Below are 506,760 nucleotides of genomic sequence, written 5' to 3' on the forward strand. Positions count from 1 at the left end.
TTGAAGAATTATTTTAAAATACCAAATAAATGTCAAGATTAATATCTGCTTAAAGAAAGATAATGGCTAGCGGGGATAGGGATGAAACAAATTTGAAAGCTTCTTTTTTCCTTCTACTTCTTTTCAGAGTCTGACAAGCCATAGCTGACTCCTGGAATAATAAAGGTATCAGCTAGAAACATTAACCAAGTTAATTTCACTTTTTTGTTTGAATTCAAAATTTAAAATAAATTTGTCAAATTCCCTAACTTCTTTTGTTTTCATCTTTCATCTTCAGATAGTAAATTTGCTCACAAGTGAATTCCATGACACCCACTTATTTCTGAGAAAGTATACACAGCTGAAGCTGCAGTTTACAATTTCCTAATTAGGAACGGCAACCTGGACTTTTGAGTCCAAATAGAAAGGTAAGCTGCAGAAAGAATAGGTAGCCATTATTCAGTGGGCAAAAGCTAAGCAAGAAAACTCTTTCAGATATATCCCTAAGCGAGTCCCAGAGAAACAATCCCTTCCTAAATTGCTTTGCAAATTGATTCTTCCTCTCTTTAAGTTAATATTTGGTGGGGGGAAAGAATTACAGAACAGATTACTGTAGAAGAGGGATCTCCAAACTTGGCAACTTTTAAGACTTGTGGACTTCAACTCCCAGAATTCTCCAGCCAGCATAGTTGTAGAACACCTCTGCTGTAGAACATTCAGAAGAACCAAAGCAACTGATGTTATCTGATAATCTAACTCATATAGAATTCCAAGTCTCAAAAATTACTTTGTAGTAGAAGAATATACAACTATTCCACTTTGGCTATTAGGGGACTGCTTCTCAGAGAGAAATGCAAAATGAGCTGGTATTCCTATTAAGGTTACAGCTGAAATGGATGTTCAGGGCAATACACTTCTAAACTTTGGGGAAGTGAAGACATGCTTGAAAGCTGTGGATAATGGAATGGATGATCCTTTGAGGTGACAGAAGATTGGTTCAGCAGAGTTCTCCAAGGGCTAAAAAAGAGGCCCAACTTTCCAATACATAACCCTCCCCCTTGGGATTCTACTTGAGAATAAATTAGGTAAAATAAATAAATATGTTCAGCACCATTTATACCGTGCAAAATCCAGGTTAAATTGCAAAAGAATTTAGAGTGGGTTTTCATGACTGCAAATATTGACCAGACTTGCCCCAACTCAAAGCATCCCATTAATCACAGGATGATAGAGGCATTTAATTCCTACAGTACAGTTCTAATTATTTTGAAAGTGAACTAGACTAAAAACTCCTGAATTTTGTCATGCAAATGATAAAAGTATTTGTTCACAGTAGTGAAAACAAACAATTAAAAACATGAAATTCAAAATATAATTAAAGTAATGTACTGAAAATCATTCAAAATTTGCACAACTTCTAGAAGAAGAGCATTAGAAAGTGTTTGCAAGGATTTTGAAAGGCAACTTAATTTTAGATTTCCCAAAGCTGTATCTCTACTAGTAATGTGAAAAGTCATAAAAAAATGCCCCCCTCCTTTTCTGTAGGCTAACCAATCATGGTTTGACTACATCTTTATTCAAGAGCAGTTTTGTAGGAAATTGGCCAATGTGTCCTTTTTCATGTGAGAGCAATTAGGGATTGCAGCATGTTTAGAAAACTGTTTCAAATCAGAAATTCCATTATTTGCAATAGCTGTCAAGTCAAGAGAGAGTTTTATTCTAAATTTGTCATTGACCTATAGCTTTCTATATGCAGGATATGTGGAATACTAGAGAGAAATTACACAATAATCAGGATTCTGCCTACCCTACCGTAGGCTAACTCTCTGAATGTAGAACATAGTAAGACCAATTTTGGGTGGGTAGCCAGAAGGGTTTGAAAATGAGCTGGTTGCACTGGTTGATGAAATTCCCCCAATGTGTCCTGATGGGAGAGGCACTTAGGGAACATCTTAAGTTGTTTACTTATCTAAAATGTATTTATTTAAAAGAATTGTGTGGTTTCCCACCTTCAGCCACAACAGATCGTGTTGCCAACCTCTCCATTCTAATGCCCTGACTTCCTGCAGTCAAACTATTTGGAGCAGAACTATTAATAAAGGGGCTAGAAAGAATCCATAAGGGATGCTGTGCAGTCTTTATCCTGCCCAGATTTCTGACACTGCAAGTTTTATCCATTCACATGTTCATGATTTTCAGCCTTCCTTTCCTGCTTCCCACAAGCAAAGTCAATGGGGAAGGCAACAGGAAGTTGGAGATCTTTGGTTAACAATGATAACTGGGGCTGCCAGAACTGCTGTTGCTAAGCAGCACTGTCACGCGATGTTGTGCTTTATAGCACACTGCTTCACAACAGAGATTCCAATTCCAATTACAGTTGTTAATCAAGAACTACCTGTACTGAGGTCACAGAGTGATTTCCTTTTGTTTTAGGGACCCTAACAGAGACTTGCAAGAGCTGCATTAACAGGACTGTGCTACAAATTCAGTTGGAGTACTATTTCTCCTTCTGTCTCAACCCTCTGCAGAAAAGGAATGTAAGGATGTACTAGGCAGTAGGTTGTTTAGTGAACAGAGTGTTAGGTGGGACGACTGTAAGATGTCCTGTCCTAAGATGAACAGCTGCACACAATCTTCCCAAGAATCTGGAATGTTTTTTATCAGGCCTGTGCTTCTTCAGCTCTGCATTTTGCCATTTCATACCCACACCTTAAAACACAGAAGTCTGTGGATCACAAAGATACTGGCATTTTTTATAAGAAAAAGATTGAAATAATTTCTCTTAAGAACTATAGCACCATCCTCTGCATTAGGGAAATAAGGCAGTGTGGAGACACGAAGGTTTCAGCATTTCATGGTTTTAAATTCCCTACCTTTACCCATCGCTCTGGCGATTCAAGCACAGAAACAGTGGCCAATACTTGTTCTACACTAGAAAGAAGATACCAACTACCTAAAGATGAAAACCCAGCTCTGTTTTCAGTTGTCACAGGAAGTCTGATGTTTAGGGCCAGGAAAATAAGATGTGTCATGTTTTCCCTGGTGCTGGTGCTTACTGCAGATTGCTAAAAGTGGACAATAAAATGTACTGACCCTCTCCCCCCTACACACAACCTTCTTTTTTACTGAGACCTGGTGTGATTGCTGATGCCACTACAATAGATTAAAATTGGCCAGTATCTAGCAGGATGGATGTGAGGCTCAATAGTATCGTAGGCTGATCATGCCTGAGGAAAGCTATCCATCCTGATATAATGACAAAACAGAATTGATCTGTGTTCAGCTTGCTTATTCAACCTTGTATTATAGCAGAATTCCTAAGCAAAGCCTCTCCTCAGTCCACTCTCTTTCTCTCTCTGTGTGTGTAAGCATCCGATTCTTGAAAGCAACACCTCTTAATGTCTGGTGCCTTCTTTCCTATCGACTAAGCAGGCAGGCCAGTCAGCACAATACACCAGGTCACAATATTCCCCAATGCCTTTTCCCATAATGCTGTTCCCAAATGAAAAAAGGCATCTCCTTGGATTGGGAAATAGAATTCACTCGCAGGTACGCAAACATCCAACCTCATGTGAACCCCAGCACAGCATTCCACTCTCACTGCTCAAACTCTCGTGGTGAGCGAGCAGAAAGGTTTCCAGGGACAAAGAGCCCATAAGCCAGAGAAGCTTTCATACTGTTCCTGGCTATGCCATGTAGGTTCTGTATTGCCGATCTTCTCAATGAGCTACAAGAAGATAGAAGATACTGCTCCATCCCTGAAAGAGCAATATTCTTTAGCTGTGTGTGGCTCAGGAACAGCCAGTCTCTAGAACTGCCGAAGAGATTGGTAGCTTCAGGGCAGAGTTGCTCTTCCATCATCAGTTGTGGTCCTCTCACTCACTTGAGGGCCCTATTTTCTCCTCCACCCGGCTGCTACCATCAGAGGGATGCAATTTGCACTTAGAAGGAGAATGTCGGACTGTTGAACGTGATGACCGAGAAAAACAGGAAGTCAACGACTGCGAACTGCAATCACAAGCAACGTCCTATAAAGGAGAGAAGGGAAACAATGAGTGAAAAAGAACAGCTTCACATCGAGACTTGAGACGAGACCGGTTAAGAGCAGGAATCTTCAAATTACCAGTAGCAGTAAATTCCTTTATGCAGGACCAAAGGCCTGTTGTACTCCACTACTGTATTTTTCAAACTATAAGGTGCTCCTAAATGTACAGAAGAAAAACAATAAAACAATAATTTTTGGCCTCCGCATGTTGCATCTTCACCCTCTCTGAGCACCAGAAGCAGTCTTCCACATGTCCCATTTCACCAAAACCAGGCCCGATTTTGGGCTCCCAAGCCCTGGAGACTGGTTAGATCTATTTCAAGCTATTTAGTTCTCATCTGCTAGCCATACCCTTCTGAAAAGCCCTACAGAGATAGAAAAATTGATAAAGCAAGGAACCCAAGAGGAGAAACAGGTAAAAACTGGAAAGAATAAAACTTACTACAATATTATTATCTCCAATATGAAATTAGATCTATTTGTCAAAGATTTGTATGTGTCAATTATTCTGATCAAATAAAATGGAATATCTAAAAGATAATTTGTATGCCGCCCCGAGTCTACGGAAAGGGGCGGCATACAAATCTAATTAATAATAATAATAATAATAATAATAATGATGATGATGATGATGATGATGATGATGATGCATGAAATGTATGCCCAACTTCTATTTTACATATGTCCTGGTATCTTGCTTGGTTTATTTCAGGTTATTAATAATCACTTGCCTGTAACTTCATTCCTAAAGCAGACATTGTATGAAAGAAGAAGAGTAGCTATTGAAATCAATATGTAGACCACAGGTCACCAACCAGTGGTCCATGGACCACTGGTGGTCCATAAGAAAATTTTGGTGGTCCATGGAGAAATCTTGACCCCTGGGTTGGATATGGCTGAGAGCAATTAATCCAGCCTGCATTTGGGAACACAAGGCTGAACTCCCCAACATCACACACCCCCTTAAGGCCGAGTGCAAACTTCACCTCAAGGAAAGGAAAAGAAAGGTAAAAGAGGAAAGGAAAGGAGTGGAGAGGAAAGAAAGAAAGAGGAAAGGAAAGGAAGAGGAAGAGGAAAAGAAAGTAAAGAGGAGAAGGGAGGGGAGGAAAGGGGAGAGAAAGTACTACAGCTACAGCTCTGGAATATGGGTCTGACTTTCCCAACAACATCAGCAAGCCACTATCAGATAAGCTTCAATTATTTTGTAATAATTACACTAACTTTAATAACTTTGTTACAATTAAACAATCTTTAAAGATTTTGTAATGATTAAATAAGCATTTAGGATTTTGTTATACTTAAATAGGCATTTATAATTATATTAATCCCCTTTTATATTAATGCATTTCATATTAATAAAACGGAAGTTCTCTGATCATTATTTTACAAATGCATTTATCTTTTAAAAAAAATTCATGTGGGACTTAAAATTATGAATTAGGGTCCGTGGGATTTAAAATTATGATTTTGGTGGTCTGCGGGATTTGAAATGATGATCTTGGTGGTCCCTGAGTGCCAAAAGTTTGGGGACCCCTGTTCTAGACTATAAATGACCTGGGAAAAAGTGAAATGTCAAAGACAGGTATTCATACATTCCTTGGTTTCATGCAGTTAGAATAAGTATCTTCCATGAGCCTCCTAGGCAAATATGATTACTAGATTCATCCCAATTTCTTTAACTACTGTGCAAACTATACTGAAAGTCATTGACATTTTTATGTTTTGGCCTTCACATTTGTAGTAGATGGAAAATATCCTGTGCCACTGGTGGTGAACCATTTCTGGTTTGCAAGGCAAAAGTGGGTGTGTGGGTGTGCTAGCATGCATACACATGCCTACACCCCTTCTGGGGCTTCAGGAAGCTTCCCTGAACCCTGCGGAGTGCAAAAACCCAGCACAACGGGCAAACGGGAAGTGTATTTTCTGGTTTGTCTGTTGGGCAGGATTTTTGCCCTCCGGGGCTTCAGGGAAGTTTCCCTGAAGCATCCAGAGGGCAAAACAGCTGTTCCCAAGGCCAAAAATCAGCTGGCCAGCATACACATGCACACTAGAGTTGACATAGGGCAACATCTTGCGTACCCTACATATGGCTCGTGTGCCATCTTTGGCATGCATGCCATAGGTTCGCCATCATGGTCCTATGCTATACTTTAATTCGTTGGGGAATGTTGTGGTTAGCTCTGGCCCAGCTCCTGCCCCAAGGACTGTGGATGTGGGGGAGACATCCATATGCTGCAAGCCTGTTTTGCCCCTGGTGGAATCTGATGATGAAGGCTCCTCTGACCAAGAAGACATGAGTGACAGGGAGGAGGAGAGTGTGGCAGACAGCTCAGAAGGAGATCAATTATCTAGCTCCTCCTTGGATTCAGAACAAGAGTTAATGATACAGCCACGCATGCGGAGAGCGATGCATAGGCAACAACAATTGAGAGATTATTATCAAAGAAAATGAGGCCACCTGTGGTTGGGAGGGGCTGTGGTAATTAGTGAGGCTGCTATAAAGAGCAGCCTGTGGGTTTGGCCATTGTGGAGGATTATCTGATCGTTGTGTTTCATGACTGCATTACTAACTTTGACTTTTTGTGTGCTGATTTTCCCCCGCTTTGAAACTAAACCAGAGCAAAAGTGTGTTTCACTTTGTGAAAGAAGGACTTTGAATTGCCTTACAGCTGCAAGCTAAGTATCACAGGACTGATAAGGGACTTGTATAAATTACCAGTTTGTTTGGAGACTAGTGCTCTTTGCTATACCAAAAGAGGGCTTAATTTAAGTGAATTTTCATTATAAAGAACATTGTTTTGAATTTTCAAACATGTGTGTGTCTGAAATTTGTACCTGTGAATTTTTGGGAGGAGTCTACCAGAGAGCCCGACAGAACAGGGAAGAGGCTAGAATCTCATTTGCTTCTGCTATTAAGGAATATATCTCATATCTTGTAATAAATATTACCTCATTGGCAATAGTAGCAGAAACAGCGTCAGTCTCCTTTAAGGCTCTGTCCTTGCCACCTTGGCTTAGAGTTGATAGCTTTGGTTCCTCATTGCAGCTCTGCTTTGCAGGTTTTTTGGTGGTGTTTTCCAAAAGCTGCAGCATTGCTGAGGAAGGTTCTGGCTTCTTGTTACTGTTGTCCCCTCCAACTGGGTCTTTCTTGTCAGGAACCAAAGTGGGACTTTGAGTTCTACCACACACATTCCGGAAAAACTCTTGCACGATACCATATTTAGGTGCTTCTGGCTTGGCTTTACTTTCCTGGCATCCTGGCTTCCATATCGACTCTGTGCTCCCAGAATGCTCCACTACGTTGAATAAGCTAGACAAACCATCATTAATGTTGTTTAGAACTGGACTGTCTCTAGTAGTGGTGGACCGAGCCCAGGCTGAGCCATTTTGCTTGCTCTGATGGAGGTTCCACAAGCTTCGATCCTTGGAATTATCCAGCTTAGATGACGACCTTCTTTGGAGTTTGGGAGAACCGTATTTGGGAGAGCAACAGGGCCGTTCAATCCTGGAATGGACTTTGTCCAGAGATGTTGAAATCTGCTTGGTGCGCACGGACACAAGGGAAGAGCTTCGTGGAGACCAGCTCTTGCTACTGTGGATGCTTCCTCTGGGTAGGTCTGTCTGCAAACCAATACTGACCGTCTGGGTAGTCTGGGTACCAACATTGGCCAATCCCAGTGTCTGACTAGAGGTGCTCTTAACCTTTCTTTCTAGGGAACTGGAACGAATAGCCTGACGAACACAATTGGTGATTTCCTTCATGTCATCACTCATGTTGCCAGAAATTTCAAGGCCATGCAGAGATGGTGGGAATTTGGACACTGGAGTTACAGCTTTCTCACTAACGGGGCTACCATCAAGTAATTCCCGATGCTGCTTGGAGAAGTTACACAACCACCGACTATACATGTTTTCTGAGCTGTTTGACTCCTCCTTGGGCTTAGCCATTGTGAATAGGAAACCAGGCTCAACCATGATCTTTTCCTCTCTGTTATGCACTAGAGGAGCTTCCAGCCTGCGAACGACAGGTGGGCTATAGTATATGCGGATCCCAGTCTTGTCTGGAGCTGTGTAGCTCCTCTGGATTTGTTTCTGGCTCTGTTCCAATGTAGGTAAGTCATTTGTCTGAATGAATTCACAAGGGGAAGCATCTAACTTCTCTGTGGCCAGGTTCTCGGGTGTAGGTTGCTTACTGTTCACACAAGCAAAGTTCTCAGGAGTGATCCCAGCAGAGTCTGGACACTTCTGTGTAGTTGGAGATCCCTTTCTGTTATGGGTATGGTCTATGGTCGCAGAACTGCTTTTGCCAGGAAGATAAGGAGAGCAGTCAAGCAAACTTTCAAATTCAGACATGGAGGAAACAGACTTTGTCCTAAATAGACAAGAGAAAGCAATGAGTAACAACCCAACTGAGAATTTTATGGGTCCTACAAAAGTGATATCTACTCCCCCCACCCCAAATCTATTCTGTCAGTTTCCAATTAATCTTTTAACATGTCTAAGAGTGCTGCAAAAATAAGTGTTATTTTGAGACTGGATAGAAAGTAGATAAAATTCGCAGACCTGATTCAATTTCTCATGCTTTATGCTACATTGCCAATGAGAAAACTCAGTGCTTATATGAATAAAGCTATATTTAAAAACAGTGCCATCAGCAAAAGACATTTTCAGCATGGGAGTAGAATAAAAGTAGTAGTATGCTCTAGGTTATTGGTCTAAAAAAACTGGTAACATGCCATTTGTTTTTGATCACAAAAATGATATTCTCAATTTTAGGCTAATATACAAATCACCGATGGTGTTATAATAAGACAAAGATTCTTATGTGCATAGAAAATAATGAAAATGCTACATATTCTGTCTAAAATGTGCTTCTGAATATGAAATGTAAATGTCCACTGAAAATAGACTGGCCATCTATCAACAGTTATCCTACCTTTTTAAATTACTTCCTTTGATATCAATTTCAGAAGCTGTCTCTTTGTCAGTGATTTTCTCATTGAGGGTCTGAAAAAACACAAAAGAAGCTTTTATCAACTGTGCTTTTATGATCTTGTGTCAGGTGTAGAGAAACTCAGAGAAAGTAAAAGTTATATCAGTTCTCTGTGTGAATTTAAAATTTACTTGTTTGCCTTTAAAGAGTCAAAAAAGGGTTCTAAGACACAGGATGCTTACATGAGTAATGAAAGTATAAACCAAAAATCCAGAATTGCCAAAATATTATCACTTTCTTTGAAAGAACCTTAAACTTGACATGCTTGTTGGATCACACTAAGATCTATCTAGTGCTGGAAATCTAGTCAAAAGACATTTGAAAGTTCACATCTCTAGATGTGATTATTATCTACCCTTTATTTCCAGCCTATGATTACAGCTTATATCCAACAGACTCAAACTCAACCCGGATAAGACGGAGTGGCTGTGGGTTCTGCCTCCCAGGGACAATTCCATCCGTCCGTCCATAACCCTGGGGGGGGGAATTATTGACCCCCCTCAGAGAGGGTCCGCAACTTGGGCGTCCTCCTCGATCCACAGCTCACATTAGATAAATATCTTTCAGCTGTGGCGAGGGGGACATTTGCCCAGGTTCACCTGGTGCACCAGTTGCGGCCCTACCTGGACCGGGACTCACTGCTCACAGTCACTCATGCCCTCATCACCTCCAGATTCGACTACTGTAATGCTCTCTACATGGGGCTACCTTTGAAAAGTGTTCGGAAATTTCAGATTGTGCAGAATGCAGCTGCGAGAGCAATCATGGGCTGCCCTAGGTATGCCCATGTTACACCAACACTCCGCAGTCTGCATTGGTTGCCGATCAATTTCCGGTCACAATTCAAAGTGTTGGTTATGACCTATAAAGCCCTTCATGGCATCGGACCAGAATATCTCCGGGACCGCCTTCTGCCGCACAAATCCCAGCGACCAATTAGGTCCCACAGTGTTGGCCTTCTCCAGGTCCCGTTGACTAAACAATGTTGTTTGGCGGGCCCCAGGGGAACAGCCTTCTCTGTGGCGGCCCCGACCCTCTGGAACCAGCTCCCCCCGGAGATTAGAACTGCCCCCACCCTCCCTGCCTTTCGTAAACTCCTTAAAACTCACCTCTGCCGTCAGGCATGGGGGAATTGAATCATCTCCCCCGGGCCTATACAATTTAAGTATGGTATGTCTGTGTGTATGTATGTTTTAATAACGGGGATTTTAATGTTTTCTTTTTTAATCGTTAAAATTATTAGATTTGTTATGAACTGTTTTCTATTGTTGTTGTGAGCCGCCCCAAGTCTACGGAGAGGGGCGGCATACAAATCAAATAAATAAATAAATAAATAAGTAATAAGTAAGTAAGTAAGTAAGTAAGTTAAGTAAGTAAGTAAGTAAGTAAGTAAGTAAGTAAGTAAGTAAGTAAGTAAGTAAGTAAGTAAATAAATAAATAAACAAACACTATAAGGCTCCCACTTAAAAGGTTCAGAAAGTGATTGAAAATTGGTTGATCTCCAGGTAGAGGTTGGTTATATGATTTCTGTTTATTACTCATGTATGCTCTTTTCTTTTGGATGCCTATGACCTGTAGTCCTATTTTAATCTTTCCTGCTTTTAAAAGGTACACCATCCAGAATTGGGCAGCCATTAAATCACAATAAGCCCAATATTGGTCCTTCTTATTGATCTTGTAATTGGAATAAAGTGTTTGTTCGGCTTACCTCTTTCCAGCTACCACCATGCTTCTCCATTTCGGAGGCTTTTAAGGCCCATCGGTTGGCCCCTTTCTGAAGCTGAATAGTTTACAAAACAAAGTGATCAAATGCTTAGCCGGCTCATAAGCACTCATCATTCATATTCTTATCTGCTTCAACAGTATCTGCATAAACTTACTGAGTTGGCAAAATCACGATTGCTTTAGGATATACATATACATTTTGCCATCACCCTGCTAAACAAATAATTCCCTCAACACTGTCAAACTGTTCACTAAGTCTGCATTGCTATTACTATTAATGTTGTCATCGCTCCTATCACCCATCTCCTCCCACTTATGACTGCACGACTGTAACTTTGTTGTATACCTTGTATTCTTACAATTTATATTGATTGTTTCCAAGTCTGATTTGATTGCTTATTTGAACCCTATGACTATCATTAAGTGTTGTAACTTATGATTCTTGACAAATGTATCTTTTCTTTTTTATGTACGCTGAGAGTATATACACCAAAGACAAATTCCTGGGTGTCCAATCACACTTGGCCAATAAAGAATTTTAATCTAATCTGTGCACACACACACACACACACACACACACACACACACTTCTTAAAACAGTCTCTCTCCCTCTCTCACAAGCAGAAGAATGACATGGTATATCAAACAGATTCAGAAAAGGAATGTAAGCCTCTCCCAACTTTGCCCATGGGGCTGCCAACTCCAATCAAGTTGGGTTTTTACTTTACTCATTTGGTAATGTTAAAAAAAATAGGAAGTGACATTCACTCATCTATCTTTGAGGTAGATGGAAGACCACTGCATCTATCATATTTACTACTGCCATCTGCTGTAAAAAGGGGATTGATGAACTAGGTTAACCATATTGTATGTGAAAAAAACAGCCACAATAACTGAAAGTGCTCCTGGCAATCTATATAGCCAACGCATGCACAATTTTGGCATTCTTTTGTGTGATCTCTCAGGAATTGGATAATGTGATCTACTTTATTTTTAGCAAAGAGATCCCGGCCCCAGCTCCTTGCTATTTGTTTATTATTTTTATTTATACAATATTCCCATCTTGCCTTTTTTTCTAATAGGGATCATGTGGTTTGTCTCCTCACAACAATCTGTTGACCTCTCCTGTTGACTTCTCCCAATTCCCAAGAGGTCAGTAAGGGGCATGCATAAGTGCACCAGTGTGCCTTCCGTCTGCTGTCCTAATATTTCTCTTTTACTAGTATCATGTATATAGATATTGTTATATCTTTGTATACCAACCATAGGTACTTGACAAAACAAAACAAACAAACAAACAGAAGCTTAATAGGAAGACAAAAAGTGGGGATCCAAAAATTATGAATTATTACTCCAATGCTAAACAGTTGTTTGAATTAAGAAACGATTTTGAACTATGCATACTATTCTTAAAGACATATGACTCTCATTCAGTATGCAGTATTAAAATAACTAGGAGGATAAGATAGATTTCATACACATTCTTGGTTCCTACCTGGTTAATTTTATTCTGCAGTTCTTTCACCTGTTGCTCTGCCTGCTGTTGCTCATCCTTAAAATGATCCAAGAGTTCCAGCTTTTCCTGGTCCCAGTTCTTCTCATTGATTTGAAGTTGCTTGGTCAGGTCCATAACAGCACTATATGATTCAGCTAGGAGATGTTGATGCTCTTCCCGTTCCCTCTTCAGAGCAGTTTTCCACTCAGAAAGAGCACGTTCTACTGGACCTTTTCCAGTCTTAGTTTCTAACTGCAAGGGCAAAAAAAATAAATGAATTAAAACTAAGGCATCCAGAAGGCGCTGAAGACCTGGTTCTGCCAGGGGTCTGAGGAACACAGAGTGGGATGGCTTGTGGCAGCGGTGGGTTGCTCCTGGTTTGGACTGGTTCTTTGAACCAGTAGCGCCAACAGTGGGAGGCTCCGCCCACCCACCTGGGACACTTCTGTGCATGTGCAGAAGCGTCGCACACACATGAACCAGTAGTAAAATCATTTACAAACCACCACTGGCTCGCATGATGTGTCATTGCTGGGGTGGGAGGTTACTTTATTGTACTATTTTATTAACAATAGCAATTAGACATACAGTGTTCCCTCGATTTTTGCGGGTTTGAACTTCGCGAAAAATCTACACCACAGTTTTTCAAAAATATTAATTAAAAAATTTAATTAATTTAATTTAATTAGTTTTTTTCCCCTATACCACGATTTTTCCTGCCCGATGACATCGTATGTCATTGCCAAACATTCGTCCACCTTTAATAAATATTTTTTTTAATAAACTTTAATAAATAAACATGGTGAGTAATAATCTAAATGGTTGCTAAGAGAATGGGAAATCGCAATTTAGGGGTTTAAAGTGGTAAGGGAAGGCTTGTGATACCGTCCATAGCCAAAAATAGTGTATTTACTTCCGCATCTCTACTTCGCGGAAATTCGACTCGGAACGCACCCCCCGGGAAAAGTGAGGGAGCACTGTATATTGCTTCACAGTGCTTTAAAGTCCTCTCTAGGCAATTTACAGAGTCAGCATATTGCCCCCAACAATCTGGGTCCTCATTTTACCCACCTCAGAAGAATGGAAGGCTGAGTCAATCTTGAGGTTGGTGGGATCCGAACTGTTAAATTGCAGGCAGCAGAAATAACCTGCAATACTGCACTCTAACCACAGAGGCCATTAAGTGCCAGAGAGGCTCTTAATTTATTATATGATTCTCTCTTTTATTAGTGTTATATGTTTCTCTCTTTAGTTTTATGGTTTTTATATGAGTTTTTAAATTCTTGTAAGCCACCTTCAGTTGCCATGTATGAATAGGTAGCAATACAAATTTCCTAAAATAAAATAAAATAAAATAAACACACACATACATACACACACCAGAAATTCCTTCCTTGCCCTGGCCTGATAGGAATCATGTGACAAGCTTGAGTTTCTTGGAAATTAAGGAGAAAAAAAATAAATTATTCTATCTCAGAATAGTGAGATAACAGACAAGATTCTGATATCACACAAAAACATTATTCCTGTAACAGATGGAAATAAAGCTTTTATTAGGGGGTTAGTTTCCAACTCTTAATAAACTGTGAGCAAAATCGACAAATAACAGGACTGCAGCCAAATCGGGAAGAAAAGTGATGAGTAACAAATAATTAGAATAGATTCATTCAAGTCCTAAATCCATATTTCTATCAAAGTGTAAATCTCTGCAGCTATTAAGAAAGGCTATTAAAAAGGAAGACATTACTAACGCAAATACAGTACAGTACTAATCCTAAACTGAGCATGTGATGAAGTCTTGGGAATGATGAGCTCATTAAAGCAATCAGTTCTCTTGGTGCAGGCAAATCCCCAAACTCATGACATTCACCACAAGCCATCCGCCTAATGGAATGGAGATATGGTCACCCAGAAGTCAAAGAGAAATCCATTGATGAAAATGAGATTTGCAGTCTTTGATGAAACAGCTAGGAATGTAGCTAATTAAAATCTCCCCCCAAAAAGTGCAATAATTTGTTGCTTAGGAAGATTAGCTTGAACATAGGGAGAATCTATGTGTGTGGTGGGGGAAGAGTTAACACAGCAGGGGTGAAATTCAAAATTTTTCCCTACTGGTCCGGCGGATGTGGCTTGGAGGGGATGGCAGGGGAAGGATACAGCAAAATCTCCATTCCCACCACACTCCTGGGGGAAGGATACTGCAAAATCTCCATTCCCAACACACTCCTGGGGGAAGGATACTGCAAAATCTCCATTCCCAACACACTCCTGGGGGAAGGATACTGCAAAATCTCCATTCCCAACACACTCCTGGGGGAAGGATACTGCAAAATCTCCATTCCCAACACACTCCTGGGGGAAGGATACTGCAAAACCTCCATTCCCAACACACTCCTGGGGGAAGGATACTGCAAAACCTCCATTCCCAACACACTCCTGGGGGAAGGATACTGCAAAATCTCCATTCCCAACACACTCCTGGGGGAAGGATACTGCAAAATCTCCATTCCCAACACACTCCTGGGGGAAGGATACAGCAAAATCTCCATTCCCACCACACTCCTGGGGGAAGGATACTGCAAAACCTCCATTCCCAACACACTCCTGGGGGAAGGATACTGCAAAATCTCCATTCCCAACACACTCCTGGGGGAAGGATACTGCAAAACCTCCATTCCCAACACACTCCTGGGGGAAGGATACTGCAAAATCTCCATTCCCACCACACTCCTGGGGGAAGGATACTGCAAAATCTCCATTCCCAACACACTCCTGGGGGAAGGATACTGCAAAATCTCCATTCCCAACACACTCCTGGGGGAAGGATACAGCAAAATCTCCATTCCCACCACACTCCTGGGGGAAGGATACTGCAAAATCTCCATTCCCAACACACTCCTGGGGGAAGGATACTGCAAAACCTCCATTCCCAACACACTCCTGGGGGAAGGATACTGCAAAATCTCCATTCCCAACACACTCCTGGGGGAAGGATACTGCAAAACCTCCATTCCCAACACACTTCGGGGAAAAGGATACTGCAAAATCTCCATTCCCAACACACTCTGGGTCCAGCCAGAGGTGGTATTTGCCAGTTCTCCGAACTACTCAAAATTTCCACTACCAATTCTCTGAACTACTCAAAATTTCCACTACTGATTCTCTGAGCTACTCCAGAACCTGTCAGAACCTGCTGGATTTCACCCCTGGTTAACAGTCTGGCTCTTGCCTGACCATTGTCTCTCATTGTCCTCGGAGAGGGGCGGCATACAAATCTAATAAATTATTATTATTATGCGGCCTTCTGCCGCACGAATCCCAGCGACCGGTTAGGTCCCACAGAGTTGGCCTTCTCCGGGTCCTGTCGACTAAACAATGTCGTTTGGCAGGACCTAGGAGAAGAGTCTTCTCTGTGGTGGCCCCGACCCTCTGGAACCAGCTCCCCCCAGATATCAGAGTTGCCCCCACCCTCCTTGCCTTTCGCAAGCTCCTTAAAACCCACCTCTGTCGTCAGGCATGGGGGAATTGAAATTTTCCCTTCCCCCTAGGCTTATAGAATTTATACATGGTATGCTTGTATGTATGATTGGTTCTTTAAATTGGGGTTTTTTAAATTATTTTTAATATTAGATTTGTTCACATTGTCTTTTTTATTGTTGTTAGCCGCCCTGAGTCTTTGGAGAGGGGCGGCATACAAATCTAATAAATACAATACAAATACAATACAATTATTGTTGTTGTTGTTGTTGTTGTTGTTGTGAGAGATTAAGCAAGCTAAGAGATGTTGTAATGAGGAATTTCCAAACTACTATTCTTTTCCATAGTATACTTGTGCAAACAGAGATTTAAGATGTTAAGGACACTGGGGTGAAATACTAGCTGTAAAGGCCACAGCTCTGCACTTATACAGCAGCTCCAGAGAAGAGTGAATTAATTCTAAAAGACTTGTCCCTAGGCTCCCTTGCAAACTGACAGTTCAGACAGATGAAGAGGAAATTATTATTCTACTCGGATAATAATTGGACAAGATAGTTACATTTATGAATAATAGCAGTTTAATGCAGATGCCATTCTGGGTAAGTAACTGGAAGCAGGCATCTTGGGGAATTCATAAAAAAATCTAATAATGGCATCTCCAGAGTAAATTACTAACAAGTGGGCCATTTCTTGGAGCTTCATCATTATAACCTTCAGGCAGCTGTTGAAAGGGACAGAAATAATACCAGTTTACAAGAGTCTCACTATCACATCTTTCTTTGTGTGTAATCAGAAATGCAGTAAGTTGCAAGCAGTTTGCAATAGTGCCTACACTTATAAAATACCATCATAAAGGAAAAGCCTATAAATAAATAAATAAATAAATAAATAAATAAATAAATAAATAAATAAATAAATAAATAAATAAATAAATAAATAAATAAATAAATAAATAAATAAATAAATAAATAAATAAATAAAAAATAAGAGCCAACCTTCAGCATAATTACAAAAAACAGCATTTTGAAGTACCTACTGCCATTTTAGTACGGCTGCTCTCACTATTGTCTCACTACATTTAGAAATTACTTGTAACTTATTTCTTTTGCAGCTTTGTCTACCATTTTACAATATAATTCATTAGCAACCTTTAGTCAATTCCTATCTGAATTGCAATGCAGGTTGGGCAGCACAAGCTAAATAGTTTTAGTTTAGACAAAAGGTCCTCAGCAGACATTGCAACCTCCAAAACATCCCCCTGTATCAGTAAGGGCGAACCTTTTTGGCACCGAGTGTCCAAACCGGAACACCTGTGTATTTGTGCGCACTGGAGCATCGGAAACCCAAAGACCAACTGGCTGTCATATACTACCTGTTTTGAGGGCATTTTTGGTCATTTTCTGGCTGTTTTCCAGCCCTTCATGGCATCGGACCAGAATATCTCCGGGACCACCTTCTGCCGCACGAATCCCAGCAACCAGTAAGGTCCCACAGAGTTGGCCTTCTCCGGGACCCGTCGACTAAACAATGTTGTTTGGCGGGACCCAGGGGAAGAGCCTTCTCTCTGGCGGCCCCGACCCTTTGGAACCAGCTCCCCTCAGAGCTTAGAGTTGCCCCCACCCTCCTTATCTTTCGTAAGCTCCTTAAAACCCACCTCTGTCGTCAAGCATGGGGGAATTGAGATATCCCCCTTCCCCCAGGCGTATACAATTTACGCATGGTATGTTTGTGTGTATGTTTTGCTTTTTTAATAAGGGGTTTTTAGTTACTTAAATATTAGGTTTGTCATACATTGTTTTACTATTGTTGTGAGCCACCCAGAGTCTATGGAGAGGGGCGGCATACAAATCAAATCAATCAATCAATCAATCAATCAATCAATCAATCAATCAATCAATAAATAAATAAATAAATAAATAAATAAATAAAATAGACAATGCCTGAAAAATGACCTATTTTTTGGCAGTTTTCCAGTGTTCTGGGGTCCAGAAAGACCAGCTGGATGGTGCGCATGTGCCTGACAGAAACTATAAGAGCAGCTGGCAACAGCTTATGTGCCCACAGAGAGGGCTCTGCGTGTGACCTGTGGCACATGTGCCATAGGTTCACCATCACAGCCCTATACAGTAGGGGCCACACATGCCATCACTGAAAAGGAGGAACCTTCCAAAAGCCCAGGGTGAAGTTCCTTAAGAGTTCTTCCTCAGGCTCTTCTTATGTTCTTGCATCTGTCTTCTTGTGACAGCAGGCTGATATTCATTCTTTTAGTCTGGGCACCTCAGAGAGGACTTATGGGTAACTTCTCAACTGAGGTGAGTAACCTAACCTAAAGCTCATTAGGGAAATAATTATTTCATCTTATTGTATTTATTTATTTATTAGATTTGTATGCCGCCCCTCTCCGAGGACTCGGAGCGGCTCACAACAAAAACAATACAAATCCAATACTAAAACGATTTAAAACCCTTAATATAAACACAATCATACAGACCATGCGTAAAGTGGAAGCAACCCAGGGGAATCAATTTCCCCATGCCTGACGACAAAGATGAGTTTTGAGGAGTTTGTGAAAGACAAGGAGGGTGGGGGCAGTCCTAATCTCCGTGGGGAGTTGATTCCAGAGGGTGTGGGCCACCACAGAGAAGGCTCTTCCCCTGGGTCCCGCCAGACGACATTGTTTCGTCGACGGGACCTGGAGAAGGCCAACTCTGTGGGACCTAACCGGTCACTGGGGTTCATGCGGCAGAAGACGGTCCCGGAGATATTCTGGTCCGATGCCATGAACAGGGTGAGGAAATCTCTTCTTGTGAAAGTTGCTTCTTTGGTTTTGTGTTTAAAACATAAGAGAGAAAACCCGCTCTTTCCATTTGCCTATCTGTTGACAGCCCATTAGCGACTTTGATGAACTCCTTTATAAGCTACAAAGCAATTTTATCCATCGGGAAGCATCATGCTAGGGTGGGAGAGTGAAAGGAAATAGACAAGGAATGTCTGCTTTTGTTATCACATAAACAATTGTGATTCTAAATTTTATTATCTGCAACTTTACTAATATTTTGAACCGTGATTTATAGTGTTTATATGGTTCCTTAGAGCTTTCTTATGCAATTATTCTGTTCATTTTACCTCTGCTGCTATATTTTTAATTTTAGAAAATATTCCAGTTGATGCAATGGAATAGCTTTTTAATGTCTACAAATCAAGCAAGCAGACAGCAGGCAAGTTGGTTAGCTACCTTCACAAGTAATTGTCAAGGCTTCTAGACTCAATGGCTAGAAGCTAAGCATTTGCAGAGGCATTGTGCATAATGACTGCTTTTGTAATAGCAACCAAAGTTTTTTTTTTTTAATCTTCAAAATAACCAAAGAACCCAGCTTTATATATTTGCAGGCCTTGAAATATATTGTATAATTCATATGTAGCATATATTTCAATATACAAGATGTACATTGACAGCGATGACATGCTGTTTCTTGTCCCAATGCCTGGAAAAGTCAGCCACCTGCTGAGATAACCATATAACAGCCTTTCTCAGTTTACTGCACTTTCTGTCTAATAGATTACATCTTCTGGCTTGACAGTATACCTCAAGGCAGTAGGCTTGGCTGGGCGAACAGTTAATGCCGCATCCACTATTCAAGACAACTGTGGAAAAGGGGATTTCTCTTCAATCTCCTATTATGCTAATCTACACAACTCTCTCAGTCTACTCTGTGCACATATACTAAATGCTCTCTTTTCAAGTTACTCTTTTCAGTCTCTGGCTTCACTTGCTTTTTTTGCTAACAATTTTGCTCACCAGTTTTCTCAACAGAAAAAGATTACAGTGATCCCTCGAGTTTCGCGAGGGTTCCGTTCCAAGACCCCTCGCGAAACTCGATTTTTCGCGATATAGCGGTGCGGAAGTAAAAACACCATCTGCGCATGTGCGGCCATTTTTTCATGGCCGCACATGCGCAGATGGTGAAGTTTGCGTGTGGGCGGTGGGGAAGACCAAGGGAAGGTTACTTCAGCCGCCCAACAGCTGATCTGCTCGGTAGCGCGGCAGCAGCGAGGAGCCGAAGATGGGGTTTCCCCTTTGCCTGGGCAACGGGGAAACCTCATCTTCGGCTCCTCGCTGCTGCCGCGCTACCGAGCAGATCAGCTGTTGGGCGGCCGAAGGAACGTTCCCTGGGTCTTCCCCGCCGCCTCGGATCCTCGCTGATGCCCGCCCGCCGTTTGCCGCTCGCCCCGTTCGGCGGCCGCACATCCCGTTCGCCCGCCGCTCGCCCCGTTCGCCCGCCGCTCGCCCCGTTCGCCCGCCGCTCCCCTCGTTCTCCCCCCATTCCCCTCGTTCGCCCGCCGCTCCCCTCGTTCGCCCCCCACTCCCCTCGTTCGCCCGCCGCTCGCCTCGTTCGCCCGCCGCTATCGAACTTGCTATCGAGCCTGCTAATGAAATCCAACCCGCAGCGGCCCTTTCCCTCTCCAGGCTGCGGGAGGGGTCCGGAGAACAATGCCTGGCGCCGCGCTCCCGGCTGGGCTTTTTTCCCCCATTTCCCCTCGGGTGGAATTTCAGACCCTCCGCCGGTTGGATTTCATTAGCAGGCTCGATAGCAAGTTCTTCCTCCCTTTAGAAAGCCCCGCAGCCTCCTCCGCCCGGCGAGGCCGCCAGCGAGGACCCGCAAAGCCGCCGCCGCCGCAGCGAGGCCAAGCCGCCCGCTCCCACGGCACGGGCTCCCAACACAGCGCCGCTCAGCCCGCCCTCGGCGATGCCTCCGCGGATCTGCAAACCCAGCCGAGCGATGCCTCTGGTCTGGGCGAAGGCAGTGGGCAGTCCCCGCCGCAGCAGTCCCCGCGGGCACCGCGCGCCAAGGGCCGGCCAGGCCGCCGGCCAACAAAGGGGCTCCCTCGCCTCCCTCGGGCAGGTTTACAAAGGCAGCGCGGCAACTTGGAGCCCGGCACGCCCCGCAGCCCTCGCCTCGCCCGCCCCCGCCTGGCCGGCGCTCCGGCTACCCCCGGCTGAGGAAGAACCGAGTAGCCCCCGCCCTCCCCCGCCTGGCTCCCTTCAGCCCCCCGGGGCCAAGCGGGCGGGGGGCGGGCGGGACTTCGCCTGTCTCCGCCGCCAGCATCGCCCCTCCGGCGGGCCGGCCTCCCCCGCCCGCCTCTGCTGCAGCCGCCGCCGCCTCCCCGACTGGCACAAAAGGGCCCCGCCCGCCCCGCCCCGAACCTTACCTTGCGAGTTTTTGGCTGCGGGGGGAGAAGTAGGATTTTCCTAACTCCCTCCCCCTGCAGCCAAAAACTCAAAGCCTGTATCCTGCCGCCCGGTTTACCCAGGACACGAGCGGCGAAGTGACTTGGAGGAATGGAAAGTCCAAACCGCCCGGTTTCAGTGGGGTTTCCCCGTTGCCCAGGGATTCCTTCGCCCGAACGGAGGTGGCTGTGGTGTGTTCAGGAATCCCTGGGCAACGGGGAAACCCCACTGAAACCGGGCGGGTTAAGCCTCCTTCGGCGACTGCGGAACTGCTTGCTGTCAACTTTGCACTGGGCAAAGAACTCTTCACCTCCCGCCAGGCACGGACGAAAGGCGTGGAAGTCTATTGTAGCAGCTGCTACAGCGGAGACATTTGGGGGGGGGGGGGGAGGCAGGAGGCAGGAGATCCGGCCCTTCACTTGCCCTCCCAGCAAAAGGCAAAGCCGCGCAGCTCCCCAGCCGCCAAAGGAGGCTTAACCCCACCCCTCTGTCCCACTCATCGCCCGTGGTCGGCATAACCTCCTCCTGCCTATCCCCGCTTTTCTGCCGGCCACGGGCGATGGGTGGGACAGAGGGGTGGGGTTAAGCCTCCTTTGGCGGCTGGGGAGCTGCGCGGCTTTGCCTTTTGCTGGGAGGGCAAGTGAAGGGCCAGATCTCCTGCCTCCTGCCTCCCCCCCAAAATGTCTCCGCTGTAGCAGCTGCTACAATAGACTTCCACGCCTTTCGTCCGTGCCTGGCGGGAGGTGAAGAGTTCTTTGCCCAGTGCAAAGTTGACAGCAAGCAGTTCCGCAGTCGCCGAAGGAGGCTTAACCCGCCCGGTTTCAGTGGGGTTTCCCCGTTGCCCAGGGATTCTTTCGCCCGAACGGAGGTGGCTGTGGTGTGTTCAGGAATCCCTGGGCAACGGGGAAACCCCACTGAAACCGGGCGGGTTAAGCCTCCTTCGGCGACTGCGGAACTGCTTGCTGTCAACTTTGCACTGGGCAAAGAACTCTTCACCTCCCGCCAGGCACGGACGAAAGGCGTGGAAGTCTATTGTAGCAGCTGCTACAGCGGAGACATTGGGGGGGGGAGGCAGGAGGCAGGAGATCTGGCCCTTCACTTGCCCTCCCAGCAAAAGGCAAAGCCGCGCAGCTCCCCAGCCGCCAAAGGAGGCTTTACCCCACCCCTCTGTCCCACTCATCGCCCGTGGTCGGCATAACCTCCTCCTGCCTATCCCCGCTTTTCTGCCGGCCACGGGCGATGGGTGGGACAGAGGGGTGGGGTTAAGCCTCCTTTGGCGGCTGGGGAGCTGCGCGGCTTTGCCTTTTGCTGGGAGGGCAAGTGAAGGGCCAGATCTCCTGCCTCCTGCCTCCCCCCCAAAATGTCTCCGCTGTAGCAGCTGCTACAATAGACTTCCACGCCTTTCGTCCGTGCCTGGCGGGAGGTGAAGAGTTCTTTGCCCAGTGCAAAGTTGACAGCAAGCAGTTCCGCAGTCGCCGAAGGAGGCTTAACCCGCCCGGTTTCAGTGGGGTTTCCCCGTTGCCCAGGGATTCCTTCGCCCGAACGGAGGTGGCTGTGGTGTGTTCAGGAATCCCTGGGCAACGGGGAAACCCCACTGAAACCGGGCGGGTTAAGCCTCCTTCGGCGACTGCGGAACTGCTTGCTGTCAACTTTGCACTGGGCAAAGAACTCTTCACCTCCCGCCAGGCACGGACGAAAGGCGTGGAAGTCTATTGTAGCAGCTGCTACAGCGGAGACATTGGGGGGGGGGAGGCAGGAGGCAGGAGATCTGGCCCTTCACTTGCCCTCCCAGCAAAAGGCAAAGCCGCGCAGCTCCCCAGCCGCCAAAGGAGGCTTTACCCCACCCCTCTGTCCCACTCATCGCCCGTGGTCGGCATAACCTCCTCCTGCCTATCCCCGCTTTTCTGCCGGCCACGGGCGATGGGTGGGACAGAGGGGTGGGGTTAAGCCTCCTTTGGCGGCTGGGGAGCTGCGCGGCTTTGCCTTTTGCTGGGAGGGCAAGTGAAGGGCCAGATCTCCTGCCTCCTGCCTCCCCCCCAAAATGTCTCCGCTGTAGCAGCTGCTACAATAGACTTCCACGCCTTTCGTCCGTGCCTGGCGGGAGGTGAAGAGTTCTTTGCCCAGTGCAAAGTTGACAGCAAGCAGTTCCGCAGTCGCCGAAGGAGGCTTAACCCGCCCGGTTTCAGTGGGGTTTCCCCGTTGCCCAGGGATTCCTTCGCCCGAACGGAGGTGGCTGTGGTGTGTTCAGGAATCCCTGGGCAACGGGGAAACCCCACTGAAACTGCAGAGCCGAAGGGTGGCCTTTTTGTCTGGGAGGGAAGATGACGCGCGGGCGGCACAGGGGGGGGGGAGGCAAAGCTCTGCGGCTCCAGCCACTTTCAGCCAAGCCTCCCCGGCCACGCAGCCAGGGAAGCCGAGCCGGGCGTGGCGGCGGCGGCGCTGCTGCTCCGGTCGCCCGATCGTCTCCTGCCTCCCGCGCCGATGTTCCACGCCCGGCTCGGCTTCCCTGGCTGCTTGGCGGGGGGGGGGAGGCTTGGCCGAAAGGGGCTGTACCCGCAGAGCTTTGCCTCCCACCCCTCGCCCCTGTGCTGCCGGCGCGTCATCTTCCCTCCCAGATTCCCCCGGCAAAGTGACGTGGAGGAATGGAAAGCTGAAACCGGGCGGTTTGAGTTTCCCATTCCTTCAAGTCACTTCGCCGCTGCTCTCCTGGCTAAACTGTGTGGCAGGAGACAGGCTTTGAGTTTTTGGCTGGGGGGGAGAAGTAGAACCTTCCTAACTCCCCCCCCCCACCAGCCAGAAGGAGCGGCGAAGTGACGTGGAGGAATGGAAAGCTGAAACTGGGCGGTTTGAGTTTCCCATTCCTCCAAGTCACTTTGCCGCTCCTCTCCTGGCTAAACCGGCGGCAGGAGACAGGGTTGGGGGGGGGTACTGGGAAGCCCCCCAGGCCGACTGCCACCTTTTCAAACAGCCGCGCCCTTCCCAGCTGAGTCCTGAAGCCAAGCGCCAAAGGCGAACTTCTGCGCTTGGCTTCAGGACTCAGCTGGGAAGCGGCACGGGTGTTTTAAAAGGTCTCCCCCGGCATGGGGGGCTTCCTAGCACCCCCCCAAACCCGGGTTGGGGGTTCGGGGGGTGCTAGGAAGCCCCCCATGCCGGCGGGAAGACCCAGGGAAGGTTCCTTTGGCCGCCTAGCAGCTGATCTGCCCGGCGGTAATGCAAACTCCACCATCTACGCATGCGTGCAGATGGTGGTGTTACTTCCGGGTAGAAAACTCGCGATATAGCGTTTCGCGAAACTCGAGATCGCGAAACTCGAGGGATCACTGTATTTTAAAATGAGGATCATTTAAACTCCTTCTGAATCCTGATTGCATTCCTTTTTATGGCAGAAGATTCATATTTGTTTCTCCTAAATAAGAGCAATATGAGCCCGGTGGCGCAGCAGGTAGAGTGCTGTACTGCAGGCCACTGAAGCTGACTGTAGATCTGAAGGTCAGCGGTTCAAATCTCATCACCGGCTCAAGGTTGACTCAGCCTTCCATCCTTCCGAGGTGGGTAAAATGAGGACCCGGATTGTGGGGGCAATAGGCTGACTCTGTTAAAAAGTGCTATTTCTAACATGTTGTAAGCCGCCCTGAGTCTAAGGAGAAGGGCGGCATAAAAATTGAATAAATAAATAAATAAAATAAATACAATCAGCCAGAAATTTGACAGCAGAGAACCATGGCTTATTAGAACTCTTATACCAAGGACCCTCAAAATTATCCACACTGTCTTAAGGCTCCATTCATAAGTTCCAATTTTAAGATGTTTATTAAAAGAAGATTCTACAAAGTTTTTAGAAACTGCAAAAACATAGAAGAATAGGAAAAGATTATAAAAGAGTAAATAAAAAATAAACATTAAGAAAAAAGCAAGAAAAGTATATAAAGAAGCGTCTTTCAATCTTCTTTGCAGCAATTACAAACATAGCAACTGCCGTCTATCTCTTCTTACATTACAATGGAGAAACTTTTTTTTTATTCGATCAATTGGCATCTGACTCTAAACATGTTTCTCGGATTCTAACCTGAGTGATAAGACTCTTGAGTTCAGTTCTTTCCATCTCCCAGGTGGCTTTGGCTTTGGCAAACTGTTGCTGCAGTTCGTTCATGCCTCTCCTCTCTTCCCGTAGTTCTGTGCATAGCTCTTTCAAGATCACCTTCATATCTGACAAGGTCTTGGTATATTCACTGGGCTAAAAAAATATATAAAAAGAAAAAAATATGTTCATGTCACATTGTGCAATATAGTGGACTAAAGAAGGAGTTACCAAACTATATCAGAAAGTTTCAGAAAGAAAAGAATTTTGAAAGGGCAGCAAGCCAAAACCAATGTTGAAAAGCAGTGTAGTATGATGTTGGACTAGGATAAAAGTTCAAATGATGTTGGGCTAGGATAAAAATTCAAATGTGCTTTATCTAAAATCATTCCCTCTCAAGTAACCTACCTCAAATGTTTGCTATTCAAGGAAAGAGACACTCTTTACCATTATAAATTATTTGATGACAGAGTAGGCTATAAATATAAAAACAGTTTTTAAACATGGGAAAGCCTGCATAGCATGTCTTATGCAATTTATTCATTTTTGGCTTCTGATTTTCTTTACAGTATTTATAAGTATCAATAAAAATTACCTCTTACTCTATGATTATAAGAAAAAAAATCTTTTTCTTGTTATCTCTTTCTTCTAATCATTAAAACCATAATTTGAAGTTCATTTTTGTGTGTTTTGCACAAGAAAATCTATAAGAGGTTTCTAATCATTAATAAACATAAGATTTTCCCTCTCTTTAATTAAAGACATCACTTTAGCCATCTCTGCATATTTCATCATCATTCCTCCATTGTGACTAATGTTGAATTTTCCATTTTCAAAAAATATAATGATATTGATGGAGTTATATATATATAACTCCATCAATATCATCTTCAGGCTGGTGCTTCTGTCCTTGTTCTAGGGCGAAGACAGCCGTAGAACAAGGACAGAAGCACCAGCCTGAAGATGACGAGTGGGACCTCGTTGAAACATCGCCAGAAATTTCTAAATCCTACACGGGAAGAAACCCGAATATACCAAGACCGTCATACCTGTACCCGTGAAAATCTACAAAAACATACACACACACACACACACACACACAAATATATGTAGATTGTTCTGAGTTCGGGTTTTGCCCCGTGTAATATTTTGAGTGTCTATGCGACGTTTCAGTGAAATCACATTCACCATCATCAGGCAAGTTGTAAGCTTCGTGCTGCTGTAAATATAGTTTGTTTATATATATATAAAGTTCCATGGTTTTGTTCCATCTCTTTGTTCATCAATCGCAGAAGAAATGTCTCTGGTTTCAATTGTATATTAATCTTTCAGATCCTGTAAATTAGTGCACGTATTTGTATTCAACTCAGAAGTGTTCAAAATCATACATTATTTTGTCTACTTTAAATAGGCAAATAGACTTTATAATAATTGTATGTAAGAAATCCATTAACTAGTATATCCATTTGCTACCAAAGCTCCCTTTGATTTTATTTTACAGTTTCCTTGAAAGAATTAGAATATCTTATAATAAGTTATATCTTATAATATAATAATTGTTTGTGGTGCCACATACAAAACTATTACATCACTTCAGACAGCATATTTTTCAGTCAGCTCAGCTCATTCATTCAAATTCAACTAATTCAGAGAAGTACCAAACAATAAGTACTTAAGAGGGACTATAAACGATCACAAGTTCTGTATAGAATGGGTTCCTCATTCCTTTGGTCTCCTATTCCATCTTACCATGTTCTGAGACCAAAGATCTCCAGTGTATGTCATATTATCTGCTTGCTGCTGTGGGTTTAGTTCTTCTTCTTCAATCAGTAAATATAATTCTTTCATGCTATTTACCTAAAAAAAAAAAGCAATTAGTGAGTGTTCTGTCTGGGTCCCCCCAGACGCCAACACCAACTAAAAAGAGTATCCAGACACACTGGTAAAAAGCAAAGGCAGTTTATATATTTGAAAGCAAACACAGGTAACAAAAACTGTTCTTACAGACAGGAACGTTATGAAGCTTCACAGAGGTTTCACGACGGCCAGGCAATAAAACAGGATTCTTGCTGGCAAAAACAACACTGGAGGTAATAAAACCCACGCCTCCCCCAAGTCTTCAGCCTTCGAAGCCACAAGCCAGGATCAGAGACGCCAAGAATCGAAGCAAGGTCACAGGACTCCCAATTGATAACTCTCCACAATACAGTAAGGGCGGGCCTGCCTTTTCAACCCTGCTGAGGAGAACCATACCCAAACCCAGCTGTTACCAATTCAGGGATGGAAATACCTTGCTAATTGGCCCCTTCTTTGGGCTGCCCATCTCTGCCTCATATCTATGATAGCCTGGGCGTCTTCATCTAATGAATCCAGGCTACTCGCTGGGGAGAGCCCCCTCCCGGGGGTCTCAGGCTGCTCTCCCTCCTCCTCTTCCTCTTCTGCCTGGTCCTCCCCCTCCTGTTCATCGTCCTCCCCCTCTGAGCATGGATCCGGCAGAGTTCCAGCCGTTCCCTGAGGAGCCTCAGGCTGAATCACAACAGTGAGTAGGACCCTGTCATAACTAAATCGGCAGCTTTGTTGTCTGAAAACAACCTGCTCAATAAGGAGCCTACTGGACCCTTCAAACAGAGGTGACAGGTTGAGAACTGTCAACAGGTCAAACCTATCACTCAAAGTGTGATGCTACAATAAGCACCAGCCACACAGAGATTTTTCCATGCCATGTCATAACAACTATGTTCCGTAAACCCCTCTCTCTCATGTTTCTGTACCAGGCACCTTTCTAGACATTTGTGCCTGGAAAGAATCATCCTCTCGGATAGTACATTGGCATATAAAGAAGCTGTTGTTGCCAAGCCCTGAAATTTTTCAGCTGCACACAAACTATGCATTCTATTTCAATTAGCATGAATATGTTGCTCTGATAATGATGAGAGACTGTTTTGTTCATCTACGTCCAGAGCCAAGACAATTCAATAAAACCTTATCAGGCAGGTAAAATAATTCCTTCTCCATCCAGTGTTGAAAATAAGAGGCAAGAATGTGGCTAACAGGATGTAAAGAAGCATAAAGATGCTACTACAGAGTTATTTTTACAGCAGCATTCTTGAAAAAGCCTCGCTGCAGATTAATTCCCGTATCATACTTTAATAAAGTAAAAATGCATAAGTCTATACATGCTTTCTATATCATTTGTGATTGTTCTTCCTGCAGTAGAGCAGGTATAAAGACCCTTCGAAATGTTGAAGTGTACCATCTCTTGTTACTGGCTTTCTTGATGGTGGATGAGCTGTAGCTTTACAGTGTGTCAAAGAGTATAAATTCCCCATTTTTAGAGTAGAGAGGAGGATAAATAGAACGTATGTTCTAGCCAAAGTTGACATGACGTATGCATGAAGAATTTAAACAATGCTGATTTAAGCCTTGCATCTCAATTGCTGACCTTCCCCAAGAGGTGCCACAGAGAAAATAATCTAATGCCAAAAGCTAGATAATAACTCTTGCCTTCAAAGAGTGAAGGACTTGAAAAAAGATAAGAAGGAATGGCTATACATGTTTGACAGGGCCTATATTATGATAACAGCCAACCTTGTCTTAAAATGAAAAAAGATATTAACAAAAAAGGCGACTGTCCAAGTTATCTTTGTAAAAGTCAATGGAAGATTTTGATTACACAGATGCAGAAGTTCATGGTCAAACATTACTCTACCTCCAAGAAATCGCTGCATTCATTTTGCAAGGTTTTCCCCTGCCTCCAATGCTTCAGAAACCACTTAAGCTTCATAAAGAGAAGGAGGAAATTCTGCTTGAACTGTTGGGATTCTTGTACCAGAAGGTTCTTCTCCTGGCTCCAGAACTTCTGCTCCAACCGCCTCTGAAGGTTCAGGCTCTGCAGCTCAAATTCTCTTCTGAGGAGGGCCTTCTGGTGATCATCCTTTAGCTGATGAAACACGGGAAGAAACTGAGAACATTACACAACAGGGTGAGGTGGGGGCGGGAGGGTACCAGCAAAGCCAGTTCACATTTAATCAAAGGAAGCAAGAGTGCAGACCCCCCCAAAAATCTAATGTACAGTGTTCCCTCGATTTTCGCAGGGGATGCGTTCCGAGACCGCCCGCAAAAGTCGAATTTCCGCAAAGTAGAGATGCGGAAGTAAATACACTATTTTTGGCTATGAACAGTATCACAAGCCTTCCCTTAACACTTTAAACCCCTAAACTGCAATTTCTCATTCCCTTAGCAACCATTTAGATTATTACTCAACATGTTTATTTATTAAAGTTTATTAAAAAAAATATTTATTAAAGGCGGACAAAAGTTTGGCGATGACGTATGACGTCATCGGGCGGGAAAACCCATGGTATAGGGAAAAAAACAGCAAAGTATTTTTTAATTAATGTTTTTGAAAAACCGTGGTATAGCCATTTCGCAAAGTTTGAACCCGCGAAAATCGAGGGACCACTGTATATAGGAGGCATGGATATTTTCTTCTCTTTCACTAATGTTTTCTTTTTTAAAATATTTGAAATGTTTGGTATGGAAAAGCAAAAAAAATGTTTAAAGCATATGGAAACAAAATATAGTGAATTTAGAATTTTAACTATTAAAACTATTCTGGGAAATGTTGTTCAGAATAATGCTGGTTAGGGAGAAAGAAATAACCAACAGACATCAGCCCACCTGTTTAGAAGCATCCAGAGTTCACTCCACAAATTCTGGTTAACACCTGAGAATCATCTAATACTTACCAAGTAGGTAAGCTTTACTGTACACTTCCTATATACTAACTCATGGCAATACATTTCCAACATACAAAGACACCAAGTAAAGGCATTTGCTTCTTTGTTGGCAACTGGAGAGTGCAGAACAGAAATATTCTGGGCTTGCATCCAACTGCAAAATGGTTGAAGCAGCCCAAGGAATAAGCTTGTACCACTGCTCTCTTATATGTTTGCTGCAAGCTTTTCTTGCATTCCAGAAGATGACTCCAAACAAACCCCACTAACCTGGCAGATTTTCTGTGTGAAGTTTTCTGCTTCCTCTTTCCTCAGCTGCCTTTCTTGGGAAAGTTGTTCCTGAAGGCCCCTCAAGCTCTCATTAGCTTCAGAAAGAACTAGTTGCAGTTCCTTGATCTGCAAGAAAGGTAGAACAGCCAATAGTCAGAGGAGATATCATAGCAGACCCCAAAATTGAACCATTTTGTTATTATCTATCTATTCAACTTAACCCCAATAATTCTATGCTATTTGGGAGAAGATACCGAAAAAACCCACCCCTGTATATGATATAATGGGAGCAATATTTGCATTTCATGTATCTTTGTGCACATATCTAAGACTTGTCCTTTGCAGTGAGGTGTCTGTGCACATGCTTTAATGTAACAATTGCTACATACCGTATGTGAAAATCTAGAAAGTAACATAAAAGGAAGAATCCTGGAAAAACCATCAGCAATGGTCCCATGGGCTCAGTTTATTGCATATTGTAAACTTCCAAACTGCAATTTTGCACAAGAAGCCAGCAAACCTCCCTTCAAATCCTTTCTATTTTCTACTTCAGTTTTCCTCAACATGGTGCTCTCCCAATGTGTTATGCTGGCTCAAACACCATGATCTGTAGCCAACAAAGTGACGCAACCCATCAAATAGAATGGACAACAGATTGAATCATTTTGTTATTAATCAACTTAACTTATTGCTGATTACTGAGATCTCTGACATGTTAGTATCTACATATTCCAATTTGGCTTTTCCCAAAGGTTTAGCAGAAATCAAAATGCAAAGGTGGATGAATGAGAACATTGCTTTTATTCCCCTGCCTCCTTAATATATAATTAACGGATACTTTCCCAGCTAAGCAACTCTAAGTTACTTAGAGGCCTTCTGCCTCATGTATCCCAGCGACCAGACAGGTCCCACAGGTTCGGCCCTCTCCAGGTCCCCTCGACCACTGCGGTGGCTCCGACCCTATAAAACTCCCTCCAGAGATTCATTCCTCCCCCACTCTCCTGGCCTTCCAGAAGGCTTTAAAAACTCATCTGTGCTGGCAGGCCTGAGGCCATTGAGCTTAACATTTTGCTCCAGCCGTTAATTTGAATCTGACTGTGGTATAAATGAGTGTGAATGTGAGTGTATGGGTTTTTTAATGGGTTTTGTAGTTTGTAAATGGGGCTTTTAGATTATTTAATGTTGGACTTTTTGAATTTTGTGTTTTTATATGTTGTAAGCCACCCTGAGTCCTTGGAGAAGGGTGGCATATAAGTCCGATGGATGGGTGGGTGGGTGGGTGGGTGGGTAGCTAGACAGACAGACAGACAGACAGACAGACAGATAAGGTAGGTAGGTAGGTAGGTAGGTAGGTAGGTAGGTAGGATGGATGGATGGATGGATGGATGGATGGATAGATAGATAGATAGATAGATAGATAGATAGATAGATAGATAGATAGATAGATAGATAGATAGATAAATAGATAGATAGATAGATAGATAGATAGATAGATAGATAGATAAAGTAGGTAGGTAGGTAGGTAGGTAGGTAGGTAGATAGATAGATAGATAGATAGATAGATAGATAGATAGATAGATAGATAGATAGATAGATAGATAGATAGATGGGTAGTTAGGTAAGTAAGTAAGTAAGTAAGTAAGTAAGTAAGTAAGTAAGTAAGTAAGTAAGTAAGTAAGTAAGTAAGTAAGTAAGTAAGTAAGTAAGTAACCCAAGTCCCCAGCCAGCCACCCTCTCTTCCTTTAGGAACATTGGCACATACCTCAGACACATAAGAATCCTTCTCTTCTCGTTGGTATGTCTTGTAGCTCCGGTCAAGTCCCACGTTGGCTTCTGAATTGAGGGTGGCAGTGTTGCTGCTGCTACTGCGATACAGATCAGAGGGCCTGCTCTCCCCGACATCCCAGTCTGGAGCCTCCCTAAAGTCAGACTGCTGCATGCATGGGCAAGTTAATGAGAACGAACCAAAAGAATAGAAAAGAAAAGAAAGAACAAAAACAAAACAAATGGGTCTCAGGAACAATAAAGAGAGCTACAAGACAACAAAAAGGATGAAGAGGAAGAGGAGCTTCACTACCGTGGCAGAAGATAAAGTGGAAAATAAAAGGAGACACAAAATGAGCAGACACGTGGGCTGGATTGTTTGGGGAGGGGAAAAAGAGAGAGAGGGAAAAAATGTGCAAACACCAGTTATGGTGCCATGCAGTGCTAGGGGTGAGGGTGTGGCTAGCTGGAATAACGGAGGGGGCCAGCGCATGCACAAAAATAGAACTCTGAAAATTTAGAGTGTGCTTCAGGAGGTTGCAAGCCAGCCATTCTCCCAAACCATTTCCCACAAGAGCCAAGGCATTTCATATCCAGCTTGGGTCACTACATTTTTCCCTTGCTACACCAGGGGTCCGGTCTGCCAGACTGAATATTCTTAAGTAGGTAATTAGCGTAGTCAAGACAAACACACAGTCTGTCTGCAGACGTGAAGTTTCAAGCATACTTCCATCCCTCCATTCTAAACAGGGGGGAAATGCGTGCATCTGACAAATATTCAATTTATATTCATTATTATGGCAAAGTTATCTGAGTAAACCTCTCCAAAATTACTGGGTCAGGCAAAAACCTTGGAAGCTAATGTTTTCTCTTACTGAATTGACTTTGGAGAATTACTTTAAACGGGCACTATTCCAGAGCAAATTTATCAATATGCAGAAATGATTTGGAAAGGTCATGGCACATGATCTTGATTATCTTGTAATGCAATCCCCTTCTGGCAGGGTTATGATTTCATTTTTCCGCCCTACATATGAAGTAGATTTGGATTGGGGTTACAATATAATATGCATTTGTCTAGGCAACCTCCTGTCCTGTGCACACTCTGCTAAACCAGAGTCCTATTTTGTTAGTGGCCTCAGTTCCATGCAGTGAACTAGTTGTTAGTTTGTCATTTCACTCTGAGAAAGTAGAAAAAGGAAGTTACATTAACAGGGTCAGGTTCTGGTTGGTTAAGGCAAGAAAAAAACAGTACTGTGCAGCAAATAAAGCAATCAAAACTGCAAGGGAGTTCACTGTCAACAACTCAGAGAAACCCTCACCTGGAATTCAGCACCGTGACTTTTTCGTAGAGCTTCTTTGGTGGAGTCCTGGGTGCTGGAACCCGGTAGGGAATCCTGCTGATCTTTCAAGCAGCCACCAATATGGTCCACTTTTTTCATAAAGGTGTTTAGCTCCTGTTGCAGGACTCCAAGCCGCATAAAAATAGCATTGATCAGCTTAGAATCTGTAGTATTCTCATTGTCCATTGCCTCACTCAGAACTAACTGTGCACAGTCATTGTCCATGCAAAGTTTGAGGTTAGAGGTGAAGCCATTGGCATCAGAAATCAGGACATCGATAGCTTTGCTGACAAGAGCAGCCTGATCTCGGATGTCAAGGAGGGACTCAAAGTCTTTGCATTTGAAAAGCGGGTTGGGGCTGCTTTCGTGAGTTTTGCTGAAGCCATTGCTAGATATTTTCTCCTTTGCATCGTTTTCTCCCCCATTAGGAATTTCTTTCCAAAGTGAGGTTGGGATGCACAAGGCAGAATCACCAGCTTCCGCATCCGTCTCCAGCATGGGCCGGGTGGTATGGCAAGAGGCGAGATCACAACGCTGCAAGTTGGAGAGTAGCACACGGTTCTCATACTGTAGCTTCTTAACTTTGCCACTAAGCTCACTGATTTGGACCTTGGCAGTGGCCAGTTCTTCTTGAGAAGTCTCGCTGATCACTGAACAGCTGTCCTCAGATAAAGTGATATCCAGATCGTGATCTGACTTGTACTTATTGAGCTCGTTCATGAGGAGCTTATTCTGTTCCTCCAGCTCCATCAATGAACGTCTCAACAGGTCTGCCTCTTCTTCCACAAACTGCAGGTGCCGCCTGAGTTCTGCCACACTCTCCCCAGAGTCTCCATTGTTTGTCATGGAGAAAGCCAACTGGATATCTTGTCCCAAAAGGTCTTTATCCCCCTGCCCCTTCATATCATCCATCTCTGCCCTCAGTCCTCGATTTTCAACTTCAAGCTCCACTATTCTACGGCTCAGAATATTGGCTTCTTCTTCAACAAGTTTCAAGTGGACCTTTAGTTCGGCTTCTCTAGAGTGAGGTGAGTCAGCCAATTCTTCCATGGAGAGCGAGCTTTCTAGGTCCCCATACAAGGACTGGTATTTTGTCAGCTCATCCTTCATACTGTCATTCTCTTTGGCTAACTTGGATAGCTTTTTGCACATCAGAGCAGATTCCTCCTTAGCAAAATGCAACTGACATTTGAGATCCGCACTGTCTTCCTAGGATCAAAAAAAGAAATGGTGCAAGCATTAAAATAGTTCTTTTAACAAATCACTGTATATTGGAAAGACTATTGCTCTTTTGTGGTAGTAAGATTAACACTGACACATTATCAATAATTTATTATCTCGATATTGATATTATACTGAGAAGTATAATATTCAAAATTGGGGTTGCTGTTGGAGAACTGGAAGTTTTCATAAAGCCTAAACAAATCAGTTCCTCTTGGATAACATTTTCATTTTCCCTTGAGGAACATTATCTCATTAAAAGTGACCGTTAGACCGTTATAAAATTAGTTCATTTCCTGCCTATATAACTCATGGAATGAAAGCTCTAAGAAAACCCTCAGAAGAAAAGAATGTCTCCAGTAAGCATTGAAACCTTCTTTCCAGATGTCCAGTACACTATGAGCATTCAGTTACAACTAACGGCTGAATGTTGCATCAGCCAGAACTGGGGAAAAAAGCAACTATTCTTCAATTCTTAAAATGTACTGCATTGTTGCATTATCGTTACAAAAATTCTATTGCACCAGATTCAAACATAGCATAAATTAAAGATTTGCGAAGCTAGACATTCACTAAAGATTAAAAAAACCTTTCCTTTTATCCTTTGAGGCAAGCCAGTAGTTATGTTTCCTTGGAATTATGAGCATATCCTACAAACTATGTTCAATAAATGCCTCCGTGTCAGAGCAGAACTTTGTTTCTGGGTCTGATAGTTCAACTGCTGGATATTTCTTTAAAGAGTTTTAATATTTGAACTCTTTAAAGAAATATGCAGCGGTTGAACTATCAGACCCAGAAGCAAAGGTCTGCTCTGACACAGAGATCTTAACAGAGATTTCAGCAAAAATACAATATGCTACTCTCCTCGGTTTGTTGCTCTTCACTTATTTATTTGAATTTCTTAGTTCCCAATTCCAATGGGGTCTTTAATACTGAAATGAAACACTGAGCTATCTTTAGGAATCAGGCTAACGTAATGCAGTTAATCAGGGGGATTAACTTTTTTTTTCACTGGGGAAATACATTTTGATATGTTTAATGTCTAACCTCTGGGGAACATAGTTGATACTATGATGATGTAACATCATCTGGGAAGGGTCTAAAGGTTTTTTCCCATCAATTTTGGGGTTGGGGATCGTTAAAAAATAAAATAGATGTTAACATACTCCTTGCTAAGAAAACTACCGTATTGTTCAGAGTATGATGCGCTGGAGCATAAGATGCACCTTGGGGGTGGGGGGTGGAATAGTCTGGTCAGCTTCAGCGCATTATTTTATGCTCTGGTTAGGGCTTTAAAAAAAACCTTCTTTGGAGCGAGTAGCAATCAAAAAGCCTCCAAAGACTTAGGATTGGAAAAAAACCTTCTTCGGCGCAAGTAGCAATGAAAAAAGCCTGCAAGCTTCGAAGAAGCTACATTTGAAGTATTAGACGCAAATGTTCAGCCTCTGGGGAGAGAATGTGCATCTTATATTCCCAAAAATACGGCACATGAATGCGTCAAATTTAAATGGAGCAATCTTTGGGGGCTGCATCACATGAAACTTCCAAATGCTTGGAAGCCCCATGTAGAGCACATGGCAGTAATCAGTCTAGAGGTGATTAAAGCATGAGTGACTATAAGCAGGGCCTAATCCAGGAACAGGCAACACAGATACACAAGACCAAAGCTATGCAAAGAGCCTCCTAGCCACAACTGCCCCCTCTGCTCATAGGACAAGTCATAAGCCTAGGAGGATCCCAAGATTGTGCATTGGGTCTGCCAGAGGTTGTGCTATCCCATCCAGCACCAAACACTGTATAGCCCTATAAGTCCCCAAACTCAAAGCTAGTCAATCTTGCCAGAGTTCAACTGAAACTGTTTCTACCCCATCCAGATATTTACAGCCTTCAGGCATAAAGATAAGCTATTCATGGCATTGTTTAATTCACCAGGGTTAGAAATATATAATTGGGCATTATCAACATGCTGATGATACTTTTATCCTATGTCAGTGATGGCTAACCTTTTCTTCCTTGGGTGCCAAAAGAGCGTGGGCGCACGCTATAGTGCATGCCCGAATGCGCGCACCCATAATTCAATACCCTTGTCCCCCTAGAGGCCCTGTGGAGGCTGGAAACGTCCCATTTCCCAACTTCTGGTGGGGCCAGTAGGCTCGTGTTTCACTTCCCCAGGCTCCAAAGGCTTCCTTGGAACTGGGGGAGGGTAAAAATGCCGTCTCCCATCCTACCGGAAGCTCTCTGGAAGCCAAAAATGCCCTCCAGAGCCTCTGTGCAAGCCAAAAATCAGCTGGCCATCACAAACATGCACATTTTATCTGAGCTAGGGCAACAGCTTGCGTGCCAGCAGATATGACTCCGCATGCCACCTGTGACACCCATGCCATAGGTTCGCCATCACTGCTCTATGTGGTGTCATCATGCAGATGTTGATAAGGAGAAGAGAAAGCACTGATCACTGGCAGCACACATCGGCTACAAGTGAAACCTCTCTTCTCCTTCTCAATTATTACTAGCCAGAATTGAGAATTGAGCCTTGGGAAAGAAATAAACCAGTACAATATTATGCCACCTACCCCCAATCCTATCTGAGCCAATCCAGAAAGGTACCATGGTCCATGGCATCAAAACCCACTGAGGGTTTTGAAGGGCGAGGTTGCATACACTACCCCATCCCACCCATGCAGAGTTCATCTAAAGGAACAAACAACCAGTGCTATTTCTGTCCCATATCTCAGTCTGAATTCTAACTGAAGAGTCCAGATAATGTGCCACAATAATTTATGGATACTTTTGTGTAGTTTGTTTGGTAGCAATATGGAAATGGCTCAATACTTCCCTCTTCCAGGACATTTTTTTTTCCTACTGACACACCATAACTTTCCAGGATCTCAGAGCTACCCTATTTGACTTTATAGATTAGCAGGGATGGCTGTGTGTACCAAATCATGCTGAAAATCATGCAACCAGCACTTCAATCTACAGTAAATTTAGAGGATAACGGATTTAGCTTGGGGAATAAATCACTAGTTGACATCAGCTGTGCTCAATAGGCATACTCAGTTCCCCTATAAAAGTAGCACATATATTTCTGAATATGGATCTTAATTTGAAATATGCTGCAATAGGACATTTGGAAACTCTTTACCAAGGTTATTAAAAATCAAAGACCCAACAGTATGCAGAATCAGGCTTCAACCTTGCTTGAGCTTGAAGGAAAATTTGTTTGGGGAATATATTCCACTTCTTCCTTTTGAGAGCATTGTTTATTTATTCAAAGATTGTATTATTCTAGACCAGAGGTTTCAAACTCAAGGCCCGGAAGCCACATCGGGCCAAGGATACTTAGATCAGGCCAGTGGGGCCACCCTAGAAGCAGCCCCTAACTCCATTTTTGGCAACCATGGCCTCCTGCAACCCTCTGCCCATGAAAAAAGGAATTCGGGAGGGCTGCAAGTGGGCCTCCCGAGCTCTGTCTTCACTGGTGGAGGGTTACAGCCTGTGGCAGCCAAAAACGGAGTCCCTTTTTGCTGGCAGAGCACTGGCCACCACTGGCGCCCCTGACACGTCTAATCCTGGCCACGCCTAACCCTGGCCACACCCACACACCTCCCCCAAGGTCAAACACAATCCTGATGTGGTCCTCAATGAAATCCAAGTTTGATACCCCTGTTCTAGATATAAGGCATGGTAATTTACATTTTGAAAAATCCAAAACAACAATAAAACTATACCATAGGCAAAATAAATCAGTTAAGGCCACTATTTCTATAAAGTATAACTTTACATTTGTTTCAATGGGTCCTAATCTCTCTGTTCCTATATTCATATATCTACTTAATCACTCTATAGATACTCAAATGTTCAATCCCTCGATCCCTGATTATGACTTTAATAATACAGTAAACATCACTTTAGAAGTTAAGGAAATTGCACAGAGCATTTTAACTGAGTTCAGTTCTACAGGTTATCCAAATTTTCATTCTATATTCAGGGACCAGAATCTATCCTTCTGGCCATAAGAGAGGACTGTTCTAATGTAACTGTATTATCCATGGATGATAACTTTTAAACCATCATGCAGATGAAAATAAAGGACTTTTTCATCAAAGGTATTTTCCTGAAAGGGTCATTTTAATTTGATTTAACATTCAAGAGACCAATAATGTAAGCTGACAGAGCGAGAACATTGGGAATGCAAAACAGAATGATTCCAGTCTCATTAACATAATCTTAGTAACTGAAGTGCAATATAGGTTATTCTAAAGCTAATGCTATCCCATCTATTCCAGCCTGCAAAGGACACATCTGTTTTTTTCTCTGGTCAACACATGGGCATAATGCAAAATTACATAACTGCCCTAAATCATGAAGATATCTCAGTTTCAACAGAAACGTCTGTGTTTCTCCAGCTATTGATCAAACAAAGGATTGCAACCAGAATAAAACATCAATTTTGACCTTAGGGATAGAGTATAAACTCAATTTAAAAATTAGTCCAGCTCAATGCAATGAACTGGAATCCTATTTCCTTTGTACACTGCATCTTTCGGGTAATACAATTGTTCATAGAGGATTTGAACAATATATTCCTGATATTACAGAGCTATTCAGGATCAATCAATGCCATGCAGAGCATGTAAACATTAACATTAAGAGCATGTAAACATTCTACATTCTATTAAAATATGTGGTTGAGCTGCTTTTTAAACACCCATGAAACAAAAGGAAAAAGTATTATTGCCCCATAATTTCAACATAAGATTTATTCCTTTGCAACCTACCCTGTTTCTCCCAAAATAAGACATCCCCTGATAATAAGCCCAATGGGGATTTTAAGTGCATTGGCAATAAGGCCAAGCACTTATTTCAGGGTTCAAAAAAATATAAGACAGGGTCTTATTTTCAGGGAAACACTGTAGTATCAGCTATATCAACAACATATAGCTGATAGTCTTTGTTAGCAAGTGAAAATTATTTACTGAGCATGTTGCAATTGATAAATAGTGCGTGTTGAAGCAGATGGTCATGTTAGGGCATTAGTAAGTGTACATCGGTGCCTATATTATACGAGGGCTCTACAACATACACTTTTTGGTTTGGCAACAACAGCTAAGTTGGCATTTAATGGAATTTCCATTCCAAATATCTGTTGCTTTAAGTCAACAAAATTCCTTGACTCAGGGGTCAGGTTTACTTCAAATGCCCATGATTAAAAATGGGATCTTTCTGCATGCAAAATATGTTACTCTGTCATTGAAATGCAAGATGAAGATGAAAAAAGTATATCAGAATGCCATCCTAAAATATAAACAAACAAAACAAGCAAGTTTGCAAAGATAAAGAATACAACTTTGATATTAAGTATGCACTGGATATTCTATTGCAGTAGCATAACAGTTATTGGAATTGTTGTACCTGGACAGATGATTTCTTGTCTGCCTTCCCTAGAGAACGTGATCCTCTTTTCTTTAAAGAATTCTGAAATAGAAGAGAGATTTTTTAAAAAATTAAAAATGGCAGCGGTACACTGCTAACATCCGCCAGTCATCTAACCAGTTTTTTCTGTGACAATATATATTAGCTCTGATCACTAAAGTCCACACTTTCCAGTGAGCTTCACAGAGTTGAGTTTCATTTCTTCCAAGTTTTCAAAAAATATGTTTTCCTATGGGAATCAATGCATTAGCAATACATACCAGTGACACTGACAAAATTCCTTAGATTTGGAGGGAACTGAAGTAAAAAAGGCAAAGGTGAAACTGAAGGGTTTTTTGGGGAATTCTGGGAGTTGAAGTTCTTAAAGTTGCCAAGGTTGAGAAACACTGGTTTGCCTGCTTATCAACCAGGCTTATATCTCACCCTTCCTCAAGAGTGCAAAGCAGCTTACATCAGGATCACAGCAATAGCATTTAGACTTATATACTGTCTCATTCAGAGGCGGGTTCCTACCAGTTTGGACTGGTTGTTTATTTTATTTATTTATTTATTAGTTGGACTTGTATGCCGCCCCTCTCCGAAGACTCGGGGCGGCTCACAACAAGTAAAACAGTCACAACAATGCAATTAATTAAAATATTTAACGATTTAAGAAAAACCCCATGTAATAGCAAACACACTCACAAGCATACCATGTATAAATTAACGTGCCCAGGGGAGATGTTTAGTTTCCCCATGCCTGACGGCAAAGGTGGGTCTTAAGGAGTTTTCGGAAGGCAGGAAGAGTAGGGGCAGTTCTAATCTCCGGGGGGAGTTGATTCCAGAGAGCCGGTGCCGCCACAGAGAAGGCTCTTCCCCTGGGACCCGCCAACCGGCATTGTTTAGTTGACGGGACCCGGAGAAGGCCCACTCTGTGCGACCTAATCGGTCGCTGGGATTCGTGCGGCAGAAGGCGGTCTCGGAGATATTCTGGTCCGATGCCATGAAGGGCTTTAAAGGTCATAACCAACACTTTGAATTGTGACCGGAAATTGATCGGCAGCCAATGCAGACTGCGGAGTGATGGTGAGACATGGGCATACCTAGGTAAGCCCATGACTGCTCTCGCAGCTGCATTCTGCACGATCTGAAGTTTCGGAACACTTTTCAAAGGTAGCCCCATGTAGAGAGCATTACAGTAGTCGAACCTCGAGGTGATGAGGGCATGAGTGACTGTGAGCAATGAGTCCCGGTCCAGATAGGGCCGCAACTGGTGCACCAGGCGAACCTGGGCAAACGCCCCCCTCGCCACAGCTGAGAGATGGTTTTCTAATGTAAGCTGTGGGTCGAGGAGGACGCCCAAGTTGCGGACCCTCTCTGAGGGGGTCAATAATTCCCCCCCCAGGGTGATGGACGGACAGATGGGATTGTCCTTGGGAGGCAGAACCCACAGCCACTCCGTCTTATCCGGGTTGAGTTTGAGTCTGTTGACACCCATCCAGGCCCCAACAGCCTCCAGGCACCGGCACATCACTTCCACCGCTTCGTTGACTGGACATGGGGTGGAGATGTAAAGCTGGGTATCATCGGCATATTGATGATACCTCACCCCATGTCCTTGGATGATCTCACCCAGCGGTTTCATGTAGATGTTAAATAGCAAGGGGGAGAGGACCGACCCCTGAGGCACCCCACAAGGGAGAGACCTCGGAGCCGACCTCTGACCCCCCACTAACACCGACTGCGATTGGTCAGAGAGGTAGCAGGAGAACCACTGGAGGACAGTGCCTCCCACTCCCACTCCCAACCCCAGGAATTTCTCCCCGCTCAACAAACTGGCAGTGATGACCGGCTGGCCACGCCCCTGAACTGGCTCTCTGGGAGGCGGTGTAGGCGCCACCATCTTGTTTTTTGCTTCTGCGCATGCACAGAAGCTGGGTTTTCAACACTGTGCATCTGCAGAAGCTGGGGTTTTGACACTGTGCACATGCATTCACTTGCATGGCATGCAACATATGTGCGCCCACGTGGTGCAAGAGGAAGTAAATCAGCAGCGAGTATGTTAGAACCCACCCCTAGCCCCATTGTCCTTTACAGCATTCTCTTGGCAGCTTACAATGTCAGCATTATTTGCATATTGCCCCCAACAAACTGGCCCCTCATTTTACTGATCTTCAAAGAATGGAAGGCTATGTCAACTTTGAGCCAGGTCAGGATCAAATTCCTGGCTGTGGGCAGAGTTTGTCTGCAATATTGCATTTAGCTACTGTGTCACCAGTGCTTCTACGTATCCCTATATATTATCCCCACAACTACAACTTCATGAGATAGGATGGCTGAGACAGAATAACTGGCCCAAACTAATCCAGGGAATTTACACTGTTATTATCAGCGATATTGTTGTGGTTAGCTCAGGCCCAGCTCCTGCCCCAAGGACTGTGGATGTGGGGGAGACATCCACATGCTGCAGGCCTGTTTTGCTCCCGGTGGAATCTGATGATGAAGGCTCCTCTGACCAAGAAGACATGAGTGACAGGGAGGAGGAGAGTGGGGCAGACAGCTCAGAAGGAGATCAATTATCTAGCTTCTCCTTGGATTCAGAACAAGAGTTAATGATACAGCCACGCATGCGGAGAGCGATGCATAGGCAACAACAACTGAGAGATTATTAGCAAAGAAAATGAGGCCACCTGTGGTTGGGTGGGGCTGTGGTAATTAGTGAGGCTGCTATAAATAGCAGCCTGTGGGTTTGCCATTGTGGAGGATTATCTGATCGTTGTGTTTCATGACTGCTTTACTGATTTTGACCTTTTGTGTGCTGATTTCCCCCCGCTTTGAAACTAAACCAGGGCAAAGTGTGTTTCACTTTGTGAAAGAAGAAGGACTGTGAATTGCCTCACAGCTGCAAGATAAGTATCACAGAACTTATAAGGGACTTGTACAAATTACCAGTTTGTTTGGAGACGAGTGCTCTTTGCTATACAAAAAGAGGGCTTAGGTTAAGTGAATTTTCCTTATAAAGAACATTGTTTTGAATTTTCAAACGTGTGTGTGTCTGACATTTGTACCTGTGAATTTTTGGGAGGAGTCTACCAGAGAGCCCGACAGAACAGATATCAGATACGATTTGATACAAAACTTATTTTAGGAAATGTCGTTCAGCATGCGAAGTAGGAAACAAGCTTTGTGTGAGTGACATAATGCAGGAAAGAGAAAATTATGGTCACAAGCACTGCATATTAACTCAGGGAGAGGAAATTTACCAACAGTAATTAAAATTCTCAAGGAAATCTCTGTTCTAGATTGGCTCAGTTCCTGCAAAGTGGCAAAACATAGCAGCAATGTTTTTCATTTCCTTGACAAAGGAGAAAAATAGCAACCACCTACTTTAAGATTTTTCAAACCTTTATAGTTAAGGAGCATAACTGACACTTAGTGGCAGTAACGGAAATGCAACCTACATATATATTAATAGTAAACATAAACTTGGTGGAACTAGTGTGAAATCACTAATATTAAAAACTAGCATTTTGTTATAAACAATTGGAGTTCTTTGTAGCTTCTTCATTGAGGGATGTCCATTCAGATTATAAGTTAAAAACAACAACACCCTGAGCAATACCTAAAATACAGTATACTATTGTTTTAATGGTTTTAATGCTTTAATGGTTTAACTTACTAAAGACATCTCTGTTAAGTTTAATAAAGAGATTTCAAACAAGCAAATTGTCACATCTCTATTTTCCAAACCACTTGTGCATTGAAGTGAAGTTTTCAGTTTTAATTTAGGACATAAACCTAATAGTGCCCTTTTTCTTTCAGCTCCTTATTAAAAACTTTTCTTTCACATAGAAATATATTTTAAAAGGACCTATCCCAGCTGACAATTGGAGCTTCTGTTTTTTCTCTTTTCATATATGCAAAAAAGGAAAATGATGCTTAAAGTACAGGAATAGTTATCAAGATAATTCAGTCTAGTTCACAACATCCATAAATAGTTCACAATTATTAACTGTTTAATTATGAATAAATATGAGTAATTATTTCCATTCTGCCTGGGGTAGGTTCTACTTACCTTCCCTATGCGATGGAAGAATGCAATTTGCACACACACGCTCACTTCGCTTGTGAACATGCCTATGTTACATTGGGGAAAGGGCCATCTGCACATGCACAGAAGCCTTTACGCATGCACAGAGGGTCCTTTGCCAGAAACGTTGACCGGAGAACCGGAGGGATGTGGACAGATGACCATCGCTGCCAGTTCAGCGACAAGGGTACATTTCTGTCACCGGTTTGGGCAAGCCAATTCAAACAAGCAGCAACCCACCATTAATTCCACCAGATATTGTTGCAAAACTACTTCTAAAAATTCCAGCAGAGTGTAAGACTAATCCTAGAAGAATTAAGCATTGAAGCCTGTTAAGAGTTTGCACCAATACAACTAGCACACGCAAATAATTCAGCAGGATTAATTTATATAAGAAACTTCTTTATATACAATACCCATGCAGCCAGAACCAAAACTCAGAATCCAGAAGTACAGCATCAATAATCACAGAAGCTATAGAATCACGTATGTATATATATATACCTATCAGTGAACCTAAGCCACATCCATTCTCCAAGCCGTCTGGATCACCAAAGAGTCCCCATTGGCTGACCAATTGAAGTTCATGAATACATCTTATAAATTCACAGCGCCATCAGATTAAAACAGTTACATTTATATAATAATACACAGTAATGAAAGCTAATATTATCCAAAAGCAACTAAGTAACAAAGGAGTCTTTTGAAATACATACACAAACACATAGTCACTAGCCCAAAGTCACTAAAGAACTCCATGATTAAATGGCTCTTCTTTTTTTAATAAAATTTTTAAATTGATTTTTATAATAACAGTATAACAGTAAAACATCCACACAACACATAACAGTGTCCTCAATGCTCTAAGTGCCCACCACCATACAACATTCATTTCTATATACCATTTTAACTTAAGAGCAGTATATCTATTTACATATTATAAAGTAATTCTAATTTATTCTTTATACTTTGGTGTCAAATTCTACTAATTGCATATCCTTTTATCTTGTCCCATCGTCCCATCAGTTCCCGCAGATTAGTTTCATTGTCCAAATTCATCCTTTTATTCATAATCTCAAACTGAATATAATCCACCATGTACCAATACCAATTTTGTATAGTCCATTTTGTTGCATCCTTCCAGCCTAGGACTATTACCGCATATGGTCAAATGGCTCTTGAATATGAGTATCCAGTTATAGTTCATTAATTTATAAATAATACTAACTAAAAAACCAATATAAAACCTTTTAAAAAATAAATTGCCAACACATACAGCTATAATTGCCAATTACCACTAACTTCCTGTGGTGAATGCAGTGTTTAATATAGTGGTTTTCACCTAATGAGACCGTTATGCAGCATGATCACATGTGCATATAATGACTAATAACAAGATGAATGATAGCTAAGGGAGTATATTAATGACTGTAATCCATGACAGTTAGGAATGTCACCTCCAGAGGAAGATGATAACCAAGTAAATATATTATCCTGTTGAATTTTTACCGATTGATCCCCAAGATTTCAACAAGTCAGTAAGAATACATACTGTAATTTAAAATTAATTTACAAATCTCCTTTTCTTCATACACAACTTCCTTCTCAACAGCTTCCTGTATTATCTTGCTGCCAACAGATGCCCCACTGAACTGACAAACAATTCAGTCTACAAGAGATGACATTTGTCTTGGCATATATAGACCAGGTTTAAAGCCCAAGTCAATCAGGAATTAATCAGTCCTGGCAATGAGTTTTGCCCCATTTTACAACCTATCTTGCCACAGTTGTTAAGTGAATCACTGCAGTTGTTAAGTCATCATTGATTTTGCTTCTCAGAAGGTCACAAAAGGTTATCACAAGACTCTGGGACACTGCAACTGTCATAAATACAGTATGAGCCAGTTGCCAAGCGTCTGAATTTTGATCATATGACATTGGGGATGCTGCAAGGGTCGTAGGTTTGGAAAATGTCATAAGTTACTTTTTGCAGTATCATTATAACTTCAAAGAGTCATTGAACAAATGTTTGTAAGTTGAGGTCTACCTATACTCTTTATTTATTCAGTCACTATGTAAGAAGATTATTACTGAAACATTTTTTGGAGTTCCAAAGCTTGTGAATGCTGACTAGTACTGTATTTTTGGACTATAAGAAGACTTGTGTATAAAGTTGTTCTCGTTAAAAGAAAACCAAATTAAAATGTTCTATAGGTGGCACCTCCCACCGAGTAGGATAGCAAAAATGTTCCCCAGTGTGTCCCCATTATGTTGGAAATGTAAGAAAGAAATAGGTACCTACTATCATCAATGGTGGATGTGTAGTAAATTTAAGCTCTATTGGAAAATGATAGAAAGAATTTTAAAAGAAATAGTAATGCAGGATGTAGAAAAAACCCCGGAATTCTACTTACTGTGTATAACTAGTCAGGAATACAAGAAAGAAATTTTACATTTAGTTATACATATCTTGACAACGGCCAGGATTGTGTACGCGCAAAACTGGAAAGGGGAAAATATCCCCAAAGAAGAAGAGGTTATCAAGAAAAGCAAGACGGTTAAAAGACCAAGTAGAATCAGAATTTTATGTAGAATGGAATAAAGTGTATATATGGATAAATAAGAAAAAGAAGAATGTATGACTTATATTTTGTGTTTTACCTAGGTTATAAATGAAAGTTTTTGTATACAAGATTAAATATAGCTTCTTCTTTTCATTTAAAGTATTAAGTTGATTTAAAGTATTAAAAAGGTATTCTTTTTTTGTATGGAAATTTAACTTCTAAAATAAATAGGGGTATCGCAACCCCAAATTTATGTTAAATGTATGTTTGTTGGTTTTGTCTTTTTATGAAAATTTCAATAAAGTTTATTTTTAAAAAAAAGAAGACTTGTGTATAAGATGCACCAAGATTTAGAAGAGGTAGGTAAGAAAAAAGAGTTCTTGTTCTTCCCAGCTTCCAGGATCACTCCGCAGGCCGCCCACAAACCTCTGTATGCCTCATATTTCTGCAAAAATGGCTCCATTTTTTATTTACTTTTGTAAAAAAACTGAGTGCGCAGAGTGTGTGGGAGGACTGCAGAGTGCTCCTGGGGGCTGGGGGAAGGCCAAAGTACCCCCATTTTTTTTCAAAAAAGGACCGCTTTTCACAAAAACAGGCACATTTTTGCCTTCCCCCCAGCCCCCAGAAGCACTCTGCAGGCCTCCCAAACTCTCTGTGCACCCCATTTTTGCAAAAAAACCAGGCCAATTTTTGCAAAAATGGGATGTGGGCATGGGGGCTTCGGGAGGCCACAGACGGCTGTATTTGGTGAATAAGACGCACCAACATTTCCACACTCTTTTAGGGGGGGGGAGGTGTGTATTATATTACTATAGAAACAGTAATTTCTTCTTTTCTAATGTATCTGTTTTTATTCTTCCTATGCCCTGCCTTCTCTGATTTGAAATACTGTATAGCCAATATTATAAAAAGGCCTCTATAAGAAAATAGGGGGGGGGGCTGGTTTGCCTCTTCCACGTTCCAACACTTTCAACACATCCAAAAAGAGTTCAGTAAACTGAGCAGATTACTGTACATATATGTATATATATACATATACTCTGTTTCCTCTAAAATAAGAGATCCCCTGATAATAAGCCCAATCGGGCTTTTGAGTGCATAGCAATAAGGCCAAGCGCTTATTTCAGGGTTGAAAAAAATATAAGACAGTGTTTTATTTTCAGGGAAATATGGTATGTGCGTGTGTGTGTGTACACACACATACATACATACACATACATATATATATATCAATAACTCTCAGCACAAGTCACAATGATATCCCTTGGACTCTGTTCAACCTATAGGTACTGTGCCAAAGATATTCACAAGCTGGTGTTAAAGCTTCGCAGCCAAAAATGCAACTGTGAAATGTGAGCTGATGCTTGGGCCAAGGCATAAAGATCCAAGCCACTCCTGTTAAGGACAAATCTGTTGTTCAAAAGTCCACACATTCTTAAAAATGGTTTGGAACACTCAAGCTAGCAGCTGGAGGATACTGCCCAAGTCCTTTGTGAAACAGTGAAGACATCCTTTGGGTAGTTCAGCATTTCAAGCTCTCACAATAATTTAGCTCATACTAGCATTTACCATAATCTTGATGTGATCATAATTGCTGGACACAGCTTCCAACACAATTCCAGTTTTCTTGTGCTTGTGGTTTATGGTGTGTATGGTGACAATTAAAAAGTGAAAGATTAAAAAGCAAAATAAGGGGGGGGAAAGTATTTTCCTAGGAGTTGTTTTCTTGAAAGTTCATATTTGTTTCTCTATGGGGTTGTCAGAAGCTTTATTTATTTAATGTAGAATTATGCAGATTAAAATTAATCTACTGAATGCAAAATACGCCGCAAAATAAACTTTGTCTTAGAGCGATATACAGTGGGGTGGGGGGGATAAATTATTTCCAAATCGGACAAGGTGATTTTCTGGATTTGTTTTCTCGTTTTGTCTCTCACAGTTGAGGTCTATCTATGATGTCAATTATAGGCCTCTCTCATCTTTTTAAATGGGAGAATTTGCATAATTGGTGGCTGAGTAAATACTTTTCCCCCCACTGTATGGATCAGAACTACATAGATCCCCCATTAGTTTTATCCCAGAATTTAATAAGTTCCAGAGGCAGTAATTTAAGAAATTGTAAAATTTGTAATTTGATAAGACCAAGCTAAGGCTGTGCAAAACAAAAATTGGATCTTCCCCATACTTAGAGGTTGACAAAAGGGAAATGTCTACTTATGTGTCCAGGATTACACTACATGGTCAAAATCCATCCAGTTCTCATAGATTTGGTTTGGATTTTTTATAGTATAGGTCAGGGGTAGGCAAAGTTGGCTCTTCTATGACTTATGGACTTCAACTTCCAGAATTCCTGAGCCAATCATGCTAGCTCAGGAGTTGAAGTCCACGTGTCATAGAAGAGCCAACTTTGCCTACCCCTGGTGTAGGTAGTCCTCAACTTACAACTGCAACTGAGAACCAAACTTTCCATTCCTAAGCAAGGCAGTTGTTAAACAATTCATGATTCATTTCATAACCTCCTTGCCATGGTTATTAAGCGAATCACTGTAGTTGTTGGAGTGAACGATGCAGTTGTTAAGCGAATATGGCTTCCTCCATTGTCTCTACTTGGAATGGGAATGCCTCAAATGGCAATCACATGACCATGCAACCATCGTTAATGATATACCAGGTTATTTTTTTTTAACTTCTGAATTGTTTCATACATTCCAGATTTTTTTTAAAAAATTTTTTTTTACAAAGATATTAAACCAAACAACAAATACAACAGAAAAGAAAAAAGAAAAAAATGACATATCAGTAAATTATAAACAAAACATATACATACAACATTTGGGAAACGAAAGCTTCCCCACTTCTTTTTTGAGTGTTTGATCAGATAATTTTCCTTTGTCATTTAATATTAATTCTTTTATTTGACCTGTTGCTTTGCTTGAATTTTAATTATTTCTCCGTTGTTCTTTCCTTTAGCCAATCGTAAAATTTTCCCCATATTTTATAATAATCTGAGTCTTCTTTTCCCTCTAATTTTTTGGACATCCTGTCCATCTCTGCACAGTCTAATATTTTTTTTAATTACTATATTTTCTTCTGGTGTTTTGTCTATTTTCCATTGCTGGGCGTATGCTATCCTAGCAGCTGTTGGTATGTGTATAACTAAATATCTTACCTCTTTTTTCATTTTTTTTATTGAAAATACCCAATAGATATGATTCTGGGTTTTTTTCCAAATTCTTCCTTTGTTATTTCTTTTAGCCAATCTGTTATCTTGTTCCAATAATTTTTTGCCTGTAAACATGTACATCATTGATGATAGAATGACCATGCAACCATCGTTAATGATATGCCAGTTACCAAGCACCCTAATTTTCATCACCTGATTCTGAGAACGCAGTGACAGTTGTAAGTGTGAGGCCCGGTTGTAAGTCACTTTTTTCAGTGCTATTGTAACTTGGAACTGTTTCTAAGGGAATGATTGTATGTTGAGTACTATCTGTATTACTTTGTCTGTCTAGTTCTTTTCAAAATATTTATGCTGCAATTTATTCTTATCTGATAGGAAAAGCTAACAAATGTGATTTTGACTACTATCATATTGTTATTACCAGACATTCATATAAGATCTCTTCTGCATTAAGCCTACGCAAATCCTTCCGAATATTTTGCTGCAAAACAAATGAAGCCACAGGTGCAAAAGGCCACGTGTGAGAAAATTAATTGGCCTTTTTACCATTTGACCAATTATAAGAGATGCAAATTCTAAGAGATGCTTACTCCATCTGGAGAATAATCAACACATAATCCCTTAGCCCTTCCCCAACTGCTTCCTTCACAACCTTCAAATAACATTTTGTGTGAGTGTGTATATTTTGTATAATCCCCTGAGGGATTACCACCTTAACATAACAGAAAACTCATAACTCCAAAACCTTGGCAAGCAACATAATAGGAGCTTCTGTATTGTACCCTTACTGGGTAGGTCAAAAGAGAAGGGGTAAAGTTAATGGGTGATGATGGCAGGTTAAACTCTGCAAATTATACAGGAACTAACGTATCTGGGCAATGACACAACACTTTTCTCTCGTTCTCCAGAAAATTGTCCAGACGCAATTGTAATTTGTAGACAAGTCTGTGTTTGTTTGTTTGTTTGTTTGTTTATTCATTCATTCATTTTTTATGCTGCCCTTCTCCTTAGACTCAGGGCGACTTACAACAAGTTAGCAATAGCACTTTTTTAACAGAGCCAGCCTATTGCCCCCACAATCCGGGTCCTCATTTTACCCACCTTGGAAGGAAGGAAGGCTGAGTCAACCTAGAGCCGGTGATGAGATTTGAACCGCTGACTTGCAGATCTACAGTAAGCTTCAGTGGCCTGCAGTACAGCACTCTACCTGCTGCGCCACCCCGGCTCCTGTATGCTAGGTGATAAGACGCTTTCCCACTAAATGAAAAAGTACTGTTCTAATTATGAAAAGAGTATAAAGCTTTGAGTAGGTCTAGAGGTAATGACATTGTCAGCCCAAAGATGCACTAATTCGGGTAACTGGTGGAGCTAGGCTGGTCACATGAGTAGTGGAAATGTTTCCCTCAGTCTGCAATTTCCCCCCCAGGAAATCCGTTCTCTTTCTTTCTTTCTTTCTTTCTTTCTTTCTCTTTCTTTTTCTTTCTTTCTCTCTTTCTTTCTCTTTCTTTCTTTCTTTCCTTCCTTCCTTTCTTTCTGATTGATTGGATTTATATGCTGCCCTGAGGATTCTGGGTGCTTCAAAAACAATATATCGAAAACAATATACAATATACGTATCTAAAAATCCAATTAATTGAGCTAAATTTTATTTTAAAACACTAATAATATTTAAAAATCACTCATTCCCATTCGAACAGTAAAACATACCTACGCTCGTCGGCCAGGGGACTAGAACCTAATGGCCCCAAGCCTGGCGGCACAGATGAGTCTTTAAACTCTTACAGAAGGCGAGGAAGGTGGGGGCAGTACGAATCTCTGGGGGGAGCTGATTCCAGATGGTTGGGGCCCCCAAAGAGAAGGCTCTTTCCCTAATCCCTGCATATTCCCAATTATTTGAAGGGTATTCATCCCAAAGTACATAGCTAAATATGAAGATTATCAGTCACCCAGGTCATGTTTGTCATGACTGAGAATCTCCATAGATTATTCTGGTCTCATTTCTACTTCTGAATTGGGAGCAGTAATCAGGTAAACCTGGATCTCCGGTTCCTACCCCATTATTTAGTACTAGAAAAAAATATAAATATCTTAAGAAGCCTACAATTGTTTTTATTCCAACAGGAAAATTAATCCATCTATGATACCTGTACAATACAAAATTTTGCTGAAATTAGTGCACCAGATTTCAGGTTATACACTCTTCTGATCATAGAAACCACTGTACTACTGTCAGTAATTGCATAATTGAACTTTGCTATTACTCTCCACATCCTTGTTCTTCCTGGTGATACTATAATATTAACACAGTGAATAATTGAGTACAAATTTACACTAAAGATAATCAAATCCAACCCCTGCTTGGTATTGGATCCAATAAAGTATCTCTTGACAAATAACTGTTAAGCCTCAGTCTGAAGATCTCAGTAACAAAGAATTCATTCTTTCATGTGACAACATGTTCTCCTGGTTGCTCATACGGTAGCACTCACGAAATCCTCTGTGATGTCTAGTCTGAAACTTCTTTCTTGTAGTTTTAACCCATTGATTCTGGTTGTGTGAGTCCGCTCTGTCTTCCGTGTGACAATTCTCCAGATATTAGTGATTGTTATCATTTCTCCTTTCAGCTGTCTTTTCTGCTGAAAGATAAGTGCTAATCACATTTATATCCATTATTTATTCCAAATAAGGCTTGGTTTCTAGACTCTTTACCATCTGGGGAGCCCTGTTCTAGACTTCCTTAATCGTTAAACCCTTTTTGAACTGTGATACCCACAACAGGACAAAACACAGGTAGTCCTTTAGTTACAACCATTCATTTAATTCAGGGGTGTCAAACTGACGGCCCGTGGGCCAGATACGACACACACAGGCCACATCCATCCCAGCTCCGCAAAGGGGAAAACATGAAATGTCATGTAATGACAACATGACGCCGCAAGTTTAAACCCATGATTTAACAACAGTTCAAAGTTATGATGGCCTCCTAAATATAATTTGCAACCTGTCCTCGAAGTTTCAAGCATCATTCAACTTCACAGTCAGGTGATCACAATGATCACAAGGCTTCCTTCCAAGGCTGAAGTGAAGCCATTAACAATCTCTTTTTGGTGGCAAAAGATTAAATCAGAGGCACCCGGGTTGACAGGAACAGAGACAAGACGTTCTGAAAAGGAACGCTTTATTTAACTGTCAGGCTAAAACCTCTGACATCACACAATACTTTGGGCCTACACACCACAGGCAATAACAAGAGAACAGAAGAGCAACTCAGAGTTTGACAGCTCCTTTTATAGTTGAGCTGCCAAACTGGCAACCAATCAGGACACTCCAATTTCCTGCTTGCGTCTTAGCCAATCAAGCTTCGACCTGCAGCCATCTTAGGTATTTTGGTGTTGTTGTAAGTCCAAGGACTTAACAAATTATTTGTAGGAAGAATACATACATTAAGGAGGAAGATAAAGTAAAAATTAATAAAATGTTTTTAAACGTATATAAAATCGATATACTGTATTTTATAAAGAAAAGGGGAAGCAGAAGGATGACAGAAGAGAAGAATTCAGAAAACACAAGCAAGAATTAGAGAATAATAATAATAATAATAATTATTATTATTATTATTATTATTAAGATTTGTATGCCAGGTGAATTGAAAATTAAATAAATTATTCATTTGCAAAAGACAGTACTAACATACTCAGAACTGCTCAGAAACAGAACTGATGACACTGAAATATAATAGTTGTAACTCAACAAATATATGCACCTATCCTTCTAGTAGGCCTATCCAGAAGCCTGGAATTAGAACCATCACAGTATCAGTCAGAGCTAAGGAAATACCTACTGATTTCTACATTTAATTGTTGGCCTTTTCCGTCACCTCCTCTTCCTTTTGATGTTTTTTCCAGGGAAAACCTTTAAGTGTTGTTCTCAATTACTCCTTTTTGGCAAATTATATCATCCAGCATTGTTAATATTAAATAAACTGATAATCATCATAAAAAGGACCAGTTGTGTAATATCTCCAGAAAAGAATGCAAAATTTGCAGGCTAAATCTTTGCTCAAAGAATTAAAAATAAAAATAAACAGCAATATGTGGCAAAGGAGTTCTGCTCAGAAAATGACAGTAGTTTTCCTAAATTACCAGTTTCCAACAAAGGTAGCTGGCAAAAAATTCTTAATGCACAAGCACACTCGCGTAAACACACGTACCTCAAATCAAATCAAACCTGGCCCATTTCCAACTAGGGTAGTAATCCCATGTTGCAAATACTAAATGTCTGCTGAAACTGCAGCTGTACAAAACTTTGGCCTTCTGTCCCAATGTTGCACATAGTTCCATTCTAGAAGCTCACTTTCTGGCAATGCTTGCATGCTCGGAGGCATTTCTCTTCCTTAAGATAGTATTCCAAGCACAGGGATTTGCTAAATATACAACTGACTTTTTGTCACTACTTCAGCAAGTCCAAACTAATTTTGATTTCTCTGTTGCTTTGGGACATTACAGTATCTAACTACAGTGTCAACAGATCTGGATAGCATCATGATAACAGGAGAGTGTTTTGCTGACATCTCAGAAACACTGCATGGTGCTAAGTTATTATTAGTTCGACATCCATCTGCTCTCTTCCCCCCTTATACAGGGATTCAGATGTCCTAGCAAGCTGTACTGTTTTATTTTAGTGTGTATAATATTTTTAAAAAATATTAATATTTTACTTAGACCTTAACTAAACTCTCGGCTCAAAGTTTCCATTTTGTCCTAGAAAGGCAATGCTAGCACATTATAATTATTTTTTTGTATGTGCGCTTCTGTTCTGATTATTTGAGAGAAAGAGTTGCTCCCTTCGTTAATTAGAATGAAGGGAATTTCCCAGAATGATGCCAGTCTCTGACAATGACTCTCTGTTTGCATCCCTTCATCTTCCCAGCAAATGTTTCAACCTGTTAATCCTAAAAGGAGTCCAAAATGTCATCTGGCATCTGCAGAAACTAAAAAAAGAAGAAGGCAGCAGCAGAGCACCAGACTAGCCAAAGAGAGAACATTAAAGCCCATGAAGCAGCCATTCATCACAGCTCTTCTCTCTAAGCAGGGGTGTCAAACTGGCATCCTGTGGGCCAGATGCATTACGCAAAGGCCATGCCACGTGCTCTACAACGGCATAAAAATGTCACGATACATCATAATACACCATGTGAAGTGACCGAGTTTGCCATCCATGCTCTAGAGCAGTGTTTCCCAACCGTGGCAACTTGAAGATATTTGGACTTCAACTCCCAGAATTCCCCAGCCAGCAAATGCTGGCTGGTGAATTCTGGGAGTTGAAGTCCAGATATCTTCAAGTTGCCAAGGTTGGGAAACACTGCTCTAGAGCCATGATGGCAAATTATGGAACATGTGCCACAGGTAGCACGCGGAACCATATAGGAGGTCACATAAGGCATTGTCCTATGACAACTACAGCATACATGCATGTGCTAGCCGGCTGATTTGAAGCCTTAGGGAAGGCCGTTTTGTCCTCCATAGGCTTCAGGGAAGCCTCCCTGAAGCCCTGCAGTGCAAAAACCGCCCAACAGGCAAACCAGAAGTTCAAAAAACCGGACTTCTAGTTTGCCGTTGTGCTGTTTTTTGTACTACAGATGCTTCAGGGAAGCTTCCAGAAGCCCTGGATTGCAAAAAAATTAAAAAAGCCCAACAGGCAAAGCAGAGGTTCACAAAACAGACTTCCAGTTTCCCCGTTGTGCTGTTTTTCACACTCTGGGGGTTTAGGAAGCTTCCCAGAAGCCTCCAGAGTGCAAAAAACAGCACAACGGGCAAACAGGAAGTTCGTTTTCCCGAACTTCTGGTTTGTCTGATTTTTCACCATCCAAGGCTTCAGTGAGGCCTGCACACATGTGCAGGGATGGGGAGATTGAGAGCATGCATAGGCCAGTGCAGGGAATGTGCATGCTTAGGGAGAGGGAATGGGTGTGGGCACATGCATACACACCCTTTGGGCAGGCAAATCAAAAAAGGTTTGCCATCACTGCTCTAGACGGAAACAGATTTAGGTTAAAGCCATGTATAGCTTTGGAAATAGAGTCTGGGAGAACTGACATCTTGACCAAAGGGAGTATCCTGCATTATGTTCCCCAGTTGTTTTCTTGAAATACACATTAAAGGAAAAGTTAAAAGGAAGCCATAAATTAGCCAGGCCATTAAACCAAGCCACAAGATAGAAAATAATCTAATGGAATAACTACTGATAGCTGTCAACCTTGAATTAAATTCTGTATTCTCATTGAAGATGTCAAAATTATACATCTTTTGCCAGTTTGAGCAACATCTCTACATATTTTATTACTTTTGTATAAGAGATGATACAAACATATGGTTTGCTATTAATATTATGTATGTTGAGAGAAAAATAAAAACTTTTTTTAAAAAAAGAAAGAAATTTGCAGAAATAGGTAATTCCTCTCCTAGAAATGTAGTTACTAGCACACATATTTTGTGAGAGAGGTCTATTATTATGCATGAAAACAATGATCTGACATTTTACTCATATAGGGAGCCATTTAGAAATCCATTGTGGTTTCCCAAGGTATTCCTATCTGTGGTTATTGCCTGCATGGATTGGGGTTTGAATCTGAAGGCAATCACAACACTGAAGCTTTGTCAGAACAAACAGCAGCTGGATATTTGGTGGTTCACTATCAAGTCAAATCTTCCCCAACTTAATGGCATCCATAAATGTTGGGCTTGAAAATATGAAGCCCAGGCTGGCATTATCTTTCAAATATCAAACTCACTGGACAGCCTTGAACAACTCCATCCTTCTCAGCCTAACTGCTGCATGGTCTTTTCTATGATGTTGAATCTTAGGCCTTTGGGAGAAAAAATGTAAATAAAAATGCTTAAGTACAGTGTTCCCTCGATTTTCGCGGGGGATGCGTTCCAAGACCGCCCGCAAAGGTCAAATTTCCACGAAGTAGAGATGCGGAAGTAAATACTGTACACTATTTTTGGCTATGAATAGTATCCCAAGCCCTTAACACTTTAAACTCCTAAATTTACAATTTCCCATTCCCTTAGCAACCATTTAGATATTATTACTCACCATGTTTATTTAGAAACATAGAAGACTGACGGCAGAAAAAGACCTCTTGGTCCATCTAGTCTGCCCTTTTACTATTTCCTGTATTTTATCTTAGGATGGATATATGTTTATCCCAGGCATGTTTAAATTCAGTTACTGTGGATTTCCCAACCACGTCTGCTGGAAGTTTGTTCCAAGGATCTACTACTCTTTCAGTAAAATGATATTTTCTCATGTTGCCTTTGATCTTTCCCCCAACTTATTAAAGTTTATTAAAAAAAATGTTTTTTAAAGGCAGATGAAAGTTTGGCAACGACATATGACATCATCGGGCGGGAAAAACTGTCGTATAGGGGGGGGAAAACGTAAAGTATTTTTTAATTAATATTTTTGAAACCCCGTGGTATAGACGTTCCGCGAACCCGCGAAAATCGAGAGAACACTGTAATGGTCTTTCCAAAGAATGAACTTACCTCTCTAAGCTTGTCCATCTCATTCTGTAACACTTGCTTAGCCAAATCGCTCTCAATGAGCCGTTGGCGCAAGTCTTCATTTTCCTCCTCCAGTTTAATCCGTTTTTTCTCCACTGTTTCAAGTTCATTATGGAGACGCGCAGAGACATCTTTGGCTACCTACAGACAACAGTCAAGAACAGCGCATATGTCAGTCCTCGGTTCTGATACACAACATGCAAGGAACAAGTTAATCAACAATGTGTGCACCAATACAGTCTTGGAGGTTTTAGATATTTTATATTTATTAACAAAAAGCAAGCACTAAAACAGGAAGCACACAAGTGAGTCATGTCTGTGAATAATGTGCCAAGGCTTTGTGTGTCTTACCAAGAGGAATATTTGAGCTATTCTTACACTAATTTTACATATCATGTCTGCAATTAGAGGAAATATGGAGGGGGGAAATTGAGTTATTTGCGCATCCTCTTGGTGTCTCCTTCTTCACAATACGAAAACAGACTATCAATCCTAAATCTAGAAAGCTTAGAACTACGACGCCTAAAACACGATCTAAGTATTGCCCACAAAATCATATGCTGCAACATCCTGCCTGTCAATGACTACTTCAGCTTCAACCGCAACAACACAAGAGCACGCAACAAATTCAAATGTTAATCACTCCAAGCTTGACTGTAAAAAATATGACTTTAGCAATCGAGTTGTTGAAGCGTGGAACTCATTACCCGACTCAGTAGTGTCAACCCCTAACCCCCAACATTTCTCCCTTAGACTATCCACGATTGACCTCTCCAGGTTCCTAAGAGGTCAGTAAGGGGCATACATAAGTGCACTAGCCTGCCTTTCGTCCCCTGTCCAATTGTCTCTCCTTATCTCATACTTCATATATCTTTTCTTCCTTTCATATATCTTCTCCTCTACTTTTATATCTTTTCTTTATATATAATACTTCATGTCTATCCTCTTCAATATGTATTGTGTATTGGACAAAATAAATAAATAAATAAATAAATAATAAGCAACATTCAATGGAAGGCTTTTGTTACGTTCTTTTGAACTGCCCTGCTTAAGAAAATTGTAGCTTTTGTAGAGTAGACCTACCACCTACAGTGGTGCATAAACAGTCGCTCTTTCTGGGTACAGGAAAGGAAGTAAGTATAACAAAGAATAACACCTTTATAAGCAGCATTAGAAAGTTTCAGATACACACATCAGTAGATTTTATGAGTAGCTCTGAATATGAATGTTAGGGAATCTAGCAGCAACTCCCTATTTCCAGTACATTTAGACTTTCCCAAGTTTATCTTTTCCTAAGTCTTACAATCCACGGATAGAATGAGAATCAAGTTGATAGTGCTATTATTTTCTGAAATTTGTTTGACTCATACCTCCTAAGTCTTTAAATGAAAAAAAAAAGGCATGAAGAACTTGAACTAAAGGTTCATATGTCATGATTGATTCATATTCTTGATTGACACGAACAGATGGCCAGAATACAGATTTTAGTAGTTTATGCACTGAATATTCCAACCCATAACTACAGGTACATTTCTGATATGAACGCAGAATCCAATGACTGCGTGTAGTAGAATAACTAGAGTCTTAATTGTGAACGGTCTGTCAAATTATTGGCTGGTGGGAGAATTTTTCTCAACTCAGTCACTGTCTTCTCTAATGAGAGACAGTTTCGGGAGAAAAGAAGTTAGGACTTCCTTTGCTCTCACATGTTCTGACTAGGGGCCCATGGAAGGAAGCAAAGAACTTAAGAAGAGATTTCATGTTAGAGCTGGACCTAAAATTTAGAAAGCCCTGTAAGAAAGAAACCAATAAGGAAAATCTAGTAAGAAACATTTAGTCAGGTATGAGTTGGTATGTCTGTGTAGTGCTGCATGCTGGATCTTGAATTTCTGGACCTTTCTGTCTGTTCCTGTCCTCTAGATCCTTATATGCTTAGTCCACTTACTGGTGACCAAGTACCAGCTTTAAAATACAGATCTCAGCTTTGTACAATTTGTGGCAGCTAAACTATGCTCAAATCTCTACCATGCTGGGGCATTCTAACCTTGCCTACAAAAACAGCTACTTAAATGCCCTAGGTCTAGGATGAAGGAAGAGGGATCTCACCAAGGGCAGATTGAGAAACCAGGGGAACTAGACAAAGTCTAATGTGTATGTTAATGATAATTTCCTATTTTTGTTACATTACACTAATTTGAAGCTGCTGATCAACCTGAACAGAACCTCTGGCTATCCAACCTTCTGGCCATAAAATGTGAGAAACATAATATGGTAGAGTTAATTCCTTGATCTAAGATATTATAGGATGTCTCACCAGAGGTCATTAATTCTCTAGATTTGTTATCTAGAGAATAACAAATGGCTGCCGATCGGTTTCCGGTCACAATTCAAAGTGTTGGTAATAACCTTTAAAGCCCTACATGGCATTGGGCCAGAATACATCCGGAACCACCTTCTACCGCACGAATCCCAGTGGCCGATAAGGTCCCACAGAGTTGGCCTTCTCCGGGTCCCGTCGACCAAAAAATGTCGTTTGGCGGGCCCCAGGGGAAGAGCCTTCTCTGTGGCGGCCCTGGCCCTCTGGAACCAACTCCCCCCAGAGATTAGAGCGGCCCCCACCCTCCTTGTCTTTCACAAATTACTTTAGACCCACCTTTGTCGCCAGGCATGGGGGAGTTAAGTTATCCTTTCCCCCTAGGCTATTACAAGTTATGCATGGTATGTTTGTATGTTTGGTTTTTTATAATAAGGTTTTTTTAGTTGTTTTTATTAATTGGATTGTTCATGTTGTTTTACCACTGTTGTTAGCCGCCCTGAGTCTACGGAGAGGGGCGGCATACAAATCCAATTAATAATAATAATAATAATAATAATAATAATAATAATAATAATAATAATAATATTGTCAAGAAGCTGAATTAGTACTGAAGAGCTCCAAGTTGAAATCCACCCTTAGCCATATTCACTGGATAACTTTAGGCCAGTCTCTTATTTTCAGCCCTTGTTCCTTAGGTTTCTCTCATTGTAGGAGTAAAATGAAAGGACATTCCCCTGCCCTGAGCTCTTGCAGAAAACATGGGATATAAATATAATAAATACAAATAATAGAGTCCTACACCCACCAAGAAGCAGCAGAGTATGTCATCTCTGCTGAATCATATGTTCACAAAGATTTTTGGCACATCTCACATATTGTGTTTTGGCCACTGCGGATAGCTGGTGTTTGAATTCTTCAGCAATAACATAATCACAATGCAGACTCTCTGATAATTAATGGGATACATGCCATTTTTTTCATTTGGCAGGGAAAGAAAGGACACTCCTCACTGATAAAGAAGAAATTAACTTTATCCTCTTCACACAAAGAAAAATTCACTGAAACCAAGAGGCAGAAGGAACAGATGGTAAAATTTCAGAGTTTACTCTGAAGATCCTTAAATTCTGGTCTCAGTGAAGAACACTGCCAATAAATCAGGAAGCCACTACAGGGAGCCTAGGAAACACCACTGAGCCCATAAGTCACATTGGTTGTATCAGTCAAGATGCCAAATGAAGTTGGGATAGTTCTCCCACACACACATACACCGTCCTAGATGGTTGCCTTCTGCTCCTCTTGGTTCTCACTCCATCTATCTGTACGACTTCCAAAATTATTTCTGAGTTTGGATTGTCTCTGCTTTATTTTTATCCCTTTCTATGTATCCTTTAGGTGAAGTGTCCATGTTTATCTTTTTTGAGAACCAAATTGTACATTTCTGGTCACCTCACCTCAAGAAGGATATAATGGGAAGGTGCAAAAAAAGGGCAACAAGAATGATAAAGGAAATGGAGCACCTCCCTTATGATACCAAGTTGCAACGCCTTGGTCTCTTCAGCCTTGAAAGACGGTGTTTAAGGGGTGACTTGATCGAAGTGTATAAAATCATGCATAGGATAGAAAAGGTGGATAGAGAAAAATTATTTTCTCTATGACATAATACCAGGACAAGGGGGCACTCCCTAAAGCTCATAGGTAAGAAAGGGAATCAAATCAAGGGAAATATTTCTTCACCCAGAGTGTCGTTGGTTTATGGAATTCACTTCCAGAAGAGGTCGTGACAACTGTCAACCTTGATAGCTTCAAGGCAGGATTAAACAGATTCATGGACGACAAGGGTATCAGTGGTTATTGAAACGGATGTCCATGTGCCGCCTCTATGTTGGTTGAGGCAGGCAGGATTCCCTCGAGTACCATTTGATGGGGGTCAAGGGAAAGGGAGGGTCTTGCCTTCTCTTTCAGCTCAAGATCCCCAAATACAATTGGTGGGCCACTGTGTGACACCGAATGCTGGACTCGATGGGCTTTGGCCTGATTCAGCATGGCTCTTCTTATGTTCTTATGTTCAAATTATATCAGATTAAGCATTTACTTCATTTTAATGCTAATGTACAGAAACATTGAGTAGTATTCTTCAATACTGGAATAATAAGGTTCACTTTTTGTTAGGGGTGACAGTAATACATTCTTACTGGTAGGATTACAACTGACAAATATTATAGCAATCTTGCCAATTTACCTGATTAACACTAATGAGGGATGTTGCATCCACTGCATGGATAATGTATACTGACTGTCAGTTTTGTTCCATAATTAGTTGTACTTTTTATTGTTATTTTATTTTTGGGATTCCCAACTCTGGGTGGCTTATAAGTACCGGTAGCTTATTAAAAAGGGGAAAAATACAACAAATCAAAGAGCAAAGTACAAAATGCAAAGAAAGGGAGGGGCTCCATGATCAACCTGTTTCCAAGGCATGAAGAAAAAGGTACACCTTCACCAATGACTTGAACAATATACAGATGGATGCCATATAAACCTTGGGGGAGGGCGTTCCAGAGGGCAAAAATTGCAATACGGAAGAGACAATTAATTGGCCCCAAGAGATGACATTATTTAATTGGTGAGATCCAGAGCACATCCACTCCGCTGGACCAAACCAGATGGGCAGAAACAACTACAGACAAGCAGTTCCTCAATTAACCAGTTAATTTACCTTTAAGGGTGATAACCAACACCTTGAATTGCAACCAGAAGCCTACTGGCCACTAACGAAGCTTGCAAAACAGTAGGATTATATATACGTAATGGAGGGCTATGGTTCCCAACCCCCAGACCACTACTTGGTCATGGCCTATTCTCAACTAGACCATGCGAGCAGCAGGCTGGCAGGCACCCATACAGCTTGCCTCATATGAGCAGTGGCCAGTGGATATGTTCATGCATGCAGCTCAACTAGCCTGGTTCCATCCCCCCCAGCAGTGGAATGCTCCTGGTTTGGACCAGTTCTTAGAATCAGTAGTGGGGGTGGCGGGAGGCTCCGCCCATCCACCAGGGACATTGCCTACCCACCCAAGGTGCAGAAGCGTTGCAGGCACGCAAACGATTTGCAGTGGCAAACAAATTCAGAACCGGGACTCACTGCTCACCGAACACTCTTCAGAGGTGGCCCCATGTAGAGAGCCTTGCAGTAGTCGAACCTTGAGATGATAAGGGCATGAGTGACTATGAGCAGGGACTCCCTGTCCAAATAGGGCCAAATAACAATTTAAAGTGCAATGTCTTCAACGAGGCCCTCAGATTAAAAGCAAATATCTTCCAGTGAAGACATTAGTGAAGGATTACTGCACCATAACAGGTGGGAAGAAGAAAGGATCCTGCCATGAAAAAAAGAGTTCGCCATGGCTTTGCAGTTGATGGGGAAGAGATTGGCCTGCACTTTACCCTCTGCAATTATTTGTACAAATTCCATAGTTGCATCCTGACCCGAAAATTGAGCTAGTAGAGGGGTAAATCAAGCCCTAACTATTTCCATAGAATCATCTTAATATGAAATTCTAGCAATACCAAAGGACGGGGGCTGTTCCACTTATTTCCTGTTTTTTCAAGCAGAACATTTGATCACCATGAAAGCTGAGACAACTAGAAGGCAGCTGTTATAAGCTGTAGGAACAGAGGCGGGGGGAAATGCAGCCTGACAAACATAGGACATTATCCACCCATGTCCTACTCCGAAAAGAAAGATTCCATGGATTGGCCAATATGGACAAAACAAAAGGTCTTATGGGAAAGTAGCACATTTTAAATTCCAGATGTTATTTCCAAATGCAACAGACTCTGACGGTCTTACATAAATACTAAAATCTGTAATCGCTAGTTGTGGCCAATAAAAAATTTGGCATTTTTTATATTAACATTTCTAGCATTTTCAAAAAAACCTCAGATATAATACAAATGTGTTTATAATTTGCTTTTATATCACTATAGAAACATAGAAGACTGACGGCAGAAAAAGATCTCATGATCCATCTAGTCTGCCCTTATACTATTTTCTGTATTTTATCTTAGGATGGATATATGTTTATCCCAGGCATGTTTAAATTCAGTTACTGTGGATTTACCAACCACGTCTGCTGGAAGTTTGTTCCAAGGATCTACTACTCTTTCAGTAAAATAATATTTTCTCACATTGCTTTTGATCTTTCTCCCAACTAACTTCAGATTGTGTCCCCTTGTTCTTGTGTTCACTTTCCTATTAAAAACACTTCCCTCCTGGACCTTATTTAACCCTTTGACTCTGACACTCTTAAATCTCTCACATTAAAATTGCATTAAACATTAAATATCCATGGATATCCATTATATAGCATTAAACATGCAAACATTTTAAAATAATGCATTATTAAAATTATTATAAATTAAATGTCATTTTTTAAATATTACCACTATGCACTTAAAGATCACATCAAATCTAATACTGGTAGTTTAAAATGCATGGCAGGCTATCTGGATATAGCAAATATAGAACTAAATTCTGAATTATATTAAACTTTAATTCTGATGTGGTGATACCATAAACACACAGTTTACAAAGAACTAGAACTGCAGAAAAGCACATACACACAGGATGAAATAGCACACTGCACTGATCTATGAATGAATAAAGAACAATGCTGCTCTAGGAAATAATAGGCATTATAATCTTACCTGAACACATCTTCTCATCCAGTGGAACCAGCCTTCAGGATGGGTTTGTCCTCGACCAATCATCTTGAGGAACGAGTCAGTCTCATTTGAATAATTGCTAGGATCCACCTTCAGACCCTCCAGATCCGACAAATCCTGAAGAGTAGACTCGAGCATGGTGGCTTAGTGGTATCCTCTAAGCTGTGTGGATCCCCTTACCAGTGGCTGTTGCCAAGATATGATCAAGAAATAGCGTGTGATAGAGAAAAACAGAGGTAGAAAACAAAGGTGGGACTGAAGGCTGGTTCCACCAGATGAGAAGAGGCGTTCAGGTAAGATTACAATGCCTATTCTCCATCCTGGGACGGAACCAGCCTTCAGAATGGGACATACCAAACCAGAGGTCCCAGGGAGCGGTGAGTGTCCTATGCACTCAATGAGCGTCCAACACTTTCTCTAGTACTCTCCTGCCAAAGGCAGCATCCGCATTAGGAATCAATTTTGGAGTGGCTGATGAACTAGGAAGAGTCATTACGCATGATGTAGAGATGCCTGTGTGGACCAAGCCGCTGAAGTGGCTGTGTTTCTGGTGGAGTGTGCCATGATGCCTTCTGGAGTTGGAAGGCCAGCTATCTTGTAGGCCTTGGCGATGGCGCTTCTGATCCATGGCCCTTTGGTAGCCGAGGCTACTTGATTCCCCAGGGATCGAGGATGGAATCCCACAAAGAGAGCCTTAGATTTCCTGAGGTCCTTGGTACGGTCTAGGTATGTCTTAAGAGCTCTTCATACATCCAGTATATGCCAACATTGTTCGGAAGGGTCGGTTGGACGGGCACAGAAGGAAGGAAGGATGAGCTCCTGTGATCAATGGAAGACTGGGAATGAAGGAAGGATCAAGTCTGAGAGTTACCTTATCTGGTTGGAAGACTCACAGGTCGCCCCTGACTGAGAGGGCTGAAAGTTCTGACATACGGTTGGCGGATGTGATAGTGACCAGAAAGGTCACTTTTATGGATAGATGCCTGAGTGAAGCTTCTCAGAGTGGTTCGTATGGTGGTTCCATGAGGGCATTCAGAATGTGTGGAACGTTCCAGGTGAGATAATAGTGAATCGTGGGTGGACATAGCTTGGTCACACCCTTAAGGAAATAATGGATGGCGGGGAACTGAAACAAAGATCCGCCCTGTTCCCACACCAAGACTGAGGAGAGTGCCGCCACCTGTCTGTGAAGGGTATGTGGCGCCAAACCCCAGTTGAGGCTCTGTTTCAGGAAGGGAATCCGTACTGGGCAAAGGCCTTCCCCCGGTGCACCAATCACAGAAGATTTTCTACATGGCAGAGTAGATGCAGTTGGTAGAGGAGTGATAGGACACCTGCATGATAAGGATGGCATCCTGATCATAATCCTGACTTCTTAGGTCGCGCCTCTCAATTTCCAAGTAGTTAGGTTAAGACAGATGGGATCCAGGTGATCTACCTCTGTATGGCTGAGCCAATCTGCCTGGGAGATGTGAATTCTGGATATGTGGTCTGATGTCAAGGAAATAAGGTGTTTCTCTGCCCATAACTCCAGCTTCATGGCTTCTGCTCAAAGGGATCTGGAATGTGTTCCCCGCTGTCGGTTGATGTATGCCTTGGTGGATATGTTGTCTATTAGCATTAAGACATCGCTTTCCGATATGAGGTTTTGGAATTGCTTCAGGGCAAGGTAGACTGCTCTCATTTCCAACCAGTTGATGGAGTGAGAGTCTCCTGGGAGAACCACCGACCTTGGGCCATAGCTCCTTGGGAATGAGCTCCCCACCTCGTCAGGCTGGCATCCATTGTCACTACAGTGGAACCCTGACATAAGAGCTGCTCTACTTAAGAGCAACTCGAGATAAGAGCTGGGAGGGGAGAGATATTTTTGTTCTACTTACAAGCCCAAATTCGAGATACAAGCGCCAAGGAGCTGTCTCCTGAAGCCAAACGCTAACTTCCGCGTTCGGCTTCAGGAGACAGCTGCGAAGTGGTGCGCGTGTTTTAAAAGGTTGCAGCCGGCCTGGGGGACTCGGGGGGGTGCTTGCAGCTTTCTTTCTTGCTCTTTTTCTTTCTCTCTTTTACCTTCCCTTCCTCTATTTCTTCTTTTCTTTCTCCTTCCCACCTTCTTCCCTCCCTCCCTCCCTTCACTCATTCCTCTCTTACTCTCCCCTTTCATAAGTTTCCTTGCTTCCTTCCTCTGTTCCTGTCCCTTCCCCCTTTCTTTCTTTCTTTCTTTCTTTCTTTCTTTCTTTCTTTCTTTCTTGCTCTTTTTCTTTCTCTCTTTTACCTTCCCTTCCTCTATTTCTTCTTTTCTTTCTCCTTCCCACCTTCTTCCCTCCCTCCCTCCCTTCACTCATTCCTCTCTTACTCTCCCCTTTCATAAGTTTCCTTGCTTCCTTCCTCTGTTCCTGTCCCTTCCCTCTTTCCTTCCTTCCTTCCCACCCTCCGTCCATTCATTCACCCATTCCTCTCTTGATCGCTTAAAGCCGGTCCCTGGTGCAAAAAGGGTTGGGGACCTCTGTCCTACAGGATTGGGTGGCAGAGAAGTTGAACATATGTAAATTTAAAAGTTTAAGAAAGTTTACAAGTTAAGTGAAAGAAACTTCATTATTCATTTATATGTACGTGTACATTTCTTCATTAAAAACATGTCTTTCTGCATAATTTAGACTAACTTTGTGAGTTTTTTGAGGGCTGGAACCAATTAAAATTATTTACATTAATTCCTATGGGGAAAAGTCGTTCGAGATAAGAGCTGCTCGACTTAAGAGCCCAGGTCCGGAACGAATTAAACTCGTATCTCGAGGTACCACTGTACTGCCCTGTAAGATAACTGGAATGAGCTGCCTCTGGAAAGGGCTAAGGAATTCCACCAGGAAAGAGATCTTCGAACCTCCGGAGGAAGTTAGACTTTTATGTATGCTGCCCTTTAAATTTTCCCACCGGAGTTGCTTTATCTTGGCCAACAAGTGCCGCAAGCTGACTCAACGGCACCATTAGTTCCTACAAATCCCGTAGCAGACAGATGAAAGGAGGAGAGGCGGCGGGGGGAACAGATGAACCCCCGTCAGCCAAATGGCTACTATCTTGCCTGTGTCTCTTGATCAGCACAGAAGTCTGTTTGTTTGTTTGTTTGTTTATTTGTTTGTTTATTTGTTAGATTTGTAGGCCGCCCCTCTCCGTAGACTCGGGGCGGCTGACAACAATAATAGAAACAGCATATAACAAATCTAATATTTAAAATAACTAAAAAAACCTTATTAAAAACCAAACAAGCACACACACAAACATACCATGTATAAATTGTATAGGCCTAGGGGGAAAGGATATCTCAGTTCCCCCATGCCTGACGACAGAGGTGGGTTTTAAGGAGCTTACGAAAGGTGAGGAGGGTGGGGGCAATTCTGATCTCTGAGGGGAGCTGGCTCCAGAGGGCCGGGGCCGCCACAGAGAAGGCTTTTCCCCTGGGTCCCGCCAATCGACATTGTTTTGCCGACGGGACCTGGAGAAGGCCAACTCTGTGGGACCTAACTGGTCGCTGGGATTCGTGCGGCAGAAGGCGATCCCAGAGATATTCTGGTCCGATACCATGAAGGGTTTTATAGGTCATAACCAACACTTTGAATTGTGACCAGAAACTGATCGGTAACCAATGTAGACTGCGGAGCATCCTTGGAGTTTACAGGAAGCTGGAATCAGGAGCCCTAAAAGAGCTGTTTGGTAGTAAGGAGTTGAAGGACATAAGATTGATTTAAAGGAGAAGGTTAAATTAGAGCCAGAAGCAAGTAAATCACATTATGAAATGACAAATTTTAGAGAGACTTTCACAAACATCCTTTCAGTACAAGATACTGCAAGACAGAAATACCATCTAACTTTATAAATAGGAGGTAAAGTTGGGAGATGATGACTTGTCTAAAACTATCTGCCAAGCTATCAATAAGCAAGATTAGTGGGCTGGAGTCTAAAACATATGAAGAATGGTTACAGGAATTGGAGTTGTCTAGTATAGTGAAAAGAAGGACTAGGGGTGACATAATATCACTGTTTTGCAATATCTGAGGAGCTGCACCAGAACTCAAAACAAAAAACAATGGATGGAAGGAGAGAGAAGCAACCTAGAAATAAGGATAAATTTTCTAATGGTGAGAACAGTTAACCAGTGGAATGGCTTGCCTACAGAAGTTGTCAGTGCTCACCGAAGGCTTTTAAGAGAAGATTGAATAACTATTTGTCTGAAATGGTAAAGGGTTTCCTGCTTGAGCTGGGGGTTGGAATAGAAGACACCCAAAGTCCCTTACAACTCTTATTCTGATTCCTAGATCTTAAACATGACTAGCATTCATATGTAAATTCATGGCAGCACATTTGAATACCTACGGTATAATATTTTTCTCTCTCCAGAGACTTAGTTTATATTCCAGATTATTGAAAGTTTCAGAAGCAATAGTCTGATTACTGGTTTGCACATTCAGTCTAGGCCTCCATACACCGTACAAACCAACACAAACTGATGTAAGTTTCATTTTTAGGATCCCTCATTTTGGGTGCCTGGAGTATTCGGCAGCTGACTTACTCCTTTGTGCAAAAGGCAACTGTGTTGTTTGGGAAGATGGTATGACTTAGAGGTTTCATACTGTAAAGGTCTGAAGCTCAACATTCTTGTGTTCGTAATCCTTGAACAAGGAGCTTTCAATGATGCAAGCTTTGCCATGCCACCAACCATGGGAATACTGAACTAATTTCTTCTCCACAGCAGTTTATATTTCCATCACCTGTTGAATATCGATATCATTGGGTAAATGAGTTGTAGCCAGGATGCCAGAAAAAGAGCAGGCATCCTCACCAAATAAAGATAAAGCATTCCTCCATTGGAATATGTTGCCTCCTCATGCCCTTCAATGAAAAGTGCCATACCAAACAACATATGTTCCATCCAGCTGGCTTGCACGATCATCCCGAATGAAGATCTTCCAGCAGCTCAAAGGAGGGACTCAGCGTTTTTAGTCAGCTGCTTAGTTTTCATGATTCTAATTGAAGTTGACAAGTATCAGACAGGATCATGTGCAATGCAAAATTAGCTTCAACCTAATTCATAGATTGTCCAATTGAATATCACAAAACAAAAAAGCTAAAAGTTAAAAGTATTCCATTCCACAAATGCATTTCAAACTTCCAATAATCTGGTTTTATTTTACTATGACTCCAGTCTCAGTTTTTATATCTATACATGCTTATTATCTTTCCTCTATGAGAATGAGGTGAACTATGTTTATTCAAAGGGAGTCAAGTCCCATGGTTTTTGTGAGAAATGGCTGAAACACTACAGCAGTGCAACTATTTTTCCAAGTAATCATCTTCAATGAGTTTTAAGGACAATATACCATCAGATTAATTTTGCAAAAAAATATTTCCACATAAAACTCTTTTTTTCTAAAATGTAACATTAAGTTTGCTTTAAGCACTTACTGAAGTTACTATAGATCAGAAACAAACAATACTGTTCCAATAACTTTAGAACAGAGTTTCAATTCCTTTTATATCAGACCAAAGGATGTCAGGCATTTGAAAGAAGAAAGCCTTTGCTCTAACATCTTGGATAGATGTCAAACAGATACTAGACTGGACAAGCAATGGTCTGAATAGTACAAATCCATTCCTTATATTGCAAAACCAACAAGAGAAGGCAACTTCTTATATCCCAGGTTCATTCAACTGACTTCTCCATTCCAAAAAAGAAAAAATTTGCAAATGCAGGCTTACCTTGACATCTTGTTCAAGGCTATGGATGAGTTCTCCATCCACCTGGCCGGTCTGCGCAACACGAAGGCTGCGTCGCTCTGCTTTTCGCAAACGATACTGTAAGATACGACAAGTCTTACTGGCTTGATCCAGTTGTTGCCGTAGCTCCTGTAGCTGATAGACATCTTCTTCCATGTAGACATCTCTCATCTCCAGCATCTCTGCACGCAGTTCCTCAATCTCATCCTGGGAAAGACAAACACTGCGATCAAAGGAAGAGCAAGACAAGCATGAGCGCACACTCCTGCCACGCTCCCCTCCCCCGTGCATGTGCACGCAACGCCCCTATGCTCCCCCACACTCTCCTGCCCCTGCACATGAGTGCAGGACCCTCCAGTGCCTTGGTTTGGGCCTAATAGGCCTCCTTGCAGCCCGGGACCAAAAACGGACTGTGGGGGCGCCACGCTGCACACCCCATTTTGAGCTACCAGGCCTCCCTGCAGCCTCCTGGGAGCAAAGATGGGTTGCAGGGGGCACCCCCATACATCTCCCACATGTAAATCAGCTAGCCAGCGGGAGGCACACACAAACATGCACAATGGACCTGACCTGGGCAACAGCTTGCGTGCCCATACAGAGGGCTCTGCATGCCAGCTGTGGCACCCGTGCCATATGTTCACCATCACAAGATTACGGGAATAGAACAAGTTTAGGTTGGTGCATTAACAAACATAATGATGTTCTGCTTTGAAGGTCTTTTTCAGTTGAGTAGAAGCAATCTCTGTTTTGATGGATGAAGAATCCAGAGAACAACCTATACAAATTTATTCTGATAGCACATGAAATATTAACAGAGATATGTAGCACTTCTTCACATAAGGTCTCCCTGCAATACTTTATAACAAGGAAAGAGGGGATGCACACAAATCTAATAAATTATTATTATTATTATTATTATTATTATTATTATTATTATTATTAAAGGCACACCAACTTAAGGTGTTAAATTTGCACTCCTGCATACTCTTAAACAGCACTGGAAATGAACTCTTAAGCACTGCACAATCCTACTATTTAAACTGTACAGCCTTTTCCTCTCAAATATCCAGAATTGCAGATAAAATAGGATGTGCAGACTGCATAGAGTTAAGAATATAAATGCCATTCCACTAGTGTAAAATAAAATCTTATGTTGCATTATTTAAAAATAAATAAATAGCAATATATATCCTTTACTACACTTTACTAGTAGTTTGTACACTTTTTTATTTAGGTGGATCCTTTGTAGTGAAGTTTGCAAAAATCAAATCAAAGCAGGTTTTCTCAATTCCATCTGATATGTTTCTGCCTGTGAATAATTATGTCAAAGATGAAGAAATTCAGAGAACCGTTTCTCTTCTCTGGAAGGGAATGGCCACATGCACACAGTGGTATTATTGATGTCCTTCTGGCACAGAGTGTCACAACTCCAACAATATAACCTCAGTCACTTGTACAGAGAGGCAAAGTGTAAATAAACAAGCACTAAGGAAAACTGCTCACACTCCAGATCTCCAACTATAACATTTGGTCAAAAGGCAAAATTAATGAAAGGGAAAAAAAGACAGGAGAGGAAAAATCCCAAATGGAAACCTCTGAAGCTCGAATGCAGAAGAGAACAGCTTATCTATGCCAATCCAATTAATTAGTTTTTGGAGAGTAGAAGGAAATAAAACTACAGTATGTAAAACTTGCAAAGGGTTAGGCAGATGGTACACCAAGGAAAAAATGACTCCACCAACTGGAGGGCCCAAGAGCTCTGGCTTAGCTTTTGGGATCACCAAGATCAGACAGATGCTGCCATCTGACAAGGGACATACCAGTATTATTACTTAAACTGAAATTAGATTCCAAAATGCCTTCCATGTACTAGTGTCACTGAAAACCATGTATTCACAAAACAGGTGATTCCACAACCCAAAGGAGAATATGAAAATCTTGTTTGTGCTCTCTCCAGTCCAGGTGCCTGTTGCTAGTAACACAAGCATCATTGCCAGCATCCCAATGTCTAATATTCCTGGCAGCAGTTCTCATACTAAAAGACAGAATTTTTCTAGCTATTTTCTCTATTGATTGACTACATTCCTTGCTCCTTCTGAGAGATATGCAAAAAGTTTTCTACATTTGCCCTTGGAAGGTGGGAGCAGTTAAATTACCCTCCCCACCCATTTCTTTGGATTAATAGCTTATCTGCTTATGATCTGCAAAAGGAAGCCAATCACTGCAATATCCATTAGATAGCCTGTGTGTTGAGCAAGGGAACAAAGGATCAAGGGCTTTCCAAACCAGCCTCAAAGTCAGTCTGTCACATTCAATCATGACAAGAGGCATTATCTCAAAGAATAAGATGTTTTCTGGGAGATCCCATCAAAATGCAATCACAGAAAGTATTGCTTGTTTTATATCCTTTTGTACTAACTTGCAAACTTATGTAAACAACAGAAAATCTTAAATCTATTTATGAGATAAATTCATGCCAATGCATGAACAAAGCATAGCACTGGTTTATGCTTACCAAACACTGGTTTTTGGCTTTTAAAAAATGAAGTAGTGACATGGGAACAATTGTTTGGTTTCTTTATGAGGCATTAACACAATTTTTGAAACAATTGTAACTCTGTGGTATTAAATGTTTGTATTTGCAATGTTTAATGTTTAGTAAATTCATATTGCATGTTTTTGGAAATGACTATGTATTTTATACTTCTCATCCCATAAAAATGTTTGCAGATTGTGACTCTCTATAACTAAAGTTCTTTTTATTTTTTTAATTCAATCCAATCTTTTATCCAAATTAAATTTGCTGTGTTGTAGTAAATTTCCCATTCCAGTAATGCCAATACTCCTCTATCTTTGGTATCCTGTAAGAGCTTTAATTTAATCCTGCCTTTTTTCCCTTGCCATATAAATTTGATAACTAAGTTGTTTAAATTTTCAAAAAGGTTTTTGCCTAATTTGGTTTGGACAACTTGAAACAAAGATAGTACTCTCAGGTGTATATTCATTTTGATCATAGCAATCCTTTTTAAAAGTGAGATTTGTAAATTTTTCCATTTTCTAAAGCATTTTGTATTTGTAATAACAATTTATCATAATTATCTTCCTTGATTGTAGAGCATTTTGCTATAAAATAGGTTCCTAAATATTTTATTTTCTTTGTAATTTGTATTTTTAGTTTAACTTCCAATTCCATTTCTTGTCTCTTTGTGAGATTTTTTAATTATTATTTTAGATTTGTTTCTATTTATCTTAAATCCTGCTACTTCACCAAATTCCTCTATTTTTTGTATCAATTTTTGTTCAAATTCTAATGGGTTTTCTATTATAAATACAATGTTGTAAGCAAAAACTTGGACCTTGTATTCTTCCTTTCTAATTTTAAACCCATTATTTCTTGGCCTTCTCCAATTTTTATTAATAATATTTGTAATGCAAGAATAAATAAAGGAGGAGAGAGTAGTCATCCCTGTCATATTCCCTTGGCTATGTCAATTTTTCTGTGATAACATCATTTATAATTACCCTAGCTGTTTGTTTGCTCAATTGTCCTTTCAAATTTTGTGCCAAATTCCAAATTTATAATTGTATTATAATAAATTTCCAATTCAAATTATCAAAAGCCTTTTGGGCATCAAGGAAAACGAATGAAGTTTGTCTCTCAGGGTAGACTCCATAAAATTCCTAAGTATTTATTATAATTCTCATGTGTTTTTTTATTTGTAAGGAATCCATTTTGATCTCTATGTATAAAGTTATTTAGTATCTTCTTAATTCTCTCTTCACTTCCTTCTTGGGTATACTCGATCACCAATCAAAACTGCTCTTGTCCATTTTTCGCCTCCTTCTTATGCAGTTGTCATCACTCCCAATCGGCCATAAAGACCGATCCTTTTCTCCACTGGTTTTAAGAGTGCCGCTCCTCACCGCCTGGGTAGCTTAAAACTATCCAGTGTCTCCAGAGATTCCTCTTTGCTTTATCAATCTCTATGGAATCAATAATGCCCTCAAAAAGTTCCTGGTGAAGATATTTTCAGGTTTTAGAAATAGAGCTTTGCTTCCTTACCTATCACTGCTGGAAATCCCCTTGATGAGCTTTTTCTTTAAACAATCTCACTTTTAACTTTAAAACGAAATATGCATCACACATATTAATATTGTGCATCGCTAAAGTGCTTCAAAATGGGAATGCATTGTTTTAGTTCCTTCCTATTACAGATTGACACTAAAAAAGACATTGGTTTTTAGGTGTGCCTTCAAAAGATAAAGTCTTAGATCGTTATCTCTTTAAAGGCACAGCACTGATTTCTCTTTCAGAAATATTCCCTGCACAATTCAAGAATTTTTTTTTTTTAATGTTTATGCATTCAGCCATAATATTGTTTGGGTTTTGGTTTGATGTGATGAGTGAATTTGGATATTATAATATTCTGTAGTATTATGTGGAAACCAAGCTATATATTAATTTGTTCAATGATCTAGAATTTAAAATCTGGGTTTGAGTTATATGAAAAAATAACCAGTGACTAAGAATGTAGCGAAGGTGGGTTTTGCACACTCACTTATGAAGGCAACAATATTTTGGGAGCTATTCCCAGGCAAGATTGAGAAAAATAGTTTGTTTTTAATAGTCTGTAGCTTTATTGCATGAAGTGGCAGCAATCCGTCAGCACTACAGAATACTTTTCCTCCCATCCTCAATCATGTGCTTTCCTCCCTTCTTCCTCCCCGCAGTAGCCCTGTGCCAAAATTCAAAAAATGAGACTGGCAAGTTGCTGCTCTCTTATCAGGGCAAGAACAGCAGTTTCTGCTGCTGCTTTCAGGAAATTAAAAGGAAGAAGCCCAGTTCTCTCCACTTGTATCATTTTATACTGGAAAACATTAGTTTCCTGTTGGATCATCTTGATCTGGCTTCAGTCCGCCTCAGAAATAAGTTGGCCCCGAGATAGAGGCACCACGGAAGCATATACAGTATACCTAATGACTAGCAAACAGTCTCTCTCAGAACCGGGGCAAGGGGGCTAAAAAGATGACCCTTTGTTCAGCACTAAGTCATTTAAATAGAAATTAATATTGTGCAAAAAATGTGCCTTAAGCGTACTAAGTAAATAAATAAAGTAAGTAAAAATAAATAAAGACCTTACTACCAGAAAATGCCCAAATTCCAGTACAATATCCTGTTTATTTTGGCATGACTTTTTTGGAATCTTTGTGGTACCTGCAGGATCCAACACTTAACATATTAAAGCGTGCAGCAGCCTTCATCATTAGGTTTGCCTGCCTACTTGATTCCTTTTCGTAACTTGAAAACGGACAAAATATGATGTAAATCAAAACATCCAAAAAGGTCCAATAGTTCTTAGGGATATCTATATACACAAAAGCAAAAACCACTCACACCACAATCATGAACTTGAAATACAGACCTGAAATTTGACACATATGTTCCCCTTGGCGTCTAGGTGCTCACTAAGAAAGGATTTTTCAAAATGACCATCAGATCATTCGAATTTCTTATATTATTATTAACATGCCCTGATGCTAATTAGTTAGACATTCTACTCCCCCTCCCAACCTGAAAATAACTCTGGAGAGAACATAGCTTCTGTAGGGCAAGCCTGAGAGAGAGAAGGGGCTATAAAGCCTGAGGGAGAGGAGAGGATAGGGGAGGATTCTGAGGGAGAGAAGGGGTTAGGATAGGATAAGGGAGGATAGAGTAGGATAGGGGAGGATTCTGTGGGGCAAAGCTGAGGGAGAGAAGGGGGAGAGACTGATCATAACTACTCATTAATTTTCAAGCTGTAAATGTCAAGCCTGACACATAGTTTCATAGCAGAGCACGGGTATTCAGCTAGTTTCTATATAAAGGCTTTCAAATTGTCCCCGTTCATGGCTAGAAGCTAAGTAGAACTGAAATAGGGTTTACTGCTTTATATCGATTGCCCTTGAAGAACGTTTGGAAGCTTCAACTCATCCAGGATGCCATGGTAGATATAACATCACTGCTTCATGAATTATATTAGCCCCTTATAGGTATCCAGATCCTATTCAAGAGGCAGTTGTCACCTTTAAATCTTTTGTATCTCAGGGACCAATAAATTCATAATTTTAAATCCCGGGAACCAGATAGTATGATCTGCCTAATGACTGGGTGGGTGGGCGTGGCTAGATGATCGTGTGACTGGGTGGGTGTGGCCAACCTGATGACACTGACATCGAGGGGTGCCTCGCCGGTCTCTCCTTGCCCCTCCCCTCCCAGCTACTCCTTGCCGGTCCGCTCAGGCTCCCTAGGGCTCCAACAGAAGCAGTTGTTTGAGCTAAGGAGCCATCACGAGAAAGTTGGCAAAACAACTGACTTAGTTCAAATTGGATCTGACCAAGAAGGAAGCTCAGCAGAAGCAACTCACTAAGGAATATGAGCAGAAGGAAGACCTGTGGGAGTACAAGGTCAGATACAGGTGCCTGGAGGCTCAGTGGGCGGAGATGGTCAGCCAGTTCCAGGCCCTGATTCAGTCCCACTGGAACAATACCCTCCGGCTCTTCACCACCAGTGGCACTTCCCTCCAGCGTTCACCCAAAGCTCCACACCAGGAGGCTGAAGCAGACCCCAAGTAAAAATTCCTGCCTTCTGGCAACTCGTACAAAAAGATCCCGAAGTGGAAGACTTTATGGAGCAACACAAGCATACATTGCATGTATTTGGCCCAGGGACTGTAGTTTGAAGACCCCCGATTTAGTGCAATATGAAAAATGGAAATAGGTTTTCTAGAGACCATCAAAAATTTTCTCCTGGACCGCCAGTGGTCCACAGAGCATCAATTGGTGATCGCTGGTCTAAAATATTTCAAATCCCTTCAGATTCGTTTAGTTGAAGATGCCAGTAATTGGGCGTAGGGCATTAGCCGATTAGGAAGTCCTTAATGCTTCCTGGGGTTGCTTGTTTTCTTGCAGACATTTCATTACCAAACTAGGTAACATAATCAGTGCTAGAAGAGAGTGGAGTTTGCTCTCATTTTATATGCTCGCTGCTTGTTCTGTGTTGGTGGGAGTGGTCTTGGTGGTTCCTTGATTAGGCTGTTGTTTATTGCTACCTTGTTTGTCTGAGCTGGTAGTTCCTTGTTGTATTGTTTATTCTGTATATAAAATGACATCAAACCTCACTCCCTTCTAGCACTGATGATTTTCCTTGTCAGTAATGAAACATCTGCAAGAAAACCACCAAACTTTGGAAACACTGAGGACCTCAGAGTTAATCTTGAGCTACCAATATTCTCTTCAATTAGAAGATGCCCCTTTGGGTGGCGCCCCAGGAAGCTTTTTTTTTAAAAAAGAAAAGAAATGGTGGCGAAGCCAGATTGGTGGACTTATGGTCAAATAATATCTTTCAATTTTGGTGACTCTATCTAAAGAAGAATTGGAATCAGAAGGATATGTTTCCCATTAGTTTGTGTATTTACAATTGAAAGAAAGATCTACATTAAATTAAAAGGCTATGGATTTGATTTTGTAAGAAATGAATTGGAAATCCTACTATATGGTAGTGATGAACATATTGTTCTTAAGGTTTATAAATTGCTATTGAAACTGAATTTGGAGAATGAGTATGAAAATCATTGTATGATTTGACGGGCAAAGAACTTTAGATATAACATTTGAACAATGGGAAAATGTATGGACGAAAAGTTTAAAATTTACATTAAATTAATTTTTTTTCTTTTTGGCTTTACCCTACACTTTTTTCTCTTCCTCTTTCCCCCCTCTATTTTCCCATTGTATTTATTTTTATTTGCATTTTTGTATTTTATATTTTTATAAACTAATAAAAGATTTAAATAGCAAATATTCTTTTCTATCAGTACTTAACAGATTAAAATTTTGTGTTGTTATATTTCAGAATCACATTTTTATCCTGTGTCAGATTTATTCAACATATATAATGATGATGATGATGATGATGATAACAATAATAATAATAATAATAATAATAATAATAATATTTATAGTGCCCGTTTAACAAAGGGCATAACAGCATGTTAGCAATAGCACTTTTTAACAGAGGCAGCATAATGTTTAACATACCAATACTTTTTATTCATGTAAGGTAAAGGAATTAGCTGTATTCCACCTATTGCTGAGTACCGGTAGTTATTAGCAGGTTTTAGATAGCCATTTTGTTCTTTAATAAATTCATAAATTGGCTTTGACAAAACCCATTTATGAGTCCATATGTATAGCTTATGTAATGCATTCTGCAACTAATAAGGCAGTATCCATTTGGTTCTTGTAATTCCAAGCAGCTGTTTATAACAGACCAACCCAGAAATCTCTGTGCTCCTTTCTATGCAAGGCTGCTTAGTACTGGCATGTTGCCAAGAGGTCAATAGGAGGCTAAATTCAAAATTGACTATGGTATCAGCTTGAATTGTAAATGTTAGCAATAAATCCATCAGCCTGTCTACCACATGTTCATACACCTATATTTCTGTATTATACATGAATGGTTCAATTTTTGTATAAATAAAATGACTTCGGAGAGGGGCGGCATACAAATCCAAATAATAATAAATAATAAATGGCATTTGCATTTAGATTTCTTAGGAGAAACTAACGGGTGATATGATTAGGACAAATTGTACAAACCATTATAAGATTAGAATAAGCACATCTATTCAAAGCTCTATTGAGCAGTGAAAAGCAAATAATAGAATAATAATTCAGGAATCTACCTGTTTCCAAAAGAGGAACTATCAATGGCTAATCATTAGCATCCCAACATTCAGTATATTAATAAATCAACTCTAATAGCACTTATTTACTGCATTTATTTCTCATTAAACTCATATTAAAATGACATAAATTGCCTTGCAAATGTGCTTGGCTCAAGTCATCCACTGAACACCTCACTGAGATGTGAATTTGAACCTAACTTCCCAGTCCAACAAGTTCATCTCAGTAGAGAATTGAATCTCTTCAAACTATTGAGAGAATGGAGAATAAACAGATTCAAGAAACTGACAGAACATACAATCATATCAAAGTGGACTTCAAAGGAAGGAATGGCAACCTGAAGACAGCTTTGCTACAGCACAGATGGCAAATATGGTGGAATGAAGAGCCAGAGAGTAGACCATTTCTTTGAAAGTCTTCTCTAGATCTTGAGATCACCAACAAGTGCTCCGATCAATATAGAAGAGTTGAAGGCCACTATTGAAGCATCCTGGTATTCCATAATATCTCAGCAGTACCACATCGCATTGAGGCAGTAATTGCTGCAAAAGAGGTCCAAATCAAGTACTGAGTACACATGCATACTTATACTTTTCAGAGGTTTAATATTATTCTATGTGCAATCCTTGTTTTATTGATTGCATAATATTCTAATTTTCTGAGATGGTGGATTTGGGGTTTTCATGAGCTGTACCCAATAATCATCACAATTATGACAAATCACATCTTGAACTATCTTGCCTTGCATCTAATGAGGTGAAACATAATGAGTAATATACAGTGATACCTTGTCTTACAAACTTAATTGGTTCCAGGACGAGGTTCTTAAGGTGAAAAGATTGTAAGACGAAACAATGTTTTCCATAGGAATCAATGGAAAAGCGATTAATGCGTGCAAGCCCAAAATTCAATCCTTTTGCCAGCTGAAGCACCCGTTTTTGCACTGCTGGGATTTCCCTGAGGCTCCCCTCCATGGGAAACCCCACCTCTGGACTTCTGTGTTTTTGCGATGCTGCAGGGGAATCCCAGCAGGGGAATCCCAGCATTGCAAAAACGAGTGCTTCGCTGGCAATGGAAGTCCAAATGTGGGGTTTCCCATGGAGGGGAGCCTCAGGGGAATCCCAGCAGCGCAAAAACAGGTGCTTCGCTGGCAACAGAAGTCCGGAAGTGGGGCATCCCAGTGGCGGCGGTGGGTTTGTAAGGTGAAAATAGTTTGTAAGAAGAGGCAAAAAAATCTTAAACCCCGGGTTTGTATCTTGAAAAGTTTGTATGATGAGGTGTTTGTAAGATGACGTATCAGTGTATTATGTTTCATCTTTTAATTTGTATAACTGAAATAAATGAATTTTTGCACGATATTCTAATTTTTTTGAGTTTCACCTGTAGATAGATACTGTTCTCTCTAAACTAAAAATACTTTCCTGATGCCAAATTGCGTACGCTTCATTTCTGTCACTGAATCTATTTCAAATAAACTAGAGAAAAGGAGAAAAATGCTGTGTTATGAGGCTTCAAACTGAAAAAAAGTTAAAATATAATATTACACGAATCTGACCTTATCAGCAATAGCTCAACTTGTATATTTATGATCTCTCACTGTAAAAAGGAAAACAACTTTAAGAAATGACAAGGGAACATTTCCTTAGAGATTAAAGAGAACGTAAGCAGCAGCTTTCAATTAACTTCAAACCACAGGCTAACAGAAGGAACATTGCTATAATTTACCAGGATAAAATAAGAAAAGATGTATAAAGAAACTACAGCAGGAATATCTTGATGAGTGCAGAGCTCTCAGAAAGTCTAGGTAGGTCAAGTAGATTATTGCTACTTCCCAAAGAGATCACATTATTTATTCTTTTTTTTTAACAGTCCAAGAGCCAAAGTTTCTGGGTGGTTTGCAATAAACAACAATTGATTTGTCTGGCAAGGGAAAGGACAACAATAATAAGTAACAATAAGAAAGTAGCTATATTTATTGGTGACTTAAATCCTCTTATGTTTTTATTTTTTAAATGAACTTGGTATTTAAGGGTTTGATGACTAGAAAAGGTAGATTATGGAAAGATGGAAAGTATGTTGTAACCTTTGGGAGAGAAGGTAAAATATAAATTTACTTGTAAATGCTGTTCAACTGGAAGCCATTTAACTTTCTTTGTTTCCTTTCTCCTCTTTCTTTTCTCCTTTTTCACTTATATTTTCTTTTTGAACTGTGCACAGACTTTATTCCCTTCATAATGTATCTCAATCCCAATAATGTGGGTACAGTAGGTTGACATATGGCATCGGAGCAGAATATCTCAGGGACCGTCTTCTGCCACACGAATCCCAGCGACCGGTTAGGTCCCACAGAGTTGGCCTTCTCCGGGTCCCGTAGACAAAACAATGTCGTTTGGCGGGACCCAGGGGAAGACCCTTCTCTGTGGCGGCCCCGGCCCTCTGGAACCAACTCCTCCCGGATATCAGGGTTGCTCCCACCCTCCTTGCCTTTCGTAAGCTCCTTAAAACCCACCTCTGTCGTCAGGCATGGGGGAATTGAGATATTCCCTTCCCCCTAGGCTTATAAAATTTATGCATGGTATATCTGTTTGTATGATTGGTCTCTTAAATTGGGGTTTTTAAAATTACTTTTTATATTAGATTTGTTATATTTGTCTTTTTTACTGCTGTTAGCCACCCCGAGTCTGCGGAGAGGGGTGGCATACAAATCTAATTAAGAAATAATAAATAAATAAATATTAATATTTTGTTCTATAACTAATGTGACTGGATAATAAGATAGGCCGACAACATTAATTCTCTAGAATGCAGCTTGCTTTGGCTATCCAGTAAAAGGAAGAGGTTTATTTAATAAGTTCACATAAATATTGAGATAGTTTGAGAAACATAATATTAATATAAAAATAGATAAGCAAAGAACTAAAAAGCTTTTCAACCAGCCTGAACTAACCATGGGATAAAGCCAGAGGTGGGTTCCTACCAGTTCTATGGAACTGACAGCGACCTAGGCCTGCCACGCCCCCGAGCCGGTTCTCTGGGCGGGTCTTAGGCACTGCCATATTGTTTAGTATTATCCATGCATGTGTGTGAAATGCGCACATGGTGCACAACACACGCCCACTTAAACACAGCACATCCCTGAGTGATCTGGCAGTAGCAGAATCCAGAACCCCTCCCCTGGATAAACACTTCACTTGCAAAGAAAGAACCCTCCGACTCTGCTCTCTGAAAGCGTTCAGCCACCACAGTCACTCAAAGGCTCAGTGTGACTGCTTGGATAAAATTGCTCTCAAGGAGGAAGTGATATATATAGCATAGATCAGTAAAACATCAGACTTTAGGAAATGTGTTACCAATCCCCTGTAGACCATGCTTAGGCTAATTATGAAATTAAACTTCAACTAATTATGAAATTAAACTTCAGCTAATTATGAAATTAAACTTCATGTCAGCCCTACAACATTTTCCCAATAGAAAATATATTGGTAATATCTACAGTATTCTTGTATCAAAAAATCACTTAAGTACCATCACCAACTAGCATTCATAACCAAAAACTTTCTTTGCATGCTATTTTTGTAATGAGCGCATTGAAGTTCACCAAGTTCAATCTGGATCTAAACATCTGAATCTCTCCCACTGGTGCTGCTATGCTCCGTTCTTTACTACAGTTTGTAAGAAGGTTAACAGTCCTTGTTACTTACAAATATCACAATCATTATTCTCCATTCACAATACAGTAATACCTCATGATACGAACTTAATTGGTGCAAGGAGGAGGTTCGTAAGACGAAAGGTTCGTAAGACGAAACATTGTTTCCCATAGGAAACAATGTAAAGTCAATTAATCCGTGCAACCAAAAAAACCCCCGCAAAAAAACGGTTTTCGGCGACTGCTGGGAAGCTGCGCGGCTGTTTTAAAAGGTGACAGCCGGCCTGGGGGGCTTCCCAGCACCCCCACGAACCCGGGTTCGGGGGTTCGGGGGGGGTGCTGGCAAGCCCCCCAGGCCGGCTGTGACCTTTTAAAACAGCCGCGCCGCTTCCCAGCTGTCTCCTGAAGCCGAACGGGGAAGTTCGGCTTTGGCGTTCGGCTTCAGGAGACAGCTGGGAAGCGGCACGGCTGTTTTAAAAGGTCGCAGCCGGCCTGGGGGGCTTCCCAGCACCCCCCCGAACCCCAAACCCAGGTTCGGGGGGTGCTGGCAAGCCCCCCAGGCCATCTGCGACCTTTTAAAACAGGCGCGCCGCTTCCCAGCTGTCTCCTGAAGCCGAACGCTAAAGCCGAACTTCCGCGTTCGGCTTCGGGAGACAGCTGGGAAGCGGCGCGGCTGTTTTAAAAGGTGACAGCCGGGCTGGGGGGCTTCCCAGCAACCTCCCGAACCGAACCCGGGGTTCAGAAAAATTTTGCCTCTTCTTACGAACTTTGTTCGAGTTACGAACCGGTGTTCGGGAGGCTTCTGGGAAGCCCCGCCGCCCGGCTGTCACCTTTTAAAACAGCCGGTTTGTAACTCGAAAAAAGTTCGTAAGAAGAGGCAAAATTTTTCTGAACCTCGGGTTCGTATCACGAGTTGTTCGTAAGACGAGGGGTTCGTATCTTGAGGTACCACTGTATTATGCTACTTTACTATTCAGGTACATGAATTTACACATTAATGTAAACTAGAAATAAAACACAGGGTCAGAAGCAATTTGAGGGCTGTTAATCAACTCTAAATCCCCTTAAACACGACCTAAGCATAGCCCATAAAATCATCTGCTACAACGTCCTTCCTGTCAATGACTACTTACTTCAGCTTCAACCACAACAACACACAAGCAGACAACAGATACAAACTTAAAGTAAATCGCTCTAAACTCGACTGCAGGAAATACTGTACGACTTTAGTAACCGAGTAGTTGATGCATGGAACTCACTACTAGACTCTGTAGCATCATCACCTAATCCCCAAAACTATACCCTTAGACTATCCACTATTGACCTCTCCTGATTCCTAAGAGGTCAGTAAAGAGCGTGCACCAAAGTGCCTTCCATCCCCTGTGCTAATGTTTCTCTTTTATTAGTATCATGTATATAAATATTATTATATCTTTATATACCGTACTATCAATATGTACTTGACAAACAAACAAATAAATAAATGAGAAATTATCTTTCCTAAAATTTGAGCATAGAACTGAGGCTTGAAGAACAAGAACATTAAAAGAAATGAAAAGCATTAAAAATGTTTGAGTGTGTGGGGGGAGGACAGTGATGAGTTGCTACCAGTATGATACGGTTCTAGAAACCGGTAGCGGCAGCAGCGGGAGGCTCCGCCCACCCACCATGGACGCTTCTGCACATGTGCAAATGCGCACACAAACCAGTAGCAATTGGATTAAAAACCCATCACTGGAGGGAGGGAAGGGGGGGAAAGAGAGAGAGGGAGAAAGGAAAGGGGGAGCAATCTTATGATCTTTCAGCCATCATGGTCGTAAATTAAGGATTACCTGTACTACATTAAGATACAGGCTGTGTTTGTACATTCTGTACATACCAGGGTGGCGCTGTACATACCAGGTAGAGTGCTGTGCTGCAGGCAACTGAAGCTGACTGCAGATCTATAGGTCAGCGGTTGAAATCTCATCACTGGCTCAAGGTTGACTCAGCCTTCCATCCTTCCGAGGTGGGTAAAATGAGGACCCGGATTGTGGGGGGAATATGCTGGCTCTGTTAAAAAGTGCTATTGCTAACATGTTGCAAGCCGCCCTGAGTCTAAGGAGAAGGGCAGCATAAAAATCGAATGAATGAATGAATGAACAAACAAACAAACAAACAAACATGTTGTAAAGCTGCCCTGAGTCTAAGGAGAAGGGCGGCATAAAAATCAAATCAAATCAATAATACACATGACCCCATGTGTTATACATAGCCTATTATGGTGTAACATGTGAAAACTCCAACAATGGAAATAATTAGATTTTTTTATTCAAAATATATATCACTTCTTAATTTAAAAAATTCTCAGAGGTTTACAATAAAATAAATAAATATGGCTTAGCATATGAAATGAATGCAACTGTAACTATAGATATGAACATCCCAAGCATGCCATAGGTATATTCAATAAAGTGATGATGGCTTTGTGTTCTATGATTGAAGGGGCAATATAGGACTTCTGCAATTGCACAGTATTTCCACCATGTCTTTGGAAATTTCATTATATTATTGTTTGATATCAACTATAATTAATGCGTGCCACTTGTGCATCATCTGTCTTTTAACAATATAATTCAAGACATCTGTTATCAATTTTCTAAAATGCAGTGCAACATAAAAGCAAAATACTTTAGTGCCCAACACTTTTCTGGCATGTTCCTTTTGCACACTCAACCACCAACAACTCATAAATAATTATGAACAGGAGAGGAGAAATGAACAGCATCCAGCAATTTATAACTTCCTCTATTAATTAACAGTCAAACAACGTGGAGTTTTGAAGCCATAAAAAAGCAAATATATTGATTCAAAATGGAAAGATATTACGAGCTATATTCTGTATTGCACAATACAAGGTAACATATATAAATCACATATTATTTTTTGCATAAATCAAATGATACATTGTTTACAATTATGCTGTATCAATCCTCACATTTCTGTTCAATGAGATGCATTGTTATCTGCTAACATACAATTCCTAGTTTGTACATAATTTATGTCTAAATTTATGGCCAGCTTTCCAGGCTAAATTAGTTACAGAAATCGTATTTCTGAGAAGGCTACGTTCAATTGCCATTATTGTATTCTTAAATAAAGAGGGAGAGAAAGCTACAAAAGAAAAATGAAAACTCAGGATACATGATATATATTCAGTGTCATAGATTTTATCTACCCAAGTGTAGAAAACAAGAGTATTTATATATATACAGATTTATTTTGCTGTGTTATCTGTTCCACACTTGTGGAAAAACAAAGCAGACTTATACCCAAGTGCTCTAGTTTCGTTTTGTTTTTCTGTGTAAAAGGCCCACGGTAGTCATTGTTCAAGCAGAAGGGGAGGATGGTAAGAAAGGACAGCCTGACTAAAGATGAGCAGGCTACTCCTGGGCTATTGCCAGACTGAGTCCCATCTATGCATATCTATCTGCTATTCTGAACGGCGATTGGCTTACAGCTGTCTCCGCCCCTTTTTTCAAATAGAATCGGAGTGCCCATTCTTTGTCTTCCCATCCCTCTGCAGCTGTTGCCATATCACATCTCACATTTTCCATTCTGCTGAGCAGGGCCTGGGAGCTCTTGTTCCCCACACCCTGTGATGACAAGGCAGCCATCGGCTGCTATTCTCTTAAAGGGGCAACAGCTCACCAGCACTGCTATTCTCCTGTCATCTCTGTTTAGTAGGTCTCCAAAGAGAGGCCAAAAAGGGAGAGTAAAGCACAGTGTGGGTACTTGCTCCCTTCTGCCCCCCTCCCTCCACCCTCCAGACTGGTAAAGTAAGACTGAGGAAAGGAATTTCAAGCACAAAGCCCGATCATGACTTCCACAAAGCATGCTGTGCTCCTCGGATCAATAATATAGAGCGAAACAAATCCACAGAGGCATCTTGACATTGGTGCGTTTTCCCAGAAGAAATATAATGATTTAACCCACAGCAACCTCAGATGCATAAAAGCTGCAAATTAAGACCAATACAACAGCTTATGCCCCTTTGCCCATATTCTGCAAATTGGGGGGGGGGACACTCAGAAAGAAAACATTTATTTTTTATTGTTTTCTCCTCATTGCAGTCCCAATTAAAAACTCCTGCAATGGGGGGGGCTGCCTCCCCAGGCTCCAGAAGCTTTCCTTGAGGCTACAGGAGGATGAAAACGGCCTTCCCAGGCTTTAGTGGCCCTCTGAAGGCCAGAAATGGGCCCGTTTCCAGCCTTCCAAAATTTCCAGTAGGCCCATTTTTCACCCTCCCAGAACCTCTGCAGATGCCCTGCATTTTTCCTGCATCCAAAATGGGCCGCATGAGGACTCGTGGTAGGGGTGGGTGGGGCGAGGCAGGAGTGGGACTTGGGGGTTCTCCAAATTGAACAGAATCTTAGCTAGAGGTTCTCCTGAACCCCTGAGAACTCCCAACAGACCACCCTAACCCTAACCCTATGCTGCATCCCAATGTAACTTCTATAATCTGATGCATATAATATGCCGCATAGATAAATCAATTCTATTTTGATAGAATTCAAAGAATCTACAACAGAATCAGTTTTTAGTACCAACATTGGTAGCTCAAGTATACTTGAACTCTTTCCTTTCCTGCCCTTTGCTGGAAGTAACCTGAATAATCTTCATTCTGACTTCTTGAACTACACTACTACAGAAACATTAGAATGTTTCATGCAAACTATTTTGTGAAAGTAACTGAAGTGATTTTTTTTCCTTTCATTTTTTATATCCTAGTACATTTGTACTGTTTATTTTAATAACGTTCTTTAATACTGAGCAGTGACAAATAAATGCTGTTCTGATGTAGTAAAGCATCTCTTGCAAAGTTTGTGTGTCATTTTCTGTTAACAACAGCACAAAAAAATCGCTATGGAGAAAAAAAAATATTAAAAGCAAGATGATAAACAGGAGGATTCTATCAGTAGGAGGATAAATCAGCTTCTACTATAATAAACAAATAGCACAAATGCAGAACTGGAAAATCTCAGATAAAAAGCAGTTCTTATTCAAAGGTGAATCACTAAGGAATAGCAAGGGAATTAAAAATGTTAATCAAGATTTGCATTTTAATCTTTCTCAAATCCATGCAAACTATTACTACTTACACAGGAATAAATTACCTTGAGGTCACCGGGACTTACTTTTACTTATATGTGAAGTGATGTGTACAATATACACATATATATGCTTATATATATAAGCTACAAATGTAAACACTGGAAAATAGCTCTTTCAAATTCCTGGGAATTTACTTCTACATAAACCTACAAATGACTATGCTGTTAAATACACGGTTTTAATGTTTAATTTCTCTTAGCACTGGCTGGATCATGACCAAACAAATGTAACGTAAGTGTCCTTGTATATTTCTAATTAGTATGAAATGTTGTTACTCTGCCATGACAACTCTGAATCTCTGCAGCCGTTTTCTATCAGAATATTGAGAAAGGCCAGCCTAAATGAAATCTTGATTCCTTGCCAATTTTCCTTTAGTTAGAAGGGAAGGGGAGGTATAATTCACTACTTTATTTGGCTTTATTTGGATTCCCATAACCAGTCTTCAGCCTTGAGCCAAAAACTTCACTATCCTGCAAAACCAGGACAAACTGTGCTGATCCAATATGTGCAATGGGCTTTGTACCACATCTTTGCAATCTGAGCATTCAAAATCCTAAACTTCAGATCTCAAAATAAATGATGGGCATCATAGATATTAAAACCATGCCCATAAGGGGTAAGCCAAGAGATTTGTGCTGTAGTCTAATGATCTATAGTGCTGCTTGATACCAATCACAGTTTTCTGTAGCATTGTAGTTCTCTGGTTAAGATATCCCTATTTTTCTTGCCAAAGAAATGCTTGCAGGAAGACAGTGCAGATATTTAATGGTGTTAGATGCTAAACCAGTTATATAATATTAAGACTATCAAACAGAATTTTCTACAGAGCAGCTATGTTTGACTTTAACACAGTCAATCTTTGTCTCAGAGTACGGATTACCTGCAGGCAAAGCAGGAACCAACATTTATCTGAACATAATATCTGGAAATGCTTGTACACCGCAAAACTAGAGTACAGATGTGGATATGCAGGAACACAGAAAGTTAGAAAAGGGACATCCTAGGTCTGTGATGGCAAACCTGTGGCACACAGAGCCATATTGGACCATATCATATTGGGAAATGGGCCACTTCTGGCTTCCAAAGGGCCTCTGGGGGGAGGGAAGGCCATTTTTGCCCTCCCTAGATTCCTCGAAAGGTTTTGGAGCTTGGGGAGAGCCAAAAAAACCCCAGGGCTTCCGGTTTAATCAGTGGGGAAGGCAGTTTTCACCCTCCCAAGGCTCCTGAAGTGTGGGGAGAGCAAAAAACAGGCATGTGCAAGGAGAGAGGGGGTGATACATGCATGCACAGAAGGCCTACATTGAATTATCAGTGGGGGCACACGACCCTCCCTGTGCTCCCCTCTTTTGGCACGTGAAACCAAAAATGGTTCGCCATCACTGCCCTAGGTTATAATAAAGATTTAATATGGGTGTGCCTAAGACAAGAAATACCAATAGGCAAATATATCAATAGGCTTCTCTCCTCGATTAGTTTCCATCCATTGCTTCCTGAAAGCAGGACAAGAAGCAATGGATGGAAACCAGAAAAGGAGAGAAGCAACCTAGAACTAAGGGGAAATTTCCTGACAGTTAGAACAATCCATCAGTGGAAAAACTTGCCTCCAGAAGCTCTGGATGTTTTTAAGAAGTTTTTAAGAGAGTGAACAACTATCTACCTGAAATGGTACAGGGGTTCTTGCTTGAACAGGGGGTTGGACTAGATTACAGTGTTTCCCAATCTTGGCAACTTGAAGATGTCTGAACTTCAACTCCCAGAATTTCCCAGCCAGCATTTGCTGCTGGCTGGGGAATTCTGGGAGTTGAAGTCCAGATGTCTTCCAGTTACCAAGATTGGGAAACACTGGACGAGAAGACCTGTAAGGTCCCTTCCAACTCTGTTATTCTATACTCTATATACCCTAAATCAGGGGTTGGCAACCTTAAAACACTCAAAGAGTCACTTGGATCCATTTCCCACAGAAAACAAAACACTATAAGCCACAAAACCTGGGTGGGCGTGGCCAATTCAATGTCACTCACTCCCACCCAGTCACATGACCCCCAGCCATGCCTATCCAGGTTTTGTGGCTCATGTTTTCTATGGGAAATAGGTAACTCCTATCTTTCTCCCTCCCTCCCTTCCTCTCATCTCTTTCTCTCTCTCTCTCTCTCTCTCTCTGTATCTTTCTCTCTCTCGTCTCTTTCTTTTTCTATCTTCCTCTCATCCCTCTCTCTCATTTCTCTCTGGTGTCTGTCTCTTTCTTTGTGTGTGTCTTTCTCTCTCTCTCTCTCTGTATCTTTCTCTCTCTCGTCTCTTTCTTTTTCTATCTTCCTCTCATCCCTCTCTCTCATTTCTCTCTGGTGTCTGTCTCTTTCTTTGTGTGTGTCTTTCTCTCTCTCTCTCTGTATCTTTCTCTCTCTCGTCTCTTTCTTTTTCTATCTTCCTCTCATCCCTCTCTCTCATTTCTCTCTGGTGTCTGTCTCTTTCTTTGTGTGTCTTTCTCTCTCTCTCTCTCTGTATCTTTCTCTCTCTCGTCTCTTTCTTTTTCTATCTTCCTCTCATCCCTCTCTCTCATTTCTCTCTGGTGTCTGTCTCTTTCTTTGCGTGTGTCTTTCTTTCTCTCTCTCTCTCTCTCTCTCTCTCTCTGTGTCTGTCCATCTCTGTGTCTCTTCCCACTTTCGGAAAGCCCTGCAGCCCTGCGTGCACTCTTTGGGGCTTTTCGCCAGATGTTTCTTCCTTTTGGAAAGCCAGGCTGGTAGAGCAATAAGGGCAACCTGAGGCAGATGCTTCCGGCCTCCTCCCCCTCCTCCTGTCACAACCCACTGGCCAGCTGTGGTGGGGCTGGGAGGGTGCGCACAAGAGGAGGAGGGAGGGAGGGGGAGGAGAGAAGCTTTCGCCATGCATTCCTCTACTAGTCCGGCTTTCCAAAAGAAAGAAAGAAAAACAGCTGGCAAAAAGCCCCAAAGAGCATGCAGGGCTGCAGGGCTTTCTGAGAGTGAGATAGAGAGGCAGGGAGCGAGACAGATGTGGTTTTCAGCCAGTTCGGATTGGTTCGTGCATACTGTTGGCGATGGCTGGCTAACCATCCCCAAGAACCGGCCGCGACTGGCAAAAGGACCCTCTGCGCATACCTGGAGGCTCCTGTGCATGCACAGTCTTTTTGCATGACATGATGGGGCAAAAGCAAAACACTTCCATTGTGATGCAAACCAATAGGGAAGGTAAGTGGGACCCACCTTTGGAGCGCGAGAGAGAGCGACACACTCATAGACAGAGGGAGACACACACCATGGCTTCTGCCGAGCCATCTCCCTCCCCCCTGGTAAGCTGTTGCCTCAGCAGGGCAAGGGAGCACTCCCCACCCTTTCTTTCTCTTGGCCTTGCCAACAAGCGAGGAGGAAGGCCAGGCTTGGGGGATGGCCCCCACTCAACAAGACCCGCCCATGCCATTCTCTCCCAACAGTTTTCGCTGGTGGCAACAGCAAATGTACCTGGCGGAGTGTTGTTGCCGTGCAAAGGCAAGTGCAGGAGAGCTTTGCTCCTGCACTAAGGCTCCAATCATGCCACTGCCCCGACAGGGTGACAGGGAGCTGTGGCAGAGGCTCCAAAGAGTCACATGTAGCTCCTGAGCTGTAGGTTGCCAACTGCTGCCCTAAATAAAGGTTAAAAATTCACTTGTGAGTCAAATTAGTCTTTGCAATCCTTATTAGTCTTCAGAGACGGGCAGCATACAAATCTAATAAATAATAATAATAATAACATTATTGTTGTTGTTGTTGTTGTTGTTATTATTATTATTAGTCTTCGGAGAGAGGCGGCATACAAATCTAATAAACTATAACTATAACTAAAATATGTCAATCTCCCAAGGAGTTACCTTTCATTTTTATTTAGCAACCGTTCCTACGTTCCTTAGTCAATTTTAATTGTCTGCAGCTTCTTTGATAAAAACGAAGTCTGTTTAGGTATCCACAAGATTATTAGAAAGGGGCATTGGGAGGGAGGGAGGGAGGGTTTAGAGACAGACAGAGGAACATCCATGACATCATTCATCTGACACAGATGCACACATCTTGGCATTAAAAGAATGGGGTCTTTGTGTGTGCAGTCATGAAGGTCTCCGGGACTTCTGGCTTGCTGAGGGTTGTATCTGACACAAACCTCAACCTTCTTGCACAAATAAATGATATTCATGGATACCTGGAGGAGCAACTGCATTAGAAGACATTGAAAACTGAGTTTTGCTGACTTCCCCAGCTTTTATGTTTGACTTAAGTACAGTATTAATGTGGATCATGGGTAAGAGACCTCGGGTATCCACCAATTAATTTGTATTTTAATTTTAATTCTAAGAACTACTACAGTAAGTGAGATCAAAATATTTTATTTAGTCTTCATTGTACTAATCTTATATCACATTCTGATCATATCTACTTCTGAGAATCCTACAGGCCTCCAAAATAGTAACAGCAGGACTAAAAATCAATAATATGATATAACGATGTAATAAAATAACTTTAGAATTAAAAAAAAGGTCAGATGCCAAGGAACATTCATGACCCCTTTCTTATCAAGAGAGACTAAAATGACTTCCTCAAGAACTTAATTGCCTCGCAAAAAGCTAACAGGCTCAGAACCTGGGTGATTTCAGGAGAATACTGCTCTAGAGAAGAGGACAATGAACAGTGGTAAGGATATCCCCCCCCCTTGAAATGGACAAGGTATATTTGAGAAAGAATTATATTCAGTATCCAGGAACTGTTTGCATTTTTTCACACAAAAATGCATTGAGTACATATTACAGGGGTAAAAACCTGCTGCAAGTATATACACATGTAATTATTTTAATTAGATTATTCTACACTTATAGAATTACGTATTTCTTTCTATCAGAAATCTATCAGAGGCAGTAAGACTCTCTGCCTTTTCTAGGGATCTAATAGACAGTCTAAGCTGAGAATTGCATGCAGCCATTCAGGAAATATATACTACTGTTGCCATGCCAACTGCATCCTGAAAAATAAAATCATCACTGCTCGGTAGTAATAGCTCAGAGAAGCAACTGAATCTGGCAACAACCCAATTACTCCACCATTCCCCCTCTTTCACAAACTGCAGGGTTTCCTAACAAGCAATATTCTTACATTATTCAAATAGTACTCCAGCAAAATCTGTAAACCACTCTAGGGGCACATCAGCAAAGTAGCTTTTCGTACAATTAATTTAACTCAGTCAGTAGAAAGGAGCACACAGTGAACAACCTTTGCAGGAACGTAGGTGTCTTTCTCTACTGTGAATATGAACACACAACTTGCTATGTGCAATGTAAGGTAAGGCAATGCACCATCCTGTGTTGCCTCCAGAAATGTTACAGAAATTGCAACTATGCAATCCCAGGAAAAGATGCAGCTGCTTTAAACAGCTGCCAGGTGACTGTCCACTCCAAACAGCCTTTGGAAATCAGTTCTGAAATCTTGGGACACAATTACTACTTATTACTCATATACTCTATGAGAGTACCCAGGCAAGAGCAATATTTCCCCCCATTAAATGAAAGAAACATATTTTAGAGCTCCAGGACTATTAGCCATTAAAGGTATCTTAGCTTATGTATCAGAATGCCAGCCTGGCCCAATGGTCAAGGCATTGGACTAGGATTGAGGAAACCTGAGTTTCAGCTGTAACTTAAGCACAGAAACAAACTGGCCAGTCACTTTCTATCAGCTTTAGCAGTAAGGCAAGGGGCAAACAACTTCTGAAAACGTTGCTTAGAAAATTGTGTGGACTAGTTGATTAAAGTGTCAGGCTAGAACAGTGATTTTCAATCTTTTTTGAGCCGCAGCACATTTTTTACATTTACAAAATCCTGGGGCACACCACCAACCAAAATGACACTCTAACACAGTACATATTATACAAATAGTTAATAATATAGTTTCAAAATGTATTTATACTCAGTGTGAAACCTGGGCCTGTTTCAATGAACACAAAAGGGATATCCTTGCAGGAATGGTAGAAAGACAAACACGAAGCTCTTTCTCAACAGTTCTCAGTCTCTCTCTGTTTTTAGTTTTTATCGCAGTCAGGCTTGAGAAACTCAGCTCACATAGATATGTGGTTGAAAAGGGGAGCAATGTCAAAATAGCTTTGTTGGCCAGAATGGCAACAGATGACCAAAAACTGTCCAAAGGAAGATCAACAAGGTGCAGGGGCCGTGGTTCTATCTGTTTTGATGGTGTATATAGAGATTTGAGCTTTTAAGAAGATGACCCTTCAGAAGGCCATATACAATGTAGATAACATTGTGATGCATTGTATATCACCCTCTGTGGGGGCCTCTTCTAAAAAGAAAAAGGTCAAATATCTATATACACCATCAGGATAGACATAACCAGCTGAGGCTAAGGCTGAGGCTTCATCTAGTGGTGGCAACATTTACCTCCAGTCCTGACCAGGATTAGAAAGCGGGACCATGGGGAGGAGTAGCAGCTTCAACTACTCACCGCGGGCACACAATAACAAGTGCACCGCAGCCCGAGCGGGAACCTTCCTGCATGTGGATGAGAGGCGGCCTACTATTGGTTCATCGCTAGTGGTCGGGATGTATCCCAGAAGGTGATTGGTCAGTGAGTGTTCCCTGTGCCTCCACTCTTCCTGTCGCTGATAGCTGGAGGGATTGTGAGGGGAATGTTTATGTTCAGATGGAGGCAGCTGGTGGTGGGCTGGATAAATGGCCTTCGCGGGCTGTATCCGGCATGCAGGCCATAATTTGGGGGCCCATGTTTAATTTCCCCACGGCACACTGCTTGAATAACACTGGGGTAGAAAACATGGCACTGTGAGGTTCAGGCATGAAAGCCATTTGGATGACTGTGATGCAGTTAGCTTCTCTCAGTCCAACCCAGCTTTGGAGGCTTACTGTTGTTGCAGGGAAAATAGGAGAAGTATTAAGTACGTTCGCTGCTTTGTGTAACTTATTAAAATATAATAAGGGCCGGACATATACACATACCATACATACGTACGTACGTACGTACATACATACATACATAGTTACTGGGAATCAAACTGGACTCCAAAGAAAAAACAAGTTTGCACTATGATATACACATACCTAACTATAATTCTGTACCACTTCTTGCCAAGAAGTTGTACAGAACTATATTTCTTGCCCTTCAGTACAGCTACAGCTGGTTGTTCTATATAAACTATCCTTTTGTTCTACATTAATGCCATTAATATAACAGTCTATCCTCCATACTAACTTACCCAGGATTATCCAGAGCATGATACCATGGTCTTTCGAGACTGAAGGATGTCAATGCAGTGCCATACTACTCTGAGAGCACCTAATCACCCTGTAAAAAGTCTCTGTCCGGTCAGAACCTGATGACACGATGTTAGAATTTTAATACATGATTGCCATAGGGAAGCGGCTTCCCATAGAGATAAAATAACCTTTAATGGGCTCTAATAAATCCTAAGAGATTTTTGCTTAATAGATCTGAACAATTTCCTATTCTTAAAACACTGAAATGAAATGTAAGAGGGTAATAATTCCAGTTTTAGATACATCTTTAAATTTAAATACATCTGTTTTAATAAGCAAAGGATTCCTTCCTTAAAGATATGGTGTGTCCGACTGATGGGATAAGGAATATGTAATGTAACTCTAAGATGCCACAGAGGGGATGCTCTTATGTCATTAAGAGGCAGCTGTTCATTGCATGAAGTGTCTGCAATGTTAGAGGTGTGATTCCTTCCATTAAATTTGACTAGGGACATTTTTCTTTTTGTTTCTAAGAAAGAACAAACATCTGTATCAGCATAAATCTACCTATTTCCCAGAGGACTGTGGTTATAAGGCAATTTATCAATAAAATAATGTATTTCTAATAACTCAACTCAATGCCTTCTGGAGGTTTCTTGGAAATAAGTTGTAAAAAGATTCAAATTCTGGACATTGTAGTTGTTGACACATCCAAAGACTGAAAGCAACTGTATTGCAGATCATCTGTTTCAGTAAGCCAAAGGAGAATTTGGAAGGGGGAAAAAATGTTTTGAAAGCATGTATATTTTTTGAACATGGAATCTGAATGCTCCTGAGGCAAAATAATGTAAACTAGGAGCTTTAGGATGCTGGTGGGTGACTTTAGGATTATAAGATAAATGTCCTATGAATAATCAACATTCTATAAAGGTGAACATTTGTTTTGTTATCAACGTCTGTTCTAGGAAAGCTAGACTCTTCATCAATGAAAGGGCTACAGAATTCAACATGGCATCAGATCTTGCTAAAAGACATGACAATCCTGGTCCATAAGGTTTTGATGAATACCTGCTTCTATTCCAACAATGACCCATTTTTTGCTCCAGGATTTGGAAGGAGAGGGGTTGCACACATCTAGCAGTAAATGCCTTAAACAAAACTAATATTTTATTAATATTGCTTCTTCATTGCTTATTTGACCCCTATGACAATCATTAAGTGTTGTACCACATGATTCTTGACAAATGTATCTTTTTTCTTTTATGTACGCTGAGAGCATATGCACCAAGACAAATTCCTTGTGTGTCCAATCACACTTGGCCAATAAAAATTCTATTCTATTCTAATGGGCCATGATCTCTATGAGTAGAAAAAACATCCACCACAGGTGAAGCATTTCTAGGTTTTCCTTCTAGAACAGCTTTCTGCAATGTCGTCCTCTCTCAACTGCACCACATTGTCTCAGATTGGGACAATTCCCCACAGCTGACTCACCTGGACCAACTTTGACACGGGACAACTCAAGACGGTCAACTTGTCCCTGAACATGAGATAACTATACAATTCTCTGCCACTATTTCTTGGACTATTTTCATTTTTTTTCTCATTCACATTTCATTTTGTCCTTCCTTTAGCATCCTTTCTTTAACGTTAGACCATCTCTTGGTATAACTCTTGTCATAACTTATTTCCGGTCATCCCATATGGAATTGTCCAGTGCTGAGTTAGCCAAGGCGACTTGGCTGGGCCCAGATGATGGTGGTGAGTTGTCCTAAACCTGCCTTTTCCAAGGCTTCAGACTTGTACAGCCGCTGGCTACAGAAGCATCAGCACCTTCTGAGAGCATCACATAGGGCAGTGGTTCTCAACCTGGGGATCAGAACCCCTTTGGAGGTTGAATGACCGTTTCACAGGGGTTGCCTAAGATGATGGGAAAAGACAAATTTCCCATGGTGTTAGGAACTAAAGCTTCTATTCTGGTGCCTTGGAACATATCGTTACAATCCGACCAATGAGGCGTTTATAATGGGGGCATCCCTCCAACCTTTCTGCCAATTAGCTTAAAGGCTCTGTTGGGAAAACTGGCACTAGACTTATGGTTGGGGTTCACCACAACACGAAGAACTGTATTAGAAATAGATTGACAGCAGAAAAAGACCTCATGGTACTTCTAGTCTGCCCTTATACTATTTCCTGTATTTTATCTTAGCATGGATATATGTTTATCCCAGGCATGTTTAAATTCAGTTACTGTGAATTTACCAACCACGTCTGCTGGAAGTTTGTTTTAAGCATCTACTACTCTTTCAGTAAAATAATATTTTCTCACGTTACTTCGAATCTTTCCCCCAACTAACCTCAGATTGTGTCCCTTTGTCCTTGTGTTCACTTTCCTATTAAAAACACTTCCCTCCTGAACCTTATTCAACCCTTTAACATATCTAAATGCTTCGATCATGTCCCACCTTTCCCTTCTGTCCTCCATATTGGAACATATTGTTACAATCCGACCAATCAGGCGTTTACAGTGTAACGTGCGCCCTTGGCTCTATAAATAAAAAGTTTATTTTTCCACGTAACAGCTTGCAGAGGTGGGCTGCTAAGGTGGCACGGTGACGTGGGCTCGCCCCCGTGGCTGAGTGCTAACGGAGTCCAGCACAATTATGCTACTGTACCTGGGCAGGTAGTGAAATTGTGCGCGGACATGCAGGTGCGCTCGTGGCTCTGAGTGCTAGCGGAGTCCAGAGCAATTATGCTACTGTACTTGGGCAGATAGCGAAACTGTGCCGAGGTACAGTAGCATAATTGGACTCCGCTAGCACTCAGAGCTACGGGGAGAGCCCACGTCGCTGTGCCACCTTAGCAGCCCAGCTCCAACAGCATATATTGGGGGGGGGGGGGGCAGATATTAGATTCAAGGGGGGGTGTTCTTTTGAGGGAAGGGGCGTGCCTCTTTTACAAAGACTTCCAGGGTCCGAGCGGCGGCGGTTGCTGTTGCTGGGGGGGGGGGCTGTAGGAGGCCTGGGCGTCGAATAGGCCTTGGGGGTGGGGTGGGAGGGTGGAAGACAATTCGCTTCAGAATCTGCAGAAGGTTTTGTTTTTCCGCTGAGGAAACAGCCTCGTGGCCGCTTTCTCCGCCCAGCCTGCCCTCAAAGAGGACCCCCCCTCCCCGCGCCTCACCTTGAGATAGTCGTTCTCAGAGCGCAGCTCCTCCAACTCCCTGGCGATGCCGGCGTCCAGTAGCTCCTCGGTGAGGTCGGAGAAAGCCAGCGAGGTGCTGAGAGGGAGGCGGCTACTGGCCAGCGAGGCCCCAGTCGAGAGGTCCTCGGGCAGCGGGGAGACGCCGTCGGCGGAGGCGCTGGCCGGCTGGGCAGGGGCGCTGCTGCTGGGTGGGGACTCGGTGTCGCTGCCGCCGCCGCTCAGCCCGCCCAACTCCAGCAGCGAGAGGACCTTGGCTTCCTCCGAGGCGCTGCAGTCCGACACCTCCGAGCTGCTGTCCGTCAGGCTGGAGGCGGGCGGCGGCAGCTGCTGGGAGCGCGCCGACGGCACTTTTCCGGCCCCGCCGGAGGCAGTTGCCCCTTCGCCGGTCCCGGGGAGGCGGCTCCGCCCCTTCACTCTCGCCCCGGTTCGGCCTCCCGAGCCCTTCCCGGAGCCCCGCGACCCCAGGGGCGGCGTGGCCTTGCCCTTCTTCTCGCCGCGGCCATCCTTGGCGCTCCCAGCCCGGCGCGAGTGTCCACCGCCCACCCCCGACTTGCTGGGGAAGAAAACGGGCGAGCCCGGGTGACTGCCGCGCCGGCTCTTGGCCAACGACCACCCGGGCACATCCTTAGGTCTGGCCGGGGACGGCGCCCGATGCAGCTTCTTCCTCTCGGGCTGCGCGGGAGGCAGCGGCGCTGGGGCGAGACGCTGGCTGGGTTCCGCCGCCTCGCACGGCGCCGCTGCCATCCCCGCACCGGACGGCTCCTCACTGGCCCCTTCGGAGCCGTCTGGGACTGGGACCGCTCATGACCCGTTGCCGGAAAGCCGCCTCCGTCGTTTCCGCGCCGGATCCCCCGAATGGCTCCAAGCTCTTCAAGAGACAAGAGAGGCTCGCTCGGCTGAGGGACGAAAACAGATCAGGCTGGCCGTTAATCCGCCCCGATGATGCTCGTCTCCGCCGCCCCACAAGCAGCAACAGTTCCTCGGTTGGTTGGCTCCCTCCCTCCTTGTCGTCCTCGTCCTCGGTATCCCCGCCCAGCTGCGAAGACGGTGACGCGCGCGGTCTGGGAACAAAAGGCGGAGTGAGGCGCCTGAAGGGGCGCTCGGATCCTCGAGGCAACAGCGACCTCCTTCCCCGGACGGCCGAGGGGGGCATGTCTCCATCTTGGGTCGAGATGGATGGAGAGATTAGACACCGTTTCAGGACGCAAAGTGCGCCCCGAATCCGTTTTTTTCTCTTCCTGGAAGCGAAGGCTGGTCCCACCACCACGTAACCCCGTGATCTTTCCAGGGTGTCCACCAAACCTAGGAAATCAGGGAATTATCAAGGAAATCAGCGGTTCGGGAAATATCAGGGAATTATCAGGGCATTCTTGTTGTGAGCCGCTCCGACTCCTCGGAGAGGGGCAGCATACAAATCTAATAAATTGTTGTTGTTGTTGTTGTTGTTATTATTATTATTATTGTTGTTGTTATTATTGTGTCAATACAACTCAGCAAACGAGATCACTATGCTGGATTCCATATTTCATCACCAGTCGGGCGCTTCCCAAGCGCCTAAGACTGAGTGATGTAGCGGAGAATTATGTTTGCCGATCCCAGTAAAGCAGCCTTTTGCAATTGACAGATGGAGATTTTGTCAATTCCAATGGTTTTCAAATGTCCGCTGAGATCCTTTGGCACTGCGCCCAGTGTGCCAAGTACCACTGGGACCACCAGGGCCACCATCAGGAATTTTGGGGCCCCATGCAGCCTAAGTGTCTGGGCCCCCCCGCCATTTTAAAACTATTTTAAGTCGCCAAGCCACTCCATCCCCCGGGGATTATTTCCCGCTTCACGCCAAGCGAGGCGGTCCCATAGGCCAGTGTTTCCCAACCTTGGCAACTTGAAGATATCTGGACTTTAACTCCCAGAATTCCCCAGCCAGCGAATGCTGGCTGGGGAATTCTGGGAGTTGAAGTCCAGATATCTTCAAGTTGTCAAGGTTGGGAAGCATTGCCATAGGCTATTTCAGGAACTGGGTTAAGTCCAGGAGAAAGAAAGAAGCGGGAGTGACAAGGGAAAGAAAGATCCCCCTGGCATCGGTCAGGCAGAGCGAGGCTTATTTACAGCTCCTTGGCACTTCTCCCTTCTTGTTGACAAAACCATGTGCTTTCTAGCGAGGGGAGGGGGATCCCACACCCGGCAGCCACCGGCGAGGAGCTGGAAAGGACGAGGGGAGAGAAAAAGCAGGGTACCAGCAGTAGGGCGGGTGTCTTGAGGGGGCACTCCCATCTGGAAGGAAGGGAAGAAAGGCGAGGGCGAGCTATGAAGGAAGGAGGGTGGAAGGAAGGAAGGAAGGAAGGAAGGAAGAAAGGAAGGAAGGAAGGAAGGAAGGAAGGAAGGAATGGTAAAAGGGGCGATCAAGAGAGGAATGGGTGAATGAATGGACGGAGGGTGGGAAGGAAGGAAGGAAAGAGGGAAGGGACAGGAACAGAGGAAGGGTGCAAAGAAAGCAAGGAAAGGTGTGAAAGGGGAGAGTAAGAGAGGAAGGAGTGAAAGAAGGGAGTGAGGGAGGAAAGAAGTGAGGAAGGAGAAGGAAAGCAAGAAATGGAGGGAGGGAAGGAAAGAAAGAAAGAAAGGGGGAAGGGACAGGAACAGAGGAAGGAAGGAAACTTATGAAAGGGGAGAGTAAGAGAGGAAGGACTGAAGGAAGAGAGGGAGGGAAGAAGGTAGGAAGGAAAAAGAAAAGAAGAAATAGAGGAAGGGAAGGTAAAAGAGAGAAAGAGAAAGAAAGAAAGAGAATGAAAGAGAAATAAAAAGAGAGGGGGAATGAAAGAAATGGAAGGAAGGAAGGAGAGAAAGAAAGAGGAAGAAAGAAAGAAAGAAAGAAAGAAAGATAAAGAAAAAAGAATGAAAGAGCAAGAGAGAAAGAAAAAGAAACAAAAGAAAGAAAGGAAAGAAAGAAAAATAAAAAGAGAGGGGGAATGAAAGAAATGGAAAAAGGGAAGGAAGGAGAGAAAGAAAGAGAAAGAAAGAAAGAAAGAAAGCAAGATAAAGAAAAAAGAATGAAAGAGCAAGAGAGAAATAGAGAAAGAAAGAAAAAGCAACGAAAGAAATTGTGATTTTTACTATGCCGGCTCCTTCCCTCCCCCGCTCGAGGCGCCGGGTTCTTCCCTTTCTCCCTCGCCCACATCCTTGCCACGGTGACTCACCAGGAGAAGGCTGGAGACCCACGCGGCTCCTCGGGGGGCGTTGCGGAAGGCGGTGGCGGCGGAAGCCCCCATGCCCGGCAGGGGATGATGGGCAAGGGACGCCTCAGGGAAGGAGAGCAGGGCGGGAAGGGAATGAGGGGGCTGGCGGGGGTTTAGGAAAGGGGAGCCCGCCGGGCATGAGGGAACGCTGGCCGCGTGGGGCTCCGGGGCCAGCCTTGCAGCTCCTCGGCGGGAGGAGCCGAAAGCCACCGGGCGAGGACTGGGCTCAGCAGAAGCGGCCGGCTTCCCATAGCGATGGGGAGCTTGGCTTCCGCAGACTGTACCCTCCCTCTTTTGCCGGCCGGGCCGCCTGCCTCACCTAATCAATTTGGCCCGGGCCTTTTACTTTGCTGAGGTGAGGCTCAGGCAGGCGGCCGGCAAAAGAAGGAGGGTACAGTCTGCGCATATGCAAGGAGCTGGTGACTGCGGGGCCCCCTAATTGCCGGGCCCGTTACACCACTCCCAGTAGTACCGGTCTATCGGCGGCCCTGGGGACCACTTTCATTGGCTTATGCCAGAGTAGTTGCAGCTCGATTTTTAGATCTTCATATTTCACTAATTTCTCTAGCTGCTTCTCCTCAATTCTGCTGTCCCCTGGGATTGCAGTGTCGATGATCCGTACTTTCTTTTTCTCCACAATCAGGATGTCTGATGTGTTATGCTTCAGAATTAGGTCAGTCTGAAGTCGGAAGTCCCACAGTAGTTTTGCTTGCTCATTTTCGACCACTTTTTCGGGCTTATGATCCCACCAGTTCTTTGCCACTGGTAAATGGTAGTTCCGGCACAAGTTCCAGTGGATCATCATCATCATCATTAGTGAAACAAACAGAAAATGGATGGTGCTACCTGGCAGAGTGAAGTAAAAAATGAGCATAACTGTTGCAACAACTTGCTTCTTCAACTACCAGTATTTCTCCATGGCTTAGCCATTTGGTATGATGTCATCAGGGGATGGGCCTGGAAGGGGGGGGGAATGCAGTGGGGTAGCAAAAATGGAGCTCCACCCAAGAGCACTCAATTTGCACCAAAAGATGTTGAAAGAAAACGCAGGGCATCCTGCATAAGCCACACCCACAGTAGTAGTAAAACTTTTGGTAGCCCTTCACTGGACGTCATCTACGACTGCGCCTTAACTAAATCGCAAGTTACAGGGAAATATCAGGGAATTTCAAAATGGTTTCCCCCTGGACACCCTGTCTTTCCTTGGAAGCCCCGAAAAGTCCCACTTGAGGAGGAGCTTCTGTCTGGCGGAGATTGTAACGCCAAAAATAAAAATTGTGGACTTTCCCCCCTTTCTCCCCCCATAATTTTTTTTGGGGGTAGGATTTTTGTTTTTGTTTTCTCTCTCCACATACACTAGCATGCCTCCCGTCCCCTGTCCTATTGTCTCTCCTATATCTCATATATCATATCTACTATTCTTCTATTTTAATCCTCTTATACTACTCTCATAATATTCTTCTATTCTATAATTGATATATTCTATTCCTAAATTTTTACTTCTATTCTTTCTCTAATATATTTTACTTGAGTATAAGCTCTATAACCTTCATTGTGTATTGTTGTGTATTGGACAAAATAAATAAATAAAATAAATAAACATTCATCAATGCAGTGCACCTTCTATTTTAGTACAATAAAATACAAATATTTTGTTGGTAAATAGTTCATTCTTTCTCCCCTGCATACTATTTAAGTTTCGTCATCCAGTTGAACCAATTGTCATGCAATTAAATTTCATCACTAATGTTGTTTCAGATATTTAGTAGAAGCCATATTTCTAACTCATTAAACACTCCGCCAAAGTGCCTTCATCCTCTCTTTATACATTTTATTAAAAGCTAAATACCCCTATATAACCTATTAATACTAAAAAATAAAATAAACAAACAAATCCAATTTCAAACGTGGCTTTTGGAGCATGCTTGTGGTCAGGCACATCGCTATGATGAGAAAAGGCTGCCAGACATCTGAGGCCAGAAGAACATTCATAGCTGAAGAGAAGCAAGCACTCCACAAAGCCAGAGCTGCAAATGCTGTGACAATGGTGCTCACATATGTCTGCCCAACATGAGACAGAACATTTTGTGCTTACCAGCCACCTGCGGACACATCGTGTACAGCCCACAAGATGTCAAGGTCCTCTTCGAACACGATGAACAAACATCATCATCATCATCATGAGAAATGTAGCTTAAGCAAACCCCAAAGTCATGATATTCTCTTTTTTTAATGCCAGGAGGAGGGGAAAAAACCTGTTCCCTGTCTTTGAAAGAAGACAATTTTCCCTACAGAAATCAAGACATCCAGCAGCTGGAAACCAAGGCAAGACAGTGCCCTACTTGTGAGCAGTGTAGCATAGAACAGTGTTTCCCAACCTTGGCAACTTGAAGATATTTGGACTTCAACTCCCAGAATTCCCCAGCCAACGAATGCTGGCTGGGGAATTCTGGGAGTTGAAGTCCAAATATCTTCAAGTTGCCAAGGTTGGGAAACACGGGCATAGAAGACCAAGGAGGGAACAACTAGTGCATGGTGTTGTTCAACTACTGCAGGGTGCAATGATGATCAACTATTTCTGCATGGGGTAAAGGGTCTGGATCAGAGGTCTTCAAACTTGGCAACTACAATCGACCTCTCCCCGTTACTCAGAGGTCTGTAAGGGGCGTGTGTAAGCGCACCACTGTTCCTACCATCCCTGTCGTACCGTCCTATTGTCCTCTTTTACCATTATTTTTTTACTTATGTTTATACAAACTACTACTATCCTATACATATGTGACAAATTAAATAAATAATGGATGGATGGATGGATGGATGGATGGATGGATGGATGGATGGATGGATGGATGGATGAATCAAGCAAGCAACCAACCAACCAACCAACCAACCAACCAACCAACCAACCAACCAACCAAGCAGACAAATAGTATAAGACTTGTGGACTTCAACTCCAGAATTCTCCAGCCAGCATAAAAGCCCACAAGTTTTAAAGTTGGCAAGTTTGGAGACCCCTGGTAGATGTTTGGGGTTTGTTTTTTTCCCTGTTCCTCCTAAAAGTTTGCTCAGCAAAAAAACCATACGCTTTACAATTCCATATATCTTCCCTATTTTTTTCCCTAAGGATTCGTGTTATTTCTATTATGCAAAATCTCCTTCAAGCCTTCTCCAAACCAAATGCCTCAAACTGGGCATCAGTGGGAAGCGGGGATGGGGGAAGACATTAGATTGAGTCCAGAAATGATTATACAAATAATTAGTTCAAAGACCCATGTGTAGCAACAAAATACTTCCAGATGAGCTCCTATGTTTCTTGCCTCACAACAGACCTTTTTGCAAAGAGACATGTTAAAACAGTCCTGCAATGCTTCAGATATATTCTACTTCAGCTCCCATAATGTGGTGGTGGAACTAATGTGAGGGAACTAATGTCCTCCGTGTGATATATAAATAATTCCCAAAGAAAACGCGAGAGAGCCAATATTCATGGTCTCTTGAATAGACTTGAGTCCTATATGATTTATTGTGCACTTAGCAAGGCAGTTACTCTTTTTGTTCCCCACTAGTGATACAAAACAAAAACATCAGTGCATGAAGAAATCACAGTGTAGTTTCACAGTTGCTTTGCCATACATTTTTCTGTCCAATTTCTGTTCTAAATAGAATGTTATCCAAGACTTATAATTGTAATATATGATTGCACTGAATGTTCAGAGACCAAGATAAACAATGGGCCAATGGAACAAAACTGAAATGACATATCAACATACTGTGTATAAGATGCAAATGCTGGAAGAGTAAAATTGTGCTATCTATAAAATATAAAGCCCATTTTTCTAGGAAAACATTGGAATAATTATCTCAGAAAGAAATAGTTGCTTGTATGTGTTCTCTGGCTCTCTTCTGCTATCTAACATTTGTAGCTGGGTATTTCAAAAATGTTATATTCTCAAAGTGTAAATCAAAGCTGGCATTCAGCATTTCTCAGGAAGTCATGTGATTTATACACAGCAGCTGTTGGCAAAGCTCACTAAAGCAATCAATGGATCTGTCTACAGTATCGTTGCATTGCAGAAGACCTGGCAGTAACACAATTGTCTTGGAATACAGCTGCAAATTGTTTTAAGATCACACTTTCCATTTTGGTTTTTTGTTTTTTTGTTTATTTATTTATTTACTTACTTACTTACTTACTTACTTACTTACTTACTTACTTACTTACTTATTTACTTACTTACTTACTTATTTGTCAAACATGTAAAGGATAGTAGTAGTTTGTATAAACATAACATAAGTAAAAAAGTAACAATAAAAGAGGACAATAGGACAGTAAGACAGGGATGGTAGGCACAGCGGTGTGCTTATGCATGCCCTTACTAGACCTCTTAGAAACAGGGAGAGGTCGACTATAGACAGTCTAAGGTTAAAGTTTTGAAGGCTTGGGGAAGAAACCACAGAGTCAGGTAGTGCATTCCAGGCATTGATCACTCTATTGCTGAAGTTGTATTTTCTGCAATCGAGTTCGGAGTAGTTTATATTTAATTTGAATCTATTACGTGCCTGTGTATTGCTGCAGTTGAAGGTGAAGTAGTCATTAACAGGAAGGACATTTTGGTATATGATTTTATGAACTACATTTAGATCAGATCGGAGGTAACATAGTTGTAAATTGTCTGGTCCCACTATTTCAAGTCTGCGGGAATAAGGTATTTTGTTGCAAGCTGAGGAGTTAAGAACTCTTCTTGTGAAATATTTCTGGACTCTCTCGATTGTATTAATGTCTGATATGCAGTGCAGGTTCCGAACAGGTGAGCTGTATTCCAGAATTGGTCTAACAAATCTTTTGTAAACTCTGGTTAGCAGTGTAATATTGCCAGAGAAAAAGCTATGTAAGATTAGATTAACAACTCTTAGTGCCTTTTTGGCAATGTTGTTACAATGGGTACTTAGGTCATTGGATATTAGTACCCCAAGGTCTTTGACAGAGTGAGGATCATCTACAAGTTCATTTCCTCCCATTTTGTATTCTGATTCTTTTCGCCAATGTGTAAGACAGAGCATTTTTTGATTGAGATTTGAATTTGCCAGTTGTTTGACCATTTTGCAAGGTTAACAATCAGGAAAGGGAATGCAGTTGCTTATAATATGATCACAAAGATTGTTTATGTAGAGTATGAAGAGTGTTGGTCCTGAGGAAGTAAACAACATAGCTGTCAGCTACAAGGGAGTGTTGTGGTTAGCTCTGGCCCAGCTCCTGCCCCAAGGAATGTGCAGGTTGATGTGGGGGAAACATCCACATGCCGCAGGCCTGTTTTGCTCCCGATGGAATCTGCCGATGAAGTCTCCTCTGACCAAGGAAGCGTGAGTGACAGGGAAGAGGGGAGTTTGGCAGACAGCCCAGGAGGAGACCAATCATCTGTATCATCCTTGGATTCTGAACAAGAATTAATGACACATCCACGCATGCGTAGTGTGATGCATAGGAGACAACAACTGAAAGATTATTACAAGAGAAAATGAGGCCACCTGTGGTTGGGTGGGACTGCTGTAGTGCTAAAGATAAAAAGAACAGCGTGCTGGTTTAGCCTTATGGCAGTTTATCTGATTCATTGTTTTGTCAAGATCGTGGTTTTTGTGCTGTTCAAGATTGTGTGTGGACTCTATGGACTTTAGAATTGGACTCAATTTCCCAGTTATTGGGTGAGCAATTGGATTGCATTTCACCTGTGCCTTGTGTGTAATTACGGGCGGTTGAAACATGCCGGCAGAACAGGGAGTAACAGTAGTAATGCCTCCCTTCCTCAAAGGACATTACTGGATGTGACCATTCTTAACAATTTACATTCATTTCTCTCCCTTTTTTGATAAATTATATAGACTCTTTTCAGTTAGGATTCAAGCCTGGGTATGAAACTGATATCAATGATCACATTCATGGATGACCTCTGGCAAGATCAGGATGGGACGGTCACCCTTTCTTGCTCATCTTGAGCTTTTGGTAGCCTTTGATATCATCGATCATGAAATCTTTCTGGGTTGGTTTTGGGAATTGGACGCAGGCAGAACATTATTGTTCTAATTCTTCTTTTTTGTCAGGAGTCAGTTCAAATCACTGTCAATGTTAAGGAATGGTCCAGCACCAAGGCTCCACTTTTAGGGTGCTCCAGATTTCCGTACTTTCTCCCCTCCTGTTTAATGTTGTAATGGAACGTCGGGGAATGAAGGGAAGAGATTATGCCTAAGAAACAATCAGGTGAGAGAAGCAGGAATCTCCAGTGGCTTAACAGGGAAAGAAACGTAGGAAGTTCTAATGGATCAAGCAGTTAAAAATGATGGTGAAAAATTTGTAGTTTCAGACTCATCTAGTCACGTTTTCTGTCTGGTTTACTTGGGAGGGCTGACATCAGTTTTGTGAGTGTGAAAGAAAAAAATTCCCAATGTACATCTACAATACATGAAGCCACTGGGTGAAGTGATCCAATGATCTTGGGAGAGACATCATTAATGGCGATACCCAGTTTTATATACCCATCTCAGAGTGTCTGCATGATGTTGTGAAAGCCTTACATCAGCCCCTTCTAACATGCTTGCCATGCCCCCATTCCCCCTTCTGTTGGCAAAGCTACCTCTTATCTGATCATTGTCTAGCCTGCAGCTCCTCACTCTTGCCTTCTCAAGGACATTCTCACAAACTATTACAGGAACATTTTTGGCTACGTTGAGGCCATCATATGACTCTGTGACTGGTGTGTATTTTATTTCTTGTTCTATTTCTGTACGTATTTTTGTTTTCATAGCTTTGAGCTACCAAGAGTCATGCACTTGAGGTTGCCTCTGCCTATCCTGTGTTCAGAGTTATCCATGATAATGTTCTGTCGGGCTCTCTGGTAGAATCCTCCTGAAAATTCACAGGTACAAATTTCAGACACACACACGTTTGAAAATTCAAAACAATATTCTTTATAATGAAAATTCACTTAAACTAAGCCCTTTTTTTGTATAGCAAAGAGCACTTGTCTCCAAACAAACTGGTAATTGGACAAATGAATAAATAAATAAATAAAATAAGTCCCTTATCAGTTCTGAGATACTTAGCTTGCAGCTGTGAGGCAATTCACAGTCCTTCTTCTTTCACAAAATGAAACACCCTTTGCTCTGCTTCAGTTTCAAAGCGGGGAAAAAGCAACACACCAAGGTCGAAGTCAGCAAGGCAGGCACGAAACACAACGATCAGATAATCTTCCACAATGGCCAAACCCACACGCTGCTCTTTATAGCAGCCTCACTCATTACCACAGCCCCACCCAACCACAAGTGGCCTCATTTTCTTTGATAATACTTTCTCAGTTGTTGCTGCCTATGCATCGCTCTCCGCATGCGTGGCTGTATCATTAACTCTTGTTCCGAATCCAAGGAGGAGAGAGATAATTGATCTTCTTCTGAGCTGTCTGCCACCCTCTCCTCCTCCCTGTCACTCATGTCTTCTTGGTCAGAGGAGCCTTCATCAGCAGATTCCACCAGGAGCAAAACAGGCCTGCGGCATGTGGATGTCTCCCCCACATCCACAGTCCTTGGGGCAGGAGCTGGGCCAGAGCTAACCACAACAGATAATATAAATGCTAAGGTGAGATCTTAGAACCATTAGTTCCACTAGTACCATCGATTAACACAAAACAAAGTTAAGTCAAAGTACACCTGGGATGTGTTAATAGTTCATAAAACCCAAGTTAACAAGCACAGTTGCTCTGCTCACCAATCTTATTATGCCCAGCAACGCATTCCCAATCTAATGCTTTGTGTGAACCCAACCATGAAGAAGAATGTACTATTTTAATTTTTCCAAAAGCTACCGTATTTTCGGCACCAGGGAAGGATCTTCCACAAATTAAAAAAGAAAAAGTTACAAATTACAAAGAAGATTTTCTTCCTGATTACATTTGAAGAAGAAATGGTTAAATTCATTTCTATGCTTGCTCAATTCCCATTTATCTCTTTCTTTCCTTTCCCTGCCCCCCCCCCCCCCAAATTCTAATGTTTAAAATTACAAATTATCTTGTGTACATCTTGGCTTTGATTGGTTTATTTTAAGTGAAAAACTGTGAATCCTATTCCCAAAATAATTTCAGATAAAGCTAGGGAATCTACTGTTTGCATATGAAAAGCACATCAAAGCTAGATAATGATTGCAGAGCAGACAAGGTTTAACTTTGAAGGCAATGAGATGGATATATCTCAGGAAAGCCTGTGTTTGTATATTAAACACAGATAACCATTGCCACATTTTAATCTAATGTATAGCATAAACCTTTCTTATATAGGCTAGTTGATGGTTCACTTAACTGCGTAACTCAAAAAATTGAGTTAACATGGCTACTTGTTTTAGGAAAGTACAAGCTACACCTTGCTAGATACTGTATGTCACTGACTTTGAAAACACTGTACTTTACTGCATAGAATTTCAGTGACTTTTTTCAAATATCTCAAGTGCGCATTACAAAAAAATAAAGGCAGTGGCCTCCCAACTTGTATCAGTCTGGAGGACAGAAGGAAAAGGAGGGACATGATCGAAACATTTAAATATGTTAAAGGGTTAAATAAGGTTCAGGCGGGAAGTGTTTTTAACAGGAAAGTGAACACAAGAACAAGGGGACACAATCTGACGTTAGTTGGGGGAAAGATCAAAAGCAACATGAGAAAATATTATTTTACTGAAAGAGTAGTAGATCCTTGGAACAAACTTCCAGCAGACGTGGTTGGTAAATCCACAATGACTGAATTTAAACATGCCTGGGATAAACATATATCCATTGTAAGATAAAAATACAGGAAATAGTATAAGGGCAGACTAGATGGACCAAGAGGTCTTGCCGTCAGTCTTCTATGTTTCTATGTTTCTATCAGTCCTTCAGCAAGTGTCTGTTCAGTGAATTTCAACAAACAATTAATATTTCCAATAATTTTATCTTTCTCACCCTTCCCCCCCAAAAGCAAACATAGAAGAAGCAGTACATGACTATTTGCAAGACTCTTAGTCTGTTTGTAAAACTGGCAGAAGATAGCTGGCTTTGGATAAGTACTGGGGAAATCATAGAAAAGAATTGTTTATTATCAGGTAATTTCAAGAATTGTCCAGTATCCCAACAACATCACCCAGTACAACACAACATATGGTTTTTGTTGAATTCTGATACTGAAGAGACAGGAGACTGGTGGAGTGACTTCAGCTCTTTATTAGATTACAGGGAGTAACTTCCAGCAGTAGTATACAAAAAGGCAGGGGGTTTAAGTAGGGAGCCAATCCGACAGGGAACCAATCAGAAACATAGAAATATAGAAGACTGACGGCAGAAAAAGACCTCATGGTCCATCTAGTCTGCCCTTATACTATTTCCTGTATTTTATTTTAGGATGGATATAGATTAGATTAGATTAGATTAGATTAGATTTATTGGATTTATATGCCGCCCCTCTCCGCAAACTCGGGGCGGCTCACAACAAAGTAAAAACAATACATAATAACAAATCCAATACCCACCAATCCAATTACAATTTTAAGCTAAAAAATTCATAAAAAACAACCCCAGAATATTAAAAAACAAGCACACAATCAATCTAACACCAAAACAACATGGGCAAGGGGGAGATGTTTCAGTTCCCCCATGCCTGACGGCAGAGGTGGGTTTTAAGGAGTTTGAGAAAGGCAAGGAGGGTGGGGGCAATCCTAATCTCAGGGGGGAGCTGGTTCCAGAGGGTCGGAGCCGCCACAGAGTGTTCTGTCTGGGTTCCCCCAGACCTCAACACCAACTGGAAAAAACAGCCAGACACACTGGTAAAAGCAAAAGTACTTTATAGCTTGAAAAATAAACACAGAGAAAAACCTGTTCTTCCCAACAGGCAGGCTAGGAGACTTTACAGCAGAGTCCTGATGTCCAGACAATACAGCAAACTTCTTGCTGGCACACCCACCACTGTAGAGCATAAGACCCCCACCTTTTCCCCCCAAGGTTTCAGTATTCAAAGTCACAAACCAGAATTCCAAGACGCCAAAGATCACAGCCAGGTCCCAGGACTCCCAAAGATAATACTCCACAAGCCAGGAAGGGTAGGTCTGCCTTTTAGCCTTTCCAGAGAGCACCACACCCAAACCCAGCTGTTGCCTCTTTAGTGCTGAAAGTACCTAGCCAATTGGTCCCTTCTTTGTGTTGCTCTTCTCTGTCGCAGATCGATTATTGCTTGTGCATTTTCCTCTAAGGAATCCAGGCTGCTTGCTGGGGAGAGCTCCCTCTCGGGGGCCTCTGGCTGTTCCCCCTCTTCCTCAGCCTGGGATTCCTCCTCCTCGTCTGCCTGCACCTCCTGTTCCTCATCCTCCCCCTCTGAGCAGGAAACCGACAGAAGATCAGCCGTTCCCTGAGGGGCCTCGGACGGAATCACAACACAAAGAAGGCTCTTCCCCTGGGTCCCGCCAGACGACATTGTTTAGTCGACGAGACCCGGAGAATGTCAACTCTGTGGGACCGAACCGGTCGCTGGGATTCGTGTGGCAGAAGGCAGTCCCGGAGATATTCTGGTCCAGTGCCATGAAGGGCTTTATATATGTTTATCCCAGGCATGTTTAAATTCAGTTAGTAAAGATTTACTAACCACATCTGCTGGAAGTTTGTAAAGTAGAATTTGTAATTCAAATTCTTGACAGGTAGGCCAGAGCGAGTAATAAAAGCCTCAGGAGGATGGCATAGAAATCTAATTAATAAAATAAATAAATAATAAAATAAAAATAAGAATCTAAAAGTGAGAGGTGCTGCATTTGAAAGAAAGTGTATTCACCTGCTTAACCTTCTAACCCAGGATTTCTCCACCTTAGCAAATTGAAGATATATGGACTTCAACTCCCAGAATTCCTTAGCCAGCATGGAGAATGCTGCAGATTTCGAGTATGGTAGCTGGTAAATTCTGGGAATTGAGGTCTACATATCTTAAAATCAGCAAGGTTAAACAAAGTGTTGCTCACACAGATGCCAGTGCTGTTAGGAAAGAAATGAGTAAAAGAGTAACATCAAGCACGATATCTATAGTCTCAAAGTGCTTCTTCAAGAGGCAACTGGACTTTCTTGTTTTTCTCTGAAGACATTTTGTTTCTCATCCAAGAAGCTTCTTCAGCTCTGACTGGGCGGTGGGGAGTGGTGGTCATTTACATTCTTTTAGCGAGTTGTTAAGGCCACTTGGAAGTTTATCTGAATGGTGCAAATGGATAAAGCCTTCTTGGAATTGTTTGAAAGGACTGTGTTCTAGACTGGAGATAAATGATGTCATTATCCTCCCTCTCTTTTGAAAGGGGGATGTTCAATTTTGACATAGATGATCTCTCTGAAGTTGAACCCTCTTTCAAATTAGCAGTCCTCTGTCCAAAATATAGACTACTTCTTGCATGAGAAGCGAAACATCTTCAAAGAAAAACCGGAAGGTTCAGTTGCCTCTTGAAAAAGCACCTTTGAGCAACCATGACCTGGATGACTGAGAATCTCCATAGACACTACATCTGTAGGTTATTTCAATGAATTATGCAACCTATTACTTTCTCCACACAAAATAATTTGAAAATTTTTGGCAGCCTCTAAAATTACAGCTGCCTGTGGACAAAGTAAAATGACAACCTCAGATAGAAGATGGAGAGAATGAGGAAAAGTACGAGGTGATGGGTATGTCAAGGTTCCAGATAGCATCCACACTTAAATCAAAATCCAAGTCAAAGTATTCCTCAAAGTTCCAATATATTGCCGGAGCCTTTTGGCACCTTTAATGAGAAACCCAAATCTGAGCTTCCAAGGTTTCCCATCTGTTCTGTCTGGGTTTTCCCAGACCTCAACACCAACTGAAAAAACAGCCAGACACTCTGGTAAAAGCCAAAAGTATTTTATAGCTGGAAAAAATAAGCACAAAGGAAAACCTGTCTTCACAACAGACAGGCTATCATACGTTACAGCAGGGTCCTGATGTCCAGTCAATACCACAAGCTTCTTGCTGGCACCCCCCCCCCCCAAGGTTTCAATAGTCCAAGGCACAAACCAGGATTGTAAGCCACCAAAGTTCACAGACAGGTCTCACGAATCTCCAAGATAAAACTCCACAAGCCAGGAAGGGTGGGTCCGCCTTTTATCCTTTCCCAAGAGCACCACACCCAAACCCAGCTGTGACCTCTAATGCTGGAAATATTTAGCCAATTGAGTCCGTCTCTGATTAGTTCTCCTTTGTCGCATATCTATGATGTCTTGAGCATTTTCCCCTAAGGAATCCAGGCTGCTTGCTGGGGAGAGCTCCCCCTGGTGGGACTCTGGCTGTCCTTCTTCTTCAGCCTGGGATTCCTCTTCCTCGTCAGTCTGCACCTCCTGTTCCTCAGCCTCTCCCTCTGAGCTGGAAACCGACAGAAGGACAGCCATTCCCGGAGGGGTCCCAGACTGAACCACAACACCATCCAGTTGAAAGTTCACATCCCTTGCCCCCACTACACACAACCTTGTCCTGTTGCCTACTCAGATTGTGCCAGAATAGCAACTCCTCCTTCTGCTTCTGCCCAGGTGGTGGACAAAAGATGGCCTTGAATCTCTCAAAAGAATGCTTTGTGGCTGCATCTGCTCCCTCATGAAAATCACCCCTCCCAAGTTCCCATAAACATCAGGCCTTCTACTAATAGTGTGACAAGCCATTAATTTTTCCCCAACTTTTGTACCGCCTTGACCGGGTAGCCAAATTGTGGATTTTACTATTCTGCTACAGCTTGTAAGTGATATGGAGAATATTATTCTGATTATTATTTAAATTGTTCTGCCGGCGTGTTTCAACCGCCCGTAATTACAGGATAATTAGTCCAGGAAGACACACACCACACAATAAAAGGAAAACCCAAAAGTTTTTATAAACAGAAAAACAGAAACAGCTCCCTTTTTAAATGTCAAAGGGATTTTCTGGTACACACAAGGCACAGGTGAAATGCAATCCAATTGCTCACCCAATAACTGGGAAATTGAGTCCAATTCTAAAGTCCAGAGAGTCCACACACAATCTTGAACAGCCCAAAAACCATGATCTTGACGAAACAATGAATCAGATAAACTGCCATGAGGCTAAAACACCAGGTTACACTTTTATCTGTAGCACTAATTACAGCAGCCCCACCCTACTACAGGTGACCTCATTTTCTCTTGTAATAATCCTTCAGTTGTTGTCTCCTATGCATCACTCTACGCATGCGTGGATGTGTCATTAATTCTTGTTCAGAATCCAAGGATGATACAGATGATTGATCTCCTCCTGGGCTGCCTGCCAAACTCCCCTCTTCCCTGTCACTCACGCTTCCTTGGTCAGAGGAGGCTTCATCAGCAGATTCCATCGGGAGCAAAACAGGCCTGCGGCATGTGGATGTTTCCCGCACATCCACCTGCACATTCCTTGGGGCAGGAACTGGGACAGAGCTAACCACAACATAAATAATATTCAACTGTCCAATCATTCAGCTTTTATACATGCGCAGAATGGAAGGGTGGAATAGAAAAGTACAATCTTCTCTTTATTCTCCTAAATATTTTGAACAAGATCCATAAAGGGGTTAGTTATCTCTTCAAACTACTTGATTATTTCAGAGAGAGAAATGGTCAGCAATTATGGGTGCATGTAGCTTTGGCCAGAAAAGGGAAGGAAGGGGGAGGAGTATGGTGTTTATAAATGGAACAAAGTGTTTGCTGTTGAAGCACAAAGTGCTTCAAACACTTTCATTTTCTTCTACATCAGCCATCTGCTTATCCTGAGAAAATTTTTCTTTATTTTAGGACCGCCCTGGCAAAATGCACTTTCACAGAATACTTGTTCAATTATCACTATTCCTGTCACAGAACAGGAGTGCATCAGTGGGAAAAGCAGGCAATATATTTTTAGAGCAACAAAAATTCATAAAGATTATCTTCACCATACGAAACATGTTGACGTTCAAATGATTGAAGCTCAACCTACCGGTATGTAGATGTGTGGCAGCTAACAGCTGTAAGGTCATTAAATCATGACCGTCGTTTGATTGCCTCAAATAACTTGGCAAAAAAGTGGACAAAATTAAGACTAAGTATCTACTTAAACAAATATTTGTACCTGTTTTAATAAAAAATGTATGTAATGTGTATAACTGATAACTGATCCAGTATTCAGTTTGCTGCAATGGCTTGCATGCCGGCAGCTATGGCTTTGCAACTGGATAACAATAGCGGATGCCAGATTGCGCAATTTGCATATAGCCACTCTGGTGTCAATCCTTTGGCCTCCACCATCTTTTTTCTTTAATTTCTGGTATTTTTTTGCTTCCTGCACATACACAGAAGCAAAATCTCACAAAAGGATGCTTGTGCATGTGAAATGTAGGCATATTTTTGCTTCCTGCGCATGCACAGAAACAAAATCACACTGGGGACGGGCACAAACGCATGTGAGACAACTCAAGCTGCATGCACAGCACACCGGTAGCAGCAAGTAAGACCAATCCGCCCCTGGCCTGTACTTTGCACAATATTTCCTGTCCGTGTAAGCAGAGGAATATTTGATACGTGAGGCAAAATGTCCTACCTTTTGTTCTTCAAAAATTGGATATACAGTGGTACTTCTACTTAAGAACTTAATTCGTTCCATGACCAGGTTCTTAAGTAGAAAAGTTCTTAAGTAGAAGCAATTTTTCCCATAGGAAGCAATGTAAAAGCAAATAATGTGTGCAAACCCATTAGGAAAGAAATAAAAGCTTGGAATTTAGGTGGGGGGAGGAGGAGGAAGAAGAGGAGGAGGACAGTCGCTGCCGAAGGAAGAAGGTGAGGTGAGGGGAATCAAAAAAATCTAAGGCTTTAAAAAATAGGGACTCTGAGGCGGCGCCCAGAGAAAGAAAAATGTTTTGTTCGCTCTGGACCGCCAAAGCCGCCTTAAGCGCCACCAAAAGGCTCATCTGGCAGCACAAAAGAGCCTGATTAAAGGGGGAATGGCCGGGCCTTCTTGCTGCTCTCAAATTTCCTGGGAAATTTTTACAAGTTCGGTTTCTTAAGTAGAAAATGGGCCTTAAGTAGAGGCAATTTTTTTTTGAAAACCCTGTTCTTATCTAGAAAAGTTCTTCAGTAGAGCCATTCTCAAGTAGAGGTACCACTGTAACTACATATTGCTTATTGTAATCCTCTGCCAATAGGCAGCATTAATCAGAGATTCCCCCCACCCAAAAACAGATGGACTAGTCCTGCAGTCTGACATTAATATTTTGGCGGAAAGATTGTTCAGTTTTTCAATTTTGTACTGTTGTTGTTGTGTTCGTTTAAATAATTGAAGAAATTCACTGATTGGTTAAGACGCGACTAAATGTAAGTTGCCACCAAAGTTAAACGGTTGTCAGTTAGAAAAGCCCGCGCTTAAGAAAAGGTATAAATAGGGCAACGGGTTAGCCATTGCCCTTGTTGGGAGTTGCTTTACAGGAGAACGCTTGCTCATTGTGTTTCATTGAATAAACGTGTTATGGTTCAACAGAAGTCTCCAGTGCAGTGATTTAACAGTGGCGACGAGGAGGTCGAACTCCCGCCAAGCAACCATGAGTTCAGTCATGGCTCCACAACACCTTTCTTCAATTCAGAGTCGGAATCCTGGACATCATACATGTCCAAATTTAGAATTTTTCTACAAGCAAGCAACCTACAAGATGCAGATGATGACAGGAAACGGGCTATTTTTCTAAGCCATTGCAGACCAGCAATTTACAGCTTAGCCTCCACTCTCGTTGACCCAGATACCTTAGAAACCATCGCCTGGTCAACACTTCAAGCCAAGCTTGCTGCTCACTTTCAGCCGGCAACTTCTGTTCGAGTCTACCGCCACCAATTTGCACAAATGCGCCAATCTGAGGGCGAGTCAACCAACGATTTCGTTACTCGCCTCTGATCCATCCTGGCTAAGTGTAGATTCAAGGATCCCAAGGAACAATTGGTTGACCAACTAATTTTCGGCTTAAACAACATCACTCTTCAAAAGAAATACCTCGTTGACAAAGATGCCTCTCTACAAGACGTCCTGAAAGCCGCTAAAGCTTCTGAAATCTCTGAAACATCTGTCGCTGAAATCAAGCGCTCCACCCCTGCCGTCAATCTTATACCAGACGACGCTGAATGGCCTGTCGACCAACCCGACAACAAACATCTGGATTCCGGCCCATCCAAGGATGCCTGCCTCCAAATCCGCAGAACCTCTGACCAAGATGCAAAAGACCCACGTCGCCAAGAGAAGTGTGCTGGTTGCAATGGCAACCATCCCCGCTTCCGATGCCACTTTAAAGACGCCTATTGCCGCCGTTGCCAAGGACGTGGACACATCCCCACAGGTTCAGCTGGGAATAGCTTTTGTATCAGCTGTTTCAGCAACAAACCCCTATTTTGCTTATTTCCATCTCAAACCATTTGGGTAGGGAGGAGAAAAAGGATGTACGTTTATTCCATACCCCTCAGAGGGGCAAGGGAGGGACATATTTTTCCTAGAGTTCTTGTTTTGCAATTTTCTTCAGGCCGAACTGCAGGGAGGAACCTGCCTCTTTTCATTGTTGCTTTAACGTGACACCATAAATGGAACATGTGTTATGCATGAGGTCACTTCACTACCATTTACCTACATCTGCCATGCAGATGTGAACAACAAGGATGAAAGTATATAGACATGCACTCTCTGAAAGAAAGCACCTTTGTCAACAGAGCCTTACATCTGTAGCAATTATTTAGGGGCATTGGCTATAGAAAACCATACATTACAGACATATGAACTGAATAATCAAATTATCACAGATAATCCCCACTGGGTTAAAGACCTTGGTATACTAATAGCAAAAGATTTAAGTGCCAAAGCCCACTGCAACAACATAGCCAAGAAGGCTTCAAGAGTTGTAAACCTAATCCTACGTAGCTTCTGCTCTGGCAATCTCACACTGCTTACCAGAGCTTACAAAACTTTTGCCAGACCCATCCTCGAATACAGCTCATCTGTTTGGAACCCATATTGCATCTCAGACATTAACACCTTTGAAAAAGTCCAAAGATACTTCAACAGAAGAGCCCTTCACTCCTCCACTCGAAATAGAATACCCTATGAGACTAGACTTTCAATCCTGGGCCTAGAAAGTTTAGAACTAAGACGCCTTAAACAAGATCTAAGTATTGCCCACAGGATCATATGCTGCAACGTCCTGCCTGTCGGCGACTACTTCAGCTTCAACCACAACAACACAAGAGCACACAACAGATTTAAACTTAATATTAACCGCTCAAAACTTGACTGTAAAAAAATATGACTTCAGTAACCGAGTTGTCGAAGCGTGGAACTAATTACCGGACTCCATAGTGTCATCCCCAAACCCCCAACACTTTACCCTTAGATTATCTACGGTTGACCTATCCAGATTCCTAAGAGGTCAGTAAGGGGCGAGTACAAGTGCACTAGGGTGCCTTCCGTCCCCTGTCCTATTGCTCTCCTATATCTCCTATACCTTTCTTCTATTCGTATATCTCTTCTTCTATTCTTTCATTGATATGTTCTTTATTTTATTTTTTTATTTTATTAATAGAGTTGAAAGGGACCATTAGGTCATCGAGTCCAACCCCCTGCCTGAGCAGGAAACCCTAGAGCACCCCAGCCAAATGGAAGTCCAATCTCCTCTTGAAGGTGTCCAGAGTTGGGGAGTTCACCACCTCCCCTGGCAGGCAGTTCCATTGGTTGATCGCTCTGACCGTCAGGAAGTTCTTCCTTATTTCCAGGTTGAATCTCTCCTTGGTCAGCTTCCAACCATTGTTCCTCGTCTGGCCCTCTGGTGCCCTGGGGAATAAAGAGACCCCCTCCTCACCGTGGCAACCCCTCAAGTATCTGTAAACTGCTATCATGTCCCCTCTAGACCTTCTTTTTTCTAGGCTGTCCATGCCCAGTTCTCTCAATCTCTCTTCGTAAGTCTTGGTTTCGAGTCCCCTAATCATTTTGGTTGCTCTTTTTTGCACCTTCTCCAGAGTTTCGATGTCTTTTTTGTAGTGAGGTGACCAAAATTGGATGCAGTACTCCAGGTGGGGTCTGACCAGGGCATAGTAGAGTGGTATTAGTACTTCCCTGGTCTTGGAGCGTATTCCTCTGTTGATGCAGCTTAGGATTGAGTTGGCTTTTTTGGCTGCTGCTGCACATTGCTGACTCATGTTTAGTTGATTGTCCACCAAGACTCCAAGATCTCTTTCGCAGTCACTACTGCTGAGTGGGGTATCTCCCAGGCTATATGTATGTCTAGGGTTCTTTTTGCCGAGGTGGAGGACTCTGCATTTGTCGGTGTTGAACCTCATTTTGTTGGTATGGGACCACTGTGATAGTCTGTCTAGGTCTTCTTGTACTCTGAGCCTGTCCTCAAGGGTGTTGGCTACCCCCGCCAGCTTGGTGTCATCTGCAAATTTTATTAGTTCCCCTTTTATTCCCTCGTCCAGGTCGTTGATGAAGATGTTAAAGAGTACAGGACCCAGGACAGAGCCCTGTGGTACTCCACTGTCTACTTTTTTCCATGTGGATTTGGTGCCGTTGAGGACAACTCGTTGGGTGCGGTTGATCAGCCAACTGTTTATCCATCTATATGTGTAGTAATCTACTCCATTTTTTTCTAGTTTGTGGATTAGGAGATTGTGGTCGACTTTATCGAAAGCCTTACTGAAATCCAAGTATATGAGGTCCACTGAGTTGCGTTGGTCAACTGACTTGGTTATGGTGTTGAAAAATGATATGAGATTGGTTTGGCATGATTTGTTTCTGATGAATCCGTGCTGGCTATTGGATATGATCTTGTTTGTTTCTAGGAAGTGGGTAAGTTGTTTTTTGATTATTTTCTCCAGTATTTTTCCAGGTATAGAGGTCAGACTGATTGGTCTGTAGTTACCTGGGTCGGTCTTTTTGCCTTTTTTGTGGATGGGGACTACGTCAGCTCGCTTCCAGTCTTCCGGTAGGTCTCCAGTGATCCAGGATATTTGGTAGATGAGGAGGAGTGGTTCCGCTATGGTGTCTGCCAATTCTTTTAGGACTTTGGGGTGAAGTCCGTCTGGCCCTGGTGATTTGTATTCGTTGAGTTCCCTCAGGTAGTCCCTCACTGTGCTTTTGTCTGTGTTGAGTTCGGTTCTGGGGCAGTTTGTTGCAGTTAAATTGCAGATTGGTTGGAGGGAGGTTCCCTTTTGTGTGAAGACTGATGCAAAGTAGGCGTTGAGTAGCTGTGCTTGGTCATTGCTGTCTGTGATTTCTCTACCCTCTTCGTTTTTTAGTGTGATGATTGTTTCTTTGATTTTCTTCTTATTGTTGATGTGTTGGAAGAATCTTTTTTTGTTGTCTTTGACTTCCGCTGCAAGGTGTTGTTCATATTGTGCCTTTGCTGTTTTTATTTTTTGTTTGCAGGAACTGGCTGTTTGCTGATATTCCGCTTTGGTTATGAGTCCTTCTTTCCATTGTTTGTACTTAGCTTTTTTTCCTTTTATGTCATCTGCAAGGGCTTTGTTTAGCCATGCAGGTTTAGTTTTGGTTTTCCTGTTTTTCCTTTTCATGGGGATTGCGTTGTTTTGGGCGTCTATGATGCTGTTTTTTAGGATCACCCAGGCTTCCTGAGTGGTTTTTCCTTCTAAGAGTTCGTTCCGGGGTCATTGTTCAAGGTTCGCTCTGAGCTTGTTAAAGTCCGCAGTTCTATTACTTTATCTTCTTTTCTATTATTTCTTAGATATATTTTACTATGAGTATCTCCTCTATAACCTTCATCATGTATTTTACTATGTGTATATATACCCACTAAAACCCTCATTATGTATTGGACAAAATAAATAAAAAAAATTAAAAAATAAAATATGCTCTTTTAGAGGGAATAATCATCCCTTTGTCAGGCAGGCGGGCAGATACTCCTTTAATTAACCACATTTCTCTCATTCAGAGCTCTCCCATTCAAAGTTTGACTTAAATTGCAGAGCTTCTTCACGGCTAGTCCTGCATAGTGTCAGAAACACATATACAGTATAGTTCAGGGCTGAATCGTGAAGTCCTTGGTGCTTTCTAAGCTTGGCTATTTACTTGCAAATGTTTCACTCACTGATTAGGTAACATCATTGGCAGTAGTGAGCATAGATTCCAGATTGTTTATATACCATAGTTTACCCTGCCAATGTTGGGGGGTGGGGGATGTGGTTACTTGTTCCTCGATTTGCATATTGTTTTCCGCTCGTTTGTTTGCATGATTGATTGTCTCCTTGGTATTTTCTTGATTGGGGTACTGTTTTCTATTTGATTGTTTGTCCGGTGGTAACTGCTGCTTACTTGGGTGTTGGCTACTGAGGAGAATAAGTTCTGATCTTTTTGTTTCCTTCTTAGCTTTAATAAGGCAGGCAAGAGAGAATGCTAGAAAGCAAATTGGAATATTTTTGGTCTCCCATTCTGCAAAGAATTAAGAATAACATAAATACGTGGCCATTACACCAGATGTCTTAGCACTGTGTGTAAACATAGGTCAGATTCCAAATTCTCATAACAAGGTATGCCTCTTAGTCTAAAATAAAATGAATGCAAACAGGCTATTGGGAAAAGGTAACCAAAAATAACTTTTTCTGCATTTACTGGTACACTGTAATTAAGGTTGATATAGTTTTCACGAAGGCGGGATACTCGTATTTCAGTCTTATTTATTTCCACCTAATTGGGAACCATCACCATCAAAGACAAAGAAGATTCATTTAAAGCATCCTTCTAACCAGGGGTGGGCTGCTAGCCGGAACGCTAAATTCCGCTCGCTGCCACAGTTCGTAAGTGCTTGCAGGACCAGGGCAATTTTCCTTCTGCACCTGTGGAGGTAGCAACTTCACGCATGGATCCGCAGGTACGCCCGTGTTTTAGCAAGGTTTTTTGCTTCCGCACATGCCGAAACACGGGCAGACATGCGGCTCCATGGGTGATTTTGTTACCTCCACAGGTGCAGAAGCAAAATGGTGCTGGCCCTGCAAGCACTTACAAGTCGCGGCAGTGAACGCAATTTAGCATTCCGGCTCGTAGCCCACCGCTGTATCTATCTATCAATCTATCCATTATCTATCTATTTATCCATCCATCCATCCATCCACCCATCCATCCATTCAGTCTCTTGTACCATTAGGCAGATACTAGAAGTGTCATAGATTCAAAGTGCCTGGTGATATATCCAATGAGAAGGAAGAATATTACCTTTCCCTTAGGCCTTCAATCAGCTCTGACCTTCTAGGTACATAAAAACAGTCTCAAGTCAAAATTGGCTCCTAGTGACTACCTAGAGAGATCCATGATGTTTTCTTGTCAAGAATTACAGAAGTGGTTGAACATTATACTATCTTTTAACTCTACCACAGCCTTGGGATTTCCTAATAAACCTGTACACAAACAATAACCAATTCTGAATCTGCTAAATCTTTCAGATCTTTAACAAGCTAAGCTTTAAAAGGCTACATTTTATTTTATATGAAAAACATAAGTGTTTTAATGATTTTCCATGCTTTGGGGGCCATTCCATATGCTTTCCATCATTAAAGGATAAAAATAGGAAATTAGGTCATATTTTGGCCAGCACTGAGCTTGCATTCACATGGCACCTAATTTTAAGAATACACAATATAATATATTCAGTATATGCTCCGATCTAAGGTCCACTAAATTAATATGGTTTAGTCCCGGGTAAGTGGAATAGAATTCTTCAGTTCCCTGAATTCCTAACCTAATTAAAGAAGTCAAGTGATTAGTGCTGGCAATATGCCAGGAACCAATATAACAGAAGAAACAGTAAGTGATGTGATTCTAAAAGCCCCTCATCACAGCCTGTGAAGAGTTTTTGCTTAAGGGTCAAGTGTTGTGTTATGCAACCATCATGCATCTCTGGTCTCATTTGGCATTTGTAAGAGGCTGAATTAATAACCTTGCAAATGTTTGCAGCAGAAAAAGAATTCTAAACTTTGGTCAAGTGAACAAGCACTGGAATTATGTGCAGTTGCCTACATGTACAAATGCATCGTTATTATATGTATTTATGTGTGTTGGAGCCACTACAGGTATATGGTTTAATCTCAGAAAATAGGCAAATATTCATAAGCATCTGCAAAACTGCTTTGTCTTATGCAAATATGTGCAATACAGTCAGATAAAATGCAGTATCCTTAAGGAATTTCATTCACTGGGTGGGGATGCTTTTTGGGCAGAAAATATGTGCACATTCCCTAAAAAATCCATAGGAATAAGCAGGTTCTTTCCCATAAAAATAATTTATATTGGACATTTGTCCGGGATGGTAGGGCCATGTATGTAAACATTGTCTTTGTTTACAAGTATTTTCTTTTGCTTACATTTCTTGAGAATGATCCTTCAGAATTAACTCAAACATTTTTAGATCGTTGAGTGAACTAAGATGAAGAAGCTCTGATTTTGTTGTTGTGGGTTTTGGTTCAGTTTAATTTGAATTCATCTGTCTCAAGACCGGAATTTGAGTAGTTTTATCACTAAGAAGAGGCTAATTAGTGATGTTGCCTTTATAATGTGTTGTGGTTGGCTCTGGCCCAGCTCCTGCCCCAGGGAATGGGGAGGTGGATGCAGGGGAAAATTCAACATGTCACAGGCCTGTGTTATTGCCAACAGAATCAGTTCAGAGTTTAGTTCCCTCAGATGAAGAAGAAGGTGGGAGTGACTCGGCAGAGGAGGGCTTAGCATACAGCCCAGGCAGTCAATCTCCCTTATCTTCCTTTGATTCAGATGATGACGTTTTGGACCCACGCAAGCGCAGAATTATGCATAGAAGAGACCAAGTAAGAACATATTACAGGAAATAAGGGAGGCCACCTGTGTTTGGGTGGGGCTCCAGTAATTAGGGCTGCTGCTATAAATAGCAGCATGTGGGTTTGCCCGTTGTGGAAGAATATCTGATCGGAGTTCGTCAGGAATCTTGTGTTGCTGGACTTTGTTCCTTTTTCACGCCTTTGAAACCAAAGCAGAGCAACGTGTGTGTGTGTGTCTCCCTTTGTTGGAAGAAGAAGGGGTGTGAAGTTTCTTCACGGCTGCTAGCTAAGTACTTAATGACTGCTTAAGGGAAATTGTACAGACTACCCAGTTGTTTTGGGAAGAGTGCTCTTTGCAATACAAAAAGAGTGATTTGTTTATTTTGAATTTTCTGATAAAGAACATTGTTTTGAATTTTCAAATGTGTGTGTGTCTGAAATTTGTACCCTTGAATTTTCGGGAGACTCCTATCAGAGAGCCTGGCAGAACATAATGGAACACCCATTTGAGACAAAAAGCTTATCCATTTTCCTGTTTACTTTAACAAAATGTCTGCAAAAGCTTTTCTTATTGATAAAGTGTGCATGGTTACTTGATTTGAACCTGTTATTAAATGCTGAGGATAGTAACTTTTGTCTTATCATTGCGGTGTAATTTTAGTTCTGTGTGTCTTAAACATATAATCATATTTATTGCATTTATAATCCATTCCAAAAAATCATTAGCAATGTCTTAAGTGCTAGAAATATAGATATGTTTTCTCTAATTTCTTTCTATCACGTTCCACTGTTGTTGTCTATCTTATGAAGGCAGAATCTTCCCATCTTCCCATCTTATTATTACTCTATAGTGACACAATGACTCCACCGTGGGTATACTAAATTCCTTCCTTTCTATCAGAATGCTTATTACCAGCCTAGCCTGCTTTTCCATGTAAGAGCTATTGCCATGGAAACTGTCAGAGGCTCTGGGCTGACTGATTCAGGCAATACATAATTTAACCATTGCACTACAATGATATATGATTCTGAGACACTATATATGATTCTGGGACAATAGCAAGGAAAGTTTCATTCTTTATAGGGAAATTACTGGAAAGGCTTGCGTTATACAGGGTCTAGGACAAGGGTGAGCTGCTAGCTGGAATGCCTAATTGGGCTCGCCTCTGTGGCTTTGGAGGTACCATGAGTTCGAGTGGAATTATGCTTCTGCATCTGTGCAGGTAGCAAAATCACACACGGAGATGCAGGTGCACCCATGTCCCGGTGAGGTTTTTTGCTTCCATGCATGCGGAATGACTGGAATGTGGTTACCTTGGTAGACAGTCAGCCTCAGCTCTTGGCACCAGAGTTGGATGGGAGAACACCAAGAAACACCAGCTTGCATTGCCTAGAACAGTGATGGCGAACCTTTTTCTTCTCGGGTACCGAAAGAGCATGGGCACATGCTATTGCGCATGCTCAAATGCCCATACTCATAATTCAATGCCAGGGGAGGGAGAAAACAGCTTCCCCCGCCCTCTGGAGGCCTCTAGAGGCTGGAAACAGCCTGTTTCCCAACTTCTGGTGGGACCAGTAGGCTTGTGTTTTGCCCTCCCCAGGCTCCAAAGGCTTCCCTGGAGCTAGAGGAGGGTAAAAACACCCTCTCCCATCCTCCTGGAAGCTCTCTGGAAGGCAAAAATGCCCTCCCAGAGCCACTATGTGAGCCAAAAATCAGCTGGCCAGCACATACATACATGTTGGAGCTGTGCTGGGGCAACAGCTCATGTGCCATAGGTTCGCCATCACTGGCCTAGAATATTGGGGAAAATTCACCTGGTATTTCATTGCAGCTTATTAAAACCGATGATTGGGTCAAATATAAGACCCCACGCCAACCACCATCTATCCTGGTAGTAATACAAGCAGAGACCCACTGTGGGGTGAAAAAAAATTTAAGACTCCAGAATACTTACGGGTCAATTTTAATATCTAATACATTGGAAGGGGTACCCTTTGTCCAAAGCTATTTGGGTGAAAAGTTGAAATGTAAAAGCTGACAAGCTAGTTAAATTCCATGATAAATACCCAGACAAACCAAAGGTTACCCCTGGGGGGGAGAGGTGGTTAAGAGTGTTGTATTTACCCCCTATGTTATTCTCTTTCTTTTCTTGTAGGACATGGTCTTTTCCTGAGGGGAGACTGCCTGTCAGGACAAAGTCAGTTTAATTGGCGTCTTTGGCCTGCCATACTTTATGCTATTTTAAAATGTATTCTTTGCTGTGGGAATATGGGACGGATAATTGCATGAGGGATGTTTGCATGTAGCTATAAGAAATTCCTTCTAAATTGTTAAGGTCATCCTTTGTCTTTACACTCCTGCACCTGCATGGAAGGAGATGGGAGTTTTTGCCAAGTTGGCAGATGAAGATTGATCAATGTGATGGAGCTGGGGGTGTGGGGACAAGGGCTTGAACTTTCAACTTGGTGGAGAAACCCCTGGGACTTCAAATTCGAGTTTCTCCCAGATGTGCCAACACGGCTCTGTTAATAAATTGGAACTTTGAGGAATATTTTGCCTCAGATTCTGATTTAGTTTTGGATGCTATTTGGAACCCTGGCCTATCAATTTCATCCTTCTTTGTTTTACCTATATTGCAAACGCCTAATCTAATAAAAGGTTAGGCAAGAGTTCCCTCCGATGCAGATGTGAAGCCATGGTTGCTGAAGATAAGACAAAATGATAAACTCAATTAAACAAACTTTCCCTGACCTCAAACCCAGCTTCCTTGTGGTTTCAGCTTCATTGCAGTTGAACCAGAAATATGTTGGCTGAATTCCATTACGATTGTTGTGAGAATATAGATATCCAAAGCCACTTTCAAAGTGATGAAAAGTCCTCATGTGGAACTTCTGTCATTCTGCACAGAATGAGAGGACAGTGATAGCTACCCATTTAAAGTCAATTTTATAAAATATGAGAGAAGGTCTACATTTGGTTGGATAAAAAAATGCTTAATAATTTTTTTCTTTCTAATATATATATGCGTTTTCGTAAATTTTCACGGGTATATGTATGTAGATTGTTCTAAGTTCGGGTTTTGCCCTGTGTAATATTTTGCATGTTTATGCGACGTTTCGGTGAAATCACATTCACCATCATCGTGCACGAAGCTTGGAAACTTCAGCCTGATGATGGTGAATGTGATTTCACCGAAACGTCGCATAAACATGCAAAATATTACACAGGGCAAAACCCGAACTCAGAACAATCTACATATATATATATATATATATATATGTATGTATGTATGTATGTATGTATGTATGTATGTGTATATATATATATATATATATATATATATATATATATATATATAAATCAAATTTTATTAGTTTGAAATGTTTAAAAATAGATAAATAGACAAATGTAATAGATATTCTTTATTCCTCTGAATTGATCTAATTAACAATAGTTTTTCCTTTTTTGTATTACGAAGACTTCTATCTCTGAGCGGAGTGATTGTAGCTCTTCTATATGTTATATGTTTGGTTTGGTTTTTCTGTGTTTGTCTGTAATGTTTGTCCTTTTTTATTTGAAATTTAATAAAAATATAAATTTAAAAAAAATAATGTCAGCTTGAAGACTCAATTATTTGTAGCTGGATTCATATTGTATTTCTTTTTCAGGAATTTTCTCCATCATAATACACCTCTGCAGGAAGTTTGGCTGAAATATTACGACTGACTGAAAATCTCCCAATAAGCTCTGAAGGCTATGGCGAAGAAGATATGCTGGGTGGTAGAATAGTATAGGATATAATGATATAATTGGTCATTTGGGACCACGGTGGTGGTGAAGATAGTGTGTGTGTTGTGGCAGGGGGCAGGCACACACACAGGCACAAGAATTATGGAAGCACATTACAAGCCTTATTATAAAATGCCATTCCTGGGGGAATATGGTCCATCACAAATAATTTACAAAAAGAACCTCTAAACTTCCTATCTTCAACTTGACATATTCCCATATAATGATTGTTACCCTTCCACTTTATATTCACCATTTTCATTTCATTTTATTTTTTTCTGGAAAGATTGACACACTCCTAAAACAAGCATCATTTGTAGCAATCCACCGTTTTTAAGGCCTGATACCCAAAGGATCCATTTTGCATCCAGATGAATAGAAATGATACTAAAGTCTGATGATTTACATGGCTGCCTTATTTATTTTAATTTAAAAACCATTGAGATTTAAAAAATAAAACATTCAGAATGGGCAGAAAACCTGGTGGACATCCACAGTCAATTCATGTATTGTATAACCCATGTAGATATATAAATCTTATAAAATCTAAGAGTCTGTGCTCTGTGGGAATGGAATCATGATTTTATGCAACACAGAGTCAAAATAGGGCAGCTTATTTATTAAAGCTAGAAGCAGCACGAAACCTCATATTTGGTAGAGGTTTGTTCAGTGTTTACTAATGCTTTTCCATTTGCATAACAAATAGGTCACACAATAGATGTGGACGGAAACATGCAGTCAATATATTCTGCAATGAAAATTAGCTTTTTATTCAACAAAAGCTTTTGTTCTATCTATTCTTTCTCTACAAATGTATATGTTATTACTAGCTGTCAACATTCTCTTGGATTCAAATCCCCATTTCTCCAAATGGGGATTGTCAGAGGTTATTTATTTCTACCCAGATCATGAAACAAGCAGTTTGTTTAACAATCAATTTATATCTCTTTAATAGGCAGAGGTATCACTTGGAAGTCACTAAGTGTGTGACAATTACAAATGGATAAAACTTTTGCTATAGTGAAATTCCAATGAGGAAGTAAACCATGTCTGCGGTTGGTGGTTAGAACACCAAGGGAATAGTGCTAGGGGGGGGAAATCAAATGTAAAGTTTTTATTAGTACTAATGAATAAAGAAAACACATCATTATAGACTCTGGACACAGTTTGTTCACCCCAACAACAAAGCTGATTTACTGAAAAGGTGTATAGTGATATAACCAATCATAAACTGCTAAATAAACAAGTAATCTATGTAATTGAAATTGGGCTAAATGAATTCCAGACATTGCAGAAGTCTTGCTCAATAGCCCAGAGACATTAAAGAGCCTTTTGAAGAGATATTTTCTCTAAAAGAATTATCAAATGCAGTCACTTTTTGCATTTGTTTCTTTCATTTGATCCATTCCTCTTTCTTGACAACAGTAATTAATTATCCTCATTCAAGAAAGGCCTCATGTATTGAGCTTAGACCATAAATACATTAAGCCGATACACCATATGTTCCGCTTCCTTATATTTCTGTTTACAGATTGATAATCTCAGCCCTTTATCCTCAACTCAGCCTCCATTTTTATGCCCCCTCCCTAAAAAATTAGAGTATTTGCATAAAATGTCTAAAGTATTATTTTTATATCTTGACAAAGCAGACACCTTTTTTTTGTATTTATTTTACTCATTGGCTGGTACAATATGAAACGAATGTCTTTGCAGATTCTCAGTCATTCAGGTCATGGTTTTCCCCAAAGTGCTTTTTTTTAAAAAAAAGACATTTCGATTCTCATCCAAGAAGAAGTCATCCAAATGTTGGACAGAGAGGATCACTGGTTTGAAAGAGGGATCAGAGAGACCATCTATGTCAAAATTGAACATCCCTCTTTCCACAAAGGGGGGGGGGATATGACATCATCTATCTCCAGCCTACAACACAATCCTTTCAACAGTTCCAAGAAGGCTGTAGACCAGTGGTTCCCAACATGGGGCCAACGCCCCACAAGAGGGCAATTTGATTTTTATTGGGGGCAATTGGAACTTTGTTTAAACCAGGTTAATGGCCTTTTAGCTTTCTTCCACATAAGCAGGAATTCACATTTTGAATAGTATATTTCCCACTTGAAGACCAGTAATGGCAACAAATTGGTTTCATCAGGAAATCAACTGCAACTTTGGGGAGGCACAAAGATGTCCCCTTCAGGAGTGCTTTGCCTGAATAGGGCAGTTGTCATTTGCACCAAACTTTTCCCACTTAGCCAAGTTCTTCCATAAATCAGACACCAGGAATGAAGAGTCAGTTCTGGTGTCAATTGTTGCAGCATCTGTTACAGCCTTTGAACTCTTTGTGGGATTGGGATTTTACTTACTTATTTACTTAGTTACTAACTAACTAACTTACTAACTAACTACTTTACTAATTTACTACCGTAACTTACTAATTTACTAATGTACTAACGTACTAACTTACTTGATGTCTATGTGGCTTCTCTTGCCAACGTGACTCTGGGCAGCTTACAGACATATGATGTCATTCAGCCATGGAGATTTCCACTCAGGCCATATAGGAAAAATTCCTCATCCTTTAAAGAGGGCCAGCCATGGCTCAGAGGAATAATATATAATATATAATATTATTGGATTTGTATGCCGCCCCTCTCCGCAGACTCGGGGCGGCTAACAACAATGATAAAAACAGCATGTGGAAATCCAATTAATAAAACAACTAAAAACCCTTATAATAAAACCGAACATACACACAAACATACCATGCATAACTTGTAATGGCCTAGGGGGAAGAATGCCAGCTGGGAAGTTAAAAACAAGCAAATAAACCTCTCTACAGGGGCTTCTTCAGCTGAGGTTGACATTTGACACTTGCCTCTTTGAAGACAGAAGACCAAAAGGATTGGACACTACAGCTGGCTTATCTTTTTTTTCTTGATGATATAATTTGATTTATACTTTGACACAGGGGAGGGTTCCATTCACCTTCACCACCAGTTCGCATCACAAACTGCTCAACTGTGCTTCGGGCAAAGAAATAAAGGTTGGTATTAACTCAGGAGCGGGAGGGAGGGCTTTTTTCGAAGTAGAGGATGAGAGGAAGCCATGAGATCACAGAAAAAATCACCAAAAATTGGGGGGGGGGGAAGAAAGCAGCACCCAGGAACCAGCACTGGCCAAAATGGAACTGTGACATCATTGTTGAATCACCAGTGGCTCACTAACTATTTGGGTGATCTGGTCTGAACTGGGAGGAACCCACCCCTGGTTTGACAGACAGAAGCTTCAAAGGGAGGCCAAATTTTTTAAAAAGCTGTAACCCTGAGAGCTTTAAGGCTGAACAATGTGTGTGCCGCTGGCATCTCTTGGATTTGTCTTCTTACTCTTGAACCTGCTTGACTGCTTCCATCTTCCCTACTAAGGAGGGGCCCCTGCCACATGCCTTTTCCTGTGTCATGTACACTTACTGTGGTTTTAAGCAAGCCACATTTAATCAAACTGTTACCGAGTCCACAGCAAGGGGCAGCATATAAATCCAATTAATAAATACTTAACATGGTGTGATTCTGCCTAAAATGATCTAGCTTCTTAAATATCTGCCAGTCAGTGTTTATCACTTGATGTATAAATCTATTGATCTATTCTTGATTGATGTACTTATCCTATTGGTGCTATGGTACCTTGCATAATCTATCAGCAACCTCACAACCAAGACTGGCATCTCTTTAGTAAATATGAATTTTTATTCCTATACATTAGATTTAACATTTTTTTCAGGACTTGGCATCTTTTATTACCAGTTGTTATTATAGTATGTCACAATTTTTTTTACTGACTGTGGATAGTTTCAAAGGTGATATCCTGTGATTTGAATAATGATACTGTTAAATGTGTATTCTGTATCTTGCTTACTATTTGCATGAAATGTATGAAACAGTTGAGTTGCATATACAGTATCCTAAATTTATTTCCATATACAGTAGTAGCTTTTGGACATAATGGATACACAAACTATTATTTTTATTTGTTATTATTTCACAGATAAATTGCTGGCAACTTTTCAGCAATTATGCTATCTGGAAACAAAACTAATTATGTCTGAATAGTTATTTGAATGATCTGCCATTGTTAAAATAAATTGTTAACAGAACTTAAGTGACTTAATACAAAGCAGCTCCTGAGGTTCTTCATTATGTAGCATTGAAAACCACAAAAACAATGAAAAGAATAAAAATGTTGTCAGGATTAGAAATAACAAAGAAGAATTAGACCTACATGTAATTACTCATTATTTTTATAGTTGTGGCTTTTTTTTCACTAGAATCTCTTCAAACTGCTTCCCAAGAAGAATTACATCAGGAATTGATTATCTTAAGAGTGTTCAATTGGTATTTCCAGAATCCTGGATCACTGCTACTAATCTATTCCAGAATTGCACAGATTAGTTATTCTAGTTAGAATAGAATTTGATTTTTTTAATTGGCCAAGTGTGATTGAACACACAAGGAATTTGTCTTGCTACATATGCTCTCAGTGTACATTGTACATACAGGTTACATAAAAGAAAAGATCAGTTTCAACCAAGTGAAAGGAATTAGCTTCACTTGTAAACCACCCCTCCCTCCTGTCTGAAAGATTCTTTTTTAGACAGAATGAAATTTACTTGTACAGTATTTACTTTAATATGTGAGAGCAATAGCAATAGCATTTAGACTTATATACTGCTTCACAGTGCTTTACAGCCCTCTCTAGGTGGTTTACAGAGAGTAAGCATTTTGCCCCCAACAATCTGGGTCCCCATTTTACTGACCTTGGTAGGATGGAAGGCTGAGTCAACCTTGAGCCTACTGAGATTCGATCTGCCAAACTGCTGGCAGCTGGTAATCAGCAGAAGTAGCTTGTAGTACAGCACTCTAACCACTGCACCAGTTAGATTCTTAAACCATTTTTAATGGTGATAAACCATTCCTTTCCATCCAGCTGAATGGGCACAGGAATTTGAGCTAAAACTATGCTTTGATGGTACCACTAAAGCCCATTAAACACCTAACCCAAATTAACTAAATGGCCTGAGGCAAATCATATGTCTCCTGAATTTGCTCCAATATTTCAGTCAAAAAAAATATCTGAATTTTAAACAAGCTTATTTTTTTCCTGTGATTCATACATATCACGTGACAATTTTGAAGAAATGCTATAATAGGACTGAATACTACTTTATTTTTCAACTGCGGTAGTAGCAACTGTAGTCCCAAAACTTGAAATATTTTTAAAAACCGTCATATCTGTTGTAATCTACTTACCTAAGCATTTTTTTTAGCCAATGAGGTATAGATTTCTGAAAGGGAAACTTATATTTAAAAACCATCTTTCAGTGCTGACAACAGCAGCACCCACAACAGGATCTTGATTTAGATGTCAAGATATTTATTCAACATGCCTTAACAGACAGCTGTAACACTCCTATAAAAAATGTTTCAGAACATTTAAGTCACTCAGCGAATGAATATGAATTTTAGACTACTCCAGTTACTATGCTTTTCCCATTTGTCTTGCCCTAGTAACATTTATGCCTAGCAACAAGACGGGATGTGTTACTACCACAGATTCTGCACACTCTCCATTCTTATCATAGCAACATCTGTGCCTAGCAACAAGGCTCCACATTTTTCAAGGGTCTCTTGAACGATGTGCTGGTTTTCAGCCAATCCAATGTTTCAGGAGTCTGAGCTTTAGAGGTAAAATTAGCCTATCACATTCTGTCATTTACCCTATGACCCTCCCCCCACTGCATAGTTTCTTTTGTGATATATAGTTTAAAAATCCAGCCCTAGCTTTAACTGTATATCAGCTGATTTTTTTTCTTAAAGCATTCCATGGAAAAGCAATAAGTTCTTCCTTAATAAGCACCTGTGGTTTGGATCAAGCTAAGACTGGATTTTTAAACAACGGTTTCTCAACACTAATTTTATATAATGTTACGATACAAAACAAAAGCTTTTAACCTTTTAATACCAGGTTAAAAGCAAGCATCCCACCTAATGTCTTTGTATTTTATAGAAATTCACATATTCATAATGGCCCTGTTTAACTGAGGTAATTTGTAATAGAAACAGGAAAAATGAAATTATGGATTAATTATCTATGAGGGAATTAGGTTAAAGTAGTTCCCTCCAGTCAGCAATGTAATCCCAGTTGTTGCTGATGTGTTAACTATCAATGCACTCTGTATCTACTACTAGTCTAGTTTTTATTCCATGTTATGTTGTCTGTGTGAAAAGAGGACATAAATTGATAGAGAATTTGCAAATTCCCATAATTCTTGTTTATATGATGCCAGTTCAAATTCTACTATCATGAATTCCCCCCTTCCCCCACTATCTCACAGGTTTGGAGACTCTTGGCATAGTTTCTCTACTCACTTGCTTTGACAAGGAGATTCTATCCAGAATGAGTTGTCCTAGCTATTAGGACTTTGTAAACCACCTTGATTGCACTGAAAATCAGACTGGTAGACAATGCAGCTCCCAGAATTCTGGTGAAGAAGTATATCATGTCTACTACTACAATATAGCCTGAATTTGGTTGTCCAGTCAGATTTATTCTTCAGATTTATTCTTTGGAACGGGTCCAAAGATGGGCTACAAGAATGGTGGAAGGTCTTAAGCATAAAACGTATCAGGAAAGACTTAATGAACTCAATCTGTATAGTCTGGAGGACAGAAGGAAAAGGGGGGACATGATCGAAACATTTAAATATGTTAAAGGGTTAAATAAGGTTTGGGAGGGAAGTGTTTTTAATAGGAAAGTGAACACAAGAACAAGGGGACACAATCTGAAGTTAGTTGGGGGAAAGATCAAAAGCAACGTGAGAAAATATTATTTTACCGAAAGAGTAGTAGATCCTTGGAACAAACTTCCAGCAGACGTGGTTGGTAAATCCACAGTAACTGAATTTAGACATGCCTGGGATAAACATATATCCATCCTAAGATAAAATACAGAAAATAGTATAAGGGCAGACTAGATGAGGTCTTTTTCTGCCGTCAGTCTTCTATGTTTTTATGTTTCTATGTTCATTTCAAGTAGTACATTAGTAAACTAAGGTGCTCTCTTAGATTAGGTATATGGAGAAGCCACTTGGAAGCAATCCTGGTAAGAGGCCCCATCAGTTCCTTCTCCTAGAGGTTGACTAAGCTCTCAACAGACTTGCCCTCTAAATTACCTCTGAAATTTATTTGGTCCCATCAAATACCTGAGTCCGAATGTTCCCATGAATCCAATTTTCATTAGGAAGTGATGGCACTGGTCATCGGAAAGGAAGCAGTCCCTATGTGGAACTAGATCTTATATCTCCATTATCATCAGCTGACCACCGGAGGATCAGCTTCAAGGTATAGAACATGCTAATTCTAGAATTCTAATAGGTGTTAAATTACTTTTGTCATGAATGGTCTGAATTGCTACTCACATAAATAACAAACAGCTGACCAGCTGTAATCACTTACCGCATGTTTTTGTCTTGATTTTGTCTTATTTAAGCTGGTGATACCTTGTTTTCTTTAATAAAAGCTCAAGATAGCATGAAATAATTGAGGTTGCATATAACAGTGTTTCCCAACCTTGGCCACTTGAAGATATCTGGACTTCAACTCCCAGAATTCCCCAGCCAGCATTCTGGGAGTTGAAGTCCAAATATCTTCAAGTGGCCAAGGTTGGGAAATACTGGCATATAGCATACATTAAGCCAGTGATGGCTAACCTTTTTGCTATTGTGTGCTAAAAGTGGAGGAAGCACAGAGGGGTTGTGAACGTGCATAGGCCCACACCCATAATTCAATGTGCCCTCCTCCCAGCATGCATGTGTGACCGCCCTGTGATCCCCACTTTTAGTATGTGATGGACCTGTTTTTTGCCCTTCCCAGGCTCCAGAGGCTTTCTAGGGGGAGGGCAAAAATGGCCTCCCTTCCTCCGGAGGCAGGAAATGGTCCAATTGCCAACTTCCAGTGGGACCAGAAGGCCCCTTTTTCACTCTCCCCAGGCTCCAGAGGCTTTGTAGGAGCCCGCAGAGGGCAAAAACGGCCTCCACCACCACCAGAGGCCCCTTGGAGTCCAGAAACACCCTCTCAGAACCTCCTCCTGAGTCCTTTACTTACCTCAAAATGGGCCGCTGAAAACTCATGGGAGGGGAGGGGACGTGGCCAGCCAAAAATCAGCTGGCCAGTACACGCATGTATGCTGGAACTGATCTATGTCAATGGTTCCTATGCTGGCAGATATTTTTGTTTTATTTTATTTTATTTATTTATTTTGTCCAACACACAATGCATATTGAAGAGAATAGACATGTAGTAATATATATAAAGAAAAGGATAGAAGAAAAGATATAAAAATAGAGGAGAAGATATATGAAAGGAAGAAAAGATATATGATATACGAGATAACCGCCTGCTACCACACGAATCCCAGCGACCGATAAGGTCCCACAGAGTTGACCTTCTCCGGGTCCCGTCGACTAAACAATGTCGTTTGGCGGGCCCCAGGGGAAGAGCCTTCTCTGTGGTGGCCCTGGCCCTCTGAAATCAACTCCCCCTGGAGATTAGAACTGCCCCCACCCTCCTTGTCTTTCATAATGGGTCCAGATGGCATCCACCCCAGAGTTCTTAAAGAACTCAGATCTGTCATTGCTACCCCCCTGACTGATTTGTTTAACCAATCCTTGTTAACAGGAGAAGTTCCTGAGGATTGGAGAATGGCCAGTGTTGTGCCTATTCACAAGAAGGGCAGTAGAGAAGAAGCTGGTAACTACAGGCCAGTTAGCTTGACATCAGTTGTAGTTAAAATGATGGAGACTCTACTCAAAAAGAGGATAAATCAGCACCTAAAAAACAATAACTTATTAGACCCAAATCAGCATGGCTTTACTGAAGGCAAATCATGTCAGACTAATCTCATTGATTTCTTTGACTATGTCACAAAGGTGTTGGATGAAGGTGGTGCCATGGATATTGCCTACCTGGACTTCAGCAAAGCCTTTGATACGGTTCCACATAAAGAGCTGATAGATAAATTAGTGAAGATTGGACTTAATCCCTGGATAGTTCAATGGATTTGCAGCTGGCTGAAGCGTAGACATCAGAGAGTTATTGTTAATGGCGAGTATTCTGAGCAGAGTCAGGTTACAAGCGGTGTGCCACAAGGATCTGTTCTGGGTCCTATTCTTTTTAATATATTTGTGAGTGACATAGGGGAAGGTTTGGTAGGGAAGGTTTGCCTATTTGCCGATGACTCTAACGTGTGCAATAGGGTTGATATTCCTGGAGGCGTCTGTAATATGGTAAATGATTTAGCTTTACTAGATAAATGGTCTAAGCAATGGAAACTGCAGTTTAATGTTTCCAAATGTAAAATAATGCACTTGGGGAAAAGGAATCCTCAATCTGAGTATTGTATTGGCAGTTCAGTGTTGGCAAATACTTCAAAAGAAAAGGATTTAGGGGTAGTGATTTCTGACAGTCTCAAAATGGGTGAACAGTGCAGTCAGGTGGTAGGGAAAGCAAGTAGGATGCTTGGCTGCATAGCTAGAGGTATAACAAGCAGGAAGAGGGAGATTATGATCCCACTATATAGAATGCTGGTGAGACCACATTTGGAATACTGTGTTCAGTTCTGGAGACCTCACCTACAAAAAGATATTGACAAAATTGAACGGATCCAAAGACGGGCTACAAGAATGGTGGAAGGTCTTAAGCATAAAACGTATCAGGAAAGACTTAATGAACTCAATCTGTATAGTCTGGAGGACAGAAGGAAAAGGGGGGACATGATCGAAACATTTAAATATATTAAAAGGTTAAATAAGGTCCAGGAGGGAAGTGTTTTTAATAGGAAAGTGAACACAAGAACAAGGGGACACAATCTGAAGTTAGTTGGGGGAAAGATCAAAAGCAACATGAGAAAATATTATTTTACTGAAAGAGTAGTAGATCCTTGGAACAAACTTCCAGCAGATGTGGTAGATAAATCCACAGTAACTGAATTTAAACATGCCTGGGATAAACATATATCCATCCTAAGATAAAATACAGAAAATAGTATAAGGGCAGACTAGATGGACCATGAGGTCTTTTTCTGCCGTCAGACTTCTATGTTTCTATGTTTCTATAAATTACTCAAGACCCACCTATATCGCCAGGCATGGGGGAACTGAGACATCTCCCCGAGGCTTTTATATTTTATGTTTGGTATGTATGTGTTGTTTGGTTTTAAATGATGGAGTTTTATGTTTTTTCTCTTTTAATATTAGATTTGTTCCATTGTAACATTGTTTTTATTATTATTGTGAGCCGCTCCGAGTCTTCGGAGAGGGGCGACATACAAATCTAATAAATTATTTATTATTATTATTATTATTATTATTATTATTATTATTATTATTCTAAAAGAGAGACAATTGGACAGGGGACAAAGGGCACTTATGTACACCCCTTACTGACCTCTTAGGAACCTGGCTCCATGTGCCACCTATGGTATGCGTGTCATAGGTTCACCATTATGGCACTAAGCGGCCGTGAGAGCTATCGTGGGGCTTCCTAGGTTTGCCCATGTTTCTACAACACTCCGTGGCCTGCACTGGCTGCCGATCAGTTTCCGGTCACAATTCAAAGTGTTGGTAATGACCTTTAAAGCCCTACATGGAATTGGACCAGAATACCTCCGAAACTGCCTTCTACCGCATGAATCCCAGCGGCCGATAAGGTCCCACAGAGTTGGCCTTCTCCGGGTCTTGTCGACCAAACAATGTCGTTTGGCGGGCCCCAGGGGAAGAGCCTTCTCTGTGGCGGCCCCAGCCCTCTGGAATCAACTTCCCCCGGAGATTAGAATGGCCCCTACCCTCCTTGTCCTTCGCAAGTTACTTAAGACCCAGCTATATTGCCAGGCATGGGGGAACTAAGACATCTCCCCCAGGCTTATTATATTTCATGTTTGATGTGTATGTGCTGTATGGTTTTTAATTGTTGAGGTTTTTATATATTTTATTACTAGATTTGTTACATTGTTATACTGTTTTTATTACTGTTGTGAGCCGCCCCAAGTCTTCAGAGAGGGGCGGCATACAAATCTAATAAATTGAATTGAATTCTCCACCTGAGAACCTTTAGGATATATTGGGGTATTCTATAAATTCCAAACAGCAAGCTTAATGGTTATGGTAGGAGGGGTATTATGGGAATTAGTCAATTTGATGTAAAATGTCTAGATCCTGAAGATTATTGTATCTGCTCTGTCTACTAAGATTCAAACCTCAGTGATATAGCTTTGGCTTCCTGTGATTCTCTAGTCTTATTAAGAGCAATCCCAAAAGTGCTAAGATTTGTTTTTCTGTGGTTAGAAGTGAATGAGTATTTGGATGCTTAAAACGGGTCTAATTTCCAGTAGGCTGGAAAGGAATTTTTATGCCTCCAGCAAACAATCTGGAAAAAAAAATACTGTATAAGCATGTAATTAAAGATGTTATCATCCCTATTCAGTACAATAGACAATCAAGACACTAATACATATTCAACTGAAACACAGTCACATATTCTATAATTTGATTTAAATTATCTTTGCCATAGAAGTTGTTAGTGATTATTTTACTCACACATGAAACACACATGCTGCACACACAGTAATCAACCGAGTAGTTACTACCAAATTATTTATTTATTTATTTATTTTATTTATTTAGTCCAATACATAATACACTGAAGAGAATAGATATGTAGTAATATAAATAAAGAAAAGAATAGAAGAAAAGATATAAAAGTATAGGTGAACATATTTGAAAGGAAGAAAAGATAAATGAGATAGAGACAATTGGACAGGGAACGGAAGGCACACTGGTGCACTTATGTACGCCCCTTACTGACCTCTAAGGAACCTGCAGAGGTCAGTCGTGGATAATCTAAGGGAAAAATGTTGGGGGTTAGGGGTTGACACTACTGAGTCAGGTAATGAGTTCCACACTTCGACAACTCGGTTGCTGAAGTCATATTTTTTACAGTCAAGTTTGGAGCAATTAATATTAAGTTTGAATTTGTTGCGTGCTCTTGTGTTGTTGCGATTGAAGCTGAAGTAGTCATTGACAGGTAGAACGTTGCAGCATATGATCTTGTGGGCAATACTTAGATCGTGTTTTAGGCATCATAGTTCTAAGCTTTCAAGACCTAGGATTGATAGTCTGCTTTCGTGGGGTATTCTGTTTCGAGTGGAGGAGTGAAGGGCTCTTCTGGTAAAGTATCTTTGGACATTTTCAAGGGTGTTGATGTCCGAGATGTGGTATGGGTTCCAGACAGATGAACTGTATTCAAGGATGGGTCTGGCAAAGGTTTTGTAGGCTCTGGTGGGTAGTGTGAGATTGCCAGAGCAGAAGCTGCGTAGGATCAGGTTAACTACATTACTATATGTATTACTCCAGGGTCTTTAAGATATATTTCCCCCTTAGACTCTTTATAGTAGTTCAGACCAGAAGAGAAACAGTGAACAGACAGCAAGTTTGAATTAGCCACCCTAACCCTAGACCCTTCCAGATTTTGTGGGACTGCAGCTCCCTGAAATTTTAGCCAGCATGGCGCAACACACGTGGAAGTGCATTGGGTTGCAGAAGGTTGATCTAAATAACCGTTTAAGGCTATGCTTGCCATAACTGAGGGAACAGGGTTATTTATATAAAACAGGGGAAAGTATAAGACGGTTCACTGCTAAACAATAAGCTAAATTACCTTAAATGCAGCTATGCAGCCTTATCCCATGTATATTAATTGGAAAAAAGATGCTGTTTGGATTAGAGGATCTTACAGAAGAATTGTTGGAAAATGCAATCGGAGAGCAAGGCATTTCAATTATTAGAAGATATGAATCTACAATGAACAGGATTTGGGATATGTCAGGAAATAAAGAGATTGCTTGAAACATGGAAAGCTGGGATAAAAGATGGGGATGCCCCTAGTGGATGTGATGAAGTACAGATATAATCCTTGACTTACCATTGTTCAATGACCTTTCAAAGTTACATAAAGTTAAATAAAATATTGAAATAAATGATTTTTGACCAGCCCTAGCACCTATAACCAACATACCATCCCCAGGGTGTTTAGAATTTAGAAACTAACAATAATGGGGCTCCTGAGATACTTCATGCTCCCTCTTTCCTTCCTTTCTGCACTTAATGGGTCATCCTTTCGTAGCATAGTCCTTCCTATGCATTAAATGAAGCTTCATTCCAAGGATGCATGCCTGCCATTGCAAGCTCAGGTGGTGTTGTGGTTGGCTCTGGCCCAGCTCCTGCCCCAAGGAATGTGGATGTGGGGGGAAACATTAACATGCCCCAGGCCTGTTTTGCTTCTGATAGAATCTCCCGATGAAGGCTCCCCTGATGAAGGAAGTGTGAGTAGCAGGGAAGGGGGAGGTTTGGCAGACAGCCCAGGAGGAGATCAATCATCCTTATCATCCCTGGATTCTGAACAAGAACTTATGACAGACCCACGCATACATAGAGTGATGCATAGGAGACAACAACTGAAGGATTATTACAGGAGATAAGTGAGGCCACCTGTGGTTGGGTGGGGCTGCTGTAATTAGTGCTACAGATAAAAAGAACACCGTGCTGGTTTAGCCTTTTGAGAGTTTATCTGATTCATAGTTCGTCAAGATCGTGGTTTTGCTGTTCAAGACTGTGTGTGTACTTTCTGGACTTTGGAATTTGGACTCAATTTCCCAGTTACTGGGTGAGAAATTGGATTGCATTTAACCTGTGCCTTGTGTGTACCAGAAAATCCTTTTGACATTTAAAAAGGGAGTTTTTTCTGTTTTTCTGTTGATAAAGACTTTTTGTTTTCCTTCTATTGTGTGGTGTGTGTCTCTCTGGACTAATTACCCTGTAATTACGGGCAGTTGGGACATGCCAGCAGAACAGGTGGTATGCAATACGACACAAGATATTGGAATGGAAGGGACTATGGACAATGCTGTAGGCAGTCATTTTAATTTTGCATTGCATTCTATGGTCCAACTTTTATCTCTGCAGGGTAAATTAACATTCATGTCAGGCAATATAAAAACCTTCCAAAATTCTCTGGAAGAGACTAGTCACTTGCATAGTTCCTTCTAAGCTGAGCAGTGAGCAATCGCTCACTTAAAAATCATCATCAACTCAGAGTTTTCCAAACCTGCCCAGAAGCCGAGAGGGAAAGAGTGAGAGGGAAGGAGAGAGAGAGGAAGAGAGGAAGAGAGAGAAACAGATAGAAAAAAGAGAGGAAGGAAAAGAGAAAGAAAAAGAATGGGAGTAAGGAAGAGAGAAAGAAAATCAAAATCTAGTTTGAAACTAGCTCAACTATTTAAGTGGCATTTTGATATTGATAGAGTTGCCCTATTATGAGCTCACTGTTATAGACACACAGTACAGTATTTTATTTTGAAATTCTCTGAGGCAAAACAGGGTGGGTTTTTTATTTGTTTGTTTGTTTGTTTTGTTTGTTTATTTATTTATTTATTATTTCTGTGCCACCCAGTCCCGAAGGGACTGCCGCTCAGACACTATATTTTTCCACCCACCCCCCCAAAAAATTAGAGGGAACACTGGTCACTTTAATGTCCTAAAAGGCATTATAAAGCTGAAGTTGCACAACAACAAGACATACATCCTTCCCTTGGCTTGGAATTTAGAGATCTTTGGTCATGTCAGGGCAGAGATGCTAATCAATATTTATTTTTTTCTAGGAAAATTTCCACTTTCTTCACCTTTTAGTGGCTTGCTTACTACCAGCCCAGAAGAGTTGTAACATCTTGTTTTTATTTCCTTTTTATATCTGCTCGGACTGACTGCCCGCATCCAAAATATACTTAAGGATCATGGATACCTGTTGCCAAGACATCTTTCCCATAATACTTCATAAAACCCACAACAACTATTTCAAAGCATACGGCATTTCTGAATAACTCTGGAATACATAATGAAACAAGGAAGCTAATAAGGAGGGAAAGATGCAGGAAGCAGGTTGAATCTACACTTTTGCCAGATGGCTACGTAGCCCTGAGGGAGCTTTTTTTAAACTAAAATAGTAAAATAACTAGCTCAGCAGTCTGCTTACGAACTGTTGGAGGCCCAGCCTCACAGTCTGACTGAGTGAGAGGGCTACCTCAAGGCTTCTGATTTGAGGCGTGCTGAATGACTAGCAATTTCTATTGCTATTGATTACTATTGATTAAAGAGTCCTTTCTATCCCAGCTGCCTGAATACTTGGGTAGCCTTAAATTTTATGGTGGTCCATTGACTGTCTCCAGGTGCTGTTTGTGAGGTTTGAAAAGATTATCTTCTCTGCCTCAGTTCTGCCTACTGAGCTCACAGCACCATATTAGCTGCACAAATCATCAGCCAGATCACCAGAAGGTTCACTCTCTCCTGCTGTTCCCATTGCATGTCACAGGGGCAACAATGAAGGGAACAGCAAACTTATAGCAAGCTTGCAATTAATCTTCATAGCAATCTGTCAACAAAAAGAGGGCACCTGAGAACAAAGAGAAAGGGAGGAAGTTTAGCAGACTCTTGTTATGCTCCATCCTGCCCTTTGCTGAGCCACCAACCTACCAAACAGATGGGGGAGGAGTTGGGCATATATCTAAACTAAAGCTATAGCGGTAGACACTGTACTTGTTTAGAACAAGGACAGTCCATGTGCAGAGCAATTCCACCTATTACATGAGTGATTTGAAAGATGGCAGAGGATATTTACCGTATTTTTCAGAGTATAAGATGCGCCTTAGTTTTTGAGGAGGAAAATTAGGGGGTGGGAATCTGCCAACCAAGTATTGATCTGACTAGCGTCATTAGCCTGGTCAGCTTCAGCACATTATTTTATCCCCTGGTTAGAGCTTTAAAAAAACCTTATTTGGAGAGAGTAACAATTAAAGAGCGTGCAAGCCGGTAAGAGTGGGAACATTGTTAGCACCTGGTTAGGGCTGGAAAGAAACTTATTCGTAGCAAATAGCCAGGAAGAAGGAAAGAGGAAAAAAGCAAGGAGCGCAGATGCAGCAGCAGTAGCAACAGGGGGAGGAAAGGAGAGCTGAGCCAAGCCCAGTAATCCAGGAAGTTACTGCCGCTGATCAGCTGGAGCTGCGCAGGCAGTTTCATTTCCACTGGTGGAACTGTGTTCCACCCCATCCTGCCTGCTGCCCACCCCTGCCTGTCATAGAGGAAGCAGATTATCTGGACCTTTTTCAGACAGGGTTCCTACTTGATAGCATTGGTATTGCGCTAGGCCAGGGAAATATCCCCGCCTGGTCGTATTAAACCTTTTAGTGGTCTTCAGCACCACTGACCATAGTGTCCTTCCGGGCTTCCTGTGAAAATTGTGCATTGAAGGCCCTGTTGTGCTGTGATCCTGTTTCTTTCTTAGTGGATAGTTCCAGTTTATGCTTTTAAGAAAGGAAGGGTCAGATCTGATCAATGTGTGTGCCTTTGTGAGATGCCCCAAGGTTCTGTCTTGTCCTTATTACTTTTTTAACATTTGCGTGAAACCACTTAAAAAGATAACCCATCAATAAGCCAATGATACCCAAGTTTATATTGTCAATTCTCTTAAAAATCTGGATCAGAATTGTACAACTGCCCCCTGGCTTTGAGAATGCAATTAGAAACATCTTGTTGCCTTTGCTGCCATCTAGTGAAAGTTTGAAAGATAGATCTGCTGCGCTGAGTTCATTCAGCTGAAGGATCTATTTACTGCTGTCAAGTGTTAAGATTAAAGGATTAAAAGTTCTTGGGATGGAAATGAAACATCACACTTGCAATGTTTTTTAAAAGCCAAGTACCTTGAATCAAACCTACAAGCCAACTGGCAATCAATGCATCACCCAAAGGTCTAGCATCCAAATACTCTTCAATGTCCACCCCATGAAAGGAGTCGTACAGTAGTCCAAATAGGAGGTGATTAGGGCAGAAGTGACTATGGGCAGGATTCACTGAATTCTCCAGATGTGAGTAATAGAGATCAATATTTATGGCCCCATCTGGTAAGATTTGTCTTCTGTTCACTTGCCTTTAACTTGTGCTCGCTAAACACTTTTTCGGTGCTTAGCATAAAGTTACTTATGGAGTTGAACTATGGGCATGTGTGTATATCAGGCAAGAGTTTGTTTCTATTTCAAACTATTTTGCTCTCATCAGCTAGCATATCTGAAAAATGTGAGTTCCAGGTCTAGTTAGAGAGGAAAATTGTGGTTTTACATTCTTATGATGTTAGCACAGAGATCATCATGATGTCTATCATTTCATACATGCACACACACACACACACACACACACAAAAACTATGGAGACACACATTCTATTTATAATTATTTACATTGTAAATATTTACATTTGTCACAAAGAACAAATGATGCACTAAAGCAGACACATGTAAATACTGTATGTTGTTTATATAGAGAAAAGGGATACTGCCTATTTGAAAAGATGACACTTTTTTTTAAAAAAAATTGTACATTATTAAAATGAACAAAATTCATTTTTAAAATGAACTTATCCACCAAAACCAAGATCAAAACCGGCTGCAATAAATATAAACGATTTCTTTAAACAGCCTTTGGAAAAGCAGAACAGGGACAATCTAGGAATGATTGACAGAGGAGGGAGTGTTTGCTCAGGTATTTGCTCTAACAAGAGGAATCCTCAATCTCCCCAGCTTGCAGGTCTTAATATTGAAGTTGAAGTCCAAATATCTTCAAGTTGCCAAGGTTGGGAAATACTGCTCTAAGACACTGTAAAAATATTAAAGATTGCAAGGTCCAGCACCTCTTTCTGCAGTTTGAGAAGGAACCATTAACATGTTCTCTTTAGGCATGGTTTTTGAATCAAGGTATCTGAAACCCACTATCTTAAAGAATGAGTAAAAAAAAAATCTGGGACTTATTACTCCTGTAGTATTGAAATGCCCACAATGTTCAGATAAGTTTTATTTGCAAAGTAACTGTAACTGTAACTTTCACTGTAACTGTTGCAGCGTCTCCTCAATCATGTGATTGTTATTGCTGATGCTCCCTGTCAGATTCTGACAAGTTAAATCAATGGGAAACCATCAGGAAGTAATAAGTCATTTTTGTTTCCATTGCTTTTTTGCCCACCTGTGGTATTTCAGTTCATCTATTCAAGAAGTACATATTGATTTCTTATTGAAATTCATCTGCCACTACAATTATATTTATATTTATGATATATACCCTTAATGATCATGAGACCATCCAGCATTGGGGTAATATGGTCAGCCTTAAATTTAATGTTCATTCTGTATTATCTTTCTCTCAAAGGATGACCCAATGGGTCACAGTTGTCTTATTAAATCATAAACTTATATGCTTCAAAAAAAAAAGCAAGGTGTAGGTATAGAACAGGAATTAGTAGATATGAAAATAATTTAGGAATAGTAAATAGATTGGAATGGAATATGAATTAACAGTGTGATGGGACTACCAAAAAAAGGCAGCTATCAGAATTATAATTTTCAAATCATAGGATATAATAGTTCTTTATTCTGATTTGGTAAGATCCACCCTGAGTATAGTGTCCAGTTCTTGACCCTACCCTTTAAGAAGGATTTGGAGAAATTAGACCAGTTTCAGAGAAGAGCAATGAAGATGATTAGAAAATAAGAAATAAAATCCTTTGAAGACATACATAGAGGGTATGTAATGTGATGCTCTAGCTATCTCAAAGAATATATTAACATTCTCCCTAATAGTAAGAGCTGTTTGTCAGTAGAATCAATTGCTAAGATAGGCGGTGGCTTCCCCATCACCAAATGTGTTCAAGCAAAGGCTAAGCAGCCGTCAGTTACTTTACATGGACACCTAAACTGTGTTTGAACCAGTGGTGGATTGCTCCCTGTTGACCCAGTTGTGCGAACCAGTAGTGGTGGCGGCAGGACACTCCGCCCACCCACCCAGGACGCTTCTGTGAATGTGCAGAAATGTTGTACACGCGCATTCACGCATGCACAAATCAATAGCAACAGGTTTTAGAACCCACTACATTTGGTGAAGGTGTTAGATAGGATGCTTTAATTTGGATTTTGACCCTAGGCAACAGTGAAGGGCTGCAAAAAATTTTACTACCACAGTGTGGTCGTGGTGGCTTATTTCGTGGGTGTGGCTTGCCAGCCATGTGACCAGGTGGGAGTGGCTTGATGATCATGTGACCGGGGTGGCCTAAAGATCATGTGACTGGCTCTTAAGGTGGCCAACTTGACATCACTCATATCAAGGGTTTGGGTTAGGATTAGAGTGCCGGGTATCTACCATATGAGCTGTACGAGTATGTATACATACAAACACACACAGCTCTTCTAAAATTATACACATTCAACCTCCTTTATGTGATAGGAAACCCAGAACCCAGAAGGGAAAAAAAGAAAAAAATCATTTTTTTCTACCTGTTCTGCGTACCTGATTGTACTCATAGGCAGTGTTCCCTCTAATTTTTTTTGGGGTGGGCGGAAAAGTATAGTGTCTGAGCGGCAGTCCCTTTGGGACTGGGCGGCACAGAAATAATAAATAAATAAATAAACAAACAAACAAACAAACAAACAAAAACCCCACCCTGTTTTGCCTCAGAGAATTTCAAAATAAAATACTGTATTGTGTGTCTATAACAGTGAGCTCATAATAGGGCAACTCTATCAATATCAAAATGCCACTTAAATAGTTGAGCTAGTTTCAAACTAGATTTTGATTTTCTTTCTCTCTTCCTTACTCCCATTCTTTTTCTTTTTCTTTTCCTTCCTCTCTTTTTTCTATCTGTTTCTCTCTCTTCCTCTCTTCCTCTCTCTCTCCTTCCCTCTCACTCTTTCCCTCTCGGCTTCTGGGCAGGTTTGGAAAACTCTGAGTTGATGATGATTTTTAAGTGAGCGATTACTCACTGCTCAGCTTAGAGGGAACTATGCTCATAGGAGCCCATTACTGCTAGGCAAGCAATTGAACTTGATGGGCTAAATAGCCCTTTCCAATTCTGTTCTTCTATCTATAAGGCCTTCATATGTTTATAGCCCAGTTTGCACCCACGAATACAATTAAAGAGAACGCCTTCTTTGTTTTGAACATGTCCATGAAATGATCCGCTGCAATGCAGTTTGTTATGCAGAAGCAAATGGTTGCTGTTGTCCCTCTGGATTATTTTCCACAGAGTTCTAGGCTCACCTGCAGCACCCTCAGAAACGGTGGCTACATACTTATGAGGGAATAATAGAAAGTTCCCAAAATCTTACATAAAACCACTACTGAGGCTTTGCAAGTTGCATGCTCTTTTCCTCCCTGAAAGTTAGTTCATTCCTGTCATCTTTTCCCTCATATAATCTTAGACTTTTAATGCTTCCACTGGTGTCAGTTACTCAGGTGTTGTCAGTTACTCATGTGTTCTGCCGGCGTGTCTCAACCGCCCGTAATTACAGGGTAATTAGTCCAGGAAGACACACACCACACGATCAAAGGAAAACCCAAAAGTTTTTATAAACAGGAAAACAGAAACAGCTCCCTTTTTAAATGTCAAAGGGATTTTCTGGTACACACAAGGCACAGGGGAAATGCAATCCAATTGCTCACCCAATAACTGGGAAATTGAGTCCAATTCTAAAGTCCAGAGAGTCCACATACAATCTTGAACAGCACAAAAACCACGATCTTGATGAAACAATGAATCAGATAAACTGCCATGAGGCTAAAACACCAGGCTGCTCTTTTATCTGTAGCACTAATTACAGCAGCCCCACCCAACCACAGGTGGCCTCATTTTCTCTTGTAATAATCCTTCAGTTGTTGTCTCCTATGCATCACTCTACGCATGCGTGGATATGTCATTAATTCTTGTTCAGAATCCAGGGATGATAGAGATGATTGATCTCCTCCTGGGCTGTCTGCCAAACTCCCCTCTTCCCTGTCACTCACGCTTCCTTGGTCAGAGGAGGCTTTGTCGGCAGATTCCATCGGGAGCAAAACAGGCCTGTGGCATGTGGATGTTTTCCCCACATCCACCTGCACCTTCCTTGGGGCAGGAGCTGGGCCAGAGCTAACCACAACACTCATGTATCCCAGTGTAGCTGCACTTCGCTTTTATTGAAGACACAAACTGCCTGTTTCTGTTCTGGATTTTTCCAACTGGGAGCATAGTTCCAACTAATCAACTACCCAGATATGTCAATATATGGTCCACAATCAGTGTTTCCACAATGCTTGTGAAAGAAATCAGGAAGGCTGCTCTATGCTTTCTAACCAAAGGGTGGAGTCAGAGGATATTAATGGAAACCTAAGATATTCTGACCCATTAGCTACTGTTATGACAGTACTTTGTCCTTGCTCTGTGATTATGAAGCTACAGAAGGTAGTGATGGCATGGACAATGAATTATTGTGGCCTCAGAGAATCCACCACAATCACAAAGCGCCGAGTTGAATACTTGGCATTTGAGATATGGACATCACTGAGCACCTGTGAGAAATGAAAATGTTTTGTCCACTGGACAAATTGTCTTGTCCACTGGACAAAGAATGTCCAGTGAAAACATTGGCTCCTCTAGCAAAATGTCTTCAAGATCTTAATCAGACACTTCTTCTACCTCTGCTCCCATGAACTACAACTTGCAAGGATATAGTAAACAAAAGACAGGGGAGGGTTAGCATATTTTGCCACTTCCTTATCTGAAATAAAATTGTAAATAACATGCTTTAAAGTAGTTAATTCCATAACCAAAACAAGTCGTATCAGTTATATTATGCATATGGACTCACTAATACTTTCCCAAAGACTCAAGGAAGGTCACAACATACTTAAAACCAAAACAGAATAATAAACTGTAAAAGTGCACAAGTACACACAAACATAAGAACAGTGAGGTAGTATCTCCATTATTCTTCATGTCTGGCCAACCAAATGTAGTGTGGAAAATCCTTTCCTGCATATTACTTATTCATTCCAATGAGTGGCAGTTCTTCCATGTGTTGTTCCTATCTCTAAAAATAGCTGCAAGCTATGACTAAAATTACAACATTGTGAATCCGGGTTGTTAGTTATGCTTTCATTATTTTGACTTCAAGAATGATTTAAATTACTCATGACCAACTTTTTCACTGATTTCAACAGTTACAATTCTTTCAGTGTCAACCAATTTCCCCCCTCTCAAAGCTCTTAAACTGTTTTCTAATGTAACTATATTTTTGTAAGAGTCATTTTCAGGGGTGGGTTCTAAAATTACAACATTGTGAATCTAGGTTGTTAGTTATGCTTTCATTATTTTGATCTCAAGAATGATTTAAATTACTGATGACCAACTTTTTCATTGATTTCAACAGGTAGGATTCTTTCAGTGTCAACCAATTCCCCTCCCCCCCCCTCAAAGCTCTTAAATTATTTTTTAATGTAACAATATATTTTTGTAAGAGTCATTTTCAGGGGTGGGTTCTAACTTACCTCGCTGCCGCTGCAGGAGAACAGATGGAGGTACAAAGCAGAAGTCACCCTTCTTGCTTTTCTTAGGGCCTCAAAGCCTTTAACTATATAGGTACTATTTTTATTCAAAGCCTGGCATCATTAATAATCAATGGAAGCGATTGTGTGGCTTTGATAACTTGTTTTTCTAAACTTTGAGTATCCAAAGCCTGAATCTGTTACCAAACTAATCAACGGGATTTCAAGTCTATTAATCCCATTGAATCAACATATTCTAATCGGCTTCTAGACTGAGGAATAGAATAGAATAGAATAGAACAGAACAGAATAGGTCAAGCATGATTTTTTTCCAGTACAGTATTTTTTATTTTATCACCACCATAAAATAAAAACAATGCATAACTTCTAATGCAACATCAGTGCTTATAATCAAACATATACAAAATTTTCCCCTTTTTCTTATTAATCATTCAGTGAAGGCCTTATAATTCTTTCTTCCTCTAAAAAACCCTATAGGCTTATACAGTGGTACCTCTAGATACGAGCTGCTTCACATGCGAGTATTCCAAGTTACGAGCCGCGACGGGAGCGAAATTTCTGTTTGACACCCGAGCTCAAATTCGGAATACGAGCCGAGCTTCAGGATGCTACCGCTAGTTGGCGCATCGCCTCTCTGACCCAGAATCCCCTTGCTTACGGTTATCTCGGCCATTTGTACGTGTTAGCGCGCAAAACAAAGTCTCGTCTCGGTCGTGTCAGTGTTTAGAGCGAGTGTATATTTTAATCTGAACTTTTTGTGTGCATCATGGGTCCCAAAAAAGTACACAGACGCACTCGTCTGTCGCCAAGGTAAGGTTACTGTACTGTGTTTTATACATTTTGTTATTTCTCTTTTCATTATTTACTTTATTGTTTATTTATATGTGTTGCATGTACATTTATTAATTAAAAACATGTCTTTTTTCATAATTTAGGCTAATTTTGGGACTTTTTTGAGGGCTGGAACCAATTAGAATTATTTACATTAATTCATATGGGGAAAATTCATTCGAGATACGAGTTGATCTACTTACGAGCTCGGGTCTGGAACGAATTAAACTCATATGTCGAGGTACCACTGTACATTATAAATTCTTAAACCTCTAAAAAAAATATTTTCTCCATCTTACAGTAATACCTTACAACAACCTAAACATTAACAAAATCTCAATAATCCAGATCTTAATTTAATTTAATCTTACATTGAAATAATTAATCCAATATCCAATTATCTTATAATGAATAACAATTATATATAAAAAAACAATTTGAACACACAAGGAACTTGTCTTGGTGCGTATGATCCCATTGTACATAAAGAAAAGATACATTCATCAAGAATCATAAGATACAAAATTTAATGATAGTCCAGGTACGTATAAGGAATCAAATCATATTAGGAACCAGTCAATATAAATTGTAAGGATGCAAGTCACAAAGTTACAGTCATACAGTCATTTGTGGGAGGAGATGGGTGATGAGAACAATGAGAAGATTAATCATAGTGCAGTCTTAGGAAATAGTTTGACAGTGGTGAGGAAATTATTTGTTTAGCAGAGTGATGGCGTTTGGAAAAAAACCTGTTCTTGTGTCCAGTTGTTCTGATGTGCAGGGTTCTATAACATCGTTTTGAGGGTAGGAGTTGAAGCAGTTTGTGTCCAGGATGTGACATGTCTGTAGATATTTTCACAGCTCTCTTTTTGACTTGTGCAGTATATAAGGTCATCAATGGAAGGCAGGTTGGTAGCAATTGTTTTTTCTGCAGTTCCAATTATCCTCTGTAGTCTGTGTCTGTCTTGTCGGGTTGCAGAACCAGACAGTTATAGAGATGCAGATGACAGACTCAATGATTCCTCTGTAGAATAACTGACTATGGTTCCATCAGGTTGGAGAGGAAGAGGAAAAAAATGTGTCAATTTTCAGCCTTATCATCACTGGAGGTTTACAGACAATACATGGCTTGCAACATCATTGTTACAAATAGCAACACCTGCATCAACCTTACTATTGATCCCAAAATAATGAGATCAGACCAGAATGACCTGGGGGGCAAGCAGTCAGCCTGTTGACCCAGATGATGAATTGGGCAGGATGGGCTGGGCAGGGCTAGATATAAATTCACGGTCCCTCTGAACTTTACAAGATTCAGAAACAACTATTTTCCATGGTTGGTAAGGCTAATTCTTTCTTTGATCATCCCTCAACTTTACTGCGTTAAATAAACAAAGGAGACAGGCCTTTGAATGAGCTCTCCAACATTTGCTTAGGAGATATCGCGCAAGGAAGCCCCTTTAACCTAATGTAAGTATACTGCTAGTAAATAACTAAATGCATGTGCCTATGGTTCTAATATTTTTTACATTATGTAACTAGTTCTTTAAGTGGGGAAATCAAAGGTGAAGGTGAGAACAAAATTAGATCTTTTGAAATTAAGTTACATAGGAGGAGGATGTATTTAAGATGCTGATTATCCTTTGAATAATGAGCTTGGGGAAAAAAAGTATATTGTTAATTTATTTATTCCCATACAGACATTTTCACATATTTATCATCTCATTCCTCATTTCACATTTGCTTCTGTACATGTCCACCACATATGATAATAAAAAACCTGGTATTTGTTATTTCCAACATTTTACTGATTTATCTTTTTTTTTTAATTGATCATTTTTCTCGTGACATATTCCACCTTTAAAACATTTTGTACATATTTCCTTTTTATGCTGTTGCTATGGTTAATTTGCAATTTCTTTCCCATATTTGTTGCAATTTATCCAATTCTATCATCTATCCAAAGTTCCTCATCCAAAATTATCGTTGCTTCTTTTATTGCTTCTTCCTCTAATTCAAATTGTAACAACTTATAACAATTAATTATATAATTTCTTAATCATTTTTCATTACTCCCTGTCAATATCTCATCTAATTCTGAAGTTCCCATCATAAATCCATCTTGGTTTTTGTCATTTTCATATCTCGATTGCATTTGTAAATGTGTGAACCAGTCAGTCTTAATTCCCTGTTTCTCTAGCTCTTCTTTTGTTTTCAATTCACCTTTTTCTTAGAATATCCTTATATCTTATAACATTTTTAAAGTTAATAATATTTGGATGTACAGCTGCTTCCATTTTTTAAATCCACATTAGTATTTCCGTATGTTTTACTTTTACTGTATTATATATTATATTTTGTTTCAAACAATTCAAAATAAATTAGAGAGACCTTTTTTTAAAAAAGTTAAATAAGATAATAAGGAAATTCATTTGGCAAGGGAGGAAAGCAAGAATTAAAATGAAACTTCTACAGGAAGCAAGATTGAAAGGTGGTTTTGGTGTACCTAATTGGGAAATATACAATCAAGCAGTAACATTAACAGAATGGATTCTGCTGATAAATGTAAAATTATTAACTCTGGAAGGTCACAATTTGCAAATAGATTGGCATGCTTTTTTATGGTATGGGAAGAACAAAATACATTCATATTTTCAGAAGCATTGTTTAAGGAATAGTTTGTTATCAGTGTGGGGGATTCCAATATTAGGAGCTTAACTACAAATCAATAAGATGAAAAGAAGCCCTCTAAATAAGATATAACAACACAAACAATTAGAAAGCTATTAATTGTGCTACCATTTTTCAAATTATATAGAAAACATGGCTCTATGGTGGCTCCTTTACTACATCAATCTTTTGTGCAAATGGAAACAGAATCACAGATGTTACAAGTTTAAGGTGAACTTTTGCAAGCCAGGAGACTGATGGTTCTTCAGAGATTATGCACCTTGTATTTGGCAATGTCAGAGATAATATGTCAAGTTACTTAGAACATAAAGTTTAAAAATCTATTTTATATTCTTTTAAAATTAAAATCTGTTAAAACATCACAGAAGTCAAGAAAATAGCTTTGGATTACAATGGATAAATACAAGTTTTCAGCCAATGAAGGTACAGACTGTCAAGTAAAAGAGCTAATAAGAGATTTAATTTGCTACTAAGAAGTTGTCACATGTTACATTGTTTTTGACATCCCTCTTCCATTTCCTGGTTGGGAATTCCCAGGTAATAGTTATCATATGAAGGCATTAGACTGTAAAAGATTGTCAGTCTAGCATGAGAGGTACCATGGCTTCATGCTTTGTTCTGTGCACATATGGACTTTTGTTTCTTGCAAAAGGACCCACTATGGCTGAAATGTTAATCCAAAAAGCTTGGAACGGAGACAATCACTCTGATAACCATGGTTCCTCTCTTGCTAAATTTAGGTAAGCTTGTCCTTAAATCAGTGATGGGCTCTACAGGTACAGTCAGGTATGCAGAACCAGTAGAAAAATTTTGGTCAGGTATACAGAACCGGTAGAAAAATTTTGATTCCCCACCCCTTTTTTTCTATTCTGTGCTCTGGGTATTTCCTATCGCAGTAAATGAGATTGAATGTGTATAATTTTAGAAGAGCTGTGCGTGTGTGTGTGTGTGTATGTGAACATAGACAAACAGTTTATATAGTAGATAATGTATATTTTTGTGTGCCTGTGTGTAAGATGTATGTACACATAGGGCATATATACATAGAATTAAACAGTATAGTTTGGATGTTCAGTAATAGTAAATAGATAGGGAAATTGTATCTCTTTGAGGCGAACCTCCTAACCCTAACCCAAACCCATGACGTGAGTGACATCAAGTTGGCTACCTTTAAGCCAGTCACATGACCTTTAAGCCACCCCCAGTCGCATGATCATCCAGCCACACCCACCTGGTCACATAGCCAGCAAGCCACACCTACAAAATAAACCACGGCCACAATGTGGTAGTAAAAATTTTTGCAGCCCTTCACTGCCTTAAATTGCTCATCTTTTATGCCACTTCTGTTGCTGCTACATATTTTACAATGCCGCAATGATGAAGAACATCTCAGATGTTATGTCTTAAGGACATAAATAAATAGGAATATGATGGGTAGCCCACAAAATAAAAGACCCCATTCACGTTAATCAGTTATTCTCCTGAATTCTTAATATGTAAAATGAATGACTTCTCAAGAACAAAATGGCGACCATGTTACCTGTGTTAATAGGACTCTGGACAAACTGTCATGAACCTGCCTATGTTGTGGCAATTAATGTAGCATGAAACCAATGGATCTAATTAGTGCTGGAATTGATTCAGAGATGGAAGGTCATTACACTCCACATAACTCTTGAGGCTATGTGCCACTGGCTCAGCAGATTTCCCAGGGTTGTTAGAGAATGCTAATATTGGATGCCTAGATATGTAATGAGATACAAATGTACAAAATAATTAACCATCCAGAGGCCTAGTTCCAACACGCTTATTCTAAAAGATACAGCTTACTAATTCTACTAGGCTTTGAATAGCAGCAATTAGAAGGCTAAATCATAGCGTAGTTTTGTGGCTACTATAATTTGCTCTTTAAAAGATCCTGGCTTGGCATTAATTGCACTCCAGCTAATATTATGCCCCACTTTTAAGAGGTAAAGAAGAACATCTGCAAGATATAGGCATAAGACAGGAATTCACAGCCTGAAGAGTTGCATTTCGTTCACCAGTCTCATTTCTATGGAAAATGCTTTTTGACAATGGATTTTACAGAATGCAAAGTCAGGTCTCAGCTTCTTTGCTGCTTCCCCAGCCTGAATTCACAATGACTTCTAGGCACAGAGTTCATTCTCCCCATCATTTCTGATAGATTGCAAAGGGAGCAAAAGAAAAATGTCCCTTTTAACCTATCATAAGTAAGTTTGCTTGATGCTCAGTCACAATTATTATCTGCCAATTGGACAAGACCTAAGAAATATTGTGGATCATCCACACCATTATCTCAATTTTCATTAATCTTAGATTCAAAAAGAACAGATGTAGATTTCTGATCGCATTTTGACCAATCTTCTAACAATTGTTGTGATTCAGCCTGAGGCTCCTCAGGGACCGGCTGGAGCTCTGCCGGATCCATGCCCAGAGGAGGAGGACAGTGACCAGGAGGGGGAGGACCAGGCAGACGGGGGAGAGGAACATCAGGAAGAGGAGGAGGGAGAGCAGCCTGAGACCCCCGGGGGGGGGGCTCTCCCCAGCTAGTAGCATGGATTCATTGGATGAAGACGCACAGGCTATAATAGACATGAGGCAGAGACGTGCAGCTCAAAGAAGGGGCCAATTAGAAAGGTATTTCCATCCCTGAATTGGCAACAGCTGGGTTTGGGTGTGGTTCTCCTCAGCAGGGTTGAAAAGGCAGGCCCGCCCTTACAGTCTTGTGGAGAGTTATCAACTGGGAGTCCTGTGACCTTGCTTTGATTCTTGGCGTCTCTGATCTTGGCTTGTGGCCTAGAAGGCTGAAAGACTTGGGGGAGGCGTGGGTTTTATTATCTCCAGTGTTGTTTTTGCCAGCAAGAATCCTGTTTTATTGCCTGGCCTTCGTGAAACCTCTGTGAAGCTTCATCGTGTTCCTGTCTGTAAGAACAGTTTTTGTTACCTGTGTTTGCTTTCTAGTATATAAACTGCCTTTGCTTTTTACCAGTGTGTCTGGATACTCTTTTTGGTTTGTGTTGGTGTCTGGGGGGACACAGACAGAACAACAATGAATTAAAAAGATCTGTGGCACCAAGTTCTTATTCTACATATATTACTGCCAGGAGTTCTGTAACAGGACTACCCCTAGCCTCAGCAAAAGCCGTTAGTATTGATGGGATTGGGGAGGGGGCTGAAAAAGGTTAGGAAGAAATCCAGTGGGAAGAATAAGAATTATTCTTAAATTGTAAAAATTTTTAATTGGTTAAACATTTTAGGTAGGGAGATAACCATTTTACTTTTCAAAAAGTTGGAAGAGGAACTTTTGATCATGTTAGACATTTTAGAAACACTCCACAACCAATTCCATCCACAGACACATTGACTTATAACCAGCCTACGAATCCGTCAGAATCCAAATCAACCACACAGTCAACTAGAGGCAGCACCAACCCTCAACCAACCCACATAACTTCCCTGCCAGCAGTTTATCCAATGCTCCTGACCCTGATGTAATCTCCCTATCATATGACCCATTACAAGATTCTCACTGATGACTCACACCTGATCTATCACTTGACACACCCACACCTGAAGCACTTATACATTGATACTAACATCCCCTAAACTCTGCCTGGTAATGAAATTTTGGAAACCAACCCACAAGCTCAGAAAATGAACCTTCACCCTCATTTTAGAAACTTTTAATCAGATATATTTTTCTCCTGATTTGTGATATTCCACTAGATCTACTAATCCAAACTACTGGCTTTCTACACTTCTGAATACATTTCTGCAAGATTCTCTGCTCATTTCTCCTTTGGAAAATCAGCTTGGGAACAATTTTGAACTTTTGTAGTTTATCCCACCTACAGTATATTGGTAATTCTGGCCAATCCACTTCCACACATTTGTAAAGCTACAGATTGGAAATAAAAGAACTGAAAAGAGTTTAAAGAGATTGGCTTTGTGTTATCTTAGATGACAGCATCTGTGAAACAGAAAGGTGAACTTCTTAAGAGAAGGGATAAAGTACACGGTGTTTAAAGGTAAATGTTCTCCACAGGTTATCGGCAGACAACTGCTCTCCATACACGCCCTGCCGGTAGAAAACACTTCTGTCCAGGACTCTGGTTTGGATGATCACAGAAAGAATGAAAACTCCACGCTACCGTTACATTCTTCTGGTACGTATTTTTGTGCATGCTTTAGGGCACAGATGGAAAAGGGAAGAGCAGAGTGTAGCACTAGCCATTCTCCCAGAGTCTTATACTCTGTTGCGTCTTATACTCCAAAAAATATGGTAATTCCCTAATGGAAAAAAAGAGAGGAAGCTTCTTCAAGGTGAAGCAGTGATTTTGTTTTAGAATTTTTTGGCTAAAAAAACTTTGTAGAATCAACTAAGGCTAGAACCTAGGGCTTAGTAGTCAATATATCAGTGTGAAGAATTAACTGTTGGACAAATGAATTCTGTGTTATGAAGTCAACTGTGATTTTGGGTGTAAGAAGCTGCAGGAAGGTCAGCTATATGTAAAGGTTTTCCCTCCAGGGGTCTTGGATTTTGACTTCAAAATATACTCTACAATTCTGATTGGAGAATTATGGCAATTTCTGAGGAAATCACATTGTGTTGAGGCTGGAAATGGATGCAGCTTTAGTATCTTAGTAGCTTCTCTTCTCCAAATTTGGAGAAAAATGCAAAATAAATAGGATCAATATCAGTTTTTCTTTGTGTGAAGTTCTGAATTTTGATTCCTCCTCTTCCCACTGTTTTAATTACAGAGAACCATGTCCTCTACTGATATTGAGATTATGTCATCGATAGTAACAATGACATGAAAAAAGAGAAATAATAAGCAGCTGGAGGAATGATCAAAACAGCTCAGTGAGGAATGCACATGCTTGTCACTTATTCAAAGCTGGTGTGTGTGTGTGCGTGCATGTGTTGTGTGTGTGTGTATCTGTGATGGAGTGTTGTTAGAGAGAACCAGAAAACTGGGGAGGGGGGGAAGTATATGGAATCACAAAATAGAGCTGTTTCCTTTATTTACCATAAGATATAAATAAACTATATTTTATATCAAGTATTAACTCAGTTTTGTTATATATCATAGAATTCTTAAATGATACAGTCATGAAATACAGATTGTTACTGTACTCAACATACATGGGAAAAGAGTAACTGGAATTTTTATTCCACAAAGAACAAATAATGTCCAAAGCTAATTCATGACTGATGATACCTTTGACATACATAAATATCAATCTAGTGTAGCATAGAGACAAATTGACCTATGGAACAGCAGAAAAAGGAGATAAGAATTTCAAAAGGAGAGCTAATAGAATTAGATACTAAGAATCCATAGAAGAAGTGTTACAATTCATTGTCTTTCAACCTCAAGTATCCAAGTTCAAACTTCCATCCTGCCAATGGAAGTTAAACACATGAGGGGGTGGGAATAAATCTGATGAGGCGGTCCAGGCTGTGTAAAATGTCATTGTAAGTGTTTGACTGGATTATGTCTTACAAAACAATGACTGGAACCCAATAGCTGTGGGTTTGAATAGCTCAACTTTTCAGCCAAGATATACACAAGAAACTTAATAATATTTGTAATGCCTTTCAGATAAATAATATGCTTCTAAGATTGGAAAAAAGTCTTAGTTATCCTTTGCAGAAATCTCATTGCAATATTGATAGATGAGGAGAAAATAAATACGCAGCAGCTATTACTGGAAATCTTTTCAATCCTGAAGAATTCCCAATGCAATGCAAATTTTAGGTTTGTTTTGAAAACATTCCAGCTACAGAAATAGGTCCATAGGAAAGATGCACTAATGTAATGTTACATGAATCATAATCAATTCCTCCTTGCCTCTTATGAGACTACTCAAAGGCTTAATGGGGGGAAAAGGACAGCTTGTTGAATTGAGATTCCAACATTTTTAAAAATGGCTTGTTATGGACAAATTATTCATTTCACTAACGTCAAGTATAAATATAAATATAAATCCAATAAATTAATAATAAAATAAAGTACTGTACATGCCATTGTCTTACTGGAATTATTTTTGTAATGATAGGCTGATTTATTCAATTATTTAATTGGACATGTTCGACAGGCCACGTAGGAAAAGAGAATTCTCACCTTATTTAACGATGTGTTTTTTGCCAGCCCAACCTGGGCGATGAAACTTTGTCTCTAGAACCTGAAGAGGAAGATGATGGGCTAGACTCAGTCAGGACAAATGAAGATGATCCATCCCAAGTTGCAGAAGAATTGAATGAGCCTATACTGAATGCTCAAAGTAGCATCTTACACACAGAAGACATCCAACAGGTAAATACATTTTCTCTGTAAATCTTGGAATTTTACACTTTTCGTGGGGATAGCTGGATATTACAACTTACCCTCTTTGCTGTTGTCCATGGAAATAGCATAGAAAATGCTTATTTCCTCCAGACAATGAATTTTAGCCCATGCAAGTTTTATTGACACTTTAGCTGGGTTCAAACAGCTCATACAGTAGTGTGACTCCAGCCATTGTTACTTTGTACATTGTCATTATTTCTGACTTAGGTGCTGATAGCTTAGGGTATAAATATTTGGTAAAATCCAGCAGGTTCTGACAGGTTCTGGAGAACTGTAGTGGAAATTTTGAGTAGTTCAGAGAAATGGCAAACACCACCTCTGGCTGGCCTCCGAAAGGGGAGTGAATGGGGATTTTGCAATGTCCTTCTCCTGGAGTGGGGTGGGAATGGAGATTTTGCAGTATCCTTCCCCTGCCATGCCCACCAAGCCAAGCCCATAAGAACAGTAGAGAAAAAGTTTGAGTTTCAACCCTGGTGTAAATTGAGATGTATTCAGTAAACTTTGGTTAAACAATCATTTAGCTTAAATCCAACCATTTTATTCTCTGATACCAAGTTTCTGGTAAGACTGAAGTAGCTTCTGGCAAAGATTGAATATTTACTTTATTTATTTATTAGATTTTTATGCTGCCCTTCTTCTTAGACTCAGGGTGGCTTGCAACATGTTAGCAACAGCACTTTTTAACAGAGCCAGCATATTGCCCCCACAATCCGGGTCCTCATTTTACCCACCTCAGAAGGATGGAAGGCTGAGTCAACCTTGAGCCAGTGATGAGATTTGAACTGCTGACCTACAGATCTACAGTCAGCTTCAGTGGCCTACAGTACAGCACTCTACCTGCTGCGCCACCCCGGCTCTACTTTGCTTAGGCAGAAACTGGAAGAGAGAATCTTGTTTTCAGTTATGTGTTTCATAATTTGCAGCCTGCACAAATCATGCTGATTCTAGCCCAATGTTTCCAAAGCTGAACAAACTGGGAAGGGAAAGATAACCAGAGGAAAAGACAGCTTGTTACAGGGTGAGATGAGAAAAATTGATCTTGTTTATATGGTCCCTCTCAGCTAACTCCACATCTCCCTCTGCGAGTGACTGCCTATCCTTGGAACCTTGTCTACTGTACAGCAAGGGATGGATTTAGTCTGAAGACCATGTATAGAAGCATGAACAACTTGGCCTCTCCCGTGTTATTGGTTATCAGGGATACTGATGGGCAGGTAACCCAGATAGGTCTAAATCATAACTTTATATATGTAAGAGTGACGATATGGAAAAGAAGAACGCTAATGAACTAGGTCTAATTCAACTTTAGATAAATCAGGCAATTATTCTTTTCCATTCACAACATTAAGAGGCAGTCAACAATGTTCACTAGATCCTCCCGAAATGAGAAATGGGAAGATTCAACAGAAACGGAAATATTCATTTTACTATGATACTTTGGACCAGATTACCTCCGGTTGGACCAGATTACCTCCGGTTGGACCAGATTACTTCCTGCTACCGCACGAATCCCAGCGACCAATAAGGTCCCACAGAGTTGGCCTTCTCCAGGTCCCGTCGACTAAACAATGTCGTTTGGCGGGCCCCAGGGGAAGAGCCTTCTCTGTGGCGGCCCTGGCCCTCTGGAACCAACTCCCCCTGTAGATTAGAACTGCCCCCACCCTCCCTGTCTTTCGTAAACTACTCAAGACTCACTTATACCGCCAGGCATGGGGGAGTTGAGATATTCCTTCCCCCTAGGCTATTACAAGTTATGCATGATATGTTTGTGTGTATGTTTGGTTTTATAATAAGGGTTTTTAGTTGTTTTAGTATTGGATTGTTACATGCTGTTTTTATCATTGTTATTAGCCGCCCCGAGTCTACGGGAAGGGCGGCATACAAATCCAATAAATAAATAAATAAATAAATAAATAAATAAATAAATAAAATATAATCACTGCATACCCAGTTGGTCTACTGCAGAGGTGTCAAACTCAAGGTTGTGCTTGATCTCGGGGGCCAGTTTTATTTATTTGTTTGTTTGTTTATCTATTTATTTATTTAATTGGATTTGTATGCTGCCCCTCTCCGAGGACTCAGGGCGGCTCACAGCATGTACAGAAAAACAAGAAACAATAATAGCAATCCAATTAATACATTAAAAAAAACATCTTTAAAATTCTAATCAAGAAATCATCAATATCATTCATTCAACAATCAAACTAAAGCATTCATTGGTCAGGAGGGAGTGCGAATGTCTGGAGGGAGCTGATTCCAGAGGGTCGGGCCCCCCACAGAGAAGGCTCTTCCCCTAGGTCCCGCCAGCCGACATTGTTTGGTTGACAGGGCCCTAAGGAGACCAACTCTGTGGACCTCACCGATCGCTGGGATTTGTGCGGCAGAAGGCGGTCTCGGAGATAGTCTGGTCCTACGCCAGGTAGGGCTTTATAGGTTATAACCAGCACTTTGAATTGTGTCTGGAAACAGATTGGTAGCCAATGCAGTCTGCGGAGTGATGGTGAGATATGGGCATTTCTTGGAAGGCCCAAGACTGCTCGCGTGGCTGCAATTTCGGCGAGTTGAAGTTTCCAAACACTCTTCAAAGGTAGCCCCATGTAGAGAGCATTGCAGTTGGGCATGCCTAGCTCGACATCACCTGGGAGGCCACCCCTCCCAGGTTCCATTTTTCAGCTGCGATGGCTTCCTGCAGCACTCTGCCAGGAAAAACAGAGCATGAGTGGGAGAGCTGGCAGAGTGTGACCTAAAAGACTAAAAAGGAGTTCGGACTTCCTAGGCTTCATTTTCACTGGCAGAGGCAATGTGGGCTGGTCCCTTGCTGTTTCTGGGCAGCCTCGCGAGCCAGATATAAGCACCCCCTGAGCTGGTTCTGGCCCACGGGCCTTGAGTTTAACCTTCCTGGTCTAGTGGTTAAGGCACCGGACTAGAAATCAGGAGACCGTGAATTCAAGTCCAGCCTTGGCATGAAAGCCAGCTGGCTGACCTTGGACCAGTCATTCTCTCTCAATCCAACTCACCTCACAGTTATTTGTAAAAAATAATAAAGCGGAAAACAAATAAACAAGCTCATTGGTTATGACCTTTAAAGCCCTTCATGGCATTGGACCAGAATATCTCCGAGACCGCCTTCTGCCGCACGAATCCCAGCGACCGATTAGGTCCCACAGAGTGGGCCTTCTCTGGGTCCCGTCAACTAAACAATGTCGGTTGGCGGGCCCCAGGGGAAGAGCCTTCTCTGTGGTGGCCCCAACTCTCTGGAACCAACTCCCCCCAGAGATTGGAACTGCTCCTACTCTCCTTGCCTTTCGTAAGCTCCTTAAAACCCACCTTTGTCGTCAGGCATGGGGGAACTGAGACATCTCCCCCGGGCCTATACAATTTATGCATGGTATGTTTGTATGTAAGTTTGCTTAGTAAATGGGGCTTCTAAAAATATTTTAAACTATAATTTAGATTTGTCATGAATTGTTTTATTTTGTGGTGAGCCGCCCCGAGTCTGCGGAGAGGGGCGGCATATAAATCTAAATAATTAATAAATAAATAAATAAATAATGTATAGATTGGAGGTAATGCAGGTCATCTGGATACAAAAAAACTACCTGGCTTCACCACCCAAGACATAAACTGCCCTCTGAGATACTATTTTAACAGATGGTTAGAAAGCTGAGTTCCACTTTAGAAATGTAAGAGTTCATGTTTATTTTAAAAAATCTATTCATGTTAAGGCCAAACAAACTGTTGATATCTTATTGTTTGATAACCACTATTTGAATCCTAGGCTGTTTTGTAAACAACATTGTAATAATAGAAAGAATACTGGATCTAAAAGGGAAAAATGGCTTAGAAATATAATTTAGTAATTATAGACTGAATTCATCTGCATTTTAGCACGTTTAATAAGTACAGTCAATGTTGGTTCATTCGATATAATAGGCTAAGCAGATCATGACATGATGATGAGTAATGTGCGGAAAGATAGACATGATTAAACTCCTGAAAGCTGAAACTTATTTTGTCCTCTGTATCTTTTTCAGATATTTGGAGCTTTTTCTTCTACGGCTATTCATGTGAGCAGTTGTTTTTATGGCAATGGAGAAACATTTCTGTTCTCTTTCACTCCACAACTCAAGGTTATTGAAATAACATGTTAATCTCTATGTTGAGTGAGTTGCTTTTGTATTTACAGCTCCAGGAGCCAATAGCTGGTCCACTATTTTTGTCATTTTGTCAAAGAGTGCAGTAAGATTATTCTGGCATGATCTGTTATTGACAAACCCATGTTGGCTTCTGGTTATTACTTTATTATTACATTACTTTGCTTACTTTGCTTATTCATCTCCTCCCACTTATAACTGTATGACTGTAACCTGTTGTTTGTATCCTTAAGATTTTAATTACTATTGTTTCCTCATTACTTATTTGACTCCTATGACAATAATTATTGTATCTCATGATTGACAAAAGTATATTTTCTTTTATGTACACTAAGAGCATATGCACAAAATACAAAGTCCTTGTGTGTCCAATCACATTTGGCCAATAAAGAATTCTATTCTATTCTATTAATGCTATGATTCTGATTCCTTTGCCAGGTATTTAAATGGACAGGCAAAAATACCTTCTTCATGAAAGGAGATGCAGACTCTTTAGCCATTGGTGGAGGAAGGTATGTAGCTTTGAAAGATAGCTCAGTTATAAGGAAATTAATTTGTCAGTTCAGCATGCCTACTGCAATGCAATCTTTGTGGAAAATTTCATTATCTCCTTTGCATGGCTAAGGAAGATCATGAATTGGAAAAATGTTTCCCCCATTGTTTTTCTTCACCAAATCTACTATTATTAAAACAACATGAGAAACTATTATTTTACTGAAAGAGTAGTAGATCCTTGGAACAAACTTCCAGCAGACGTGGTTGGTAAATCCACAGTAACTGAATTTAAACATGCCTGGGATAAACATATATCCATCCTAAGATAAAATGCAAAAAATAATATAAGGGCAGACTAGATGGATCATGAGGTCTTTTTCTGCCGTCAGTCTTTTATGTTTCTATTATTAGCAACAGTATATGTTCTTTTATCATCCTATTTTTGATGTTTGAGATTCATAAATGGCCTTGTCGTTGCTGCTACTAGATAAGTATTTTTTTTTAAATTGAACAATAAAATTGCCTAAAATGTGGATTGTGTATATTTTGTTTTTACTGATCATTATCATCCTCTCCTTAGTTCTTTGTTCTATTATCATGTTGAATATGTCATTCTATCCCCTATTTCCTCTGTTTGCAGACTTGTTATTCCAATAATGTATCACTGTTGAGTTTTCATGCATGTTATTTTATTGGACATTGGAATAAGTGCCAAGTTGTGAATATTATTACTTGCCAAAGTTCCTTGCTAGGGCATTTTCTCTTCCACACAGGTCTTTTTCATTTTCTTGCACCAACAAATGTTGGAGAAGTGCCAAGAGATGCAATTGAGACTATCTCCAAAATGTCCAAAGTTCCCAAGAATTCTGGGAACCTTAAATAAAAGAATTCTGCATTTTATTTTCTTAATAGCAGTGTTAATGATAGGTATGTCACAATTCTGACAGAGCAAAGTGAAATCTTGGAGTAAGAAACAAAAGGCTATATATTTAGTATAGATTCTATCATCCCATAGGGTCATCCAGTATCTCGAAGGACCATCCAGCACCCCAACTTAAAAAACAAATGCAAAGCTTATATTCTAAATGGACTCCATCAAATGAGTCAATATCATTATACCATTGAATTGTTTTTGTGCTATGGAAGTTATTCCATGTGCTTTCTCTTGCTTTATATGCAGTGGCAAATTTGGGCTCTGGCTAGATGGAGATCTGAACCACGGAGGAAGCCACCCCTGTGAAACCTTCAATAATGAGGCATTATCACCCAAAGAGGAATTCCTCATCCGAGACTTGGAAGTTTGGACACTGTCTTAACTGGAAGAAAAATCAAGACATATCTTCATGCACTTCCCAAGCACTTAAGAGGCTTTGGCCAGCAGTCCTGCATCGGTTTGTCAAATCCCCCAGAAAATGAGGACAAACCTCTTGTGGATTTCCAATGTCTTTGTAGATTGGGAAAAAAGAAAGCCATGCTGGAGAATCTTACCAATTTCCTAATATTTATATCTCTCAATTACCAGCAAAGGGGGGGGTACCATTCCCAGCCCTACCGGAACGGGCCAAGAGTGCGCCCCCACTTTCCCCTTGTGTGTGTGAGCACGTGTGAGCACAATTTCTGGTTTTTTCCGCTTTTGCGCATGCGCAGAAGTGAAAAAACCCAGAAATGAACAAACAAGTGCCCACTTGCCACTGCCCGCTGTTTGCCCCCCCCACCGCCCACTTGCCGTGCTCACGTCTCACTCTTGGGGCAAATGGCAACAGCACAGGCAGTGGGGGGAGCCGGTGCGAATGGCAGGGGAAGGCAACGCTCGTGGCGGAGCAGGGCAGGTGTAGGTCTGGGGAAGTGCCGGTGGCGCGTGCACATGCATGCACACCCGGCATCACCACCGATGCTAGCCTACGTGCTACATGGCCGCCACCGGAACGGTGTTCCCCACTGTTGAGGCTGGGGCCCACCACTGATTACCAGCCTCTTTGCAAGTTAGCTGCACCTAAAAGTTGTTTGCCCTTTGCATATATCCAGGTTAGTGGTAGACATATGTAGCCCAGATAGGAAGTCATGTCTGGGTAACAATTTTATTAGGAACTGGCAATCAATCAATATATTTGCCATTATTGCTTGCTGGGGAAATAACATATTTTGTTTTTTGCTTTGTTTGACCATTTATTGTATGGATCAAACTACTTTCATAATAGAAACAAATATATTGCTCTTAGGCGTCACCTAAGACATTTTTACTTGCTTGTAAAATATTAAGTAAATAAGGAGGAATTTCCTGACAATGAGTTATTTAATATTGGAACAAGCTGCTTCTTGGAGTTGTGGGTGTCCCATCACGGAAGCATTTCAAGAAAAAGGATAGAGTGCCATTTCTCTGGAAAGCCAGAAGATTCTGGTCATGAATAGCGGGTTGGCTGAAGACCTCCAAGATCCCTTCCAACCCAGATTCTATACTTCAGCTTTATGCTTTAAAATGTGAAATATCTGGAAAGATTTTCATAGGAATTCTTGACTTAACTGTGATACTTAGGAATAGTCAAGTATTTATATCACAACACATTTCTATTGTTTTGTTTTGCTCACATGTCCAAACACATTCTACAGGCATATTTATCTAAATATGTTAAGTGCCTACAGTGGCTCCATACTTTAAGAGTATATTTATAGCTCAGAGTTGAACTGTGGTATCTTTGGTGCTTGGTGCTTTGTAATGATGGTTCTTCTTTAATACAAAGCAAGCATCACTCAGGTTTTACACCAAATTTTCTATCATAGAAAGCTCACTTTATTAGCACTGCATTTGCAACATTCTGTCTGTAAGGTAATATGGACAATTTTCACTATTGCATTTCTGGCATTTTATAAGCATGTCAATAGTCTATAATATTTATGAGAAGTTGATCACTGTGGCTGTCCAGCATAGAATACTGGCCAAGCTTTTTACAATAAATTTTAAGAAAAGATTTTGAAAGAAATTCACTCTAGTCATGATTTGCAATTGGATGAATTTTCTAACTTTTGTGAAACTCTTCTTTTAACTAGCACTGTTCTTTGACCTGGCTGAGCACCCTTTGAGAGTTGCAGTGGCCCAAAGAAGGAAAAGAAGAGATAATTTCAGGAAAAAATATTTGCTCCCAATCCATTCAGTATTTCTCTTGATTTGTCTTCATTCATTCATAGACATCAGAGAGTTATTGTTAATGGCGAGTATTCTGAGCAGAGACAGGTTACAAGCGGTGTGCCACAAGGGTCTGTTCTGGGTCCTATTCTTTTTAATATGTTTGTGAGTGACATAGGGGAAGGTTTGGCAGGGAAGGTTTGCCTATTCGCTGATGACTCTAAAGTGTGCAATAGGGTTGATATTCCTGGAGGGTCTGTAATATGGCAAATGATTTCGCTTTACTAGAGAAATGGTCAAAGTAATGGAAACTGCAGTTTAATGTTTCCAAATGTAAAATAATGCACTTGGGGAAAAGGAATCCTCAATCTGAGTATTGTACAGTGATCCCCCGGGTATTGCGACCCCGATCATTGCGAAACGGCTGTATGGCGATGTTTAAACCCGGAAGTACAAACACCATCTGCGCATGCGCGCCCTTTTTTTCTATGGGCATGCATGCGTAGATGGCGCCGGGCAGATCAGCTGCTGGGCGGCTTCCCTGGGTCTCCTCTTGCTGGCGGGAGGGCGAGAAGCCCCCCCCCAGCACCCGCTCGCCCGCCGTTCGCCCGGCTCGCCTGCCGTTCGCCCGCCCTTCGCCCGGCCACCCGCCCTTCGCTCGCTGCTCGCCCGCCCTTCGCCCGGCCACCCGCCCTTCGCTCGCTGCTCGCCCGGCCACCCGGGTTCGTTTGGCTTCGGGACATGCCGGCGGCGACGTTTTAAAACAGCCGCGCGGCTTCCCAACTGAGTCCCGAAGCCAAACGCGGAAGTTCGCCTTTGACTTCGGGACTCAGTTGGGAAGCCGCGCGGCTGTTTTAAAACGTCGCCGCTGGCATGTCCCGAAGCCAAACGAACCCGGGTGGCCGGGTGAGCAGCGAGCGAAGGGCGGGTGGCCGGGCGAAGGGCGGGCGCGCGGGCAGGCGGTGGACAAGCGGCGGGCGCGGCAGCAGCGAGGAGTTTGCGTGGGCGGCGGGGAAACCCCAATCTTCGGCTCCTCGCTGCTGCGGCGGAAGTAAAAACACCATCTGCGCATGCGCAGATGGTGTTTTTACTTCCGCAGCGCTACTTCGCTAAAACCCGATCATTGCTAGGGGTCCTGGAACGGAACCCTCGCAATGATCGGGGGATCACTGTATTGGCAGTTCTGTGTTAGCAAAAACTTCAGAAGAAAAGGATTTAGGGGTAGTGATTTCTGACAGTCTCAAAATGGGCGAACAGTGCAGTCAAGCAGTAGGGAAAGCAAGTAGGATTCTTGGCTGCATAGCTAGAGTTATAACAAGCAGGAAGAGGGAGATTATGATCCCGCTATATAGAGTGCTGGTGAGACCACATTTGGAATACTGTGTTCAGTTCTGGAGAACTCACCTACAAAAAGATATTGACAAAATTGAACGGGTCCAAAGACGGGCTACAAGAATGGTGGAAGGTCTTAAACATAAAACGTATCAGGAAAGACTTAATGAACTCAATCTGTATAGTCTGGAGCACAGAAGGAAAAGAGGGGACATGATCTAAACATTTAAATATGTTAAAGGGTTAAATAAGGTCCAGGAGGGAAGTGTTTTTAATAGGAAAGTGAACACAAGAACAAGGGGACACAATCTGAAGTTAGTTGGGGGAAAGATCAAAAGCAACATGAGAAAATATTATTTTACTGAAAGAGTAGTAGATCCTTGGAACAAACTTCCAGCAGACGTGGTAGATAAATCCACAGTAACTGAATTTAAACATGCCTGGGATAAACACATATCCATTGTAAGATAAAATACAGAAAATAGTATAAGGGCAGACTAGATGGATCATGAGGTCTTTTTCTGCCGTCAGACTTCTATGTTTCTCTCAGCTCTATTGTTACCAAATTATCTAGTGCAATTCATAAAAATTACTTTAAAGTAGATTAAATTGTGCAGTGGAGCAATAGTATCCTTTTTCCTCACCTTCTAATTTGAACTATCAAAAAGCTAGGAATATATTTAGCTTGACAAAAAATAACATGGATTATAGGAAGGACCCGGTACACAATATAGATACTCAAGTCATTCTAATGGCAAACTAATGGTCTTTTCTGAATGAAATTGGGTGAAATCACTAATATTGTACTCTGATAGACAAACATAATTCAGAATGTCTTTGATTCAGGTAAGTTGAAAAAATAAATAAAATCTAACTGAAACATACCAATGTTTTTATTAAAAGGCAAAAAAATAAAATAAATATGCAGAGTTAGAGGCATACTTGGGTTACTGGAAAATTTTTTGTACATTATCGGTATAACTGGAAGAAAAGAAAATGCGTTTTTAGGCATATGTACTCTAGTCTTTTCGGCCAAGTAGGAAGCCAGGAAGAGAAGAAGAAAAAAACCTGCACTTTTTCTACATACATCATAGGTTACCAGATAGCTGAATAAAGGAGGACAAATCTTTAACATTTGCATTTACATTCATTGGAGGGGAAGGAATTAACAAGTAAGTAAACAGGCACACAATGGAGAATATACACTGAGATGAATGCATATAATGCCTAGCAAATAGTGCCAACTGTTTGTCTAACATGTTTGTGGTTTTGTGCCAGAAGCAGGTTAGAAGGCAAAAGCCTTCATGTAACATTCTCTCCTTTGGCTGGATATCTGGTAATTCCACCCGTGTTAAAAGGATGGATAGCTTTCCTATCACAAAAGCAGTAAGATAATGTCCAGGATTACCATCAACAATTCACTAACCATTCAGACGTGGAGCTAAACAAATAGCTTGCTTTACAAATAGAAGCAATGCTTGAAAATTCTTTCAACTGGACTAAATACTGTACAAATCCATATGGTAAACAGGTCTGTAGGAATTTCACAATTTTGTCATATAAACCCTGAGCTTGTAGCAGTTTGAATTCAAACAACTAATGTGATGATTGGCTGTAATGATTCAGTCTGCAGTCGATTCTTGAAAAAAAAAGAGTCTCAAAAACTTAACATAAAAATAATTAAATATGCAAAACCCCTCAAACCCCAATATATCCATATTCTAAATCCACCAAGGGGTAAGTATAATTTTCGGCAATTATATTATTTATTTATTATTTATTTATTTATTTTGTCCAATTTTAATTGCAAAGCTCTAGTTTTATTTAAGCTTGAATATTTTGAAGAAAATTGAAGAAAGGTAAGTTTCAAACATATTAAGGCATAAAGCAGCAGAATGTGGATATTCAAATTCAGGCTATAAAATCTAAAGTTATGTTGGGCTGAGTATTTTATTAACTAAATTCTATTCTCAATGTAACAAGGGGGAGGATGTCCACCAATCCCTTACAAGGGCCTTCACATCAGTGGTGTGAAAGATAACGCAGGAGCTGCAGAAGGAATGCATGAAAATCACTTTTGTTTTCTCCAGTGGGAATAAATATCTTTCTCCCATACCACAGAAACAATGATTTGTGGAAGGGCAAATCTGTAGCCAATCCATCATATCTTTAAATAAAAAATGTAGAATTCTTCTGAAACTTACTTGGATTTGTTGAATGGGCCTAAAACAAAAATTATACTTTAGAATTAAATATTAGTCCTCGCAATTAACAGAAACACCATGTTATTTAAAGTACACACTGTAAAACTTGGTAAAGAAACAACATACTGTTCTAAACAAATAATTCATAATACCACCTGGTTACTACAAGACAAAAAATGCATTCAAAGTGGCTTCAGAGAAACTGGAAAAACTTTTCTCTTACAATTCCTTTTTGTCTCTTTATGGTTCAAAATAATTTTTTTGTTTCATTGAAAGCATGAGACCTATATTGTTTTATATATATATATTTATTAAAATGATCAAAATATTCATAACTTTAAAATATTGCAATAGTTATTGCGCTAATGAATATTTAGCTCTAAATCAATATACATTCACCAGCTGTCATGATCTAAAGAAATTACAGAATAATCCCTTCATATAGAAAATACAGTACATGAATTTCAAAAAAGATCCCCCCCCCGCTTAAGTTTATATATTGTCTCATAATATATATGAAACTATGGCTTTATTCACTGGTTCATTTCACAGTTGATGATGGTTTGCACAAGTGGAAAGAATACATTTGTGAATATTAATGATCCAGTTAATAATAAAATTAGTGCGAGGAATAACATTTTCATGAGATAGACAAAGTATACATGGAAAGGTGCCCCCAGCCATCTAGACCACAGACTTCAGTTTTGGCCCTGAATATTTCTGTAGCAGGATATGCTGCTCTATGCAAAGCTAGCTGACATTACTGTCAATGAAGCAGTACACATAGTGACAGGATGCCCTAAACTCACACCAATTGAGAAAATGTATCCTCTTGCTGGTATTGCTCCACCTGTGATTAGGAGAGACGTAGCAGCAGATGCTGAGAGAACCAAATGATCTCCGACATCCTCTGAAAGCCCCAAATTCGTACGCTTAGATTTAGGAAAAGGTTTTATGGCAGGAGCAAAACTTTATTAGAAGATGGAGGACATAATTCATGGAACAAGAAATAATCTCAAAAGAGGACACGTCTGAAGGATTTGATCTCCCTACGTTACTTGGAAGATATTGAGAGTGGGAGTGCCTATAATTAAGGCCAATGTGGTCAGGTGGGGGTTGCTGATGGATAACAACATGCAGTATGAAATTGGGGAAGGGTCTGAGTCCAGCCCATTTGTTAATCTGTCAATTACTACGTCAGCCTCCAGTTTTCTTCTTCACCAGCTTGCCTCGTTTGGGGGGGGGGGGAGGTCAGTTAATTGGGAGGGGGAGAAGTATACTGGAGAGTTTGAAGTTTCAAAAACTGCCAGGGAGGAATTTTCTCATCACTGTCTGCCTGGTACAGCCAGGCGTCATGGACTTGTTTACAGCCTGCTCAAGGTCAACAGCTTCGGCAGCCCAGATGTGGAAGACCAAATGGCCAGCACACTCACCTGACAATCTTGGGACATGGGGATTGGAGGGATGGTCCGGGGGGACCACTTGGGAGGGTTTGGGGTTTCTTTTTGTATGCACCTTACATGCCTTTTGCCTCAGAACTTTCTTTGCTTTTGTTGCTATCCCTTCTTGTCTAGTAAAAGTACTCATCTCTATCAAATGGAGTTGAGGAGAGTGGAGGAAACAAGTAGATCAGATGCAAAAGGTGAAAGAGAAAAGCAAACACAACTTTTGTGGGCATCCAGCAAAGTGGCCACAGTTAGAGGAGGAAATGAGAGATTGGATCACAGGTCACTAGAACAGTGGCTTTGCAGGCACCAGAAAAATGGTTACATATGAAGCCAAACGCATTGCTACACAGAAAGGCATTCAGGATTTCACTGGATCACCATGGTGGTTCTTCAGATTTATGAGGCGATATGGCCTTGCTATGCGCACCAAAACTAGGATTGCAGAAAAAAATTCCAAAGGAGTACGAATCTAAGATTCTGTCTTTTCATACTTTTGTGATAGACTCCAGGAAGAAATATAATTTTGAAACTTGTCAGATTGGGAATATGGATGAAGTCCCTCTAACTTTTGATGTGCCATTAAATAAAACTGTTGATGTGAAAGGTGCCAAAAACGTAACAGAACATGAGAAAAGACATTACACACTTGTGTTATCCTGCTGTGTAGACGGCACCAAATTGCCACCAATGTTAATATTTAAAAGGAAAAACCTTCCCAAAAGAAGTGACTCCAAGAGGTGTTATTGTTCATGTCCATGAGAAAGGATGGATGGACGAACATGGCATGAAAGTATGGATTGAAAAATTGTGGTCCAATTGTAGTGGAGGGCTTCTGAAAAAAACCAGCTTTATTAGTGCTCAAACAGTTTAGAGCACATATTAGTGAAACCACAAAGAAAAGATTCAAAGAAGTGAAGACTCATCTAGCTGTAATTCCCGGGGGGTCTTTCCAACCAGTTACAACCTCTTGACGTTTCCATCAACAAGCCATTCAAAGTGTAAATGCGAGAAGAGTGGAAAAAATGGATGACCACTGGTAATCATGATCTGACACCCTCTGGTCTAATGGGGAATGGTCTAATTGTGAATGGGTGAAAACATCATGGAACTCAGTGAAGGACAAAATTGTTACATGGTCCTTCAAATAATGTAGCATTAGCAATGACTTAGATGGAAATGAAGATGATATCCTTTATGAAGATAACGAAGAAAGTGATTGTGAACAACTGAGCTGTCTAAACCCTGATACGAGTGACAATGAGGAGTTCTTGGGATTTCCAGAAAATTAGAGTGCTTGAATCTTAAAGTCTTTCCTCATTTGTTAATGACAGTGATGATGGTTCTTAATACCATTGTTGATTTTACAAGTTGTAAAAAGTATTCTGCTATATTGGTATTTTATTAAATAATATGTTACTAGACCATTTGGCTCAGAATACTTTTTTTTCTTGTTTTCCTCCTCCAAAATCTAGGTGTGTCTTATACTCCGGTATGTCTTATACACCAAAAAATATGGAAGGTTTCATCTTTCTGCGGACCTAAATTCTCAACTCATGGAAGCAATAAAAATGGATGAATGGTTCCTGGCTCACTCAAATGAGTGCATTGTCCATGACAGCCCAGCCTGGGTAGGATGTAGACTTTTATGTCACAGCCCTTATTAGGGAAGTGGTGCTAGAAAAGGCCCATGACTCCAAGGTTGCAGGGCACTTTGGATTTGTAAAAACATTACATTTAGTAAAGAGACAATTTTGGTGTCCGTCATTGAAAAAAGACATTGAGGCCTATGTTGCTAGTTGCCCTGTCTGCACAGCTGTGAAAATACCATTGGGGAAGCCACAGGGATTATTACAGAATGTTGCTAGATCTGGGGCCCCATGGAAAGAAATATCCATGGATTTCATTGCCGAATTACCTGAAACTGGGTCTAAGACAGTTATTTGGGTAATCACTGACCTTTTCTCCAAGCAGTTCCATTTTGTACCTTGCTCCAAGATTCCCTCAGCTAAACTGTTTATTTAGCATGTGTACAGGCTACATGGAGTCTCTGAATGAATTATCTCTGACAGGGAGGTACAATTCACTTCTGCTTTTTGGAAAGAGTTCCTGACCTTATTAGGCTCTGCACAGAGATTAAGCTCCATCCACCACCCCCAGAGAAATGGGGCTTATGAGAGGGCCAATTCAGTCTTAGAACAATACCTCAGGTGTTATGTAAACCACCAACAAGATAATTGGACTGACTTGCAGCCATTGCTGAGGTGGCCTATAACAATTTGATCCATAGTAGTATGGGGTTTACCCCTTTCAGGGTTGTCTATAGCCAAGATTTTACACACATCTCTGAATTGCCACAGGAGAAACCCCAGATCCCTTCATTGAAGGGGTGGATTGAACAGCTCCAGTTGATCTGGCCTCTGACTCGCAAAGCCCTAGATGACGCTCACCAGGCCAATAAGAAACAGGCTGGCAAGAAAAGGGTTAAACCCAAGGAATACCAGATTGAAAATAAAGTTTTCCTCTGTACTAAATACTTACAGGCTACACAGAAATCCAAGAAACTGGGTCCCAAATATGTAGGTTCTTTTTCCATTATGAAAGTTGTGAACCCGGAGGCAGTGCAATTGGACCTCCCGAAGTCCCTGAGAAGAATTCACCCAGTTTTTCATGTCAGCCTTTTAAAACCTGAACATACCTCTGCCCTTCAGCCCATCCCGGCAGCTCCACGGTCCCTTTGCTCATTGAAGAGGAACAACATTTTGAAACTAAGGAAATTTTGGATTCTAGAAAGCATAGGGGTAAACTGCATACCTAGTGGCCTGGAAACATTTCCCCTTCCTGCTTTCTGAATGGGTAAACAAATGAGATATTAGATCCCCTAGAGCAATTGCATTGTTCCGTTCTAAATACCCCGATAAACCATGAAGTTCTATCCTGATTTATTTCTTATACTGATTTTGCATGTTGCTCTGTCTTTTTGTTTTTCTTACATAGGACTAGTGTCCCTTTTGCAGGAGGTCCAAATGTCAGCCTCCACTTTTCTCTTCACCTGCTTGCCTCGGCTGTCATAGTAACGGAGGCAGGGGAGGTCAGTTAATTGGGAGGGGGCGAAGTGTACTGGAGAGTGTCCTGTTTGAAGTTTCAAAAACTCCCAGGGAGGAATTTTCTCATCACTGTCTGCTTGGTACAGCTGGCATCCTGGATTTGTTTATAGCCTGCTCAAGGTCAACGGGCTTTGGAGGCCCAGATGTGGAAGACCAAATGGCTGTCGCAACCATCTGACATCTTGGGATATGGGGATTGGATGGATGGTCCGGGGGGGTGTGGTCACTTGGGAGGGTTTGGGGTTTGTTTGTGTATGCATCTTGCTTGCCTTTTGCCTCAAAACTTGCTTGCCTTTTGTTTGCTATCACTTCTTGTCTAGTAAAAGTACTCATGTCTATCAAATGGGAATGGACAAATGGGAATGGAAGCACACTTGACACTATCAATAGAATGCACCAAAATGATTCGTTTCTGATCAAAAAGGCAGCCTCGTTTTGGAAGTCTAAGGTTTGATCTGCACATGAAATAAAAATCAATGAGGCCAACTTACTATAACTTCTCTCCTCATCCCTTGAGGAAGCATTTCTGAAATTGGCAGCCATTTCAAACAGTTCAGCCTAATGAAATTGGTAACCCCCTCCTTGTGCAAATTTAGAGAATTTACACTTATAAAGCCAATGCTGGATTCAGTGAAGTATTCAGATAATTTTAGAAAAAATTAATTGTGTTGCAAAACTGAAATCTATGTTAGTTTCTTCATTTTTAAACCCTGAGGTGTTTTTGTAAGTTTGCTATATAGAAGAATGATGTTTATCTTAAATTAACACTAAAATCGTGTTGGCAAATTATTTAGCTTTCTCAAAATCGCAGTAATATACAATTTTGTGAAAAAGTCTACAGGTATTTTCCACTGCAGTTTTTCAAAGGCACTATGCAGACTTACTCTGTAATTTTACAGAGTAACTTTTGAAGAAAGTTTGACTAGAATACATGCACACAGACAGAATTGTAGGAATATACTAACTCACTTAAAAAGTTTTACTTTACAATTTAAAGAAATATTGTTCCTGGTTGAATCCTTATTTTCATCATCGTTATTCCAATCTTTTTTCATTGGAGTAAGTTCTGGAGCAACCACATCACCATCCTATTAAATAATTTTAAAAAAGAAATTAAGTTTTTCATTTCAGATCAACTGTTAAGATATTTTGTCATCTTCTGACAATTGAAATAAATGTGTGTATATTTAAGTGATAAAACATTATCAGATCTGACATATCCCTGTGCATGGGATAAATCATGATTTTTTAAAAATTCACAATTATTCTTTTTATTATTGTTAGTGAAAATACCAATTTTATGTAAACAATATTTTAATTTCTAGTAAGTTCATTAATATAATTAATATTGCATATGAGAGCAGGATTTGTGTCTTAATGCTTATTGCAGTAGCCCATTAAAAGGTGTAACAGTAAAGAATTACACTTTCCAATATTTTCAGGAGGATGGTACATTATGTGTATACCCTCATTCACGTGTTAACATCTTACCCGTGGTTTAGCGAAATCCTTATCCATACACCACTGAACAAAATATATTTTAGCAGTCTCAATTATTTTTGTATCCTTTTTTTTACAATAAACTCTGATGAGCTGCTCTTCAAATTTTTCTGGGAGAAACTTTGAAACCTTGAAGACAGAAATAATTTCTTCAATTATTTTCCTGATCTTTCCCAAGCAGTAAAGCAGACCATTGAAAGCCATTATAAAAGAAGCATCCAGTAGAGCTGGTGTAGAGGATTAAAACCGAATATCATTACAGGTAATCTTTGACTTCGGATTAGTTGCTTAGCAACTGTCCAAAGTTACAAAGAAAACCCCAAAAGGTACTTTTGATCTGGATTTGAAGCTGCAGTGGCAGCTCTTCTCCCACTCACATATCATATTTTGCAATTGGTCAGCGATGGGCTTCTTCCCAGATTGGGGAGGGGGGGAATGCAGTGGGGTAGTGAAAATGGAGCTCCACCCCAGAGCACCCAATTTGCACTGAAAGATGTTGAAAGAAAATGCAGGGTGTCCTCCATAAGCCACGCCCACAGTGTAGTAGTAAAAGATTTTGTAGCCCTTCACTGCAATTGATCCACGTTCAAGGTTATTGGCACAATCCTACAATCACATAACCATGATTTCCATTTCCTCCCCCAACAACCAGCATTTGCTTCTGATTGCTGGCAAAAAACAATTAAAAAATCAACATTGAAGACAAAGGATTCACTTAATTATTGCAGGATTTGCATTACAACCACAAGATTTTTGTTACAGCCGCTACAAAAAACATTGTAAACTCAGATATGATCACATGATAACCTCATTATTTCTGAAGATAATCCTGGACTCAGTTATGCTCATAAATCAAGGACTACCTGCAATATAGTATAGCCGCCCCGAGTCTGCGGAGAGGGGCGGCATACAAATCTAAATAATAAATAAATAAAATAAATAAATAGCTATTTTAAAAACCCTGCTGTTCTGTTCGGGTCCTATGTGACCCGAAACCAAGTTTGAGTCCCCTGTAAAACATTTTCCCTGCATATCTGAAACTTGAAATTTCATGACTGTTCATCATTTCAGGGGTTCTCTCTATGAGAATTTTTTTTGGGGGGTGGGGGGCTTAGTTTTTGCTGGGCAAAAAAAGTTACAAATCTTCTGTTTGGGTCACATATGACCCGGACCGAAAACTCTTCATTTCAAGTGCTTATGTTTGGTCAATTTGAAAACTTTTTTCACTTGGAAAGTAGTCTGAACATTTCTGCACACAATGATATGAAAATTGAAATGAAAACATTAATCCTTATTGGTTTATTTTGCACATAAATGTGCCTCCCCCCCGTTTTTGTGAAAGTTTTTTCAATTTATGGATAGTTTTGCTTGCAAAATGCATTCTATTTTACTGAAGTTGGTGTGGGATTGGTAGCTTGAACATTTCTGAATATAAGAAAAATATAAAGGAACTGAAAAAAATGATTCTTACTGGTTTTTTAACATCAGAAATACCCCCCCCCCGGATGCTTGCAACCATTTTCACTTTTTATTTTTTTATGCTCCAAATCCGAAATATTCTTTAAAATCTTAGGCATTCATTTACTCAATTTAACAATGCTGATCATCAAAAAAATATTTGTGGGGGTGGGGGAAATTTTTTTTTTCTGGGCAAAAAAAAAGTCACGTTTAGTCTGTTCGGGTCATATAGACCCGGACCAAAATGATTTTTTTTTAGGTAGTTGAATTTGGTCTTTTTGAAAACTTTTTCAACTGGAAAACTAGTTTGAACATTTATGAACATAATGATATGAAAATTGAACTGGAAAAATTGAGACTTATATTTCTATTTTGATCAAAAAGCCCCTCCCCCCATCCTTTCTGAATTTTGTGTCAATTTATATTTTTTAAGACTACAAATCCCTAAGGAATTTCCCCCCAAAAGGTTTGATATACTAAATTGAACAATCCTGAACATAAGAAAAATATAAATGAACTGAAAAAAAAATGGTTCTTATTGGTTTATTTTTCCCACAAAAGGGCCACCCCTCCCCCCCCGGCCTTGCTGTGTGCCATTATTGTCACTTGTTATACATATTTGTCTAGAAATATTTGGAATATCCTTTTGAAAATCAACCACATTGTAGCCAGATAACTAATTTTATGAAAGAAATCCATTTTACTAAAAAAAAGTATGTAAGTTTGAAATTAACAGCATAATTTTTATATAAATTGAAATAACCTTATGTGCAAAATAAACCAATATGCATCAATTTTTCCAGTTCAATTTTCATATCATTATGTTCAGAAATGTTCAAGCTACAAATCCCACACCAACTTTAGCAAAATAGAATGCATTCTGCTAGCAAAACTATCCATAAAGTGAAGACTATTTCACAGAAACGGGGGGTACATGCATTATATCAGCAAAATAAACCAATAAGATTTACTTTTCTCATTTCAATTTTCATATCATTTTGTGCAGAACTGTTCAAGCTACCAATCCCACACCAACTTTAGTAAAATAGAATGGATTTTGCAAGCAAAACTATCCATAAATTGAAAAAACTTTCACAAAAATGGGGGGGGAGGCACATTTATGTGCAAAATAAACCAATAAGGATTAATTTCTTCAGTTCAATTTTCATTTCATTGTGTGCAGAAATGTTCAAACTTGTTTCCAGGTGAAAAAAGCTTTCAAAAAGACCAAATATAAGTACCTAAAATGATCAATTTGCAGTCCGGGTCAAATAGACCCGGGAACATAAGATTAGGGAGTTTTTTCGAACAGAACAGCAGGGTTAAGAACAACAAAATAAACTGGCAAAACCAACCACTCCCATTTTTACTTACTTGTTCTCTTGTAATTTTAACTGCCTGAGTGATGTCTTGTTTGCAGTAAAAATGAACACTATTGATAGGGTTCTTTTTTTTCATTCCATAATCCATATTAATAACCTTTATTGATACAAAATAAAAATAAAGCATACTTAACAATTTATATACATACACCCTAAGAAAGTAAAGTAAGATATTCTATAAAAAAACAAAATAAAACCTGAGGTTGGTTGTTTTCTTGCAGATGTTTCATTACTCAAACTAAATAACATCATCACTGCTAATGATCAGTGCTAGCATTGAGGATGCTACCTAGTTTGGGTAATGGAGCATCTGCAACAAAACAAGCAAGCTCAGAGAATACTAAGAACCACTCATTTCAACCCTGACCTACAAATATTCTCCTTTACTGGTAAAACAAAATAGCACCTTACTTACATCAACAATAAAATCTTCAGCCTTCAATTCCACATCTTCAGAGATTTTCAGAGGTTTGGAATTAACAAATTCAGTACTCAACCCATCATAATGTTCCTGGAAGGCACAACATTTTTAACTTTTCATTGAGTCAACAGACAGCCATAATTTCTGACTAATACCTGAAAAATATTTGAGTTATGTGTTATCATTTACAGCTATAGAATTGCTATAACAATATTTTTTTTGTCCAATATACAATACATATGGAAGAGAATAGACATTAAGTAATATATATAATGATAGAAAGTAAAAAGAAGAGAAGTAGATGGGAGAGAGAGAATATATATGATATAAGAGATAAGGAGAGAATATATATGATATATATATATATATATATATATATATAGATAGATAGATAGATAGATAGATAGATAGATAGATAAGGAGAGAATATATATGATATATGAGATAAGGAAAGACAATTGGACAGGGGACGATAGGCACATCAGTGCAGTTATATAGTCTACTGATATCATCTATCTGTGTGTGTGTGTATAGAAGTTTCCCTTCCTTTTCATTATCAGCAAAAATGTTAGTTACAATTACATACGTGTGTGTGTGTGCGCGCGTGCGTGCGTGCGTGCGTGTATATATATATACATTATATATGTATGACGGTCTTGGCATATTCGGGTTTCTTCCCGTGTAGGATTTAGAGATTCCTGGTGACGTTTCGACGAGGTCCCACTCATCACCTTCAGGCCTAAAGATGACGAGTGGGACCTCGTCGAAAGGTCGCCAGGAATCTCTGAAACCTACATGGGAAGAAACCCGAATATGCCACAAAAGGCTGCCACCTAACTTTTTCCTGTGCAACTGGGATGAAAGGGCTCATTTCCATGGTTTTCTATAACCCAAACACTGAAACATTAGTTCTGATTAGACAATCTGTGTCCTGTTGGTTATAGTTTCAGAAATATTTCCTTACTTAAACAAGGAATAAAGTGGTGGTGTAGCAGGGGGAAAGCAGTCGAAATAGAAGTTCCTGCTTCCAATTTCCCACTGCCTTCCCCAATGATCCAAATATTAAAATATTGCCAAACTTTATGAATCTTATGAGAGATTTATATTTAGAAAATATAAAAGAAGATATAGAAAATACATGTTCAATCATTATAGCTAAATGAATTTATACAATGAAAAGATTTAACCAGTGCAAATTGTCTCAACCTTTTTAATTTCCTTGCCCTCTGGTGCCCGCGTTTCCCCCACGCATTTAAAGAGATCGCGCTGCTGTATTTTACACAGAATTTTGCGTGCATCATTCAACTCTGGTTCATCAGAATGTAGAATCTTCAAAAATATTTCATCTGCCAAAAATTATATAAATATTCTATTTTATTTATATAAATAATTATTAATAATGTTATATAATTATTCTCACATATATTTTGTTAAATATTTCAATAATAAACAATAATGCAAACTAAAAGAAAGAAAAGAGAATAGGAAGAACAAAATGTGAAAACAAATTAAGAAAATGAAATGAAATAAATAAGTGACTTCTAACCTTCATTATAAGTATGGACAAATTTAGTAACTCTTCATATCTAATATGGCAACAAAAAGCTAGTTCTTCATCCCATGTCCCAAACCCATAAAACATCAATTTTTCAATCCCGTGTCAGCAACGGTTGCCAGAATTTTGTAACAAAATCTTGTTTAACCTTGATCAAGTAAACCAACCTGTAGTTTACTCACCAGTTCTTCTTTAATGCTTGAATTATTAAAGCTAACTATAAAAGTTCTTATCGCCATGAAAAAATATAATATAAAAATATAAAATATATATTTAGACTTTTTTCAAGTATAAAATGGCAACCAGTAACCTCCCAACAAACAGAAATGCTTGTTCTATTCACAACCTTTAATCCAACTGAAGAATCTCACTGATAAAGTGGGGGAACAACAAGGTAAGATATTTTTTCTCATTCTCTAATTCCACAATTCCTTCTGAACTGTGGATTACATAATTGGAGTACTCTGCAGAAATACCTGGTTTTTTAAAGATTTGCCGTTTCGGTAGAAACATTGTTACAATATAATAAAAACAACAACTTCAACAACAACAATAGTGTTGTCCAGAGAGCTAGGTCTTCCTATAATGTGCCTGAAGCATGAATTAAATTATGCTAATTTATGTCTCAAATGAGTACTCTGGATTGATTTCTTTGATAACCCATTTGTAGGATTATCATGTATAAAGTAGGAGGCTATGTTTTCCAAGCAAATATATCCAATTAATGAAATAACTACTTGTTATGCCAGATAATAATAATAATAATAATAATAATAATAACAACAACAACAACAACAACCACAACAGAGTTGGAAGAGACCTTGGAGGTCTTCTAGTCCAACCCCTACTTAGGCAGGAAACCCTACACTACTTCAGGCAGATGGTTATCCAACATCTACTTAAAAACCTCCAATGTTGGGGTATTCACAGTGTTGGAAGCAAGTTGTTCCACTTATCAACCATTCTTACTGTCAGGAAATTTCTCCTTAGTTCTAAGTTACTTTTCTCCTTGTTTAGTTTCCACCCATTGCTTCTTGTTCTACCCTCAGGTGCTTTGGATAATAAGTTGACTCCTTCTTCTTTCTGGCAACCCCTGAGATACTGGAACACTGCTATCATGTCTCCCCTGGTCCTTCTTTTCATTAAACTAGCCATGCCCAGTTCCTGCAACCGTTCTTCATATGTTTTAGCTTCCAGTCCCCTAATCATCTTTGTTGCTCTTCTTTGCACTTTTTCTAGAGTCTCAATATCCTTTTTGCATTGTTGCGACCAAAACTGAATGCAGTATTCCAAGTGTGGCCTTACCAAGGCCTTATAAAGTGGTATTAACACTTCACATGAACTTGATTCTATCCCTCGGTTAATGCAGCCTAGAACTATATTGGCTTTTTTGGCAGCTGGCTCATATTTAAATGGTTGTCCACTATGACTCCAAGATCCCTCTCAGTTACTACTGTTGAGCAATGTACCACATATACTGTACCTGTGAATTATGTTTTTCTTGCCTAAATGTAGAACCTTATTTTTTTCACAATTGAATTTCATTTTGTTAGATAGTGCCCATTGTTCAAGTTTGTCAAGATCCTTCTGTATTTTGCACCTATCTTCTGGAGTATTGGCTATTCCTCCCAGTGTGGTGTCATCTGCAAATTTGATAAGTTCCCCAACTATCCCCTCGTCCAAGTCATTGATGAAGATGTTGAAGAGTACTGGGCCTAAAACAGAGCCTTGGGGTACTCCACTGCATACATCCCTTCATGTAGATGTAGTTCCATTGAGCACTACATGTTGAGTGCGGTTAGTTAGCCGATTTTGAATCCATCTGGAGGTACAGTGTTCCCTCGATTTTCGCGGTTTCGAACTTCGCGAATGGCCTATACCACGGTTTTTCAAAAAATATTAATTAAAAAATACTCCACAGGTTTTTTTCTATACCACGGTTTTTCCTGCCCAGTGACATCATACGTCATCGCCAAACTAACAATTTTTGCAAATCAATAACAACAAAAAAATTATTGTTAATAAATAATTATGCTTATAAATATCAGGATCACTAAGTGTCTTATTCAATGGTAAGTACCAGTAATAATGGTGAGTAAATGGTTGTTAAGGGAATGGGAAATGGTAATTTAGGGGTTTAAAGTGTTAAGGGAAGGCTTGTGATACTGTTCATAGCCAAAAATTGTGTATTTACTTCCGCATCTCTACTTCGCGGAAATTCGACTTTCGCGGGCGGTCTCGGAACGCATCCCCCGCGAAAAGCGAGGGAACACTGTATTGCTGTCCATCCCATATTTTTCTAGTTTATTTAGTAGTAGATTATGGTCTACTTTGTCAAAAGCTTTACTGAAGTCAAGTAAACCACATCAACAGCATTTCCTTGGTCTACTAATTTTGTCACTTTGTCAAAGAATGCTATAAGATTAGTCTGGCATGATCTGTTTTTGACAAACCTATGTTGGCTTTTGGTTATTACTTTGTTTCTAGTTGTTTGTTGACTTGTTGCTTATCTTTTCCAAAATCTTCCTTGGTATTGAAGTCAGGCTGTTTGTTGTTGTTTTTTCTTTCTTGAAGATGGGAACTACATCAGCTCTTTTCCAGTCCTCTGGCAATTCCCCAGTGCTCCAGGATCTTTGAAAAATATAGTTCAGTGGTTCTGAGATCTCGTCTGCCAGTTCCTTCAGAACCTTGGGGTGTAATCCCTCTGGTCCTGGAATTATAACATCTTTCTCCAAAACTGAAACCTGAAAAAAAATATTTCTCATACTTAGTGTGATAAGAATTTATGGAGAATCTACACATTCACCTGTCAGCTTGGTGTAGGCTTGCATATCTTCCAGTGCTGTAGAGATCTGGAACACTTTTCCACCTGAGCCCTTTATTTTGATATGTGGATCAGCCTTTAGAAAGGCTTCAGTAATCCTAATATGAAAGACATGATACAAATGGGAAATTATTAAAAACTGTATTTCCAGAAACTATATCTTTAATCATAGTTAAATAATATAAACGTAATATCTTCTTCAATGAAATCTACTTTGACAATGATTAATTGAGAAAGGAAAGGGTATCATCAATTGAGCTATACCATGTTTTCCAGAAAATAAGACCCTGTCTTCTATTTTTTTGAACCCTGAAATAAGTGCTTGGCCTTATTGCCATGCACTCTAAAGCCCGATTGGGCTTATTATCAGGGATGTCTTATTTTGGGGGAAACAGAGTATTAGCAGAGAAAAAATTAATTGGCTAGATTAATTTATTAATTTTTTTTTTGGAAAACTCAAAAGGTGAAATACATCAGGTTCTGACAGGTTCTGGAGAACCGGTAGCAGAAATGTTGAGTAGTTTGGAGAACTGGCAAATAGCACCTCTGGCTGGCCCCAGAATTGGGTGGGAATGGAGATTTTGCAATATCCTCCCCCCTAGGGGAGGGAATGTGGATTTTATTTATTAGTTATACTTATTTATTATTTATTAGAATAGAATAGAATTTTATTGGCCAAGTGTGATTGGACACATAAGGAATTTGTCTTGGTGCACATGCTCTCAGCGTACATAAAATAAAAAGATACATTTCTTTATTTTATTTAATTGGATTTGTATGCCGCCCCTCTCTGAAGACTCTGACAGTGTTGAGGGAATTATTTGTTTAGTAGAGTGATGGCGTTCGGGAAAAAACTGTTCTTGTTTCTACTTGTCTTGGTGTGCAGTGCTCTGTAGCGACATTTTGAGGGTAGGAGTTGAAACAGTTTATGTCCAGGATGCGAGGGGTCAGTAAATATTTTCTCCACCCTCTTTTTGACTCATGCAGTATACAGGTCCTCAATGGAAGGCAAGTTGGCAGCAATTGTTTTTTCTGCAGTTCTGATTATCCTCTGAAGTCTATGTCGGTCCTGTTGGGTTGCAGCACCAAACCAGACAGTTATAGAGGTGCAGATGACAGACTCAATGATTCCTCTGTAGAACTGTATCAGCAGCTCCTTGGGCAGTTTGAGCTTCCTGAGCTGGCGCAGAAAGAACATTCTTTGTTGTGCTTTTTTGATGATGTTTTTGATGTTAGGTGACCATTTTAGGTCTTGAGATATGATAGAACCTAGAAATTTGAAGCTCTCTGCTGTTGATATTGTATTGTTTAGTATTGTGAGAGGTGGAAGGGTTTCTCCTAAAGTCTACCGACTCTGGGCGGCGTACAACATATAAAAAACAGCATAAAACCATCCAAAAACCATTAAAAGAAACATTCACATCCTTAGTGGCCAGATCAAGATGGTATATCAACGGCCACCCCAGGCCTGCCGGCAAAGCCAGGTCTTCAGGGCCTTCCGGCAGGCTGGTAAGGTGGGGACAACATGGAGCTCAGGCGACAGCTAGTTCCAGAGAGCCAGAGCTGTCACAGAGAAGGCCCTCCCGCACAGACCCCCAGCCGACACTTTCTAGCTGACAGGACATGGAGAAGGCCAACCCTGTGGGACCTTATTGGTTGCTAGGAGCTATGTGACGGGAGGCGGTCCCAAAGATAGTATGGCCAGAATAACTTTTGTAAAATACTGCTGATTTTGCAGTATCCTTCCCCTGGAGTGGGGTGGGAATGGAGATTTTTCAGTATCCTTTCCCTGCCATGTCCACCAAGCCACATCCACCAAGCCACACCATGCCCATAGAACTGGTGTTAAAAAAAATTGGATTCTACCGCTGCATCAAAACCTTATTGGGGCAGCATTCCCCTACCTAATCATGCAGAGATATAACTTCTTCAAATAATTACTTTGTTCATTGCAAATGAATGCAGATTTAAAGCTATTAAAATGCATATTTTTATAAGGATTGATTTAATCAACAATTCCCAAATTGTTTCAAACTTACATAGTTTCAATGTTTCAAACTTACATAGTTTCAATAATGTTGCTAACTTTGTGCTGATATGCTCTGCGGTGCAGACTGTTTCGTGTGTGGAACATGTCATACAAATTTCCAACCTCCTTTTAAATATAAAACAAATTAATTCTCTGTTATTAAAACCATAGTTGCAAAACAAAACAGTATTGAGGGTAGTATTAACCAACTACTTCACAAAACCGTCCAAAATCTGTGACTAATTTTAATAGTCAATTAATACTCTCTCAAAATACTTATTTCTTAGATACTGTGTCTAGAAATGAATTCTGATAACTGATAATTGAAGAAATAGGGACATTTTGGGAACATTTATTATGAATAAAATATTTACTATATAATTCTAAATATCAAGAGTTTATCCCTCACTAAGTTTATGCATCTCACTCACTAAGTCTAAAAAAGATTATTCACAGCTAAGACTGTTGCAAAAAATTTGTATAAGAGTTCCATAAAAATAAAATTATTTTAATCAGTAAAAAATACTTTTGTGAAATATACAAAATTCCAAGGGAATTTACCTTGTCACGGGTACAAATATGCATCATATCTTCCACTTGGCACACCCGAGCAAATTTAATGAAGCGCTCATAATCAAAATTATTTTGAATTCCAAGATGATGACAATCCCTGAGTATATTCCAAAAAGACAAATAAGACTATTCAATTATAATTTTTTAAAAACCTAGTTTGCCTGTGAATACATTTACAATAATTCTAATAAATATTATTGCACACAAATTAACATACAGTATTGATTTAAAATATTATTTATGGAAAGCAAAACAGTACCAAAATTATTAAACCAAAACAGACAATGAACATGAAACAATCAGTAATTTCAACATTCTACAGCGATCGACATTTTTAAAGTTCATTTATTTGATTTTTCTAAGCAGTTTCCCATGATACGAAGCAATTAATAAAAGTTGGAATTTCAATTATAAAACAATATTTATTTATTTATTTATTTATTTATTTATTTATTGGATTTCTATGCCGCCCCTCTCCGGAGACTCGGGGCGGCTAACAGCAACAATAAAGCAGTGTACAATAGTAGTCTGATGTTAGAAATAATTAAAAGCCCATTAATATAAAAAAACCAAACATACATACATACATACCATGCATAGAATTGTAAAGGCCTAGGGAGAAGAGGGTCTCAATTCCCCCATGCCTGACGACAGAGGTGGGTTTTAAGCAGCTTACGAAACGCAAGGAGGGTGGGGGCAATTCTAATCTTTGGGGGGAGTTGGTTCCAGAGGGCCGGGGCTGCCACAGAGAAGGCTCTTCCCCTGGGTCCCGCCAAGCGACATTCTTTAGTTGACGGGACCCGGAGAAGATCCACTCTGTGGGACCTAACTGGTCGCTGGGATTCGTGCAGCAGAAGGCGGTCCCTGAGATAATCTGGTCCGGTGCATTAAGGGCTTTATAGGTCATAACCAACACTTTGAATTGTGATCGGAAACTGATCGGCAACCAAGGCAGACTGCGGAGTGTTGGTGTAACATGGGCATATTTGGGAAAGCCCATGATTGCTCTTGCAGCTGCATTCTGCACGATTTGAAGTTTCCAAACATTTTTCAAAGGTAGCCCCATGTACTATCTAATCTCTCTCTCTTTCTCTCTCTATCCATCCATCCATCCATCCAGACATACACACAAACACACTTAATTTTAAAGTTACAGCCGTCAACATTCTTTCTCATTTTCCACCATATTTTTCTATACTATGAACTACAGATTCACAAGTATAATTTTGCTTAGAAAATATCAAATGTAGACTGGTCAGGATCAGGGGTGAAATCCAGCAGGTTCTGGAGAACTGGTAGTGGAAATTTTGAGTAGTTCAGAGAACCAGAAAATACCACTTCTGGCTGGCTTCAGAGTGGGAAGGGAATGGAGATTTTGAGGTATCCTTCACCTGGAGGGGGTTGGGAATGGAGATTTTGAGGTATCCTTCTCTGGGAGGTGGTTGGGAAAGGAGATTTTGAGGTATCCTTCTCCTGGAGGGGGTTGGGAATAGAGATTTTGAGGTATCCTTCTCCTGGAGGGGGTTGGGAATAGAGATTTTGAAGTATCCTTCTCCTGGAGGGGGTTGGGAATGAAGATTTTGAGGTATCCTTCTCTGGGAGGGGGTTGGGAATGGAGATTTTGAAGTATCCTTCTCCGGGAGGGCGTTGGGAATGCAGATTTTGAAGTATCCTTCTCCTGGAGGGGGTTGGGAATGGAGATTTTGAGGTATCCTTCTCTGGGAGGGGGTTGGGAATGGAGATTTTGAAGTATCCTTCTCCTGGAGGGGGTTGGGAATGGAGATTTTGAGGTATCCTTCTCTGGGAGGGGGTTGGGAATGGAGATTTTGAAGTATCCTTCTCCTGAAGGGGGTTGGGAATGGAGATTTTGAGGTATCCTTCTCCTGAAGGGGGTTGGGAATGGAGATTTTGAGGTATCCTTCTCTGGGAGGGGGTTGGGAATGGAGATTTTGAGGTATCCTTCTCTGGGAGGGGGTTGGGAATGGAGATTTTGAGGTATCCTTCCCCTGGAGGGGGTTGGGAATAGAGATTTTGAGGTATCCTTCTCCTGGAGGGGGTTGGGAATAGAGATTTTGAAGTACCCTTCTCCGGGAGGGGGTTGGGAATGGAGATTTTGAGGTATCCTTCTCCTGGAGGGGGTTGGGAATGGAGATTTTGAGGTATCCTTCTCTGGGAGGGGGTTGGGAATGGAGATTTTGAGGTATCCTTCTCCTGGAGGGGGTTGGGAATAGAGATTTTGAGGTATCCTTCTCCTGGAGGGGGTTGGGAATAGAGATTTTGAGGTATCCTTCTCCGGGAGGGGGTTGGGAATGGAGATTTTGCAGTATCTTTCTCCTAGAGGGGGTTGGGAATGGAGATTTTGAGGTATCCTTCTATTACCATGCCCTCCAAGCTGTGCCCACCAGGCCACATCACGCCCACCAAGCCACCCTAAAACAATTTGGATTTCCCCACTGGTCAGGATGCTTATTTTTATTAAGTTTCCTCTACAGCTTTTTTATATATTATTCTACAGAATCAATAGCGATAGTGCTACCAGTCAACATATTGTAGAGATGGAATGAAAATAACTGAAGATTGGTCTTTGTACTGATTATCAACCTACTTTACACAGAACTAAATTTGATGCCAACCTATTGGCTTATTAAAGATTTCTCAAATTGATCCAATTAATATTATCCAATTAATAGCTTAGTTTCTTCTTTGTTTATTTATTAAAATACATCATATAATATAGCTTAAGGTAAGACTGAGTTAAGATCTACCCATTTCTTGCTCAATTTTTATATATATAACTGAATAGTTTGATATCTTCTGAAGGGATACTACATTACATTATTTATTATTTCTGTGTGTGCTTGTCTTTCCATCAAGATGACTAAATAATCTAAAATAATAAATAATAATAAAAATAGCATAAAAACAATTAAAACCACATAACATTGAAGGAGTCTAACTGCAAAGAAAAATACATTCCAGTTCTTTTAGAAATGGGGAAAAATCATTTTGTTGAAGACATTGTAGGCAAAGCTCTTTCAATATTGATTATAAAAATGTGTTCAAGTCCATTAAATAGTAAAGTTTCCATACCTGGCAAAGTAATCCCATTTATCAACGTCAATGCCACTTGTTTTGTTAGCCACTATTTCGTAAAGAAAACTCTTGTTTTTAGAACGACCACGATAGGGCCACTGAATGAGAAAGACAAAAATGTAAGCAAATACTGTCTTCTAAATAATATTTGTACCTAATTTCAAGGTGAAAACAAGCTAAACAGTTGCACCAAGATTTTTAAGCAGTAACTTTCCAAAGTGTTGCAAATGCTGCAAGCAGATTAATTCTTATAATCTGTTTATTATTTTAATTTTAATCATAAAGAATTTTTAATCATAAAGAATTAAAAAGTGGACAGTCCCAGTCCAGCCCATGTAAGCGGGCTGTGGGGGCTGAGGAAGCAGCAGTGATGGGAGAAGGGTGGCAGCAGGGAGCAGGACAGTGGTGCAGTATTGGCATTGGGGGCAGGGCATTAGTGCCACATGGGGAGGGGGGATAGCAGGGAACAGGACAGTAGTGACCATCCATGTTGCATCCCTGCTGACTGCTGACTGGCTCGCGCAGGAGCGGGAAGGTTTCTGGGAGCTTATTGGCTATCGCCTCAGGTGTGTATTGGTATATAAGAGCTGTCAGTGAGAGCTCCGGTCTGTTAGTACAGTGGTACCTCGACATACGAGGTTAATTCGTTCCAGACCTGAGCTCGTAAGTCAATCAACTCGCATCTCGACGTATGCCTTTAGACTTTGTTTTTCGCGCCGAGATAACCAGAAGCAAGGATTCTTGCGCCATCTAGCGGAAGCTCGGGTCGTATCTCGAATTTGAGCTCAGGTGTCGAACAGCAATTTCGCTCGCGTCGTGGCTCGTAACTTGGAATACTCGCATGTGGAGCAGCTCGTATCTAGAGGTACTACTGTATTGTGATACCAGTTGTTGTTGAATAAAGCCTTTACTTACCAGCACGCATTCCTGGCCATTATTCTGATTTAATGCTGATGACGAGGCACGTGGACTCCCCGGCCCACCGGGTGTTTTGGCCTGCAACGAGAATTCGCCACTTGCTACATCAGAATGTCTACCCAGCTCACATTCGTGTCATTTAACACCCCCCCTCCCCATGAAACATGGGAATCCTACGTGAGGAGATTCAAGTGTTTCCTCATCTTCAATGAGTATACTGACCTCTCAGGGGACCACAAGCGTATTTCCTCAGTTTTTGCAGTACTGACATGTTTGAAACCGTGTGCCCCTACATCTATCCACGACATTCCTTGGGATGATTTCATGACTAGACTGAAAGACCACTACGCCCCTCCACTTTCTAGATACGCACGGTGCTACAAGTTCTTTCATCGCAATCAGAATGAGGACGAAACAATTAACGAATATGTAGCGGCACTGCATAGGCCCGCCCAATATTGCAAGTTTGAAGGACTTGGATCGCTTAGTTTTTGGAGTGAGGGAAAGCTGTTTTAAGTGGAGGCTATTAGCTATACAGGACCTTACTTTCAAAACCGTGTTGTCGGAAACACGAGTGGCTGAATTATCCCTGGAAGTCATGGACCAGTCTGTAAATGCAATTGCTGCTGTGCCCACCCGTGATTGACTGTTTGCCACAGGATTTGGAGAAGGCCCTTGTACTGGAGGATGAAATTTGCCACTTGTCCTCTTTGAAGCTGCGTGATCGTCCTCCAAAGCGCGTGTGCTGAACAGGCAGGCAGCTGCCATTTAATCAGTCAAGCTTCAGGGATCAATCCAATATGTTCAATCGGTGGTCTCCAGGGGTGCTGTTCACCGTAGATTCTACTGCAATGCTACTCATCATTCCTCGGGAGAAAACAAGATCATTGTCAGCTCAGCCTCTCCAGCCTGGTCCAAGAAGATCTCAGTTCCTGTGCAGTTGGGACAACCAACATGCCATGTGGAATTGGATATGGGATCGGCCTACTGGTTGGCATCTTGGGCTACAATCCAGAGTCATTTTCCTTGCTTGGTGTAGTCAAGTCTTCAATATTGTGCTTTGTCTTTGGTTGATTACCAGGGGTGTGCAATTCCGGTTGTGGGTCAAAGGGGTTTTCACGATTTGTTTTAAATCCTTTCAGGGAAAATTGCCTCCTATTGTTGTCAATGGCCTGTAGGGCCTTGACTGTTTTGCTTTCCTGGGCCTCAAGGTTGTGGGTATTAACAATGTGGGGAATAACAGTGTTGCGCCTGCTTTAGCAAAGGAGTTTTCCTCTGTGATGGGTCCCTTGGGTTATATAAGGGTTCCCCAATTTCCTTTAATATGGATACCAGCATTCCACCCATATGACTTAAGCCAAGACACATTCCCCTAGCTCTAAGACCAAAGGTTGATGGGAAAATAGATTGTTTGATTGCTCAAGGCATTCTAGAGCCGGTGGATCAGGCCAAGTAGGAGACGCCAATTGTAGCTGTTGTCAAACCAGATGGAAGGGTGAGAATCTGCAGGGACTATAAATGTACCATAAATAAAGCCCTGTTCCACCACGCCTATCGTGTCCCTGTGGTGCAGCACCTGCTGCACTCTTTGGGATATAGCCGTATTTTCGCAAAATTAGATCTGTCTGCAGTTGATGACCAGGCTGCTGAGATTCAAACTATAAGTACACATGGGGGGCGGGGGGGCGCTTTAAGTGTCACAATCTCCAATTTGGGGTTAGTACAGCTCCAGGTATTTTCCAAGGTCTCATGAAGAGATTACTGTAAAATATGCCTGGAATGGTACCGTACTTCGATGAGATATTGGTTACTGCTTCATCCCAGTCTGAATTACTTACCAGGGTTAGAAGTGTACTTGCTAAATTCGAGGAAATGGGATTGAATTTGAAGCCCCAAAAGTGTGTATTTGGAGTACCCAAACTAGAGTTCCTGGGGTTCATCATTGATGCCGCAGGTATACATCCCACTCCGTTTAAGACCAGGGCCATCATGGAAGTACCTCCACCCAAGTGTAAGTCAGAGCTCCAAGCTTTCTTGGAGCTACTGAACTTTTATTCCACGTTTATCCCTGACAAAGCATCAGCAGCAGATCCCCTTCATCTGTCCCTCGCTAACCATTGCACTTGGAAGTGGGGTAGAAGGGAAGAGAGTGCTTTTCAGGTGTTAAGGAGGTTTTAACTTCGAATGCAGTGTTAACCCAGTATTCTTCATACTTACCATTGGTGGTCACCTGCAACGCATCCTCATACAGAGTGGGCGCAGTTTTGAGTCGTCAATTGCCAAATAGAAGCAAATTTCCAATTTTGTTCTTTTCACGTACCTTAGCCAAACCTGAGAGGAACTACGGTCATATTGATCATGAGGCATTGGCATTAGTCACTGGTCTCCAGAGATTCCACCATTACATATATGGACAGAAGTTTGACCTAGTAACACATCACCAGTCCTTGTTGGACTTTTGGTGGGTGATCACCAGAGCCCACACGTGTTGTCTCCACGAATGTCCCGCTGGCTTTTGTTCGTAGCCAATTATAGTTACTGTTTGCTTTACAAGCAAGGACACCACATTGCCCATGCAGACGCCCTCAGCAGGTGTCCAGTACCAATCTCTCTGGAGGATCCTGCCTTGGCCTCTTCTGTTTTGGCCATAGATAATTCCCCTCTTACCGTATCTGCCTGAGACATTGCGCCAAATCCAAACACAACCCAATACTTAAGCTGGTTGAGTCGTGGTTGGCCTAACGATGCCCGTCTCTGGCGTTTTCACCATACTTTGCCCGCCGCACAGAAGTGACCTGTCTATGGGGGGTGCCTCCTTTGGGGTAACCGGGTGATCATTCATTTGAAATTTCATGACCATGTATTAAATGCTTTGCATAAAGCTCACCCGCGAATCGTGCACTTGAAGGCACTCTCCCGTGGCTACATTTGGTAGCCGGGGTTAGATGCAGACAAAAAGAAAAGAGTGGCTATCTGTCAGCCCTGCCAGCTATCCTGAGCGGCCCCTTCCAAGGAACAGCCACAGGAATGGGAAACTCCTGCTGGACCGTGGTCATGCCTTCACACGTGTCTTAATTCTGTAGGACATTTCAAAATTTTCTTAGAAACTCTCTTTCATTTTTAAGTTCAATTTTGAATTTTACAGCAATGTTTAAAGTCATCCATATTTTTTATTTGACCAGGATGCGGGGGAAAACATTTATACATCTATTCTAGTGATGGCTCTCAACATTTCAGCAAGCAGCATCTTCCACTCTCAGAAATGTCAGGACTAAACCTGGGCCTTCCTGCATGCAATGGTTTGCTCTGTTATTAAACCCCTGCTCTTTACATGTTAAAAACAATAAGTAACTAACAAAAATTAATGACCTTGCCTTTTGGCCCTTTCCCATTTCGATCCCAGTTCATTCTAGTGAATTGCACAACATTTAGATAAAATCCAGGGATATGAAAAAATGGGACTCACCTCTTTGTCCCCCATTTTCTCCTCAACAGGACTTGCTATCAGTTCTTTGATAAAATGTATGTCTTCATCAAGCTTGAGACCATACTCTATCATTTCTGGCTTTAAGTTATTGGAATCAATTAAGTATTCAAACATCTGAACGGAAGCCTGCTCATGCTGTAAAGATAGATAGGTAGGCAGGGAGGTAGGTAGGTAGGAAAATAGACAGACAGACAGACAGACAGACAGACAGACAAATGGATATTCAATCACTTACTTTTTCAGAATATGGCATACATAGCCAGGAAAGTCTATAATGCTTTTTCATTTTGGCAAGTTATGATTGCTATTTCATTTTATTCACGCATATGCACTATCCATGGGTACACCATAGGGGGCGAACTAGCTTTGCACCAGTTGGCCAGCAGAGTTCGGGGAATATCAGGTCACCTAGGCTTTCTTCCACTGACTTTGCCTTGCAACTGGGCAGGTCTGACGTTGGTTCTCACTTCCACAAGGAACGTTTTTCCCACTGGAGTGGTATCTATCTACTGGCATTCTTTTTCATGCTTTCAAACTGCTAGGTGGGCAGGAGCTAGAGGAAAAAATTGGCAGCTCACTCTGTCACATGGTGTCATAGTTTCAAACAGCCAGAGTGCCGGGCATCTGTGGCCAATATATTAAAGGTTATTAAGCTGCTGAGACACTGTGCTCCCTTATGTTAATAACCAAAGTACCAATCAATCCAGCATAATTGATATCTCTGGTTGCCCATCAAGAAGAGCTAAAAACCGTTTTAAATCTCCACAATGATTTAAATTTGGTTTAAATTTGGCTTATGAATCCCAGCTACTGAGATAATGTCATAGTTTTAATGTATTTTGTATGTATTTACAACATACAGTGGTTGTGCATACATAATTTTGTATATATTATTATTATTATTTTATTATTATTATTATTATTTATTAGATTTGTATGCCGCCCCTCTCCGAGGACTCGGAGCGGCTCACAACTAGAAAAACACCAGGTACAAATCCAATATTTAAAAAACAGTATTATAAATAGTATTTACAGTTACTGCAGTTATTGTTTCTTTTCTATCCATTCAGGGAATAAGCAAAATAAGACACTTGCTCATACAGATACTAGTCGACTTATGTCAGATTACTTTTGACCAGAATGTTTACTTTTGCTGTGTTCAAAAGAGTGACTTATGTCTTTCAGAAACAGTCGGAAAAACAAAGACATTCTTTTGAAGACAGCAAAATCCATATTCTGGACAGAGAGAACCACAGGTCTGAAAGAGGAGTCAGAGGCCATCTATGTTAAAAATGAAAAGCTGCCTCTCAACAGAGAGGGAGGGATGCAACACCACTTATCCCCTGTCTACAAAACTGTCCTTTCAGCAGTCCCAAGAAGGTTTCACACCCATTTGGACTCCCATTCAGATGACTCTTAGTTCACAGATAATAATAATAATTGTAATTAATAATTATAAATAATAATAATAACAACAACAACAATTTATTAGATTTATATGCTGCCCCTCTCTGTAGACTCCAAACCCCAAACTGTCCTCAATGATTCTCAGAGAGCTAATGATCTATTCCCAGGTGCTAACAGCCAGATAATTGCAAAGAATATAAACCCTTCCATTCCCCACCATTCAGTCAGAACTGAAGAAGCCTCTTATATAAGAAGTGGGGCAACCTCCCAAAGAAGTCCAGTTGCCTTTTGGAAAAAAACACTTTTGGGACAACCAAAAATTGGTTGCCGATTAGTTTCCAGTCACAATTCAAAGTGTTGGTAATGACTTATAAAGCCCTACATGGCATCGGACCAGAATACCTACAGGACCGCCTTCTGCCGCACGAATCCAAGTGGCCGATTAGGTCCCACAGAGTCGGCCTTCTTCTGGTCCCGTCGACTAAACAATGTCGTCTGGTGGGACCCAGAGAAAGAGCCTTCTCTGTGGCGGCCCCAGCCCTCTGGAATCAACTCCCCCTGGAGATTCGAACTGCCCCTTCCCTCGCCTTCCGCAAGACTCTGAAAACCCATCTATGTCACCAGGCATGGGGAAATTGATGTATCCTGTTAGCTAGTAAGATTTATGTATGGTTATGATTGAGTAGTACTGCCTGTTTTTAATGATAGGGGTTTTTAGCCATAGTTTTAATTATTGGATTTGTTGTACATTGTTTGTTGTTGCTGCGAGCCGTCCCGAGTCTTCAGAGAGGGGCGGCGTACAAATCTAATAAATTATTATTATTAATTATTATTATGACCTGGATGATTGAGAATCTCCATGAGCATGTCTCACTAATAATACATATAAATTTAGTAAATAAAATAATACCCACCTTCCAATTTAATGTTGGGCGAGCAAGTGGAATGAATCTTGCATCAAACATGTGTGAAAATGGTCCATGACCTAAAAGTAAAGATTATACAATTAAACCTTGGGAGAGTTAAGATGTATTTGTATGTTTTTAAACGTACATAGATATACTCAGATACACAGACAAATATTCCTCAGATGATGGTATTACTAAATCTATTACAGCTGAAATATATCCACTTATTGTTTATTGAACCTCAATTGTTCATTTTTAATCCAATCCCCCTCTCTCTCTTATTAACAATTACGTATACTAGAATTTAAGATTTAAGTTTCAAACTGTTTTCAGAATATTGGTGCTTTAATTGATGAAATAAGTAATTTAATTTATAGTGTAGAACTTTAAAATTTAAAAGCAATATTAATCCAGGGAAACAAACTAGATTTTTTTTGAAGTGGCATATTTTTCCTGTTATATTACTGAAAACATGGTTTCCAATCAGTTCCTCAAAATAGGAAAGCTTTATCATTTGGATTTACTATTTGTGATCACTGATAATACAAAAGATTTATCTTTCTAACAAATGCATGTTTAGTTTTCCTTTCATAGAATAATTATGCTAAACTATTGCCACAGTTCCAAGGCAAGATCCTGCTGCCTTACCTTTCTTTTAGATGTTTCTAAATATTAACATTAAATGAGTATTATTAAAAAGCTGGCATGCTGCAAAGCAAAACAGCGGCATTATATCTCAGATTTTGACACAAAAAATGGGGGCTGACTACCGCTTAAGTCTTTATTATAAATGAACAGAAAGTAATCTAGGACTTGAAAGTAGGTGGTGTGAGGAACTGGACAGCGTAGCTGGGAGGTTTTAATGAATAACAACATTGTAATACTCCTCCTGACAAATTCAGTTGCTGCTCAATGACTGTGATAAAAACTATCTATCCCGTAAGCTTCACAGTTTCCTGCACAAAATAATGACAGCAAACTGGAGCTAAAAATAAGATTTGCCATTGTAAACACACATTATATATATATTCGGGTTTCTTCCCGTGTAGGATTTGGAAATTTCTGGCGACGTTTCGACGAAGTCCCACTCGTCATCTTCAGGCTGGTGCTTCTGTCCTTGTCCGTGTTCGCCCTAGAACAAGGACAGAAACACCAGCCTGAAGATGACGAGTGGCACCTCGTCGAAACGTCACCAGAAATTTCCAAATCCTACACGGGAAGAAACCCAAATATGCCAAGACCGTCATATATATATATATATATATATATATATATATATATATATATATATATATATATATCTGTGTGTGTGTGTGTGTGTGTGTGTGACACATACAGATAGAATTGTCGGCTATCAATAAAAATTAACTGCCTTGGAAATGGCCCTGGGTTGGGCCGAGAGGCAAAAAAAAAAGCAGCTGTGATGTTCCTTCAATACACCAGGGTGATTCGACACAAAAATATGTAACCCTTCCCTGGTGCAGAGCTGAAGGGATTGGATACTGTAGCCTAGAGGTTAATTCTCTGCCTTACAAGGCAAAGGTTGCAGGTTCAAGTCCCAGTGAGGGTATGGCTAGCTGATGAGGCTAAAATAAGGCCGAAATAGATCTATCCTAGTCTCCCTTAATTTTCAAATTCGGAAAAAAAAATGTGACATATATATATATATATATATATATATATATATATATATATATATAAAAATAAATAAATAATATTTTGCATAGACATGCAAAATATTACACAGGGCAAAACTCGAACTCAGAGCAATCTACATATATCGAAATCAAGAGTGGCAGAAAGCTAACAACAACAAAATCAATTTTTTGCACCTGAAAAGTTTAGCTCTCCTTATTTCAGCACACTTGACGGGATGGGCATTGTGATCTTCTATCTCACTCATAGGATTTGGGGTGGACTTCACCCCACCAAGACTACTTTTAAGTGCCCCCAATCACATTTCAATGGTTGACAAACATGGAATTGCCATATCTCTACAGCAGATAAGGGTTAAAATAATGAGTTCTAGTTGAGGCATTTCATAATTGAATTGACTTTTGTAATCCCTTTGTACCACCTTAGCCACTTTAAGCTCAACAACTACATTTTAAATTCTGTCACTTTACATCAAATTAGTATTTACCTATACTTTTGCATAGAAATTGGCTCATCTGTCTCATGTTGAATGCAGTATTTTACAATTCTACCTTACTCCTTTTCCAGAAGAATGAAAACTGCATTTTTTTAAAAATCTCAGGGCTATGTTTGATCAAGTTAATGCAGAATACAGTTGTTAAAACTGTCACAAGAAATAGTTTGGAATGGTATAATATGTTTATATACATATTATTTATTAACAAAATAACTTGCTTACCCAGGTCATGACAAAGTCCAGCAATTTGAACACATAGAATATCCCTCTGATCAATATTCAGTTCAGGTTGTCGTTCTTGTAATGCCTGCACCAAAAGGCCTGCGAGATGACTAACGCTTTTCCAAAAAGGGAAGAAATTATTTGTTTAATTATTTGTTTATTTTATTTAATTGGATTTGTATGCTGCCCCTCTCCGAGGACTCGGGGCAGCTCACAACATATATAAAGAGACAATAATAAAATCAATCCAATTAATACATAAAAACAATCCTTAAAAATCTACTTTAAAGACTTCCATAACCATTCATTCAACAATCGTACTAAAAAAATTAACTTTTCTATGTCTTGATTTATAAATAAAATGGGAATTTAAGTTATTAATGCAATGCAATTATTAACTGGGCTACAAGGCTTATTTAAATTCTGCATTTCAATATTATATAGCAGATGATTACTGATCTTTGTTTTGAAAAAAGTGAAATGTGAAATTTAATGTGAAACAAGAAGTTTAAAAAATAAAAAATAAAGGAAGAAAACAATATGTGCATATTCTTGCTTGTATTTTATATACACTTTGTAGAGGCTAGTTTTCTTTAGCTCAAGCAGAAATTAAGAAAAGTTTTCCTCTCTCTCCTGTTTATTCTTTGCATGGAGCATGGAAACCCTACAATATAGAGATTCTATATGTTACACAAAGCCCAGTTTTACCAATGGTATTCAACATAATGAAATGCATTATATTCAAGATACTGGCTACATAAACCAAGAAGTCTTTTTTTTTCCATCTACAATTATTAGTTGTGATTCCCAAAGTTTAAGAAAAAATATTATGTACTAGTAACTGGATACCCGTGCTTCACTACGAAACTATGCGATTGGGCTTGATAAATTGAGTTAAAGCTTGAAAATTAATGAGTTGTAGGTAGTTCTCTCCTTCAGACTTGCCCCCCAGAACCTTCTTCTTTCCCCTTCTCTCCCTCAGGATTGCCCCAAATAAACCTCTCCTACCTTAACCCTTCTCCCCTTCATGCTTGCCCCACAGAAGCCTCTCCTATCTTATCCTCTTCTGTCCCTTTCAAGTTTAGACATTCTACTCCTTAGCATGGAGTAGAAGGTCTAAACTTCCAGCCTGCAGGCCGGATGAGTCACGTGCTGAACGTGCAAGCTAGTAGTTGGAATAGAGTTCTTTTCAGGTGGGGAGAGGGAGTAGAACGTCTAACTCCTTAGCATCAGAACGTGTTAATAATGATGCAAGAAATAAATAATGATCTGATAGTCATTTTGAAAAATCCTCTCTTAGTGAGCACCTAAGAGCCAAGAAGAATATATGTGCCAAGTTTCAAGTTTGTAATCTGGAGATGTCATGGTGATGCAGGAGTGGCATTTGGCTTTTATATATATAGATTGTAAATTTTAAGTGCATCTAAATATGCAGCATCATAAAGCAAAATTTAAATATAAAAATTTCCCTCAATGGAAAATATACAGCATGAATTGACTATTTTAAAAATGATTCCGTAGAATCATTTTACCTATACAAAAGCGATTTCTGTGTATAAACCAGTGTTTCCCAACCTTTTTTGAGCCGCGGCACATTATTCATATTTTCAAAATCCCGGGGAACACTGAAGGGGGGGGCGGGGCGGGGGGGAGGGCTAAAGAAAAGTTTGGACAAAAAACCCCTCTCTCTTCCTCCCTTTCGCTCTATTTCTCCCTCTTCCTCTTTTCCTTCCTTCCCTTCTTTCTCTCTCTCCATCCCTCTTTCTTTCTTTCTCTCTTTTTTGCTCTCTTTCTCTCTCCCTCCTTCCCTTCCTCTATGTCTTTCTCTCTCCTTTGCTCTCTCTCTCTCTCTGTCTCTCTTGCTATCTCTTTCTTGCTTTTCTCTCTCTCTTGCTCTCTCTCTCTCTTTCACTGTCTTGCTATATGTCTCTTTCTTTCTCTTTGCCTCTCTTGCTATCTCTCTTTCTTTCTCTTTCTCTCTTTCTCTCTCTCTGTCTCTCTTGCTATGTCTCTCTTTCTTTCTCTTTCTCTCTCTCTCTGTGCCTCTCTTGCTAAGTCTCTCTTTTTCTCTTGCTATGTCTCTCTTTCTTTTTCTCTCTCTCTGCCTCTCTTGCTATGTCTCTCTTTCTCTGCCTCTCTTTCTTGCTCTGTCTCTCTCTCTCTGCCTCTCTTGCTATGTCTCTCTTTCTCTCTCTCTCTTTCTCTGCCTCTTTCTTGCTCTGTCTCTTTCTCTGCCTCTCTTGCTATGTCTCTCTTTCTCTCTCTCTCTGCCTCTCTTATATGTCTCTCTTTCTTTCTCTCTCTCTCTCTCAGCTGACTGCAAGCGGGAGCCCTGATGGCGGCAGCTGGACGTGCTGCTGGACACCGTATATGCCAGGCCCGCAGCGCCAGCATGTACGACGTCTAGCAGCACATCCAACCGCCACCGTCAGGGCTCCCGCTTGCAGTCAGCTTAGAGAGAGAGAGAGCGAGAGCGCTCCCTCTCGCCGCCGCCATCTCCCCACGACTGCCTGCGGCCACTGCGGCCGCCCCCCGCTCCCATCGCCAGTGCCCTCCCGCCGGGCCACAAAGGAAACTTGCCGTCGACGCAGGAGAAGCTCCAGCTGGGCGGGGCGCTGTCGGTACTTCCGTCTTGGGGCTCCCGCTCGCAGCTGTCAACCGGCTCCTGCTCGATGCCGCGGTTTTCGGCGCTCTCCTGCTGGGTCCCAAAGAAGGAAGGCGGGGAAAAGGCGCGGAGAATAAAGCTCTCCTTCTTCCTGCCTTCCTTCTTTGGCGCCCAGCAGGAGAGCGCCGAAAACCGCGGCATCGAGCAGGAGGCGGGGGACAGCTGCGAGCGGGAGCCCCAGGACGGAAGTACCGGCAGCGCCCCGCCCAGCTGGAGCTTAGCGGCACACCTGGCCATGTCTCGCGGCACACCGGTGTGCCGCGGCACACCGGTTGGGAAACGCTGGTATAAACAAGTAAACAATACTCCCTACCCAAGAGAATGTTCAAAGCGGTTGTGTGATGCTCCTGGGAAAACATAGTAAGTGCCACCCAACTGTTTAATATATCGTAGACGCTGAAATTGAGGGGTGTCAATGATGCGAACAAGAAGAGGATGCATTTCAATATGACCATGGATTGGATCATTAAACACCTGGAAAAAACAAAACAAAAATGTTAAAATATCGGTTAATTTATGATGAATATTTCAATCAAGAATAAACATTGCCTTTTATCTAATTCTAAAAAAATTAAGATAACCACAGGGTAACTAAAGGCCTGATTCACAAATAACAAATAGCCCAAATGAAATTCATCTGGGAAAATTAACCACTCATATAAAACAAAAGTTGAAAACTCTAAGCTAATGATTTAAATACTCACTATTATCTTTTTTCTGCCATTCCCAGAACTACTACTCACTTACTATCTTCAGCAGATTTGGAGCAGAAAATAAAGCCTGCAGAGAATTTTTTTAAAAAAGATATCTGTTCCAAAAATATTATGAAAGTCCTTATAAAATGGATGGGACCTGGGTTTTTTTAAAGCGGAGAATTTTAACTTTCCAGTTTTATTATTGAGATAATCTAAACTTCCATTTATTTACAGAACTTAAGTAATTCTCAAAATAATATGGTTATATTCATAAAGTTAACTTTTGTCCCCATTCATACCCTGCCATACCATTTTTTTTAAAAAAAAAATTCTCTGCAGGCTTTATTTTCTGCTCCAAATCTGTTGAAGATAGTAAGAGAGTAGCCATCTATATGGCAGAAAAAAGATAATAGTGAGTATATAAATCCAACAAACAAACAAACAAACAAACAAATACGGGTAAATAAATAAACAAGGAAGTTTTTCTTCACCTTTGTTATTTCAGTGTAACTTTGACTTTGTGCCAGTTTGCGCAGACACATTAGCAGCTTCTTTTTCACTCCTACAGCACTGAAAAGGAAGCATATAATATGACTTAAACAATAATTCAATACTTTATTTAGTAATGAAGTTAATATGGAAGCTAAATTAACTACTACTAAGACATGAATTTTTACAGAGGTTTTTAGCAAAATATCTTCTGGCAGAAAGTGATGGTGATAAATCACTCATTTTTAAAGGATAATGTCATGAAGAAAAAATATATTCTAAAAGAAATTTTAAATTTACATTTCTAGGTTAATTTTATTAATAAGAACATATACATATTCATTTTCTCTTTTTACCCTGAGCAATGTTCTACATAGTGCAATTATAAAATGGTATGCATACTATATCCTCATTTACATTCTGCAAGCAAAGTTGGGATGCTTTATGGTAGTGTTGAAACAAAGATGTATGGCACTCCTAAACCACAATAGCAAAAGAAAGAGACCTTTGGCAGAAGTCAAGATAAAATATAATGTCTTATTTAAAAATAAAACATTACTAGCAATAAAAGATCACACAATGATGTATCATCAGGGATAAACTTTATTTAAATGAGATGTAAAATTAGAAAATATAGAGGGGAACATAGTAAGAATATAAATAGCACCAAAAGGACAGATCGAAATAACTTACTAAGATAAAATATAATGTCTTATTTAAAAATAAGACATCACTAGCAATAAAAGATCACACAATGCTGTATCATCAGGGATAAACTTTATTTTGTTATTCACCAACAACAGTTACTTATTGTATATCTTTGTTGTGGTAAAAACATTTTTGTTCAAAAGACAGACACGAATGTACTATCTAAATTTGTACTATCCATAAAATTATACAGCATATACCAGAGAAACTTGTCACAAATGTACACAGCAGTACTTCAGATTAGTCATTTTGGATACATGATTTGTGAATTAGCTCTCTAGCAACACAATGGGAAGACAAATTTATATTTTGTGGAGAGAGGGTATAAGCAAAGTTTAAAAATAGTGGTTGTTAAATGTTTGATATACAGTGTTCCCTCAATTTTTGTGGGTTCGAACTTCGTGAATAGCCTATACCACAGTTTTTCAAAAAATATTAATTAAAAATACTTTGCGGGGTTTTTTTCTATACCACGGTTTTTCCCACCCAATGACGTCATACGTCATCGCCAAACTTTCGTTTACCATTGCTGATTGGCCAAAATCTAGGCCAAGCAGCGTTTTTATCGCAAGAAAAAATAATTATTGTTAATAAATAATTATGTTTATAAATATCAGGGTCACTAAGTGTCTCATTCAATGGTGAGTACCAGTTATAATGGTGAACAAATGGTTTTTAAGGGAATGGGAAATGGTAATTTAGGGGTTTAAAGTGTTAAGGGATGGCTTGTAAAACTGTTCACAGCCAAAAATGGTGTATTTACTTCCGCATCTCTACTTTGCGGAAATTCGACTTTCATGGGCGGTCTCGGAATGCTTCCCCCGCGAAAATCGAGGGAACACTGTATATTCTGTTTATTTATTGTTTCCTGTATTTTTCCTGTTTTATCTTCCATTTTTGTGTGTGTACCAAAGCAATATTAAAAAATCTTCCTAAAAAAAGAGTATCTGAAAATGAAAATCACTTAAGTGTATTATAGTATTTAGGTGACCAATAACAATCAAAGAGCTATGCAGGTGCAGAAGACATAACATTTTAATAATTTCTTCAATCTGACTAGTTTAAAAAATTGCTTACCAAATTCCCATTGTTTCAAGATCAGATTCAGTGAGAGATGGGACAGTTGAACCAGTTACTTTATGTTCTAGGGAGTTAAATACATAAACTTTAATATTTCAGTCTGAAATTATTTGGCAGATTACAATTAATCTGATTACAGGACTACAATTAATGAACAATATATATATGTGTGTATATATTAATAAACCTGAAATACAGTATTGCTTTGATTCATGAAGTTACAAATACTTCAAATAATCCATGACAACATAGTGTATGAAGAGGCTACTAATCCATGTTAGTAGTTTATTGAGAGTGAGGCAATATAAACATTTAATAATTATAATTAAAGGCATATATCCTGTGAATTAATCTTTCATACTACTGCAATAGAGTGGTTCTTCTTTGTTCCCTAAATACTGTATAGAAAAACCTGAATATTACATTTATTCTGGAATAAATTAGCATAACCAGACGACCTCCAATATACATTCCAAAACATCCCTGTGGATACAGGACAGAAGTTAAATAATGATGAGTTACTAGTGCCCTGAAGATTTACTAATTACATGGTAGTTTGATCTTGCTTACTTTTGAGATAAGAACAACTTACTGAGCAGAGCAAGAAATTCTATGCCACACTGTCAAGTATCACAGCCTTCTAGATTCAACTTAATTCACAAAGCTTATTGAGCACACTCTCTAACGTTACTATAGGAGAAACAGCAATCCCAGGAGGCTGTATGATTTCAGTATCAGAGCAGATCTTGCTTGCTAAGAAACAGGGAATCCAAGTGAACATATACTGTAACAATACAGTGAACCCTCGAGTTTCGCGTCCTCGAGCATCGCGAAAGGGCTATTTCGCGAGTTTTTAACCCGGAAGTAAACTCCACCATCTGCGCATGCCTGCCTTTTTTCTATGGCCAGGCATGCGTAGATGGTGGAGTTCCCCAGCTGGGAAGCTGGGCGGCTTCCCTGGGTCTTCCCCCTCTTGCCCCGGTAGGACCCCAGCGGCGGCGCGAGCAACGGCGTGGGCGGGCGGGCGTCACGCGCGGGGACACCCCAGCTCCGCTCCCCAGCTGGGGAGCGGAGCTGGGGTTTCCCCAAGCGCGCGCGCGTTGCTAGGGCTGCTCCCCAGCTGGGGAGCGGAGCTGGGGTTTCCCCAAGCGCGCGCGCGTTGCTGGGGCCGCTCCCCAGCTGGGGAGCGGAGCTGGGGTTTCCCCAAGCGCGTGCGCGTTGCTGGGGCCGCTCCCCAGCTGGGGAGCGGAGCTGGGGTTTCCCCAAGCGCGTGCGCGTTGCTGGGGCCGCTCCCCAGCTGGGGAGCGGAGCTGGGGTTTCCCCAAGCGCGCGCGCGTTGCTGGGGCTGCTCCCCAGTTGGGGAGCGGAGCTGGGGTTTCCCCAAGCGCGCGCGCGTTGCTGGGGCTGCTCCCCAGCTGGGGAGCGGAGCTGGGGTTTCCCCCAGCAATGCGCGCGCGCTTGGGGAAACCCCAGCTCCGCTCCCCAGCTGGGAAGCGGCCCCAGCAACGCGCGCGCGCTTGGGGAAACCCCAGCTCCGCTCCCCAGCTGGGAAGCGGCCCCAGCAACGTGCGCGCGCTTGGGGACACCCCAGCTCCGCTCCCCAGCTGGGAAGCGGCCCCAGCAACGTGCGCGCGCTTGGGGACACCCCAGCTCCGCTCCCCAGCTGGGAAGCGGCCCCAGCAACAGCGTGGGCGGGCGGGCGGCACGCGCACGGGGAAACCCCAGGCGCGAGCAACGGGGTGGGCGGGCGAAGGGAGGGCTGCGGTGGAAGTAAAAACACCATCTGCGCATGTGCAGATGGTGTTTTTACTTCCGCACCGCTACTTCGCGAAAAATCGATCATCGCTTGGGGTCCTGGAACGGAACCCTCGCGATGATCGAGGGACCACTGTATACTCTTGTCCAGTGTTCCCTCTAATTTTTTTGGGGGGGCGGAAAAGTATAGTGTCTGAGCGGCAGTCCATTCGAGACTGGGCGGCACAGAAATAATAAATAAATAAATAAATAAATAAACAAACAAACAAACAAACAAATAAACAACCCACCCTGTTTTGCCTCAGAGAATTTCAAAATACAGTAATACCTCATGATATGAACTTAATTGGTGCAAGGAGGAGGTTCGTAAGGTGAAAAGTTCGTAAGACGAAACAAAGTTTCCCATAGGAATCAATGGAAAAGCGATTAATGCGTGCAAGCCCAAAATTCACCCCTTTTGCCTCATTTCCGCTGGCATTCAGATTTTGTTCGGGTGTGGGTGGAGGGGGGGAGACGGGGGAGACAGTGCAGGCTGCCCGGAGGGAGCCTCATGGGTGGATTAAGGGAAAAGTCAACAGTTACTGTCCTGCTTGCAATGACTGGAAGGGAAGGGAAGGGAAGGGAAGGGAGGGAAACGCACGGGCGGTTTGTACATGCGTCTTCTCTGATTTCCTCCCTCCCTCCTGGCCTCCCTCCTCCTCCTCCTCCTCCTGTATTCCGCCTCCCTCCCAGCCTCCGGGCCACATTCTCTGCGCCGCCGGCCGGCTGTCATCTTCTAAAGAAGCAAGAAGAGAAGGAGGAGCTGGGTGCCTTCCTCCACCACCACCGGCGCCCAGCTCCTCCTCCTCTTCTTGCTTCTTTAGAAGATGACAGCCAACCGGCGGCGAGGAGGCTGGGGATGGTGTGCGTGTGTGGAAAGGGTCAGCGGGAGAACTGGGGGGAAGCCGTGGCCACTGCCCTGTGGAAGGGACCCGGCTGGGAAGCTCCCGAAGGTGTGGGCTGGGGTCTTTCCGGGAGAGCCAGCAGCAGGCGTGGGCTGGGGTCCCCCCAGTTCTCCCACGGACCTCTTCCACACATGCGATCTTCCGGGACGGCGAGGCTCAGTGACGGAAGGCCCGGGAGGCGCGGCTTGATCCGGGAGGCGCGGCTTGATCCGCTGAGCCTGGCCGGCTCGAAAGATCGCAGCGAGCGTTGCCTGCGGCGGTGAGGGAAGCCAAGCCGGGAGCAGCATCACCGTGGCTCCTGGCTCGGTTTCCCTCGCCGCCGCAGGCAACACGGGCTGCCGGCGAGGCTCAGTGACGGAAGGCCCGGGAGGCGCGGCTTGATCCGGGAGGCGTGGCTTGATCCGCTGAGCCTGGCCGGCTCGAAAGATCGCAGCGAGCGTTGCCTGCGGCGGCGAGGGAAGCCAAGCCGGGAGCAGCATCACCGCGGCTCCTGGCTCGGTTTCCCTCGCCACCGCAGGCAACACGGGCTGCGATCTTCCGAGCCGGACAGGCTCAATGACGGAAGGCAGCCGCCTGGCCCGGGAGGCGCAGCTTGATCCGCTGAGCCTAGCCGGCCCGGAAGATCGCAACGCACGTTGCCTGCAGCGGCGAGGGAAGCCAAGCCGGGAGTAGCGGCGACGCTGCTCCGGTTGCCTGGTCTTCTCCTGCCTCCCACGCTGATGTTCCCCGCTGCGTCGGGCGCCGCCCGCCCCGAGTCGGACGCACCCTCACCGCCGCGCCCAGCCGCTGCCCGCCCCGTCCTAGTCGGAGCCTGAGCCGGGCCCGCTCGGTCACGCCTCACCTGCCGCACACCCGATCCTGCGCCTCCTGCTTCCCCCCCCAGCCAAAAATACAAAGGCGGTCTGCCGCTGCCCGCGGAGCAATGGGAAGCTGAATCCGCTGGCGGTTTCAGACTCCGTTTGCTCCATGCTGCTCCGCCCTGCCTGCCATGTGGCGGCAGACCGTCTTTGTGTTTTTCGCTGAGGGGGGAGCAGGAGGACCTTCCTGACTCTCTTCCCCAGTGCCGGACCTCCTGCCCTCCCTCCCAGCCAAAAACCCAAAGCGGCCTCCCGAACGTTTTCCGTCTTACCAACCTGCCGCCGCCGCCGCCAAGAAGCTCCGCCGCCCGGCTATCACCTTTTAAAACAGCCGGGTGGCTTCCCAGCAGCCTCCCGAAGCTGAACGCCAAACCCGAACTTCCGGGTTCAGCTTCGAGAGGCTGCTGGGAAGCCCCCGGGCTGTTTTAAAAGGTGACAGCCGGGCTGCGGGGCTTCCCAGCAGCCTCCGGAATGCCGAACCCGGAAGTTCGGGTTTGCCGTTCGTAAGACGAAAAACGTTCGTAAGAAGAGGCAAAAATTTTCTGAACCCCGGGTTCGTATCACGGGTTGTTCGTAAGACGAGGGGTTCGTATCTTGAGGTACCACTGTACTGTGTGTGTGTCTATAACAGTGAGCTCATAATAGGGCAACTCTATCAGTATCAAAATGCCACTTAAATAGTTGAGCTAGTTTCAAACTAGATTTTGATTTTCTTTCTCTTCTCTTATTCCCATTCTTTTTCTTTCTCTTTTCCTTCCTCTCTTTTTTCTATCTGTTTATCTCTCTTCCTCTCTTCTCTCTCTCCTTCCCTCTCACTCTTTCCCTCTCGGCTTCTGGGCAGGTACTGCTCAGCTTAGAGGGAACTATGCTCTTGTCTATCCCATGTAGTTTGATTATAACATATTAATCTCCTTTGAAATTGTCTTGTTTTTTGCTGATTTAATGGACAAGTCCATGCAGATTTTTACAGTAGAGAAATAAGTTTCCCATTTCCTTCTTCTGGAATGTTGACCTGCCAGTTATCAAGGGATGTTTTTTTAGTTTGTTCTCATTTGTTGAGAAAGGTATAGTGTTATTTGAAGTGCATTGCAGTAGTGCATAGCCAGAACTGAGAATCGAGGGCCAAACTCTCTAAGCCCAACTTTCCCCTCCCTTAACTACCTCCCGTTGCCCACCCCTATGCAACCAGTAAAGTTCAAGCAGGCCTGTCCAATCACGGATTGATATGCAGCTGGTACGCCAGAGATTCACTTTTGTTTCCCCTTTGTTTCACCACTCCCCATAGTTCATGGCAGCCTGCTACACTATAGTAGGTAAAGCACAAGCAAGCATTAAGGTGGCAGATGAAAATTACACTTTTATTAAGATTATGAAACCACATCTCACTTTGTTTTCTAACATATTGTTAGCTTACTTGCTTTTCACAAGCCTTGAGGATAGTTCGCCCAAGAAAATGAGATAAAGCATGCATTCCAAGGATATTTTAAAACAGTGTTTTTCAACCTTTTTTCTTCAGAGGAACCTTTTGGTGTGGTCAGATTTTTGGCGGAACCTGTACCATGTACCGGTACTGTTTATGTCCCTTCAAGGCGAGCCTTGAACATTAAGGAGGGAATTTAATTAAAAGAAAATGTATGTAACTGGATGACAAAATTAGAAAAAAAAACTTTTGCAACTTTTTTGATGATTGATATTAGTTACTAAGAAAATACCGCATTTTATTGATGGAACATTAGATGGCTGTATTGTTTGAAAGTATGTTGAGAGAAAAATAAAAAATCCTTCCCCCCAAAATGTCCTTCCTTCCCCCGTCCCTCCATTCATTTCATTCTTCCTCCTTCCTTCCTTGTTCCCTCCATTTCTCCTTCCTTCCTTCCTTCCTTCCTTCCTTCCTTCCTTGTTCCCTCCATTTCTCCTTCCTTCTCTCCCTCCCTCCTTCCTCTCCACTTCTCTTTCCCTCCCTCTCTTTCCTTTTTCTTTCTTTCTCTCCTCTCTCTCTCTTTCCCCCCTTTTCCCTCTCTCTCCCTCTCTCCCTCCAGGTCTCTCTCATTTCTGTGTACCTCTCCCTCTCCCCACCTTCTCTCATTTGTTTCTCCTCCCTTTATGCTCTCATTTCTCTAACTTTCATTTCTGTTTTTCTCTCTCTTTCCTCTTCCTCTCCCTCTCCCTTTTTCTCCCTTCTCTCTCTCATTTGTTTCCCTCTTCTCCCTCTCTCATTCTCTCTCTCACACACACACACAATCTTTCTCTAATTTCTCTCTCCATTCTCACTCATTTACCGGGATGGGCGTGGTCCAGAGAGCTGGAGCAGCCGGGTGGCGTGGGGCTCTGACCCACGGGGGTTTCTCCCTGCCCAACAGCTTGGTTGCCAGCTGCAGCTGTCGGGCAAGGAGAAACGGCGCCTGGCTCCACAACACAGCGTTTGAAAACGCTGCGTGGAGGTTCATTTCCTCAGAGGAAAAAGTGTCCCCAAATAAGCATTCTGGGAGGAGGCAGAGGCAAAAGCGGAGCAAGTTAGAGGGGGCTGGGAGGGCTGCTGCTGCTCTTGGTCAGGATTTTTTTTTTCTCTCATTAAATCGCGGAACCCCTGGCTGGCCCTTGTGGAACCCTTGGGTTCCATGGACCCCTGGTTGAAAAACACTGCTTTAAAATATTCTCAGAAAAGGTAGAGGCGGAAGGAAGGAAGGAAGGAAGGAAGGAAGGAAGGAAGGAAGGAAGGAAGGAAGGAAGTGTCCCTTACACAAAAAGATGCTGATACAAGAAAGGGGTGAAGGGGTGACTAAATAAAGGAGTGATATGCTATAGTAGGGCTGATTGTAAGGCATATAATGTGTGCTAAATGGGGGAGGAGGCGGCTCTGCATTCCCCCATTTAATGGACTACTCTCTTCATTCTTGGAAAATAAAGTACTTAATTTCATGCCTGTTGTTTCTTTGATCCCAATTTATGACAAATTTGTTAAGGAATAAAATTCCAACATAATTTAGCCTAGCTTTCTCCCATCCCACACCTGACCCTAGTTAGTTTCCAAACCCAGGCAAGCCACCATCTGCAAAATCTCTACTGTATCACCCAGTGTAATTATTTTTATAGCCAAACTCCTAAAAATTATACTAAAAACCTTACAGATTTTAAGTTAATATAATTATCAAAATACATTCCATGAAAACATCAATTTCAGTAAGTGATGAATTTGAGCACTGACAGGGTAAGCAACCAGACTAGAATATAAACTGACAGCAAACCACCCTTCTTACTAGCACTGATGTTATCTAGTTTGAGTAATGAAATGTCTGCAAAAAACAAGCAAGCTCAGAAAGCACAGAGGATCTTCACAGATAATTCTGAATTATATTTTCTAGTAATTCATTTCTACAGTCACATTTCTAGGACAGTAATAATAAGACTGCGTGAATATAAGCTAAGCTGGACATCAGTTTTAAAATATATCATCTGTGTCTTCTAGGACTAGGCTACAAAAAATCAATAGTCCAAACTCACCCGGCAAAAAACCTCATAGCAAACAGAGCTCAACCTGAGTTCTAACCTCCTAATCCATTTATCTAAAAGCTCTTTATACTGTAACCTAAGCAATACAATTCACAGGAAGATAGAGAAAGCAGGATCATTGCCAGGTGACTTCAATTCAAATATTATTCAGACATTAACAATAATCAATTAAGAATTAGCTGTAGCAACATTAGGAGGTAAATGAAAGGATTGCTTCTAGAGGTGGAGGTGAGTTCCACAGGCAAGGCTAGAAGCAGTCTACAGCCATTTCCTTCATCAATGATTTACAGCCTCAGCCAACAATTACTGCACTGATGTAACCATAATAAAAGCAGGCCTGATATTGCTGCTACTTGCCAAAGGATAAACCAAAAGTAAGGACATCATCCAATAGGAAACAAGGTGAGTAACTGAAACACTAATTTTATAAAATTCATTTTAAATAATCAGCATTATAGAATGTTTATAAATATATAAAGGTTCTCATTGAGAAAAAATGGCCTTTTTAGCATGATAGAACTTATGTTTTGGATAGAGATAATGGTGGGTTAAGATAAGGTATTGAGATGCAACCTGATTGCTACACATCTTGGATTAAATTCATTTTAAAATGTGTGCTGCTTAGGTCCCTAGATGACAATGTTTAAGAGAAGGAGCTAGTGTGTACCCACTCAATTTTACCTAGAAGTATGGGCAGAGAACCTCAAAAGATGGGATCCATAAGTAACCTAAGCCCATGCCATTTAGAGCTTTAAATATGACAACCACCATCTGGAAAGAAACTGGAGCCATTGACCCCATGCAATGATGATGAAATATGAGCAAAATGTGAGGCATCTAGAACTCCACCAAATTCTGGATCAGTTGTAGTTTCCAGATGATCTTCGAGGGAAGTCCCATGTATAGCCATTGCAGTAATTCATCTGGGAATTGACCAGGGCTTGAGTGACTGTGAGCAAAGTCTCCCAGTTCAGGCATGACAGCAATTGATGCATGAAATGGATCTGTCTAAAGGCCCCCATAGCCATGACTACCACCTGTCCCACATGCAGAATTTTCAAGTCCATGAGTATCGCCAAACTGTGAGTCAGCTGTGTCTGGTGGAATACCAGCCTGGCAAGAATCAAAATGACGTATGCCTAGACTCAGGAGTCCCAACAATCCAGAGTCATTTGCTAGTGCTGAGTTGAAACTGGCTCTTTCCCTAGCAGCTGGCCGGTACTGGGCTAAAAGCAGGATAGTACCATTTAGCCAGCAAGAAACAGAGATGTATAATTAGGTAACCTCAGCATATTGATACTATGCCTGTGAGATAAGATTGAAGGTGCAAACGGGTGCAAAAGCAGAGAAGACAAAAGCCAGAAAATAAAGAAAAGATGTCACCTGAACCAGTCAAAGGAAATTGGGCCATGAAAAAAGATACAATCCCAGTTAACAAAGCAAGAACTTTGGGGAATAAAAAGAGATCCTAGCCTATTCCTATAATCTTCTTTGGACTCAGACTTGGCAGCCTTGTTTAGAAGGAGGTGGAGGGGAGGGGGGTTGTGTGTGTGTGTGTGTGTATGTGTGTGTGTGTAGGAATGTTATACATTATAGCCATTATTATTATTATTATTATTATTATTATTATTATTATTATTATTATTATTATTATTATTTAGATTTGTATGCCGCCCCTCTCCGTAGAAAGTTTTGCTCTAACTTTAACCCTGTCTCTATATTCCAAAGAACATGTTGTGCCTCAGTGCTTGCTTGAAAGTGATTTCTGTGTGTCCCTAGCTATTTCCTGGTTGTTGAACAAGGATATGTGTCCTATATCTACTGCAGTTACATATACAGTATCTGAAAAACCCATTTAGGAAGCAAGAGGGACTTGCAAAATCTGCACGTAGAACACTGCAATTTCAGATGACCTCTTTTGTCTCTTGAGAATATCATATATGTTGTGGTTAGCTCTGGCCCAGCTCCTGCCCCAAGGACTGTGGGTGTGGGGGAGACATCCACATTCTGCAGGCCTGTTTTGCCCCCCCCCCCCGGTGGAATCTGCTGATGAAGGCTCCTCTGACCAAGAAGACATGGTTGACAGGGAGGAGGAGAGTGGGGCAGACAGCTCAGAAGGAGATCAATTATCTAGCTCCTCCTTGGATTCAGAACAAGAGTTAATGATACAGCCACGCATGCTGAGAGCGATGCATAGGCAGCAACAACTGAGAGATTATTATCAAAGAAAATGAGGCCACCTGTGGTTGGGTGGGGCTGTGGTAAATTAGTGAGGCTGCTATAAATAGCAGCCTGTGGGTTTGGCCATTGTGGAGGATTATCTGATCGTTGTGTTTCATGACTGCGTTACTGACTTTGACTTTTTGTGTGCTGATTTTTCCCTGCTTTGAAACTAAACCAGAGCAAAGTGTGTTTCACTTTGTGAAAGAAGGACTCTGAATTGCCTCACAGCTGCAAGCTAAGTATCACAGGACTGATAAGGGACTTGTATAAATTACCAGTTTGTTTGGAGACTAGTGCTCTTTGCTATACCAAAAGAGGGCTTAGTTTAAGTGAATTTTCATTATAAAGAACATTGTTTTGAATTTTCAAACGTGTGTGTGTCTGAAATTTGTACCTGTGAATTTTTGGGAGGATTCTACCAGAGAGCCCGACAGAACAATATATATCACTGTTTTCCTCAAGCTGTTTCATGATAAGGCATTAATTATCATGTGGACCCAGCTGTGAGCCATCTCTTTTTATTTTTTATTACCGTATATACTCGAGTATAAGCCGAGTTTTTCACCCCAAAAAATGGGCTGAAAAACACAACCTTGGCTTATACTCGGGTCATTGACAAAGTCACCACACGAGGGCGCCATTGCTTGACCCAGAGCGAGGAGGCACCAGCTTTTGTCCCCTCTCGCACGCCGTAGTTCCTCTCCCTGGCTCAAGCAAAAGAGGCAGCCATTTGCTCCAACCGAGAGGGGGGAAAAGCAATGGTGAGTAACTATTCCTTGCTCTCTCTGCATTGCCCTTAGTCGGATTAAAAAGGCCCCCTGCTGTCAGATTCTCCTCCCCCTCCTTTGAAAGGATTTAAACTGTTTAAAAAATGGTATTTTGTGGTAGTTGCTGTCCTTGCTTGGATAGGATCTAATAATGTGTTATGAGGCAGAGCTAGACAGGAATTCTTTTTCTATCTGTCTATCTTTCTATCTATCTATTTTTCTATCTACCTATTTTTCTATCTATCTATCTATCTATCTATCTGTATCTATTTCTATCTATCTATCTATCTATTTTTCTATCTGTCTGTCTATCTATCTTTCTATCTATATCTATCTATCTATCTATCATCTATCTATCTGTATCTATTTCTATCTATCTATTTTTCTATCTATTTTTCTTTCTATCTATCTATCTATCTGTATCTATTTCTTTCTATCTATCTATCTATCTATCATCTATCTATCTGTATCTATTTCTATCTATCTATTTTTCTATCTATCTATTTTTCTTTCTATCTACCTATCTATCTATCTGTATCTATTTCTATCTATCTATCTATCTATCTATCTATCTATTTTTCTATCTGTCTGTCTGTCTGTCTGTCTATCTATCTTTCTATCTATATCTATCTATCTATCTGTATCTATTTCTATCTATCTATCTATTTTCCATCTTTCTATCTATCTATTTTTCTTTCTATCTATCTATCTATCTATCTATCTATCTATCTATCTATTTTTCTGTCTGTCTGTCTGTGTATCTATCTTTATATCTATATCTATCTATCTATCTATCTATCTATCTATCTATCTATTTGGTTTTCTATGCTGATAACCTCACAGCAGCTAATGCTGAAGCTCTTCTTTGGATACACTTATTTATTTGTTTGTTTGTTTGTTTATTTAATTGGATTTGTATGCAATCCCTCTCCAAGGACTCAGGGTGGCTCACAGCATATATAAAAACAGAACAATAATGTAAATCCAATTAATGATGAGAAGGAATCCAGTTTTGAAGGATTTTAACTCTTAGGTTTTAGCTTTGTTCCTGATCGAGCTACTTTTTTTACTTTGTAATTTATTGTTAATATTGTTAATTTGTTTACCCTCTTTTAAATTTACAGAGCTAGTTTACTGGTTTTCTTTAAAATAAATATTCTAAAACATGTCTCAATTAATGTAATTTTATTGTTTTCCATTTTTATAAGTTACCAGTAGCCACTGCATTTTCTAACCTCGGCTTATACTCGGGTCAATACGTTTTCCCAGTTTTTGTGGCAAAAATTGGTGCCTCGGCTTATACTCGAGTATATACGGTACATATTTTTTGTCCCACCTTTATTTTAAAAGAGGCAAAAATACGTAATATTGATGGATTCGGTCTGGGTCAGTTCACCAGAGGTTTAGCCTTCTGAGATTTTGAATTTGTGCTGGAGCCCATCCTCAGGGAATTTCTCTCTCACCGGAATATATCACACCAGAATATCTCTTGTGAGAGAAAAATTCCTTGTGGGTGGGCTCTAGCATGAGTGCAAAGCTTGGAAGGCTACTCTTCCAGTCCCCAACGACCAACCCAGATTGGATCCTGCAACATTCTCCTGGGACACATACATTTGTCTTTATTTGTGAGAAGTATGTCCTCATCCTATTTTCCATATAACAACTCTGTAAGAGGAGTTGGACTGAGTGAGAGTGACTGGCCCAAAGTCATGGGTAAGGGTGGACTAGTTCCTGGTTCGTAGCCTGCTACCTTAACCACTAAACCAAACCAGGAAAGAACACAGGTAGAAAATATAGGCAGTAGAGCGTATAACAGAACTCCTTTGCATTAACTGCCTAAACTCTGTCCTAATTATTTCAAAAGAATCTGCCCAATTGGCATCTTAATTCCAATAAAAGTCAAGCAACCTTATCCAACAGATGCTGAAAATATTCTACACAGTGGCACTACAAAGGCTCCTTACAGTCATTCCTCCTTACCCAGAGAAAGATCTGTTTAAGAGGCCTGCCCTTTGCCACATAAACTAAAAACAATAACAGCCCATCATCTGGGTCATTTCCTACTGTGATTTAAAGTGCTATCCAAATATCCCTTCGAAAAGGCAGACAGATGGGGAGAAGGCGTGGTCATCCACCAAGGCAACAGGGCATTTTTCTGCTTCTGCAGGAAATTGCCGAACCCCCACTATCTGGGGGAGTGCTGATTCTTTTGAATCAGCCCAGAACCTCGCTGAAGGGGAGGGGAAGAAGGGGATCTGGTCTGGTGCCTGTTTGGGGGTTTTGCACACCCCATAGGTGTTGTCCTAGAGCATCCACTAGCAGTGGAGTGGAAGCAGTCCACTGCCTTTAGCCTTGGGAGGCTGGGGACAGAAAATGGGACTGATTAATTGATGTCATCCCTAATGAAAAGGAAAGTAAATTTTGTGCTGGAGGAAGAGAAACAGAATTATTGACTGTGACCTGCACTTTGGCTGGAGGAGAGATTTTGTTAAAGAACTGTGTTATGATAAAGGAACTTTCTGATTAGTTGGGGTAAGCGGCTAAACTGAAACCAGAACTTTCCAACTTGCAAATTAAGGAGAATAAGGAAGCGATTCTAAAATCCATTTGGATAAAAATTGGATGGTTGGAGGCTTTGAAATTGGATTTAAAAGGGAGGGGGGAAGAACTTTAATTTTAATTGTTAAATGGAATAGTTTTGGTTTAAATGATCTTTAATTGCTGTTTAATAACGAATTGGTGGATCCATCTGTTGGTCAAAGCTTATGAGAACTTTTATTTATTTAGAGAATTTGTCATTTAAGTACTGGCCTTGGGAAAGAGAAACTAACTGGATATTTTGTCTGCAAAGGAGGGCTTGCAAAACTTGTGGGAGCCTGAACTTTGTTTGAAATGTTCTGCAAAATATAACTAGGCTGCTGAGAAGAGCTTGGAACATCTGGAGATAGGAGACCTGAGAAAATGGAAATTCAAGAGATAAGAGAATTGTGTAAACATTTATTTGATGACTTCAAAGAATTGAGAGGAATGATGAATGGATTTTTTCAAACTGCTAAGGAACTTACAATTGAAGCTAATAGAAAATGTGGTAGAATTAAAGGAGACATTTGAAGATGGAAATATTATAATTATGGATTTGCAGATCGAGGAAACAAGTGAACTAAACAATTTGATAAATAAAATTGGAATATTAGAACAGAGGTTTTGAAAGATTCATAAAAATGGAATTAATGCACAATAGATGATTTATGGTGTACTGAAGAAAAAGTATGAAATTGGTTATATTCTTTTCTTTTTTTCTTTTTTAGTATTTTCAGTGTTTGTGATTTGATATAGGGGTATTTTAGATTTAAGTAAAATGTGTAAAGAGAAATAGGAGGCACTGTGGCCTATCAGTTAATTAGAACGTTAGCAATATTATTTGTCAGTATATATTTGAGGGAACATTAATGAAGAGAGGTAATACATAATGATTGTGATTGCTGGACGGCAATATTTTTTTTGCAATACAGTATATATAATTTTTTTTTTTGCAATAATGGACAAAAGATCTATAGAGAAATTAATAATTTTGTATCATTATTTTTTTTTCTGGGTTTTTACAAGAGTTACTAATAAAATACTGCATTTTATTTTACTGGAAATAGAAGATATATGACATTGTACCAAAGCGTATGAAGGAAAAAATAAAAAAAGGCAGACAGCTGTATTTTAATGGAATTTGTTCTTCCATTCTCAATCTCTTTCCTACCCCCACTGTGGGAGTAAGTGGGAGTCAAATCCTAGCAGAGTTTAAATACACTGAGGCTGCCTTTGAACTAACTAACTAACTTACTTATTTATTGGACTTATCTGCCGCCCTTCTGGGAGGACTCACAACATATAAAAATACAAAAACCAATTCAGAAGTCCAATATTTAAAACAATCTAAAACCCCCAAATTTAAAATCATACAGCGCTACTCACTCACACCAGTCATACTAAAGGCCAGGCTAGATGTTAAAGTTCAACGGCCCCAGGCCTGCCCACAAAGGTAAGTTTTCAAAGTCTTCCGGAGAAGGAAGTGGGATAGTGGAGAAAACATCACTTCAACAGCTGTACAACTAAGGATGGTGATTCAAGGTATCTTCAGGGCCAATGAAGCCAACCACAGCAGGAAAAGGATGCAGCCAGTGTGGGTAGGAGGTGGGGGGAGGAACCCTTTGATTCTGAGATTTTTTTTCTTTCTGCACTAGAAAAAAAGCGAGCAGGAGTCGCTTTTTAGAGCAGGCCTCTCCAGCCTTGGCCACTTTAAGCCTGGGGGAATTCAACCCCCAGAATTCCCCATCCAGCAAAGCTTGTTGTGGAATACTGGGAGTTGAAGTCCTCCAGGTTTAAAGTTAGAAACAGAAAACATAGAAGATTAACGGCAGAAAAAGACCTAGTCTGCCCTTATACTACTTCCTGCATTTTATCTTAGGATAGATATATGTTTATCCCAGGCATGTTTAAATTCAGTTACTGTGGATTTACCAACCACCTGTGCTGGAAGTTTGTTCCAGGCGTCTACTACTCTTTCAGTAAAATAATATTTTCTCACCTTGCTTCTGATCTTTCCCCCAAATAACCTCAGATTGTGCCCCCTTGTTTTTGTGTTCACTTTCCTATTAAAAACACTTCCCTCCTGAACCTTATTTAGCCCTTTAACATATTTAAATGTTTCGATCTAGTCCCCCCCTTTCCCTTCTGTCCTCCAGACTATACAGATGGAGTTCATGAAGTCTTTCCTGATAAGTTTTATGCTTAAGACCTTCCACCGTTTTTGAAACCCATCTTTGGACCCCTTCAATTTTATCAATATCTTTTTGTAGGTGAGGTCTCCAGAAGTGAAGGCAGTATAAATTGCCGAGGTTGGAGATCCCTCCTGTTCTAGAGCAATGTTTCCCAACCTTGACAACTTGAAGATATTTGGACTTCAACTCCCAGAATTCTGGGAGATGAAGTCCAGATATCTTCAAGTTGCCAAGGTTGGGAAACACTGCTCTAGAGCATCCAGCGTGAAAATAAACCTGCCCCTTGTTCCCTGGCAATGGCGGGCATCACTTTTGGAGCGCCCTGCCGCAAACGAAAGTCTTCGGGTGAGGGGGGAAAAACCCTTTCCGATTCTAATTCGGTAAATTTCCCGACAACCGCCCACAGCAACACTAGGTGGCGGCTCCTTTAATTAAACCTTTCCCACGCGGCCCGCCCCGCCGTTCCATTTGCCGGCTTTCCCGCGCACCTCGAAAGCGCCGCTGCACCGCTGCTTCCAAGCCCTCAGCCTGGAGGAAGGCGCACAGCTGCTCCGTGTCCCAGGACCGAGGATGGAGGCTAACGGAGCCCGCCGAGTCCGCCGCGGTGGCGCTGCCGCGCTTCGAAGGCGTCTGGAAGCCATCGGGAGAGCCGGTGGGCCAGGCCCGTTTAAGAGTGCCTTCCCGGCTATCGTTCGACATCGCTCCGCTGCAACTGATGAGGCGGGCGAGAAAGCTGCTATCTTTCGCTTGCGCGGGCTCCGGACCCGCCCCGTTGCCACCTCACGTTACCGCGGGCGAGTCGGCTGAGGGAAGGAGCCACGTGACTGGTGCTGGCTTCTCCGGGACGGGAGGGGCAACAGTAAAGGGGCCTCGCGCCTCGGCCTCGCTGGCGACAACTACCTCGTCACCTTAACAAGAGCTGAGAACGCTTGGGAATAAGAGCCGGCCTTGAAACCCCGACCCGGCAATGGACCCTTCCGTTCCCCTTCGATATTGCTGGCTTCCCCCCGCCCCCTTTGGGAGAAATGAGCAGTGGCTCAAGCTGATGGCTAAGGGACATCTCTTATTTATTTTGTTTATTTTGTCCAATACACAATGAGGGTTTTAGTGGGTATACAGTATATCTATATACACATAGTAAAATACATGATGGTTATAGAGGAGATACTCATAGTAAAATATATTTAAGAAATAATACAAAAGAAGATATAGCAATAGAACATATCAATGAAAGAATAGAAGAAGAGATATAGGAATAGAAGAAAGGAATAGGAGATATAGGAGAGCAATAGGACAGGAGACGGAAGGCACTCTACAGGAAATATAAGGGGAAATATAAGTAACGCAAAAGACAGGATGAAAAAAGAGAGATTGGTACTGTAGTTTTAGATCACATGGAATTTGCTGTGTTTTAAAGAGCAAACATTTTGTGGCCAAACTGCTCCACGATCACTTGCTTGAAATACTTGGTTTTTTAATTTCTATATGTGTATGTTTGTTAAAGTGATGGAAAGGATAAAATTTCCCTCCAATAACGTTATATTAGAAAGCTAAAATTTAGAAGCATGTAGGCCTTGATATTTAGGAACCGTCAGATCAAGGATGCTTGACTCATGTGAAACCCCAGACATATCATTGGGCAAAGCAATAGCTTGGGGGGGGGGACATAGGTCATACAGAACAGGAAGAGATTCAGACCACATGGGGCCAAGATAAGCGTTTATTATTATCTCAAGCTTTTTTATTATCTCTGCGGATTGTTCAGACGGAGAAGTTTATAGAACATAGCACTAGAAATTCTGATCTGAACAATTTCTGATACAAAAGCCAGTTATTTTATACTTTTTTTCATAGTTACAAAAGACACATAGAGATAAGGTGTTGGCTTGTGAGCCAGGGAGGACAAGTGGTTAGAATTCAGCACTGCAGGCTACTTCAGCTAACTGCTAAACTGTAGTTCAGCTGTTCAAATCTCACCACCTGCGCAAGATTGACTCATCCTTCCATCCTTCCAAGGTGGGTAAAATGAGGGTCCAGATTGTTGGGGGCAATATGCCGATTCTGCAAACCGCTTAGAGAGGGCTATAAAAGCACTATGAAGCGGTATATAAGTCTAAATGCTATTGCTATTATAGATCAGCCCTTTTAACATATTACGAAGTTAAGATAACATGTGCTTTGACACATATACTGAAATTGTCGTTTTCCCGGACGTAGGTTTATTTTGACATCTCTGACTTTCCTAAATTTCCTGGTAAATCTCAAAGCTTTCTGTGCCTGTTTGTGGTCAGCCAATCTTCTGGATCTTTGTTACTTCCCTTTTTGTAATCTTCCATCACAGAGGCTTTTCTTTTTAATATTAACACATATAGTCCTTGCTTTGTTTTACATTACTGTATACCTCACAGAGACAATTTACTAATTATAGTATAATGTACTAATTTTACTGGAAATTCGGGACAAATGTGTTGATTGCTGGTAGATGGTGCTGATGTTACTAAGCAATATTGGCTGAACTCAGGTAACGTGGACAAAGTGGGATTGATCTCCCTGTCCTTTTTCTGCGCAGAATAAAATATTTTGTAATCTCCACTTCAGAGCTTGTTTTCATTGGCATTGCAAATTGTGCAAACCAGTTTTTTGGGATTACAAAAGCCTCTGTCACCATTGTCATCTATTATTATGTGCGCTGCAATTTAGAATGGGAAATTGAGCAATTTGGAATGGAGAAAAACACTGTCTAATGTAAAACTGATGGAAATGGAAGATACTGCAAAAGAAAATTAAATTCAGAATGTATTAAGAATCCAATAATTCAAGTCTGAAATTTATTTGTTTGTTTGTAAGTTGGTGGAGTAGTGATGCAAATAGATCCAAGTGAATGTAGTTTGGATTCCCAACTGACAATCCAGACTACATTTTGTCCTGTCAGATGAAGCTGTATCATGCACATGGGACAAAAATATGGGCATATGGGTAAATATGATAGAAGACAGAAGCAGATGTTGTTTGTGGTAAGCCCACACTCATGTGTGATAGCCCCCGCGCACGCTCTTTTAGCACCTGAGGGAAAAAAGGTTTGGCATCACTGCTATAGGGGAACACTTTTGGTAACTCTTAAGTTTTTCAAAGGAAAAAAAGGAATTTATTCCTCTTAAAACACAGCTGTCAGATTTTTTGGAAACATTTAAATGGAATAGATTTTAGTGATTCCGTAAATTTTCTGTTTAAATACACAGAATGCTTGACTTTGCCCTCCTCAGTCAGCTTCAGAACTAGATTATAAACTTACCAAATGCATCTATAGTGTGAATAAACTAAAATTTCTGATGGGAAGATCCTGACTTAGGCATGGGTGATTACTAATTTCTATGTAGCTTGGATTTATGATAAAGGAGATCAGTATTATGGTTAGGGACTATCATAAATACTTGCCTTGTGCACTAATTTCCACATTTTTAGTAAATATTTACTGAGGCACCGTAATTCAAATGTATAATTTCCATATGGTTCAAGAGAACAAAACAGTTCCAAACAGGTCAGAATAAAGGGTTTTTTTTAATTAAGAAGTTCTATTTACAAGGATAGTTCCAAAGAGTTGAGTTCTAGAAAATAAAACAAATTTTTAATCTGGAACATCAGTCATATATCATAGTCAACTTGTAATTAATACAAACATTATAACTAGTATAAAACAATATAAATTATTAACGCATCATTAAGCCAAATTTCAGCATTAAACTTTTAATGTCAGACCTGGGAATATCTCTATTGGATAGATAAATAAAGAAAGCAAGGATATAACTAGAGTTCCAAGGGTAGTAAGGCAAATCTTTGGGAGGTTGGGGCCTCCACCCAAACATTAGTCCTCAACATGGCTATATTTGAAGTGGGTACACCTATTCTGATGTCTGGGGTTCTATATCAGTGGTAGACTGGAATACTCCTATTAGGAGTGGAGCTGTACTACTAGGACAGGACTATAAAAATCAGACAGCCACTAAATGGCACTCAAGTTAGGGATTTCTGTTATCTTTGTGCTGCCACTTAGGAGCCTCAAGATTTAGTGGAGGCAGCTATGACTGCTCAGAGACTGCTTCTGTCTGCTGACCTATATCCCTAGCTGCCTTTATTACATGCATCAGTTCTCAGCAGCAATGAAGTTTTTTTTAAAAAAAGGCTGAAGGCCTTTATTTGAAGATTCCAAGGTTCCTTTCCTGCCTTGAATGTATTTAAAGCACTGAGAGCAAAGTAAGACATTTGAAAACACTTTTCTCCCCAAAGGAAAAAGACCTTTTATAAATATATTTAAGTCTACAGTATTGTAAAATATTTTTCAGCATATTATTTGGTTTGTAGTGGTTTATTAAATGATAGCTCTCAATGCACTATAGTATGGAATACTAACTAAATATAAAAATCCTTTTTAGAACCGATTAAACTGTTATAAAAGCAATCTTAACAAAATATAAACCTTTCTATATATGAATTAGAAATATAAAATATTTTACGGTTCTTACTTGTAATAGTTAAAAATATCCTTTATGATGGAACTTCTATCTTTCTATATTATCATAAAATATTTCTAATGAATTTCTCACTTTATAAACAAATTCAGCCTTGTTTTTAAAAAGTAGCCAAATAGAATACTACAGTTAAAACCTTATATTTCATATTGATTTTATTCATACACTTAATTTGATAAGCCTTATATTTTGTGTAGATACTACACAAAGGGAAATAAGCTTTTCAGGTTGAAAAAATTATTTTAAAAGAATGTTACAATTTACAGCTGCTTAGCAGGTGGTTAGAGTTACCAAGTAGTTCATTAAAGAAGGCTGCTGTACTTTATAATATTGAGCCATAATTTTCCTTGACTTGGCAAACGTTTTGATAATGCATAGAAACAGTATTTTCTTAAGAAATCATTTTGCTAGGGTTTGCTAAGTTTTTTGGGGATGAAGGAAGAAAGAAATCTTTAGGTTTATAGGGTTTTTTCCCTACTTCTCAACAAATGCTGGAAAATATTTATTAAATCTAGCCAATAGTAAGATAAACACAGCAAAATGGTACTTTTTAGTCTTTTTTACAGCAGAAATATTTTCCATTTTAAGAGTAGAGGAAGATAACCTGTTTAGACAATGCTTTCCCTTGAAGGAGGAGAGGGATGCCATGAATTTTAGATAACCATTATATAAAATATAATGTATCATGAAGACAGGTTCTCTCTTTGAGAAACCATATTAATTATAAATGCATATTACTCATATCAAGAGGACTACTTCTGCACTATAGATGCCTATGCTATATACAAGGAGTGCATCCATTTATTCAACCGGGGCTCAGTATCACTTTAGGAAACTAATTTTTTTTTTTAAAAAAAACAATATACCTATAATGAAAGTATATTTTCACACATTTGTCCTAGTAACAAAACTAAAATGAATTACCTCAAAACCTATTCCACCTCATCATGAACAAAGATTGCCATTCTATTGGGAGCTAAGAATTCAGTGCTTTACAGTTGTGGTCCCCAACCTTTCTGGCTCTGCAGACCACTGATAGTGGGGGGGAGTGTGTATGTACTACTCCACTTCCACAAATGGCAGGCACGTGCACCTTTAGCTTGCTCAAATGGAGTTGCACTTGCTCACATGCTCCCTCACTGCTTGCAGGGCTCAGTTCCGAACAGGCCATGGCCCAGGGGTGGGGACCCATGCTTTACAGAATAGCTTATTCAAAGCATTTATCCAATCTTTCAAACAGGGGAAATAGCTCCATTCCAAATTACAATGCCTTATCTTACTGTACTGGTATTAATGATTAAGTATTTTATATCAAAATAGTGCATAGATCCTAATATTCTTTTAAACAAAAATACCAAAAATGTTTTTAAGTGAACCATAAACCCAAATTACTATGCCAGTAAATAATAGACATTGTAAATGTTGAGAAAGCCATCTTAAACCAAGATTTTCTCACAAACTCCTACTTTCACATAATTATTCCAATAACCTTAAAATGCATTATTTAATTTGGCTCTGATAGAACCCTTAAAATAACGACAAATTCAGAGTATAAAAATTAAAATTCATAACTGCCATACATTTTGTTTAGATAATGGAACACCTTAAAATTCTAATACATTGATTGATAACCGTCTACCTACAAAACATAAAAACTTTAGGAGAGAATTAAATCATAAAAAAGCTTTGGTGCTCACAGCATCTTTGCTGATTTAATGGTTTGCTCTTTCACTGACAACATCTTGAAGACGTTTAAGTAAAACATCATCATTCTCCTGACAAAGTCTCTTAGCTGGTGATTCTGTGTCACTATCAATTGATATTCCTCTCTTCTTAGGTCTCTGTTCTTGTTTAATCATATTGTTAATTTCCTTCAAACTCTGTCAAATTGAAAACATCATAATCAAAAACAATACTAAATTTCAGTTCAAAAAGCTTAATATGTTTTATTAGGTTTGGAATTTTCAAACTACATTTGTATATTTTAATTAATATTTTCATATACTGTAATAGCCTAATTTTTATCACTGTCAGACTTGCTGCAACTGAAATATCTAAATAGAAACAATCCTTGGTTTGTTGAGAAAGGTATTGTTTTACTTAAAAAGCCAGTGCATTACAATTGCATGCCAAAATTCTTAGGCTCAACTTTCCCCTCTCTTAGCTGCCTCCCCCACATCAACCATCCCGATAGTGCAAGTAATGTTTTGAGAATGATCACTTCAAACATAGGTTGGTATGCAGCTGCTTTCTTCTCCCGGCTGAGTGACCTTGAAACAGCCTTCTACTTTCACTCCCCCCCAAAGCTAGGTTCCCCTCCCATCCACCTTCCCCATTGTTCTTAGTAGACTGTCACCTCATGGTATCAAAGTACGAACTGAGAGTGAGGTGGCAGTTGAGTCACTTTCAAATTTTCAGTCTAATATTTAATTATATTGCTATCTGGATCCTCTAAAAGGATAGTAGTAGTAGAGTAGTAGATCCTTGGAACAAACTTCCAGCAGACGTGGTTGGTAAATCCACAGTAACCGAATTTAAACATGCCTGGGATAAACATATATCCATTGTAAGATAAAATACAGGAAATAGTAAAAGGGCAGACTAGATGGACCATGGGGTCTTTTTCTGCCGTCAGTCTTCTATGTTTCTATGTTTCTATAGAAAATACTATACTGAGGTCAACATTTAAGGATGATGTTTTTGAGTCCTAATTGTTAGAAAAATATATCTTACCTTAGAGGGGCTCCCATTAAATTTATATAATAGTGCACTCTTAGGTGTTAGGCAAGAACCATTTTTGTGCGGTGAAACATAAAGAGAATGTTGCTGAGAAATTCGCCGAGGAGATACTGGTAGCTGTTTAATGCTGGGGAAGGGGGAAAGCGGAGGGGCTTCCACCTGGGGAGAAAAAAAGATTACACCTAATTACTTGTGTATTATAACTTGAATTAATGTGTGCTAACTCATTGTATCTCTTTTAAAATCATTGTTTTTATTCCTTTTGGCATCCAGGGAAGACACTGATATTTCATGATTTCTTTTCCCATAGTACTAGTTGTGTATAATAAAGTTGTCTTTAACAAACTGGTTTAGATATGTAGATGGATATATGAAGGCTTATACAATGATGTTTTTTGTTGGTTTCTTTTTTTTAATTTTTTCACAAACTTTGCATTCATACGTATACCACATCAAAACATTACATATTTATACATTTATTCAAAATGCCATATACAAGTCCCTTAAATGTGCACCTTTTATACTTTTATCTTCCGTCGGTTTTGCTTCTATATTTCATATTACAGTGTTCCCTTGACTTTCGCGGGTCCGACATTCGCGAAAAGTCTATACCAGTTTTTCAAAAAAAATAAAAAATACTTCACAGGGTTTTTTTGTACACCACGGTTTTTCTCACTCATGACATCATACATCATCACCTAATTATGTTAATAAATATCAGGATCATTAAGCATCTTCTTCAAAGGTGAGTACCAGTAATAATGGTGAGTAATAATCTAAAGTCCAAATACTCGTTAAATACGTAAAAATATATCTTTCCTCTACTTCGCAGAAATTCGTTTTTTGCAGGTGGTCTTGGAGCGCATCCTCTGCGAAAAACGAGGGATCACTGTAATCTTGTATAGCTTTAAAGATAATAATTACCGTATTTTTCGGTGTATAAGACGCAAATAGATTTTAGAGGAGGAAAACAAGGAAAAAAGTATTCTGAACCAAATGGTGTAGTATTATATTGTTTAATAAAATACCAGTGTAGCAGAATACTTTTTACAACCATGTATACTTTTTACAAACTTCAAACTTAACAGCTTCAAGACTTGTGAACTTCAACTTCTCAGAATTCCTCTACCAGTCATGCTAGCTCAAAAATGGAAGTTGAAGTCCACAAGCCTTAAACTTGCCAGGTTTGAAGACCCTTACACCCCTAAACCCTAACCCAGGAGTCTTCAAACTTGACATCTTCAAGACTTGTGAACTCCAACTCCCAGAATTCCTCCACCAGTCATGCTAGCTTAGAAATGGGAGCTGAAGTCCACAAGCCTTAAACTTGCCAGATTTGAAGACCCTTACACCCCTAACCCCTAGTCTTCAAACTTGACAGCTTTAAGATTTCAACTCCCAGAGTTCCTACGCTGCCGGGATCCACCTCCAAGAGTGACTAGCTGCATTGCCAGCTCATAAAGGTCTGGCTCCGTGTCTCCAAAGGGCCAAGGCTGCTCCTCCTCATCCCCTTCTCCCAGCTCCAGCTGAAAACCTGACTGGGGTACTTCTTTGTCGCCCGCCACTCCGCGCAACTTTCACCCAAATGACCCTCAATTCTCCCCCCATCCACTACCTGTTGCCTTTTCTTCTTCCGAAGAGAGCAGCGTGGCGCTTGCAACTCTTTTCCCCGGCCTTGAAGCAACAGTGGCTGTAGCTGCTGCTGCCACTTCCTCTTCGGCCTTGACAGTGTTTCCTTCCAACATAGTGAGGACGGGAGGCTGCTGCTTTCGCCGCTGCTTCTACTGGAGACTGAGGCAAACGGGCAGCGCTACGTTCTCATGTGGATCTGCTTTGTCCTTCCTCCACAGCGATGAGCAGGGGCTGCCATAAGCCGCCCGGGTTTCGGTTCAGGGTGGGGATGGCAGCGAAGTGTGTGTGCAGCGGCTTATGGCAGCCTCTGGTCGTCAATCTGCAACCCTTCGTTCCCCCCCCCCTTTCTTGCCCCTCGGAGCTTCGTACCGCATAGCAGTAGTTTCGGAGAAGCGGGTGGCTGTCCCCAAGGCTGTCCAGCAGTCCTGTGGCTGGAGCGGGCAGCTTGGCCCCAAGGACAAGTGGGGCGCATGGCAGCTTCAGAGAAGCGTGCGTGCGTCCCCTCAACACATCCAGTTGGTGGAGGAGCCCGCAGGGTGGCTTTGATCATCCGGCGGGACGGGGCTCGGCTCTATCAGCCCCCACCCCAATCTCCCGCCTTTGGAGGTGCCTTTGGGAGGGCACAGCAGTCAGCGAAACCGCTCCAAGCAGAGGACGCCAACTGCGGAATTCCCTAGCTGAGGCAACTTTGCGGGAGATTGGGGTGGGGGCTGATAGAGCCGAGCCCCATCCCGCTGGCTGATCAAAGCCGTCCCGTGGGCTCCTCCGCCGGCTGGGTGTGTTGAGGGGACGCCTGCCCGCTTCTCCAAAGCTACTGCCACGTGCTTCAAAGCTGCTGCCATGCACCCCATTAGTCCCTGGAGCCAAGCCGCCGGCCTCCAACTGCTAGGCAGCTCGGGGACAGCCGCTGCTGCCCCAAAGCTGCTGCCATGTGCCCCACTCATCCTCGGGGTCAAGCCGCCAGCCGCCAGGCAACTCGGGAACAGCCGCCACCGCTGCTCCAAAGCTGCTGCCATGCGCCCCACTCATCCCTGGGCCCGAGCCTCCTGCTCCAGCCACCGGACTGCCAGGCGGCCTCGGGGACAGCCGCCCACGCTTCTGACCCCACCCAACATTTGATGTATAAGACGCAGCTTTCTGAGGTAAGGGTCTTCAGAGAGGGGCGGCATACAAATCTAAATAATAATAATAATAATAATAATAATAATAATAATAAATAAAAAGGTGTGTCTTATACACTGAAAAATGCGGTATATAAATCTGGTAACGTTCCAACAATATCAATAATTATCTGAATCCTTTTCAACATTAAATCAAATTATTTTCGATTCTCTTTTCATTTTTCACATCTAATTTCTTTTCTAAATATATACAAACTACGGGATAAAAAGTTTAAATAGGTCAATTAATGCAGTTAATGAATCCCAGAAAATTGTCATATTATTCAAATTCACAAGTGATATTTCTATGGAAAATAAGGATAATTGGTTCCAGCTTAATGGAAATAGGAAATTAGCATTTTAAAATATAAATGTAATATGTTTATCAATGATTACTGTACACCATTAAAAGATAAATCCACATCAACAGCCTATCTATCTCTTGTATCCTGGTGTAGTATGTTCAAAATGAACTTCTTTTTTAAGTTTCTCTTGAACAGAACTTTTCTTCTAGATATTAGTGTCTAAAACCTCAACAGTAACCATGCAGGAACTAGCTTTAACTTCACATGTACTAGCCTCAACTGTGCACTAGCCTGGCACTAACTGATTTCTGGCTCACATCACATGCAACCTGGTATTAATTTATAATTTCTATTAAATAAATTTTTCACAGGATTCAAACATGCAAAAATGAAAAGGATGGGGAGAATAATGTAAAGGTAAAAATTAACCTCTGTAGGAGAATACTCTCTAGCTGAAGATTACTATTGAGATGGCCAGCTTTTCTTAATCATATAAACTGGGAATCTGGTTTTCAGTTGTAACCTGAATGGGTGTATATTGTTAGAGTGGTAAGAGTGGTAATCCACCTTTCTTAGTTTCTAAGATAATTGTTAAAAAACCTGTAATCAAACTGTATGAACCCATCTGGAAATTTGAGATTCACATACCACATAATCATGGTTGGAAACATATTTCGATACAAAGTTTATCACTTTTTTTACATAAATAGTATTGTAAAATATAATAAGATCGCCCCTCTCTTCTTTTTCCAAATCACTATAATTGTTCATTTTCCCGCAGACACCTTTGAAAGGAAGACAGAAGAAAAGAGAAATACAATAAGCTTCTAAATTTAAAAAAGAGAAGTAGAAAATACATTGTCTTTACCACAAAGGCTATTTTTTCCTCTTTCCTCTTTCCAACACTTTCCCAATCAGCAGAATTAATAAAAGCAAACACTGGTAGATGCTTTATTTGGAAGCAAGTCACAAGGGGAATATAAATTAGTCCTATATACATATACATAGGATTGCAGTCTAAATTATTGCAATAAATATGGGTTGACCTAGTGTACATACATGATTGTCATGTGTTGAATGCTTTTGTTAGCAACAATACCAGCACAAAATATTTCTGTATATATGCCATATGAAAAAAAAAAGCTAGCAATAAACCCTGGCTAAATAACATATCAGGAATTAATTTCTACTGAGAGTAAACACTACTGAACATGGACATCCTTCTGGGTAAGTACTCTTATGTTGGGAAAAATATTGAAGAAATAGTAACATACTTTGAAACCACGTTTCTTAAAATACATTTAATTCTATTTCGGAGACTGTTTTCTATAAAATCCAAGTTGCTGCGTATATCATGAAATAAAATGCTTTACTTGATCAGAAAATGGAGGTCACAGTGCAAATGTTAAGCCCACATGTTAAATTTTCAACTACATCTTTTATTTGTATTGTAACATGGAATTCATCTGGTTGTTCCTATTCTCTCTTTTATGTAACAGACAGCCTTTAAAATATGTTAGAATGTTTTAATTTATGATTATATGGAAATAATTTAAATAAAACAGTATTTTCAAACATATACATACTTAAAAAGAATAAAATGGTTTCCATCTAATTTTGAATAATCAGGCAATATATTCTAAATGTTACATATTCAAGAGAATCCTATTGTCAAGTATACATTTTAGCTTAAAATAGTATAATTACTACCTTCATTTGACATGCTTTCATGTTTTACATCTATTTCATCAACTTTTACTTTTTTCAGTAAGACACTTCTATATACCTAGAGAACCAAAGACAAGATTTTATCATTTGAGGAAGCATGATTTGAACTATTCTTAAAACTGCAGATAGTATTTAGATAATAAAAGCAAAATATTTATAAATGTGCTGAAATATACTTACATAGCTGTTAGCTTGTGGCTGATTTCTGTAACTTTTCATTATGTCCTGCCAAGTTCTTTCTTCTTTAGACACCTGACCAAGAAGCAGTTGTAACTGATTAAAAAGAAAAGGCTCCTATACATAAACTGAAAATAGCTTTCTACAACATTTTTAAAGAAGAATCTTTGGATATGACCACAACTAGAAAATACCCATTCTCTATTATTTCTGAATCTTGTTAAAAATTTTGATCTCAAATATCAGATTCACACATCTTGAAGTATTTAAACTAATTCTATGTTTTGTTTGCTTAGCAATTGCTAGCCTAGTTTCTCACAAATTAGAGAAAATGCTTTTTCTTCCCATAATCTACTACCTGATTTTCATATTCATTTTTCACCAATCACATAATTTGGAATTTAAAAAGCTCAAATGAGATGGATATTATGGATTGCTTCAATCAATCACAAATACTTCAGATATGAACTGAAATGAGATTGATATAACAGCTGTATAACCAAAATCTGATCCCCCTGCTTTGGTCGCGTTGATGGATGATCTCTGGCAGGCCGGGCACAGAGGCTTGTCCTCTGTCCTGGTGCTTCTTGACCTCTCAGCGGCTTTCGATACCATCGACCATGGTATCCTTCTGCGCCGGCTGGAGGGGTTGGGAGTGGGAGGCACTGTTTTGCAGTGGTTCTCCTCCTACCTCTCCGGTCGGTCGCAGTCGGTGTTAGTGGGGGGTCAGAGGTCGACCTCTAGGTCTCTCCCTTGTGGGGTGCCTCAGGGGTCGGTCCTCTTCCCCCTACTATTTAATATCTACATGAAATCACTGGGTGAGATCATCCAAGGGCATGGGTTGAGGTATCATCAATATGCCGATGATAGCCAGTTATACATCTCCACCCCATGTCCAGTCAACGAAGCAGTGGAAAACCCACAGCCACTCCGTCTTGTCTGGGTTGAGTTTGAGTCTGTTGACACCCATCCAGGCCCCAACAGCCCCCAGGCACGGGCACATCACTTCCACTGTGGGTCTTGCTGTGGGTCTTGCCTCCCAAGGACATTTCCATCTGTCTGTCCATTACCCTGGGGGGAGAATCATTGACCCCCTCAGAGAGGGTTCGCAACTTGGGCGTCCTCCTTGATCCACAGCTCACATTAGAGAAACATCTTTCAGCTGTGGCGAGGGGGGCGTTCGCCCAGGTTCGCCTGGTGCACCAGTTGCGACCCTATTTGGACCGGGAGTCACTGCTCACAGTCACTCATGCCCTCATCACCTCGAGGCTCGACTACTGTAATGCTCTCTACATGGGGCTACCTTTGAAAAGTGTTCGGAAACTTCAGATCGTGCAGAATGTAGCTGCGAGAGCAATCATGGGCTTCCCTAAATATGCCCATGTCACACCAACACTCCGCAGTCTGCATTGGTTGCCGATCAGTTTCCGGTCACAATTCAAAGTGTTGGTTATGACCTATAAAGCCCTTCATGGCACCGGACCAGATTATCTCAGGGACCGCCTTCTGCTACACGAATCCCAGCGACCAGTTAGGTCCCACAGAGTGGGTCTTCTCCGGGTCCCGTCAATTAAACAATGCCGCTTGGCGGGACCCAGGGGGAGAGCCTTCTCTGTGGCAGCCCCGGCCCTCTGGAACCAACTCCCCCCAGAGATTAGAATTGCCCCCACCCTCCTTGCCTTTCGTAAGCTACTTAAAACCCACCTCTGCCGTCAGGCATGGGGGAACTGAGATACTCTTTCCCCCTAGGCCTTTACAATTTTATGCATGGTATGTGTGAATGTATGTTTGGTTTTTACTTTAATGGGTTTTTAATTGTTTTTACTATTGGATTATTGTGTATACTGTTCTATTATTGTTGTTAGCCATCCCGAGTCTCGGGAGAGGGGCGGCATACAAATCCAATAAATCAAATCAATCAAGCTACTAGTGGCAGTAGTAGCAATTTTATTTAACATGTACTTGTAGATAAAAGTATGTTCTGGAAAGGGACTAATTATGTATAAAATGCAATAGCATCTAATCAAACCTCTCCATAATGATGCTATGCAGTACTTCAGGAAAAAAAAAAGAAAAATATTTCAGAGCTTGTAAGAACCCACATATAACTCTAAAGCAGCGTCTTCTTTAGGGATCACACAACTACACACTGCAGTTGCTACATTATCTTCAGAAAATATATTATTGCTTTAAAGAGTTGTACACAGGAGCTACGTGGTCCTACTTTGAAGTACCTTTTCCAATTTATTTTCGAAGTATAACTCTCTTTTTTGCATGTGACCCATCTGTGCTGTTTTAATGAAAAATAGCCTATTACCTATTGCAGCTGTATCCTGCTTAGCTGGCTAAAGGAAAACATTTATTTAGAGTACCTGGAAACAAAGAACCTAGAATATAAAAAACATTTTAAGAATTTTTCCTTGCAATTCATTAAAATAAGGTATTACAAAGTTCATTCCAGAATATTAAAAAAATTATATTTTGAGGGATCGCTTACCTTTGCCATGATATAAATGCTACAGAGAAGAAGCTGATCCAAGTGTCTATCTTTCATTAGATCTGTACAGTGGACCAAAGTGAATTCAAAACAAGTCCATATCTTCCCTCGTAAATCATTAGAAACATCCAGTTTTGAGCATAAATCACGTAATCGAACACTTGCCAAATTGTATACCTAAGAGGAAAGGCCACACTAAGTTTTTGTTTGTTTGTTTTCAGGAATTTGAATCACTTCTGGAAAATGGGTAGTGGTATAATGATTGTAATTTACAATTTTTGCAAATTTATGGTTACAATGGTGAAAATTATTTTCAGGAATGCTTTGAATAATGACAGGATCCCAAGACTCTTTAAATGGGATTTTATATATACATAATAGTTGCTTGACATTGTTCAAATTGATAGCATAGAACAGGACTGTCAAACTTGTGGCTGGATGTGTCATGTGCAGCCATGTCCATCCCCAGTTTAGCGAAGGGGGGAAAAGTCAGGATACATCACTTGACGGTGAGATTTTGACACCTCTGATATATTTATTTTTTCTAGAAAAAATAAAATACTGAAACAAAACTAAAACAAAAAAATCATAAGGAAGAATTTTCAACAGCTCATTGCCCCCCTTCTTTAGCCACTGTCCCTAGCCACTAATCACTATGCAGATTTCTTGAAATGTTGGCCAGATACACGCAAATGGCTGGTTAACTATGTATAACATGGCAAAATATCTGGACAAGTGCCTCCTTTGCCCATGTCTTTATTTGAATAAATAAGATAAAGGCATGTTTTGCTATACAAGCCACACAAATTTGGAAATAGTAAATATTTTTAAATCTTGAAATCTAAAACTCAGGAGCCTTTAAATAGGAATTGTTGTCGAGCTTTTAGAAACTTTATATAAATAGCAACTATCTGATTACTCCTAAAGATACCAGAGAAATATGGCATGACTACTAGGTCTTATCATTACCAAATGATGTCAATTTTCATCAATTTTTTTTCATATTTCTTACCAATTAAGCCAAATCAGGTATTAGCCAAGCAGATCGCTGTGCATTCAGGTGTTTGCTTCTTGTTTCCTTACCATTTTCATTTTTTTCTACTCTTTGAGGATGCAAGCCTATATTTTTTCCCTCCTATTTTTCCAAGGTCATTTTAATAGTTTTCTTGCTTTTATTTGTTAATCATGTCATCATCAGTGATATTAAATATCACTGAACGTGATGTTAAATGAGAACAATCATGAGAAAGACTTGCCTCCAGAAGTTATGAGTATTCCAATACTGGAGATTTTTTAAGATTGGACAATCATTTATCTAAAATGGTATAGGGTTTTGCTTAAGAACTTTGAATTAGATCACTTCCAATGTCCCTTCCAACTCTGTTATTTTGTTATATGTTTCCTGACTTTCAATTTGTTTGTAGATGAAGGCCCATGATTATTGTTTTAAATAAGTCTCAAATAGTTTGAAGTTTCCTATTCTAAAGTTCAATGGACCTACTATGTTTCACTTCCTCAGCAATGTTCTGTTATGCATATGTTATATCTGAACACACTGTAGTCAATGTAATCTATTTCAGATCAAGTGATGAGTGCTACTTAGAATTAATCCTAAATTGATTCCACAAGCAACTCTATTAGAGCAGTTTTTAAAGAGTTTTTAGAAAATTAACTTCTTTATTATTTATATGAAAACTATATGAAAATTTTGGAATTATCTTGGATTCCAGTAGAATATTTCTCTTATTCAAATTTCAGCATCAGTTTGAAAATTTTAACCAGGGAAAGAATATTCGAAATACATAAATATTTTAGGTTTCTATCCATAAACATTCTGCAGAGAGGTGTTTCACATAGTTCTGACATTCAAATTGTTCTACTACATTGGTGCTGCATGTATTTTCCTTTTCTTAAAGAGTTTAAATTCAGACATGCACTTAAATTCAGTTTTGGTTTATAAGATTCTAACATCAACATGTAAGATCTGCACAAAAGTATTTTTCCAAATGTCTTTTTATTTTACAATCAATGTTCTTTTTGACAAGTTATATTCTACTGTGGATTTATATTTGAGTTCATCTCATTGTGATTATAAAAAAATATTGGATTATCGCATTTTTATTTTCTAGAGATTATCTATTATAGGCAGAATAGTCCTCATTTCACGTTAGATTTTGTTCTGTCCGGCCCAGTTAATTATCAGTAATTAATCCCCAATGAAACCTCAAAAACAAAGTCACTGTACATTTATAATGAGATGTGCTGAAAACACAGCAATGAAATCATAGAAATTCAGCCCGACTGCCAAAAGTCCAATCTTATCATCATAGTTAATAACAAGTGTCCAACACAAGGTAATAAATTCAAGTCATTAGTTTTTGGCATTGACAGTTGATGGCAGCAGATAGGTTGACTGGCTTTCTCCTCTGCAGACTTATCGAGCTTGCTGGTTACTGTCCCAAAGCCCCGCCCCGCCACCAGCAGAGAGCTCCTGGATGCTGGGGAATGGCAAAAATGCCTCCCTTTTTGCAAAAAACAGGCCGTTTTTCACTTGGTTTTTTTTGCAAACATGGGTGTGGGGCCTGGGGACCCTGCATACAGCTCTTGGGGACTGGGGAATGGCAAAAATGCCTCTGTTTTTGCAAAAAGCAGGCTGTTTTTCACCTGGGGTTTTTTTGCAAAATTTTCCACAAAAATGGGGCTGTTTTTGCCTTCTAATTACCCTATCTAACATGACTAGAGGAGGAATTCTGAGAGTTGAAGTCCACTAATCTTAAAGCTGTCAAGTTTGAAGACAACTGAGTTGGGGGTTGGGGTGCAAGGGTCTTCAAACCTGGCAAGTTTAAGGCTTGTGGACTTCAACTTCCACTCCTGAGCTAGCATGATTGGTGGAGGAATTCTGGGAGTTGAAGTCTGGGAGTTGAAGTCTTGAAACTGTCAAGTTTGAAGTTTGTAAAAAGTGTACATGGGTTTAAAAAGTATTCTGCTACACTGGTATTTTATTAAACAATATAAGACTACACCATTTGGTTCAGAATACTTTTTTCCTTGTTTTCCTCCTCTAAGATCTAGGTGCGTCTTATACACCGAAAAATACGGTATTTACAAATACATTTTACCTTTCTGAAAAAAAGTGGTAGAGATCCAGTTTTCTTTGGCTTATTTCCTCCTGAATGAAAGGGTTCACTTGGGGGAGGCTGACTTGGACAAACAGTCATTAAAGCATCAGCACTGAGTGGGACTTCTCCATAGCTGTCCACTTTAGAGTCTTCAGATCCGTTATCTGCAATAGGTATCAATGTGATCCTTCCTGTCTCATTTGTATCACCTAAGATACACACAAAAGTTATTAATCTGTTTATAATATCTTTTCTTAGACTAGAATAAACATTCTGAAAATGCATAGTAAGTCAATACAGAAGACTACATCTTTTATTTTATTTATTTATTTATTTTTTACTTTGTCAAAACATAGGTAGCAGGTATTGTGTAAACATAAACAAAAGCAAAGTATGTAAATATAACTTTGGACAATATAACAGTAAGACAGGGATGGTAGGCACAATGGTGCGCTTACGCACACCCCTTACAGACCTCTTAGGAATGGGGTGAAGTCGACTGTAGATAGTCTAAGGTTAAAGTTTTTGGGGTTTGGGGAAGAAACCACAGAGTCATTCCAGGCATTGATCACTCTGTTGCTGAAGTTATATTTTCTGCAATTGAGTTTCGAGCAGTTTACATTGAGTTTGAATCTAGTGTGTGCTTTTGTATTGTTATGGTTGAAGCTGAAATATTCACTGACGGGTAGGACATTGTGGCAGATGATTTTATGAACTGCATTTAGAACAGATCAAAGGCGACATTGCTCTAAGCTATTTAAGCCCAAAATTTCAAGTCTGGTGGAATAAGGTATTATGCTATGAGTAGAGGAGTGGAGGACTCTTGTGAAATATTTCTGGACACTCTCAATTGTATTAATGTCCAATATGCAAGTGCGGGTTCCATATAGGTGAGCTGTATTCAAGAATCTTAATACAACCTTAATTTTTTCAACAGACTAATATAATTTAGGAATAGGTGATTCGTGGGCCTACCAAATTTTTTCATTGTTGCCTCAATAAACACTGTATTTTGTATTTACATTAATGCATATTTGTCTCCAGCTATTGCTATGAAACAACATAATACCGAGTCAAAAAAGAATTGGCCAGCCCTTAACTATTTCCCCATAGATGTCTCCAAAGCAATGCATTCCTGCAAAGATTATACCTAGAAGTAACTAAAGTCTTTTTGCTACCCAAGTGAATTCATATTTTATTTCCAACATTTTCAGCAGGGACTGCCCAGTGATAAGAAGCTAAATTATTTCAAGTAGCTTTCCTCCCAACTTGTAAAAAAAGTAACACTAAATTGAACAATTTGCTCTTTTTCATATCTATATCACTTGTTTAAGAGAATTATTTCACTCCAAAAATGTTCACTACTATTACCATCCAACATTAAAAATTCTAACAAAAATTGCATTATTTCATACCTACCATGTAATGGGATTGTTACTTTCTGTCTTGTTACTACAAGACTTGTTACTTGTGCCATACTTTGAGCAGTTTCATCAGGTGAAACAGACATATGGTTGTCTGTTGTCAGCTTCATTTCTTCAGCATGTTTTTTTTCTACAGATTTTGTGGGAGGGCTTTCATCCCCAAAAAGCCTTCTTTTAGCACTTCCTGCCATAGGAGAATTGTAACGATCATGAATGGAGATTGGAGACAATAGCTGCAAATCTAAAATAAGACAAAAGCATTACTTCAAAATGCAGTAAATCAGAGGGACAAAAACATTTTGCATTTGGAACCATTAAAAATTAGACAATGTTCAAAAGTGGAACACCGAAGGCCAAATAATACTTCTATAATCTTATAATAATAAAATTAGTTTTCATTTTACAATAAATTATAATACTATATTCCACTGGAATATTTTTTGAGTTTATATAAGTAGTCACATTTATATTTAACTGAATTTTTCAGTTCTCCACAAATCAAGGAATTTACTAGAAAATACAGTAATACCTCGTCTTGCGAACCTAATTGGTTCCAGAAGGAGGTTCGTAAGGCGGGGGGAAAAAATCACCAAATGGCGCTTTGCCAGGTGCTGCCGCCCGGCTGTCACCTTTTAAAACAGCCGGGGGGCTTCTCGGCATTCTCCCGAACCCGAACTTTTCGACTGAAACGTGGCTTCCAGAAAGGACGTCTTCGTGACGTCAAAGCTCCACCCATGGAATTCCCTATTGGGATTCCCCACCTCCGTTTCAGCCTCCAGATTGGCCAAAAATGCTGCTGCCGATTGCAAAAACAGCCGGGTGCTTCTCGGCAGCCTCCGGAACCCAAACCTGAACTTTTGCCGAACTTCTGGGTTCAGCGTTCGGGAGAACGCCGAGAAGCCCCCCGGCTGTTTCAGAAGGTGACAGATGGGCGGCGGCGCTTCTTGGCGACCTCCCAAACCCGAACCTGAAAAATTCGGCAAATGTTCAGGTTCAGGAGAAAGCCGAGAAGCCCCCCAGCTGTTTCAAAAGGTGACAGCCGGGCAGCGACGCCCAGCAGAGCGCCATTTTGCGATATGCGGTGGGTTCGTAAGTCGAAAAAAAGAAGAGGCAAAAAATTTCCGAACCCCAGGTTCGTATCTCGAAATGTTCGTATCACGGAGGGTTCGTATCACAAGGTACCACTGTATAGTACACTCAGATTGTGTAAAATAAGGAATGAAGAGACAATATTATCTGAAGGATCTGTTCTTTGACAATTCACTCATTTAGAATTCCCCTCCCGACTATCACGACTATCACTCAGCCTCCTTTCATATTGCTTTAGAATCCATTTCCTGCTACCAGTTATTGTCATTTCAATTTGGTTGCACTTTCTCAAACACATTTTATTGAACAGGATAAGCTTTCATGAGATGCAGTTTATTTCATCAGATCATGGCGTAACTAGACTGATGTAGGATTTAATATGGGATGGAGAGGAGGGAGCTGCAGGGGATATACTGATGCAGGCTACATATGTATCTTATCAAGTATCTTATCAATTAATAGTTGTAACATGTTAAAATCCATTGTGTTTGTGGAGGCTTTCTGAGCTTGCTTAAACTTTTCTGATGTATATGAGTCCAGCAAACCTTTCAATTGTGCTTATTAAAGTCTCATTTTTTCCAAAACAGTATCTTTAAGGTCTGCCATAGAAGGTCTTGAAAAGTTGAAATGTTCAGGTATTACTTCATCATTATTATGAGTCCTGATATCGCATTGTGGCCATTAATTCTTTTAAAACAAGTTTGTCCCATCTAGAGGGGCACTACTAACAAACCAGGGCCTATAATCATATTAGAAGAACAGCATGTGAAGGCACCTTTAATCTTGAGCGTGTACTTGTTGGGATCTGTGAAAGTATAGATTTGATTGTTTTAAAAAATCTGAGTTTCTTGCAAGGACTGGGCAAGGGAGGCAATATATGTGCAAAAGCATACTATATTTGAGATGTCACTGATAGACAGTTTGATATAGTGGTTAAGATATCAATTAGAAACTAGGAATTGAGTTCTAGCCTTCTCTTGGGCACAAACCTTAGGTCAGGGACTTCTCTCAGCCTTAGGAAGAAGGAACTAGTAAGTCACTTTTGAAAAATGCTGCCAAATATTGCAAATTTGCAGGGGACAATTGCCAGGAATCAAAACTGACTTAAAGGTATAATGCTTTCCATGTCACAGTTGTACTGAAATAGAGGATTGAAGCATCAACAGCATCGGCCCACATCTATACTTGCAGCTAGCCTCCTCACTATCTTCAACAGTATTTGAAATATTTGCCTGCACACAGGTGGACAGCCTTGGTATGTCACAGTAGACAACTGGATAGAAATGTTCATTTGAATTTTAATTAGATTTAATTCTAACACTGTATCTAAGTAGATATTCTTTTAGATATAAAATAATTCAACTTACCTCGTTTATGACTGCCCTCATGATTTGTCCGAACTTCTTTTACTCTGGGATGCATGATAGGAGATGCTGGCATCATAGGAAGATATCCTAATCCTTTCCCTCCATTTCCTGTTTCAAAATTACTTGGAAATATTACCTGGAGAATACAAAGTAACAATTTCAAAAGATTAAAAAATCATATTGTTTAACAATTCTGTTATAACTCATGTTTTTAATAAGAAATTGAGCTTAACAAGTTTTAGTCAGACAGTATGTCCAGCGTTTCAAACAAAATGATATACGTATCAGAATAATTTTTCTGTGTTAAATATGAACTGTTTGCTGAACAGCATACTTCTTCACAGCGAGGAACCTCATCTTCCGAGGCTTGAAGGGCATCCCAAAGTACAGAGTCTTCTCTCCAGGCTAGATTTTCAAGTATCTGTTCCTCAATGCTGTTGAGGTGTTTTACCATATCTCTTGAGAGTCCTTCTTCTGAACGTATCAATACTTCAATCACCTTGAGTGCAAAAAGTAATTTGGTCACACACATACACAATACAAATCCAAATTTTATCTACCCCAATGTAGGAGCACAAAATACTTCATGCGTGTTTCATTTTACAAATTTAAGCATTTGTGATTTTTCACAACAAACAATTGTTTAAAATATTTATTTTTCTCAGAATAGTTTTTAAAACACCTTATATAAAACCACTTCCTTGCATACCTTAAGCTTTTCCTGTGCTTACCTTGTAGAAATAGAATGGCTTGACATTAAGAATATCAATGATCCAGGGAAAAGTTCTTGGTGAACGATATGCAAACAGCACTATTTCAAAACAACATGCAAGCAAAGAGCAATGGAAAATATCTTGTTCTAAAATGGTCTAGAAAGAAGAAAATATTTGAAACTTACAATCATACAAAAATTATCATTTATTTTTAAATTCTTAAAAATATTTGGAATACCAAATGGATTCTTTGGAATTATCTGAGGTCAGATTTTATGGGAATTACTAACATTATACAGTAACCATGATAATCAATTTTCTGAGCATGACGAGCCCCAACTGATGAAATGTTACAACCCATCACAATAATTATTTATACTGCAGTGAAGCAGCCCAGGCTAAGCAATAAGCAAAGAACAATAGGTACCAGTTAGGTATCAGTTATTAATGATATTCTATTAATCATTTGTTGAATGATTAATAGAATATCAAGACATCAATTTCTTAGAAACATGTTAAAAATACCAGAAGATGTGAGAAGTGCCAAAATGGAATTAAACATTTTTGATGGACCCTGGAGCCTTCATATAGAACGAGGTACAACGTAGGACAACTTAATCTAAAATTTCCATTGTTAAGCAAGTTGTTAAATGAGCTGTGCCCCTTTTTTTGCTATGGTTGTTAAGCAAATCACAGCCATTGTTAAGTAAATCATGCAGTTGTTGAGTGAATCTGGCTTTCCCTGTTGACTTTGTTAACCGTAAAACACCTGGGGAAGTTACAAATGGTGATCACATGACCCATGGATAGCGCAATTCTCATAAATACATGTCAAGTTGTCAAGCAATCGAATTTTGATCACATGATATATGGGCATACTGCAACAATCGTGTGAAAAATCATTTTTTTCAGTGCTGTAGTAACATCAAATGGTCACTAAATTTAATTTAATTTATTAGATTTGTATGCCGTCCCTCTCCAGAGACTTGGAGCGGGATGGTCATAAATGAATTGTCATAAGCCGAAGACTACCAGTATCATGCATTGAGGGAATCATGCATTGTACATATACAAAATGAAGCCTCCTTATTACAGATTAACTTTGTCCAGAGTACTTCCTTCCTAGAAATGTTGTACAAATGGAATATATTTAAATTAACTTTTCATCCTAAAACACACTATCTTCCAAAGCGGGGGTCCACAATCCCCCAGGCCACATCTCGCTACCGGTCGCCAGCCTGTTTGAAACTGCAGAAGTGATAGGCAAGCATACCCATATAAAGCTGCATGCCTGCATTTCTTTGAACGGTAGGCAAATGTGCATGCGTGAAGCTCCACTCACGTGAGCTTTGAACACAAGCACAAATGCCCTCCACTCATGCGAGTGGAACTTCTTGTGCCACACAAGGGCCCACCGCTCGTATGCAAAACTCCATTTGTGCAAGTAGAGGGCCCATGCCACTTGAAGCAATAGAGCTATGTGCACTTGCTCACCCACTCACACTACACCTCCTATCCCCCCCACTCATATGCCGTGCCTACAAGCTGGAAAGATTGGGGACCGCTATCTAACGGACAAAATGAACCGGAGGAAAAGTAATATAAGCAAAGACTGGTGTGCTCAAGCTACTTTATATTGATTATCTTTGATTCAATTACAGAATTGTTGCTTCTCAAAAAATTGACAAGGTTAATGTCTCCAGTTCTTCCCAAACATTTTAATCAGAAACGCTAAAACCTATTTATGAGCTCTTCTCAATATGTGCTCCGTCAAAGAACCATGTATAAATTTAAGCCTAATTCTATTTTCAGAATGAGAAAACAATTATAGCAGCGAATTATGAAAGTACTGTATTTAATTGTATTTTTTGCCATAGTTCTCAACTTACAGACATGTCTTTGCCAGGCAGCCTTCGTTTTTCTTGTATCATTATAGTTTCCAAACTTTTATAATACAAAATTTCTGCTAATTTTAATCGGTGAAGTGCAAAATCTGAAAATTAAGTCAAATACAGTACTGATGTTTAATTATTAATAATAAATACACACATAAATAAAAAGTCTAATACTTTAAAGCTTGTCCAGTTTATCTGCAATTTTTCTATAAAATAGTATGTTACTTTATATTGATCAAGAAAGCATTAAAGGCTTCATATCTTAAAGAGGCAGTTGTATGCAGAATTATCAAACAACAAATTCCACTACTTTAGCATTTATATTTGAGTATATGAATATAGACCTGTAAATACAGAAGATATTTAATATTTTAAACATCCAGTATCAAAGCCATGGATAAATATATGCTAAATTTGTTATTACTTACTATATAATACTCATACATTCATATTCATATTATATATAGATGGATGGATGGACAGACACACATTTATCACAATCCATATTATATATATGGTGGAGAGAAGACTTGAGAGTTAACAAGGTTGATATTATATGATACAAAGCAATTATAGAATCTATAATTTATGGTAGTATCTGTCCCTTTCATCAAAAAAGGGACCAACAACATATAATTTCCTAAGTTCTATGCAGTTAACTTTTAATTACCCCATACCCCATGTCCCATACCCCAGTCAACGAAGCAGTGGAAGTGATGTGCCGGTGTCTGGAGGCTGTTGGGGCCTGGATGGGTGTCAACAGACTCAAACTCAACCCAGACAAGACGGAGTGGCTGTGGGTTTTGCCTCCCAAGGACAATTCCATCTGTCCGTCCATCACCCTGGGGGGGGGGGATTATTGACCCCCTCGGAGAGGGTCCGCAACTTGGGCGTCCTCCTCGATCCACAGCTCACATTAGTGAAACATCTTTCAGCTGTGGCAAGGGGGGCGTTTGCCCATGTTCGCTTGGTGTACCACTTGCGGCCCTATTTGGACCGGGAGTCACTGCTCACAGTCACTCATCACCTCGAGGTTCGACTACTGTAACGCTCTCTACATGGGGCTACCTTTGAAAAGTGTTCGGAAACTTCAGATCGTGCAGAATGCAGCTGCAAGAGCAATCATGGGCTTTCCTAAATATGCCTGTTACTCCAACACTCCGCAGTCTGCACTGGTTGCCGATCAGTTTCCGGTCACAATTCAAAGTGTTGGTCATCACCTATAAAGCCCTTCATGGCACCAGACCAGGGTATCTACGAGACCGCCTTCTGCCGCATGAATCCCAGCGACCGGTTAGGTCCCACAGAGTTGGTCTCCTCCGGGTCCCGTCAACTAAACAATGTCGGTTGGCGGGACCCAGAGGAAGAGCCTTCTCTGTGGCAGCTCCGACCCTCTGGAATCAGCTCCCTCCAGAGATTAGAACTGCCCCCAGCCTCCTTGCCTTTTGTAAACTCCTTAAAACCCACCTCTGTCGTCAAGCGTGGGGGAACTGAAACACCTCCCCCTGCCTATGTAGTTTTCTGTGTATGATATGACTGTATGTATGTTTTTTATATATTGGGGTTCCTTGTTTTTAGACTTTTAAAAATGTACAGTGGAACCCCGACATAAGAGCTGCTCTACTTAAGAGCAACTCGAGATAAGAGCTGGGAGGGAAGAGATATTTTTGTTCTACTTACAAGCCCAAATTCGAGATACAAGGGGGCTCGGGGGGGTGCTTGCAGCTTTCTTTCTTGCTCTTTTTCTTTCTCTCTTTTACCTTCCCTTCTATTTCTTCTTTTCTTTCTCCTTCCCACCTTCTTCCCTCCCTCCCTCCCTCCCTTCACTCATTCCTCTCTTACTCTCCCCTTTCATAAGTTTCCTTGCTTCCTTCCTCTGTTCCTGTCCCTTCCCTCTTTCCTTCCTTCCTTCCCACCCTACGTCCATTCATTCACCCATTCCTCTCTTGATCGCTTAAAGCCGGTCCCTGGTGCAAAAAGGGTTGGGGACCTCTGTCCTACAGGATTGGGTGGCAGAGAAGTTGAACATATGTAAATTTAAAAGTTTAAGAAAGTTTACAAGTTAAGTGAAAGAAACTTCATTATTCATTTATATGTACATGTACATTTCTTCATTAAAAACATGTCTTTCTGCATAATTTAGACTAACTTTGTGAGTTTTTTGAGGGCTGGAACCAATTAAAATTATTTACATTAATTCCTATGGGGAAAAGTCGTTCGAGATAAGAGCTGCTCGACTTAAGAGCCCAGGTCCGGAACGAATTAAACTCGTATCTCGAGGTACCACTGTATTATTGTTATTTTAGAGTTTAACTATTAGATTTGTCATTATATATTGTTTTTATCGTTGCTGTAAGCCGGGGGCTACCTTTGAAGAGTGTTCAGAAACTTCAGATCGTGCAGAATACAGCCGCACAAGCTACCATGGGCCTCCCTAGGTACGCCCATGTTTCATCAACACTCCGCGGCTTGGATTGGCTGCCGATCAGTTTCCGGTCACAATTTAAAGTGTTGGTAATGACCTATAAAGCCCTACTTGGCATCGGACCAGAATACTTACGGGACCACCTTCTGCCACACGAATCCCAGCGGCCAATTAGGTCTCACAGAGTCGGCCTTCTCCAGGTCCCGTCGACTAAACAATGTCGTCTGGCGGGACCTAGGGAAAGAGCCTTCTCTGTGGCGGCCCCAGCCCTCTGGAATCAACTCCCCAATTGAATTGCCCCCGCCCTCCCCGTCTTCCGCAAGATGTTAAAGACTCACCTATGCCACCAGGCATGGGGGGATTAACTCCCCCCTCTCTTCTGACTATAGCACTTGAGAATGGTATGACTGTTTTGCATTGATTGTTTTTAATATTAAGGAGTTTTAATTCTACTTGTATTATTTGGATTTGTATTATTGTCTACTGTATTTATTGTTGTTGTTGTGAACCGCCCCGAGTCTTCAGAGAGGGGTGGTGTAAAAATCTAATAAATTAAATTAATTAAATTAAATTAACTGTTAATTAACTCAATGTATATCTCTGTGACCAGAGAGAAATATTTTTTAATAACTTTGGCTTTGCAATATACTCCCCCCCCCCATATTCTTACCTAAATGGCAAACCAGTTGATCATTGACGGACAGAGTATAATTCTGACGGAAAATATCACCTATCTTTTTCACTCTTTTCAGAATATTCTCCATAGGATTCAGTATACATGATCTATAGTGGAATATAAAAAGATATACTTTAGATATGATTAGCAAATAGTATTTTGTTTAAAACAAAACATTAACATGCATTTCAAACTATTTCAAACTATTTTTAAAAAAATAATAACTTTACAAACAAGTCTCTCATGATCATTTTAACAAGTAGATGCTTAATTTGCCTTGTAACATGAGGTTACAATTCAGGAAACATAGCGTGGTTGTTTATCAAATAAAATATAAAATGATATCAGAAAAATGAAAGACAGAAGTTAGAGATATGAGCAACATAAAGCAAATGCAATACAACTTACTCAAAAATAGCTATAAGTTGTTCACTTGGTTCATTTTTCAACCCTGCCACAATACTTTGTAACCGGCTCACACTCTGTGTTGCAGAAGCAACTGGTGTAATTACTGATTCCTTCTCTTTCAAGTAACTCCTGCCAGTTAAAGGGGTTGAGGGTGCAAAGGATCTTTTCTGAAAAGTCAAATTAAATTTGTTTAAATTGTTTTGGCCAACTGGGTAGACCAACACCGCTACATAAATTTCAACAATTACAAACAGAATTTCAGAAATCAGAACTGATTCATTCTAAGACTTTCCTATGGCAGGTCTTTTATGCCAAAAAACCATTGAGTTTCAGATATTCTGAAATGGCTAGAGAATAATATCACACAAACACTCCCACCTCCAAATCTCTCAATAATAAGCATAATGAATTATGTATGACATGTAAAATTATTTGTTTCAGCTAGTATGGTAAGCCTCAATCCATCATGATGAAAATAAACCTTAATCATTTTCAGTCTATACACCACCTACATATCCTCTTCCAATATACTTCCTGATTTCTGAAAATCAATTACGTTTAGTTTTGCAGTAAGTTCAACCTACATTCCACGTATTTGGCAATATTCATTTATCTGCACTAAAAACAGGTGAATATTTCCAGGGGTTGATCTGAGAGCACCACAGAAACAACTCCTTTTTTCAAGTTTTATAACCGCTTGCCATATCAGAGTTGATTAATGACTAGGCTAAAAATATTCCATCCCAGTTATTTTTTAATACTATATCAAATGCACAGAACTTAAATAACCTCAAAATGTTGTTGAAGATGACATTCAACATGAACTCTTATATTCCCACATGGTGTAGCTGCACAACATTTTTGAGGTGTTCCAATTTCTTCTTCTGCATCTGCTCCCAAGAAAATTCTTTCATCAAAATCACCCCTTGTGAGTACATATTCTTCATATTCTTTATTTAGGGCTTTGCTGAAAAAAACAAGCAATATAAAAGTTGACAGATTATTCCTCATTAGTATATACTCAATTATATTTTCCTTATCTTCCTGATAATTAAAAAAAGGAATACATATGATAGCAGGGAAAATGAAGGATCTACAATTGTATTATATAAAGACCTTTAAAATTCAATCTTCCAATCTATTTTCATGATGCCAAAAACACTAATTAAATGGGATTGTTTCAAAGTTTTTTATTTCTAGGATTAGAAAGCTAAGTCTAGCTTAATGAAAAGAAGGACCAGGAGAGACATGATAGCAGTGTTCCAGTATTTCAGGGGTTGCCACAAAGAAGAGGGAGTTAAATATTCTCCAAAGCACCTGAGGGTAGAACAAGAAGCAATGGGTAGAAACTAAACAAGGAGAGAAGTAACTTAGAACTAGGGAAAAATTTCCTGACAGTTAGAACAATTAATCAGTGAAACAGCTTGCCTCCAGAAGTTGTGAATACAGTGGTACCTCTACTAAAGAACTTTTCTAGATAAGAACCAGGTGTTCAAGATTGTTTTGCTTCTTCTCAAGAACCATTTTCTACTTAAGAACCCAAGCCCAGAAAAAATTCCCAGGAAATTTGAGAGTGGCACAAAGGCCCGGCCAGTTTCCTGCCATTCCCCCTTTAATCCCAGCCATCTTGGGCTTTTCTGGGCTGCCAGAGGAGCCTTTCGGTAGTTTTCCTTTCTCTGGGCGCTTGGAGAAGGAATAAACCACTTTGCTGTGGTGACTCTCTCATGCTGCCTCCCATACACTCGGCGTGAGGTTGCCTCCCAGAGTGTCTGGGCATGGAAAGGCAAAAGGAGGTGCTTTGCCCTGGACGGATCAACTCGGCTTCAGCCAAACCAAGGAGTCACCACAGTGAAGGAAAGGTGCGGAATACATAGCGAGCAAGCGAGAGGAGAAGGGAGCCCTTCAGTATGGGAAGGAAGAGGAAGCAAGTAGCAGCAGCAGCCGCCTTTCGGTCAAAGGAGCAGGTGGTTCCCCCTTCTTGCCTGCCTGGGTATCTCTCTCTGGTGCAGTGTATGGGAGGCAGTCTCGTGCCAGGTTTTCAGAGAGGGGTGGCATACAAATCTAATTAATAATAATGATGATGATGATGGGAGGCGTGTGCTACTCGCCGCCTTAGAATCCCTCTTTTTTAAAAAAATAGCCTTTAAAGTTTTGGATTTTTTTGATTCCCCTCACCTCACCTTCTTCCTTCATCAGCGACTGTCCTCCTCCTCCTCCCACCCAAATTCCGAGCTTTTATTTCTTTCCTAATGGGTTTGCACGCATTATTTGCTTTTAAATTGATTCCTATGGGAAAAATTGCTTCTTCTTACAAACTTTTCTACTTACAAACCTGGTCATGGAATGAATTAAGTTCTTAAGTAGAGGTACCACCGTACTCCAATATTAGAAGTTTTTAAGATAATAATTTAATAATAATAATTTATTAGATTTGTATGCCGCCCCTCTCTGCAGACTCGGAGCGGCTCACAACAATAAAATAAAACAATAAAATGATATTGGATAACTATTTGTCTGAAGTAGTGTTTGGTTTCCTGCCTAAGCATGAGATTGGACTAGAGGAGCCCCAGGGTCCTTTCCAACTCTGTTGTTATTATTATTGTTGTTGTTGATAATAATAATAATAATACCGTATATACTCGAGTATAAGCCGAGTTTTTCAGTCCAAAAAATGGGCTGAAAATAGGCGTTGATTGCTTACCTGAACGCCTCTTCTCGTACGGTGAGCGGGTACAGCAGTCACATGGGTTGCTCATGTCCAATCCGGTGGAACTGAGCCTAGTATTAAAAAAGCTTGCCGGATCCGCCCCTTCCCCAGAATTCGCGAATCCATAGACTAGGCTCAGTTGTGAAGCTCTGTAGTGTTCAACTCTCATTGTTAGAGGAAGAAAGAGATAGAAAGGTAAAGAAGACACATACAAGGGCGGGAAGTGACTGCTGTACCCGCTCACCGTACGAGAAGAGGCGTTCAGGTAAGCAATCAACGCCTATTCTCCGTACTGAAGGAGCGGGTCCAGCAGTCACATGGGACATACCCAATAGATGGTCCCTAGGGTGGGATTAGCTTGCTATCGTGTGAGATAACGGATTGGAGTACCCTTCTGCCGAAGGCAGCGTCCGCTGAAGCGTAAGAATCAATTTTGTAGTGCCTGATGAAGGAATTTGGCGAGGCCCAAGTGGCTGCTTTGCAGACCTCCTCCAACGGGGCTTGAGTCGCCCAAGCGGCCGAGGTGGCTGCGCTCCTGGTGGAATGCGCAGTGATGTTCCTTGGAACTGAGAGGGAGGCCGACTCATAGGCCTTAGATATAGTCCCTCTGATCCAACGGCCTATTACTGTTGAAGACACTTTGGCCCCCATGACTCTGGGATGATAGGCTACAAAAAGTGCTTCTGACCTCCGAAAGGGTCCTGTGCGTTGGATATATATTCTCAGCGCTCTGGTGAGATCCAGGGTGTGCCATCTAATTGCCAAGGGATGGTCTCGTTGGAGGCAGAAGGAAGGTAGGACAATATCCTGAGATCTGTGGAACATGGAACTGACCTTGGGTAAGAAGGTGGGGTCCAGTCGCAAGACTACCTTGTCCTGATGGAATTGGCAAAGGTCCTGCCTGATTGAGAGGGCAGCCAGCTCCGAAATGCGTCGGGCAGAGGTAATAGCCACCAGAAAGGCTACCTTAAAGGATAGGTACCTGAGGGACGCCGATTTTAGGGGTTCGTATGGTGCCTGCGTGAGGGAGTGGAGAACCCGTGGCAAATCCCAGGATGGATACCTGTGGACCTTGGAAGGTCTGAGGTTGGCTATGCCCTTGAGGAATTCCTGAACTTCAGGGAAGGATCGGAGAGGCTGTCTGCGGGGGCCCCCTAGGACAGATGAAATGGCTGCCAGATGACGCCGGAGGGTGCTGGTGGAGAGTCCTTTATGGAAACCTTGCATAAGGAAGGAAATAATTCTGTGTATGGGGATGCACAGAGGGGAGAGACCTTCCTGAAGACACCACTGGTGAAACTTGGACCACGTGTGGTCGTAGATTCGGTTGGTCGAGCCCCTTCTGGCCTTTAGAATGACCTCCACTGAATCAGGGTCATGCCCACGCAGCTCTAAATCTCTCCTGATAACAGCCAGGCGGTGAGGTGGAACCACTCCGGGTCTGGATGGAAAGAGGCCCCCTGCCGCAGCATATCCCCCGAAACGGGGAGTCGCCAAGGGTCCTGGACGGACAGCTGTTGGAGATCTGCGAACCAGGGCCGGCGGGGCCAATGAGGGGCGATTAAGATTACTCGGGCCCTCTCGGTGAGGACCTTGTGAATCACGTCCGGGAGGATTGGAATCGGAGGAAATGCATAGAGTAGGCCTGGAGGCCATGGACTCCGGAGGGCATTGATCGCTTCCGCTCCCGGGGATGGAAATCTGGAATAGAAGCGAGGGAGTTGGGCGTTCGCATTGGTCGCGAAGAGATCCAGGACTGGTAGGCCGAATCTGAGGGTGATTTGATGGAACAGGTCTTGATGGAGGTTCCACTCTCCTGGGTCTATCGTTGCTCGGGATAGCCAATCCGCCTGGATGTTGAGACTCCCCGAGATGTGATCGGCTAGGAGCGAGTGGAGATGTTTTTCCGCCCAAAGGCCCAGCTTGAGGGCCTCCCTCATGAGAGCCTTGGATCTCGTACCCCCTTGCCTGCAGATATGGCTTTTTGTGGCAATGTTGTCGGTGAGAATGAGAACGTGCCGGTTGGGGATGCGAGGAGAGAAATGCTTCAGAGCCAGGGAGACGGCTCTTAACTCTAGCCAATTTATTGGCCTGGAAGCTTCCTCCGGGGACCACGTGCCCTGGGCTATCATCCCCTGGGCGTGGGCGCCCCATCCCGATAGACTGGCATCTGTGGTGATGACAAATTGATCCGGGCACCTGAACGGGGATCCTCTGTCCATGGCCGGAGACTTCCACCACTTGAAGGATCTGCGAACACTCAGTGGGATGACAATGCGTCGATTTGAGTTGCTGTGCCCCGATCTCTGAAAAGGCAACAGAAGCCACTGGAGTTCCCTAGCATGAAGGCGAGCCCAGGGAATGATGCCTATGCATGACACCATCTTCCCCAAAAGAGAAGATAGAGTAACTATGGATACTGAAGGATTAGATAAAATGTTAGAAATTAACTCCACTATACTGAGTTTTCTCTCGGGAGAGAGAAAAACCTGGGAAGATTTTGAATCAATAATGGCTCCCAGGTGAGGAATGGAAGTGGAAGGTTGGAGGTGACTTTTTTCAAAGTTGATGGAAAACCCATGGTCCTGAAGGACTGACATGGTGACAGAAAGGTCTGATTTCACTCTCTCTAGGGAGTTCCCATGAATTAAAATATCATCAAGATAACATAAAATGTGGATGGGAGACGCCCGGATATAGGCCGCCAGGGACCCCAAGAGCTTTGTGAAGACCCGAGGGGCCGAGGAAAGGCCAAATGGCATCGCCCTATACTGGAAATGCCTGCCTTGAAAGGAAAAACGTAAAAATTTTCTGTGGCATTTGGCTATAGGAATGTGAAGGTAGGCCTCAGTGAGGTCTAAGGAGACCATGAAATCTCCCGAGTGAATGGCGGCCAAAATAGAAGACAAGGAGTGCATTTTAAACTTCCTATATTTGATGAATAGGTTTAGTTTCTTTAAATCCAAAATGGCTCTCCAACCTCCGGAGGACTTTGGAACCATAAATAGGATGGAGTAAAAACCTAGGCCCTTCTGACCGGAAGGGACCGGCTGAATGGCTCTAATGGACAATAGATGAGAAATGGCCTCCTCCATACGGTTACAATCTGAGGATGACCTGGGCGAAGGGCAGGAAATAAAACGTTTAGGGGGAGGAGAAATAAATTCTAAAAGAAGGCCTGATTGAACAGTGTCAATGACCCAAGGGTCCTTGGAGGTGAGACGCCAATTTGCAGCGAAATGAGCTAGGCGACCCCCTATGGGAATGGAGGAAAGGTTACCATCTAGGTTTTTTTGAAGCCCTGTTAGAGGCAGCTCCCCTTTGGAAACGAAAACCCCTACCCCTGGAGTTCCTACCTTGGGAACGAAAGCGGGGGGAATACTGACCTGGAGATCTCTGATAGGAAGCCGCTTGATCTTGCTGGCGCCCTGGGCGACGAAAGGACTGCGTTTTAGTAACCTTTTTTGTGGTTGGGCCCAAAACCTTCTTCTTGTCTGTGGTCTCCGTGAGGAGAGGATCCAGAAGATCACCGAAGAGAAGGTCGCGCTTTAAGGGGCCCTGGGATAACTGCCACTTTTGGCGAACTCCCGCTTGCCAAGGGCGAATCCATAGGAGTCTTCTTGCCGTTGTAGAGGCTGCAATAGACTTAGCAGAAAATCTAGTAGATTGTAAGGTGGCATCAGCCACGTACTGGGCAGCTGCAAAGACCTTGTTGAAGTCTTGTTGACCTCTCAAGTCATCTGGAGGAATGTTGAAGTTGGCGAAGCCACAGCAGCATTGCTCTGGAGAAGAAGGAGGCTGCTGCAGAACTTTTAATGGCCCAGGAATCAGCGGAGAAACCTCTTTTGAGCATTTGCTCGATGCGCTTGTCCTCTGGACGGAGGACTTCCTCCGCCTCGCCTGGCACAGCCGCTGCCGAGTGAAGAATTTTGACAGGTTCATCTGGTTTGGGAAAAGATAGAAGCTCTTCATAGGAAGAGGAGAGTTTATACAACTTTCTGTCCTTGGTAGAGGGATTAAGGCCAGAGGCTGGAAAATCCCACTGTTTAAGTAAGGCATCTTTAAATAATTTAGGCATAGGGATTACCTCGTTATCCTCCTGTTCCTCTGTGAAGTAAGGTAAATTCTCCTCCGGGGGATCAGTGGAAGTGGAGGCTTGTTTCTCCTGGGCCGCTAATCCCGTAGAAATTCTAGCTTTGAGGAGGAGAGATTTGAATAGTTGAGAAGGGAAAATAGTAATGGGAGGAGGGACCTTTATTTGGGATTCCTCGTCCTCAGATAAGCCCTGGAAAGGGTCTTCATCCTCCTCTACATCCTCATATTCATCTTGGGAGGACTCTGAGTCATCCTGAATAGGAGCTCTGACCGCTGGGGAAGAACCCAAGGGGCGGGAGGAACGAGAAGGAGGAAGAGGTAAAGGAAGCTCATTGATGGAGGAGAGTTTGGCATCAATGGCTTTGGACAACACAGCAAAAATAGATTGGAACTCAGGAGGTAAACTGGAAATATCAGCAGAAATGGCAGAAGAATCCCTAAAGGCCTGGGAGGATCCTGGCTGGGGGGAATCTTCCATAATATCTGGTTCCTCTGGACCTATGCCCCATAGGTTAGGTTGGGGTCTGTCTAGGTTTGGCTCATCCAGAGATAACACAGGGACCCCAGAAGGAGGCAGGCTAGAGGCCTCTGGTGGGTCTTGACTACTGATTACTTGGGCCTGCACTTTCAAACGTTTTGCTGATTTATCATGAATCTTTTGTAGGGCTAGGTCCCTTCTCTTCTCGGCCCTGGTGACCTTGGTCGAGGGGCGGGCCCCTGGAGAAGAGGAGGAAGAGGCCTGGGGGATACTAGAAATCTCATCGCCTGTAGGCCTGGCCTCTCTGGGACCTTTAGTTGTGCCTCTCTTGGGAAAGGTAGCCATAGTCTGACAATTAACAGAAGACAAGGCTGAGCCAATAATTAAATTATAAGGAGAAGATTTCAAGGACTTCCCAAGAGGAATGGATCCTGCTTCGAGGCCTCGAAGCTGCTGAAACGTGAGGACAATCTGGGCAAACCCAGAGTTCGTGCCCCCAAATCCAGCGGGGCCAGCCTCCCTAAACTTTGCAATTAAGTAAAACCAAGGCACTCTGGTTGGAGGCTAGGCCGGTGGAGAATTTAGCCTGGGACCCCCAAGGCCCGCTCCCGGATCCACGCGGTGGACTGAGGCCTACGCGGCTGGCAGAAGGCCAACACGAGAGGCCTAGATATTTTAAGAAAGGGCGCGAAGGCCTTCGCGCCAAAAAATCGCTTCGTAGAATTTCTTAAGGGGAAAAGCGATCGACTAAGTCCAGGAGACTAAAGGCGTCCCACTCCGCAGGAGGTATTTTATAAGCCCTTAAATATATTTTTATACAATAATTAAGCAATAATCCAATAATAAATACTTGCACCAGGACCTCCAGGCCAAGGGATTAGAAGAATCCACAAGCGGCCGCAGGAATCGTAACCGGCAAAACCGCCGGGGGAAAACGAAACCGCAACTTCTCCCAAGTAAAAAAGCCTAGCCGCTTTTTATTTTTTTTCCTTTTAAAAACGGCTGGCGCAAATAGTGCAAGTAATTGAATAAAGACAATAAATCTTACTACTTTTTTGAAGGAAAGGTCGAAGGGAAGGTGTTAGAATGTTGAACGAGCATTCACAATACAACCGCAGGATATGCGAACTGAGCGAATTCTGGGGAAGGGGCGGATCCGGCAAGCTTTTTTAATACTAGGCTCAGTTCCACCGGATTGGACATGAGCAACCCATGTGACTGCTGGACCCGCTCCTTCAGTACGGAGAAACACAGCCTCGGCTTATACTCGGGTCATTAACAAAGTCACCACACGAGGGCGCCATTGCTTGAGCCAGAGCGAGGAGGCACCAGCTTTTGTCTCCTCTGGCATGCCGTAGTTCCTCTCCCTAGCTCAAGCAAATGAGGCAGCCATTTGCTCCAACCGAGGGGAAAAAAGTAATGGTGAGTATTCCTCTCTGCATTGCCTTTAGTCAGATTAAAAAGGCCCCCTGCTGTCAGATTCTCCTCCCCCTCCTTTGAAAGGATTTAAACTGTTTAAAAAATTGTATTTTGTGGTAGTTGCTGTCCTTGCTTGGATAGGATCTAATAATGTATTATGAGGCAGAGCTAGACAGGAATTCTTTTTCTATCTGTCTATCTTTCTATCTATCTATTTTTCTATCTGTCTGTCTGTCTATCTATCTTTCTATCTATATCTATCTGTCTATCTATCTATCTATCTATCATCTATCTATCTGTATCTATTTCTATCCATCTATTTTTCTATCTTTCTATCTATCTATTTTTCTTTCTTTCTATCTATCTATATCTATCTATCTATCTGTATCTATTTCTATCTATCTATCTGTCTGTCTGTCTGTCTATCTTTCTATCTATATCTATCTATCTATCTATCTGTATCTATTTCTATCTATCTATCTATCTATCTATCTATCTATCTATCTATCTATCTATCTATCTATCTATCTATCTATTTGGTTTTCTATGCTGATAACCTCACAGCAGCTAATGCTGAAGCTCTTCTTTGGATACACTTATTTATTTGTTTGTTTGTTTGTTTGTTTATTTATTTAATTGGATTTGTATGCAATCCTTCTCCAAGGACTCAGGTTGGCTCACAGCATATATAAAAACAGAACAATAATGTAAATCCAATTAATGATGAGAAGGAATCCAGTTTTGAAGGATTTTAACTCTTAGGTTTTAGCTTTGTTCCTGATCGAGCTACTTTTTTTACTTTTTAATTTATTGTTAATATTGTTAATTTGTTTACCCTCTTTTAAATTTACAGAGCTAGTTTACTGGTTTTCTTTAAAATAAATATTCTAAAACATGTCTCAATTAATGTAATTTTATTGTTTTCCATTTTTATAAGTTACCAGTAGCCACTGCATTTTCTAACCTCGGCTTATACTCGGGTCAATACGTTTTCCCAGTTTTTGTGGCAAAAATTGGTGCCTCGGCTTATACTCGGGTCGGCTTATACTCGAGTATATACGGTAATAATAATAATAATAATAATAATAATAATAATAATAATAATAATAATAAATTCCCTAAATCCTATCCATAGCCTATTCAGGGTAATTATAATACGGTTTCACCTAACGTTCATAAATATTCCCCAACAGCAATTCACCATATATCTCAGAGACAACAGTGAAAACATTAGTTTTAAAAATACAGTGAGCAATTATTCCAACAGCTACCATAGTTGTTATTCAAAATCAATATAATTTACATGCTAAAATCACACGGAACAGTCACTTTTAGAATATTTTAATAAATACTTTGAACAGTGTGATTAAACAAAACACTTACTTGTTATTTACAAAGTTGTTTGGATCCAAAAGGCAATCTCCTTTTAAAATCTAAAATCATTAGAAAAGCAGAAAGATAAAAGTAAGGTATCAGACTATTTTCTGATAGCCTAATTAGTTTGTGGTACTTTGTGTAATTTAAAAAAAGTTTAACAAAGAAAGCAATATTCAATTCTAGTTTCCTAATTTCTTTATGCACTCATGCAAAGCTCATAAGCTTCTGGTTTACTATGTCAGAATTAATACTTTATTGGGAAGGTAAGTGTGCTCCTAGAGAGCTGCTACTATTCAAAGACGGACTAAGATAGTAAATAAATAAGAACCCCACCCTTCTGGATGTCAGAATGGATTGCAAAACAGGTACACCTTGACTTATGACAACAATTGATCCCAAAATTTATCTTGCAAAAAAAAGCATTTGTTAAGTGAGTTTACTCTACTTTATGACTTTTCTTGCCTCAGTTGTTAAGTAAATCACAACAGAGGGGCCGCATACAAATCCAATTAATAAGTTGTTAAGTTAGTAACATGGCTGTTAAGGGAATCTGGCTTCTCCATTGACTGCTTGTCAGAAGCTCACAAAAGTTGATCACATGACCCTGGGCCACTGCAACTGTCATAAATGTGAGTCAATTACCAAGTGTCTGGATTTTGATCATGTCACCATGGGGATGCTACAATGGTTATAAGTCAAAAAAAATAGTGAAAAAAAGTCATAAGTCACTTTTGCAACTTCACTAAATGAAGTGTCGTATATCAAGCACTACCTGTACCAGTAAGTTTACTAAACAGAACCACCATTGGCAATTTCAGAAACAGATGCTTTCTTTGTAGATGCCTTCAACAGAGAAATCATAGTCAACTACCAGACCTAAGATTTATTTAACTATTTATATTGTAGGCTCCAACCTAAGCACTGTCCTTGAACTCCCAGAATTCTCAACTACGGAAATGCTCATGGAAAATGCTGGCAATTCCAGAAGTCCAAGTCTGGAAAATACATTGGTGAAGATGCCATATTGTAATACACAAAGATTGTCTAACAGTGGTGGTAGAAAGGTTGTTTGTAAGAGTTGAATTGCTTGATAGCACTAAGTACAATAGGCAGAGTGTTTCTAACTTCTGATCAAAGACAGCAGAAAAAAAATTGTGGAGAAGATAAATACAGTGCTACAACATATAAGTTAAAAGACTATGGTTTCATAGCTAAATCTTTGACAGTACATTTCCAAGTATTCATTTAAAATGAACAGCATTCCAGAAAAAAATGTTTCTCCTAGCAATGAAAACGTTAAACATAATTACATTCTTAGTAATTATTTTTATTGTATACCTTCCTATCATAGAGCTTTGAAATATATGGCTTAAAGTAATGCTCTTTTATGCCTTTGGCATCCACCAAAAGTCCATCATGTAATTCACACAGTGTTGAAATAATGCATGGTGGCCTTTCAGAAGTTCTGGAGTCAGCTGTATGAAAGTCTTCTGGCAAACCTTTAAAAAAAAAAGGTTCCATAAATTTATTTTATTTTTAAAAACAAATTAAAACTTTACATTATAGTTGAGAGAAGATAATAAAGTATGTACCTTTGAAAGACGGATTTATTAAATCTTTTTTGTATGGACACAAAAGTGCATTTGCAAAAATCATATCCAAGCAGCATAAAAGTAAATGATATGAGTTCACTAGATCATCTCCAATCATACTGAAATTACCTTTAAAACAGAATACATCAAGTTGTTTAATGATACAGCTGAAATATTTAATAAAAGCCAGGCAATAAAGTTAAGCCGTTATAAATTACCTTTTGTGTAGACAAACAGAGTCCAGCAGAAGTTGAACAGATCTTTAGCATTACAGGGTACCCGTCTATGGGAAGAGAAGTCTCATTTTAGTTCTAAATTATTACTTAGAATTACTGAAAATCACACAGAAGACTTAGAATCTATTAAATTTAAGAAGGGGCATAAATGTATATAGCAACTTAACACACCAATTTGGTATGTTCAAGCATCTGCTACCATGCCAATCCTATTGTATCCATTTTTTTGTACATACAAAATTCCATTAAATGGTTCACACCATATTACCCAAGCCCTTCACTTTCTCAACTACATTATTGAGAAAGATGTGCCTGGAGTCTGCCAAGAAGTATACCAAAGAATTTTATATTATTATATATTTCCATTGTTCATGTTACTTTTTTAGCAACATCAAGTCCAAAATACCACAAAACCTTTGAACATCTTACCTTTGTTTCCTGCTTCTTTGAAATTTAGGTTGTTCTTCATAAGGATTTTTAAATATATCTAAAAAGATTGGGGTATATTTTTTGAATATTACTGTGGACACTTCAAAGTTTCTCTCCAACTTCTCTACTCTCTCTCGAAATTCTTGACACAGGTTTGACATGTCCATCCATTTTTTCATTTTACTAAAAAACTGAATTAAGCTTAAAAGAAAACAAAATCAACTTATACATTTAAATTCTGTAGATATTTTCAGTCTATTTTATAGCAATTTCATTCAGAATGTATTAGTACATGTGTATCACTTAATATGTTAATGGGACACAGCTGAAAATGCAAAGAGACTTCATTTAAACTGTTGTGTGCAATAATATGAAGGCACTATATTAATATCATAGTCATTAGGTAAACATGACTGAACCAGCTAATAATAATCCTGTAAAATAGGCTAGTGTGAAAAATGGTGATTAGCATTACTCTGTGTACTGTACTTGATTACACTGATTTGTTGAACAATGGTTTATTGAATATACTAACAATGGCTGGATTCAGACCATACACTAAATCAAGCAAAATCACATTATAGCTTAATATTTAATTACCTGACCAAACTATCTAGTTTCATAAAGTCTTGTGTCCAATACATGGTTCTTTCTTTGGAATGCTAAATAAAGAACAAGATAAATCTCTGTGCTATTCTTGACAATGGCCTTAAATGATAATTTTATTTGCTTTTGGCTAACATATTGTGTTAACTCAATATTGTGGCATATAAATTACCATAAAGACTTTTTTCTGTAAAGACAATCATTGTTCCTTATTCCTTAGAACAGTGATGGCGAACCTTTTTTTCCCTTGGGTGCTGAAAGTGTATGCATGCGCTATTGTCCCTGTGCGAGTACCCACACCCATAATTCAGTGCCTGGGGAGGGTGAAACAGCTTCCCCCCTCCCCCCGGAGGCCTATTTCCCAACTTTTGGTGGGCCCAGTTGGTTCCCGTTTCGCCCTCCCCAGGCTCCAACATTTTCCCTAGAGCCGGGGAAGTGTTAAAACTTCTTCCCCCATCCCCCAGGAAGTTCTCTGGAAGCCAAAAATGCCCTCCCAGAGCCTCTGTGCAAGCCAAAAATCAGCTGACCGGCACACACACACACACATTGGAGCTGAGCTAGAGTAACAGCATGCATGCCAGCAGATGTGGCTCCACGTACCACCTGTGGCACGCGTGCCATAGGTCTGCCATCACTGCCTTAGAGCATACCATGTCTTAGACAGATCTGTTCAGTCACTTAATATCATTATTACATCCCTCTTTACTTTGCTGAACTGTTTACATAACCATATTCTCACAACAAAAATTGTGATAACAATGCTTGATTTAGGTAACAATTGATAATGCTTGATTTAGGTAACAATAGTAACACAATCATAGTTATGATAACATTAATCAGATACCAAGTTCATTGCAATTCCCAAATGGAATGTTAGTCATCTCAGCTGTATCAGGGAGTAGTCAATAAAAGTAGGCAATTTTAGAGCAAAATGGCACAGGGAATATTGTTTAAAACCAAAATACCTTAACTTGGCTGAACGCAGAATTCTGGTCAGTGAGACACAGTTTCCTTTCATCAAACTACTTCCTACAGTAGGCACTACACTTCTACGGCAAGCAACATAGAGAGCACAAGCCAACCAATGTATAATGTCTCCCTGCAAAAATAAGTTATTTACAGTTTTTAGGATTAATAATGCTGATTATAGTATGAATAATTTTTCACTTTTGTAAAGCAAGAAGCTTTATAAATTAATAAAAACAATTCTGATTTGGTAGATTAAAAAGGAAAGTTTTATATTGTATTTAATTTACAACATTACATGTAAAGTTTAATAAATACTTCTTTAACCCAAACTATGTTTTTTCAAATTATTGTTGCGATTTTAAATGACTTCTACTATTATAAGAGTTTGTGGCTAAATATATTGTTTTCGTTCATAGTTTTATGCTTTTTATATGTATTCATTTTATTGTTTAGGCAGCTTTCTATTCTGATTATTGGATGAAATAAAGTAACTTTTAATTTAATTTTTTATCTCTGAACTTCCTTTGGACAAAACCACTGGGAGGCGTGTTCCTTTGAAAGATCTATTAAAATATATTACCCTACTACATTCTGTTACAAGACTGCCAGTTTGCAAAGAATGGTGTACAGCAGGGGTCGACAAAGTTGTTCAGAATCTAGGAGCCAGCCAAAAAATTTAGGAGCCAGAATTTTTTTTAAGCAAACTTGGTTTTTTGCCGAGTCTCCACCTGACATCGCTTTCACCCCCTCTGTCTCCTCCTTCCTCTCTCATCTCTTTCCTTCCTCTCCCTCCCTTTCTCTCTTTCCTTTCTCTCCCTTTCTGTCTATCCTTTCTATCTCTCACCCCTTCTCCCTCTTTCATTCCCTTTCTCTCCCTCCCTTTCTCTCTCATTCCTTTCTCTCCCTCTTTCCTTCCTATCTCTCTTTCTTTTTCTCCCTCCTTCATATCTTCTTTCTCTCCCCCTTCCTCCCTCTTTCCTTTCTCCCCCTCCCTTTCTCTTCCTTTTTCTCTATCCTTTCTACTTCTTACTCTTTCTTTCTCTCCCTCCTTCATTCAATTTTCTCTCCCTCCCTTTCTCTCCCTTTCTCTCTCTTTCCTTTCTCTCCCTCCCTTTCTCTTCCTTTTTCTCTATCCTTTCTACTTCTTACTCTTTCTTTCTCTCCCTCCTTCATTCAATTTTCTCTCCCCCCCTTCCTCCCTCTTTCCTTTCTCCCCCTCCCTTTCTCTTCCTTTTTCTCTATCCTTTCTGCTTCTTACTCTTTCTTTCTCTCCCTCCTTCATTCAATTTTCTCTCCCTCCCTTACTCTCTCTTTCCTTTCTCTCCCTCCCTTGTTCTCCCCTGGGGCTGCCTGTGCCTGCCCTGCACCACCCAACACGGACGGACAGCCCCCGGTCGTCGGTTCGTCGCCCCCCACCCCCCCACGGAGGGAGATCAGGCTGGCGAGGGCGGTAGAACTACGTCACCAGCCACTGGAGGGAGATCGGGCTGGCGGGGGCGGCGAATCCACCTCCCCAGCCGCGCGGAGGGAAATCCGGTAGGCGGGCGGGTGGCCGCGGCTCCCTGCGCGCCCCTGGAAAAGCGTACAGGGAACGGTGCCCGGGGCCGCTTTAGCCGCCCCCCCTCCCCCCGCCATCTCCCCGCGACTGCCTGTGCCGCTGCCGCTGCAGCCGCGGGCCCCCCCCCCGCCAGTGCCCTCCCGCCGGGCAACCAAAGGACACTTGCCGATGACGACAGGGAACCTTCAGCTGGGCGGGCGCTGCCGTGCCGGTGCCTCCGACCTCCCGGTTCCTGCTCGATGCCGCGGTTTCTGGCGCTCTCCTGCTGGGCCCCAAAGAAGGAAGGCGGGAAAAAGGCGCGAAGAATGGAGGTCTCCTTCCTGCCTGCCTTCTTTGGGACCCAGCAGGAGAGCGCCAGAAACCGCTGCATCGGGCAGGAGCGGAGAGGTCAGAGGCACCGCAGCGCCCTTCTAGGCGCCAGACAACATTTTCTAGGCGCCACTGGCGACCAGGCGCCTGGGTTTGTCGAACCTTGGTGTACAGTACTTCACATGAAAAAAACAATCATTTCATTTTTAAAAAAATTGAATTCTGAATTATCACAATTCTCTGCCTTGCATAGAGAGATGAGTCATATGAAAGAGTTCTTTTAAACCAAAGAATCTAATAATTACCAGTAGTCCACAACTTACAACCATCTGTTCAGTGGCCATTCAATTTTATGATGGCGCTGGAAAAATGGATTTGTAATATGTACCCAAAGTTATAGCTGCTTCAACAGCATCAACTTCATATGATCAAAATTCAGCCACATAGCAGCTTGCATGCACTTATGACCTGCAGCTTTAGCTTTAGGAGGAGGGAAGTTTCTGAAGACTTTTATTTTAATTTTTAAAAATCTATCGTTCAATATTTAACCCTATCCTATTTCCAAAGGTCATTTATCTAGTCCGACAACTGAAATTCTCCTAGGAAACGGGACACTTGGGAATCTCCCTCATCACATGTTCCAGTCTAGGGGTCTCCAACCTTGGCAAGTTTAAGTCTGGCGGACTCCAACTCCAACTGGCAACTTCAAACCTCAACCAACAAATGCTCTTACATATTGGCAAAAATAATCAGAATACAAAATACAAACTTGGAGAAAACGAATTTGTACATGACCCTCACTCTGTCAAAGACCTAAGTGCTAGAGCCCATGTAACAACATTGCTGAAAAAGCACAAAGAGTTGTTAACCGTGTTAATGTAAATGTTACGTAGCTTCTTCTCTGGCAATATTACACTGATAACCAGAGCTTACAAAACATTTGTTAGACCAATTCTTGAATACAGCTCACCTGTCTGGAACCCGCATTGCATATCAGACATTAACACAATGGAGAGAGTCCAGAAATATTTCACAAGAAGAGTCCTTCACTTCTTCGCTGGCAACAAAATACCTTATTCCACCAGACTTGAAATACTGGGGTTAGACAATTTAAAACTACGTCGCCTCCAATCTGATCTAAATGTAGTTCATAAAATCATATACCAAAATGCCCTTCCTGTTAATGACTACTTCACCTTCAACAATACATGAGCACATAATAGATTCAAACTCAATGTAAACTGCTTTAAACTCGACTGCAGAAAATATGACTTCAGCAATAGAGTGATCAATGCCTGGAACGCACTACCTGATTCTGTGGTTTCCTCCCCAAACCCCAAAAACTTTAACCTTAGATTATCTACAGCTGACCTCTCCCCATTTCAAAGAGATTTGAAAGAGGTGTGCATAAGCGCACCACTATGTCTATTGTCCCTGTCCTATTGTCCTCTTTTATTGTTACTTTTTATGTTATGTTTATACAAACTACTACTATCCTATATATGTTTGACAAATAAATAAAATAAATAAAAAATACATAAAAATAAATTTCCAGAATCATTCTGGGAGTGGGAGGCCGCCAACTTTAAATGGTGGTAGACTTTAGGAGAAACCCCTCCATCCTTCCAACTCTCACAATACAGTACTAGACAACACAGTATCAACAGAAGAGACCTTCAAATTTCTAGGTTCTATCATATCTCAAGACCTAAAATGATCACCTAACATCAAAAAATCACAGCAAAGGATGTTCTTTCTGTGCCAACTCAGGAAGCTCAAACTGCCCAAGGAGCTGCTGATACAGTTCTACAGAGGAATCATTGAGTCTGTCATCTGCACCTCTACAACTGTCTGGTTTGGTTCTGCAACCCAACAAGACCGATACAGACTTCAGAGGATAATCAGAACTGCAGAAAAAACAGTTGCTGCCAACATTCATCCATTGAGGACCTGTATACTGCACGAGTCAAAAAGAGGGCTGTGAAAATATTTACTGACCCCTCGAATCCCGGACATAAGAGATTGTCCTGCACCAATGAGATTGTCTCCGGCCAATATTATGAATGATTTAATCTGATGAGTGTGTATGTCTGTATATGGGGTTTTAACACTTTTTAGCAATCTATATTAGTCTTTTAAAGTAAATTAGATTTCTTTTATGTATTGTTGTATTTATAATATTGTAGGCGAGTCGCTGTGAGAAGGGTGGCATAGAAATCAAATAAATAAATAATAAACAAACAAACAAACTGTTTCAACTCCTACCCTCAAAACCTCGCTACAGAGCACTGCACACCAAGACAACTAGACACAAGAACAGTTTTTCCCCAAACACCATCACTCTGCTAAACAAATAATTCCCTCAACACGGTCAAACTATTTCTACTAGTTTTTTCTCATCATTCCTAAACCCCATTTCCTCCCGCTTCTGACTGTATGACTGTAATTTGTTGCTTGTATCTTTAAGGTTTTTATTAATATTGATTGTTTCTTTATTGCTTATTTGACCCCTATAACAATCATTAAGTGTTGTACCTCATGATTCTTAGCAAATGTGTATTTTCTTTTATGTACACTGAGAGCATATGCACAAAGACAAATTCCTTGTGTGTTCAATCACACTTGGCCAACAAAAATAAATAAATTCTAAAGTTGCCATGTCCTGCCCTAGTCGACTGTTGCCGGGTCCCAGGAGCCCCCATCTAGGATTGTGCACACACAACACACACCAAGAACAAGGAAGCCTCGGCCTCTGCGTTGCCACTTGAGCACCGAACCAGCTCCAAGGATTCAGTCACTCAGTCCGTCAGCCAGCCACCCATCCCTTCCATTGACAGACAAGCCGTCTCTTACCTCAAGGCTGTAGGTGCCCCGCAAGGCTGTGAAATCCCGAAGGGCTTCCGAAGCGCTGTCAACGTCCAGATTGAGCTCCTGACACAGATGGTCAAGGGCGGCCCGGACAGGGCACGGCACCGCGGCAGCCTCCTCGCCTCCTTCCTGCGACATGAGAGCAACCGTCCTCGCTGCCACAGGCAAGCTGCTGCCCTACCCACAATGCTTTCCGCCGAGCGCGCCAAAACCCTCAGCCTGTCATGGACAAGGAGACGCCCCTTCAGCCCCTCCCTCTTCCCTCCTCCCCGCCCCCTCCTCCACCCGGCTTCGCGAGGCTGGCAGCTGACGTTCCGCCTGGTCTTCTGTACGCGCTGACGTCACTGTGTTTTGCGTCGTGGGGAGCCGCGAGGGAGGTTCGCGCAAAAGACTTGGTTTAGTTTTGGGGCTCCTGCACGGTGCCAACCGCGCAACGTTTGTCATTCTTCTTCTTCTTGGGCGCAGTCAGCGAGGAACAACGCCCGAGAGAGGTGGATTCTTTGTTTTAAAGGCCTGGTTGTGGAGAATGCATGAGAGCCGCTTTTTCACAATTTGCGGGGAAGGAGTCCCGCCTTCTCAAATGGGGTGTTATCAGGTGCAGAGGCTTAGGAACAACTATTGCGTCTAAGTAAAGCAGCTATTTCCTAATTCTCTGGAGATGGCATGTTTTTATAGAGGAAAATACTATATAATATATATCTTACTAGTATAACGTATATAAACATTATATCTTCGTATACTGTTAATCCCCCGGGGCTTCTGATTGTAAAACAGAGCTGGGATGCCCTTATAATTACGATATTGCAGGGTGCTAAGAGTTATAATTGTCATTGGTGACCTTCCCTTCCAGCTTCCCATAAGCAAAGTCAATGGGAAAAGCAGCACAGAAGTTTCCAAGTCACTCCAGTAAGTTTCTCCTGCCTTCAGTCTCTGTCTGGAGGCAGCCTCTGCTGGTCCTCAGGCCTCTTCCAACAGACAGATTTGCTGTCACTAAGCAAATCAGTTATATGATTTGACACTTCACAACGTTGCTTAGCCACAACAATCTTGGTTCCAATTACCATGGTAACCCAAAAATTACCTGTAAAGGAAGCCAGAAATCAGGCAGAACTGCAATCCAAGTAAACATCCAAACAAAACTTTGCCTAATTTTCTTGAACACACAGAGAAGGAAAAACATATCTACATTTGCACTCTAAACTTTTAATAAAAGTAATACCGGCATGCACTGATTTTCTAATCTGATCTACCTTGATGGGCTGACAGGTTTCCATGCTTGGAGTCACCCCACCAGTCCACTCAAGAACATATCTGGCATGGTGTAATTGTAGCCACCGTCCTTTAATTTATCCAGTTAACTTGGCTGAAAAACCTTTGAAGTTAAAAGTTGGTATTATTTTATAAAATCTAAATATTTATTTCTTGTGGCTTGCATGGTTATAGCTACTGTTTTAATAAGTATTATTAGTTTTTAACGCACAATTGTGTGTGGTTAGGTACCGTAATTTCTATTTAGAATCTTCTTATTCTGAAAGACTAGCTGTATTGGTTTTTTTGAATAAAGAAGCTGATGGCAGTTTGAAGACCAACATATTCTACAGCAAAGCCTAAATTCATGCGTTAAGGTGGTCACAGTATATTGATGTCAATGATGTTGTTCCTCCACCGTTTTCGAAGAGGACTTTGATATCCAGAGGGTTGTGGGCTGTCCATGGTGTGTCCACAGGTGGCTCATAAGGTCTATATCGGCATGGAATGTCCTGCCACATGTTGGACAGATGGCTGGGCAACGTTGTTGTCGCATTTGCAGCTCTGCCTTTGTGGAGTACAGTACTCACTTCTCTTGTGCTAAAGATGTAAGTAAGTAATGGCTACACGAATACAAACAACCACAAACAGAACAAAGAAAAAGGTGATAAAACTGACTTGTTGGTAAGGAAAAGTCAATAACTACATTTGTTAGGGTCTGGAAACCTTTCACCTTTTTGCGAAAAAGGTGAAAAAACTGAAGCATAATGTAACCTTAGATAGGATAAAAAATAAATGCCTTTATAACTGTTGTAAAAAAAGGTCAAAAGCTTTTCCTTCCTTCCTTCCTTCCTTCCTTCCCTTCCTCCCTTCCCCCATCCCTCCCTCCTTCCCTTTCTCTTATTTACTTAATTTTATTTACTTACATTTCCTATTTCTTAACCTCCCATCTCCCCCAGAGAGGAACACTGAGCAGTGTACAATATAATCAATATATAACAATGTATAAAATTTAACACTAAAATCAGAATTAAGATTTAAAAGTTTTAAAATTATAAAAATATAAAAATTCAAAAGGTAAAAAAATTTCAAGATGGGAGAATTAGCCGATGTTAATATAGGCGGGGTGGTGGTGGCACAGGGCCAGGCAGCCCCATATTCGTAAGGGGTTTTGTGTCCCCCCATCCAAGGCTGCATAGTCAACTTTTGACCACTTTGCAGAAGGCCAAGAGATTGGGGGCTGAATGCATTGTTCCAAATTGTAGGGGCAGCAGTGGAGAAGCCCTTCGTTCTAGACCCTGTCAGCCAAAGTTCTTTGACTGACAGGGTCTGCAACGTATCTTCCCTGCTAGAATGAGCAGGAGGTGCTGGTGTGATTACATAGGTCAGTTATGGTTAATCTCTTCTTGCTCGGATGCCAAAAGGGCGCATGTGCCCATGATAGCACGTACTCATGTGCTCACACCCATAATACAATGCCCTCCCCCCAAGCATGCACGCACAACTCCCCTGCGCTCCCCTACCACGCATGCATTCAGACCTCACTGAAACCTCCAGAGCCTATGAATGGCAAAAAACGGGTCCAATGGGCCTACTGGAAGTTTGTTTCTGAACTTTCAATAGGCCCGTTGTGCCTTTTTTTGCCTTCCCTAGGCTTCTGGAGGCTTTCCTGAAGTCTGGAGAAGGCAAAAATGACTCCCCCCCCTGCCCTCTGGAAGGCTGAAAATCAGCTGGCCAGCATGAACATGTGGCTCCAGCTGACATAAGGCAACACCTCATGTGCCCTCAGATTATGGCTGCGCGTGCCACCTGTGGCACCCATGCCATAGGTTTGCCATCACGGACATAGGTTGTCTGGCCCTCTGTTGTGCAGGGCTTTATAGGTGATGACAAATACCTCAATTGGATTTGAGAAACAAACTGGCACTTTGCGCAGTTCGCAAAGTTATTATACACTGCTCAAAAAAAATAAAGGGAACACTTGAACAACACAATATAACTCCAAGTAAATCAGACGTCTGTGAAATCAAACTGTCCACTTAAGAAGCAACACTGACAATTTCACATGCTGTTGTGCACATTCAACTTTGTATAGAACAAAGTATTCAGTGAGAATATTTCATTCATTCAGATCTAGGATGTGTTATTTGAGTGTTGCCTTCATTTTTTTGAGCAGTATATATGCCCTTTGGGCACCCAGTATGGCTCATGCGACCCTATTCTGCAACAGCTGAAGCTTCCAGATTCTTTTCAAGAGTAGTCCCACGTAGAGCACATTGCAATTGTTTAATTGGCACATAACATGAGTGACAACAGAGTGTCTCTGTCCAAGAAGGGGGAGTGACTGGTGCATAATGTACAAGTAGATAAATGCCCTCCTAGCCACAGCTGGCCACTTGCTGTTTGAGCAGGAGCCATGAATCCAAAAGAATTCCCAAGTTACACACTGAGTCTGTCTGGGTTTACTACAACCCCATCCAGGACTAAACATGATAACCTAGATACAGGGGCCCCAGTTGACACTTGTTTCCTGTTCAGACCCCGACAGTCTCCAGGCACTGTGATAGGACATCCATTACATCATTCACTTGGCCTGTGAGAGATATACTTGGGTCTCATCAGTGCATTGAGGATAATCCTTGAGGATAATCTCACCCAGTGGTTTCATCAAGGAGTTGAGAGAGCATTAAGCCCTGCAGGACTGCACAAAGGAGGGGCAATAAGCTGGTCCTCTCGCTCCCCATTAAAACTGATTGGGACTAGCCTCAGAGGAAATGAACCAGCACAAAATTGTGCTGCCCACGCCCAACTCTCAAAAGGATATCATGGCTGATGGTATCAAAAGCCACTGAGAGGTCAAAGAAGAACAAGGATGGAATCACCTCCATCCTACTCACGTTGCAGATCATCCAGGAGTGTGACCAATGAAGTTTCAGGCCCTTATCTATGGGCCTGAAACCGGAGTGAAAAGGGTCCAGATAATCTGTTTCCTCCAGGGTCCTCTGGAATTGCAACTTTTTCAACCACCTTTCCTAGAAAAAGAAGGCGGGAGACTTGACAAAAATTGTCCAGGAATGGCTTCTTGAGTAGGAAGCAAACCAGCACCCTCTGACAAGGATGAATTCACTATCACTGTAACCCACCCATGTATTTTACTTTATTTCCCCCTTTTCTTTAACTTGGTATTATTTTATTCTGAAAAAAACTTTTAATAAAATTAGTTTTAAGAAAAGGATAAAAAACAAAGAAACAAAGTTAACTCCCCAAGCAAGAATAATGAAAGCAGCTTTCCATTGTAAAAAACACATGACAATTGAGATTACAAGTGGAAAATTAGCTATTTCTTTAACAACAATTACATTGTGTTGGTCCTGGGCCAAGAGTCTATCGGTATCTATGAATGAATGATTTATATTTTAAAAAATTGGCGATTGTCATTTATATATAGCCCAACCCCTTGTTATACCTGTCGTAGTTTAAAATAATTTCTTAAAAATCATTTATGATAGTAGTAATAATGATATAGAAACATCTACTGGATTTAAAGAGATCTAAGTAGACCAACATGAATTAGATACCAGTAAATTATTGCATTTTGGAAAAGTATTATGCTACATTTAAAACCAAAATAGCTGCTTCCATAGAGAGAGGCTGTCAATTATATCAACAAACACCTGCCTTTTAAGTCTTCTATTGATACAGGTATACATTTCAAGTCAATTAGTTCCTTTTTCTTTCTGTTGGCATCCATATACCTTTTGTGCACTTGTTTATTCATGGATTTGATAATTCCATTGCCCAAGAATTGACAAAGTATCCTTGTCCTGTTTCTATATAAAGGGTACTTGTTTTTAAAATAGCAAAGGAACTATAATTGAAAGAAACAGAATCTTCTACTGAATTTTTAGGGAATGTTCTTACCATCTGTTGCCAACCTTACATCATCAAAGAGGAAAAAAACACTTAAGAACTTAGAACCTTTTGGTGCCTTAATTACTATATTATTAAACTGAATTGCATGTATTGCTGTTGTACCTCTGTTACCTAGGCCATAATACATTGGTTATATGTTTTACGGTACTTTAATATTCTAAATTAGACTGCCCTCCAAAATTTGTTTAACTTGAAGATAGACAAAAATTATCACCTGCATTGTGGAATATGTTTTTAATACTTTTGAATTTTTTCCCCATAGTTCTCCACATTTTCAAAAAGCAATGCTTCCCAACTGAACTGAAATCTAAAGCTAAGGCAAGTTGAATATATGCAACAAGCTTTTGGATTTAATTTCATTACTTGATCAATTAAAATATACGGAGCTTAGATTTTTGTTTTTCCTAAACGAGTCATTCTTTATCTTGTTCAAAGACAAGACCACCAGGATGGAGAGGGAGAGGGAGCAGGATTGTGATATAATCTGCTATTTTAAAAGTTGCCTGGGTTTGATGGTTCCCAGACCAGGTTTAGGTTCACAATCTGAAATCTTTTCTCAGCAATAATGGTATTTTTAGATACATTTCCTTCCCAAAGGCTGATATTCTGAGATGGGAAGTACACACTTAATCTTATTCTGATAAACTGTTATTTTGTTGGAATAGCAGAATAGCTATAGCTCGGTTGTGGGTCACCAAACAAGATGCAAGTGATAATTCATATATCATTATAAACTCTGAAATACAGTTTATAAACTATAATTGCTAATTTTAACTATGTTGAAACAAAGCAAACAATATTAATGCTTGGCAAGATTTTTGCACACATTCTCTGATGGCAGGGACAAAGTTTATCATAGAAAACTTTTGAAAGTTTTCTATTCAGATCAAATGTGATAGCAACTGAGTACTGGATCAAAATAAGATATAAATAATGGAATTTATACAATCTCGTAGGTTCTTTCCCTTTAAGAGAAAGTACATGAGCTTCAATTCAAGTCACTACCCAGCTTCAAATTTCTTATATATTTTTTCATGTAAACCACTGAGTGTGGTTGGTGTTACGTATTATAAATTTTACAATGCATGTCTATAATAAAATTGATTCTCTTGAAAGATATCTACTTAAGGAGAATATTCTAAATAACAACTTTATTTTTATATTAAATCCTGTCAGCCAACTCAGGTTTTTTTTAAAAAAAATCTTTATATTCTGGTTAACTTGATGCATAAAGAGATTTTGAAAGACAACCTGTTTATCTTACACAAAGCATACTATTCCTGTTCTTAAAAAATAAGAGATTTAAGAAATCAGAGCAAGCGTGTTCATTATTGATTTTTCTTTTGGAAATTTAATATCGAAATCATTTATTGGCATCTTTATTGTAGCACATTCTTCAAAGAGATTCTCAGGATCTCAGCTGGTGAAACTACCACATTTTGTTCTTGCTAGTTAAACATGCTGTGCAAATTCAGTGGATGATATGCATGAATTACTAGAAGATTATTCTAATAATGGACTTCTTTGAAAATTCATAAAATACATGAACTGGAAATATTCTAATTATATAGCTTGAGCTTCTCACCAGAAAAAAAGGATGGCTTAAAAATAGTACTGATGTTTAGTTTCTTGAATTGTGTGTAAATATTCTATAGTCAGAGAAATACCCTAAGCTATTTTTAACCATTACAGAGTTATCACATCAGGGTATTCTTGGGTTAATCAGATAGAAAATGTGAAAGAAAGAAAAGTTGCAGGCCAAAACAGTGCTCATGCTAAGAAAAAGGCAATTCATGTTTAGTTCCAAATCAAGCAAAACAATCAGAAATAGATTTCCTAGAAAAAGGTATGTACATTTTTTTTGCAAGGCTCAGCCAAGTTTTTTTTTTTAAAAAAGAAACACATAATATAGGCACTAAATTCAAAAATTAAAATTTTGACCTTTAAATCTATGCATTGTACAAGCACAGACACTTTATTTTAACAGCACATCTTTTGGTGATTTATGTTGGTGTGAGTGTTCATGAAGTAAATGAGAAATTCGCATATGTTTTTAAAATGGATATGAAAAAAAGCCATTTATGCCTTTCACTGTAAATAAGCCAGAACAGCTTCACACTGCAAAAGGGTCACATATTGAAAGTCAAACAAAGCCTACAAACATACATTAAAAAAGAAAGGACAAGGTATATAGAACATGCTGACAAACTAAAATTCAGTTTCAACCCTGTTCCTTATAAATGTAACCCTGCCAAACATTCGTATATATTACAAGTAGACTCCAGATAGAGATTTGCATCCATTGACAGTAAGGCTTTTAAGATATATGAAGTTTTATAGCATTTGTATTTTAAGGATTTAGGGCAAGTACATGGTTTTTCTACTAAATAAAAAGTTATTAGTACTTAAAAGGTTCAAAAATATATCAAGTGATTTTTTTTTACATAAATAAATTATATTGATTTTGGATTTAACAGCTGAAAAAACCCTCTTTGCTTCCATTGGAAGCAAAGCTGAACAAAATGTTAGTTAAACAGAGATAGCAGCACTTCTAAGAAATCTGTCAATAGCCATACAGTATCTGTCCTATACAGCTGTATTAAATAGGGTATATAATATTATCCAATTGTTCTGCAACAATGTAACCAAATTATGTAACTTGTTGGTATTGATTCCAACCCAATACTATAAATTCACCGCAACATGCAGCCTTAATTTTAATTCATGGGTAACAGACTTCTTTGAGATGCTAAATTTAACATGTACACATTTTAAAATCTCAAATGTATAAAAGACAATGAAAAAGCATCATAAATAAATAATGCAAACTGAAATAGTTATGTCAAAAGCATTTGGACCACCTGATAAATTAGCAAACAGTAAAAGAAAAAAAATACAGTAAATTGTGACAAACCAAGTGTGAAACTGAACATTAGCATACACTCCCAAGCCCCTTTAAATGGTCTGCCATTTAAACATCGCACCAAATTGTTTTTCAAGTCTCAAATCACGAGCTATATATTAGAACAAGCCCAAGTGAAAGAAAAGTGACACAGGAGTGGAGATAAAGATAATTATGTAAGAACTGTTTTTGGGTGCAATTCAACATTAAAAATTGGCATATGTTTTTAAACAGTTTCATTTAAAACACAAAACATATATGTGGGGATGCTGGGAAATATCACTTAAGAGTGCAAGGGCTCAAGAGGAATGGAAAGAAATAGCAAAAAATGTTTTCACAGTCTGATAAAGAAATGAAGGATAAAGTCAAGTTATGAAACTTTGACAATCCCTGCCAAAGGCCAACTATAATGGAAAAATCCATTCCACAGCTTTTAAAAAATCAGTTTTCAAAGTTTTCACAAAGAAAGAAAAAAAAAAGATAAAACTTAGGTCCAGTTCCCACTTTTAAAAAATTTCATTGCTTTCTTCTTCCCTAGGGGAAAAATGCCAAGTGCCTTTGTGAGAAATGAGTAGTACAAAGTTGAAAAAATAATTGGTAGTTATTATAACCCTCTTCATGCCACTGTATTTTTTTTTAATAAAGGTAAGTTGTGCATAAATTTCTCAGCAGGAGCTGAAATGGGCTTGGTATCTAAAGAAAAAAAAACTGAAATGCATCTTAAACATAAAACAAGATTTTCTTTTAGAAATATAAAAGTTAAGTAATCTTTCTCCTTACAGCAGTTTGTTTCCAAAACTTTGTAGTGTGAACAGGAAGAAATTATTTATCTACTATTAATGCCTTAAAAAAAAGGAATATATGCATTTCAATCATTAGTTATATAATTCTGTCTAAACTACTATTCTAGTAAACATGATAAAATAGGGAAATACTTTAAATCAAAAAATACACATTAGCACTTATTATAGCTGTGCTTTTTACTCCAAAATACAAGATTTGTTTTTTTTTAAATTCAGTGTCATTGTAAAAACATCAACCTTTCCCTGTGTTCTTCCTCTACAAGAAGCACTTTCTTTTCCCAGATTTTTTTTTCTTTTACACAAGCAAGCAGTTTTGGGAATGACCACAAACTTACTATTATTTGGAAGAAGGGAGGGATGACCAGTTTTAGAAATGATTGGATACTTTGCTACTGTTTGAAGAAGGGTGAATAGTGGACAAATGAACCAGAATTCCATTCCTCCCACGCTGTTAGAACACTGCTTGTTTCTATGGCAAGACCTTGTAACTATTAAAATGTCACCATAATTTTCTTACCAGGAATTAGCTAGATAATATTACTTACAGAAACACAGTTTTTATGAAGGTGATGTGGGGACAAAGAGCGATAACAAATATTTATGGGATGAGAAACAAGCCACAATATTTTTTTCAGAAAAGAAAAAAAAACAAAAAAAAATCTAATTGATATCTTTAATTTCTTTTAACTCTTCCTCTTCCTCCTCCTCTGCTGGTACATCACGTTCATGCTCCATTGACACATATGGTATTTGTTCTGTACAGTTTTGCTTGCTAGCATGTTCCTTGTCAGAAAGTGAGAGCGTTTCTGGTTCCACATTTGCTAATTCCCCTTTAGTTTTCTTTTTTTTCCTTTTCTGACTTTCTAGGTTTGTTGCCTCCGAGTGTCTGGTTTGTTGAAGACCTGGCAAGGCCATACCAATACCAGGAGAAAGAAACATTGAGGGATATATCAGTCCCGATGACATTCCAGGAATAAGAAATGGGTTAAAGGCTACAGGACTACTGGTTGTTATTGCAGGTTCTGATTGATCGGAAAATGAATTAGGACTCAATTTGTCTTCGGAAACAGTTTCTACTTTTGAACCTTGGGTATTCTGTTGGTCTTCAGTTTCATTTTCTGAAAGTGTTGTACCACTTTTAGTTGTGCTTGTTAATAAAGTTGGAGCAGTTGAAGTACAAGTAGTAGCTATTGATGGATTAAGAAGTCCTCCAACACCAAACATCTGTGGTACAGCAGCCATGCCTGGTAACATCATTGGCAACATGCTCAGAGTGCTTTTGACATCCTCACCAGAAGGTAATGCTGCAAATCCAGCAGGAAAGCCAACCAGTCCAGCCAAAGGAATGCCTTGCATGTTTCTCATACTCTGAAGTCCTACTAAATCCATTCCAGCTATAAGTCCATTCATGAATAATGGTCCCATTCCAGATGAAGCATCTGCTCCTATTCCCGGAGTTTTAAAGAGTTCACTTCTTGGCCTCCTTCCTCTTCGTCGAGGTCCAACATCTCGGAGTACAGGCTCAGTGAGTATACGATGAAACTTGCTTTCAGGTAAAAATCCCTGAGAATGGAAAACAAAGCAAAATTTCTACAAGTTATTCCTAAGGATAATGAAACTCTGAGGTTAATGAGGATCTTAACTAAAGGAATATGTTCTCAAATATTATTCTGGGTTATTCAAAATTATGGAAATTGTGGAGACTTTCATAAAGTCAAAACTGTTTGCTTAGAAATCCGATCCTCGGTTTAGGTATTTATTCATTTAAAAGTTGTCAATTTCTCCTAAAATAGTGTAATTTTTAATATATGTAAGTGCTATTGAATTAGGAAAAAATCCTTCTAATCCAGGATTCTTTCACACAATGGTCAATGACATGCATATCTGCCCCACTGAATTAAACAGAACTTATTTCTAAGTAAGTGGATTTGGAACTTTAGCCTCAACTATTTTATTGTAGATTACACTCAATAATACTAGAATGCTATTCATTCTGTCTCTTACAAACCCATTTCAAGAAGACTCTAAATCTTCGCTCAACATGCTGTACTGTATTATGATCTGTGGCTTAACATAATGTGTAAAGTTAGTGGTGCCTTATTCAAATGATCAGTGGTTAAAATAAATGTGAGTTAAGTCAATCTCTCAACTGTCAACCATTCAGTATATCTCATATTTAATCTCAAGGGTATCATCAAAATTGTATTATAGTTGCATATACAGTGGTACCTCTATCCAAGAACGCCTCCACTTACAAACTTTTCTAGATAAGAACCGGGTATTCAAGATTTTTTTGCTTCTTCTCAAGAACCATTTTCTACTCACAAACCTGAGCCTCCAAGACTGTAACTGAAAAAGGCAAGGAGAAGCCTCTGTGGGGCCTCTCTAGGAATGTCCTGGGAGGAAACAGGGCCAGAAAAGGCAGGGAGAAGCCTCTGTGGGGCCTTTCTAGCAATCTCCTGGGAGGAAACAGGGCCTCCACCAATCGCACACATTATTTGCTTTTACATTGATTCCTATGGGAAAAATTGCTTCTTCTTAATAACCTGGTCACGGAATGTAAGTAGAGGTACCACTATAGTTTGATTTGGTTAGTAATGGGTTTGAATTCTAATTCAAGATGCTGATGGTCATCTATATAGCCTTACATAATTCAGGGCTCTTCTACTTGTCTTCTACTTGTCCATGAAAATAGAAGGATAGGGAAAAGAAGATAAAACATGCTTTCTAACTGTTCACAGTTAATATTGTGCTGAAAAAAGTGAGTCACAACTTTGTGAGTCACTTTTGTGTCTTTGCACTTAATACCGTCAGTGTCCCTGTGGTTGTGTGACCCCAATTCAGGCGCTTGGCAACCAGCATGTATTTATAGTGGTTGCAACAGCAGCATCCTGGGATCATATATTCACTATTTGCAAGACGGCTTCTAACAATTGTGTCCATGCATTCGCTTAATGACCACAGTGTTTCACTTAATGATTGCAGCAAAAAAGATTGTAAATTAGGCTGAAGTCATGTCATGAGTCATTTAATGACTCCACTGCTTAGTGGCCGGAAGTTCCAATCACAATTGTGGCTGTAAACTGAATGTAATGTAATATTTTTACTTACTGAAAGCTTAACTATGTCAGACCAGTCTGCTGAAACAGCATACTCCATGTTGGCATCAAGCCACCTTGGTAACTCCTTCAAAGCTGGTGCCATGGCTCCCCCTAACTGCAAAACACAGGAAAGAGTGATCTCTTTTGCATACAGCTTCTAAGAAACACAATTAAGCATTTAACTATTTAGCTCTCCACTTATTTTTCAACTGCTCATCTCCTATCTTTTTTAAAAAAAGATTTGTTTATTTTATGCTGTTAATACCTTATACAAGAAAATAAATAACTACTTTCCCAGCTAACTGTGTACTAATAAACGCCACAATGAGAGAGTAATATTTGTTCTTCCTTAGGAAACTTTATTAGAGCGGCAGAAATATAAAAATTATAGTCATGTACAGGAGACAGTTTAAAACTAAAACTGAATTTATTTACAAAATAAATAAATAAATTGTAGAGCTTCCTGTTCTTAACCCAATTGCCCTACAAACAATTTTCTGCCTTTATTTTACTAGGAAGGAACCTAGTGATATAAATCAAATAGAGTAAATATTATGTATTTATTAACCAATACAAACGCAACAATGTGATGAGAAGATTGCCATATGATATGGTAGAGACAATATTCAAGATGATAGAATCTAGTTTATTTGTTCTTTCCTAAGGCTATATCATGAGAATAGTAGTATAAATCTCCACCTATTGCTTGTATCTTTATTTAATTCCTACAATGCATTCTGGAGAAAACACTTTAATACTGCCTATTTTCTCAGCCAAAAAATTTAATCAGCAAATAATTGTAGCTTGCTATGTAATACAGCTATCTCAACTTTACAGGTTTAACAATTAATTTGCTGAATTGATACAGTTCCAACCTATTTTTTTTAAAAATCACATTATCGTTCCTTAGCCGTTCTCAACTTCAGAAAGAAAGGAGTCTAGACACCAGGCCAAGCTTTTCACAAGAACCATATTTATTTGGAGACGAGGACATTTATACTTAAATGATTCCAATGGTACTCCTTTTGCATGTGCAATTCAAATTCAAATGAGCCGGGGTGCCGCAGCAGGTAGAGTGCTGTACTGCAGGCCACTGAAGCTGACTTGTAAATCTGAAGGTCAGCGGTTCAAATCTCATCAGCGGCTCAAGGTTGACTCAGCCTTCCATCCTACCGAGGTGGGTAAAATGAGGACCCGGATTGTGGGGGCAATAGCCTAGTTCTGTTAAAAAAGTGCTATTGCTAACATGTTGTAAGCCGCCCTGAGTCTAAGGAGAAGGGCGGCATAAAAATTGAATGAATGAATGAATGAATGAATGAATGAATGAATGAATGAATGAATGAATGAGGGAGGGAAGGAAGGAAGGAAGGAAGGAAGGAAGGAAGGAAGGAAGGAAGGAAGGAAGGAAGGAAGGAAGGAAGGAAGTGCAGGACAGGATTGAATAGAAGAAACAAAGGACTTCCTTCCCTAAAAAGAAATGGATGGATGAAGACCCAGATAAAAGATTGTGGACTGATTGATTGGATATGTCAGAGTGAGCACAGTGTAACTATTCTGAGAGAATCCAGGAGCAAAATACAATAATAGAGGTTTATCTACAAGGAATATAAACATACACGTACTAGGCAAAGTCAGGAAATCAATTAACTGTAGCACATACGGAAAAGGCCCTGATAGGGCCACTCTTATATATACATCCTCTTAAAGTGATATTAAATAACCCTGTTGACTCATTCTCATCATTTCAGTATTACAGCATTACAACATTATAGCAGTTGGTCAACTATTAAATCATCATTACCCTGACATGATTGGAATAGAATGATGTGAAATAATGGCAGAAAAAGCTCTACTGGGTCAAGCCAAAGACTACATTGTTTGTAAAAATGCTTCCACTTACCCTCCGCCCTGTGCCCTTGTGCACCACAGGCACCCGTTCCTCTCCAGTGAGAGAATTTATGTCTAGCTTGCTAGGATCTTTACAACGCTGCCTTCTCTGTTTAGGTTTTTCTATAAAATTCTGAACGGAAAAGAAAGAGTAAATATGAGTGAAACCCAAATAATACTGTCCAGCACTGGAATACAAAATTTGCACTTACTGTGCCAAAGCCAGGGATTTCGAGAGTGTAATCAGACTGCTGTCTCAGCCAATCCAGGAGACTCTTGTTTGGAACAATCTTATCTGTATGGACATTAGTAGCTGGAGATGTCTGTTGACTTGAGGTAGTTATAACTGGCCCATCTGAATTTGAATTACTTGTTACGGTCTGACCTTCATCTTCCTGAATAACGTAAGGAGAAGAAACAGAGAAATAAAGGCAAGCTTCAGATATAAATTCTAATATTTTATGTAGATTTTGACTGTATAAGTTACAAATGCCTGTAAGGAAAGATTTCATGTTTATCATTATTTAATCTGGGTTAACGATTGACACAGAAACTTTCAGAAATTAGCTCTTCTCTGGCGTCAACTTAAGTTGTGCCCCTTTAAAAAGAAGAGTCCAAATCTTCAGTCGTTGCAGGAAAAAATATAGCTGTGCTAAGAAAATTACCTCCCTCTTGTCCCGAATTGAGTTTTAAAACTGACTCATCACAGCCCGTGGAGCAGAAAAGGTGTGTTTAATTCAATTAATTAACTCAGTCCCCATGACAACTGACAAAGTTAACCTATGTTTGGACTCTCCTTAGTAGTGCATAGGAGAATCAGAATTTCATTTCTGATTAGCAGCAGCTTACAAGCATATGGCGTTTAACATACAATATGTTACAGAAGATGTCATCAGACATATTCTGACTTTTTGACAACATACACCTAGCACAGTGTCTTCCTACAGAAAAACCTAGGAAAGGGGTAGGCAAAGTTGGCTCTTCTATGACTTTTGGACTTCAGCTCCCAGAATTCCTGAGTCAATCATGCTAGCTCAGGAATTCTGGGAGTTGAAGTCCACATGTCATAAGAAGAGCCTACTCTGCCTATCCCTGGCCTAGAAAATTCAAACTTGAAGTACTGTATTTTGTGAACTATAACATACATTTTTTTGTCTCCCAAAAGGGGGTGAAAATGTCTGTCCATCTTATAGACCAAATATTGCCGAAGGCTTCCCTCCCACCCACCCCCCCATTGGCCCATTTTTGGCCTGCACACACTCCATTTTCCAGCCCTTTCTGCCCCATTTTGGGGGCTTTTTCCAGCCCCTTTTGAGGCTTTTGGGGGAGTTATTTTTGAGCCTTTTTGGGGGGGGCTTTTTTTAGCCTTTTTTCATGCCATTTGTGAGGCTTTTTCTGGCTGAAAAAAGCCATGAAAACAGGTCAAAAATGCCCCCAAAATGCCCCCCCCCAAAAGCCTCAAAAACAGGCAGAAAGAAGCCTCAAAAAGCTCCTTCCCAGGGCCCTAAAATGGGGTGCACTTTTCGTTGTTTTCCTTTTCAAAATTTAGGTGCATATTTTAGTCCAAAAAATATGGTAACTAATCAAAAGCAGGCAACTGCCACCTCCTCAGGTGAGTTCCTAAAAGAAAAGAGTCCCACTCTATTAGGTTTTGTGCTTTTGCCTTCATTCCAGTAACAGATGCCTCAGTTAAGTAAGAAATATCATCCAACCTGCAGGAGAATTAGAGAATTGGAATCTAGAAAAAATGGAGCTAGATGCAGACTGAGTTTGGTTAAAAATATCGTATCATGGATTAATGTGAGCTGTTTCCCTGTAACTTAATCTTATTCTGCACTGAGAATGTGTCTAGATATAGGGATTCATGTCTGTGGATTAGCTGTAAATTAAAGCAGGATTTGTGATATTTTACTTTTCTCCATTGTCCTAAATTCTCATTTAACTGCTTAACCTTAATCTACAAAACTGTATCTTCTGAAACCACTAGTCTCACTTTACTCGCCAACCCCACCCCACCCCCAAACCCCAAGAAAGCCCCAAGAAAAGAGAGAGGAGTGACAATGGCCAAAAATACTGTTTCCATATCCAGGATTGGGAAAAAGTGTAATCGTAGGGATTATGGAACAGAGGCTTGGGATCCTTGATTCAAGAAGCCAGAAGGATTTAGTTGTTTACTGTGATGGATTTTTAAAAACTATTGATAGTGAGCTTCTCTTTTTGCAGAGTCTAGGCCTCCAAAGCAGCTTTCAACAATTGCAGTCAGAAGATCCCCCAACACGGTAAAAATTACCCACTGGGAGTTTGGTCCATTGTCCAAAGAAAAGTAAAAAATAACAAATGAGTATGAGGATTTGTACTCACAGGCAGCCCTGTCTGGAGGCTTCTCTCCTTCAAAAGTATCAGGTCAATCCCTTCCACATTTTTTCTCCTACCCCGTCGTCTTCTGATAGCAGCATCATCTCTTCGTAAGCTTCCGTTGACAATCTGTCCCGTCACAGGATGAATAAGCCCTGCTTGAAGGATTCCAGACAAATCCATGCCAAGGGAGCTCTGCAGAGCATTCACTGTCCCTAGCTTAGGTATATTTGTGCTCATGGAAAATGGAGTGCTGCTTGCTGAAGTTCCATCTGACACTCTTGAGAGATCTACTGCATCCCGCCAGCCATTTAAGACAGCTGAAGGATGGGTGTGGGATGCTACCAGCTGATCAAGACTCCGATGCTTGGCATCTCTCTCTATTTCAAATTCATATGATTGCCGGTGCTTGGATTCATCTTTGACAAAGGTGGGAGCCAGAAAGGTTTCCTGTGATTAAAACCAGAGCCAGAAAGGTCACTTTTTATGATTAGTGGTATACAAAATGTACAGCTGCACAATCTATAGCAACCCTTTATAAAAGGGGTGCCTCCATGCCCCTAACAGTTAGAAAAGTTGACTTCTGCTCCCCCATCATTCCTTCCTTTGCTGAAAATATTAAGAATGTTTTCTTGAAGAAAGCAACAATCTCTCCTAGAGTGATAGTGTCACATTCAAATATAATTTAAATTAAAGTAGAATTAACCAAACTTTCATCTTATATTTTCCCAATATACTCAGGGAACTCCCATACAATTTTTTTCCCGATAAGCATCAAAGAGATGAGACCCCCCCCCCCACACACTAAGGAGTTATATCACTAACTGTATATTTGAACCACTAATAATAATAGTAAATAATGCAAATGAGATCTCTCTGGGAACCCACATTAATAGTCTTCATCGTCTGTCACATAATCTTGATACACCAAATAGTAAGTACAATGAAACAGGAAATATGCAATAGTTTTCTCTATAGGAACAGAAGTCTGAAATATGATACAAATAACTTTTAATAGAATGAATATCCAAGCTTACCTTTGGAAGTTGTGCCGCTAATCCTTCATTGCTGAAACTAGATTCAGAGACTTCTGGTTCAGTATAGCCACTCCTATTGCAAGTACTGCTGACTAAGGCAGGAGTGGGCATCATATACGGTATGTCAAAAGATTGACTGGAAGAAGGCCACTTTCCCTTTAAGATTGCATGACAGATGTTGTCAATACGGTTAATGATCACTCGATCCTGCCAAAGAATAGATATTCTTTGTTTAGTTGTAGATGTTGGAATACTCTCTTAACACTTGGGAAAACTAGTGAACAAACTCAACCTAGGACTCCTTTTCGAATAGGATATTGAGAGACTGATTGGGCTGTGTATTTACTACAGTGATCCCCCGCTCGTTGCGAGGGTTCCGTTCCAGGACCCCCCGCAACGAGCGGGTTTTCGCGAAGTAGCGCTGCGGAAGTAAAAACACCATCTGCGCATGTGCAGATGGTGTTTTTACTTCCGCAGCGCTAGCGAGGAGCCGAAGATTGGGGGCGGCGTGGGTGTTTTAAAACGTCCCCGCCGACATGGGGGGCTCGCTAGCCCCCCCGAACCCCCAACCCGGGTTTGGGGGGATGCTAGCGAGCCCCCCATGTCGGTGGGGACGTTTTAAAACACCCGCGCGCCTTCCCAACTGAGCTCTCAAGCCAAGCGCCAAAAGCGAACTTCTGCGCTTGGCTTGAGAGCTCAGTTGGGAAGGCGCGCGGGTGTTTTAAAATGTCCCCGCTGACATGGGGGGCTCGCTAGCACCCCCCCGAACCCCCAACCCGGGTTTGGGGGGATGCTAGCGAGCCCCCCATGTCGGTGGGGACGTTTTAAAACACCCGCGCACCTTCCCAACTGAGCTCTCAAGCCAAGCGCCAAAAGCGAACTTCTGCGCTTGGCTTGAGAGCTCAGTTGGGAAGGCGCGCGGGTGTTTTAAAACGTCCCCGCTGACATGGGGGGCTCGCTAGCACCCCCCCGAACCCCCAACCCGGGTTTGGGGGGATGCTAGCGAGCCCCCCATGTCGGTGGGGACGTTTTAAAACACCCGCGCGCCTTCCCAACTGAGCCCTCAAGCCAAGCGCCAAAAGCGAACTTCTGCGCTTGGCTTGAGAGCTCAGTTGGGAAGCGGCCGGAGCGAACGGCGTGGGTGGGAGAAGGGCGCGCGAGCCGTGGGCGCGCGGGCAGGCAGGCTGCGGACAAGCCGTTTGCTCGGGCCGCTTCCCAGCTGAGTACTCAGCTGGGAAGCGGCCCGAGCGAAGCTGCAGCAGCGAGGAGTTTGCGTGGGCGGTGGGGAAACTCCTCAGGGAAGCCGCCCAGCAGCTGATTGCCCGGCCCATCTACGCATGCGTGCCCATAGAAAAAAAAGGCACGCATGCCCAGATGGTGTTCTGACTTCCGGGTTCAAAAATCGCAAATTACCCTGTTCGCAATGGTCGGGGACGCAATAACCGGGGGATCACTGTATTCTGTTTATCAAGAATATTATCATGCTCCAAGCATGGGAATGCAGACACATAGTTACTCTTATGAATACAGTACATACCATATCAAAAACCTATGCATTAAATCTCTAAGAGATTGCATATTAAAAAAAAGTATGAGATTATTAGTTTATACCTATAAAGTATGTCAACAACATTGCTTTCTCCAATGTGAAACACTCTGGAATTGCATTTTAGGAGGAGGCAATCAAGAAGGGGAGGCAAATAAAATAAAATAAGGTAAATACTATGAAGGAAGGTTGCCACAGAATATTACTGATTGAGTGGCCGATGAAATGACGTCAACATTTCTATCTTTTTAAAAATAATGTCTGCTTTAAAATATTTTTTTTCAAAGGGAAAATGACCCAACTTTATAAATACGCAAAGCAGGAAACTAGTGCTACCTACGTTCTCAAAGAAAAGGAGCTGTAACCTTGACTGTTTGACCTCCCTCCAAAGGATGATTATGCCATTAGAATCACACATACAAAACATTTTCTACTTGGCATATTAAAACACACAAATACCTATAGAAAGTAATGTTCATGTCTATCAAAACACAGTATAACCTAAGTAGCATGACAGAAGAATGTTCAATTTACAGAAATTAATTAGAGCTACATAGAAAACATTGTTAGTTTCTTATTAACTGGCACTTTCCTGTATGAAGTATAGAAATAAAGAAAATTTATTATGGTTTCTGTGAACCCAGTCAACAAGACAATCCTCAGATGGCTGAAGATTTATTAAAATATGTCCTCTTTTCTAATAAAGAAGACACCATTTTTTCCTTGATTTATCTTTCTTAGAGTATACTCTAAAGTTAAACCCAGCAAACCAAATAATTCTGGATATTGTTGATGTGGGGGAAAATATTGAGAAGATATGGGAAGTTGCTCTCGGTTCTCCTCACTGAGCATTGATCTAAATCCTTTATTTATGCATATTGAAACTACAAAGTTACCTTGGGCCACTCTGAGAAAGAGTAAAGTGTCTTCTCCTGCAAAAGTTGAGCTATGGTAGGTGCCCGAACCTCATGAAGTTCATCACTCTCTCCAGGAACAGCAAATATGGAGCTCTTGCTTTCATCTTCAGAAAACTTCTCAAAGCCATCTAGAATTTTTTTTTAAAAAAAAGTAGACTTGAAAGGACTACATTGATGACTCTCAACAAATGACTGAAATAAAAGATACTTAGATGTCAGTTGCACTATTCACTGTTTTAGAGCTTTCTCACTCCTAAAATAGCACTTAGCCATATACCATTTCACAGTGTTTTACAGCTCTCTCTAAGTTTATCTGGGTCCTCATTTTACTGACCTCAAAAGGATGAAAGTCTGAATCAAATGGTAGCACTGTTATGCAGAAAAATGACTAGCATGGATTAGAACTTAAATATAAAACAAACAGTAAAGATTGTAGTAGGCTACAGATCTGAAACATTCCTAAAGAAAATGTAATATTCATTAAATAATTTACTGTACTCTTCAAACTTGACAACAGATTTCAGACACTGCAGTTAATAGCTAACTGAAAAACTAAATACCGGTACTCAAACATCACACAACAGAAAACCTTCTGTAAGAGGAATGGGAAAAATAGTTCCTTCCAGTTGATGTCAGAGAGTGGTAGACAATTGTAAGAATCGCCTCCTTGAGCCTGTTTCTGCCAAAGAGGCAATAAGATATAGAGCTGAGAGCATAACTATTATTATTAAACAATAACATTATTAAACTTGTATGCCACCCAACTTAAAACATCTCTGGGTAGCTCACAGCAATCAAAGAAAGTACAATAAAACCAATAAAACTTAAAGAAAAAGATTAAAAAATGGCAAGCACAAAAGAGCAGATGAAGGAAATGAGAGGTCTCACTGTTCTTCACCAGTGGCTTGGGTGAAGACCAGGGCTTCAAGGGGCAGAACCTGTTCCAGAGGACAAGTGCTGCTATAGAAGAGGTGCATTTCCTGAGGTCCCAATAGATGACTGTTTAATTGAAGGTACTGAGAGTGTGCCAACTTTGGAGAATTAAACCAGGAAGGTAGAAGATATTGGAGAAGTCCCTAAAGCAGGGGGTCTGCAACCTGCGGCTCTGGAGCTGCATGTGGCTCTTTCATCCCTTTCCTATGGCTCCATCGCCCAATATACGTGTCGCAACCGCCAATGTACAACACCAGCCAGCAGCGATTTACTGAGCTTTTTGACCCATCTTTTTTTCAGAGTTCAAAAAGTTTTTGTTGCATGCAGAAATAAAAATTTGTTTTCTCTGTAGCAGTTCATTGATTTCACAAATGCAACACACTATATATTTTTTTATACATAGCATAAAGATGAAAAAAGATTATATATGCAGTGTTATCTTTCTTTTAGATGTCAAAAGGGTTTTGTGGGTCCCGGGGTTTACTTTCCTTGGGAAATGGGTCCAAACGGCTCTTTGAGTTTTAAGGTTGCCGACCCCTGCCCTAAAGGAACCAGGCGCTATACCACGTAAAGCTTTGTACTTACCATACTTACTTTTAATACATAAGGAACTGACTTATCTGTTAATTTTTTGTTAAATAAATAACTACAAGGTCATTTTTTTCATATTTTTCCCAATTACCTCTTTTATATTTTGTTTGAATGATGATTAAAATATTGATAGGGCTACAAATGTTTTTTAAAAAGGAAAACCTTACATGGGGTGCGCTGGCTTTTTCACAATTGCTTTAAGTAGTATCCTAGAGAGTTACAATTAATTAGCAATCACAGCTACAGAGTTTTCTTGTCCTTTTTAAAAATGGAGTAGAAAACTCCTATTTTTCTCTTTTAGATTATTTTAATTAACAATAAATGGGAAGCTGTGATGCCTCAAAATGTCAAGCTGTAGCATCATCCTTATTGATAAGAACATTTCTAACCCAACATGTGCCCAAATTGAAATATGTGAAGAACTGAAATATTTCTTAACAATGATCTACCTTGATTTTGACTTATTCCATCCCTCTTGTCTAGATCTTGGTGCTCACACTCTTCTTCTTCTTCTCTCTTTATTTCACCCTCATAAAGAGATTGAGTAACAGGACTATCTCTCTTCTCCTCTGAATCATCTCCCCAGAAGTCTCCTTCTATGCAAACAGGGTGCGACTTAAGAAGTTCCATTTGAATTGCTGAAGCCTGGCTTGTTGCAGAGTGATGGTAGTGGTGGTGACAGGTCTGAACCTCTTGCAAGCCTGGGGTGTGTTCCTCAAGGCTTTCACACTCAGCTTGATCATCCTCGCCCATCCCTGGCTCACTATCGCATTTGGATGCTGCCAGCTCACTTGAGACTGATTCAACAAGGACCTTATTCCTTTCCTCCATTAATGCATCCAGAGTGGTGAGAATACATGAATTGTGTTTCTGCTCCTTCTGTGTGCTACATATGGCTTCTCCTCTATCTTTCCCAATGTCGGTTACTGTTTCTAGATGATCTTCCTCTTCTTCTTCCTCCTCCTCTTCCTCCTCCTCCTCTTCACTATGGCTTTGGCTCTGCATTAGTTTCTCCTCCAAACTCTTTTCATGCAATAAGCCCATCAATCTTTTCTCGGGTTGTACTTTGATATCAAAATTACGAAGACTTGGACCATAGACCCCTATGCTCAGAACACTCTCCACACCATCTCTTTCAAATGGAACTGCTTTTGGGATAATATACTGATTCTCCATATGCTGAAGAGCATTACAGGCTTCCTGAGCAAAGCTCTCAGAAGGCTTTGCCTCCTTCTCTAAAAGCTCCTGTCCTATATTTTGACCTTCCAATTGATCGCTGCCAAACTGCAAATGATCCAAGTAGGCGGCCTCTCGTATGGTCTCGGCATCACAGCTAGAGAGGTCTTCATCCCCATCTGTTTTGCCCTCTGCCACTTTGGTAGCATTGCTGCTGATGTCTGTGCAGCTAGGGCTGTCACGAGCGAAAGAACTGTGCTCACTGTTGCAGGCCTTTTCATCATACATCATGCATGACAAAGAGTCCGGCAAAGAACTCTCATCATAGTTAGCGGAAAGCATACTTCGGACCTTAGACATGAAATTTTCACAGCTGCCATCCTGAGAGGTGTTTTCTGCCTGCAAAAGATCATTCCCTGAGTTCATTAGCTTAGGGCAGTTTTCTGTTTCTGCCTCTGCTGATGCCTGCTTTCTTTCTGCTTGATTATACAAAGGCGAGTAATATAGTTTAGAATTTGCTTGGTGGTGACAGCACAAGTGTTCTTCTCCAAGGACCCCTGTCCTTTTGTTCTGAGCATAATTTCTGTAGGCATCCATGAATGACAACTGTGGGTCATTCATTATGTAATAGTCTGTGCGGTTCAGTCCGTGTTTTGCCGTACCAATTAGCAGGTCCCTATCGTGTTTGCCACATTCCCACCACACAGGGAGGTATAGGCTTGGGCGGCAAAGTTTGAGCCTTTCGTGTAACTGTGGACATCTCAACACTTGCTCACGGATCTTCCGCAAGAGTTCAATTCGATACAGCGTCCTTGCAGCACGTTCCTCTGTGATGGGTTCCACATAAATGCTGGGATCAGTTGGGCCTACACAAATAGAATATAAAGGAACAATAGATAAAAGCAGAACCTACGAGAGAGAAAGAGGCAGGGAGGGATGGAGGGAAGGAGGGAGAGAGAGAGAGATGCTGTACCAGAATAGTCTTAAATTAAATCAAAGTGAAATAATTTTTCTGCATCAGGATATCTAATAATTGATCATGACTCTAGTGTTCAAAACTATAGTGTAAGATGACAGTCAGGGGAAAAAGGCCAGCTTAGACAAAGAGAGGACTAACATCTGTTATGTGTTGTTTTGAAATAGTTTTGCCATGTGAAATCACTCAAGCCCCTATATATAAACAATAGTTTTCAAATAATAGAAACATAGAAGACTGACTGCAGAAAAAGACCTCATGATCCATCTAGTCTGCCCTTATACTACTTTCTGTATTTTATCTTAGGATAGATATATGTTTATCCCAGGCATGTTTAAATTCAGTTACTGTGGATTTACCAACCACGTCTGCTGGAAGTTTGTTCCAAGGATCTACTACTCTTTCAGTAAAATAATATTTTCTCACGTTGCTTTTGATCTTTCCCCCAACTAACTTCAGATTGTGTCCCCTTGTTCGTGTAGTGTTGTGTCCCCTCCTGTAGTGTTGACATATATCATTCTTCTAAGAGCACTATACGGAGATCTCCCCTTATTTTATCTCCATGACAACAACCCTCTGAAGCAGGTCATACTGAGAAAAAGTGACCATTCCAGAAGTGAGTTTCCTTGACTGAGAATGGCCCTGAGCCCCAGTCTCTTCAATCCTAGCCTCCTTGATCATTTCAAGGCCTCTTTTAGTAATAAATGGTCTTTTTGGATTTCAGAGCTTTCAATCTGAAGATGAAACTACATTGAGATCCTTGAAATGGATGGAAAGCATATTTACAGCAAAAGAGAGAGATACGTTTGAAGACTAAAGTTACTCAGAAGCCATGATAATTATAAAGGTATAAAGAATAACATGAAAGAAGTCTTACGCAGGAAACAATGAACAGCAACCCCTGAATGTTTCTTACTCACCATCATCTTTCCAGTGGGGCAATCGACAGACATTTTTACACATAGCAACAAAGTTATAGAAATATTTTTCTAAACTTTCATCAGTTTTCTTCTCCAAACGTGAAATGGATCGGAATTGAGTCCAATCAAAGACTTTCTTTTCTGGCTCATAAATGACCCCAAATGAGGAGACAGTGCGATAGAAATCTGCTTGTTCTCTTCTGGTCCATCTGAAGAATGCATGAGGAATACAAATAAATATATCAAAATTGCACTTTCATCCCAATGATTTAATTAATATTATTTATTATATTTATATATTATTCCACTCCCAAAAATTCTTCTGTGTTTGCAGTTGGAATTTATTTTGATTATGAAAAAAGTCTATGTGTTGGAAATAGTACTAGCAATTATGAGGAACACAGCCCAGTCACAATCCATAGGGCAGTTTTTCAGTGTAATCCCAGTTTATTAAAACATAAATAGGTTTCTTCCTTAAATATTCATCAGAAAAGCAGCTTGTACCTATTCTATAAAACCATTTGTGTGCAGAAATATCTTGCTGTCTCACCCCTCCCTTTCCATGGGCAAAGGAGGCAATACATTACTGAAGAAGGACAAAACTTACGATTTCCTTTTTGGTTAACAACCAGCCGTCACTATGGCAAGTAGTGTACAATAAATTAATAATATCATTTGATTCTGACATTCCTATAGTTTCTTTTCCAATTCATCTTCTGAAAATATTCATTGTATTTATTATAAGACAAGGCTATTGGAGAACCTATCATTTGGTCCTGCTGATTGAACATCCTCAGAATACCTTCAGGAAACAGCATTCAGTACTCTTATAATATTCCTTCCTGAAAGGAAATCTAGAAACGTTTGTAACATATACTATTGTGTACCGCTGTAGAATGGTGCAACAGAATCTGCTAATCTTGCCTATCAAGGAGGAGCTGATTTGGGCCCATATGATTTAAGTCTTTCCTTGCCAAATATAGTGGTGCTTAAAAGTTTGTGAACCCTTTTGAATGCTCAATATTTATGCATAATAAAATGAGCTCTTTTCTCTACCCAAGTTCTGGAACTAGATAAAGAAAAGCCAAGTAAAGAAATAATTAAGACATTTTATGTTCATTGTATCAAGACAAAGCTATATATTCCTGTGTAGCAGAAACATGAGAACCTGCAGAATGATCAGTTCATTAGAAGGCAAAATTAAGAGTCAGGTGTTTCAATCAATAAGATGATAACAGCTGTGAATTTTCTTTTAAAGAACAAAATTGTGTGAAATCACTCTCAAAGTCTGATCTTTACAACACAGGTATATGGAAATATGTCATGGTTGAACAAAGGAGATTTTTGAGGATCTCCGAAAAAGCTTTTGTTGATGCTTCCAGACTGGAAAATGTTATAAATTACTTCTAAAAACTTTTTGAGTCCACCAAGTTCACTGCCAGACAGGTACAAATGGAGACAATTAAATGTTGTGATTATCCTCCCTAAGAGTGGCCAACTAACCAAGATCTCCCCTAGAGTAATGTAATATTCCTATGTAATGTTCTGGGAGACCTCAAAGAAGCCTAGAATAACATCTGCTATCATCAGGAGAACACTGAAAAGTAATAGTGTGCAAAGCAGGATTGCAAGGAAAAAGTCATTATTCTCCAAAAATAACATTGTTCTCGAACTACTGGTAGTTTATGAAAACTTCATGAATAAATTAGAAGGTTATTGGAAGAATGTCTTTGTACAGATGAGAACAAATTGGAAAATTTGGGTTTGAATTAAAAATATTGTGTTTGGCAAAAGGCGAACACAGTGTCTAGCTAACATCCTTATCCCATCAGTGAAACATGGTAGTATTGTGATTTGGGCCTGCTTTGCTGCATCTGGCCCTTGAGCGCTTGATTGATTGATTGGAGGAACTATTTAATTCTGAATTGTATTAGCAAATTCTACAGGAAAATGTCATGCAGCAAGACAATAACTCCAAACACATAAGTTGCATGACTGAAGAGTGGTTAAAGCAGAAGAATGCTTTAGAATGGCTGTATCAAAGTCATGACCTTAAATGTTTAGTTGCATTCGTAATTAATTGCCCTAGGGGCAATACAGTTACTGAAAGCAAAGTTTCACATTCTTTTGCCACATGCAGAAATCTACCTTTGGATTTTCCTAGATAAATGAACAGGTATGTTCATTTGTTTAATTGGGTTTTTGCTCTCTAGTTCTAAGATTAGTATGGAGAACAGATCATGTTTTAAGTCAGGTTTATGCAGAAACATTGAAAATTCAAACAGGTTCATAAATTTTAAGCATGACTATAATCTTTGGATTTATTATGTAATTCATTAGGTTTGAAGCTAAGAAAATGGGGTAGAATGCCACGCAATTTTAAGCGACCATCCTAAGTTTGCAAATTCAAAACTGGGAGAATCGGTTCCAATATCTGCCAGAAAGCATCATCACATGATCACAACAACTATATTAGAATATACAGTGTTCCCTCGATTTTCGCGGGTTCGAACTTCGCGAATAGCCTATACCACGGTTTTTAAAAAAAATTAATTAAAAAATACTTCGCGGTTTTTTTCCTATACCACGGTTTTCCCCACCCAATGACGTCATATGTCATAGCCAAACTAATAATTTTTGCAAATAAATAACAAAAAAAATAATTATTGTTAATAAATAATTATGTTTATAAATATCAGGATCACTAAGTGTCTTATTCCATGGTGAGTACAGTGATCCCTCGAGTATCGCGAGGGTTCCGTTCCAAGACCCCTCGCGATAATCGATTTTTCGCGATGTAGGGTTGCGGAAGTAAAAACACCATCTGCGCATGCGCGCCCTTTTTTTCATGGCCGCACATGCGCAGATGGTGGAGTTTGCGTGGGCGGCACCCAGGGAAGGTTCCTTCGGCCGCCCAGCAGCTGATCTGCTCCGCAGCGTTTCCCGCCGCCCAGGCAAAGGGGAAACCCCAAGATCGCTTGCCGCTTGCCCGTCACTCGCCTGCCCGGGCGCTCGCTTGCTGCTTGCCCGTTCACCCGCCCGCCCGGCTGCTCGCTTGTCGCTTGCCGCTTGCCCGTTCACCCGCCCGCCCGGCTGCTCGCTTGCCGCTTGCCCGTCACCCGCCCACCCAGCTGCTCGCTTGCCGCTTGCCGCTTGCCCGTTCACCCGCCCGCCCGGCTGCTCGCTTGCCGCTTGCCCGTCACCCGCCCGCCCGGCTGCTCGCTTGCCGCTCGAGAGCAAGAGGGGGAGAGATAGAGAAAGAGAGAGAAGGAAAGAAAGAGATGAGAGAGGGAGGAAGAGAGTGTGAAAGAGGAAGAAGCAAGATAGAGAAAGAGAGAGAGAAAGAAAGATGAGAAAGGAAAGGAGTGACGTCATCGGGTGGAAAAATCGCGATATAGTATTTCGCGAAGATTGAGATCGCGAAAATCGAGGGATCACTGTACCAGTAATAATGGTGAGTAAATGGTTGTTAAGGAAATGAGAAATGGTAATTTAGGGGTTTAAAGTGTTAAGGGAAGGCTTGTGATACTGTCCATAGCCAAAAATGGTGTATTTACTTCCCCATCTCTACTTCGCGGAAATTCGACTTTCGCGGGCAGTCTCGGAACGCATCCCCCGTGGAAATCGAGGGAACACTGTATATATATCTCAACTGTTAATTCTCTGCCTTACAAGGCAAAAGCTGCCGGGTTTTGCACCGTGTAATATTTTGAGTGTCTATGCGACGTTTCGGTGAAATCACATTCACCATCATCAGGCTGAAGTTTTAAGCTTCGTGCTGCTGTAAATATGGAATATTTATATTTATTTCATATTTACAGCAGCACAAAGCTTAAAACTTCAGCCTGATGATGGTGAATGTGATTTCACCGAAACGTCGCATAGACACTCAAAATTCCAATCAAAATGACAATCCAGAGAATAGGGAACAGTTGTTCAGAATTAGCAATACCCAAATAAGCTTAAGGCCGATTTTTACAGTTTACTCTATTACCTCTTCTGTATTTCATTGTTCACAGGGTCCATTTCATTGGCTCTCCTAATCATTTCCTCTTGGAGCCAATAGCCATGCTTACACGTTCCAATAACATCAGGTCTAGCCGGCAGTTCTTTGCGGTTGCAACGCTGATAGATAGTGACTAGACGCCGAAGTCTGGCTGTGAGAGCAGATGACACAGGCCAACTGGATTTGTCTGAGTCGGAGCCATCCTGGGCTTCAAACATCAACAAAGTTATTAGTATTTAACACAACCTAAATTGACATCCTCTATTAACTTACATATATTGGAATATATAGTGTGATGTGGCATATTCATAGGAACTCTGATTTACTTAACCGAATTAACCCCAATTTCCTGAATTCCCTTGACATGCAGAACTATAACTAAATGACTAAGTTTTCACAAGCTAAAATATGCTTCATTTATTTTTGGCTGACTATGTTTTGAAGGCAATAATCACTGTTTGCACTAATCCTTAGTTCTGTGATTGTGACAGGCACTCAATATTTCTTTTCCAGTCCTTCAATGTTCAAACATTCCTTAACAATAGGAGTTCCACAATGTAGTCAATGATCCTTTGGCAGAGATGGTCAATTAGGGATATGCAACCATCTCTATGATATTTGATGATGAGAGAATATCTCTTTGGGGTTAGACTTGAGGGACTAAAACAAGTGCCTCCATCCATCTCTTTCATTGCATTATTTTGTTTGTTTTGCTAAACTTAGTTTCTTTCATAAAATAGTAACAAAAACTAAATGTGAATGGTTTAAAAAGCACACAGATAGGTATGCATAAATGGAATAAAGCAAACTTATCTTCAATTGTAAACTACTTTGCAAACAATTTATTAATATGTCCTGCTGCTGTCAGCTCTACACCATTTTCAAAGATTTTTTCCCACCATCTGTTCTAAGCCAATTTAAGTATTCAAAGGAAAGAGAAATGAAAGCATTTGAAAAAACAGCTAATTCTTAGAGAAATATACTTCCAATATTACTGAGTTTTGATATATGATATTTGAAATGTGTTTTCTATGGTAGAATTTTTATAGACACTAGTTACGCTAGAAAAGCTAGCAAAGTGCTATTTGAGCCAATGGTTTTATTTCAAGGAACATTCAGATGCACAGCCTCACCTGCCACATTATCATCCTTCTTCTCAGGAACTAGATCACCCGTCTCAGAAATTTCCTATAGAAAGACAAACTACTATCAATAAAATGTAATTTAAATGCTGGCTCTTAGGACAAATTTGTATGCACCAAACAAGTAATTAATTAATTAGGTACTGATACATTATTTCATTTCTATAGATTAGAAATACCGAGTAGGAAGTCTGGGAACTGCAATCTCAATTCCCTTAAGGCAGTGTTTCCCAACCGTGGCAACTTAAAGATACTTGGACTTCAACTCCCAGAATTCCCCAGCCAGCATTCGCTGGCTGGGGAATTCTGGGAGTTGAAGTCCAGATATCTTCTAAGTTGACAAGGTTGGGAAACACTGCCTTAAAGAATGCAGAGCTGAGAACTGGCTACATCTTTTAAAATATGTGGGAAGAAATCCAATCTATATTACTTTCATTACTGTGTGTGGTAAATATACTATTATGAATTCTGCCTGAAAACCATTTTAAGGTCAATATGATCCAAACTAAAATCGTTAAATTGTTTTTTCAAGTTGCAGAACAACTTTAAAACAGAAAACAGGTAGAAAAAGCAATCCAATTTCTGCCTTGGACTTACCTCCTGTTTCTCTACTCCAGCAAGTCTTTCTGCAGTGTTCTCTTCTTTGTCTGGATTTCCTCTGAGGAAAAGAATCCAACATGAAATTAATCTTTAGAAACTTTGTAAGTCCAAGTCATTCTAATAAAGCTCTCCAAATGCAAATATCAATGAGGTAATAACTGTTTTTTACTTTTTATTGTTTTTTATCTTTAAACATCATGTCCTTTTTACACAGATCTATATCTGTATTTCATGCATTGTTATTTACACTTCTATTTACAATACAGTGGTACCTCGTGATACGAACCCCTCGTCATATGAACTTTCCGAGATACGAACCTGGGGTTCGGAAATTTTTTGCCTCTTCTTCCGAACTTTTTCCGTCTTATGAACCTGCCGCCCGAACGCCGAATCCGGAAGTTCGGCAAAAGTTCAGGTTCAGGTGGCCGCCGAGAAGCCCCGTGCCTGGCTGTCGCCTTTTGAAACAGCCGGGGGGCTTCTCGGCGTCCTCCCGAACCTGAACGCCAAACCCGAACTTTTGCTGAACTTCCAGGTTTGGCATTCGGGAGGCCGCCCAGAAGTCCACATTTCGGCCGACCAAGAAGGACGTCTTCGTGATGTCAAAGCTCCGCCCATGGAATTCCCTATTGGGATTCCCCACCTCCGTTTGAGCCTCCCGACTGGCTCGACAGCTCCGCAGCTCTTTTGCAAGGCTGACAGCCGGGCAGCGGGGCTTCTCAGCGTCCTCCTGAACCTGAACGCCAAACCCGAACTTTTGGCAAACTTCCGGGTTCGGCGTTCAGGAGAATGCCGAGAAGCCCCCTGGCTGTTTCAAAAGGCAACAGCCGGGCGGCAGGGCTTCTCGGCGTCCTCCCGAACGCCAAACCCGGAAGTTCGGCAAAAGTTCAGGTTTGGCGTTCGGGAGGACACAGAGAAGCCCCCCAGCTGTTTCAAAAGGCGACAGCCAGGTGGCGGTGCCCAGTGGAGCGCCATTTTTGCAATGTTTTTTTTCCTTGCACGCATTAATTGACTTTACATTGTTTCCTGTGGGAAACATTGTTTCGTCTTACGAACTTTTCGCCTTACGAACCTCCTCCGGGAACCAATTAAGTTTGTAAGACGAGGTGTTACTGTATATCATTTCTTTTCCTTGTTCCAATTCTTAGTCTTTTCCATATTGTCACTTTGTCTTTCTCTCATTTTTTTTTAATTCAGTTGGTTCTTTTACTTCTGCTATACATTTACATCTGCTTTATAGAGAAATGTATGTAACTTGTATGCAGTCAGCACTATTCCATCTCCATGTTTTTGTAGTCTTAATGTGACAGAAAGACCCGTTGTACCTACCTGAACGGTCTTCTCGATGCACTGGAAGGAGAGTCCAACATGGGTAATGTACCAATCCTATTGGTAGAGACTGAGTTATAATTAGCATAATAATAGCTACCGTCCCCTTACTGGTCCCATGAGCCCCAGTTTTAAAAATGAAAAACCAATGTTAGAGGATAACCAACTTTTATTAATACAACTAACTTCAACTCCCCATCTCCGACGTCTCTGAACTTCAACTAGTCGGGTGGGTTTGGACTCTCCTTCCAGTGCATCGAGAAGACCGTTCAGGTAGGTACAACGGGTCTTCTCCACTGCATCTGGAAGGAGAGTCCAACATGGGATATACCAAAGATTTACTGCCCATGGGAGGGAGAAGGTCTTGACTGGGACGTTGGAGATGCACACACTTTCTGTAGCACACGCCTACCAAACGCTGCCTCAGCAGACGCAAATGAGTCCAACTTGTAGTGCTTAATAAATGTCGTAGGTGCCGCCCAAGTAGCAGCTCTGCAAATGTCTTCTATAGAGGCCTGTGTCGTCTAGGCCGCCGATGTGGCCGCACTCCTGGTCGAATGAGCCGTTAAGCCCTGCGGGGGATCATGACCTCCCGCTCTGTAGGCTTCTAGAATGCAGTCCTTTAGCCAACAGCTTATTGACTTAGAAGATAGTCCAAGTCCCATTCTGTGTTGAGCAAATGAAATAAACAAAGTCTCAGACTTCCTGAATGCTGCCGTTCTCCTGATATAAATCTTTAGAGCACGTCGTACATCAACCTTATGCCATCTTAATTCTGATGGATGGTCTCCATGCGTGCAGAAGTCAGGCAAGATAAGTTCCTGTTTCCTGTGGAACAAAGTGTTCACCTTGGGGATGAATGACGGATCCAAGCGGAGTACCACTCTATCTGGATAGAAGATACACAAATCTGGTCTCACAGAGAGTGCTGAAATTTCTGACACTCTGCGTGCCGATGTGACCGCTACTAAGAAGGCTGTTTTCAAGGAAAGGAGCCTGAGTGGAATGGATCTCAGAGGCTCAAATGGTGGTTTTGTCAAGGCCTTGAGTACTATCGATAAATCCCATGAGGGGAATCTCCGTACCGGTGGTGTATGTGAATTTGAGGCTCCACGTATAAAGTCTCTGACCCACGAATGATGGGCTAGCGAACGAGCCTCTGGTATCTGGATCATGGTGGAGAGTGCTGCCACCTGTCTCCTTAATGTGTTAGGAGCCAGACCCCGGTCTATTCCTGCCTGCAAGAATTCCAACACCGTAATCACCGATGCTTCCTTGGGGTTCTTGCCCTCCTTGTCACAAAAGGTACAAAAGGCAGCCCACGTAGCCTGGTATATCCTTGAAGTCGAGGGACGTCGAGCAGCCTGAATTGTGTCAATGACCTTCTCCGGAAGATCCTGGTGTTTTAATCTGTGCCTTTCAAGTGCCAGACGGTTAGTTGTAGCCACTGGGGATCCGGGTGTAGCAGGTTCCCTTGGCTGAGGGTGATGATTTTGTCTGGTATCCTCCATGGTGGAACTAGTGACAGAGCTATCAGGTCGGCAAACCACGGCCGGCGTGGCCAGTGTGGTGCCACCATCAGAACCTCTGCCTTTTCCTGGAGGATTTTTTCTATGACCCTTGGTATCAGGTTTACTGGAGGAAATGCATACAGCAGTCCTGTCGGCCAAGTTGACCGCAAGGCGTTGACCTCTTCTGACCCCGGTTCCGGGTAACGTGAATAGAACCTTTGGATCTGCGCATTCCGGTGGGTGGCGAACAGATCTACAGATGGAGTCCCAAACCTGTGCGATATCTGTTGAAAGAGCGCTGAGTCCAGCCTCCACTCTGACGGGTCTAATGTAGTCCTGCTGAGCCAATCTGCCTGGGTGTTGTTGGTCCCGGCAATATGCTCTGCGGATAAGGATGCTAGGTGAAGTTCGGCCCAGTCGAACAGCTTTGTCGTCTCGTCCATGAGGCGACGCGACCTCGTGCCCCCTTGGTGGTTCAAATGGGCTCTGGTCGCTACATTGTCTGTAAGCACTAGTATGTGTTTGTTCTGGACAATAGAATGGAAAGCCTGCAGAGCTAGGAAGACCGCTCTGAGTTCGAGGAAGTTGATGTTTACAGGTGACAATTCCTCCGCTGACCACATGCCCTGCGCCATGTGGGGACCGATGTGAGCTCCCCAACCGTAGAGGCTTGCGTCTGTAGTCAGAATCAGCTTGTCGTGCGTCTGAAAAGAAGAACCCTTGAGTATTGCGGGCGATGTCCACCATCTCAGGGAAGCCTTGACGTGTCGTGGTAGGTGAGTTCGTTGATGTGAGTGGCTCACCTTGGCCCGTTGTGCCGGAAGTAAAAACCACTGCAGGGCCCGTATGTGGTGCCTGGCCCAGGGCACAATCCCTATAGCTGAGACCAGGGTTCCCAACACCTTTGACAACAGTGACATGGGGACCTGTCTGTGTTGGTTGACTTCGGCTATCAAACGCTGTATATTCGCTATCCTCTCTGGGGAGAGTGAGACTGAGCCCGACAAGGTGTCTATGATTGCTCCCAGGTGCAAAAGTCTGGTTCGAGGAATCAATTGGCTCTTTTCCAGATTGACGGTGAAGCCATGAGTTTCCAATGTCCGCATAGTTTGGTTTAAGTCCTGTCTCGCCTGCGCTGGCGACCTGGACAGTATGATGATGTCGTCCAGATACGCCATCAGTCTGATGGATTGCGAGCGCAGGTGTGCCGTCAGGGCATCCAGGAGCTTGGTAAAAGTCCGGGGAGCTGACAAAAGGCCGAATGGCATGGCCTTGTATTGGTAGTGTGTTCCCTCTGAACAGAAGCGGAGCTATCTCCGGTGTGATGGATGTATGGGAACGTGTAGGTACGCCTCTTTCAGATCGATGGACGTTAACAGATCCTGTGATCTGATTGAGGTTAAGATAGTTTGAAGCGAGTGCATGTGGAATCGCCTGTATTTTATGAATATGTTGAGTTGTTTTAGGTTGAGTATCAACCTGCAGCCTCCTGACGACTTGGGGACAATGAAAATCCTTGAGTAAAATCCTTTCCCCTTCTCCTGTGGCGGTACCGGTTCTATGGCTTGGATTTCCAGCAAATGAGCAATTTCGTTCTGTAATTGCAGCTTGTTCTCTGGTGTTCGAACTTTTGGGCAGTGTATAAACCGGTTGGGGGGTTGACCTACGAACTCCAGACGTAGACCTCCCGACACTGTAGCTTGGACCCAACGGTCTGAGGGGATGGTGTGCCAAGAGGCGCTGAAGTGCTGGAGCTTCCCGCCGATTGGCAAATGGCTGGCAGAGTCACTTAGAGCGGCGGAAGCCTCTCTGGGTGTTACCCCGAAAGGGCCGCCTCGAGCCCTGGTAGCCCCTGGGTCGGTCTTGGAAGGATCCCCGGTCGCTTCTGAAGGTTTGGTTTGAAAACTGACCTTGCGCGTACGACCTTTGGCCCTGACCCACCCCTGTGGAGCTGTCCCAGCGGGGCGTTTGGCGCCTCGTATATGGCGCTGACCGCCGGTCCTGCCGTCTGCCCGTTCTGGGGAGGACCTTTCTCTTGTCCTTGTCCTCAATGAGGACTTTGTCCAATATATCCCCAAAGAGCATAGAGCCTTGAAAAGGAGCTGATGCCAGTCTCCACTTGGACTTCAGATCAGCTGGCCAGTGTCGAAGCCACAGGAGTCGGCGTGCTGCAAGCATGGTAGCCATGCCTCTGCTGGAAAACTTAGCCGCATGCAATGTGGCATCCACGGAAAATTCCGCTGCAGCTCGTAGTTTAGCCAGATCCTGATGTAGTCTCCCATCCTCCGGTCCCAGGCGAGATTGCATCTCCTGTATCCACCGGAGAGAAGCTCTATTGATGAAGGATGCAGCCGCCGCTGCCCTAAATCCCCAGCTCGCCATCTGGTGTGCCTTCTTTAGAAGGATCTCCGCCTTCCGGTCCTCTGGCTTCAGGCTCTCTCCTGTTTCGGAGGGCACCAGGGCGCTGGAGACCAGGGTCACGACCGGATGGTCTATGGGTGGAAACTCGAGAAGTTTCTCCACCTCCTCGTCGAACGTGTAGAAACGACGTTCTAGGTTGGATGGACCTTGAGCCGCAGCCGGGTATTGCCAAGGACGCTTGGCTCCCTGTAGGAAAATATTTGATGCTGGAAAATGTTCTGATTCGGGCTGAGGTTCCTGGAGCAAGGCATCTAGGGTCTTGTCTGCCTCTTCTGCAGTCTTAGTTGTACCTGGTAGGTTCATCACCTGTTTAGCCTTAAATAACAGAGTCCTGAACAGTGAAGGCTTAAACAGGCCTACCGGTTGCGGTTGTTCGGGAGTTGTTTCATCCTCAGAGAGGTCATACTCCCTATCGCTGTCTTCTCCCATGAGTGGCTCCTCTGATAAGGACCCCAAGCCCAATGGGGGCGGTGCTGACCAGATCTGCCCTGTTGTTGCTTGCGAAGATTGCTGGCCATATTTATTGGCCCCAGCCGCCATGCCTTGAGAATAAACATTCGCAATAAGATCCTGCAAGTCGGATAGCATATCCTGCCAAGTGCTTGCCTGTGCCCTTAATCCCGCCGCTGTGGGGGTGAACGTGGCAGCTGGCCCCATGGAGCTTCTTCTAGCATAGCTAGCTGACTCAGGTCTGTTCCATGTAGGGCCTGGAGAGGACATGATGTGTGGCAGCGCAGGTGATTGCCTGTCAGGTGACCATTCCTCCTCAGGAAAACTAAAAGCCGGCAGAGAGGTGGCTGGGTCAGGTGTTGTTTGCCTCTGGCCCAGTGGCACTGTGGAGGGGGAGGCCTGTAGAGCCGCCTCCAGTCTTTTTTCCAAGGCCTTAATATGTTTTTCGGCCTCTTTCATAGATGAGGCTGAGGCTGGGGACTGTGAAGTCTTAGACTTCTCCTTGGCCTTCCCTTTAGGCTTTTCCTTGGCCACATTGGGGGAGGCAGCCCCCTCAAGTCCCGCTTGTTCCTCCATAGTACTCACAATTTGTGTAACTGAGGAATCGTTGGCGTTTTGGCCTTGTATGCCTCGTTGCTCAGCAAATTTTTGGCTCCGGGACAGAAAAAGATGGCCACCGTCCTCTATTGGCCGATTGCACATGCGCACTGAGGCTACAGCCTCTTCGCGCCTATCAGCTGCAGGAAGGGCTTCCTGTTGGCGCCTTCGGGTTGCACAAGTAGCAACCAACATGGCGGCCCCCATGCCGTTCGCGGCTTTTTTCCCTTTTGGGTGGTGAGGGGGGGAGCGCTGCGGCTTCCAGCCCCCCATCGGGGCTTGTGCCGGCTCCCGCTGCGTCTCCGGCGGCACGACCGCGGCTCCGCTGGCCTCGCCGGGATGTCCGGCAGTCCCAGCGTCTTCTCTCTCGCCCAGTGGCTTCCCAGCCGGCGGCGGCGGCGGCTTGTTCACCGGCTGCCGAACAGCTGAGAGGCGCGGCTCCGTTCCTTGCCTGGAGCCCAGCGATCGCGCCCTCAAGCTTCCCAGTGGAGGGGGCGGACCCCTCCACCTTCAGCTCACAGCCCTGGTCTGGCCACGGAGGTCAGGGACCCCAGGCTGGGTGCTCCTCTGCGGGGTGTTCCCACGGAGGGAATACAAAACCCCTGAGGAGGATCGTTGGGGGTGCTGCCCGCGGAGGGCAGAGACCCCTTTCCTCTGTTCATCCTTTTTCTGTGAGCCTTCAATCTGCAAGACAAAGAACAGGATTAAACAGGTCAAAAAACAACAATTCATTTATATTTACATTTATTTACAACTTATTTATATATATATATATATAACTCCTAAGAGCCAAACTCAGTATGTCTCTACTCTTGGACTGAGTTTTTAAAACTGGGGCTCATGGGAGCAGTAAGGGGGCGGTAGCTATTATTATGCTAATTATAACTCAGTCTCTACCAATAGGATTGGTACATTACCCATGTTGGACTCTCCTTCCAGATGCAGTGGAGAACACTAACAATTGTTCATGTTTAATTTTCAAAGATTACAGCTCTATTTGGGTATGCAAACTCTAAATAAATAGACTGAAAAGAGGAGAAATTGTGTAACGAAGATATTACTATGAGTCCTGACAGTATTTTAAGGGATGCTTGTTTGTCAGAAGAGTGAAAAAATGAAATGTTATACTTGCAACATTTAAAACATATTACAAGTGTAACTAGAACACAGATGCAATAAAATTTCAATCAGTGATAATTATGAAAAGATTATTGGTGATGGTGGAAACTACAGGAAGATGGGAAAGTAAAGCACTGGGAAAATTGATAGGTAAGCACTCAGGGCACAAACCAAGGGGGTGGGGTGGTTACAGGGGACAGGGGCGGAGCGGGTGGGGCGGGGAGAAGCACACTAATATGCCATAAGATTCCTCTAGATTTAGTTTCAACTCAAATGGAACAACTAACATGTTCCAGGGTCTTGTGCTGTTGAACTACAGACCACCCAAGGAAGTTTGGCAGAACTTTTAAAACACAATGCATGGTAATTTTTTTGCATTTGACTGAAAACGTTTTCTGTTTTGTACATATCCTTATGCGCTAACTATTTTAGAAGTACAAACTCTCAGGCAACTCTATTCCTGTGACAGTTTTCCCTGCCTAGTCTGACTTACCGTTCTGGAGCATCCTGTACTCCATCAGTGACATTCTGCTCTGCACACAGTAGTTTCTCATCTGGCATGCCCACTTTCTCAAGAAAGCACAGAGCTGGGTCAGCTCGCATTGCGTTGTACCGTTCGTAACCTAATAAAATAATTAAACAGTTCAATATTATCCAAAGAACAACTTAAATCCCTGCCACTATTCCCTTAGCAACCACATAAACAAGCAAGTAAGAGCAGAATGACTAGATTCTTTATGTCAATCTCCACAATCTAAAGAAACCAAACAGGATTTCAAGTATGTAGTTTTCAGCAGACGTCAATCATGTAAGCCAAATGTATGAAATTTTGTATTTAAAAATATTGTTGAGATGCAGAGATATGTAGGGCTAGTTCTTGGTTAATGACAGTAATTGGGACTGGAATTTCCATCCCTTAAACCAGTGTTTTTCAACCAGTGTGCCGCGGCACACTAGTGTGCCGCGAGACATGGTCAGGTGTGCCGCGAAGCTCAGAGAGAGAAAGGAAACAAGACAGAGAAAGAAAGAAAGAAAGAGAGAGAGAGAACAAAGCAAGAGAAAGAGAAAGAAAGAGGGAGAGAGAGAGAAAGAAAGCAAGAGAGAGAAAGAGAAAAAGGAAGAGAGAGAAAGAAAGAAAGAGAGAGAAAAAGAAAACGAGAGAAAGAGAGAGAGAGAAAGAAAGAGAAAGAGAGGGAGGGAGGGAGGGAAGGTGGGAGAAAGACATAGAGGGAGGGAGGGAGAAAGAAAGCAAAAAAGAGAGGAAGGAAGGGAGAGAAAGGAAGAGGGATCGAGAGAGAGAAAAAAGGGAGAGAAAGAGGGAGGGAGAGAAATAGAGCGAAAGGGAGGAAGAGAGAGAAAAAAAATTGTCCAAACTTTTTTTAGCCCCCCCACCCCACTCAATGTGCCCCAGGGTTTTGTAAATGTAAAAAATGTGCCGTGACTCAAAAAAGGTTGAAAATCACTGCCTTAAACGATATGGTCGTAAAAGACAAATTCAAGTGAATGTCAAGTGACTACATCACTTAGCAATGGCTATCCCAATCGTTTTGGTTGTCATTATACACTGAGTTTCACTGTTCATTAGAAAAGGATCCATCCCAATCCAATCCATTCCAGAGTTTCTCCCAGTCCCGAGACTCAGTGAGATAGCAGACTGCTTCCTCTTGAATTTTCCCCTCCATCTATGCACTTTTTCATAACCACATCTATTTCCAATACCCAGACCTGCCTGCCACCATACCTGCTACATCACACATCACTGTTGCACTAGCTGGGACCTTCCGTCACCCTGGTGCAGCCGGGGCACCCCATCCAGGATCTCCATTCATGCCATACCAGGAAATCCATTTGCACACCAGCCAGGGCTTACATTCATACCCCACCTGAAGCATTCATTAACAAAAGTCTGGTATATGAAAGAAGGCCCCAGCCCCAAGATTCCTTGTTTTGCACCAGCACTGAATGAAGACCCTGACTGCACAGCATAAAAAAAAGACCCAAGTAGTAGGGAAAAGGTAGCATGAAAGAAGGCCCTGGCCAGTATAGTACTGCTTTGCCAGTGGGCATAAAGGCAGTAGGCAGAGCCAGGTGGAAAGACAACTGACAGCAGTGGGTAGGTAAGGAGGCGGAGAAGGCACCCATAAATGGGAGGGAGAATTTGGCCAAATTTTGTTCACGTGGCCACAAAGAAGCTTCAGAGCCAGAACAGCCAATCCTAAATCCTTTAGTTCAGCAACATCATAAATTCTGGTTGCTGAACAAATGGACATTAAGGACTATCTGTATTTAAATTAAATCACAATTCGTGTAATGCATCACTCACACATTCTTTTTCACAATCTGTATATATAATACATATAATCACATATTACTTTACTTTACTTTGGTCAAATTGTACAGGAGCTGCAGCAGCCCACTGTTCATGTTTAAGAAGTTCAACAAATTTAATGAAGCCAATTCACTGTTAGGTGTTCATAAGATTGGAGTTCCCGCGGAAAAGAATTTGATCCTTATATAGGCATCTAATATATACTAATGTTAAAACTGGTGGATATTTTTTTAGGCTTTCATGGAAGCCTGAAAAGAGAGGCGGCACTTGCATCAGTAATGAAATATTTCCTCCAAAGCATTTTATACAAGTCTATGAAAGCTCCATCCCACATAAAAGGAAATACCGTGTTTAAAAACTCCAATGAGGAGGGATTTATCTGCATCAGCATTCCACCAGTCCACAGGAATCTCCACATAGTCAATGTCTGGCAGCAAGACATCTAAATCTCTGCAAAGGACAAAGTATATTCAACAGTCATATACAGGTCTGGGTACATGTTTAAATTATTTTTGTAAAAGGTTTACCTTAAAGAAATGTTAAGAAAAAGGACTTGATCAAACTCCGTGTGAAAGAATGATATGAAACCACTATAAAAATTGCTGTATTATCAGTTCTGATAATTATTCATTAATCTAGCACTTGGCTTCTAAAGTCTATTTTAAAGTCTGGGTATTTTTATAAACACATTCAAACTGAACTATATGGCATCATTTCAAATTAGATTCTAAAAGGTGCTTCATAGCACTTCTACCTACAACTCTTTAACTCAACTGCAAAATTTGGGGGAAAGTCACAGAACCGCACAGATCATAACTGAGGAACCATCTCACCCCTATGTGACAGGATGCCTCACTCATGCCGGTAGAGAAGGCATGCTGCAGATCCCATCAGTCAAGGAATTCAGTCTGACAGCGGTCAGGAAAAGAACCTTCTCTGCTGCGCCCCCAGCCCTTGGGAACACCTTGCCCCCAAAGTGAGTTTGACTCACAGTCTCTTCTTGACCCTTTGAAAAAACGCGAAGACCTGGCTCTGCCAGTTGGCTTGAAGCCCCAATGGGGAAGTATCACATTGGAGGTGACTGATCAATTAATAGCCATTCCCCCAGTGCGCCCCCATACATTCCACTCTTTTCTTCCCCATCTTTTAGTTTTAGTTATAATTTCTATTTTATTGTAATTTTATTGTGATTTTACACATTTGTAGACCTATATTTATGGCTTTATTTTAATGTGATTAGCCACCCAGAGTTGCTTTGAAACAAAGTGAGAGGCAAATAAATTTAATAAATAAAATAATAAATACGTAAAATAAATATCTGCAAACCCACTTAATTCAAAGAAGTACTTTAGCTGATAGTGGTGTTTTTTTTAAATCAAAACTGATGGGGTTAATAATTAACTAATAAGTATATATTGATGTTTACATTATTTCCCCTAGCAGCATTTTACTAGGGGAATCATTGAATCAATGGAATTTCAGCATTTTTCCATATTCCAATCATATACCCTTAACGCTATACAGTACTATGAAAGGGGCAACACTCACTCAAAAGAAAAACAATTGGTGTAAATCAAATTAATTTATATTTAGTTAACTTTTCTGTTACAATCTCGGAATACTGTGGTAATAGATAAAATTAAATTAATACTTTCCATTACAGTACTATTGTAGTATTTTTGTAAATTTCAGAGCAGTACTATTTTTGTTCAATATTATTTACTCTGCTAAAAAAGACTGGATTCAAATGTCATGATATATTTTAATGTGGTTTGGTTTTGGCTTGTTATCTGAAGCCATCACTGTGGTTGTTAATCATTATTTAACACTTAGCAATGTCTGAATCTAACACATTATAATTAAACAATTACAATTTATACAATATATGAACTCAGACAAACACTACAGACTGCATGCATATAGTTTACTCTTAACTCTATGTGTGTATTCATTCATTCTTTCTTTCATTCATTCTCTTAAGAGGATGTTTACAATATGAATATATATATTCATATATATATATATATATATATATATATATATATATATATATATATATATATATATATATATATATATATGCATTCAAAGTCCTACAGTTCCCTGCTAAGCGTAAAACTTACGCACGTGCAAGAACAGCAACCCAAGCACATGCTGTCTATACTTACAATATTGTGACTATAACACAACAGATTATAAAGCAAAACTCCAGAAGGCTAATGTAACATACTTGGCAGGGGTTCCTTCAAAGGCTTTATCAGCTGCCTCCCCCAGCACTTCAGCTTTCAAGTAATAGAGCATCCGTACTCTCAACAGCACTCTGCCAAAAGGAAAAGCAGAAGGTAACTCAGACAGTAAATCTGAGTTTCAACATGCTTTCCAGACCCACTTTAAGTTTACAGGAGGTGTTGTCTTGTTTGTTGGCAATGGGGACAGCTATTATGCCATTCAAAGTTAGCACCAAAGTTAGAACCAAATGCCATTCTTCTAGAAAAGAAGCTTCAAAAAGCTGATATTGGTGAATTAAGTGGTAAGCGATGGCTCACTTGCAGATAAAATTCATTACCGTAAAAATCCAACTGGCTGTAAGATTACTGGGCAGAGTTAAATAATAACCAAGTGAGTAAATCATTTGATAGCAAATAGATAATCTAAATGAGGCTATTCCACCCAATAAATGTGAATAAAAATATTTTAAAACTACAATGTTCCCTCGAATTTCGCGGGTTCGAACTTCGCGAAAAGTCTATACCATGGTTTTTCAAAAATATTAATTAAAAAATACTTTGGGGTTTTCCCCCCTATACCACTGTTTTTCCTGCCCGATGACATCATATATCATCACCAAACTTTCGTCCACCTTTAATAAATATATTTTTTAATAAACTTTAATAAAGAAACATGTTGAGTAATAATCTAAATGGTTGCTAAGAGAATGGGAAATTGCAATTTAGGGGTTTAAAGTGTTAAGGGAGGGCTTGTGATACTGTTCATAGCCAAAAATAGTGTGTTTACTTCCGCATCTCTACTTCGCGGAAATTCAACTTTCGCGGGTGGTCTCGGAACACATCCCCCGCGAAAATAGAGGGAACACTGTATATATGAGATAAGGAAATGATAAAGAACTAGTTGCTATAAGCAATGAAATTAAGAATAATATGATCCAGAAAGCCTATCAAAAGCATGGTGCTTATTAACATCTCTTAATATCTACTTATTGATACATATCCTCCCCCCACACTTCACCTGCATGCTCCACGAGGAGCAATTTATAGTACTTACATCAGTTGTTGAGATGCAAGTATTTAATGGCAACATTTGTGTGACATCATTGTATCTATGTCATTAATTTGGCATCATTGTGGTTTGCTGCAGATGTCACTGCATCTTAATTATATTTGAGACATAGGAGATTACAGACTCCTATCATGTCTTCTGCACACAAAAGAAGATACTAAATTTTTCAGATTGCAAAATGGCCCACAGAGCATCATAAAAAGCTCAGAAATATCCACAAGGCTTTCACAATATTTGTTCCATATAAACATGCCTTTTAATTTTTAGAGAAACAGAGAAAAGAGTAATTTATAAATTGGAAAGCCCTGCCGCAAGCCTGGGCCAATTTGTTTTGGTTATAAATGCATGGATTGTATTCCTAGTCCCATATGGTCTGTAAAAGAATGTGAATTAGAAAGAAAAACAACCATATCAATTAAATCTTTTGTCATCCACTCTCTTGAGCAGTGATGGTGAACCTTTTAGGCACCAAGTGCCCAAAGTGCACATGCACGCCCAAACTGCATGGCGTGGGCGCATGTATGTGTGCGCTCCAGGAATCAATGTGCACCCCAGGCATGTGCCCCATCCAAATTGCAAAGTTTGGGCATGCACAGCCCTCCACGGCACCGGAGCAGATTATCTCAGGGACCGCCTTCTGCTGCACGAATCCCAGCGACCAGTTAGGTCCCACAGAGTGGGCCTTCTCTGGGTCCCGTCAACTAAACAATGTCGTTTGGTGGGGCCCAGGGGAAGAGCCTTCTCTGTGGCGGCCCCAGCCCTCTGGAACCAACTCCCCCCGGAGATCAGAATTGCCCCCACCCTCCTCACCTTTCGTAAGCTCCTTAAAACCCACCTCGGCCATCAGGCATGGGGGAACTGAGATACTCTTTCCCCCTAGGCCTTTACAATTTATGCATGGTATGTTTGCTTGTAGGTATGATTGGTTTTAAAATAAGGGTTTTTTTTAGTTGTTGTAGTATTGGATTTACATGCTGTTTTTATTATTGTTGTTAGCCGCCCCGAGTCTACGGAGAGGGGCGGCATACAAATCCAATAAATAAATAAATAAAATAAATATGCCCATAAAGCAGCTGGACAGCAGTAGGCACGCACGCATGCATGGCTGACACCCAAAACAGAGCTGGGGCGACGGCATGTGTGCCTACAGAGGGGGCTCTGCATGCCACCTTTGGTGTGCATGCCATAGGTTCGCCACCACTACTCTAGAGCTTGTTGGCCAATTTCCCTGGATCTATGTCATGGAATACATTTTTAAATACAAGCACAAACGCATGAGTCACTTCTAAGTTTCAAGAATGCCTTTGAATTTAGAACAGGAAAAAATCAGATAAGCGGTCCAGAAGTAAGAAATCAGTGCCTTAATGATTTCATTTGCTCACTTGTTGCAATGTTGTTTCAGATGCTTTTTGTAGCTATCATCGTGTAGGACGATTTCAGGGTTGCAAGTACTAAGCCAGTCTGCATTCTTAATCTCGGGCAGCAGCATTTGACTCTTGGTTTTCTTCCCCTTCCTTCCTCTTGGCACTGGAGCTGATAATCCTGCAACAGACAAAAGAAAGCATATGAGCAGCACTGCTGAACCAGGGATGTGTCTATATAATTGCAAATCAAAAGAGAAAAATAGTTCAGATGTAAATGGAACTGGCAGAGCACAAAGAAAACACATTCTTCTCTTTGTAGTCTGTCCCCAGACATCTAGTTATTCAAATAGAACCTGGGATTGGGAAAATGTACAATTCTTGCCCACATCTGGTGGTTGGAGTGGCATATAAGCATAACAAAGCTCTTGGGTTACTTGTAGACCACACACTATGCAGATAGTTTCCAAAAAGTTAATTTAATATTACAAAGATAGGTGCAGAATTCCTCTTTGCTAACTTCAAATTATGAACACCTAGCTCTTCAGAAAGTCAAGGAATATCAAATAAAATAAAATTCATGACTTCAGAAAAAACAGCATTAAACTATAACTGCTTTATTTATCAGTAATTATATATATGTAAACATACACATATCTCCCTGCCCCCCCCCTCCTGAATTCAGATACAGATTCTCCAAGGATTTCATTGACAGAATCCTTTTACTTTAGCAACAATATTTACTTAGGCCTTAATGCTGCTCCAATCAGAAAATTAAAAACAATACAAGGAAAGCCAAAAGTAATCAGAAACAATCATTACCCCACTCTCAAATCAATCAACAGTGCCAATCAAGATCCTCAGAGGCAGAATCATTCTTTCATCCTGCCCCCAAGTGACTTCTTGGAGAGCCAGGTCTTAATTGCTTTATGGAAACTTAAGTGGGAAGGATCTGACCTTATGTTGGGAAAAGGCTGTTTCAGAGGATGGGAAATCTTGACCACAGAGTCCATCATGGCCATATTCCTTCAGAAGCAGGAGCAATTTACTTTTTCTTCCCAATCTCACTGGATGGGCAGATTCCACCTGGAGCAGGCAGTCTCAGAAATACCTAGGCCTCAAGCCATATAGAACATTAAAGGCAACAACTACCAACTTGAATTGTACTGGACACTAAACTAGCAGCCAATGCAACTCCTATAGTAGAGGTGTCACAAAAAGGAAACCTAAGATTCCCCAAACTACACTTTAAGTTTCCATTTCTAATTGGGCAGACTCATAATAGTTAATGCATGAAATGACAAAGGCATGATTGATTATCAACAAAGCCTCCCATTCTAGGGATAGTCAAAATTGGTGCACAAGATATAATTGTTTAAAGGTCCTCCTGGCCAAAGTCTCTACTTGTTATTCTGAGTAGGAGATGTGAGTCAGAGGACCACAGACTGCAAACCAGTTCTGCCAAAGAGAAATGTACCCCTGACCATAGCAAGAGATGAATTTTCTCCAGACTGATGTATGAATTTATACTATAGTCATATTATTGCTCAGTCTAAGCCTGTTTCTCTTTGGCCAAATTGTGACAGCCTTAGCTACTATAATAAAATCTCAATTGCCATCTTCTGCACAGCCAAGGGTGGGGGTGTAGAACAGGATACCATCAGATATCATGTTGACAGATAATTTCCCTCAATGGCTTTATGTGAATGTTAAACATATGGAGGGGTGTGTGTAAACAAGTCTTGTGGTACCCTATAATGTAGCTCCAATGGCTTGATCTCTCCTTCCCAACTAACTGGCACTGATAATTTAAACTGAACAGAACTACTGTAAAAAGTGTCTCCTCTCCTAATTATCACATGTATTCCAGAAAGATACTGTTTCTTTAAATGTTCTTAATCTATACAGTTGCCACCAACTTTGCAGCGCATAAAGAATTTAAAACAACAGTAATAAAAATGACTGTACTATGGAGGAGACTAGAGAAACCATACTATAACTGTATTGTCCAAAGAAGAAGCATGCTAATCCTGCCTAAACATACAGAAAAGGTAAGAACAATTGGAGAAGGCGGTCCCACTGATGCCTAGGCCCTGAATTATGTAAGGCTATACAGATGACCATCAGCAGCTTGAATTAGAATCCAAACCCATTACTAACCAAATCAAACTATAGTGGTACCTCTACTTACAAACTTAATTAGTTGCGTGACCAGGTTCTTAAGAAGAAAAGTTTGTAAGAAGACACATTTTTTCCCATAGGAATCAATGTAAAAGTAAATAATGCATGCGATTGGGGAAACCACAGGGAGGGTGGAGACTCTGACTCCCAGGAGATTCCTAGAGAGGCCCCACAGAGGCTTCTCCCTGCCTTTTCCGGTTATAGTTTCAGAGGCTCGGTTTTGTAAGTGGAAAATCATTCTTGAAAAGAGACAAAAAAATCTTGAACACCCGGTTCTTATCTAGAAAAGTTCTTAAGTAGAGGCGTTTGTAGATAGGTATCACTGTAGTAGTGTTACATGTGTACATTGAGGTGTGCCATAGCTACTCAAATAGCCTTGTTCAGGATCAGCTACTTCTACCAGATGGCCTTCAAGGTCAGATGCATATAGCACAATCAATGATTTTGAAGCAAAGGAATTTCAGGAGCACTTGGAGAGTTGTATTGCCACTATACTGGCCCAAGCACTTTTATCGGCTCCTTTGGATACCCAGAGACAAAATACAGAAGAACAAAAACATATGGATTTTCCTTTCAAACCTTCTAAATCCATAGCAACCTCCCTCTTGAGTCAAGAGATAGTAGCAAAGAGAACCAAAGGGATCTAGAAGGCCCCACCTTATTGTAGTCATTGATAAATGATACCTAAATTATCTACATTCACTTTCTACGATCTGTAATGTTAAGTGCTTTCTTCTTGTCATCAACCTAATTAATTAGATTCTGCGAGAATCAGGTTTTCTTGGCTGAGAGCCACTGATAAGGATTTGAGCACCCAAATTAAAAACTCTCTCTCCCCTCAGTAAGTACCATGCTAAAATACATCAATGCTTTTCAATTGGTTAAATAGTCAACTTTTCATGTCAATGTACAAGGAAAAATATAATTATACAGCCGTATCCTCTCCTGAAACACTCCCCACATTATTCTATATTGCTCCTACTACAAATATATGCACCAAATGCAAATTCCTTGTGTGTCCAATCACACTTGACCACAATAAAGAATTCTATTCTATTCTATTCTATTCACAGTTGTAATTAACACAGGAGGAAATAAACATTGTAAAGAAAACAAAATTAACTATCAACATTTTAAGCCAGAGGGGGGGAAACAAGGAATAATTCTCCAAAAAATATTTAAACCTCCGATTACAGAATATAAAGCCAAATTTCCCAAATTGCCTGAAAATATGAATGTCAGAAGAGAATTATGCATATTTAATGAAGTCACCATCAATCAAAAATGAGATACAAAAATGAGATACAAAAACCAATTGTTAGCCTACATTCAGTTTATCACAGGGTCTGATATTGATTCAATAATTCCATATTCTTCTTGCTATCAGCTGAAGAAAGCAATGCTATTTCCTAAACCACTTCTATTAGTTCAGGAATGTGAAGACACAGCAGTAATCAATAAATCAACAATATTGATTTGGGGATTCTACACTAAAATACACTCTGAATTGTGGTCAAGGTACCATAACAAAAAGTGGAAAGGAATTACAATAACTGATCTAAAAACTCTCTTAAAACTTCATCTGGAATGCACATCTATATGTTACTAATAAAACTATCAACCCACATAAGAGTGTTATATTATTATACTGTATAACAGACAGATTGCTGGAATAGAATTGGGTGACCCAATCTTATTCTCAGGCATGGATACTCCATGTCAGAGAGCATTTCTTACCCCAGCCCACCTAAAAGAACTGTTATGGGAATAAAACATTGGAAAATTATCATGAAAGCAATTTGTTCTCCTAGAGAAAAAAATGATATACTGTACTGTAAATCTAACAAGCTGCAAACAGAATAAAAATTTGAATGCTTCAGCATGACAAGTTTATTGTTTATTCTATTTCACTGTCTGAATTTTATGGGGAGTTCAGATATTATCATCATTAATTTGTATCCTTCCTGCTTTTACCTATTTTAATCTTTCTTTCATTTCTTACCTTATTACAGAAAATTATTTAATAATAATTAATAATAATGTATTAGATTGGTATGCCACCCCTCTCCGAAGACTCGGGGCTGCTCACAACAATAATGAACAGTCTACAAATCCAATATTTTTTTAAAAAAAATTGAAAGTGTTATTTCAAGTGTTTAGTACAGAAAGGGCAGCAAATTCACTTTGATGGTATAAGAAGCCATTTTATCTGGACATATCTGCTGTTGCAGATAAATGTCCAACAAGTGATAATAAATGTTAAAGAAGTAAATGCAGAATGTAACTTTTGACTTTGTTAAGAAGCATTTTAATAGTTTAGGTTAAAAAAAATTAGATGGACATCTTCAGGATTAACAAAATCTGGAATTCTAATTAAAAACATTCTCTAACTGAAGAAGTCTCATCTTTCAGAAGAGTATGATTCACTAATCAGATGAATCAATTATTATTATTTCTTAAGTATCTTAAAGAAATAAGCTTAGAACACAACAAGATTCATTTCTGGTACCTGAATGGTTCTGTAGGGCTTGGTTTTGTCCATCCTTTGTTGGAGTGATCAAATCCCAAATAAAACTCTTAATCTTCTCATCTCCCTTATAATGTTTAACACAGTAGACCAGCAGTGCTCGGCAGATCATCTCCATATCCTTTTCATTGAGATGCCATTTAAACCTGCCGTGGGTCAGAATGTCTTTCCAACGTCCCCAGCTTGAGAAAAACAGAAGCACAGCATACAAAGACTATCAGAATTTCTGTAAAATGTTCATACAATTACTTTCTCGTTGGAAAAAAATAGAAGAGATGTATAGACATAAATTAGCAAAGAAAGTGGTGAAAAAGGCAGCAATGGAGCTAAAGGAACTCTGTTTACCATTTTAAAAAAATACTATTTCTCCATGAATTTTAATGTATAGCAATGGGAAAAAATGCCAAAGAATTATAGGAACTGAAATGTTACCCTGATTTCAACAATCCGAATATTACTAAATTTTTAAAAGAAGTGCAATAATCCTTGCATACAATACAGGATTGAACATTCAAGAGAGGTTTAACGAAAAATCACCACACACCCAAATATAAGCAGATTTTTCTCCACACGAAAACATTCTGCCCTTAAGTACCGACGTGTTCTTTCATTGAGACGCCTTGAACGTGTGGGTCGCTCATCAGAGTCACTGTCCAGCTCTGAGAACTCCATCAGCTCATCTTCCTCAAAGGAGTTGTAGTGTTTTGTTTGCTTACGGACACGGGGCCTGTCAATCACTAGGCTCTCCTAAGGAGTGAGGGGGTCAACAAAAAACAAAACAAAACATATAATTCTTGTATCTTACCCCAAACCGCTCAGCATGCTTAGCTACACATTTTGTTTTTTATACTAGTGGTTATTACAAAACATCGATCTAAGGACTGAACATTCAAATTTTACTTAAGATTACTTAAAGATTACTTACAGTACCGCCTTCTGCCACACAAATCCCAGCAGCCAATAGGTCCCACAGAGTTGGCCTTTTCCAGGTCCCATCGACCAGACAATGTCATCTGGCGGGACCTAGGGGAAGAGCCTTCTCTGTGGCGGCCCTGGCCCTCTGGAATCAGCTTCCTCCGGAAATTCACACTGCCCCCACCTTCCTCGCCTTTCGCAAGAGCCTCAAGACCCATCTATGTCACTAGGCATGGGGCAGTTAGATCATGCCCCCCTTTTCTGACCATTAAAAGTTATGTGTGGATGTGATTTGAGTTATTGACTACTTTTTAATGTAATGAAATTTTAGCTTATAGTTTTTAATTATTCGATTTGTACACATATTGTTTTTGTATTGTATTCTGTGAGCCGCCCCGAGTCTTCGGAGAGGGGCGGCATACAAGTCTAATTAATAATAATAATAATAATAATAATAATAATAATAATAATAATAATGTTGTTTGTAAGTTTTCAAAATTCTTGATTTCACATGCTATTTTCTTTCTCTCAAGATATATGTTGATTTAATATGCTTATGTTGTAAAAATAGCTTTAAAATCGTTTGTGATATAAATTAAATAACTTTGCTGAGTTTGAAAAATAAATGATTTGTTTATTGTCATTAAAACCTGAACTGACTTTGAAATGTGTAGTGTATTCTTTTTTTTAAAGCTATTATAAAGAAGCATGATGGCAATCAGTTTAAAATTGCTTATACAGATACTAATCAACCTAAAATTTGCATCTGCACACGGCTCATGAGTATAAAAGGCTGAAAAACAATGCCAACAAGCTGGAGATTAGATTCTGAAGCATCGGTTTGATTACTTTTTTTAAAAAAGAAACAAACAATAACATCTCTTTATTATAAACATTTAAAATTTAACAGCTGGAATGAAAATGAATTGCAAATAGAGTTACCAGTTACAGTTACACTTTGCCAGACATACACACACAAAACAGAGACTATGTTTTCTGACCTCCCTGTTAAGCAATCACACTGATTTTCAATTATTTCTATCTACAGCCATGTGAATCTTAATGTTGTTAACAGCAACATAAGGGGGGAGAAAGCCTTTGTGATCTGTTGCTTAGCAATCATCCTTGTGCTGCTGTCTAAGCTCCCTTTGGCCTTTCCTGCTGCCATTTGCCAAGCTGGAGTTTTACAAGGTAGGACCCCAAGGGTTTATCGACATCGCTTCTGCCAGAGGAAGTTAGCATTGAGAAAACCATCTGTTAAACTGAAGGAGTAAACAAAATGATTGGGCAACCAAGAGAAAGCATTTATAATATTTTACTTTTGTAGGTATATATAAAGAGTTGGTCCTCTCCACAAAATACCCTGAGTCCATATTTTGTATATTCTATGCTTCCACTTTTTAAAAAAAGGTTGGTTCTGATGATTGGAATAGTCTGATATAACCAGACGTCCACTTCCATTCAAAGGGACTCTCATATTTTAACTCTGGAAAGAAGGTAGATGGTAGATTTCCCCTTTAATACAATAGCTTTCTGTTCCTCAACAAGCTTCAAAAGAAATAAAAGAAAAGTTGATATCTTGGGAATAAATCAGCCCTACTTCTGGCACTGTGGTTCTCAACCTTTCTAATGCCGCGATTCCTTAATACAATTCCTCATGTTGTGGTGACCCCCAATCATAAGCAGTGTTCCCTCTAATTTTTTTTCGGGGTGAGCAGAAAAGTATAGTGTCTGAGCGGGGACACGCCCAGGACTGTGTGGCTTTGCACCATGAAGAAAAAACGGCTCCGGCAACAGGGAAAAGTCGGCCGGACTTCGGGAACGCCTGCCCTGCCTCTACTGCAGCCCCCTTGCTAGAAGTCTGGGGCGAAAGCGCTCCCAGCGAAGGGGCTGTGAGAGGGGCGGGGCGGGCATTCCCGAAACGGACGGAGAAAGCCCTCTCTCGCAGCGAAAGCGTTCCCAGCCAGGGGGCTGCGAGAGAGGGCTTTCTCCGTCCATTTCGGGAAAGCCCGCCCCGCCCCTCTCGCAGCCCCCTGGCTGAGAGCGCTTTCGTCCCGAGGAGCTGAAGCCGCCGCCGCAGCTGCCGCAAGAGAAGTCGCGCCCCAAGGCAGGGGGCGGCAGAGGAGAGGGGGTGGATCGGGGGGCAGGGCCAAGAGGCCAGGAACGCGAGGGGGCTGGAGGCACCATGGAGAGGCAGGGGCGGCCGCGGCTCCCTTCTACTGCTCGCGCCTCCCCGCCCCGCCCCCGCAGGCTGACAGGGGGATGGGGAGCGCGCGACCGAGGAAAAGGGTGCGCGGGGGGATATTTTGGAGCGCGTGCACGCTCATGTGCGCAGCTTACAGGAAACAGTGATCATAAGTCCAGCACCAATCTTCCCAACAGAGCTTTGAGCTGATTGGCAGGAAGGTTAGAGGGACACGCCCACTGTAAACGTCTGATTGGTCAGATTGTAAAAATATGTTCCAAGGCACCAGAATAAAAGCTTTGATTCCTAACGCCAGGTTGAGAAACACTAGTGTAGGGAGTAAAAGAGAGATGCTGATGCAACTTGATGAGCCAGTGAGGAAGAGCATTCTCTGTGGCTGCCCCGACGTTATGGAACCAACTACCCCCCGATGTCCACACTGCTCCCATCCTACTATCCTTCTGAAAGGCTGTGAAGGTTTGGCTTTGCAGCCAGGCCTGAGGGCCGCAAAGGTAACATCTTATCATGTCCAACTGCAACTGTTCTGTATAATTGTGGATTCGATTGGTTAATTCTTTTTTGGCTTATTATGGTTTTTTAATGTTTTTATTACTAATTATTTGACTTGTTTATTGTATGTACTATTTATCGTTGTAAGTTGCCCTGAGTCCCACAGGGATTGGGCGGCATAGAACTCAATAAATTATTAAATTAAATTAAACAAATTACAGATAGCCCTTGATTTACAAGCATTTGTTTAGTGACCATTCAAAGTGACTTACGACCCTTTTCACATATACAATCACTGTAGCATTCCCATGATAACACAATCAAAATTCAGACACTTGGCAGCTGGCTCATATTTATGACGGCTGCAAAGTCCTGGAGTCACCTTTTCCGACCCTCTTACAAGCAGTCAATGAGAAAACCACATTTACTTCACCGTGATATTAACAACCACAGTTATTAACTTAGCAAGTGTGTTAAGAATGATTGCAAAATGGGACAAAATTCACTTAACACTGTCCTGCTTTGCAACATACATTTTGTGCTCAGTTGTAGTCATAACTTATGGTTTATCTATATACTGCTGTCAGAGAAAGATAATGAAAAGCTACTGGAGCACTGTGATCCAAAGATGAAAATACTAATTTTTTTCCAAGCTGATTGCAAATAGAGAAACCAATCGTGATCCATTCATTCGCTGCCTATCACACGTGAATGAGATCCAGAGTTCAATTAGCTATTTTATTGCTCAAGCCTACAAACAGATATCTTTTCAGATTGATGGTTTACATCTGGATTAGACTAGATGAGGTTCAACAGCATTCAAAGGAGGGTCAGATTTCACCCTCTTCAGCCTCTTCATGTACAGATTCCAGGAGAATACTAGGAGAATTCAAAGAAATAAAAACCGCAGCATTGGAAAGTGCTCAAGCAGTAGTGGTATTGGGTTGGAAAGAGTCTATAAAATAGACATTACAGAATTGGTACTGGTACATGGTGGATCACATACATTTTGAAATTATGGAAATAAGATTAAACAATTTTGATGAAAACAAACTGGAGAAGCTGATGGCTCGATGGAATAAGGTGAAAGGTTATATGTTGAGTAGAATCTGTGATGTAAATTTGAAAAATAAACTGCAATCACTCTTTTAGTAATATCTAATGCAAGGTAGAGCCAAGGAAATATATATAAACAAACTAGTAAATTTTGAACCCCTAGTAATGGGTGGTGGTGGTGATGGAGGGTTTTCTTGTCTGTTAGGTGATGGGCACATGCACTGTGCACTGTTTTATGTTTGTTTTCTATGTAACCATTTTATAAAAATCAATAAAAATATATTTCAAAAAAAAATGTACAGATTCCAGACTAATTCCCTACTTGACTTCTTCCCCCAGCTTGGCCTGTCCCTCTCCAACATTATCAGCATATTTGCTTTAGATATATAAAATCCTAATTCAAAGTGATCTTTCTATTTTCAAATTAAAAATTAAAAAATACAAGATGTTCACTCAACTAAATATGTTTCACAAAATATTAGAAAACCCTAATTTTTTAAATATCAATGAAGTTTCTGTCTGGTCCTTGTCAGCATGGGATTATGGTGGTTTGTTTCTTTAAGTAGATGTTGCAAAAAGTAAAAAAAAAATAACCTTAATTACATATTCCAAAATTTTACATTTTCACAATATCCCTTGATTTGCTGTCATAGCATTGAGTATCTAAATTGCTACATGTAAAGATAAGGATACATTGCTTTTTAGGTTCAATTTAGAAACAGAGTTACATTTTTAAATAGTATTGAATATTTAGCTTTAAAATACCACCCAGCATCATTCAAAATGTTAATACCAAAATCAATCACTGTCTTTTCTTTGACAATCTATCTTGAGGTAGTGACATTTTCGTTCATTAAAAAAAAATTCCAGCTGATTTTAAGTAAAAGCACTTTTAACTTATTCTGAATGATTTTATGCAAGTAGATTAAGGAAGTATAGTATAGTATAGTATAGATAGACATTTTACATTCAATGTGGTAGGTTGTATAGCTATAGTCCTAAACAGAATGGCTTTGACATAGCCTGAATAAGATTTTATAATTCTTATGAAGGAATTTTTAACAAGATTAAAACAATACAGTATTTAGAAATAAATAAAGAAAAATAGTAAATAAATAAGAAAGAAAAATACTAGGAAAAATAAATGATTATAACGATTATAAAGAAGTGGTTTCTGGTTTTCCTAGTTTTGCCCTCTCTCAAAGATTACATCATAATTTTATTATTTTCAAAGTTTACCCTTTCTGATCGTCATCTCCATAAATCAGAAGTTTATTATTTTTCTTTCTCTAGCAAAAAATCCGCAAGGGATTTCTAGCCACTAATAAAAGTAGTCATTGTCATTTTCTTAATCAAACAAGTCAATTTAGCTATATCTACTAATTCCATCATCTTCCCCAACCATTATGGATATTTCAGAATCTTCCCATATTTGTGCCTTGCCTCAGTTGTCTTACAGCAATAGCACTTGGACTTCTACATGGCTTTATAGTGCTTTATAGCTCTCTTTAAATGCTTTACAGAGTCAACATATTTCCCCCCAGAGTCAACATATCTGGATCCTCATTTTACCAACCTTGTAAGAATGGAACACTGAACCGGCCAGGATCAAACTCCTGGCAATGAGCTGAATTATCCTGCAATACTGAATTCTAACTACTGTGCCACCATGCCTCCTCCTAAACACCAAGGCTCCTTATAACAAAAATAATGTTTCATAATGTTTTTCAATTGTTTAGCTATTAATATCCTGTTTTGTGCATCATAACACACTACTCATGTCAACAAAAGCTCAATATCAATATTTACAAAGCAGATTGAGGATAGAGATGGAAAGATCAAGAATTCCTGCAGAAGTTCTCTACATATACTCTGCATTCATCTCATATATTATCAATGTTCCAAAACCTCAGTAAAATCTTTAAACCTAACCAATGTGTAATTAGGGGAACCTTTTGCAATCAGCTCTGACACTAAGTAAAATTGGGAATGCAACTTAAGTTTCCAGAATAAATACATCATAATTACCTTTTCATCCTTTGCCTCAGTATCCAGTTCAGCTATTTTTGCCCATTTTTGCCAGAAGTTGGGATCATCTAATGAAATGTCAGTTCTGTTTCCCGAAGCAACAAAGCTAGCCTGGGAGTTAAACACAAATTAATAGATTGTAACTGACAGAATAATAGAAACTCCCCATAAACCCTATATGCCAAGCCAAGTATCATGTTTAAAAAGACCATCCAAAAGAATTTGTTAGAACCTGTTGCCCTCCAGATATTATTAGAGTGCAATTCCCATTACCTCTGATCATTCCCACAATTGGCTGAGACAAGTAGGAATTGAAATTCAATAAGTGGGTTTATCCTGTAAAAAAAAAAAAAAAGCATTCGACCCTAAGAGAGTATTTTTCAATCTGGATGGGCCCTAGTTGGAAAAAGCTGCCCTGGCATAGATGAGAACAGTTGGTTTGCAATTCATAACATCTCTTTGAAGATTAAGAATTCTTAAATGAATATCTCACCAGATACATCCATAGGGGAGGTGGATCTTTATATCTATTTGTATTGTATTTTTATTATTGTTGTAAGCCACCCTGAGTCCTTCGGGATTAGGCGGCATAGAAGTCAAATAAATAAATAATAATAAATGCTTAAAGCAACTATGTGCCTACACAACTCAAGCGGTGTCTTACAAGCAACCATAAAATGAATTGAAGCCACACTGGAATGGCATGTTGCTTTTGTTATTTTTATGAAAGCCTTGATCCTTTGGATCTTATAAATACGAATATGGGCAAAAGCAGAAGACGATGGCTTGAAACTCTTGTGTTTCATCTCTGTTAAAATATTCTTCTCCATTCTTTGCAACAAGTCAGACTTAGTGATCATGGCAAACTCTAATTTGGTTTGGGTTTCTTGACAACCACATAACGACTCAGCTAAGTCAAGTCTTAATAGAATATGAACCAATCATTCAGTTGATAATTCTAAATAAAATTTGCTTTCTAAATTACTTATTTTCATTGATACATAATACAATCAAGCTAAGAATATAATGCAATATGAAAGCAGGAAAAATTAATCTTTACATAAGGAATGAATCAGATGTAGTCTTCTAGATGTTATAGGACGGTAGCTCTCATCATCCTAGATGTTGTAGGACTGTAACTCACACGATCAATGGGTTCCAAGGTGGAAGGTGGAATTCATGAAGAGAATTATATCTCTGGTTTGGAGGAAAATGGCTATCTAATAACAACAGAACTTATACAAAGCAACAAGAAGCTGTAGACTCCCATCACGCTCTTTTTTGCATATGGCTAATAAAAACAAAAACAATTCCCCACAATAAACTTAGATAATTTTTTTCCACCATGGCACACGACCAACCTTGGAAAATGTGGAGCCTTTCCCTTCAGTCTGAATAGTGATGGTTTGGGTCCTACGTTGCAGGATTTGATCAATGTCTTCTTCACAGAATTTGGATCCTTCATCTTCCTCATCCATTAAAGCCCCATAAGCACCTTTTCGCAACAAGTCTTCCACCTCCATCTTGGAGAGCTGCTGCACCTTCCAGAAACAGACAGACTGATTGATTCCAGAATGGGAAAAAAGACAGGAGCTCATGACAACTTCCAGAGATAAGTTGACATGAAAATCTAAGGAGGAAGGGGAATAAAGATTAGAAGACCTCTCAGTCTTGCCTGTAGAGGATACCCTTACCCCATTGTTGCTTCCCTTGCGGTTGATATCCTGCAACACTGCCTTGTCTAATCCTAGTTTCAAGCTGGCTTTGTCAAACATCTCTCGTTCATAGGAATTTCTGGTGATGAGGCGATAGACTTTAACTGCCTTGCTTTGCCCTATTCGGTGGCAGCGAGCCTGAGCCTACAGGAGGAGAAAGACATCACTCAAAGTAGAATTGGCAACTGGGGTGAGGGGAAGATTAGGTTTCCTCAAGAATAATATATATCCCACTCATGCCATCACCTAAATCATCATATTCCACTCATGCCTTCACCAGCATCATTCCACTTTTCAGCAGTACATTGGGAGCCATGTTCCAAAAATAGGTGGGGTCAGGACAAAACTAAAGATCAATCTAATTAAAATTTAAAATTAATTATGGTAGGGCAATAATTTCCTCATCTGGCGTATTTAAAATTATAACCTGATAACATCTGGAGTCCTTGAAAGAGGCAAAGTCAAGGCTTCTGAAAGGTAAATATGGCTAAAGGTCTGACAATGTTCACTTCTCCCTTAAAATATTTAAACTACAGTGGTACCTCTACTTAAGAACGCCTCTACTTAAGAACTTTCCTAGATAAGAACCGGGTGTTCAAGATCTTTTTGACTCTACTTAAGAACCATTTTCTACTTAAGAACCAGAGCCCAGAAAAATTTCCCAGGAAATTTGTGAGCAGCACGAAGGCTATTCACCCTTTAATCCTGGCCATCTGGGCTGCCAGAGGAGCCTTTTGGTGGCGCTTAAGGAGGCTTTGGCAGTCCAGAACGAACAAAGCATTTTCCTTTATCTGGACACTTGGACAGGGAATAAACCTCTGCCAGCGCCCAGAGAAAAGAAACGCTCCCTTCGCTCTGGGCAGCCGAGGAGTCACCACAGCAAAGGTAAGGTGCCGGCTACAAAGCGAGAGAGAGAGAGGAGAGGGGAGCCCTTCAGCATGGGAAGGAAGAGGCAGCAGGTAGCAGCAGCAGCAGACAGTGTATGGGAGGCAGCCTCACACCGGGTGTATTGGAGGCACATGCTCCTCCCCGCCGCCTCAGAGTCCCTCTTTTTTTTTATTTCTCTCATCTCACCGTCTTCCTTCGGCAGCGACTCTCCTCCTCCTCCTCCTTCACTTCTTCCTCCTCCTCCTCCCACCCAAATTCCAAGCTTTTATTTCTTTCCTAATGGGTTATTTGCTAAAATGCATTACAGTGGTACCTTAAGATACGAACTTAATTGGTGCCGGGGGGAGGTTCGTAAGACGAAAGGTTCGTAAGACGAAACATTGTTTCCCATAGGAAACAATGTAAAGTCAATTAATCCGTGCAACCAAAAACCCCCCGCAAAAAAACGGCTTTCCGCGACTGCTGGGAAGCGGCGCGGCTCTTTTAAAAGGTGACAGCCGGCCTGGGGGGCTTGCCAGCACAGGGTTCGGGGGTGCTGGGAAGCCCCCCAGGCCGGCTGTCATCTTTTAAAAGAGCCGCGCCGCTTCCCAGCTGTCTCCTGAAGGCGGAAGTTCGGCTTTGGTGTTTGGCGTTCGGAGACAGCTGGGAACCCAGCGGTCTCCCGAACGCCGAAACCGGAAGGGGCAAGGTGGGGGGGGGGGAGAACGGGAGGCTCAGCATTCCGTCAGTCGCAGCGCTGGCTGTCAACTTTTCTTTTTAGCAATGGGGAGGCAACTCAGCTCCTGCCCAGTTTTAAAAAGAAAAGTTGACAGCCAGCGCTGCGGCTGACGGAATGCTGAGCTTCCGTTCTCTCTCCGCCCCCTCGCCCCTTCGCCCCCCTGTGTTCCTAGGAGAAGTGCTGGTGAGGAGCAGAAGGTCTGTCTTGCCTCAATCCCCAGCACTTCTCCTAGGAACACAGGGAGGCGAAGGGGCGAGGGGGGGGGAGAGAGAACGGGAGGCTCAGGAAGGGAGCTCGGGAAGGAGCCCACGGTCAGTCGGCTGCGGGCGGGAGGAAGGCGATTGTTCCGCTGCCGCCAGCATGGCCTGGCTGGCAGCGGAAGATGTAACGGAGCCCACGGGGGATTCGCCTTCCTCCCACCCACAGCCGACTGATCGTGGGCTCCTTCGCAACTTCGGAGAGCTTCCAGGGCATGAAAGCTCACGAAAACCAGGAAGCTCTCCGAGGTTGCGAAGGAGCCCACGATCAGTCAACTGCGGGCGGGAGGAAAGCGAATGCCACGGGGCTGGGCTCGGGAAGGGGCAGCGAAGTCGGTGCCGAGGCACCCTAAGCCCACCGGTGACCGCCAAAGGGTTGGCGAAGGGAGGGTGCTGCGGCGACCCGACCAAGCCTATGGACGCGCCTCCCGCCGCTCTGCCCAATCGCAAAGCCAAAGGAGGCACGGGAGGCGGTGAATGTCATGTCCTCTGGCCAGTCACGGGAGGCAAGGCGGGGAATGTTGGGGGAGTGAAGGAAATTTAAACAGATTACGAAAAGCTCGGTGGTGGATGGCATTCCTTCCAGGAAAATGCCCAGCCCAGCCCCCGTGGAGGCGTTTTTCTAAAAGGAGTGCAATCACCACCACCGAGCTTTTCGTAATCTGTTTAAATTTCCTTCACTCCCCCAACATTCCCCGCCTTGCCTCCCGTGACTGGCCAGAGGACATGACATTCACCGCCTCCCGTGCCTCCTTTGGCTTTGCGATTGGGCAGAGCGGCGGGAGGCGCGTCCAATCGCAAAGCCAAAGGAGGCACGGGAGGCGGTGAATGTCATGTCCTCTGGCCAGTCACGGGAGGCAAGGCGGGGAATGTTGGGGGAGTGAAGGAAATTTAAACAGATTACGAAAAGCTCGGTGGTGGATGGCATTCCTTCCAGGAAAATGCCCAGCCCAGCCCCCGTGGAGGCGTTTTTCTAAAAGGAGTGCAATCACCACCACCGAGCTTTTCGTAATCTGTTTAAATTTCCTTCACTCCCCCAACATTCCCCGCCTTGCCTCCCGTGACTGGCCAGAGGACATGACATTCACCGCCTCCCGTGCCTCCTTTGGCTTTGCGATTGGGCAGAGCGGCGGGAGGCGCGTCCAATCGCAAAGCCAAAGGAGGCACGGGAGGCGGTGAATGTCATGTCCTCTGGCCAGTCACGGGAGGCAAGGCGGGGAATGTTGGGGGAGTGAAGGAAATTTAAACAGATTACGAAAAGCTCGGTGGTGGATGGCATTCCTTCCAGGAAAATGCCCAGCCCAGCCCCCGTGGAGGCGTTTTTCTAAAAGGAGTGCAATCACCACCACCGAGCTTTTCGTAATCTGTTTAAATTTCCTTCACTCCCCCAACATTCCCCGCCTTGCCTCCCGTGACTGGCCAGAGGACATGACATTCACCGCCTCCCGTGCCTCCTTTGGCTTTGCGATTGGGCAGAGCGGCGGGAGGCGCGTCCAATCGCAAAGCCAAAGGAGGCACGGGAGGCGATGAATGTCATGTCCTCTGGCCAGTCAAGCGAGGCAAGGCGGGGAATGTTGGGGGGGGGGAGTGAAGGAAATTTAAACAGATTACGAAAAGCTCGGTGGTGGATGGCATTCTTTCCAGGAAAACGCCTGGGGGGGGGGGGCGCTGGGCTGGGCATTTTCCTTGGCGATCTTCCCTTGGCTTCCCTGGCCGCCTAGCGCTGCGATCTTCCGATGTTCCCTTGGCTTCCCTGGCCGCTTCCCTGGCGGCCAGGGAAGCCAGGGAAGATCAGAAGATCGCCAAGGGAAGATTGGAAGATCGCAGCGCCAGGCGGCCAGGGAAGCCAAGGCGGCCAGGGAAGCCAAGCCGGGAGCAGCGGCAACGCTGCTCCGGTTGCCTGGTCCTCTCCTGCCTCCCACGCTGTTGTTCCCCGCTGCGTCAGGCGCCGCCAGCCCCGAGTCAGACGCACCCTCGCTGCCGCGCCCAGCCGCTGCCCGCCCCGTCCTAGCCAGAGCCTGAGCCGGCCCGCTCGGTTGCGCCTCCTCGCCCGCGGCCCGCCCACCCGCCCAGGATGCAGACCTGCTGCCTCTCCCGTGCCCGCCGCCGGCCTGATCCTGCGCCTCCTGCTTTCCCCCCCAGCCAAAAATACAAAGGCGGTCTGCCGCCGCCCGCGGAGCAATGGGAAACTGAAGCTGCTGGCGGTTTCAGACTCCCTTTGCTCCACGCTGCTCCGCCCTGCCTGTCATGCGATGGCAGACCGTCTTTGTGTTTTTCGCTGAGGGGGGGAGCAAGAGGACCTTCCTGACTCCCTCCCCCAGCGTCGGACCTCCTGCCCTCCCTCCCAGCCAAAAACCCAAAGCGGCCTCCTGAACGTTTTCGTCTTACGTACCTGCCGCTGCCGCCGAGAAGCCCCGCAGCCCGGCTGTCACATTTTAAAACAACCGGGTGGCTTCCCAGCAGCCTCTCCAAGCCGAACGCCAAACCCGAACTTCCGGGTTTGGCTCCGGGAGGCAACTGGGAAGCCCCCTGGCTGTTTTAAAAGGTGACAGCCGGGCTGCGGGGCTTCCCAGCAGCCTCCCGAACCGCCAAACCCGGAAGTTCAGGTTTGCCGTTCGTAACACGAAAAAAGTTCGTAAGAAGAGGCAAAATTTTTCTGAACCCCGGGTTCGTATCTCGGGTTGTTCGTAAGACGAGGGGTTCGTATCTTGAGGTACCACTGTATTTGCTTTTACATTGATTCCTACGGGAAAAATTACTTCTACTTAAGAACGCTTATACTTAAGAACCTGGTCACGAAACAAATTAAGTTCTTAAGTAGAGGTACCACTATACTTCCCAATAGGGATTCCCAAAATCTGAACTGAGCCAATGAAGATTAGCTATCAGGCTAAGGGCCCTAACATGAACTATGAAACAAAAACAACCGTAGTAAATTAATCCGCTGTATCTCATTAAATAATCAAAATGTGACCCATCTGAATGTTCAAGAAACATATCAATACAGTAAAATATCAATTTGAAAGACAAAATTGACACATCCTCTCACCCCTCCCTCCATACAAGATATAGTTTCTTTCACAGAGCTGGAAAGTATACAATAAGGAGGGTCTGCGTCCTTTATTGTGGAAGCAAAAAGCTTGCCCCTCCAGAAACACAGTAATCCCATAGCAGCAAGAGTGTGCATGTATAATTAACTGGACAGCACACTTCCTTTCTTGCTGGTTTCTCTCCTTAACTATCATCTGCAATGCAACAGGGCACTTTAGGTTTGGTTTTCTGGACATCATGCAAGTTCCTGACAGTTTGAAAGAATCAGTACACTTAACATATATTTTTATGCATGCATAAATCTACTTTTGCATTAATGAAACATTTAGATTTAAGAGATTCTTTTTCCCTCCAGATGGGGTATGTACCTTTTATTCTAGTTGATGAAAATGTGCTTTGGGCCTTTGTTTTACTTTGCTGTTTTGTATTTCTATGTTTTTTAATCTTATTACGCTAAGAATATTATAAACTGTTCAGAATCTCCTTACATAAGGGGCATATCAATCCAAGTAACAACATAAAACAAATCAAATGTATGCACGTATAAAACTGGAAAGAGTACTCTGTTTATTGTGATCCATGTCCTTTCAAGCACTTTTGTCTTCAGAGCAGCTGAATTCATATTTCCATGGGTCTTCTACATAATTTATATTCCCAGAGATAACGCTAAATTTCTCCTCAATTGCCCCCTTGGGCCATCTGTTCTCATCTCTCAAATACCTGCAGATCATTCTGTGGATTCCAATCTGAGTCAAAGATGATACAGGTATCAGCAGCAGTAAGATTGATGCCTAGCCCTCCTGCCCTTGTGCAGAGCAAGAAAACAAAACGGTCTGAGTCTGGCTTGCAGAAGCGATCGATTGCAGCCTGGCGTAAATTCCCACGAACCCGGCCATCAATGCGCTCGTAAGTATATCTGTATAAATGGAAGTCCATGTATTATTTTAGAAGTTTACTATAAGACGAAGAAACCTTGCTTCCATCGACCCACATTAGCAATACAGCTTTAGAATAGTAAAAAATGATTCAATTAACTTAGTCTAGCACAGGAGTGTCAAACTTATGTCATGATGTGATGTATCAGGACTTTCCACACTTTGCTAAACCAGACATGGCCAGCACTGATGCATCTGGCCCGTGGACCAGGAGTTAGACAGCCCTGGTCTAGCATAACTTTCCCCAACCTGATGCCCATTAAGAATGCAAGAAGGCTAATCTAGATGATAAAGGTATGAAATTAGCCTCCCCCTTTCACAATAATGCCAACAAATTGTGAGATGATGCATGGTTTAAATCCAAAGATTATACTATGCATTTGAACAAGTATTTCTCAGCTTTATGGTGTCAGATACCATAACAACAGACAACTGGATTTTTCTCAGCCTTGACTAATATCTAAGTCTACAAGAATAAGGTTACTAGTTTGCTACCTGACTAGCTATATGAATGGAGCCTGCTGGAAATCTATTTTTGATCTGTGAGCATAAATATTCAAGTATAGATCAATGCTCTGTCCGAGAAACTGACATAGAGCATCCAAAAGTCAAAGACATTCAGTAATATATTTTTTTCTAAAACTTGGTTCCTTTCCTTTAACTTCTTCTCTTATGTTTTTCCACTTCCTTTCCAAACTGAATGCTGTGAGACCAGCAAATGTGCCTAGTCCCATGGTGAACCTATGGCATGGGTGCCACAGGTGACATGCAAAGCCATATTGGAAAACACGCGAGGCATTGCCCCATGTCAGCTCCAGTGTGCATGCTGATTTTCAGCCTTGGGGAAGGCCGTTTTGCCCTCCAGAGTGCAAAAAAATTGCCCAATGGGCAAACTGGAACTTCAGAAAAACAGACATCCAGTTTGCCCATTGTGCTGTATTGTGCACTGTGGTGACTTCAGGAAACCGACTTCCGCTTTGCCTGTTGTGCTGTTTTTCACACTCCAGGGCTCAGGAAGCTTCCCTGAAGGCTCCAGAGTGCAAAAAACAGCACAACGGGCAAACCGGAAGTCCATTTTTGCCGAAATTCAGGTTTGCACATTGGGCCGTTTTTTCACCATCCCAGGCTTCACTGAGGCCTGTGTACATGCATGGAGATGGGGGAATTGTGCACAATCGCAAGGGCAGCACAGAGGGGTGCACAAGCATGGGAGGAAAGAATAGATGTGGGCACACCCTTTTGGCACATGAACCAAAACAGATTCACCATCACTGGCTTAGTCCATGAGGCTATTTTCTTCTCTACAGTGCTCTATGAGTGTCATTCAAGTTAATCTCCTACAGCTTCTGCATAGCACCACAACCTCTATTTTTCCTGAGGACTTTGTCTGTTGCTATAATGGCAGGATTTTATTTTAGATATTTGCAAAATGACTAACATGAAAAAGGACAGTGTTGCCAGCAAGTAATTGGCGAAGGGAGCAGGGAGGAGGAAATCCTGCAGTTCTAATGACTACATTGACAATTTGATTGATCTCTGAGCTGCAGCATGTTCCTTCTATAAAGACAGATGCTGGATCACATCAATATTCCAAATGTAGTCTTGCAACTAATTGTGTTTACAAAGAGCTGGAGAAATATTTCAGTTCAACTTTTTTTTCAATATAGGTATTATATATGTTTGAAAGATACATTTCTTCTCAAAAGGATAAAAAATCTAAGTGTGAAACAGCATGCAGAGAAGAACAAAATCAGAGAGAAAAGAGGAAAAAACAACAAAAGGGTGAAAGAACCTAAGACAATGGTAAGAAAATAGTATATTCTAGTATATGCACTAGAAGATACATATAGTCTTATGAATTTATAGCCAAATAACTGCTTAGAATTGATCCAAATGATGCTCTTTTGTGTATAAGCTTCTGGGCTATACTGACCGCCGCTGGATGAGATAATCCTCCAGAATATCAAGGCAGCGCACCATCTGGGAGAAGATCAACACCTTGTGCCCGCCTGCAATCAGCTTTGGCAGCAACTTATCAATCAGCACCAGCTTGCCTGCTGCCTGGATCATTGCCTGTAACTGGAAATCAGGAGCTTCTGAGTTGTGGGTTTTACGGAAATCTTCTAGGATCTTTTCCTCTGCTCCTAACCCAGAAATAGAGAGTGGGGGGAATCAGTAGGAATTAAGTTGCGTAATCAATTTGAAAAGCAATCCCATCATACAACAGAGAACCTCTGGTGCTATTCCTTATTTTTACCAAGGCTTTCTAAAGAAAATACAAAGCAAATGCAAGTGCCAGTTTTTATCCCTTTATGAAACATACATTCTTTAAAAACGTACATTCTATACACACATATAAGCGTTCTCCATCTTTGATTCATCCACAAGCAATCTTTTAGGTAAGCACACAGAGTGATATGTTACTATCACGAGGCTTTCCAAATGAAAAATGAATGAAAGCAATCATAATGCTACCATCAACTAACTAGCAAGGTAGCAAAAAAACTAAACAAAACATGATGGGCAAATGGAAAATTGAAGCACCATAATTTCCCCATCATACATTAAGTGGGCCGGAGTGCACAACTTCCAGCTCTGCTTCTTACCATTAATGAGGTAGGGATGATTGCAGCACTTGCGCAATTCCATCATGGTATTGATGAGGTTGGGCATGTTATGCTGGTTAGCACCCTTGGATAGAAAGCTAAAATTTTTCTCCAGGATGGCTCGATAGTATTTCTTCTGGATGTTGGTCAGCTCTACTTCAATGATGGTCTCCTGTTTAGGTGCTAGATTCTTCTCCACGTCATCCTTCAGCCGTCGCAGCATCATGGGTTTTAGGAGAGACTGGAGTTTCTTCACCTGACCGGATTAAAAAATATAATCTACCAATACCATATATAACTCTTTATCAATAATTCATGGAAGTAATACAGTAAATAATTCTCAGTGATACCAGGGCTGAATGTGTAATTGCTGAATATGTAACTGCTTAAATTCCAAGATTATCATATTAGAGCAAAACCATGTAACTGTTCTATTTGTTTTCCTGCTCCTAGTTTCAGCAAGAAAGTATGTACCATGTAACTGTTCATGCAACAGATAGTAAAGGCACCTTGGAGAAGAACATGAGTATAAATGCGTATACAGTGAACCCTCGAGTTTCGCGTCCTCAAGGATCGCGAAAGGGCTATTTCGCTAGTTTTCAACCCGGAAGTAAACTCCACCATCTGCGCATGCGTGCCCTTCCACGCATGCGTAGATGGTGGAGTTTCCCCGCCGGGCAGAGGCTTCCCTGGGTCTTCCCCCTCTTGCCCCGGTAAGACCCCAGCGGCGGTGGGCTGGAGCGCGAGCTTGGGGCAGCCTAGCTCCGCTTCCCAGCTGGGAAGCGGAGCCGGCAACAGCGTGGGCGGGCGGGCGGCGAGCGCGAGCTTGGGGCAGCCTAGCTCCGCTTCCCAGCTGGGAAGCGGAGCCGGCAACAGCGTGGGCGGGCGGGCGGCGCGCGCGAGCTTGGGGCAGCCTAGCTCCGCTTCCCAGCTGGGAAGCAGAGCCGGCAACAGCGTGGGCGGGCGGGCGGCGCGCGCGAGCTTGGGGCAGCCTAGCTCCGCTTCCCAGCTGGGAAGCAGAGCCGGCAACAGCGTGGGCGGGCGGGCGGCGCGCGCGAGCTTGGGGCAGCCTAGCTTCGCTTCCCAGCTGGGAAGCGGAGCCGGCAACGCGCACGCGCTTGGGGAAACCCCAGATCCGCTCCCCAGCTGGGGAGCAGCCCCAGCAACGCGCGCGCGCTTGGGGAAACCCCGGCTCCGCTCCCCAGCTGGGAAGCGGCCCCAGCAACGCGCGCGCGCTTGGGGAAACCCCAGATCCGCTCCCCAGCTGGGAAGCGGCCCCAGCAACGCGCGCGCGCTTGGGGAAACCCCAGATCCGCTCCCCAGCTGGGAAGCGGCGCGCGCGCTTGGGGAAACCCCAGATCCGCTCCCCAGCTGGGAAGCGGCGCGCGCGCTTGGGGAAACCCCAGATCCGCTCCCCAGCTGGGGAGCGGCCCCAGCAACGCGCTGCGGGCGGCGGTGGAAGTAAAAACACCATCTGCACATGCGCAGATGGTGTTTTTACTTCCGCACCGCTACTTCGCGAAAAATCGATCATCGCTTGGGGTCCTGGAACGGAACCCTCACGATGATCGAGGGTTCACTGTACACCTAAACAGCCAGTGATATATGAAAAATGAAAATCTTGGTGAATTAGGTTTGTTGTCAAGTAAATTACATATGGTTTTAAATACGGTTGCTTGCATATGACTAGAAATATTTTTGTAAGACAGACAATATTTGTATATGAAGAAATTGGGGATATGTTTATGTATAATGAATATTTGAATTTGCTACATTGTGTTCTCTCTTTTTTTAAAAAAAAGCACACATTAGAATACAAAAACAGAGGCCTATTTTATCCAAAAGAAGTACAGTCATCCCGTGGTTTGGGCATCCCTTTTGCACTGTTCATATCTATACCCTTTTGTCACTGTAGCCAAAAGCTTACTCAATGACCCATAGAAACATAGAAACATAGAAGACTTCATGGTCCATCTAGTCTGCCCTTATTCTATTTTCTGTATTTTATCTTAGGATGGATATATGTTTATCCCAGGCATGTTTAAATTCAGTTACTGTGGATTTATCTACCACGTCTGCTGGAAGTTTGTTCCAAGGATCTACTACTCTTTCAGTAAAATAATATTTTCTCATGTTGCTTTTGATCTTTCCCCCAACTAACTTCAGATTGTGTCCCCTTGTTCTTGTGTTCACTTTCCTATTAAAAACACTTCCCTCCTGAACCTTATTTAACCCTTTAATATATTTAAATGTTTCGATCATGTCCCCCCTTTTCCTTCTGTCCTCCAGACTATGCAGATTGAGTTCATGAAGTCTTTCCTGATACGTTTTATGCTCAAGACCTTCCACCATTCTTGTAGCCCGTCTTTGGACCCGTTCAATTTTGTCAATATCTTTTTGTAGGTGAGGTCTCCAGAACTGAACACAGTATTCCAAATGTGGTCTCACCAGCATTCTATATAGCGGGATCATAATCTCCCTCTTCCTGCTTGTTATACCTCTAGCTATGCAGCCAAGCATCCTACTTGCTTTCCCTACCGCCTGACTGCACTGTTCACCCATTTTGAGACTGTCAGAAATCACTACCCCTAAATCCTTTTCTTCTGAAGTATTTGCTTCAAAGTATATCAGTGGAGAATTTATTTAACTGTTTTCTTGTTTACCTGCTCCTCTGTTTTGAGATCCCCAAACTCCTCAAGAAAGGCTGTCTCAGATGGGAACTGTTGTGGTTCCAAGAAGTTCAATAGGCTGAAGAGCTCCTCCACTGAGTTCTGCAAGGGTGTCCCAGTCAGCAGCACTTTGTGTTCCTGTTTACCATTCAAGGAAAGATCATAATAGTCAAGTTACAGAAGGAACATGATAGGAGTAGGCTTTATTTCCTAACAATGCTGCTACAATATTTTTGTTGACTGAAGGTCTTACTGAAGGTCAAAAATATTGTTTTCAGTTCTAGAAGCCTGGGACTGTGTTTACATCTTTAAAGCCAGCAGATATTTTGCTCATCCAATCATCCTCTAAGGAACATACAGACTTAATTTTGCCAAGCTAGGAAAACTTACAGGAAACCTTTCTATATTTCAAGTCACTTAACCGTAAGCAGCTTTCATAAGCCATCAGATTTAACTAATACATTGAAAACCATACAAAAATCTTCAGTTTCTATGGCTCTAGATGCCCATAGTAGAAGAAATATTTAGCTAGCAGAAAACTATAATGAATCTTTTCTGTTATATTTTGAAGCCACAGAACAATGAGATACTATAAAGTATAATAGCACTTGATTCAGACCTAAGAAATTTTAAAGAAATGAATACACTTTCATATATACATATATGCCCTCCACAGAATTCTAAGGATCTGGTGGCAGGATAAGGTGTCACACACAGAAGTCCTCTCCAGAGCAGGCCTGCCATCAATTCACACCCTGCTGATGAAAGGTCCAGACACACTGAGCAGGACATGATGCAAGGATGCCAGACCATCACATCCTGAAATAGCTCCTCTATAGTGAGCTGTGTAAAGGAAAGCGACCGCATGGGGGACAAAGGAAGCGATATAAAGAAATGTTGAAAGGCACCTTCAAGTCTGTCGATATTGACACCACCTCCTGGGAAACCCTGGCACAAGATAGATCAACGTGGCGCATGCTGATCCACCAAAGCTGCCAGACATCTAAGGCCAGAACAATCATCGCAGAAGAGAAGTGAGCACTCCGCAATACCAGGGATGCAAATGCTGCAGCAATGGTGCCCACATGTCTGCCCAACACGTGGCAAAACATTTTGTGTCCATATAGGCTTTACCAGCCACCTGCGGACACATCGTGGACAGGCCACAACCTGTTAGATTAATTATTTATTTATTTATTTATTTATTTATTTATTTATTTATTTATTTATTTATTTATTTATTTATTTATTTATTTATTTATTTATTTATTTATTTATTTATTTATTTATTTATTTATTTATTTATTTATTTATTTATTTATTTATTTATTGGATTTGTATGCCGTCCCTCTCCGAGGACATATCAAAAACAATATAACAAATACATCTAAAATCCAATTAATATGGCTAAAAAAAACTTTAAAAAGCTCTAATATGATTTAAAAACATTTAAATTTTTTTTATGATGATGTCAAGATCCTCTTAGAACACGATGGACGAACATCATCATGCCTGCGGTATCTTTCATATACTTCTGTAATCTGCAGAGTCAAATTTCCATATGTTTCAGAAGAGCAATGACATTTGGAAAATTCTCACCAGACACATGAGCTTTAATCCTTCCAGTAATTTGCAATTCCTGTTCTTGAGCCGATGGGCCTCATCAATAATCACGCATCGCCAGTGGATCTTCTTCAGCTCTGGACAATCTGCCAAGATCATCTCAAACGTGGTAATAACTACATGAAATTTGAAGAGCCCAGGAAGAGGAATACCCTAAAATGATATTATTTTAAAAAAAGTTCAAATTTACATTCCTAGATAGCAATTAGCAGTGATCAGTTATGATTGCATTCCTGGTAGATGTTAACTGAATATTGCAACAAGCTACATGGCGCCTGAAACAAATGCATCAAAAAGAAATTTACACGTTCTACTTAAACTTAAGGTTATTTTTTTTGGGAGGGGGTACTTCACAATAAAGGTAGTCCTCACTTAATGACCATTCATTTAGTGATTGTTCGAAGTAATGCTAGTGCCGAAAAAAATGACTTATAACCAGTCCTTGCCACTTGCTCATGATGGCAATTTGGGCACTTGGCAACCATTACATGTTTACAACAGCTGCAGTGTCACACAATCATGTAATTACCATTTGCAACGATCCCAGATGCCTTCTAATAAGCAAAGTCAATGAAGAAGCCACTTCCAATGGAGGAAGTTGCGATCATGTGATGTCCCATAACCATGGGTGATTCACCTAACGATTGCAATCAGAACTGCCAGAACTGTAATCACTAAACAGGGTAGTCACATGATGTTTTACTTAATGACTACTTTGCTTAGCTGCAGACTTGCTGATGAAAATTAGGGTTGTTAAATGAAGACTACCTGTGCAATTAATTAGCCATGGCCATTCTCTTATTCATATAGATATTCAACATGATAGTGGAATAATTCCATTATCTATCTGGGATCTTGTCTGTCCACATGCAGAAAATACAAAGAAATGCAATGTGAACCCAGAACTACAACTAAAAGGTAACCAATACACACACGTTTTTCCATGTTGTAGTCTGCCACTCGTTTTCTGTTCAGGTAGTCCTCAAGTTATGACCATTTGTTCAGCAGCTATTCAAAATTATGAAAGCATGGAACAAAGGGACCCTGTGCTCACATAAATAGAATTTAGGCATTGGTAAACAGCTTGCACTTACGACCGGTTGCATAGTCCCATGGTCACATGATTGCCATTTGTGATCTTCCCTGCCCACTTCCTACAAGCAAAGTCAATTTGGAAATCACCCCTAGCCTTTCTCCAGTCACATACATGCATTCCCCTTTGCTCACACATATGTGCTTATCAAAGCCTTGTTCCCAATTTTATTAACATGCATGCACATGGTGTCCCCCTTCCCCACTTTTCTCACTTGTGTATACCCACCACTACTCTACTTTCCTGGCCTCCCTACACTCACACGCACCCTAACCCTCCCTAGATCTCGGTGCAATCACATGCACCCAGGATACTCCTTCCCCAGCCTCCCTGCACTCCCACACACCCTACAGCCTCCTTCCCAGGCTTCCCCGCACTCATATGCCCTCCTTCCCTCACCCTGTTGAGCTTGCACAACTTTCCCACCTCCGACGTGTGTGCATTCTGTGTCATGCCTCCCACATCTTTCCTATCTCCTGCAACAAGTGGGGGCACTATGGCACCCCCATTGTTCTTACATGGGACTCTCTTTGCTTCCTGTTTAACAACCCACATGTCTTGGAGTTGTGATAACAGTTGGGACTGCCCGTATTTGTGTTACCAAGTGATTCAATCACACATGACATCACGTTTACAACCACGTTGCTTAGTGACAGCGGTCCTGGTATCAACTGACACTTTAACTTGAGGATTACCTATGGTGTGTTTGACTTTAAAAATGGCAAAGAAATCTTTATTTTCAAGTCATCAAACATGGGATGCTACTTAGCTAAGAAATGCCGAAATGCAAGTTGGCCTTTCTTATTACCTCTATATTTAGGGTTTTTCCACAGTCCTTTCTCAAAAGCTTTATTTTTAATCAACTCTCCCCACTCCACTCTGCAGATTATATTCCCAAGGCTGAAAACAAGCAGGAAAAAGTCCCTTAAGATATATACAGTGGCACAAACCTGTGCATCCCGATAAACCATCTCATACTGCTGGATCATCTGGCGGCTTATCTGGCTGCCATGATACACAATGGCATTCATCTCGGTCCAAGTGCGGAATTCTCGCTCCCAGTTTGTGATGGTAGAAAGTGGAGCAATGATGAGAAATGGACCTCGAAGACCCATCAGATAGATCTCATAGAGGAATGTAATGGACTGGATCGTCTTCCCCAAACCCATTTCATCAGCCAGAATGCAGTTTTTCCTGTGGAAATGCCACAGCAGCCATTACAAAACTTTGGAAGCCTTTCTGAAAATGATTCCTTTACCAATGGGTGAAGTTCCCTGCAGACTAATTCGGACACAATATATTTCCTATGGGAGGTTTTTAACCAACTTTTTATTCATTCTGCCTAATTTAAAACAACCTTCTTTGTTCTTGGGATTTATTTCCACATTCTGTGTAATGAACAATGCATATTAGTGCATGTGGAAAATTAGCTGTTTCTTGAAGAGTCTATTCATCTTGAGAATTTAACCCTTTTGCAGGTCCTAAGCAAGGCTTCTTTCTCAATTTTTCCCTTCCCTATCCAGTTACCTCTTTCCTTCGCCTCATTCACATCCAGTTTTGTTCTCCTGTTCCTCTTTCCTTCCCTTTCCAGTGCAGCTATCCCTTCTCCTTAAACTCATCTCCAGCCTGCTTTTTTGTCCTTTTTTTATTTTTTGGAGTTTCTGCTGAAAGGAGGGAAGGTAATGTGTGTATAATGTGTTTTTGCACATGAGAGTTGTTTGTGTATTATAAAATAAATGGTTGGTAAATGTCAATGAGAGATCAATTAATTTTAGAAATGGGACATCTTATTTTACAATGAATTAATTTTAGTTAGACATTGTTCATTTAGCTGGTATCCTTCTTTCCCTTGTCTTGTCTTTTTTTTTTGGAATATGGATTTGGCAAATATATAAACACACACCCATACATCGCATACAAGTGTGACATGCACACACATTCACAGGAGACAGGAAAAGCTCCATGTCTAGTTCTAGCTGGAGATGGGATCCTTGGGCGACAAAATCCTGCACAATCCCGAGGAATTTTATTGCTATTTATATTTTTTTCTGTCTACTCTTCCTTTGGGCAGAGGAACATTAAACTCAATGTAAATACCTTTTCAGGTAAATATGGTAGGCATAAAGAGTATAGAACCATCATATGTACGAAATGCTGAGTTAACTTCCCAGGTTTCATGTTTTTAATTTTCAACATATTGTCCAAAATGGTTAAAATAGTTTTAAAATGTATGTAAAGGTCGCATCTACATTCACACAGGCAGGGTGTGATCCAGAAAAAAATTAATAAGGCAAACCAGAAAAAATTTCCAGGACCTCAGGAATAATCTGTCATATTATTATTATCCCCATTGGGGATTGCCTATTTTCAACCCACCTATTATACCAGTTAAAAAGCAGCCAATTCATTCCCTCCAGCTGGTATTCCCGCAATTCGTTGTTGTTCTTATAGTCCCGAGACTTCACTAGCTTTTGCCAAGACTCTGACGCAGGGCGCTCCTAAGACATAAAAAATGAATTAGGGAAGAAGGGAAGAAGGAAGCGAAGAAGCAAGAAAGAAAGAAAATTTATTGATCAGGAGAGTCCCTGACCAGTTTGGGTCAATAGACATATTTGAAAAATGGTGAGGAGTATGTAGAGTATCATTGTAGATATACTATAACCTCCCTCACCACTAATTTATCAGAATATGGAATTTGATCTCCGCTACATTCTCTTGCTCTCTATATAATACATGAATATTTACCAACAAAACATATTCTTCATATATATTGCCTAAAAATAATGATATAGTATATTTCAGTGATAGGGAACCTTGGGCGCATACTATCATGCTTCCATGAGTGCCCACATCCATAAGGCTGGAAATGACGTGTTTCCCAACTTCTGGTGGGCCCAGTAGGCTTGTGTTTCGCCCTCCCCAGGCTACAAAGGCTTTCCTGGAGCTGGGTGGAAGGTAAAAATGCCCTCCCCCATCCCCCCAGAAGCTCTCTGGAAGCCAAAAATGCCCACCTAGAGCCTCTGTATGAACCAAAAATCAGCTGGCTGGCATACACATTCACACTGGAGCTGAGCTAGGGCAACTGCTTGCGTGCCAGCAGATACGGCTCCACCTGCCACTTGTGGCACCCGTGCCATAGATTCACCATCACTGGTATATGTACTGTAGTAAAGAGTGGGCAATGATGACAAGTAAACCTTAAAGATTCATCAAGTAGACCTTAGGGAAGAATGTAATAGACTTGATTGCCTTCCAGAATATACGTAATCCACAAGGACTTTGCTATTCTGATTCATTTCTGATCATTTAGATCAGTGTTTCCCAACCTTGGCAACTTGAAGATATTTGGACTTCAACTCCCAGAATTCCCCAGCCAGCGAATGCTGGCTGGGGACGTCTGGGAGTTGAAGTCCAGATATCTTCAAGTTGCCATGGTTGGGAAACACTGATTTAGACTACTGCAATCAGCTCTGCACGGGACTGCCTTTAAAGAGCTGTTGAATCTTCATATGCTCCAAACTGCAACAGACTGGTATATTTCCAGTATTCATTGCTCCTGTTCATTATGTATTTGCTGCCGAGTCTGTATTGGCTTTTAAAATATTGGTCCTAAAATCATTTATTATGATTAACACCAAGCTATCTTCAAGCATTCAGCCCTTGAATTAGCCAGAGCTTTTCTATCTTGCCAGGAAAAGTAGCAGCTGGTTTCCTTGCTTTTGGGAAGTGGAGGAGGCTGAGGCTTGGAGACAGTATTGGTGTAGCATCTGGAATGGCCTCCCACTATAAATTACACAAGCCCCAATTTTAGTTATCTTCCAGAAATAATTATCTTTTGGATTATTTAGGTGGGCTGATTTTTGGTGTGTATGTTTGTCTTTACTGGATTATTGCTGTTTTAATTATATATTATTAGAAAATTAAAGTGAGTCCTAAGGGAGTGCAAACAAACAAACAAACAAAATGTTACATTTCAGCAAAATATATGAACCAATGAAGTGATACGTTTTGATCAATAAGCTATGGGTTGGAAACATGACAATTAAGTGAATATATCAGTGGCTTGGGAATCACATTCAAAGAATGCTAATAAATAGATCCCCATCAAACTGGAGGGATTCTATTGGCTAGGATCTCACAAGGTTCAGGTCTCAGCCTATACTTCTCAGATTTGCAAATTACTTGGCAATTTTGATAAGGATTCTTTCTATTTCCTAATGGATAGAGATAGAAATGAAATTTTGATAGATTAGATAAATTTAATAGAACAAATGAAATATAGGAAATAGAAATAAAATTCATTCATTCCCCCAAATAACAAAACAAGTTAAGGAAACCAAGGTCCCTAGGATACTTAATGCTAGGGACCTTGGTTTTCTTAACTTGTTTTGTCCAAAACCCACCCTGTGATATCTGCCCCATAAATTTCCCCATTATAGATTATAAAACCTAATCTATATCAGAAGCACTCCTATAGATCAGTTCACAATGTGGCAGAAAAACTAAGAAATACTGTAGCACTATTTTTTACAAACCACATAATGAAACAACAGCAAAAGAACACATAAGAAAATGTTTACAAATCATAACTTATGAATTGAAGTATTTTAAAACTCAGAAACCCAGGAGTGGGGGAGCTTTTATAACCAAAATATGGGAATGAGTAGCCCTACTAAATCAATAAATCAATATAAGATAGCAGAATTACATACTTTGGCCCTTACTTAAACATATTTGTTCTGGCAAATATATATATAAACACACATGAAATATATCCAATTTCCAATCTTTATCTCAAGGGGAAAATATACTCTGTTAAAATATAAGGAAATATGTTTTTGTGTCAAGTATTTGGAAAGCAAATATATTTTTGGAAAGGACAAACAATAAAATTGTATCTTTATTTACTGGAAAACAGTTCAATAGATCCATAGCACTGCAGCAGTGTATAGGTTCCACTGCTTAGGGTACTGAGAAACAGATTGGAATTTCCATGGACAACATAGGATGCTATCTTCAACTTAGAAAATACTATTTCTTCCTTTATTTTCTACCCTGACTGCCACAGTACAAATGGCAAAGGCATCGGAATGAAGGCAAGAGAGGAATGTCCAGAGCTGCTCAGTTTCAGTACCAAGAAAAGACATAGGAAAGAATAGCATTTAAAAAAAAAAAAACCTTTAAAATAAACGACTCTGAAAGAGAAAATTATGTTGAACCACAATATTCTTTAATTAATATTTATTTCACTCATAACTATCAGTTCTTTCCCCCATCAAAATCAAAGCTTAATTTATTTTTTTACCAAGGATTTAAGTTCTGGAGGAATTTGGATACATTCAAACTCTTTAACCTTCCCAGGATCAACGTCCTCCTCAAGCTCCCAAGTACTTTCTTCATAGGGTAAGGAGCACCACTTCACCAGGTAGTGAGTCACCTCCTACAATCCAGGAACAACAAAAGGAGAAGAAGTGAGGCCTCCAAACAAAAAGTGACAAAGAACTAATAATGGAACTCTTTGAGGAAATATAATCTGGGGGGGGGAAACATCAAGATAAATATCAATTTGATAAGCTGAAACGTATGATGTATTTAGGGGTGTAACCATGATTGATATGATCATGGATACAACTTTAGAGCCAACTATCACATGCTTCCAAAGAAAAGGAAAAGCTTTATATAAAGCCAACCTTTATCATTCCAGGGTCACTTTCGATTGAAAAATGGGCAGCATATAAATTTAATAAACAAACAAACAAACAAACAAATAAATAAATAAATGGATGGATGGATGGATGGATGAATGAATAAATAAATAAATAAATAAAGCTATCTATCTTTCTTTACAGAAAATGCACATCAACTTCCAAATGTACTTTTAATTTATTTTAATGTATTTATTTATTAGATTTGTATGCCGCCCCTTTCCGTAGACTAATGTAAATGTCATAATACATTTAGTCATCATCTGTTAATCAATAACCTATTTTTTGTCTCCAATTCTTTTCTCTTAATACCGTGTTTGCCCTAAAATAAGACATGTCCCGATAATAAGCCTGACAAGGCTTTTCGGGACATGCCCTGAAATAAGCCCAGCCCTGATAATAAGCCCCCTGGCCAACAAATGATATGTATGTTGTTATTGAGTGGGAATGACTGGTTTCTAATATAAGGGTTTTTTTAAATTAGATAGTGGGTTTTATATTAATTGGATTTAGGATTTGTATTCTATTGTTCTTTTTATATATTGTAAGCCGCTCCGAGTCCCCAGAGAGTGGTGGCATATAAAGCCAATAAATAAATAAATAATAAATAAATAACTGAACCTGGGGTTTACTGCATGCAAACCTTACGATGAGATAGTGTAATAAATTTGACAACTGCAGAGATTTAAAGCTGATTTAAAATGTGGTGAGCATTTTACAGACATCATTACTGCCTCGAGAGGAGTTGGACCTTCCTATTTACAAAGTTTGTTTATTTATTGATTTATTGATTGATGCTCCGGAGACTCGGGGCGGCTAACAGCAATAATAAGACAGCGTATAACAATAATCCAATACTAAAAACAATTAAAACCCATTATAATAAAAAACCAAACATACATACAGACATACCATGCATAAAATTGTAAAGGCCTGGGGGGAAAGGGTATCTCAATTCCCCCATGCCTGGCGGCAGAGGTGGGTTTTAAGTAGCTTACGAAAGGCAAGGAGGGTGGGGGCAATTCTAATCTCTGGGGGGAGTTGGTTCCAGAGGGCCGGGGCCGCCACAGAGAAGGCTCTTCCCCTGGGTCCCGCCAAGCGGCATTGTTTAGTTGACGGGACCCGGAGAAGACCCACTCCGTGGGACCTAACTGGTCGCTGGGATTCGTGCAGCAGAAGGCGGTCCCTGAGATAATCTGGTCCGGTGCCATGAAGGGCTTTATAGGTCATAACCAACACTTTGAATTGTGACCGGAAACTGATTGGCAACCAATGCAGACTGCGGAGTGTTGGTGTAACATGGGCATATTTGGGTACTACTGTGTTCCATTCTCAATCAGATTGGAGCTTGGAAGATGCCAAGGACTATACCCAAGGCGCTACACTACGGAGCACAACTCTGGGGCATTTGAAATGAAAAGAATCTAAGTATTTTAAAGCCAGATATGGAATTTAACTCTCGATTTTGGAATGAGGCCTGCCTGAATTCTATCAGTTTTCCATGGAGCAAAACACCTTATACATAATTGTGCTGATCTTACCAGATCTAAACCAAAGTTACAAGGCATTACAGTAGTCCCTCGCTCTATCGCGCTTCACCTGCCGCGGCTTCACTTCATCGCGGGTTTTGAAGTCAGCTTCATTTGAACGATTTTACCACACAAACAAGCGCTAGAATCCCCCAGCGGGACTCCCAAATGATGAGCGGGGCGGGGACTGAGCTCCGGCGGAGGCCCGTCCCCTCGTTCAATCCCCCTCGCCAGTGCCGAAAGGAAAAAAAAGAAAGGAACGCGACGCGGCGGGGATTTCCAGACTGGGCTCGAGGGCGGAAGAGGAAGTGCTCGAGGGCGGAAGAGAGAGAGAGAAAAAAAGAAACAGCCGGGGCAGCTCACCAGGGACTTTACAGCCGGGGCAAGGCAAAAAACACAACATTTGGCCGAACTGCTGCAAAGAACAGAGTAAGTAGTAGTGGGGGGGAAAGGTTAGCCGGCCGTTGCTCGCCTCCAGGCATCCGGAGCTGGTGGGAAGGAGGATAAATTCCCCATCGCGGATTTCACCTATCGCGGCAAGGTCTGGAACGTAACTCCCGCGATAGGTGAGGGATTACTGTACATCTCTTCCAAGGGAGCTGTGCAATTCAAAGGAAAAGTCTCTTTCTAGACTATATTTGAGTATGGGTTATTAAGAAAAAAAAGGAAGCTGCATTTTATAGTTGCAATTTAAATACATACACGACTGCAGGACAAACTGCATGGACGTTCACAATTACTTAGCTGAAAAACTCTTGGCAATTAAGAGACAGATGGGGAGAGGGGTGTTGTATCACTGTGTTTTACTAAGAAGCTCCCTCTGCTTCCCAGCCATGAAAATGAATGGGAAATGTGAAATGCAAATAATAATTATGGTGAAAACAATATCTACCTCCCCAGTTTCGGAGTCCTTTGTGTGAGCCACTTCTAGAATTCTATCAACTTCCACATAGTCTGGATTAAATAGATCTTCATCGGGCTGGCAAAATAAGAAACAAACAGCAGATATGCGTTAAGTCATGTTAGGCCTAGGCTGGGGGAAAAATCAGTTTCTCACGTTATTAATTCATGTCAGATGGTGAAACAAGAAAGTCATATAGGCTGAAAGAAGCAAGAGTTTGGGCCTCCAGGACTAGCAAGCAGCAAGCAATTTCTACCATCAAATGAAATTAAAAATAACTTCATTTTATTTTTAATAAGAGTTGCAGGCAAAACAGCTCTTTATCAGGTTCTTCCCTGGACTTTCTTGTAGAAATAAACATTTTGGCAGCCTTTTCCCTTACATACCTCAGTTGCAATCTTTGAAATGTAAGCCCCAAATAGATGTGTGAAGACCAAGACCAAGAAATATTAGAAAAACAATTCCACCCAAACTTCATTATTTTCACTTGTAAAACTGAATTTTGCTTATCTGGAATAAAAGTGTAAAGGTTCAGAGCAGAAACTCAACTCTCCCAAATGCTGCACTACTTCCCACCAAAAATAAGTAAAATTAAATAGAAGGAAAAAAATAGCAGTGGGATGATGGCTATGCAATATGGAAGGACATGCTTTGGAATCTGGAGCTGTGTTGGGATCTCTAAAGAATGTAAGGGTGGCTGGCATTTAAAGAGCCCAGCTGAGAAGAAGACTTCATCTCTGTTTTTCAAACAGAGCTTGCAACTTATTTCCACTTCTAACCTTTTCCCAACTAGTTCCCCGTACCTCTGCAACTAGAAAAATGCTTAATTTTGGAGAAAAAAACTACAATTTCCTATAGATAATCCTTGAGTTATGATGGTAATTAGGACCAAAATTGATGTCACTAAGTGATACAGTTCTAAAGCACTACATCATGTAACTGGATATCAGAGCTATGGCAATCTTGGCAGTCCTGGAATCCCAAGTAACAAATACAGGGGTGTCACAAAAAACTGGGGGTAGGCCAGGAAAGGTAGAGGAGGTCCAGTACAGATTGCATGTGATTTGGGGGAAGCCAAAGAAGGATTGGGAGAGCTGGTGGAGGCTGCGAGCAGGGAGAGAGGTCCTAAAGGCTAAAATATTTTAAGGGAGCAACTTGAGACCTTTGCTGCCAGCTTTGCTTGTGGGAAGCTGGGAAGGAAAGTCACAAATAGTAACCACCTGGCTACAACTACCTGCATTATCATAAGCTGAGCAACCAAGATCCTGGAATGTGATCACATGATGGGGGTGCTATAATTGCTACAACCTTGGGAACCAGTTGTGTGTCAGTTCTTTCAGTACCACCATAACTTTGAATGTTTGCTGAATAAATGGACATGAGCCAAGGACTACCTGTATGGAAAGCATGAATTTTATGCCAACATTTCTTTTTCAAGATGCTGGTTGGAAGCAATTGCCAAACAAAAACAGCAACCGTAAATCAACCAATATTCTCACTGAGTATTCATCCTGAGCTGTCAATTATTTATCTTTGCTCAGGAGAAAATCAACCTCCTCCATTCCAATTCCACAAAACTTCCACTACAGCATCACATGTAACAACATGATAGAAAGAGAGCACTCTAAAAACATGGTTCTCAGATATCTATTGACTGGCAACATGCCACCATACAAACCTTCTATTCCTGTTTTCTCCTGGCAGAAGTATAATAAATTTGTACTTTTATCCATCTAGGACAGGGATGTCAAACTCAAGGCCCGGGGGCCAGATCTGGCCCATGGAGTGCTTAGATCTGGCCTGGAGGCCCATCCTGGAAAAAGCGAAGGACCGGGCCGTGATGCCTTTGCAAGTAAAGAAGGCGCTCAGGAGGCCATGCGCACCCAGCCCGAGCTCCGTTTTCAACCACAACAGCTTCCTGCACCCTCTGCCAATGAAAATTAGGCTTGGGGAGGCAATTTGGGAAAAGAGGATGTGATTCCCTGTGTACAAGTGCAGGGAGGCTAGTGAAGGAGGGTAAAAGAAAAGCTTTTAAATCATAATTTTGCTTTAGTGTACATTGCTAATTGCATACATCAATGATACCACAAAAAATAGCCCCAGTGAACAGACCTTTAAAAATATTCTGAGAAAGAACATAAAGTCAACCAGGAAAATTCATTACTGACCTCAGTAAAAATGTGCTTCATTTGGGCCTGTTTATTGCGAAAGCGTTTAATCTTCTGAGAGATCCGGGGATCCTTTTCCAGCTCCTCCATGGTGGCCCATTTACAGTGCAAATAAGAACTATGAATTAATGAAGAGTTTCATTCAGATTATTAAGAAGGAACCAAGAAGACATGTACATAATTGGCATTTTAACATAAACTTGTCCAAATCTCACTTCCTTCAAGTATGTAGTTGCATCACAATATCTATATCTTTCCAAAAGCTGAAGTGCAATTTACAGCTAATACCATGTTTAACATGTTAAGAAAAATGCAACCAAATAAGCATATTCTGGCAGAGGTATGCATAAAAATGCAATGTATTAGATTACTAGTGTTTCCCCAAAGATGTAAATTGAGAGAAAAAATTCAAACACTAGAAAAAGTCTTGCAGAAATCAGCTATAAGGAATTTAAAGTTAAAAATATGAAATTGAGCAAAATCAAATTTGACAAATCAGTCAACTTCTAGTATGAAGAAATAGATGCTACTTTATGTTTTGGACATCCAAAACAGAACAGTACGTAGCACATTGATAAGACAAACACATGCTATACGTACAAATTGCGGTACTTTACATAGAACTCTTCCTGTTCATAAGTTGCTCCTCCAGGATAAATCTGGAACAACAATTGTTTGTTTGTTTGTTTGTTTAATTATATAGATATATTATATCCATTAATGCTTAGCATCCATTATTTAATATTTATTTATCTATTTCTCAGTTTCTCTATTTATTTATTTATCCATCCATCCATTCAATCAATCAATCAATTTCTACAGCTACCCATCTCTGTCAATGATTCTGGGCAGATTAAATATAAAAAAATACATTACAATTAAAAATTCTGAAAACATTTTAAAATAATAAAAACAAAAAATACATTTTTATATATACATATGAATATATGCCATTCATTAATATCCATTATAGCCATTAATGCTTAAGTCAACATCATTTGGACCAAGACTGAGGCTAGCCAACGACCATATTCCACAGCCAATGGTAGCTTACTTGAATACGCTACTTTGTAATGTAACCAAATACTGTATAAGATTCCACAGGTACGATGTTCAAATATGACTGGAATAATATTAAAATCCACTTGGCAAGAAAAGCAGAAGTGAATAGAAAAAGCAAAGGATAATCCCATTCCTTTCTGGCATTAAGCCAAGTCATTCAAATCTCTCAGGAATAAGAAATAGCAAAGCAATGCCTGAGATGTTCCTATAATAATTTTTTTCCATATGCTTCTTCTGCAGTAATATGACTACTGCACATACCTTAATTACAAGAAAAGCTGAACTGACCATGAGAAAAAGCTCTAAATCCATTGTGAAATAATATTATTGGCTCATTCAAGATTACAAAATAATGGGCAAATATCTGACCTTGTAGAGTAAACCCGTTCATAAAGCGAAACAAATTAAATAAAATACAGAAAAGTGTGGAAGCTACTTCACTGTGGCTGCATTAGTTACAAATTTAAGTGGCATAAGGGGAAAAGACATCAGATCTATCAATTGGCTTTTATCAGGTGCGGTTTGATTCTACCCAGGCTTCAATCAAAATTGGTGATGCATTCACACCCACGCACAAACATTATTATATCAAACTTATTTTCATCTGGTTTTCACTTTACCTACTAATATAATACAGCCAACTGATACTGAATTTTTCTCTTTCTTTTTTAAAAAAAAAACCCTTTTATCCCAGGGCTTGTAGTCCTAAATATAAATAATCGCTTCATGAGCAAGTGGTGTTAGGGAATAAACCATGGCAGTAGAGAATTTATTTTAGATTTAAGCATCCATTTACATACTGAAATTGGTGAGTGAGGAGGGGAGTAACTTTTAAGGTACAATTTTGCCATCAATTGCATTCTGTATTTAATTACCCACTCTAAGCAAGTACAGAACAATATCCCTCTGCCTTGACTTTCAAACTGAACACTAGCCCCCGCTTCCAACAGGCTGTCCAACAGTGTCCAGACTATTCATTCACTGCATGAAGAAGCTAAGCTCCAAACGTAATAGTTCTACTATTCCATTATCATATTACTGTAGGAAGCTAACTTTGATAAAGTAAATAATTTGCAGCATCTTCTTATAATACCAATTGTTTTAATTTAACACCACCAATCATATTCTTTCCTTTCAATAGAATAATAACTCATAAAGGAACTGAAAAGGCTCCGAGGACAAGGAAGACTCTTACCTCTTTCTGCACCATCCTGGAGGAAAGAATTTTCTCAATGATGTTGGCATCGTCTTCAGGAGGTTCCTATGGAACAGAGACAGGAAGAAGGAAGTTTAGCTGCTCAGATGTGATCGTGGCATTTAGTGTTTTAAAGAAATGTACATTAAATTTGGACCTTCAGTATTTCAAGACATCTCTGGAATAAATAGACAGGGTACTTCCTGTCATGTAAAATGACAAGATTGTGCCTCTTGATAGTTTCCCCATTGACTTTGATGGAAGGTTATTAAGTTTCAGTCATGTAACTGCAGGATGCTGTGATCATTGTAATTGTGAGCTGGTTGTGAAGTACCCAAATCACAACCACATCTCCACCAGGTTATTATAATGGCCAAAACTTGGAGAATCGGCTGTAAGTCTCCTTGTTTGGTACCATCATAACTTTAAACAGACATTGAACTAATGGTCTTCAATGATCGATCATGCTGACTACTTATTTATGGTCTTGTCCATTCTAATGATCTTATATTTATTCTCATATAAAAAGAAAGGGGCAGATAAAGTGGGTGAGAGTGCCTAAAGATTATTAAAGGCAACCCCTGAAAACAAGCTATCAAAACAAGCTCTATGAAGTGAATTTAGTTTACATAAGTATTTTTATTACTTGAACACTTTCTCTGCATCTCTCCCAGACCAACCCACTGAAAGGCTTATTCTTGCGGGGGGGAAATAGGAGGTTAGAGTTTTACAGTATATGCATCCACCCACTTGAGTTACCTATAAAGTAATAAAGGCAGGATAAAATCTAATAAATAAATAAATATGGTATTAGAGGGAAGGGAAGGGGGCCATTATGTCAGTTTTGAATCCTGGCAAGTGCTTGGAGAGGTTTCTACAGTTTTCTTGGCAAAATTTTGGAATGGTTTGCCATTGCCTGCTTCCTAAGAGAAAGACTGGTCTAGTTACCCAATTAACTTTGTGCGTAAGGTGGGACCACTACTTAAGAGTATCCCAGTTCCAAGGGGATGCCTTAACCACTATACCAAACTGATTTTTAAGTCGCTTCTATGTTGTTTTAATTATAATAGAAACTGATCACAATTATCAATCTTTTCTTGTTACTAAATCTAAAGAATTACTTTAAGAAATGGAACAGATACGGAGAAATCAAAATTTGGGAAACACTTATTTGGTAGTAAATTAAATGAGAATTACTTCTGGGTATGTATATCTTATTACATTTCAAGTGACAGAAAATAATCAGTTAAATTATTCACTTATTCAGGATAATTTAAAATTACAGAAAAATGTTAATGCTGCATTTTTCTAGTATATCACCCCATGTGATATCTTCGGATTGGGAATTTATTACAAATGAATGCACTCTAGAAGAATTCAGTTTAGAAAAAAAAACACATTGATTTTACTCAAGATATGTACCGTATTTTTCAGACTATAAGATGCACTGGAGTATAAGATGCACCTTAGTTTTGGGAGAGAGAAATAAGAAAAAAGTTGATTGGCAGGTGGATCAGTCTCCTAGAATACCCTCTATCAGCAGTTCCCAGAAGTGAATTTTAGCAACAGGTTCATTGGTTGTGAGCTCTGCCCCTTGTTTTTTGTTCTGCCTCTGAAACCTCCATTTCAGTGGCTTTTTTTTCTGAAGCTTCACTTAAGAGGCTTTTTTCAGCCTCTGAAACAGAATTGGGTTTTTCCCGGTTTCCCCGAACCAGTAGCAAACTGATGGTGATATCACAACGATGTCACAGAACTGGTTTAGTCAATGCCAGTCCATGGGCAGTCATCTTTTTTTTCCATTCTTTTCCCTAGGTTTTCTTCCTTTTTCACATGCACAGGACCCAAGTTTTCGGCACAGTGTATGCGTCACCATTTTGTTTCCAGCTTTATATATATATGTGTGTGTGTGTGTTTGTGTCACCTTTTTTTGCTGAATTTGAAAATTAAGGGAGACTAGGATAGATCTATTTCGGCCTTATTTTGGCCTCATCAGCTAGCCGTACCCACTGGGACTTGAACCTGCAACCTTTGCCTTGTAAGGCAGAGAATTATCCTCTAGGCTACAGTATCCAATCCCTTCAGCTTTGCACCAGGGAAGGGTTACATATTTTTGTGTCGAATCACCCTGGTGTATTGAAGGAACATCACGGCTCCTTATTTGCTCCTTATATATATATTGCCACTGTGCATATGCAAAGCACACATGCGCCCATGTGGTGCGGGAGAAACCGAATCATCAGCAATGTAAGTTAGAACCCACCTCTGCACTAAAACCTCCGTTTGAAAAGCTGGATGGCGCTACATTCGGAATATAAGAAACACCCAGATTTTCACTCTCTTTTTGGAGGGGGAGGTGCATTTTATACTCTACTCTGAAAAATATGGTAATTCTTTTCAAATTGCTGAAAACATGATCTCACATGTGTACTGTGCCATGAGTTCAGAGGCAAATGGATTTTCTAAATTGAGCTAAGTTTTGTTTCCTAATTCTCCCAGCCATACCTCTGCTTGCCAAGCCAAGGTTGATGCAGAAAGTGCAGAAGCTCGGCCGGCACCCAATACAGCTATTGTCTCACCATCATCATCAACCACCTTGAAATCCAAGTCTTCATTGTACTTCCTACGCTTCACCTGGCGTCCAGAACGGCGCTTCTGCACAGCAAACACAGACTCAAACATGGTAGAAGACATATATATAATACTGCTTAACTGAAATCCAGCCCTTGTCCAGATTACACAAAGAAACACACATTACTTAGATTTGGCCAATACGTTGCCAAAATTAGGGCACTTGGAGGCTTGCAATAAACAAAATGTTGTAAGACATAGACATATGATTTAGCTTCTCACTTCAAAAATTTGAACATGCCATCCCAAAAATAAATGATGCCAAATTGATGAAGTCAATCTTTCAAACAATGGAGAGAGCAACCTGCTATGTCCTAGTTTCATGCATGCTGAGAAGCCCCAAATAATATATCAATATAAGTCAAAGCATAGACAAGTTAAGACATTAAAACATAAAATGGATACAATTCATTCATTCTCTCTTTCTTTCTTTCTTTCTCTCTCTCTCTCTCTCTCTCTCTCTCTCTCTCTCTCTCAAAGTATTCCTACTTTGTTTGAGCCTTTCTTTTTCATAATAAATTACATTTCTATTCTATCACCACCTGGTCCTAGAATACTTTGCCAACCCCCCTAGGCAGTAGTGGATAGCAAAGAAAGAAAAGGAGAAAACTGCCAATCCTAAAAATTGTCTGCCAATTTATCTAAATTCTGAAAGAGAAGACATTTGTTTTTGCCCACTTTCTGTCTTTTTGGGAGTCATATTTGAACCCCTCGCTGCTCCTGCATGCTGCATAGATTCTTTAAGTAAACACATTGCTCAATTCAAAAATCACTTTAAGACTGTTCTCTTTACATTAACTGATCTTTTAATATAACACTTTCAGAAAATTCCCTATGGAGTGCCTCTCCTTCCTAACTTCAGCTCTTTCTGATCAATACAAATGAATATGATTGTTCTTCCTTGTCTGTTGATTACTTCATCATTCAGCCCTTGAGAAATCACAACTGAAATGCTCCATATCTGAGTCAATGGCCTTAGTCAAATAAAATGCTGAAGTTATTAATCACTTTGGGCATATATGATGCTAAGTCAAAGCAACTTCAATGTACCTTAAAGTGATAGATGAACTAAAGCAACTTCAATGTACCTTAAAGTGATAGATGAACTAAAGGATGTCTTTGTTATATTTTATTTGTGAAGGCCCATTCACCCGATTACAGATAATACAATAAGCATATGCTGATTGCAACTCCTATAAAAAGATGTGTGATGTTCCTTAGATTGTTTTGTGAATTTATGGAATGCTTGTGGCCAACAGAGGTCTGTTGATTGGGAACATGAAAATTTGCACAGATTAAACTGAATGTTGTCCTGCAAAGCTCAATAATGCAACAAGCACATGAAAATTATTGTATCAAATACTAAGATAGTTGTTGTTATTATTATTATTTATTAAATGTATATGCTGCTCATCTTGCAGTTCCAGTCAGAATTGTTTTTAAGAAGAAACATACAGAAAATAGAGAAGGAATGAAGACAGAATTGCAAAACAAATAGAGTTTAAGATTTACAGTGAGAGAGGAAAGAGAACAAGTCAAGAAAGTTATAGTTGAATTATGTTAATGAGATCCTCACCAACCTGTGGTAAAAAGTTTAGGCAACTAAAGGCAATTAGAGCCATGGTAACGCATTGGTTAGAATGCAGTATTGCAGGTTGACTGTCTACTGCCAGCAGTTCGATCCTGACTGGGTCATGGTTGACTCAGCCTTCCATCCTTACAAGGTTGATAAATGAGAACCCAAATTGTTGGGGGCAATATGCCGACTCTGTAAAATGCTTAGAGAAGGTTCTAAAGCACTGTGAAGCAGCATATAAGTCTAAGTATTGTTGTTATCACTAATGTATAAATTGGTGTATGGATGTGGTAGAAGTGCTAAACTAAACTGAACTAGAAACAATCTTATATTTTGTTTTAATAAGTCCTAATATACAGGTACATCATGGTGGGTCCCTAACAATCAGAACCAAAGAATAATAGGAACTAATGACGGTTGTACTCATGAGAAAACTGTAACAACACTAGATTGCTTCATGTCCATAAAGATTCAAGATTCAAATATACCTGACTGTCAACTGATTCAACAGATTCCTCAAGGTTTTGTCCAGACAATGAAAGGAGGCCTTGATCCAATTCTAAACTATCAAGTGATGTGTCGTTTTTCCTTTTTCCTTTCTTCTTCTTTTCAACAGGAGTTGGTCCTTGCTCCATACTGCAGGTACAAATAAATAGAATTTTAGTATCTCAGTAAGTATCATTGAACTCAGTATTGGTCATTTATGTTTTACTCAAAACCGACCCCTGACAATCTTTTTTTCTGGTTTTTCAGAAAGTGTCATGCCTTTTGCAGTCAATAGCCAAATTCAAAATACCAAGAAGAAGCAATGTCTTTGTGAGGATTCTCTTTCTATGCATTCTTTGCTGCTTACCCAAATGCCATTTTAAAGGCAAAGAGATTAATCTCTCCAACACTGAGCAATACATATTCAAATAAATACAATTTTAGTCTGAACAAAGGATTTAAAGGACTTTGGGCTGCTCACTTTGATTTCCAGCCAACTTTCTTTTAAGGAAATTATTTCACATAAATTATTTCGTGTATTTCTGAGCCTCTGCAAACAAAACACATATAAAGATATGACATGTACAAGTTCACCACCAAAACTATTCTGACTGCAGAAATTGGTTTTTAATCTAAGACATTCAGCAAAAGTACAGGTCCTGGTAGAGTACTGAATTTGTTTGCAAGTTTCTTTATTTACACTGTCCACTTCTTCCATTTAATTGAAACATTTTCCACTTATAAGTAACTAGGCAAACTAAAACTAATTGTTATGAATACCATATTATTAATATAATCATGTGAAATATAATTGGGAATCTTTTTCTTCTTCTAATTCTCACTTGTAATGAGTCTAATTCTACAGCTCATCAGGGAAGGCAGATGTCCTCTTAAATGATATAAAGTAGAGATGCGTAACTTTTTCTTGGCTGAAGGCCACACTTGGCCTTTGAATAGAGTACCATGGGCAACATTCCAAAATATAATATGTAGGGCCAAGGCAAAATTAAATTTGATTTTGTTTCAATTACATTTACCTTGTATTAAAATTAACTAGTACTTAACTAATAGTTTTGAAGGATTTTGGAGTAGCATCCAAGGTTTTCAGAAGAAACATACAGGCCTGAGACCTCTTCTTATATATTTATGATACAAATCATCCATTTGTGGATATTAATATTATTGTATATAATAACAAAACTAATAGATAACAGTAAGTATAGTATTATATTTAAAATGTGAAATACTAGAGCAGTGTTTCCCAACCTTTTTGGAGCCGCGGCACATTTTTCATATTTTCAAAATCCTGGGGAACATTGAGGGGGGGGGGGGCTAAAAAAAAGTTTGGACAAAAAAATCTCTCTTCCTCCCTTTCGCTCTATTTCTCTCTCCCTCCCTCTTTCTCTCTCTTCCTTCCTTTCTCTCTCCATCCCTCTTTCTTTCTCTCTTCCTTCCTTCCTCTCTTTCTGTCTCCTCCTTCCTCTCTCATCTCTCTTTCCTTCCTCTCCCTCCCTTTCTCTCTTTCCTTTCCCTCCCATTCTGTCTATCCTTTCTATTTTTCACCCCTTCTCCCTCTTTCATTCCCTTTCTCTCCCTCCCTTTCTCTCTCATTCCTTTCTCTCCCTCTTTCCTTTCTATCTCTCTTTCTTTTTCTCCCTCCTTCATATCTTCTTTCTCTCCCCCTTCCTCCCTCTTTCCTTTCTCCCCCTCCCTTTCTCTTCCTTTTTCTCTATCCTTTCTACCTCTTACTCTTTCTTTCTCTCCCTCCTTCATTCAATTTTCTCTCCCTCCCTCCCTTTCTCTCTCTTTCCTTTCTCTCCCTCCCTTGTTCTCCCCTGGGGCTGCCTGTGCCTGCCCTGCACCACCCAACACGGACGTACAGCCCCCGGTTGTCGGTTCGTCACCCCCCCCCCCATGGAGGGAGATCAGGCTGGCGAGGGCGGTAGATCTGCGTCCCCAGCCACTGGAGGGAAATCGGGCTGGCGGGGGCGGCAAATCCACCTCCCCAGCTGGGCGGAGGGAAATCGGGCTGCTGGGGGTGGCGAATCCACCTCCCCAGCCGGGTGGAGGGAGATCGGGCTGGTGAGGGCGGTGGATCCGCGTCCCTAGCCGCGCGGAGGGAAATCGGGCAGGTGGGCGGGTGGCCGCGGCTCCCTGCGCACCCCTGGAAAAGGGTGCGCGGGGGGGCATTTTGGGGTTCAACAGGGAACGGTGCCCGGGGCCACTGCAGCCGGCGGCCTCCTGTTTCCGCTGCCATTGCCCTCCCGCCGGGCCCCAAAGGACAATTGTTGCCACCCCCGCCAGGAAAGCTCCAGCTGGGCGGGGTGGTGCTGGTGGCTCCGCCCTGGAGCTCTTGCTCGCCGCTGCCATCCCCCAGCATCTGCCCGGGGCCCCTGCAGCCGGCAGCCTCCCGTTCCTGCTGCCATTGCCCTCTCGCCGGGCCCGAAAGGACACTTGTTGCCACCTCCACTGGAAAGCTCCAGCTGGGCGCGAAGAATAAAGCTCAGCTTCCGGTCTCAGAAGCTGAGCTTCGCGGCACACCTGATGATGTCTCGCGGCACATCAGTGTGCCGCAGCACACCGGTTGAAAAACACTGTACTAGAGAACTGCAACTTTATCTTTCAAATATATAACAATAGTCTATAATAAAGGGAAAACAAAAGTCTATCAAAGGTTATCAGAGATAGCAACATATATATTTTAACCATGATAAAGTAAACCAACTTTATATTTTTACTCTTTTAACAATCTTCAAATTTATTGTCCTGAATGTCTTAGAACTTGATTTCTTTTCCTTTTTGTTTTGTTCTTTCTCACAAAATCCTTCAAAATTTTAATGTCTCCTTTGTAAATCTAATATATTATAGGAATGTCCCTCTATTGATCTGTTGTTTATATATCTCCTTTAATTACAGGTAGTTCTTGACTGTTACTGACAATTGCATCAGAAATTTCATTGCTAAATGATGCAACTGTTAATTGAGGCACACATTATTTTACAACCTTTTTTGCCACTGCCATTAAGTGAATTACCACAATTATTAAATGAATCATGTGATCTTTAAGCGAATCCCAGTCAGCTCTTTCCATTAACTTTGTCGGAAGCTGCCTGGAAAGATCACAAACTGTGATTACATGAGCATTGGACAATGCAACAGTTGGAAATACATATCAGTTGCCAAGTGCCCAAATTTTGATCACGTGACGATGAGGACACTGCAACAATTTTAACTGCAAGAACCGATTGAAATTCACTTTTTTCAGAAGCATTATTACTTTACACGGTTGCTTAAAAAGGGATTGTAAGTCAAAGACTACCTGTACTAAGACACCAGCAAGTTTCATTTGTATATCCCATATATCATCTTTTGTAAGGATTATTTTTGTAACCTGCCATTTTTATGAAATATATTTTTACATTTTATATTATATTCAGTCTTTAAAATAATTTCTGTCTTGTATGGTAAAACTTGTTCCTCTTTTATAATTGGCAACCTTCGGTATCAAAAGACTATGGTATCGTGCTCTGGAAAAAGACCTTGTGCAAAAAAACAGCATAATGGGCAAACCAGAAGTCCGTTTTTCTGAACTTCCAGTTTGCCCGTTTGGCTATTTTTTCACATCCCAGGCCTCTATGCATGCATGGGGATGGGGGATGATTGTGCACGGGGGCAGCACAGGGGGTTGCACATGCATGGGGGGAGGGAAGGGATGTGGGCACGTGCACACATGCTAGCTCACCCACACACCACCTTTTGGCACACGAACCAAAAAAGGTTCACCCTCACTGGCCTAGACCATCTTTATGTAGAGCAACAAATCATTTTTTTCAGATCATCAGAGAGCTCATTGCTATGAAGTGCCATATTGAACTTCCAGTGATCAGTATGAGAGAGTGAGAGCGATAACACCAAATTTAACACACCTGTTCCCCCTTCACACCTGAGACCTTGTACCACTAACAAATCGCATGGCACCAGGGAGGGAAAACAGTTACTTGGGCCCCATTTGGACATGAACACTTGGGGATATACTCACTTTTGTTACCAGCAGTTTAGACATTAATGGCAGTGTGTTGCATTATTGTGAGTGGACAGCACATTTACACCATCATACAAGCTGTATATTCACTATTTTACATTGTAGCCAAGTGTCATTTTTTCAGTGTTGTCACAGGAAAATATATAAATATGTGCAAAATGTGAGGGGTGTACTGACTTCTGTGACATACTAGAAATGTAACAAATACGTATGAATAGAAAATAAGTAAATTCAACAAAATAATTACAGGTAAAAATAAACATTTTCTTCTAAACTAATATTAGGGGAGATACTTTTGTTTTTGCCCAACTGGTTGTTTTTTTTTAAAAAAAATGAAACAGAAGCCAGCAGTGACCAAATTCATGAATCTTCTTAAATTCCATGTAGAAATAAATAATTCAGAAAAGATCAAATGTATTGTGCAATAAAAAAAATTGGATAGCTTAAAGAAACAAAGTGGGTTCGGAGAAAGGTGATTGGGAAATTATAAATATAATATACAAGTGATTTAATTCACTTGGGTGTTTTTCAAAGAGAATTAATTTTGACCAAGTGGTGCTCAATTGGTTTGCTAATTGGTTTACTAATTATCTGATGTTAACAATGAAATCCCATTATCCATCTTCATAAATGGAAGTAAAAGTTAGTTACAATGTATCCTTCAAGATGGAAAAAAAATTCCAGTGGGAAGGGAACAAGGACCTTTAACTATGGAGTACTTTTCTATTTTGTTTCTGAAAAAAAAGTCTAGCAATTGTGCATATTGTAAAAAAGTAGCTAGAATAAATCTAATTGAAATAATCAAATACTCCATACCCAATATTTATCACTCTGATATTGTGCATATCATCTGTAAATTGCAATTTGTTTTTTTATGACTGATATGCAGCACTTCTGCAAAGGAATCGTGGTTGCTCTATATCTATTTGTCATCATATTTGTTGTTCCTTAGCAAGAAAACGGGAAAGTATTAGTTTTTACACATTCTGAATACAATGGATGGTGGTCTGGGAAGAGGTTACTTGCAAACTGCTGTCAACAGTCTGCTATTTTGTAGCCATACAGAATGAGCTCTTTGTTGTTTTTCTCAGAAAGTCAGGCTTCACTGCCATGGAACCTAAAAACCCATCAGTGATATTGAAATTGACTGATTTAGTTATAATTTACATGGATGTAGATTTAGCAAGTTAAAAAGGAAAAACTTGTAGTGGCTTTATAAACAATAGCAGCTGCGTATTAACTGCTGTGAGACCACACTGATTCCCTGGGATATATTCTTACACATTTACAAATAAGCTCTGCATATATGCAAAAAAAAATCACAGAATGGAAGCATAATGTGTAATTCAAATCTTCAGAAAAAAACAGAAATGCAAGAATCTTTCCAATTGTAAAAAGGTTCCATATCTATGGAGATTCCAGCTATGGCTGCCCCTATGCTTTTTTGAAAGACAACTAGATTTTTTATTTTTTTGGCTTGAAGACGTTTTGCTTTTTACCCAAGAACCTTCTTCAGTTCTTCAAGCAAAAGAACCCAAAGTCCAGTTGCCTTTTGAAAAAGCATCTTCAGTTCAATATTGTATCTCATTATCCAAGATCTTATTCCATTCCAAAGAACATTCTTCACAGCTTTCAATGTGGATCTTGGATGAAAATTAGGCATTTCATTCTTTCCTGCTCTATATCTTGAACAACCAGTTTTCCGGTAACTGTCTTGTATGTGACAATATTCCCTCCTTGATACTCAAATCAATTTCTCTTGCAAGCTTAATATTATCTTCAACTGATGAAACTTTCATCTCCTCCTGATCTGAGATCAACTGCAAGTGCATAACCTTCTGTATGAAAGTTCATTGACAGCATTTCATTCATAAAACATGTATTAAAGAAAAGGGATCTACTGTACATACAACCTCAGTACAGAATGTCTAGTTTGGAAGGTGTGTCATCTTCAACATCACCCAAAACATAGCTCACTTTCATATTAAATAGAAGAAAACAAAGAGTCTAATATCCTTTGCTTAACGATGATGATTGTACTAGTGCATCAATATCTGCAAAGCAGTTACAAAGTAGGCATATTTACATTTATTTGGTTTCAGATATCTGATACCAGCATTTACAGTGATCCCTCGAGTTTCGCGATCTCGATTATTGCGAAACGCTATATCGCGATTTTTCAACCCGGAAGTAAACAACACCATCTGCGCATGTGCGCCATTTTTTTTTCCTATGGCCACGCATGCGTAGATGGTGGAGTTTGCTTCCCCCTGGCCAGATCAGCTGCTGGGTGGCTTCCCTGGGTCTTCCCCCTCTTGCCGGGGTTTCCCCTTTGCGTGGGCGGCGGGGAAACCCCAGCGTTGCTTCCCAGCTGAGTGGCGCGAGCAACGGCGTGGGCGGGCGAAAGGCGGGCGCGCGGACATTGGCACACGAGCGGTGTGGCGGCCGGACAAACGGCGGCCGCTCCTGGCGGCAGCACGAGCAACACGAACGGCATGGCGGCCGAACAAACGCACGAGCAACGCAAGCGGCGTGGCGGCCGGACAAATGGCGGCCGCGCCTGGCGGCAGCACGATCAACACAAACGACATGGCGGCCGAACAAACGCATGAGCAACGCAAGCGGCGTGGCGGCCGGACAAATGGCGGCCGCGCCTGGCGGCAGCACGAGCAACACAAACGGCATGGCGGCCGAACAAACGCACGAGCAACGCAAGCGGCGTGGCGGCCGGACGAATGGCGGCCGCGCCTGCCGGCAGCACGAGCAACACGAACGGCGTGGCGGCCGAACAAACGCACGAGCAACGCAAGCGGCGTGGCGGCCGGACAAACGGATTCTCCTCCGACCTGCCCATCGAGTATTGTATTGCTAGAAAGGATGGAAGGATGGAAGTTTCTCTCTTTCCATCCTTTCTAGCAATAAAATACTCGATGGTTAAAATGGTTTTAACCATCGAGTATTGTATTGCTAGAAAGGATGGAAAGAGAGAAACTTCCATCTTCCGGAAAGGAACCCGAGCGCAGAGTGTGGTGCAGAAAGGCGCTCTGGCCTCTTCCAAGGATCGAAGCATCAGCTGGAAGCTAAGGTGAGGGCAGGTCGGAGGAGAATCCGTTTGTCCGGCCGCCACGCCGCTTGCGTTGCTCGTGAGTTTGTTCGGCCGCCACGCCGTTCGTGTTGCTCGTGCTGCCGGCAGGCGCGGCCGCCATTCGTCCGGCCGCCACGCCGCTTGCGTTGCTCGTGAGTTTGTTCGGCCGCCACGCCGTTCGTGTTGCTCGTGCTGCCGGCAGGCGCGGCCGCCATTCGTCCGGCCGCCACGCCGCTTGCGTTGCTCGTGAGTTTGTTCGGCCGCCACGCCGTTCGTGTTGCTCGTGCTGCCGGCAGGCGCGGCCGCCATTCGTCCGGCCGCCACGCCGCTTGCGTTGCTCGTGCGTTTGTTCGGCCGCCATGCTGTTCGTGTTGTTCGTGCTGCCGCCAGGCGCGGCCGCCATTTGTCCGGCCGCCACGCCGCTTGCATTGCTCGTGCGTTTGTTCGGCCGCCACGCTGTTTGTGTTGTTCGTGCTGCCGCCAGGCGCGGCCGCCATTTGTCCGGCCGCCACGCCGCTCGTGCGCCCCTTGTCCGCGCGCCCGCCCTTCGCCCACCCATGCCGTTGCTCGCGCCACTCAGCTGGGAAGCGGCATTGCTCGCACCAGCAGCGGCGGCACGAGCGGCGCGGCGGCCGGACAAGCAGCGGGCAGGCGGGTCCTCAGCTGTTGGGCGGGGGTCTTCCCAAGTGCGGAAGTAAAAAACACCATCTGCACATGCGCGAGGGCACGCATGCGCAGATGGTGTTTTTACTTCCGCACCACTATATCGCGAAAAATCGAGTATCGCGAGGGGTCTTGGAACGTAACCCTCGCGATACTCGAGGGATCACTGTATATCAAATAAGAAACAAAAGAGTCAGCGCCAACTGATGAAAAAATAAACAATAAAATACAAGTACAGTAGTACCTCTACTTAAGAACGCCTCTACTTAAGAACTTTTCTAGCTAAGAACCAGGTGTTCAAGATTTTTTTGCCTCTACTTAAGAACCATTTTCTACTTAAGAACTAGAGCCCAGAAAAATTTCCCAGGAAATTTGAGAGCGGCATGAAGGCCCGGCCAGTTTCCTGCCATTCCCCCTTTAATCCCGGCCATCTGGGCTGCCAGAGGAGTCTTTTGGTGGTGCTTATGGAGGCTTTAGCAGTCCAGAGCAAACTAAGCATTTTCCTTTCTCTGGGGGCTTAGACAGGGAATAAACCTCTGCCAGCGGCCAGAGGAAAAAAACACTCCCTTCGCTCTGGGCAGCCAAGGAGTCACCACAGTGAAGGAAAAGCGCCAGCTACAAAATGAGTGAGCGAGAGGAGAGGGGAGCCCTTTAGCATGGGAAGGAAGAGGCAGCAGGTAGCAACAGCAGCAGCCAGTGTATGGGAGGCACGTGCTCCTCCTCGCTATCTGAGTCCCTCTTTTTTTTTTTTAAGCCTTAAAGTTTTGGATTTTTTTGATTCCCTTCACCTCACCTTCTTCCTTCGGGAGCTGTCCTCCTCCTCTTCTTCTTCTTCTTCCTCCTCCTCCCACCCAAATTCCGAGCTTTTACTTCTTTCCTAATGGTTTTGCATGCATTATTTGCTTTTACATTGATTCCTATGGGAAAAATTGTTTCTATTTAAGAACTTTTTCACTTAAGACTGGTCATGGAACGAATTAAGTTCTTAAGTAGAGGTACCACTGTATTGCAAAAAATGGAACTTTCATACCCTGCTTTTTAACCTAAGCTTTTTAACCTAATATAGTTTTGCATTTTGTTTCAAAAATACTTTTTTTGTTGTTTTGGTATTATTTTCCCATCAGATCTTTAGGCTACAGTTTTATAGTTCATTGCCATTTGCTGCAAATACTGTATGTAAAGAATAAGTCTCATACTGTAACTTTCTAGGGCAGGTGTGAGCAAATGACATGCTTCTAATTGCATTAAAAGCTGGAGAAGTGCAGTGCTGCTGGTGCTTTCAATTTTTTAATAAGTCCCCAGACATTGGTTCTGTAGTTACAATTAGCAAGCATTCCATTGATAGATGTTGAAGCTCACTATGATTAAAATGATTTAGAGGAGATTATGCCACAATTACCAGATGCTTATAGAGTTTGCAGCAATGGCTCTATTTGCATATACTTTACTCTGACATTTTGGAAGCAACATTCCTCAACTGTATTTTTGAACATGTTTTGTGAAGGAATCAATGGACATGAATCCAGGTTTCTCAATCCTGGAACAGCAAAAATGATCAGCTTGTCACCAGCAAATTGCCCACAGACATCAGGAGCATGGTTTGCAGCGATCATTGACAAGCATTTAATTAGCTAGTACAATTAAAATGTTTTTAAACATTCTTAGTATTTTTTCATATAATTAGAAGAGAAACTATTATAAATATATATATTTATTTATTTATTTATTTATTTATTTATCAGATTTGTATGCCGCCCCTCTCCGCAGACTCGGGGCGGCTCACAGCAATAATAATACAATGTAAACAAATCTAATATTTAAGTTAATTTAAAACCCCAATTTAAAAACCAATCATACATACTAGCATACCATGCATAAATTTTATAAGCCTAGGGGGAGGGAAAGTATCAATTCCCCCATGCCTGACGACAGAGGTGGGTTTTAAGGAGCTTACGAAAGGCTAGGAGGGTGGGGGCAACTCTGATATCTGGGGGGAGTTGGTTCCAAAGGGTCAGGGCCGCCACAGAGAAGGCTCTTCCCCTGAGTCCTGCCAAACGACATTGTTTAGTTGACGGGACCCGGAGAAGGCCAACTCTGTGGGACCTAACTGGTCGCTGGGATTCATGCGGCAGAAGGCGGTCCCGGAGATATTCTGGGATATTTGGTTGAGCATCTTTCTTCAACACAGCCTCTTCAAGATTAACCAAAATTCACTTTATTTTCCATAAACTTCAAATCATATTTATAATGTGGTGTCGGTCTGATTTTAGTAAGAAGGCCAGAGGGAATCACAGCAAGAAAAGGCTACTGATGCAGCAACCTGGAGAGCTCCATGAAGAACATGATGTAATAAAGTTACAAACAATTTCCAATATTTTGCCTCTTTCACAACCATTTATTTTTTCTCAATTCTGCCCTTACCCAAGATTTGACAATACTGTCCTTTGGCCTGAATTGATGCTCAGTTGAATTTCTCCAGATTGATGCCAGTATCATTTGGTTCAGCACAGGGATGTATGTAGAGCCTAATATTTCTTGGCTCAATTAAGTTGGTTGGGTTGGATGTCGTTCGAGATGAGAGTCATGAAAACTCTTTGATGTTCAGGAATATTATACAGCTGATATGGTTTAATTTCATACTTAAAACTACACTGTGTGCTTTCAAGCCTCTTTCAATTCCAGTCAAACAATAGCATGATTTTTTTAATATACAGTGGTACTTCTACTTACAAACTCAATTTGTTCCATGACCAGATAGAGTAGAAAAGTTTGTAAAAAGAAGCAATTTTTCCCATAGGAATCAATGTAAAATCAAATAATATATGTGATTGGGGAAACCACAGGGAGGGTGGAGGCCCTGTTTCCTCCCAGGAGATTCCTAGAGAAGCCCCATGGAGGCTTCTCCCTGCCTTTCCGGTTAGTTTCCGAGGTTCAGGTTTGTAAGTGGAAAATGGTTCTTGAGAAGAGGCACCCGGTTCTTAGCTAGAAAAGTTTGTAAGTAGAGGTGTTCGTAGGTAGAGGTACCATTGTATAATACATGCTGAATTTCCATTAAAACTGTCCTATAGAACAGGGGTCCCCAACTTACAATCCATGGATTGGCAATGGGCTGCAGCATGCTAGCAACCGGGCCATGCAAACGAGCAGGAGGCAGGCAGCACATGAAACTTGTCTCCACGGAACCAGTGTCTAGTCCCCAAAGGGTTGGGGGCCACTTTTACTTATCAGCTTCTGGCTACTGCAGAACAGTAGATAACGTTTTTTCATTCAAGTGATGCACACTAATACTGTTACAAAAAAACCTGTCTACATGCTTATAAGGTTTAAAATTTTACACAGCGCAAATTAGTAGTCCTTGTCAAATCCAGCATTATATTTTAATTTTAATCATACAAATAACATAAATGCAATCAGTTATCAGCTCTGAGAATAGCTACAGCCTTCCTTAATTTCAATGTATTTTTTATGTTTTGTTTTTAATGTAAATAACTCAATAAAAATAATATCTACAGCCAGTAAAAGGGAGGGCAAGCAGTAAAGGTTTGAGTCAACTATATGAATTTCATAAGAGTTTGCCCAGATTCGCCTGGTGCACCAGTTGGACAGGGAGTCTCTACTCACAGACACTCATGGCCTTATCACCTCGAGGTTCAACTACTGCAATGCTCTCTACATGGGGCTACCTTTGAAGAGTGTTTGGAAACTACAAATCGCGCAGAATGTGGCCGCGCGAGTAGTCATGGGCCATCCAAGGCATGCCCATGTTTCCCCAGCACTCTACGGACTGCATTGGCTGCTGATTGGTTTCCAGGCATGATTCAAAGTGTTGGTTATGATCTATAAAGCCCTACATGGCATCGGACCAGATTACTTGCAGGGCGGCCTTCTGCCACATGAGTCCCAGCGACCGGTCAGGTCCCAGAGTCGGCCTTCTCCAAGTCCCGTCAACTAGACAATGTCACTTGGTGGGGCCTAGGGGAAGAGCCTTCTCTGTGGGCCCCTGGCCCTCTGGAATCAGCTCCCCCCAGAGATTCGTACTGACCCCACCCTCCTTGCCTTCCGTAAGAACTTGAAAACCCATCTATACCACCAGGCTTGGTGTCACTATACCCTGCCTACTGACCGACGAGTGCGATGTATGCTTGCTGTTGAAATTGAAATGAATGATTTTCTATGTTCCAGGATTTTTAGAGTAGGTAATTATATTAATTGGATCTTAGACTTTGATATTGTATACTGTTTTTTATTATGTTGTGAGCCATCCTGAGTCCTCGGAGAGGGGCGGCATACAAATCCAATAAATGAATGAATGAATGAATGAATGAATGAATGAATGAATGAATGATAAACAAAAAAACCAAACTGCTAGTCTACCTATCAAGAAATGTAATATGAAGACATAAACGTTTCTCTATCATAGCTTAATACTACTAAAAACAAAAAGGAGGTCCATATCATTTTGGAAGTTTGTGAAACACTCATTCTAAAAGAAACTGTCACAGTTATATTGGGAAACAGATCAGAATTTGTCTCTGATTCTGTCACCAAGTAACTATAGGATGACAATCTGTTTTATTCAATTTTTAATAAATGTGATAGGAGAATAACGTCGGACAAATAGGCTAACTTTTCTGTCCCATTTAGACTTTCAAGTCATTTTGCAAAAGGATCTCACAGAAAAGCAAGCTTTAGTGGATCCAATTATTGATCACAAATACAACTGTATTTATTTAGTCTGTTCAAACCCTTGTATGCAGCATTCAACACAAGATATTATTGCCAAATTAATCAAAATAGAATTAGATTACTTTCATTTGTTCAGATCTTAGGACATATTCTCTAGTATGACATGCTATGCATGGACAATCTTACAATTTAAGGCACCACCAAGGATATCCATGATTCTGCTGAAATGATTAAACAAATGCAATGATATAATCATGCATGTATATTTTTATGTATTTGAGTGCTGTTATCTTGTACAATTAAATCATGGCATTTGCATGTAACATCACCACACAAATGATTTTGCCCTCCATGGACATCCATGGGCAGAGCCAATCTGATAATCAACAAGCCATCATCACACGCAATTTCCACAGCACTGTGACTAAATAAGCAACTTCAAGAAAATGAAATTGAAAACAAGTACTATAATTCTATTACAATTCCATTTAATCCCCCTCACAGGGAGAAAAACATAAAAGTAGCTTTAACAGCTATATCAAAAGGGCAGTTATATGATTCCAAATTAATAACAATTACCATATTTTTTTGAGTATAAGATGCACCTTTTTCCTCTCTAAAAGAGACTGAAAATTCAGGTGCATCTTATACTGTGCAGCTTTTTTCGAAGCTTTTTTCCCCCCAGCCCTAACTAATTTCTTACAATCTTCCCAGCTGTTATCTTGCAGTTTCTTTCATTGTTACTGTCTCAGAACAATGTTTTCCAAGTTCTAAGTTTTTGCAGATTTTTTTTTCATTACTCTTAACTTGCTCCAAGTAAGTTTCTTTCCAGCCCTAACCAGGTGCTAACGATGTTTCCAGCTCTTACCACCTGTAAGCTCTTTCATTGTTACTTTCTGCTAAGAATGTTTTCCAAGCCCTGTCTTTGCAGAGGGGTTTTCATTTCTCTAACTTGCTCCAAATGTTTCAGAATTCTGGAAACTCTCCCAAAAGAAAAGCAAAATGCGCCATTGTAACTTCCTCAACAAGTTTAATTCAAGGATGTTGCACTAATGCTCTTCTAGGATAAACTCAGCTCTAATGGTAAAGACGAATCACATTCAAAGTGCATTATAAGAAAACTACTAGCAGATAAGCAGCTAAATGAACAATCTGACACATAAAAGCATGCAGAACCATACCAACCTGGATTTCTTGAACTTGGCTTTGGAGGAAGTCTCTAAGATGTTCTTCTTCTCTTTGGACTCCTTTGGGGCTTTAGGCTCCCGAGGCTTCCTGGGTTTCTTGGCCCCTTCCTGCTTGGGCTCCTTGGGCTTTTTGGGCTCCTTGGGCTTTTGGGGATCTTTTGGTTCCTTAGGTTCTCTTTTCCTCTTTGGTTTTACTTCTCTCTCATTGCCCAGCTCTTGCGGCCCCAGCTCTTTTTTCTTCCGTTTCTTTTTTACCCCAGTGCCCCCAACCCCATCGTCCTGCATCCCATTATGGCAAGTTATCATATTCTGCACAAGCTCACTGGGTACCTCCACGGACAGCACATTTTGATGGTCCTTATGGGCCAGGCTCACACTGGCCAAGTCAGAGATTGTCACCAAGTCACTCAAATCTTCCTGATCTGGACTTCCATCAAAAAGAGACTGTGGCTTGCATTCAAAGGTGATGGAGGCATCAGACATTGGGGAATGAGTCAATACTTTAAAATTTGGCAGCTATATATATTTTTTTTTTAAAGGAGAGAAAGAAATATCATTTTAAATAGAATTATTTAGCAGCTTACAAAGAGACATTCTTTAAGGGAGAATATAACAAAGTAAAGGGAATATATTATTTTTTTTTAAGTTGCTTCACAAATATTATTTTGAAACATGGCAATGGAACACTTCAGTCAGTACTATATCTTACCTCCGAAGTATAAGTCCCAAAGTCAGACTATTTAGCTACTTTGTATAATCCTAAAATTTGTGTGAGATGAGGATGTATGAGAAGAAGATCCATTTTTCAACAGTTTTAACTGCTTCACAGCAGGAACTGACAAACATGCATGCCAGATTCGCCTGAAAAAGTATTGGGGTTGCTTGCATATTTAAAAGTTTATGAATTGCCTAATTCAGGATTCAATTAAACACTGGATCACATCATATTATATATGATGTAGCTTCTTGCCCATTTACAACCATGGAAAAGTAACATCTAGAATTTAATGAAAGATTACAAGTTATGCCCGTAAATAAAGTCCTTGTTTAGCAACCACACTTGGAACTGGCAGTTAAACGAAGTAGTCACTTAGTGAAACTGCAACTGGGCTTACAATTTTACTTCAACTTTTCTTTGCTTTATAGACTTGCAAACATCGTAAATGCAAGGATTTCTCATATAATTACTTTTTCTTTATTGTCGTAACTGCAGTCACTAAATAGACAATGCTAAACAAGGACTATCTGCATATCAGTTGTTAACCGGTTTCCACCCCCTGCTTCAATATTAACAAGAACTTTAAAAATCCACTCAGTAGTAAGAAGTATCAAGAAAAATCTAAAACATGCATTATGGTAAAAGACATGGCTCAAATGCTATTAATACCTTAAATTACAGTAGTATTCTACATTTTAACCAATAATACTACATGTCAGAAGAATTTCATCATTTATTCATACTTATGATCTTTGAAATCCTTTTCCAATTGTGTGGCTTTCATGAGCTGTGTTAACGAACGGTATGACCTGAATCCATAAAATCTTTAACAATCTAGTCAAAGTGGTCAGTCTTGGTGGTTGTAATGTTGCATAAGAAAAAAAATGATAAACTACTATCTCAGTGTAGTTAAATTAAGAGCCACTTTAAAGCAATATATTTGTTTTGTGAAGATGTCATACTATATTTGGCAGATTTCTGTGTCTCTTTCAGCATATGTGATTATCAGTTTTGTAGTTAGCACCTTTGCTTTTATTTGGAAACTGAATGTATCAGCTTTGACACACATTCTGTGAAAAATGTAATCTACCCCTTTGTTTATATAAGTTCTGAAAAATGTTGGCTTTCAACTTAAGAATTTGATTTTAAACAACAAAAATCTCATCGAAATCAATATTATTCTGATAATCTGGGCTAGAGAGAAGTTCCTTGAAGATGGGCTTAGGACAAATACAGTAATATCTCATGATATGAACTTAATTGGTGCAAGGAGGAGGTTCGTAAGACGAAAGGTTCGTAAGACGAAACATTGTTTCCCATAGGAAACAATGTAAAGTCAATTAATCCATGCAACCAAAAAAAACCCCGCAAAAAAAACAGCTTTCGCCGACTGCTGGGAAGCCGCGCGGCTGTTTTAAAAGGTGACAGCCGGCCTGGGGGGCTTACCAGCACCCCCCGAACCAGGGTTCGGGGTTCGGGGGGGTGCTGGGAAGCTCCCCAGGCCGGCTGCGACCTTTTAAAACAGCAGCGCCGCTTCCCAGCTGTCTCCCGAAGCCGAACGCGGAAGTTCAGCTTTAGCGTTCGGCTTCGGGAGACAGCTGGGAAGCGACGCGGGTGTTTTAAAATGTCGCAGCCGGCCTGGGGGGCTTGCCAGCAACCTCCCGAACCTAACCCGGGGTTCAGCAAAATTTTGCCTCTTCTTACAAACTTTGTTCGAGTTACGAACCGGCGTTCGGGAGGCTTCTGGGAAGCCCCGCCGCCCGGCTGTCACCTTTTAAAACAGCCGCGCGGCTTCCCAGCAGTCTCCGAACGCCGGTTCGTAACTCGAAAAAAGTTCGTAAGAAGAGGCAAAAATTTTCTGAACCCCGGGTTCGTATCACGAGTTGTCCGTAAGACGAGGGGTTCGTATCTTGAGGTACCACTGTACAGTACTTGTGGGCAGGACAAGAAGTAACAGATGTAAACTTAGTAAGGAGAGATCTAGTCTAGAAATAAGAAATTTTCTGACAGTGAGGACAATTAACCAATAAAATGGCTTGCCTCTAGAAATTGTGGGTTATAGGGCCAGTATGACTATACGCCAAAGTGCAGAGTGCTGTTACTTCCCCACTTTGCTTGACTTCAAATTGCTTGATAGGCGGGAACTGCAGCAAGTAAAGGGAATTCCCTCCTCCCCACCGCAAGACAGGTACTCAGGTCTTGAATCTGAGCTGTCAGCTTTCCAGCTGATAAGCTCAGTGTCTTTAGCTACTATGCCAACACCCCCACCCCACCCCACCTTAATTAGCAATACTTTTTGGTGGTCAAATACAATAATTGCTTTTATAGTATACTGTACTCTCAATTTTCACCCAGTTACAGGATAATGGATAAATTATCCTTGAGAAAGGATAAATTCAATAAACATTAAAATAGCTGTAACAGTCTCCTATGGAATACTACGATGGAAAACATTTCTGCATATGCTGCCTATAACTTCTGCCGAAGTCGAAGGTATGGCCCAGGTGAAATCTTGGCATCCAGGGTGACAGACACTACGAATAAGAAGTTCACAAGAACAATACTAAATGACACAGGAAGATCACATTTTATTCCCTTTCATGACAATACTAAAGGAATGCAGTGTGTGACAACAAGCATACTCTGTGTGTGAGTGTGTGTGTAATATACATACTTACACACACACACACTTTGCTTTTTATGAAAAAAATGGCATCGGAGGAATATCTGAAGGATAGTGAAGAAGATGCCCTGAAGTTAGTATACCAGGACCATAAAATGCAGAGAGTTATACAAAATGACTGTGGCAAAAGAAAGCAAAGGTAATACCAATAGTAATAGGTCCCTGAGTGCAATCCTAAAACAACTGGAGCCAATGAACACCATTGGCATTGACAAATTCACCATCAGTCAATTGCAAAAGGCAGCTATACTAGGAACACTTACATCCTGCAATGATAACTATAACACTATCAAATATCAATATCTGCCTATCCCGGGTCTTGAGAAGGACTCGATAAGTGAATAAAAATTCTAAATCTAGCCTGAACATTTTGCTACAAACCATTATTATTGTTATTGTTATTATTATTATTTGTTGGATTTGTATGCCGCCCCACCATAACAATAATAATAACAACTATCATCATTATCCCCATTGTGGTAAACATTGCTGTGCTCTTATGAAAAGGACCAGCTATAGGCCTTGATGGCAGTGTGACTGAAGGCCACTTATTGAAGGTTAGTGAGCTTCCTTGTACTGTTGGTTGGCCTCTGTCAGAACATAATGCTGAATTTAATGAACTAGGAGTCCACTGCGGCAGAATACTGTTTATATTCCTGTGTACAAGAAACATTATCAAAATTCTTATTTGTAACTTTGAAAGCTACTTCCAATCAGTTGCTGAATTATAGGACCACATGAACAAATAATCTAACATATTGCAAGACTGCTCACCTTATTTCTATTAAAAACCAGAGTAAGAGTATTTCTGCACATGTTCATAATGAAAGTTATTTCTGTGCTTACAGGTTATCCTATGAATATGTATTTGTATAATTCTTACCAAGTTACAATTATTCTGTTCCTGTTGCATTATTAATTCTCCTTGATTTAGGAAAGGCTATTTTTGGTTAATTTTACATGATTGTATATGGTCATCAGTAATCTAAAAGACAAATTAATGGCTGAATTAATTTGAAACAGCACAATGCTCTTGGGAAATAAATTTTATTTAGCTAAACCTATTTATATAGCAGTATACATAATTGTTCACTATTGAGAAAAATCTATGTCGACACTAAGAGTCGAAAATGACTTGCTGACATATAATCAATCAAACCATGATTGCATGCATAAATTGCTTTTGTATGGCTCTGTCTCCTACTGCTTGCTGTTTAGCCATGACAGAGTTGAGGATCATAAAAGTTTATAATCAAGTTAGACTTATATCTAAAAATTATAGACCTTTAAATATTTTCCTTAATATAAAAATGATTAAAAGTTAATGTATAACATGTAATTAAAGGTTCTGTTTTATATATTGCTGCAGTTCTTTCTTTGTTTTACTGTTCATTTTCTGTTCTAGATATAGAAATAGCATTCGAAAAATTAGAATATCACACAAACGTTAATTTATTTCAGTAACGTAACATAAAAGGTGAAACTTAATATATAAGAGATATTCATAACATGCAAGGCAAGATAGTTCAAGCTGTGATTTGCCGCAATTGCAATGATTATGGGGTACAGCTTATGAAAACCCCAAATCTCCCATCTCAGAAAATTAGAATATTACATGTGATCAATAAAAAAAAGATTGTACATAGACAATGTTCCCTCTAATTTTTTTTCGGTGTGGGCAGAAAAGTATAGTGTCTGAGCGGCAGTAAGTAAGTAAGTAAGTAAGTAAATAAATATTTCTCATTTCTCTTTTTTCTCCCCTTTTTACTTTCATTTCTTTCTCTCTCTCCCTTCCTCTCCTTTTCTCTCTCTCTTGTTTTCTTTCTCTCTCACTCACTCTCTTTCTCTCTTTCTTTCTTTCTTTCTTTCTCTCTCTCTTGCTATCTCTCTCTTTCTCTCTCCCCCCTCTTGCTCTCACTCTTTCTCTCTTTTTCTCACTTTCTCTCTCCCTCTTTCTTTCTCTCTGTCTTTCTTGCTTTCTCTCTCTCTCTCTCTTATTCTCTTTCTCTCTTTCTTCTCTCTCTCCCTCTCCTTTTCTTTCTCTCTCTCGCTTTCTTTCTATCACACTTTCTCTCTCTCTCTCTTGCTTTCTTTCTCTCTCTTTCTCTCTCTCCTCCTTTTTCTCTCTCTCTTTGTCTCTCATACACCATGCCAGCAACACAGAGAGAGAGAGAGAGCGGAGAGAGTGGAGAAAGAGCGGAGGGCGGCTTGCCAGTCCGTGGCCACCTGGACAAGCGGCCCCGCATGGCCCCAACGCCAGACTCCGCCGTTGCCTCCGCCCCTTCGCCCTCCCCGGCATCACCTGCCATGAGCGTGGCTCTCCAACTTGCCACGGCGCCCAGCGCCTCCGCCTCCCGGTAGCGCACCCGACCTTTAACTGCAGGAATGGGTGGTGGGGCGCCGCGAAGGGCTGCGCTTGAAGGCTAGCAGCGCCGGCGCCTTGACTGGACTCTTGCCTGAGGCCGACATTGTCGGCATCAGCAGCCGCCATGGTGGCATTGTTGTTGTCGCGGCGCAAAGCCACGCAGTCCCGGATTACTCACTTCTTCTTGCCTAAGATTGGGAAAGCAGCGCACTTTCCTGGGCAGCCGGCTTTGTTGGATGGCGCAGGAAAGTGGCACGTTTGAAAAGCGCGCGTTTAAAAAGCGCACCGCTTTCCCGATCTTAGGTAAGAAGAAGCTAGCAATCCAGAACTGTGTGGCTTTGCGCCACTTCAATAGTTTCTGCGCGAGGGTTTCCTAATGGCTGCACGGGCGCGCAGCTTAGAGGAAACATTATACATAGATCAATATCAGTCTTCTGAAAAGTATAAGCATGCATATGTACTCAATATTTAGTTTGGGCCCCTTTTGCAGCAATTACTGCCTCAATGAGATGTGGCATGGAAGCTATCAGCTTGTGGCATTGCTGAGGTGTTATGGAAGACGAAGATGCTTCAATAGTGGCCTTCTGCTCTTCAGCATTGTTCCGTGTCATGTCTCTCATCTTTCTCTTGGCAATGCTCCATAGATTATCTATGGGGTTCAGGTCAGGCAAGTTTGCAAGGACAGTACAGTGTTCCCTTGACTTTCGCGAGTCCGACATTCACGAAAAGTCTATACCACGGTTTTTTTAAAAATATTAATTAAAAAATACTGCACCACAAATCGATGGAACATAAACCCCCTAAAAGTGAACTCATACCTCCCTCAGAAATACCTAAAATGAATACAAATATAGTATACAGAATTAAAGAAAATAAATACACAATTCCACACCCTAGACATAAATACCCAACATCAGGTCGCTCGACAGCGATAGTCAACAAAATGTAAAGACAACTTATGTCTTTACTATTGAAACTTAATGTCTTATGTGCTTTAAGCTCATTTGCCTGTCCATTTTTCATACTTTTTTTCTCTCTTTGTATGTTTTGTTTGTTTTGACTGTTTTTATATGTAGAAATTTAATAAAGAATTTTCTACACCACGGTTTTTCCCTCCCATGACATAATACGTCATTGCCAAATTATTGTTAATAAATAATTATGTTAATAAATACCAGGATCATTAAGCATCTTCTTCAATGGTGAGTATCAGTAATAATGGTGAGTAATAATCTAAAGGTTGTTAAGGGAATGGGAAATTGTAATTCATGGCTTTAAAGTGTTAGGGGATGTCCTGCGATACTGTTCATAGCCAAAAATAGTGCAATTACTTCTGCATCTCAACTTCACGGAAATTTGACTTTTGCGGGCGGTCTTGGAACGCATCCCCCGCGAAAGTCAAGGGAGCACTGTAATCCCACGGTCATTGAAGCAGGTTTTGGTGCTTTGGGCAGTATTGGCAGGTGCCAAGTCCTGCTGGAAAATTTAAGTCACCATCCCCATAAAGCTTGTGTGCAGATGGAAGCTTGGACCACTCCAAAATCTCCTGGTCAACGGCTACATTGACCCTGGATTTAATGAAGCACAGTGGACGAATACCAGCAGATGACATGGCTCTCCAAATCAATACAGACTGTGGACCTCAAGCATCTTGCAGTGTGTGCCTCCCCATTCTTCCCTCCATATTCTTGGTTTCCAAATGAGATGCAAAAGTTTCCACAGTCAGTTTGGCTTTGCTAAAAGAAACGGCAGAGAGCAGAGCAGCAGCAGCGCTGCTATGTGAAAACATTTTCGTCCCTGATCCTCACGTTTCAGGAAGATCTAACCAGGAGGAAAGAGAAGGTATGTCCAAGGAGAAGGAGGAGAAGGGGTGCTGTGATGTACAGCAGCTCCTCGATCCCCTCCCCAATTCCGATTTATTGTATCTGGGAAGCTGCCAGATACCATAAATACACAGATATTTCCTTGCCAATTTTCACTGACTCAGGCAGAGGGAGGGGGAGGCCCGGCTGAGCTCTCTGTGTAGCAGAGGTTTTCCAACTTCAGCAACTTTAATAGCAATAGCATTTAGACTTACAGGGGGTGGACAAAACAACGGAAACACTTGACTTTGGCATCATGTTTGAACATGTTCAAATCAATCAAAACTTGACATATTTTAATGTTTTTTAAAAAAAAATATGTTATGTGATATGATTTTTTAAACTACCTTTTTTTTTTACAGAAATTTAAGGAAGTTGGTTATAACCTTCTAGAAATGGCTGACCTCTCAGACTTTCAAAGAGGCCAAATTGTTGGTGCTCAAATGGCAGGTGTTAGTGTAAGAGAAAGTGCCCGAATGTTTGGGGTTTCAAGAGGTAATGTCTCAAAAGTAATGACTGCTTTTGAAAGAGAAGGGAAAATATCCTCAGCCAAGCATAGGTCTGGTTGAAAGTCGAAGTTGTCTGAGAGAGACTGTTGGACTCTAAAGCGAATTGTTAGAGCGGATCGCAAGACCACAGCTCCTAAAATCACTGCAGAGCTCAACAGACATGTACAGAACCCAGTTTCCACAAAAACTGTTCGAAGGGAGCTTCACAAATCTGGATTCCATGGAAGAGCTGTAAGGTGCTTCCATTTTTTTGTCCACCCCTGTATATACCACCTGACAATGCTTTACAGCCCTCTCTAAGCAGTTTACAGAGAGTAAGCATATTGCCACCAACAATCTGGGTCCTCATTTTACCGACCTTGGAAGGATGGAAGGCTGAGTCAACCTTGAGCCTACTGAGATTTGATCTGCCAAACTGCTGGTAGCTGGTGATCAGCAGAAGTAGCTTGCAATACTGCACTCTAACCACTCCACCACCTAGGCACTTTAAGATATACAGACTTCACCTGTAATTCTGGGAGTTGAAGTCCAGCCCTAGTTAAGGTATATAGAATGGAATAGAATAGAATTCTTTATTGGTCAAGTGTGATTGGACATAAGGAATTTGTCTTTGGTGCATATGCTCTCAGTGTACATAAAAAAACAAGATACATTCGTCATACATTGTCAATATGGACTTCAACTGGAATTCTGGGAGTTGAGGTCCAGCCTTATTTAACACAGGTAGACCTAGACTTACAACAATTCATTTAGTGACCATTCAAAGTTACAATGTCCCTGAAAAAAGTGATTTTTTTCACAGTTAACAACCTTTGAAGAATCCCCACAAACATGTAATAAAAATTCAAATACTTGGCCACTGGTTTATACTTATGATTGTTGCTGTGTCCCAAGATCATGTTATCCCCTTTTATGACCTTCAATGGGGGAAGCCAGATTCACATAATGACCAAGTTATTAACTTATCGCCTTATCAAAATTTAGAACCCACCCCTGTCCTTCAGGAAAGAAAATGGGAAGATGTCAGGAGTAGAACTATAAATGCTAAATACTCTTCCTATCATGTAGTTAGTACTATCTAATGTAGTTAGAAGCCATTAAAATTATTAGTCTTTTCAAACGCAGTATGGAAATTATCTATGGGACTTTTATTGATTGATTGGATTTTTTTGTATTCCGCCTTTATTTCTTTATAGGTAATTCAAGGTGGTGAACTCCTCCTTTCCCCACAACAGCAATCGTGTGCGATGGATGGGGCTGAGGGAGACTAACTAGCCCAGAGCATTCAGTCATAATATAATAAACTAACATTATTAATGATCAGCTAGCATATTTTTTCTTCTTTTTTCTCCTTCTTCTTTCTCTTTCTTATGGGGACTTTGGAATCTATTATAAATATTCTAACAGACCTTCATATACTTAATATTATTTCATATACTCAGCTATTATTTCAAATGAACATGTTAATAAGGGGGCTGTCAGTTTAGAATATTCTGAAACAATGTTCTGTCTAAGCAAAAAACCTATGTGCCATTACTGATGCAAAATATATACAATAGTTCATAGATTGTACAGGATGTTATCAAGAATTCAAGAGCATCCATCGTAGGACCGAAGATCTGTGCTTCCCATCAGAAACTGTGTAAACACTGTGTGATACTGCACTTTAAAGACAAACTGTCAAGATAAGTAGACTTCAAAAATGTGACCTACTTCTTTAACCATTTGCCCGTGTATCTGCAAAGTAGATAGACCTCCTTAGGCAGTTTTGAAAACCACTTCAAAAGAGGTCACTAAAATGTAATTAATCCACCATCCATAACAAAAATATGATTGGTTTACCACAGGCCACGGAGAACCATGCAATCCCAACAGATATTTAACTTGTAGGTTTAACACTGCACATATCAAGGGAGAAAGGAAGCTGAGTCTTATCATTCAGCTTTTCTTCTACATATCTTTCACCAATAGCAAGTTGTGCAACTAACTTGGAAAAAGGAAATGCATACGAAGAAGACAACCGACCTGAAAAGAGGTAGAGCTTTGCTTTTTATTTTATTTACTTACGTTTTAAAATAAGAAACTATTCTTGATGTAAAAAGCAGTTTACAACTTCAATGATAAAATAAGCTATTCAAGTCAACCTTCTTGCCTTATATTTGTTTCTAGTGCTGTTTCAGAAAATGCATCCTGCCTTATCTACAGTATTTTTCAGAATTTAAGACGCACCTTTTTACCCCCCAAAACAGGGTAAAAACCTGGGTGTGTCTTATACACCAAATGTAGCCCCACCCAGCCACCCTCACCCTTTGGCCTCTGCCTGCCAGCAATTTACTTCCTTGCAGCAAACAATGCAGAGCCTGAATATGATAAGCAATTGAGTATCAGCCTCCCGACACACAGCTGATTCAGCACAGCAAACCACCTGCTAGAACTGAAAGTGGAACTAGCTGCATGGAGTCAAATTGCTGCGAGGTGGACTGCTGGCAATGTTGGACTGATGAAACTGCAAAGAGGTAAGCAATAACTATAAATATCTATAGAATGTTCAAATTATTAGACTTATTTTTTAAAGACTGCTTTATTATTGTTTTAGACAACTTAACAAAATGAAGAAGCTTTTTAAAATAAATGCTTGGTCTGAAGAGACCCAGTGCTGTCGTTTCTTCTTTTAAATAACAGTGAATAACTATACTTCCAGAAAGCCACATCAAATTTAAAGATCTGTAAAAGTATAATCTGAAATGTAACAGTATCCTGTTTAGTATTACGATAAGGCAGCTGAGTTAAATCCTAAATTAGGAGAAATTAGTGTGACTACATAAGAAAACTTTCTGGCATTAATATATTGCCATAATGTACATTTCTCCAATTCTTTGCTATTTCTATGGGTCAGACACACATGCACAGAAATACAGAGCAAACAGTGTATATCACCTGTGCTGTTTTCAGTTTGCTGTTTGGCAAATTGCTGAGAGGCAGAGGTCTTTTTTCCTTGATTTCCTACCCCAAAATTCAGGTGTGTCTTATATTCCAAAAAATACAGTAAATATTGGGCAGTGTAGCAATGCAATATGAATCTGAATGCAGTTTGTCATGTTTGAAAATTGGAATAAAAAATCCAAACTTATAAACTTATCAAGATGTCTATAGGCACCACCTTCGACTTCTATATTTTTGGGGAAACAAGTCTTGAGATCTTAACCATATAAAGAATTTATTTATTTATTAAGAGATTATAGTATAGTCCAAGAGAGCTAATTCAACGTTTTTAAATTAATATGCTAATTCCATCGAGGAACTTCTTACCCTAAGTTTGTTTAAAGCCTCCCTTTTTTAATGCACTACCAGAAAAAGGAGAAAGAAACGAAAGAAAAACACAAATGTTTAAAACTAGCCATTTAAACATTGGAACAGATATCGATAACAGACAAGTAAATATATTTACTTGCTGCTTTTTGATATCCTTCTCAAATGAATTAAGTATCAAGCTATATTCAGAACTGAGTTAACAGGGCATCAAAGCTATTTTGATCTTTCAGAATCAAACCAGAAAGCCCAATACTGTTTATTAATCCAATATGTCACCATTACAAGTTCTATCAAGCTAATTCTCAATACTTAAAGACAGATTGAATAAAAACACTAAATTAAAAATTATAAAAAGTCATAAATCTACAAATTTGTGTGACAAGGTGAGCTCTATCTCTACGCCCATTCGCCTAAACCTCTGATGAAAAAGGTACCCAAAGGACATTTATGAAGTTAAAAGGGAACAAGAAAAGACAAAGGGCTGGAAAGTAATTTTGACTATTGCACATGGTAGAGCACAAATATTTCCTATCTGTGGTAGCATTTTTAACATGATTCCTATCTCCTTCCAGAATAATGCAGTTTGGAGAAGATATATTTCACAGATCATCAATGTATGCTCCAAGTCAGTTTACTAGAAATTATTACCAAAGAAAAGGAAGTGATATAAATACAGTTCTAACCAAGGCTTCAATATTTTACACGAAAAATAGACTTCCAAGATAAAGTATAAATCTTAGTACAACCACTCTAATGCATAAAAGGAAACATTCACAAAAGGCGGCAATACAGATTCTCCTTCAAAATGCATTTGCTACATTCTGCTGCATGACATAAAGCAGTTTCTCTATTATTTGGATTGCTTTGAAATTTATTAAACAAACTGAAGAGAAAGAACGTAGAGGGTTAATCTGTGGCCTTCATGGAACATTTAGCTTCCTCTTTCCCTTCTATTTCTTACAACCACTGCTGCCTTTATCTTGGAAACCAATTCAATGGTTGGCTGCCAAAGAATAAAAACAACTTCACTGAGAAAGGAGATTCAAGGGAAATTTTTATCCATAGCATTCACTAGTATCCTGCCAATCAACAAATACACATCTCCATATCATTCATTTGGGAAAGAAGGTACGTGTCTGTCCATTCTACTTAACAAGGAATGCAGTCCTCCTGTGTCCTACATTGAGCTTTGAAGATTAACAGCAGAAAATCATGGGTTGACTTGATGCTCCTTCGAAGCTCTAAGGCAGTGTTTCCCAACCTTTTTTGAGCCGCGGCACATTATTCATATTTTCAAAATCCTGGGGAACACTGAACGGGGAGGTGGGGGGGTGGCTAAAGAAAAGTTTTGACAAAAAAAAATCTTCCTCCATTTCGCTCTATTTCTCCCTCACTCTTTCTCTCTCTTCCTTCCCTTCTTTCTCTCTCTCCATCCCTCTTTCTTTCTTCCTCTCTTTTTTGCTCTCTTTCTCTCTCCCTCCTTCCCTCCCTATACAGTGGAACCTCAACATACGAGCAGCTCTACTTGCGAGCAACTCGAGATAAGAGCTTGGGAGGGAGCGTCATTTCCGTTCGCCTCCCGAGCTCACATCTGGGATACGAGCCACGCCTCCCTGACTCTTTCGGCGAAGGAAGGAAGGCAAGGAAGCGCCCGGCTCCTCTCTGCTCGTAGTATCCCACTTGGTAAGCATTCGCTTGGCTTCTGCTTGGGGATGGGGGGGTCCTTGGCTTCTGCTTGGGGGTGGGGGGGGCCGTCCCCGCTTTAGGAGCAGCAAAGAAGCCACGCGCCGGTTTTGAAAGATCGGAGCCAGCATGGAAAGCTTCCCCAGGCTGGCTCCAATCTTTTAGAACACACGCGCGGCTTTTCCGCTGACTCCTAAAGCGGGGAAGTTCGCCAGGAGTCAGCAAAGAAGCCGCGCGTGTGTTTTAAAAGATCGGAGCCGGCATGGGGAGGCTTTCAATCAACCCCCGAGTCCGGGTTGGGGGCTCGGGGGCTGATTGAAAGCCTCCCCATGCCGGCTCCGATGTTTTAAAACACACGCGCGGCTTCTTTGCTAACTCCTGGCGAACTTCCCCGCTTTAGGAGTCAGCGAAGAAGTCGCGCGCGTGTTTTAAAACATCGGAGCCGGCATGGGGAGGCTTTCAATCAACCCCCGAGCCCGGGTTGGGGGCTCAGGGGCTGATTGAAAGCCTCCCCATGCCGGCTCCGATCTTTTAAAATACACACGCGGCTTCTTTGCTGACTCCTGGCGAACTTCCCCGCTTCAGCCGACGTCTTTTCCCCTCAGCCCTCGGGCTTGCACGCATTAATCACTTTTACATTGTTTCCTATGGGAAACAATGTTTCGACATACGAGCTTTTCGACGTGCGAGCCTCCTTCCGGAACCAATTAATTTCGTAAGTCGGGGTTCCACTGTATGTCTTTCTCTCTCCCTTGCTCTCTCTGCCTCTCTTGCTATCTCTCTTTCATTCTCTCTCTTTCTTTCTTTCTCTCTTTCTCTCTCTCTCTCTGTCTCTCTTTCTCTGTCTCTCTTTCTCTCTCTCTTGCTAGCTCTCTCTCTCTTTCTCTTTCTCTTTCTCTGTCTCTCTCTCTCTGCCTCTCTTGCTATGTCTCTCTTGCTCTCTCTCTCTCTCTCTCTCTGCCTCTCTTGCTATGTCTCTCTTGCTCTGTCTCTCTTTCTCTCTCTTCCTTTCTTCTCTGCGGAGGCCGGCGAAGGTTTTTCTTATTTTAAATGTTCCGGGTGGCAGGGGGATGCGGAGCCCGCAAGCACACACACCCGACATTCCAAATTCTGCCTCAGCTGTGAGAAGAACGCCTGCCCCGCCTGTCCTGCAGCCCTTTCGCTGACAGCCTGGGACAAAAGCGCTCCGTGAAGGGACTGCAAGAGGGGCCGGGCGAGCATTAGCAGCCGGATGAGGAGGACGAGAAGCCGCTGCAGCCACCCCCAATCCCCCCCCCCCTTCCCTGGGTGCCTTCCAAAGGCCCCTGGAAAAAGGCAGGAGGTAGCAACAAGGCGCGAGGACAAGCAGGCAGCTTGGCGGAGGGGAAGCGCTGAGGGGCTCTCCTCCTTCCCCACCCCCGCGCTTCTCTCCCGCCCTGGCTTTTGCTTTGCCCGCAGATTTCCCCGCAGTTCAAAAGGAGGCAAGAGGTGGCCTGGATGAAATTGCGGGGAAATCATGGGGCGAAGCAAAAGCCAGGGCGGGAGAGAAGCGCGGGGGTGGGGAAGGAGGAGAGCCCCTCAGCGCTTCCCCTCCACCAAGCTGCCTACTTGTCCTCATGCCTCGTTGCTACCTCATGCTGCTCCCACCATGGCTGCGCGCGGTTCCGGTGCCCCTGGCTGAAGGTCGTCCTGTGGCTGGTCTTGGGCTTTACGGTGGCTTCCTGGTTCCCTCTCCTCCCTCCGCCTGTGTCTACCGCCAGCGCCTCATTCCTCGGAGCTGCCGCTTCCTTCCAGGCAGCCCAGCCACGCTGCCGTAGAAAGTGCAGAGGTTATTGCCGCCGCCTCTGCCTCCACTCAGGGAGCCACCGTGGTTGAGCTGAGGGAGAGGAAAAGGCGCGGTGACCACGGTGGCTCCCTGAGTGGAGGCAGAAGTGGTGGCAATAACCTCTGTGCTTTCTACGGCAGCGTGGCTGAGCTGGACGGAGGGAAGCGGCAGCTCCCACTCGAGGAACCCACGGCAACGGGCGACGGCTTGGTGGGAGGCGACGGCGGGAGACACAGGCGGTGGGAGGAGAGGGAACCAGGAAGCGACTGTGTAGCCCAAGACCACCCACAGGACGACACTCAGGCAGGGGCGCCGGCAGCGCCTTGCCCAGCTTGAGCTTCTCGCGGCACACCTGGCCATGTCTCGCGGCACACTACTGTGCCGCGGCACACCGGTTGGGAAACGCTGCTCTAAGGCACATCCCAAACACCTCAAATTCTATCTTAGGAAAAACAATCATATAATTTCCATTCACATCTTACAGTTTCCAAGAGCAAGATTCACATAACCAAGGCACATGCTTGATTTTTTTTTTAGTCAAACCAATAAAGAGAGGTACAGATACAACTTACTTCTGGGACTGGAAGTTCCATCATGAAGTCATTGATATAAGAAGTCACACCAAATTTTACCACTTTGACAGTGGTTGTTAAGTAAATCACATGTTCATTAAGTGAATGCAACTTCCCTAATGGACACTTTTAAAAGGTTTCAAATTGTGATCACGGGACTGTAGGATGATGCAGCCTACTAAAAATGTAAGATGGATGCTAAGCACTCAAACTGCAATCAAGTGACCCTGGGGACAGTGTGATGGTCATATATATGAGTATAAATTATCACTTTCCCCAAAACAATCATAACTAGGAACATCATTAAGTGAATAGTCATAATTCAAGGACTGCCTGTATTTCTTTTTCTCCCCTAGACAAGAAGAAATTATGGAACTAACTGCTGAACCATAATATACCAAGGAATGTTACACATATCAATTTTTGCAAAAAGTGAAATTTACCAACCTGTTTGTCTTTCTTCTGTATTTTCATTATCATAAATTTCGGGGTATATATTATTTCTGCAAAATATAAAACAAATCTCATTCTACAAATTCAAACACAGAAGATCAGTCTGGGAAGTCTTAATGCTCTTTCCAAAGTTCTACCCTTCACTTAATAAAAATAGTATCCATGAAAGATGAGTTTCTAGAACATAACAAAATTCCTGTGACACCTTAAAAGATTTGCTGGTTTAATGTGAAATAACCTTTCAAAGTATTTATTATCTTTTAAAATATCAATGGACAATATTGGGGTTTAAGGTTTTTTTTGTGGTGATAGAAATCCAATTTATTCCTTTCCCTGATGGGACAGGTTCATCTGGAGAAAAAGAAGGAAGGCTTTATGAACTGGAGGGAATGAAGAATTGTGGTTTTTTAAAAACAAACAAACATAAATACAGCTATGTCCTAACCACATTTGTTGGGCAATAAGCCCTTTTAAATGTAGAAGTGCTTACTGCTGAACAGATACAATTGGGAATGCACTATAAGCAAGTTGCTGAATACAAGATAACATTACTGTACAGCGTCAAAGATATTGACAAACAGCTCCAGTTTATAAATAAATGCAACACCTTTTCAGTTGCTAAGGTATTCAAATTACCATAATTCATTATTCCTGATGGAAACATTGTTACCCATAAGGATATGACACCTCTAGTGCTCTTCCATGGAAATGAGAGAGAAAAATAAATAAGCATGTACAGAATTCCTAATTCCACTGCTATGACTCATGAGTTGGAATGCAGATCTGGATGTTAAAATTCACTACATTGGAGGAAACTCAGATGAAAGAGGATTATCTTAAAAGAAAGGGCTAAATATACAAATCATACAAAGGTTAGGTTGTGCTTTCCCCGAGGAGCCCTTTCTCCAATTAGAATCTAACTCTTAATGTACTGGGAGGAAATGCACAGAGCTCCTATTCTGCAGTAATTAAGAAATTAAGTAATTAAGAAATTTAATGACAGTAAATTCTTCACATTTTTTAATGTATACGGAAGCTAAATATTAAAAAAATACAAGATCATACACAGAACACATATATACATCAACTAATATTGTTTTTTATCAGTTTGTTTAGCTTTATTTACTATGCACTGCTGGTGATTATGATAAATTTAGGTTTGCATTTTAAAAGTCAGACTTTCTTATTGCTCTGATTCATTTGATCAGCTTTGATGTGTATACTCAGGTTTTCTGGATTTTGAGTTTTTATAATACTTTTAGGTGCAGAATTCTCTAGTTTGTAAAGCCTCATATGTGCAGTATAATACTTTTGATTTTATGGTTGTAACATTAAGATTATTCATATAAAGATTAAGCAGCAGGAAACAGTCCTAATACAAACATTACAGGCACAATACAGGCAGAGAATCCAGCAGAGAAAATAAGAATGCATGGCTTTTTCCTGTTTGCGCAGTTCAGACAGGCAAACTATCAAAAAAGAAGTTGCTGAAACTGTTGCTTTAATGTGGTATAATCAGAGGTGGGCTGCCGCCGGTTCAGACTGGTTCGGGAGAACTGTTAGTTCCTATATATCTCACTCTCTGCCTTGCTCGTCCCGCCTACACGCCCCAGCTGATTTCTGTGCCTCGCCTGCTCTACTCACTGCAGCTTATTGAGAAGGTGTACTGGAAGCCGCATGCAGGAAATCACCATGTGTTTGAAGCCCTGCACAAGTGCACTCATTTTTCGGTTCTGCACTAGGTAAACCCATTGTTTAATTATGTGTAGCCCACCTCTGGGTTAATTATTGGACCAGCACTTGGGAGGCACATATTTAAGTCCATGCACATTCCTGGTATGATTGTTTCCCCCCCTCCCCCAATCTACCTAACAGTACTATTGTGGGGAAAAGTGAACACTTGTACTCTGCTTTGAGCTGCTGAGTCCATAAATCAACAAACAAGACAGTGGACTGATAATAATCCATGCTGACTGCTATCCCCAAACAGCAAAATTAGCCAAGTTGGTAGTTTTTAATTTGAAAAAAAGAATTAGAAAATGAAGACAAAAAACCCAATCAAAGCACAGCAAGAGATTATTTTCCATCCACTCTAGCAACACACAAAGAAATATGAACTTGCCTTTTCCAGGAGCAATACATTGCCTTTTTTTGAGGAGAGGAATGAAGGAACTTGTTCAGTTCAAAAATTGGAAACCAAAGAATGTGAACTCTTCAAAGTAAGATCTCCTCCATTTTTATTTCAGTATCCTACAAGAGACATAAAATAATGTTATTATTTCTTTCCTATTACAAGAAAGATAATACAAGAGACAGAAGGAAAGTTATCACAGCAGCATCTCTAAATATAAAAACAAAGCAGGACATTTACATGTGAAATGATGTTCAAATCAAATGTCTTATTCCAAAGATGGAATGTTTCATCACAGCTGACCGAAAAAGAGTCTAGACATTGCAAATGATTTCTTAGTTTTATTCTAATTTTAATGTTTTTAACTAGCTTGCAAATCTGCATAGATAATCCCTAAGTAGCAATAGCAACAACGCTTAGACTTATATACCACTTTACAATTTTCTCTAAGCGGTTTACAGAGTCAGCATATTACCCCCAACAATCTGGGTCCTCATTTTACCCAAACTGGAAGGATGGAAGGCTGAATCAACCTTGATCCTAGTGAGATTTGAACTGACAAATTGCAGTCAGCTGCCAGCAGCAGAAGTAGACTACAGTACTGCACTCTAACCACTACACCAATTTATTAGTAAAAATTATTAGTATTAGTAAGTAACTAGTAGTAATTAGTAAACTATTATTATTTGCAAGTGATTACTGCTTCTGGAAAAACATTACAAATCTTCTAAAATCAGCCCGTTGCCTAGACAGAGATGCAGGCCTGGCCTTCCCAGTGTTTTGTCCTCCAATGATTGGTTGGGTTGGGTTTTCCCCATGAGCACTGAAAACATGTTTTGTGTCTCCTGCTTTCGTGATTCATAGTGATTTGCTATCGTGGCAAAAAACATTCAACAAACAACTTCACAAGAATAGTATGGCAACTAATTAGTGGTGCTTTTGCGCAGGTCAAATTCCATCATGTTTACCTAATTTCAGATTTTGTACTGCAATTTTAATTTGAGAATGGGCAACTAGCAATGAACTAATATCTCAAGAAAGGTAAAGAAAGGTAGAGGCACCAAATTTAAGAAGAACCTTTCTGGAACAGGAATATTATTTTCTGTTTCCTGGAATAACTATCTCTCTTGAAACTACTCTCTCTTGAAAATCAAGTTGAAGCAAAGTTACAATATTCACAGAACAGCATGAATTCCAAAACACTTGAAAATCAAGAAAGATAATTTAGCATTATACAGAGGTCTGGCAACTTGTTTTAGAGACTCAATGTAATGGATCCATTAGGTAAAAAGCAAACTTGGCCCAAGAGCCATTGTAAACCATTCAAGTACCCCTTACTAATTTCAAATTATAAGAAAATTCTACCACTCATGTACCTTTTATTGGATCAAGCTGATGTGGTTTTTTCACTACTACCAAAGAGGTAATGGAGTCAATTGGATCAAATAATTTGATTACAAATGATATCCAATGCACAACTTGTTTTTTAAAGTCCATGTAAAAAATATACTCGTGTATACAAATGTTTACAATTGTTACAAAGCAAAGCAAAATAAGCAAAGAAATCCTACAAAGTAGAAAACAAAGATAGCATAATGATCAGTTGATTATCAGCTATTTCTGAAACATGTGCAATGAATGAAAGAACAGTTTGCAAATTCACTGAGCAAAATAATTAAAATCTCTTTTGACTACATAAATTATATTTTACCATTAAAAAATCTGCATGATTATTTTTCCAGGCTTCTTTCTTTTAAAACAGTATCTGTTGGAAATGTGGAAGTATCATGCCTATGCAGATAATTTAAAAATTTGATAATGCCCCAAATAGAGAATTTAATTGGCATTTTATTTGTTCAAAAAGGGCAAGTGAAAAATTGTGACTCAAGTAGAACACATTGAATAGCTGGAGGTAGAATGCTTCTTTTATTCTTACACTAAACATGGAAAGCTAAAATAGGGATTTTTAATAAATGTACCCAAATAGCAAGATTGATTTTCAGTACTACATAATTTGATTTATAGAGTTAGATAAATGAGTGGAATTTACTGTTCTGCCACAGACATCAAAATGACAGGTTGGCCCTTCTTTTCCACAGCTTTTTCTTGTTCTAACTTGTGCTTTTTCAACTAGCAATTTCAGGATTTGAATGCAAGTAACCTATTTGAATCCATTCAAAATTATAACATGAAGCTTCAAATGAATGACTATATAGCAGGGGTCCCCAAACTTTTTACGCAGGGGGCCAGTTCACTGTCCCTCGGACTGTTGGGGGGCCGGACTATTAAAAAAAACTATGAACAAATCCCTATGCACACTGCACATACCTTATTTTAAAATAAAAAACAAAATGGGAATGTACTATTTAGAGGGGGGGGGAAAGAAGTCTGAAATTCATATATGTTTATGTTTTGTTTTTAATTTTCTTTTGTTAACATCTGATTGTAGGTTTTCTTGGCTTATAGAAAAATGTATAAAGAAAGAAGGAAGCACTTTGGCATAATGGTTAATAAGTTAGAAATATAATTGGTGTACTTTTTGAAGGAACATTAAGGAGGGAATTTAATTAAAAGAAAATGAATGTAACTGGATGACAAAATTAGAAAAAAAAACTTTTGCAACTTTTTTGATGATTGATATTAGTTACTAACAAAATACTGCATTTTATTCATAGAAAATTAGATGGAGCACTGTGTTGTGTCACTCACCCGCGGGCCAGATAAATGGCCTCAGCGGGCCGCATGCGGGCCGCGGGTTATAGTTTGTGGACTGTAGTTTGCTATAAAGGATGGTTAGCTCTAGCATTCTGCAACCCAACAAGACAGACAGAGACTTCAGAGGATAATTAGAACTGCAGAGAAAACAATTGCTACCAACCTGCTTTCCATTGAGGACCTGTATACTGCATGAGTCAAAAAGAGGGCTGTGAAAATATTTACAGACCCCTCACATCCTGGACACAAACTGTTTCAACTCCTTCCCTCAAAACAAAGCTCAAGACAACTAGACACAATAACAGTTTTTCCCCCAAACACCATCACTCTGCTAAACAAATAATTCCCTCGATACTTTCAAACTATTTACTAAGTCTGCACTACCATTAATCTTCTCATTGTTCCCATCACTCATCTCCTCCTACTAATGACTGTAACTTTGTTGCTTGTATCCTTACAATTTATATTGACTGGTTCCTAATATGATTAATTGCTTATTTGTACTATCATTAAGTGTTGTACCTTATGATTCTTGACAAATATATCTTTTCTTTTATATACACTGAGAGCATGTGCACCAAGACAAATTCCTTGTGTGTCCAATCACAGTTGGCCAATAAAAATTCTATTCTATTCTATTAAAATGAAAACAAAGCTATTCAAGCTGCATGCTATTCTATAATAAAAAGTGGCAATCTCCCACCACATGACGCAAACTTAACCAACCCAAAACTCTGCCAAACAATTGGCAGAAAACTTTGAGAGAAACGTAAAATTTGGCTTCAGTCTTAACTATTGCTCCTCCTACCTACTATTTAGTGATTTTATTTTTTAAAACGTATTAGTGAACACTTATGCAGTTAAATTCTAATGCATCAACTTTTTTTTTTTTTAAATAACACACAGGTTTTAAAAGCTGCAAAATTGCAACAAGAAGGGGCTATTTGTTCATGAAACCCAACTAATCAGCACTGTGTATAGCCGGTTTCTCCTGCAAACTCACAAAACTGGTTTTCCCTGAACGCAATTCTAGGTTTATTTAAAAAAAAGTCCATTTGCAGCAATCAATGTACACCACTTGAATAATGCTTTTGTTCAACAGTCTGGCCCCAGTTGGCCAATGAGATCCCTATGAGGCCCACAAGCAGGAGCATTCTACTGTGAATATTCCTAAGAACTGTAGTTAGAGACATACATATTTCATATTATAATCAGTTTGCTTGCTCTATTTTTTCTACGAGTTACATTAGGTATTTCCCTAATAGAATAGAATAGAATTCTTTATTGGCCAAGTGTGATTGGACACACAAGGAATTTGTCTTGGTGCATATACTCTCAGTGTATATAAAAGAAAATATAGATTTGTCAAGAATCACGTGGTACAACACTTAATGATTGTCATAGGGGTCAAATAAGCAATGAAGAAAGAATCAATATTAAAAAAAATCTTAGGATACAAGCAACAAGTTACACTCATCTTATACCTATTCTCCAAACTTCATTTTTTGGAATTGTTAACTTGTGAAAAAATATTATTTATGAATTCATTGAGCAAAAGGAGGGCCTGCTTTTTAATGTACCAAGACACGCCTTTCTCAAGGAAAGACTCCAGATATTAAAATTCCTTTCAAATTAGTAAAATTTCTAGTGACTTTACTTCATGTGTTTTTCAGGCATCTCAAGTTCTCTATACAGTGATCCCTCGAGTTTCGCGTCCTCGAGCATCGCGAAAGGGCTATATCGCGAGTTTTCAACCCGGAAGTAAACTCCACCATCTGCGCATGCGTGCCCTTTTTTTCTATGGCCACGCATGCGTAGATGGTGGAGTTTCCCCAGCTGGGGTCCGCTTCCCAGCTGGGAAGCGATAAGAGCAACGGGGTGGGCGGGGGAAGGCCGGGCGGCGCGCGCGCGGGGGTCCGCTTCCCAGCTGGGAAGCAATAAGAGCAACGGGGTGGGCGGGGGAAGGCCGGGCGGCGCGCGCGCGGGGTCCGCTTCCCAGCTGGGAAGAAATAAGAGCAACGGGGTGGGCGGGGGAAGGCCGGGCGGCGCGCGCGCGGGGTCCGCTTCCCAGCTGGGAAGCAATAAGAGCAAGGGGGTGGGCGGGGGAAGGCCGGGCGGCGCGCGCGCGGGGTCCGCTTCCCAGCTGGGAAGCAATAAGAGCAACGGGGTGGGCGGGGGAAGGCCGGGCGGCGCGCGCGCGAGGTCCGCTTCCCAGCTGGGAAGCAATGAGAGCAACGGGGTGGGCGGGGAAAGGCCGGGCGGCGCGCACGCGAGGTCCGCTTCCCAGCTGGGAAGCAATGAGAGCAACGGGGTGGGCGGGGGAAGGCCGGGCGGCGCGCGCGCGAGGTCCGCTTCCCAGCTGGGAAGCAATGAGAGCAACGGGGTGGGCGGGGGAAGGCCGGGCGGCGCGCGCGCGAAGTCCGCTTCCCAGCTGGGAAGCAATGAGAGCAACGGGGTGGGCGGGGGAAGGCCGGGCGGCGCGCGCGCGAGGTACGCTTCCCAGCTGGGAAGCAATAAGAGCAACGGGGTGGGCGGGGGAAGGCCGGGCGGCGCGCGCGCGCGAACAAGCGGCAGCAGCGAGGCGGCAGGGAAACCCCATTCTTCGGCTCCTCGCTGCTGCGATGGAAGTAAAAACACCATCTGCGCATGCGCAGATGGTGTTTTTACTTCCGCACCGCTACTTCGTGAAAAATCGATCATCGCTTGGGGTCCTGGAACGGAACCCTCGCGATGATCGAGGGACCACTGTATTCTATATCTTGAATGATTACTCTCAATATTTATTTATGATTCGTTCAATTTTTATAGCTGTCAGTTTCAACTAAATGACCCTGAACAGCTTACAATTACATGCATATAACATTTTAAATTATTTTATGTAATTTTTTTAATTTATTGTAAATTGTTTGGGAAATCCTCCTTTCAACTGCAAAACAGTACTGAAGTGTTGTACTATAATCAAGTATCAAGGAATCCATCATGTATCTACTGCAACAGCATCGCCTCTGAACATGTACTTATCATATTTTTCGGAATTTAAGGCACACCTTAGTTTTGGGGAAGGAAAACAAAGAAAATAGGCGTTGATTGCTTACCTGAACGCCTCTTCTCGTACGGTGAGCGGGTACAGCAGTCACATGGGTTGCTCATGTCCAATCCGGTGGAACTGAGCCTAGTATTAAAAAAGCTTGCCGGATCCGCCCCTTCCCCAGAATTCGCGAATCCATAGACTAGGCTCAGTTGTGAAGCTCTGTAGTGTTCAACTCTCATTGTTAGAGGAAGAAAGATATAGAAAGGTAAAGAAGACACATACAAGGGCGGGAAGTGACTGCTGTACCCGCTCACCGTACGAGAAGAGGCGTTCAGGTAAGCAATCAACGCCTATTCTCCGTACTGAAGGAGCGGGTCCAGCAGTCACATGGGACATACCCAATAGATGGTCCCTAGGGTGGGATTAGCTTGCTATCGTGTGAGATAACGGATTGGAGTACCCTTCTGCCGAAGGCAGCGTCCGCTGAAGCGTAAGAATCAATCTTGTAGTGCCTGATGAAGGAATTTGGCGAGGCCCAAGTGGCTGCTTTGCAGACCTCCTCCAACGGGGCTTGAGTCGCCCAAGCGGCCGAGGTGGCTGCGCTCCTGGTGGAATGCGCTGTGATGTTCCTTGGAACTGAGAGGGAGGCCGACTCATAGGCCTTAGATATAGTCCCTCTGATCCAACGGCCTATTACTGTTGAAGACACTTTGGCCCCCATGACTCTGGGATGATAGGCTACAAAAAGTGCTTCTGACCTCCGAAAGGGTCCTGTGCGTTGGATATAGATTCTCAGCGCTCTGGTGAGATCCAGGGTGTGCCATCTAATTGCCAAGGGATGGTCTCGTTGGAGGCAGAAGGAAGGTAGGACAATATCCTGAGATCTGTGGAACATGGAACTGACCTTGGGTAAGAAGGTGGGGTCCAGTCGCAAGACTACCTTGTCCTGATGGAATTGACAAAGGTCCTGCCTGATTGAGAGGGCAGCCAGCTCCGAAATGCGTCGGGCAGAGGTAATAGCCACCAGGAATGCTACCTTAAAGGATAGGTACCTGAGGGACGCCGATTTTAGGGGTTCGTATGGTGCCTGCGTGAGGGAATGGAGAACCCGTGGCAAATCCCAGGATGGGTACCTGTGGACCTTGGAAGGTCTGAGGTTGGCTATGCCCTTGAGGAATTCCTGAACTTCAGGGAAGGATCGGAGAGGCTGTCTGCGGGGACCCCCTAGGACAGATGAAATGGCTGCCAGATGACGCCGGAGGGTGCTGGTGGAAAGTCCTTTATGGAAGCCTTGCATAAGGAAGGAAATTATTCTGTGTATGGGGATGCACAGAGGGGAGAGACCTTCCTGTAGACACCACTGGTGAAACTTGGACCACGTGTGGTCGTAGATTCGATTGGTCGAACCCCTTCTGGCCTTTAAAATGACCTCCACTGAATCGGGGTCATGACCACGCAGTTCTAAATCTCTCCTGATAACAGCCAGGCGGTGAGGTGGAACCACTCCGGGTCTGGATGGAAAGAGGCCCCCTGCCGCAGCATATCCCCCGAAACGGGGAGTCGCCAAGGGTCCTGGACGGACAGCTGTTGGAGATCCGCGAACCAGGGCCGGCGGGGCCAGTGAGGGGCGATTAGGATTACTCGGGTCCTCTCGGTGAGGACCTTGTGAATCACGTCCGGGAGGATTGGAATTGGAGGAAATGCGTAGAGTAGGCCTGGAGGCCATGGACTCCGGAGGGCATTGATTGCTTCCGCTCCCGGGGATGGAAATCTGGAATAGAAGCGAGGGAGTTGGGCGTTCGCATTGGTCGCGAAGAGATCCAGGATTGGTAGGCCGAATCTGAGGGTGATTTGATGGAACAGGTCTTGATGGAGGTTCCACTCTCCTGGGTCTATCGTTGCCCGGGATAGCCAATCCGCCTGGACGTTGAGACTCCCCGAGATGTGATCGGCTAGGAGCGACTGGAGATGTTTTTCCGCCCAAAGGCCCAACTTGAGGGCCTCCCTCATGAGAGCCTTGGATCTCGTGCCCCCCTGTCTGCAAATATGGCTTTTCGTGGCAATGTTGTCGGTGAGAATGAGAACGTGCCGGTTGGGAATGCGAGGAGAGAAATGCTTCAGAGCCAGGGAAACGGCTCTTAACTCTAGCCAATTGATTGGCCTGGAAGCTTCCTCCGGGGACCACGTGCCCTGGGCTATCATCCCCTGGGCGTGGGCGCCCCATCCCGATAGACTGGCATCTGTGGTGATGACAAATTGATCCGGGCACCTGAACGGGGATCCTCTGTCCATGGCCGGAGACTTCCACCACTTGAAGGATCTGCGAACACTCAGTGGGATGACAATGCGTCGATTTGAGTTGCTGTGCCCTGATCTCTGAAAAGGTAACAGGAGCCACTGGAGTTCCCTAGCATGAAGGCGAGCCCAGGGAATGATGCCTATGCATGACACCATCTTCCCCAAAAGGGAAGATAGAGTGACTATGGAAACTGAAGAATTAGATAAAATGTTAGAAATTAACTCCACTATACTGAGTTTTCTCTCGGGAGAGAGAAAAACCTGGGAGGATTCTGAATCAATAATGGATCCCAGGTGAGAAATGGATGTGGAAGGTTGGAGGTGGCTTTTATCAAAGTTGATGGAAAATCCATGGTCCTGAAGGACTGACATGGTGACAGAAAGGTCTGTTTTCACTTTCTCTAGGGAGTTCCCATGAATCAAAATATCATCAAGATAACATAAAATGTGGATGGGAAACGCCCGGATATAGGCCGCCAGGGACCCCAAGAGCTTTGTAAAGACCCGAGGGGCCGAGGAAAGGCCAAATGGCATCGCCCTATACTGGAAATGCCTGCCTTGAAAGGAAAAACGTAAAAATTTTCTGTGGCATTTGGCTATAGGAATGTGGAGGTAGGCCTCAGTGAGGTCTAAGGAGACCATGAAATCTCCCGAGTGAATGGCGGCCAAAATAGAAGACAAGGAGTGCATCTTAAACTTCCTATATTTGATGAATAGATTTAGTTTCTTTAAATCCAAAATAGCTCTCCAACCTCCGGAGGACTTTGGAACCATAAATAGGATGGAGTAAAAACCTAGGCCCTTCTGACCGGAAGGGACCGGTTGAATGGCTCTGATGGACAATAGATGAGAAATGGCCTCCTCCATACGGTTACAATCTGAGGATGACCTGGGAGAAGGGCAGGAAATAAAACGTTTAGGGGGAGGAGAAATAAATTCTAAAAGAAGGCCTGTTTGAACAGTGTCAATGACCCAAGGGTCCTTGGAGGTGAGACGCCAATTAGAGGCGAAATGAGCTAGGCGACCCCCTATGGGAATAGAGGTAAGATTACCATCTAGGTTTTTTTGAAGCCCTGTTAGAGGAAGCTCCCCTTTGGAAGCGAAACCCTCTACCCCTGGAGTTCCTACCTTGGGAACGAAAGCGGGGGGAATACTGACCTGGAGATCTCTGGTAGGAAGCCGCTTGATCTTGCTGGCGCCCTGGGCGACGAAAGGACTGCGTTTTGGTAGCCTTTTTTGTGGTTGGACCCAAAACTTTCTTCTTGTCCGTGGTTTCCGTGAGGAGTGGATCCAGAAGATCACCGAAGAGAAGGTCGCGCTTTAAGGGACCCTGGGATAACTGCCACTTTTGGCGAACTCCCGCTTGCCAAGGGCGAATCCATAGGAGTCTTCTTGCCGTAGTAGAAGCTGCAATAGACTTAGCAGAAAATCTAGTAGATTGCAAGGTGGCATCAGCCACGTACTGGGCAGCTGCAAAGACCTTGTTGAAGTCTTGTTGACCTCTCAAGTCATCGGGAGGAATATGCTGTTGAAGTTGGCGAAGCCACAGCAGCATGGCTCTGGAGAAAAAGGAAGCCGCTGCAGAGCTTTTAGTGGCCCAGGAATCAGCGGTGAATCCTCTTTTGAGCATTTGCTCAATGCGCTTGTCCTCTGGGCGGAGGACTTCCTCCGCCTCGCCTGGCACAGCCGCTGCCGAGTGAAGAATCTTGACAGGTTCATCCGGTTTGGGAAAGGATAGAAGCTCTTCATAGGAAGAGGAAAGTTTGTACAACTTTCTGTCCTTGGTGGAGGGATTAAGGCCAGAGGCTGGAAATTCCCACTGTTTGAGTAAAGCATCTTTAAACAACTTAGGCATAGGAATTACCTCGTTATCCTCCTGTTCCTCTGTGAAGTAAGGTAAATTCTCCTCCGGGGGATCAGTGGAAGTGGAGGCTTGTTTCTCCTGGGCCGCTAATCCCGTAGAAATTCTAGCTTTGAGGAGGAGAGATTTGAATAATTGAGAAGGAAAAATAGTAATTGGAGGAGGAACCTTTATTTGGGATTCCTCATCATCTGATAAGCCTTGAAAAGCATCCTCATCATCCTCTATATCCTCATATTCATCCTGGGAGGAATCTGAATCATCCTGCATAGGAGCTCTGACCGCTGGGGGAGAACCCAAGGGGCGGGAGGAGCGAGAAGGAGGAAGAGGTAAGGGAAGCTCATTGATGGTGGAGAGTTTGGCATCAATGGCTTTGGACAACACAGCAAAAATAGACTGGAACTCAGGAGGTAAGCTGGAAATATCAGCAGAAATGGCAGAAGAATAGGCGTTGATTGCTTACCTGAACGCCTCTTCTCGTACGGTGAGCGGGTACAGCAGTCACATGGGTTGCTCATGTCCAATCCGGTGGAACTGAGCCTAGTATTAAAAAAGCTTGCCGGATCCGCCCCTTCCCCAGAATTCGCGAATCCATAGACTAGGCTCAGTTGTGAAGCTCTGTAGTGTTCAACTCTCATTGTTAGAGGAAGAAAGGTATAGAAAGGTAAAGAAGACACATACAAGGGCGGGAAGTGACTGCTGTACCCGCTCACCGTACGAGAAGAGGCGTTCAGGTAAGCAATCAACGCCTATTCTCCGTACTGAAGGAGCGGGTCCAGCAGTCACATGGGACATACCCAATAGATGGTCCCTAGGGTGGGATTAGCTTGCTATCGTGAGAGATAACGGATTGGAGTACCCTTCTGCCGAAGGCAGCGTCCGCTGAAGCATAAGAATCAATTTTGTAGTGCCTGATGAAGGAATTTGGCGAGGCCCAAGTGGCTGCTTTGCAGACCTCCTCCAACGGGGCTTGAGTCGCCCAAGCGGCCGAGGTGGCTGCGCTCCTGGTGGAATGCGCAGTGATGTTCCTTGGAACTGAGAGGGAGGCCGACTCGTAGGCCTTAGATATAGTCCCTCTGATCCAACGGCCTATTACTGTTGAAGACACTTTGGCCCCCATAACTCTGGGATGATAGGCTACAAAAAGTGCTTCTGACCTCCGAAAGGGTCCTGTGCGTTGGATATATATTCTCAGCGCTCTGGTGAGATCCAGGGTGTGCCATCTAATTGCCAAGGGATGGTCTCGTTGGAGGCAGAAGGAAGGTAGGACAATATCCTGAGATCTGTGGAACATGGAACTGACCTTGGGTAAGAAGGTGGGGTCCAGTCGCAAGACTACCTTGTCCTGATGGAATTGGCAAAGGTCCTGCCTGATTGAGAGGGCAGCCCGCTCCGAAATGCGTCGGGCAGAGGTAATAGCCACCAGGAAGGCTACCTTAAAGGATAGGTACCTGAGGGACGCCGATTTTAGGGGTTCGTATGGTGCCTGCGTGAGGGAATGGAGAACCCGTGGCAAATCCCAGGATGGATACCTGTGGACCTTGGAAGGTCTGAGGTTGGCTATGCCCTTGAGGAATTCCTGAACTTCAGGGAAGGATCGGAGAGGCTGTCTGCGGGGACCCCCTAGGACAGATGAAATGGCTGCCAGATGACGCCGGAGGGTGCTGGTGGATAGTCCTTTATGGAAGCCTTGCATAAGGAAGGAAATGATTCTGTGAATGGGGATGCACAGAGGGGAGAGACCTTCCTGAAGACACCACTGGTGAAACTTGGACCACGTGTGGTCGTAGATTCGATTGGTTGAGCCCCTTCTGGCCTTTAAAATGACCTCCACTGAATCGGGGTCATGCCCACGCAGTTCTAAATCTCTCCTGATAACAGCCAAGCGGTGAGGTGGAACCACTCCGGGTCTGGATGGAAAGAGGCCCCCTGCCGCAGCATATCCCCCGAAACGGGGAGTCGCCAAGGGTCCTGGACGGACAGCTGTTGGAGATCCGCGAACCAGGGCCGGCGGGGCCAATGAGGGGCGATTAAGATTACTCGGGCCCTCTCGGTGAGGACCTTGTGAATCACGTCCGGGAGGATTGGAATTGGAGGAAATGCGTAGAGTAGGCCTGGAGGCCATGGACTCCGGAGGGCATTGATTGCTTCCGCTCCCGGGGATGGAAATCTGGAATAGAAGCGAGGGAGTTGGGCGTTCGCATTGGTCGCGAAGAGATCCAGAACTGGTAGGCCGAATCTGAGGGTGATTTGATGGAACAGGTCTTGATGGAGGTTCCACTCTCCTGGGTCTATCGTTGCTCGGGATAGCCAATCCGCCTGGACGTTGAGACTCCCCGAGATGTGATCGGCTAGGAGCGACTGGAGATGTTTTTCCGCCCAAAGGCCCAACTTGAGGGCCTCCCTCATGAGAGCCTTGGATCTCGTGCCTCCCTGTCTGCAAATATGGCTTTTTGTGGCAATGTTGTCGGTGAGAATGAGAACGTGCCGGTTGGGAATGCGAGGAGAGAAATGCTTCAGAGCCAGGGAAACGGCTCTTAACTCTAGCCAATTGATTGGCCTGGAAGCTTCCTCCGGGGACCACGTGCCCTGGGCTATCATCCCCTGGGCGTGGGCGCCCCATCCCGATAGACTGGCATCTGTGGTGATGACAAATTGATCCGGGCACCTGAACGGGGATCCTCTGTCCATGGCTGGAGACTTCCACCACTTGAAGGATCTGCGAACACTCAGTGGGATGACAATGCGTCGATTTGAGTTGCTGTGCCCCGATCTCTGAAAAGGCAACAGTAGCCACTGGAGTTCCCTAGCATGAAGGCGAGCCCAGGGAATGATGCCTATGCATGACACCATCTTCCCAAAAGGGAAGATAGAGTAACTATGGATACTGAAGGAGTAGATAAAATGTTAGAAATTAACTCCACTATACTGAGTTTTCTCTCAGGAGAGAGAAAGACCTGGGAGGATTTTGAATCAATAATAGATCCCAGGTGAGAAATGGAAGTGGAAGGTTGGAGATGGCTTTTATCAAAGTTGATGGAAAATCCATGGTCCTGGAGGACTGACATGGTGACAGAAAGGTCTGTTTTCACTCTCTCTAGGGAGTTCCCATGAATTAGAATATCATCAAGATAACATAAAATGTGGATGGGAGACGCCCGGATATAGGCCGCCAAGGACCCCAAGAGCTTTGTAAAGACCCGAGGGGCCGAGGAGAGGCCAAATGGCATCGCCCTATACTGGAAATGCCTGCCTTGAAAAGAAAAACGTAAAAATTTTCTGTGGCACTTGGCTATAGGAATGTGAAGGTAGGCCTCAGTGAGGTCTAAGGAGACCATGAAATCTCCCGAGTGAATGGCGGCCAAAATAGAAGACAAGGAGTGCATCTTAAACTTCCTATATTTGATGAATAGGTTTAGTTTCTTTAAATCCAAAATGGCTCTCCAACCTCCGGAGGACTTTGGAACCATAAATAGGATGGAATAAAAACCTAGGCCCCTCTGACCGGAAGGGACCGGTTGAATGGCTCTGATGGACAATAGATGAGAAATGGCCTCCTCCATACGGTTACAATCTGAGGATGACCTGGGAGAAGGGCAGGAAATAAAACGTTTTGGGGGAGGAGAAATAAATTCTAAAAGAAGGCCTGATTGAACAGTGTCAATGACCCAAGGGTCCTTGGAGGTGAGACGCCAATTAGAGGCGAAATGAGCCAGGCGACCCCCTATGGGAATGGAGGTAAGATTACCATCTAGGTTTTTTTGAAGCCCTGTTAGAGGAAGCTCCCCTTTGGAAACGAAACCCTCTACCCCTGGAGTTCCTGCCTTGGGAACGAAAGCGGGGGGAATACTGACCTGGAGATCTCTGATAGGAAGCCGCTTGCTCTTGCTGGCGCCCTGGGCGACGAAAGGACTGCGTTTTGGTAACCTTTTTCGTGGTTGGACCCAAAACCTTCTTCTTGTCCGAGGTCTCCGTGAGGAGTGGATCCAGAAGATCACCGAAGAGAAGGTCGCGCTTTAAGGGGCCCTGGGATAACTGCCACTTTTGGCGAACTCCCGCTTGCCAAGGGCGAATCCATAGGAGTCTTCTTGCCGTTGTAGAAGCTGCAATAGACTTAGCAGAAAATCTAGTAGATTGTAAGGTGGCATCAGCCACGTACTGGGCAGCTGCAAAGACCTTGTTGAAGTCTTGTTGACCTCTCAAGTCATCGGGAGGAATGTGCTGTTGAAGTTGGCGAAGCCACAGCAGCATGGCTCTGGAGAAGAAAGAGGCCGCTGCAGAACTTTTAATAGCCCAGGAATCAGCGGTGAATCCTCTTTTGAGCATTTGCTCGATGCGCTTGTCCTCCGGGCGGAGGACTTCCTCCGCCTCGCCTGGCACAGCCGCTGCCGAGTGAAGAATCTTGACAGGTTCATCTGGTTTGGGAAAGGATAGAAGCTCTTCATAGGAAGAGGAGAGTTTATACAACTTTCTGTCCTTGGTAGAGGGATTAAGGCCAGAGGCTGGAAAATCCCACTGTTTGAGTAAGGCATCTTTAAACAATTTAGGCATAGGAATTACCTCGTTATCCTCCTGTTCCTCTGTGAAGTAAGGTAGATTCTCCTCCGGGGGATCAGTGGAAGTGGAGGCTTGTTTCTCCTGGGCCGCTAATCCCGTAGAAATTCTAGCTTTGAGGAGGAGAGATTTGAATAGTTGAGAAGGAAAAATAGTAATTGGAGGAGGGACCTTTATTTGGGATTCCTCATCCTCTGATAATCCCTGAAAAGGGTCTTCATCCTCCTCTACATCCTCATATTCATCCTGGGAGGATTCTGAATCATCCTGAATAGGAGCTCTAACCGCTGGGGAAGAACCCAAGGGGCGGGAGGAACGAGAAGGAGGAAGAGGTAAGGGAAGCTCATTGATGGTAGAGAGTTTGGCATCAATGGCTTTGGACAACACAGCAAAAATAGATTGGAACTCAGGAGGTAAACTGGAAATATCAGCAGAAATGGCAGAAGAATTCCTAAAGGCCTGGGAGGATCCTGGCTGGGGGGAATCTTCAATAATATCTGGTTCCTCTGGACCTATGCCCCATAGGTTAGGTTGGGGTCTGTCTAGGTTTGGCTCATCCAGAGATAACACAGGGACCCCAGAGGGAGGCAGACTAGAGGCCTCTGGTGGGTCTTGACTACTGATTACTTGGGCCTGCACTTTCAAACGTTTGGCTGATTTGTCATGAATTTTTTGTAGGGCTAGGTCCCTTCTCTTCTCGGCCCTGGTGACCTTGGTCGAGGGGCGGGCCCCTGGAGAAGAGGAGGAAGAGGCCTGGGGGATACTAGTAATTTCATCGCCTGTAGGCCTGGCCTCTCTGGGACCTTTAGTTGTGCCTCTCTTGGGAAAAGTAGCCATAGTCTGACAATTAACAGAAGACAAGGCTGAGCCAATAACTGAAATATAAGGAGAAGATTTCAAGGACTTCCCAAGAGGAATGGATCCTGCTTCGAGGCCTCGAAGCTGCTGAAACGTGAGGACAATCTGGGCAAACCCAGAGTTCGTGCCCCCAAATCCAGCGGGGCCAGCCTCCCTAAACTTTGTAATTAAGTAAAACCAAGGCACTCTGGTTGGAGGCTTAGCCGGTGGAGAATTTAGCCTGGGACCCCCAAGGCCCGCTCCCGGATCCACGCGGTGGACTGAGGCCTACGCGGCTGGCAGGAGGCCAACACGAGAGGCCTAGATTTTTAAAAAAAGGGCGCGAAGGCCTTCGCGCCGAAAAAAATCGCTCCGTAGAAATTCTTAAGGGAAAAGCGATCGACTAAGTCCAGGAGACTAGAAGGCGTCTCACTCCGCAGGAGGTATTTTATAAGCCCTTAATATTATTGTATACAATAAATAATCAATAATTCAATGGATAAATACTTGCACCGGGACCTCCAGGCCAAGGGATTAGAAGAATCCACGAGCGGCCGCAGGAATCGTAACCGGCAAAACCGCCGGGGGGAAACGAAACCGCAACTTCTCCCAAGGAAAAAAGCCGAGCCGCTTCTTTTCTTTTTTTTTTCTTTAAAACGGCTGGCGCAATTAGTGCAAGTAATAAATAAAGACAATAAATCTTACTACTTTTTTGAAGGAAAGATCGAAGGGAAGGTGTTAGAATGTTGAACGAGCTATCACAATACAACCGCAGGATATGCGAACTGAGCGAATTCTGGGGAAGGGGCGGATCCGGCAAGCTTTTTTAATACTAGGCTCAGTTCCACCGGATTGGACATGAGCAACCCATGTGACTGCTGGACCCGCTCCTTCAGTACGGAGAATCCCTAAAGGCCTGGGAGGATCCTGGCTGGGGGGAATCTTCAATAATATCTGGTTCCTCTGGACCTATGCCCCATAGGTTAGGTTGGGGTCTGTCTAGGTTTGGCTCATCCAGAGATAACACAGGGACCCCAGAAGGAGGAAGACTAGAAGCCTCTGGTGGGTCTTGACTACTGATTACTTGGGCCTGCACTTTCAAACGTTTTGCTGATTTGTCATGGATTTTTTGTAGGGCTAGGTCCCTTCTCTTCTCGGCCCTGGTGACCTTGGTCGAGGGGCGGGCCCCTGGAGAAGAGGAGGAAGAGGCCTGGGGGATACTAGTAATCTCATCGCCTGTAGGCCTGGCCTCTCTGGGACCTTTAGTTGTGCCTCTCTTGGGAAAAGTAGCCATAGTCTGACAATTAACAGAAGACAAGGCTGAGCCAATAACTGAATAATAAGGAGAAGAATTTCAAGGACTTCCCAAGAGGAATGGATCCTGCTTCGAGGCCTCGAAGCTGCTGAAACTTGAGGACAATCTGGGCAAACCCAGAGTTCGTGCCCCCAAATCCAGCGGGGCCAGCCTCCCTAAACTTTATAATTAAGTAAACCAAGGCACTCTGGTTGGAGGCTTAGCCGGTGGAGAATTTAGCCTGGGACCCCCAAGGCCCGCTCCGGGATCCACGCGGTGGACTGAGGCCTACACGGCTGGCAGGAGGCCAACACGAGAGGCCTAGATTTAAAAAGGGCGCGAAGGCCTTCGCGCCGAAAAAATCGCCCCGTAAATTTCTTAAAGGGGAAGCGATCGACTAAGTCCAGGAGACTAGAAGGCGTCTCACTCCGCAGGAGGTATTTCTTAAGCCCTTAAATATATTGTATACAATAAATAATCAATAATTCAATAGATTAATACTTGCACCAGGACCTCCAGGCCAAAGGATTAGAAGAATCCACAAGCGGCCGCAGGAATCGTAACCGGCAAAACCGCCGGGGGGAAACGAAACCGCAACTTCTCCAAAGGAAAAAAGCCGAGCCGCAAACGGCTGGCGCTATTGGTGCAAGTAAATAATAATGATAAAACAAATCTTACTACTTTTGAAGAAAAGGATCGAAGGGAAGGTGTTAGAATGTTGAACGAGCTATCACAATACAACCGCAGGATATGCGAACTGAGCGAATTCTGGGGAAGGGGCGGATCCGGCAAGCTTTTTTAATACTAGGCTCAGTTCCACCGGATTGGACATGAGCAACCCATGTGACTGCTGGACCCGCTCCTTCAGTACGGAGAAAAGGCCTCTGCCTCACAGCAACTTGCCAAATAGCTAACAGCACAGATGATGTACATGTTTTGCTATGTATTTCTGTGCATGTGTGCCTGACCCACAGAAATAGCAAAGTATACAAGAAATGTACATTATGGCAATACTGTATATTAATCCCAGAAAGTTTTCTTAAATGTAATCACACTAACTCCTCTCAATTATTTCAATAGATCTACTCCAAATATGACTAAGTGAGGATTTAATTCAGCTGCCTTATCTTAATACTAATACTTAATACTAAAACAGAACATTTCAGATTATACTTTTATAGATCTTGCATTTATTTTAAAAAGCTTCTTCATTTTGTTAAGTTGTCTAGAACAATAATAAAGCAGTTTTTTAAAAAAATAAATGTAATATTTTGAACATTCTATAGGCATTTATAGTTATTTACCTACCTCCTTGCAGCAAAAAACAAACAGGCAATTTCTGCCTTTGCCTCTCTCTGCATTAATTTGCCTCTGTGAGCTTTAATTTCACTTTCATTTTCACACATGGGCTTGCCGGCAATTTCAATCAATAGGGGGCCAGATAATCAATGGCTTGTGCGAATTGGGCTCTGCTACTGTTTGCTGCAAGGAGGTTAATTGCTGGCAGGCAAAGACCAGAGTGGGGGTGGCTGGGTGGGGCTACATTCAGTGTATAAGACGCACCCAGGTTTTCACCCTCTTTTGGGGGGTAAAAAGATAGCTGTTATGGTCCAAAAAACCGGTATTTAGATTTTAGCATGAATAGAAATATGTATATACATAGTAACATGTAATTTATAATTCCTACTACAGTGTTCCATCGATTTTCGTGGGGGATGCGTTCCGAGACCACCCGCAAAAGTCGAATTTCCGTGAAGTAGAGATGCGGAAGTAAATACACCACTTTTGGCTATGGACTGTATCACAAGCTTTCCCTTAACACTTTAAACCCCTAAATTACCATTTCCCATTCCCTTAACAACCATTTACTCATCATTATTACTGGTACTCACTGTTGAATAAGACACTTAGTGATCCTGATATTTATAAACATAATTATTTATTAACAATAATTATTTTTTTTGTTATTTATTTGCAAAAATTATTAGTTTGGTGATGACGTAGGATGTCATCGGGCAGGAAAAACCGTGTTATAGAAAAAACCCACAAAGTATTTTTAAATTAATATTTTTTGAAAAACCATGGTATAGGCTATTCGCGAAGTTTGAACCCGCGAAAATCGAGGGAACACTGTATATCATTAACATGACTGACCAATGATCATTTTTCAGATTATAGCTACTAATAAAAGTAGCTAGAATATATCTTCAAAGTAATTATAATAAGGACTAAAAAAATTATATATTTATTTATTTATTTATATGTCACCCCTCTCCAAAGACTCAGGGCAGCTTACAACATATAAAGAACAATCAAAATATCCTAAATCCAATATTAAGTTAAACTAACTAATCTAAAACTTGAGGTCCTTAAAAATCAATCACTCCCATTCAAACAATCAATCATACATTCCATTCATCAGCCAGGGGCTAATATCTAATGGCCCCAGACCTGTCGGCACAAAAGGGTCTTCAAGCTCTTGCGGAAGGTGAGGAGGGTAGGGACAGTATGAACCTCTGGGGGAAGCTGCTTAAAGAGGGCCGGAGCCCCCGCAGAGAAGGCTTTTCCCCAGGCAACAATGTCTAGTTGACGGGACACGGAGAAGGCCGACATTGTGGGACCTGACTGATCGCTGGGGCTCATGTGGCAGAAGGCAGTCCCATACATAATCTGATCCGATGCCATGTAGGGCTTTATAAGTCATAATCAACACTTTGAATTGCATTCGGAAACCAATCAAAAGCTAATGCAGCCCGTGGAGTGCTGAAGAAACATGGGCGTACTTAGGGAGACCCATGACCGCTCGCACAGCTGTATAACTCCAAAAACCCAGAGATAGGCATCACATAATGCCCAGCACCAAAAATGTGAGTGCGCGCTTATAGTTATTATTCAGTAGTATTCGTCTACAGCAGGGGTGGGCAATTAATTTTGCCATAGGGCCACATGAGAAATTGGGATGGTTTTAGAGGGCCGGACTAATATAATTAATTCAGTTCTACCCAATGCTGTATATTATTGGGTAGAACTGAGTTAATTATATTATAATTATAAATTATAAATTATAATCATATATTATATTATATATTATATATATATAATTATATATTATATATTATATCTTGAACACCTGGTTCTTATCTAGAAAAGTTATATATTATATTATATATTATATATTATATTATAATTATAAATTAATTGCCCACCCCTGGTATATAGTATACATATGCTGGTAACAGATGTTAAACGAAAAAAGCTGAAATCATTTGGTCATTATCACTCCCCTATAATTCCAAATTATGAAACATTATGATCCTGGAAAGTTTCTTTATCCAATTTTAAGTTAATAATTCATTCAAATATATATAACGCTACCTAATTATTTCATTTTTAAAAAAGAAATCCTAAAGTTGTCTAGTTTCTTTCTACTTCTATTTTTATCTATCAAGGAACTTGTTTGCTTTCCATAAAAGGGGAGAGAGATTCATATTTAATAGTTTTATATTTCCAGAGTAATACCATTTCTTCTTCCTTCCTTCCTCCTTCCGTCCATTTCTCCTTCCTTCCTTCCTTCCTTCCTTCCTTCCCTCCCTCCCTCCCTCCCTCCCTCCATTCTCAATCTTCCAATTCTCTCCCTGCTTCCCAACCTGATTTCTCCCCACTGGGGGTGGGAGGGGCTTCGCCGCAAATTCCCAAAGAAGGATAACTCAATTTATGGGAAAGGTGGAGAGGGCGAGGCGAGAGCTCCGGTGTAAGCAGTGCTGTCAGCTGAGCAACAGACACGACGCGACTGCCGCTTTTTCACTTTTTGCTTCTGCGTGCAGGTGGCGAGGCCGTCCGACTCCACCACGCAGCTTTTGGGAATGCCACTCGGCTGTCGGTTTATGCCTGCGCGCACAGGTTGGACCGACCTCCGTGGGCCGGATGCGACCCATGGGCCGCATCTTGCCCAGGTCTGGTTTGTTGTTAAAATGTAATCTTGTCCTTCTTTAGGTTTTAATGCAATATTGCCTCTTTCCAACTCTACATCTTTCCTACTTGTAAATTAGAGTTTATCATGTTTTGTAAAAGTTGTAAAAGGTCATTCTCAAAATATTTATAACAAACTGATAATCTATCTGTTCCAAGAATGTTTTCTAGTTTAATCTTTTTTATAGCTTCAGAAACTTTCCTTTTTATTATAGATTCATTCATAATATGTCACTGTTGTTCTGCGATGCTTGGTAAATTTTGTTCTTTAGATATTTATCTATTTTCTTTAAAGAGATGTCACTTCCTTTATACAAATCAGAATAATATTGATTATATATTATACCTGAGCTCAGACTGCTGCTACTGAATGCAAAGTGTCTTATGAATAAAACTCCCCTTATCCGAGACTTACTCTTGGATGAGGCCGACCTGGCATATGTGACTGAAACCTGCCTGGGTCCTGAGGGACGAGTTCCTCTCTGAGATGTGCTCACTTGGGCTTCAGGTGTCACATCAGCTGCGATTCCAGGGAAAGGGGGGAGGAGTGGCTATTAGAGCCCGAAAAACCTTCAGCCTGCACAGATTCTCTGCTCCTGAATTAGTCAGTTGTGAGTCCCTCCTTGTGAAGTTGGAGTTCAGAAGGGCTTGTTCCTCGCATACTCCATGACAACAGCCCTGCCTGCACAACTCGAGGAGGCAGCTGGGTTGGTGGTCGAGTCCCCCAGACTGATCGTCATGGGAGACTTTAACATGCCATCACTCAGCGAATCCTCTGAGTTGGCGCCATGGCAACCATTGACCTGACCCAGGTAATTCAGGGCCCGACTCACAAGGGGGGGCACACTCCTGACACGGTATTCCTCTTGGGGGGAGTTGAACAAGGATCTGAAGTTAAGGGGTTTAGACACCATGTCATGGTCAGATCATTTTCTGCTACGGCTTGATTTTAGGGCTCCAATCCTTCCTCACAGAGAGGCAGAATCGATTAGGTGGTTCCACCCCAGATGCCTAATGGACCCAGTGGGCTTTCAGAGGGTGCTTGGGAAAATACCGGATTTGCTTATATACAATTGGCGGAGTCCCTGGTAATAGCTGGAATATGCCCGCAGCGAATTGTGCCTATACGACCTCTATGTGGCAGTAGACCCAGGAGATCTCCTTAGTTTACCGAGGAACTCAGGGGATGAAACGCCAGAAGAAATGTCTAGAGGAGTGTTGGAGGGCCAGTAAATCAGGATCTGACCGAGCACTATTAAGTTCTTATATTAAGACTTATTTAATGGTGATCAAGGCGGCAAGATGCGCATATCACTCTGCCTTGATTGCATCAGCAGAATCTCACTTCGCCGCCCTGTTTAGGGTTACTCGCTCCCTCATTAATATGAGGGGAAGAGTTTGACGAATCCTTGTAGGGCAGTGCTGAGCATTTTAATAACTTTTTCGCAGGTAAAGTCGTTCAGATCCAGATGGACCTGGACTATGAATGGAATACAGTGTTGAGTCACTGTCAGAGTCAGTCGAGGTGGGACAGGGACCTGTCTTAATACTGTTGTGTGGGAGGAGTTTGACCTGGTGACACCTGATGAAGTGGACAAGGCCATGGGAGCTGTGAGCTCCGCCACCTGTTTACTGGACCCATGCCCTCCTGGATAGTTTCGACCAGCAGGGAGGTGACACAAGGTTGGATCAGTTATCAACCCTTCATTGATGGAGGGGTGCTTCCTGTCTTCATTAAAAGAAGCAGTGGTGTAGCCCCTCCTCAAGAAGCCTTCCCTAGATCCAGATATTTTAAACAACTATCTTCCCATCTCCAGGTGGTGGTGCTCCAGCTCCAACAGTCCTTGGATGAAGCCAATTAGCTAGGCCCTCAACAGTCCAGTTCTAGGCCTGGCTAGTCCCGAAACTGTTTTAGTCCCACTGATGGATGATCTCTGGCAGGCCCGGAATAGGGTTGTTACTCTATCCTGCTGCTTTTTGACCTCTCAGCAGCTTTTGATACCATGGATCATGGTATCCCCTTGCACTGACTGGAGGGGTTGGCAATGGGAAGTTCTCCTCCAACCTCTCCGGTTGGTTGCAGTCGGTGTTGGCAGAGGATCAGAGGTTGGCTCCTAGGTCCCTCCTTTGTGGGGTTCCTTAGGAGTCAGTCATCTCACCCCTACTGTTAATATCTACATAAAACTGCTGGATGAGATCATCCAATGACACGGGGTGAGTTACTATCAGTATGCTGATGATACTCAGCTATACATATCCACCCTGTGCCAATTCAAGTGAAGCAGTGGAGGTGATGTACCGGTGTCTGGAAGTTGTGAGGGTTTGGATGGATGTCAACAGGCTCAGGCTCAACCCTGACAAGACAGAGTGGCTGTGGGGTTTGTCTCCCAGGGACAATTCCACCTGTTATTCCATCACTTGGGGGGGGAGGACTTTTAACCTCCTCAGAGAGGGTCCACAGCTTGGGAGTCATCCTTGATCCACAGCTGAGCCTAGAATATTATCTCTCAGCTATGTCAAGGAAGGCGTTTGCACAGGTTCACCTGGTGCATCAGTTGCAACCCTGTTTGAACAGGGAGTCTCTTCTCAGTCACTCATGCCCTCATCACCTTGAGGTTCAATTACTGCAATGCCCTTTACATGGTGCTACCTTTAAAGAATATTCAGAGACTGAGTTAGTGCAAAATGCAGCCGTGCGAGCTGTCATGGGCCTTCCAAGGTATGTGCATGTTTTATCATCACTCCGCAAGCTGCACTGACTACCAATTGGTATCTGAACACAATTTAAAGTGTTGGTCATGACCTATAAAGCCCTATATGGCTTAGGACCAGATTAGTTATGGGACCGTCTTCGGCCTCATGTATCCCAGCAAATGATCAGGTTCTACAGAGTTGGCCTTCTCCAGGTCCTGTCAGTCAAACTTTGGCCCCTGGTGGCATCTAGGGGAGGAGTCTTCTCTGTGGCAGCTCCGATCCTTTGGAATCAACTCCGTTCAGAGATTGGTATCGCCCCCCCCCCCCCTTGGCCTTTTGCAAGGTTTAAAAACTCACCTTTGCCGGCAAGCTTGGGGCCGTTGAATGCTAACATTCTACTGCGGCTGACGATATAAATGTATGATTATGATGGGATGAATGTGGATGACTGTTTTTAATAAGTGGGATTTTAAATTACATTTTAAGTTTGGGTTTCTTATGTTATATTTTTTGTATTTATCCTTATTGTGAGCCGCCCTGAGTCTACAGAGAAGGGCGGCATAGAAATCCAATTAATTAATTAATGTATGTTTTTAAATGCCCAATTTATCCATTAATACAGTATCTCCTTCTTATTATTTCAGTATCATTTTTTCTTGTTCTTTTCGTAATTTGTATGCTAACCATTTTCCTGGTTTATTTACCCATTCAAAAAAAATTTGATTTGCATAATTCAGTTTTATTTCCATTTCTCTTGCTGTTAACATAGATAATTACTGTAATAAAAACTTAATTTGTTGAGAAATATGTATCTTCTCTAGAGATTTATTAGTTCTTTTCTCGCTATTTAATTTAAAATAGGTTGTTTTTCACTTGATTTCTTTTTAAGTGCATTTTTATTTTGTATAAAACAACTTCTAATAGAAACCTGACTTGCATCCCAAACCATTATTTTATCAACTGAAGAGAAACCATTCTTAAATCAGTACCTAAACATACTTAAAATTATTTCTAAAAAAATATTTTACTTTCTTTTTACAATCCTCCACTATTGCCTTCTCTAGCAACATTTCAGGGAAATTCCATTCTCCAGGCAATCTTCAGAGGTGCATCACATATAATAGAGAGCAGTGATGGCAAACCTTTTTTGATTTGCGTGCTGAAAGATGTGTGCACGCGTGCATGCATGCTAGGGTGCATGCACGTGCCCATACCCCTTCCCTACCCCCATGCATGCGCACACATCCCCACGCTGCCCTCCACACATGCGCACAGGCCTTTCTGAAGCCTGGTAGGTGAAAAAAATGCTCAAACAGGCAAACCGGAAATTCAGGGAAAATGCACTTCCGATTTGCCGTTGTGCTGGTTTTTGCATTCCAGGGCTTCAGGGAAACTTCCCTGAAGCATCCAGAGGACGAAACGGCTTTTCCTAAGGCTGAAAATTAGCTGGCCAGCACGCACAAGCGCGCTGGAACTGAAGCATGGCAAAGTCTTGCGTCCCCTCCAATATGGCTCCACCTGCCACCAGTGGCACGCATGCCATAGGTTCGCCATCATGGGTATAGAGAAAAACAATTCTGAATCTGTAAAATGTATTTCAGTTTACTTTAAAATAGATACTATCCACACCAGAGGTGAGTTCTAGATTAGTTTGCCACCGGGTTGTGTGCCTGCTTGCCCGTGTATGTCACATGCGCAGAAGCGTCCCAGGCAGGTGGGCAGCGCCTCTCACCGATACCACTACCGGTTCTAAGAACCAATCCGAACCAGGAGCAACCTACCATTGATCCACACTGATCCTAGATTTTCTCCATTGGAAAATGCTACAGACACAGGAGTGTTATAGACGTGCTTAAATATAATATAAATATTGTAAATAAATAAATAAATGTCCCCAAAACACTTCAATGCTGTTAATAATTTTAATATTGTAGCAGTATCTAGGCCAAATTCAAAATGAAAAGATGTTTTGTTGAAGTACTGCACAGTTTAGACTTTGAGACCAGGGGCTTGCAACTATGGCCCGTGGCTCAGATACGGCCCGCCAAAGCCATCTGCCCTGTCCACGTCATTCTGCCCACCTCTAGCCCCAACCCTTTGGCTAAGCGCAGGCATTACCCTCATGAGCCCCACGGGCTGGAACTGAAAGGTAAGGCCAACAATGAGGGAGGGAAATTAACTGTGCCGGACCAAAAGTCCACCTGGGGTTGGTGAATATGGCAACGTTTAGCCACCTTTCAGGCTTGCCTTTAGTAAGAAACTAAAGCTTCCCTGGCCCCCCACTTTTTTCCCAAAATTTGGGGGGGAAAGGAGCTGCAAGATGCACTGATATTGCAGTCCTCTTCCATGTCCACCGGCAGCTATCCTAGTCTCCCTGCTTGCTCCTGGGAAAACGGCGTCCTCCGCCTCTGCTTCTTAGCTGAGGCTTCCTCTGTCCATTTGTCCCCCGACTCAGGGCAGGGATCAACCAGGGATCCAAGAGGGCAAGCAGCTGCAGTGGATTAACAGAGCTCCCAGCCCAGCCAAAAAGAGGCTCCTGCAAACCGGCGGGTGCCTGTTGGCAAAGCGGGGCTGGAAGATGCAAGCAAGCTAGGGATTGCAATAGCCACCTCTGCCACCTTCTGCCACTCAGCGCTCAACCATCTCAGGGCAGTGGCCGCTGAGGCTGCCCACCCCAAAATGAGGACAGATGTCTCTGCCCTTGGAAAGGCTGGCTGGTTGGCAGATCAGTGCAGTTGAGTCCCCGCCTTGGGGCTTCCTCAACAGATCCGTTCCAAGTGATGCCTGTCCAATCCAATCTGCCTGCCAAAATCCTCTGAAGTTCTCCAGTCTTTCCAGTCCCATACTAGAGCGGTTTCATTTTCCCATGATAGCACTCTGGTCCTTAGCTGATGCTAATCCTCACACAAGAGCCGTGGTGGCGCAGCAGGTAGAGTGCTGTACTGCAGGCCACTGAAGCTGACTGTAGATCTGAAGGTCAGCAGTTCAAATCTCATCACCGGCTCAAGGTTGACTCAGCCTTCCATCCTTCTGAGGTAGGTAAAATGAGGACCCAGATTGTGGGGGCAATAGCCTAGCTCTGTTAAAAAGTGCTATTGCTAACATGTTGTAAGCAGCCCTGAGTCTAAGGAGAAGGGCGGCATAAAAATCGAATAAATAAAATAAAAATCAAATAAATAAAATTGAATAAATAAATTGATGAACACCAGTTCTGGGATTCTGGGATTTCTACTTCAGGAGAGGCTCTGCTATCCATGACTATGGAGATCCTAAGGAAGTCAGAAATTTGTAGGAGCAAATTTCAATTCCAGATTTTTCCAGTCCTGAATAAGTGTAGATGTCAATGATGCACATAAGAAACATTTCTGAACATGGGAATCAGAGGCATCTGTGAGGCAGACCCTTATCCTGATTCAGAAACAATCTTGGGGATGAGAAGAATTGCTGAAAATTTCTAAACTGGCAAAATGGATTGCTAAATTAGCCACTACCACCCAGTCATATGAACAGCTAGCCACACCTACCCAATCACATGACCACTTAGCCACACCCACACAACCAGTATCCCTGATGAATTCAAAAATAAAAATGTATGGTTTTCAAATTGAGATTATTCCTGTATAAATTTATCATGTGAATATGTGTTAAAATTATACTTTACTTCTCATAGTTTACAAATATGTCTTGCAGTCTTTGCTTATGAAAACACTGCTGAATTTTGACTAAAAATAAACCTGCCCCTCCAAAGATATTAGAGGAATCACATAATACATTTCCAGCTATGCCCATATAATTTTAGGCCTTGTATCATTTGGAAATAGATGTCAAAACACATACCAGATTAAAATCAAAACCACAATCACAAAATAGGCATAACTTGGATAAAGAAAATCTAGAAGTGTACCATTATTTCCCATAAAACTTTATTAACAATTTATCAAACTGTTTGAAATAACCCAAGCATATTAACATGAAAATCCTTTTGGGTATGTGTATTAGTCCTGATACCATATTCTATAAACCCGATGTAACCTGTGTAGTTGGTTTATGTAAATCCAAAACACTGGATTAAAATAATAACAATAAATAAACTATGATTCAGTTAACCAAGGTTAATACGTATATTATGATAATATAGCCAGTGAAATATTCAGAAACAGAAGGCCAAATAAAAAGCAGATAATGAGATTATCAGACATTCCAGCATATGTGTCCTTGAAAAATAGAAGTGCTAATTTAAGCAGATTCAGAACTAATGGTTACACAAACATTCATGCCAGCCAAGAAAATACTCTGCTCTCTAGCATTTCATTAGGCAAAAATGCAGGTAGAAAAAGTGATAAGCACTGAAAGGGACCTTGAAAAATAACTTCTCTTAAAATGCCAATAGAGAAAGAAATTTAAAAATGCTAAGAGTGCAAAGCTACATTTGCACATGCAAGAAAATTAGTAGCATCTCAGCTAGTGTTCTGGGCTAAAAGCAAGCTTGGCATATTTTGTGCTAAGCCATGGTTTGCTGTAGAATAAATTGGTACATTACTTGCATTCTACTAAAGTAAGTAGACTTAGATACTTTCTTATAAGAAAGGAGGGGCAGAAAATTAAGAAAATTTTGTAGTAGGTAGGGTAAGAAAGGAATTGACTCTTAAAAGTTAAAAGGGGTGGAAAAAGTGATAATTAGTTTATGAGGAGAGGGATACTGTCCTCTAAAAAAGCTGTCATTCTATAAATATGCATGGAATTGTGATAGTTGAAATCAAACAAGTTATGTCTACAAATACGTCTTTGACTTACATTTTGTTCAGTAACCAAAGTTACAGCATCACTAAATGGCAATGGATGGAAGCTGAACAAGGAGAGAAGCAACTTAAAACTAAGGAGAAATTTCCTGACCGTTAGAACAATTAATCAGTGGAACAGCCTGCCTCCAGAAGTTGTGAGTGCCCCAACACTGGAAGTTTTAAAGAAGATGTTGGATAATAATCTGTCTGAAGTAGTATAGGGTTATCTGCCTAAGCAGGGGGTTGGATTAGAAGACCTCCAAGGTCCCTTCCAACTCTGTTGTTATTATTATTATGTTATGGCTGTTGCAGCAGCCCCATGGTCATGTAATCAAAACTCAGACCCTTGGCAGCCTGTCCAAACTTAAGACATCAGGGAATGTTTCAACTTTTCCCACCTGCCTGTTCTTTCCCAATATATGTCTTTTTACCTCTCTGCAATCCGTAACCTCTACTATACTAGTTGACTTTCACCATCTACTTGCTTCCACTGCTGATCAAGCATGCTTGGCCTGGTCCTGTGCAAGGGAGCCTCTGAGCACATGATACGTTTCTTCCCCAAGTGATACATGATGTTTTCTTCACAAACCATAGGAAGATGGCCTCGCATGCCTAGCAGCTGCCTTGCAAAATGCCAGGCGTACTTCAGCAGCAGCGGCAGAAATAAGATGGTGAAGGTCAACTGGAGTGGTGGGGATCACAGGGTGGAAGGCAGATGTGGCATTTGACCAGTTTGGAACGGTTCACGCAGACCAGTACAAGTGATTTTAGGTTTTTGGTTCGCCAAACAAGTAATACGACCTCTGACTGGCTCCATCCCCACCCACCCACTCACCGCCCACCCTGCCTGCCTGCCCACCCACTCACCGAGCCCAGTCACTCCTTTTCATGCCTTGTCTAGAGACATGCTAGCGCAGCTGCTCTCTGGACTGTTCTCTCACTTGCCTCGACCATGTGGCCCAGCTGATTTCTGCCTGGTGAGACTTCCTTCAGTCATTTGCCCAACTTCCTCCCATGCCGCCACTCTTCAGCTAAAGGGCTACTGGGGGAGATGGACAAAGTGAGGCTCAGCTGTTTCAGGGCCAGCTCTGGGAGGAAGGCCCAACAGAAAGTGCCTGGTCTGTCCAGGCACCCAGTGCGCGTCCCAGCATGTGTGTGGCAAAGAGGGGGTTGCAGGCTGGCCAAAGCAGCGGTAGTGATGGCCAAAGCCTTAATATGTAGAATCGAAGTGCAACTTGCCTTTGCACTGCCCATTCAGGTACATCTGCGCCAGCTGGTGGTGCCTAAGGCAGCCCTCAATTCCTTCTGCTTCGGCTTGGAGCTGGGAAGCTGCAGTTGGGGACAGTCCTAGGCCTAGCTTTCCTGTGCATCGCAGCTAGGAATTTCAAACAAAACCGAGAATGAATGAGGATAAACTAATATATTTTTCCAGGCTCCAAAATCTCCAGGAAATTTTACATTTTTAGTCTATGCTGACTGGCACTAACAGTAAAGAAAATTTGATGGTGAACTACAGTACTACATATACAAAAGTATTTTATAAAGTATTTTTAAAATCTAGAAAAACTTAACTCTTATGGGACAACTATCATTCTGTCTCCAACATTTTTTCTTTTAGGGGAGGCTGTTCAGGGTGTAGTGAGGTGTTATATAGAGAATTATATGGGTTGCTTTCATTTGGGATTAAGGGCAAAGTAAGATGGAAACTACACTGCTTGTTGATTGATGACTTTTGCCAGAACCTCAATGAGGGAAAGATAAACTTTCTAGTCCTACCAGAGCGTTCAGTAATCTTCAATACCATCAACTATGGTATCCTTTCAGATCATGTGCAAGGCACTGTGTCCAATGATTCCACTCCTTCCTCAATGAAAAGTTCTAGCCAATGGCTGCAGAGAAGGAAAAACTGATGCAATGCAACAGAACTTGGTTTTCTCCTTCCTACTTTTTATATCTACATGAAGCCACTCAGAGAAGTCATCCATCAGTTCAGAGTGTAGCAACATCAATATACTGATGATTCCCAGTTGTACATGGCCACCTGGATCACAGAAGTCATGCAGTCAAACTCTTGTCCTGATGTCTGGAGGCTGTTAGGATCTAGATGGGAAGAAACAGGTTGAAGTTGAAACTGAGTAAGATGGAGTTGCTAGTTGCTCATAGAAGTTCTTTGTCATCTCTAGTACTGTTTAATACTGTCTCTTGAAAGAAAGGCACTACTTCTGTGTACCACTTTCCAACCAGTGAATACTCATAGTCACTGTTGGATGGGCAAGTGACTGAGAAGAAGCTCTGCCCAGTTTCAAATGCTACAACACTTAGATTGCAAGAGAAACTCATTTCATCCACTTGGCTGGATTACTGCAATGTGCTCTGCATGAGACTGCTTTAAAGACTGCCTGAAACTGCAGCTGGTACAAAAAAATGGAGGCCCATCTACTAACTGGTCCAAGAGCTCATTTTTGTTATATTATGTCCCCTGCATTGATTGCAAAGGTTTTTCTGAGAGCAATTTAAAGTGCTGTTTTTATTCTGTATGACATTGTGGTACCCACAAAATCGCTTCTCACAAAATGTGATATGAAAACTCTAAGAAAAATAGTCACTGGTTCTATGAAATAAAAAGGGATTGAGATTAGGAGACCAGAAGCTCTCACGTTACTGAAAATCCTTTCTTTGGAAGTCAAATCTACCTAACATCCAGAAACAAGGTAAGACACGAGTGTCAAACTTGCGACATCACATTGCCATCATGTGACACATCGTAACATTTTCCCCTTTGGTGGAGCTGGGGTGGGCCCGGTCTGCATGTGACGCATCCAGCCTGTGGGCCGCCAGTTTAACACCCCTAAATTAAGACAAAAGCTCTTCTGAAGAGCTTTTAAAATCATCCTATGACATTTTTAGGTATTGCTTCAGTTTTAGATTTAAAGGTGACCATTTCTGTTTGTACAGTAGATAACTATATACTGTAATTCTACATTGAATATTTTAGATTTTTTTTTGTATACAAACTAGAGTCTTGACTGCAGTAGTAAAGAAAGCTAATAAATGAATTATTTCCCAATAAATTTATGGATATTTCCATTAGGGGATGATTATATTTCCCAATCTAATTTTCAGCCCTAAATTTCCCAGGTGGTATTCATAGAGAAACAGAGAGGTGGCCTTAAATATGGAATTCAACAACTATTGGGTAAACTCAACTTAGCACAGATAGCTTAGAGCAGTGATGGCAAACCTGTTTTTCCTGAGGTGCCGAAAGCATGTACGGATGCACTATCGCATGTGTGGACATGCCCACATGCATAATTCAATGCCCCCATGTGCTCCCACTCCCCATGCATGTGCGCATGACCCTTCCTCCGTTTCCTGATTTCTGGTGGGCCCATTTTTCACCCTCCCAGGCTCCAAAGGCTTTCTTGGATAATAATAATAATAGGATGATTGAATGTAATAATGCAAGTAATATACAAGACAATTCAATATATATTGGAAAAATTCCCATAATTGCTTCCAACATCATAGTTCTGCTTTTGGATACTTCAGTGTATTTCAATGAATGTAAAGACTAACGGTAAAACAAGTGCTCCATTTTTTTTATTCTGGTAGCAGCATTCATGAAGTTGCACACTTATTTTAAAACAACAAGCAAAGATTAAATTGCTGGATTATAATCAGAGAAATCCAGGTTCAAATCATCCCACAGTTCAGGGAGTGACCAGATATTACCTCTCCTTATAACTTGTTTTATTCATATGGCTATTATTCTGGGGGGGGAGAAACACTTAAGGAGGAAACTCTGTATACATGATTGCATGTTCACTGATGCAAAAATTGTGCTACCAACTACATTATTGTTTGGAACAAGAGGAATGAAACACTTAAGTCCAAATGTGCTGGGGGAGGGTTGCTATGGGATCAATTCCAGATTTAATTCAAAGTATTGGTTCTTACCTAAATGGATCAGGGATTGGAAATCTTATGAAGTATTCTATTTGTATCATCCTTTCCATAGTGTCCATTCAATATGAGTTGGCATTATTCCAAATTGCTGTTCACCAAAGTGCTCAGAAATCCTGTATTGAATACCATTTCTCTTGGAAGATATACTTTTGTTATGTGGGAAGAGAAACCTGGCTTTCTGGATAAACCTTGATCAGGTCTGATTTATGATTCATACACTTTCTCTACTACTCTTTTTTACTGATTTGTCTTCTGTAGTTTTTGTCGCAGTTATCCTATGCTACTGTCTCTGCTTCATTACTTTAATTTTTTCTTTGTGATTTTCAATTTTCTTTAATTTGTTGCCATGTAACCAGGCTGTGTGGAGGTGATTATGGGCAGGAGGTAGACTAATGAACTGAAGTTTAATCAAGACAAGACAGAAAGCAATTCTTTCTACAGGTGAAACTCCAAAAAATAGAGTATCATGCAAAAGGTCATTTATTTCAGTAATACAACTTAAAAGTAAAACGTAACATGTGAGAGACACTTATTACATGCAAGACAAGATAGTTCAAGCCGTAATTTGTCCCAATTGTGATGATTATGGGGTACAGCTCATGAAAACCCCAAATCCTCCATCTCAGAAAATTAGAACATTATATGCGATCAATAAAGAAGGATTGTACATAGAACAATATCAGACCTCTGAAAAGTATAAGCATGCATATGCACTCAGTACTTGGTTTGGGCCCCTTTTGCAGCAATTACTGCCTCAATGTGGCATGGGATGGAAGCTATCAGCCTATGGCACTGCTCAGGTGTTATAGGAGTCCAGGATGCTTCAATAGCAACCTTCTGCTCTTCTGCATTGTTCAGTCTCATGTCTCTCATCTTTCTCTTGGCAATGCCCCATAGATTCTCTATGGGGTTCAAGTCAGGTGAATTTGTTGGCCAATCAAGCACAGTAATCCCACAGTCATTAAACCAGTTTTTGGTGCTTTTAGCAGTGTGGGCAGGTGCCAAGTCCTGCTGGAAAATTGAAGTCCCCATAAGGCTCCTCTGTGGAAGGAAGCATGAAGTGCTCCAAAATCTCCTGGTAGACAGCTGCATTGACCCTAGACTTAATGAAGCACAGTGGACCAATACCAGCAGATGACATGGTTCCCCAAAGCAATACAGACTATGGAAACTTCACACTGGACTTCAAGCATCTTGCTGTGTGTGCCTCTCCATTTTTCTTCCATGCTCTGGGTCCTTGGTTTCCAAACGAGATGCAAAAGTTTCCACAGTCTGTGTTGATCTTCTTCTGATAGTTGCATAATTCAAAGAACTAGCCAAAGAACTAGGCTTTTTAAAAATAATAACTATAATTTAGGATTATGAAACATTTCATTTAAATCTTGCTATTCATTAAGGTTAACTGGGACTCAATAAGCTTTAAAATTTGTTCAGCTTATTCCACAAGAGTTTTCCCACTGGCTACACAAAGACTCTCCTATCATAATAACAGAAATAAAAGCTCCCTCTCAAATATTGCCATTTTATTGAATATCACACAGCAGAGTTCCTAACCTGTGGTACAGAAACCCCAGGGGTATATGAATTTAGATAAGGATAAATTATAACTTTATTTTCAGTAACCTCTAACTAAATGTAGCATTTCTTTCAATTATGTATATGAGAAAAATGAAATTTATGGTCTCTAGATTCCAAAAATATTTGTTAACTTCACTGAAGTTTAGTGAAGTTAATAGTTTGTTTCCACTAAATGTTTATGGTATAATTATTATACCATAAAAGAGTATTATTATTCGATTAATGGATTAATAAAGAAGCACAACTTACTATATTATGAATCTGTTATTTAGCAGTTGAAACACAATTGATTTTCTTTGCAATGCAATTTATGTATGCTGTTCTATGCATTTAAACACATTTTACTGAGAACGGGTCTGACAGTTTCAGAAGAGCCTCAAAAACATTTAAGAACAACTGCCATAGTTAATGGCTCCGAGATGATAATAATGGTGGTTTTATATTACTCTGCTAGTAGATTTATTAATAATCAAATTTGATTATTACTCTGGCAATGGCAGAAACATTATTATACCTCTTGGAATTATGACTTGTAAGCCTAGAGCAGAGCTCTGCGTCTTTAAATACTCAAAGAGCCATTTGGATCAGTTTCCCACAGAAAACACCAGGAGCCACTAAACCTGGATAGGCGTGGCCAATTCAATGTCACTCCCACCCATCACATGATATAATTTCTCAAAACAATCAACTGTTTGCTTACTCATGATAACTGGGCTTTATTCCTTATGAACTATCTAGAGTAGAGGGCCTCAATCCCCAGGCCGCAGACCGGATACCAGTCCGCAACCTGCCAAGGACCAATCTGTACAAGCAAACAAAGCCTCATCCATGCATGCATGGCATCCAGCAATATGTAAAACCACGCACCCATTCCATGGAAAAAACACCTTTCACAGAATCGATCCCTGGAGCAATAAAATATTGGGAGAGGGAGGTGCTGAAGTACAGGAACCTTTTACACAGCCCATTATATTATACAATACGCCCAGTCTCAGGCTACAGGCGAAACAGAAATTGGGTCAGGTTAGTAGTTTAATGGAAGCCTGCAGGCTGTGACAGAATATGTTCTGGAGATGTAATCAGTTTGTTAATTAATATATATGCCTAGAAGCATTGCCACCTGTCTTGTTCCTTTTATCAGGTGCCCTGCAAAGATGCACAGATGAAGCCCTGGCAGCCTACAAGAAAAGCCAACCTTATCAGCTTTTGTTCACAGGTATGGTTGGCTAGCAAAAAGGGCTGCAACATTAAAGCAAAGTATCTGTGGTGCAATCCAGAGGGAACTCAAACAACAACATTCCTGTGGTCTACAGCAGAGTGGGAGGGAGAGATTTGCTGTGAAAGATGCAGCCAGCCATAAGAAGCAATTCCACCGAGAAACGTCTCCTTCCCTTCCCTGGAATTCACCAAAATGTTTGAAAGGAGAGGGGGCAGGTGCATTTTAGAGTGTGAAGAAAATCAATCCACTGCCTTCGAATATGAAAGAAGCAGACTGCTCCACAAATCCTGCAGCAAGTTCTGTGTATGTCTACAATGCAGCTGTGGAGCAGAAGGTGTGTGTGGAGTGGGGGGGGGGAGAGATGAGATGCACTGACAGTAATGTAAGAATGAAGTCAAGCTGAAATGTCTGTGTGGCAGAGCAAAAACTCAAGTTTGTTACGTTCTTACTTCACAGCCTCAGAAGCAAGAATCATAAAGCAAGATTCATCAGGAAGATGGGTCCATACCCCCTACTACAAGGCCGATAAGCCTTGTATTCTCCACAATCTCTTCCTCTATACGTCATCTTGGGATGTAGTGATTTCTATCAACTAGAAAACAAACCATAAGGCACTAATTCTTCTTCCACTGAAAAAGTGGGACTTCCCACATACCTCTTTTAAAGAAATAAAAATTCAATACAGACTCTAATCTGGAATTTTAGGGGAGAGGGAAAAGGACCTCCTAATGTTTTTTATTGTTTGATGCAGAAAATAAAGCCAGGATCCCTACAAAACTGGTTCAGTATAAATCAGGGGTCGACAAAGTTGTTCAGAATCTAGGAGCCAGCCAAAAAATTTAGGAGCCAGAATTTTTTTTAAGCAAACTTGGTTTTTTGCCGAGTCTCCACCTGACATCGCTTTCACCCCCTCTGTCTCCTCCTTCCTCTCTCATCTCTTTCCTTCCTCTCCCTCCCTTTCTCTCTTTCCTTTCTCTCCCTTTCTGTCTATCCTTTCTATCTCTCACCCCTTCTCCCTCTTTCATTCCCTTTCTCTCCCTCCCTTTCTCTCTCATTCCTTTCTCTCCCTCTTTCCTTCCTATCTCTCTTTCTTTTTCTCCCTCCTTCATATCTTCTTTCTCTCCCCCTTCCTCCCTCTTTCCTTTCTCCCCCTCCCTTTCTCTTCCTTTTTCTCTATCCTTTCTACTTCTTACTCTTTCTTTCTCTCCCTCCTTCATTCAATTTTCTCTCCCTCCCTTTCTCTCCCTTTCTCTCTTTCCTTTCTCTCCCTCCCTTTCTCTTCCTTTTTCTCTATCCTTTCTACTTCTTACTCTTTCTTTCTCTCCCTCCTTCATTCAATTTTCTCTCCCCCCCTTCCTCCCTCTTTCCTTTCTCCCCCTCCCTTTCTCTTCCTTTTTCTCTATCCTTTCTACTTCTTACTCTTTCTTTCTCTCCCTCCTTCATTCAATTTTCTCTCCCTCCCTTTCTCTCTCTTTCCTTTCTCTCCCTCCCTTTCTCTTCCTTTTTCTCTATCCTTTCTACTTCTTACTCTTTCTTTCTCTCCCTCCTTCATTCAATTTTCTCTCCCCCCCTTCCTCCCTCTTTCCTTTCTCCCCCTCCCTTTCTCTTCCTTTTTCTCTATCCTTTCTGCTTCTTACTCTTTCTTTCTCTCCCTCCTTCATTCAATTTTCTCTCCCCCCCTTCCTCCCTCTTTCCTTTCTCCCCCTCCCTTTCTCTTCCTTTTTCTCTATCCTTTCTGCTTCTTACTCTTTCTTTCTCTCCCTCCTTCATTCAATTTTCTCTCCCTCCCTTACTCTCTCTTTCCTTTCTCTCCCTCCCTTGTTCTCCCCTGGGGCTGCCTGTGCCTGCCCTGCACCACCCAACACGGACGGACAGCCCCCGGTCGTCGGTTCGTCGCCCCCCACCCCCCCACGGAGGGAGATCAGGCTGGCGAGGGCGGTAGAACTACGTCACCAGCCACTGGAGGGAGATCGGGCTGGCGGGGGCGGCGAATCCACCTCCCCAGCCGCGCGGAGGGAAATCCGGTAGGCGGGCGGGTGGCCGCGGCTCCCTGCGCGCCCCTGGAAAAGCGTACAGGGAACGGTGCCCGGGGCCGCTTTAGCCGCCCCCCCTCCCCCCGCCATCTCCCCGCGACTGCCTGTGCCGCTGCAGCCGCGCCCCCCCCCCCCCGCTCCCACCGCCAGGAGTATAAATCCTTCGCTCCCACCGCCAGTGCCCTCCCGCCGGGCAACCAAAGGACACTTGCCGTGCCGGTGCCTCCGACCTTCAGCAGGGCGGGCGCTGCCGTGCCGGTGCCTCCGACCTCCCGGTTCCTGCTCGATGCCGCGATTTCTGGCACTCTCCTGCTGGGCCCCAAAGAAGGAAGGCGGGAAAAAGGCGCGAAGAATGGAGGTCTCCTTCCTGCCTGCCTTCTTTGGGACCCAGCAGGAGAGCGCCAGAAACCGCGGCATCGGGCAGGAGCGGAGAGGTCAGAGGCACCGCAGCGCCCTTCTAGGCGCCAGACAACATTTTCTAGGCGCCACTGGCGACCAGGCGCCTGGGTTTGTCGAACCTTGGTTTATGTTAATATCTTATCCGCTCTACATTACATAAAGTACGAGGGAGTCTCTCCCTTTTATGAAACAACAGTACTGCCTTGAAAATCAGGGCTGACCCCTGATAAGGATATGTGGATTCCCCTGAAGGACTGGGCCTCCAATGTTTTGCATCATTCAATTGCTGAATACTGTATAAGGAATAAGCACTTAGTGGTGGTGTCACTCCAGCTCCTGTGGTCACTGGATGAAACAGATGACCTAGATCTGTTTCAATCTGGCTTCAGACCTGTTTATAGCACAGAAACTGCTTTGGTCATGCTGCTGGGTGATCGCTGGTGAGCCCAAGATGGGGGTTACTCCTTTATCCTGGTGCTATTTGACCTGTCAGCAGCCTTCAACACCATTGACCATGGTATCCTTCTTAGACGACTGAGAAGACTGGGAGTGGGAGGCACCGTGCTATGGTGGCTCTCTTCCTATCTCTCTGCCCGGTCACAGTCGGTGTTGGCAGGAGGACAGAGATCGACCCCTAGACCCCCCTCATTTGGGGGGGGGGTCCCTCAGGGATCGGTTCTCTCTCCCCTCCTATTTAACATCTACATAAAACCATTGGGTGAAATCATCCAACAACAGCAATATGCTGATGATATCCAGTTGTATATCTCCACTCCATCAGTTCAGTGAAGCAGTGGGCATGATGTGCCGGTGCCTAGAGGCTGTGAGATTCTGGATGGAAGGAAACAGGCTCAGACTCAACCCTGACCCTGGCTGTGGATTTTGCCCCCGAAGGATTATACTGAGTATCCATCTTTGGTTCTGGGGGGGGCAGATAAATTATCCCCCTCAGAATGGGTTCACAATTCGGGTGTCCTCCTGGACTCACAGCTTAAAGTAGAACATCTAACAGCTGTAGCCAGGGGGACCTTTGTACCAGTTTGCCTGGTTCACCAATTGTGACCCTATTTGGACCCTATTTGGATCGCGAGGCTCTCCTCACAGTCACTCATGCCCTTGTCACCTCACAGTTAGACTACTGCAATGAGCACTATATGGGACTATCCTTGGGGAGTGCTCGGAGATTGCACTTGGTCCAGAATGCAACCTTGCGAGCTGTCATGGGAGCACCTAGGTACACCCACATTACACCAGTGCGAACTGCACTAGCTTCCAGTTAGTCTCCAGACGCATTTCAAGGTGCTGATTATTACATTTAAAGCCAAGGCCCAGGCTATCCTGCTACATAACTCCCAACAACTGGCAAGATCCCTCAGAGTCAGGTTCCTTCAGGTTCCGTCAAATAAGCAATGTTGACTGGCAGGCCCACGGTGGAGGATCTTCTCTGTCGCTGCCCTGACCCTCTGGAATTCATTGTTCCCTGAGATCCAGACTACCCTTACACTATTGGCCTTCCACAAAGCAGTGAAAACCTGGCTCTTCCAGCAGGTCTGGAGCTGTTGATCTCACCATATCCTTATAGGTTCCACCCAGAAATGAATGATGTATATGTTTCTTAATTGTTTTTAATAGATGTTTTTGACAGTTTCGATATTTATGATGTTTTTTATCTTTATTGTGAGCTGCCCAGAGTCCTCCAGGAGTTGGGTGGCAAACAAGTTTTAATAATAATAATAATAATAATAATAATAATAATAATAACAACAACAACAACTACTACTACTACTACTACTACTATTATTATTATCATTATCATTAATATTATAACAACAATAACAACAACAACTGTGGGACTTCCGATTGACTGAATTTTGAAACATAATACACCAGACATCATGATTGTGGAGAAAAAGAAAGTATGGATCCTCGACATCACAATTCCAGGAGACAGCAGAATCAAGGAGAAGCAGCTAGAGAAATTTGCGAAATATGAAGATCTGAAAATCGAGCTGCAATGACTCTGGCATAAGCCAGTGAAAGTGGTCCCAGTGGTCCTTGGTACACTGGGCGCAGTGTCAAAGGATTTCAGCAGACATTTCAAAACCATCAGAATTGACAAAATCTCCATCTGTCAATTGCAAAAGGCTGCTTTATTGGGATCGACATACATAATTCGCCGCTACATCACACAGTCCTAGGTGCTTGGGAAGCGCCCGACTGGTGATGAAATACGAAATCCAGCATAGTTATCTTGTTTGATGTGTTGTATTGTTAATAATAGTAACAATAACAACAACAACAATAATAATAATATTCTATTCTAATTTAAAAATAATGATGATTAAAGTAAGATCATACATAGCCATTTAGTATCCTGTTCAAAATATGTAACCCGATCAGTGTGGTTCTTACTTTTCTGGCTATAATAAACTAGCTAACAGCACCAACATAAAAGGATATTTCAATTCTTGAATAAATCAATTTTTCTAGACTGTCCTGTTTTTGTTTTTGTTTTAAAAAGAGTTCTTGCTATTATCACAAACATCCAGCTAATAAATAAAACTCCATACAGTATTAGTTAACAGAGTGGTTTTGGGAACCATTATTTGTAGAGCTATGGCTTTTTATCTTCCTAAGCTCTAAGTCTGCATATATGCATTGAATTAGAAAAATATTTCTGAACAAGGACAGACATATTAAAACTAAATATTCAGAAACAGAGTCTGCAGTCTTCCACAGATTTTTAAATGTAAGACACTTGTATTAATATACTAAGTCTGTACTAAGAAATATTATGCTGATTATGTTTTCAAATTCCAATTAGGAACAATTAGAAATGAAAGCCTTGCTTGTTTCGAATCCACTTAGTCTGCAAGAAGTCATATACCATAGTTAAATATGAAGAAAAGTACATTAGCAGCATGTGTTTTCTAACCAACACACGTGGCCTGATATATTGGCCACACTACCTATTTTTATATGTTAATGATAGTATATTAGAAAAGTAAATTAGCAGCATGTGAATAGAATAAAATGATAGAATAGAATAGCTGGAAGGGACCTTGGAGGTCTTCTAGTCCAACCTCCTGCCCAGGCAGGAAAACCTACACCACTTCAAAAAAATGGTTATCCAACATCTTAAAAACTTCCAGTGTTGGAGCATTTACAACTTCTGGAGGCAAGTTGTCCCATTGATTAATTGTTCTAACTGCCAGGAAATTTCTCCTTAGTTCTAAATTGCTTCTCTCCTTGATTAGTTTTCACTTCTTGTGAAAACTAATCTTATTGCCCCTTGTCCTACCTTCAGGTGCTTTGGAGAATAGTCTGACTCCATTTTCTTTGTGGCAGTCCCTAAGATATTGTAAAATAAAATCCTTCTGTCTCTTTAATATTGAATTTATATAAACATGTTAAGTTTTCAATTTCTTCATTAAAAGCATAACTTATTTTTTACACCAGCATGACAGTCATGCCTATTTCCTTCAATAATTAAGGATAATGATTTCTCTGCTATTCGCAATGTATTTACCTAATCTTTCTCTCTCCTACCATCATTTGTCTAGAGAAGGGGTCTCAAACTCAATTTACCTGGCGGCCGCTAGAAAGAGTCTGGGTGAGGCTGGGCCGCATCAGGCTTTCCACAAGAAAAGCTCTTACAAAAACATTCCAATGTTATCAAATGTCTTTATTTTATCATCTTATTTTGTGTTAAAAAATAAAAATAAATTAACAAATTCATAAGAAAAATAAATCAATAAATAAGTAATAAATAAATAAAATGATAATGATGATGATGATAATAATAATAATAATAATAATAATAATAATAATAATACAGCAGATACGGAAGACTGAAGAAACCACATTCAGCTCCACACACAACACTGAAAAGTGCTATTCTTATCAAACTCGAGCCGCACTAACATTAAACTTTGATATTGAGATGGGGGCCGCAAACTATTGTCCCGAGGGCTGCCGTTGGCCCGCGGGCCACGAGTTTGAGACCCTTGGTCTAGAGCAAGGGTCTCAAACTGGCAGCCCATGGGCCGGATGCTTCATCCACAAGCAAAGTCCACTCCGGCTACAAAACATCATGATATATTGTGATATGTCCCGTGACACAATCAAGTTTAACACCCACGGTCTAGAGCAGTGATAGAAACTTTTTTTTCCTCAGGTGCGTGGAAGTAACGTGAGAAAATATTATTTTACTGAAAAAGTAGTAAATGCTTGGAACACACTTCCAGCAGACATGGTTGGCAAATCCACAGTAAATGAATTGAAACATGCCTGCGATAAACATATATCCATTCTAAGATAAAATAGGCGTTGATTGCTTACCTGAACGCCTCTTCTCGTACGGTGAGCGGGTACAGCAGTCACATGGGTTGCTCATGTCCAATCCGGTGGAACTGAGCCTAGTATTAAAAAAGCTTGCCGGATCCGCCCCTTCCCCAGAATTCGCGAATCCATAGACTAGGCTCAGTTGTGAAGCTCTTTAGTGTTCAACTCTCATTGTTAGAGGAAGAAAGATATAGAAAGGTAAAGAAGACACATATAAGGGCGGGAAGTGACTGCTGTACCCGCTCACCGTACGAGAAGAGGCGTTCAGGTAAGCAATCAACGCCTATTCTCCGTACTGAAGGAGCGGGTCCAGCAGTCACATGGGACATACCCAATAGATGGTCCCTAGGGTGGGATTAGCTTGCTATCGTGTGAGATAACGGATTGGAGTACCCTTCTGCCGAAGGCAGCGTCCGCTGAAGCGTAAGAATCAATTTTGTAGTGCCTGATGAAGGAATTTGGCGAGGCCCAAGTGGCTGCTTTGCAGACCTCCTCCAACGGGGCTTGAGTCGCCCACGCGGCCGAGGTGGCTGCGCTCCTGGTGGAATGCGCTGTGATGTTCCTTGGAACTGAGAGGGAGGCCGACTCATAGGCCTTAGATATAGTCCCTCTGATCCAACGGCCTATTACTGTTGAAGACACTTTGGCCCCCATGACTCTGGGATGATAGGCTACAAAGAGTGCTTCTGACCTCCGAAAGGGTCCTGTGCGTTGGATATATATTCTCAGCGCTCTGGTTAGATCCAGGGTGTGCCATCTAATTGCCAAGGGATGGTCTCGTTGGAGGCAGAAGGAAGGTAGGACAATATCCTGAGATCTGTGGAACATGGAACTGACCTTGGGTAAGAAGGTGGGGTCCAGTCGCAAGACTACCTTGTCCTGATGGAATTGACAAAGGTCCTGCCTGATTGAGAGGGCAGCCAGCTCCGAAATGCGTCGGGCAGAGGTAATAGCCACCAGGAATGCTACCTTAAAGGATAGGTACCTGAGGGACGCCGATTTTAGGGGTTCGTATGGTGCCTGCGTGAGGGAATGGAGAACCCGTGGCAAATCCCAGGAAGGATACCTGTGGACCTTGGAAGGTCTGAGATTGGCTATGCCCTTGAGGAATTCCTGAACTTCAGGGAAGGATCGGAGAGGCTGTCTGCGGGGACCCCCTAGGACAGATGAAATGGCTGCCAGATGACGCCGGAGGGTGCTGGTGGAAAGTCCTTTATGGAAGCCTTGCATAAGGAAGGAAATAATTCTGTGTATGGGGATGCACAGAGGGGAGAGACCTTCCTGTAGACACCACTGGTGAAACTTGGACCACGTGTGGTCGTAGATTCGATTGGTCGAACCCCTTCTGGCCTTTAAAATGACCTCCACTGAATCGGGGTCATGACCACGCAGTTCTAGATCTCTCCTGATAACAGCCAGGCGGTGAGGTGGAACCACTCCGGGTCTGGATGGAAAGAGGCCCCCTGCCGCAGCATATCCCCCGAAACGGGGAGTCGCCAAGGGTCCTGGACGGACAGCTGTTGGAGATCCGCGAACCAGGGCCGGCGGGGCCAATGAGGGGCGATTATGATTACTCGGGCCCTCTCGGTGAGGACCTTGTGAATCACGTCCGGGAGGATTGGAATTGGAGGAAATGCGTAGAGTAGGCCTGGAGGCCATGGACTCCGGAGGGCATTGATTGCTTCCGCTCCCGGGGATGGAAATCTGGAATAGAAGCGAGGGAGTTGGGCGTTCGCATTGGTCGCGAAGAGATCCAGGATTGGTAGGCCGAATCTGAGGGTGATTTGATGGAACAGGTCTTGATGGAGGTTCCACTCTCCTGGGTCTATCGTTGCTCGGGATAGCCAATCCGCCTGGACGTTGAGACTCCCCGAGATGTGATCGGCTAGGAGCGACTGCAGATGTTTTTCCGCCCAAAGGCCCAACTTGAGGGCCTCCCTCATGAGAGCCTTGGATCTCGTGCCTCCCTGTCTGCAGATATGGCTTTTTGTGGCAATGTTGTCGGTGAGAATGAGAACGTGCCGGTTGGGGATGCGAGGAGAGAAATGCTTCAGAGCCAGGGAAACGGCTCTTAACTCTAGCCAATTGATTGGCCTGGAAGCTTCCTCCGGGGACCACGTGCCCTGGGCTATCATCCCCTGGGCGTGGGCGCCCCATCCCGATAGACTGGCATCTGTGGTGATGACAAATTGATCCGGGCACCTGAACGGGGATCCTTTGTCCATGGCCGGAGACTTCCACCACTTGAAGGATCTGCGAACACTCAGTGGGATGACAATGCGTCGATTTGAGTTGCTGTGCCCCGATCTCTGAAAAGGCAACAGGAGCCACTGGAGTTCCCTAGCATGAAGGCGAGCCCAGGGAATGATGCCTATGCATGACACCATCTTCCCCAAAAGGGAAGATAGAGTAACTATGGATACTGAAGCATTAGATAAAATGCTAGAAATTAACTCCACTATACTGAGTTTTCTCTCGGGAGAGAGAAAAACCTGGGAGGATTCTGAATCAATAATGGATCCCAGGTGAGAAATGGATGTGGAAGGTTGGAGGTGACTTTTATCAAAGTTGATGGAAAATCCATGGTCCTGAAGGACTGACATGGTGACCGAAAGGTCTGTTTTCACTCTCTCTAGGGAGTTCCCATGAATCAAAATATCATCAAGATAACATAAAATGTGGATGGGAGACGCCCGGATATAGGCCGCCAGGGACCCCAAGAGCTTTGTAAAGACTCGAGGGGCCGAGGAAGGCCAAATGGCATCGCCCTATACTGGAAATGCCTGCCTTGAAAGGAAAAACGTAAAAATTTTCTGTGGCATTTGGCTATAGGAATGTGAAGGTAGGCCTCAGTGAGGTCTAAGGAGACCATGAAATCTCCCGAATGAATGGCGGCCAAAATAGAAGACAAGGAGTGCATCTTAAACTTCCTATATTTGATGAATAGGTTTAGTTTCTTTAAATCCAAAATAGCTCTCCAACCTCCGGAGGACTTTGGAACCATAAATAGGATGGAGTAAAAACCTAGGCCCTTCTGATCGGAAGGGACCGGTTGAATGGCTCTGATGGACAATAGATGAGAAATGGCCTCCTCCATACGGTTACAATCTGAGGATGACCTGGGAGAAGGGCAGGAAATAAAACGTTTAGGGGGAGGAGAAATAAATTCTAAAAGAAGGCCTGATTGAACAGTGTCAATGACCCAAGGGTCCTTGGAGGTGAGACGCCAATTAGAGGCGAAATGAGCTAGGCGACCCCCTATGGGAATGGAGGTAAGATTACCATCTAGGTTTTTTTGAAGCCCTGTTAGAGGAAGCTCCCCTTTGGAAGCGAAACCCTCTACCCCTGGAGTTCCTACCTTGGGAACGAAAGCGGGGGGAATACTGACCTGGAGATCTCTGATAGGAAGCCGCTTGATCTTGCTGGCGCCCTGGGCGACGAAAGGACTGCGTTTTGGTAGCCTTTTTTGTGGTTGGACCCAAAACTTTCTTCTTGTCCGTGGTCTCCGTGAGGAGTGGATCCAGAAGATCACCGAAGAGAAGGTCGCGCTTTAAGGGGCCCTGGGATAACTGCCACTTTTGGCGAACTCCCGCTTGCCAAGGGCGAATCCATAGGAGTCTTCTTGCCGTTGTAGAAGCTGCAATAGACTTAGCAGAAAACCTAGTAGATTGCAAGGTGGCATCAGCCACGTACTGAGCAGCTGCAAAGACCTTGTTGAAGTCTTGTTGACCTCTCAAGTCATCGGGAGGAATATGCTGTTGAAGTTGGCGAAGCCACAGCAGCGTGGCTCTGGAGAAAAAGGAAGCCGCTGCAGAACTTTTAATGGCCCAGGAATCAGCGGTGAATCCTCTTTTGAGCATTTGCTCAATGCGCTTGTCCTCTGGGCGGAGGACTTCCTCCGCCTCGCCTGGCACAGCCGCTGCCGAGCGAAGAATCTTGACAGGTTCATCTGGTTTGGGAAAGGATAGAAGCTCTTCATAGGAAGAGGAAAGTTTGTACAACTTTCTATCCTTGGTGGAGGGATTAAGGCCAGATGCTGGAAATTCCCACTGTTTGAGTAAGGCATCTTTAAACAATTTAGGCATAGGAATTACCTCGTTATCCTCCTGTTCCTCTGTGAAGTAAGGTAAATTCTCCTCTGGGGGATCAGTGGAAGTGGAGGATTGTTTCTCCTGGGCCGCTAATCCCGTAGAAATTCTAGCTTTGAGGAGGAGAGATTTGAATAATTGAGAGGGAAAAATAGTAATTGGAGGAGGAACCTTTATTTGGGATTCCTCATCATCTGATAAGCCCTGAAAAGCATCCTCATCATCCTCTATATCCTCATATTCATCCTGGGAGGAATCTGAATCATCCTGAATAGGAGCTCTGACCGCTGGGGAAGAACCCAAGGGGCGGGAGGAGCGAGAAGGAGGAAGAGGTAAGGGAGGCTCATTGATGGTGGAGAGTTTGGCATCAATGGCTTTGGACAGCACAGCAAATATAGACTGGAACTCAGGAGGTAAACTGGAAATATCAGCAGAAATGGCAGAAGAATTCCTAAAGGCCTGGGATGATCCTGGCTGGGGGGAATCTTCAATAATATCTGGTTCCTCTGGACCTATGCCCCATAGGTTAGGTTGGGGTCTGTCTAGGTTTGGCTCATCCAGAGATAACACAGGGACCCCAGAAGGAGGTAGACTAGAAGCCTCTGGGGGGTCTTGACTACTGATTACTTGGGCCTGCACTTTCAAACGTTTTGCTGATTTGTCATGGATTTTTTGTAGGGCTAGGTCCCTTCTCTTCTCGGCCCTGGTGACCTTGGTCGAGGGGCGGGCCCCTGGAGAAGAGGAGGAAGAGGCCTGGGGGATACTAGTAATTTCATCGCCTGTAGGCCTGGCCTCTCTGGGACCTTTAGTTGTGCCTCTCTTGGGAAAAGTAGCCATAGTCTGACAATTAACAGAAGACAAGGCTGAGCCAATAACTGAATAATAAGGAGAAGAATTTCAAGGACTTCCCAAGAGGAATGGATCCTGCTTCGAGGCCTCGAAGCTGCTGAAACTTGAGGACAATCTGGGCAAACCCAGAGTTCATGCCCCCAAATCCAGCGGGGCCAGCCTCCCTAAACTTTGTAATTAAGTAAACCAAGGCACTCTGGTTGGAGGCTTAGCCGGTGGAGAATTTAGCCTGGGACCCCCAAGGCCCGCTCCGGGATCCACGCGGTAGACTGAGGCCTACGGGGCTGGCAGGAGGCCAACACGAGAGGCCTAGATTTAAAAAGGGCGCGAAGGCCTTCGCGCCGAAAAAATCGCCCCGTAAATACTTAAAGGGGAAGCGATCGACTAAGTCCAGGAGACTAGAAGGCGTCTCACTCCGCAGGAGGTATTTCTTAAGCCCTTAAATATTTTGTATACAATAAATAATCAATAATTCAATATATAAATACTTGCACCAGGACCTCCAGGCCAAAGGATTAGAAGAATCCACAAGCGGCCGCAGGAATCGTAACCGGCAAAAACCGCCGGGGGAAAACGAAACCGCAACTTCTCCCAAGGAAAAAAGCCGAGCCGCTTTATTTTTTTCTTTTTTCTTTTAAACGGCTGGCGCAATTAGTGCAAGTAAATGAATAAAGACAATAAATCTTACTACTTTTTGAAGGAAAGATCGAAGGGAAGGTGTTAGAATGTTGAACGAGCTATCACAATACAACCGCAGGATATGCGAACTGAGCGAATTCTGGGGAAGGGGCGGATCCGGCAAGCTTTTTTAATACTAGGCTCAGTTCCACCGGATTGGACATGAGCAACCCATGTGACTGCTGGACCCGCTCCTTCAGTACGGAGAATACAGGAAATAGTATAAGGGCAGACTAGATGGACCATGAGGTCTTTTTCTGCTGTCAATCTTCTATGTTTCTATACCAAAAGCTCATATGCATGGACTATCGCACATTCTCGAGGGCCCACACCCATAATTCAGTGCTTGGGGACAGTGAAGATGCCCCCACCAAGGCCCTCTGTAGGCCTAAAACAGCCATTTCCAAACTCTGGTGGGCCCGGTAGACCCGTTTTGCACCCTCCCCAGGCTACAGAGGCAAAAATGCCCTCCCCATTCCCTCAGAGACTCTCCAAAAGCCGAAAAATGCCTTCCCAGAGCCTCTGGGTGAGCCGAAAATCAGCCGGCCAGCACACACATGCACATGGGAGCTGAGCTAGGATAACAGATCGCACACCATAAGTTTGCCATCACTAGTCTAGAGGCAAGGGAAGCTTACGGAAATATGATTTAGAACTATGGCAGTCAATATTTTAAATGCAGGTTCAGAATCAATGAAATCAATTTGTACGTTTCTAATGTATATATTTGCCATTAAAATTTCAGCTAAAGGGCTGTACTTTACTATATTTCTCATGTGAAAAATTATTATATAGTAAACAAATAAACAATAATTCTTCCCTCATAGGATTAAAATAGTGTATTTCATCTAAATATTTGCCATTCTAAAGAGAAGCTGTGTAAAGATAAAGAAAAGCAAGTTCACGGAAAACTAATACCCCAGGAAAATTTTAAATGTATCAACAACTGCTGTTTCACTAATCAATGACATTTTTAAAAAACCAGTAAAATCTTGTTGCATGGTGAATGAAAGTTCCACCATGTTTTATAATGTGAGTGCAAAAACATGGAGGATGAAAGAAAACTGGCCCAGTATTTTGCTTTCTCAGGATTCCAAGGCAAGAATGGACTACAGCATTAGCATCATTCCAGATTCAGTTAATGACTGGCAATGAATATAAATCAGTTCTGTTTAAAATTGTTTTTAAAAGGTATCGTATTTTAAAATAATAAAACATTAAAAAATCGATTCTGTGACTCTTCGGGCTACCTCTTTCAATCTCACATGATTACAGAATCCTTTGTTTTCATACTATTTTTTATACTCATACCTGACTGTAGTTTTCATTTACATTCCATCTGCTTAATTAGCTTAATCATACTAAATTAAGTTTTGTTTTGACTTAATTATCTTTATGTCTTTGAAGATATTCCCTTGTATATTTCAGGAAATCTATTTCAGGGATATTGATGGTCCAGCTGAAGGAGCTATATTATGCAATTTGTCCTTATTTAATGGCCCATTTCAATCTGGATAAGTTACATAAGTAAATTTGTGCTATCAACAATTTTAGTCGTCCTAATAATTCAAGTGGAAAAATCTGACCTTTCCTTTAATATTCCGGTAATCCTTGACTTGATCACAATTGGATTCTGGAAGTTTCGGTAGTTGTTAAGTGATACCTCAATGACTAGATCCAATTTTATAGTCATTTTTACCATGGTTGTTAAATAAATCAACACAATTATCACATGGTCATTACATTACATTACAGTCATTACAAAATAGAGCTCGGGAGAGCCACGTCGCAGACAAAAATGGAACTCAGGAGGCCGTTCCACTAGAAGAGAACTCAGTCCATAACAGGCACCCCTGACACAAGTGACGTTGAGCTGGCCATGCCCCCCCAACCACACCTCACGTCTCCCCCCCAAACGTCAAACACAACCCTGATGGGGCACTCAATAAAACCAAGTTTGATACCCCTGCTCTAAATAATGACTTATAGGTCTCAGGTGGTCCAGTCCTCCATATATTTTAATTTCCATCTCCAACCAAGAAATGCCAAAAATGTATTTGTTGCAGCTCAACAGAAGGAAAGGAAATTTAAATATGTGGAACATATTTTAGCTTACAATAAAGCATATGAGAAATCCATTTAATTACAGAATATTGTATTTAAATTGTAAATAATAGCAGGGTCCCACTTCTAGAAGTTCCAGTCCAACATCCATGCAGCACACTAGGCTAGAGAAAGCTAAAGAATTTTGACACTAACTCATAATTAATTTCAGATAAAATATGGGAGCTTAGCTTATTTGCTGTAGTCCCAACAAGAATGCCTCTCAGGAAATCAGCATTCTCAAACAAATGTAATAAGAGGGAAGTAGGAAAACTTAAAAGTTACTGGGAAACTGAAAAGAAAAAAAAAGACTATACATTTAATATTATGCAAACTTATTTACATAGTAATCACTCAGTGAAACTTGCACAATCATTTAAAAACAAAAACTATGCACACTGAAGCAAATAAAATATAATACAGTGGTACCTCAAGATACGAACCCCTCGTCTTACAAACAACCTGAGATACGAACCCGGGGTTCAGAAAATTTTTGCCTCTTCTTACGAACTTTTTTCGTCTTACGAACGCCAAACCCGAACTTCCGGGTTCGGCGTTCGGAAGGCTGCTGGGAAGCCCCGCAGCCCAGCTGTCACCTTTTAAAACAGCCGGGGGGCTTCCCGGAAGCCGAAGCCGGAAGTTCGGGTTTGGCGTTCGGCTTCGGGAAGCTGCTGGGAAGCCCCCCGGCTGTTTTAAAGGTGACAGCCGGGCGGCGGGGCTTCTCGGCGGCGTCGGCAGGTTCTTAAGATGGAAAACGTTCGGGAGGCCGCTTTGGGTTTTTGGCTGGGAGGGAGGGCAGGAGGTCCGGCGCTGGGGGAGGGAGTCAGGAAGGTCCTCCTGCTCCCCCCTCCCAGTGAAAAACACAAAGACGGTCTGCCGCCGGAGACCCCTTTATATTTTTGGCTGGGGGGGGAAGCAGGAGGCGCAGGATCGGGCCGGCGGCGGGCGCGGGAAAAGGCAGCAGGTCTGGGACACCCCCCACCCCAGCACTTTGAATCCCGCCGCTTCTGCTGGATACGGGCGGTGGGCGGGGTGAGCTGCCAAGCCCCTGGCTTCCGCGCCGCTCGTCCCACCCACCGCCCGTATCCAGCAGAAGCTTCTGGATTCAAAGTGCTGGGGTGGGGGGGCTGTCGGGACACCCCCCCACCCCAGCACTTTGAATCCCGCCGCTTCTGCTGGATACGGGCGGTGGGCGGGGTGAGCTGCCAAGCCCCTGGCTTCCGCGCCGCTCGTCCCACCCACCGCCCGTATCCAGCAGAAGCTGCTGGATTCAAAGTGCTGGGGTGGGGGGGCTGTCGGGACATCCCCCACCAGTGTTCCCTCTAATTTTTTTTGGGGGTGGGCGGAAAAGTATAGTGTCTGAGCGGCAGTCCCTTTGGGACTGGGCGGCACAGAAATATTAAATAAATAAACAAATAAACAAACAAACAAATAAAAAACCCACCCTGTTTTGCCTCAGAGAATTTAAAAATAAAATACTGTACTGTGTGTCTATAACAGTGAGCTCATAATAGGGCAACTCTATCAATATCAAAATGCCATTTAAATAGTTGAGCTAGTTTCAAACTAGATTTTGATTTTCTTTCTTTCTTCCTTACTCCCATTCTTTTTCTTTCTCTTTTCCTTCCTCTCTTTTTTCTATCTGTTTCTCTCTCTTCCTCTCTCTCTCCTTCCCTCTCACTCTTTCCCTCTCGGCTTCTGGGCAGGTTTGGAAAACTCTGAGTTGATGATGATTTTTAAGTGAGCGATTGCTCACTGCTCAGCTTAGAGGGAACTATGTCCCCCACCCCAGCACTTTGAATCCCGGCGCTTCTGCTGGATACGGGCGATGGGCGGGGCGAGCTGCCAAGCCCCTGGCTTCCGCGCCACTCGTCCCACCCACCGCCCGTATCCAGCAGAAGCTGCTGGATTCAAAGTGCTGGGGTGGGGGGGCTGTCGGGACACCCCCCACCCCAGCACTTTGAATCCCACCGCTTCTGCTGGATACGGGCGATGGGCGGGGCGAGCTGCCAAGCCCCTGGCTTCCGCGCCGCTCGTCCCACCCACCGCCCGTATCCAGCAGAAGCTGCTGGATTCAAAGTGCTGGGGTGGGGGGGCTGTCGGGACAAGCCGCGCACAAAGGCCGAGGCGAGGCTGAGCAGGAGGAGAAGCCAACCAGCGAGGCGGTGGGCTGGGAGCCGCAGGCGAAAGGAGCTCGGGCATCGGAGCGCGGCGCCAGGCATTGTTCTCCGGACCCCGCCCGCTCAGCCCCGCGGCGGCCCTTTCCCTCTCCAGGCTGCGGGCGGGCTCCAGAGAACAATGCCCGAGCTCCTTTCGCCTGCGGCTCCCAGCCCACCGCCTCGCTGGTTGGCTTCGCCTCCTGCTCAGCCTCGCCTCGGCCTTTGTGCACGGCTCCTCCGCCGGAGCTCTGACGCGCGCGCCCCTTCGCAGCCCCCTCGCTCCTTGTCCCGACAGCCCCCCCAACCCAGCACTTTGAATCCAGCAGCCGGGCTGAGCGGGCGGGGTCCGGAGAACAATGCGTTTGAAGGCTGCTGGAAAGCCGCGCGGCTGTTTTAAAAGGTGACAGCCGGGCTGGGGGGGTTTCCAGCAGCCGCCAAACGCGGAAGTTTGGGTTTGGTGTTTGGCTTCGGGAGATGGCTGGGAAGCCGCACGGCCGTTTTAAAAGGTCACAGCCGGGCTGGGGGGGTTGCTGGGAAGCCCCCCAGCCCGGCTGTGACCTTTTAAAAGAGCCGCGCGTCTTCCCAGCCATCTCCCGAAGCCAAACGCCAAACCCAAACTTCGCTCCTGTCCTGGCTAAATCGTGTGGCAGTAAACAGGCTTTGGGGTTTTGGCTGGGGGGAGAAGTAGGACCTTCCTAACTCCCTCCCCCCCAGCCAAAACTTCAAAGCATGTTTGCTGCCACACGATTTAGCGGCGAAGTGACGTGAAGGGATGGAAAGCTGAAACCACTCGGTTTCAGCTCCCCATTCCTCCACGTCACTTCGCCCTGAATGCTTCTTGGCCGCCTGGCAGAACGCTCGCAGCCAGCGGGCAGCGGTGGGGGGGGAAGCCTCGCGGGGAAGCCGGGCAAAAGCGATCTTCTGCCGGCCATGGGCGAGCGGCAGGGAGTCGCCCATGGCCGGCAGAAGATCGCTCTTGCTGACCTGATGCCTCGCGGTGAAGCCGGGCAAGAGCGATCTTCTGCCGGCCATGGGCGACTCCCCGCGAGGCAGCAGGTCAGCATCCTGGGCGGGCGAGCGGCGGGGAAGCCGGCGGCTGTGGCAGCTGCTGCCCCCCCCCCCCTGTTTTAAAAGTGACAGCCGGGCAGCAGCGTTTTTTTGCGGGTTTTTTTGTTGTTGTTGCACGGATTAATAGACTTTACATTGTTTCCTATGGGAAACAATGTTTCGTCTTACGAACCTTTCGTCTTACGAACCTCCTCCTTGCACCAATTAAGTTCGTATCATGAGGTATTACTGTACATCTCATTTGGTTTTATAACTGTTATGTTTATGGAGACAGAAGGGTTCTAAAAACAGCAAAAAAGAATTATATGTGAAAAGTTCTTAATCTCAGAAGTTTGAATGAGATACTTACACAAACTTGTTGAAATGTCTATATGACAAATATACTGTGCAGTTCCAGTAATCTACTTTCCGAAAGGACATAACGAAGTGGAAAGGGTTCAAGTAAATGAAAAATAAAAGCGATGACATATTTGGAAATTATTTCATATATGACTTTTTAACTTAAGAGAAAAAGCAGTACAGAACATTAAAAAAATTCTTAAAATTGTGCACGGTATGAAAAGAGTAGATTATTTTTCTTACTCATATAACATCATGTGTTATGTCAATGGCAAATAATATGTTCAGTACAGGTATATTCAGAAGATGTATCTTTTGGTTAGCCTTATTAGATTTGGAGATTCCTTTTAAGTTGAGGTTGATGTGGAAATGAAACCTTGGTAAATGTTGTTTCCTTGGATGAATGTAATAAAACGTGTTTAAATTTTGTAAAAGTTATTTGGAATTGGGCAACCTAGAAACTTTAATAACAATAATGCAATAAAGCACAAACAATGCTGGAAAGGAAAAATCTTACACGATCAATTTCCACAAAAGATTGAGAATAAGTGGATAAGATAAAATCTGGCAATGGCTTATAACTGAAATAATAAAAAAGGAAACTAAAGATTGTGTTTGTTCAAGAATAAGCTACTGCTATATGAATTAATGCAATCAAGGTCAGAATTGAAAAATCATCAAATGATTCAAAGTGCAGTTTGTGCAAAGAAACATATATTCAGCTCATGATTATACAAACTGACTATAATGTAACACAGTTGCCAAAATGATTCACTGGAATATCTGTAACAAATAGTATGTGCCAGTAATGAAAATTTGGTAGGAACCTACAGTTGAAATAGTAGTTGAAAATGAAGTTAAAATATTGTGGGATTTCTGAACAAAAATTAATATAAGTCTTGGCATAAATAATACCAGATTTAGCACCAGATAATTTAGACTGGATTTGACATTGTTATCAATCTACTGAGTCCTTTCCAGAGAGGCAGATGTAGATTTTGTAGTTTTATGGTGTTAAAGATATCACTACAAGATGCAAGCTGTTTCAAGTAAAGCTGCATTTTACACTTGACTGATGGCGATTTTGGCAATACCAGTGGTGTTCAGGTGATGCTCTAGTAACTTTGGGATTGCATCCAAGGTACCTGTACTACCTTTGCATTCTTTTGTCACAGTTGTTCTACTTTCATTTGGAGATCTTTGTATTTTGTTATCTTTTTTCTTCTATTTTGTGCCCACAGGTTATATAATCTAATCATAACATCTACCTATCTCAAATCTTTGGCAGGATAGGTGGATAAAAATGCTAAATCCAGTCTAAAAATCTGGCTGATTGTGCAACAAGAATAACAACGATGATGATGATGTATGATTTGCTACAAATTATACAAAAGGCAAAATCTTACTCTCTTTAAAAATTGATAGATAATTTCATATAAATTTTCTTCATCCTGGAACCATCCAGATATGCTGGATTGCTATAACAAGGAAAGCACCTTCATCCTACTCATGACCTGCATAAACCATTCTTCACAAAAAAGTACATTTTTAAATAATTCATTAGAAACTTCCTTGCTGGGCATCTGCAAATACTGGGAGATTATCTAAAGAAATACAGGGAAATTATCTAAAGATTATTAAAAGTAACTAGATAATCCATGATTTATGGAGTCATCTTTCCTTATTTAAACAGAGAAACACAATGAACCCCCCCCAAAAAGGAAAAAAAAACAGTGGGAAGAGGAACAACTTCCTATTGGCTTCCTCATAGACTTTGCTTGTGGAAAGTTGGCAGGGAGCATTGGAAAACATGATCATATGATCACAGCTGACTGGCAATGCTGCAGTGGTCAACAAATACAAGTTGTGTGAAGATCCTTGAAATTTTTATTATACAGGACTAATGGATCCCAAATTTTGGTATATTTTAGGTACATTGATTTAAAAAAATGTTCTTAGATGCATTATTTGGACTAATTGAAGATTAAAAAGATAAAAGTTCCCCTCACACATACGTGCTAGTCATTCCCTACTCTAGGGGGTGGTGCTCATCTCTGTTTCGAAGCCAAAGAGCCGGTGCTGTCTGATGATGATTCTGTGGTCATGTGGCTGGCATGATTAAATGTCGAAGGCACACGGAACACTGTTACCTTCCCACCTAGGTGGTCCCTATTTTTCTACTTGCATTTTTACATGCCTTCGAACTGCTAGGTTGGCAGAAGCTGGGGCAAGTAACAGGAATTCACTGCATTACGTGGCGCTGGGGATTCGAACCGCAGAACCGTCAACCTTTCTGATCGACAAGTTCAGGGTCTTAGCCACTGAGCTACCACACCCACAATCTGATTTGAACCCCAATTAAAGGTTACACAGAGACAAACAGACAGGAGAATTTTAGTAGTAAACTACACAACCTGTGACTCATTGCATTATTGTTTCAGAGATATTTTCATACTGAAATAGAGAAACAGTGTGATCATGGATGGGCAAAAAAATCAGAATTGGATTCATAGTTCAATTCAAACATGAAATGCATTCATATTCTCAACATGCATGACAGGACTATTATGAGTAGGGGCAAATTCAAAAGCTAAACTTTGACTACAAAAGACATAAGTGGAGGTTGAACCATCTAATCTGATCTAAGCAAGGTCCTGAGTCCAACAATGCATAGCAAATCACAAAGGCAAAAATTAAGAATCAAACCATCGACATGAAAGGAAGAATTGTGTTTCAGGTGATTAGTCAAGCTTATATATAAGAGCTATATATGAAAGTGATTCCTTTACTAACTGGCTGCGCAGGTGAAAAATGTTCTAACTTCCTTTTATTCACTGTGCTATTGTAGGATTACCCAGAACCTTGAATTAGAAATCAACTACAGTATTATGAGATCTTCCTGAACTTGAGATCTATCTGTTCAGACTCTTTTACAAAAATACACTCTTGCTTTTATACCATGTGTTGTGCTACTCTGATAAATTGCAATAAATATCATCGATCTATATCAGGTGGGTCATGGATAGTTGGAAGCACAGAACGGGGAGGTCAAAATGGCGAATGTAATTGGAGTAAAAGTCCCATTCCTTTTTGTGATGTGACTTAAAAGGGGATGGAGCCATAATTGTCCTGACATATACTACTGTTAAACAGAAGTGGGATGAAAAATTTTAGCTACCGGTTCTCCTACCAGTTGTTAGGTGGGCATGGCCATGGTGGGCGTGGCCTACTCCGCCCCATGCACCAGAGAAGGGGGCGTTTTCATCCTCCCCAGGCTATGGATGCTTTTCTCGAGCCTCCGGGAGGCCAAAAATGGGCCATTTCCAGACTTCTGGAACTTCCGGGGTATCCATTTTTTGCCCTCCCCAGGCTCCGGAGACTTTCCTTGAGCCTCTGGGAGGGTGAAAACGGCTGCTTCAGAGGCCAGAAATGGGCCCGTTTCCAGGCTTCTGGAACTTCTCTCTCCCAGAGCCTCCTGGTGGGTCCTGCACTTATCTGGTATCCAAAATGGGCTGCGTGGAGACTCCCCGGAGGGGTGAGGTGGGCGGGGCGAACCAGTCATTGCAACTACCGGTTCAGCAAACCAGATGTAAAATGTGCATCTGGTTCACCTAAACCGGTCCAAACCGTGTCCTTAGAGTGACTGAAGTAACTGCAAATATCCTAAATTTCTGAAAGAAATGAGAAATTCGAATAAATCAAATTTAGACTGTTTGATTTTCATTAAGCCATTTGTTTAAACTAGCCTCAGTGGAGTGGTTAGCTTGCAGTACTGCAGGCTACTTCTGCTAACTGCTGGCTGCCTGCAATTTGGCAGCTTGAATTTCACCAGCTTTCCAGACTTCCGAGGTCAGTAAAATGAAGACCCGGATTGTTGGGGGCAATATTCTGACTCTGTAAATCACTTAGAGAAGACTGTAAAGCACTGTGAAGCTTTATAAATCTATATTGCTATTGCTATTATTGAAAATCTGCCTTTACACCATTTTTATGCAACGTTGTTGTGTTATTCGTTCTTTATCTGAATTGTTTTACTATGTTTCAAAATATGCATTTTTAGAAATATTTACTCCATTCTTTTAGTAAATCTATATTTACTTAGATTTAGTAAATCTATATTTAATTTTATATTATAATCTATAGTATTCATCTCAGAGTTTTATTAATACAGTATATTGATATTTTTGATAAGCAAATGCTTCATTATTTATAATTGATTTTTCAAAAGTTGTAATATTTCTCACTTGTAATGTTTTCCACTTATAACATCAAAAGATTCATAAAGATTTACAGGTGCACAATTCAAAACATACAGAATGAGAAACTCTTTTGGAGACAGATGAACAAACCTGAAGTAATAAGAGGACAAAATAGGATACTGGGTACAGGTAATTCTCCCACTGTTAGCCCAGGATTCAGGGAAAGGCACAATGAACAGAGTAAGGTGGCAGAGTTTCAATTGCCAAAGGGAGTTGGCAGGGCAGGAGGCAATGAAGCAGAGCTAGCAATTAGGGCAACAGCTAGGTATCAGCTGCAAAGGTAGAGCTGTAAGGACATGAAAGTTGTGCTGGGAGCTACATCCTGATGCCTCCTCCTATTCAGGTCCATCAAAATGCCCTTGCCCATCACCTGGTTCTTACTGAACAGTGTTGAACCTTGGAAATCTATAATAAATACCGTAAATTGGATTCCTACATGAATTTGATGGTATAAATGGCCTCTGCCCATTCTATGATTAGAATCATAGAATTGGAAGGCCGATTTATTTTCCAGTCTACGTATTAACCCACATGGAGACAGAAAATAAAAACCTGGGAAAGGATGACACTTGGCCAGCCTAAAGTCTTAGTCCTGTCTGAGTATCTTACAATATCTTACAATATATGTAAGTATTTTCCAACACAAGACAGCTTCATGTTTCACATCTATGTGTAACAGTGATAGTAATAGCCCAGCTTTCAAATCCTGATAACCAGGGATGTATTCTCCTCTCAGAGGTCCAATGTATTTGGAGTGCACTTGGTTATAAACATATATTTTATGTACACAATTTATGCCATTTGGCACCTGCAAAAGTCAGTAGTTATTCTGAAATAATAAACTTCTGGTCCTCATGCTTATAAGAAATTTTTGAAAGTCTGAGATTCTGAAAGCTAGCTAAAAAAAACCAAATGCCTGAAAATGTAACTGAGTACAGGTTATGAATTTTTAACCAATATTCTCATTTTAATAGGGTCTAAAGATAAAGGTCATTTAACATATTTCCATTAGGATTGTTAAAACAGCTTAAGGTCCTGCCTCTTCGGTTTTCTTTTGGACTAAAAGAAATTCAGTGCTGAAAGGAAAAGATGCCCGCTTGGTTTTATTCTAGATTTAAGGATGCTCTTGATTTGCAACATGTGAGAATATTTTATTTAAAATATCAGCGTATGAAACAGATTCCCTTATTTTAAATTCAATCCAATCTATTCTGACTACTTAACTGGCAAATTACTCTGGCTGTATTATGTGTAATAATCTCCTCTTATTTTTATTTTTGTTTACTGTTTTATGTTTCATTGGTTTTGTGGTATGTTTTTAATAGTAGGGGTTTTTTTGTCTGCCCAGAATCACTTTGTGTGAGGTGGATACCCATATAAATGGGACACAGAAAATGAACGTAAATAAATAAACAATATAGTGAAAGGAAATATGAAATTTAATTTACTTCTGATATGACAAGTTTTCTATATGAATTGTATTTTTGCATTGATGAGCATTGTAAACTATGACCCACTTGTATTTTGAAATGATTCAGAACTATTCAAAGGTGAACTTCCTACCCAATACAAAATTGTAGAATTGACTAATAAGGCAAGAAAAAAAACCATTACTAACAAAAAAAATTTAAAATTCCCAGATCCTGATCTTAACAGTTAATTGTAAGGCTACTATCAGAATTAGTAAGAAATGTTAAGAATGTTAGGTGCTGCTTGACATAAATATAAGACAGAAACCACAGGCTCACATTGCTAACATAACTAGATAAAAACACAGTTTCTGTAATTCTTATGTAAACTACGGTAATAGTGCAGTGCTTAGCTAATCAGTGCATTGATGATGTCATCTATTTAGGTAATGAAATGTCTGCAAGAAAACAACTGTTCAGGGAGCATTCACAGTTCAACTACATATATTCTCTCTATTGAAAAAAAAAGATACAATAAAATCACAGTTTATCTGGAATACTGTATTTCCAATGCAAATTTTATTGAGACAAGAGAGGTGCCAAAATAAAGACTATACACAATCAAATGTACAGATGTGCCATTCACCTTAATACCAATAATTTGGCAGTAACTTTACTAAGTAGAAAGCTGTTAATTTCCAAATCACATTGAACTAGTAGTTCTACTCTCATTACTATCTTGCACAAATACATCTTTAAAATACCTACTTCATACACTTTGATTGGGAGCCTCTTAGAGTTGGTTGAAAGATGGGCAGTTATAGACATGCTTTAAGAAATAAATGAGTTTAAAATCTTAGGAGCAGCAAAAACAGACAAGAAAGTCTTTGAGAGACCATGACTATAGCTTTGAAATAATTTCAGCTACATTTCCAAAACTATTTAATTGGTATATAAAAGTTGCATAACAATATTTAAATGTACACTTCTGCACAGAAGCAAGTTCCATTCCCCTGTGCCTTATTGTTTTAAGATTTTTTAGTTCATTTTTGTGAGAGAAAATACAGTTCCTCTATTTTCAACCTATATATTTATAATTATGGGGAGTAATGCCTCTTGATTCTGCTGAGTTACTGGACTTCAGGTTTCTTTGCAATGGCAAGACCTCTCATCCTTTATGCCAAAATAAATCTGGAGCAAATAGACTCAAACCTATTCCCTGATTTGCCTCATTGTACAAACTCCACTTCATCCAAATCTTCCCTCTCCTCCTTTCTACAGCATTTTTAATTGAGATTTCCAAATCCAAGCTGTGAAAATGCTGTAGACAACTTGTACTGATTCATATATGTATGAAACTGGCAACTGTCTAATTAAGCTGGAACAAAGCAAGTCTAATCTCTAAAGTAAAATATGGAATTAAAATAAAATCTCTAAAGGAAAATATAAAGTTAAATAATTTTGCCAAGAATAGCTTCTTTAGGACTTTTAAATAAAAATGTTCAAATAGAGGTAAGAATGTGTTTTTAGCAAAATTCCATACCAGTTTATATGCATTATTTTATCGCCAATCAAACAGGACCCCAGTATTTTAAAACTATCAATGAAGCAATTCCATAGAGATTTATACATTAAATGTCCTATACAGCTATCATATACAGAGTTTCATCCGAAAATCCTGGATATATTGCTCTAATGAGGTAAGATGATGTTTAAGTAGTTGCATTTTGAAAAGATATTGAAGGAGAGTACCAATCTATAAAATATAGCAAAATAACTTCCAACTAATTTGAATGTTTCTAGGTTCTAATCACATTCACTCTAGAATTATAAAGGAACTGTTTATCAGGATTTCTGTCAATTATTTTGATCCTGAGAATTAGGAAGTGGTGATGGATTTAAGAGGAGCAAATTTGACTTTCTGCAGGAACAAGAGAGGGAAAAAAGGATTCACATATTATTGACCAATGATCCTAACATGAAACATGATTTTTTTTTTTACTGGGGCAGTAAAAAAGCAAGCCATTTGAAAGCCATGCCATGATTACAAAGAACCAACATGGCTCTGTAAAAAAAAAAGGTAAGATAATACAAACATTGTCTCCTTCTTTGATTTAGTAATTATTCTAGGGGACAAGGCAAATACTGTGGATATAATTAATCTTGATTTCATCAAAGCTTCTGACAAAGTTGTACAGGCATTCTCACTAACAAGTGTAGTTAAATGAAGTAGGAATTAGTGAGAGTCCAGAGGGATAAATTTTGGGGTGCTATTATTCAACATTTCAATTAGTTACTTTATTGATGGCACTGTTGGACTATTTGCTAATTTATGAATGATGTAACATTAGAAAGTCTAGAATACTTAGGATGATAAAACAACATTGTAGCCTAATCTAGGCAGGTTGGAAGACTAGGCAGAGAAGAAAAAGATTTTTCTTAAGAGGGAAATATGTCAGGTATTTGGAGGTGAAAAAATGAGGGACATATGTACATGGCTTGAAAAGGCTACTTCTAAAACAGACTTTGACAAAGTTATTGAGAAGCTAAATGTGACCTAGTGGTGTCAGACAGCTGCTAGAAGGGCTAACTCAGCTCTGGGAAGCATCAAAAGGACCAGTGGAAATCATTATTTCTTTCCTGTTGGCATTGGTGAGACCACAACTGGCATGCAACTTCAGGTATCAAACTTAAAGAATACTGACAAGTTGGAGATGGTTCAAAAGGAGGACAAAAAAGATGACACAGATATTTCAGGATCTGCTCTCTGATGGCCAGCTGAAGGACCTTGAACATTCATTAAGATGACAAAGGAGAAATGTTAGCTGTGTTAAAGTACATAAAAGGAAGCTCCAAGAAAGGTACCATGAACTGTTTTCTCTGGCAACAGAAACCAGAAACAGAAATAACAGGTATGAGTTTCAGCTACCTAGATTTGATTTAAATATAAGGTAAAGCTTCCTGATAGTTAAAATCTATGCAACTATGGGATTCTCTACTAAAGGGTTCATCTTTGGAAATGTTTAAAAAAGCTAGCCACCTCTTATGAATGAGTTAAAGTTTTTTTGTATGTTGCAGAGGGCTAGACTAGACTATTCTTGTGGTCCCTTTAAACTCTATAATCATATAAATTCTATGATACTGAGATAAACTCAATCAATGCATAGTTTCATTTCTGGTTTTAATCTATTAAAATGATAACATAATAATAAATACTTAAATTACTGCCAAAACCATGAAAACTAATTTGCATTTTTATATTCACTGATTGTACAAAAGGCACAACCACAGTAAACATTTTTTTTTGTTTTGGCTATTTGCCATGGCTGCTTCGCATGTCAGAAAATTAATCCAAATATGTGATATCCAATAGCATGTTTCTGTCAAAAAATTGAATTTATCAACAGGAAGAGCATTTCCCACCATTTAAGTATACAGTATTCAAATTCTATTTTAGCGAGGCTCCAGTCCTATGGGACAGTTTTTGAGGTTGGATGTGAGATTTTATCAATGGGGGTAGGACAAGAAAGTTGCTAATGTGAGATTATTCTTTCTCACATTAATGAATTCTTTCTAGATTCTTAAAGGTAGTATAGAAATACGGTCAGTAAAGGCACATCATATTAATGAAAGGATGATCTTAATAGCAAGGTACTACAAAATAATTAAGTCTATAATTGATATGATAAGCCCAGAAATTATTTCAATAGATCTCGCTGCAATATTAAAATACTCTCACCAGAATGTCACTAGATCATCCTCAACAAAACAATAGTTGCCTGGAAAGTAATAAAACATTCTGAAAAATCTATATGTGAACTGGGCTGCTTAAAAGAACAGATTAAAGTCACAATGCCTCTAAATAGAAAAGGAGACAACATAAATAGATACTAAGAATTAGAACATCATTTGGTTCAATCTTTTAGTGATAATTCAGAAACATCATAGGATTCTAGGTTACTGATTGATTTTATCCCATATTTAATTTAAATATGCAAACTAAATGTTCTCCAAGGCAATCACAATAACATACATGTTTAACAGAATCCCATTTTAGCCTTCCCAACAGATCAGTAGCCTAAAGATCAAATATTGTGGCATGTCCAGTCTATTCAACAAACTATAGCGGCTCTATTATGCCCAATAAGCCAACCAGCAATCTCATAAATATACCGTAAAACGCATGAGCAGTTTCCTATTTTTCCAAATTTAAGGTATCAAACAATTGTCAAAGTCAAATCAGTGCAGAGAACGGTTTCATATGATTATATTCCTTCTCTTTATATTATTAGCATGCAGGTTTACCTCTAACTTCTTATACTAACTTTAGACCAACCAACTCAATTCTACTCTATCAGAAAAAGCACCAAGAATAAGAAATAAAGAATTTCCAAAGGAATCATCAACATAGTGATTAAAGCTTTGTAATCCAACCACAGGTTCACTAGGAAACGACAGCAATAGAATGAATGAGAAGTTACTTTAATGAGACTTATATATCACTGCAAAGTCACAAACAATCTATGTGTGTGATTTGCACCCAGCAAAAGAGGAGGAAAATATGATCCGGCAATGATGATAGTTTTGTCCACAGCTGCTATTGCAGTACAGAAAATCCTACTCATTAATTGCTTTCATTAGCAGCTTGGTTTGTTTTCTAATCATTTCAGGATTAGAAAATGCCCTTGTTTGCTCTGTGTATAATGAAACCCTGAGAGAGATGGTTTTGTAGATTTTAAATTGTGTTGCTCGCTGCAATGTTACAATATAAAACTGTAAAAGTATAAAATATTTTAAAATTACAGCTTTTATTATACACAATTAATATCTGTTATTTGGGGGTTTTGTTTGTTTTTTGTATCAGCAGCATTTCCAAAGTCATTATTTGGAATACTCATTTCATGGATTCCAAAAAAAAAGGATAGGGGGATTGGGAAACATTTTTAACTCAACTAAAGGTTCTACTTCAAGATACCATCTATCACATTACATCCATACTATATAAACTCTTAGTTCCCAAGGTCACTTTTCCAAGTCTGTGGGATTTTTTTTACTGACACAAAGCTATAGATAGGCTCCTCTGTATTGTGCAGAATGCCCATCAATTCTGGGATGCTTAATGAACATGGTCCTCAATGGATATTCTGACACTAGAACTCTAACAATTCCCAACCAGCATGGGCAACAGCTGCACTGGCTGGGGATTCTGGGACCTCCCGTGTCTGGAGGACACCAGACAAGAGGTTATCATGCAACGTCTCCTAATCCACCACTGCACTATAGTTAGTTTTATCCAAGAACATCCAAGATCCCAATTTGCTCGTTTTGCCCTGAAAGTCTCAAGGATCTCCACTTGGTGTTTTTTTCCCCCAAATAATTTGCAAGCCGTATTACACCAGCTCTCCCCGTATCATAATGCAGAAAAGACGGCAACGCCGCTGGAGAGCACACACAAAACAATGCAGAGAGGAGCGGACGGGGGTTTCCAACTCTCCATCGACGCTAACTAACACCTCTCTCTCTCTAGCCCCCAAATTGCACCAAACTTGGTCATGGTTGCAGGAACGCACATGACTCATGGACGTACTGGGGATGGATCCGCAACCGAGGCAGGTGGGCAGGACTCTTGTGTTTGTGTGTGTGTGTGCGAGCGCGCGCGCGTGTGCCAAGAGCGCCTTGGAAAAAAAGGGGGGAGGAAGGAGGAGGTGGGGTGGAAAGGGAAAGCAAACTGCAGTGCGTGGGACCAGACTCCAGGGAGGCGCAGCTGGGCTTGGACGGCGCATCCTTCTCCTCCTCCTCCCCGCCACCCATGCAAAACAGCGGGCAGGCGCAGAGAACTTCTGGGGGGCGAGAGGGTCACCGGGAGCCGTCGCAGCCGTAGGAGAACGGCCAAGGGAGGAGCTGCGGGTCGCAACCCCCCCCCCGAAGCCCCATTCTTTTTTTAAGGGAGGGGATTGGTGCTTTGCGAGGGGCACCGCCGCTCGCTGGGCATCCTCCTCCTCTTCTCCTGCTGAGCAAATCTGCGCAGAGGGCATCACATGAGCCGCCCCCTCCCTGACGCCCAGGGCCCGAAAGGTCCGCTCCCAAGGGCAGAGCCTCCTCAACGCCATGACAGTGCCCGAGAGGAGAACGAAGCGCTCGGCATGCCCCCCCAACCCCCTCCACGCTGAGCTCGGGCCGCCTGGCTGACCGGCCGACCGACTGACCGCCAGCTCTTTGGGCTCTTTAGCGCCTTGCCGGCTTTGGCCGGGCAGCCCGAGTTCATTCATAGCCGGTCCCCCCCCGGGTCGGGCTGGTTGCACCCTGAGCGCTCCCGGGCGAGCGCCCGTCGCTCCAATAAAAAGTTCAGAGCCCAACTTACCTAAAATGGCTCCTGCAGCAAGCCAAAATACAAACAGCTATTATTTGGTGAAGTTTAGCCCAGACACCCTGCAAGGACAGCCTAGCCTAACACCGGCACGCCCCCGCCTCGCCGCCACTGGTTACCCGGAGACCCCCCAGCTCCTGCCATTGGAGGGGCGGCCCGTCAGCCAAACGCAGCCCGCTTCCAAGCTTGGCTGCAGCGTGCTTATTGCCAGCTCCATTGTGCTCCTATTTTGCATTGATGTGATCGCTGCCGGGATTGGCTGTGGCAGAAGCCGTGCAATTTCCTTCCAATCCCCCCCACCCCCACCCAAAACACCTCCCCAACGATTCCTGGTGCTTCCCGGATCCGCAGTCCCGGTGCTTCTCTCCCCTTGCCCTCCTCTGCCTCTCTGGCACCTGAGGCAACTGTGTAGGATGCAACTTTCCCAAAGCTCGGAAGGGCAAGATAGATCTCCCCCACCCCCATCTCCAGCCAAGGGGGGGTTTACTTACTTCAAATAGCATTAGAGAAGAAGGGAGGGAGGGAGAAGAAGGGGGGGAACCTCCTCCCCCCTTTTGCATTCCACGTCTTCGCTCGCTTTTCGTTTCCCGGATGTGAAATTTCCTGCATTTAAAACACCGTCTGGAGGTGGGACGTGCGAACCTCCGAACTGGACGCTGCAGAGCTTTTTTTGGTGCTTGCGAAAGTAGGAATCGATCCGGCGTGGTACTTCTCCCGAAGATGTCGAGTTGCCTTGGTTTAAAGAGCCGCCGATCACGACTAGTCTTTTACAAACTCTTCATCCGCAGAGCTGCTCTCTCTCTCTCTCTCCTCCCCACCTCCACTAAAAAAAATCTGTTGAGTAATTATGGCTGCAGCAGTGAAAATGTATAAAATGCATCCTGAGCCACCAACAGCTCCTTTTTTTACCCCCTAACGTAATTTAAGATCAGTTTTATCAGTGATCAGCTAATTCCTGCAATTAAAATACTATTTATATACTATAAAATATATGAATTCCTGGAAAATTTGAACTAGATTATATACCTCTATCGATTATTTTGTTTTCTCCATAGCCCGACTATGATTCTGGTATTACTCTTTGGGAAATACGTAAGATCAAATTGCTTGTGGCACTAGTTGAATAGATTCATGTCAAACATCATACATATCCATATGCTCCACTATATGCTAGAGCCCAGTTTGCATCTCATTTACTATATGCTGTTCACTGGAACAGTGAAGCAGCATTAAAATCTGGGCAGATTTGTAGGATTCCATAAAAGTGTATTTTTGTTGTTGGATTTTGTTTTGCTAAACCAACCTTCAAATTGATACACTTACAGCTTTCTAGCCATTGTCTATTTTGTAAAGAATTTTGAGATGTGTCAGTTCAAGATATCTCAAGTTTGTCAAGTTAGGAAAAGCTGACATACACATTAATTTACACAACAGACTGAATGATAAGCTACTGAGCTATACTGTTAACCTAGCGTGTTATGTGAATCAATCCCATGTAGCTAATGTATAATTTGATGAGTCATAAATCTAAGTAACTTGAGTGAGTGAGTAAATCATATTACCTAAGTACAGTTACACATTATGCAAATGTTGTCGGTACAGAGATGGTTATGCTTTGATGACTTGGTGGTAAGGTTTGGTCTAATGCTGGCTGTGAATTCAAAGAGCTGACTTTCCAGAATCTGAATTACATCACACTGAGGGAGATTATATTAAAGTAACTGTAACCCAACTCTTGTTTTTCATTAATTATAGCATCAATAGTACCAGACTAATTAGAGTGTAAGCTTTGGAAAGTAAAGTTTTGGTTTGAAGAGATGGGTAGGAGAAGTACAAAGTAAAATGCAGAGAAGTGCATTTGAGAACTGTTGGAGCCTTAACAAAGTAGAGAGAGGATTTTCGATATAGCTTTGCCAAATAATTAAAGGTGTTGGGGGAAAGCAGTATTTATCTCCCTTGCACACTAACAGAAACATTCATCTATAGAGGATAAAGATGCAGGTAAACTGAAGCAGCAGGTAAAATATCAGAAGTAAAACAAGATCAATTAAATGATCAAGTTAGCTTTCTTCAAAGTTTTATTAAACTATTATTTTAATATTAATATGTATTATCTGTACCTAATATGTGTTATTTATAATTATCTGTGGATCAAAGTTCTAAACGAATCCTGCATTGCATTCTTTGTGTTCTTCCTAAAATTCTTTATCATAATCTACTATACAAATGAAAGATATAGTAACATCTCAGAACAAAGTATAGTACTGTGCTTGGCAAAAACATGACAGAAAATTCAAAACATTAAAAATGGAAGTTTTATCATTTATTTTAACAGTAGTAACTTGTCTTATTCATTTTAATGAGATAAGATTGGGCCATGCTGATATTCTGTTGCAATAATTATTTTTTCTTCTCTTACAGTTATTAAATAGTCATTTGCACCTGTAGGATTGACATGAACTGGATTCCTTTGAAATTCCTTTTTTTTTTTTAATTGTAATTTATTTTTGGAAATAGTTTAACAATTCTTGCAGGCTACTATTGTGAATATAAATCTTATTCAACCCTAGAGAGATGCTCGCTTGATGCTGAAGAGGGAGAAATTTTTAATTCCACCTACTGCTTAATGGCTAATGTTGATGTAGTCTCACTATAGAAACTTAAGGCAAGGAAGTTGCAAAGGATAGAAAGAGGTTTTGTTACTTATTTTAACTTCTCTATGCTATACTGCAGGTGCAAAACACTGAACAATGTTTAGTTAATATAACAACTCTCCTAGAGCAATACAAAGATTAACCTATATTAAAACATGTAAATTACTGAGCCTAAATAATGATTTAGGCTCAGTACATTACATATTTTAATATAGGTTAATCTTTGGATTGCTCTAGGAGAGTTGTTATATTAACTAAATAATGTTCAGTGTTTTGTACCTATAGCATACAGCAGCAAGAAACATCAAATGTTCAGGGAATGAAAAAATGATTTCAGCAAGTATGAAAACTGAAACATGATTTTGTACTAATTTTAATGCATCTTCCTGTGCTGCACGGCCACACCTCATGGGCACGCCATGTAAAGTGCCAAACAATCGCGCCCCCCCCCCCCCAAAAAAAGTAGAAAACAAAATGTGATGCATACACAGTGCCAGAAACCTGGCTTCTGTGCATGCTCAGAAGAAAAATTTTTAAAAAAAAATTAAAAGAAAAAGATGGCAATGCCCATGGACCAGCACCGACCAAACTGGTCATGGGTGATCATTGTGATGTCACCAGTGGATCGCTACCGGCTCGAGCGAACCAGTCCAAACCGAAGGAACCCACCTCTGAAACACGATGCTCATTTTTGGCAATCCCATGCCTGGAGTGGCGTTTTTTGAGCAGGGAGCCACTTTTTTGGACTCTGCCAAAATGTGCATTGCATTTCAGTGGTGGATCCCCAGGAGGAAAGAAGGAATTGGAGAGGAAAGCATTTTCAGGTGACAGCACTGGCTGGAACCATCTGCCACCTGAAATGCAATGCACATTTTTGGCCTCCGCACACCCCATTTTTGGAATCGAGTAAGAAAGCATTTTCAGTCAGCTGCCTTGTGGTCCCCTCCCCGGATCAAAAACTGTCTCTGGCAATAAGATGCTTCCTTCCCTGGGCCTCTGCTCACCCCCACCCACTGCCTCATCGAGAAAGAATCCAGATTTTAAGGTATTTCAACTTTTCAAGATCCATCTTTTTTGAGTGGCAAAGAGTACTAGCACCTTGGTTGGACTGTTTTACAAAAGAATTTTTATGCACAGGTTGGCAAATTCTCCTCTCTTTTTTTCAGAAAAAGTGTGCAGGAACTCTTGGAATAAAAAGTCTTTCCTCCCCGATCCTCGTGTTCCACACACAATTTTTGGAATCTGGGAGGGGATCATGGCATTGCCGCCCAAAAACACTTTCCTCCCAGATTCAAAAAATGGGGTGTACAGAAGCAAATAAAAATAGCATTGTGTTTTCAGGCTATTCCAGGTGGTAGAGATCGCAGTAGCAGTGTTTTTGGGTGGCAGTGCAGAACCCGAAAATATGAGGCTCTAATAGAAGAAATCCCGTAAAGGAATTAAAGATAGAATAGGCTACATAAGAGGAAAACATTGCTCTATAATAGTATAGAAATAATAGTAGTAGTATAGAGAATATTGTAAACATATAATAGTAGTAGAATTATAGTATAGGATAAGATAGTGGCAATAGGAAGCACTGACAGGTAATCCATGATTTACGACCACAGTTTGGGCTGGTCTTCTGGCCTGCCAGCAGCCTGTGCAGCTGGTAGCTGATTCAGAGAGCAAGGAGACTGGAGAAGGCTCGGAGCCAGAGGCAGGGATTCAGCCAGAGCCGTCAGAACTTCCCGAGGCTTCTATGATTGAAGAAGAGGAAGAAGAAGAGCCTGTTCTCAATGGGCGCATCTGCAGAGCTGCCAAAAGGCAGGAATGGCTCCAGTAGAAACACTACTCAGGAGTAAGGCTTGGGGATAATTAGCCACTCTCATAGCCTATTTAAGTGAGGAAAATGGAGGAGGAATTTGCAGGAAACAACTTTGTTCATTCTACATCTTGTCTTTGACTTCAAAACTCCTGTTCAGCCCTTGTTTGAAAATCATCACGTTTCCTGCAAATTGTTCCTGGGCACTTTGCCAACAAATGTAAGATTGTGTGGATTATCTGCTATTATCAGAAAGTCTCCTCAGACTTGTGTTCTTTTTCTTTGGACTATTGCAGGTTGTTAAGAAGGTTAATTAACAGCTGTTGCATGAAAAGACTGATTTATACTTTTGTTGACTTTAGAACAACTGCTAAGAAAGATAATTAGTAGCTAATTAGTAGATTAGTAGCTCTTAATATTGAAACAAGGTTTGTTCGGATACTGTTTGTGCTGTGTTCCTTTGTCCAGCAGCTGGGTCAGAACAACTGGAATGTCCATAGTTAACAATGCCATTAAGTGAGTCACTATGAGATCATACCTCATTTTACAATTATTTTGCCATGATCATTAAGAGGACCACCTGGTCATTAAGTGAATGCAGCTTCCTCCTTTGACTTTGCTTGTGAGAAAGTAGCTGGGAAAGTTGCAAATAGGGATCCCATGATCCTGGGACACTGCAACCATCACAAATACACGCCAGTTAATAAATGCCCAAATTGTGGTCATCTGGTCACAGGGATGCTACAATGGTTGTAAGTAGAAGAACTGATCATAAAACAATTTTTTTCAAAGGCGTCATAACTTCAAATGGTTACTAAACTAACAATCATAAGTTGAGGCCTATCTGCATAGATTTGTAAAACATCCATCCAACCTTTATAGGAAATATGTATATAAAAGTCAACCTATCCAGAATCCAAAGCTTTCCTGGCTCTTTTTAGTCTAGATCAACCAAATTAGGTACAGTTAAAAAAAATGCCTGACACATGAGATAAAAAGCATATCCCATACAGAAAAGGTAATTATTTTCTCACTTGAACAGAAAATAATTAAAATTCAGATGAAATTGGAGTAACCTAAGTTTACAGGCAGTAACCTATTAAAAAGGAAGAAATGGAAGAATCTGTTTTAGAAGAAAGTTGCAAGGAGAAATTAATTAATTTCTATTAATTGCATAGAGAAATAGGGAGGGCGGACAGTGTGGAAATTTCATGGGGCGTATGACATTGATTAATTATAGCAAGTCAAAAACAAAGCAACACCATAACGCCTAAGTGGTAAAAACTCTCAATTCTCTTTGTGGCTTTCTGCTATCTGTTATAGCCTAGACCTTTTCTGGTTCACATGCCAAAAGGGTGTGTGTTTGTGTGTTAGCATGCGTGCACATGTCCACACCCCTTCCCTCCCCCCATGCTGTCCTTGCATACGCACACAATCTCCCCTGTCCCCACACATGTACAAAGGCCTCACTGAAGCCTGGGATGGTGAAAAAACAAACCGGAAGTTCGGGAAAATGAACTTCCGGTTTGACAGTTGTGCTGTTTTTTGCACTTTGAAGGGTTCAGGGAAGCTTCCTGAAGCCCCAGAGTGCACAAAAGAAATGTAAATGTTATACTTAAGAAATGTAAGTTCTTAGAACTATATTTTAAATAAACCAAATATAGTAGCACCTACTTTGGGGTATTGTAATAGAGTGGAATCTCTAAGAGCTGGATGTGTGGAGTTTTACTGTATGAATCTAAAGTTGCAAATCTAAAGTCATTTGCAACCCCACATCATGCATTAGGAGGATTTGGCCAGAAAGCAGACAACTATGCCAAAGGTTGCCCTGAATATTTGCACAAAATGCTTTCCCATGGTCAACTGAATCATGGTTTACTCAATAAATCATTTTCTGGGTTTGCATAATACTGAAACATAAATGACTACATGGCTTGAGTTTACATAAGATGATTGGCTGAAATATGGTTGGCTACTCAGTGCAACATGTGAATAGAGCCAGTATGGAACCTCAAAATAAATCTTAGAAAATCACTGAAGTTATTCCTCTTTCAGATTTAACATTACTTTAGACAAAAACAAGGTAGCATCTTATATGACAGGCACGCATAAATGCATAACACAGGGCACAACCAGAGTTTGGTCTAAGATATTGCTTCAATTATTCAGTTAATCAGTTAAATTTATATAGCTGTCCTGAAGAATCGTCTACTACTAGAATATTTGCTTTGCAGAATTTATCCCTTAATAAAAGGGAAATATTGAAAATATAAATGTAAATTACATTTAGAGACCTGTCAATTTGAAATACTGTATTCAGTATATGTTTCTCTATGATAAGAAAAAAGCTGCTGAAAAAATGCAATAGGGTTGATATTCCTGGAGGCGTCTGTAATATGGTAAATGATTTAGCTTTACTAGATAAATGGTCAAAGCAATGGAAACTGCAGTTTAATGTTTCCAAATGTAAAATAATGCACTTGGGGAAAAGGAATCCTCAATCTGAGTATTGTATTGGCAGTTCTGTGTTAGCAAATACTTCAAAAGAAAAGGATTTAGGGGTAGTAATTTCTGACAGTCTCAAAATGGGTGAACAGTGCAGTCAGGCGGTAGGGAAAGCAAGTAGGATGCTTGGCTGCATAGCTAGAGGTATAACAAGCAGGAAGAGGGAGATTATGATCCCGCTATATAGAATGCTGGTGAGACCACATTTGGAATACTGTGTTCAGTTCTGGAGACCTCACCTACAAAAAGATATTGACAAAATTGAACGGGTCCAAAGACGGGCTACAAGAATGGTGGAAGGTCTTAAGCATAAAACGTATCAGGAAAGACTTAATGAACTCAATCTGTATAGTCTGGAGGACAGAAGGAAAAGGGGGGACATGATCGAAACATTTAAATATATTAAAGGGTTAAATAAGGTCCAGAAGGGAAGTGTTTTTAATAGGAAAGTGAGCACAAGAACAAGGGGACACAATCTGAAGTTAGTTGGGGGAAAGATCAAAAGCAACATGAGAAAATATTATTTTACTGAAAGAGTAGTAGATCCTTGGAACAAACTTCCAGCAGACGTGGTAGATAAATCCACAGTAACTGAATTTAAACATGCCTGGGATAAACATATATCCATCCTAAGATAAAATACATAAAATAGTATAATAAGGGCAGACTAGATGGACCATGAGGTCTTTTTCTGCCGTCAGACTTCTATGTTTCTATGTTTCTAATTTAATACAAATACAGTACTGTATGTATATCAGCTCAATTTTATTATTTCATCTAAATACCCCATGTTGCATTCCATACATTCACAAACTTTGCAGTTCTCAAGGGGACTGCAGTGTGTGTGTGTGTGTGTGTGTGTGTGTGTGTGTGTGTGTGTGTCTTATATATGCATCTCGGAGAGAGTGCTTGAATTTTGTTGTGGCAGCTACCCAAACATACTTAAGATAACTAAAGGGAGTTCATTTTGTCATTCTAGCCGGTGAAGAATTGGGCATTGGCTAGTCAGAAAACTACTTGGATTTTTCTTGCTTTCACTTCCAGAAATCCATGCAATATTCATTTGTTCTGGAGGATAATATAGATATTGACTAATTCTCAGATACTAAGTGCACTGAAGAGATATGACCCATTGAATGCGATAACATAGTTTTCAATAAATGCAATTAAAAATAAAATTTGAAAGTACAGTAAATACTAATCCATTCTGTTGCTAAATTACGTGATATATTCAGTTTTGGTTCTGATTAACCAAGATTCTGGTCTCCATATAGTTCAGACACATTGTGATATATCAGCCAAAAATTCAGATTTCTTCTCCTTAACTACGATTTATTTTGGGATCAAAGAAACAGAGAAAGAATAAAAGCAAACAAATAAGAAAGTCCCATATGTTAGTGATGCTTAATCCTGGTTTATATATCCTCATAATAAGCCAGAAGCTGATAACTGGAAGCTGCAATCTATATTTCTGGAGGAGATTAGATTACACTGGTGGGAAGTTCCTTTTGCCCCTCTTTGTAAGAAGGATATTGTTTCAGTTATAATAACCATTGTTTTGAATTTTCTCTCTTAAATGTCAGGAAAAACAACCCCAATTTTGTGGCAGAGGGAGATCCGGAAGAAATAAAAAGGGAACTTTCATATAGACCTGATACATGAAGAGGTTCATCTTGTACTGAACTGTACTTTAAGTATGGCTTATTGAAAGGGTGGATTGCTACTACTGCCGCTACTGGTGCACTACATGCGCAGCTTCAGTTTTCTTGTGTGTGCAGTATGCGCACAAATCCCAGCATGTTTGTGCTTCTGCGCATGTGCAGGAAGCAAAAACACACTGAAATCTCACCAGGGGACGTTCACAAGAGAGATTTTGGCGATTTTTTGTTCCCACACAGAAGCAAAATATGCGAAAAATTGAAGAAAAAAGATGGCGCCCATAGGACTGTGTTGTAATCATAGGTTCTTAGGCACTGAATGCTGGGATAAGATATTACCAGAGGGTGGTGTTTTAACCTAGTGGGTGCTGTATAAAACCTTTATTCCTCCTCTTTAGAAAGGCTGAGTGGCAAGCTGCAGAGTCCATGACCACGTGGAAAATAATTAACTTGATATACAGCATGAAGATAACTAGAATCAACTTACCATATAAGGAAAACATATGCCTTACACTCATTCCCAGCCAATCACCAGTAAACACACCGTTTAGGCAAATGCTGTGAACGGAGCTTCCATATAATCATGTATAGGGAAGTCACGAGGAGGTTGCCTCATACAGCGCATGACTGAGCAGTAGATGGGGGATGGCTTAACGTATGTGGCGTTCGCGGATTGGATATTTTGTACCACATGTCATGAAAAGTAAAATACAATAAAAGGAGCGATCCCGATTCAATCGTGGTCGTCTCACTCCGAGAAAACTTTCTCAGTTGCTTCCTTTTGTTGTGGCAATTACGGCATCCTGTGCCTTCCCCGAGGTTGACCCGCTAGTGAAGTGGCGAATCCCTTCAGGACTGCCACTGGAGCGGTTGCGTACAAATTGCGCAATCTGGTGGCCGCTATCGGTGCGGAGTCTGCTATCGCACCGGGAGCAACCCACTATTTGCTTAGTGGATAAATCACAACTATTAGATTCACATGCTGTGCTGTTTATATATTTATAAAACAAACCCAACAATGCATTATGGCATGACACAATGTATGTACTCAATGTGAAAGTGCAAAAGTAGACTGGGGATGATTAGTGCTAAAGTTCAAGAGTCCCGAGATAGGATGGTATACTGTTCAGTGTCTGTAAAAATTAGAAGATAGAGTAATAGATAAATCTACCTGACACACATAAAAAGAAGTATACCTTCTTTAGATAGATTCCATTTGATTCTTTTACTGTTTGGGAAGGCCACCCTCTCCAAAAAGAATGAAATATTTTGAGGATTTTTTTTAAGGCAGAATATTATATTTCCCTAAATGAGAAATGGAGAAACATGGGGGGTTTTAGAGGGCAGGAAGAAGCCTCAGTCTCCCTGCCCCAAGCAGAAACTGAGAAGGCCACCTTTTAGAAATGTGGATTTCATAATCCATTCAAGACAGGATATTTTGAAACGAAAGCAGAAATCATAGCATTAGAAGCAGTCCATAGCAGTCCAAAGCCCCTTCATTGCACCATCCCAGAGCAGTCCAAACTTTACCTGGGAGCTCAGATAAACAATAAGCCACAGATTGACCAAATTAGCTCAGAAAAACAAATCTTGGGCACCCATCACAGCAGCATTCATGTCCTTTCATTCAAGTAGCATATTACAGCGTGCACTTCGCACTTGGAGGGAAACAGAATGAGGACACTCATCTCTAACCTTCACCACAATGCCAGTTGATGATCTACTGACCACTGGCACTGCTCATTCTCTTCTGCTGGCTTCCCGCTACACGATAGTAATACCAACTTCCTTTGTGAACGTTCCTTGCAGCTACATGCCTTGTAACCTTAATTTCAGGATACCCCTCATATTTCTACTTTCCATTGGATACAAGGTTTGAGTTTACAACTGCACTGCAAAATTTATAGTTTATGTTTAGTTTTGAGAAAAACATTGGCTAAATTGCATTCACATGTAAGCCAACTAATTCCTCATTTGTCATGGCATCATGGCTTATTTGACCCCTATGACAATCATTAAGTGTTGTACCACATGATTCTTGACAAATGTATCTTTTTCTTTTATGTACGCTGAGAACATATGCTCCAAGACAAATTCCTTGTGTGTCCAATCACACTTGGCCAATAAAATTCTATTCATAAAGCATTTCAATGTTCTTTTCCCATTAGATGTCATTGTTTATCTTTTCTGGATACAGTTTGAAGTTGTTACAGTTATTGTTTTGTTATGTTATCCTTTACATTTAAATTTTTATAAAGTTTATTCAAAAAAGAGAAAGTACATATAGGCAGGATTCATATGACATTAGTAATTCTAATTTTAAAGGTAATGAAATCCAAAAGCATTCTTGGAAGAAATGTATTCTTTCTATTTTGGTTGGAAATGCAGTGGTACCTCTACTTAAGAACTTAATTCGTTCCATGACCAGGTTCTTAAGTAGAAAAGTTTGTAAGTAGAAGCAATTTTTCCCATAGGAATCAATGTAAAAGCAAATAATGTGTGCAAAGAGAAATAAAACTCGGAATTTGGGTAGGAGGAGGAGGAGGAAGAAGAGGAGGAGGACAGTCGCTGCTGAAGGAAGAAGGTGAGGGGAGGGGAATAAAAAAAAATCCAAAACCTTAAGGCTTTAAAAAAAGAGAGACTGTAAGGCGGCGAGGAGGAGCACGCGCCTCCCATACACCTGGCGCGAGGCTGCCTCCCATACACTGTGCCAGAGAGAGAAACCCAGGGGTAATGGCAGGAAACTGGTCGGGCCTTTGTGCCACTCTCAAATTTCCTGGGAAATTTTTCCGGTCTCAGGTTCTTAAGTAGAAAATGGTTCTTAAGAAGAGGCAAAAAAATCTTGAACACCCGATTGTTATCTAGAAAATTTCTAAGTAGAGGCACTCTTAGGTAGAGGTACCACTGCAATAGGAAATGTGATGCAAAATAGCTGGATATCACACTATTGAAGAAGACTAACAATCTTAAAACAATAAAACTATAAAAACAAACAAATGATATGTTATTCTGTATAAGTTCTTATTTTGTAAAAAAAAAAAGTGTAATTAAGCTCATGGTCATTTAATGCATTATTTTGAACATTTATTATAACTACACTGATTTATGTGATTAGCTGTATTTTACACAGGGGTTTCTAGCTCTTGTAGTTGTCTTTGAAGTACAAAGCTGCATGTACATTGTGACATTTCTCAGCTGCCACACAATCTTCTCTGCCAGACAGAAAAATTTGATGAAAAGTAGGAGGGAAAAGAAGAAGAAAAATCCTAACTCCCGTTTTTATTCTCTGCTGATTTAAGAGTCCAGATGTTCCTTTGTTAGAAACAGGCAGACACCTTTATACCCCAAGAATTCATTAAGCATTTTCTGCTAAAAAGGACAAAACCAAAATCACAAGGGTATCAATTAGTACCTGTTTGTTGCTGAACTCAGGGCTAATATAGAGGAAGCAAACTTGTCTTGTTCACCTTCTGACTAGGTTTCAAAAGAGGACTTTTAGATTGAAAAATAGAACTGTAATTAGGTTTCTCACCTTGAATTAGATGGAGCCTCTCTTAGAGATTAGGATGAAAAAACACCAGAATCTAAGGCATACACAGGCACAGAATGTTCCATTTATTTTTTGGTAAACCAGCAATATTATCTAGAGAAATGGAAGGAAGGATGATAAAGTCACTATGGGCAACAATATGTATGACATCAATAAAGTCAACTAGAAGGACGTAGAATTAGAAAACCTTACACTTTTATACCCAAATAGTGTATTTTTCTGTTGAATTATAGAAATTGTTCCGGGGGTTTCTTGTTTAAAAATGTTCACTGGAACATAAAAAGAAAGACATAATGGGATGGGATTGAATACACATACTGTACCTGGGAGGCGGCAGAATAATCTCTTTGAATCTCACCAACGGTGTCTAAATTGTCCTCCATCCCCAATCTCTACTGCACCTTCCCACCACTCCTGGGGAGTGTTCTGCCGGCGTGTTTCAACCGCCCGTAATTACAGGGTAATTAGACCAGGAAGACACACACCACACGATAAAAGGAAAACCCAAAAGTTTTTATAAACAGAAAAACAGAAACAGCTCCCTTTTTAAATGTCAAAGGGATTTTCTGGTACACACAAGGCACAGGTTAAATGCAATTCTATTGCTCACCAAATAACTGGGAAATTTAATCCAATTCTAAAGTCCAGAGAGTCCACACACAATCTTGAACAGCACAAAAACCACGATCTTGACGAAACAATGAATCAGATAAACTGCCCTGAGGCTAAAACATCAGGCTGCACTTTTATCTGTAGCACTAATTACAGCAGCCCCGCCCAACCACAGGTGGCCTCATTTTCTCTTGTAATAATCCTTCAGTTGTTGTCTGGATCACTCTACCCATGCGTGGATGTGTCATTAATTCTTGTTCAGAATCCAGGGATGATACAGATGATTGATCTCCTCCTGGTCTGTCTGCCAAACTCCCCTCTTCCCTGTCACTCATGCTTCCTTGGTCAGAGGAGGCTTCGTCGGCAGATTTGATCAGGAGCAAAACAGGCCTGCGGCATGTGGATGTTTCCCCCACATCCACCTGTACATTCCCTGGGGCAGGAGCTGGGCCAGGGCTAACCACAACAGGGAGAACCTATTTGGTAAAGATAACCAATTTGGCCAACTTATTTGGTAAAGCTCGCCCTGAAGATTTGTACTGCCCCCACCCTCCTCGCCTTCTGCAAGAGTCTTAAGAGTCATTTATGCTGCCAGGTTTGGGGCCACTAGACTCTTCCCCCTAGCCTATGAATGTTTTGAGAGAAAGTTGTTTGGATGGGAAAGACTGTTTTTTTATGGTTTGGGGTTTTTTTTAGATTTTAAATGTAATTAATCTGCACTTCTATTCTACTAGTTTTTCCTCATCATTCCTTTCACCCATTTCCTCCCATGTTGACTGTATGACTGTAACTTGTTGCTTATATCCTAAGACTTTTATTAATATTGCTTCTTCATTGCTTATTTGACCCCTATGACAATCATTAAGTGTTGTACCACATGATTCTTGACAAATGTATATTTTATTTTATGTACGCTGAGAGCATATGCACCAAGACAAATTCCTTGTGTGTCCAATCACACTTGGCCAATAAAAATTATATTCTATTCTATTCTATATACTGCTCAAAAAAATAAAGGGAACACTTAAACAACAGAATATAACTTCTGTGAAATCCAACTGTCCACTTAGGAAGCAACACTGATTGACAATCAATTTCACATGCTGTTGTGAACATTCAACTTTGTACAGAACAAAGTATTCAATGAGAATATTTCATTCATTCAGATCTAGTATGTGTTATTTGAGTGTCCCCTTTATTTTTTTGAGCAGTGTATATTGTTTTATTATATGTTGTAAGCTGCCCTGAGTCCTCGGAGAGGGGCAGCATAAAAGTCAAACAAACAAACAAACAAACAAACAAATAAACAAATAAATAAATATCTGATATAAGAGATTTCAGTGGGTTTTCTGGAGTGTGTAATAAGACAAAGTGCCTAAAAAGTAAAGTTATTTGGTTATAAGGGAATTTCCATGGCCTAGATTTGTAAGAAGTATTATCTCCCTTTTCCAAAACATCTGTAACAACAGTTCCGATAATAACATTGATATTCTGGTTCAAACTGGAAATTGATTATCTGTGAATATTGGAACGCATACCAGCCACAAGGTGTTAGTTGTGATACAGACACGATTTCACTGCTGAAAAAAAAATACTTGGCAGTGAAACTGATTGAAGATGCTTGGAGCTGAATCCGAGAGGCAGGTGCTGGAACAAGGAGACCTACTGTTTGGTCATTTGCATGTAATTGGCTGCCTAGATGCTGTATCAACCTGGTGATGAGCCTGATTGGATAAACTACCCTATTGGTTTCAACCAGCAGGTGTTGAAGTAAAAACTTCCCTGATGGCCATCTGGATTATTTGCTGAACATAGTGCATCATAAAATGTTGAGATTTTTAAAAACTCTTTTCAAAGATAAAGGCTTTAAAGGCAATGTTTCATTTCTATATTAGAATTGTCTGTTGTAGTTTATTGAGGTTGCTTTTTTGTTATTAGAGAAAGACGAAAGGAAAAGCATTTGCTGATGGATATTGTGAGGTACTTGAAAATATTAATTAAAAATGAATGTGTTTTAGGGTTGGCATAATTATGTCAATCTTGAACATTAATGTATTTATTTTTCCATTTTTCATCAAACCAACATGCAAATCTCAGTGAATGGAAATAAAAATGTGAGATTTCTGAGCAACAGCTGAATTGGGCCAATTTTAAACAAATGCTAAGGTTCAACAGTATTGAATGCTGTATGTAAATACTGTACAGTATTTTCTCACAGTATTCTAATTATTCAGTGAGACAATGTAAGTACATTTTCTAAACTTTAAATAGCAGCCAACACTGCTAATCAGAGAATCGGTAGGGCCAGTATTGCTGTGAAAACAATTGGAAGGAACTTCTATTGGAATGGGAAAGGGTCCATTTTATCACTATGGATACAACCTCTTCATGCTTTGAATTAGTCCTGATTGAATACAGAGAAATAATGGGTTGAACTCCAGAATCCATAAATGAAGGAAAACAGCTACTAGTAAAGTTCTGGATGTGTAAAATAGCACAAATATCCTGCACATTTTGTGCTTCTGTTTCCTCTTGTACAAACCCAAATGGAAGACCATTTTTGAACCAAATTTTATCTTTACTGCCCAAGGGCCTAATGTTTATTTATTTATTTTATTTTATTTATTTATTTGTTTTGTCCAATACACAATTAGGGTTTTAGTGGGTATATATCTATATACACATAGTAAAATACATGATGAAGGTTATAGAGGAGATACTCATAGTAAAATATATCTAAGAAATAATAGAAAAGAAGATGAAGTAATAGAACATATCAATGAAAGAATAGAAGAAGAGATATAGGAATAGAAGAAAGGTATAGGAGATATAGGAGAGCAATAGGACAGGGGACGGAAGGCACTCTAGTGCATATTGTATATTGTATATAAATATAATCTTTCTGAAAGAAAAAAAAATAAAATCATATTCAGGAAGAAAGTTTTGGATCCGACTCATTGATTTTAAAAGATATTGCATATTTTTTTAATCAAGAAACCAAATTTCATTAAAAAGCTGCAACCTACCAGAAAGCAGAGTTGTTTGGAATAGGGAAGAAGTAGGAGTAAAATCTACCTGCAATGTCATGGTGATCTCCTCAGTCTTTTCATGTTGTCATCAAATAATTAAAATAAATGGCAAGTTTATTCAGGCTTCTCTGAGGAGAGCTTTCTTTAGAGATAATGCCATGACAATAGAGTTATCTCTTAATATTACAACTTTGTGGAATTTTATATTGGATCAAATCGGTTGTTCTTCAGATCCTAGGCTGGCTTGTCCAATTATCAAGAAAGATGTTCTGTCGGGCTCTCTGGTAGAATCCTCCCAAAAATTCACAGGTACAAATTTCAGACACACACACGTTTGAAAATTCAAAACAATGTTCTTTATAATGAAAATTCACTTAAACCAAGCCCTCTTTTGGTATAGCAAAGAGCACTCGTCTCCAAACAAACTGGTAATTTGTACAAGTCCCTTATCAGTTCTGTGATACTTAGCTTGCAGCTGTGAGGCAATTCACAGTCCTTCTTCTTTCACAAAGTGAAACACACTTTGCTATGGTTTAGTTTCAAAGCGGGGGGAAATCAGCACACAAAAAGTCAAAATCAGTAAAGCAGTCACGAAACACAACGATCAGATAATCCTCCACAATGGCCAAACCCACAGGCTGCTATTTATAGCAGCCTCACTAATTACCACAGCCCCACCCAACCACAGGTGGCCTCGTTTTCTTTGATAATAATCTCTCAGTTGTTGTTGCCTATGCATCGCTCTCCTCATGCGTGGCTGTATCATTAACTCTTGTTCCAAATCCAAGGAGGAACTAGATAATTGATCTCCTTCTGAACTGTCTGCCACACTCTCCTCCTCCCTGTCACTCATGTCTTCTTGGTCAGAGGAGCCTTCATCAGCAGATTCCACCGGGGGCAAAACAGGCCTGCAGCATGTGGATGTCTCCCCCACATCCACAGTCCTTGGGGCAGGAGCTGGGCCAGAGCTAACCACAACAGAAAGATATCAAATCAATGGCAGACTGATTTTTCTCATTGGTCATTGAAAACAATGTTGGATGGACTTTGGGTTTGTTTTTGCTTTTGTTTTTTTTGTTTTTTGCCATTCTTTGGTTTAAAGTTTATTTATTTATTGGACTTGTATGCCGCCCCTCTCCGTGGACTCAGAGTGGCTCACAACACATCACTAAGAAAACAATACACAATAATACATCTAAATCCAATTACGGTAACGCAGATAATTAATTTAAAACATTCTAAAAAGGCTAAAACATTAAAGAATAATTCATTCAAATGCAAACCATGAACATATCATACATTCAATGGGTCTAGTGACCCCAAGCCTGACAGCATAAATAAGTTTTCAGATTCTTGCGGAAGGCAAGGAGGGTGGGGGCAGTGTGAATCTCTGGGGAGAGCTGATTCCAGAGGGCCAGGGCCCCCACAGAGAAGGCTCTTCCCCTAGGCCCCGCCAAGCGACATTGTCTAGTTGACAGGACCTGGAGAAGGCCAACTCTGTGGGACCTAACCAGACGCTGGGATTCATGTGGCAGAAGGCGGTCCCGTAAGTAAATTTGCTAGTAATACTGTATGCATACATACCAAAGGAAGTGTGGGGAACCAATGCACTTATTATGCAGTTATTAAATGTGAGCTCCATCTTTCTATAATGAGATCGTCTGCTCATTTTAACCTCACAAAAAAATTGAGGGTTGAAGTAAAAGAAAGTGACCAGCCAAAGTCACTCCAATAAATCAAGGATCAAATGGGGATTTACAGTACACCTGAATCCTTTTCACTATAATTATCACCCCCAAATGGCAATATTACTCTCAGGTTTTGATCACTATAATTTGTGAAATGTAAAATTCTAATATTTCTTTTAACAGCATGTGATCTTTGAATCTGAAAGATAGCTAGTAGACAAAGCAAGTTTCTTTTCCCCTTTCATTTTCTCTAAAACATATTCACAAAAACTGTGGTGCTATCTACTGGCAATGCTCAATACTGCATTAAATAGAGATTTTGCACTCTGATTATGGTGTTGCCACCAGTATTGTCTCTCAGTGCACTAGGAAAGATTATATACATCAGGACACTTCCACCTAGCGTAGACAAATGTTAGTAGACCAAGCCATATTATGATGCATTTTTCAGACTGACCCAATGGTCTAAATAGATTGTTCCAGAAGACATTTCTATCAGATGCAAATCTTCCTACATCTTTCGCCACAATGCATTTGTTGTGACTGAAAGGCCCACTGATTTCCTCTGAAAGAAGAGAAAGATGATGGGAACCACATTTCTTCCTGAATATTTCTGGGCAAACAAGTGAGTTTTAATAGTCAAAGAAATCCACATCTAAAACCTTTATTTTAGCCTCTCTTCTCTATCATATCTGTGAAGGTTTCTCTTTTCTTTTTTTAACTAGAAGCAGCAGTCAAGGACATGGGAATGTCCAGAAAAACTCCAAAACTGAAGTAATTATACTTTTAACATATTAATTTAATTGAAAAACATTCATTCATTGAATCTGGTTGTTTTCAGAAATACAGTGGTACCTCATGATACGAACTTAATTGGTTCCAGGAGGAGGTTCGTAAGGTGAAAAGTTCGTAAGATGAAACAATGTTTCCCATAGGAATCAATGTAAAAGCAAATAATGCAGAAAATCCCAAACTTTGGAAGGGAGGCGAACAGAAGGCAGGGAGGAGCAGCTAAAGGGGGTGGGTGGAAGAAGCAAGGCTAGGCTAAAGGGTGAGTGGGAAGGAAGAAAGGCAAGGGGGGCGCCCCTCCCTTTTCTTTCTTCAAAAGACACCGTTTCAGTGCCTCTGCAAGCACGCTGTTCTCCTAGTTATTTAAATGCAGTCATTTCCCCCTCCAAGCAGCCCCTCCCTTTTCTTTCTTCAAAAAAGGGGAAAAAAAGAAACCCCTTCATCCCAGCAGCAGCGGCTTGGGTTCGTAAGGTGAAAATAGTTTGGAAGAAGAGGCAAAAAAATCTTAAACACCGGGTTCGTATCTTGAAAAGTTCATTAGAAGAGGCCTTCGTAAGATGAGGTACCACTGTATATCTATCTTGGAGAGGGCAGTGCTTTTTTTAAAAAAACAAAAACATCCCACACATGATAGGACCCTGATTTGCTAAAATGGTACCATCAGATCAGAATACAGAAGCATAAACATTAGGTTATTTATTGATTGATTTATTGATTGATTGATTGATTGGATTTGTATGCCGCCCCTCTCCGAGGACTCGGGGGGGCTCACACTATATCAGAACAACATAACAATACATCTAAAAATTCAATTAATGTAGCTAAAAAAACTTAAAAACTAATATAATTTGTTTAAAAAAATTCATCACCATTCACTCAACCAAAACATACTAAACATTCAGTGCGTAAGACCCCTTTCAATATAACTCAAGTATTCTGGGGAATTCACAGGAATCTCCAGCCTCTTATATCTGCATATACGAAAATAAGAGATGTTAGGCATTGTGATGCGCTATTTCCTCGTGCTATTTATAGAAGCAGTCATCACTAGTGTATGCATGTGGATTCATTGGAGCTCCAGCTATTTCAGCATATCTGCCTCCAGCATGTGCTGTTTTTATTTCTTTTAATTTGTTTCTATAGCCAGCTTACCTTATTAAATCAAGAATAATTGTTACTGCTCCATTATTTGTTATTTGCATTACTGCACATTACTTGTGCAGGTAACATCCTGGAGTCATTCTGTCCACAATTTTCTCTTTTTGATAATTCCCTACAGCCGAGCTTTCTAAATTGAATGCAGCATTTGCAAGGACTTTAGTGATAGCTTAGAGGAAACAACACTTGGTGCCCTGTAGATAAGATCTTTCCTTATGGATTTCTCTTTCAGCAAATCCATCATTTTGTTTTTATAAATAATTTCAAGATCCATGATTGTATCAGAGCTCAGAAAATGCAGCCATTCATTTTAGACAGATCCCTTCAAAGTACAGTAATATAAATTCCATTCTTCCTTGGTTTAAGCACCTTCTTTTTGTTTCCATCTACCGTGTTTCCCCGAAAGTAAGACAGTGTCTTACTTTCTTTTTATCCCCAAAAGCCCCACTATGTCTTACTTTTGGGGTATGTCTTATATTGGAAAAAAATTGCCGAATTTTTTGTTTTAACCATAAAATTAACATTTAGACGCGGTGACTTATGGAGGGGGGGGCGGCGCGGAAGTGGGCAGGAGGCGGCGCTCATTAAGATCAGAGGGAGGTGGCAGACGCGGCGACGTATGGAGAGGGGGACGGTGCGGACGTGGGCAGGAGGCGGCGCGCAGCTAGATGAGAGGGAGGCGGCAATCCCCCCGTGTTTCCCCGAAAGTAAGACATATGTCTTACTTTCGGGGTACAGCTTATATTAGCCGACCCCCCTGAAACCCCCGATACGTCTTACAATCGGGGGTGTCTTACTATCGGGGAAACAGGGTATCTATCTATCTATCTATCTATCTATCTATCTATCTATCTATCTATCTATCTAGTCCAATACACAATAATACACAATGAAGGTAATAGAGGACACCTTCAAGGGAATAAAATTAGAGAAAGAATAGAAGAGAGAATATAGGGATAAAATAAATCAATGAGAGAATAGAAGAAAGATATAGGGATAGAAGAGAAGATATATGGGATATAACAGAGACAATAGGATAGGGGTTGGAAGGCATTCTAGTGCACTTATGCACGCCCCTTACTGACCTCTTAGGAATCTGGAGAGGTCAACCGTGGACAGTCTAAGGGTAAAATGTTTGGACTGGAACTGTCCAAAATACAGTAAAAAGATGTTGCTACAAGGATCATGTCTAGAACTTAGTTTCTTTAAAATAGTGTTGTCGCACTGTAACATTCTTTTGTTAAGTACTATTTTATTAACGTGTTAACATCTTTTGCAAAACAATTGCCAGAGTAATATTTTAAGAGGTTACTCTACCTATATACATTTCTATCTGTATATCTTTATATACAGTACTGTATTTATAGACTCATACGTTTCTATCTATATATACTTATACACCTATATCCTTATATCTATCCATCTATCTTCTTAAATGTAAATAAACACAATGTACATAATACTGAAAAACAAGAAATATAAGGAAATGGGTAAAGATCTGTAAAAAATTATTGCGTTGTATATATTTTTCATTACAAAATTTAATAAATAAAACATTTAAAAAATATATTAAGAGTTATTAAAAGCCCAGTGAAAAAAATATAGAATGTTTTCCTTTGAAAAGATTAGAACTGCTGGATGCTAAGCTGGGACAGATCCATCTATTCTGCCAACATGTTATTGCAATCTTCAAAATCATACTTTAAAAACATAGAACCAGCTGCATATGCAGTATACCACTGGAGTATTCTTCGATACTAAACCAAAGATGTATACTTCTCACAGAAAACCAGAGAGAGACACCAAGCCCTGGGGTGACAAACAATAATGAAGTCTGAGGAATCAAGTCACTGGGAATTAGTGCTACAGATATTTATTTTTATCTATTTATTTATTTTGTCCAATACACAATGAGGGTTTTAGTGGATATATATTTATATACACATAGTAAAATACATGATGAAGGTTATAGAGGAGATACTCATAGTAAAATATATCTAAGAAATAATAGAAAAGAAGATATAGTAATAGAACATATCAATGAAAAAATAGAAGAAGAGATATAGGAATAGAAGAAAGGTATAGGAGATATAGGAGAGCAATTGGACAGGGGACGGAAGGCACTCTAGTGCACTTGTACTTGCCCCTTACTGACCTCTTAGGAGCCTGGAGAGGTCAACCGTAGATAATCTAAGGGTAAAGTGTTTGGGGTTTGGGGATGACACTATGGAGTCCGGTAATGAGTTCCACGCTTCGACAACTCGGTTACTGAAGTCATATTTTTTACAGTCAAGTTTGGAGCGGTTAATATTAAGTTTAAATCTGTTGTGTGCTCTTGTGTTGTTGTGGTTGAAACTGAGGTAGTCGCCGACAGGCAGCACGTTGCAGCATATGATCTTGTGGGCAATACTTAGATCTTGTTTAAGGCATCTTAGTTCTAATCTTTCTAGGCCCAGGATTGAAAGTCTAGTCTCATAGGGTATTCTAGATAACCTACAGATACTAATATGACTCTTCATAACTTCATTGATATGTCTCAGTGGCTTTCTTGGCAACAATATACTGTATGTAGAAGTGACTTTCTATTGCTTTCTTTGGGTTTCTGTGTCAACTACCAGGTTAACCTCCAATCCTGACATTCTCTAGAACTTCCCAAAAGTTAACCTGCTGAGTTGTCTCTGTTTAGCTATCTTCCCAGCTTATGCTAGGTTCTTTCCTTGTACTCAGATAGGCGTTACATACTACGCCTAGAACAAGTACTGTAATACTTGCCTTCATTCTTACATTGGGACAAAGAGACATCTTTGCAGGGGAAAAGTCAGAGATGTTCTTTCCAGTCTCCTTATCCTGGGCAACAACTCTAGGAATAAATCAGAATCCCAGCTGCTATTACTTTCTAGAGTAAACCACTGTAGCAAGGCATGTTCAATGCTTCTGCTGAGATTCTCATGTATACTGTAGGTTCATTGTGCTGTACTGTTTTTGTATAGCTGTATTTTGACTGAATTAAATGCTATAACAACTTAGTCTAATAACTGAAGATGCACTACAACAGATAGTATGTAGGTATTTTAAAGAAGTCAAGAAAGACATCAAAAACAATCTCCTTCACCATATTTTGAGGCACTAAAGGTATTAATTACAATTTTAGAGAAAGACCTTTCCATTTTTTATAATACAAAGGGCTCAGAACCGCAATTGTCTGTCAGCAGGATAACTCTCCCCAAATTAACAGAAGTATGACAATAAGTAGAGTCTCTCTATGAAGGAGAAAGGCGGCTTACAAAAATGAAATACAAATAAATAAAATAAATGAATTTAGCTGTTGGTTGACGAGGCCAATGGCTAAGATGCTGCTGACTGCTCCATTTTTAAGTCCCCGTCGTCATCCCCTGGTCCTGTGACCTAGGCCTTGTGGACTTCAACTCCCAGAATACCTGAGCCAATCATTCTAGCTGAGGAATTCTGGGAGTTGAAGTCCACATGTCATAGAAGAGCCAACTTTGCCTACCACTGACCTAGGCTAAAACTGCTATTAAGGTGCTGGGGGTGTTTTCAGAACTGAATTTGGTGTCATTCAATTCCAGTTGCTGCATCAATGGTATTTGGAGGAAAGGGGATGTTGCTAAACATCATATAATACATAATATTGCAAGCTCTACCGTTTTCTCCCCCCCCCCCCCAGTACTCTACTTTTTAAATATTTTTATGACATATCAAGGTTTGGAGAGGAAATGCTTTAAATACCTGTAATTTTATTTTTGAGGTAGGTTAGTCAGAACTTGTTTTTCCAGATGTAACCATACTATAGCTCTGTAGAAAGGCACCTGGTAAGCTTTTTATGCCTGGAGTCTGCATATAATAATCCTTTGCGGAATGAAAGTTGAGATTGTGAAGTGATGTAAAGAGATACAAAAATATATTTTTTCCAGGGGTTTTACCTTTTCTTATCTTAAAAACAAAATCAGTGGTGCAATTATAAGGATTACCAAAAGAAAAAAGAAAAAATGACCCATTCTTGAACTGCTGAGACAAAAAAAATTGCCACTATTTTATGGCTAAACGGTAATCATTCAACATCCATTTCACAATGAAAGGCCCATCAATTTTTGAAGCAGTTTTTCCCACGGTTAAACAGTTTGTGCTTTCTGAAATCTGTCATTTCTGCAGTAGAAAATGTTTTTTTCTGTGTTTGTGGCAGTTTTTCTAATATTTGAAAATGACAACATGACAATGTGTCTACAACTTGACTTATTGTCCTATATTTGTATGTGGGGTGTGCATACATTTACCGCACCCTGTTTGGTTGGTTTTTCTTCTTTTGTTTTTTTTTCTTTAGGCATGCTATGTCAAATAGAATAAAGTAGAACATAATTCTTTATTGACCAAGTGTGATTGGGCACACAAGGAATTTGTCTTTGGTGCATAGGCTCTCAGTGTACATAAATATATATACATTTGTCAAGAATCATGAGGTGCAACACTTAATGATTATCATAGGGGTCAAATAAGCAATGAGGAAAATAAAGTTATTATTTAAAAAAGGAATGGCTATGGTATTTCTATCAAAATAAACAACAGCAAGGAAAGCTTAATGATACAGGAGAGTTTCTAAATATAATTTCCTTCTCAAAGAAAGCTGAGTTAAAATGAACAAGCTGTGAATGACTGAATTGGTATTATTTATATAGTGCAATTGAACTAATACTTAACTATAAGGAATTAAATTACTTAGCAGGAACAATTCCAGCTATTACATATGAATTGAAGACATGGATAAAATTATTTTCACAGCAAACTAAATAGCTAACACCAAGCAACCGGGTGGCTTTGTTAAGTTATGATTTTGTAATACAATTAGATCATTCATTAATGATTGACAGAAAGACCACCCATTCAAATAAATTGTTTTAACAGAGTACAAATAAACTATTTCCTATATGAATGGATTTTAAAAAAAAAATAAACTGTCATATTTAATCTTGCTGATCCAATGTTACTAGGCAAATACAGAATTTATCAGCCCCCTATTATATTACACCATATTGTTTTAATTCAGCTGAAGATATGAGCTCTGATCTGCAAAAGTTTATGCTCTAATAAATCTGATACTGTGTATTGCCTCCTTTTATGAAAAGCACATTCATTTTTTGTTCATCTTTTTCTTCTGCCTTTCCATTCATGATGCAAAAGGTAATTTTGGGATGAGAAAGTTGTAAATCTAAAGCCTACTGAGAGAAAGGTAGACAGGCATGAAGTTAGCATCTGGCGTGCTTAGGTATTTGCTGAGCTATCAGGTAGCTGCCTCTGCAGGACCTTGACTAAGCCCAGGATTGGAATTTCAGGGCCTTATGGGAAATTAAAATGGCAGCTCCAGCCACAACTTGTATGTCAGTTTAGCAGATCATCCAAATCTTCCAGTTGAATTAACAGAAAACATGCTTGCCTAAATTTCACTGTTGTCAAGCCCTCATTTCACATAGTTTTCTTTCCCCTCTCGCTAGGCAGTGATGGGCTCCTACAGGTACGATCAGGTACACAGAACCGGTAGATAAATTTTGAATCCCCCCCCCCCACACTTCTGGGCTCTGGGAATGCTTTTCCTATTACAGTAAATTAATTGCCTTGGATGGGAAATGAACACTCGGACACCAAGCTGGGTAAAATGGGTCACTTTATTAAATATTAACAGAAAGACCTGCAGGGGTCGCTAAATGGGGCGGAGTTTCCTGAACACAAACATGCTTGGGCAACTAAATGGGCGAAACTCCATGCCAGGTGAGGGTGAGGTGTGCCCCACCTACACCCAGCCCTTAAAGCCACGCCCAGCGTGTGGGAGGGCTCACCCTGCATGACCCGGAACCGGAAATGATGTAGGTGAGCCCCAAGGGCACCCCCTTCACACCTCTCTGTCCGTGGAGGAAGCATGAGTTGTGCAACGGGGGTGCCAATCATCTTATAAAAGATGCCCAAAGGAGAAGACACAGTTGCTACTGATACCCTTACCGCCCCATTTCTGCCAAATAGTGACCAAGAATATAAACATCCAACACACATACAGTTTATATGGTAGAAAATATTTTTGTGTGCCTGTGTGTAATATGTATGTATAGTGGTACCTCATCATACGAACTTAATTGGTTCCAGGAGGAGGTTCGTAAGGTGAAAAGTTCATAAGATGAAACAATGTTTCCCATAGGAATCAATGTAAAAGCAAATAATGCGTGCAAATCCTTCAGGAAAATCCCAAACTTTAGAAGGGAGGCGAACAGAGGGCAGGGAGGAGCAGCTAAAGGGGGCGGGTGGAAGAAGCAAGGCTAGGCTAAAGGGTGAGTGGGAAGGAAGAAAGGCAAGGGGGGCGCCCCTCCCTTTTCTTTCTTCAAAAGACACCGTTTCAGTGCCTTTGCAAGCATGCAAAATCTTTACTCCTCCAAGCTTCCCCTCCCTTTTCTTTCTTCAAAAGACACCCTTTCAGTTCCTTTGCAAGCATGTTGTTCTCTGCAAAATTTTTCCTCCCCCAAGCTGCCCCTCCCTTTTCTTTCTTCAAAAAAGGGGAAAAAAAGAAACCCCTTCATCCCAGCAGCAGTTGCTTGGGCTCGTAAGGTGAAAATAGTTCGGAAGAAGAGGCAAAAAAATCTTAAACACCGGGTTCGTATCTTGAAAAGTTTGTTAGAAGAGGCGTTCGTAAGATGAGGTACCACTGTACCTATATAGCATATATACATAGAATTAAATAGTATATTTTGGATGTTCAAAAATAGTAAATGGATAGGGAAATTGTATCTCTTTGAGGCGAGGCCAGGCCAGGCACCCTAACTCTAACCCAAACCCTTCCCTGAGTGACATCAAGTTGGCCACTTTTAAGCTAGCCACATGACCTTTAAGTCACCCCATCACATGATCATCAAGCCACTCCCACCTGGTCATATGGCCAGGAAGCCACACTCGCAAAATAAGCCACGCCTACAGCATGGTAGTAAGACTGACACTAGGCATCATCTCTTGGTGAATGAAGCAAACAGTAGCTACTCTCCTTAATATGTGATGCGGCAGGGTAGGGTGAGTGTGCTTGGGAAAGAAAATTTGCTTATCCACCAAGGAATATCTATGTGGAAGGGTAAAAAAACAAAGATGGCAAAGGTAATTGAATCTTCTCATTGGCGTGCTCACTGGCTGCTTCAGTCTGCATGAATTGTGGATTGTGGATTGTGACTGGCCTTCAAAGGCTTCATTGTAGTAGTCCAATCTAGAGATGATGACAATATATTTTAACATTGCCAGAGTCTCCCGCTTCAGGTAGAGATCCAGATCATATTATAAGCAGGAGATTTTTACTGTTCTTTTTGTAAGACATCCAGAGTCATGATAATTAATGTAATTAATACATTAATATTATAAATAAATAACATTATCGTCTTCACAGGAGATTCATTAAAAAATATAAAACTATCCCTGATTACCAAAACTATTTAAGCAGAAAAAGGAAATGAGATACAAAGTCTGCATCTGACTTCAGAACACCTAAAAGTATGAGGGGAACCATAAATGTAGCATCTGCTAATATGAGTATGAACCTGTCCATCAATTAATGTTAGCACCTGCCACGAAAGATTCATAATTATTATTCATTATTACTTCCTTCCTACACACTTCTTACACACCTTTGTACCTGTTTGCAAGACATTGTTCTTTGCAATTCACCAATAACAACCACATATCTTCTGAAACCTGCAAAGTACTACTTCGATATAGAAATACTTTATCTTTCATTTGGAAGACAAAGCCACAGATAGAGTGAAAATGTACCCATGAGTAACTAGCTTTCTTGGAATAAATCTTGTTCTTAGTTGAGCTAAAGAACCAGTGATGTGCATGGAGGGTAGGAGACAGCAGAGTGAGCATTTCAGATTAAAAACAGCCCCATATGCAAGCAGCTTCTTGCAAGGAAGATCTTATAGATTCTCTTCTGGTTTCTGGTAGAAATGTAGCAATTACAAATAACTCTTATTAAATGCTTTATATCATGAATAAAGAAACTCCATTTATTTCTCTGCTCTTCTGGAATTCAAACACATTTCATATTGGCACTTATCTGTTGGTCCGTTATCTCTCTTGACTGCATTTCTCACATTCCTTCTCCTTCTCCACTTAACAAGATTTATTTCCCTAACAGCATGATTTCTAAAAACAGCAGCCCTGACTGTTAATCAACACAGAATACTTTTGCTTATTTGAGAGCAGCAAGAAAAACAACCATTTTTCTCTTTGGCAACGTTGAAACTCCACCCTTCTTCCCCACTGACCCCCTTGACATGCCAAATAAATCACTACAGTATTTAACCCATTCCTCTCCTTAATATTTTCTTCCAGACACCTGTTCTCTACGTTTTTGGGCCCTTCTGAATTTAGGGTTAACCCAGCGAATGTCTGATTCTCCCTCACTAGATCCTGAACTCATAGCCCCATCCTGTGGCTGGCCTCCCACCTGTTCTACTACCTATAACCCAGGACCCCCCACTAATTCATAAATACTATCAGAATCCGAGCCCTCAATATCTTCATCCTCCTCCAACTGACCAGGAGTATGTACAACAGATTCTGAAGCATTTTTTTTCTCCAAAGGTTTTTCTAATCCAGAATGATGAACTGGCAAAATTGAACGCTGCATTTTAAATAGTGAGAATAAGATTGAAGGCTTCAGTGGGAAGGGTATTGATGCAGAATAGATATTGGTGTGTCTACAAGAAGATGGACTCTGAATTGAGGTGTCTCTGTTCTAAGATATCTTTGTCTTTTGAATGGTATTCCTAATCCCTGTTATTAAAAAGAATGAGATCACAGAAATAATAATAAAGCAGTAAATAACAGCTATAATGAAGAAGATTAACAGATATAAGGAACAAGTTGGTGGGACCGCAACATAGAGAAAGTAAGCAAACTATAGGCAGAATTTTCAAGTTCAGTTGAATCAGCAGCATAAAGCAAAGAGCTGCTCCTGCAAAAAAGCAGAAGAAACAATGGATTACCTTGTTGGTTACTGCAACAAGTTCACACAGACTGACTACAAATAATGGCATGAGAAAGCAGGCATTGGAATACCTGCAAGAAGTGCCATTGGTGGGACCGCAACATAGAATTGGTGGAATCAATTCTAGAAGCTGTTTTTCAGCCTATTTGTTCTAGTTTTTATTGTCCTGTACCGTCTACCAGATGGTAATAGTTAAAAAAAAAAAAGGATGCCCAGGATGAGATGGATCTTTAAGAATGTTTTGAACTTGCTTAAGGTAGCGGGAGCTCTTCCAAGGGTGGGAGAGAACAACCAATGATCCTCTGGGCAGTGATATTAACCCTGTGGAGCGCTGTCCATACACAGGTCCAGTAAGTTAAAATACTCTCTATAGTGCAGCAGTAGAAGGTCACCAGTAGGGGTATAGTGTCTGAGCGGCAGTCCCTTTGGGACTGGGCGGTATAGAAGTATAAATAAATAAATAAATAAATAAATAAATAAATAAATTGAATGAATGAATGAATGAATGAATAAATAAATAAATAAGAAAAAAATTCCCTTTTTTAAATTAAAAGAAATTAATAAAACAAAAACAAAATCTATTATTATTACTATCTTCTCCTCTTTTTCCATCCCTGTCTCCTCCCCCCTTGTGTGTGTGTGTCTCTCTCTGTGTGTGTGTCTGTGTGTGTGTGTGAACTCTTGAACCATTTCCAATAACAGGTGAGCTATTGGAAATGGTTCAAGAGTTCACACACACACACAAGGCTGGGGGGGTTTCTCTGTTATTATTTGGGTGCTTTTTACCATATGCTTTAAATCAAGAGTCATTTCTCTCTCTTTCTCTCTCCCCCTCTTGCTCTCTCTCTCTTTTTCTCACTTTCTTTGTCCCTCTCTTTCTCTCTCTCCCCCTCTTGCTCTCTCTCTCTCTCTTTCTCTCTTGTTTTCTTTCTCTCTCTCTATTGCTTTCTTTCTCTCACACTTTTCTATTTCTCTTGCTTTCTTTCTCTTCTCTCTCTTGCTAACTCTCTCTCCCCCCCTTTCTCTCTCTCTCTCTTTCTCACTTACTTTCTCTCTCCTCCCCCTTTCTCTCTCTGTCAGCGAGGGGGCTGCGAGAGCGCTTTCTCCGAGCGCTTTGGGAACACCTGCCCTGCCTCTACTGCAGCCCCTTTGCTGAAAGTCCGGGACGAAAGTGCTCCCAGCAAGGGGGCTGCGAGAGGGGCGGGGTGGGCATTCCTGAAGCGCGCGGAGAAAACCCTCTCACAGCCCCTTCGTTGGGAGCACTTTTGCCGAGCCAGCCCCATCACAGCTGCCCCTCTGTTCCAGCCCCGCCCTCCCAAAGAGTGGGGCTGCCACGTCCTGGCCAATTGCATCCCTCTTGCCAGGAGCATGGATGAGGACGAGGAGAAGAAGCTGCATGTCTCGCCCAAGGCAGGAGGCGGCAGAGGAGGAGAGGGGGCAGATCGGACGGGCGGGCGGCAGGGCCGAGAGGCCAGGAGCGCAAGGGGGCCGGAGGTACCATGGAGAGGCAGGGGCAGCCATGGCTCGCTTCTACTGGCCGCGCCTCCCCGCCCGCCTCCCCCCCCATGGGCTGGCAGGGGGATGGGGAGCACGTGCCCGAGAAAAAGGGTGCGTGGGGGGTATTTTGGAGCATGCGCGTGCTCACGCGCGCAGCTTACGGGAAACAGTGGTCTCAGGTAGTATAATCTCTGCTGGGCCCTTTTGATCAGTGCTACAATGTGAGGTCCTTTTTATGATAACATCCAAAAATTTAAAACTGGCCACTTGATTCATTTTTTAATGATAACATCCAAAAACCTAAGACTGGCCACTTGGTGTTTGTTTATGTTTATGTTTATTTAGATTTGTATGCCGCCCCTCTCCGCAGACTCGGGGCGGCTCACAACAAAGTGAATAAACGGTTTACAACAAATCTAAATTTCTACTATCCATTTGGATAGTAGATCCATTTGGTCTCCCTTGATAACCAAGGGCTGGATAAAATGTTGTACTTTACGGGATATAGTAAACTCAATGTTATATAGGGTAGCTTGGGTACTTAGCCTATTGTGCCAAGTACATATTTATATTAGGTTCATAGGCTAAACATATTTCTATACAAATAAATGCTGTCAAACCAAATGGGTAAAATGGGTTAAAGAGTGAAGGCATCTATAAGAAACAAATATTTTATGATAATGCAGAAATAAATCATTTGGATGACTTGAAACAACTAGGATAAATTGAACTCCCACAATCTTAGCATATTCATTGGATATTTATAGGAATTGAAGTCCCACTCCATCAGAAGACACTAAACGGGTGAATGGATTCGAAATATGTCTTTTTCTTGGAGAAAATGCAAAAAGAAACATGTTTTCATTTTCAAAATAAAGTTATCAACAGAAATAACATTTCTTTAAAAATGTTTTATCAACAATCATAATGAAATAAATCAATGAAATTTGGAGGCAACACAGCTGATTACCTACAATGAACAAGAAATAGAAACAGGTTAAGTGTCAATTTTAGTAAAAAAAAAAATTCAAAATGGATTTTGATCTGATTCATATTGGTATAATTCTATTTATAACCCTAGAGATTTCGCCTCCACTCATTGTATTTGTTAAGTCTGACAGGCAGAGCTTGTTTGTTTTGTTCCCTGTATCTGTGAATCTCAGCATCAGGGTACTGTATAAAATGATAAATTCTCCATCCATCCTTCCATCACTAGAAGTTTGCAATTCAGTGTCTACTGCATGAATCATAAAAGGAGTATGTCAATGAAGTTAGGAAGCATCCAATGATCTCAATGTGAAAAAAATAGGGGGATACAGAAGGAATAAAGTGTGTTTTTGAATAGCCGAGAATTGCCCTTTGCATTTACTATGGTATTTCAAATAAAGACTTGTCTGAGTCAAGTTCAAATCTTGATAACTTGGATTCTGTATGGATATTTGGGGGGAGGGATGCCAATATGAAATGAGGGCCACTGATTTCTTCTAAGGCAGTGGTTCTCAAACTTTCTAATGCCACAACCCCTTGATACAGTTCCTCATGTTGTGATGACCCCCAACCATAAGTCTAGTGCCAATTCTCCCAACAGAGCTTTAAACTGATTGGCAGGAAGGTCAGATGGACACCCCCACTGCAAATAGCTGATTGGTTGGATTGTAAAAATATGTTCCAAGGAGCCAGAATAGAAGCTTTAGTTCCTAACACCATGGGAAATTTGTCTTTTCCCATGGTCTTAGGTAGCCCCTGTGAAACGGTTGTTCGACCCCCCCAAAGGGGTCCCCAAGTTGAGAACCACTGTTCTAAGGTGTGTATTTCATACTAACGTCACAAAGGGTAATCTCACATAAACTGAGGATAGGAAGGGATTTGTCTCAGGGATGTGCTGGAACTCAATGGGAGTTATGTATTGGAAACTACTATTTTTTCCAATATTGCATTTGTCTCATATAGTTCTAAATTCCTCCAGTGTTTAGGTAAAGATGGTACAATGCTCCCTACATCCATTGCCATAAGTAGCAAAGAAAAGAAACTTCATTTTCATGGCTGACATTTATTTGGTAATATTGCTAAATCATGCAGTTAATTTTATTTAAACTACTTACTATATATGTGAGCCCGATTTAATATTACTATCTAATAAAAATTATATGACTGGCTTTCATGTTTTTTCCCCAATTACACATTTCAAATTGTTACTACTATGACCTCGCAGCTGTTGGATATTCTAAAATTAGTTATAATGATGCATTTCACTACAATAATTAATTATCTAAACTGTGGAAATTGAGTAGTAGAGCTGGTGCACATGCTGCTAATTATGTTTTATTATGTTATTTTTTTCTATGCAAATAAAGAAATATTATGATAGTTTTAAATATGGTCTTTATTAGGGAATGCTCTCGTTAAACATCTTTCTTTGCTTTTAAAACAAAACGAGCTTTTGAAAATCTTATTTATTTATTCATTAATAAATGATGATTAATTCTAATTAACTTGCTTTACAAAACTGAAAATATATAACTCAGCTGGATACTTCTCTAACATGAAAGATAGAGTAATTAATATATTTGTCACGACACAGAAAAATTATATTTACTCTTTCTATTATTCTGTTTTATCTGTTTTTGTTTATTTTGACAGCTCAGTTCGCTGAAGATCTGTAGAAATAAATATGGTTTTATGCCTTTTTCAAAAATATTTGGAACAAAGAGAAGTTAATTCTAACTGCATGAATCTGTTCTGAAACTGCAGGCAAAAGTCATAGATACTACCTCTATTTTCATAACCATGTATTATTATCTAATATAACCTTTTTATTGATGAGATCTAAATAGTTGGCTTTATAAAAGGATTGTTAACATAGCCTAGATACAATTTAATTGTGTTTTTTCTACATATATATTTATTTTTGTACTTCTAGGATTTAATATAATTTTTGGTTTTGGCAAATTACATTATTAGATTCATCATCATAATCAGTCAGATTTTATTTATTTTTTTTAGACTAGCTTTGGCATTTTTATCCAACTACTGAGTCCTTTCCAAGGACCTTGGCATAGGCAGATGTTGTTTGATGGTGTTAAAGGTATCATCACATATAAACTGTCCCAAATAGTAATTGACTGATGGTAATTTTGTTAATGCTGATGATGTCCAAATAGTGTTCCAAAGATCCTAATGGAGCATTACCACCAATAATAACAGAGACTTATCACTATTGATACTATCTTTGCTTTCTTTTGCCACAGTCATTCTTCTTCTATTGGTTGGTCTTTATATTTGGTAATTTTCTTGACTTCTTTCTCTCCTTTACTTCTGTCTCCATGTACTGCAACATCCACTATCTGAACGTTTTTGTTTTTCTTACCTAAGAACATGACGTCTGGTGTGCTATGAACCAGATGCTTGTCTGTTTGAATGTTGAAGTCCCAGAGCACTTTAGTTTCTTCATTTTCTTTTAATTTCTCTATGTTGCAAACCCACTAATGTTCAAAACGTTCTTAAAGATCTCATCCTGGGCATCCTTTTTTTTAACTATTACCATCTGGCAGATGGTACAGGGCAAGAAAAACAAGGACAAAGAGACTGAAAAACAGCTTATATCTCAGAGCATTAACTACTGTATATTGAATTCTACTGTATAGTGTAATATTAATGCAGTATCATTAATTCAATTTTATGAAATGTGAAGGATGTGTGTGTTTTTTTTTTTAATAGTTTTCTTATGTATGGTGTAAACTGAAGATGGCATTTCATGTTGTTGTACGCGGTGCAATGGCAATAAAGTAAACTAAACAGAAATATGTGTGAATAGATTTTGTTCTGTCGAGGTCTCTGGTAGAATCCTCCCAAAAATTCACAGATACAAATGTCAGACACACACACGTTTGAAAATTCAAAACAATGTTCTTTATACCGAAAATCCAAATGAACTAAGCCCTCTTTTGGTATAGCAAAGAGCACTCGTCTCCAAACAAACTGGTAATTTGTACAAGTCCCTTATCAGTTCTGATATACTTAGCTTGCAGCTGTGAGGCAATTCACAGTCCTTCTTCTGTCACAAAGTGAAACACACTTTGTTCTGGTTTAGTTTCAAAGCGGGGGAAAATCAGTACACAAAGGTCGAAGTCAGTATAAGATAATCAGATAATCAGATAATCCTCCACAATGGCCAAACCCACAGGCTGCTATTTATAGCAGCCTCACTAATCACCATAGCCCCGCCCAACCACAGGTGGCCTCATTTTATTGTTTTAATGATCAGTTATATCAATTACAACATTTGTAACCAAGTAACAAGTTATTAATTTTATGGGATAGTGAAATGGAAGAAATTTTTCAGTGAAGTAAGCATACATATGGACAAAAATATTTATATTATAAGAGTTTGCACAGACTTTGTGATCTATGAAATGGGGGAAAGTGGATGAGAGGGATTTCTTGTTGATCTTCATAGGTCTCCTGGCACCTATATTATTGGAGAGCTACATCAATAATCTATATTATTATAGATTATTATATATCTATAATCTATATGTCTTTCATTTTTCTATACAAGCTGTTGTGGTTCAGCCTGAGTCAGATCAAAGACCAGCTGCGTCTCTGCTGGCTCCATGCCCGGGGGAGGCTGAGAGCGGAGAGGAGAGTTCTTTGCAGTCAGACAGTGCAGACAACAGTCACGAAAGTGAAGGTGATGCAAGGCCTGGGAGCCTTGGGGAAGGGCTATCTCAAGCAAGTAGCTGTGATTCCCTGGAGTCCCTGGATGATGACGCACAAGCTATCATTAGTATGCGGCAGAGACGCATAGCTCAAAGGAGAAATCAGCTGCGTAGATATTATCAGCATTGAATGAGGAACACCAGGGGGTTGGGTGTGGTCCTCATTAGCAGGGAAGGGTTTATAAGGCATGAGAACCATTCCGGCAGCGTGGAGTGTTATCAAAGTGAAGTTGGTGTTATCTGCATTTTCTCTCAGCATTTTTGTTCCTGGCTCATGGCCCAGCAGTCTTGAAGACCCGTGGGAGGTTTGTGTCTGTTAGCAACAGCCTCGTTTGGCATTAAGGATCCTGTGTTTCTGTGTGAACAATTGCCTTCGTGTATCTATTTGGAGTTCCACTGTTTTCCTGATCTGTAAGGACATTTTCTGTTGGCTTCTTTTCTCTTTACCATTATAAAACTGTGTTTGGATTCAACCGGTGTGTCTGGCTTATCTTTTTGGGTTGGTCATAGCTTCCGGAGTGACCCAGACAGAACACAAGTAATATTATTAGTAATAATATTCTATTAAAGTAATATTAAGGCATGAGAAAAAGGCATGAGAAAAAGCCTACAGGTTATGCAAACTAGTTAGAATTAGGGTTTGGGTTAATATACACATTAAAATATTAACAGCAACACTATCTAAGAAAGTAATACCATCTATAATACACACATCTCAGTCTGGATTTATTAAAAATGACAAGAGTTTGAAAATATTCCCTTGTTGATTAATATTATGGCTATAGCTGCAATTAAACTGGAATCAGCCATCCTAATTTGAACAGGTGCTGGAAAGGCATTCAATTCAAATTGATTTTTATGAAGTGGATTTTAAAAAGAGTTTTGTTACCTTTGTTCACTGGATTACAATTTGATCATCTTCATCCCATGGCTAAAATGATCACCAGTAGATTTGTCTCTCATACTGTTAGCTTACATTATGGTACTTGAAAAGGAAGTCTCTGATTCCCCCTAATCTTCAATATGTTTCTTGAACTACTGGCTTTTTCTTATAGAAAGTATCAGGATATTAAAGACATAGTGATACTCAACATTGAATATATATAGAGATTCTAAAATACATTTTCTGGGTAAACATTTTTAATGCATTTTATATCTTGAATTCAATATTTCCAAATGTATACATGCAATTTCAGTAAATAGAACTTAATGGTTAAAACTCCCGCTGTCTTTGGAATTAGATTACTGTTGTTTAAATATACAACACATTGCGATTAATGCACACTTTAAGAAAATTACCAGTGTTATTTCCTATTAGATATTAACAAGGATCCTTGTTTGAAAGCTGCCGGGTATATTTTTTTTATCAGTAGGTGTATTAATCCCAAATCACATTGAGAAATGAACACTAAGTACAACTGACATTTGGAAATACCTATTTATTTTATATTTATTTACATTTATTTATTGATATATATCAAATTTCTACATTGCTTATCTCACCTGCATGACTCACTTGCATGATAATTAAAACAGGATAGTTAGATTCACATGATAACTGCAATCTTAAATGGCTTGAAAGGTTAGTCTATAAGCAGTGAAGGGCTACCAAAATATTTACTACCACACTATGGGAGGACGCCCTGCATTTTCTTTCAGCATCTTTCAGAGCAAATTGGGTGATCTGGGGTGGAGCTCTATTTTCGCTACCCCATTGCGTTCCTCCCCGTCATGGCAGTAGCCCACCCCTGTCTATAGGGAAGTGAATTATAATAATAATAATAATTTATTAGATTTGTATGCCGCCCCTCTCCGCAGAAAGAAAACACCATCTTGATATGGACTGTTGCTAGGACCCATAATTGTGGCTTGCCAATGAAGCATGTCCTTTCCAACAGGGCCTGCAGAATACTGAACTGGTTTCCTCCAGTGGGGGTGGGTGGGAAACAAGTAGGCTCAGATGGGGGAAACAAACAGGCTCTACAAGAGGCAAACAGAGTATTTCTTCTTCTTTAATTCTTCCAGAAGCCTACTTATGGGTTACCTGGACTCCGCCAAAATCCCCAAGCTGCTCCTGGACTACTCCGAACTTTATTTTAAATTTTTTTAAAAAAAAATTTATTCATTTGTCCAATACACAGATACATAGGAAGAAAAATAGACATGTGATAATATAAAAGAGGGTGAAAGTGAACTTAGAGGAGAGGATATATGAAAGGAAGAGAATATATAAGATAGGTGAAAGAAAGGAGAGACAATTGGACAGGGGACGAAAGGCACACCAGTGCACTTATGTACGTCCCTTACTGGCCTCTTAGGAACCTGGAGAGGTCAATCGTGGAGAGTCTAAGGGAGAAGTGTTGGGGATTAGGGGTTGACACAATTGAGTGCAGTAATGAGTTCCACGCTTCGATAACTCGATTGTTGAAATCATATTTTTTACAGTCAAGTTTGGCGCGGTTCGTATTAAGTTTGAATCTGTTGCGTGCTCTTGTGTTATTGCGGTTGAAGCTGAAGTAGTCATTGACTGGTAGGACATTGCAGCATATGATCTTGTGGGCAATACTCAAGTCGTGTTTTAGGCGCCGTAGTTCTAGGCTTTCTAGGCCCAGGATTGTTAGTCTATTTTCATAGGATATTCTGTTTCGAGTGGAGGAGTGAAGGGCTCTTCTGGTGAAATATCTTTGGACATTTTCAAGGGTGTCGATGTCTGAGATGTGGCATGGGTTCCAGACAGATGAGCAATAGTCTAGGATGGGTCTGGCAAAAGTTTTGTAGGCTCTTGTGAGTAGAGTGAGATTGCCTGAGCGAAAGCTGCGTAGGATCAGGTTAACAACTCTAGAAGCTTTTTTGGCGATATTGTTCCAGTGAGCTTTAGCACTTAGGTCATTCGATATTAGTATTCCAAGGTCTTTTACAGAATGTGGGTTAGCAGTGAGAGATTGTTTATTCAGTTCGTATGTGCAGTTCGGATTTTTTTTGCCAATGTGGAGGGTAGAGCATTTGTTGGTTGATATTTGAACTTGCCAGGTGTTAGACCAGTCTGAGACAAAGTCCAAGTCTTTTTGGAGATTGAGTGTGTTATCAGTGGTGTTGAAAAGTTTCACATTGTCGGCAAAAAGAACACAGTTGCTTTCGATATGGTCACAGAGATCATTGATGTAGAGAATGAAGAGAGTAGTTACTGGCGGAAGGGGGGAATCGCGGAGATGCTGCCAGTACCACAGAGGACAAAGTTTCTCTGCTCAAATGCTGCTCCCCACTGGCTCCCAGCTTGTAAAAGAAGCCTGGTTTAAGTGGTGCCGGCAGACAGCTTCCTCCCAGTTCTAAGACCAATGGCTCTCTGAAGCTGTTCCTGTAGCCTATGGATGGAGATTTGAGGGTTGAAGACTTGATTGAAGAGCTTGTTCTCCCCGAAGGAGAAGACTGGCACTAGCACTGTTCGTGATGGGGAAATAGTCCTTAAATTCCCCACACAGTGTCACATTTTTAAATACCTGGATCTATTGATTTTTCTATTTTTGCTTCAACATGTCAAATTTATAATTTATATTATTTTTTATTTCATATTTGAATATTTCATAAAACTCAATGGATGGTTTCTCTTCAAATATAGCATACAGTATCTTAGACAAGTTGAAATTGCAGCTAGCTCGAAGGCAGCTTAAAGCATAGCCCATGTGTGTTTCCTTACTTCCTTCTATTTTCTTTTTTCTTGCTTGGTTAATTTTTAAGGTTTAATTTTTATTTGTCAATTGCTCTATGCTATGCTACGTTGGCTGGAGAATTCTGGGAGTTGAAGTCCACAAGTCTTAAAGTTGCTAAGTTTGGGAACCGTTGTCCTAGAGATATACATTCCAGACCTTGTTCCACAGACTCATTTTCTAGAACTTTTCCCATCCAAATATTCCTGTCTGCGTCGGAATCTTCTGATTCAGGCGTTTAAGAGGGGCTCCTGGTCTCCAATGTCCCCCTCCTGTTCTGAGTCCGACATTACCATCATTGGGATTTCTACAGTCTGTTTTGTCGAGCTCTCTGGTAGAATCCTCCCGAAAATGCACAGATACAATTTCAGACACACACACACACGTTTGAAAATTCAAAACAATGTTCTTTATACCGAAAATGCAAATAAACGAAGCACTCTTTTTGTATAGCAAGAGCACTCATCTCCAAACAAACTGGTAATTTGTACAAGTCCCTTATCAGTTCTGTGATACTTAGCTTGCAGCTGTGAGGTAATTCACAGTCCTTCTTCTTTCACAAAGTGAAACACACTTTGCTATGGTTTAGTTTCAAAGCGGGGGGAAATCAGCACACAAAGGTCAAAGCAGGCACAAAACAAAACAATCAGATAATCCTCCACAATGGCCAAACCCACATGCTGCTATTTATAGCAGCCTCACTAATTACCACAGCCCCACCCAACCACAGGTGGCCTCATTTTCTTTGATAATAATCTCTCAGTTGTTGCTGCCTATGCATCGCTCTCCACATGCGTGGCTGTATCATTAACTCTTGTTCTGAATCCAAGGAGGAGCTAGATAATTGATCTCCCTCTGAGCTGTCTGCCACACTCTCCTCCTCCCTGTCACTCATGTCTTCTTGGTCAGAGGAGCCTTCACCAGCAGATTCCACTGGGAGAAAAACAGGCCTGCAGCATGTGGATGTCTCCCCCACATCCACAGTCCTTGGGGCAGGAGCTGGGCCAGAGTTAACCACAACACAGTCTCTGAAGGTTCCACAGGTTTCTCAGGTTCCAACTCTCCCTCACTCTCACTATCTGACTCAGTTGTCAAGAACACTGGCCTAGGGTATCAAGATGGGCCCAGTTCATCCTCCTCAGAATCTGTCACTAACTGACCCAGTCGTGGACCACTCACAGCAAATGATATGTCTGATATATCTGTATGTAATAATTTAAAATTGTTTTTTAATCTTTTATGATGTTTTAAAATGTATTTTCTATACCCTGTTGTAAGCTCCCCAGATTCCTTCCGGAATTGGGCAGCATAGAAATACAATAAATGAAATTAAATATATTTTGTATCATTTAAAAATGAATACATTTTCTTGTGGTAATGTAAGAAATTTGACAGTTCTATAACGCACATGATTTGATTCTGTTCTGTTATAGCTTTGCTTTTGTTTCAAATCAATGCTTATTTATTTTATTTTATTTATTTATTTATTTTGTCCAATACACAATACATATTGAAGAGGATAGACATGAAGTATTATATATAAAGAAAAGATATAAAAGTAGAGGAGAAGATATATGAAAGGAAGAAAAGATATATGATATATGGGATAAGAAGAGACAATTGGACAGGGGACGAAAGGCAGGCTAGTGCACTTATGTACGCCCCTTACTGACCTCTTAGGAACCTGGAGAGGTCAATCGTGGATAGTCTAAGGGAGAAATGTTGGGGGTTAGGGGTTGACACTACTGAGTCTGGTAATGAGTTCCACGCTTCGACAACTCAATTGCTAAAGTCATATTTTCTACAGTCAAGCTTGGAGCGATTAATATTAAGTTTGAATTTGTTGCGTGCTCTTGTGTTGTTGTGGTTGAAGCTAAAGTAATCATTGACAGGCAGGACGTTGCAGCATATGATTTTGTGGGCAATACTTAGATCGTGTTTTAGGGGTTGTAGTTCTAAGCTTTCTAGACCTAGGATTGATAGTCTGCTTTCGTAGGGCATTCTGTTTCGAGTGGAGGAGTGAAGGGCTCTTCTGGTGAAGTATCTTTGAACATTTTCTAGGGTGTTGATGTCAGAGATGTGGTATGGGTTCCAGACAGATGAACTGTATTCAAGGATTGGTCTGGCAAAAGTTTTGTAGGCTCTGGTGAGTAGTGTGAGATAGCCGGAGCAGAAGCTTAATATAATTCTTGGAAAGAAAAATTATTATTATTATTCTCAACATGATGTTGAACTATACAGGTATTTCTAAAACATGGAATTTGTCACCCCATGAAAAGCTTTGGCTCTATTGAGCCTAGGGCATGGCAAAGAGGATAATTCTATGTAATTGGACAGAAAGTCACTATCCAGATTTTAAGGAATGAATCCAGGATATCAGTTTATTCTTTAATTTTTAAAGGCCTCTGTGCTTTAAAAATGATGAGGTGACACAGAATTGCCTAGATTTAATTATTAACCTAATAATTAAATTAAGCTTACATTGCTATGCAAATTTATTATCTAGCTCTTGATTAATGGTAATTGGAGTGAAGGTGCAGTTTAGTTCATTGTAATTACCATAATATATTTATGTTCTTTTTTTTTAGTACAGTTATTATTTAACATAGTCTGTTTTCTTTCATATTTCACCATTTTCACAAGCAAGGCTAATTTTTTTAAAAATGGCAGTGGTCAATAGAATATACCATTCCATTGAGGCACAATTTCTGTACATGTTGCCAACATCTGCCAAATTTCTTTTTTGTTTCTTTGATATACATTTGATTAACAAAAGATCCTCATATACTGGGCTTTTGTCACCTAGATTTTGATGAGGCCAAGTGAGAAGGAATGAGCAAAGCCTTCAGAAGAGCTGTTTGGAAACGAGCCTTTCAGACAAAGCATCTCTTTTCAAATAAACTAGTGGGAGTGGGTTTTTTTCCAGATAGTGTGGCAGCTCTGTATACTCCTCCTGGCAGTCCCCACATATCTATGCACAGCTGCTCGGTGGTGAAGAATGTAGAGACAGCCAAGAGCAGAGCCACACGAGCCTTGGAAAAGATGCAGCTGCTTTGGGGATCTGAAAAGTGATCTTTCATAGGGGTGTTCTGAAGCCATTTTTAAAGGATTTGCCCAGTAAATGGAGCAGTCTATATTTACAGTAGCTATTATTATTATTTATTGGATTTGTATGTATGCCGCTCCTATCCGTAGACTGGTGTTTTCTTGTGGGTTGGAACTGTAAATAACTGTAAGTAATAATAATAATTAATAATTTATTGGATTTGTATGCCGCCCCTCTCCGTAGACTCGGGGCGGCTAACAACAAGTTGTCAAAGCGTGGAACTCATTACCGGAGTTGTCGAAGCGTGGAACTCATTACCGGACTCCATAGTGTCATCCCCAAACCCCTAACACTTTACCCTTAGATTATCTACGGTTGACCTATCCAGATTCCTAAGAGGTCAGTAAGGGGCGAGTACAAGTGCACTAGAGTCCCTTCCGTCCCCTGTCCTATTGCTCTCCTATATCTCCTATACCTTTCTTCTATTCCTATATCTCTTCTTCTATTCTTTCATTGATATGTTCTATTACTATATCTTCTTTTCTATTCTTTCTTAGATATATTTTACTATGAGTATCTCCTCTATAACCTTCATCATGTACTTTACTATGTGTGTATAGATATATACCCACTAAAACCCTCATTGTGTATTGGACAAAATAAATAAATAAAATCAATTTGGTTTTATTTGATTAGCAAAGTTTCTGTCACATTCTTGTGGCTACCCTCAGGACTTTTTTTACACTTCCCCATTGCAGATGTTACTCTTAATATCCTTAGTTCATGCCAATTTATCCTAATCTTCACTTAATATAGTGAATCAAATCAATGATTATACTGAGTGTATTTTATTTTAGCTTATGTAAGTAACATTTAATAAACCTAAATCTGATTATGGGGCCTTCATCACAATGGGAGCTGTTGTGTTATGATGTAACAGAATGGATGCTCAGGCACAGCATTAATGTAGAAAACACATGGAATTCCTATATTTGCAGATATTATATAAGGAAGGTTGTTACAAATAATCCTCATTTAGCAAGTGTCTCATTTAGTGACTGCAATTAGAAAGGCAATGAAAGAGTAACTTTACAACAAATCCTTGTATTTATGACCTTCAGAGATCTGCAAAGCAAAGTTGAAGTAATATCATAAGCAAAGCTGCATTTTCACTTAGTGACTGCTTTGCATATTAGCCCTTTCTCATGTGTGTTAAGTACTTGCGATCAAAAGAAGGAAACCATTCAGAATGATGCCATCTGCTTTATCATGCAGTTATGTTACAGATCATATGCTGCAACATCCTACCAGTCAATGAGTACTTCAGCTTCAACCGTAAGAACACAAGACCACGCAACAGATTCAAACTTAATATGAACTGCTCCAAACTTGACTGTAAAAAATATGACTTTAACAATCCAGTTGTCGAAGCGTGGAACTCATTGCCAGACTCAATAGTATCAACACCTAACCCCCAACATTTCTCCCTTGGACTGTCCACAATTGACCTCTCCAGGTTCCTAGGAGGCCAGTAAGGGGCGTACATAAGTGCACTAGTGTGCCTTTCGTCCCCTGTCCAATTGTCTTTCCTTTCTCTCATATATCAGATATATTTTCTTCCTTTCATATATCTTCTCCTCTAAGTTCACTTTTACCCTTATATATATTACTACATGTCTATTTTCTTCCTATTGGACAAATGAATGAATGAATGAATGAATGAATGAATGAATGAATAAATAAATAAATAAATAAATAAATAAAATGTTTATTGATTTATAAAAAAATAATTCAAAGAAAAATAAAATCCCAAAATAGATTCTTTCTTACATTACCTGTTCCATTTGTTCATAGTTTCACACTGGGCACCTTGCATCCTTTTAGGAAAAGAGGGTGCATCCATTACTAATAAATGCATTAATAAATTTATCTCATGCCATTTAGAGGATTTGTCAAAGTTTTTCTTCTTTTTCTTTCTTCTTCCTTAGACAAAAAAACCTGCCCCCATGACTAATCTTACATTAGTTGTGCTGACTTTGATTTTTAAAAACTATATTTCTGGTCCATAAAATAATTTGTTCATTTTTGCAGTATGTTGATTTGGTTTTTTTTAAAATATTAGGTAAATATACAAATGTGCAAATATCAAAAAGCCACTTTGATCTAGTGGTTAAGGCACCAGACTAGGAGGGAAAAGCCAGTTCTAATGCTGACATTAATTTCAAATTGTGGAAACTTTAGGATTCTCTAAGCTTAATTGGTTGTTTGCAGATTTTTCATTACGTGACATCATCAGTATTTTTTCATTGGATTTCTAGGCCACCCTTCTCCAGCAAACTCAGTACTAGTGAGTGTAGGGTTTCCTCCCTGTTTATATAGGATTTGCTCTTTCATTGACGGGAATATGGCTTCCTCCTTGGTAATTCCCTCCATAGGGTATTATTATGTTATGAAACATAGAAACATAGAAGACTGACGGCAGAAAAAGACCTCATGATTTATTTATTTATTTATTTATTACTTAGATTTGTATGCCGCCCCTCTCCGAAGACTCGGGGCGGCTCACAACATGTAAAAAACAAATCATAAGCAATTAGACAAATTTAAAATATTTAAATATTTAAAAAACCCCATATGCTAACAGTCACACACACAGACATACCATGCATAAATTAAACGTGCCCAGGGGGAGATGTTTCAGTTCCCCCATGATCCATCTAGTCTGCCCTTATACTATTTCCTGTATTTTATCTTACAATGGATATATGTTTACCCCAGGCATGTTTAAATTTAGTTACTGTGGATTTATCAACCACGTCTGCAGGAAGTTTGTTCCAAGGATCTACTACTCTTGCAGTAAAATAATATTTTCTCATGTTGCTTTTGATCTTTCCCCCAACTAACTTCAGATTGTGTCCCCTTGTTCTTGTGTTCACTTTCCTATTAAAAACATTTCGCTCCTATGCTTGATTATTTATCACATATTATCTTTATTTTTTATTTTTTATATTTTGATTCATCTGTCAAGCATGTACAAGGTAGTAGTTATTGGTATAAATATAAAAATTAGCAAGGTAGGTAGAGGTAAATTAGGCAATAGGACAGTAGAACAGGGATGGTAGGCACAATGGTGCACTTATGCACACCTCTTAAAGGCTTCTTAGGAATGGGGTGAGGTCAGTGAAGGGCTACCAAAATTTTTACTACTACACTGTGGCCGTGGCTTATGCAGGGCGCCCTGCATTTTCTTTCAATACCTTTCAGTGCAAATTGGATACTCTGGGTTGGAGCTCCATTTTCACTACCCCAATGCATCCCCCCCCCGGTCCAGGCAGTAGCCCACTCCTGGATGAGGTCGACTGTAGATAGTCTAAAGTTAAAGTTTTTGGGGTTTGGGGAAGAAACCACAGAGTCAAGTAGTGCATTCCAGGCATTGATTACTCCGTTGCTGAAGTTATATTTTCTGCAGTCGAGTTTGGAGTGGTTTACATTAAGTTTGAATCGATGGTGTGCTCATGTATTGTTATGGTTGAACTTGAAGAAATCATTGGCAAGGTAGGACATTGTGGTAAATGATTTTGTGAACTATATTCAGGTCAGATCGAAGGTGACAAAGTTTTAGGCTATCTAAGGCCAAAATTTCAAGTCTGGTGGAATAAATCTCTTGTGAGCAGAAGAGTGGAGAACTCTTCTTGTGAAATATTTTTAAGTGTTAGTTGTAAAAGAGGATGTATTCTGGTCTTTATGTTTCTTTCTTAGCTTTTTTATTGTCTCTTTTGAATGATGTATAAATGTGGTTTATCTCTATGTCTCTATTGATGGGTAATTTGTCTGAATGCCAGGTTTACAGGATTTAACTTGATCTAGGTTAGTCACAGCATCCCTATTGAAACTATGGTTGAGTCTATCCATCTGTGAAAAGATAAAGGAGTTTTCATCTTCTCTACTGGTTACTAGTTGGTGTTCATGGATGAGCTCCAGAGGTAGGTTCCTACCAGTATGGTCTGGTGCACAGCTCCGGTAGTGGCCCGCCAACTGCGCAATTTGCGTGTGATGGCTCCGGTACTGTTTTTGCTGGTTGGTGTTGGGCGCCATCTTTTTTTTCCTAATTTTCATTTATTTTTGTGCTCTCTGACATAGTTCCCTCTAAGCTGAGCAGTGAGCAATCGCTCACTTAAAAATCATCATCAACTCAGAGTTTTCCAAACCTGCCCAGAAGCCGAGAGGGAAAGAGTGTGAGGGAAGGAGAGAGAGAGGAAGAGAGGAAGAGAGAGAAACAGATAGAAAAAAGAGAGGAAGGAAAAGAGAAAGAAAAAGAATGGGAGTAAGGAGGAGAGAAAGAAAATCAAAATCTAGTTTGAAACTAGCTCAACTATTTAAGTGGCATTTTGATATTGATAGAGTTGCCCTATTATGAGCTCACTGTTGTAGACACACAGTACAGTATTTTATTTTGAAATTCTCTGAGGCAAAACAGGGTGGGTTTTTAATTTGTTTGTTTGTTTGTTTGTTTGTTTGTTTATTAATTATTTCTGTGCCACCCAGTCCCGAAGGGACTGCCGTTCAGACACTATACTTTTCTGCCCACCCCCCAAAAAACTTAGAGGGAACACTGCTCTCTGAGTATGCACAGCAGGAAAACCATCCCTCTGCGCATACACATGCATGGAGGTAAAACGTGAAATGCTGTGATGTGCACGCAGTGTGTCAGAAGGAAAGTAAGAGGACCCCTGATTGTGGGGACAATTTGCTGGCTCTGTTAAAAAGTGCTATTGCTAACATGTTGCAAGCTGCCCTGAGTCTAAGGAGAAGGACGGCATAAAAATTTAATAAATAAATAAATAAGAGGAAACTGCCCCTGATGGGCTCTGCTAGTCCTCTATCTGTATCCCATATACTGTAGACGGAATTATAGTTGCTGATTAATCCTGTTTTTTCCTCTTGTGCCGTGGAATCTTTTCGTTCTAAAATTCTGTTTCAAAAGAATAGCCTGATATTTTTTCACCAGCTATTAATACATCCTTGCAAAATAGAAATGGTGTTTTTTAAAACCTGAGCCTGATATTTCAACCTGGCTATGCAATATTGTAGCAGGAAGACTGCTCTGGTTCCAAACCGCGCAAAAGCCTCACGCCTGACTCCATTCGATAAGCCTTCAAGGCAAAAATCTTGCCATTCCAATCCTGTTTCCATTCAACAAGAAATAATACAGACCACAATGTTGAGAATGGTCTCTTTTTTTAAAGAATAAATTATCAACGCAGCTGCAAAAAAACCCCCCAAAACACACGGATTTCCTTCTAAAGTATCATCAGTATTTTTTTTTTAAAGCAGAGTGGTAACACAAACACAAACAAGCGAGAGAAGTTCAGAGATCTTTTTATCTGATTAAGGTTGCTAAGCAACAGCTTTCTCGGGTCTCTGTGTGTTCCTGTCACATGACTTCTATTGCCATGGAAACGACTCCCTTGATATCCATGTGCTCAGCATGTGTATTCCACTTTGCCTCTGGCTCTCTGAGAGGGAAAAAAGGCAGTGATGCGGCATGCAATGAACGCAAAAACAAAACAAAACAAAAAAATCAGGAGAATAGGGAACAGAATCTTTAAAAAAAAAACCGGCTGTCTTCGTATTCAAATTAGCTCTAACTAGAAAGGAGAAGTGCTGGCTATGGTTCTGGATGGTTTCTGCACACTTAGACCATGATAATATAGCATCCAAGAAGATGTTTAGAGTTAATGTTCCTTCTGCTCTACAAAGTTACACATATGTTTCTCCATGCAGCAAAAGGAGACAGGCTAGCAATGGCTACTGGGGATGATTTTATATTTACTACCAGTAGTATCAGAGTTAGATACCTAAATTTTGAGTATTTTTGTAATATAATCCATACTTGTGGCATTATAGCATATTTTGGGGATATAACTTGATCAGCTGGAAAAATCATACAAAGTTCATTTTCAATATTGATACTGATTAGTATCTGAAATCGTTAGTAAATTATCACGTCATTTTTATAAATATGTGATTCTGCAAGGCTTTTACTGATGGCAATGGCTTACGCTATGATCAGATGTTTATGCCAAACACAACTGAGAATACCACAGCTGTCACAAACCGACATAATTCCATGGGGACAAACAACATATGTGAAGGGGATTAGGTGCAGAACTACAGAAAGCAAGCCACTTGAGCCTTTTATGAACTAAATTTCTATTACGGAAAGCAAGCAGCCTTCGGTTCCTAAAGACACATAGGGAATTGGTAGAACTCCAACTCTTGGCAGATAGATTAATGTTACTTTGTGCATCACTGGGTACAAGCAAAGGAAAAACTGGGAGTTGGCTGCAGAGAAGGAATTCTTACCCCTTGATTTGTCAAGATGAACTGCATGCTTCCTACAGCACTGCAGAGCTTTTTTGCTCGGTGTCTTTGTGCAAATTAATTTGGGGGAAATTTGGCTCCAGACAAAAAAAAAAGGCTGTCCCCAGCGATCCTTTCATGTGCTATTAACTCATCTGATTTCTAAACATTCCTAAAATGTAGTTGTGTGTCTCTTTACACAGCAGAATAGCTATTTAAATTATCTGCAGTTGGAATGGTAGTCAGAAAAAAGATAAATATTACCTATAGCCCCCGGCAGTCAGGGGACTGTGGAGCTGCACGTTACATTTGCAACATGAAAGAGATGCATGCCAAACTGAGTTAAATCCGTGGAAGGGGAGAGGAAACTAAAGCGGGCTCCTGTCTTTAAAGAAGCTATTCTATGATCTTAACATTGCATTTGCACTCAACAAAGCATTAGTGAAATACAGCATCCTTTCTCAAGTAAAGCAGGAAATCTTGCAAATCTGCAAGATTCAAATGAAAAAAAAACACCTTGTGGAATGTTTTACTATTTACTTATTTATTTACTTATTTACTTATTTATTTACTTATTTACTTACTGGTATTTACTTATTTACTCATTTATTTATTTATTCATTTATTTATTCATTTATTTATTCATTTAGTTATTCATTTAGTTATTCATTCATTCATTATTTATTTATTTATTTGTTTGTTTATTTAATTTATTGGAGTTTTATACTTTTTTGACATAATACGAGGGTCGCCTAGAAGGTAATGCACCAGGGCACCAGAGGGCCGGACAAGGAACAACGGCTGGCAGCTGACCAAGGAGAGATTCAACCTGGAAATAAGGAAGAACTTCCTGATGGTCAGAACGATCTACCAGCGGACGTTATGAACTCCAATACTCTGGACATTTTTAAGAGGAGATTGGACTGCCATTTGGCTGGGGTGCTATAGGGTTCCTGCTTAGGCAGGGGGTTGAACTTGATGACCTGCATGGTTCCTTTCAACTCTAACAATAAATAAATAAATAAACATATTTCCCCCTCAGCCTATAGTAATGGTACGAATGCAAAACTTTAGATATACATTAATTGAATTGTTAGGAGTGCATGTGTAAATTTTGTGTTTCTTCAGAGAGATAGCGTAGCTGCAGCAATGTTTCAAAATGGCGTCTGTAAGTGATGTACATTACAAGCAGAGTATCATCATTGAATTTTTCACTGCAGAGAAAGAAACTGTTGGGAAGATTCACAAACATTTGTGTACAGTTTATGGCGAATCTGCAGTTGACAGAAGTACGGTTAGTCACTGGGCACAGAGAGTGAGGCGATTAGAGATGATTCGCACAGTGCAGAAATGGCTTCGTGACCAGAACAAGGAGTGGTACCGACAGGGCATACACACCCTTGTGTCTCGCTGTAGGAAGGCCATAGAACGGGGTGGAGATTATGTGGAAAAATAGGGAGCGTAGAAGAAACATCACTCTTTCTTGTGTGTAAGTTTCATTGTGTTCAATAAATAATGTTGAAGAAAAAAATGTGCATTACCTGGTAGTAAAGATTCTGCTTTGCTGCATAATCATAATCTGTGTAAAAAATCCTGGGGTATAAAGCACATTACACATAGCCTAATTGGAAAAGTATAGTATATATGACCAAAGAATTGAAGGAAGTATTCATACCCTCCAAGTACTTCAGTCTGTTATCAATATTTCATATCCATATGTAAAGCTTCTAGGTTTGGGGACATACTAAAATTGGAAATTCACAGAGTAAGGTCTTTTCTTTGATCACTAGCTCTCACCTTCTCAGATTATCTCCTTGGTTGTTCTTTCTTTCATTGGCTTCAAAATGCTACAATTTCAAGTTAGCCCACCTGCTATATATCAAATATATAATGGATAAGTAACAAAGGGACACAAAAGCCATATGCGATGCTACAGAGGCAAGAAACATCTAGTAGCTAAGCCTATCTCCTACTTGTAGCTTTTCTGGTAATTAATTGGTCAATGGTTATAGTTGAGTTAATTAAACATTAACTCTGAGTCTGGCTGAGATGATGTCATGCTGTTTTCTAGCAACGAACATAAATATTTTAGAAGAGTGGGAGATCAGTACCTAAGCTTTGCGTATTAGAGCTTTGTACATCTGGAATCAGCCACACAACTACACAACATTTTTAAAAAGCAGCTGTAAAAAGTACACTTAAAAGGTTGGATTTATTTTCTCTTAGATGGATATGCACAGTAATTTCTGAAAGGCTTGGGAAATAGATCCAAGGCATGGGTCATGCAGATGGATGGTGAAACTATGGTAGCACCAGAATTCATTTCAGTGCTTTCTATTAAGATGTGGCCTGGCAGTATTTATCCATACCTTCCTCACATCACAGGCTAACTACTGTAGTAGTTTATTTCTTTGTAACCCTGCCTTTAAAGATTATCTGAAAGAAACTGTACCGACTCCAGCCTGCTTACTAGTGGGGAAGTGTCATATAACACTGTTATTGCAAGTTCCAAAGTGAAATTGCAAAATGTTGCTTTTAGCCTAATAAAGTCCTTTCTATCTCAAAGCCTAGGCTAGGGATCAGCAACCTGTGGCTTTGAAGCAGTGAAGGGCTACCAAACCTTTTACTACCACACTGTGGGCTTGGCTTATGCAGGACGCCCTGCATTTTCTTATAGCATCTTTCAGTGCAAATAGGGTGCTCTGGGATGGAGCTCCATTTTCGCTACCCCACTGCATTCCCCCCCCCAATCTGGGCAGTAGCCCACCCCTGCTTTGAAGCTGCATGTGTCTCTTTGATCCCTCTGCTGTGGCTCCCTGCTGAACTGGTACACTTCTGCAACCACTGGCTGGTCCCATCCTTCCCAGTCACTCTCTGCCTGGCCTGAGAAGGTAAGATTGACAGTGGGGGATGGAGAAGCAGCTGGGTCTCATCTCTTGTTGGGTCTCATGGGCACTTTTTCCAGCCCTGGGGGTGCCTTGGTTGCTTGAATGAAGAAGTTCAGGGCTGAGGGAAAAGGGCTCTGGCCTCGCCGAAGCTTGCATGCCCATCCAGCCTTTCTCCAGCCTTGGAGAAAAGCCAGAGTGCCCTGGCCAAAGATGTTCGCCCATTAACTGTGGTCAATCTGCCCAGTGGTCAATCTGCCCACCCTGTGCACCTTTGCTGCACTTTGGTCAAGCCCAGCCACTCATTTAAGGGTCTCTCTGCTTCTGTGTGACCTCCCACAGCTGGTCAAGGGGTCACATGGGGAGAAGGAAGGTGGTCATCTTCAGGGAAGCCTTGTGCTCATTCTTCAGCTGGCCCAGATTTCCAAAAAGTTGCCAAGAAGAAAGAAAAGGAATAGGGAAGAGCCCTAAGGAAAGCTCACTGTGTTGGCCAAGCCTCGGCTTTCCAGGAGAGAGAGAAAAGAGAGGGGGAGGGAGGGAGAGAGGGAGAGAGGCAGAGAAGGGCTACCAAAAATTTTACTACCACACTGTGGGCGTGGCTTATGCAGGACACCCTGCATTTTCTTTCGACATCTTTCAGTGCAAATTGGGTAGTCTGGGGTGGAGCTCCATTTTCAGTTCCCTGCCGTCCGGTCAGCAGCCCACCCCTGGAGAGAGGAGAGAGACAGAGAGAGAGAGGAGAGAGAGTGGGAGAAGAGAGAAAGGAGAAAGAGGGAGGAAGGGAGAGAGAGGGAGGGAGAGTGAGAAAGGAGAAAGACGGAGAGAGACACAGAGAGAGACAGAGAGAAAAAAAGTGAAGAACACACCGGAGGCCAGGTGTGACAAAAAGTGACTGGGAGGGGAGGGGTGAGATGGGTCAAGTGGGGCAAATAATTTAACAACTGGTTCTCTGCCCTAATGATATCTGGGTAGGTGTGGCTGGGGACTGAGTGACATATAGTTAGCCACACCCATAAAGTCACAACAGTTGTTAAATTATTGGCTCTCGGTGTTTTCTTTTCTGTGGGAAATGAGTCCAAATTGCTCTTTGAGTGATTAAGGTAGCAGACCCCTGATCTAGGCAGTGGTGGGATTCCAATTTTTAATATCCGTTCTGTATCATGGCTTGGTGGCTGTGGTTTGGTGATCATGTGACTGGATCAGCATGGTCAACTTGATTGGTTTCATCCTTAGGAAAATTCTCCTTAGTCCAATTCACAATAAAATAGCATTGTTCCTATATTTAGGATAGAATAGAATAACAGAGTTAGAAAGGACCTTGGAAGTCTTCTACTCCAACCCCCTGCTTAGGCAGGAAACTCTTCACCACTTCAGACAAATGATTATCCAATCTATTCTTAAAAACTTCCAGTGTTGAAACATTTACAACTCTTGGGGGCAAGTTGTTCCACTAATTAGTTGTTCTGTCAGGAGATTTGAGGACCTCCTACAAAAATCTATTTTCCAAAGCACCAAAAGCAAAAGAAACAATGGATGGAAACTAACCAAAGAGAGAACCTAGCACTAAGTGTTCTGCGTGACTGGGCTCAGGCAATGCGTAACAGTCCAAGGAAAAGAAATCAAACACACACGTGCTTTGCTAATCAGCAAACTTGTATTAAACAAACAAAAAAGGGTTACTCAAAACAGTCCTTAGTGTCAGGAAACAATGATAGTGCAAGGCTTACTTCAGCCACATACAAAAACACAGGAAAAAGCAAACAAAGACAACCTGGAATGAACAAAGACGTTTCAGGAGTCCTTTTGAATCTTTGGAGCAAACAGCAAGTCCCAGAGGTTTCACCTCCCACGTGTCTGAAAAAGCTGGTTTGAAAACTCCAAAGGCCTGGAACAGAAACTTCAGAGCAGGAAACACAAAATAACACAGATAAACAGCCACAGTTTGCCTTGTGCCTCTGTTCCCTTTTATACCTTTAGCCCTCATTAAGGGAACCACACCCAGCCCTCAGTATAAGAACCACACCCAACCCAGGTGCTACTCTGATGACTTGTAATAATCCTTCAATTGATCCCTCCTTTGCATCGCTCTTCTGCTACGCATGTCTATGAATTGTTCTGCAGAGGAATCCAAGGACGAAAGACTGTCTGAGGGACTGCATGCCAAATCCCCTGGGCTGTCTGCTGAGTCCTGCGAACCAGTGGCCTCATCCTCCTGGCTATCTGCCACGTCTTCCTGGCTGTCAGCCAGGCTTTCGCACTCACTTTGTGCCGCATCTCTCCCATCTGTGAGAGCAACGGCTGGCCCAGGCCCAAACACAATACTAAGGAGAAATTTCCTAAAGGTGAAAACAATCAGTCAATGGAATATCTTGTCTTCAGAAGTTTTGGGTGCTCCATCACTAGAGGCTTTCAAGAAGAGTGAGGGAAGTATGCTCCAAAAAGACAGTGCCAACAATCAGGAAAACAATGCAGAAAAATTTTAAAAAGCCATTCCCCCTTTTAAAAAGTCAACCCCAAAGCATACATAGCAGCTGAGAGGGAAACTAAGAGCAGCTGCTCAGGCTAATTGAAAGCCTGGGCACGCTGCCAATAGCCATTAACCCTTCCAACTCTATTATTCGATGTTCTCTATGTCCCAAATTGGATGCTTCCACAACAGAAGAAATACATACACATGCATTAAAATCACGGCCTGTGTGATAAGCTGCATCATTGTTCTCTCCTGTATCTTCCCCCCACCCCCAAGAAATAAGAAGTAGCCAACACTGCAGCAGCTATAAAAGGCCTGCTGATCACAGAAGTGTTACTTAATACTCTTTATAATGAAAATGTATGTAATCTTGTCCTTCTTCCTGAATGGAAGAGGTTAATCCCATTCTTAGATGGGCAATTGATGGGTTTCCTAGCACCAATCCTATCAGTTTCTGTTGTTTATTGACTTGATTCAGGGTGTATGGGCTGCATTCCAACTGCAATTGTTTAAGACTTTAAGTGGAGCTATTAACTGAAGGGAGAGAGGGGAAAAACTGGTTTTCTGAACTGCATAAGCAATTAAGTAAAGGTTTGGTGTACTGCTGAGAACCAGCTGAATTCCACCTGTGAGCCTAGGTATTCAGAAGATTACCTACTTCATGAAGAACCAACCCACCCTGAAAATTTGCTCCTGCAAGATCAAAGGAAAATTTGGACCAATTGATTGATTGTACTGTGTCTCTTGCCTTGTTTCTGGAGTTCAGCTGCTTTCTTTTCTCTTTACAGTGTTTTTAAGTGTAACCAAGACAGAATTCTTTCATGGAGTATTGTTTGTTAATTAATTACATTATCCAGTTTCTGTCCTGCTGCGATTTGTTTCAGATTCCAACCCCTTCAAATGTATTACTCCAGTCTGTAGAGTATGCGCGCATGACTCAACATGTTTCTGTAGACAATTTAGAAAGCACGTTGTTATATTTTTTAATTTTTTTATTCTATATTTTTACTATTTATTAAATCTATATGCCACATATCTGAATCTATTATCACCAGCAGACATTCTTGGAAATAAACATTTGTTTATTTCTTTAAAAATATTGTGATTGAAAAAAATAATTGAATTTATCAGTTCAAAGTATGCTTTAGATTATTTGGTTTAAATTGGGACTGGGACATAAGGAAAGCACATCTGATCTTCACAGCAAGATGTATAGTATGAAGACAGTGTTGACTGCAGTTGTCAATGACAACTACAATAACAGAGCTAGACTAGGGTGGTGCAT

The 506,760-nt window shown here is 41.1% G+C and overlaps 5 protein-coding genes across 20 annotated transcripts; 1 reads left to right on the plus strand and 4 right to left on the minus strand.

Moving 5' to 3' along the window:
* Positions 1 to 252: 252 nt before the first annotated feature.
* Positions 253 to 98,206, minus strand: MTCL2 (microtubule crosslinking factor 2). Of its 3 annotated transcripts, none has more exons than XM_070744887.1 (15): positions 97,942 to 98,206; positions 69,965 to 70,189; positions 57,160 to 57,318; positions 39,772 to 39,834; positions 33,115 to 34,344; positions 31,791 to 31,958; positions 30,029 to 30,154; positions 28,732 to 28,983; positions 26,772 to 26,879; positions 25,011 to 25,178; positions 12,238 to 12,489; positions 10,726 to 10,797; positions 8,961 to 9,031; positions 6,974 to 8,396; positions 253 to 4,007 (listed from the first exon to the last, which is right to left on the minus strand). In XM_070744887.1, the coding sequence occupies exons 2-15, from the start codon at positions 70,160 to 70,162 to the stop codon at positions 3,855 to 3,857; spliced, it is 4,443 nt and encodes a 1,480-aa protein (XP_070600988.1). In that variant the 5' UTR covers positions 70,163 to 70,189; positions 97,942 to 98,206; the 3' UTR covers positions 253 to 3,854. The 3 variants fall into 3 exon arrangements, with proteins under 3 accessions (XP_070600988.1, XP_070600989.1, XP_070600987.1); XM_070744888.1 differs by having other exon boundaries at positions 28,732 to 28,962; positions 31,791 to 31,961; XM_070744886.1 differs by having other exon boundaries at positions 31,791 to 31,961.
* A 59,702-nt stretch (positions 98,207 to 157,908) lies between these two features.
* Positions 157,909 to 166,254, plus strand: TLDC2 (TBC/LysM-associated domain containing 2). The gene is made up of 6 exons (XM_070748834.1): positions 157,909 to 158,017; positions 160,007 to 160,171; positions 161,266 to 161,418; positions 164,239 to 164,334; positions 164,797 to 164,870; positions 166,034 to 166,254. Exons 1-6 carry the CDS (start codon positions 157,970 to 157,972, stop codon positions 166,167 to 166,169), a joined length of 672 nt encoding a protein of 223 aa, XP_070604935.1. The 5' UTR covers positions 157,909 to 157,969; the 3' UTR covers positions 166,170 to 166,254.
* A 10,755-nt stretch (positions 166,255 to 177,009) lies between these two features.
* SAMHD1 (SAM and HD domain containing deoxynucleoside triphosphate triphosphohydrolase 1) lies at positions 177,010 to 221,422 on the minus strand. Of its 4 annotated transcripts, none has more exons than XM_070744897.1 (17): positions 220,945 to 221,422; positions 205,626 to 205,692; positions 203,843 to 203,921; positions 202,970 to 203,130; positions 199,992 to 200,107; positions 197,624 to 197,694; positions 195,282 to 195,437; positions 191,813 to 191,893; positions 190,895 to 190,995; positions 187,793 to 187,901; positions 187,266 to 187,357; positions 185,185 to 185,300; positions 182,030 to 182,169; positions 180,818 to 180,913; positions 180,395 to 180,499; positions 177,554 to 177,691; positions 177,010 to 177,150 (listed from the first exon to the last, which is right to left on the minus strand). In XM_070744897.1, exons 1-17 carry the CDS (start codon positions 221,153 to 221,155, stop codon positions 177,028 to 177,030), a joined length of 1,962 nt encoding a protein of 653 aa, XP_070600998.1. In that variant the 5' UTR covers positions 221,156 to 221,422; the 3' UTR covers positions 177,010 to 177,027. The 4 variants fall into 4 exon arrangements, with proteins under 4 accessions (XP_070600998.1, XP_070601000.1, XP_070600999.1 ...); XM_070744899.1 differs by lacking the exon at positions 220,945 to 221,422 and adding an exon at positions 219,655 to 219,961; XM_070744898.1 differs by lacking the exon at positions 220,945 to 221,422 and adding an exon at positions 219,651 to 219,727.
* Positions 221,423 to 223,998: 2,576 nt separating this feature from the next.
* Positions 223,999 to 267,189, minus strand: RBL1 (RB transcriptional corepressor like 1). Of its 5 annotated transcripts, XM_070744890.1 has the most exons (23): positions 266,965 to 267,189; positions 262,241 to 262,374; positions 260,670 to 260,870; positions 260,223 to 260,287; positions 260,005 to 260,133; positions 259,751 to 259,911; positions 258,419 to 258,468; positions 249,126 to 249,303; positions 248,337 to 248,503; positions 247,923 to 248,035; positions 244,822 to 244,925; positions 242,951 to 243,088; positions 242,554 to 242,718; positions 242,220 to 242,355; positions 239,759 to 240,004; positions 238,340 to 238,548; positions 235,221 to 235,397; positions 232,727 to 232,798; positions 232,529 to 232,604; positions 231,467 to 231,603; positions 227,716 to 227,880; positions 226,680 to 226,862; positions 223,999 to 224,061 (listed from the first exon to the last, which is right to left on the minus strand). In XM_070744890.1, the coding sequence occupies exons 1-22, from the start codon at positions 267,115 to 267,117 to the stop codon at positions 226,695 to 226,697; spliced, it is 3,144 nt and encodes a 1,047-aa protein (XP_070600991.1). In that variant the 5' UTR covers positions 267,118 to 267,189; the 3' UTR covers positions 223,999 to 224,061; positions 226,680 to 226,694. The 5 variants fall into 5 exon arrangements, with proteins under 5 accessions (XP_070600991.1, XP_070600992.1, XP_070600990.1 ...); XM_070744891.1 differs by lacking the exon at positions 223,999 to 224,061 and having other exon boundaries at positions 226,668 to 226,862; positions 238,340 to 238,503; XM_070744889.1 differs by lacking the exon at positions 223,999 to 224,061 and having other exon boundaries at positions 226,668 to 226,862.
* Positions 267,190 to 273,484: 6,295 nt separating this feature from the next.
* On the minus strand, positions 273,485 to 452,389 carry CHD6 (chromodomain helicase DNA binding protein 6). 7 transcript variants are annotated; one of them, XM_070744907.1, is made up of 40 exons: positions 452,312 to 452,380; positions 417,236 to 417,559; positions 387,417 to 387,544; positions 385,289 to 385,344; positions 369,332 to 369,849; positions 355,673 to 355,820; positions 353,483 to 353,632; positions 350,981 to 351,046; positions 349,324 to 349,382; positions 348,724 to 348,841; positions 346,547 to 346,633; positions 343,726 to 343,860; positions 340,797 to 340,918; positions 339,371 to 339,614; positions 337,304 to 337,480; positions 335,699 to 335,842; positions 333,036 to 333,291; positions 332,363 to 332,573; positions 330,215 to 330,410; positions 324,560 to 324,724; positions 324,227 to 324,400; positions 322,866 to 322,976; positions 316,716 to 316,918; positions 316,154 to 316,353; positions 311,485 to 311,644; positions 309,036 to 309,125; positions 307,152 to 307,255; positions 304,970 to 305,099; positions 297,050 to 297,110; positions 296,444 to 296,498; positions 295,299 to 295,518; positions 291,305 to 291,513; positions 288,682 to 290,274; positions 286,688 to 286,836; positions 284,246 to 284,452; positions 283,215 to 283,658; positions 281,066 to 281,248; positions 280,867 to 280,986; positions 278,977 to 279,081; positions 273,485 to 277,428 (listed from the first exon to the last, which is right to left on the minus strand). In XM_070744907.1, the coding sequence occupies exons 4-40, from the start codon at positions 385,319 to 385,321 to the stop codon at positions 276,526 to 276,528; spliced, it is 8,250 nt and encodes a 2,749-aa protein (XP_070601008.1). In that variant the 5' UTR covers positions 385,322 to 385,344; positions 387,417 to 387,544; positions 417,236 to 417,559; positions 452,312 to 452,380; the 3' UTR covers positions 273,485 to 276,525. The 7 variants fall into 7 exon arrangements, with proteins under 7 accessions (XP_070601008.1, XP_070601007.1, XP_070601010.1 ...); XM_070744906.1 differs by having other exon boundaries at positions 324,227 to 324,406; XM_070744909.1 differs by lacking the exon at positions 353,483 to 353,632 and having other exon boundaries at positions 324,227 to 324,406.
* Positions 452,390 to 506,760: the final 54,371 nt, after the last annotated feature.

The sequence above is a fragment of the Erythrolamprus reginae genome, chromosome 3 (genome assembly GCF_031021105.1).
Source record: "Erythrolamprus reginae isolate rEryReg1 chromosome 3, rEryReg1.hap1, whole genome shotgun sequence".
Taxonomy (NCBI): Eukaryota; Metazoa; Chordata; class Lepidosauria; order Squamata; family Dipsadidae; genus Erythrolamprus; species Erythrolamprus reginae.

Bases quoted from the DNA above. Each gene is read 5' to 3' on its own strand.
- CHD6 (XM_070744906.1), bottom strand. From the start codon at position 385,321: ATGATAATGAAAATACAGAAGAAAGACAAACAG. The intron at 322,977-324,226 runs GTTGGTCGTGTG...TTTAACTCCCAG, and splicing joins AAGGCTCCACATTTTCCAAG to GCTAGCTTTGTTGCTTCGGG. The intron at 307,256-309,035 runs GTATGTTACATT...TGTCCTTTGCAG, and splicing joins TTTGAAGGAACCCCTGCCAA to AGATTTAGATGTCTTGCTGC.
- MTCL2 (XM_070744886.1), bottom strand. From the start codon at position 70,162: ATGCTGGAGATGAGAGATGTCTACATGGAAGAAGATGTCTATCAGCTA. The intron at 57,319-69,964 runs GTAAGCCTGCAT...TGTTGTCTGTAG, and splicing joins GCCTTGAACAAGATGTCAAG to GTAGCCAAAGATGTCTCTGC. The intron at 30,155-31,790 runs GTATGTGCCAAT...CCTTTCTTGCAG, and splicing joins AGGATTCTTATGTGTCTGAG to ATCAAGGAACTGCAACTAGT.
- RBL1 (XM_070744890.1), bottom strand. From the start codon at position 267,117: ATGTCGCAGGAAGGAGGCGAGGAGGCTGCCGCGGTGCCGTGCCCTGTC. The intron at 248,036-248,336 runs GTAAGTTGTATT...ATTCCACTATAG, and splicing joins CAACTTATAGCTATTTTTGA to ATCATGTATACTGAATCCTA. The intron at 235,398-238,339 runs GTAAAATGTATT...CTTTCCTCTTAG, and splicing joins TACCACTTTTTTTCAGAAAG to GTATACAATTTGGCAAGTGT.
- TLDC2 (XM_070748834.1), top strand. From the start codon at position 157,970: ATGATCACAGAAAGAATGAAAACTCCACGCTACCGTTACATTCTTCTG. The intron at 164,335-164,796 runs GTTATTGAAATA...TTCCTTTGCCAG, and splicing joins CTTTCACTCCACAACTCAAG to GTATTTAAATGGACAGGCAA. The intron at 164,871-166,033 runs GTATGTAGCTTT...CTTTATATGCAG, and splicing joins TTAGCCATTGGTGGAGGAAG to TGGCAAATTTGGGCTCTGGC.
- SAMHD1 (XM_070744897.1), bottom strand. From the start codon at position 221,155: ATGTCGAACGATAGCCGGGAAGGCACTCTTAAACGGGCCTGGCCCACC. The intron at 187,902-190,894 runs GTATGGAAACTT...GAATATACTCAG, and splicing joins AAATGGGATTACTTTGCCAG to GGATTGTCATCATCTTGGAA. The intron at 177,151-177,553 runs GTAAGATGTTAA...ATTATTTAATAG, and splicing joins AGGATTTCGCTAAACCACGG to GATGGTGATGTGGTTGCTCC.